Source organism: Pelophylax lessonae (genome assembly GCF_965119305.1).
Source record: "Pelophylax lessonae genome assembly, chromosome: 2".
NCBI classification, from domain to species: domain Eukaryota; kingdom Metazoa; phylum Chordata; class Amphibia; order Anura; family Ranidae; genus Pelophylax; species Pelophylax lessonae.
Window position 1 is genome coordinate 389,112,419 of NC_138769.1, and position 576,716 is coordinate 389,689,134.

The following is a 576,716-nucleotide window of genomic DNA, read 5'->3' on the forward strand; positions in this document are numbered from 1 at the left end:
TCTCGTGATTGGCTCACTGACTTTGATTGACAGCTGCAGGAGCAATGGTGCCGTGGCTGTATCTCAGCCAATCAGGAGTGAAAGTTCTGGATGACCGAGGGACTCGTGGACATGGCTGGACAGAGAGGGGGCTGCTACACACAGAAGGCTTTTTATCCTTATGCATAGAATGCATTAAGATAAAAACCTTCCTGCCTTTACAACTTAATTTTTAGACCTGTAGCTAAGCAGAGGTGAAGGTGGAAAAATGAAACTACAATCTATGGTAAATCAATGGCTACAAATAATCTTTTGCATTGGTCCAGCCATCAGGGGTGTACCGTGGGGTTGGATAGAACGGCGCCCGCCAGGGGCGCAGGCCGAGGGGGGGGGGCACAAAAACACTGGCAGCGTAGTGTAGCCAGGGCCGGCGCTACCACTAGGCAGCTTATGCAGCCGCCTAGGGCGCCTGGCCGCTTCTGGTCACTTCTCACCTCTCCTGCCGCCGCCTCCTTTCCTGTACAGCCGGCGCCGCTCAGGACCGTCACTGAGTGTGTAGGCGCCGCAGCTGCAAAATACACTGCCCGACCATCTGTCCTGACTGACAGTAGTGAGTCTCTCTCTCTCTTCTCTTCTCTTCTCTTCCTCTTCTCTTCTCTTCTCTTCTCTTCTCTTCTCTCTCTCCTCTCCTCTCCTCTCCTCTCCTCTTCCTCTCCTCTCCTCTCTCTCCTCTCCTCTCCTCTCTCTCCTCTCCCTCCTCTCCTCTCCCTCTCTCTCTCTCTTCTCTCTTCTCTCTTCCTCTTCTCTCTTCTCTCTTCTCTCTTCTCTCTCTCTCTTCTCTCTTCTCTCTCTCTCTCTCTCTTCTCTCTTCTCTCCTTCTCTCTTCTCTCTCTTCTCTCTTCTCTCTTCTCTCTCTCTCTCTCTCTCTTCTCTCTCTTCTCTCTCTTCTCTCTCTCTCTCTCTCTTCTCTCTCTTCTCTCTCTCTCTCTCTCTCTCTCTCTCTCTCTTCTTCTCTCTTCTTCTCTCTTCTTCTCTCTTCTTCTCTTCTCTTCTTCTCTCTTCTCTCTCTTCTTCTCTCTTCTCTCTTCTCTCTTCTCTCTTCTCTCTCTCTCTCTTCTCTCTCTTCTCTCTCTTCTCTCTCTTCTCTCTCTCTTCTCTCTCTCTCTCTCTCTTCTTCTCTCTCTTCTCTCTTCTTCTCTCTTCTTCTCTCTTCTTTCTCTCTTCTTCTCTCTTCTTCTCTCTTCTTCTCTCTTCTTCTCTCTTCTTCTCTCTTCTTCTCTCTTTCTTCTCTCTTCTTCTCTCTCTCTTCTCTCTCTTCTTCTCTCTTCTTCTCTCTTCTTCTCTCTTCTTCTCTCTTCCTTCTCTCTTCTTCTCTCTTCTTCTCTCTTCTTCTCTCTTCTCTCTTCTCTCTTCTCTCTTCTCTCTTCTCTCTCTCTCTCTCTCTCTCTTCTTCTCTCTTCTCTCTTCTCTCTTCTCTCTTCTCTCTTCTCTCTTCTCTTCTCTTCTCTCTTCTCTCTCTCTTCTCTCTTCTCTCTCTCGTGCAGCCTGCACCTCTATGATCAGAAACACTGACAGACGGGTCACAGTTTTGTGACCTGTCTGTCTCTCCCAGACTCTGTGGTGCCTGCCTGGTCCCTCCCACGATCATCCATGCTGCAAGAGTTACACAGACAGCCTGAGCCAGCATACATGCTGTCCTGAAGTGGTGTGTCATGTCAGACAGTGACACTGACAGCCTGGATAGGAGACACCGCTGAAGCAGAGCTTGTTGTGCCTCCTGGAGACAGAGCCGTTGGGAGCAGAGCCCTGGTGGTAAGTGAACACACAAGAACATATTGAGTTTGACTGTGTATGTACTGTGTGTGTGTGTATATAAACTTGTCCTTAAACTCCTCAAATGTATGATGGCATCTCCTCCTCAGTCCCCTCTCGCCTCCTTACCCCCTCTTCCACCCCCTCTTCACCGCCCCACCTTCTTCCCCCCTCCTCCTCCTTACCCCCTATTCCACCAACCTCCTCCTCACCCCCCTCCTCCCTTCCCCTCTTCCACCAATCTCCTCACCCCCCCCTCCACTTTCTCCCCCCTCCCCTCCTCCTTACCCCTCTTCCACCCCCCTTCCACTTTCTTCCCCACCCCCCTCCTCCTTACCCCCTCCTACTTACCCCCTGTTCCACCCTCCTCCTCCCTACCCCCTCCTCACCCCCTCCTCCTTTCCCCTCCCTCCCATCCTCCTCCTCCTTTCCCCTCCTCACCCCCCCTCCACCTCCTTACCCCCTCTCTCTCGCCCTGTCATCCCCCCTCTCTCTCTCTCTCTCTCCATGTCACCCCCTCTCTCTCTCTCTCTGTCACCCCTCTCTTTCTGTACCTGTCACCCCCCCTCTCTCTCTTGCCCTGTCACCCCCCTCTCTCTCTCGCCCTGTCACCCCCTCTCTGTCACCCCTTTCTCTCTCCCTGTCATCCTCTCTCTCTCTCCCTGTCATCCCCTCTCTTCTCTCCCTTTCATCCCCTCTCTCTCTGTCACCCCCCCTCTCACCCATCTCTCTGTCAAGTCCTCCCCCTCTGTCTCTCTCTGTGAAACGCTCTCTCTTTCTTGGGGGGCGCCAATACAGCTCCTTACTAGGAGACCCTAGTTACGCCTCTGCCAGCCACCCCACATCGCTGAAATGTGCAATTTCTACTTGGCAAATTTTGAGAGTAAGATGTAATTGCTCATTGCAGGGAGCCTTTTTGACTGACTGAAAGCAGGACTCTTTAACCACTTCTGGACAGGAAGGATTTTCTCCCTTAATGACCAGGCCATTTTTTGCGATTCGTCACTGCGTTACTGTAATGGAAAATTGCACACTGTACCTAAATACAATTTATGTCCTTTTTCTTCCCCACATATAGAGCTTTCTTTTGGCGGTATTTGATCACCTGTGCAATTTTTTTTTTTTTTTCACATTCTGCTATATAACATTCTCCCATCCCCACCCCACAAAAAAAATACAAATTATTCATCTTTTTAGGCTAATTTGTATTCTGCTACATATTTTTGGTATAAAAAATTGCAATAAGCGTATTTTGATTGGTTTGCACAAAAAAAATGCCGCCTGTCATTCTTCCCTGTGTAAGAATGGTGATCAAACTGTTCTACTATGTAGGACCATTGATCACTGTTCTTACACATGTAGCCACAGACAATCACAGTTAGAAACACGCCCCTAGGGACACCCCTAACCCCTTCCTCTCCAATAAAGTTAACCCCTTCACTGCCAGTGTTATTTTTACAGTAACAGTGCATATGTATAGCACTGATTACTGTAGTAATGTCACTGGTAACCCCAAAAGTGTCAAAAATGTCAGTCAAGGGTCCGATCCATCCGCTGCAATGTCGCAGTCCCGCAAAAAAAAATCGCAGATCGCCGCCATTACGCGTTAAAAAAAAAACAACAAAAATCTTTCCCTTTTTTAGTAAACGCAATAAATTTTGCGCAAACCAATCAAAATACGCTTTTTGCGTTTTTTTTTTTTACCAAACATATGATAAAAAATAATTGACCTAAAATGTTAAAAAATTTTGATTTTTCCTTTTTTTTGGGGGAATTTCATATAAAAAAAATGTGAAAAATATTTTTGCAAAATTGTCGCTCTTTTTTTGTTTATAGCGCATGATCAAAAAATCGCACAGGTGATCAAATACCACCAAAAGAAAGCTGTTTGTGAGAAAAAAAGGACGTCAAATTCGTTTAGGTACAGCGTCGCACGACCGCGCAATTGTACCTTAAAGTCACGCAGTGCCGAATCGCAAAATACCCCCTGCTCAGGAAGGGGGTAAAATCTTCTGGGGCTTAAGTGGTTAAGAGACAATCAGTAAAAGTCCGTCATAACATCAGAATGTCCATCTATAAATATATGCATCCAAACATGTGAACTTGATGGGATGTAGATATGATAAGTGGATATACTGTGGGTCACCTCCTAACACCAGCACCGTGCAAGCAAGGGGGAGTAGGTCACACTCACCGACACTAATGGCTCAGCCACTCTCGTGGATCAGCAAACACACCAAATGTCAGCAATTTCCACCATGGATAATCCCGAATGCTCGTAAAGATGAGGGGGGACCAGTGTACTCCGTACCATGTGGGGTAGAAAAAGCACAAAACCCCACTAGTGCAATACTGTATAACAGGGTTCGTACGGTCATGAAAATCCTGGAAATGTCATGGGATTTTGACATGACACTTTCCAGGCCTGGAAAAGTTATGGAAAATGAGTAAACCCCACTAAGTTTTGGAAAAGTCATGGAATATTGTGCAGCTATTTATTTAAAATATGTCTCCAGGCCCCCTGTATACTATGGGAGCAGGGGACAGTAAGTAGACTATTTTCTCTGTTTCGGGTTTAGGCGGATTAATCAGCCGCAGCGCGCTGTACAGCTGAAGCCTGGTCACCAGCCTCTTCAATATGAATAGACTGGGAACTCTGCGGCGGATCCGCTGAAACCTGAAACCGAGGAATAGTGCACTTACTTTCCCCGCTCGCGGGGGGGGGGGGGCACACTGGGGGGTGTCAGGCCGGTGTTCGCAGGGCGCACTGGCGGGTGTCAGGCCGGTGTCCGCCGGGCCGCCCGCATCTCTGTGTGAAGGCTCCTTCAGTCGGCGGCAGGAAGAAGGTCAGTGAGAATGCCTGAGCAGCCTTGTTTGTGTGCCAGATAGGAGGGGGATGGGATGGGGCAGCTCCATACAGATGAATTGAACTTTACATATTCCTCCTGCTGTCGCTAAATATCTGATTCTCTTCCTCTCAGCGGCTGCAGGAGGAATATGGAAAGATCAATTTATCTGTATGCAGCTGCCCCATCCCATCCCCCTCCTATCCAACTTCCTTTGCTGGCCCCCCTCAGTGCTCTTTAGCCCCCACCCTCAGTGCTATTAACCCCCCAGTTCTAATAACCCCACTCAGTGCTCTTTAGCCCCCCAGTGTTCTTTAGCCCCCCCCCAGTGTTCTTTAGCCCCCAGTGTCCTTAAGCTCCCCGTGCTCTTAGCCCCCCCCCCCTGGTGCTCTTCAGCTCCCCACAGTGCTCTCCAGCTCCTTGGCTCCCCCCTCAGTGATTTCCAGTCCTCCCCCCCCTCCCCCTGTGCTCTTCATCCCCCTGGTTTTCCATGCTCCCCCCTGCGCCTTCTAACCCCTCTGCAATACTTTCCAAACCCCCCCTTAATTCTCTCCAGTCCCCCCCATGCCCTTCAGCTCCTCCAGTGCTCTCTGCTTCCCCTGTGCTCAATCTTCTATCATGTCTGCAGTCTCTGACCTTCTCTTGTATCATGTCCGCAGCCTCTGACCACCTCCTGTATCATGTCCGCAGCCTCTGACCACCTCCTGTATCATGTCCGCAGCCTCTGACCACCTCCTGTATCATGTCCGCAGCCTCTGACCACCTCCTGTATCATGTCCGCAGCCTCTGACCACCTCCTGTATCATGTCCGCAGCCTCTGACCACCTTCTGTATCATGTCCGCAGACTCTGACCACCTCCTGTATCATGTCCGCAGACTCTGACCACCTCCTGTATCATGTCCGCAGCCTCTGACCACCTCCTGTATCATGTCCGCAGCCTCTGACCACCTCCTGTATCTTGTCCGCAGCCTCTGACCACCTCCTGTATCATGTCCGCAGCCTCTGACCACCTCCTGTATCATGTCCGCAGCCTCTGACCACCTCCTGTATCATGTCCGCAGCCTCTGACCACCTCCTGTATCATGTCCGCAGCCTCTGACCACCTCCTGTATCATGTCCGCAGCCTCTGATCACCTCCTGTATCATGTCTGCAGCCTCTGACCACCTCCTGTACCATGTCTGCAGCCTTTGACTACTTCCTGTATCATGTCCGCAGCCTCTGACCACCTCCTGTATCATGTCTGCAGCCTTTGACCACCTCCTGTACCATGTCTGCAGCCTTTGACTACTTCCTGTATCATGTCCGCAGCCTCTGACCACCTCCTGTATCATGTCTGCAGCCTTTGACCACCTCCTGTATCATGTCCGCAGCCTCTGACCACCTCCTGTATCATGTCCGCAGCCTTTGACCTTCTCCTGTATCATGTCCGCTAAATGTACACAGTGTGTGTCGTAAAACGCTTGACATTTTGAACATGGGAGAGGCAGCGCTGTCTAGCCACGCTAAAGGTACAAAGCACCAGTCTGCAGCTGCATGCTTGACAGCTTCCAATCCGATCACTGTCTTTTTCACCCGTGCGCCTGAAGTGACACCGGCTCCCAGCTGCAGCAGCGGTGCTTCCATCTCATCCACTGTAAAACAAGGGACCATTTTGAGTCACGCTGTATCCAGAAACGAAACCCTAACTGCAGAGGTACTGTACACTACAAAGATTGTCATTTATTTTAGTAAAAATATGCTGGGTGTGACATGGATTTTCTTCTTATTTAACATGTATACATAGACATTTCATGAAACATTAGGTTATGAATATTTACGTGAAGTCATGGAATTTTATTGGTGAAAATGTGTATGAACCATGGTATAAACACTTTATTTATTGCATCCACTTAAAAAAGCCACTCACATTTTAACATATTCACAAAAGCATGTACACCATCATCACGGAGGATAGATATACTGCACCGTTCAGGGACATTTCCCAGGCTCCACGCTGTGGTCTGTGCTCCTTCCAGGCCTGCTATCGCTCCTAACAGTGATACTGTGTAGTAGGTTGATTGATTGACGCCGTCAGGTCACGCTCCGACTAGTTTCGTCCTTCTGACTTCATCACAGGGGGCGTGACCCTGACGGTGCGGCATCCAGCTAAATGCACCGACCGCCCCACCCTCTAGGGAGGAGTCGGCGCATCATCAAGCCTAATGCCCACACTGCTCATCACTTCCTGCTAGAGCTGCTGTACGCAAGGAAAAGGATATAGCCAAAAGTACAAAGCCCCCATTACATAGCACCTCGCAGCAGTACAAACTTACAGGTGTAACCCTTATCCATCCGAAATGTTTAATTGCACTAGCACCCCATAGGTCCAGCACCCACCTTAAAGACGGGGATTAACACCTTTGCTGCCGTGCATGACAACATAACATGATTTACCGGTGTCACTAGCAGGGAGTGATCCCAATAGTCTATAGTGCATTTATATATTACATCTCTTTGAATTAAAACAATATTAAATATTGTGCAAATGGTGCTGACAAAATATAAAATGTGCATAATAAAACCATAGATATATCCATATACCACAGCTGCAATGTATATAACACAACTAAAATATATAAAGAGGTTAAAATCCATATTATAAAACCTCTAAAATATCTACCAGCATATGATCATAAAATCAGTAAAAGGTCATAAACCAGTATAAAATGGAGAATAAATTTCTAAGAGACCAACTAAGAATTACTGATAAAGCAGTTAAGATCAATTTCAATATTCATTCCAATTGGGCAGAGAGATTGTGTCAAATATATCCATTTTGTCTCACATTTCGACAACTCCCTCACCCAATTGGCACCCCTCCAGGATGGGGATACCCGTTCAACACCCCAAAATTGTAAACCACTTGGGTCACAATTGTGGTGTTCCCTAAAGTGCGTAGATACACTGTGTTCACGCTTTCCTTTGATAATATTCGTGATGTGCTCACCAACCCTCACACATAAATTGCGTTTTGTGCGCCCAATGTAAAGCAATCCACATGGGCACATTAACGCATACACCACATGTGTAATTTCGCAGGTGATCAAATGTTTGATATTGAATTCCTTCCTGATGGCATGAACGGTGAAAGAAGTGCGTTTTCTCAAGTTGGATTTTGTAAACGCACATGCCTTGCACCTACCACAGGTATGGAATCCCCTGCGTCCCGGAAAAAATAATAACATAGTGGGTGGGTCCAAAATCTTTTTGACGACCCTATCCCCAAAGTTAGGAGCCTTTCTATAAATAAAAGATGGAGTATCCGGGAGCACTGGTCCCAGCGCTCTATCCAATTTCAGAACGTGCCAATGTTGTTTAGAAATGGCCTCCGCTCTTTTAAAATCTTCTGAAAAATCTGATAAAAACTCCACTCCTTGGTATCTGTAACCTGTCGTTGATTAGTACTTTCCAGACAAGACGCTCTCAGGACCTCCAAGATCTTATTGATTTCTGAGATAACAGCTGAACGTCCTTCTCTCTCAGCGGGGAGCGATCGCTGGTGCCCAGCGGCAATCGCGGCCGTCGGCCCCATGCATCGGCATTCCCACTGCCTAGTGGGGGCAGGAGTGCGCTGCCGGCAGCGCGCACTCGCCCCCTTAGCACCACGCGTGTGCCAGACGTAGAGCTACATAGATTCGTCTTAAGTTCACGGATAGGGGTTACCTTAAAACAGATTGTTTAAGATCATTTTTTAAAGCCAAAGATCCATCAATCAGTACATTTACTTCCAAAAAAGAAAAAAAAGACAAAAATATTATGGTACGATTGCTAGGCACCTACTCAATCTGGTGAAGTTTCTAACATCTTACATATATATTGGTTGTTTCTCCTGGACAATAAAGATTTGAGAGACTACTCCATCTGTCACCTATTGGCAAGCAAAGAATTTAGGAGATTTGCTGGTGCAGTCATTTTGAACAGGATCGAGGGGCAAGCAATGCCAACATGGCTGCCACAGCAACCGAATGGCTCCTTTCATTGTGATCATTGTAAAGTGTGCCCTTTTTGTTTCCACAGTTAAGAAATTCATAAACCCCAAAAATCAATAAATAAATACAGATAGTCTTTTTACAACTGTAGTTCCAGTGGGCTTATATACTTTAAGAAAGAAGTTCCCCTTGGGGTGGGACTTTATAGGCACAAGTAATAATTTGTAACTTCAAAAAAAGCATTAAGCAAAATATTAAATTTATTGAAAAAATACATATACAAAAAATTGTTAAAAGCATATGGCAAGCTATATACAATTCATGAGGTCATGTGGCAAAAAAGATACCGCTGTAATGAAGGTAAGTGCCCGACGCGTTTCAGAGACACAAGTCAGAATTCCTTCTTCAGGGACAACCTTTAGATAGCGGTCTGCAAGTGATCAATCACATAGTAATTAATCATTGATATATGTCAAAAGTGAATGCACATATACAAAATACTACTTGTCACATTTATATTACAAAAACAGTTCAAACAAAGTGTATATCTATAATGATGTAATAATAAAACACTTACAGAATCTGCCGAATGACACTTTAAAGTGTATGCCTGCCAGTAATATTAAAAGCAAGTAGCTGGATTGCTCTCATCACTGCATTGGGGTGCCTTATTGGGGAAGGCGAATGATTTAGAAATAAAGACACATCATGTAAGCACGTTCCAATTGTGTATGCCCGTCAGCTGAAAGCTGAATGGGGACAGCTGAAACCCAAGAAAATGGGAGATCTGCCAGGTGAGGAGAGAGAAATGATTACCAGAAAAGTTGTGTCTATAATTGCTCTGATAGCACAAGAAAAGGGGGTAATAATCATTGCGCTGCTTAAATGTAACCCGTGTCTGCCAAAAGTGCTGCATAGGCTCATAAGAATTCATGTAAAAAGTTTAACTATTTGATAAAACAAAAATGTAAAGAAAAATAAATAAAATGGATGGTTTCAGTCCTATTTGCCTCACTTAGGCAGTTTATGATACAGGGAACTGGCAAGTGTACTGACAATAAGACACTGATCCTATAATGCAGATCCATTAGACAATCACAACGCTAGTTAGGGACTCAGGTAGCGTGTGAAAAATAAAATTGGTTAGGCAAATGCAGCACTGATAACAGACAGATCACATCATATACAGCCCTAATGTAGTGGTAAATTATAAATTTGGTTACCTTAGTAGTAGCGTAGGCTATTTTGGAACCGTGCATCTGTAAGGTTCTGGCACTCTCAGTGCCTCCTATCACATCATTTCCGGGTGCTTTCCATCTACCTAGATAGATGAAGCACATATAGGTGCGCATACACCTTTAAGACTGATGCTGTCATCACTGAGCGCCGGACTGGATGGCTATTTAGATCGCCGGCTCTCACTCACATGTGTTCGTTCAAACTGCTTTGTGCCTTGATGCTAACCTGTCTTGAAGCTCTCATGCTTGCAAGCATATCTCGCTGTCGGAACCACGCTGCGCTGATCCCTGTATCCCGCTACCGGATCATCCGCTCTTGCCGGACCTCTCCTCTGCTACATTGCTATTAGTGATAAGTACCCCACAGGGGAAACCTCTATAACCTTTTATACTAAAGCTTACACTATCTAGCTCTGCATACTAAGGACTATTACTACATCTGCATTATCTAAGATTGCTAGCTCTTGAGCCTACTACCACCTGTTCTTGCACTGGGTTGATCTCTCTTGTATGTCCACCTGCTACTCTGTCATCTGCTACCATACATGATTGCTAAACCTATCTGCATCCCATCTGCTACTATCTTACTTTCAAGAACATTTCCTTTCAAGTGTCTGTCACCTACCATCTCTACCCAACCTGTCTCTTCAGCCTATCATCACTGTGTTACTATATACATAAGTCACTCTAGGAAACATCTTATTGAGTGTGTGTATTTACTTGCTGAATTGAGATCCTCCACACATGATGAGTCATTGAGAGTTGGGAATGGTGTCTCAGCGTTTCTCTTACATGACTACTGAAGTGGAATATTTCTGCAGCTGAAAATCCACATCATACATAAAACGCAGGAGCGTTACAGATTGAACGAACCAGATAAAATGGATTCAGCAGAAATGACCACTCAGGTGACACAGTTAAAACAACAAGTAACTGCGTTCATACACGCACTTACTGTATTAAAAGAAGACAATCAGGCTCTGACGCAGCAGGTGACCAGACTGACACAGCCTACTGCTGCTCAACCCCCAGAACCTCTTGTCCTTCTACCAGACAGGTTTGATGGTTCCCGTTCCTCTTTTCTTTTTTTTCGTATGGATTGTGAGCTCCTGTTTATCCTTAAGCCTAGGACCTATCATAATGACTTTATTAAAGTGCATGCTGCCATTAATTTGCTTTCTGGCAAAATGAAAACGTGGGCATACGAGAAACTGCAAGAAAAAAGTCCGATCCTAGACAATTGGGAATCATTTGCAATTGCGATGCACTCCCAGTGTCTCCCCTCCCAAAAATCTACTCCTAAACCTGCTCCAGGTAACCGCAGACCCCGGCTACCTAGGGAAAAAAGGAAACCAAATGAATATGGTGATCCTGCCTGGTCATGGTCCAAGCCTGCCTTAAACAGTCAGCCTTGTCACTCTGACACATCTCATTTGAACCCTGATCCTACAGAGATGGATGAGGAGCCTATGGAGATTGGTGCCGTACATGCTAAGTTGTCCTTACAAAAAAAAAAAGATCACAGGAGAATCTGTGGCCTTTGTTTTTATTGTGGAGAAGGGGGACATTTCATTACATCCTGCCCAACCAGACCCCATAGGCCTAAGGCTCTCCCAATGGAGGCCAGGCGAGTCCGAACGGTCTTCCCTGAAAAACAGCCTGGAAATTACCAAGGCTGTTGCCAGCCCTGTCCCCGTCCTATATCAAAAAAGGACACCCAGAAATTGACAAATATTGGAATAGGTATTCCTTCAACTCCAGTGAACTCGATACCACGTTCTAAAAAACCTCCTGTACCACCTCCTGAGGATACTCCTATTTTGGCAAACACACTTATAGCTCCCAATGAAAACATTGAGATTCTTGCACCTGACTGCGTACGCGCTTCTAATGGCACGGTGGTATGTAGGAAGGATCTGAGGATGTTTGAAGAAGCATTGGTTGCTAGGACTACTAGGATTACTTCGGATGGTTATGCGTCCGATTCTAGTGAGGGGTTCATGTAGCAGACACCCTAACAACAAGTCCTATCCGATTCTCAGATCGGTTACCAACCTGATCCGATTCTCATATCGGCAACAAGTGATCCGATTCTCACATCGGTTACCAACCTGATCCAATTCTCGTATCGGCAACAAGTGATCCGATTCTCGCATCGGTTACCAACCTGATCCAATTCTCACATCGGTTACCAACCTGATCCGATTTTCATATCGGCAACAAGTGATCCGATTCTCAGATCGGTTACCAACCTGATCCGATTCTCATATCGGCAACAAGTGATCCGATTCTCAGATCGGTTACCAACCTGATCCGATTCTCATATCGGCAACAAGTGATCCGATTCTCACATCGGTTACCAACCTGATCCGATTCTCGTATCGGCAACAAGTCCTATCCGATTCTCATATCGGTTACCAACCTGATCCGATTCTCATATCGGCAACAAGTGATCCGATTCTCAGATCGGTTACCAACCTGATCCGATTCTCATATCGGCAACAAGTGATCCGATTCTCACATCGGTTACCAACCTGATCCGATTCTCATATCGGCAACAAGTGATCCGATTCTCACATCGGTTACCAACCTGATCCGATTCTCAGATCGGTTACCAACCTGATCCGATTCTCATATCGGCAAACATTTCTTTATTTTTTTTTTCCGATTTTCACATCGGCAACCAGTCTTATCCGATTCTCGTATCGGCAACCAGTCTTATCCGATTCTCGTATCGGCAACCAGTATTTTCCGATTCTTATATCGACAACCAGCCTTAGAGGCCTTCCGGAGCCGGCCTTACGGGGGGGTGTACTGTAAGGTTCTGGCACTCTCAGTGCATCCTATCACATCATTTCCGGGTGCTTTCCATCTACCTAGATAGATGAAGCACATATAGGTGCGCATACACCTTTAAGACTGATGCTGTCATCACTGAGCGCCGGACTGGATGGCTATTTAGATCGCCGGCTCTCACTCACATGTCTTCGTTCAAACTGCTTTGTGCCTTGATGCTAACCTGTCTTGAAGCTCTCATGCTTGCAAGCATATCTCGCTGTCGGAACCACGCTGCGCTGATCCCTGTATCCCGCTACCGGATCATCCGCTCTTGCCGGACCTCTCCTCTGCTACATTGCTATTAGTGATAAGTACCCCACAGGGGAAACCTCTATAACCTTTTATACTAAAGCTTACACTATCTAGCTCTGCATACTAAGGACTATTACTACATCTGCATTATGTAAGATTGCTAGCTCTTGAGCCTACTACCCCCTGTTCTTGCACTGGGTGGATCTCTCTTGTATGTCCACCTGCTACTCTGTCATCTGCTACCATACATGATTGCTAAACCTATCTGCATCCCATCTGCTACTATCTTACTTTCAAGAACATTTCCTTTCACGTGTCTGTCACCTACCATCTCTACCCAACCTGTCTCTTCAGCCTATCATCACTGTGTTACTATATACATAAGTCACTCTAGGAAACATCTTATTGAGTGTGTGTATTTACTTGCTGAATTGAGATCCTCCACACATGATGAGTCATTGAGAGTTGGGAATGGTGTCTCAGCGTTTCTCTTACATGACTACTAAAGTGGAATATTTCTGCAGCTGAAAATCCACATCATACATAAAACGCAGGAGCGTTACAGCATCAAACATCCACCTTCAGGCAAGTGAGCAATACATCTCACTGCTCGAAGGGGAGCTGTTTATGTTGGGTGGATGATTGGCTCAGTTGGAATCAGCTGGGTATACTTACTCTCATTGCACCTAGTCGGCAGTCTCCTGATGGGTTCCCTGGTGCGCAGCCGCCGGACACGCGCTCCACCGGCACAGTCACATCCGCCGGCGTGATACGCAAGCGGAAGTGAGTGAGCGAAGCCAGAGGATCTCAAGGAGAGCCAGTGGTGTTCGCTCAAAAGGCGGACATCCCGTAGGGTGTCCGCCTACCGTGCCGGGCATGTCACCAAAGGCGTAATACACAGTTGGGGGGCAAATAATTGCTTCGATATTATTATAGATGGCATCTCAACGATGTTGCTATAAAAAATGATGATGATGATTTGAAATTGATTTGATGAGGACTGTTAGACTGTAATAAAAAATCCCCTATAGAGGCCATGATCCCAAATTGAGGGAGGAGAGCAAAACAGTTAGATGTCATGTAGATCAAACAAAACATCCCCTCAGATATATACTAGGGTAATTGGTAACCCTGAAACAATAACAGAAAAAGATTGTAACAATTCATTGCCCTGTGTAGCAATAAGTGAAGGAGAAATAGAAAGAGCAGAAATGAGTAGAGGAATGACAGAGAGAGGTTATTCTTCCATACCTCCTGATGTAAACCCTTCTAAAAAGGGTTTAAAAGAAATCATTTCATTCAACCCTGGAGGATCTGTAGCCTTCAAGGTATAGATCCACCGTAGTTCCATCTGTTCCTCCAGGGTTGAATGAAATGATTTCTTTTAAACCCTTTTTAGAAGGGTTTACATCAGGAGGTATGGAAGAATAACCTCTCTCTGTCATATGATATGTCTAGTGAGTCCCTAACTAGCGTTGTGATTGTCTAATGGATCTGCATTATAGGATCAATGTCTTATTGTCAGTACACTTGCCAGTTCCCTGTATCATAAACTGCCTAAGTGAGGCAACTAGGACTGAAACCATCCATTTTATTTATTTTTCTTTACATTTTTCTATACATTTTTGTTTTATCAAATAGTTAAACTTTTTACATGAATTCTTATGAGCCTATGCAGCACTTTTGGCAGACACGGGTTACATTTAAGCAGCGCAATGATTATTACCCCCTTTTCTTGTGCTATCAGAGCAATTATAGACACAACTTTTCTGGTAATCATTTCTCTCTCCTCACCTGGCAGATCTCCCATTTTCTTGGGTTTCAGCTGTCCCCATTCAGCTTTCGGCTGACGGGCATACACAATTGGAACGTGCTTACATGATGTGTCTTTATTTCTAAATCATTCGCCTTCCCCAATAAGGCACCCCAATGCAGTGATGAGAGCAATCCAGCTACTTGCTTTTAATATTACTGGCAGGCATACACTTTAAAGTGTCATTCGGCAGATTCTGTAAGTGTTTTATTATTACATCATTATAGATATACACTTTGTTTGAACTGTTTTTGTAATATAAATGTGACAAGTAGTATTTTGTATATGTGCATTCACTTTTGACATATATCAATGATTAATTACTATGTGATTGATCACTTGCAGACCGCTATCTAAAGGTTTCCCCTGAAGAAGGAATTCTGACTTGTGTCTCTGAAACGCGTCGGGCACTTACCTTCATTACAGCGGTATCTTTTTTGCCACATGACCTCATGAATTGTATATAGCTTGCCATATGCTTTTAACAATTTTTTGTATATGTATTTTTTCAATAAATTTAATATTTTGTTTAATGCTTTTTTGAAGTTACAAATTATTACTTGTGCCTATAAAGTCCCACCCCAAGGGGAACTTCTTTCTTAAAGTCTTCAATTACGGGATGTGGCACACTTTGGAGTGATCTCACATGAGCACACTATATGCACAGTGGGCTTATATATGTTGCCAGTTGTCCTTGCCTACTATACTATTTTGGGAAAACTATTATTAGATAACTAAAGCGACGTGCCCTGGAACATGTAAATTATATACCTTTGAAGAAGGATAAACCAGTAGCAAGGCAGTTCTGGGGTAAACATAGGGGTAAATCCAACGGTCTAAATATTTAGGTTGTGCAGGACATTAAATTGGGACAGGGAAAGGACGATTTGGACAGAAAGCTGCTGAGAGCTGAAGCTAGATGGATTCTTAGATTGTGATCTAGGGCCCCTCCAGGCCTTAATGAAGGTTTTACAATAAACTAAAAAAGACCAAGAATTTGGAGTATAAAAAACTTTCATAGTTTGTTATAAAATTTTAAAAACAGTAACAGTAATTTTTTTTCCTTCACTGATGGGCACAGAATTGGTACCACTGTTGGGACTGCACTGATAATCAGGACACAGATAATCAGTGCCCTGATTATCAATGTAGATATCCCTTTTACACAAGCTGGTTATCGGCTCTATTCTGCTGCTGATAACCGGCTTCGGTTTACATTCGTGATCAGCTGTGATTGGAGACAGCTGATCATGTAAAGAACCGCTGATTGGCTCTTTACCTCAATCTGTAATCAGCAGTGTCCAGAGGACTGCCCACAAACACAGGATGCTGTCATAGTTACATATAGTTACATAGTAAGGTTGAAAAAAGACACAAGTCCATCTGGCTCAACCAATAAAAAAAAAAAAAAAAACAGTAATGAAAACCCAACCATACAATCCCATATACACAATCCTATACCTGCAGTTGATCCAGAGGAAGGTGAAAAAAACCCAGCAAAGCATGATCCAAATTGCTGCATCAGGGGAAAGAAATTCCTTCCTGATCCCCCAAGAGGCAATCGGATATTCCCTGGATCAACTTTACCTATAAATATTAGTACCCACTTATATTAAGTCCACCCTGGAAAGAATCCAGGCAAAAGGGAAAGCAATCTAGTGAGCTAGCCAGAACCACCTCTGGAGGGAGTCTATTCCACATTTTCACAGCTCTTACGGTGAAGAAACCTTTCCGTATTTGGAGACAAAATCGGTTTTCCTCTCGACGTAAAGAGTGCCCCCTTGTCCTCTGTGATGATCTTAAAGTGAACAACTCAACACCAAGTTTACTAAATGGACCCCTTATGTATTTATACATGTTGATCCTATCCCCCCTTAATCTCCTCTTCTCAAGAGAGAATAAATTCAGTTCCTCTAATCTTTTCTCATAGCTGAGCTCCTCATGGGCATGGGCCTCTTATCAGTTTGGTTGCCCTTCTCTGCACTTTCTCCAGTTCCCTGATATCCTTGGTGCCTAAAACGGAACTGCATATTCCAGATGAGGTCTTACTAATGATTTTTACAGGGGCAAAATGATATCTCTCTCTGGAGTCCATGCCTCTGTTAATACAAGAAAGGACTTGGCTTGCTTTGGAGACTGCAGCTTGGCATTGTATGCTATTATTAAGCATATGATCTACCAAACACCCAGATCCTTCTCCGCTATGCTATGGACTCCTCCAGTTCTACTCCGCCTAGTATGTATGATGCATGCATATTCTTAGCCCCCAAGTGCATAACTTTACATTTATCAACATTAAACCTCATTTGCCACATAGTTGCCCTATGAAACAGTGCATTGAGGTCAGCTTGTAAGTTGGAGAGATCCTGTAAATAAGTTATTCCACTGCACAGCTTGGTGTCAACTGCAAAGACTGAAATTGTACTTTTAATCCCAGGCCCTGTATCATTTATAAGGATATTAAAAAGTAAGGGTCCCAACACTGAATCTTGGGGTACACCACTAATAACCTTAGACCATTCAAAGTAAGAATCATTAACCACTACTCTCTGAATTCTTTCTTTTAGCCAATTTTCTATCCATTTGCAAACTGATCTTTCCAAGCCTGTAGACTTTAACTTACACATTAGCCGTGTGTGGGGAACTGTGTCAAACGCTTTTGCTAAATCCAAGTATACTACGTCCACAGCCACCCCTCTGTCCAAGGTTTTACTTACCTCCTCATAAAAAGATATCCAGTTTGTTTGACAACTTCTGTCTTTCATGAATCCATGCTGTCTGTTGCTTAAAATGTTTTTTTCCAGCAAGAACTCATCTATGTGGTCTTTTATTAAACTCTCCAGTATGTTCCGGGCTATAGAAGTTAAACTAACAGGGCTATAGTTATTTGGCAAAGAATTTGATCCCTTTTTAAATATAGGCACCACATTGGCCCTACGCCAATGCAGTGGTACTATTCCAGTCCTTAACGAGTCCCTAAAAATTAGAAACCAAGGCTTTGAAATGACAGCGCTCAATTATTTTCGGATGCGTGGGTGGATGCCATCTGATCCGGGCACTTTATCTAGCCTTAATCTGTCTAAATATTTCTGGACCATATCACTTTTGAGCCATTGTAGATCATTTGGGGCTGTGTCAATACCATCCTCATTATGGTCATGAGCTCCCCCCATGCTCCTTTGTATACACAGAGCTGAAGAAAGTATTTAATACATTTGCCTTCTCTTTGTCCCCAGTCACCCACTCTTGATTATTTTGTAAAGGGCCTACATGCTCAGACCTAACCTTTTTACTATTAATATATTTAAAGAATTTTTTTGGGGTTTGTCCTACTATCTTTGCAATCTGTCCTTCATTTTGAATTTTTGCGTCCTTGATTTCCTTTTTAAATATTCTGTTATATTTTTTGTAACAATTAAACAATGATAGTATTTTTATATTTTTTAAAAGCTCTTTTCTTTTTATGTATAGCTTTTTTAACTTTGGTCGTGAGCCACATAGGTTTTATTCTTAGCCTTTTAAACTTATTGCCCATGGGACGATACTTTGCAGTGAGTTTGCATAAAGTAGTTTTGAAAATTTCCCATTTTTTTTTCTGTGCTCATCGATGCCAATATTACCCCCCAATCTAAATCCCGAAGAGCAGCCCTCATCATTGGAAAATTTGCTCTCTTAAAGTTAAGTGTGCTTGTATTAACTGTATGCGTTTTTTGCTTACTGCTAACATTAAATTAAATCGTGTTATGGTTACTGCTTTTCAGATGTTCTTTTATATGAACATTATTAATAAGCTCTGCATGGCTTGAGATTACCAGGTCCAACAGATCATCATTTCTAGTGGGGGCCTCAATAAACTGCACCATAAAATTGTCTTGTAATAGGTTTATACATTTTTGCCCCTTAACTGTTCCAGTAGTGCCATTACCCCTGTCTATGTCTGGGTAGTTAAAATCCCCCTTATTAACACTGTCCCAGCCCTTGCAGCCCTTTCTATCCGTGCCAGGAGCTAAGTCTCCACCTCCTCATTAATACTGGGAGGTCTATAACAAACTCCAATGATAATCTTTGTATTACGCACACGCATGTACATTTCAACCCATACTGCTTCAGACTCAGCACACTCTCCATCAACTAGGTCCTCTTTCACACTCACTTGGAGATCACTTATCAGATAGAGACAGACATCACCACCCCTCAGTTTTACCCTGTCTTTCCGAAAGAGAGCATAGCCAGGAATATTAATAGCCCAGTCATGTGAAGAATGAAGCCATTATTCAGCAATACCAATTAAATCATAGTTCTCCTCGTACACCAGAGCTTCCAACTCACCTATTTTGCTTGGCAGACTTCTGGCATTGGTGAACAAACACTTTAATTCATTGTCACATTTTGCACACTTATTTTGCATATTTTTAATTTTGGTGCAAATAGTACCATTTCCAATGGTTGTTTGTAACATGGGAACCTTTTATCCTCTGCCATATCTCTCCCCCATCTTTCCCCATTCCACCCACCAATAGGGGCTGACTCCTGTCTGACCCATAATCATATGTTGGTGTCCCAGAACTAGCCGGCTGCGCTGTACCCATCATTCGGCTATAGCACAGTCAGCAAGTGGTTAAAGAAGAACTCTACTTTTGTTGAGGAAAAAAAAAACAATCCCCTATGGGTGATTGATGTACATCATTTTAAACTTTGTTGCAGATTCCTGCCTGTTCCACTGTTTTTTGGATATGGATTCTGAACAGGAGTGACTAATTAATTTTAATCAGTTGCAGTGCCTGCATCTCTTAACTAGTTGCTGACCACACGCCGCCTATTTACTGCGGCAGTGTGGCTCTCCCAGGCAAACCGACTCGTCAGCGGGGGAAGCCGATGCATGGGTCAGGCAGCTCCGATTACCGCCTTACACCCGCGATCGCTCCCTGCTGAGAGAGAATGATGGGCAGCTGTTGTAAACACCGCTGACCATTGTTCTCCTTGGAATGATCACAGAGCCCCTGTGATCCTTCTATATAGGATCACAGGTTCTATGGTCATTCCACAAGCCACGCCCCCTCACAGTTATAAACTAGGTACACATTTAACCCCTTGATCACCCACACTGTTAACCCCTTCCCTGCCAGTGTCATTATTACAGTAACCGTGCATATTTTTTAGCACTGATTACTGTAGTAATGTAACTGGTCCCCCCAAAAGTGTAAAAAATGTCAGGGGTCCGATCTGTCCGCCGCAATGTCGCAGTCTCACAGAAAATTGCAGATCGCCGCCATTACTAGTAAAAAAAAAAAACAAAATTGACATAAATCTTTCCCATAGTTAGTAGACGCGATAACTTTTGCGCAAACCAATAAAATACACTTATTGTGATTTTTGTTGACCAAAAATATGTAGCAGAAAACAAATTGGCCTAAAATGTTAATTTGATTTTTACATTTTTTTTTTTGGGAATGTTATATAGCAGAATGTGAAAAATATTATTTTTTTTCAGAATTGTCGCTGTTTTTTTGGTTATAGCGCAAAAAATAAAAATTGCACAGGTGATCAAATACCACCAAAAGAAAGCTCTATTTGTTGGAAAAAAAAAGGACACTAATTTTATTTCGGTATAGCTTGGCATGACCGCGCAATTGTCCGTTAAATAACGCAGTACCGAATCGCAAAATATGGCCTGGTCATTGAAGGGGCAAATCCTTCCAATCCAGAAGTGGTTAACCTTGGTTCACATTGATACTACTTTAATCAAGTGAAGTTGCAGGACTTTAAAATCAACAGGTTAGCGCAATTTCAGGTACTACTTGGCTGACATCTGTGCCACTTCATGCACAGATGCCTACGCAAGTTGCACCTGAAATCGTAAAAAATAGTTCATGAACCTTTTTTTTTTCCAAATCGGTGCAGTACCGCAAAGTCAGACTCACACCAATTTGAATGGTTCCATTGCCGATAATAGGGTGCGATTTGTCATGTGATTTGGAACTGTCGAATGGCATGACAGATCACACCGTTGTGAATGGTGGCTTAGGGAGTATCACAAATTACATTTCCTTAAGGCCCCTTTCATTTCCTTAAGGACCGTTCAGATCCGCCTGTTCGTTTTTTTGGCGGATCTGAACGGTCCCCCCATGCATTCCTATGGGGCATCGGATGGCAGCGGAGACATGTCCGCTGACATCCGACCCGATCCGATCCGTCAAATCTGGACGGATGGAAACCCTATTTTCCATCCGTCCAGTGGATCGGATGAGAACAGATAGACGGTCCGTTCCCATCCGATTTCCCTCATAGAGATGCATGGGGAACTAACAGCTGTGTCTCCGCACACAGCGCGGAGACACAGCTGTCCTGCTGCTCAGCGGGGGATCGGCGGCTCAATCCCCCGCTGAGAAAAACGGAATCCGTCCGACGGACGGACAGTGTGAAAGGAGCCTTATGGCTCCATGTCAGCACACCTGAATAGGACCCTGCCCTCCCCCTACACCATCAGAGAGGCATATTCCTGCCTCCCAACTGTAGCTTGGCGTTCTCTTCTTTTCCTCCGGCATCTGGATTTTGGTGTCTCCCCACTTCGCCAGTCTAAATGGCTGTCTGTCTAGTTTCAGTATCCAGACTGGATGCAGTCCCTTGTTCAGGAAGCCCTGCTGCTGGTCCTCGGAACTGCTTTTTGTACCGGCTATTGGCCTAATTTGTTCGCTCCCTCTGCAGCCTGTCTGTGTGTGTGTTTAACCCCTGCAGGTAACAAGGTTCAGAAAGGTTATGTACGAGTATTCTATGCTGCTGGGTGAGAGGTATCTGATGTTCTCTTTATGCCAACTCCCTCAAAAGTCCAGTATTTAGAAGGTGGGGAGACACCTATGGATTCCTACTTTATTGTGCCACAAGTATGCTATGTTTTGGAGTTCCTGTAAGTGCGTGTTAGTTGGGCTTTGCATAAGTATGCTGAAGGGCCAAATTTTTAGCTCTCCCTGCTTTCACCATCTCCCAAAGAGCTTCTAATACCTTGGTTATACAGTTTTTTAAAGCTGCAATTTGACTGAAGCCATCCCTGATGATCCAGAAATGGGATCTTCCATTGGTACTGGACTTTTACGTCAGACACCTTCAATCAACCTAACTCTCTGTGGCATCTTTCACCGAAAACAATGTTTTTGGTGGCAATTACATCAGCCAGGAAGGTGCCAAAGTTGGCATCTCTAGGGTTTAAAAATCCTTTCCCATGATTTTCCCCAAATAGGGTTGTACTCAGACCAACACCCGGGTTTGTGTCAAAAGTGACCTCCAGGTTTCACATTACACAGGAGATTGTGCTCCCTATGTTTCTTTCGGGAAACACCCAGGAAGTGAGCCAGCTGGATGTGGACCATACCCTGAGGGCCTATATCAAAGCAAAAGCTGGTACCAGGAAAGGGGAACATCTGTTCATCCTTCTGAATGAAACGTGCAAAGATCTGAAAGCTTCCAGGATCATCGCCTCTTGGTTGGTAAAGCTCATCCCCTTGGCCTACAAGACAAAAGGGTTGCCTGTGTCAAAGGGGGTCTTGTCTGCCCCCTCGTCACTGAGTTTAATTGATCGCAGCAGGAGCCAATGGCTACGGGAGTTGCACATAAATGCATTGCGAGAGAGTACATTAAGGTAAAAAACTTGAAGCCTTTACAAGCACTTTAAAACTAATATTTATCTGATCACAAAACTCTTCAATAAGGAGAGTACACACAAAAAATGGTTTATAGTTTTATTATTACTATACTGGTCAAATCCCAACAACAGTTTATTTTTATCTGATAGAACAAGTTGCATTTTAGTTAATACACAGATGGGTCTTCTCTTTTAAAACAAAACTAGTCTTATCCAATTAGTGTAGATGCCCTTGTTTTATAAACAAAAACAAATTAAGTCTCAGTACAAAGTGCATTTAAACTTTTCAAAAGAAAGTGGAAATGAAAGAAAATAATTTTTAACATATATTAGACTTTTTGTATACCATACATGAAGATTTTTAAACACAAACACTGTAGTAGAGAAATAGCTATGTTCATGACTTAGGATATATGTAGTCTGGTTTTATATACAGTATTATCTGTATTCTTCTTAGAGTATGCAGGAGACCAAAGGTACAAAGAGGGAAAAAAAAAAAACTTATTGGTATGCTTTAGTGTACAATAATTTTCTACCAGGCCCTGTTAATTTTGTGTTTGTGCTAATAAAATGATTTGTTAGCAGCTGATCATTCTAGAGTTGGTCCATAGCTCGGTATGAAAACTCATAAAACGTTTAGTGACCAAATGTTGTTCTAGAAGAGAAAGGGAAAAATTAGGCTAGAAGTAATGTTAATATTGAATGCAGATTTCCAAGTTTCGGTCATTATTTTGTTAGTCTGTGATGCTGTTTTCTGCAAGTTCAACTGATGGCACTTCTAGGCAAACATAATATTTACATATGTATAAGAACGTGTCTTCGAGCCAAGTACTGCTCCCAGCAATGGGAGAGGGATGCAGGACCCCTTCAAAACTAAAACACGTTAATGTGTACCAGCATACCAACAGGCGTTGGTGTCTATCAACTCACAGTGAATAATTTTCAAGCGAGTTCTGAACAGTGTTAGGTTGATGGCTTGGATATATAATCTCTTGAAACCAACACTACACTTTAATTCCTACCAGATGTTATTAAGGGATACTCCAGTTGTTTATTGGATTTCTATACATTTTATTTCTTTATTTTTTAAAAAAAATTTTTATTTTTAATCACACCGGCACTACTAGGAACACACTACATAACAAAGAAATCGAGGAATACGCCTCTTAATTGACAGGTAATAAATACAATGTTTTATAGTTTCATAATGGTCTAATAATTTTTTTTTTTTTTTTACATTATCACCAAGTCATACCATCATAAATTACAATATACAGAGATGTTATATATTATCATTAGTTATAGGGATACTTATTGCTTACATCAGCAAGCAGCAAATAAGGGCACATATTTCTAATCACCAGTGGGGTTGAGAGAACACTATTTCACAAAAAACTTCTGTCATCTAAAGCATAGAATAGAGCAGTATATATTGGTCTGGTAAATCACTACTGTTAGTATACATAGGTATCATAGATTTATACTGTAATTTCCAAGTCACAGAAATGGTATGTGGCATAGCTAGCATTTAACACCAGTCTTCCTATGGAATACACTATAATAAAATCTTGTTTCAGATCCCCTAACATTCTGCCCCCACCTTTTCTTTTCTGGTCATTGTGGTTAAAACTGTCCTTCTCTATTCCAGGTTACTTCCATTGAGCAATTTTGGTCTTGCAGATTATTTTTAATCATATGTGTTGTACACTGAAAACATATCTAGTTCAGGGTCATTCCTTGACATATATAAAGATGTGGCAGAAACGGTAGCACTGTACATGTGAAAACTGCTTCACTACTGATGTTTACCAAGCAAAACACCTTTATAACCAATCCTCAATCACATAGATTGACTCCTATTACATGCCTGTGTGTAGATATTGCAAAATAAGATGCAATTGTGTTGCCTCTAGTCAAAGAGTTTGAGGGAAAAATCATTTAAGACCATTCATTGTTATTCCACCTTCTCAGTATGGCTGAGTAAAAGGGAAAAAAATGTGTTGGATGCTGTGGAACAACGCCAACTGCCAGAGACAAATTTTCACTCAACTCACTTTGCTAAACAAAGCCTGGTAATCTGAAGCTGGTCTGTACACATCTGCATAGAGTTAATTGGTTTATAGACTGGTCAGTTCATAGGTACATTTTATCTGAGTAAATTTATGTCCAGCAATACTGTGCTTCTGTGAAATTATAGAGCAAAGAACAGTATCCACCAATGGAGAATATGTCAACACTGTTCATAATTCCCATCAAAGGGCACCATTCATTTAAAACCGATCAATCAATTGTACACAACTGCACACTAATCCTGTATTTGATTGGAAACCATAATACTGGGCACAGCTTGCGTTGCTAGGTTTGTGCCTACATATTCTAGTTTAAGAAAAGAATGCAGGTCTTAAAATACATACATACTACATTCACGTCACCCAATATTTGATGTGCTATGTAGTGTAAAGGCTCTCACATGTGCATCATGTGTTAACACTAGTAATTGAGCTGCCCTGCATAATCCAAATCTCAGAACCGACAAAGAACCATGCATTACAGCTGTATTGTTTCTTCTCTACAGTCACCTAATGGCAACTTGGTGCATACAAATCAGGTGGTGACTACAGAATACTCAAATATGTATGAATGCCAACATTCTTGCACTGCCATAGAACATGCATTATGCATATAGTACCCATTCTCAGTGGCCCATAATACAGATCACAAATCCTAAAGTGGTCAAAAACGTTACAAGACTTTGCAACACTGTCAAATTATAAAATACTACCTGTAAATAATTTTAATTTATTGTAAATGCATACATTCCAGGGTTTTGAATGCCATTATTTTCCAACACAATAGGGAAGGAGGGGGTGTACTAAAGCCAGAGTGAAAAATCTGGTGCAGCTCTGCATAGAAACCAATCAACTTCCAGGTTTTATTGTCAAAGCTTAATTGAACAAGCTGAAGTTAGAACCTGATTGGTTACCATGCACAGCTGCACCAGATTGTAAGTGCTCTGGTTTTAGTAAATCTGCACCATAGTCTGCACATTGCCAGTACTTTAAATCAACAACTAAACCCAAAAACAAAAATGTATTATATCATAGCTTACCAATCATTAGATAAGGTGGCTACCTTTGTTTTCTTTTTTCATCTGGTAATTGGCCAGTAACACACCTGTATTAAGCTAGATACACACTAAACAACTTTCTTTGGATTTTTTCCTTTAGATTTACCAAAACCATATAATATGAGGTCAAACCTAAACACCTTCAAATTGTATGTAATCAGGCAGGCCCTTGCACTACATAGTTAAAGGTAAAGCCTCGTACACACGAACAGATTATCGGACAAATTTTCTTTCGTTTATTTGTTGCATGCTAGTCTCATACAAAAATTCTCGTACAACAGAATTCAACTGCAGAAGTGGTGTCATGTGTTGAATTGTTTTGTATGTATTCTTTAGTTCCGAGCATGCGTAATCTTGCTCTTATGACTTTCTTTGGACGAAAACTGTACTAATTAAATGAAAATCGGATGTTGTGTTCATGTACGATAAAAATTTTATAGCCTGCACATCCAGATTTTGTCTGAAAACTGGTAATTGGCTGTTGAAAGCACCATACTAACGATCCGAAAATCTGCAGATCGTTCGTCGGGCGAAATTTTACTTCCGATCTTCTTATCGTGTGTACGACCTTAAATCTAAAGGAAATCGAATGGAATTCATAAAGGTGACTAAAAATGTAAAGCTGAACTCCAGCTAACACTTATTAAGCAGTTATTGCTGTAGTATTTCCTTTTGGGGTAAAGATTTTTGCATATATCAATAAATGCTGACCCCCTCTCAGTGTTAAATGATTTGTCTCAACACTAACTGCCACCTTTGCTGGATGCTAAAGAAAGTTGAAAAAACAGACTTACTGGCTGTACACCAGGAAATAAAACTGTTACAGTTACAGGAGGGACTAGTTGCTAGTTACAGACTACATCCTATGTGTCATTTTTTATTTTAGCCATAGCTACACTTTAAGTGTAACTGCTCTTTTCTGTCACTGCTTTTATAAAGCGGTTTATAGAAATGGTATTGGAATCCAAAAACAAAAGAGTAAAAGAATTTTTAGATGTGGTGGCTGCAATATTTTTAATGTATTATGCCTTTTCCTTTTATTTATTTTCACTGAATAATCCTGCAAATTGAACACACTTCCTGTCCTATGGTGACTATGTTTACAACTCCACTGTATCTAGAAGCTGAGGCTGGACTTCAAACGTATCTGCCTTTGTCTCATCTTTATTAGCTAGGGCAGTGATGGCAAACCTTGGCACCCGAGATGTTTGCGAACTACATTTCCCATATGATGCTCATGCACTCTGCAGTGTAGTTGAGCATAATGGGAAATGTAGTTCCAAAACCTCTGGCGTGCAAAGGTTTGCCATCGCTAACCTAGGGGCTAATAGGAATAGTAGTTTAAAAAAGAAAGATCAAGTTGTTTGTGTTTTCTGCTCACAGGAAGTTAAATGGACACAAGCATTTATGGCAAGATCATCAGGAATTATCTGTATTTGCAGAAAATAATAATAGCCTGAGAGAAGAAGAAGAAAAAGAAGGAAAAAAAAAAAAAAAAAAAAGAAGCCCTAATTCAGCTGTCATCTCTAAGGACTTGTACGTTGCAATATATTATATTTTTGTTCTTGGGTATAGTTATACTTAAACGCCTAATTCACCTTTACAACAAAAAACTGCCTATGAAGGTAAGGGGCACCTGTGGATAAACCAATCTGTGCAGCTTTGACCATAGTTGAATAACTCCGAGAGATTGCATCATCCCATCCTGCCTGTTAGGACTTTGCTAAAGGCCCGTACACATGATAAGAAAATCTGAAGGGAAAATTCGTCCGACGACCGATCTGCCGATTTTCAGATTGTTAGTATGGTGCTTTCGACAGCTGACTCCGACTTTTCGGCCGAAAAAATCCTGATGTGCAGGCTATAAAATTTTTGTCGTCCGTAATACAACGTCCGATTTTCGTCTCATTAGTACAGATTTTGACGGAAAAAATCTTAAGAGCAAGACTAGGCATGCTCAGAGACGAAAGAACACATACAAAGCAATCACTTCTGAAGTAGAATTCTGTCGTACGGGAAAATTCGTATGAAAATAACCTCTTCACTTTCCACATCAGACTAGCATGCCACAAAAAACGGACGACAGATCATTCGATAATCTTATCGTGTGTACGTGTGCGAGTCTCCTAGCTTTTACTTTTAACCTCCACCATCACAAGCTCCTTCTCAAACCCTGTCACATGTGCTTTGTCTCCCCTGATGCAATAGCTTTGAACTAAGTGTTTGAGAGCTTGCTCCTGTGAACCTTAACAGCTTGAGTCTCTTAGCAATAAGGCAGAATGAGATGATGTGATCTCTGGGTGTTTTTCGATCAGGCTTCAGGGGTACACTAATGGACTACACCTACAGCAAAGGCAGTATTCAACTTTCATCAAAGCTGCACAGTTTGTGTTCATCTACAAATGCCCCTTATCTGCATATGCATTTTTTTCTGGTAAAGGTGAACTATGCCTTTAAAATATTGATGTAGTTATAACTAACTGACATTCTTGACAAATTTATGTATAACAGATACTCATACACAATTTGGGTATATTCATAGTCCCCCCCCCCCCCAATATGTTAAAGGCATAATTGTACCCTTTTATTTCACCACAGGTTCACTCTAATCTAACAGACCTGATTCAGAATGTGATAACCAGATGTCGGCAGTTATATTCTAATTATTTCTGTTTTTCTACCAGTAAACCAACATCTATACTTTCTAATCTACAACAAATTTGAGAGTCCTTCCACCAGGACAGTGATATGTGTCGAGGCTTTTACACACGCAGCTTTTGTCTTTATAGATTTATGTATCAAACCATCATAAAAATATGATTTAGTTGCTCTGTAAAATATTAAAATACATATGTTTTGTAACTAAAAATAATCACTCATATTCCTCATTGAGTATCTTTTGTCAGCAGCTTTGTCAATAGATATAAGCACATAAACTTATATTTACATAGATCAAAAATGGTTCCCTAGGTAATCCGAGTAGAAAAAGCCTATAGAGAAAGATAGATGATGCTAGTCTCACCTGATCCTTATTAGCTCTCCTTATTGCATCCCAATCTTGGTAAATTGAAATGAAAAGTTGAAACCTGAGCCAAGTTTAGCAATGGTTATAGTGACATAGTGGTAGGAAGAAGGGGCATGAAAAGTAGGATATGGCAACTGGAAAAAAGGTAAGCTATGCTTTCCACCAGTGACTAAGAGCTACTTTAAAGTTATCTTAGGAGTTATGAGCGGTACAATGACAATCATGTTACTTCGGTCTATGGAGGAATGTGTGCAGATCTTTTCTAAGCAGACTGCAAAAGCAACACTTCCACCAGTAAAACGTGAATGCTTTTTTTTTCGCAGATATAGTACCTATCAGTACCCCTACTTTTTTGTACTTTTTATGATAAAAATATAAATAATAAAACCATCAAGGTTTTAAATATGAGTGGTACTTCCTCCTATCCTGCTACCCTAGGTTCTGGCCTACAGATACCTTATGATGCATGTCCTGACCGGTGCAACCATTTTGTGTCTGCTTCCAGTCTTTAAAATATATTATTTCTACTTTATAATACTATAAAACCACAAGTGTGCCTGTACTTACAATGCTTTCCTTGCTCTGCCTTGAGACCTTATTTCTTCATAATGGATTAGCCTATTATATTTCTAATAAGATAATGGTTTGGAAGTGAACATTGAGATACAGTATGCTGTAAATGGCAGAATATCGGTTTCTAGAACAGATACTGATTACATGTTTCTGCCTCGAGTAGCCTGAGGGGTGGCTCACATACTAGAATCCCAAGTAGTCTAAATAAGTGTGTAATGTGAGTTTGATCTAAATGCTTGGAATTTCTCCTGGTTGTCTTTTCCATTTTTAAACTATTATTTGTGCTTTTACAAATCACTGTCAGCACAGCTCATTTTTCTCTATCGTCCATTGAAGGACACAGCTTGATGGTAATTAGGCAATGTAGGGTTACACTGCTGCCTACAGGAGAGATTGATACTAGGTACATAAAAACGAGAGGCTTTGTGCATTATCTTTCATCACCAGAGCCCTTCTTGCTTTTTTCCCCACACATTACACATGTTAAAATGCACTTTATTGGCCTGAAGACTAGTGGAAAACCTGAAGAATAAAGCAGAGTAACCTGGAGAATATAATGGAAGTAGCTGTAATTTGTGTCACACGATATAAGCACAAAATGTTTATCAAACTGATATTTTCATTAAAAAAACGACACTAAAGTTAATTTTAGTGCACACAAGCACAATATAGTACCCAATTTTGTGGTAAACAGATACCAAAACAATGTCAAGCCGTAAAACTGCAAAAAAAAAAAACAATACATTCCCCATAGGCTATGCTTTAAAAAAGCCCTTACAAGTAATCAATTTAGAGTAAACTGTGAATAATAGCTCTAAAAGGATTGATCCCACTCCAGCATGCACAGCAATACCGAATATGTGTAGCACAATCATTTTCATTCATAGGTGCATCTGACGTGTTTTTCTTTGTCATTTTTTTTTTAATTAATTTTTAATCAACTGTGCATTTTAAAACATTTTCTTTTTACTTAAATTTATTGCTATTATCTATCATAATATAAGCTATAGACCCCTGTATTCTAATTAAAGAGGATATATTAGTAATGCAGTGGTTCCACTTGATAAAAATGCTCATACGTCCAGAGGTTGTCCTCATAAATTCGACAAAGTGTGTGGCATTTGTGGATGAGCTCATCTCTAACGACTGTTGTCCAAGATTAACAAATTGATTTTATGTATAGGCTTGTGACCCAATTGGGGGCGGGCTGCATATCTGGTTATGCTGGATGGGCTTGATGTGCTTGCTTGATGGACCTTGGCTGTGGGTGCAGGGATCTTATTTTGCTGTATTTGATGATGATATTTCTTCTGGAACTATGGTTTGAAGGGTGTACTTTAGGTTGGTTTCAGCCGTATTTTACGGGTTGGGGCTGTCACTGACCTACATGTTTCAAAGTAGTGAGTAGATGATTTTGATTTTTTAAGCCAGGGTATGCCCCTTTTGGCTATGTTATGTTTTTGCAAAAATTTTCAATAAAAAGAATTTTAAAAAAACAAGAGGATCTATTAGACCCCCTGTCACCTGTGCCCCCTATTGAGGCTAGCCAAGCACAGCTTATCCTTGATTGGTTTCTTTCCCCGTCAACAGCAGTCAAGGAATAGTGGCTCTAAAAACCGAAGTGACGGTGCTGATCCTTTCATGCAGTGCAGAAATGATTAGCATGGTTATGGGTTCATGTTCATGTCCTCTGCTTCCCCTGCTGACAGCAGCCCTACCTTCCAGCGTTTGTGGAAGTGACTGGAAAGTTTTAAAGCCACTCAAACCAATTACACTATAAAGATATGTAAACAGACTCCGATTCAGTTTACAGACATAGTACTTAGGTCTTTGGCAGCAAGAAGTTAATAACTTTAACCCCTCCCATCTCCCCAGTTATGCCTAGTGTCCTTGGGATAATGGATGTCTCCTTCCTGCCTGCTGGATTTTACACTTGAATTGGAAGAATTTCTACTATATGGTTACTAGTATACAAGGTGTGTCCTGAAAGGAATGAGAATATTTTAAAAACTATTTTAATGAAAAACACATTTTAAACAACGTGTTTACACAATGTTCCCAGCGATTTTTCTATTAATTATAGCATCCCTGGAAGTCTTCAAGTGGGATGGCATTTAAAGCCTGCATAGTGGCTCTTTAGATATTAGTCCACACTACCAAAATGGTGTGCTTTCAAACCCTTCATCATCTTTGGGAATAAAAAAAGAGTTCCAAGGAGCCAAGTCATGGCTGTAAGATAGATTTGGAAGCACCATGATGTGTTTTTCAGACAAAAACTCTGACAGCCAAATCACTGTAACTCAGTGTGTTGTGATGAAGGATCCAAGTTGAGCCGATCTCTGGGTACACACGAAAAACTGACTCAAGCAACCTAGAAATTCCAGGTAAAATCTTCACAGTTTGAATAGGTACAAACTCCTTATTGAGAATTCCACGCGAATCAAAAAAAATTGACCATTGATTTGACTTTTGATTTGCTTGTTCACGCTTTCTTCAAGCAAGATGACATGGGCATGAGCCATTCTGAACTTTGAGTATGATCCCGAGACAAAGAAACAAACACTCATGATTCATCTCCCATGATCACTCGACTCAAATCAGGCTCTCTTTCCAAACAGTCCAACAGGTCTTGGCAAATGAGTTGACGGTGTTCCTTCTGATCAGATGACAAGTTCTTTTGAACAAGTTTTGCACAAATTTTTCTCATGTTCAAATCCTGATTCCATGAACAGATGACTTGGTATTTCCTGCTTCCTCTGCAATCATTCTGATAGTGAGATGTCAGTCATGGTTGAGAACAGACCTCACAGCATCCACATTCTGTCCAATTTTTGATGAAGAGGGGCATCCTGATCCTTGTTAGTTTTCAACACCTTTTGGTCCTGCCTTGAAGGCCTTGTGCCATCGGTACACTTGTGCAGATGATAGCGCCACTTCTCTATAAGCTTTCCTCACCATTTGCAATGTTTCCGATGCACTTTTACCCAATTTTACACAACATTTTATAGCATACTGCTGTTCCAAACTTGCTTGCATTTTTCTTAATACAAGGCACTTGAACAGGGTGTCACAAGAAAAGAATGTCTTGACTCAGGGCTGAAATGCAACTGATCAGTGTTCTAATGTATACCTGGCACCACATCCCAAGTGACCTAGGCAAGCTTCTTCCTTCACGTAGCTCTTTGAGTGTAGGAACTTCATCCTCATATTCATATGCATTGTCAAGATGTGGTAAGGGACTGAAGAAGTCAAACGAAACGGCCACAGCGCATGACGATACGCGTATAGGGGGCGGGGATTAAAGATGGACGTGACCCAGCAGTAACACAGGAAGCATCCTGTGTGTCTTTCCCGCCGCTGAACTATAGTACTTACTGAAGCCCGCACAGCCTTTGTGCCTACTATGTAAGTATCTTTATAAAAATTTTAAATAAACAATTTATACAGAGAGCATTAGATCTCCCTCTCCTTTTCCTTCTAAACACACACTGCTAACCGGGACAATGGATCGGGGAGCCCTAGTCCTCTATTAACCCTTGCAGCATCTCAGGACTCCAATCCTGGATATATCCTCAGGATAATAAGCGCTTATGACCCAGTGGTGACACACGGGTCTCAACCTAAGGTGAGGGGACATCCAATTTTGGTGGTGAGATCACGAGTACTTACACCATTGTTTGGAGCACTTGAGCACTGTGTGGTCAAAGAAGAGACTATGTGATCTTGTCTTTCTATAGGGATTTACCATCCACTTTGATCATTGGAATAGCACTTGAGCACTTTTATGATTTTTTGGGACTATTCACTTTGCACAGTACTATGACAGATCTATGTCAATGCTTTTATTATATATATATATATATATATATATATATATATATATATATATATATATATATATATATATATATACATACTGAATATTTATATTTCATTCGCTAATTTGCTAGCACATATACACTGTGATTAATTACTTAATTAGCACCTGTTTGCACACCCTTTGTTGCATATTTGCACATTACTGAGATCAGCAGCGCTGTATTTTTGTATGTATTTTATAGTTTTGTACATGCAGTGGTTTACACATTTTGATACGGCTGCAGCTATCGTTTTGTTGATTACTTTTTACTAGTGAGCGGTATTTTATTTAGTCACGCTGATATATACACCTTACTGAAGCGTCACGAGTTTGCCTCCCAATCACTGCTTCTTTTGGGGAAATTAAATTCCTGTTTGTTATCCTAAAAGTGGTTCTCCAGCTTCCAGGTTCACCATTTCTAAGTGGATTTGACAGGCTGTTGTGCAGATCTATGAGTTATGAGATAAATTGCATTCTTTTTTCCCCATTCAGCCAACTCCGCTAGAGCCCCCAGTACCTCTTGGACTTCTCATCAGGCTTCTGCGAGCTGCAAGGCTGGTTTTCTGTTCACACATTCTATAGGTTGTAGAAGGCTCATACTGTATATCTGCCTCCACAGATGTTTTGGGCAAAAATATCTGCACTACTTCCTCTCCCACACCTGTTCATCCCTTAAGGGCATCCTCAAAACTTCTAGAAATTGTTTACACCAACTTAAAGAAAATAAATAGGCTTGGCTACATTTAAATGGTATACGTTTACATTTCAAGATAATTTTCATACCAGTGCAATGAACAACATGTCATGTGCTAAAATTTTAGAAGCTACTGTGATCTTCCTGTACAGTTACACACCGCTAGTACACTTAAGTTTGTTTCATACAGCTGAACTCACAGTGGTGAACTGAAACTGAAGTTTGTTCTCTGTTGTATTAGCAAAATTATGATCCAACCACCCTGATGCTGTTTTTGCTGTTTTTTTTCCTAATTATGGGAGTTTCACTTGAAGATGGTCAGACACTTCCCAATCACATGACCATCTAGTATTTGTGTGGTTTGTTTCAGCAAAGATATTTTTGAAAAATACTATTAGTGTTACCAGCTGCTTGTTAAAAGCAATTTGCTAATGTCATAGTTTTAAGGGGCTCGCCAAAGGGCTTAATTTGGTAAACATTGGGCAAATCCTCAAATTAATACTGTAATTAAAAGAACAGGCTATTTTCACTACTCTTCACAGGATACAAGCAGCAATATCATACACCGTTTCCCACAAGAGTGAGTACACCCCTCACATTTTTGTAAATATTTTATTATATCTTTTCATGTGACAACACTGAAGAAATGACACTTTGCTACAATGTAAAGTAGTTAGTGTACAGCTTGTATAACAGTGTAAATTTGCTGTCCCCTCAAAATAACTTAACACACAGCCATTAATGTCTAAACTGCTGGCAACAAAAGTGAGTACACTCTAAAACAAACAGAGGATGGTCAGATATGCAGATATAACCAAACCACCTTTACAACTCTGCCAGTCAGTACATTCCTAAACATAAGCCATCAATCAGCTGACCATTCCAGTTTACCTTCATAAAACATGAAGCTCATGGTGTACTGCAGATACCTTTAGTGACAGCTTATCGGGTAGGCAAGGATTTCTAAACTAAGTTATATCATTTTTCAAATCAAAAAGTGTCCATTTATTATTAAAAAAAGATACAGGATTTTTTTTTCTCAGAAACATACTTTACTAGGTGGATGCAGCATTGGTCCAATGCGGCATCTGTCCTCTGCTGGCTCTAACGCGGAGAACAGAGCGATCAAACACCACTAATCGCTCGATTCTCAGGGCTCTGTGAGCAGCGAGCTGGTGACTGTCAGTTAGCAGCTCTCTGCCACCTCCTTGATCACTGAAGTGCTTAGCTGTAGAGGGGGGCCGGAATAGCCAGCTAAGGCTCTCAGCAGCTCTGTGATGTCGGCAAACTTCAGCCCGCTAATGAAAATGGGTCATAGGAGTGCAGAACGAACTGCACTCCTATGATCCATAGGAGGGGTACAGCCAAACAAGCTGTGGCTCTACTTTTCCTTTAAAATCTCTCATGTTATCTTCTGTGCTTCCACTAATGCATACTTTTTTTTCCTATCCACCTTCTGTGCAAACACCCTCCACTGGTTGTGCTCTCACCTTCCCCTTATACATCTAATGTAAAGTCCTAAAACGCTTGTGTCCTTTTAAATAGGATCTTTTTTAACCATTTTCTGTGCATACACCCTCCACTGGTTGTGGCCCCACCTTATATTTATGACCCACACATCTAATGTAAAGTCATAAAAGGCTTGTGTTCCTTTATATAGGATCCTTTTTATTCCAGCTCCCTTTTTTCTCTCCTTTCACTTTAGGGGTTGTTTGGTCCCTTTCGATGCAATACTCTTGCCCCAGCCGGTGATCTTTCAAATTCATTACTTCAGGATATTAAAGGAATACTACAAAAAAATGAAAACTATATAGTGCTTTACCCATAAAAAATGATTTATTAATGCCCACTTTATATACATTGCACTCATATTACAACATGCAAAAGTGCACTACTCATTAACAGACACCCAATCTAATTTCTGATATTTTGGTCAATTAACTAGATCCTGCACTTCTGGATGTTGTACAGAACCCGGAAGTGTGATATCTAGTGAATATGCATAATATTGGCAACAACAATTGCTGGCTGTTAGTAGTGCGCTTTTGCATGTTGTAATGTGAATGCAATGTATGTAAAGTGGGCATGAATAAATGGTTTTTAAAAGGATAAAGAACTGTATAGTTTTCTTTTTTGTGATTATCCTTTAATATCCTGGCAGAACGGAGGTGAAAGATCACCAGCTGGGGGCAAGCATATTGCATCTATAGGGTCATACACCAGCTACAGTGAAAAAAGAAAAAAAGGGAGATGGAATAAAAAGGATCCCATTTAATGGTATTTTATTGCTTTAGGTTAGATGTGTGGGTCATAAATTTAGGGCGAGAGCACAACTACTGGAGGGCGTTTTCACAGAAAATGGACAAGTGAAAAAGTATGCATTACTGGAAGCACAGATGATCACATGAAAACTTTAATATATATTGATACTTTGTTTTTAAAAATTATATAACTTTCTGTTGGTAAAAAAATGATTTGATGTTGTGTTAAAGGGACTTTAGTGCTACACTTTTTTTTTTTTTAAGTCTATACACAGAAGATCAAAACTGACCTTACAGTTTAGGTTCACATTATGAGAAAATACACTTAGAAAACAAAAACTGATACAATGTCTAAGTTCAAAAAAAGATGTGCTTTTCTGAAATTGTCCTAAATATGCATGATTATTTTTTTTTTAATGTGACATAGCCAGCTTTTTTGGACTTTGAACCTTCTCTAGATTCTATGGTAAATATCACGATTATCTTGCCTTATCTTATCTAGCAAATGTGAAGAAATATTGTCATGCAGTGCTGACCCTTGGGTGGCCCTAAAAGATTTATGCTTTAGGTGCCGCTTTGAATCCTATGTCCAGTGTATTCCAAAGGCTACATTCACAGGATAGTTATATGCTGCATTTTTACCCTGCCTCTGGACAGGTAGAGGACAGAATAGAACAGAATAGAGAACTTCAGTTCTTTATTTATTGATAAGCAGTTTCCATAGGGTTGACAAAAAAAAGGAAGGAAAGAGTGTATTATGATGTGCTTTTTTTCCTGAATCTTCTCTGAAGTCCATTTGTTTCCAGCCTGTGTGTGTGGCTTATTTGTCTGAGATGTGTCCTTTGTTCCCGGGCCGGGGAAAAGAGAGGACAGCTAATAGGTACAAGTCCTCATGACTACACGGGAGAATGTTTGTTGACCAGGTCTGGAGTATGGACTTTAGAATAATGCAAAGTTTATTACAGTTTTCCTTGTTGTTTTATATTCATATGTATATTATATTGCAGGGAATAAGGCCTGTCCTATTGCATAATTTTATAATGATATCTCATGCATGACAACTTGGGAATATACCACAAAGTACAAACACAACACGTTTCAAATGTTTCCCCGATTCCTATATTATTCTATTACGCAGGAGGCTTGTCAGTTTGTGGTACAAAGTTGGTTTGCATTTCTAGACAAACTGCATATGAATTCATTTATTTTTTATGTCAAGTAAATATAGTTTTCATTAACACAAACTATGCTTTGAAATTTCACTGCAAGTGTCAAAATTTATCTCAATACATTGCTTTTGGGTTTGAATTAAAATAGTCAATGAACAGAGAGGCTAAATGTATGCGTTCATTAATTAGTTATTGACTGAGAAACAACACTGTGCCTGTAGCTATTACAATTAAAGAAGAGATTTTTAAAGATCATTATGGTATAATAGTTTTTGTGAAGTCACAAGTCAGTTTTGCAATGGAAACATGATGCATGAAATTAAGGCAGCTTGAAGGTCAACAAACCCATATGAAAAGGAACATGCTGTTCTAAATTATTAAATATACATGAGGTGCTAACACAGGAATAAACATTTTCTTTGCAGATTGATTAGAATTAAGGGTACGGATGCTACTTATTGTGAGGGTTATTGTTCTCTTGTTGGGGTTGAAAACAAAAGACACAAACAGCTGACCTCAGATCAGATTCCTCTTGATTTTCTTCACTTTCAATGGAGGTAATGAATAGTGGATTATGAAGTTCCCCTAGACCAAATAGGATCATTTCTATAATGTAGCTAGTGACTGCATGCCTTATAATACCTGAGTTTCCTCACAATGTAGAGGTTGGCTTATCCGCAGGAATCGTTCAATACTGGCTATAGCTCACTGTACTCCAGCAGTGCCTTATTGCCATTATAAAGTGTGATCTCTATCCAAAAACTATAAAAATAACGGACAGTAATATTTATCACTTAGAATATAAAGTACACTTTGTAGGTAAATATACAGATGCAGTGGTAATTTGGGGACAAAGATGGAGGGCATGTGTATGTTTGGAAATCATGTCTCAAGTGACATTCACAATGCTCACTGTATGATTATCTGGTGTACTCTCTTGGTTGACCTGATTTAATCATTGCTGGAACTAATCTAGTCAGTGTTGTAGACTCAACCTTTTATAAGGACCAGCAAGCTTTAGCAATGAGCACAGGACCTTTTTTTTTTTTTTTGCTAATGGCCAGGATCGTAACACCACAGGGGTACTCATTTAAACCTAGAGAGACGCACACAAAATACATTTTTGGTTGGTGTCAACACAATTTGTACTACATTTAATATAAGTTACACTGTGGTTCTGGCACCACAAAGTCACCATCTAATCAACTGCTCACAGCAAAGGGCACAAACTGTTTTCTCTTTTTTAGTATAATCTACATTGTGTGTGTTTTTCTCCTAATTGCTGAATGTGGTTAGGTAAATGTTGTGATACAAACATGGCAGCAGTTATGCCTTCTAGCATCAATAGAATCAAGCTGACACCTCAGACAACTGTGGAAATGTCCATTTGTATGAAAATGGAGTACCACACTGTGCACTGTTTGGGGTGAGATCAACACACTTAAATAGGAGAAGGATGCCATTAAATTCTGGGTCTATCTAACCTAATTCACTGGAGCACTACAGTTATATAACACACAGAAGGATTCAGGTTTTTTTTTTTTTTTTTTTACACTTGATAGGTCCTATGCAGGTCTGCCAGTGCTATACAATTGCTTTCCTTAAGCAATGCTCTATTCATCAAATGGACCCGAACACTATTTTTCCTAGAAGCTACAGGGCAATGTACTGATATCCTACGTTTGCCAATGTGCTGCACTGGCACTGATAAAGTGGACCGTGCTTTGTGAGAAGGCTTATGGGAATATAGAAGCTTTGAAAAGCTTGGCTTGGCCTTAGTCCCACCTTTCCTATTTCTGAAGCGTAGAGGAGATATAAAAGTTGGACCATTCACCACCACTTCCAAACATTCACCCTTTAGCTCCTGAGAGGAGTTATAGCTTTCTTTTTGGGGCATCAAGATATTCACATATCCCAAGCCAGCATTTGAAACACTTCTTTCATCACATTCTTTCTCTCCATGTGAAGGAGGACTTTCTAAAGGCTCCTTTTTCACAGAATCCTTGCTTCCATTGGCTCTCTTTGGTGAGCTAGCTCTGGATACTTGGGAGCATGGCAAGCGTTTGGCACTATATGGCTTGCCAATTCCTCCATGTAACGGGTCTAAATAGTCTTGTTTCTCTAAAACCTTTATACCAGGACCAAAGTTTAAACTAGTTCTGTCTGTGAAAGAATCTCGACTTTCATAACCGCCTAGGTCAGCCGGTGCGGAACACTGATGGAGTGGCCATGATCCTTTGCAGTCCCCTTGATTTTCCTTGTCATCTCCATTGTCTTCCTGCCCACCATCGAACGAGCTCTCTGTTTGGTTGTTCTCTTCAGCTGTGTCAGATGGTGCATTAAAGTCCCGGAGAAACACCACAATAACTGTGATGTTGTCACTGGAGCCAGCATCACGAGCAGATGCAACCAACTTATGGGCAACCATGCTGCTATCACCATTGTTCTCCTTCAAGTGGTCAGATACAACTTTAACTGCCTCGTCAGGGTTAACTGTATCATAAAAACCATCACAAGCGAGAATGAGATAATCTTCAGAACCATCAAGGACGGTGGAAAAGGAGTCTGCATCACCACAAATATATGGCTTATGCTCAGCATCCCCTGTAAGACAACAACAACAACATGTCAACTACACATGGACTACATTAAATTAACCCCATCCTTATTATCTAACACCATATAACCTATTAAAAAAAAAAAGGGGGCAATGCATAATAACCCATACAATATCATAATAATTTTGTTTCAATTGGACTGCTCTCAACTGATAAAAGATAAAATATGATAATTTTATGTGAATTACTGCACATTCATGCTATTTAAGGACACTTTTCCTAAAGACAGTCTTCACCCTAGAAACAAAAAAAATATGAAAGTCAGCAGCTACAAATACTGTAGCCAGGGCCGGGACAAGGGGTGGGCAGGAGGGGCGGCTGTGGTTTTATGTGAGGTAGGGGGGCACCACGAGCAGATTGGGGGGAGAAAATTTGTGTTGGGAGGGGGAATCTGGTGGGTGGTAGGGGGTAAGAATTGTTCTAGGAGGGGAAATTAGGGTAGGTGTGCTAGGAGCGGTGATTTGGGGGGGGATTTGTGTTGGAAGGGGGGATAGGTGAAGAGGATTTGTGCTAGGAGGGGGGGGGGGTTGTGCTATGGCAGGGAGTTAGGATTTGTGCTACAAACGGATATGTTTTTTTTTTTGGAGGGGGGGGGGGTTGATCTAGTAGGGATAATTGGGGTGTATTTGTGCTAGGAGGGGATTTGGAATGCGGGAGAGGATTTGTGCTCGGAGGGGAAATTTGAGGGGTAGAGGATTTGTTCTAGAAGGGGGAAGATTTTTTTTTGGGGGGTTGTACTGTGGGCATATGGGGAGAGCGAGAACTTAAGCTGGGGTGTGGGGGCACGGATTTGTGCCAGGTGATGGGATTTCAGCAGGGGCATGGATTTATTCTGGGAGGAAGGGGAGATTTATGCTAAGGGAGAGCATGCAAATTAGCGCTCGATTTTTTTTTTTGGGGGGGGGGATTTTTGCTGTTACATAATCATATAGCTTGGGAGCAATTTTGCATGTTTGCCCTGGGCTCTAGATGAGCTTGTCCCGGCACTGACTGTAGCTGCTACCTTTTAAAAAAAGGAACTTGCCTGTCCAAGGATCCAGCGCTGTCCTCACCCAGCCTGGTTCTTCCCAGGTCTTTGGGTCCCCACTGCGGGCATGTTTATTGTGGGAAGCTGGCTGTAACTCCTTGTGGCTTCACAGTCGGCTCCGCTTTGTGCCATGCTACACTGTGAATGATCTTGCAGCCTTCTGGGACCTGTGGCGTCTTCCAGAAAGCTGTGGGCAAAGAGATGGGGGCTGGACTTCTGTTCAGATTGTCTAGCCAATCTGGATGAAAGTGGGAGCGGGCACATGTCAAAACTAGGTTCCCACTCCCCCCCCCCCCCTCCAAAAAAAAACAAAAAAAAAACAAAGTGCCAAAATGTGATAAGTTGGATAAACATGCAAGCTGAACCTGATGGAGCAGCTTGTGCATACTCCCCAAAGCAAACACGAGCTTTACTCCAAATCCTGGAGAACATGCTGATCCATTCTGAGGAAGGTAAGGACCTTCTTGAAGCTGGTCCCAGCGGACAGTGAGTAACTTTCACAGCCTCTGCCTGTTCATGCTATGGTCATTATAATCTCCCTTCTACCCCTTCTTTTTTCCTGTCTTCCCCTCTTCTTCACAGTAAGTAAATTGCAACATCCTATTCTGGTTCAGGCCTTGTTTTATCCTGGTGAATTGCATTCTTCTAGACTGCTGGTAAATGGCAACAGAGGTTGGGTGGTAACTTTGTTTTCTGTGATTCTATTTCTGTAATTCAATTCTAGCTTATATTTTCATCTCTTTGCAGAGTCTTATCCAGCCTCTTCCTGGGGTTATACCCCTTTGTATTGTTCTGACTTCTATTATATGGTTTCTACCAATACCTGAAAAATGGCCTGTATGCACCCATCATCGTACTATGTGTTGAGTATTTGCAAGGCTTGTTGGATCCAGCTTTATTTAAATAAAGAATCTGTTTAACCACTTCTAGACCGAAAGATTTTACCCCTTAATGACCAGGCCACTTTTTGCAATACGGCACTGCGTTAATTTAACTGACAATTGCGCGGTCATGCAACATTGTACCCAAATAAAATTGATGTCTTTTTTCAACCCCAGAAATAGAACTTTCTTTTGGTGGTATTTGATCACCTGTGCGATTTTTATTTTTTGCGCTATAGACAAAAAAAACAAAAGAGCAACAATTCTGAAAAAAAAATAAATATTTTTTTACTTTCTGCTATAAAACATTCCCAATTAAAAAAATATAAAAATCTTTTTTTCATAATTTTAGGCCAATATGTATTCTGCTACATATTGTTTGGTTAAAAAAAAGTGTATATTGATTGGTTTGCGCAAAAGTTATCATGTCTACAAACTAGGGGAAAGATTTATGGCATTTTTATTTTTTTATGCGATTTTTAGCGGGACTGCGATATTGCGGCGAATAGATCAGACGCCTGACATTTTTGACACTTTGGGGGGACCGGTGACATTATTACAGTATTCAGTGCTAAAAATATGCATGGTTACTGTACTGACACTGGCAGGGAAGGGGTTAACACCATGGGAGATCAAAGGGTTAAATGTGTCCCTAGGGGGTGCTTTCTAACTGTGTGGGGGATGGACTTGCTGGATGAACACAGAGACGTGTTCCTAAATAGGAGACACACAGGATCCCTGTGCTCATCACTGACAGAAAAGCATTCTGTCTCCACAGGGAGCGATCGCCCTCACCCCCACTAGTTGTCTAGGTACATCGTTTCGTGGGACAGAGCCGACCTGCCGCAGTACAAACTCCAAACATTGATTATATAAGAATGGGCTGCCATCAGTCAGCATGTGGCCCAGAAGATGATTGACAGCATGCCAGGGTGAATTTCAGAGGTCTTGAAAAAGAAGCGTCAACACTCCAAATATTGACTCATACTTTTGCATAAACTTAATATAATTGTAAATAAAAGCCTTTGACACATATGAAATGCTTGTAATACTTCAGTGTAACATCTGACAAAAAGATCTAAAAACACTGAAGACATTGTGACAATCAATATTTGTGTCATTCTCAGAACTTTTGGCCACAGCTGTACAGTACGAGAAAATGTGCTATGATGTCCTTAATAATGACAGTTGTTATCGACCAATTTCAGCATCTATGGTGGCTCAAATTCATGCAGAGTTTACAGCATTACTGGGAGAGGCTTTTAATGATGGCCTTATTGATCAGGATGCATATAATTTTTTGAATGTCCAGTTTCTACGTAACCCAACATTTTACACAATACCTAAAATCCATAAAAGTAAAAACCAATCCCACTGGCAGGCCTAGTGTCCAGAAATGGAGCCATCACTGTTAATGTCAGTCGCTTTGTTTTTTTTTCTTTTTTAATGCCACGTCATCAGGTTACCATCATATGTTTCTGATACATTGGACTTGTTGAAGCACATTGGTCCCCCCTAATGCTCTGCTCCTGACTGTAGATGTGTAGGCTTTGTAATCCAGCATCCCTTACGAGCAGGGCATTAGGGTTCTTAAACCATTCCTAATGGAACAGGATCAAACAGCATGGCAGTTTAATAAATTCTTTCTAGAACTGCTGTCTTTCACCTTGACACATAACTATTTAGTTTTTTTCCGAGTCCCACTATCTCAAGGTATAGGGCGTGGCCATGGGCACTTGCTGTGCCCTGACCTACACTAACCTGTACCTGGGGGGTGGGAGGATGAGGTATTTTCTGATGAGGCTCTTGCACAATATATTGAACATGCCCTATGCTGGCTGCATTACATAGATGATTTATTGATCATCTGGACAGTGTCAGCAGTCACTATACCAGTATTTATGCAAAGAATAAAGGTCAGCTCCTACAACCTTAAATTTACATTGACTTAAGATGTCAGAACTATATCCTTTTTGGATTTGTACATTTGTAAAGACTAAAATGACTGTCTTGCTACAACTCTATATTGTAAACCCACATCAGGAACACGATTCTACATTCCAGTAGTGTGCATCCACCAGCACTTATTTGGAGCATTCCATACAATGCAATACAATTACAGTGTAACTGTACACATATTGAGGATTTTAAACTACAAGTTGCAGAGTTATGTGAATGCCTCTTAAAGCATGGATTGAGCAAATCACTACTACGCATGGCTTAGAACAAAGATTTACAACAAAAAAGGGGGGGGGGTGGAAGCTCTCGCACTATTACTGTGTTGGCAAATAATTAATAGGAATAAAATAAATGTAAAACAGAAAGCTAACAAGCGTCAAACACCAGTAACCTTTTTTTCTGTCAAAATTTACAACAAACACTACACTTCTGTATCAGAATTCTAAATCCAATACCCAGAACGTGACAGTCAAATATACTACTAGATATTCAGAACATCATGAAATATTACGTTTACTGCTTAGAGAACATTGGTATTTTCTGAGGACAAAATCTTAGCCAAATATTTTAGAAACACTCCAAAAATTGTGTTCTGTAGGGCTAGGTCCCTACAGAACAAGATCATGGCATGTCACTATGTTCCCTGTTCCATCGATCGAAATGAACCCTGGGCATTTATTAGTGTGGGCAATGTCCTCAATGCCCATGGTTCCAAGCAGGTACTAAATTCCTATTATCTAATGGAGAGCACTTTACCCCCAAATTTCATGCTAACTCTGAAACTCGGGTTGTCATCTACTTAATGATATGAATATACAGGGCCTACTACGTAGGTAAGACAATACGCAAATTTAGTGAATAAATGATCGCACATACTACTCAGGAAACTTTAAAATGGTTACACTAGTAAGTGTACATCTCTATCTATATCATAGATTTGATGCATCTTTGGTCACGTTTATGGTCCTAGAAAGAGTGAAGGAAGATCCAAGAGGTGGCAATTGGGACAAATGGATACTACAAAAAGAAACATTGTGGATGGAAAAACATAATGCTATTGTCAGATACTATGTTAGGCTGTAATATCAGGCAAAAATTTGTTATGGAAACGAATAATGGGATTTTTGACTTACTGTAAAATCAGTTTCTCTGATGTTCGTTGAGGGACACAGCTCCTGATTCTTCTTAACCATTGAGTTATTCTGCCCCCTACAGGAGTAGGATACTAGGTGGGAAAAAGCTTGACCATGCCTATGGGCAGCCCCAGGGGGTATACACCCACACTAAGCTATAGGCACTCAGTTTTGTTACAAGCAGTGGCAATGAACATCAGAGAATTGTATTTTACGGTAAGTCAAAAATCCCATTCTTTATTTCGTTTATTGACGGACACAGCTCCTGATTCTTCTTAACCATTGGGACGTCCCACAGCTGTGTTAAACATGAGGGGTGGGAAAACAGAAAAAAATTCCCAGGACTAACCAAAGCCAACCAGTTAACATGGAGCTCAACCAAAACTGGAGCTTACCTGAAAAAACAATACACCCTCAAAGAGGACCATGTCCTCTATACAGTAGCCTGCAAAAACTTTTTGGCCAAAAGAAGCATCCGCAGATGCCAACACATCCACTTTAAAAAAACGTTGTAAAAATGTGCACAGACAACCAGATGGCCACCTTGCAAACATGAATCACTAATGCCTGATGGCCCAGGAGGCACTAAGTGCCCGAGTAGAGTGTGCCTTAACAGGAAAACGAGGAACAGGACACCTAATTAAATAGGCCTGAATTACTGTCTGTCTGATCCATCTGGAAATGGTCGCAGCAAAAACGGCCAACCCTTTTTGAGGTCTGTGTCTGACTTCCTAAAAGACGCCATAGCTGCCAGGTACTCCCTGATTGCCCGACACATCCAGGGAAAGCAGAGCAATTTCCTTAGGATGTTAAGGCCTGGGACATAGGGAAGGGAACACAATGTCTTCATTCAAATGGAAATCAGAGACAAACTCTGGAAGGAACAATGGACATGGACAAAGAACCACCTTAGCTCTGTAAACCAACAGGTAAGGTGAACGATAAGACAACGCCGCCAGCTCCGACACCCTGCACGCAGAAGTAATAGCCACCAAAAAGGCCACTGTCTGGGACAACGTAAGCAGGGGAACCTCCCGATTTTTTTAAGGGAGATTCCTGGATAACCAACAACAATTTGAGGACCCACGACGGTAATGGGGAACGCACTGGAGGAACCAAGTGTCGCGCTCCCTGGATAAAGGTACGCATCAAGGAAAGTGTGGCCAATGGACGTTTAAAGAAAACCGCCAAGGCCGAAACCTGGTCCTTGATGGTACTCAAGGCCAGGCACTGCTCAACCCCCCGTTGTAGGAAAGCCACGATCCAAGCCACCAAAAGGAGCGAGGGAAGCCCCAAAAGACACCACGCAACGTACATCTTCCAAATACGATGGTAGATCTTCCTAGAGGTAGATTTTCTAATCTTTACCAGCGTAGGAATCACCGATTCAGACAAAAAGGTATATCCTTCAGCACCTGGCTTTCAACAGCCTATAAAGCAGGATGGAAGATTGGTCATTGAGACAGCAGATCTTTCCTGAGCGGAAGTCTGCAAGGAGCATCGGCGACCAGCCGTACCAGATCGGCATACCAAGACCGGCGAGGCCAGTCTGGAGCCAGAAAGACCGGAATCCCTTGCTGCCTCCATCCTGCACAGGAGTCTTGGCAGAAGTTTGAGAGGGGGAAAGGCATAAATCAGATGATACTGACGCTAAGGAGCCACTTATGCATCTGTGGCGTCAGCCAGAGGGTCCCGAGACCATGCCACAAACCTCTGTACCTTCCATTGATTGTGTACAGCAGAGAGGGCTGGAACGATCATTCTGCCCACCTTAGAACGCCAACTACTTCCTGATCCGCCAGGATGCTTCTTGTGCCCCCATGGTGATTGACATAGGCCACAGCCATGGCATTGTCCGATTAAATTCGTACCGGACACCCCTGAAGATGAATTGTCCAATGATCCAGACAAATTCTAATCGCTCTGAGTTCCAGTACAATGATCAGCAGTCTGGACTCTTCCCGAGTCCAGACCCCCTGAGAACAAAACTATGCTGAGGCCGCTTTACCACCCAGACAGGCTGGCGTCCGTGGTGACAACTGCCCAGTACAGGCGGAGAGGGATTTCCCTGTCGAAGTGTCGGAGAAAAAAGCCACTTCTAGAGACTGTGGATTCTTGTCCCATTTCACTAGAATCTCTTTTTGCAGAGATCTCGTGTGGAACTGTGAAAACAAGACTACCTCGAAGGTAAACACCATCAGGCAAGCCTGGAGGGATGACCGTCTGCTGGACAACAGAGGCTGAATCGCCTCCTGCAATTTATGGAATTTTTCCAGAGGAAGCAACACTCTGGCTGAGGCCGAATGCACCCAGGTAATCCAGTTTTGTGGATGGATCCAGAGAGGACTTCTGAAGGTTCAGAATTCAACCGAACTCCCTCAGAGATCGCAGAGTAATCTCCAAGGTGTCCATCAGAGCAGTCAGAGACTCTGCTCGCAGAAGATCATCCAGGTACCGCAATCCCCCACTGACGCAACAATGCTAGCACCAGGGCCAACACTTTGTGAAGACCCGGGAAGCGGAGGCGAGACCAAAGGTGAACGCCATAAACTGATAATGCTCCTCGCCCACGGCAAAGCGGAGGAAGCGCTGGTGACCGGCACCTATTGAAATGTGAAGGTAGGCGTCCTTGATGTCGATAGAAGCGAGAAAATCCCCCAGATATAGGGACACCACTACCGTGCAAATGGACTCCAATCTGAACTTCTGTACCCGCACAAAGCAGTTTAGCGCTTTGAGATTCAGAATTCGAAGTACCTTGCCTTCCTTCCAGGGAACTGTAAACAGGTTTCAGTAAAACCCCTGAAAATATTCTGAAGCCAGAACCGGGACAATCACCCCCATGAAATAACAAGTCTTGCACTGCCCCAAAATGACCCCGTAAGTGATCTAGGGACAAGTGCAGGACGGGAAGAAACTAAAACTTGTAGCCGGACTGAATGACTTTGTGAACCCACTTGACCTGTACCAGAGAGGTCCACATATCCAGAAATCAGCGAAGTTGTCCCCCCCACCCCAGATATGGGCGAGGGCGCCCCTTCATGCAGTCAAAGCCTTGTCCGCAGGTCTGGAAGAGCCCCTCATGGTTTGCCAGACTAGGTCCTCTTGGAACCTCCAGGGGAGGCCCTGAAGGACTTTCTTCCCTTAAGGGACGAAAAAAGCCTCTTATGAGCCGAGAAGAATGGCCCACGTCTACGACGGGGCTCCTTGCCCTCGATAGCCTGTGAAAGAAGAGTTGCAAAGAGAACACAGGCGCCACTCTAAGTGTAGTAGGAAAGGTTTATTTGGGGTAAAAATCATACACAAGGGTACTCGCAAACGGGCAAATGAAATGAGCATGAAGTGTTCATAATATAATGATCCGTCCATCCGGTATAGTGGTTCAGGATGGCTCGAGCGGTCACAGCTGGTCAGCAAAAGCCGCTGGTAGTCACAGAGACACTCTCCGGACGTCAATTCCCGGATGTGACGTATAGGCGCAGGCGACGCGTTTGCGGAGCTTGCGCTCCTTCCTCAGGCCTCAATGGCGCCATTTTGGGTAAGGGAATATATAGAGCAAATGCACAGTAACTGGGTCCTAAAAGCCGCGGGTTACCCCGCAATAGGACTATGTTTACACGAAAGACTGCTTAAGATACAATTGTGAGAATACTCTCTATACATAATTCATATAAGTCTGATCATCAAGTTGAATGAAAGTCGGACCACCAAAGTAGTGAATGAACTACTGAAGTCACTGCAACTTTAAGTTGCACATAGATGAATGGTTATCAATGGAAAACATGGGGAACTTTGTCATGCGACATGATGTCCAAAGTTGCATGACAAGTCCCACAAGTGTGAATGGAGCCTAAAGGTGAGCCATATTTTAATGACTCTTAAATCAAAGGGATAGTCTTTTTGTGTGTAGTTTTTAAGTGAGTCTTCTTAGCTACAAGTAAAGTGAATATGGTATATCCTCCCTTTTTTTTTTAGGACCTTAGATGGCCCTGTATGGTTAATAACAGCATGGAGTGATTATTATCCACATTTCATTATGAGTTGGACATGTATTGTACTTCTCAGTTAGACTATTTAATACAGTTTCTAGGTAAGGCTCCTTCTAGCAGTGTTAATTTCGTCAACGAAAACGTTTTCGTCACCGGCATTTTTCAACTGACGAACACGAGACGCAAAGTATAGCACATTTTGTCAAATGACGACAACTATGACAAAAATCAAACCCGTTTTCGTTAACGAACGAAAACTAAACGAGAATGTGAGGCAGGGATGTTTACCCAACTTCCGTTTTTCACGGAGCTCAGCCTGTGTGGCGTCTGGCGTGGCATGCCCCGTGACGTCCGACGCGAGGACTACTACAAGCGAGTCGACTCGAGACTAGTCACCTGACCTCACCAGAGCACTGCAGCTGCAGCACTATAGCAAGAGCCAGGTCCGACTCATCACACAGCAGACGACCAGGCAGTGGCACCTACCACCACATCCAGAGCAAAGCACCCACTGTGAGTTGCAACAGCCAGGCCAGCTATTGCTGCCTCCCCTGAGTCCCCTCAGACCACTGGCATCTGCCATCCAGGACTGTGTGTGCGTGCATAGGCCGCTGAGGCCCGCCCGGCCCATCCTGTTCAACTTCAGTTCAGAGTCAGACCAGAGACCACCCTTAAACCTGAGACCCCATCCAGCACTCTGAGCAGCACTGTGCTGTGTGCACTGACTGCAGGCAGCAGCATTACAGGCCTCCTCTCTGACCTGACCATGACCGCAGGCATCAGGCCATCCTCTAGACCTGAGACCACCATTAAGCACTGCAGCAGCATTTCAGGCCTCCTCTGACCTGACCACCATAGGCATCCAGGGCATTACAGGCCATCCTTAGACTGAGACCACCATCCAGCACTGTGTGCATTACAGGCCATCCCTTAAACCTGAGACCACCATCCAGGCTCCAGCACTGTCCAGCAGCATTACAGGCCTCCTCTGTCTGACCTGACCACCACAGGCATCCAGGGCATTACAGGCCATCCCTTAGACCTGAGACCACCATCCAAGCTCCAGCACTGTCCAGCAGCATTACAGGCCTCCTCTGTCTGACCTGACCTCCACAGGCATCCAGGGCGTTACAGGCCATCCCATAAACCCGAGACCACCATCTAGGCTCCAGCACTGTCCAGCAGCATTGCAGGCCTCCTCTGTCTGACCTGACCACCACAGGCATCCAGGGCATTACAGGCCATCCCTTAGACCTGTGACCACCATCCAGGCTTGAGCACTGTCCAGCAGCATTACAGGCCTCCTCTGTCTGACCTGACTACCACAGGCATCCAGGGCATAACAGGCCATCCCTTAGACCTGAGACCACCATCCAGGCTTGAGCACTGTCCAGCAGCATTACAGGCCTCCTCTGTCTGACCTGACTACCACAGGCATCCAGGGCATACAGGCCATCCCTTAGACCTGAGACCACCATCCAGGCTCCAGCACTGTCCAGCAGCATTACAGGCCTCCTCTGTCTGACCTGACCTCCACAGGCATCCAGGGCATTACAGGCCATTCCATAAACCCGAGACAACCATCCAGGCTCCAGCACTGTCCAGCAGCATTGCAGGCCTCCTCTGTCTGACCTGACCACCACAGGCATCCAGGGCATTACAGGCCATCCCTTAGATCTGTGACCACCATCCAGGCTCCAGCACTGTCCAGCAGCATTACAGGCCTCCTCTGTCTGACCTGAGTGACCGGTGACCACCACAGGCATCCAGGGCATAACAGGCCATCCCTTAGACCTGAGACCACCATCCAGGCTTGAGCACTGTCCAGCAGCATTACAGGCCTCCTCTGTGTGACCTGACCACCACAGGCATCCAGGGCATACAGGCCATCCCTTAGACCTGAGACCACCATCCAGGCTCCAGCACTGTCCAGCAGCATTACAGGCCTCCTCTGTCTGACCTGACCACCACAGGCATAAAGGGCATTACAGGCCATCCCTTAGACCTGTGACCACCATCCAGGCTCCAGCACTGTCCAGCAGCATTACAGGCCTCCTCTGTCTGACCTGTCACCTGAGTGACCACCAGACCACAGGCATCCAGGGCATAACAGGCCATCCCTTAGACCTGAGACCACCATCCAACACTGTGCATTCGATTACAGGCCATCCCTTAGACACGAGACCACTATCCAGCACTGTCCAGCAGCATTACAGGCCTCCTCTGACCACTGTCATCCAGAGAAATGTCCGCGACCACGTCTGTCTCTGTGACTGGTAGAAAGAGAAGAGAAGATCTATGGGTGTATTTTACATTTGATGCAAAGGACAACAAGACCCTTTGCAAACCATGTGGAGTGACACTAACTGGCAAAAATACAACAAACTTGAAGCGTCATTTGCGGACAACTCATCCCGAAATTCATACAAAAGGTAAGCAGTGCATGATAGCACTTAACTCCACTTTTGTATAGACAACTTGGAGCTGAGTGAGAGAGAAGGTAAAATCAGAATAACTAGAATTTTTCCCCCTAATTTAACCCCACAGATACAGAAAACCTCAAATGATGGACCAAGTCAAGCCAGTGCACCACAGCAAACTATTTAAACTGCTCTTTTAGGTGTTTAAAAATACAAAATTGACTCCAAGGAAAACAGGCCAGGGAGGAGGCCATAGCAAGATGGATTGGGCGCTCCGGATTACCAGTCAGAACAATTGAAGATGAGGACTTTGTTAGCATGATGGAGACAGTAGATAGAAAGCTGACTGTTCCAAAGAAAACTAAAATAAGCAATCTGATTGACAAACAATATGAAGATGGAAAACAAAAATTCAAAAACAATATGAAGATGAAAAACAAAAATTCAAAAAGAGACTGACTGATGCTCAGAGAGTATCTATTTGCACTGATTTGTGGACCAAGAAAGGACTCTCGGCTTCATTCCTTGCTATAAGTGCATGCTACTTTTGTGTTGAACAACATAAACCTGAACACATATTGTTGGCCCTTGAACAAGTAGCCCACCCACACACTGCACAGTCAATTAAAACATGTGTGGACAAATGCTTGCAGGAGTGGAACATACCAAAGAGGAAGATCCTTACAGTGATAACAGACAACGGGAGCAATATGGTGGCAGCATTTAAACAAACCGCAGCAGCAGCAGAAGAACCACCCAGCTCTAGTGAGGAAGACTCCCCCATGACGGAAAGTGACTCTGAGGCAGAGTCTGAAATTGATGAACTGCGGTGGGTGAGTCAATTTTAATATTATTTTACATGACACGGTTCGGTTGACAGTTAATTATCACATGCATATGAGATGATTGATATGGGGGCACTAGAATCTGCTCTAGTCTACTCTATGGGTGCATCTTTGTTATTTTTCCATTAGTCTTGTGTAAAAGTATTCCCATAAGATGTTAAATGTTAAAATAATAGAATGGAACAGAAAGCTTTTCTATACTTTATGCTTATTTGGCTCCACTGTTCCACTGTTAGGTACCAACAGATAGACATAGACCGGACACCATGTGTAGTGCATACCTTACAACTAGTGGTCCACATGTTGCAGAAGGAGGCAAGTGTGAAGAGAATACTGGATAAAGCAAGATCAATAGTGCACCTCTTCCGCAAGTCTTTCATCGCAACACAGAAGATACTGGAGCATTGTAGCCTGACCCTTTTCAATGACTGCCCCACATGCTGGTCAAGCACATTCAACATGATCGCAAGACTACTCAAACTGAAAGAGTCAGTCTGCCAAATCGCGAACAACATGGGATGGGACAGCTTGCTCCCTAGTGAATGGCAAAAGCTCACATCATTGCATGACCTATTGCTGACTTTTGCAGAACATACTAAAACCCTCCAGAGTGACACCATGTCATTGTCCCTAGCTGTCCCTGCTCTTTTTGATCTACTCAGCCACCTTGAGGACTTTAAACAGAACACTAGCTACGAAGACCTTGCCACAATTGCACAGAAAATGAAAGGGAATGTTAACCAGCGTTTTGCTTTATTGTTAGATCCAACAGATGAAATGTTCTCGCTACTTACCGCAGCTGCTTGTTTTGTCAACCCTACTGTCTGTGAAACCCTTGTTGATGTGGCAGATCATGAGCATATTCAGGAATTGCTTAAAAAGGCAGAGGAGCATGCGATAAGAAAATCCACTTCGCCCCACACGCAACATCATGAATTGTCTGAAGATGATGTGGAAGAACTAGTGAAACTGGAGAATATTGAAAAATCGGAGGAAGTTGAAGCACTGGCATCCACATCTAAGCAGCCAATCTTTCGGTTTCTTTCTAAATGCAGCAGAAGACCCAGGCAGAGGATCTCCCCAAACAGCATAAAACAGCAGATCAGAAAATATAAGGAAGAGCTTTTGCATCAAGTTGAGGACAACACTGCAACAGATTTTTGGCTGTCAAAAAGTGACACTATCACCAGCTAAAACCTTTTGCTTTAGACCTGTGCTATGCCAGCTTCTCAAGCCTTTGCAGAGAGGGTATTCAGTGTCACAGATGACCTCTCTAGAGGCCGGCGGAATACAGCAAGGGTCATTTTGGCACGAAGTGCTTTCCTTAAAATGAATCAAACAAATAGAAGTGTTTTATTATTGTTATTTCTATAAGAAGCATAACGAATACTTCTGCTTCAAAAACAGTTGTAATTGTCAATTCAATTCATTGGAAAAATGCGCACAAGCTACAAATGCCATTTGTATGTGGAACAATAACACAACCACCACTTATTAACTCCGCTCTCTCTTAGCATTGACATTGACAAATGTTACAATAGAGAGACAAATATCATACTAATGAAAAAGAAAAATAGATCAGCAACGGTCAAAAGGGCAGCCTTACATCGGGGTCCTGCTGAAGTTCTTTTTAGTGTAATATTTACCTCTATTGTCATTGCGAATGCTGAGACTGAGAAAGAGGAGTTGATAAAAAGTGGTAAGTCTGTTATAATTCTTACCCCAATGGCATTATTGTAGACTGTGCACATTTTTATTGAATACATCTGAGAATTAGAACTGATAAAATAATAAGCAGACACTGTAAATGGGTTATTTTTATTTAGAAATAAGCATTACCCTCCTCAAGTTTTACAGTATTGGTTTATTATGGCAGTGACAGTGCCTGTGCAAGTGTGCACTGCAGCCGTTCTTGGATGGTTGAGGCAGGAAGTTGTTCTCTCTGAGGATGTTTTTGTACCATTCTTTATTCATGGTTCCTCCTCTGAGAAAAGTTGTTTGTGTGTGTTCTTAGGTAAAATTGTGAGTGAGTCCACTCCCTTGTTGGCTGAGAACTTAGCACCCCCCCCCCCCCCACAGTGGTCTCAGGATGCTGTACTGTTACCGTGAGCATGACACAGGACTGATAAAGTGAGCTGATGCCTGCAAAGTTTTTATTTTTTTGTATTTTTATTACATTTTTATGTTACACCCTTTTGTCAAAAAAGCAATATTATTAGCAAAACAGTTTTGCCTTAATAAAGACTTAACCACTTAAGCCCCACCCCTATTTCGGACACTTTTTGTTTACAAGTTTAAATCAGTATTTTTTCCTAGAAAACTACTTAGAACCCCCAAACATTATATATATTTTTTTAGCAAAGACTCTGGAGAATAAAATGTCGGTCATTGTAATATTTTTTATCACGCGGTATTTGCGCAGCGGTCTTTAAAGCGCCATTTTTTTGGAAAATTTTTGAAAAATCACATTTCACTAATTTTAAAAAATACTAAACAGTAAAGTTAGCCCATTTTTTTTATATATTGTGAAAGAACATGTCACGCCGAGTAAATAGATACCCAACATGTTACGGTTTAAAATTGCGCCCCCCCGTGGGATCGCGACAAACTACGGTCAATAGAGATCTCAATCTGCGACGCTTTAAATTTATTTAACGGTTACCAGTTTTGAGTTAGAGTGTAGCTCTTTTTTTTAAATTATTGCTCACGCTCTGGCGATCGCGGCGATACCTCACATGTGTGGTTTGAACAGCGATTTCATTTGCGGCTCGACTTCCGTATACGTTTTTTTTTGTGCGCGAGCTAACGGTGACGGGGGCGGCTAAATTTTTTTTTTTTTTCCCATTTATTTTATTTATTTTTTTAACTTTATTAAAGTTTAAAAAAAAAAAAAAAAATCTGATCACTTTTATTGCTGTCACAAGCAATGTAAACATCCCTTGTGACACCAATATGTAGTGACAGGTACACTTTATGGAGGGATCGAGGGTCTAAAAGACCCTCGACCCCTCCACTACACTTTCCTGTATGCAAAACGCCGAAAATTTGCCGCCTTTTGCAGCACAGTAACCCGGAAGTGACGTCATGGACGCCGCCTCCGGGTTACGTCATCGGAGACCCGATCGATGCCGTTTCCGGCATTCATCGGGACTCCATCCAGCCGGCGGACGTGCCGGCTGGGTGCTCGGGGCTCCCGGTGGAACGGGAGCCCCGGGCAAAGCCACGGAAGGCGGCGGGAGGGGGGGGGGACGTCCCCTCCCGCCCCCCCGGGTATCGATCGAGCGGCTCCCGAGCCGCATCGGTCGGTACCGACGGAAAGCCAACCGTCGGCTCTAAACCACGGTACCGGGATGGTGCCTCTAGCTAGAGGCATCATCCCGGTACACTACCGCAAAGTTTACCGACGTAGACCTACGTTAGTATGCGGTAAGTGGTTAATGACTAACTCTGTGTCTGTGTAGTGCTGTGCTGTGCTAGTGCATGCTCAAAGCTTAATACCATAAATAATAACATATTCGATTTTTCGCTCCAGGACCAGCAGTAGTATATAATGAGTTTGGAAATTGTAGAGAAATGCTTAAATAATGCATTACAAATTACAATTGAACTACACCCATTCGATTATAGATGACTAAAATTAGTTTTAGTCGACTAAAATGTAGGACGTTTTAGTCGACTAAAATGTAAGATGTTTTAGTCGACTAAAATGCACTGGAGTTTTAGTCGACTAAATACGACTAAAACTAAAACACTTGCAGAAGACTAAAATGGGACTAAAACTAAAATGCCCTTTTAGTCCTAAGACTAAAACTAAATTGAAATTTGCTACCAAAATTAACACTGCCTTTTAGTCACAATAGTGCCTATTGTTAATGTACTCTTGTGCTTATTAGTCTTGCTTTGTTTCCCTTTTTTGATACGTGTAGATCCTATTAGCACTACTATGATAAAATAATTACGTTGACATACCTTTATTGGTGAATGATAGCCCGTGTATACCGTGTCAATGTTATTCTAGCCACATATGCATCTGCTTTTTCAGTATAACGAGATATGACGTGATACATCTACAGATTCAATATATCTTGTATACTAATATAAAATATTTTTTGTATCTATATGTAGTGCTTTTATGTGACTCAGCACCCAAGGAAGCGTTTCTCTGCGAAACATATTGAGCTGAGCTATTCGCTACAGGATATGCTATTTAAAGCTGGAAGCCATAGAAACTGTAGCCAATAGATATCTTGCTGTACCAATGGTGCTTTTTAGACCTTTTCCCTTCAGTTTAGTGTTTATAGATGTATCAAAGTTTGTTTGTAATTTTATTTTTATAAACTTGTGTTTTTGTGCCTTTAGGTTTAATGGCATGGCTAGGACCAGGAATCATGAACTTTATAGACTGAGAAGCAGGATGGAATAGAGGCAGCCATGGCAAGGCTGCATGACTATTAGTACCCCTTTGGTGATTGATGTAGGCTATGGCCATGGCATTGTCTGGTTGCACCCTGATTGGGTGTCTTTGGAGAAGGGGTGTCAAATTGTGAAGAGTCCGCTTTATCACTCTGAGCTCCAGGATGTTATTGGTGACCATGTTCCTTGGACCATGAGAACACGCCTTTCCAACCCAAAAGACTGGCATATGTCATTATCACCTTCTAGTCCAATGATAGAAACTGCTTTCCCATTGTTAGGGCCATGCCAACAGAATGTTTTGTTAGTGGGTTGTGCTTTGATCTTGAATGAAATTGGGCAAGGAGGACACTCTGAGGCCCAGAACTCTCATGGAGAATTTCACAGAAGGGCATTTCTTTATCTCAAGTCGTGGGAGTGAGATCTGAGGGAGAGCAGTTTGTCCTCTGGAAGGACTTTTTTTTGGGCTGTATTTCAGAATCAGGCCCAGATTTTCCACAGGAATAGAGGTTTGAAGAGCAGATGTTTGGAATTTAATCACCCAACCAAAAGCCTGGAGTATCTCTATTGTCTTGTGTTCATTTGCAGTCAGCTGGAAGGGGAACAAATCTTTTAGAAGTGGGCCATCTAGATACTCTGTTATCTAGTTGCCCCGAGCTATGAGAAGGTAGTAAAGAGGTGCAAGAACCCTTGAACATATTCTTGAAGCAGAGGATAGGCCAAAGGGCAGTGGGACAAACTGGAAAATGATTGTCTCCTAAAGCGCTGAATAGGAGGATACATGGGATAATGAAGACGACAGGCATCTTGAATGTTTATGGATGCCAAATATTCCCCTTGTATCAAAGTGGCAATTACTGACCTTTGCGGATTCCATGTGAAATTTGAAGCTATTTGTTTAGGGATTTTAAGTTCAAGATAGGACAAATACCCCTGTTGAGGTTTTAGTCCCCTGATCTTGTCTTCTAGAGGTACTGGATAAACTACTCTCTGGGACAAGAGATAGTTCAGGGCGTTCAGGGCATTCTGCAAATATAGAGTTTTAAACCCTTCTGAAACCTATTGAACCCAAAGGTCTCGGGTGTCTGGGACCCAGAGACAGGCATACTGTTAAAGATGTCCCCGCCACTCTTGAGAAGGGGTCTTTGTGGGCCAAGTGTTTACTGAAAGGAAGGGCTGAACTTGGCGGAAGCCTGGGTAAAACATTGAGGTGCTCTTCATTTTGAGGAGATGGAGGCTTCTCAAGGAGGGAGGTTTTGGAACTTTTCTCAGAGGAGGAACTACTTTGCCTCCTGTGACATCTTTTATAAATTTGCCAAGTGCCTCACCAAACAGATATTCTCGTTCAAATGGCATACGTGTGAGGAGTCAGATTCAGTCACCATATTTGAGCCATAAGAATCTGTGAATGAAAATCAGAGTAATTCTAGAGATTCGTGTCATAACCTGTTCTAGGGCACCAACATAAAAAGCAAGGCAGAAAGTAATTGCTGTAGTTGCTCAGATAAAGCACAGTCCTAGAAGACAGTATTGTGTTGGTTGCCCATTTTCCTAGTCCAGTTAGCTATGGTTTGGTAGAACAAAATCGTAGAGATGTCTGGTTGCAGAGCTGGGCTTGTGGGATTAAAGAGAGCCTATAAGAGCATTTCAAACTATCAGCAAAATCTTTGAAAGAAGGAAAATCCTCAATTTGTACAGTGAGTTGTTTAAGACTGAGAGCAGAGTGTACAACTGGAACAGACTATTTCTTAGTGAACTCTTTTTCCACTGTTCAGCAGTTATCAGTTCAGCAGTGATCTTTAGAGAGGTAGATTGACCCAATCATAATACACTGCTCAAAAAAATTAAAGGAACACTTTGAAAGCACATCCGATCTCAATGGGGAAAAATATCATGCTGGATATCTATACTGATATGGACTGGGTAATGTGTTAGGAATGAAAGGATGCCACATCTTTTGATGGAAATGAAAATGATCAACCTACAGAGGACTGAATTCAAAGACACCCCAAAAATCAAAGTGAAAAAATGATGCAGCAGACTAGTTCATTTTGCTAAAATTTCATTGCAGCAACTCAAAATGGTACTAAGAAATTTTTTTTTTTTTTTTTTTTAAATCTTTTTATTATTTCAAACAGAGAAATACAACAACAAACAAACAATAGGTGCAAAAAGGTTCACATATCAGTCCTGCAGCACATGGTCATCGTTAAGGCAAGCATATAGAAACAAAAAGGGGGAAAAGTGAGCCCGCGCAGGGGCATAATCATTTTGGCATCAAGAAATATAGCATCAAGCGGTGTGCATCATAAGACAAGTAGTACATTCCGGGCCGCCTCTCGGCCGGCCCCCAGACAGCGGTTAAGGAACCCCTGAGCCGCTCCCACCCAGACAGGTGGCAAGCAGCGGTATGGAGGAGTCCGCCAACCACTTGGCCCAAACCCTGTCATGCTTCTTGGGGCATCTCCTGTGAAAGTACGTGTCCTTGTACAGCGGTATCACCGAGTCCACTAGTGCCCTCCACCGCTGAAGCGGGGGAGGGGACCGCTGTCTCCAATGAAGCACTATGTTTTTCCTGGCGAAAAAAAGAAGTAGACCCATGAGGGTGCGGTCCGCCACCCTAGGGAATAGATCATCTAGGAGGCCCAATAGGGCTGTTTTGGGCGAGGGGTCTATTGAAACCTGCAACACTCCGTTTGCAGCCGCATAGACCCGCGACCAGTAATCAGACAGAGCCGGGCAGGTCCAGAAAATGTGGATGAAGTCCCCAGGCGTGTGGCCGCACCGCCAACACTCCGGGGAGTGGGACTCATGTATTTTATGTAGGCGATGAGGAGTGAGGTACGCCCGGTGGGCGATCTTATACTGCACCATACAGTCCCTTAGAGAGACCAGGATCTTAAAGGGGGAGTCCCACACCTGCTGCCAGTCCTCCGCATCCATGTCCGGGACATCCCGAGTCCACCGATCTCAGAGACCCGAGAGCTCCGGAGAGAACACACGAAGGAGAAGGGCGTGCAGGACCGAGGCGGCACGGGTGGAGCAATCAAACCGAAGAACCCGCTCCAGATCCGACTGCACCACCCCCACCCCCACCCCCCCTGCGGGAACTGAGCCCTGATAGCATGGGACAACTGGAGATACCGGAATAGGTGGGACGGGGGCACCCCGTGAGAATCGCAAAGTTGATCAAACGTAGGGAGGGAGAGGTCCGAGGACAGATCAGAAATCACCTTTACGCCAAATTTGGTCCAGGCCGCTGGGTCGGGGAGGGAGTACAAATGGGGCAAATTAGGGTTGATCCACAGCGGTGCTTTGGGGGAGACCGCGGTGTTCGGGTAAGCCTCCAGCGCCAGGCCCTGACGCCAGGCCCTGAGCGTCGTTCACATGGACGAGGTCAAAGGATACGGAGCCTTGGGGCCCCGGAACAGCAGATGCGACAGCGCTTCCATTGACCCCAACACCGCCGCCTCCATCACCACTGCAGAGTTGGAGGCATCAGGAGACAGCCACCATACCGCGGAAACCAACTGGGAGGCCAAAAAATATTTATGGTAGTCCGGGAAGGCTAGGCCCCCCTGGGACTGAGGTCTCATCAGCGTTGAGAACTTGTAACGGGGGGGGCGAGAGCCCCACAAAAAGGAGGAGAATAGTTTATTCAAATTGGTGAAGAAGGTCTTGGGGATCCACTGGGGCGAGTGGCAAAAGAGGTAGTTTAATTTAGGGAGGATCTTCATTTTTACCAGATTCACTCTGCCCAATAAGGAGAGGGGAAGGTTCTCCCATGCCTTCAGCCTGGCCCGAACATCTTTCATCACCGGGTCTAGATTAAGGGATATAAATTCTGTGGGATCCTTAGACACCCGCACCCCCAAATACATGAAGCTGTCGACCCACTGTAGCGAGAGATCCGACTGGGCAGCGCTCCTGGCCGCCCCGTCGATCGCAAGCAATTGGGACTTTGACCAATTCACCCTCAGGCCCGTCACCCTGGAGAAACCATCCAGGATGTCCAGAGCCCCCCGGAGGGAGGGACCCGCATCCTGCAAATCAACAGGAGGTCGTCCACGTACAGTGCCACCCTCTCCTCCGACCACGCCACCCGAAGCCCCCGAACCTCCGGCGAGGTCCGGAGCGCCTCGGCCAAGGGCTCCATGGCGATGGTGAAAAGGGCCGGAGAAAGAGGACAGCCCTGCCACGTGCCTCTGGACAGCAGGAACGAGGGGGATAGTCTGCCCCCCAACCGAATGGCTGCCCTTGGAGACTTATATATTGTTTGCAACCACCGTATAAACAACAGGGGGAACCCCATTCTTCTAAGGACCTCCCACTGGAAGAGCCATTCCACCGAATCAAAAGCCTTCTCTATATCTAAGGAGGCGACCACCCTCGTACCGGAGTTCAAATGTTGAGTTTGCAAATTAGTAAAAAGCCTACGCAAATTGACGTCCCTGGATCTGTTGGCCATAAACCCCGTTTGATCCTGGTCGATCACGGAGGGGAGGATGGGGCAGAGTCTGGAGGCAAGGATTTTGGTGAGAACCTTGAGGTCATTATTAAGTAGGGCTATCGGGCGGTAGGAAGCACACCGTTTCGGGTCTTTCGGGGGTTTAGGGATCAGGATAATGTTGGCCTCTGCCATAAAGGGCGGCAGGGAGCCCATCTCCAGGCAGTCATTATATAGCGCTGCTAAAAGGGGGGCCAGCACACCGGCGTGTGTTTTGTAAAATTCAATGGGTAGCCCATCCGGGCCAGGGGCCTTGCCTCCAGGAATAGAGCGTATCACAATCTCCACCTCCTCCGCCGTGACCGGCCGAACCAAGTCGGAGCGCTCAGCATCCAACAACCAACCCAGGGCAACCGGATCCAGGAGCTGTTGCAGATCCTCCGGCCAGAGGTCAGCGGGCAAGGTAGTAGCATATAAACGGGAGTAGAAGTCCCCAAAGAGCCCCAAGATCCCCTCCGGTGAGGTGATCGCCTCCCCAGCAGGAGAAGTGAGCTCCGGAACCAGGGTAAGGGGGGCATCATGATGAGACATAACAGCCAACAGTTTCCCGTTCCGATCTCAGTGTTCAAAAAACCTTTGTTTTGATTGGTACATAGACAGCCTAGTGACCTCAGTCAGGTGTAGATGTAAGTCCCTCTTGCTAGCCTGCATCTCCTCAAAGTTAGCCTCGGCCGCCGCCTCCAAGTCAGACACCGCAGCCATCTGTTGAACTTGGACGGCTTTAATAGCCGAAATATAGTGGCCCCTAGTAACCGCCTTAAAAGCGTCCCACACCAGTCCGGGAGAGGACGTACCTGCATTAGTATCCCAATAGTCCCTGATCATAGACTGGGTCTGAGCCACAATCTCAGGCTGGTCCACCCACTGGGCACCAAGGCGCCACATGGCACTACTGCGATCACATCCCGAGCGGATGACGACCTGCAGGGGACTATGGTCCGACAAGCCACTGGGGAGATAGGAGACCTCCTCCACATCAGACAACATGTGCGGGTTGGCGAAGCCATAGTCTATCCTGGAGGACGTTTTGTGGGTAGCAGAGAAGCAGGAGTAAACCTTCTCCCGGGGGTGTTTCCAGCGCCAAACCTCCTGTAGCCCGGCGGCCGAGGACCAATGAAGAAGGTCCCCGGAGAAAGCCTTGGGAGGCATGGGCCTATCAAGGTCCGGGGAGAGGATGGCTTTGAAGTCCCCCAGGAGAAGCAGCTTGGCAGGACAGTAAGTGGAGACCCTCTCCAGGACGGTATACAGGACCTCGGCCTTGAACGGTGGGGGCACATAAATGCCCGCCACCACATACCTCTGCTGCCAGATAGCACCAGTACAACATATCTACCGGAGGGGTCGGTGTGTACCGCCTCCACCACACAGGGCAAAGACTTGTGAATCGGTATGGAAACACCCCTTGCATATGTAGAGTAGGAGGCATGGAAGGACCTCTGCACCCACGGTTTTTTAAGAGACAGGAGCTTGCTGCCCACCAGGTGGGTTTCTTGCAAAATCAGTATGGAGGGGCTGTAACGCTGAACATACTGAAAGAGCAATGCCCGCTTAAATTTGGAATTGAGACCCCGCACGTTCCAGGATAGCACAGAAAAGGTAGATGGTTTACGTGATACCATCCTGGAAGATTACAAGAGTGAACACCCCAGAAGAATCACTCATAGGAACTTCCTCCTGGGGAGCAGCAAGACCGAGTAAACCCATGCACCTAACAAAAACACAAACAGACAAAGTAAACTCTCCTGGAGGGAGAGCACAACACCCCAAACACATAGTGTTTACCCTACTGTACCCCGGGACCCCCAAAAACAAAGGGGGAGAGCCTAGGGACAGTTTGAACCCAAAACTGAGAAAAAAAAGAACGGTTAGGCACCGGCCGACAGACCGTCTGGGCCTACCGCTACAGTCTGTCCAAAAAGTAGTCCGCCCACCGCCAACAGGGCCAGCGGGTAGCTCAGTTCAGGGAGCCTTCCAAAAAACAAAAAGAAGCAAAAATAAAATGGAGGGGGAAAAAAGAGAAAAAAAAAAACAGTACAGTCCACCCGAACTCCGTGGTGAGCAAAGGGGACATAAGGGCCACAGGAGGATGTAGGGTAAGCAACCGCCGTGAGGAAGGAGGATCAAGGGTTCAGGAGTCCTGAGAAACACATCCAGGGGAGGCAGAGTAGGGGCAAAGGGAGAGCAGGAGTGGGAATAAGAGGGGCAAACAAGGCAGGAGTCAGTGCAGAAATCCACTTACGAAATCCAGGACACCATATAGCCGAAGGGGACACAGGGAGTCAGTAACAATCAGGCAGCAGCACCCAAGGTGTCGATCCAATCACTGGCATCTGGAGGGGTCTCGAAGAATCGCACCGTGCCCTGATGGGCCACTCTCAGCCTACTGGGATACAATATACTGTACTTGATATTCCTCTCCCTCAGGCGACGTCTCACATCATTAAAGGATCTTCGGCGTCTCTGTACCTCAGCCGAGAAGTCTGGAAATAACATCACCCTGGTGTTCTCGTAGGGCAGCTCCTCTTGCTTTCTAGCCGCAGTAAGGATCATATCCCGGTCCCGGTAGTTCAACATCCGGACCAGGAACGGTCTGGGGGGGGCCCCCCGAGGGGCGCTTGCCAGTGGGCACCCGGTGTGCCCGCTCGACCACATAGGTAGCTGGAAGGTTATGCAGGTGTAGCAGGGATTTGAAGAAGCCCTCGGCAAAGGTTTCAGGGTGATCACCTTCCGCGCCCTCTGGCAAGCCCACCACACGGACGTTATTGCGGCGCTGCCTGTTCTCAGCATCGTCCACCTTGTTGGTGAGCGCGGCGACCAACGCCTGCAGGTCCGCTAGCTGGGCCGAATGAGATCCCTGACGGTCCTCCACCTCACCTATCCGGTCTTCTGCCTCCGTCATCCTGCCCCTGATCTTGTCCAGATCGTGGCATATCAGAGTGCATTCGGAGGCCACGCTGTTGATGCGGAGCATGAGGGATGCTTTGCAGCCTTCAATGGCCGCGAGGATGGGCGCAGTGATCGCCGCCGCCTCCACCGCCACTTCCGCAGGTGCAGGAGAGCTCCGCTCCGGCGTCTGTGAGCCCGACGGCTGCGAGCCAGGGGAGGAGGACATCCCCGCCGAGGCCCCGGAGCAGAGGCCTGCCTGGATGCTGCTGGAGACTGGCAAGATGGCGTCGGGAGGACACATGACCCGTCCTTTTCCCGGGCGCTGAGGCTTCGGGTCTTTGGGCAGCTTACCCTTCGGCTTGGTCGACATGGTAGCGGGACCAGGACAATCCAGGGGAGCAGGGCAAGCCGGCCAGCCAACTAGCGAGGACAGAATAGCCCTAAAACGAAAGGATTACCACGGATGACCACAGAGCTCTGCAGCCGCACGTCCGCTCAGACTCACATCCCAGTCACCGGTACTCAGAAATTTGAATGGCCCCTATGTGCTTGTATGCATGCCTGACAACGTCAGGGCATGCTCCTAATGAGAGGATGGATGGTGTCCAGGGGTATTTTCTCCCATATCTTGACCAGGGCATCACTGAGTTCCTCAACAGACTGAGGTGCAACCTGGCGGCGTCGGATGGACCGAAACATTTTGTCCCAGAGGAGTTCTATTGGATTTAGGTCAGATGAGCATGGGGGCTATTCAATAGTATCAATTCCTTTATCTTCCAGGAACTGTCTGCATACTCTTACCATTAGGATGGGCATTGTCGTGTACCAGGAGGAACCCAGGACCCACTGCACCAACATAGGGTCCGACAATGGGTCCAAGGATTTCATCCTGATACCTAATGACAGTCAGGTTGCCATTGTCTAGCTTGTGCATCCCTTCATGGATATACCTCCCCAGACCATCACTGACCCACCATCAAAACTGGTTATGCTGAACAATGTTACAGGCAGCATAATGTTCTCCAAGGCTTCTCCAGATCCTTCACGTCTGTCATGTGCTCGGGGTGAACCTGCTCCCATATGTGGAAAGCACAGGGCACCAGTGGTGGACCTGCCAATTCTGATGTTCAATGGCAAATGCCAATTGAGCTCCACGGTGCGAGGCAGTGAGCACATGGCCCACTAGAGGACGCCAGGCCCTCAGGCCACCCTCAAAGTCTGTTTCTGATTGTTTGGTCAGAGACATTCACACCAGTGGCCTGCTGGAGGTCATTTTGTAGGGCTCTGGCAGTGCTCATCCTGTTGCTCCTAGCACAAAGGAGCAGATATTGGTCCTGCTGATGGGTTAAGGACCGTCTACGGCCCTGTCCAGCTCTCCTAGAGTAACTGCTAGTCTTCTGTAATCTCTTCCATGCTCTTGAGACGGTGTTGGGAGACACAGCAAACCGTCTGGCAATGGCACATATTAAAGTGCCATCCTGGCGGAGTTGGACTGTCTGTGCAACCTCTGTAAGGTCCAGGTATCGCCTCATGCTACTAGTGACACTGACCCTAGCCAAATGCAAAACTAGTGAAAATCAGTCAGAAAAGATGAGTAGGGTAAAAAACAGGTCCGTGGCCTCCACCTGTAAAACCAATCCTGTGTTGGAAGTTGTCCCATTGTTGCCCGTCTAGTGCACCTGATGTTCATTTCATTAACACCGAAGCAGCTGAAACTGATTAACAACTGTCTCTGCTACCTAACTGACCAGATCAATATCACAGGAGTTTACTTGACTTGATACTATACTCTGGGTTAAAAGTGTTCCTTTAATTTTTTGAGCAGTGTAAATTGTGCACTCGATCTGTTCATGAATGGGGAATGACTTTGATTTAGCAGGTCTCTTTGTATCCAGGGCATGGTAAGACAGAGCAGATTCACGTGCTGAGGCTTTTGCACACAGAAGTGAGCATATCCATATACCTGCTCATCCACCTGAGACTAGGCTCTGAGTGGGTACATTTTTAGTGCCAACTTTGAAAAGCTTACATTGTCAACTGAATACATTCCAAACATAGTGCAAGTCTCTTGGAAGTCAGTTTAGTAAACAGGGTGACCCTGGTCCATTCCTGCGCACTGGCATGCCCATTTAAAATTAATGGGCAACCCTAATGCAATGCACATTAATGCGTGGTAAAACATGTATTATCACAAGGTACAGAAGCAAAGAAATATGAATGAAGTCTTAATTGTCCATTTGTTGATATAAAGTTTATTTATCTAAAAGGGAATCCGTACTTGATATAAATATTTAGGCTACCTTTGCTAATCATCTCCTGAAAAGGCTAGTTACATGACCCTCATGTTAATTTCATGGCTTCAGTACTTTTTTAAATCACCCACCAGAAACTGCTATGCAAATACGATGACTGTCTGTATATAAAGTATCTCACAAAAGTGAGTACACCCCTCACATTTTTGTAAATATTTTATTACACCTTTTTATGTGACAGCACTGAAGAATTTACACTTTGCTACAATGTAAAGTAGTGAGTGTACAGCTTGTATCACAGTGTACATTTGCTGTCCCCTCAAAATAACTCAACACACAGCCATTAATGTCTAAACCGCTGGCAACAAAAGTGAGTACACCCTAAGTGAAAATGTCCAAATTGGGTTCAATTAGCCATTTTCCCTCCCTGGTGTCATGTCACTTGTAAGTGTTACAAGGTCTCAGGTGTGAATGGGGAGCAGGTATGTTAATTTTTGTGTTGTCGCTCTCACTCTCTCATACAGGTCACTGGAAGTTTAACATGGCACCTCATGGCAAAGAACTCTCAGAGGATCTGGAAAAAAAGAATTGTTGCTCTACATAAAGATAGCCTAGGCTATAAGATGATTGCCAAGACCCTGAAACTGAGCTGCAGCATGGTGGCCAAGATCATACAGCAGTTTAACAGGCTGTTCCCACTCAGAACAGGCCTTGCCATGGTCGACCAAAGAAGTTGAGTGCACATGCTCAGCGTCATATCCAGAGGTTGTCTTTGGGAAATAGATGTATGAGTGCTGCCAGCATTGCTGCAGAGTTTGAAGAGGTGGGGGGTCAGCCTGTCAATGCTCAGACCATACGCCGCACACTGCATCAAATTAGTCTGCATGGTTGTCATCCCAGAAGGAAGCCTCTTCTAAAGATGATGCACAAGAAATCCCACAAACAGTTTGCTGGGGACAAGCAGACTAAGGACATGGATTATTGGAACCATGTCCCGTGGTATGATGAGACCAAGTTAAATGTATTTGTTTCATATGGTGTCAAGCGTGTGTGGTGGCAACCAGGGGAGGAGTACAAAGACATGTGTCTCTTGCCTACAGTCAAGCATTTTGGTGGGAGTGTAATGGTCTAGGGCTGCATGAGTGCAAAAGTGCATTGAGTGCATTGAGGGAACCATGAATGCCAACATGTACTGTGACATACTAAAGCGGAGCATGATCCACTCCCTTCGGAGACTGGGCAGCCCTATTGAGCATCTTTGGGGCATCCTCAAACAGAAGTTGGAGGAGCGCAAGGTCTCGAACATCCACCAGCTCTGTGATATCTTCATGGAGGAGGACTCCAGTGCCAACCTGTGAAGCTCTGGTGAACTTCATGCCTAAGAGGGTAAGGCAGTGCTGGAAAAAAATGGTGGCCACACAAAATATTGACACTTTGGGCCCAATTTGGACATTTTAACTTAGGGGAGTTCTCACTTTTATTGCCAGTGGTTTAGACATTAATGGCTGTGTGTTGAGTTATTTTGAGGGGACAGCAAATTTACACTGTTATACATGCTGTACACTGACTACTTTACGTTGTAGCAAAGTGTAATTTCTTCAGTGTTGTCGCATGTAAAGACATAACATATTTACAAAAATGTGAGGGGTCTACTCACTTTTGTGAGATACTGTATGTTCCAAGTAAGCAAAATATTTTAAACCAGAGACAGGCAAGCAATTCATTTTCAGTAGAAAGTCAGGAATGGTAGACTTGTTTCACTTAGCACAAGATTTCTTTTTTTCCTGCTATCACTAAAAATTATGCATTTGTAGTTGTTCCAGAAGCCACAGAAAAAAATGCCAATGTGATGTGTTTACTGCATATATCTTTTTTGTTATGCTGCCTACACCCTATTGTGCTTTGAAATATCTGCTGCAGGTAAACGGATTGCTCATTCAGCTCAATGAACAGCAATCTTTTGTCTTTAAACAGCTTCCTCTAGTGGTGGCCTGGAACAGCCTGTTTACAGCAAAAATGGCTGGAAACCCAGGACTAAGCTGTGGTGATAGAAGCATGATTTATCTTAAAACATAATACCCACTCACTGACCGTCCTTTAACATATTTACTGCTACAGGGCAGCTGTACGCAGGATCACATATTTTTACATGTGATTCCGCACCTCTATTTGCAGTGGTTGGTGCGTGCTGCTTCTGCTGTGATTATTCACAGAAGAAGCCGATCTGTAGGCGCCGGGCACTCTATGCCTGCTGGCATCCGCCGATTGTCTGGCAGAGACTCAGAACGGGGCTCTGCCTATGTAAACAAGGGTTAGAGTTTTGTTCTGACGGGGGATTGGGGTGCGGTATCGCAGTCCCGCTATAAGTCGCTGCCATTACTAGTATAAAATAAAAATAAAAATTCCAGTATATATATATATATCCCATAGTTTGTAGCCGCTATAATGTTTATGTAAACCAATCAATATACACTTATTGGAATTTTTTTTACCAAAAACATGTAGCAGAATACATATTGGCCTAAATTTATGAAGAAATTTGAATATTTTTTTTCATTTATTGGATATGTTTTATAGCAGAAAGTAAAAAATATTTTTTTTATTTTTTGTTTTTTTTTTTTTCAAAATTGTCAGTCTTTTTTTGTTTATAGCGCAAAAAATAAAAAATGCAGTGGCGATCAAATACCACCGAAAAATTTTTTTTTTTTGGTATAGTTTTGCATTACCACACAATTTTTAGTTAAATTAACGCAGTGCCGTATCGCAAAAAGTGAGGGGTGTACTTTTGTGAGATACTGTATGTATCAGGTCATGAAGAGGGGTAAATCTTCCGGAGGTCAAATGGTTATTTAGTCTTTCTTTCATTGGGTGTTCGGACACGTACAAACGCTTACCCTATAGTAAACTGAAGTTCTAATTTGGTGGTCTTCTGCAGGGTTGTTTTTAGAGTATACAGACTAATATAATATCCCTCTTAGCACTTCTGCACTCCCCACTACTGTACCTGTGCACATTTTCACTTGCCTCCACTGCACCAATGCGCACTCCTGTAGTCATCCAGTTCAGTGTTTGTTGGCATGTGTTCCAGTGTAAACATCTTGGAACCCATTACAAAGATTTTAGGTATACAGAACAGAGCAAAACAGGTTAAGCCACACTCCACACACCTTTTACAAGCCAGCAGTTTAAAAAATAAATTGTAATGGTATCATAGCCAAAGGTGTTTTAGTACCCATTCACACTTTGCTTTTCTTGTGCATTACATTAAACTGCACTGCATTAAACCAGCCTATTCATTTTAATGGACCCTAAACACACAAGAGACAAAATAAATTGTACAAGCAGTATATTTTCTGGACACTGCGCACGTCAATACCATGTGTTGTGCTGCAATGCACATGCGTCAGGAAACTGCAGTGCAGTACTGTGCCATTCACAACATGCTAAGGCATGGAATGTACTTTAACATGCGTTGTATTAATGTGTATTACTGCAATGCACCACATTGGAAAAAGTGTGCTTCGGTCCTTGGGGGTTTAATGCGTACGCTGGCTCCACTTATCAAAATAACATAGACAGCAGTGTGGTACAGCAGTGTTCTGGTGGTAATTGGTTAGTTTAAGGCCCAGTTACCACTGATGCGACATGCGCTTTGACTTTGGAGCACATGTCGCATCAGAAGTCGCACCCCATTTAGTGCAAGGGAACCATTCTAATAGGAGCGACCTGAGAAAAGGTTCCTGCACTACTTTCTGTTAAAGAAGTCGCATGCAAGTCGTGCCGAAGTCGTGCTGGGATTTGGCTTTGAAGCTGCGGCATTGTGAACCAAGGCTCAAAGGGGGATGGGGCCACGAATAAAAGAACAGGTATTATGGATTAAATTCTAGCTTGAAGCTGAGCAATATGAAAGAAAATGCTTTTCATCTATTCTTTTCACTTTGGTAAAATTCAAAAAAGAATTAAAGTTTAGCAGCGCTCTGTTAAAAGAATAGATTTCCTTCAACAATACAATATCTACAAAAACTCCTGACATATTTTAAATGCAAAGTGTTTATAAACAAATGTACGTGCTTACATACTATGCTTTCATCAGCCTACCATAGATGCATTGTTCACTTGTATTTCACCTCTCTCTCAACCATCAAATTTCACAGAAACAAAACATTTTTGCGACGAGGAGCACCTGTCCTTGTTCCTGCTTTTGCTTTTCTTTTTAACTCTTCTGTGTTACAGTATATAACTTACCAAGATGCAAGATAAACTAGTCTGTTTCCAAGAGAAACATCTGCCACCATGGCCTAAGCTATTTGAAGTACTGTACAACCAAAAGTTTGAGGACAGCTGTCTTTAATAATAAGTAATGACGGCGATGCATTACTGTTTACTCTATATTAGGGTACTGACGTTCTGTTTATCGTAATAGAAGTATAAATAGTATATGCAATTGCTGGCAGTGGCGTCACTGAGGGGCAGAAGGGGCAGAAGGGGCCATGCCCCCCCCCCCCCCAACAGGATCCCAGCGCCACAAGGATCAGTATGGAGAAGGGAGCCAGCACTAGAGGAAGTAGAGCCGATGTTTCCTGTATTGCAGCGGCTCCTGTCATGGGTGGAGAGGTACCAAATACACTCTGCCTGTGACAGGTGCGATATAGGAAGCATCGGCTTTGCTCTCTACTGCAGCCGCATGCTTCCTCTAGCACTGGCTCCTGTCACACTAATCCTCGAGAATGGTGGGTCAGGAACCAGTCAGCAGTACCCACCAGTAGTACCATCCAGCTGCAACCGCCAGCAGTACAAGCCCTTGAGGACAGCTAGCAGCAGCCACCAGCCATACCCACCTGGGGGCCAGCTATACCTGCAGGAATCCTGAGGAAGAAGTGAAGATTAAGGTCAGATGAGGTGCAGGAAAACCGCAGTGCATCTGTGTGAAAGCAGCTGTCTGTTTTTCAGGTGGACCCAATCGGACCCTCCATTCACTTCTATAGAACAGCAGATGTAAATAGACTTGTGTCCATTTACACCCACCTATCTCCAATCCAATCAAAAAAGGGGATCCATCCTCTTCTGTCTGGGCAGATCGGATCAAAGGGCCCATGGAGTAGAGCGGGCTGTGTCCGTGTCTGCTCTGCATATGCTAAGTGGACATGGACCTGTCATATGCCCGCTCATTGTGGCCTGCGACTGGTTTCCAAGTGGCCCTCGCTCCCCAAAAGGTTGGGCACCCCGGCTGTAGGGGCATGAGTCCTGGATGGAGAGGTGCACTGTAGCAGCCTTCCCCCTTACTTTCGCCACGATGTGTGACGAAGGGAAGGAGTCCCGGATAGAAAAGTGCGCTGTACTGTAGAGCATCAGGAGACCCATGGGGAAATCATAAAGATCTCCCACAGGCCCGGACTGGGACAAAAAATAGGCCCGGGCATTTTGGACTGAGCAGCCCATTTTACAGCCAAAATTACAAAAAATTACAACCATTTTTTTTATGTCTTTTAGTTACAGTATATTTGGCCAGCTTCAGTCATTGTAAGCCCTGTACGCTTTAACCACTTGCCGACCATGCAATAGCCGAATGACGACTACAGCCTGGCCGGCCAGGGTGTTATATGAAGTCCTCCCATGATTGCGCCCACCGCTTGCCCCACTGTGGCGTGCGGGTACCACGCTTTGTGATCACTGTGTCCTGTGGACACAGCTGATCACCGGTCGAGATAAAGAGCCAATCAGCTGCTCTTTACCATGTGATCAACATTACCCACCGTTGCTGCCAATCAGAGCCCACCAGTGCCTCCTAATCAGTTTTCATCAGTGCTGCCAATCAGTGCCACCTATCAGTGCTGCCAATCAGTGCCCACCAGTGCCTCATCAGTGTCACCTATCAGTGCTGCCAATCAGTGCTCATCAGTGCCTCCTCATCAGTGCTGCCTATCAGTGCCCATTGGTGCCTCATCATCAGTGTAATCCACCAGCGTCCCCTACCAGTGCACATATCAGTGCTCCTATCAGTGCAGCCTCATCAATGCCATCTCATCAGTGCCAATCATTGAAGGAGAAAATCTACCTGTTTGCAAAATTTTATAACTATGAAAAGGTTTTTTTTGTTTTTTCAAAAGGTTTGGTCTTTTTTAGTTTATTTTGCAAAAAATAAAAAACCCAGTGGCGATTAAATACCACCAATGGAAAGCTCTTTTTGTGTGAAAAAAATTATAACAAATGTCATATTGGTACAGTGTTGCATGACTGCGCAATTGTCATTCAAAGTGTGACAGCGCTGAAAGCTGAGAATTGGCCTGGGTGGGCAGGAAGGGGGTAAAAGTGCCCAGTAGACAAGTAATTAATGACAGATCAGTGGCAGGTCAGTGGCAGCTGCAGCTATCTGTAACTATCCGCTCTGCCAGCCATTACCTGCGAGGATTGCTGCTGGCAGAGTGGATAGTTACAGATAGCTGCAGCTGCCACTGACCGGTCATTAAAGCGTACAGGGCTTGATGGTCAGCAAAATTCTCCTGTTGTCATTCGCGCCGGTGCTATTTACCAGTACAAATACAGCCTAAGTCAGGCCAGTGCAAGATGGACTGTGATCGGTCAGTCCGGGTTACTTTGCATAAAGTGAGCAGACATAGGAGCGGTGCAGTAACCCATAGTAACCAATCAGAACTTGTCACACATGTGACCAACCAGTAGTGACTTGTTATATGATTTGATGTTCTGGGAGACTGCATGTCCTGGTTGCAATTAGAGCTGGCTGACAAAATGGAAGCCCCATTATACATGCACAGTCTATATACACCATTTACTGTGTCATAGGAAGTTACAGTGCTGAGCCAGATGTTATCAGAAACAGTGCTTGCTGGGACTTGTAGTCCCAACAAGCTTCAGGGGAGCTCAGCATCCATACAATCCCAGGTCACAGCACTGCAGGAATGTCAGATATGTTATAGGAAAAGTTTGTGCAGCAGCAATGCAGCACCTACTTTCAAGGTGACAGGCAGGCCAGTCTCCAAAACTTTCCCCCTTCCTCTTCACTGCAACCACCTGAACTCTGATCCCACCATCAGCAATACTAGATGCAGCTCTTTTCCCTGACTGACCCGCGCTCTGACACAGGTCTCGTGTTTGCTGAAGCCCTGCCCACCTCTACAGCCAAACAAGGGAAGCAGTAAGAGGAGATAGCCTGTGACCTGAGCGCTCCTCTCCAACAATACTGAAAAGGAAACACAGTGGAGTGGGTGGAGCGGTGTGCGCAGGGCGGGCTGATTCATGGATTTTTGCCTTGTCCACACAGACTTATGCTGGCACCTGCCCCTATTAGTCTGGCGGCCCCAGCCCACAGGGAAAGTGCCCGGTCTGCCCTATGGCCAGTCCGGGCCTGATCTCCCATGAAGTTAATAAAAGTGTTAAGACCACCTCCCCTGTCGTGGCTGGACCTAAAACTTTCATCACTGTGGTTGGCAGGTCTCACTATTCTTCCCTACGAACTCCACACAGAGCATGGCATCAATACTAGGTTTTATTACTGCATAAACTAGCACCAATATTAGTCTGCCAGGCGAAAAGCCCATGTGAAAGGTCTCTAAGTGTTAGGTTAATACAATAAAAATGTATCATTTCATTCTGCATTACTCATTGTATTTTTGTAACCCTAATTATATATACTTATTTCGTTTTTTCAGTGGTATGATTTTGTGGTGAAATTAATAAGTGCCCCCCCAGTTTTGACTGTGGTATCGTATGTGCCCCCCCCTATATATTGTTCCTAGAGTCGCCAGTGATTGCTGGTTAACAGATTTTGACTTTATGAATATCTATCGGGAAGCAGGGAAAGATGATCTGCTGAAAGAACCAACTTCAAGTTCAGTGCTTCTGCTGTGAACTTTTTTTTTTTGCAACAGCTTTTATTTCTTTTTATTGACGTTTACAAAAGGAGTGTACAAAACATGGACTATTGGGTATACCCAAGCCCGCAAATACAAAGTATAACAAAAGTAACAAAAAATGCAATAACATGGTACTTTTAACAAGTACCTAGACTTAATACAACTAAATAGAAATCCGTGCTCACTCGCAGGTAAAACACAGCATACTCATAACAGGATCAAGGGAAGCAATCTAATAACTCAAAAAGCCCTGCAGGGCGAGGACAACCCAGGTAAGATATAGATCGCCTTCTGGAAAATTGCTCACCCAACACACAGCAATAAATGGACAAGATATCCAGACTTTATATCTATATATATATATACATACACACACACACACACAAACAGTATCTCACAAAAGTGAGTACACCCCTCACATTTTTGTAAATATTTTATTATACCTTTTCATGTGACGACACTGAAGAAATTACACTTTGCTCCAATGTAAAGTATTGAGTGCACAGCTTGTATAACAGTGTCAATTTGCTGTCCCTTCAAAATACCTCAACACACAGCCAATAATGTCTAAACAGCTGGCAACAAAAGTGAGTACACCCCTAAATGAAATATGTCCAGATTGGGCCCAAAGTGTCAATATTTTGTGTGGCCACCATTATTTTTCAGCATTGCCTTAACCCTCTTGGGCATGGAGTTCACCAGAGCTTCACAGGTTGTCACTGGAGTCCGTTTCCACTCCACCATGATGGCATCATGGAGCTGGTGGATGTTAGAGACCTTATGCTCCTCCACCTTCTGTTTGAGGATGCCCCTCAGATACGCAATAGGGTTTAGGTCTGGAGACATGCTTGGCCAGTCAATCACCTTTACCCTCAGCTTCTTTCTTCATTATGTTGGAATACTGGCCTGCGGCCCAGTCTCCGAAGGGAGGGGGATCATGCTCTGCTTTAGTATGTTATAGTACATGTTGGCATTCATAGTTCCCTCAATGAACTGTAGCTCCCCAGTGCGGACAGCACTCTTGCAGCCCCAGACCATGACTCTCCCATCACCATGCTTGAAAGTAGGCAAGACACACTTGTCTTTGTACTCCTCACCTGGTTGCCGCCACACATGCTTGACACCATCTGAACCGAATAAGTTTATTTTTGTCTCATCAGACCAAAGGACATGGTTCCAATAAACCATGACCTTAGTCTGCTTGTCTTCAGCAAACTGTTTGCGTGCTTTCTTGTGCATCGTCTTTAAAAGATGCTTCCTTCTGGGATGACAGCCATGCAGATCAATTTGATGCAGTGTGCCGCGTATGCGCTGAGCACTGACAGGCTGACCCCCCCCCCCCCTTCGACCTCTGCAGCAATGCTGGCAGCACTCATACGTCTATTTCCCAAAGTCCACCTCTGGAGAGGAGGCTAAGCACTTGCACTCAACTTCTTTGGTCTACCATGGTGAGGCCTGTTCTAAGTGGAATCTGTCCTGTTAAACTGCTGTGTGGTCTTGGCCACTGTGCTGCATCTCAGTTTCAGGGTATTGGCAAACTTCTTATAGCCTAGGCCATCTTTATGTAGAGCAACAATTCTTTTTTTTCAGATCCTCAGAGAGTTCTTTGCCATGAGGTGTCATGCTAAACTTCCAGTGACCAGTAAGAGCGATAACGGCAAATTTAACACACCTGCTCCCCAATCACTCAGCAAAGTGTCATTTCTTCAGTGTCGTCACATGAAAAGGTATAATAAAATAATTTACAAAAATGTGAGGGGTGTACTCACTTTTGTGAGATACTGTATGTGCAGAGTAAAGAAGTACAATTACCACACCATGCCATCTATAGTAAACATGTTCAGAGTGCAGTGCAATGCAGTACAACCACAACACAATGCCATTCATAGTAAACATGTGCAGAGCAACTCAGTACAATCACCACACCATGCCATGTTGCCAAATACCATTCATAGTAAATGTGACGGACCCCCCTTACTCAATAAGAGTATGTCCGCCGTATAAGCTTCCCTTGCCTGATACAAGCACGATCCAAGATTCCTTAGCCCACCCAGTCACTTGTCGAGACATCAGTGGAATACTGATTATTCCAACACCACCAGAGGGAGCCACACTGGTCCGCACCACCAGAGGGAGAGAGACACGCTGACCCGCATCACCAGAGAGAGAGAGATACATGCTGGCCAGCACCACCAAAGAAAGCCACGCTGGCCCGCACCACCAGAGAAAGAGAGCCACGCTGGCCCGCACCACCAGAGAAAGAGAGCCACGCTGGCCTGCACCACCAGAGAAAGAGACACGCTGGCTGCCACCACCAGAGAGAGAGAGAGCCACGCTGGCCCGCACCACCAGAGAAAGAGCCACGCTGGCCCGCACCACCAGAGCAGAGAAAGAGAGCCACGCTGGCAGCCACCACCAGAGAAAGAGAGCCACGCTGGCAGCCACCACCAGAGAAAGAGAGCCACGCTGGCTGCCACCACCAGAGAAAGAGCCACGCTGGCCCACACCACCAGAGAAAGAGAGCCACGCTGGCTCGCACCACCAGAGTAAGAGAGCCACGATGGCCCGCACCACCAGAGAAAGAGAGCCACACTGGCCCGAACCACCAGAGAAAGAGACACACTGGCCCGAACCACCAGAGAAAGAGAGACACGCTGGCTGCCACCACCAGAGAGAGAGAGAGCCACGATGGCCAGCAGCACCAGAGAGAGCCACGATGGCCAGCAGCACCAGAGAGAGCCACACTGGCCAGTACTACCAGAGAGTCACACTGGCCATCACCACCAGAGAGAGTCACGCAGCTTCCCAACACCAACAGAGAGAGACACGCTGTCTAGTACCACTGGAGAGAGCCACGCTGCCCAGCACCACCAGAGAAATAGCAATGCTGGCAAGCACCACCAGAGAGAGAGAGTCACACTGGCCAGCACTACCAGAGAGAGAGTGTCACACTGGCCAGCACCACCAGAGAGAGCCACGCTGCCCAGTACCACTGTAGATAGCCACACTACCCAGTAACACTGGAGAGAGCCACGCTGCCCAGCACCACCAGAGAAAGAGCCACGCTGGCAAGCCCCACCAGAGAAAGAGCCACGCTGGCCAGCACCACCAGAAAGAGCAAGACAGGGTACAGAGCTGCTACACTACTGACCAGAGTCGCCCTGGGCAACCCAGAGAGAGTGAACGTACAGCTGGAGGAATCACTGCTGCAGTTTCGCTGGGTCCATTACTGATCCTAGGGACTGAGCAATTCAGAACTGCCTAACCTGCTATCCTCTAGCCATAATACTGCCTGTAGGACTGCCACAACGCATACCAACGAGATCCAATGCTGGGTTGCTGGCCCTAAAAACATGGGGAGTGGTGGTGACACCATGTTTTACTGCTCCAGGTGACACCAAATCTAGTGGCGCCACTGTGTCCATGTCTTAATAGGTGGAGAGGCACCGCAAAATCTACACCCCCCCCACATCCAGACTCCTACATACGTTCCATGTGTATCAGGGTATACATGGGCAGGGCAAAGGGGTAGAGTCAGGGATGGAGCAAAGGGGGTGGCAAAATTAGGTTTCGCCTAGGGTGTCAAAATACTTGCACCAGCCCTGCTCACTGTACTCACTGGGAAGTGAAGTAGAGGAAGGTCACATGACAGGACAGCAGGGCTCTGCACTGTGACATTGCGGCTGACAGATCGGACCCCTGACTGACATTTGACACTTTTGGGAGTACCAGTGACATTACTACAGTAATCAGTGCTAATCATACAGTATACTATAAATATGCACTGTTACTGTAAAAATGACACTGGCAGGGAAGGGGTTAACTTTATTGGTGATCAGAGGGTTAAATGTATCCCTAGGGGCGTGATTCTAACTGTGGGGGGGCGTGGCTTGTGATGTAACCACAGAGACATAGGATCCTACATAGCAGGATCGCATAACCTCTGTGCTTACATCAGGGAGAATGACAGATGGCTGTGTTTACATCAGCCGTCCGTCCTTCTCCCTCTCCTGTGGAAGATCGCGAGTGGCCGGCGGACATCCGAGCCACCAGTCACATGCGCGGGGAAGGCAGGTAATGAGCGGGGGCCGGAGCGTGCCTCCGGCAGCACGCGCTCGCCCCCAACAGGCTCCTTTGCCCAGGAGCGGCTGACTGCCGCAGTAAATAGTCATGCGGCCGTCGGCAAGTGGTTAACAAAAGCATATAAAGTAGCATATATATCCAGGAACCAATATGATATATCGCCCAACTGGAGTCGTAAGGACCCGCTCAACCTTGCATGGTAGGGATTTACTGAACAGGATAGCGGGGGGGGGGGGGTTGGGGGCAAAAGGAAGCGCCACCGAACTGTAGTAATAACAAGCAATTTATTGTAGTAGGAGCTGTAGCTTTGAGCTACAGCTCCTACTACAAGCCTAGCATGAAACAGTTCTAACACTGGTATATATAGCGATGTAGGTGAATCACAGCAATAGCATGAGGGATTTCAGACACTAACAACTAACCACATAGTAAAACATAATATAAAATATATATGAGAGAAATGGATAATGAGAATATGGACAGTATATAAACATTCCTTAGAATAAATGCAACTTCCACAAACTTCTATAAATTATAAGATTAAAAAATAATAAATAATAAAAAAATATATATAAAATATATATATAAATATAAACAATATTGTGTATAAAATATAGTGTAACACATACGTAGATAAGGAATTATTATAATATATTATTTTTTAACTATCATATATATGTGAAAAAAGGGGGAATGAAATGAGTGGGTCTGCGTTATAGTAAAGTAGGGGTTTCGATCTCATTTAAACCTCCTGGCACAAGGGTACCCAACAAATAAATCCAAAATGTTTCTTGCTGGCACAGACACTTGAACCGTTCAGCCGCAGAAAAAGTTTGGGGGATGGATTTGATAATCAAAACTTTGAGGCCGATGGTGGATCCTTTTTCAATAAAACGCCTGTGCTCCCTAAACCGGGTTCTAAGAGGTCTGATCGTTCTACCTATATAGAGCAACCCACATGGGCAAGACAAACAGTATACCTCATAGTTGGTTGGACAATTATGGAAATCCTTAAAATAGCCCAGAGTAGAATAAAATCCAAAATTACACATCGCCCCTTGACTTTGATACCTCTGATTGGCATGTATAAATGCAAAAGGCCCCTTTGCTTGACCTGTAAACATGGTAAAAAAAGGTTTGTACATAATGGGAAAACTTATCAAATTAAGGATTTCCATAATTGTTTAACCAACTATGTGGTATACTGTTTGTCTTGCCCATGTGGATTGCTCTATATAGGTAGAACGATCAGACCTCTTAGAACCCGGTTTGGGGAGCACAGGTGTTTTATTGATAAAGGACGCAATGAGCATAGTGTTCCCTGCCATTTTTTGGAGCACCACAACAAATCCCCCTATCGGCCTCAAAGTTTGGATTATCGAATCCATTCCTCAAACTTTTTCTGCGGCTAAACGGTTCAAGCGACTGTACCAACAAGAATTTTTTTGGATTTATTAGTTGGGCACTCTTGTGCCAGGAGGTTTAAATGAGGAGATCGAAAACCATACTTTACTAGAACACAGACCCACTAATTTCATTCCCCTATGTGAACCTTTTGGAATCATATGGATTTCTGCACAAATTGGATTGTAGAACTGGTGTGTGTTTTTTATAGGGCAGGGCAGCTGTAACCAACACCTCCAATCTCATCTCATTGATTGGACTCCAGTTGGCTGACATCTCACTCCAATTAGCTCTTGCAGATGTCATTAGTCTAGGGGTTCACATACTTTTTCCACCTGCACTGTGAATGTTTACATGGTGTGTTCAATAAAAACATGGCAACATTTCATCCTGTCTGTTATTAGTATAAGAAGACTGTGATTGTCTATTGTTGTGACTTAGATGATAATCAGATCACATTTTATGACCAATTTGTGCAGAAATCCATATCATTCCAAAGGGTTCACATACTTTTTCTTGCAGCTGTATATGATAGATAAGGAATTGTTATAATATATATTTTTTAACTATGTGTTACACTATATTTTATACACAATATTGTATATATATATATATATATATATATATCTTTTATATATATTTTTTATCATTTATTATTTAATCTTATGCTTTATAGGAGTTTGTGGATGATACATTTATTCTAAGGAATGTTTATATACTGTCCATATTCTCACTATCCATTTCTCTCATATATATTTTATATGATGTTTTACCATGTGGTTAGTTGCTAGTTTCTGCAATCCCTCATGCTATTGCTGTGATTCACCTGCATTGCTATATATACCAGTGTTAAAACTGTTTCATGCTAGGCTTGTAGAAGGAGATGTAGCTCCGAGCGCGTAGCCTGCTTTTGTTTGCCTGGCCTTCTATTTCCGCTCTTCGTCTTCTGGTGACGTCACATCCGCCTGCGGTCCATGTTGGTTTGCTTCCTGGTGGCCACGGGAAAAAGAAGGAGCTGGATTCGGCATCATGCAGCTCTGTAGACGGCGTGATTAGAGAGAGAGATGGATCGGAGCGGCTTCTCCCGCTCATCTCATCCTATGAGCCCATTTTACACTTACACTTTGTGAGTTTTTAACATTGTGCGACAATAAATTGCTTGTTATTACTACACTTAGGTGGTGCTTCCCTTTTGCCCCCCCCCCCTTCTTCATTCTCAGATACAGAGATGGCTAGACTCTGAGGATAGCTACCGCCTCTCATTTTGAACTCATATTGCCAACCGATGAACTATCATTGTATGGACCTATTTATATTAATGTTTTTGCTGACACAGCGAATATCTTTTGTGCCAGATACATTGTGTTTTTTCACTGAACAGGATAGCAACACCTCTTGCATTTGCAAAATATGTGGTGTGAAAAGCCTGTTGCACCTGCAGCCTGCGAAGAGCCAACCAAGGTTCTATTTTTCCAATAAATGGGTCTCTTGATGAATCTGAACATGGGGTCTCTTATTAGGAAACTTGAACATTAAAGATCTTTTAAATTTGTCAATGAGATCCCAAACATTTCACGAGATTATGTTAAACGATTCCTGCCTGGCCTATAGCACAATGACAGCTCCCGTCTGGTGATCATTCTACTATAGGCCAGACGGGACCGCTCTAGTTCTGGGTGGACGTCGCATGACATCTTCCCCAGGCCGTGCTGCAGTGTGATCTGTCACCTGCTGTGTCCACAGCAGATGACAGATCAGTGTACCAGCCCATTGATTTTTACCATGTGATTGCTGTAACTAATCACAGCAGATCACGTGACAATTGTACAAAATGGATGGCTTCCATTCATTGTGTTGATCTCTGTGATTGGTCACAGTGATCACACAGTACAGACAGGGCCAATCACAGTTCATCCGTGCAATATGATTAGCTGTAGCCAATCACAGCTAATTACAATAGTAAACACCAAATTAATAGGTTTAGTTCAGTAAAAGTGGTATTCACTGTTGTAAGCAATCATAGCATGTAAAAAAAAAAAAAAAAAAGAATACAACCCTGATCACCTACCCAGAGTGGCACAGTGTTACTATGGTAACACTGTGTTGCTTTGTTCACCAAAAACAAATTGTGAAAAAAAATGAGCGTATTTTAGAGGTCAGGTACTAATGTGGACGAGAAGACCTGGCTCGCATTCTCTGCTCTAATTTATCCCAAAGGTGTTCAATCGAGTTGGGGACTCTGTGCAGGCCAGTCAAGTTTCTTAAACTTAAAAAATTGCATTGCTCGGCCAGCTTATCAATGCATACCAATAAGGATGTCTTCCTGTGCTCAATAGATGCTAGAATAACAGCGGTGTTATCAGTGGGAGCCAGGTCTGGGGGCTGAAGTGCCTGCCACCTCCATCTCAGCCAGCAGAACATGCAGCCATTCAGCAAAGATGGCGCCGGCACGTGGGACAGGAGCAGCGGCAGGCTTCTTACCCTGTGGCTGTACGGAAGAGCGGTGTTTAGAAGGCATCAACTCAGGATACCAGAGTGCAGCAACAGCCTTCCCTTAGGGACTGGAGAAGGTTCAGGCACACTTAACAGAAATGAGCAGAGGATAAGGAAGGATCCTGGGAGCTCCATTGTCTAGCGTTTGCTCTGGTCTACATCCCGGACATGTTCCCTGCTATGAACATTAAGAATGAATTACTCCAGAGTGCCGACAGTGACAGCAGCCACTAAGGACCCGTTTTAAAGCTCATTAACTTAAGTATAGGTAAATACTTGAATGTCCATAGCGTGGCCATAGTTACATTTCAAGGCATTTGTAGAAAAAGCTCAATTAGGAGGTAAAGTTAATGCCAGTGGAAAGCAGTAGACCATGTTGCATTTTCTATTTATCCAGCCACTATGGTTCCCTTGGATTAGGAAAGCACCAGTCATTTCTGTCTTCTCTACAACCTGTCTTCTCCATAGCAATAAACATGCAGTGCTGCACAGCAAAGTTAAATACGGCAAATTCCTGAGTTACCTAATAAGCTCAGTACTTACATGCAGATTGATAACTTAGGTTTGTTTTCTTTTTACTCATTAAATTGTATCTAAACTCAAAAAATAAATGTAACATACTGCAGTTTACCAACTCCTGTATCTGGTACACACGTTCAGTTCTTTTTGTGCAACCCAGAGGGCTGAACTAAACAAAAACCTATAGATGGCTGTACTAACACAACAATATTAATGCAGTGATCTTTCCCACTGTGGCTTTGTGTTCTGCCCCCCCCCAGAACACACTAACCCACTAGTCAGAGCTCGCAGCCACTGTGAGGGCAGATTAGATCCTGGTTTTCCAGCATGTCCTTTTGACAGAGAAATGGGGACTTCCTGTCCAGCTCTCTAAACAAAACGGAGTTGGGCTTCTTCTGATAGGCTGGTGGATAACCTCATGATCTCTGCCTCAGTCAGTCAGAAGCTTTGTATACATTCAGAAAAAACAAAGCTGCCTGTGAATGGCTGACTTGATTTTGTTACGGGAGCAGGATGGGCAATTCCCAGGGCTGTATACAGTGTAGCCACTGCAACTGTTCGTGTGGAAAATAGTTCATTTGGACCAGCTTGATACAAACCAACTATTTGAAGTTCACTAAAACATGGAGGCAGGCTTTATACAAAGATACAGCAGGAACACAACAATGAGTAATCAGATCAGTCAAGGGCAATACATTTCACTGAGTGTGGGCCTCTACAGACCTACATGGTAAATTAAGCCTTTGGCTTCGAAATAAATGCTGAGGACATTTTTCATATTAATTAATAGAGGCCTAGGGCCTTTGCAATCTAATTGCATTGTAGGTGAAATGACTAAGGATTTCCCTATGTAATTTATCTTCTCTTTGATGTTTCTTTAGCTGTCTGTATGTCTGAGACCATTAAACACTTAATTAAAACAAGAGTCATAAAGAGACAAAGAGAAAAGGAAAGAATTAATTAAGTCAATCTCTTACCAATCGCTCTAGAGACAGACAGGCTTCCATTAACTCTCCATGCCCCAAACCAGACCACGCAACCTCCCAAGGCCTCTATGCGATGTTTTTCATCCTTTGGACACACAAAGACAGAGATATGAACTATCAAAATCCTTGCATAACATGTAAGAAGAATAATCATAGACCTTATAGGCCTAAAATTATAGGCTAGTTTATTTTAGTATTTCAAACGTCTTATAAGACTTAACTAGGTTCCCAACCAGTATCTTTACTTTTTAGCAATTAAAAAAAATTACAAAACTTGTCCTAGAGACTGTTTTTCCTAATGTCCAATTGAGAGAGAGTTTTGAGAGAACATTTTGCTTCTGCAAATGTGGCATGCAATCTTAGCGCAGTCTAGGTCTAGAGCAGGGTCCGAGACGGTTCCCTCTCTGATTGCTTGACTGCTTCTCTCTCAATAAAGGGTCAGATATCATCATCATTAGATCATCATTATATAAATCTTTGTTATAGCACTCTACCAATCAACTTACTCAAGTGTAGGGAACATTTGCAATTTGATATAGATCCTATCTCGGATGACAAATATTCTGATATTCTAAATATTGCACTAAAGGTATTACTATAAACTACACAGAAACTGAGACAATTATTTATTATCCATAAAACCTATCATGCTCCACAAAAACTGTTGAGATGGCATAGAAGAGACTTGCCCTTGTGTGCTAGATGCACATTAGACACAGGTACGATGATCCACATGCCCCAAGCTTTTTCAATATTGGACATTAATCTTATCACTATTACCACCTTCTATCTACCACTATCTTATCTACTATCACCACCATTTTTTCAATTAATCTACAACCTGATCCTAAGTTATGTGTGTTGGGATGGTTGGATGAGGAGCAATACACGCCATGTGTGCATATTGCTGTTACCCACTTATTATTTATAAAACGTAAGCTTATCGTGCAAAAAATTATTTTCACCTGGCGATCCAGCTTCCTGTCCTGGCTCACTGTACTCTATGGAGAAGCAGCATAGTATACCTCCCACTATCGATAACATAGGAGAAATATGTTCTGTACTTCACCAAGGGTAATTGAGCAGGGCTGGTAACACTGCAGAGAGCTCAGAGTCAGGAGTTCACTGGATTTCTGGCAGGATCAACAGGTACCTTTTTTATGTTTTGCGGTTATCTAACAGGTATGTAATACACTTTCAATATTTAAAAGACCAAAAGGGAGGAGTTAGGAGGGGTTTGCTGTTAGGGGTTACAAACATTTTAAAGTTATATTATTCAACAATCTTAATATTCATTCTTGAGGTAAATATTACTCTTAACCACTTAAAGACCAGCCGCCGAAGATATACTGCGGCAGGCTGGCTCTCCTGTGCAAAGCGGCGGCTCGCGGGAGCGGGCGTGCACCGCCGGTGGCATGATCGCGCGCCTGCTCTCTAGCCCTGCAGCTAAGCAACGGGTCCAGGAACCCGGTGATCGCTGCAGGGACTGACAGAAGGCGGTGTGCCGTTGTAAACACGGCACACCGCTCATCTGGCACTGATTGAAACGGGGCTCCTGTGGAGCCCCGTTTCCATCCACCAAGTCTGGCCCCCACACAGTTAGAATCACCCCCTAGGGTACACATTCAACCCTTTGATCAACCCTGTTGTTAACCCCTTCCCTGCCAGTGTCATTACAGTAACAGTGCATATTTTTAACACTGATTACTGTCGTAATGTCACTGGTCCCCCCAAAAGTGTAAAAAATGTCAGTTAGGGGTCCGATCTGTCCGCCGCAATGTCGCAGTAAAGAAAATAAATAAAAATGACAAAAAACTTTCCCCTAGTTTGTAGACGCCATAACTTTAGCGCAAACCAATCAAAATACATCTATTGGGATTTTTTTTTACCAAAAATATGTGGCAAATAAATTGGCCAAAAACGATAAAAAAAATGTTTTTTTTTATTTTTTTTATTTTATTTGGAATGGTATATAGCAGAAAGTAAAAAATACTGCTTTTTTTCAAAATTTTTGCCCTTTTTTTGTTTATAGCACATAATCCTGAAGTGGTTAAGCAAGCATATCAGGGTGAAATTAAAGAAATCCATTATTTTTTTTTTTTTTTTACCTGTGTTAGACCCACTAAGAAGCTAGGAGACATTGTATGAGATCATGCTTTCGGAAAGGGCAGCAACTAAGCATCAGATTACCTCCAACCACTCAAAAAGGAAGGTGTTCTGTAGCCCCGATATAGGATGACAACACTACTCTTCCACAGATACAGTACAGTGAGTGAGCACTGTCACTATAAGACAGAAAGTGCTAAAGGTAAAGTTTTAGACTGGTGTCTGGACCCTTAAACGTATGACAAATTTCAGCATTCCAATAAGTTATAAATGCTATATTTAATCTGAAGGGAGGGTCATGTTTGTTGGTAAATGCTCGCTAGCAAATTATAGAAGGGTTTACAACAGGGGTTTATCAGATACTTCCCCTAGCACAGGACTAGCATGCATGTGTAAACCTATGACCCTAGTGATGAAAGGCATTTTATTTTTCCCACACATTTGATATGTTTATGTAGTAAATGTGATATAAGAAACTGAACTGTGAGAACATTACCTCTCTGTCTGGTTTATGTGGCTTCATAAGTTCCACTGCTTGTCCCCTCCGCACCAACATTACTTGGGAGTCTCCCAGCCAAGCCACATGCAACATGTTGCCACGGATAAAGGTCACCACACCTGTTGTACCACAACGGAGATTCTAGATAAGAAAAATATATACAAATGGCAATTATTAGGCAGTTACATTACAGACTCTAGGAAGAGGCGAGTAATAACTTTTCAATAGATCGTTAGAGTGTAAGGGCACTAAATATAAGGAAAGAAAAAAAGTTATATGGAAATGTCCACTTCTTTGAAAAAAAAAATGTTTTCAACAAATTATTTTTAATGTGAGGTACCTGTAGATTAAAAATGCAGCAAAGGATGTTTCTTACAGAGGATTTACAGTCTTAAAAAGAACAGTTCCGTGACAACATATTATAAAAAATCCTGTGCGCCGCTATGTAATAACAAAAGAAACCCAATGTGTCCAAATATGTGAATAGCACACACCTACCACACACATATATGCATGTAGAGTGACCTACTTCCTCCAATAATCTAGTAGTGACCAAGTGAATGATTTAAAATGATGATACTGATGATAACAATTCATGCATGAAAATACGTAAATACAAAATGTAAACAATTATACAACAAACAATATGTAGTGACAGCAATTGTCAAAAGCGACATAAAATATACAATATAATGTCCTTAGCGTTGTGACACTAACAGTCCACAGTAGTATGTATATACAGCTAAGTGTTCTTCTTATCACACTCCACTAGTTAATGCCAAACAACGTGCTCCACACAGTGTTGAAACCCTTCTACCTCGTGTACTCTCACCACAGATATTTGACCACACTCAATGATATGGTCCAACTGTGCATTTGCCCCACCAGAGGGGACTAAGGGTGATCCATCCAGATATCAGGGTAGCACAGACACTTCCTCCTCCTAGGTTACTTGCTCCTCCACACAGCCACCTGATAAACCAAAGTGATTTTTTTATTTGCAGACACTGTAAAGCCTGCCCGTATGTTTCTGTGGTGAAGGAGTTTACAAATCTTAGGGAATAACAGGAGAGGTCAGGGTGGTGTGTTTTTGGCTTTGTAGCAGGTCTCACGGAAGTTAGAAGTCAGTTGAAATATCGAGAGCTCTGGAGTTTTTAAAATTACGCTGCTTGTCTAGTGACCAGCCTGACAACAAAAAAATAAAGGAGGCGGGAAGAGCGCCACTTGAGTGCAAGATTAGGATTTATTATGACATAAATACGTAGTAACTTACATTAAAGTAAGGATAAAAGCATCTGTGAGGTCCAAAACGGTTCCACAATGGTGAGAGGGGTCCACACAATCCGGGGTGCCTCAGGTACAGAGTGCCAGACCAGCTGGCTGTGTGCGTCCGGGCGATCGGGGAGAAGCTCCCTCAGCCATCTTGCCAGTTTCCTGCCACTGACGTCAGATGCCTTCCAGTTCCCTCCACAGCCGCATCTTTCTGATCTCCCCGATTGCCCGGATGCACACAGCCAGCTGGTCTGGCGCTCTGTACCTGAGGCACCCCGGATTGTGTGGACCCCTCTCACCATCGTGGAACCGTTTTGGACCTGACAGACGCTTTTATCCTTACTTTAATGTAAGTTACTACGTATTTATGTCATAATAAATCATAATCTTGCCCTCAAGTGGCGCTCTTCCCTCCTCCTTTATCCGTTTAGAGTTGACTTCACTCTGTTTGAATGAGCTGACCCTGAGCTGCGGACCACCCTTGTATTGCCTCTAAGAACTGTCAGAAATTTGCACATGGACTCTTAATCCCCCCCTGTGCAAACTGTTTTTGCCCCACCTGTGTAAATCAACACTTATCTGCCATTGTTTCAGCTTATATATATATGAACTCTTTGACCTTTGACCTCTGAGCGCCTAAACCAGTCTCAGCCTGACAAGAATGACGCTTAAAAGAGTTCCACCACATGTGCATGCAAGCCAAATGCATCACATTGATTAGAAAATGCTCACAAAGTAAAAAAGAAAACAAATATCCAGCATTTCCTGGCAGCCCAGTGACTTCCTGATGAATGTAACAGAATTGCAGCCATGCTAGCTCTAATCTCTCCAACCTACTGTATCTATGACTATTAAAGTGTATGTACAGCCAAAACATTTTTTATAGTTTTAGATGGAGTAGTGAAGGTTTAGAACCTCTGTCAGGTTTTCACTGTTTTGTGTCCCTGGTGGGGAGATGTCACCACTCTATAACAAGGAGTGAAGAATTGTCCAATGGAGGTTTTTGCTCTCTCTGGTGACAACAAAGAGGGACATTTCCTAACTTTGTAGAGATTTCTTATCACTTTCTGTTGCTTTTCTTGAACCGTATGTAAAGAGAATTCTCTCCAACAGGACATAAACAGCAAAAAAAAAAAAAAACTGACAGGAGTTTAAACCCTTTGAACTCTATTCAATATTAAAAAGACGTTTGGGCTATACATACACTTTAAACATAACAGCACCCTAGACCAGGTCTGTCTCTTTTAGTTTAGCCTGCAATTATTATGAAATACCAAGTACAAATTACCAATTGAAAGCCCATAGTTACTGCAATTACAAAAATGTCAGCATACTCCTAAAAATTGGTCAAATCAGCTCAGTTTGGGATGAGAAAGGAAACAATTACTGCTTTTTCCCAATCAGCAAATGCATGCAGGTGTCAGATAAAAAAAAACGGGACACCTTTCTCACTGGAACAACTTCTTTGGATACAGTTGGTGTGGCACAAAGCTTATCATCTTTGAGTATAGTGACAGCTTGATGCTGTTTTGTTTCAGCCCAATGTCACCTTGAGCTTGCTGTCACTGTGATAGATATTGCTGTGTCACGCGCACATCTGCTCCAATCTCAGAGAATATTGCTCGTGCATGGAATAATTTACCATCCATTCCCCGCCTCATTCTATCTGCTTCATTCTCTCTCCTGCCAGTTATATTGCTTCATGCACAGCACTTGAAAGCAAGAAATCATAAAGCCATTTAGTTCTAGTCAAGGATATGCATTTCTTCTGAACCCACATATTGTATACCTGTGCCTAGATGAAAAATGAGTTGGCATTTACCAGGAGTACCTTTTCTAAATCAATTTCCCCCCACTTAGCCATGAAATATGGGTCAGCTGGGAAAGAATAAAGTAGATTGCGGAATGCTGCAAAGTGCCCATTATGGCAATAATAGCTATACTCTACACTAAGCTACCCATGGGATGTTTTACAATGATGAAATAAACTGTTTGGATGATTTCATAAACAAGTTAAAAGATGTGCAGGGTAGATAATAATTTACATTTACTGTCCCAATTTGAACTTATGAAAAAAATAATAATCTTAAGGCAAGCAAATATGAGGACCTGTGGAGGTTAGGTAGGTAAATCTATATTACCGTTTATAACACCGGGCAAACAGCTACAGAATAAATGCATTTAAAGGTGATGCTTTAACTGTTATAGAGTTTGGATTCCCATTTCTAAGATTACTTAAATTATTTCAACTAATTGATTTAATTAATTTAAGATTAAGAATTTAAGAAAAGATCCTTGCCAGCGCTTTTTTTTCTCTGCTGTAGCTAAGCAAGACCTTCAAGTCTTTCCCAATACCCAGCTTGTGACTGGACAATAAAATAAGAAGAAGCAGACCGAAGAGCACATCTCTCCTGTTATTCTGCTTTCTCCTTTTATCACCAAGCTCCTTGGCCTCCAATACAACTGAATCATTGTGCCAATCTGCCCTCCCCCAGTCTGAGCTCTGCAGTACATGGACTGCTAAAAGTGGTTACCAAGAAAAATCCAGGTAATTACACTGCTGGCATTAAAAAAAAAAAAAAAATGTATAAAAGTTTACATTGCTGAGCAGAGCTGCATTATTTTTGTGTACTACAGCTGTCCGGCCAGCTCACTACTTGCACAAGGGCTGAGGGCTCTAGAGAGGAGTAATGATTCCTGGGATGTTTTCAGAAGGTTTTGTAGAGCACGCTACCCACACCTCCCACCAGCAATAATCTGCCTTTATTAAAAAGATTTTTAAACAGAATATGGACAGCGCACAGTGATGGTATGTGTAAGAGATAACCCATGAGCAGCAGGCAAAAGGGAAAGGAGAACTAGTTTATTAACAGTTAAAAGTTAAAATAAAGAAGTGCAAGTGGTTACCACACAGTCCTAGATAACAATTAGGATGCTGAGAAAGGTCCTATAATGACACTCAAGACCGACCAATTGCCACTCTTTTGAATCAGGATGTTGGGACCCTTGGATGGATTGGAGATCCTCTATGGAGCAAGGAGTGAATCCAGGCAGGACGACGCCAGCACGTGTACCGGCCGCTGCGCTTCTGTTTAAAACTCTTTGCATTCACATCCCATGCTGGGGACTGGCGGCACTGAGTGTTTTATGCAATTAAAGTAACCACTGGTTTAGTCAAATTGCCATAGGGGGTTTTTTGGGTTGCAAGCGCCTGGACTATATATAAATTTTAACTTCATTAAACCGAGCAGCCCAGTAATGACATTATTGGGTCTCAAATAAAGTATAGGAAACAAAAAAGTTTAATTTGACATTTTAATTATGGTATGAGGGAGGGAGTAAGTAAAACTTAAGCAGACTAAACTTTAGGTTACAATTGTTTATTTTGTTTTAACCTGGACACAAACAACTGCCTACCAAATAACAAATGGGCAACAAACTACACCCACGCAATTCCAAAAGCCCCCTGTTTTTTCCCCTTTTACACCAGAATAACATTCCTCTCAAAAAATTTAAAAAATGTGATTATTCATTTGGTTAATGCAGCCAGATCCTGCACCCCAGTTCTTTGGAAATCCTCTTCACCTCCTACTACAAGACAATGGTTCTGTTGAGTTCATGATATAGAACTTTTGGAAAATAATACTAATTTCAAAAAAAGGTATATCCAATAATTTTCATAAAAAGGTATATCCATTAAATTTCATGATATATGGTCAACTGGAGGGACTTTTCCCATTCTGAAGATTACATCCAAACCCTGACGAATTCTTCCCCCTCCATTTCCGGGAGCCCTTAATGAAAAAATAGGTTTACATTCTTAGACACTTATATGATATCTTTATAAATTGGGATCAATTATTTTTCCTGGTTGGTTCAGGAATTTCTATTTCTAACATTCATCCCCCCCCCTTTTATTTCCCCTACCTTTAACTAAATGTTATTTTTTTATGTATGTTATATTACTTTTTGCATGGAACCGAACGGTTTGGCTCGCTTTTGTGCTTTTGCACTGCTGGTACCGCATGGTATGGTGTAGGAACGGTTCGGTACGGTACGGTACGGCGGCGCTTTTGCAATGCATGGAACTGAACAGTACGGCTCTCAAAAACAGTACCACCTCGATTGTGGTTCCAAGAGGTACCATACCCGGTACCATATCCCACAATCCTTTGCATGCAGTCACTACTAGCCACTGATTGGTCAGAGAATCCCATCCACTTAACTTTAGTACTACTTTAGTGGAAAAGCAAACCATACCGTACCGTACCAAACTGTTGCAACACCGTACCATGCGGTACCAGCAGTGGAAAAGCAAACGGGGCCAAGCAGGGCCGAGTAGAGCCGAGCCGGTACTTGCAGTGAAAAAGTGCCATATGTAACACATTGTTCCTTGTGTACTCACAAGTCATGTTGTGTTAGTTACGATAATACATATATTACTATTGTTTGTCACAAATACCTCTACCGATTTTTTTCCTTACAGCTCGAACAGGCAGCCCCTTGGTAACGCTCTGTTCTGGGCCAAATACAGCTGATTTCCGGCGTGACTGTGTTGTCTTCCTCCAGTTCCAAAGCAGCTGATTACTGACGTGGCTGTGACGTCTCTACGTACGTTTCGGTACATCAAGCGTAGCTAGGAGCCACCAGAGAAATCGGCCCTTGATGGGGCGGAGGTCAGTAAATGCTACTGGATGGTCTGTTGGCTCCAGAAGTGGTCTGCTGTGCATTTAGTGTGCTGTAAGAAGTCATTCTGTTTGGGCCATCTGTTTCTGGATTTGGAGAAGAGTGAAATCAAAGCAGTGGATGGACTACATGTCCGAGGAGTATGTTGTTAGAGATTGCCCCTTCCATATAACGGACCCTCACAGCAGGAGCTGTTAATGATCTAGAACTCTGCATTCCAATATGAGTCACTGCCTTCGGATGAATGTTGGAGCAAGGGTGGACCCCGAATCTTACCTTAACAACAGAGGATATTGACATTTGGTCACTTCAGATTACAGGATTTTCAAAAGCGGGTAAGAAAGGCTTGCATCCATTCGTCAATTTTGTTGTGACTTTAAGAATTGGTTTCAGAAAATAGTCTTCATTTCTTATCTAGGGAACCAATCCCCCTTTTTTTTTTTAGATCCTAGAGTGTATTTCATCTTATATTCTGGGCATCACCTTTTGGGACTATCTCAGTGTAATCCATTCAGTTCATTTACCAATTCTAGACTTTTCACTCCATTTCAAGACTTGCAGGGGCTTGATTATTCCAGTTGATTCAGACCAATGATTGATGGCATGTGTTTTAATGGTGGGATGGGGGGTTGCTCAAATCTGCTCTTATGGCATTTACATTGTGGAATTTATTTCAAATTTTTTTCAATAAATACAATATAAATTTACTACCAGCAAGTTCTTTTGTCTCTCCTAATTAACTGCTTTGTTGCCTGGGTTTAGTCTCTATCCCTTGGTTAAATGTTCTTTTTTGACTATAGGTCGTTTGGTTTACAGCAGGACACCACAAAAGCAGTTTAGACACTGGATAGTCGATTTATACAAAGCCCCCATTTTTTTTCTTTTTTTGCTTTAATGGAATAGGCCTGAGTCACCGTCTGTCTGAGATGGTGGCCGAAGAAGCAGCCAGCCCTTTCCTTGGTCCGTCCGTAACCACAAAAAGCGAGTCTGACCTCTGAAAAGACTCAGTAGCTGCCAGATACACCCGAATCACACAAACCACATCCAAAGGTATTGTAAGCTGGGAACAGGTAGTGGGTGCAAAGCTCCCTGGGATAAGCAGTCTTTCAAGCACAGATACCAAATCCAGAGAGGTAGTGACAAACAGTGCAGTGTTTATTGGTGCTATATACAAGTCTATATACAGGTGCTGTACAGTGCTTTAAGGAAAAACAAGCAGGAGAAATAATAACAAAACAAAAACCTAGCCGTGTCCCGGCGCTTACTACACACAAAGCAGGCCCTTACTAATAGGCTAAGCAAGCCTACAGCTTGTCAGCTTCCAAATACACACTCTGATAGTTTTACCAACCTTCTGCTCTCATAGACAAGCGTTGTCTGAATTTCCCAGGCTGAGAGAGCACTGGCTGTCTGTCTCAGGTGAGTTTAAATTGCCTTGGGGAGAGGACCAAGATCCAAACTGGATTATGGATCAGCGATCCCTAAAGGTATATGAGAGGTGCCTGGGGGATAGGCCTTTTCCCGGCTCTCTCTGGGACGCTCTGCTACATATACCCCCCTTGTTTCAACACCAGGGTTGGAACACCTGTGGCCCAACAGGAGTGGACAAGGGACAGGGCATCTACATTCCCCATCTCAACACCTGGTCTGTGTTTTACAGTGAAGGAATAATCTTGTAGAGCCAAAAACGACCGGTTCACCCGTCTATTAGTCTCCTTCTTTTGGGCCATCCATTTCAGAGGAGCATGGTCAGTTATCAAATCAAACTGGCGCCCTAACAGATAGTATCTTAGCGCGTCCAAGGCCCACTTTATGGCCAAACATTCCTTTTCAATGACTGCATACTTTCTCTCGTGTTCATTAAGCTTTCTGCTCAGGTACACCACAGGGTGTTCTTTCCCATTGTGTACCTGTGACAATACTGCCCCAATACCTACATCAGACACATCCGTCTGAACCAAGAAATCCTTTGAGAAAAAAGGGGAGTACAACACTGGCTGTGCACAAAGAGCCTTCTTTAAGACTTGGAAAGACTCCTCTGCTATTGGGGACCATTTCACCATTACTGATTCTTTCCCTTTCGTAAGGTCAGTCAGTGGGGCAGCTAGAGTTGCAAAATTCGGGATAAACCTCCTATAGTACCCTGCAATCCCAAGAAAGGCTCTGACCTGCTTCTTTTTTGCAGGGCGTGGCCATTCTTGTATTGCTTCTACTTTGTTTAACTGCGGTTTAATGACGCCACGACTCATAGTGCAGCCCAAATACCAACTGACTGGTAGCGCCAAAAGAAAAGATGGCGTTTGTGACCCCAGAGGGTTAATTTCGGGACAAAAAAATGCCTTTTGGGTTGCAAAATGCCCCTGCGACATTTCAGAGGGCCATGGACAGGACTTTTCCCGGCTCTCTCTGGGACGCTCTGCTACAGTATGCAAAGCAAATTCCTTGGGATGAGCCGGCTTGGGACACAAGGAAGGCAACACAATGTTATCATTCAAATGAAACGTGCTGGATAATCTAGATCAAGTGGTCCCCCCTGCCCAGACTGCATCTACGCGCTAGGTTGGCCATGACATAGCCTCATAGACAGAGGCTGGCCCTCAAGTTAAACTTCTCCCAGGGTCGCAGACCACCAAGCTAGGGTCTGAGGCACTGCGGACCCTTGTCCGACAGTTCCCCTACTTCAGTGGTGAGGAGTTCTGTCTAGAGTGTTACCTGCAGAATGGAAGGGTAAATACAGCCCCCCTCTCCCATTTTGGTGGCTTTCTTTGGGGTGGACGCGGGTAACCTCCAGGGAAGGTCAGACCTGCCTGCAAGCTGAGAACAGTCCATGGGCATAGCCAGGTGTTTTTTTGTTCTGCCTAGTCCCACTCCTGGAGCAGGCAATATAACCCACTAGCTATGATTTATTGAGCGCTGTGTCCGTCAAACGAAATAAATCTCATATTTCTTAAAAAAAAAAGGTGCATATAAAAGTAAAAAAAAAAAAAAAAAAAAACACAACACCTACGCATTTATGTAGCATCATATACAGTCAGCTCCATAAATATTGGGACATCAACACAATTCTAATCTTTTTGGCTCTATACACCACCACAATGGATTTGAAATGAAACAAACAAGATGTGCTTTAACTGCATACTTTCAGCTTTAATTTGAGGGTATTTACATCCAAATCAGGTGAAAGGTGTAGCAATTACAACAGTTTGTATATCTGCCTCCTACTTTTTAAAGGGACCAAAAGTAATGGGACAATTGGCTGCTCAGCTGTTCCATGGCCAGGTGTGTGTTATTCCATCATTATCCTATTTACAAGGAGCAGATAATAGGTCCAGAGTTAATTTCAAGTGTGCTATTTGCATTTGGAATTTTGTTGCTGTCAACTCTCAATATGAGATCCAAAGAGCTGCCACCATCAGTGAAGTAAGCCATCATTAGGCTGAAAAAACAAAACAAACCCATCAGAGAGATAGCAAAAACATTAGGGGTAGCCAAATCAACTGTTGGGAACATCCTTAAAAAGACAGAACGCACTGGTGAGCTCAGCAACACCAAAAGACCCGGAAGACCATGGAAAACAAACTGTGGTGGATGACCAAAGAATTATTTTCCTAGTGAAGAAAACGGAATTTTTGTAAAATCTTACCTGTAAAATTCCTTTCTCTGAGTCCTCCGACAGTCGCCGCCTCTTCATATTCGTCACATATGGGGTATTAGACTTTGCTCCGAAGGAGTAGCTAGGCAACAGAATATGTTAACAATAAAGCTTTAACATATCCCACCCTCAAGGGGTGGTCCCCTCAGTCAATACCCTCCTACTTCCTGCAACCATATCTCAGTTTTAGTGGAATAGCAGTAGAGTATACATTCAAACCCCAAAAGAGGGGCGGGGGCGGCGACTGTCGGAGGACTCAGAGAAAGGAATTTTACAGGTAAGATTTTACAAAAATTCCGTTTTCTCTTACGTCCTCCGACAGTCGCCGCCTCTTCATATTCGTCACATATGGGGACGTCCCAAACAGTGCAAACATGAGGGGTGGGAAACGCATCCGCGCCGAAAGGCAACGCAGTCTCCACATCAAAGAAAGGAACCTTACCAAAGGAAGGAAACCAGCTGGGCAACAGCAAAAATAAGTGCTCAACAGGAGCAACAACCCAGGAAAAGACAAAAAAACCAGGGAATACAAAGATATCCCAACAGCCAGGAGTCCCCAACAAGGGACCCTATGGAACAGCCGCACTAAGAACCTTGCGGCCAAAGGAAGCATCCGCCGATGCCTGAACATCTACTTTGTAGAATTTTGTGAAAGTGTGCACGGTCGACCAGGTCGCCGCCTTACACACCTGGGCTACAGAAGCCCCATGACGGCAGGCCCAAGACGTACTCAGTGATCTAGTAGAGTGCGCCTTCACAGGCACAGGGGGAACCTTCCCCTGCAAGGCATAGGCCTGTTCAATGGTCTGCCTGATCCATTTGGCGATGGTAGAGGCCGAAGCCGCCATGCCCTTCCGAGGACCCTCTGGAAGAACAAACAAGGAGTCCGTCTTACGAAAAGACTCAGTCGATTTAAGGTAAACCCTAATCGCCCGAACAACATCCAGAGAGTGCAATCTCACCTCCTTTGGATGTTTAGGCTTCGTGCACAACGAAGGCAAAACAATATCCTCGTTAAGATGGAATTCCGAAACTCGTTTCGGCAGAAAAGAAGGATTAGGTCGCAAGACCACCTTATCCAAATGAACAACCAGGTACGGAGACTTGCAGGACAAAGCCGCCAGTTCCGACACTCTGCGAGCCGAAGTGATCGCCACCAAAAAGGCGACCTTTTTGGACAACAGAGACAACGAGATCTCCCTGATCTGTTCAAAAGGAGCACGTTGTAACACAGAAAGAACTAGATTCAAGTCCCAGGGGGGCAAAGGATCCCTCCTAGGAGGAACCAGATGCCGCACACCCTGAATAAAAGTGCCAACCAAGGAGTTGGAAGCCACGGGACGTTGAAACAGAACGGCCAGCGCAGACACCTGACCCTTTATCGTGGCCAGCGCCAAACGCTGATCGACACCCGTCTGAAGGAAAGACAGCACACGGGAAACCGAGTACGTGCGGGGTGAAAACCCCCTGGACTCACACCAGGCCAAATAGGCCTTCCAAGTACGGTAATAAACCTTTCCCGAGGAAGACTTCCTCGCGTTGATCAAGGTATGAACGACCTCTGGAGAGAGACCCTTCTCCTTCAGGACCTCGGTCTCAACAGCCAGGCCGTCAAAGCCAGCGACTGTAAAGCAGGATGGTAAATCGGTCCTTGAGACAGTAGATCGTCTCGAAGAGGCAGACGCCAGGGGGCGTCGACCGCCAGATTCACGAGGTCTGCGTACCAGGACCGGCGAGGCCAGTCCGGTGCCACAAGAATCACCGTGCTGCGTTCCGAGTGTAACCTGCGAAGGAACCTGGACAGCAACTGAATCGGTGGAAAAGCGTACATCAGCCTGTACTGACGCCACGGGGCCACTAACGCGTCCGACGCGTCTGCCCGAGGGTCGCGCGTCCTTGCCACGAACCTCTTCACCTTGTAGTTGAGGCGAGACGCGAACAGGTCCACATCTGGAAGACCCCACTTCGCGCACAACATCTGGAAGACAGCCGGATGGAGAGACCATTCCCCCTGATCCAGGGTCTGGCGACTCAGATAGTCCGCCTGCCAGTTCTCCACTCCCGGAATGTGAACCGCCGTTATCGCCGGGACATGAGTCTCGGCCCAAGACAGAATGTCGGCCACTTCTCGAGCCGCTCGGGCACTCCTGGTGCCCCCTTGGTGGTTGATGTATGCCACCGCCGTGGCATTGTCCGTCTGCACCCGAACCGGGCAGCCCTGCAGCCGGTCCGTCCAGCGATGAAGACAGAGCCTTATCGCACGCAATTCCAGAATGTTGATCGGGAGGGAAGACTCCCCCTCCGACCAGGTCCCCTGGGCGGACAGAACGCCCAGAACACCACCCCAGCCCGACAGGCTGGCATCCGTAGTGATTATCGTCCACGAGATCGGACGAAACGACTTGCCCCCGGACACCAACGGGGACTGGAGCCACCACAGAAGGTTTACCCTGGTGCGATGACTCAACGAGATCTGAAGATCCAGAGATTGAGGTCGCCCGTCCCACTTGGACAGGATCTCCGCCTGGAGACCCCGCGTGTGAAACTGAGCGAAAGGAATCGCCTCGAAGGCCGAGACCATCAATCCCAGACATCTCATACACGTCGGCAGAGACGAGTGTGGAACGTCCCTGAGGGACCTGACTTCCTCCTGAAGAGTCCTGAGCTTGTCTTCCGGCAGGAAGACCTTCGCCTGCACCGAGTCCAGTATCATTCCCAGATAGGGAAGACGAACCGACGGACTCAGTGTCGACTTTGGAACATTTATCGTCCAACCAAACTCCTGCAGAGTTTGCATTGTGACAGACAGGTCCTTCTCCAGACCCTGACTGGTCGCAGACCGAATCAGAATGTCGTCCAGATACCCCAGGACAGAAATGCCCTGGGCCCTCAAGAATGCCAGAACCGGTGCAAGCACCTTGGTGAAGACCCGCGGAGCCGAGGCGAGCCCAAAGGGCAACGCCACGAACTGGTAGTGATCCTCCGCAATGGTAAATCGAAGGTATCTCTGATGCCCCTCGAATATGGGGATGTGAAGGTACGCATCCTTCAAATCGATGGAGGCCATGAATTCCCCCGGAACCAGGGCAGCCACCACCGAGCGCAGGGACTCCATGCGGAACTTGCGAACCCGCACAGAGCGGTTCAGAGCTTTCAAGTCCAGAATCGGACGAACCTTGCCCTCCTTCCTGGGCACGGTGAACAGATTGGAATAAAACCCCCGAAATCTGTCCCGATGAGGCACCGGAACCACCACACCCTGAGCCCTCAGGTCCCGCACCGCCAGGTGCAGATCCCGCAGGCGCTCTGGAGACAGTTGTAGATTTGAGGGAAAAAATCTGCTCTCCGGCCGAGAGAGAAACTCGATCTTGTAACCAGATCGAACGATTTCCAGAACCCATCTGTCCCGCACACGGGCCAACCAGGGCTGAAGAAAACCGAGCAAGCGTCCCCCCACCCCAAAACTGGGTGAGGGCGCCCCTTCAGGCCGAACTGTTATGGGCCGCAGGTCCGGATTGGCCGGACTTCTGTTTCCCAGACCAGGGCTTCTTCTGAGAACCTTGGCCTTTGAACGGTTTGCCCTTGTAGTGCGGCCGAAAGGCACGAAAGGACCCCTGAGGGGGCCGAAAATGCGCATGCTTCTTCCCAGAAGCCCCCTTAGCCTTGGGGAAATGGGGCAAGAGAGTGCTCTTACCCCCCCTGATCCCCTTAATCAACACATCCAGGGACTCCCCAAAAAGGCGAGACCCATCATAAGGCAGATTGGCTAAGGTTTTACGTGAAGATTGGTCCACCGACCAACATTTCAACCAAACCAGGCGGCGAGACAACACCGCCACGCTGTGCACACGTGCAGCCAACGGAATCAGGTCCAGGTCCGCATCACACAGATACATGACACCCTGGTGGATCTGATCCACCATATCCAGGGTCGCCGGCGAGGCCGAATCGGCCACTAGGACGCGCCTAAGCATCTGCGTCCAACTTGCGATCGCCTGGGCCGCCATGAGAGAAGCAAACAGAGCCTTAAGCATAGAACCCGTAACAGAATAAGTATGACGGGCAAGAGACTCCAGTCTCCTATCCGTGGCATCACGGAAAACAGGGGAACCCTCTGCAGGAATCGCAGTGGCTTTGTTCAAAACCGCAATAGCATGATCCACTGGTGGAGGCACACACCACCGTTCATCAGTGGCAGGCGAGAAAGGATAACGCAGCTTGAATTTACTCGGTACCGCAAAAGGTTTGCGCAGATCGCGCCATTGATCCTTAACAGCGCGCTGAAAATCAGCATTGCAGGGAAAAACCTGCGGCGTCCTGCGTTTTCTCTGCGTCCCATAAGCCGCCAAGGCAGCGGGAGGACACACTTCGTCCTGCAAACGCAGCGTTTGCTTAATGGAAGCAATCAACTCATCCATGATTGCAAGCTCTTCAGGCGAGCCAGGGGGAGAATTATCGACCCCCTCAACTTCAGCCTCCACCTCAGACCCCACTAGATCAAGAGAGGAGCGGGACCTCGATAAGGGGGTCCCTGCCAGAACAGCCCCATCACCTTCACCCTCAGAATCAGAGGACAGAGCAACTCTGGGCCGTTTAGTAGATTGAGCAGCCACCAGCATTTGCACCTGGGCAGCAAGGCCAGCCACAATAGTGGCTAAATCCCCCCCTGGGGGGGAAACAGCGGTCCCCTGGCTTTCCACCAATACTGTGGGAAACTTGCCCTCCTGAGAATCCATTGCCCCTGTATGCCAGACAACCAAGGGTTAACTGCCCCCTTTTAGCAAGCGCGGCAAGCGCAGCCCACCGCACCACACTCAGGCACAATGAGACCCCCACAGGGAATATACAGACTGAATACAGGCAATGGCAAACAGGAATAGAAGGATAAAACCTGAGGAGACCCCGCTGCTGCCTCGATCGGTGTTCCAGGAAAGAGGAAGTGATGCTGCCAGGGCGCTCTATGTAAGCCTATGGAGGCTACAAGAAAATGGCCGCCGTGCATGTAAACCATGCGGCCGGAGCGGGCGCCGGTAAAATGGCGTCGTTTGGCGCCGAAATCGCCGCTCCATAGTGCATAAAAACACACACAAGCTTATCCCATTATATGGATACATGTTAGATCGCCGCAGCGATCGCTGTATATGCCCCAACATGCCATAAAAACATGCCCCACAGCACACAGCTTCCCACACTGCCCAGCCTGACACACACAGTGTCACACAGCTCCCCCCCCCCTTGCAGCCCACAGCATGCAGCCGAGAGATAGGGAGACAAGCAGTGTGAATAAAGGCAGGTTACACAGTCCCAGACTGAGACCCCCCCCAGACAGACAGGTCCCCACATAGATACACTTACCTCACATGGCGTGGGGAACCCGCACAGGCGAACAAGCCGCTGCACATGAGGCAGGGAGAGTCGCAATTCAAGACGCACACAATGGCGGTTAAGAAACCGCACAGCGTCCGGTGAGGTAGCCACCTCACCAATCATCCCTGCACCGAACAGGGATGGGTCGTTCACCGTGCCAGGAGCGTTACCTGGCTGAACGCTCGATGGCAGACTGGGAAGCCACTGACCCACGACCTGCGATCAGGGGGATCAGCCCGAGACCCAGTCCGCATGATCCTCTTCGTCCGAAGAACTAACTAATGCTGACCAAAACAACAGCTAAGTAAAGGTAGAGAAAAAAACTCAAACAAAATATTAAAAAGAAGAAAGAGTCTGGGACAAAAAGTCCCAGCACAGAGAGAGCCAGCCACTCCTGACAAGCTAGACATTAAAACTGAGATATGGTTGCAGGAAGTAGGAGGGTATTGACTGAGGGGACCACCCCTTGAGGGTGGGATATGTTAAAGCTTTATTGTTAACATATTCTGTTGCCTAGCTACTCCTTCGGAGCAAAGTCTAATACCCCATATGTGACGAATATGAAGAGGCGGCGACTGTCGGAGGACGTAAGAGAAAACACTCTTCACAACAGTTGGCCAGATCAAGAACACTCTCCAGGAGGTAGGTGTATGTGTGTCAAAGTCAACAATCAAGAGGACACTTCACCAGAGTGAATACAGAGGGTTCACCACATGATGTAAACCACTGGTGAGCCTCAAAAACAGGAAGGCCAGATTAGAGTTTGCCAAACAACATCTAAAAAAGCCTTCACAGTTCTGGAACAACATCCTATGGACAGATGAGACCAAGATCAACTTGTACCAGAGTGATGGGAAGAGAAGAGTATGGAGAAGGGAAGGAACTGCTCATGATCCAAAGCATACCACCTCATCAGTGAAGCATGGTGGTTGTAGTGTCATGGTGTGGGCATGTATGGCTGCCAATGGCACTGGTTCTCTTGTATTTATTGATGATGTGACTGCTGACGAAAGCAGCAGGATGAATTCTGAAGTGTTTCGGGGAATATTATCTGCTCATATTCAGCCAAATGCTTCAGAACTCATTGGACGGCGCTTCATAGTGCAGATGGACAATGACCCGAAGCATACTGCAAAAGCAACCAAAGAGTTTTTTTAAAGGGAAAGAAGTGGAAAGTTATGCTGTGGCCAAGTCAATCACCTGACCTGAATCCGATTGAGCTTGCTGAAGATAAAACTGAAGGGAAAATGCCCCAAGAACAAGCAGGAACTGAAGACAGTTGCAGTAAAGGCCTGGCAGAGCATCACCAGGGATGAAACCCAGTGTCTGGTGATGTATATGCGTTCCAGACTTCAGGCAGTAATTGACTGCAAAGTATCTGCAAACAAGTACACTAAAAGTGAAAGTTTGATTTATGATTGTTAATCTATCCCATTACTTTTGGTCCCTTAAAAAGTGGGAGGCACATATACAAACTGTTGTAATTCCTACACATTTCACCTGATTTGGATGTAAATACCCTCAAATTAAAGCTGAAAGTCTGCAGTTAAAGCACATCTTGTTTGTTTCATTTCAAATCCATTGTGGTGGTGTGCCAAAAAGATTGTAATTGTCGATGTCCCAATATTTATGAACCTGACTGTACATTCACCCCCTGCCCCACAGATTCAGTACATATAAAACTGTACTTTGAGCCCAGCTAGGACTGACATAATTTACAAACTTTTGAACGACAAGTCCTGCTAGCAAACATCAAATTATATTGTAAGTACAGTATTATTCACCCTTAAAAAGGCTAGATGCAATTGGCCTTGTGGGTCTTTCCAGGGAAACTAGTACACATCGTTCTTGAATAAGAACATAGAATAATACTGTATATCCACCTAACATGCTTAGTAGGCAGACACCTCCAATGATGAATGCAGCAACATTGAGGTTTGTTTAAACACAGTTCCAGGGAATAACCAAAACATATAGAGGAGATTTGGAGGCACGCAACAGAAACAGCCAGGATGGTGCAATATTGTCACGCACAATAGTCAGTCTGGGGTGCAGTGAAGAAAATCAGGGGGGGGGGGGGGTTCTATCTCAACATGTGCTGTTGCCCATAACAGTTTATTAGATTCTATATTTAATTTTTTCCTTTTTTTTTCAGGTAGTTTAGAAAATAAAAATGTAAAAGATAATTGGCTGTGCTCCAGTTGAGACAAGGTTGATACAAAGTTGGTCTCAGATACTTTTATTTATTAATTTCCCCCAGTTTCTGTAAACCATGTTTCTTTGAGTTTCTCCTGGGATCCTGCAAGTACTGGTTCACATTTATGCGGGTGGTTCCTGCAACCACCCACACAGAAAAACGCAGAAGATGCGTACGGGTACCATTAATCCTAATCGCACACACTGGAAATCACAGCAGCTGCTTCCCGCACTAGGAACCGAACTGTACTTGCAGTTTACGTGTGTGTGGGCTGCTAACTCAAAAATGGAGCAGGGACCTTTTCCCTTCATTTTCAGGAGGAACGACAGCCCATTTAAATTAATAGGCTGCCATGCCTGTGCAAAATGCAGCTTGCAGAGCCGCACAAGTGTGAACCAGGCCTAAAGGGTTATTTAGACAGGATGATATTGGGACAATTTTTTGAAGGAAATTTAGAATGGATACTACAATGGCTTGTAGCTGCCTTTTTAAATCAGGGTTTCTTCCAGAAAAGTACATATCTAAAGTGCACCAAAAGGTGCGGGATACTTAATATTCATCACTCGCCGATCCCCCAAACCAGCAGGGTCCATACATGCATTCTTACTCAATCCTATGAAGAGTTAGTCTGAAGTATGAGCTTATGCTCTCGAGCTGCAGCCCCAAAGTTTCACAAGATGAGTGCCAAGCCAAATGTATATTGTGTGTAAGGTAATAAACAGATTTGAAAAAAAATCTACTTCAAACAGGCATTTCTTCCTATAATTTATCATATTTTAAAAATAGAATTTTTGTTAGAACTTACCGTAAAACATTTTTCTCTTCGTCCTCCGACAGTCGCAGCCTCTCATTAAGCCTTTACGAGTGGGTAATAGCGCCCTCTGCAGGAGCAAGCTAGGCAGTTTGAAAGGTTAATAAACAACTTTCTACACTTAGACACATCTCCAGGGGGCCGTCCCTCAGCCATTATCCTGACACAGTTACTACTGTCCTTCAGTTTTGCAGCAAGCAGTACCGGAAGGCAACAACCCCAAAATCCAAAGAAGAGGGGTGGGGGCTGCGACTGTCGGAGGACTCAGAGAAAAGAGTTTTACGGTAAGTTCTTACAAAAACTCTATTTTCTCTTACATCCTCTGATAGTTGCAGCCTCTCATTAAGCCTTCACGAGTGGGACGTCCCAAAGCAGTGCAGGTGTGAGGGGTGGGAAGACGCAACCTACCAAAAAGGCAACGTATCAAACAGACCAGAAAAAATAACGGAACCAACAGGGCAACAAAAGCTCAACAGGAGCTAACCCAGAAGAAGAAAAGAACCCCACCAGAAAGAGACCGAAAAAAAAACGTCACATCAAGTATGTAAAATCTTGTAAAAGTGTGCACAGATGACCAGGTAGCCACTTTGCACACCTGAGCCACAGAAGCCTGATGGCGAAACGCCCAAGAGGCACTGACAGCTTTAGTTGAATGTGCCCTGACAGAGAAAGGAGGAACCTGACCCTTGATTGAATAGGCCTGAACAATTGTCTGTCTGATCCATTTAGAAATGCACACCTTCCAGGTGTGATGGTAAATTTTTCTAGAGGTAGCTTTCTAAGCCTTCAATAAGGTAGGAATGACAGCACTTGGGAGACCCTTTGTCTCTCAAGACTTGGCTTTCAATAGCCACGCCATCAAAGCCAGAGACTGTAAAGCAGGATGGAAGATCGGTCCTTGAGACAGTAGATCGTCTCTCAGCGGAAGCCGCCAGGGAGGCTCGACGACCATCTGCACGATGTCTGTGTACCAAGACCGACGACGTGGCCAGTCTGGGGCCACCAGAATGACCTGCAGGCCACGAACCTTCCCACTTTTTTGTTGAGACGGGGCGCGAACAGATCCACGTCCAAAGTCCCCCACCGGGCACACAGGAGGCGAAACACCTATGGATGCAGGGACCAATCTCCCTGGTCCAGGGTCTGGCGCCTCAGGAATGTGAACAGCCGAAAACACCGGAACGTACGTCTCGGCCCAAGACAGAATCTTGGCCACCCGAGCACTCTTGGTGCCCCCTTGGCGATTGATGTAAGCTACCGCCGTGGCGTTGTCTGTCTGAACCCAAACCGGGCAACCCTGAAGCCGAGTTTTCCAATGGAACAAGGAGAGCTTTATCGCTCAGAGCTCCAAGACGTTGATTGGTTGATTGAAGGAGGCCTCCTCCGCCGACCACAACCCTTGGGCCCAAAGTGAGTCCAGAACTCCACCCCAGCCCAACAGACTGGCATCTGTGGTGAGCACTGGCCACAGCAGAGGCCGAAAGGACTTGCCCTGTGATAGAGTTAGCGACAGGAGCTACCACAAAAGATCCGATCTTGCGTGGAGGCTCAGAAAAATCCTCCTGTCAACGACTGAGGCGTTCTGTCCCACGTGGCAAGAATCTCTGCTTGCAGAGTTCTCGTGTGAAATTGAGCAAATGGGATGGCCTGAAAGGCCAAAACCATCAGACCCAGAGACCACATACAGGCCCTTAGAGAGGAGAGATTGTTGTCCCTGAGGGATCTGATCTCGCCCTGCAAGATCCAGAGTTTGTCCTCTGGGAGAAAGACTTTTGCCTGAGCGGGGTCCAGGACCATCCACAGGTAATTGAGATGAACTGAAGGGGTCAGAGCCGACTTCTAAAAGTTGATGGTCCACCCGAACTCCTAGAGCGTCTGAACCATGACCGACAGATCGCTTGTCAAGGTTGCACACAAGCTCGCCCTTAACAGGAGGTCATCCAGATAACCGAAGACCACAATCCCCTTTAAACGCAGCAAAGCCAGCAGCGGAGCCAAAACTTCGGTGAATACCCTGGGAGCCGAAGTGAGACCGAAAGGTAACGCCACAAACTGATAATGCTCCTCCGTCACTGTGAAGCGGAGATACCGCTGATGACCTTCGTATATAGTAATGTGCAGATATGCATCCTTTAGGTCGATGGAGGCCAAGAAATACCCTGGACTCAACGATGCCACCACCGATCAGATGGATTCCATCCAGAACTTCTGTACCCTCGCAAAGCGGTTCAGAGACTTTAGGTCCAGAATTGGACGCACTTTGCTCTCTTTTCTGGGCATCGTGAACAGATTGGAATAAAAACCGCGAAACCTGTCCCGCGGAGGGACTGGCACAATGACTCCTTGGGTGAGAAGATCTTGCAACGCCCCCTTGAGATTTCTCAAACGATCAGGAGTCAGATAGGGATTTGATGTAAAGAACCAGTCTGAGGGGCAAGATCGAAACTCAATCTTGTACCCTGAACGAATCAGTTAGTGAACCCACTTGTCCTGAATTCGGGACGACCAGGGTTCCTGAAAGCAATGCAGACGTCCCCCACCCCTGAAAAGGGTGAGGGCGTCACTTCAGAAGGAGGCGGACTGGGTAGCCGAACCAGCCTGACTGGCCTTGGGCTTACCGGACCATGGTTTCTTGTGACCACCTGAGGTCTTGAAGGATTTTCCTTTATCCTGTGCCCCGAAGGGACCCACGATGAGCCTTGAAAGAAGGACCCCGCCTAGCATGGGGAGCTTTCCCCTTAGAGGCTTTTGACAAAAGGGTACTCTTACGCCTTGTATGCTCCTTGATCAACTCATCCAGAGTGTCCCCAAAAAGACGACTACCCACATAAGAGACATCAGACACAGTCTTTTTGGAAAGCGTGGTCAGCCGACCAACTCTTCAGCCAAATAATGCGGCGGATCGCAACCCCAACCGCAGACAACCATGCGACTAAAGGAGCCTCGTCCAAGGCCGCATCACACAGGTACATCACGGCCTGGGTCACTTGATCCACCATATCAAGGGCAGCCGGAGAGGCCGACTCCGCCACCAAGGTGCACCAAGCTTGAGAGACCATCACCGAAGTAAACACAGGTTTGAGCAGGGAGCCTGCCACCAAATACATGTGGTGGGAGTCCTCCACGGGCATCAAGGTGGATTTATTCAACCTAGAAACAGTGTGGTCCACCTTAGGTGACACCGTCCAACGATTGTCTACAGGATCCACAAATGGATAACGGTATTTAAACCGCTTAGGCACCACCATACATATTGGCCTAAATTAATGAAGAAATTTGATTTTTTTAAATTTTTTTATCGGGTATGTTTTAAAGGAGGAGAAAGTAAAAAAAAAAAATATTGATTTTTTTTTTTTAAATGTTGGTCTTTTTTTTTTTTTTATAGTGATCAAATCTCACCAAAAGAAAGCTCTATTTGTGGGACAAAAATTACAAATTTTATTTGATTACAGCGTATCATGGTCGCGCAATTTTCAGTTAAAGTAACGCAGTACCATTTCACAAAAAGTTGCCTGGTCATGTCATGAAAGGGGAGGGGGGTGTAAATCTACCGGAGGTCAAGCAGTTAACATTCAAAGTTCACCCTATAAACCAGTCGTTTTCGAACTGTGACCCACAGGCTGGATTCAGATTTTTGGTTGCTTTTATCACAGACACCAATAATGTGGCACCATTTTTTCAACGGACACTAACTGTTGGGCATATATCCTCCCACTGACAACAACATTGGGGGCACTACTTCTTTCACTGGCACCGATGTGGCATAATACTTCCACTGATTTAAATGATGAAATGCTATTCCTCCCAATGACACCAACAAAGAGGCACTGTTCTCTGTGTGATACCAATGATGAGGCACTAGCCTTCCCACTGGCACGCATCATACCAATGACAGGGCACTATTCCTCCCAGGGACACTGTTCCCTTCCACTTACACCAACTATGGGGCAATATTCCTTTCACTGACACCAATGATGGGGCACTATTCCTCCTTCCACTGGCCACAGGTACTATGTAATCATTTTACTTCTGCTGACCACCAAGCCTGAGGCATTGTTTACTCCTACTGATGCTGGGGCGTGTTTTACTCCCACTGGCCACAGTTTGCCCCTACCAAAAGTCTGAAGGATAGTAAATTGGCCATTTGTTTAGAATGTTTGGAGACTCCCACTCTAATGCTGGCCATAGATGGGTAGACTTTTGGACAAAAATTCTTAGGAAAAGAATGTTCTAAGAAAGTTTGTTTTTCTAATCATTAGTGGGTACAATAGACATTTGTTTTCAACCTCAGGGGCAATTAAAATAGAAGGAGCAGGATGGAATTTTTTTCTCGAATGAATGATTTTCTAACAGTGTATGTGGTTTTCATTCGGTAAAGTCCCTTCATTCTAAAATCAAATGTTAAAAGCAATCAAAATTATTCGAATGGCAATCTAATGTTCTGAGAATTTTCATTCAAATTTGTCTAAGACTTTTCCTAAAACATTTCATTTGAAATTCTATCCATCTATTGCCAACTTACACTTTTAACCTTTGTTAGGACAGTGTTCTATGTTAGGACAGTGTTCTAATCTAGTTACAATTGATAATAGATCTGCCTGCACAATAAAGACAGGGTTAATTATGACAAACACAGCTGCCCAGCTTTCCTTGCTGGAGGGTCCAGCATCCTGAGTACAGCATCATAAAAGGTAAGCTGCAATTTGAATTTTTATTTTTAAGCAATGCTATGTGAATGGGGACATGTAAAATATATGTTAATCTTAGGACTGCAAAATTGGAAATACACTATGATTTTCCATGAATCACATTCAGACAGCTACTTAAAAATAATTTAGGCATTTTAACCCACAGCAGAACCAATGAACAAAATAGCCATAGAGGCGTGCAAGTAGTTGGTGGTGCTTATTTGTGGTCTTCAGTGGTTGAAATCAAACCCAAATCTCTGGGTTGGAAAATCAATATTTGGTTTTTTTTTTCTAAAACTGATTCACAATCTGCTTTCCAAACTATATTGCTAAAAGTGTTATGTGTTGTGTGCAAGGATTCCTGAAGTAACTCATCTTGCTCACCCAGCAAAAAATTAAAGCCCCTGAACTTTGCCCCTGCGGAGTTGAAAGTAGTAATCCTAAACATTTATATCTCGGCCAATGGGCATCCGAATACGATGAAGACTCTTTACAGTCATTACAATTATTTTATTTTCAATGCAATATATAGTCAATGATTTTTGTTATTTGATCAGTATTCCTTTAACTTTTTTTATTTAGAGGTACACATCAGGTCCCAACGTAACAATGAATTACATTTACAGAGCAATCAGAAGGACATGTAGCAGCCAGATGAATTTAATGAGGATGGTACTTGTTACAATTCGCTGTGATAGACATCAAACACCACAACTTTCTCACCCTGGAGGTGTAGGATCACAAAGGCAAAGAATGAGTCAGATGCGCACCAAGTTTTTAGGGAAATTATGGGTCAAGAGGAGAGGGGGATCCTACTATGTTGAGGGAAAGGAAATTATAGAAAAAGGTTTCAAGGACTGAGGGAAAAAAAAAGAAATTAGGGAAGAGGAGAGGCCGGGGAAAAGCAGACAGAGAGAGTACCCACAGAAAGTGCCTCTAAGAGCAGAAAAACATTGTAAAAAGAATGGGTATTTAAAATTGTAAGAATTCATTAGACCAGAGATTCCCAAACAATGGCCCTGCAGCTGTTGCAGAACTACACATCTCATGAGGCATTGTAAAAATCTGAAATTCACATACATGACTAGGCATGATGGGAATTGTAGTTCCTGAACAACTGGAGGGCCATAGTTTGGGAATCCCTGCATTAGACCATTGGAATAGTTCCCAGTAGAACCATCTGCTTTATCTCTCAAGGCCAAAGTTAAATGTTCCATCCGTTTTATGTTGTTCATCCTGGCAAACCATTGTTCCACCGTAGGAGGGGTCTGTTTCCACATACTTGCTATAAAAGCCCTAGCAGGTCAATAAGTAATGACTTATGATCTCGTTTTCTAGAGACAGGTGTCAAGTTTAATTCCAATCCATAAATGCGGTGACTGCACTAGGTTTCTTTTTTATTTGTTTTCATCTGGTGATCTGGCCAGTAACACACCTCCATTAATAAAGTGCCCCCACTCTGGATAAAGAAGCACAGGGGCACCTTTGGACAACAGCATTGTCAATCTGGGGGGCAGGGGAGTGTTAGAAGTACTAGCAGATTCAAACAATCAATTAAAGCCAATCTCCAGCTCCCACTACAGTTACAAAGGCAGCTACAGCAAACTTTTTTTTTTGGGGGGGGGGGGGGGATAAAGATTTAACACAAATAAAAGTTGACTATTGTAAGCACCTCTGTCAGTGGTAAATGGTTTGTCTCAACACTAACTGCTACATTTGCAGGAAATCTTGTTCTGTTGAAGAACAACCAGCTTACTGGCTGGATCACCAGTTGAAAATAAAGGAAAAAAAGCTTAAAAACAGAAGATATTGTAACCATCACATCTAAGGATTGGTAAGCTTCAATATAAGATTTGTTTTTGGGCTTAAAACTTCTTTAAGGCAGCTATACTTGCAGCTTTTTAAATACCAATTGCTTTATTTCAAGAATACCTGACCAGACTAAAATATTTTATATATTTGCCTTTGTATTATGATTGACAAACATGCAAACTTTGTGCTTAAAATATTCAAATATAGAGATCACACACACTTAAAGCTTTTTTCCCCCCCATTTACTGTAGGATGTAGGCAACACAAGCTGCAACAGCCGAATTTCATATAAGTTCCTGGATTTTGCAGCCTATGAACCAGCAGGACTGTTTTATAATCTTCTTTGAGAATTGAATTCTGCACCGTATTAATCACTCTTGACATCTGAGATATAATTAACTGCTAGGCGGAGGATAGAAAGAGCAACGAAGAGCTCTTTAAAGAAAATGATAAATGAAAGAATTAGGACCCGTCTGAATTTATTTCCCTCCTTTAATCGTTTGTGGACTCTCAAAACGGAGGCGCACTATTAATATCCACACTCCTGTAAGTTCTCCAAGAATATCATGGCAGATTGTAAAACTGAAGTCAATGGATTTAAAAACTGCTCAACAAAGCAACAGTGTCTGTATTAGCAATAAAGATAAGATAAAGGGGTGTATTTATAGAAACTTTGCATAACTATTTGCCCTGTGAAACTACATGTACATTAGTTTTGTGAGAATGAGGGCTAAATCAAACATTACTAGAATATTTTGTCTCCAGGTTAAGCGTTCATACAGTGAATCCCTCAGCACTGGATTTGACTGACAGCAGCAGGTCTCTTTCTCCTCATTGGCTGAGACAGCAGTTGGAGCCATTGGTTTCTGCTACTGTCAATCACAGCCAGTGAGCCAATGAGGAGAGAGCAGAGATGGGCCAAGCCACGCACCATGTGTTATTGGACACAGAGCAGCGGCTCAGAGCGAGCATGCTTCAGTGCCCCCAAAGAAAGCTGCTCGGCAGGAGGGGGCACAAGTAGCGCTGGCAGGGGAACCGAAGAGGATCAGGCTGCTCTGTGCAAAACCATTGCACAGAGCAGGTAAGTATAACATGTTTGTAACTTAAAGAAAAATCTCTTTAAATCCAAAAGATTTTAAATAATGTAACACTTTCTGTCCAACAATGACAATGCTCACTTAATATACTGTACCTATTGAGGAGCAGAATTGTCACCCTAGGCTGTTCCCTTGACTTGGGTCACTGTAGGCTGTTCCCTTGATTTGGATCACCGTAGGCGGTTCCCTTGATTTGGGCCCAAAACACCTCTCTTTACCTTTTATACCATGGGATGAGGTGTTCTATAACTCACAGAAGATGACTGGCAAGGCCTTTAACATTGTTTGAGGTACAAGGACAATAAATTCCTGGCAGGATCAACAGGGGACTTACTGTAATTGGAGAACATTTTCCTAGTCTGAAAAAAGAAAAGTCATATAGTCTGCACACCTAAGGATTGGTGAGCTAAAATGCATTAATTTTTGTTCCTCGAAATTGATACACTTTAAGGCCAAATTAAACTTTTGAGCAGTCAGGCTGCATATACAATATATTCCTTTTTTTTTTTTTTACTTGGTAGGTGCTGCCGTTACAGTTATAACACCTTGCAGAGTCCGAGCACTGCCCCAACACACAATGTGGCAGACAAGGTCTGTAGGTCTGACGCATACCTAACACAAAATGCCCTATTTTATTTTATTTTTTTCCCTGCAATGTAATGCTTCGTTGCAGCAATTATGTAGATAGGGCTGTCCAGTGGCCATTGCTGGGTTGTAATAGGTGACTAAGGTGCAGGGCCGGACTGGCCTATCGGGATACCGGGAAATTTCCCTGTGGGCCGCCGGCCCTGAGGCCGCTTTAAGATAGGGCTGCAGCGCCGCTTTAAGCATTGGGGCCGCCGAGCCGGCCGCTGCATTGGAGCCGCTGTGATGATGATGGCCGCTGCAGCCCCGCCCCCGGGGCTGCGCTCCAGACAGAGACGTGACGGTCCGTCCGATATTTACTCTTCTACGTCAGCCGCTGTGAGCGGCATGACATCACGGGGCGGCTGCGCGGCCGGCGGTGGATCAACTGACTGGCTGAGCGGCTGTGGCTGCAAGACTGTCACGGGGTTATAGGCAGGTGGGTCGGCTGCTAATGGTAAACGTTAGTACCTTTATTCCTGAAGTAACTGGGTTATTACATAAACATATATTTAAAAAAATTCCCAATTGTTCTCTATGGTGATTTACTGTGAAGGATATCAAGAGAGTGGGGTTTTAGTAAAATTCCCCTATAGTAAGTGGCGATATTGATTTACCCTCTGGGGATACTGGCATCAATAATAATGGATTCTGAGGACAAAGACATCCTGAAACATAAATGGTAATGTACAATATCTGCATGTGCCAGTCTTCTCTATTTCCTGTGCAGAAAGTTTAAATTCCAGCCTCCAGTTTATTTCTTACAGACAGTTATTTTAAGGAGTGTTGTAACGTTAAATTTCATAAAAGAAACATAATTTTCCTTTTTTTTTTTAATAATATATGCAGTTGGAAAATGTGAGTTCTTCTGCACCCTGCTAGGCAGTGTTGGAGGGGGTGAGAGGGACTAACAGGAGCCCTTATTATTTCCTTAAGCTCCTATTGAAAGCGCGTTGTACTGTGGGTGGAGCTGGATTGGGTGCTTACTGGTAGGGCTATAAATAATGACAGCTTTTAAATAGATGCACAGCAAGGGTGACAACACTGCAGAGATTTCACTGCAGAAGGGAGAGTGTTATCACCATATTAGTGGAAGTGCCTATCCAATGGTTCTGCTAGCAGAATCAATAGGTATTGAAAAAATATATAGTTTGACCAGATGCATGTTAGTATGTGTAGATGCTTTGAGCCATTAAGAGTTAATGAGTACAGAGGAGTGTGTCCTTGATGGTACATACAGTAAATGGAGACTAGCGCAGCATGCTTGTCGGGTCGTAAGCACGCTGTCTCCGTGGATACCCAGACGCGACTGCCGCATATCCGGAACTCACCGCAGGAAGTGCCGAGAGGAACCGAGCAGACGCGGTGAGAGTGGCGTGGTGTCCGGGGTCCGCATAATATATGCATTCAATCATTTAATTATTGTAAGCAGATTTTATTTGGGGGAATCCGTGGTGTGATATTTTTTTAGGGCAATAAAGTTTTAAATGGCATCACACTATTGGCTTCTCTATTTTACTCCCCTCCTATCGGTGTTATTCTGAGTATATGGTTCGGTGTCCTATTAACTGCCCTGAAGCATAGTGACCATTTCTGGGTACTTTATACTGACCTAAGGAATCACATCTGCTGTTAGCAGCTGAGGAGAAGGCGGTCTGAAGAGAAAAAGCCCATGCTGACATCATAGAGGTGCCTGTTGCTATCCATATCTGGTAAGTGTTCATTACTACGTGGTGCACTGGAGGTGTGGTGGAAGATTTACAGCCCTAAAGCCCCGTACACACGTACCGATGGTCGGCTTACAAATGTTCCTCTTTTCTCCCCGGGATGTCGGTGTCTGCTGAAAAGTGCAAAGACAGCACAAGGACAGCACAAGAATTTTGTCTGCAGACTTCAGCTGACTGCAGAAGTGATGTCATGTAATGGTTAACTTTCCCTGTGTTTTCTATTTTCTGAGCATGCCCAGTCTTGCAAATCTGCGGTCTGTCGGCCGAATTGTGTACTGACAGGCGAACAATCGTCCGTTCTGGTGTCGGCATACAAATATTTTCATGTTTGCACGAAAGACTTTTGTCCGCGGATTGTGCGCAGACATCTGTCGGAGGCACCATACTAACACGCGTACAATCGGCAGATCCTTCGTCCACCGACGTTTGTATGCCGACGATCGGTACGTGTGTACGGGCCTTTAGTAATTCATCCATCTGAACACTGGGAGTACCACTGTTTGTCAAGCATTGTTTGCACACTTGCAAGTTGCAATGGACATGTATATGAATACTATACACTCAGAAATTTAGCAAATGATGGACGTTATTTTGGAATATATGCAGCAATAAGGCTTTTTTCTATGCTGACATTGATTATTTAATTAATGATTTGATGTGTTCATGCGTATCAGAACTGCTGAATGTGATAAGTACTGGAGTTCATTGAGAGTTTAAGTATTATTGCATGGTTTTAGATTTTGACCATAGATATATTTTCACTCCAAAGACATGTTGGTAGGTTAATTGGCTCCTGTCTAAATTGGCCCTGGTACAGGGCCGGACTGGCCTACCGGGAAATTTCCCGCAGCCCCTGCATCTCCTGCACCATGCCCGCAACCCCTGCATCTCCTGCACCATGCCCACAGCCCATGCATCTCCTGCACCATGCCGCAGCCCTTGCATCTCCTGCACCATGCCTCAGCCCCTGCATCTCCTGCACCATGTCCGCAGCCCCTGCATCTCCTGCACCATGTCCGCAGCCCCTGCATCTTCTGCACCATGTCCGCAGCCCCTGCATCTCCTGCACCATGTCCACAGCCCCCTATCTCCTGCACCATGCCCGCAGCCCCTGCATCTCCTGCACCATGCCCACAGCCTCCGACATGTCCTCCTGTACCATGCCCGCACAGCCTATGACCACCTCCTGTACCATGTCCGCACTTTTACTACTTTTAACCCGAATTTGCTCATATATATATATATATATATATATATATATATATAAGCCCTATGTGCTTTCATATCGGTCTTATCTATATATAATACACTCTTCAAATGTGCTTTAAAAATGCATGGTTTTCCCTTTTATGAACAAGAAAATAATGGCGTTATGCTGTTGGGCCGGTATAATAATGCTATGGGGCTGGTATGAAATTATTTCCAGGGCTGAATTTTTTTCCCAGTCCGGCCCTGCTAAGGTGTGGTTTAAATGCAGATCAACTGCCTGGCATTGCTGCATCGACATGCCCATACGAAAGGGGCCAAAGTATATAGTATTATTTTCCATCAGGCTCCTCAACATGTAAAATCTTATATGGCAAAATTGTCACAAAGAGTCACCACTAGAGATGAGCTCAGGCACATTTGGACAGAAGTCTGAACTCACCCAAGCTATCCTGCAATGAAGCTGTCAAAGTGGACAGCCAATCATAGGCAGTGAAGGTATTTTCCGCTCTCCAGCCCTATGTGTATGCCTGATCTCATCCCTGGTTTACCACATATTGTTTGTACCCCTCAAACCACAGCTGCCAAATAAATTCAATCCCACCATAATCAACAATCATTTTTATAATCACAGTGACAGCGATTTTTAACTTACTATAAAGCAAATAAGTCACACTGAGTAATCAGTGGGACAAGGGTCTTAGGGGTGATCAGTGAAAGCCTTGTTAAAAAACACCCTCATTGCATTTGTTGATGTTGTGGTGGTGACAGGAAAGGGAACTGCAGAAACTCCTGTTGATTCTAAAGTAAAGCAATATCAATATGACCTTTGCTATGGATACAATCAGATTTCTGTTTTAGACTGTATAATCTCCATTAAGGGAGATAGACTAATTACCAAGACCTTTAGAAAATAAGAAGAGGCTAACAAGTTGCTACATGCATCAGGATATTACCCAAGCGCTCTCCTTGATGGTATCTCGATGGGGCAGTTTCCAAGAATTCAGAGAAATTCTACTCATGTGGAGGATTTTGGAGGCTTTTTGCATAGGTGCATCAAGAAGATTCAGGCTAAAACAATTAAACAAGAAAGGAAAGACCTACAAAAACCGAGATGAAGAAATAAACCAGGTGATGGAGCCAGTAAGGATGCTCAGTCAGTTTAGCTCTGATTGGCAGGAGCTAAAGCGGATACTAACAACCATTGGCAGATTCTACCCTAGGGCCAGTGGCGTATCATCCATGTGTTCAGGGTGTACACTGCATATGTGCTCCAAGGGGGGGGCCCATTGTGACCCACACTGCACCCATGGATGATCCCCTGGTTGAAAGTCCAGGATGATCTGTGCGGCTGGGGGGGGGGGGGGAGACAGTTGCAAGCACCGATCTCGCTGTATAGCTTTTTAGCTGACAGCCACTCCTCCTCCTCTCCCTACTGCAGCTGTCAGCTAAAAAGCTATACAGAGGGATCAGCGCTTGCAACTGTCCCCCCGCTGCATCGATCATTCCTGACTGTCTCCCAGTGTCCTCCTCCTCCCTGCAGTGTGTGTTCCTCCTCCACCCCCTCGCAGCCCGCTTACCTCCTCTCCCGCTGGCTGCTGTGGGGGATGTGTCAGGATGGAGAGTGGAGGAAGGGGCCAGTAAAGAGGTCATACGTTCATTTTCTCAATTGTACAACAGTGAAGAATCTTTCTCTGTTTCAAAGGGTAGATGTTAGGGGTCTGTTTAGACCCCTGATATCTCACAAATGTCCACCAACAGGGCTAATAAATAAAATACAATTGTAAAAATGGTAAAAAATTATAAAAAAATAATACAAAATAAAAAATCTACTGAAACTCCCCTGCCATACCGACAATGTCCACCGCCCCTAACCCCTTCCCCACCAAAAGCATTGTGAAAAAAAAAAACGAAAAACAAATTACATTGTAAAACAAATACATAAAAAAAAAAAAAAAAAACACTGACATCGTCCATTGCTCAACTGACACTGTCCACCTACCCCCGTACACTCTGCACCGTATATTCCCTATTGACCATTACTGTATTCTGCACTTTGTAAGTCATCTCAGAACTCTATAAAACCACCCCCTCTTTAAGCCACATCCAAAATATTTAACGCATTTTACAATTTACTGCGGCACGCTACGCATTTTTTTTGACAATGCCTAAGGCCAACTGATTTCATGATACGTCCCTGGCTAGGGCCCAAAACTAGCAGAACCTGTGGGTCCTGGGCCAAAACGGCAAAATGAGCAAAGAACTTGAGAGATTACCACATTTCAGGCTTCAAACATAAAGATATGCAGGGAGAAAACAGGCGCCACACTGAGTGCAGTATGTCAGGATCATATGTTTAATATATCAAATGAACAGGTACTCACAAACGGTATGATAAAAACAGCATAGCAGTATGTGACAGGGAAATCCCAGTGTCCAGATTCAGGATGGCACTAGCGGTCTCGAAGCCCTGGGTAGTAGCGAGTGGAGAATCGACACTTCCCATATGCTGGGGACACAGCGCTGGCCGTCCTGACGTCACTTCCGGGATACGTACTGGCGCCGGCGACGCGTTGTCGGAGCATGCGCTCCTTCTTCAGGCCGATAATGCGCCATTTTGGACGAGGGCTTAAATAGACAGAAGGGCAGAGCCAGCTGGGTCCTAAAGAGTGCCATAATTCTGACTCAAAAGGAAGAAGCCTGCTATAACACTGAACTGAAACGAAGTGTATTATAGACAAACAACCAAAGCAGTGGTCAACTGGAATGCAGTTATCAAGAAACACTTACATCACATTACATATGTATATATATCCCCATATTGTTACACACAGGAATATATTATCATAATATAGTGATATAATTTAAATAATTTATTATAAAACCAAATATATAAAAAATCAAATATATAAAAATATATAAAAAAATATATATAAAAAAGGGATATATATATAGAAATACCATTTTTCATTTTATAAAAGCCACCATATTTTTATAAAAAATACACCATATTTTTAAAAAATGCACCATATTTTTCAAAAAATGCACCATATTTTTTAACAACAATTGAATCTGCTAATCTGCTAAATTTGAGAACTTAGATCATTTGTACAATCTTTTTCCATCTAATTTTTTTTCAGCCACCTTTCAAATTTCCCCTCCAGTGTCTCAAGAATGTAGTGTCCTGTTGAGGAAAATTGAACGCCTTATAATTTCAGCCAACCACCATTGGTGGGATAAATTCTTTTTGACCCAATATGTTTCTAGTACGATCACCCCCAGAGGGCTGAGAGTTCTAAAGACCTGCTCATTCCTATCCCCTACTCTGGGGAAGGAATGGTGTCAGGTGTCTGAATTTTGCACACGCAAGTGGATGCAAATAATCATCCAACAAAGGGATTTGAAATATAATGAGGACCTTGCCAAATTAAAGGAGCTCATTTCCTCCTTAGTAATACTTACCCCCCATCTGCCCTTGACATGGTTACGTACATTAAAAATTCATACTAAGAAAAATGAGGATGAAGTGTTGCGGACAAAATTAGGAAAAATCCGTAGAGATCTGGACGATTATAATTTAGATCGAGTGTTTAGTTGGAAAAGAAGAAATGTCCCCCACCCTCATGGCAATAGAGAGGAGGAGCCACAACATAGTATTATTCCATTGATGGAGCGCACATTGCAGCCCTCAAATGGAATATCACACTCTAGTACTAATCCTTACCACCAATCTCGGACCATCCACAAATATACTAATTGTGCCCCCAACACCAGGTCTAATGGCAATTGCCATAAGGATAGGGATAATAGCAAGAAAAAGAGAAAAGGAAAGAGGGTGGCATCATCAGTACCTATAGGGTCTGGAGATGACTCCTGGGAGTTAGCTCCTGGTCTTTCCCCTCCCCCTTCCACACCCAAACCCCAGCGTAAGCCCAAGTCAAAACGTAAATGTAATACTAAAAAGGCAAAAAGCTCTGATATGACTAACCCTGTTTCTACGAGGGTTTTAAGCCCCAGCCATATGCAGGTGCAGGAAGTTCCTTCAGTTGAGATTAGTTCGTTAGTACCTATTATTAGCCCTATATGTAGTAGACCATCTGATGCGGACAGTGGGTGCCTCTTGCCCCCTCAGGTGGCAGTGTCCCCTATGTCCTCTAGGGCCCCCAACCTTTCTCCAATGAGATCGGTAGGTGATGGTGTAGCGACTTCCCCTAGGGATGAGGCCACTTCCAGTACTGGTATACCCAATGTCCAGAATTTTTTAGGTCCTCCCCCTCCGCCTGCCCACACAAAGAGAAAGCTCGATGTAGGGGTAAGCGGGGGGGAGGAGGACGACATAGGAACAAAGAAAAGGGTAAGACTGCTGATACCATAAAAATATTTAACTTGTCGACACATACTTTATCCCTATCAGAAACTTCCCTTCTCCATAGAGGACTCAATTTTGCTCCCTCAGCCCTCCCCAACCCTTTCACTTTATTTAAGGATCTTAATAGTTTTATCCGTTTGCTTACATTGAGACGGCATTTTAAGATCCAAGAAAATAAAGATAAAAACCAAAATGTTTCCATTGATTTATCTACACCAATTCTAGAGATGGAATCTGAGCCATCCATTGATCCCATTGGGCTGAAACTCCTAGAGGAGTTGTATATTAGCGATGATGATGAGGATCTGGCGTTTTTCACCCAACATCCTTCTACATCCCCACCAGTTCAACACACTAGTTTTCGTGCCAAATCTAATTTTAATCCTGTACACTCTAAAGGCCAATATATACAGACGTTCTACCAGGTGGTCTTCTCAGAGTTAAAGAAGATGTGTACCCACCCTAATCCCTGTAGCAAGTTCCCCTCTTTTAACCACAATTTAAGCCATGCGGAGAGACAGGCCTTAACTGATTTATCCAAAAATCACAATCTGATAATCAAAACTGCAGATAAGGGAGGGGGGATAGTCATCCAGGATAGAGTTGACTACTTGAGAGAAGCCCAGCGTCTGCTGGCGGATACCACCACATATCGTAAACTACCGGCTGACCCCCAACCTGGTTATATTCTTGAAGCTACAGGACTTATTACACAAGCAAAGGAAGAAGGTACCATCAATAAGTCAGAATATTCCTTTTTTCACAGGGACTTCTACTCAACACCGTACTTTTATCATATTCCAAAAGTACATAAGAATCTACAGAATCCGCCTGGTAGGCCGATAGTTGCGGCAATGGATAGTGTCACCAACCCCTTTTCCCAATATATAGATCAGTTTCTGCAGCCTTTGGCTCAGAACCTACCATCATATATTCGGGATGGGGTCCATTTGCTTGAACTATTGGCACCTTATAGTTGGGAGTCCACGTACATGTGGGTTTCCCTTGATGTGGATTCTCTCTATACGTCCATCCCTCACTCTGTAGGCTTACAAGCAGTTACCCAGTCTCTTATGGATGACCCTACCATCAACTCGTCCCAAGCCCGGTTCATCGTGGAGGCAACCAGATTTTGTCTCACCCACAATTATTTTTTATTCGATGGAGACTTTTATGTACAGGTAAATGGCACTGCTATGGGGGCCAATTTTGCCCCCAGCTACGCCAATTTAACGATGGGGATGTGGGAGGACAAACGCATCTGGAACAATAATCCGTATGCCTCTCACATTGTCTTTTACGGTAGATATATAGACGACATTATTGTTGTCTGGGACGGCTCAGAGTCCCTACTCCTTGAATTTGTCAGTCACTGTAATAATAATGAATATAATTTGTCCTTCACTTCAGTATATCATTCTGCAGAGCTGGCTTTTCTGGATTTACTCCTATACCATCGTGAGGGAAGAATAGAAGCAAAAAACTATACGAAGCCCACAGCAGGGAATTCCTTCTTACACTTTAAGAGTTGCCACCATCCTAGGTGGATAAATAATATCCCAAAGAGCCAGTTCTGCAGATTGAGAAGAAATTGCACCAATGACGATGACTATCTAGAACAGAGTGCCCAATTGAAGAAAAAATTTACTGATAAAGCCTTTCCGGACACCCTTCTGAATCATGCCCATAACATCTATTTGGCCGGCCATGAAAGTATTAAAAAAGAAAAATCTGATACAGAAGTTGCCATCCCCAGATTCGTGACTCAATTTCACACTAAGTTTAAAAAAATGGAGCGAATTCTGGTCAAGCATTGGCCAATCTTACTGGAAGACCCCAATCTGAGGGAGAATTTACCCCCCAAACCAAAGGTTACTTATAGAAGAGCAAGGAACATCAAAAGTATGGTGGCACCCAGCAAGTTGAAACATCTACCTATGTCACGTTTAGAGAGACCTTGCTTGATCCCACTTATTGGGATGTTCCAATGCCGCAAAAAATTGTGTTTGACTTGCAAACACGTCACACATGGACAGAAAATGTTTCAAGTGAAGGGAAAAACATATTCATTTACACATTTTTACAACTGCTCCACTGAGTTTGTTGTTTATTGCCTCACATGCCCATGTGGGCTCTTTTATGTAGGAAGGACAATCCGCACCCTGAGGAAGAGATTTGGCGAACATCGCAGGTTTGTGGAGGCTGGTGATGACAAGCACAGTGTTCCACGCCACTTCCTGCTGCATCATGGACACCTTTCCGTCGGCCTCAGGGTGTGGATTATTGAGTCCATACCCGCTACCTTTGCGCCAGCAGATCGTTATAAGAGATTATGTCAAAGAGAGGCCTTTCGGATTTATACCCTAGATACTTTGGTGCCGGGTGGTTTGAATGAGGAAATTGAGACCAATTCTCTCATTTGATCCTATTCAATAATTTTTTGTTTGGACATCTGAGAGATATGCCCTATTGTCTTATTTAAAATACCCTTTTTTAAAATATCCTTTATAATGGCCATGTACTTAGTTAGGATAATCCAATGGGATACACTATTGGATGGACATGTTGGCTGATGATAATTTTCAGATAACCTATATGATTTATAATTTTTAGACAAGATATGTTTTCTAAAAATATGGTGGCTTTTTTAAAAAATATGGTGCATTTTTTGAAAAATATGGTGCATTTTTTAAAAATATGGTGTATTTTTTATAAAAATATGGTGGCTTTTATAAAATGAAAAATGGTATTTCTATATATACATCCCTTTTTTATATATATTTTTTTATATATTTTTATATATTTGATTTTTTATATATTTGGTTTTATAATAAATTTAAATTATATCACTATATTATGATAATATATTCCTGTGTGTAACAATATGGGGATATATATACATATGTAATGTGATGTAAGTGTTTCTTGATAACTGCATTCCAGTTGACCACTGCTTTGGTTGTTTGTCTATAATACACTTCGTTTCAGTTCAGTGTTATAGCAGGCTTCTTCCTTTTGAGTCAGAATTATGGCACTCTTTAGGACCCAGCTGGCTCTGCCCTTCTGTCTATTTAAGCCCTCGTCCAAAATGGCGCATTATCGGCCTGAAGAAGGAGCGCATGCTCCGACAACGCGTCGCCGGCGCCAGTACGTATCCCGGAAGTGACGTCAGGACGGCCAGCGCTGTGTCCCCAGCATATGGGAAGTGTCGATTCTCCACTCGCTACTACCCAGGGCTTCGAGACCGCTAGTGCCATCCTGAATCTGGACACTGGGATTTCCCTGTCACATACTGCTATGCTGTTTTTATCATACCGTTTGTGAGTACCTGTTCATTTGATATATTAAACATATGATCCTGACATACTGCACTCAGTGTGGCGCCTGTTTTCTCCCTGCAGCTCATCACAAGCCCCTTCTACTTGTTTGCAGAGCAGCCTGCGGAGTGTGGTGCATGGATACGTATGTAGATGGACTCTTTATATAAGGACTCTTCTTATTTAATTTATACCATCTAGTCAGTGTGCTCGTTTATTAGTACAAGTTGGCTATTGGAGTGTGCGGAAGCGTTTGTTGTTATATATTTTTTTGTTTTTTGGACACTTATCTTTTCCCAGTTGTGCGCCAGGTTTAACCCCCTTCCTTTAAACATAAAGATATAAAACTGTATTTTTTGTGAAGAATCAACAACAATCGGGACACAATCATGAAGTGGAACGAAATATATTGGATATTTCAAACTTTGTTAAATAAAAAACTGAAAAATTGGGCGTGGAAAATTATTCAGCCCATTTACTTTCAGTGCAGCAAACTCTCTCCAGAAGTTCAGTGAGGATCTCTGAATGATTTAATGTTGACCTAAATGACTAATGATGATAAATAGAATCCACCTGTATGTAATCAAGTCTCCGTATAAATAAACCTGCACTATGATAGTCTCAGAGGTCCGTTTAAAGCGCAGAGAGCATCACGTGTTAGAATGGCCAAGTCAAAGTCCAGAACTGAATCCAATCAAACATCTGTGGAAAGAACTGAAAACTGCTGTTCACAAACGCTCTCCATCCAACCTCACTGAGATCGAGCTGTTTTGCAAGAAGGATTGGGCAAAAATTTTAGTCTCTCGATGTGCAAAACTGATAGAGACATACCCCAAGCGACTTACAGCTGTAATCGCAGCAAAAGGTGGCGCTACAAAGTATTAACTTAAGGGGGCTGAATAATTTTGCACGCCCAATTTTTCAGTTTTTTATTTGTTAAAAAAGTTTGAAATATCCAATACATTTCATTCCACTTCATGATTGTGTCCCACTTGTTGTTGATTCTTCACAAAAAAATTACAGTTTTATATCTTTATGTTTGAAGCCTGAAATGTGGCAAAAGGTCGCAAAGTTCAAGGGGGCCGAATACTTTCGCAAGTCACTGTATATAATAAACCTACCTTCGAGAAGGCAGTTTTTGATACTGTCCCCCTTCAAAAAGAGTAGATATGGATATAAAAGTTGGATATTCCAGCCTCAGTGGGTTTAAAGAGAGTTACATTTTCAGGCTAGATTCACACTACTGCGATTCGATTTTCAGTGAAATTACAGTGCCTTGAAAAACGTATTCATAACCCTTGAAATTTTCCACATTTTGTCATGTTACAACCAAAAACAGAAATGTATTTTATTGGGATTTTTTCTGATAAACCAACACAAAGTAGCACATAATTGTGAAGTAAAAAGAAAATAAGTGGTTTTCAAAATTTTTTACAAATAAATATCTGAAAAGTGTGACGTGCATTTGTATTAAGCCCCCCTGTCAATACTTTGTAGAACCACCTTTCGCTGCAATTACAGCTGCAAGTCTTTTTGGGTATGTCTATACCAGCTTTGCATATCTAGATAATCGCCCATTCTTCTTTGCAAAATAGCTCAAGCTCTGCCAGATTGAATGGAGAGCGTCTGAACAGCAACTTTCAAGTCTTTGACTTGGCCATTCTAACACATGAATATGCTTTGATCTAAACCATTTCACTGTGGCTCTAGCTGTATGTTTAGGGTAGTTGTCCTGCCCCAGTCTCAAGTTTTTTGCAGAATCAGGTTTTCTTCTAATGTTGCCACGTATTTGGCTCCATCTATCTTCCTGTCACCTCTTATGAGCTTCCCTGTCCCTGCTGAAGAAAAGCATTCGCACAACATGATGGTTCCACCACCATCTTTCACAGCGGGGATGGTGTGTTCAGGGTTATGTGCGGGGTTCATTTTTCGCCACACATAGCGTTTTTCTTTGAGGCCAAAAAGTTAAATTTTGGTCTCATCTGACCAGAGCACCTTCTTCCACATGTTTGTCATGTCCCTCTCATGGCTTCCTGCAAAAAGGACTTCTTATGGCTTTCCTTCAACAATGGCTTTCTTCTTGCCACTCTTCCATAAAGGCCAGATTTGTGGAGTGAACAACTAATAGTTGTCCTTTAGACAGATTCTCCCACCTGAGCTGTGGATCTCTGCAGCTTCTCCAGAGTTACCATGGGCCAATTGGCTGGCTGCTTCTCTGATTAATGCTCTCCTTGTTTTGCCTGTCAGTTTAGGCGGATGGCCATGTCTTTGTAGGTTTGCAGTTGTGCCATACTCCTTCCATTTTCGGATGATGGATTGAACAGTGCTCCAGGAGATGTTCAAAGCTTGGGATTTTTTTTTTAACCAAACCCCGATTTAAAATTATGCAAAACGTTATCCCTGACCTGTCTAGTGTGTTCCTTGGCCTTCATGAAGCTGTTTGTTCACTAAGGTTTCCTAACAAACCTCTGAGGGCTTCAAAGAACAGCTGAGATTAAATGACACACAGGTAGACTATTTACTAATTAGGTGACTTCTGAAGGCAATTGGTGCCACTAAATTTTAGATAGGGGTATCAGAGTAAAGAGGGCTGAATACAAATGCACACCACACTTTTCAGATGAGATTTGTAAAAAATTTTGAAAACCATTTATCATTTTCCTTCCATTTCACAATTATATGCCACTTCGTGTTGGTCTATCAGATAAAAATCCCAATACACTTACGTTTTTGGTTGTAACATGACAAAATGTGGAAAATTTCAAGGGGTAGGAAAACTTTAAGGCACTGTATGTAGTGCAATTTGAATTTGGTGTGCATATTCTATGGGACAAAAATTGTGCTGAAATTGCAGCATAGTGCCAGAACATTTTCCAAAATCTCACTGTTCTGAGCTGCATTGATGTGAACAGGTACCATTGAAAACAAACAATGTGATTTCCATTATCATGTGATTCTGCATGACTCTACAATTGCACTAGTGTGTCGCTTCCCCTTCCTTTATTTTCCGGTTACCTTGTTCCCTCCCCTCATCCTCCCCCCTTCCCTTTAACCACACTTCTCCCCCCACTGTTTCCCCCCCCCCCCCCCATCTCTGTCAGTCACCGAAATACAAATGAATTCCTGGCCTGGCCTTAGAGAAGTCTAATGGCTTTAATAACTCTGCCTGAATGTATTTCTTAGGTCATATTTTTTGGTGGGGAGGAACTTTACTCTCTCAATTAACATTAAAGCAATTGTTCAGTCTAGGGGAAAAAAAATTATAGTCAAATACTGTAGCTGCTGACTTTTATAAAAGGACACTTACCTGTCTAGGATCCTGCACCGCCCACACCCAGGCTAGTTCTTCACTAGCCTTTGGGTTCCCTGTGCCAGCATCCTAACTATGGGTGGCTGGCTAAGCTGCTTTTGGCTTCACAGCTGGCTGCCCACTGAGCATGGGCGAGGTGCTTTGTGAATGGTCCTGCAGTCTTCTGGGAGCTGTGAGGTGTCCTTAGGCAATCTGTGAGGAAGTGTGGTACCTGTCAAAACCAGGTACCTGCTCCCCCCACCCCAAACAAAAAATGTGGCAAGGAGGAGGTCTTAAAGCGGAAATATCCATTTTAGGTGGCGTTCTGCTTTAACAATTTTTAATCCTTATGCTGCTAGCTCTAGTAAATATATATTTAGAGGTTTTATAGTCACTTGTTTTAAACCTTTTTTTTTTTTTTTTACATTTCTTCAGTTGCTTCCTGGCTTCTGGCCTAGACCGAAATTATGTCGTACAGCTCATCTCCAGGGGCATGTTTTTCTTCTTTCATCTGGGGAAGCTTTCTCAGTTCAGTACACCCTTGTGCCTGCATGCCTGGCCTAAGGGCAGGTGGATTACAGAAAGTAAATGCTACATGAATCATCTGCCCATGCTCATGATGACCAGGGCTAAAAAAGCAAAGTGGTGTTTTTGCTCAACAAAATAAAGCATGGAGACATGGATGGGTGAGGAGTTTACTTTGAATATTAAATAATTTAGAAGACACAGAAATAGGTGACCAGATCCGCTGCAAACACATAACTCGGTATCAAATTCAAATCCACAATCAAAGGGGGCGTGGCCAGGATGTGAAGCTGAGCGGTCGCACTGTGCTCAAGCTCCGATCCTGCCTTGATCCTGTCACCCCTTCCAGCCTCTATTTTCATCTCAGCACCCCTTCTACCTTCACCCTGGGTTCCAGGAAAACGGGCAATACCAAGCGGGCTCCTCCGCTGTCTCCGGGGAAGCTGCGTTCCTCTAAAAAATTCGGGACCTTGGGCTCTTCTCTGGGTCCCGCGGCAGCCATCTTGGACACGGGGCCTGCACTTTCCAAGATGTCTGCGGGCACTCAGACCGTGGCCGGCTCGGCGGGCTCCTCGGATCAGTCCCTATCCAATATCCTGGAAGCCATTAAGGCGTGCAAGAACGCCCTCACGGTCAAAATGGACTACTTGGCGACGGACGTCAGCCTCATCCGCCATGATCTTGATAAACTCCGGTCCAGGATGTCGGAGGCGGAGGACCGCATCTTTCAGTTGGAAGATTCCACATGGGTGGACTCCAGGGACTTGCACGCTCTTCAACTACAGGTCAGAGATCTTCAAGACTGAGCGATTGATACCGAAAACCGCCTCCGGCGCAACAACATCCGCATCCTGGGGTTACCGGAACGCAAGGAGGGCTCTTGGCCTGCGGAGACCCTTCTCACCGGCTTGTTGGATCTGCCTGCCATGCCCCCCACTTTCGTGGTGGAGAGGGCGCATTGGGTCCCCCTGGCTCCCCCGAATCTGGGAGCCCCGCCCCGGCCGTTTCTGCTTCAGCTCCTTAATTATCGGGACCGCATTCTCTCGGCTGTGAGGGCCAAGCAGGATCTTAACTACATAAATTCCAGGATTAGGTTGTTCCCTGATTGTTCACCGGAGGTCCAGCAGAAGAGGCGCCTCTTCACAGACATCCGCAAACGGCTCCGTGAGAAGGGCATCAAGTTCAGCCTCCTCTATCCCAGTAGGCTCAGTGTGATTTATGGGGACCACACTCACTTCTTTGATGATCCAGGGTCGGCGGCCGCCTGGCTGGATGTCTTACCTATAGGTAAAAGTTACAGAGGGAGCTATACTTCCTCTTTAAGCTCTAATCACAAACGTGCGCTTTACATGCGCTTTTAGGTGCAGTGCGTTAAGAAAATCCAAGCTTGCTTTTTGAAGCATTTTCACCAAAGCACACATTTTATTACCTTTAATGCTAACGCACCTGCAGTGCACTGCACACTGCACACTGCACAGATATGAACCCAGCCTTAAAGCTGAACTAAAGTCCTGCTGTAATTTAGTGTGAGCAGGCAGGCATTTTATTGCAGAAGAGATATGCAATGTCTTTTCTGCAATAAACTACACCTTCCTGCCTGCTCTCAGGGATCCCTGGAATGTAAGCTAAGCTGTGCATGTGCAGCTCAGTTTACAGTGGCCAGGCTGATTCTGTGTGCCAGATGACTAGCTCCTGTGCATGAGTGACGTCACCCGGCAGCGGGTCAATGAATAGGTTCCAAACCAGCACACAGGAGAAGATGCCAGGGCCGGAAATTTAGGAGGCTGACCAAAGGGTGAACAAAAGAGTTCATGTGGTTCCAGGAGTGCAGTGGTCTGCAGGGGATGACTGGTGTTTTGCAGGAACATAGTCAGTGGGATATGCAGATATGTCCATTCAGGAGGTAGACAGACCAGCATCAGTACAGGCAGAGGCTACACTGCACTGTGCACTGATGTGGTGGTGATCAGGAACACAGTTGAAGGCTGTGCTGGCTCTGATGATTCTGGGAGTGGTGTGGCTAGCGATCAGGAACATTTTTACGGGCTGCATTGGTCTGGTGACACTGTCACTGGTGGTGGGGATAAGGAACACTGTTACTGGCTGAATTACAGGTTTGTAAAAATTACTGATTCACCAACACCTTGGTATTTTTTACTATGATTTTACCTATGATAGTTTATAGGCAATAACTTTTCTGTATGCATATATTTGTAGCACTGCCCCCTAGAGGACTGCTGAGTTTTACACTTTCTACCCTGGGTTACCCATAGCAACTGGTTGCAGAAACTTATCACTTTAAGTTCTTGGCTCAGTCAATGATCAGTCTAGGGGGTGTTGTTTTTGTGGTTTTATTTAAATTGGGATGGGAGAAGGGAGGAGTGGGATACTCCAACTGTTAACTATTCACAATGCTGGGGACTTCTGACTAGATAATGTGGCAAGGCCGCTGCTCCATCCTGCCACTTGAATGAAGATGAGGTAAGTGTTTTAATTAAATTTCTCTTCAGGACACTCCCCTATTACCCCCTTTCACACTGGGCTAGCTGACACCCATCCAGTGACTCTACACTCCGGAGTGGTCCCCTTCCTGGGCAGACCCCTCGGCAAGTTCCTCTGTACTCACTGACACTTTTTCCAGATTCTGCTGTGCCCCAACTTCTGTATTGAGCTTCTCCTGAACCTCTGGGTTCAGTCTCACGCTCCTGGTACACCAGGCCGACTGCCTGTGACCACCACCAACTGTTGCAGAAGAGGAGGCAGCCGCCACCCTCCTTCTGGGACCTGGCTTCCCGCCCAAAGACCCCTACCTTATGTGCCCATGGCTTTTTATACCCTGTCCCATAATGCACCACTGTCTGTGCCAACCCACTGGGACAGTACCAAAAGCCTGTGTACCATTGGTCAGGTTTCCTCCAGCATCCAACGTGCATCACCATTGGATAAGCTAGGGACACTGCCTAAGACCAAATGAATACACACTGGGCACACCAAGCAGACCCGACTACAAATCCTGCTACCTGATAAGCAGAGTGCATGTGTTTTGCCTGCTGCTCTTCTAAGCAGACAGAGCCAAAACTACACTCCATGATTAGCACCTAACTAGGAGGCTGCTACATATCTATATGGTTACTTCTGTATCCTGTGACCTCTGACCTTCCCATATGCTCACACTCTTACCGTGGAACTGGTTTTATGACTAGACTAGTTAAAACCAGTTATTTTGAAGAACTGGTTAAAACTAGTTTTAATCCGGGGGGCCCTCAATATTTTTTACATGTAAAATATATAGAACAAAGACGCCCATCACAGAGCCTCATATAGGACATATTGGTGAATGCGCCTAGAACCTGGTTTGAAGATTGTTGCTTTTAGAACTTTTTGATGTTTCCAGTAGTTGAGGGGCTCTCTAAATCGGCTTGAAGCTGCATTTATCCAGTTTATCAACTGTATTCAGGGGCGGACTGAGCGGTCGGGCACTTTGGACGTGGTCCGAGGGCCCGGCTGGGAAGGGGGGGCCCGGCCAGCAAGGGGGCCCGCCGCCCAGTACATAATTAACTCACCTGGGCGATACGTAGTGGGAGGAGGGGAGGGGTCCAGCGGCTGGCGCTGCTTCAGTGTGAGGAGGGGAGCTGGGGAGGGGCCCGGCAGCCATCGCTGCTTCAGTGAGAGGAGGGGCCCAGGCTAGCGCTGGATTTCCATGGTGTCTTGTGTGCGGGGGCGTGTCGGCGTCGCATACTGATGTGACGTTGACGTGCCCCGCCTCCACAGGTCGTGATACGGGTAACGGTCACTAACCTCACCGGAGACGAGTTCCTGGATGCCTGTGATTGTGAAGGAGTGCCCTCTTCGTCTTCTTCAAACCCTGCTTCATCCCTCGATCCCTGTCGGTTTCTGTTTGATGTGAGTAGTTCTTGTAACATATGGCCTCTATGTGAAATCCAGCTCCACTCAATGGTCTCTCCTGTGAGGAATGAGGTGTACATACATTTGCATTATCCCACACAATTTTAATAAAAATATATGAAAAATATTTGATTCATATATTTTTATTAAAATTGTGTGGGATAATGCAAATGTACACCTTATTCCTCAGAGGAGAGACTATTGAGTGGAGCTGGATTAGTTGCTGATGCCTTGCAATTTGCAAAGGAGTTCCCTCTTCCTCAGATCCCCTGTTTCTGTTTGATTGTGAGTAGTTCTTGTATCATATGGCCTCTATGTGAAATTCAGCTCCACAGCAAGCAAGCCACAGGCCCACAGCCAGCCAGCCACAGTCTGCCAGCCAGCCAGCAAGCCACAGCCTGCCAGCCACAGCCAGCCAGCCAGCCAGCAAGCCACAGCCAGCCAGCAAGCCTGCCAGTGCCAGCCACAGGCCCACAGCCAGCAAGCTACAGCCTGCCAGCCAGCCACAGCCTGCCAGTGCCAGTCATAGGCCCACAGCCAGAAAGACACAGGCCCACAGCGAGCAAGCCACAGGCCCGCAGCCAGCCAGCAAGCCACAGCCTGCCAGTCGGCCGGCGGGGCACGTCGACGTCACATCAGTATGCGACACCGACACGCCCGTGCACACAGGACACCGTGGAAATCCAGCGCTAGCCTGGGCCCCTCCTCTCTCTGAATCAGCGCCGGCCGACGGGCCCCTCCCCTCCTACCACTACGTATCGCTGGGTGAGTTAATCCTGTACTGGGCGGCGGGCCCCCTTGCCAGCCGGGCCCCCCCTTCCCGGCCGGGCCCTTAGGACCACGTCCGAAGTGTCCGACTGCTCAGTCCGCCCCTGGCCTCAGGCCCACAGCCTGCCAGCCAGCCAGTAAGCCTAACAGTGCCAGCCACAGGCCCACAGACAGCAAGCCATAGGCCCACAGCCGGGAAGCCACAGCCTGCCAGCCAGCAAGCCTGCCAGTGCCAGCCACAGGCCCACAGCCAGCGAGCCACAGCCTGCCAGCCAGCCAGAAAACCACAGCCTGCCAGCCAGCCAGAAGCACTCCAGTGCCAGCCACAGGCCCACAGCCAGCAAGCCACAGGCCCACAGCCAGCAAGCCACAGGCCCACAGCCAGCAAGCCACAGGCCCACAGCCAGCAAGCCACAGGCCCACAGCCAGCAAGTTACAGCCAGCCAGAAAGCCTGGCAGTGCCAGCCACAGGCCCACAGCCAGCAAGCCACAGCCTGCCAGCAAGCCTGCGACACCGACACGCCCGTGCACACAGGACACCGTGGAAATCCAGCGCTAGCCTGGGCCCCGCCTCTCTCTGAATCAGCGCCGGCCGCCGGGCCCCTCCCCTCCTACCACTACGTATCGCCGGGTGAGTTAATCCTGTACTGGGTGGCGGGCCCCCCTTGCCGGCCGGGCCCCCCCTTCCCGGCCGGGCCCTTAGGACCACGTCCGAAGTGTCCGACTGCTCAGTCCGCCCCTGGCCTCAGGCCCACAGCCTGCCAGCCAGCAAGCCTGGCAGTGCCAGCCACAGGCCCACAGACAGCAAGCCATAGACCCACAGCCAGGAAGCCACAGCCTTCCAGCCAGCAAGCCTGCCAGTGCCAGCCACAGGCCCACAGCCAGAGAGCCACAGCCTGCCAGCCAGCAAGCCTGCCAGTGCCAGTCATAGGCCCACAGCCAGAAAGACACAGGCCCACAGCGAGCAAGCCACAGGCCCGCAGCCAGCCAGCAAGCCACAGCCTGACAGTCGGCCGGCGGGGCACGTCGACGTCACATCAGTATGCGACACCGACACGCCCGTGCACACAGGACACCGTGGAAATCCAGCGCTAGCCTGGGCCCCTCCTCTCTCTGAATCAGCGCCGGCCGACGGGCCCCTCCCCTCCTACCACTACGTATCGCTGGGTGAGTTAATCCTGTACTGGGCGGCGGGCCCCCTTGCCAGCCGGGCCCCCCCTTCCCGGCCGGGCCCTTAGGACCACGTCCGAAGTGTCCGACTGCTCAGTCCGCCCCTGGCCTCAGGCCCACAGCCTGCCAGCCAGCCAGTAAGCCTAACAGTGCCAGCCACAGGCCCACAGACAGCAAGCCATAGGCCCACAGCCGGGAAGCCACAGCCTGCCAGCCAGCAAGCCTGCCAGTGCCAGCCACAGGCCCACAGCCAGCGAGCCACAGCCTGCCAGCCAGCCAGAAAACCACAGCCTGCCAGCCAGCCAGAAGCACTCCAGTGCCAGCCACAGGCCCACAGCCAGCAAGCCACAGGCCCACAGCCAGCAAGCCACAGGCCCACAGCCAGCAAGCCACAGGCCCACAGCCAGCAAGCCATAGGCCCACAGCCAGCAAGTTACAGCCAGCCAGAAAGCCTGGCAGTGCCAGCCACAGGCCCACAGCCAGCAAGCCACAGCCTGCCAGCAAGCCTGCGACACCGACACGCCCGTGCACACAGGACACCGTGGAAATCCAGCGCTAGCCTGGGCCCCGCCTCTCTCTGAATCAGCGCCGGCCGCCGGGCCCCTCCCCTCCTACCACTACGTATCGCCGGGTGAGTTAATCCTGTACTGGGTGGCGGGCCCCCCTTGCCGGCCGGGCCCCCCCTTCCCGGCCGGGCCCTTAGGACCACGTCCGAAGTGTCCGACTGCTCAGTCCGCCCCTGGCCTCAGGCCCACAGCCTGCCAGCCAGCAAGCCTGGCAGTGCCAGCCACAGGCCCACAGACAGCAAGCCATAGACCCACAGCCAGGAAGCCACAGCCTTCCAGCCAGCAAGCCTGCCAGTGCCAGCCACAGGCCCACAGCCAGAGAGCCACAGCCTGCCAGCCAGCAAGCCTGCCAGTGCCAGCTACAGGCCCACAGCCAGCAAGCCTGCCAGTGCCAGCCACAGGCCCACAGCCAGCGAGCCACAGCCTGCCAGCCAGCCAGAAAACCACAGCCTGCCAGCCACCCCCTTAAATTTTTCACTCTTTGTTATATTGCAGCCATTTGCTAAAATCATTTAAGTTCATTCTTCTTCCTCATGAATGTACACATAGCACCCCATACTGACAGAAAAACACAGAATTGTTGACATTGTTGCAGATTTATTAAAAAAGAAAAACTGAAATATCACATGGTCCTAAGTATTCAGACCCTTTGCTCAGTATTTAGTAGAAGCCCCCTTTTGATCTAATACAGCCAGGAGTCTTTTTGGGAAAGATGCAACAAGTCTTTCACACCTGGATTTGGGGATCCTCTGCCATTCCTCCTTGCAGATCCTCTCCAGTTCTGTCAGGTTGGATGGTAAACGTTGGTGGACAGCCATTTTTAGGTCTCTCCAGAGATGCTCAATTGGGTTTAAGTCAGGGCTCTGGCTGGGCCATTCAAGAACAGTCACAGAGTTGTTGTGAAGCCACTCCTTCGTTATTTTAGCTGTGTGCTTAGGGTCATTGTCTTGGTGGAAGGTAAACCTTCGGCCCAGTCTGAGGTCCAGAGCACTCTGGAGAAGGTTTTTGTCCAGGATATCCCTGTACTTGGCCGCATTCATCTTTCCCTCGATTGCAACCAGTCGTCCTGTCTCTGCAGCTGAAAAACACCCCCACAGCATGATGCTGCCACCACCATGCTTCACTGTTGGGACTGTATTGGACAGGTGATGAGCAGTGCCTGGTTTTCTCCACACATACCGCTTAGAATTAAGGCCAAAAAGTTCTATTTTGGTCTCATCAGACCAGAGAATCTTATTTCTCACCAACTTGGAGTCCTTCAGGTGTTTTTTTAGCAAACTCCATGCGGGCTTTCATGTGTCTTACACTGACGAGAGGCTTCCTTCGGGCCACTCTGCCATAAAGCCCCGACTGGTGGAGGGCTGCAGTGATGGCTGACTTTCTACAACTTTCTCCCGTCTCCTGACTGCATCTCTGGAGCTCAGCCACAGTGATCTTTGGGTTCTTCTTTACCTCTCTCACCAAGGCTCTTCTCCCCCGATAGCTCAGTTTGGCCAGACGGCCAGCTCTAGGAAGGGTTCTGGTCGTCCCAAACGTCTTCCATTTGAGGATTATGGAGGCCACTGTGCTCTTAGGAACCTTAAGTGCAGCAGAAATCTTTTTGTAACCTTGGCCAGATCTGTGCCTTGCCACAATTCTGTCTCTGAGCTCTTCAGGCAGTTCCTTTGACCTCATGATTCTCATTTGCTCTGACATGCATTGTGATCTGGAAGGTTTTATATAGACAGGTGTGTGGCTTTCCTAATCAAATCCAATCAGTATAATCAAACACAGCTGGACTCAAATGAAGGTGTAGAACCATCTCAAGGATGATCAGAAAAAAAGGAAAGCACCTGAGTTAAATATATGAGTGTCACAGCAAAGGGTCTGAATACTTAGGACCATGTGATATTTCAGTTTTTCTTTTTTAATAAATCTGCAACAATGTCAACAATTCTGTGTTTTTCTGTCAGTATTGGGTGCTATGTGTACATTCATGAGGAAGAAGAATGAACTTAAATGATTTTAGCAAATGGCTGCAATATAACAAAGAGTGAAAAATTTAAGGGGGTCTGAATACTTTCCGTACCCACTGTATGTATATATACACATATATATATATATATATATATATATAATATATATATATATATATATATATATTCTTCAATTAGGCTTGTTCGGTTTTATAGAATTAGGAGATCCACTACTGCAGGGGTACTGAATTAAAATTCATGGAGGTCCACTTAGTAAAATCTTTTTTCAGCGGAGGTCCGAATCACATTTGTTATTTGATTCAGATCCTTTACATTACAGCACCCTCTCCTAGGCGTTCCCATCTCTGCAGCTGGGGAACGCAGGTGAAATTGCACATGTTCCCGGCCCACAGAGGAATAGGCCACACCTCAGCACAGCTTGGTGCTGCGCAATTTAAAAAAGGGCCAGGGACTTGTTTCCCTGCATTTCTCATGGGTAGTGCAGCCCATTAAAATGAACGGGTTGACCTACCTGTGACACTGAGCCCCATATCACAATCCCATCCTTACATCAGTTCCACAGTGTCCACTGCACATCACAGTTCCCTTCCCTTCACCAAGATCCCCCCTTTGTGTTCTCATACCCCCTTAACATCAACACCCTTCTTAGCTCCCTCATTACAGTCCTCAGCCCCCACATTCCTGTCCTCAGCCTCCTCCATTACAGGACCCCACTCCCCTACATTACTATCCTCAGCCCTCATCCTAGTACTCAGCTCCCCCACATTGTCCTCAGCCCCCCAATACGGTATTCAGTTCCCCCACATTACGGTCCTTTAGGCCCCCCCCATTACAGTATTTAGTTCCCCTCTTTACAGTACTCAGCCCCCCCGACATTACAGTACTCAGCATTGACCCCCATTCCCCCCACATCAGAGTCCTCAGCCCCCACACACATCAAGAGTCCTCAGCCCCCACACACATCAAGAGTCCTCAGCCCCCACACACATCAAGAGTCCTCAGCCCCCACACACATCAAGAGTCCTCAGCCCCCACACACATCAAGAGTCCTCAGCCCCCACACACATCAAGAGTCCTCAGCCCCCACACACATCAGAGCCCTCAGCCCCCCCACACATCAGAGCCCTCAGCCCCCCCACACATCAGAGCCCTCAGCCCCCCCACACATCAGAGCCCTCAGTCCCCCCACACATCAGAGCCCTCAGCCCCCCCCCCACACATCAGAGCCCTCAGCCCCCCCCACACATCAGAGCCCTCAGCCCCCCCCCCACACATCAGAGCCCTCAGCCCCCCCACACCCCCCACACATCAGAGCCCTCAGCCCCCCACACATCAGAGCCCTCAGCCCCCCACACATCAGAGCCCTCAGCCCCCCACACATCAGAGCCCTCAGCCCCCCACACATCAGAGCCCTCAGCCCCCCCACATATCAGAGTCCTCAGCACCCACACCCATCAGAGCCCTCAGCACCCACACCCATCAGAGACGTCAGCACCCACACCCATCAGAGCCCTCAGCCCCCACACCCATCAGAGCCCTCAGCCCCCACACCCATCAGAGCCCTCAGCCCCCACACACATCAGAGTCCTCAGCCCCCACACACATCAGAGTCCTCAGCCCCCACACACATCAGAGTCCTCAGCCCCCACACACATCAGAGTCCTCAGCCCCCACACACATCAGAGTCCTCAGTCTCCGCACACATCAGAGTCCTCAGCCCCCACACATATCAGAGCCCTCAGCCCCCACACACATCAGAGCCCTCAACCCCCCCACACACATTAGAGTACTCTTCTTTGCTGTACTCAGTGTCTCCCCCCTTCTTCCTACAGTATGTCTCCCCTACCTTATACAGACAGGAGGACTCGAGGCATAGCAGGTCTGGAGGAAGGAAGCTGCAAGATGGTGATTGGTTGTTTACATAGCCATTCATCTTGGCAACCAATCACTGGCTTGCTTACCTCTGGCAGTTCCCGCCCTCCCTCCAGAACTGTCCTGCCTCACGCTGTCGGCTCTGCAAAGAAAGATTAGATTACAATAGTGTGAAATACCTTCTACATCGCCGCTCCGGGCTCAGCTGATCTGCCGACCCTCTTCTCCCCGCTGACAGCTGGGGGTCACGGAAGAGCCCATGTATCGAAGGTATTTCCCACAATTCTAATCGAATACCGGCGCTTCTGTGTTACACTGCAGAGGGGAGGGGCTGAGATCCCCCTCTGACAGCTACGGTATGAGAGGAGAAAGACAGAATCAACTGAGAGCGGAGCGGCGATGCAGGAAAGGTATTTCGCAGTATTATATTACAAAAACACACATTGGACATTATTTAAAACACTAATAAAGTGCATCCTAGGATTTTTCATACACGAAACTAGGGCTTATTTTCAGGGTAGGGCTTATATTGCAGCCCTCCCCAAAAATAACACTAGGTCTTACTTTCGGGGGAAACACGGTAGCTATTGGGGGTGTTAACAAACGGTTTAAAAAAAAAAAAAGACTTCCACCCTCAGGATTAAGCTGTCTGGCTGTTGTATATAAGCAGTTAAAGCAGCTAAAAACAGTAATAAACCAATTTTTCTATAGGCCGAAAAATTGTCAATATTAATAATTAACACAAAGAGAAAGCAAAGAATCTTATTGACCACATTGGGCTATACATATATCATTCTTTGGAGTGTTGATGCTTTTAGTAAAGGACATAGATATAAGTCACTGAGTACATTGACATATTTAATTGGAAGCAATGGCTCATGTAATTAATTGGGGTATTGCCACGTCTAATTAGACATGTCATTAAGTAATGACATGTAATTCTGGTATTGACCTATTTAAATACGGTGATAATGACTCGTTAAAGCTGAATTTTATCATACGCATATAATACCTTCTCTTGTTTCCCTGACCAACATGCAATTCAATTCATTTTATATCACAAAATATCCGCCTTAGGGACCCAGTGACATTCCAGGACACGGTCACAAAATCAGACTTTGTAGATGCCTGGGATGAACCAAACCCCTTTCTCAGGGACTACACTTATTATTCTGCTGTACATGACCTGTACATGAATATAGACCATGTCTGGCTCCAGAAATCTTTCCTCACAGAGCTTTCAAGAGCTAAAATCTTATCTTTACCATGGTCTGACTACAACCCTATCATATTACATTGCTGCCCCACATAGGCCCCAAACAAATGGTCCCTCAATGACTTTCTACTAACCCTAAGAAATCCTAGACAACCTTAAATTAACTACCATAGAATACTACCTAAAATGATTCTAAAAATTACATTTTTTGTTCTATAACATATACTTACCTGCCCTGTTCAATAATTTTGCACAGAACATCCCTGATCCTCCTCTTCTCGGGTCCCCTGCCAGCTCTCCTGGCTCCTCCCCCACCCTGAGTGGCAAGCTACTGTCTACGCCTATTGACACAGACAGCAGGACTTGGCTCCTCCCCTTGCTCCTTTGTCACTGGCTGTAATTGACAGTTGCCAATGGCTCCTGCTGCTCTCTGAGACAATGAGGAGAAAGACAGGGGGTTCGGCACTTTTTTTTTTTAGTAGAGCAGGGGACAGCCTCAGTAGGGCAGTGGATGGTGTGTAGGCAGTGGATGGTGCGTAAGCAGTGTAAGTAGAGCAGTGGAGTAGTACAGAGGTTGGTGTTAGTGGATGTGTGAGTAGTGCAGAGGTTAGTGTCAGTCAGAGCAGTGGACGGTGTCAGTCAGAGCAGTGGTCGGTGTCAGTAGTTGTTCGTTTTTATTATTTTTTAAATTTTTTTTATAATTTTTTACATTTTTCTAGCAGCCCTTTAGGGGAGCTTTAGTGAAATGTCAGGGGTCCAAACAGACCCCTGATATCTCACTTTTGAGACAGAGAAAGGATATTAAGGACACAGTCCCTAATCTGTATCTCTGCAGCCTCAGCATCACTGAATGAAACAGGAAGCGCTCTGCAGTCACCCAGTTTATTCACAAACTGAAGCATAGTAAACACAGTTTTCTATGCTTCAGTTGTGAACACAATGAGTGATTGGTACCAGTCACTCACTGTGTTTATTCAGAAAAGGACAGGAGAGGAGGAAAAGCAGGCAGCGCTGTGGAGAGGGGGGCCAGGGGAGCACACAGAAGGGCAACATAGACAGGAAAGGCAGCAGGGGGAGCATTTACTAGAACTGATCCCCAGTATTTTTCTTCTTCAGCAGCTGAATGCCAGCAAAAGGGAGAGGATGAGCAGATGGCTTTCAGCTTCTATGGCAGAAAAATACAGGGGATCTATTCCTGTACATGCCACCTCTGCTCCTGTCCAGGTTTTGGAGGTCTGCAAGGAAGAAATGCCATCTACCCATCATCTGCCTGCGATGGACAGGTTACCGACCCCCATCTTAAACATTAAAGGATAAGTCCACCCTAAAACTGAAATCCCTGCATCTATAGACCTTCACAATCTAACACTAACCTATCTAGCCTGTAAAGAAGAAATCAGTATACATACCTTTTTTGAAGCTGATCCGACCCAGTCTCAAGTGGTGGAAGCTCTGCAAAGGACATGACCGACAACGGCTGTGAAATTAATGGGAAGTGATGTCACCCATAAACTTTTTATGGGGCTTCCGTTGTCGGCTATGTCCTCTGCACCCGCCTAAACAGCGAAGCCGCGGCTGTCAGCTCAGCGTGGGATTGGGTCGGATCAGCTTCAAAAAAGGTATGGATTTTTTTCTTTACAGGGCTAGATAGGTTAGTGTTAGATCGTAGAGGTCTATAGAGGCAGGGATTTTAGTGTTAGGGTGGATTTAGCCTTTAACTCGGTCTCCTTGCCCGTCTGATGTGTAAAGCATATAAGGCAGTACTTAGGGGCCTCTTAATCCCAATCGCCTTTCAAGACGGCAAACTAGAATTCAAATCAGAATTCTAGTGAGTCTCTCAACTACACAAAATTAATCCAACCCAAAATTAATCCAACCCTTCATACTTGCAACCACTCAAATTCTAACCTAACTTTTATTGCAGAAAAATGACTAAGTAAAACAAAAACTTTACATAGCAGCAAACCCAACACTATGCTAGCAAAATGCCTGCATTGCTTTAACCCTTTCACTGCCAGGTCTGTAAAGCATACGGACCTATAGCACTGCTTGTGGCTTGGCCAGGTTCGTGCACCGTACGGACCTCATTTCTCCTCCTGCTATAAGCTCATGGTCACTTCAATGACATACCAGAATTGCTCAGCATCCCTCCTCTGCCACCTCCCCTGGCTTCAGATGCTGCAGGGGCTTAGAGGGGATCCCAGTATGTCCCCCCTACCATTCTGACCACCCCCTGTACCAGCCCCTGCAACTCCGATCCATCCTTGCTCCGACGGCATCCCTCCATTCCCTTCTGCCGCCTGCAGCTGCTGACCATCATTCAGCTCCAACAAGCTGTCAGGCTGGAGAGTGTGAGAGGAAGAGCGGTGCAAGAGCTGGGGAAGCTGGGGCTTGGGAAACATGCGTTTACCAGCCCACTCCCTGTAGTACAGTGAACCTAGGCAACAATCACTACAGATCGTTCCTGTGTCCACTCACAGCTGATCATAGTAAACCGAGTGTTTACTATGTGTCAGACTGTCAGTTTACAAATGGATAAGGAGTCTCTATATGGATTTCTTATTCATTAATGTAAAGTGCTGCAGAGAAAGGGACCATCTTCAGTCCCTTTCTCCATCTCAAAAAAGAGATATGGGGGTCTGTTTAGACCTCTAATATATTACAAAAGCCCTGTCCCCCATAAAAAAAAAAAAATATATATATATATTTGTAAAAAAATGTGAAAAAAAAGTTGTAAGACACCTTTTACTCTGTCAATCAGATCCACCCGCTCAGCGGGGGATCTGCCTGCTGATCCCCGTTGAGCAGACAGATGACAGGTTCATGTCCGCTCCACAGATGCAGAGCGGACACAGACACAGCCTGCTGTTCTCTATTGGGCAGTAGGATGGAAACTGACCACCTGTCTATTTCCTTCTATTTCCTTCTGATCTGCTAGATGGATGGGGAATGGGATCCCCATCCATCTGTTTTTAGAGGACCAAACCATATCAGATGCGGGCGGGTGTAAACGGACATATGTCCATTTACATCAGCCTCTCCATAGGAAATAATGGGTGGTCCGGTTGGACCTGCCTAAAAAAGGACAAGCAGACCTGATCAGTCTGTTTGTGTGAAAGGCCGTATTCACCTTTACAGGGATGCACAGGTGTTCCGTGTATCCCTGTGCAGGCAGTCCCACTGATGTAATTTGGGATGTAGAAACTGCACAAACAGAGCAGTTTCTCCTAATTTGACATTTATGTAGATCCCCGTGCATGTCCCTGAGCTCACACTGTCTGTATTAGGGGGTCGTGTACCCACACCCACATGGATGTCACATTGAGAACAACAGCTATGCCTGTGAAGGCTTTGCATCCCAAATGACATAAATGGGACTGCCTGTAGGTGTTCCGTGCATCCCTGTGTGGGTAAACACGGCCCTCCATGGGTGTTCTCTTTGGTATGCCACATATGATGCTTAAAGCGGAGTGCCCAGAAGCTGTGGAGGAATGCGGCGCCGCACCGGAAGTGACGAGAGGGGCCGGTGCAGGCGCATTCTGGGAGAAGAAGACGCGGAAGAAGACGCGGAAGAAGACGCAGAAGAGGATCGCGCCGGCTTCAGCTGCCCACAAGAGAGATGGCAACGCTGTGGAAGAAATTTTATAAGTGAGTATTTCTTCTTGCAGGTAAGTGCGAACCGGGACAGATCAGAGGCTAGCCATTGTGGAATGTACTAGCCCTGACTGTCCCAGGGGTATGTTTATTAAAAAAATGTTTCTGTGCCCGGAATTCCGCTTTAACCACTTAAGCCCCGGAAGATTTTACCCCCATTCCGACCAGGGGGTATTTTGCGATTCGGCACTGCGTGAATTTAACGCACAATTGCGCGGTCGTGCGACGCTGTACCTAAACGAATTTGACGTCCTTTTTTTCCCACAAACAGAGCTTTCTTTTGGTGGTATTTGATCACCTGTGCGATTTTTTGATCACGCGCTATAAACAAAAAAAGAGCGACAATTTTGCAAAAATAACAATATTTTTCACATTTTTTTATATGAAATTCCCCCAAAAAAAAATGTAAAAATCAAAATTTTTAAAAATTTTCGGCCAATTTATTTTATGCTACCTATGTTTGGTAAAAAAAATCGCAAAAAGCGTATTTTGATTGGTTTGCGCAAAAGTTATCGCGTTTACTAACGAAGGGAAAGATTTTTGTCATTTTTGTTGTTTTTTTTTTTAACGCGTAATGGCGGCGATCTGCGATTTTTTTTGCGGTACTGCGACATTGCGGCGGACAGATCGGACCCTTGACTGACATTTTTGACACTTTTGGGGTTACCAGTGACATTTCTACAGTAATCAGTGCTATATATATGCACTGTTACTGTAAAAATACACTGGTAGTGAAGGGGTTAACTTTATTTGGAAGGGAGGGGCTGTGTGTGTCCCTAGGGGCGTGGTTTCTACTGTGATTGGCTGTGGCTCTAGCTGTAAAGACACTGATCAACGGATCTACATACCAGATCCGTTTTATCAGTGTCTTTGCAGCGAAGAGAATGACAGGCAGTTTGTTTACACAAGCTGCCTGACATTCTCCCTCTCCCCCGCCGATCGCCGAGTGACCGGCGGACATCGGGTCCGCTGGTCACACGCGCGGGGGGGTCCGTGACCACGCGGGAGCGGGAGCGCGCCCCGGGGGGCGCGCGCTCGCTCCCTAGACCCTCACAAGCAAGCAACGTAGCCCTACGTTAGTTTGCCTGTGAGGGGCTGACCGCCGACGTAGATAGTCGTGCGGCGGTCGGCAAGTGGTTAATTAGGAATTTAGCAGGAATTTTGTAATCTTTTGATGTGTTTGTATCTGCCAATAATGATTTTAGTGTATTTTTAGCGAAAAAAATTGATTTGATAAACATTTGCGCAGATATCGTGGTGCCCTAAAAATCAGTAGCACCTTCCTTTTATTCTACTGGTCCTAAGCTTTCAGAAAATGTATGGTTTAGGGGGTCTTAAACTCTGAAAGTTGTAAGGGAACAATGAAAACCTTCAGATTTTTAGAGAAATGTGGTTATTTACATTTTTGCATAGGTTCAATTTTCACCATTTTGCAAAAATACGCAATTTAAAAATTACAAATATTTGTTATTTATTACATCAATAAAAAAAGGTTAAACTTTTACATTAAGTAGGAGTTTAGCAGAAATTTTGTAAAATTTGCTGTGTTTATATCTGCTAAAAATTATTTTAGAGAATTTTAGTGAATATATTGTTTTGATAAACATTTGCAAAAATATCGCAGGGAATTAAAATTAGTAGCACCTTCTTTTTAGTCTACCGGTCATATGCTTTCAGAAAATATATGGTTTGGGGGGTCTTTAACAAACTGTGAAAGCAATAAGGGTGCTTTCACGCAGTCCGCCTCCGTAGGCGGATCCGTGCTGCTCAGCAGGGGATCGTAAACACAGATCCCCGCTGAGCAGGAAGGTGACAGCTCCCTCTCTGCTCTGTGTGCGGAGAGGGAGATGTCAGAGCCCCATGCATCTCTATGGAGAATCAGATGAGAGCGGACCGCCTGTCCACTCTCATCCGATCCACTGGACGGATGGAAAATAGGGTTTCCATCCGTCCAGATTTCACGGACAGGATCGGATGCGGATGGCAGCGGGTGTCAGCGGACATGTTTCCGCTGACATCCGCTGCCCCATAGGGATGCATGGAGCATCCGATCAGATCCGCCTAAAAAACTGACAGGGCGGATCTGATCTGAGCGGTCGTGTGAAAGGACCCATTTATTAACTCAATACAGGTTAGCTTTTATATTTAGTAGGAGTTTTGTAAAATGCGTTGTGTTTTTATCTGCTAATATGTGTATTTTTTGTGAAAAATGGGTTTTTATCTTACCGTAAAATCCATTTCTCTCATTGATGGACACCGCTCTCCATCTTCTTGACTGTAGGGTTACACTGCCCCCTACAGGAGTAGTACACTAGGCAGAGAAAAAGCTTGAACACGCCTATGGGGCAGTCCCTGGGGGTATACGAACACTTCCTGCTATAGGTATTCAGTTTTGTAACAAGCAGTGTCAGAAGGAAAAAACCCAGCTCCATAGAGGGGCGGGTGCGGTGTCCGTCGATGAACACCAGAAAAATAGAGTTTACAGTACGACAAAAATCCAATTTTCTCTTTTGTTCATTGACGGACACACCTCTTCATTTTCTTGACCGTAGGGACGGCCCTAAGCAGTGTCAAACATGAGGGGTGGGAACAGCAGAAAAAACAAACTTCCCCAAGGCTAAACAGCCAACTATGTAACTTGGAGCTGAACTGTCAACAACTGGAGCTCACCTAAAAAAATGATACTCAAGGCCAGGCGCTGCGTAACCCCTTGTTGGAGGAAAGCCAAGATCCGAGCCACCAAAAAGGAACGAGGGTGAACCCGAAGGGATTCACACCATGCAATATACGTCTTCCACGTACGATTGTATATCTTCCTAGAAGTGTATTTTCTAGCTTTTAATAGCGTAGGAATCACTGAGTCAGACAACAACCTGCCCTTCAGCACCTGGCGTTCAACAGCCAAGCTGTCAAAGCCAGCAACTGTAAAGCAAGATGGAAGATTGGCCCTTGGAAGAGCAGATCTTCCCTCAGAGGGAGTCTCCAAGTAACATTGGCGACCAGCCATACCAGATTGGCGAGGCCAGTCTGGAGCCACTAGGATGACCAGAATCCCTTCTGCCTAGGTCCTGCGTAGTAGTCTCGGCAGAAGCAGGAGAGGAGGAAAGGGGTATATCAGACGATACTGACTTCAAGGAGCCACTAAAGCATCTGTAGCGACAGCTAGAGGATCCCGAGACAATCCCACAAACCTCTGAACCTTCCTGTTGAGGCGACAGGCCAACAGATCCACCTCTGGAGTACCCCACCGGAGACACAACTGATGAAATACCTCCGGATGAAGAGACCATTATCCCTGGTCTAACGACTGTCGACTGAGATAGTCCGCTTGCCAATTTTCTACCGCTGGAATGTGTACAGCAGAGAGGGCTGGAACAAATCTTTCTGAATCTTTAGAACGCCAGATACTTTCTGAACCGCCAGGACATTTCTTGAGCCCCCTTGGTGATTGTCATAGGCCACGGCCATGGCATTGTCCGATTGAATCCACACCGACACCCCTGGAGACGACTTGTCTGATTGCTCAGAGCTCCAGTACATTGATCGGTAGTCTGGACTCTTCCTGAGACCAGGCCCCTTGAGCACAATCTGTGCCGAGGACACCTCCCCACCTGGACAGGTGCATGCAAATCCGAAGAGACGACTGTCTGCTGGTCAGCAAAAGCCGAATTGCCTCAGACAACTTTTGAAGTTTCTCCCGAGGAAGAAACTCTGGCTGAGGATGAGTCCAGAGTGAGACCCTGATAGACTAGGCTTGTGGTCAGAACCAGGGCAGACTTCTGAAGATTCAGAATCTAACCAAACTCCCTCAGCCTTTGCAGAGTAATCTCCAAGTTGTCCAACAAGGCAGACAAAGACTCTGCTTGTAAAAGCAGATTGTCCAGGTACCCCAGTACCGTGATCCCCCGGTGACGCTGTAATGCTAGACCTGGGGCCAAAGACACACAAGCCAAATTTAAAAGTGGAGCACAGGCAGCGAAAGGGTTAAACATGAAACACTCCCTATTACCCTTTGAACTGGCCAGAGTAGACTCCCTAGCAACCTAATCTAAATACTTTTCGAATTTCAGCACCAGTTGTCTCAACTCCTTGCCTCCCCTTCCCTTGTTGGTAGAGCAGAAAAAATATTTCAATACTTTAAATTTCCCACCTTCTCAGAATAAAGAATTGTATTAAAGTCATTATAGCTATCAAATCACACAAAACAAAACAGAGAGCAGAACCAGATGACTATTCCTCACTTTTCTAAAAAAAACTGATAATACCTCATGCTATCAACTAACTTCATAAAGACAATGTCCTGTCTCTCACGCTATTCAAAGATGACCGCTTACTGAATATTTCCACTCTCCACCTTAACATTCCAAACCTCTTTAATACCATATCAGATTTTCATTTCAGGACTCAAAGTTAATGAAGTTAAGTCCAAATAAATTCTCAATTATGCCAGAAAATGAGAGAACTAAAACTTCACCTCAACCTCATCTCTACCTTATTTGGATGTCAATATCACCTCAATATTTGTATATAAGCACTAGGTTATACATATCCACATACATTTTTGTAAGCAAAAGGACAATAAAATAATATTAAAAACAGCATCAAAAGATTACACTCAAGAACTAACATGTTGTATTATAAAACCAGATGTTTTGTATACAATATACCCTAAAAAATCAAAACTTTCCAAATTCCTGGCCTGCCTGAAAATAGGTGTCCATACCAGAGTAAGGCTAGGTTCACAGTTTTGCATGTCGGAAACATGCATACAATTTCTTGCTTTTCTGACATGCACAGAAACGCACTACCATTTACTAGAAGCGTTGCAGTGTCATTAATTGTTAAGGCATCCCCATGCATCTGCAAAAAACGTATGCATCAAACCACACGGTGAAACACATTTTTGGCAGAGAGTCAGACTTTTCATGCTTCTTGGCTGAAAATGTGCCTGCGCTTGGTTTGCACTTGTACCAAGCATAAGACTGCTTTGTGTATTTATGCCTAATGCCTCTATGTGCTAGGCAGACATCTACCTGATATTCTTTAGTACCAGGTACTGCTGCTGTTCGTCAAAGGGCAAAATGTGTATATCGCTTAAGGTGAGTTGCTCAACATGGCCTCTACTGCAAAATCCCTGGCTGCCGCTTTGGTTTGTTGCACTCCACTAAATCAGTCAGAAAAGAAAATAAATCACAGTATTTTTTGATGATTTAACTTGCAGGAGGAGAGGGCCACCTCTCACATGTTTTATGTTGAAAAGCACTTTTTCAAAGACTCTTTATTGTTCTACAGCATGAAACATGTCAGAGGTGACTTGGGCTGCTGCTTAAACAGAAAAAAAAGCAGTATCAGCCTGGAGCGCATTGATACATTTTTCTTTTTGACTGACGTGTCACTTGACTTATGTGGCACATGCATAAGCTAACCCCTTTTTTTCCATTTGTTTAATAGGAAGGAGGGTAGAATTAGCCCAGTAACAAAATCTTGATGATCTTTGACAGCAGGTCAGAAGCACTTTTCAACCCCCTGGGTAGCCTTAAATGGCTCAAACCTCACTAAAGCATCATGTGGGACATTGCATCATGACATGATCAAGCTCTTTATGACCACTCTAGGTGTTAACACCCCACTAAATTAATTTTAATTGTTCTATTTTTGTAAAATTACTAATTTATAGAAACGTTTAAGGCAAATTAAAACAACCTGCATAACAACAACCCTTTGTTACAGCTCTGAAATTCAAATGTGATGCAAACAAACAGGACTTCCAAGCCTTGATATAACATACAGTATAAGCACATCTGTTACAGGATCTGGAGCTCATGACATAGTATTAGGATCCTTGATTAGATGACAAAGTATTACCTTGTTATGATAACTACAGTAAATAACATCTTGGATGCAATATAGCGCTAATATCTTGCGTAACAGAACAGTTTACTATTATTCAAGAATAATCGAACAACTGTATGAAATCAGTTAAACTCACAGCAAAAACTGACCTCTCGGGCTGCTTTCTTTACAAAGCTTTCATCTGTGATGCGGAATGCTCGACACAAGGCTTCTGCTGGGTCCTGGGGGAATACCTCTTGACGTACTAAATTAACGTGTAGGTGAATTGAGGCATAGATGGCAGCATCTACTCCTCCATGCCCATCAAATACAGCAAAATAAGCTTGCTCCTCTTGCTCCTGGAAATTAAGAAATGGACATTATAAGTAAAACATCTATGTTTCTGCATGCCTTTGCTCCTACATAGGGTTTCTAACATTTTAGCCTTACCAGATAATATATGCTTTTAGTGTTTTCTGGTTATACTAATAAATTATATTAGAGGGCTCATCCAAACAAAGCTAAAACATCAGTGTTGCTAAATGCAAGCTCACTAAATAACCAGCTGTTCATGTCTTATAGGGACATAATGCATGTTGAAAGAACATTCCCCCATAAGCCCCGTACACACGTACCGATTGTCGGCCGTAAATATTTGGCCGACGACCGATTGGCCGATTGTAGGCTTGTTAGTATGATGCTTCCGACAGCCGACAGCGCATTTTCGGCCGAACAGAATCTGTCGTGCAGGCATTAAAATTTTTGTTGGCCAACACCAGAACGGCCGATTGTTCGCCAGTCAGTACAGATTTCAGCCGACAGACAGCAGATTAGCAAGACTGGGTATGCTCAGAAAAGAAAAAAAGACAAGGAAAGTTAACCATCACATGACATCACTTCTGCAGTCGGCTGTTGTTGGCCGACAAAATTCGTGTGCAGTCTTTAGCAGTTTTCAACAGACACGACAGCCCTGGACAAAAGACGGCCGATCTTTCGGCCGACATTCGGTACGTGTGTACGGGGCTTTAGCTTTAAGGTTTGCTCACTTACCATGGCAACAGAGAGGTACCACTTTTGACTTTTAATGTACTCTATGTTATGGAGGGTGCAGTAGGAGTGGAAACTTGTTTTGAAGAAGCAGAAAAACCATACAGGTTGAAAGATTTTACTACCTAAACCCCAATGGTATAAAAATCAATTGGAGCGACTGGTTGCCAGAGCTCAACTATGCCTAAAATATCACTATACCATAATGCCTTCCAATCTGTAATGGTTTCAAGAGACAACGGTATATAAGGGGACAATATGGATAAGTCCTTCATAGTGCGATTATGTGTGTTACATTACCACTTTATTCCCTGTAAAATTATTAAGAGCCATTTGTAATTCTGTTCAAACATTTCAAAATTGTCCAAGTTTACCTTTGTACTTTTTATCCTGGTATCGTATTTTAATACAGAATTCTATTAGTAAAATGTATTTTAAGTTATAGAAAATGCGGGCATCCCTTGTACAGCTTTATATTTTGCATCCACATAAAGAGATTCACTCAGAAATAGTATAAAATAGAGTTTTTATAGAAGCATATTAAAAATGCACAGCTTAGGTACAACTAAAAGTTGTGTAATCAATTTGAGTGAGAATGTAATACAGAAAGATAAAACCAGAAATGTCACAGTGGGCAACAGCTTCTCATTTTCTTTTCTATATTAATAAACACATTTTAGGACAGCATTTCAGAATCCAGCAATATGTAAGCCCACATTATATAACAGAAATCAGTATTCAACCTTTTACATTTAGAAGATATGGATTCATTCTGAAAGCTTTTAAGCACCATAAATATACCGCCTGGCCAAAAAAAAGGTGCTACCAAAAAAAGGTCACACACTCTAATCTGTTGGCTTTAAGTACAGGACACAATCGCTGTGGCATTGTTTTGATAAGCTTCTGCAATGTCACAAGATTTATTTCCATCCAATGTTGCATTCATTTTTCACCAATATCTTGCACTGATAAAGGGAGAGTCGGACCGCTGTGCAAAGCCTTCTCCAGCACATCCAAAAGATTTTCAATGGGGTTAAGTCCTGGACTCTGTGGTGGCCAATCCATGTGTGAAAATGATGTCTCATGCTCCCTGAAACACTTTTCACAATCTGAGCCCGATGAATCTTGGCATTGTCATCTTGGAATATGCCCGTGCCATCAGGGAAGAAAAAATCCATTGATGGAATAACCTGGTCATTCAGTATTTTCAGGTAGTCAGCTGACCTCATTCTTTGGGCACATGCAGTAACAATCCAGTAGGCTAGTTACTGCATGCTTAGTTTAGTTAGTTGCTTAGTTAATTCCAGGCGGCGACTTTTTTATTGGCCAGGCAGTGTATTTGGTGTATTAGTTAGACTGCTATTAAAAAGGAGGTTATACCATAAAAGCTATAACAAAAGCATCTACCCAGGCAACACAGTCTGACAGTTTACAGCAATGTCTTAAATTCCCAAATTTTATAGCCTAATACAGGGTCTTAAGAGTTACTCGCCACCAGTTGCCCCACCCTAAACACGCCCTTGTACATTATTTAATGAAATTACATGGTTAAATGTTTTAAGCAAAATTAAGTTACAAAAATAAATATTAACAATAACAACTTTAACAATATTAATATAAGACATTTAATTGATCTAACTGTGATAAATAAAATAAGGATACAATATGATTGACTACTTTAGGCACTGTACACATCATTATTGCCTAGATAAGTAAATATTTGAATGCTATACTAAATATAGCATAAAAAAAAAAATGAAAACCAACGAATGACACTTTCACTGATTTAGGATGCGGAGAGACAGCAGAGCACAGCACTGGACAGGGGAGCGGGAGCTGCAAAAGTTAAACTTTTCCTATTAACAAGTTGGTGATTGGTGGCTAGGTGGCCCAAGCAACCAATCACCAGCTTGTTAATAGGAAAAGTTAACTCTGGCAGCTCCCGCCCAACCCCCCTCCCCCACCTCATCTAGTTATTTGCCAACTCCCGCTGTATGCCAGTCCCTGCTAAGAGAACGACACGGGGCAGAGGCTGGGAGGAGAATCCACTGCCATTAAACCAAGCATGCCAGTGGCGCCGGCCCCCCTGATGCGGCTCCACACTCCCCCCTCAACTTATTTCCACTCATCTAATGCGAGCAGACGAGTGGAAACTTTGAGGGCTGGCCTATAACACAGCATCATCATAAAAGTCAGTAATGTAGTTGAAGGGTAAAGTACTGCACAGCTTAAAAAACTAACTATCCCCTCAGTTTACAGGTTTCCAAATGGTAGATTTGAAACTTTAATGTTTTCACTACAATATATTACAATCAATTTCAATGGTTTACACTTACTGCATGTTGTCCAAAATTTTCCAGCAACAGTTTCACAATTCCCTATATTAAGTATTAGTATACTTTTAAAGAGGAAGTTATCCCTCCTCTGACACTTTTACCTATAGGTAAGCCTATAATAAGGCTTACCTATAGGTACTGTAAATATCTCCTAAACATGTACCGTTTAGGAGATATTTACCTTACATGCAGCCAGTGACGTCACTGGCGCATGCGCTCTGAAGGAACGGCCGCTGGTGCTGTTTCTTCAGAGACCCGCGCCGTGACTGTCGGCTCCAATCAGATGGCCGGATGCCGCGATCCCGGAAGACGGGCGACTGGACATGTCGCCTGTCAGAGGTGAGCGGACGGCACGATGGGGGCTCGTTCCAAGGTAAGTATTTCATAATGAGCTAGTATGCGATGCATACTAGCTCATATGTGTATCTTTCAGCTTGTAAAAAAAATAAATTTAACGGAGTTAACAACCTCTTTAAGGACCATTTGAATCTTCAAACTCCTTATCTCCATATGCCATAACACAGATCTATTATCTCCTGCTTGTGATGTTGCAGCCACCACCACTTTACTGTGCTTTCCAATCATGGCACTTTACCGCAGATTTCAATGGAAAGTTATTGTACGCTTAGTGGGGGAGAGGGGTGCAGTCTACAGCAAGGAAGTTCAAGTTTAGTCCTTATTACTTTTGAATAATTTGAAGGCTGCATGTCTAGTTAGCTATCCACATCTAGAACAGCAACAAGCTCTCAGACAAAGCTAAGAAGGTATGATAGAGTGCAGTGAAATAAGAAAAGGGGGGGTTGACCTCAAGCTACTAAACTGTACACCTTTCATAGGATTCATCTTTATTTTCTTTCAACATACATATCCCAGGTCTTTGTGAAATCAGCTAAAACAAAATACCTACTTTTGGAACACAAAATAGATACAAAAACAAAATCAATATTTTTAAAGAGAGTGGAGGTTAGGTAAGTGTTGTAAGGTGTATAATATTTCTGTTCCCTTAATCTACAGATCTTTTGTTTTAAAGTTCAGGAGTCCGCACGCTTCTTCTCCCAGCACCTCACTTTGCCGGGAGCCAGTTTCTGGAGAAACCCTCAGACTTGTATGAGGCGGATAACCAATTCTGGTTCTCAGCAGATCAATATGCTGGGAAAAAGAAGCATGCCAGTTTCTGAACTTTATACTCAAATATCTTTAGATTGGGAGAGAAGATTCAGTTTTATGCACATGATTACACCCACCTCACACACCTCCAAGAGATACGGGAGCTCTATCTTTAAATAATGATCATAAAAAGGAACAGTTCAATATAAAATCAATGTCCGCAACTCTTATAAGGGACCAAAAAGATGTTTGAACTTCCTGATATACATTAAATGTGGGTGTACATGTAAAATATAATATACAGTATCTCACAAAAGTGAGTACATCCCTCACATTTTTGTAAATATTTTATTATATCTTTTCATGTGACAACACTGAAGAAATTACACTTTGCTACAATGTAAAGTAGTGAAAGTAATGTATTTCTCTCAAATACTGGTCACTGGAAGTTCAACATGGCACCTCATGGCAAATAACTCTCTGGAGATCTGAAAAAAAGAATTGTTGTTCTCCATAAAGATAGCCAAGGCTATAAGAAGATTGCCAAGACCCTGAAACTGAGCTGCACCACGGTGGCCAAGACCATACAGCGGTTTAAAAGGACAGGTTCCACTCAGAACAGGCCTTGTCATGGTCAACAAAAGAAGTGCACGTGCTCAGCATCATATCCAGATGTTGTCTTTGGGAAAGAGACGTATGAGTGCTGCCAGCATTGCTGCGGAGGTTGAAGGGGTGCGGGGTCATCCTGTCTGTACTCAGACCATACGCTACACACTGCAGCAAATTGGTCTGCATGGCTGTCGTCCCAGATAGAAGCCTCTCTTCTAGAGATGATGCACAAGAAAGCCCGCAAGCAGTTTGCTGAAGACAAGTAGACTAAAGGCCCGTACACACGTACCGATCGTCGGCATACAAACGTCGGCGGACGAAAGATCTGCCGATTGTACGCGTGTTAGTATGGTGCCTCCGACAGATGTCTGCGCACAATCCGCGGACAAAAGTCTTTCTTGCAAACATGAAAATTTTTGTCTGCGGACACCAGAACGGACGATTGTTCGCCTGTCAGTACAGAATTCGGCCGACAGACCGCAGATTTGCAAGACTGGGCATGCTCAGAAAATTAAAAACACAGGGAAAGTTAACCATTACATGACATCACTTCTGCAGTCAGCTGAAGTCTGCAGACAAAATTATTGTGCTGTCCTTGTGCTGTCTTTGCACTTTTCAACAGACACCGACATCCCGGGGAGAAAAGACGAACATTTGTATGCCGACCATCGGTACGTGTGTACGGGGCTTAAGGACATGGATTGCTGGAACCATGTCCTGTGGTCTCATGAGACAAAGATAAACCTATTTGGTTCAGATGGTGTCAAGTATATGTGGCAACAACCAGGTGAGGAGTAGAAAGACAAGTGTGTCTTGCCTACAGTCAAGCATGGTGGTGGAAGTGTCATGGTCTGGGGCTGCATGAGTGCTGCAGGCACTGGGGAGCTACAGTTCATTGAGGGAACCATAATTGCCAACATGTACTGTGACATACTGAAGCAGAGCATGATCCCCTCCCTTCGGAGACTGGGCCGCGGGGTAGTATTCCAAAATGATAAGGACCCCAAACACACCTCCAAGTCGACCACTGCCCTGCTAAAGAAGCTGAGGGTAAAGGTGATGGACTGGCCAAGCATGTCCCCAAACCTAATCCCGATTGAGCATCTGTGGAGCATCCTCAAACGGAAGGTGGAGGAGCGCAAGGTCTCTAACATCCACCAACTCCGTGATGTCACCATGGAGGATTGAAGAGGACTCCAGTGGCAACCTGTGAAGCTCAGGTGAACTCCATGCCCAAGAGGGTTAAGGCAGTGCTGGAAAATAATGGTGGCCACACAAAATATTGACACTTTGGGCCCAATTTGGACATTTTGACTGTTCTCCCTTTTGTTGCCAGCGGTTTAGACATTAATGACTTTGTGTTGAGTTATTTTGTGGGGACAGCAAGTTTACACTGTTATACAAGCTGTACACTTGCAACTTTACATTGAAGTAAAGTGTTATTTCTTAAGTGTTGTCACATGAAAAGGTATAATAAAATATTTACAAAAATTTGAGGGGTGTACTCACTTTTGTGAGATACTGTATATATATATATATATATATATATATATATATATATACACATATACACATACACACACAGTATATATCAATATCTCATCAAAAGGTAAGTATACGGGATTCCTTTCATACCCATTACAAATAAAACATTTCTATCTGTAAATGCTTGATGATTGAAGTAATTGGCTTTTCATCCTCATGTTAATTTAGACTGTAACAGTCTATTTTGGAACTAAAATTAAGTAAAATATTACTTCCTGAGCCTATCGCTTGTCACATCTCCACCCTTAGCTGTCTAAGTTTAATATGCTGATTATATCTCTTGAAATGTGCATGTCTGCTGCCAGGTAACGTCAGGGTTGAAATGTATGCAGGATGTAATTAAATACAAAATATAGCACATTTGAACTAAATAAAATCTAATATAGAACACATGCTATTTACCCAAAAAATTTTTTGAGTTTTTTCTACACAGAGCAGGTGCTTTACAACATATTTTAGCCTGGAGTAATATAAAATTAAAAAAAAAAAAAGAGATTTCGAAATACGAAATTCAATATATACAATAATTACAAAAGACTGTGTGTGTCCCAGTTTCTACATCAATACTACCAATTTACTGATGTCTGCCAATCCATCCATATATTCATCCATATCTTGCTACTAAAACATCTCTTACTGGAATATATTGATAGTTTTTCAATGTCTATTACAGTCTAAATTTAGTAACTTCTAACACTTCTACGTGGGCATTTACACCATTTGATCTCAGTATGAAGTTTCACCATCTATCCCTTTCTTGTACTAATATGGCTGCCTGTATCTATCAGTTTGCTTGTAAATAACCTAACTAATGTAAATGTGAAGATGTAGCCATGAGACTGTCAGAAGAAATCTGCTGTCAAATTTTTAAACTATCTGTCTGGAGGAAAGTATAGCACATTTTGAGAAAACTCGCCACACTACAGAACTCTGCCTAAAGGTACAATTTGGCCTTCTGCAAAGCTTCACAAATAGTCATTGATCTTGCAGTCCACATTATGCAGATTCCTTGGGTGACAATGATGCATTGTTCCTGAATTCCTAATATATAATTTGTACCCACGTGTACTACTGTGGCACAAGAAGATGTAGCAGGGGGTGCGGTTGTTACAATTGTCACTGCTGATTCACAAGGCTGTAGATTGTTAGTTAGCACCAGACCACAACTAATCCAACTCACTGCTTTCTCGATTGACAACACCTTTTCTACTATTAATACCCTCCTATTGTAAGCTTCATTGTTGGGGATGGGGGGGAATGTGAGACGCAAATGAAGGAGGATTTGGCTAGTTACGTTTTTTTTTTTTTTCTGAAGGGGGTCCGAAGGGGATGTGCAAAGGGTATAGAATCTCCTGTGGGGGGCAGGGATTCTTAATGTCTTAATGTCAAGGGAGGGGGGGAGGGACATTGCATCAAGAGGCAGCATTATACAGTGCAGATGTCAGTGTCCTCCAGACCCATAAATACAATACGGGACTGTGGAGTGAACATTCACCTGTTAAAACTTTGAAAAAGTATGAACAGAAGGCCAGGTGGCAGCCTTACAGAGTTGGGCAACAGTGGCTTAGTGCCTAAAGGACCAGGATGCTCCAACAGATCTGTGCAGGGGGAGGGGTTTGTTTTAGCACATAAGCACTACCAATCAATATATATATATATATATATATATATATATATATATATATATATATATATATATATATATAAAATTTTTCTTCCTCTAAATACGAGTCCCCCTCCTCAAGAAGGCACATGTACAGTCATGCCAATAAACATCTAAATCATGGGTGTCCTACCTTTTGGCTTCTCTGGGCCACATTGAGTGTAGAGAAATTTTCTCGGGCCGCATATAAAATATATATTATTGTTAAGGTATATAAGTAATAAAACGCCGCCGCGCCCTTTCCACACAGCCCCCCCCCCCCCCCACTAATTTAACACAACTAGAGGATAATGAAATGGAATCAGTATACAGAGGTTTACTTCTTCTGAGAGATATTAAAGGAACACTCTAACCACCACTTTGAAGTGGTGATGGTGGTAGGAGTCAGAAACACTGCACATGCTGGGATATTTACAGTTATGTGCTGGGGGATAGTTTCACCCCTAGCACATACGACTTAGGCAGCCAGAAAATGTCATGTTCTATATACATATATGAACAAGGACATGACATATTGTGACAAAACACAACTAGTTATTAAAAAACATATTGCAACAATTTACACATGCTAATGAACAGACCTTTTCTTCTTATTTTGCAGACTGCTGGCGGTTACTGCTGGTGTGGTTACGGCTAGTCGTGCGGGTACTGCTGGTCATGACATTGGGTGCTGCTGGAGGAAGCAGCGGCTGCAGTAGAGAGCAGAGCCACTGCTTCCTGTATGGCTCCTGTCACATGGGGAGTGCATTTCATATCACTCCATCTGTGAAAGAGCTGGAACTATAAGGGAAGCAGCGGCTCTGTCACTGACTGCAGACATCCTAAGTCTCCCGCGGGAGCCAGGAAATCGCAAGGCACTTGCAGCCTAGTGCATGTCCATCCAATGCAGCCTACACAGTGCCCATCCAATGCCGCTTCACCAGTGTGTGCCCATCCAATGCAGCCTGATCAGTGCCCATCCAATGCAGCCTCACCAGTGCATGCCCATCCAATGCAGCCTGATCAGTGCCCATCCAATGCAGCCTCACCAGTGCATGCTCATCAAATGCAGCCTGATCGGTACCCATCCAATGCAGCCCCACCAGTGCATGCCCATTCAATGCAGCCTGATCAGTGCCCATCCAATGCAGCCTCACCAATGCCCATCCAATGCAGCCTCACCAGTGCATGCCTATCCAATGCTGCCTCACCAGTGCATGCCCATCCAATACAGCTTCACCAGTGCGTGCCCATCCAATGCAGCCTGATCAGTGCCCATCCAATGCAGCCTCACAAGTGCATGCCCATCCAATGCAGCCTGATCAGTGCCCATTCAATGCAGCCTCACAAGTGCATGCCCATCCAATGCAGCCTGATCACACAGAGCGCTGCTGGATTACACAGAGCGGGGATCTCCCACTTACCCGGCGACCGCTGTCATACGAAGTCCTGCCTCCTGGACTGGCTCCTATGATAGACGTCACCAATGTGCTGTCTATCATTGACAGAGGCTCTGAGGCAGCCTCTGCCTACAGTTAGTTGGAAGCCGCTGTGGCCGTGCCCCAACTCGACTTCCTTTCTCCCCAGCAATAAATGTCAGGGGGCAGTGGGCCACATTGCCTGTGGTTCTGGGCCGCAGGTTGGACATGCCTGATCTAAATCATTCAGAGAAGGATTGGGAGAAAGAGCTGTGGTCAGATGAGACCAAAATTGAGTCTTTGGCATTAACTCGACTAGCTGTGTGCGGACGAAGAAAAATGCTGAATATGACCCCAAGAACACCATCCCTACAGTCAAGCACGTAGTTTGAAAAATTATGCTTTGGGGCTGTTTCTCTGCTAAAGGTACAGGCTGACTTTGCCGCATTGAGGGGCTACTGGATGGGGCCATGTATTGTAAAATCTTGGATGAGAACCAGAACACTGAAGATGGGTCGTGGATGGGTCTTCCAGCATGACAATGATCCAAAACATACCACCAAGGCAACAAAGGAGTGGCTCAAGAAGAAGCACATTACAGTCATGGAGTGGCCTAGTCAGTCTAGAGACCTTAATCCTATAGAAAAGTTATGGAGGGAGCTGAAAATTTGAGTTGCCAAGAGACAGCAAAGAAACAAAGCATTTGGAGAAGATCTGTAAAGAAGAGTGGACCAAAATCCCCCCTGAGATGTATGCAAACCTGGTCACCAACTACAAGAAATGTCTTACCTCTGTGCATTTGTCCTATGTGTTTTTTCTGTATTTTTGGTTGATATTCTGTCTCTATCATTTAAAATACACCTATGAAAAAATTACTGACCCTTTATTTCTTTGTAAGTGGGCAAACTTACAAAATCTGCAGGGGATTAAATACGTTTTTCCCCACTGTGTGCATATAAATTGCAATAAGAAATTAAAATATAAATAGATGTAAGGGATACAAAATAAAAGTAAAAATAGAAAAATGAAAAGTAAATGAAAATAAAAAGAAAGTAAATATAAATGTAAGATAATTAAAATAAAATTAAAATGATTTTATGATGAAAAATTGCCCACATTGTAACCCCATAATGGGCATTCATAGAATACATAAATTACAATAAACCCATAAACGTTTGATATGAAGCAGTTTATATAAACATTGATATTTAGACCTTCTGGCCTCAAAGTACATAATTTATATATTTAGCGGGTTTCGTTCTTTGACATTGCCTTTTGCATGCCCTTCCAATGTCCTCCAAGTTAGCCACCAGATTAAGGGAACATCTAAACAATACAAAAAGGGATTTAGGGAACAGTCTCTCCAACCGTTTTAGGTTATGTTCCCTAAATCCCTTTTTGTGTATTGTTTAGATGTTCCCCTAATCTGGTGCTCAACTTGGAGGACATTGGAGGGACATGCACAAGGCAGTGTTAAAGCGGAACTTTCGATGTGCCATCTCTGGTTTACGTGAAACGCACACTAACTGCCCGGCTGCATTCTAAACTGACCAGACATATACGTTCCTGTATGTTTTTTATTGTTGGCTTTGGATGCAAACTTTTTTTGACAATAAAGAAGCAATTTTAATATGAGAGGATCCATCTTCTCCCTTTTTTCTGTTTTTGGATTCTCTATTTTCTGAGCTATTGAGATTGCTAATCGTTTTTAACCAAGAGGAGAGAAGTTTCACCCCAGATACCAACCTTTTGGTATGACCTTGTCCAGCAAAGACCTAAAAGCGTGGCTGACTTTTCTTGTTGTAGAAGAAAGTCAATGCTGTCTGGTGAGTGCAGATTTTTAAAAGAGCACATGGTGAAACAACACTATTAAGCTTTTAGCATATCACACCCCTAGGGGGTGGTCCCCTCAGTCAATACCTCCCTGCTTCCAGCATTCTCAACTCAGTTTCAGTAGCATAGCAGTAGAGTACATAAACAAAACCCCAAAAGAGGGGCGGGGGCGGCGACTGTCGGAGGACTCAGAGAAAGGAATTTTACGGTAAGATTTTACAAAAATTCAGTTTTCTCTTACGTCCTCCGACAGTCGCCACCACTTCATAATCTTCACTATTGGGGACGTCCCAGAGCAGTGTAGACATGAGGGGTGGGAAAAAAACTCAGCCGCGCATAAAGCAACGCAGTACCCACATCAGAGAAAGGAACCTTACCAAAGTAAGAGAACCAACCTGGCAACAGCAAAACGTGCTCAACAGGAGCAACAACCCAGGAAGAACAAGTAACTCAGGGGTAAAAACACCCCAACAGCCAAGGCCCCAAACAAGGGACCCTAAGGCACTGCCGCACTAAGAACTTTACGGTCAAAGGAAGCATCTGCTGATGCCTGAACATCCACTTTGTAAAATTTAGAGAAGGTGTGAAAGGACGACCAAGTCGCCGCCTTACACACCTGGGCCACAGAAGCCTGACGACGATAGGCCCAAGACGTACTCAGAGATCTGGTAGAGTGCGCCTTCACAGGGAAAGGAGGAACCTTCCCCCTCAAAGCATAGGCTTGCACAATTGTCTGTCTGATCCATTTGGCGATGGTAGCAGCCGACGCCGCCATGCCCTTCCGAGGTCCCTCTGGAAGGACGAATAGGGAATCCAACTTGCGAAAGGACCTAGTTGATGACAGGTAAACCCTGATCGCCCGGACAACATCCAAGGTATGCAAAACCACCTCCTTCGGATGCTTAGGCTTCGCGCAAGGCGAAGGCAAGACAATGTCCTCATTCAGGTGAAACTTCGAGATCCTTTTCGGAAGAAAAGATGGGTTAGGTTGCAAGACCACCTTATCCAAGTGAATCACCAAGTAGGGAGAGCTGCAGGACAAAGCCGCCAGCTCCGACACCCTGCGAGCCGAAGTGATCGCCACCAAAAAAGCAACCTTCTTGGACAACAGAGACAACGAGATCTCCCTGATCTTTTCAAAGGGAGCCTGTTGTAACACGGACAGAACCAAGTTCAAGTCCCATGGAGGCAAAGGATCCCTCCTAGGAGGGGCCAAATGTCGCACCCCCTGAACAAAGGTGCTAATCAATGAATTAGACGCCACTGGGCGCTGAAAAAGAACGGCCAGCGCAGAAATCTGACCCTTAATTGTGGCCAGCGCCAAACGCTGGTCCACTCCAGTTTGGAGGAAAGCCAACACTCTCGACACTGAGTAGGAGCGAGGAGAATACCCCCTGGACTCACACCAGGCAAAGTACGCTTTCCAAGTACGGTAGTAAATTTTTCCCGAAGAGGCATTTCTAGCCTTGATCAAAGTGGGAATGACCTCAGGGGAGAGACCCCTATCCTTCAGGACCTGGCTTTCAACAGCCAGGCCGTTAAAGCCAGCGACTGTAAAGCAGGATGGAATATCGGCCCTTGAGACAGAAGGTCGTCCCGAAGCGGCAGACGCCACGGAGCGTCGACTGCCAGATTTACGAGGTCTGCGTACCAAGACCGGCGAGGCCAGTCCGGTGCCACCAGAATCACCGCGTGTGGTTCCGAGGCCAGCCTGCGAAGCAGCCTGGACAGCAGCTGAATCGGTGGAAAGGCATACATCAGACGATACTGATGCCAGGGCACCACCAACGCGTCTGAGGCGTCTGCCCGAGGATCGCGCGTCCTTGCCACGAACCTTTCCATCTTGTTGTTCAGACGAGACGCGAACAGGTCCACATCTGGAAGACCCCACTTCGCGCACAACATCTGGAAGACATCTGGATGAAGGGACCATTCCCCCTGGTCCAGGGTCTGGCGACTCAGATAGTCCGCCTGCCAGTTCTCCACCCCCGGAATGTGTACAGCCGTTATAGCCGGGACGTGCGTCTCGGCCCATGACAGAATGCTGTTTACTTCCCGAGCAGCACGGGCACTCCTGGTGCCCCCTTGATGGTTGATGTAGGCCACTGCTGTGGCATTGTCCGTCTGAACCCGAACCGGACGGCCCTGAAACCGTTCCGACCAATGCAGAAGGCAAAGTTTTATCGCTCGCAATTCCAGAATGTTGATCGGAAGGGAGGACTCCTCCTCCGACCAAGTTCCCTGGGCGGACAGAACGCCCAGAACACCACCCCAGCCCGACAGGCTGGTATCCGTGGTGATTACCGTCCACGACAAGGGACGAAAGGACTTGCCCCCCGACACCGCCGGGGACTGGAGCCACCACAAAAGACCCCTTCGGGTGTGGCGGCTCAACGAAAGCTGCCGATCCAGAGATTGTGTACGCCCGTCCCACTTGGCCAAGATCTCCGCTTGAAGACCTCGCGTGTGAAACTGGGCGAAGGGAATCGCCTCGATAGCCGAGACCATTAGGCCCAGACATCTCATACATGTCCGGAGGGACGAGCACTGAGTGTCCCTGAGGGACCTGACCTCGTCCTGAAGTGTCCGGAGCTTGTCTTCCGGCAGGAAGACCTTCACTTGAGCAGAGTCCAGGATCATCCCCAGGTAGGGAAGACGAACCGACGGACACAACGTTGATTTTGGAAAATTTATCGTCCAACCAAACTCCTGCAGAGTCTGCAACGTGTTGGACAGGTCGTTCACCAGGACTTGACTGGTCGCAGACGAAGCAAGATATCGTCCAGATTTCCCAAGACAGAGACGCCCTGGGCTCTCAATAAAGCCAGGACCGGCGCAAGCACCTTGATGAAAACCCGCGGAGCCGAAGCGAGACCGAAGGGTAACGCCACGAATTGGTAATGATCCTCCGCAATGGCGAATCGAAGGTACCTCTGGTGACCCTCGAAAATGGGGATGTGAAGGTACGCATCCTTTAGATCGATGGAGGCCATGAATTCCCCCGGAACCAGGGCAGCCACCACTGAGCGCAGGGATTCCATGCGGAACTTGTGAACCCGCACAAAGCGGTTCAGAGCTTTCAAGTCCAGAATCGGACGCACTTTGCCCTCCTTTCTGGGCACAGTGAACAGATTGGAGTAGAACCCCCGAAATCTGTCCCGATGAGGCACCGGAACCACTACTCCCTGGGCCCGCAGATCCCGCACCGGCAGGTGCAAATCCTGCAAACGCTCCGGAGACAGCTGAAGATTTGAGGGAAAAAATCTGCTGGCCGGCCGAGAGAGAAACTCGATCTTGTATCCAGATCTAACGATTTCCTGAACCCACCTGTCCCGAACGCGGGCCAGCCAGGGTTGAAGAAAACCGAGCAAACGTCCCCCCACCCCAGATCCGGGTGAGGGCGCCGCTTCAGGCCGAATTGGTATGGGCAGCGGGCCCGGACTGGCCGGACTTCTGCTTACCTGCCCACGGCTTCTTCTGAGAGCCTTGGCCCTTGAAGGGCTTGCCCTTGTATTGTGACCGAAAAGCACGAAAGGACCCCTGAGAGGGCCTGAACAAGGTATTCTTCTTACCGCGAACAAACTTAAGAGAGTGCTCTAACACCCGGAAATTCCCTTTATCAGAGTATCCAAAGACTCGCCAAAAAGGCGAGAACCCGCGTAGGGTAAATTAGCTAAAGTCTTGCGAGAATATTGGTCAACCGACCAACATTTCAGCCATATCAGGCGACGGTTCAACACCGCGACACTGGAGAGGCGTGCAGCCAAAGGGACTAAATCCAAGTCCGCATCGCACAAATACATGACACCCTGATGAACTTGATCCACCATAGCCAACGTTGTCGGCGGAGCAGAGTCAGCCACCAGGGTGCGCCTGAGCACCTGCGTCCAATCCGCAATAGCTTGGGCTGCCATAATGGAAGCAAAAATAGGCTTCAGCATAGAACCAGCAACCGTATAAGAATGACGGGCCAGAGACTCCAATCTCCTGTCCGTAGGGTCCCGGAACACCGGGGTATCCTCAGCAGGAATCGCAGTAGATTTATTCAAAACTGCCACCGCGTGATCCACCTGAGGCGGCACACACCAACGCTCATCAGTGGTGGGTGTAAATGGATAACGTAGCTTGAACTTACTTGGCACAGTAAAAGGCTTCCTTAAATTGCGCCATTGCTCATCAACAGCGCGCTGAAATTCCGCAGGGCAGGGAAAAGCCTGCGCTGCTTTGCGTTTCCTTTGCGTCCCATAAGAGGACATCAAAGCAGGAGGACACGGTTCATCTTGCAGATGCAGTGTTTCCTTGATAGAAGTAATCAACTCATCCATGAGTGCAAGCTCTTCAGGCGAGCCAGGGGGAGAAGTATCAACCCCTTCTACCTCAGCCTCCCCCTCAGACCCCATATGGTCCAGAGATGAACGAGACCCTGAGAAGAGCACTCCAGCCATAGCAGCCCCATCGCCCTCTGATCAGAGGAAATGGATAACCTGGGCCGTTTTGCGGATCGATCAGCCATCAGCATCTGCACCTGAGAAGCCAAGTTCGCCACCACAGCAGCCAGATCAGCCCCCTCGGGGGATGCAGCAGCCCCTTGGCCCCCCACCAAGGTGGGAGGAAACTTGTAATCCTGAGAATCCATGCCCCAGTAACAACTGAAATAAAGTACTGCCCCTTTAAGACCGCGGCGAACGCAGCCCACCGCACACTACTGTATGCACCGACCCCCGCAGGGATAAGGAGCACTGAGCAAGGAAATACAGGATAAGGAAGGTAAAAACCTGGAGAGACCACACAGGCTGCTGCCACCGATCGCTGTTCCAGAGCAAAAGGAAGTGATGCAATGACTAACCGCCCTATATAGCCTATGAAGGCTTCACAAACATGGCCGCTCGGCTGAGGGAATCAAGGCAACAAGAAAATGGCGCCGACATGTGCTCGCAGGAGCGATCGCCACCAAAATGGCGGCGTTTGGCGCCAAAACACCGCGCTGTAACACACAGGGCCGTTCAGCACAGTTTGCCAAGAAAAAAACGGCGGGCCGCATCAGCGGTCGCCGCATAGCATGTCTGATCCCAGTCTGCCCCATACATCTCACACAGCAGAGCGGGAGAGCCCCCCCCGCAGCCCACAGAAAGGCAGCTATTCCACACAGGAATCTGACAGGGAGCTCAGCACTTACACAGACATGCAGGGTCACACAGTCACAGACTGACACCCAAACAGACAGGTCCCCACATAGAAATTTACTTACCAGTCCGGATGGCGTGGGGAGCGACCAAACCGCTGTACTGACAGGGAGTGTCGCAGCCAGGACGCAGTGGACTGCGGTGCGAAACCGCAAATGGCGTCCGGTGAGGTAGCCACCTCACAGGCAGCATCCCTGCAGCGAACAGGGATGGGTCGTTCAATATGCCAGGAAAACCTGAGCTGAACGCTCGATGGCAGGCTGGGGAAACCCCTGGCTCTCAGCCCTGGGATCCAGGGTGGCCAGACCGAGACCCAGCTCCGCACGATCATCTTCATCCGAAGAAAACTAAACTAATGCTGAGAAAAAAACAGCTAAGTAAAAGAAAGAGAAAAATACTTGAAATAAAATCAAAAAGAGAATAGAAGGCTGAGACTGAAAGCCCCAGCACAGTAACAGCCAGCCACTCCTAAGCTAGGCAATTGAAAACTGAGTTGAGAATGCTGGAAGCAGGGAGGTATTGACTGAGGGGACCACCCCCTAGGGGTGTGATATGCTAAAAGCTTTGATATTAACAAATATTGTTGCCTAGCTACTCCTGCGGAGCAAAGGTCAATTACCCAATAGTGAAGATTATGAAGTGGCGGCTACTGTCGGAGGACGTAAGAGAAAAAAGCTTTACCACGCATATGGGGCAGTCCATAAGCAGGCATACACCCACACACTCTGCTATAGCCTTCAGTTTTGTTGCAAGCAGTGTTTAAAAGAAAAAAAACGCCATCCCACTCATAATTAGAAGTGCTGCATCTGTCAATGAACTTCAGAGAAAAGGATATTACGGTAAGTCAAAAATCCAGTTTTCTCTATCGTTCATTGACAAACGTAGCTCCATATTCTTCTTGACCATTGGGACATCCCAAAGCAGTATTTGCATGAGGGGTGGGAAAAACAAACGCAGAAAATAACTTTATTCCCAAAGGCTAAACTTAGCCAACCAGTGAACATGTAGCTCAACCAGGAACAACTGGAGCTCACCTAGAAAACATAAACCCTCATAGAGAATATTTTCTCTTTTAAACAGCAGCCTGCATAGGCTTGCGGTGGCCAAAAGAAGCATCCGAAGATGCCAACATATCTACTTTGTAAAATTTTGTGAACGTGTGCACAGATGACCAAGTTGCTGCCTTGCAAACTTGCATTACTGACGCCTGATGGCAAAAAGCCCAAGCAGCACTCAGCGCCTCAGTAGAATGCAGGGAAAGGAGGAACCCGACCCTTCAGCGAATAAGCCTGTACCACTGTCTGCCTCATCCACCTGGATATGGTTGCAGCAGACGCAGCCAATCCCTTTCCAGGTCCTTCAGTGGGGACAAAGAGAGAGTCTGATTTCCTGAAAGATTCAGTAGCCCTCAGGTAAACTAATTGCCCGAACCACAGAGTAAAGGCAGCACAGTGTCTTCATTCAGATGGAAATCAGAAACCACCTCGGAAGAAACCACTTGCTAAGTCGAAGTACCACTTTATCTCTGTGGACCACCAGATAAGGTGAATGGCAGGACATCACCGCCAATTCAGATACTCTGCGGGCAGAAGTAATAGTCACAAAAAAAGCAACCTTCTGAGACAGTGTAAGCAGAGGAATCTCCCTAATGATCTCAAAAAGAGGTTTTTGAAGAACAGACAAATACCAAATTAAGATCCCACAGAGGTAACGGGGATTGCTTTGGAGGAGCCATATGATGAAGGCCTTGTATAAAAAGTACTAATCAAGTAATGCTAAACCAAAGGATGTTGGAAAAACACAGCCAAAGCCGACACTTGGCCTTTGATGAATGTATAGATCAGCCGATATTGACCCCAAGGGCAGAGGAACCCGCGACCTAGCTACAAACCTCTGAACCTTCTTATTGAGTCGAGAAGCTAACAGGTCGATGTCGGGAGCCCCCCACCGGACACACAGGAGGTGAAACACCTCCGGGTGCAGAGACCATTCCCCCTGATCCAACACCTGACGACTCAGGTAATCCGCCTGCTAGCTTTCCACACCTGGGATGTGCACTGCAGAAAGAGCTGGAACAAACTTTTCTGCCCATCTCAGGATCTCGGCCACCTCCCGGGCCGCCAAGACACTCTTGGTGCCCCCTTGATGATTGATGTAAGCCACAGCCGTGGCATTGTCCAATTGAATCCAGACTGGACAACCCTCTAAATGATTTGTCCAGTGACTCAGGCAAAGCTCTATCGCTCTGAGTTTCAGAATATTGATCAGTAGTCTGGACTCTTCTACTGTCCAGGACCCTTGGACACACAGCTTCCCCCGCGCTCCTCCCCAGCCGAACAGGCTGGCGTCTGTGGTTACCACAGTCCAGCACAGTGGGAGGAAGGACTTGCCCTGGCGTAGTGCTAACGAGTGAGCCCACCATACTAGAGCAGTCTTTGTGTTGTGACTCAACCGAATCATAGTGTCCAAGGACTTTGGATCTTTGTTCCATTTGACAAGAATCTCCCTTTGTAAGGGTCTTGTGTGCAACTGAGCAAACAGAACCGCCTCGAAGGTTGACACCATCAGACCCAAGGCCCGCATATAAGTCCACAGAGAAGACAGATTGCTGGATAACAGCAGACAAATCACACCCTGCAACTTTTGCACACCCGAATCACACCCTGCAATCCTCTCTGAAGCGGAGTCCAGAGTCAGGCACAGATAATCCAGTTTTAAGGATGATACCAGGGCAAATTTCTTGAAATTTATGTTCCAACCGAACTCTTGCAGAGTCCATACAGTGATTGTCAAGTCGCCCAACAGGGCTGAATGTGAGTCTGCTCTTAAGGGGAGATCGTGCAGGTACCTCAGTATCTTAATCCCCTGTTGTCGCAGTAATGCCAATACTGGAGCCAACACCTTTGTGAAGACCCTGGGGACGGAGGCGAAACCAAAGAGTAACACCACAAATTGATAGCAGAAGGTGACCGATTGTGTGCTAAGCTGTCAGAGAAGGCAAACCGACTGCAGGTTGAGTTGGACACAAATGTCACAAATCAGCTTTCTCAAGCAGAAAGCAAATCTAGAAAAATTGCCAAAGATTTCTCTATCTTGGAATTGCAGCTGCAAGACACTCAGGAACTCTTACAGGAAGAGAGATGTCAAAGGCTGAGTTTTAGCACAAAACTCCAACAAATGGAAGATGAGAATAAACGGCGTCCTGGAACAATTAAAAGAGGAGGAGGAAGCAAAGAAAAACCTATCAGAGCAAGTCGCAACACTGCAAGCTCAGATAGGAGATATGAAAAAACGAATGGAAGAAAGCGTTGGTTCATTAGAAAATGTTGAAAATGTGAAAAAAACTGCAGAAAGACCTTGAAGCTGCTAATCAACGCTATGAAAAAAAAAACAGCTGCTTATGAAAAGCTTGAGAGGACAAAGACAAGACTTCAACAGGAATTGGATGAACTGAGTGTGGATCTTGATCACCAGATTCAGATTGTGTCCAACCTGGAGAAGAAGCAAAAGAAGTTTGATCAGATGCTTGGTGAGGAGAAGACTGTGTCTGCAAAATATGCAGAAGAACGTGACCATGCAGAAGCTCGTGAGAAAGAGAGCAAAGCCCTGTTCTTGGCTCGCTCCTTGGAGGAAGCTCTAGAGCTTAAGGATGAACTAGAAAGAGTTAACAAACAGCTGCGTACAGAGATGGAAGATTTAGTCAGCTCCAAGGATGATGTTGGGAAAAGCGTTCAGGAGCTAGAAAAGTCTAAGCGAGCCTTAGAACAGCAAGTAGAAGAGATGAAGACTCAGTTGGAAGAACTTGAAGAGGAATTACAGGCAACAGAGGATCTGTCCCAAAGATGGGATAGTGGGCCTGATGCAGTTTATAAAAGGATCAGTGTTTTGGGGTCTGTCCTGAGTGAGCATCAGACATTTGATTACATGTTGCTTGAATCATCCCTCTGGATTAAACAGTTCCTTCAAAAACTTCAAGCACTGGAAAATGTATCATTAGAACTTCAGCAAGCAAAGGAGCTGTGTAAGAAAAGTGATTTCTCAGTTCAGGCTGAAAGTCTGGTGAAGAAGGCAAGTAATATAAAGCTTGGAGAAAAAAGCAAACACCACCTAGTGGAGAAAACTAACGCTGTTGGTGAAAACGTGAAGCAAATGAATAAGTGCCTTTCCGGGAATATTTCCAAAATGGAACTGGTGAAAGACAGGTGGCAGAAGTTTGATCGTGATCTTGAGATACATTCGATGTGGAGTTCAGATAAAGAAAAGGAACTAGGTGACCTTGAACAGTCAAGTAGTTCAGCAGATATACAATTCAACCAAATCAAGGAAATACTAAAGGAGCTACAAGGGAAAAGTAGTGCAATAGCAGAAAGTGCATTGAAGAAACCTGTAATAGACTGTGTTGTTGCCTTTGACCCATATGTTGGTGGAGTGAAAGTTGATGGTGTTCTGCTTGGCTACTTCTGTGAAGAATTTGGCAAGAAATATAGACTGGATATCAAATCAAATATTAGGCCTTTACTGCGACTCGCTCAGGAGGGCGAAAAGCTTAAGAAGTTGATGAGTGCAAATGCTTCAGATCTGCCTCTAAATATTGAATGTTCTATGAATGATATTGATGTCTCTTGAAAAAGGAACAGGGGTCACTTTGAAGAAATGTGTGACAGCCTGTTGTCGAAAATGGAAGGCCCTCTGCACAGCATCTTAGAGCAAGCCAAGCTCAAGAAAGAAGATCATTCCCTTTTACAACAAAGAGTCAATGATTGTGTACAGCTGTATGGAGAGGCAACTCAAGTCACAGAGGGACATCAAGAGTCCCTGTCCAAATTAGGAGACTTCTTAAGAATACATGCAGACTCTCTAGGGGTCCTTCAAACCTTAAAAGAAACAGTAGTGGGAGCAATCAGCAAGGATAAAGACAAAACAGATCCTCTGGAAAAAGTACAGACATTTCTTGGAACAAAGCCAAGTGAAGCAGAGGTTCTCGAAGCTTGGTGGAAATCATTTATTGATTGCAGAGAGAGGCAGCTCAAGACTGTTGAAGACATTAAGACTAGCACAATTGAGTTGCCTATGTCCTCCATGGCGGATAAGACAGACGGTTATGCAGGACAAACTTGAGAAGGAGCGAAATGATGCCAAAAATGCAGTTGAAGAATGTGTATATGAGATGAGGGACAAGCTGTATAACATTTATGAGAAATCCGTCAATGAAGATGACGAAAACAGTTTCATCCTGAAGCTTGAAGATACAGAGAATTGGCTATATGAAGATGGAGAGGATCAGCCAAAACAAGTGTATATAGACAAGCTAACGGATTTAAAGAAAGAGCCAACCCGACAAGCATTTCAACAAAGGCTAGCAGTTGTTAATGAACTGGGGAGGGAAATCAATTCATATCAGCATGAAATACAGTGGCTGATGGAAAAAGCAAAGCAGATTGCTCAGAAGGATGTATCTCTGGCAGCTGAAGCAGACAAAGAATCGAATGGACTGAACATTACTTGGGAAGATACTAGGAGGCTTATCAGTGAGAGCCAAGAGCAGTGCCTGACACATGCATGCCTGGCAACCTGTGTCCCAACCCTAGGGTTGAAACAAGAGGGGGGGGGTATGTGACAGGAAGTCAGGTAAATCTGTGGATGTTGTCACAGACGGGAGATACATTTCTGCTTGGTTTAGACAATTCACCAATTACTATAGGGTGTCGGCTGCAGAGGTAGCCAGGAAGGTGTAAGGAAGTTGAAAAACCTTCAGCTATTCAGAATGAGGCAATTAAGGCCTCTATAAGTTATCAAGAGGATGACTACTGATTGCTGCCTCCTGAAGCTGTGTGAGTATAGGAGAGCAGTCAGAGGAATGCCTCCTGAAGCGATGTGCGCTGAGGAGGGCAGTAAGACTGAAGACTTCTCAAGGTGAGGTCATGGACATTTTCTGTGTGAAGAAAAACAAATGGAAATTTTCTGTGTGAAGAAAAACAAATGGACATTTTCTGTGTGAAGAGAAAATAAAAAGACTATTGATTGTCTGCTGTATGATCAGCAATGTCTGCCCAGCAGTAGGTTGGGGACAGACTCCCTAGGTAGGTTCCTGTGTGTGAAGGTAGCTGCCCACAGTGGCAAGGGTTTATTTTATTTTATGTTTATTTTGAATTATGCTGTTTTGATGCTTGCACTTGTGTGAAGAAAATTGCAAGAATAAACCATAGACTGTTGTTTTCAACTACTCCTCGGCTATCTCCCTGTGTAACCACCCCCCTCAAGGGGTCATCCACACCCGCCACCGAGCTAATCCCTCACAATATATATATATATATATATATATATATATATATATATATATATATATAGAAAGGCTTGGACCATTTGGTTCGTTAGTTCTATCAGGCCCGGTGGAAGCTGCTTTGCTTTCAAGTCACCTTTCAGAAACTTCGCCCATTCTGTGATGGTCTGTGACACCAGAGTGATCAAAAAACTGAATTTTTGTAAAATCTTACCTGTAAAATTCCTTTCTCTGAGTCCTCCGACAGTCGCCGCCTCTTCATATTCGTCACATATGGGGTATTAGACTTTGCTCCGAAGGAGTAGCTAGGCAACAGAATATGTTAACATTAAAGCTTTTAACATATCCCACCCTCAAGGGGTGGTCCCCTCATTCAATACCCTCCTACTTCCTGCAACCATATCTCAGTTTTAGTGGAATAGCAGTAGAGTATACAACCAAACCCCAAAAGAGGGGCGGGGGCGGCGACTGTCGGAGGACTCAGAGAAAGGAATTTTACAGGTAAGATTTTACAAAAATTCCGTTTTCTCTTACGTCCTCCGACAGTCGTCGCCTCTTCATATTCGTCACATATGGGGACGTCCCAAAGCAGTGCAAACATGAGGGGTGGGAAACGCATCCGCGCCGAAAGGCAACGCAGTCTCCGCATCAAAGAAAGGAACCTTACCAAAGGAAGGAAACCAGCTGGGCAACAGAAAAAAACAAGTGCTCAACAGGAGCAACAACCCAGGAAAAGACAAAAAACCAGGGGATACAAAACTTATCCCAACAGCCAGAGGTCCCCAACAAGGGACCCTAGGGAACTGCCGCACTAAGAACCTTGCGGCCAAAGGAAGCATCCGCCGATGCCTGAACATCTACTTTGTAGAATCTTGTGAACGTGTGTACGGTCGACCAAGTCGCCGCCTTACACACCTGGGCTACAGAAGCCCCATGACGACAGGCCCAAGACGTACTCAAAGATCTAGTAGAGTGCGCCTTCACAGGCACAGGGGGAACCTTCCCCTGCAAAGCATAGGCCTGTTCAATGGTCTGCCTGATCCATTTTGCGATGGTAGAGGCCGAAGCCGCCATGCCCTTCCGAGGACCCTCTGGAAGAACAAACAAGGAGTCCGTCTTTCGAAAAGACTCAGTCGATTTAAGGTAAACCCTTATCGCCCGAACAACATCCAGAGAATGCAATCTCACCTCCTTTGGATGTTTAGGCTTCGCGCACAGCGAAGGTAAGACAATATCCTCATTAAGATGGAATTCCGAAACTCGTTTCGGAAGAAAAGAAGGATTAGGTCGCAAGACCACCTTATCCAAATGAACAACCAGGTACGGAGACTTGCAGGACAAAGCTGCCATCTCCGAAACTCTGTGAGCCGAAGTGATCGCCACCAAAAAGGCGACCTCTTTGGACAACATAGACAACGAGATCTCCCTGATCTGTTCAAAAGGAGCACGTTGCAACACAGACAGAACGAGATTCAAGTCCCAAGGGGGCAAAGGATCCCTCCTAGGAGGAACCAGATGCCGCACACCCTGAACAAAAGTGCCAACCGAGGAGTTGGAAGCCACGGGACGTTGGAACAGAACGGCCAGTGCAGACACCTGACCCTTTATCGTAGCCAGCGCCAAACGCTGATCAACACCCGTTTGAAGAAAAGACAGCACACGGGAAACAGAGTACGTGCGGGGTGAAAACCCCCTGGACTCACACCAGGCAAAATAGGCCTTCCAAGTACGGTAATAAACCTTCCCCGAGGAAGACTTCCTCGCGTTGATCAAAGTATGAACGACCTCTGGAGAGAGACCCCTCTCCTTCAGGACCTCGGTCTCAACAGCCAGGCCGTCAAAGCCAGCGACTGTAAAGCAGGATGGTATATCGGTCCTTGAGACAGTAGATCGTCTCGAAGAGGCAGACGCCACGGAGCATCGACCGCCAGATTCACGAGGTCTGCGTACCAGGACCGGCGAGGCCAGTCCGGTGCCACAAGAATCACCGTGCTGCGTTCCGAGTGTAACCTGCGAAGGAACCTGGACAGCAACTGAATCGGTGGAAACGCGTACATCAGCCTGTACTGATGCCACGGGGCCACTAACGCGTCCGACGGGTCTGCCCGAGGGTCGCGCGTCCTTGCCACGAACCTTTTCACCTTGTTGTTGAGACGAGACGCGAACAGGTCCACATCTGGAAGACCCCACTTTGCGCACAACATCTGGAAGACAGCCGGGTGGAGAGACCATTCCCCCTGATCCAGGGTCTGGCGACTCAGATAGTCCGCCTGCCAATTCTCCACTCCCGGAATGTGAACCGCCGTTATCGCCGGGACATGAGTCTCGGCCCAAGACAGAATGTCGGCCACTTCTCGAGCCGCTCGGGCACTCCTGGTGCCCCCTTGGTGGTTGATGTAGGCCACCGCCGTGGCATTGTTCGTCTGCACCCGAACCGGGCAGCCCTGCAGCCGGTCCGTCCAGCGATGAAGACAGAGATTTATCGCACGCAATTCCAGAATGTTGATCGGAAGGGAAGACTCCCCCTCCGACCAAGTTCCCTGGGCGGATAGAAGGCCCAGAACACCACCCCAGCCCGACAGGCTGGCATCCGTGGTGATCACCGTCCACGAGACAGGACGAAACGACTTGCCCCCGGACACCATCGGGGACTGGAGCCACCACAGGAGGTTTCTTCTGGTGCGATGACTCAAGGAGATTTGAAGATCCAGAGATTGAGGTCGCCCGTCCCACCTGGACAGGATCTCCGCTTGGAGACCCCGCGTGTGAAACTGGGTGAAGGGAATCGCCTCGAAGGCCGAGACCATCAATCCCAGACATCTCATGCACGTCCGCAGAGACGAGTGCGGAACGTCCCTGAGGGACCTGACTTCCTCCTGAAGAGTTCCGAGTTTGTCTTCCGGCAGGAAGACCTTCGCCTGCACCGAGTCCAGAATCATTCCCAGGTAGGGAAGACGAACCGACGGACTCAGTGTCGACTTTGGAAAATTTATCGTCCAACCAAACTCCTGCAGAGTTTGCATCGTGACAGACAGGTCCTTCTCCAGACCCTGGCCGGTCGCAGACCGAACCAGAATGTCGTCCAGAAACCCCAGGACAGAAATGCCCTGGGCCCTCAATAATGCCAGAACCGGTGCAAGCACCTTGGTGAAGACCCGCGGAGCCGAGGCGAGACCAAAAGGCAACGCCACGAACTGGTAGTGATCCTCCGCAATGGCAAATCGAAGGAACTTCTGGTGACCCTCGAAAATGGGGATGTGAAGATACGCATCCTTCAAATCGATGGAGGCCATGAATTCCCCCGGAACCAGGGCAGCCACCACCGACCGCAGGGATTCCATGCGGAACTTGCGAACCCGCACAGAGCGGTTCAGAGCCTTCAAGTCCAGAATTGGACGAACCTTGCCCTCCTTTCTGGGCACGGTGAACAGATTGGAATAAAACCCCCGAAACCTGTCCCGATGAGGCACCGGAACCACCACTCCCTGAGCCCTCAGGTCCCGCACCGCCAGGTGCAGGTCCCGCAAACGCTCTGGAGACAGTTGAAGATTTGAGGGAAAAAATCTGCTCTCCGGCCGAGAGAGAAACTCGATCTTGTAACCAGATCGAACGATCTCCTGAACCCATCTGTCCCGCACACGGGCCAACCAGGGTTGAAGAAAACCGAGCAAGCGTCCCCCCACCCCAAAACTGGGTGAGGGCGCCCCTTCAGGCCGAACCGTTATGAGCTGCAGATCCGGATTGGCCGGACTTCTGTTTCCCAGACCAGGGCTTCTTCTGAGAGCCTTGACCTTTGAACGGCTTGCCCTTGTAGTGCGGCCGAAAGGCACGAAAGGACCCCTGAGGGGGCCGAAAATTAGCATGCTTCTTCCCAGAAGCCCCCTTAGCCTTGGGGAAATGGGGCAAGAGAGTGCTCTTACCCCCGGTGATCCCCTTAATCAACACATCCAAGGACTCCCCAAAAAGGCGAGACCCATCATAAGGTAGATTGGCTAAGGTCTTACGCGAAGATTGGTCCACCGACCAACATTTTAACCAAACCAGGCGGCGAGACAACACCGCCACGCTGTGCACACGTGCAGCCAATGGAACCAGGTCCAGGTCCGCATCACACAGATACATGACACCCTGGTGGATTTGATCCACCATATCCAGGGTCGCCGGCGAGGCCGAGTCGGCCACTAGGACGCGCCTAAGCATCTGCGTCCAACTTGCGATCGCCTGGGCCGCCATGAGAGAAGCAAACAGAGCTTTAAGCATAGAACCCGTAACAGAATATGTATGACGGGCAAGAGACTCCAATCTCCTATCCGTGGCATCACGGAACACAGGGGAATCCTCTGCAGGAATCGCAGTGGCCTTGTTTAAAACCGCAATTGCGTGATCCACTGGGGGAGGCACACACCACCTTTCATCAGTGGAAGGCGAGAAAGGATAACGCAGCTTGAACCTACTTGGTACAGCAAAAGGTTTGCGCAGATTGCGCCATTGTTCCTTAACAGCGCGCTGAAAATCATCATTGCAGGGAAAAACCTGCGGTGTCCTGTGTTTTCTCTGCGTCCCATAGGCCGCCAAGGCAGCGGGGGGACACACTTCATCCTGCAAACGCAATGTTTGCTTTATGGAAGCAATCAATTCATCCATGATTGCAAGCTCTTCAGGCGAGCCAGGGGGAGAATTATCAACCCCCTCAACTTCAGCCTCCACTTCGGACCCCACTAGATCTAGGGAGGAGCGGGACCCCGATAAGGAGGCCCCCGCCATAACAACCCCATCACCTTCACCCTCAGAATCCGAGGAAAGAGCAATTCTGGGTCTTTTAGTAGATTGAGCAGCCACCAGCATCTGCACCTGAGCAGCAAGGCCAGCCACAATAGTGGCTAAATCCCCCCCTGGGGGGGAAACAGCGGTCCCCTGGCTTTCCACCAAGGCGGTAGGAAATTTGCCCTCCTGAAAATCCATTGCCCCTGTAATACCAGACAATAAAGGGTTAACTGCCCCTTTAAGCAAGCGCGGCAAGCGCAGCCCACCGCACCACACTCAAGCACAATGAGACCCCCACAGGGAATATGCAAACTGAACACAGGCAATGGATAGCAAGAACAGAAGGATAAAACCTGAGGAGACCCTCGCCGCTGCTGCTGCCTCGATCGGTGTTCCTGGAAAGAGGAAGTGATGCTGCCAGGGCGCTCTATGAAAACCTATGGAGGCTACAAGAAAATGGCCGCCATGCATGTAAAACATGCGGCCGGAGCGAGTGTAGGCAAAATGGCGCCGTTTGGCGCCGAAACCGCCGCTCCACAGTGCAGTAATGCACACATGTCATCCATGTATAAGAACACATGTCAGATCGCCGCAGCGATCGCTGTATATGCCCAAACATGCCAAAAAAACATGCCCCACAGCACACAGCTTTTCACACTGACCAGGCTGACACACACAGTGTCACACAGCTCCCCCTTGCAGCCCACAGCATGCAGCCGAGAGATAGGGAGACAAGCAGTGTGAATAGAGGCAGGTTACACAGTCCCAGACTGACACCCCCCCAGACAGACAGGTCCCCACATAGATACACTTACCTCTCAATGGCGTGGGGGACCCGCACAGGCGAACAAGCCGCTGCACATGAGGCAGGGAGAGTCGCAATTCAAGACGCACAAAATGGGGGTTAAGAAACCGCACGGCGTCCAGTGAGGTAGCCACCTCACCAATCATCCCTGCACCGAACAGGGATGGGTCGTTCACTGTGCCAGGAGCGTTACCTGGCTGAACGCTCGATGGCAGGCTGGGAAGCCACTGACCCACGACCTGCGACCAGGGGGATCAGCCCGAGACCCAGCCCGCATGATCCTCTTCATCAGAAGAACTAACTAACGCTGACAAAAATAACAGCTAAGTAAAGGTAGAGAGAAAACTCAAACAAAATTTCAAAAAAGAAGAAAGAGTCTGGGGCAGAAAGCCCCAGCACAGGAAAAGCCAGCCACTCCTGACAAGCTAGACATTAAAACTGAGATATGGTTGCAGGAAGTAGGAGGGTATTGACTGAGGGGACCACCCCTTGAGGGTGGGATATGTTAAAAGCTTTAATGTTAACATATTCTGTTGCCTAGCTACTCCTTCGGAGCAAAGTCTAATACCCCATATGTGACGAATATGAAGAGGCGGCGACTGTCGGAGGACGTAAGAGAAAGACCAGTTTTATTATTGAGCCCGCCAACACATGCAAATGGCGGGACAGAGACTCATCCCATCTATCCATGGGGTCTGTAAATACTGGGGACTCCTCCACTTGAACCACAGTAGACTTGTTTAGTCTGGAAACTGGATGGTCCACCATTGGTGGTACGGTCCATCTAGCGGAAACCGTGTCCATGAAGGGTTAGCGCCTTTTAAAGCGCTTAGGCTCCACCAACATTTGTTTGATGCGCCCCCACTGTCCATTGACAATGTTGTCAAAAAGTTATGGACAGGGAAAAACCTTGCCCGACTTCTGGGATTTGCGGATGCCAAAAGACACCTGCATCCCTGATGCTGTAGAATCATCCGCCATTTTTAAGGTTTCCCGCACTGACTCAATAAGTGCCTCCAACAGCGCGCTTTCCCATGCGGCTGCTGACGAGGATATGTCCTCCTCGCCATCAGAATGCGAAGACACAGATACACCAGGATGGTATGCGTCCACGGCGGCCATATCTACCTCAGAATCTGATACTAGAGAGGCAGGGGAAGGCATAGGGTGCTTTCTGCTAGTGGCATTTTTAAAACTAAACCCACTTTTGATAAAAGCAAAAATATTGTTTTGATAAACATTCGTGCAAATATCGCGGGGCCCTAAAAATCAGTAGCACCTTCTTTTTTTTCTATTGGTCATGTGCTTTCAGAAAATTTATGATCTGGGGGGTCTTTTAAACACTGAAAGCTGTAAAGGGAAGATGAAAACCTTTAGATTTTTCGAGAAATTTGGATATTTACAATTTTGAGTTTCACCATTTCGCAAAAAGGTGCAATTTTAAAATTTACAAATATTTATTAACTCAATACAGGTTATGTTTTTATATTCAGTAGGAATTTAGCAGGAATTATGTAACATTTGCTGTGCTTTTATCTGCCAATAATGATTTTAGTGCATTTTTAGCAAAAATATTGTTTTGATAACCATTTGTCCACATATCGCGGGGCCTTAAAAATCAGTAGCACCTTTTTTTGTAATCTACTGGTCATGTGCTTTCAGAAAATATATGGTTTGGAGGATCTTCTACATACTCTGAAAGCTGTAAGTAAATAAAAAAGAAATGGAAAATTGCAAAAACAAAAATGGCCTGGCCAGCTAAGTTGAAAAGTGGAGCACAGGGCCTGGCAGCGAAAGGGTGAAACAATGTTTGCCAAGTAATGTGTTAGCGTACTGAACTTTACTACAGCCACACACCTGGCAATTTGGTAGGAAGTTATGTCTGATCACTGAGAGAAAGCAAAGTGAGAACATGCTTCCTCTTGCCTACAGCAGACTTTACTTCCCAACCGAAGCAAGCCATTTTCCTGCAGGTTAGAGATTTCTTTTGAATGACAAAAACTGTACATTAGGAGATCAGCAAATTATTCAGGCAGATGTTTAAGGTGGCTTATAGGTTCACTTTATAATCTTTTACTTCCACCAGTAGAAGTACTGGTATTTCCTCATGTGGAATCTAAGCAAATTGTAAACTCTTGTTTAATTGATGTTTAGTCACAGCTAAAAGCTATTTAACCTATTTCTGAAGCTACTCACCTACCTGTGCAGTAAAATAGAAACCAATTTCAGCATAGACTGGGGGATCCTTATTTTAAAAAAAGTGAGGCTGGGAATTTGATCAAACTGATGGTGCAGCAGATTTTTCATTATTTGTTCATCTCTCCTGAGGATATTATAACATATCAGCTAATATAAAAGACAAATCTATTTTTAGATGACCAATACAATTGAAAATATCAGTAGGTTATTCATAAGTTAGCTAGAAGAAACACTTTAATATCAACCCACAAACTGCATTGTGACCTGCTGACTACCCTTAAATTTGTGGCTTTGTTTACCTCTAATCCAACATTTATGTGTGGGTTTCTTGATCAGAACACTGCTTTTACTTCCCTTTACCAGCTAACAAACAAAAAGAAAAACTGGGAACCAAAAAAATCGTCTTCTATCCTTTGAACATTTCGTGCTGAAAAGCTCAGCAAACTAACACTAGCAAAATAAAGAACATCCAATGCAGTACTTTCTCCTCAGAAAGCAATTAATTTAGTCAGACATGACAGATCTCTTATAAACCAGAGCTGAGACCTGCTGATAATATTGTTGTCACAAACTATATATGCAGCTGTTTGAACTATAAATGCCACTTAACAGCATGCTCTTTAATGACTAATGGCCCTTGGTAGTGGAAACACTAAAGACAGTCAGATAGGAAGTTGTACATTAAGGTAACTAGGTTGTATAATGGAAAAAGTATTCCACTCACCTACTTCTAAGGAAAGGAGGAGGACGGAAGAACTTTCTCTGGAAGCCCGCAAATGCACAAGTACCATACAAAAAACACGCTTATAACAATATCATGCTTATTCATCAAGGTAAAAAGCAGTTTGCAAAAAAAATAACCCAACGCAACAATAACTAATCACTACTTTTGTTTGCTTGCTTTGTGTTATTGTCATTTGCACATTTAGGCCCCGTTCACATACGAGCGACACTACTTCCAGGGGCGACCTCCGAGGTCGCGGTGCGAGCAGCGCGCCGCGACCTCGGAGCGGCCGGCACGGACTTCATAACATTGAAGTCTATGGCGGTCGCCTCCTGGTCGCCCCAAAGAAGCTCCGGACCCTTTTTCTAAGTCGGAGCGACTTGTGTCGCTCCTATTAGAACGGGTCCGCAGCTTCCCTATGGAAGGCGACCTACGGCAACCTGTGAGGCGACCAGGTCGCCTTAGTGTGAACGGGGACTTAGGTTGCTCTCTGCATTAAAGCAGAGGTCCACACAGACAGCTACTAAATAAACTTTATTTATACTATGTATAAATATGCATTTATACATAGTATTTTCAACTTATAAAATTGTTTTCTCAAAGTACATTAAGGGACAACTCAGCAAATGCTAACAGGTCCACATGAATAACAGATTAAAATAGGGGCTTAATAAGAGCCACGTGAAGATGACTAACGACTAAGAGCAGACATCAGATAGGGTGACCACATTTCCCAGATTGCCCGGGACAATCAGACAATTAAGGTCAGTCCCGGGTGCCTTTTTTCCGGGACAATACAGTGTCCTGGAATGAAACAAAGTGAGCAAACCCCACCATAGTGCTGCACTCACTACACCTTCACTCCCACCCCCACCTGGGGACTCTACTGGCCACTTGTTGCTAAAGCTGCCTGGCGTCTAGCAACCAGTGACATCACAGTCGCGACTCCCTGCTCAGCATTAAAAGTGGAGGAGTTAACTTCCTCCTTCTTCACATTTAGTTATCCCCACCACAGTCATCCACCCACCTCCTCTAACTTCTGGAAAGTGACACTGCATCTAGGCCAAGGGTGAACTGACCATTTCACTGGAGTCTGCTACTTCACCTTCACATGGGTCTACTGGGCACCTTCACAGCACGGAGCAGCCGGCACCAGCGATGTTCCTGATCACGCAATGAGTGTTATTCTGGTGGGGGGGGAGAGATGCCAGCCTCTGCCCTCTCCATAAGGAGAACCGCCAGGGACACATTGGATTGTCAGAGGTAGTTGTATATTGGCGCTTTTTCACTGCATAGAACGGATCGGTTTGGCGCTTTTCCACTGCATGGTATGGCATTGTACGTGTTAGAATGGTTCGGTACATTTTGGTACAGCGGCACTTTTCCACTACATGGTATGGCTCGCTTAAACAGTACCACCTCGGTTGGGGGTTCCAAGCGGGCCGTACCTATACCATATCCCACAATCCTTTGCATGCAGCCTTGATTGTTTGTCACTACTAGCCACTGATTGGTCAGAGAATCGTTGTAATCCCACCCACTTACTACTTTAGTGGAAAAGCAAACCAAGCCGAGTAGAGCCTATACAGTGCTGAAACGTGCCGACTCGTACCACGCAGTGGAAAAGCAAACTGAGACGAGCAGGGCCAAGTAGTGCCGAGTGGAGCCGAGCCGGTACTTGCAGTGGAAAAGTGCCATATATACTATAGAGCTGTCTGATGGATGGCTGAGCCTGTGTCTCCTTGTCAGTCACTTTCTCCACCTCCCCCCTCCCTAACCTGCCCACTTGGAATGCTTCGTGGTCAAGCTGGAAGAATCATAAATGGCTGTGAGGGGGAATGTTCATTAACGAGTCTACAGGAGGGGAAGGGAAGGGAGGGAGGGGGAATGTTCAGCTGTCAGTGTGTGTGTGTACATGTCTACTGCCCATGTGTGTGCTACACTGAGACATGGGAGAACACTGGCTCCCTGGTAGAGAGCCAGTCCCTGACCTGGAAACTAGTCCCTCTCTGTCCCTGACCTGTAGACTAGTCCCTCTCCTTCACCCACTACTGTGTATGGCATCGTCCCTGATTAATCGGGACAGTTCCTGTTTTATAAACAAATCCCTCTGTCGTCCTTTTAGGCTCAGTTCCCACACAGCGCGGCTTACAAATTAGTTTTTTAATAGAAATCAATGCAAGCTGCTCTGAAGTCACTCCCAAGTAGTGCAGGAACCTTTTTTTTTCTTGAGTCACTCCTATTTGAACAGTTCCATTGCACTGAATGGAGCCTGACTTGTCAGACGACTTCATCGCCTGACAAGTCGCCCCAGTGTGAACCGAGCCATATTGTCTTCCGACCCTTTAACAAGTGTAAATATCATTCCTAAACCCAATTGAGCATCTGTGGGGCATCCTCAAATGGAAGGTGGAGGAGAGCAAGGTCTTTAATATCCACCAGCTCTGTGATGTTCTCATGGAGTGGAAGAGGATTCCAGTGGCAACCTGTGAGGTTCTGGTGAACTTCATGCCCAGGAGGGTTAAGGCAGTGCTGGGAAATAGTGGTGGCCACACAAAATATTGACACTTTGGGCCCAATTTGAACATTTATACTTAGGGGTGTACTCACTTTTGTTGCCAGCGGTTTAGACATTATCAGCTGTGTGTCGAGTTATTTTGAGGGGGGCAGCAAATTTACACTGTTATACAAGCTGTGCACTCACTACTTTACATTGTAGCAAAGTATCATTTCTTCGGGGGTTGTCACATGAAAAGATATAATAAAATATTTACAAAAATGTGAAGGGTGTATGTCTATACATTCTCTGTAATTGTTTAAATTTTGTCACTTACCTCTAGGTTGAAGAGGATGTTGAAGTCAGGAATGCAGACATGCTTATCCTCCATCTTCCTTCGCATATTCTTGATTGCATGTATGGAGGTATCATAGTACAAGTGCGGCTTTCGGCACAAAGGAAAGTCTTTTACCCAGCTACAGCAGATTTCATGAAGCTTGCTCAGTACAGCCCGGGCCAGCTTTACCGACTCCAACTCTAGAAAAAGGAAAAATATGTTTAATGTTATTATGTTTACAGACCAACTCTTTGTCTCAAGTATACAGCAAAATACCCAAGTCAGGTGGAATGCATGACAGGTAGTTAGCATGCAATATTAATAAGTAAACCTATCATGGAAGAAACATGTAGGGTAGCACTGTTTATGTGCTCTTCGTCTGAAAATTGTGGTTGCCTGACTGTTATAATAATTCTCTGCTTTCTAAATCTGCTATACCAGTTGCTGACCAGCCACCGTGTATATACTGCAGCAAAGTGGCACTATTGCACGAAACAACGTACCTGTACTTTGCTTCATTCAATAGCCACTAGATGGCGCCATCACGCCGCCGTAGGCGGACCCGATGTCCACTGGCCACCTGTGATCCTCCCCGGGAGAGGCAGAAAACAAGGCAAATCGCCGTTCTGCAAAGGGACAAGATGGAGATCTTGTGTTCATGCTAAGCAGGAACCAGGATCTCTGTCTTTCCCTAATCAGTGCAACCCCCCTATAGTTAGTAAGTACCCCCTAGGGACACACTTAACCCTTTGATTGCCCCTGATGTTACCCCTTCCCGGCCAGTGTCATTAGTACAGAAACTGCTATTTTTTTTAGCACTGATCACTGCTTTAGTCTCACTGGTCCCCAAAAAGTGTCAAAAGTGTCAGTTAGATGTCCGATTTGTCTGCCTCAATGTCACAGTCTGATTGCGGATTGCCACCATTGCTAGTAAAAAAAAATAAAATTCCATAAAAATATCCCATAGTTTGTAGACGCTATACCTTTTGCACAAATCAATCAATATACATTTAATGGGATTCTTTTTACCAAAAATATGTAGCAGAATACCTCAACTGATGAAAAAATTTAATTTTTTAAATTTTCTTACTTCTTACTGGCTGTGTTTTATAGCAGAAAGTAAAAAATATTGTTTTATTATAATTATCGCTCTTTTTTTGTTTATAGTTCAAAAAATAAAACCACAGAGGTCACCAAATACCACAAGAAAGCTCTATTTGTGGAAAAAAAGGACATACATTTTATTTGGGTACAGCGTCGCACAACTGCCCAATTGTCAGTTAAACTAATGCTATGCCGTATCGCAAAAAATGGCTTGGTCGTTAAGAGGGTAAAACCTTCCAGACCAAAAGTGGTTAAATTTATTGACCTGAAATAAACATGTAGATCATGAGTTCATATTGGGACATTCCATTTTTTAGTCCACTGTTCCACAATGGCTGTGTTCTCAGATCAGGGCCACAGGGACAGAGGGAGTGTCACTGTCCTTGCTGCTAGGTATGTACATCCCTCCCTACTCCATATCCCCCAGAAGTCTTCAGTGCTCTCTCCAGACTAGCAAAAGCAGGAGGACAAAAGAAAGGCTGTACCTGCTATGCCTGCTGAATGAGTTGAGGCCTGTGCATCTAAAGGCTGGTTTACACCAGATGCAGTCCAGTGTGTTTTTATTCTGCATCAAAAATGCATGGACATTGTTTACCATGGATTTCAATGGCGCTAGTTCACACCAGGGCAGTGCATTCCAGGAAAATACATATAACAATTATGCATCAAAACAAAACAAAGCCCAAAATAGACCATAAATGTGTAAAAAATCCAGTCCAATGATGTGAATATCCTCAAAGTGCTTTTAGGCAGAAACCAGGTCAGTTTTTGTTGAAATTGTTTAATTCATTAATTAAAGAATACAAAATATAAACGTAAAAGCACATGTCAAGATCCAGTAAATGCACAATTATGCATAAAAGGTAAAAGTTATATAATGCAAGGCGGTGATTGTAATAGCAATAGTGATCACTATGACATGTTAAGATGAACAGAGCATTAGTATAAAAAGTTATCACTTTATCCATCGGATGATGATAATGTTAGAGATCGCTCTGAAAATGGTGTAAACATACATCGTTGCTACCGCTCATAAAATAACTAGAGTAGTATAGATCAGTTTCCAAGAAACTGGTATAAAAGAACAAATAATTCCATAGAGAAATAGGAAACAAAGAACAAGAGAAAAAAAGAGGGGGGAGAAGAAAGGCATAAAATGAAGAATAGGGCCAAGGAATGAGGATGGGGCAGAGAATGATACCTATACTTAGGAGGTTCCAGTAGGTGCAGTTACAAAGGCCTCAAAATTGGAAGAAAATCCAATATGTGACCAGACTGCCCACATAATTTTGTCAGAATCATTCTTATTATTCTCCCAGGCTAGCATGCGTTCAAGGTGCTTGAACCTGTCCATCTCACAAGCCTAATCTGCTAATGAAGGAACATACGGTTGGTGCCAATGTTTAGCAATAACAGAATGTAAGAAAGTGTCAAATTAGGTTTTTCTTGATTTCTTTAAAGAGCCTGGCAACATAGAATGTACAGTTATGCAAGGGTCATTCGGGAACATATCTTCAACAAGTTTTTTATACCCAGTAATTGTAATATCATATTCCAAAAAGGAATAATGCAAGGACAGGTGCCCCAGATATGCGTCATGGTGCCAGTGGCCTGTAAACATCTCCAACACGTATCCAGGATGGTAGGGTCATCTGGACACAATGTGGTAATTTCGTTCCTAGGCATGAGAGAATATAGATAATAGAAAAGGAGAGCGCCAGGGTTTTGTCCCAATCCATATTGTCATGAGACACATTCAACTCCCGCTCCCACTTCGTTAGGAATGGAGAAGGAGCAGGATAGGATGCGTTAGGCAAAATCTGATAAATCTAGGACAATGAATGTTCCGAGCTGGTGGGTTGGGAAAGCAACGTTTCAAAGTCTGTAAGTGGCCTGGTCAGAGCATCCATGTCTGGCATCCTGCCCAGAAAATGTGATAGCTGAGTATATTAAAGCCAGGCACCAGAAGGGCAATGACAAGAGGAGAGTAGTTGGGGGAAGAGGAATTAGGTGTGTGTTACAGAGCGTATGGCTTTAAAAGTGGAGTGGTAGGCTTTTGCCAGGAAAGGAAGGACGCATTCCCGAAAAGCAGAGTCAAGGGGCTCGGTCGTGATGATAGTAGACCTTTGCTAAGATTTTTGTCCAAAATCTGTAACGTGGTGGAGGTAATCAGTGGCACTAAGTCGGTCAGGGGTCTATGGGCTGGATCTGTCTAAGGTAAAGATGTGGGGTCCAGGGGGAGCAGGTCATTTTTGAAAAAAGGGTCCAAAGTTTAGTGGATTTGCCATGGTACCAATTAACTATCCGAACCAGCGAAGCCGCATGAAAGTATGACAAAAAGGTAAGGTAAAGCAAAACCTCCTCTGTTCTTAGGCAGTGATAGGATAGCATGGCTGATTCAAGGCCTCTAAGGTCGGCAGATAAATTCACAAATAGTCTTATTTACTGCTGGGAAGAGACCTCGTGGAGGAGAAATAAGTAAGTGCCTGGAAGGTATAGAGGAATTTAAGCAGTACATCCATTTTGACCACGTTCATACGACCAAACCAGGAAATATTTGGCTTATCATAAGCTTTATGACACATCTGGATCATAAGAGAGAGGTATAGTTCATATCATAGGTAATGAAACATGGGGGTTAAAGACATAATAAAAGGTCATCTGCATAGAGAGAAAGCTTATAGTGACATTGGCCAACTGAAATACTCTGAATATTGGGGTCCTGTCTAATGGCAATTGTGAAATGCTCCCTAGTGATTATATATATATATATATATATATATATATATATATATATATATATATAAAAACAGCCCTGCCGAGTTCCATTGCGTATCCAGAATGGATCAGAGAGAAGGCCATTTGAGTGAATCTTGCTCTTGCCATGCATTGGATTTAGGCATTACTCTTTTCTACCAGAATATATGCCCTACATTTGCTTAATGATCAGTGATAATGCACAGTTCTTCTTCTATAACTTTACTTGATGGTTAATATAATTAAATACAGTGATGGATCTAAAGTATATCATATATATATCCTTTTCTAGATATATCACTTGATGCTGTGTGTTTATTGTTCTGAATATTGTGTCTTCTTTATATCGAGTCCTCCTGTGTCCACTAGGGGTCCTCTATCTCTTAATGGGTAAAAAATGGAAAAGAATCTGCGCTCGGACAGCAAAAAATACTATTGATGAAGATCACTGAAGAAATATGTGAAGGCAGCCAACTAAATGATAGATTACAAATCACATAAGCATAGATAAAAAAGTGTAGTAGCGCCAAACACTAAACTGATAACACTAGATTTGTCAATGTGGAGTGTCCACAGAAAGTCCCAACAGTCCAAAAAAGATGAAAGTAGTGGAGACCAATTCCCAGTTTCAGAACCGTGCGGATGAAAAGAAGCCAACACCCAAGCGTGGAGATATGCCAACTGCTTACCAGATGTTAGGTAGATATAGGCGATGAACTAAACTCAAATTGGGCCATCAATCACAGACAGTGCCAACGGATCAATCTCATCAATTCCCAATGCCTCAACAGATCATGGTTGCAGGGCAATGAAGGCTCAAAACGTACCACCAGACTGAATATATGATCCCAGCAATATTCAATTCAATATTGGTGAATTGAATATTGCTGGGATCATATATTCAGTCTGGTGGTACGTTTTGAGCCTTCATTGCCCTGCAACCATGATCTGTTGAGGCATTGGGAATTGATGAGATTGATCAGTTGGCACTGTCTGTGATTGATGGCCCAATTTGAGTTTAGTTCATCGCCTATATCTACCTAACATCTGGTAAGCAGTTGGCATATCTCCACGCTTGGGTGTTGGCTTCTTTTCATCCGCACGGTTCTGAAACTGGGAATTGGTCTCCACTACTCTATCTCTTAATGACACGTCTGATGGAAGCCATATGGCCTCTGACCAATCGGCTTCTGAGCTTCCGATACTTAAGGACTAACGTGCCTGACGCAAATTACGTCCTGAAGAAGCGTGCTGCGTCACACGAAATGCGTCGACGTCACACGCTGCCACACCACCGGCTCCGCCCACCATCCGGACCTCCACACTGCAACCGCGGACTACTCCAGCTGATGCCGGCTCCTTGGCGCCAAAACCCACGCTGACTACGGCAAGCTCCCACATCTCTGGCGGACATTCCGGCTCCCCTCCACCTCCAGTAAGCTGACTTTGGCATCACTGCTAGATCGATACTTGATGATCATTGACTGCCCGAAATACCGGTATGTGGAACACAAACCCACAAGTACGTTACTACCAATAGCCAGCTATTCTGCTTGCAAAATCTTTGTTTGCTACAGCATTATCTGCTATACTGCTCCCAGCTGCTTGCTACATCTATTTCAAGTCCCAGTACCCAAGTCTTGAGCAATTTTTGACTAAACTGCTATAGCAAGAATACTCATCACTCACTTTGGACTTTTATATATACCCATTGTTAGAGCTGATGTTCTAATTTTCTGATGCACTGACCGGACAGGGACCTGGATTTGAAGAAGCTTATTTATACGCTAGCCAATCTGCATTCATGCTGTTGTCTTTTACCTGCTGCCTCCTTTGCTGGACTTTTGATGCTATTGCTGTGCTCCTGCTATCATTGCTTTCACAGGATTACACACAAGTGGAGGAGCCTTAAGTGGAACTAAATGCCCACATGCCAGAGCCATTAGTGGTTGAGCCTTAATCTGCATTATATGTTCACCGTGGGAGTGACTTTAGCTCTCAGAGCACCTTTGTGTGGGCTCCCCATGCCCTGAAGCCTGCCTTACCTCATCTTTTCATTCGGCCACCAGACACTTATAACCTACTGTGGAGTCTTCATCACCCCCCGGGAGCCTTTTTGGGGCCTATACCATATTTGGTCTCTCCACAGATCCAGTGGCAGTTTTCTTATCATCTATCTGTTAGTGTGTTGGTGGGGTGGTGGGTGGAGCCCTAGTGGCGATTACAGTGTTCTCTACGAGATAGCACCCCTTTTCACATGGTTTTACCTGAATGTCTTAGAGCATATCACCAATTACGTTTTTTGATGTTTTTGTTATTTTTGATGTTTTATATGTTCTTTTTGCCTCAATAAAGTACCGAATTTTACACACTTTACACCCTTGTTTGAGCCATATTTGCAACTTCTCTTTTTTTTTTTTTTCTTTTTGCCCAATTCATGTCCCAGTTGCTTGGCTCACAGGTTACATACTGTTGGGTATCAGAGAGTATCAAAATATTTATGTGTCACATCCTCATACCCCGGTGTAACATGAGAATTACCTACCCCGTGAGAAAAACCTACCCTTGTCACTTCCGGCCAGGAACAGCTGAGCAGCGCAGCAGTGCGCATGCTCACAGCCCCGGATACGTAATGGAAGCGCTGAGCTGACTAGTGCGCATGCGCACTAGTATGAAATTATCACTGTATTCCGTGAAAAAAACCTACGAACGCGGCGGTTACATTAAAACATCTCGGCTGCAATATTAGGTCAACTCCGCTCCTGTCCCTGTGACTTCCCTCATCTCGGCTAGTAAATATAAAAGCGGCTGGCGGCTCCGTGATTTATCTTTTCATACACCCGCCGCCGCTTTTATATTTACTAGCCGAGATAAGGGAAGTGACAGGGATAGGAGTGGAGATCACTCGTATTGCAGCACAGCTGTTTTAATGTAAACGCCGCATTACACACAGTGCCGTGCAACCGGAAGCGACGAGGGTAGGTTTTTCTCACGGGTAGGTAATTCTCACGGAACACCGGGACTTGGGGTGTTGAGTTGATCTCCCGGTGTTCCCCTTTTTGTTTTCCCCCTTCCCTTGGTAATGTGAATCCTTGCTGTTGGTTCCTTATAAAGAGCCAGAATCTTACATAACATATTGGGTTCAATGCATTCCCTATTAGGGGTGAACCCCACTTGGTCTAAATGGATCAATTTTGGGATTAAGGACGTAAGACGATTAGCCAGTAATTTAGAGTACAGATGAATGTCAATGTTAGGTAACGAGATGGGACGATAACTACCACATACAGGAGGATCATTGCCAGGTTTAGGGAGGTTGACGATATGGGCGTTGAGGGCTTGTCGTGGAAATGGGGAGTCAAAGGAGATAGCATTAACTGATTTTGTAAGAAATGCGAGAAGAGAATCCTGAAAGAATTTGTAAAAGTGAGTAGTATAGCCATCAAGGCCTGGAATTTTGTTAGGCTTGGGAGAGGTGATTGCAACCACGAGTTCATCTTCCGAAAATAGTTTTTCAAGATCCTGCACCGCAGATGAAGAAATAGTCGGAAGTGCAGTAGAGACAATGTACTCATCAAGTTTGGATTAAAAGGCTTCCGCTGAAGTAGCAGAGGATTTCCCCAGTAAATTCTAAAGCTCTTCAAAAAATGAGCAAAGTAGCCCATTAATGTCCTTACGGTGATAGACAAGATGACCATCTGGATATTTTAGCTTAGTAATATAGGATAGGCTATTTTTGGTGTGGAGGGCCCTAGCCAACATACGTCCTGGTTTATTAGCCTCAACATAGAATAATTTACGGAGTTTGTCTCTGATGGACAATGTCCGCTGTTCAAAGAGTTGTAACAGTTGAAGTCCAACAGGGCCAGCTGTGTAGACGGGGCTTAGCTTTGTTTGTGGGATCGCACTAATTCAGAAATACAAATTAAAAGTTCCTTAACTTGGGCGAGACGTTCTCTTTTTAGTCAAGACCCATGCTTAATAAAGACCCCGCATAGTACACATTTCAGGGCCTCCCATTGGATCTGGGCAGAGGTATCATCAGTCCGATGGTCATAGAGGAAATCAGTGATAGTGGTCTTAATCTCTGTAGAGCACACTTCGTCTTGTAACAGTGAGTCATTTAATCTCCACATCCACTCATGGTCAGACAAGTCAGGTAAGGACAGGGACAAATACACTGGCGCATGATCAGACCACAGTATGTTGCCGATCCTACTTTGTGGGTGGAATGTTAAGGCAAATTGGCTGATCAGAAAAAAATCAAGACGGTAAAAAGTGTCATGGGCAGCAGAGTAATAAGAGTAATCTCTATCCGTAGGGTGAAGTATCCTCCATACATCAAGCAGGATATGTTTGAGTAGTTTTTTCAGCCTATTAATCTGTGTGTATGAGATAGAAAGAAATCCCGCCTAAAAAAGTATTCAATGCAGGGTTAGGGACACAATTAAAGTCTCCGGCAAGGGGAATGACACCTTTAGCAAATTCCATCAACTTGTGGAGATATTGAGTGATATGGGCTATTTGGTTCTGATTTGGAATGTACATGTTAGCCAAGGTATATGTCTTACCACTAAGGGTAATTTTCAAGAACAAATATCGGCCCCAAAGATCTGAGCAAGTGTCTAAGATCGTGTAATTTACCAGTTTGTGGAAAACTATCACCTGGTAAGTACTATGGAACCAATTTGGGTAATACTTGTTCTGCAATGATGGAATAGGATCGGATCTAAAAGGAGTCTCCTGAAAAAAGGTCATACCCACCTTGGACTTGTGAAACTCATACAGGATCTGTGACCTCTTGGGACAGCTCATTCAAGCCACGTGCGTTGAATGAATATAAGCGAATGGTAGGAGAGGACCGGGGACCTCCCATGGTATAAAAGGATAAAGAGGGATAAAAGGGGTAAGCTGGATGGGGGGGGGGGTAGGGATAAGGAAGAGCAGAAGGAAGGAAACCTAACGAGGGCACAAGTAATGGAAGAGAAAGAGAAAGGAAGTAAAAAAAAAAAAAAAGATGAGAAGCAAGAGAGTGTGTATAGTGAAATAAAGTGGAAAGAAGAAAGAAAAAGAAACCAGATGCTAGTACAGAAGCTAGCACCATGTCTGCAATCTAACAAGAGGATAGCTGTCAAAGCCAGCAAGGTTTTTACAGAAATCCAAAGTACCCCGTAGGACAAGCGACATATGAGAAAACAGACACTATAAACACCGAAGGAAATTGGATTTACATGTGGAACAATCTGGAGGGGAGAGGTAGAATGCCATAAGAATACTTCAGCCCACAAAAGTAATAGATTATATATGTAAACATTGCATCGCAAGTGTGAAGGAGGCCCATAGGCAATCTCCATGAGGTATACTTACGAGTAGGGAAGTGGTAGTCCACCCTCCCAGGGTCCACATGGAATCCAAACTATAACTAAAAATATACTAATAAAGGTCCATAGCAATGAACACCACCGGGGTGAAAAATAAGAATGGAACATTGTTGAGCTCTTGATATCCCAGCAGTGAAAACTTTGGTAAAATCTAAATCATAGTTATGAACAAAATGACAAAGGTAACTGGAACACTGACCCCCGCCTCACAGTAGGTGTCCTTGAGAAATATCAGAAGTGGAAAAAGAAACAGCGGAGTCCACAAGGCAGAAATAGCAACAGAAAAGGAAATGGGGAGAGCCCCAGCAAAAGGAGTTCTATTTAGGAAGAAGGGGACATGGCAAATTGCGGTATATTCAAAAATGCTTTATTGTAGCAAAAATGTAAAAATTACCACACACCAAAAAACATAACAAAAGCAGACTACACATAAAGGGTAAAATGACAACGTTGCCATTAAAATGCACCTATTCCCAAGACATACGAGCATCAAATAGTTAGAGAAAATATGTAGGAACAGACAAATTCAACTAAGCTGATCTGGCTCCGGCAGGCTGCAGGTAACCCCAGTGGTGTCAGCTGTGCATCAGCTGTACAGACACACAAAAGACATCCGCACCTGTCATATTGCCAGTATTTGAATCAAGTATGAATTGCCATAAATGTGACAATAAATGATTGATGGCAGTCATATGCAATTGCATGTATAAAAAAACGATATCCTCAGCAAGGATGGATGGATGGATAACTGGAGCCGCCACCTCTACAGGGCAATTGCCATAAGTTGTGAGACCAAAAGCTAGTTTGACAATTGGGTACTCACATGTCCAGGGTGATATAGATCACTGAATGTCAGGCTGATCCCTGGAGTGGAGGTAGAGCAAATGGGCTCAGAAAGCACAAGATCCATCAGAAGTAAATGCAGGTGAAAAGCAGAAAGCTGAGGAGTGGAATAATGACAAAGGTAACTCGAACACTGACCCCTGCCTCACAGTAGGTGTGCTTGAGAAATATCAGAATTGGAAAAAGAAAGAGCGGAGTCCACAAGGCAGAAATAGCAGCAGGCCAGTTACAGTTCTCTAAAAAATGGATTTTTGTAAAATCTTACCGTAAAATCCTTTTCTCTTAGCTCATTGACAGACGTAGTCCTCGGTGATACACCACCTTCGGGTTATGTTGCCTCCACAGGAGCAGGACTAGACAGGAAATTAAAAAGCTCTGGCCACACCCCAGGGGCAGTCCCAGAGGGTATATCCTCTCTCTCTCTGCCTCAGCAAATCAGTTATGTGAAAAAGCAGTCTTTAGAGATTTTAACCCAACTCAAAAAAACAGAGGGGCGGGGACTACGTCTGTCAATGAGCTAAGAGAAAAGGATTTTACGGTAAGATTTTACAAAAATCCATTTTTCTCTAGCGCTCATTGACAGACGTAGTCCTCGGTGATACACCACCTTCGGGATGTCCCAGAGCAGTATCACAACTGAGGGGTGGGAAAATGGAAATCAAATCCCAATCTAGAAGGCCCAACCGGTGCCAACTAGAAGTTTACAATGCTCATCCTTAATGATGAGACTCAACAAAAAAAAGAGAAAACAAATTTTTTTTTTTTTTCAAACAGAAAAAAACCCTCGAGGTAGACCACCGGTCTCCTCAAATTGCGGCCTGCAAAACCTTGCGGCCAAATGAGGCATCCGCCGATGCCGTCACATCAATTTTATAGAATTTTGTAAAGGTATGTACTGACGACCAGGTGGCCGCCTTACATACCTGGACCACTGACGCCTGATGGCGAAAGGCCCAGGAAGTACTGAGCGCTCGAGTGGAGTGCGCCCTAACAGGGAACGGAGGACTCTGACCCTTAATAGAATAAGCCTGTACCACCGTTTGTCTAATCCATTTGGCAATGGTCGCGGCAGATGCAGGCAAACCCTTTCTGGGGCCATCCGTGATCACAAAAAGTGAATCCGTCTTACGGAATGATTCCGTAGCTTTCAGGTATACCCTGATTGCCCGAACCACATCTAAGGAATGCAACGCATGTTCCCGATGATGCTTGGGCTGAGGACACAAGGAAGGTAGTACAATATCTTCATTCAGATGAAAATCTGAAACCACCTTGGGAAGAAAAGATGGCTTAGGATGAAGTACTGCCTTATCCCTATGAATCACTAGGTATGGGGACTGGCATGATAATGCAGCCAGTTCTGACACCCTGCGAGCAGAAGTAATAGCCACCAAGAAGGCCACTTTCTGGGATAAAGTAAGCAAGGGAATCTCCCTGATGTTTTCAAAAGGAGGTTTCTGTAGAACCGACAAAACCAAATTAAGATCCCAAGGCGGTAAGGGCGCGCGGACTGGAGGAGCCAGGTGCCGCACCCCCTGGATGAAATTCCGCACCAAGGATTTGGTAGCTAAAGGCTTCTGAAAGAAGATTGCTAATGCTGAAACTTGACCCTTGATGGTGCTCAAGGCTAGCTTCTGCTCAACCCCTTGTTGCAAAAAGGCCAATATTCGAGACACCGAATAGGTATGTGGAGGAAATCCTAAAGATTCGCACCACGCAATATAAGTTTTCCATGTGTGATAATAGACTTTGCTGGAAGTCGCTTTCCTTGCTTTAATAAGGGTAGGAATGACTGAAGCTGACAAACCTCTGTCCTTCAGTACTTGGGTCTCAATGGCCAGGCCATTAAACCCAGCGACTGTAAAGCATGATGGTAAATTGGTCCTTGAGACCACAGACACTCCCTGAGACGAAGTTCCCACGGAACGTCTACGACTAACATGTCCAAGTCGGCCAGGCCGGCTTGAGGAGGCCAGCCTACTTGTCCGACCAGCCCTTCTTGAACCCTCCTGGAGGAGTCTTGCCTTTCCCGCTAGTACCAGCCGGGCGCCCTTTATGGGCGGTAAAGAAAGGTCCTCGCTTGTTGCGAGGTCCCTTAGCTTTAGCAGCCTGTGGCAAAAAAGTGCTCTTGCCCCCAGTGGCATCCTTAATGATTTCATCTAGGTTGGCCCCAAATAGACGATTCCCCTGAAAGGGGAGATTTGTCAAGGTCTTCTTGGAACCTAGGTCAGCTGACCAGCATTTTAACCACAGCACACGTCTGAGGATCACCGTTGTCTTAGATGCATGCCCTAATAAGGGAGTAGTGTCCAAGGCTGCGTCACAGATAAACTGTAGCCCTTGTATAATCTGTTCCATCAAATCAGATGTCTCCTGGGGAATATCTTTTCCCCTAAGATCTTGGCGTACCATTTTCGCCCATTCCGTAAGTGTCTGGGAAACTAGACCAATAACAATTACTGGTCTAAAAGCTGACCCTATCAGAGAGAAGATGGTGCGGGACTCTGCTTCCATCTTTCGATCCACCGGATCCTTAAAGGACGAAGTGTCCTCCACTGGAATAACCGTGGCTTTATTCAGCCTGGAAATAGGCGGATCCACGACTGGTGGTACCGTCCATTTCTTAATGATGGATTCCTCAAACGGATAGCGTCTAGCAATACGCTTGGAAATAGTAAAGGTACGTTTAGAATGCTCCCATTCTCCTTTAATCTGATTACCGAAACATTTAGGTACAGGAAAAGCCTTCATCGTCTTGATGGGCTTATTAGTACCAAAAGGAATCTCTGTTTCAGTTGCCTCTGCCGGTAAAGCCTCAAGTTTTAAGGTTTCCTGCACTGCCACAACTAGTGCGTCCACCAATGCTTCTTCCTGAATAATAGCAGGAGAAGAAGCGTCCTCCTCACTGTCTGAGGGGGCTTTACCTGGGATAACAGCCCTTGCAGAGGAACCTGCAACTGCCGTGACCACCTCTGAATCTGAGTCAGAGGTGTCAGATCGTATAGGGGTAGGCGGGGGTCGCTTCCTTGACCCCCGTCCCTGACAGGCCGCCTCCACCCGAGCCACCATAGACTCCAAAATTGCTGTAAATGACTCTATACTCTGTGCACCGGCGGGTCCCGTGGCCCCCTCGAGGGAAACAGGTGGGGGAATATGTGTGGCAGGGTCCATGATAACTCCAGTTACTTCCTGGATAATATAATTCAAAAATAAAACTTTTTTTTTTTTTTTTTTTTTTTTTTCGACCCCCAGCGCCACAAAAGCCCCTTAGTGTTACCTGCTAGGGATCCCTATCGATCGAGAGAGAGAGATAGACCCCCAGGCTCAACACTTGATGCTCAGAGTTTAACTGCAACAGGTTACAGCGCTGTCTTAACAAACAGGAAGTCTTTTGGCTGGCTGCCCAGGAAGAAAGGAGGCGGCTCCGCCCCTCTGTACGCCTTCCGGCGCCTCCCCCAAGCTCCACGAGGTGTTTGGATCACCTCAAACATGGCCGCCCCCATGCTGGAGACACGAGGCTACGCCAAAATGGCGGCTCGTGCGATCCAGCAAAAAAAATGGCGGCGGCCCGTACTGAATAGCGGTGTGCTGCAGGGCACACAACACTCTCACTGCATGGGGATATGGCGTGGTTGGCGGTACCGGCCCTGGCGGACCGCATGGCCGTTCGGGAGGCCTGCTAATAGCTGGAGATCTGATTAGGAAGGCAGTCTACATGTCCGTGGCTTCTGACTGGTAGGTAGCTTATTCTTAACCCATAAGATTCCCAGAATGCCACAGATTACATCTTTAAAACATGTATACAATTAGATTGTTAGCTCCCAAACCAAGCCTCCTGGCTTTTTGCACACATAAAATCACACTCAAAGTAGGAGGATCTGTGTCATGTTGTAGGATAGAAAGGGACTCTATCTTACCATACAGAGAGGGGCCCGCGTTCACCACAAAACCCGTCAGGGGGAAAGGGGGAACATACTACTCACCATACCGGAACCAGGCGGGCACCAACTCCTGACAGTACCCCTCTCCACCGGGGCGGGAGGGCTGTCGACCGATACGGACGCCGTGACTCATGGTCTTTGGCGTTTCAACGAGACGTTTAACTCGCGTGGACAGACCTTTAATGGGACTTTGTCGCGGCCGACCCAGCGCGGAGCTATGGCCTGCACGCGCTCGTAGGCTGAACTGGGGTGACCACCGGATCTCAACATCCAGCCCGTCGCCCAGTTCAGCTTTCTTGCTTGAAGATCTCACAGGAACACTGGAGAAAAAAGCTGTCTAAAAAAAAATCCTTTAAGAAAAAATTCTTGCCAGGACCTAAGATCCCAGCAAGGTATCTAGGTCCTTACTCCTAACTAGACAGAAAATAACTGATTTGCTGAGGCAGAGAGAGAGAGGATATACCCTCTGGGGCTGCCCCTGGGGTGTGGCCAGAGCTTTTTAATTTCCTGTCTAGTCCTGCTCCTGTGGAGGCAACATAACCCGAAGGTGGTGTATCACCGAGGACTACGTCTGTCAATGAGCGCTAGAGAAAAGTGGATCAGTAGACTGCGGTCTGGCTCTACTTCGGGAGGAAGGTGTACAGCGTCTGCGTAGGGGAAGTGAAGATCTCTTAGGAACAAAGTCCATCGCCAACCAATCAGGCAAGGCAATAGGCTCGACATCTAGGAAGCAAAAAACATCCGGCAGATGACGGGGGTCATTCAGAAAGAGACTATCATTACACAGGCGAATAGTGAGACCAATAGGTTAGCTCCAAAACATACGTGCTACCACATTCTCAGATTTTATCCAGCAGAGGTTTCAATTGATGTCTAATGAACAGGGTCCTGCGGGAGAGATCTGGGAGAAGATGAACAGTGAAACAGCGGAGTCCACAAGGCAGAAACACATGCGAAAACTGGAGGGGTTGAGGTAAGACCTCTTGATAATGTTCCTCGCCCACGGCAAGCCGAGGAAGCAAGGATGACCGACATATATCATAGGTCAGAAGATCGCCCTGATGTAGGGATGCCACTACCGAACAAATGGACTGTACCCGCACAAAGCGGTTCAGAGCTTGAGGTCCAGGATTGGACGTACCTAGCTTTCCTTCCTGGGACCTGCAAACATGTTGGAATAAAACCCATAAAACAAAACGTTCCGATTCTGAGACCGGAACAATCACCTCTTGTAGTAGCAAGTCTTGCACCTCCCCGAAGAGACCTCGCAGGCGGTCTAGGGATAAATGCAGGTTGTAAGGAAAGAACCACTCTGTTGTACCAAAAACTCAATCTTGTAGCCGGACTGAATCAGCTTGTGGACCCTCTTGTCTTGAATCAAGGAAGTCCATGGATCCGGGAGGAAACCAAGACATCCTCCCCCACCCCAGATGTGGGTGGGGCCACCCCTTTAGATAGAAGAGATGTTTGTCTGCAGATCTGGAAGGACCCGCACTCGGCATACCAGACCAGGTCTTCATGGAACCTCCGGAGGGGGTCTTTTCAAGGAGGCTCCGAACAGGCGATTCCCCACAAAGGGAAGATCACATAAGGTCTTCTGGAAAGTCTGGTCCGCAGAACAGCATTTTAGGCATATCATGCGCCGAAAGATCATTACTGTCACGGACAGCCAAGAGACTAAGGGAGCCGCATCCAGACAGGCATAACAGACAAACTGCAATCCCTGGACCAACTAGTCCGCCAGCTCTGCAAAGGCAGGAGGAACTGTTCCCCCTGCAGATCCTGGCGCAAAAGCTTTGCCCACTCAGGAAAGTCAGGGACACCAATGCTAGGTGAACACCGGCCTAAGGACCGGACTGGCCACAGTAAACATGGCGGACCAAAGTCTTGGCTCTCCAGGCAAAAGAATCTTTTAAACCCGAGGACTCCTTCCCTGGAACTCCTCCTCCACAGGTGGGACTGCCCACATACTCAACAGAGACTTCTAAAGAAATACTACCCCCCATCTTGGAATGGGCGTGCGCTATGGGCCAAAGGCACACTGCGACACAAGTCGTGACCAGGGCTTTGCATCCTCGCGAGGCTTTTAACTCGCCGGCCAGCCCCCGTCCAGTGGGGCTAGGTTGCGGCCAACCTAGCTCAGAGCAAAGGTCGGGTCGCGCTTGCTCGCTCGACTTGGAAGACCGTAGGGATCTAGGATATCCAGTCTGTCGCCCAGCCTGGCAGTTGATTGTAGTTCTCACAGGAACAGAAAATAATAAAAGAAGAAAAAATTCAGTTTACAAAGGAAAAAATTCTAGGACTAGCGATCCCAAAAAGGAAAAAAAAAAATTAAGACCTATAACAGGTTGTGGGAGTATACCCCCTGGGACTGCCCTGTAGGCGTAGGAAAACATTTTCCACCTAGTGTCATACTCCTGTAGGGGGCAGCATAAACCCAAGGGTCAAAAAGATATGGAGCTGTGTCCGTCAATGAACGAAAGAGAAAGTATTATTTCCGGGCCTCTCAATTACAGCATCTGCTAAGATTGGATAAGATTCAGGAGTCTGACCCAATACAAGGGATATTGCTGAATATAAAAAATACACACTCCTAGCTCTTTTGGAGGCCAGACACCTGAATCAATCTTCTAATTTCTACACAGGAAAGTAATAGACTGGCTGGTGTATCCTATATTAGAGGGTACTTGGGTATTCATGATGATCAGCCAGTTATTATATGGTTTATAGCTGTATGAAATATATGTGGGATTTAGAAGGCAAGGCACTAAATGTGTTTTTTTTTTGTCTTATTTTAGTGTTTAGTATATTGGATTTTTTTTTTCTTCTATAAGAATGGTTTAAGATGTTATTTGAATAAACTGTAACTGAGATTGGATTGCACGACTGTTGGTATTGTAAAATACATGTCTAAAAACTAATAAAAATGAATGCAAAGAAAAAAAAAAAACAGCACGAAACAGCATGTAGCAGTGCCTCGTTGACATCCACTCGGCGAGCGTAATGACATCACCGGTTAATCCCCACCCAATGCATAGTCAGGTTGGAAAAGTTTATCTAGTTCAACCAATGAAACCGAAAAAAAAAAAAAAAATTATACAATCCCATATACCCAGTTCTACACCCACAACCGGGGAAGGCAAAAAAAACCCCAGCAAAGCATCATCCAATTTGCTACAACAGGGGAGAAAATTTCTTTGTGATCCCCCAAGAAGCAATCGTATATTCCCTGGATCAACTTTACCTATGAATGTTAGTACCAAGTTATATTATGTACATTTAGGAAATAATCCAGTCCTTTTTTACTACTGAGTTGGCCAGAACCAGCTTTTGAGAGAGTCTATTCCAAATTTTCACATCTGTTACTGTGAAGAAACCTTTTTGTATTTGGATATGAAATCTTTTTTTCCGCTAGACATAAAGAGTACCCCCTTGTCCTCTGTGATGACCTTAAAGTGAATAACTCAACACCAAGTTCACTATATAAACCAATTATGTATTTGTACATGTTGATCATAGAGACAGCAACCTTGGAAATAGCCTGGGAGGATTTGGGCTTGTGACCGAACATTCTCGAGCTCTTACATTTACTACAGTGCGCGCCTCTTCATCGGGCCTCCCCCTTCGATCCATCCAAGGCACTTGAAGGTGATATGTGATTAGAGGGCCATGGGGATCAGAACATTCAGCTCTGTCATGGCAGCTTCCCTGCACCACTCTGCATAACTAAAGACTTTTTGTGCCTTCCAGACCCCCCCAATACTATACCCTCCTTACCTCCCTGCATCATTCCCTCTCCTGAGCCCTCAGCACCGTTCCCTCCTAGAACCCCAATACCATACCCTGCTAACATCCTTGTACTGTCCTCCTTACCCCCCTGCACCATATGATCCTGACTCCTTAGTACTTTACTCTGACCTACCTGCACCGTGCCCTCCTGACCCTCCCCTGCACTATACCCTCCTGAGCCCCCCATACTGTGCCCTCCTAATCCCTCAATACTGTACCCTCCTGACCCCTTAGTACTGTACCCTCCTGACCTCCCTGCACCGTGCCCTCTTGACCCCCCAATACCATGCCCTTCTGTCTCCCCCCCCTTCACCATACCCGCCTGACCCCCCTGCACCATATCATACCCTCCTGACTTCCTATACACTTCTTTTTATACTGCTGACCTGTGTACACTTCTCTTCATCCTAACCTCTGTACGCTGCCCAACATCCTACTAACCTCTGTACACTGCCCAACATACTAATGACCTCTGTACACTGCCCTGCATCTTACTGACCTCTGTACACTGCCCTACATACTACGGACCTCAGTACACTGTCCTACATACTACTGACCTGACTACTGACTACTGCTTGTTTACTAATGGTTTTATCAAAAAAAATCTGGATGGTAGTGACCATAACATGATTTCATTTAATGTAAGTTATAAGCAACAAACTCATACTGGAAAGAAAACACTTAACTTTAGAAATTTTCCAAGGATGAGGGCAGCTCTGGGAGGGAAGACTTAGACTGGGAGGGAATAGTGGCATCGATGAACACAGAACAGAAAAGGGAATTCTTAAAAAAAAAAAGGCTTTAAAAAGGCCCTGCAAAGTATATTCCCATGGTCAGAAAGTTTAAAAGGCTTATAAAACGTATATGGCTCACAGCCAAAGTTAAAGCTATTAATAATAGGAAAAAAGCTTTTAAAAAATATAAAAATGAAGGAACACTATCATAATTTAAATGTTACAAATAATATAACCAAATATGTAAAAAGAAAATGAAGGCCACAAAAATTCAAAACCAACGACGGATTGCAAAAGTGAGTAAGACCAATCCAAAGAAATTCTTCAAATATATTAATAATAAAAAGGTCAATTCTCAGCAAGTAGGCCCTTTACAAAATAATCTAGAGGGATTGAGTCAGGGACAAAGGGAATGCAAATTTATTAAATACCTTCTTCAGCTCTGTATATACAAAGGAGAATGGGGAAGCTCAAGTCCATAATGGGGATGATATTGACATACCCCAAATGATCCACAATGGCTCAAAATTGATATGGTCCAGAAACATTTAGACAGTAAAAAGGTGAATAAAGCACCTGGACCCACATGTCCTAAAATAAATTAGCTCTGTCATTTTAAAGCCATAGGGACTCTTTATTGACTGGCCTAGTACCACTAGACTGGCATAAGGCCAATGTGGTGCCCTATATTACCGCTTGCCGACCGCCCCACGCAAATTTAGTGCGGCAGGGCGGCTCAGCTGCGCATAATCACGTAGATCTACGTGATTATGTGCACGCGGTCCCACCCTCGGAGCCGCTCTCCCACTGTGATTATACACAGCGGGAGTCAGACTGCGGGAGGAGCGTCGGCGATCGCCACCAGCCTCCCGCGATTTTCACAGAAACTGACAGAAGACCCACCTGCTTTGTTTACATAGCACACAGGCAGAGAGAGATTATGAGTTTCAGCTAAGCTGTGCTTGTTACAGAGCCCAACCCATCCACAGTCAGCAAGCACAAACAGGCATACATTTAACCCTTTGATCACCCCCAGTGTTAACCCCTTCCCTGCCAGTGTCATTTATACAGTAACAGTGCATAATATTTAACACTGATTACTGTATCAATGTCACTGGTCCTCAAAAAGTGTAAAAAATGTCAGTTAGGGGTCCGATCTGTCTGCCGCAATGCCGCAGTTCTGCTAAAAACGCTGATCGCCGCCATTACTAATAAAAACAAAAAAAAAAGTCCAAAAATCTATCCCGTAGTTTGTAAACACTAAAACTTTTGCACAAACCAATAAAAATACGCTTTTTGGGATTTTTTTTTACCAAAAATATGCAGCAGAATACAAATTGGCCTAAACTGATAAAAATGTAATTTTTTAAAAAAATTTTATTGGGAATGTTTTATAGCAAAGTAAAAAATAGTGTTTTTTTTTTTTTTTTTCAAAATTGTCGTTCCTTTTTTGTTTATGGTGCAAAATCTAAAAACCAGAGAAGTGATCAAATACCATCAAAATAAAGCTTGATTTGTGGGGAAAAAAGGACATCAATTGTATTTGGGTACAGCATTGCACGACCGCGCAATTTTTCTTTAACGCAGTGCCGAATCGCAAAAAAACGGCCTGGAGGGTAAAACCTTCCGGGGCTGAAGTGGTTAAAAAGGGTTCAAAGTCTTTACCAAGTATAGACCTGTTAATTTAGCTTCTATAGTCGGGAAGATACTGGAGAGTTTAATAAAAAGACCACATAGATGAGTTCTTGCTTTAAAAAAATATTTTAAACCACAAACAGCATGGATTCATGAAAGACAGAAGTTGTCAAACAAACCTGATTTCTTTTTTTGAGGTGGTAAGTAAAACTTTGGACAGAGGGTTGGCTGTGGATGTGATATACTTGGATTTTGTACAACTGGGGGAATCAATGGTGGAGAAGGCTCTGTGGGTTTTGGCAGATCATAAGCTTAATAATAGCATGCAGTGCCAAGATGCAGTTTCCAAAGCGAGCAAAGTTCTTTCTTGTATTAAGAGTGAGAGAGAGATATAATTTTGCCCCTTTACAAATCATTAGTAAGGACTCATCTGGAATATGCAGTACCGGTTCTCAAAAAGGATATTGGGGAACTGGAGAAAGTACAGAGAAAAGCAAACAAACTGATAAGAGGCATGGAGGAGTTCAGCTAGGAGGATAGATTAGAGCAGAGGTACGCAACCTTTGAGAGGTGGAGATCTAACTGGACAACGCAGAAGAGATCAAAGATCAACGCGTGCCGCGCCCTATTTTAAAAAAAATTAACTAGCAAGCCCCCAATGAAAAGTAAAGACGGCATAAAGAAAACTTAGAAAAATCTTATAAAACTGTCACTGTAAAAATCTAAACTTAGCCTACCTTAAAATTTAGCTTCATTAAGAAACGTCTGGGGAGTAATTGGTCACCCCCCACAAGGCTGATGCTGGATTTAATCATAAAAGCAGAACATCTGGGACAGCAGGCAGACTTCTTCAACCAATTTCAGGCCTCGGTAGTATGTTGGGCAGTGTACAGAGGTCAGTAGTGTGTAGCGCAATGTACAGAGGTCAGTAGTATGTAAAGCAGTGTATGGAGGTCAGTAGTATGTAGGGCAGTGTACGGAGTCAGTAGTATGTAGGGCAGTGTGCGGAGGTCAGTAGTATGTAGGGCAGTGTGCGGAGGTCAGTAGAATGTAGGGCAGTGTACGGAGGTCAGTAGAATGTAGGACAGTGTACAGAGGTCAGTAGAATGTAGGGCAGTGTACAGAGGTCAGTAGAATGTAGGGCAGTGTACAGAGGTCAGTAGAATGTAGGACAGTGTACAGAGGTCAGTAAGATGCAGGGCAGTGTACAGAGGTCAGTAAGATGCAGGGCAGTGTACAGAGGTCATTAGCATGGTGGGCAGTGCACAGAGGTCATTAGTATGTTGGGCAGTGTACAGAGGTTAGTAGGATGTTGGCAGTGTACAGAGGCCACTAGTAGGTAAGGCAGCGTACAGAGGTTAATAGGATGAAGAGAAGCGTACACATGTCAGCAGTATAAAGAGCAGTGTATAGGGAGTCAAGAGGGTATGATATGGTGCAGGGGGGGTCAGGCGGGTATGGTGCAGGGGGGGGGGGGAGACAGAAGAGCATGGTATTGGGGGGGTCAGGAGGACACGGTGCAGGGCGGTCATGAGGGTATAGTGCAGTACTAAGGGGTCAGGAGGGTACGGTATTGGGGGGTTAGGGGGGTATGGTATTGGGGTGCTAGAGAGGGCACAGTACTGGGGGTTCAGGAGGGTATAGTGCAGGGGGGGTCCCATTTCTCAGATAGCAGATAACCTTCCCAGTCTGCATCAGCCACCTCATTTGACAGACACTCTTCTCCTGCACATACTTTGCACTTCATGCCATCCTTCCTACACCTACTGCCTGCGGTCACACCCTCTGCACTCCTCTCCAGGACATACTGTCTGCTGTCATACCTCCCCTGTATATGCTAGCTGCTGTCATACCAAACATTCTGCACTCCTCCCCTGTACATATTGCCTGCAGTCCTAACCTTGCGGTTATACCCTCTGCACTCCTCTCCTGCACATATTGCCTGCAGTCCTAACCTTGGCACCCTCCGCCTGCACATACTGCATGCCTTCATACCCTCTGTACTCCCCCCCCCCCCCCCCCTGTAGGAACTGCCTGCCATCATTCTTTCTGTATATACAACCTGTAGCCATATCTTCTACACCCCCCCCACCCCCCACATACACACACACTCTTCTTGAGTGATAAGGTGCAAAGTTGTTGGTGTCGGCGCTACCACAATATTAAAAATGTGAAGGTAAAAATGTGTACTGTGCGTTTTTATAAGACTATAAAAAATGTAAAAATTCCAACCATAAAATCATAAAAGTGCATATAGTGCCTTTAGTAAAACCATATAGTGCATTTGATAAAACCATATACTGTCACCACTTAGATTATACAAAGTGCTTTAGTGCTGTTTGTATGTGCCAGTGCATCAAGTGCTCAGTTGTATGCGAGAATGTGCACCCGTGGATCCCCACTGGGTGTAAATGCTTACCGCACACTTGTAACAGGTAGCTCGATTCCCATCAGATACGCACACTTGTAACAGGTAGCTTGATTCCCATCAGATACTGCCAGTGATCTGGATAGGAGCCAGGCTCTTCAGTACAGACTAGCTTTCCACACTCATCTTACCCACTAAATCTGTACTTCAACATTATTTCAAAATATCCCCAATGTTGTTCACTCTGAAATGAGCACATTTTTGCTAGTGCAGATAGTCTTCACTGTCTCCAATTTTGTTCTGCCCACAAGTAGTAATTATTTCATGACTATTTCTGAAATAAGTGCAACGTCTATATGATCTTTGTGTCAACTATTCTAGGTACACCACAGCTGCCATATACAGTATCTCACAAAGGCGAGTACACCCCTCACATTTTTGTAAATATTTTATTATATCTTTTCATGTGACAACACTAAAGAAATGACACTTTGCTACAATGTAAAGTAGTGTGTGTACAGCTTGTATAAGAGTGTAAATGGGCTGTCCCCTCAAAATAACTCAACGCACAGCAATTATTGTCTAAACTGCTGGCAACAAAAGTGACTACACCCCATAGTGACAATGTCCAAAGTGGGCCCAATTAGCCATTTTCCCTCCCCGGTGTCACGTGACTCGTTAGTGTTACAAGGTCTCAGGTGTGAATGGGGAGCAAGTGGGTTAAATTTGGTGTTATCGCTCTCACCCTCTCATACTGGTCACTAGAAGTTAAACATGGCACCTCATGGCAAAGAACTATGAGGATCTGAAAAAAATAATTGTTGCTCTACATAAAGATGGCCTAGGATATTAGATTGCCAAGACCCCGAAACTGAGCTGCAGCACGGTGGGCAAGACCATACAGCGAATTAACAGGACAGGTTCCATTCAGAACAGGCCTCGCCATGGTCGACCAAAGAAATTGAGTGCACATGCTCAGCGTCAATCCAGAGGTTGTCTTTGGGAAATAGACGTACGAGTCCTACCAGCATTGCTGCAGAGGTTGAAGGGGTGAGGGGTCAGCCTGTCAGTGCTCAGACCATACGCCGCACACTGCATCAAATTGGTCTGCATGGCTGTCGTCCCAGAAGGAAGCCTCTTCAAAAGATGATGCACAAGTACTAACAAGTGCTAACTATGGATCTAACTTGTTGAATACCTGTTAAGGGTCAGGGGACTCTCAAATATTAAAGTAATAGGTTCAGCATAATGGCCAAGAATTTTCAGAAGGGGGCATGAAATGACAAACCATGCTATTTCCTTTATTATAAAGTAATGCTGTTATGGGGACCCAAAGAAGCATGTACACCTTGTAAATTATATGACTGGTCAGGACACAGCCTCTTGTGTTTGTTGACATTCCACATTGCATGTTCATTCTCTCCTGGCCAGTAGAAGTCTATGAGGCTCGACTACCTTAATCTCGTGGTCAGCAGACAGGGGTAGATTATCCCTATATAAATCTACGAAGCTGTGCTGCGCAGGCACAACCAGGGCAGATAGGCTTCGCAGCACTGGATGTCAACACAGGAGGCCACCATCAGATCAGTAAGTATGCATCTGTGGAGGGGGAAGGTGGATTTGGTTAGATCAGTTGTACGGGACAAAAAAATAATGACTGCACCTATCCTTTAAAGTTACTGTCAGATTATTATGTCTGTCTATGAACCCATTTTTACATCTGTCTGTTAAGTTCACATTTTGTTATACAATGTTTTTATTGCTGTTTGGGGAATCCTGTCCCAATGACAGGCACTGCCTTTATTTCCTGTCCTGCTGTCACAGTGAAAGTAAATAAGGGGAACTCTTCCCAATGGGGTTAGACAAAAATAAAAATCTGACAGGAAAGGTTTATTTTTCTGCACTGTAGCAAAAGCTAGAAAAAAAAAGCAAATGTGCCTGGAGACTTTAAAGCGTATCTATGGTCAAAATTTAATATTATATATACATTTCCACATTGTATTTCAATTTTTCTAGCCTACTCCTATTTATCTGAACATTCTTGGAGTTTGTAAACTTGCATTGTCAAGATCCATTACATTTACTTTCTGAATTCTGTTACATGTATTCACAATGTCCTGTCAGTAGGCACTGCTGTGACACACATTTCACAGAGCCTGCCTTATGAACTACAGAGGGGTTGAGAAGGGGTTTCAGGAGGTGGAGTCAGTACAGGAAATACTGTTTGCAGGAAAGGTACCATGGGATATGTAGTCCTTAGAAATTTAAAGTAAACAGCAGAGGAGAAGCTGTAAAGAATGCAGAGAATCCAGGAAGTTGTGGAAAGTGATGGAACGCAGACAGGCAGCACTCACAACATGAAAGGAGAATTATCAAGCGAGGATATATTGGATTGTCAAATGTAATTATTCTTTGTTTTGCTATTACAATGTTGATGCTATAAAAATGAAAGGGTATGCCGTGACCATAGAATTCCTTAAAAGGACAAACATGCATTTGCCCAGTCCTCTTCCAACTGTACAGATAGACACCGGTAACTGCATACCAATCTAACCACTTACTTAAGTGCTTTAGTGTGGACTTAAGAGTGAGTGCGTGCTATTCAACGGATTACCATGTGAAAAATTAGGAAAAAAGTCTCAGAGAACTAAAACAGCTGCCACAGGACTGATAAGCTACACTATATCCCACTTTCAATATGCTTTTTTCCACCTGAGCACATTTTAAGTTACCTGTTTAACCGATTGCCGACCACCTTACGGTTGCAGAGGGGCTCTACTGTATCGGATCACGTATCTAGTATGTGATCAGTCAATTCCAGGTAGTGGGCGCGCATGCTGGCTGTGCTCTGATTAGTCACAGCACAAGTCGATCGGCATATGCTGGCCAATGATTGACTGCCAGCACCCGCTGATCAGCAATTAGAAAGACAGGACAGGACAGTGCTGTCCATGTAAACAATACAGAGCGCTGTCCTGTCAGCTAGGATGTGCCAAATTTTGTTTCCCTCCAAGGCAGGGAATAAAAACCGGCACATCTCTTAGTGAAAGCAACTTACAGTACACACAAACACTGGTTAGGCACACATTTAACACTTTAATTGCCCTAAATGTGAACACCTTTCCAGCCAGTGTCATTAGTACCGTGACAGTGCATATTTTCAGCACACATCACTGTATTAGTGTCATTGGTTCCCACAAAGTGTCAGTGTCAGAACATGTGTCATACTATCACTGTCCCACTGTAAGTCACTAATCGCTGCCATTACTTATAAAAATTCCAGTATATATATCATAGTTTTTAGACGCCATAATGTTCACCTAAACCAATATATACGCCTATTGTAAAAAGTTGAAAATATTGTTCTTTTTTCAAAATTTTGGTCTTTTTTCGTTTATAGCGCAAAAAATAAAAAACCCTGGGGTTATTAAATACCACCAAAAGTAAGCTCTATTTGTGGGAAAAAAATGTATACATTTTTGTTGGTGTACAGTGTTGCATGACTGCACAATTTTCAGTTAAAACAACGTAGTACCAAAAAGCAAAAAATGGCCTGATCATGAAAGGGGTAAATCTTCCAGAGGTCATGTGGTTAACATGCATATTTGGCATGACTTCTGCACAGGTTTGGGAAGCAATGTGCTGCATCTTAATCTATACTGTATGTTATCATTTATTTTTTTCTCCTCCCTTACTGCCTCCCCCCCCCCCCCACTATCCTTGTTGCTCCAGCATGTGTATAGATGTGCTAAAGGCCCTCTGATCCCAGCAGAGCCTTGCGGCACATCTACGCACAAGTGCTGATGTTTTTAAAGAAATAATATCCAAATGCGAGAAAGGAAGGGGGCAGAAGGCACAGAAAGTATGTTTATATTTGGGGTGAAAGTCAGCTTAAACAAACTATTGAAAGTTGCAAAGATTTGCCCTTGGGACTTTGAGCGTCACGGGGTGCATCAGGGAATATTTTTTTATTGTATTAAACTCAACATTACTGCCCACCCTGCACTGCTAGTAAACTACACATAAAAAAAAAAAAAAAAAACATATCTTAAGCTTGGAAATTGCCTCAGATATTTTCACAAAGCTATAGACATGGAATAGTTATAATTGCACAGTCTTTGTAATAATAAGGAAGGAAGAACAGGACACATAATAGCCTCTATTCAGGAATTTATTTTCTCATTAGAATAGAAAGACAAAGCTGGCTGTAGAGCTCTGTGACCCTGACACGTCTGCCAAGGTCAAGCTTATTTACTCCTATTATTGTCACAGTTTCCCTGTAATGAGTCCGTATCCTGTAATTCATGGGCATGTTATTTTCCACAATGCCACCAAAGGGGTAACAGCTCAAGATTAGACGCAGGTAAAAAGGAAATATTAGTCTACCTGACCATATACAGTATTATACAATTTCTCTAAAATCATCTACAAACCTAAACAATACTTTCAATTTGTATCCAGTCAATCAGGAAAACCCTCATACTACATGCAGTTCTAATGGAGACTTTACAATCAGATTGTACAATGAAGAGTCTCCTTTAACCACTTAAGCCCCGGAGGATTTGGCTGCTAAACGACCAGGGGGTATTTTGCGATTCGGCACTGCGTGACTTTAACGGACAATTGCGCGGTCGTGCGACGCTGTACCTAAACGAATTTGACGTCCTTTTTTTCCCACAAACGGAGCTTTCTTTTGGTGGTATTTGATCACCTGTGCGATTTTTTGATCACGCGCTATAAACAAAAAAAGAGCGTCAATTTTGCAAAAATAACAATATTTTTCACATTTTTTTATATGAAATTCCCCCCAAAAAAAAAGTAAAAATCAAAATTTTTTAAAATTTTCGGCCAATTTGTTTTATGCTACATATGTTTGGTAAAAAAAAAAATCGCAAAAAGCGTATTTTGATTGGTTTGCGCAAAAGTTATCGCGTTTACTAACAAAGGGAAAGATTTTTGTCATTTTTGTTGTTTTTTTAATGCGTAATGGCGGCGATCTGCGATTTTTTTTGCGGTACTGCGACATTGGGGCAGACAGATCGGACCCTTGACTGACATTTGTGACACTTTTGGGGTTACCAGTGACATTTCTACAGTAATCAGTGCTATATATATGCACTGTTACTGTAAAAATACACTGGTAGTGAAGGGGTTAACTTTATTTGAGAGGGAGGGGCTGTGTGTGTCCCTAGGGGCGTGATTCTAACTGTGATTGGCTGTGGCTTCAGCTGTATGCAGAGTGATCAACGGATCTACATAGTAGATCCATATGATCATCTCTCATACAGAGGGGAGAATGACAGGCAGCTTGTTTACACAAGCTGCCTGACATTCTCCCTCTCCCCCGACGATCGCAGAGTGGCCGGCGGACATCGGGTCCGCTGGTCACACGCGCGGGGGGGTCCGTGACCACGCGGGAGCGGAAGCGCGCCTCCGGGGGCGCGCGCTCGCTCCCTAGACCCTCACAAGCAAGCAACGTAGCCCTACGTCACTTTGCCTGTGAGGGGCTGACCGCCGACGTAGATAGTCGTGCGGCGGTCGGCAAGTGGTTAGAGAGGGGTTGAATCAATTAAAGCGGAGTTTCGGCTTCAAATACCTTTAACTAAAAATAACCCTATAATACTAATCCATCACCCTTTACAGAACCGCTCTCATACTTACAAGCTGTACAGTATTGGATTTTAGTCAAAATCTTACTTTTAAAAACGCTGTCTGGGAGCGGCCATCTTAGACGTGAGCATCTGAAGCCACAGTGTAATCTGATGTGTCCTTCCTGATTCCAGGGAGTGTTCTGGGAATTCTTCCTGATTCCAGCCTCCTGGTAGTGATGACAAACAGCTCCCAGGATGCAATGCAAAGGTGGAAGTGATGTCGGTGTCGTGGCCACAGAGGGGGGAGAAGGAGGAAGTACAATCGAAAATGCCCTGAAAATAAGGTAAGGGACCCCCGAAAAAAATTGAAAATGCCCAATTGTTGATCAGCATAGCGAGCACTCCAGGAACCACTAAAGTTGCAAAATAGGCCGGAACTCCACTTTAAGCTTGTCACGTGTGTGCAGACTGTAGCATCATAAAATGAAAGCACAGGTAACAGTGGTGTTTTTGTTTGTGATTTACAGAAAATAAAAATGGATTTTTGTCTTACCGTAAAACCCTTTTCTCTGAGGTTCACTGACGAACACAGCTCCATGTCTTCTTAAACCCTTGGGCTTATGCTGCTCTCTCCTCAGAAGTAGGACTAGGCGGAAACAATTTTGGCTACGCCCCCGAGGCAGTCCCAGGGGGTATACCCTCACTTCCTGGACTTCAGTTTGTAACAAGCAGTGTCAGAAGAATACATAACTCAACCCAACAGAGGGGCGGGCGCTGTATCCGTCAGTGAACTTCAGAGAAAAGGATTTTTACGGTAAGACAAAAATCCAGTCCCAGGGGGTATACCCTCACTTCCTGCTATAGGACTTCAGTTTGTAACAAGCAGTGTCAGAAGAATACATAACTCAACCCAACAGAGGGGCGGGCGCTGTATCCGTCAGTGAACCTCAGAGAAAAGGATTTTTACAGTAAGACAAAAATCCAGTTTTCGCTTTCGTTCACTGAGGGACACAGCTCCATGTCTTCTTAGACCCCTGGGATGTCCCAAAGCAGTGGGAAAAACACAGCAATACATATAATTCCCAACAAGGGCTAAACGTAGCCAACCAGGTAAAACAGGAGCTCAACCAGGAACAACTGGAGCTCACCACCAAGAAAGAAAATACACCCTCAAGAGGCAGGAGCCTCTGCAACCGCAGCCTGCAAAACTTTGCGGCTGAACGCCGCATCCGAAGATGCAAGTACATCCACCTTATAAAACTTTGTGAATGTGTGTACAGACAACCACATCTCTCCCCAAAAAGCACCAAGACCCCCCATCTCCCCCCACTAAGTACCAAAACCCCCCATCTCCCCCCACTAAGCACCAAAACCCCCATCTCCCCCCACTAAGCACCAATACCCCCATCCCCCCCACTAAGCACCAATACCCCCATCTCCCCCCCCCACTAAGCACCAAGACCCCCATCTCCCCCCCACTAAGCACCAAAACCCCCATCTCTCCCCACTAAGCACCAGGACCCCCCATCTCTCCCCACTAAGCACCAAAACCCCTATCCCCCACCTCCCCACTAAGCACCAATACCCCCATCTCTCCCAACTAAGCACTAAGACGCCATCTATCCCCCACTAAGAGCCAAGATCCCCCATCTCTCCCCACTAAGCACCAAGACTCCCCATCTCTCCTCACTAAGCACCAAGACTCCCCATTTCTCCCCACCAAGCTCCAAGACCCCAATCGCCCCCCCCCACTAAGCTCCAGGACCCACCCATCTTACCCCAAAAAGTACCAGGACCCCCATCTCTCCCCGCTAAGCATCAGGACCCCCAATCTCCCCTGACTAAATACCAGTGCTCCTTTTTGTCCCCCTTGAAGACAAAGCTGCATTCAGACAGGTATGTGGGGTCAAGGGTGGGGATGGGAGCTGTCAGCCATCAGGTAGGCTGTAGGGGGCCTTCTAACAGCGTTCATTTCTAACAGCGTTCATGCTGTATCTGCCCCCCACCCACTGCACCGATCACCCTCGACTGTCCCCATGTCCTCCTCTGGCCCCCCGTATCCTCCTCCGGCCCCCTGTGTCCTTCTATGACACTGCATTGCTCTACTGACAGTCCACTGCCCTACTGCCCTAAAAATGTAATTGTAAAAAAATAAACAAAATAAGAACTACTGACACCATCCACTGCCCTACTGATACCATCCTGCACATACTACCCACCACCATACAGTCCACACCCCTCTCACTGCACATACTACCCACCATCATACACTCCGCACTCCTCTCCTGCACATACTACCTGCCGCTGCACACTCCGAACTGTACATTCCCTATTTAACATTACCACATTCTGCACTATGCAAGTCATCTCAGACTATTTAACCACACCCCTTTAAACAACACCCAATATTTAGCACAATTTAAACCATGACCACTTTTCGCACGCTAAATTTCTTTATTTATCGGCTCCTAGGGCCCACTCTTCATCTTGTACACGTGCTCGCTCATTTCAGGACAAGCCCCTGCTTCTGCGTTAAAAGTTGTGGCCTTTCAGGCCTCCCCATTACTATGGCATCACCTGGAAAGCCTTCTAACATGGCGAATAGCATAATTAGTAAAACAAAATGGTTGATCCTGACAAACCCCAGTAGAACTACAGATACAAAAACAAACTAACAGCTGCACAGCTCAGACCCCCCTTTCTCTTGCCTCTCTCTCCTCCTGTAAGACAAATGTACTAACGAGAATACATACAAGTGTGAAACCACAAATGTCAACTGCTCTAGATGCTACAGGAAAAGCTGTGTAGAGGAAAATACATTTTGCTTGCTAAACTAGCTTAAAGGGGTATAGGAAATATGTATCTGTGACACAATTGCTAATATATATGTATGATGCTCAGGCCTATTTAGTTACCTTGTACTTTGACATGAGTCCTACTTAGTCCTCTTTGCTAGTGAATAAAAATATTTGTTTTCCTGAAGTCTGCATCCGGAGTCCATTTCTGGTTTCCCAAAACTGTTTGCTGCTACATTGCCTATTAACAGAACTGCAGCTATCACTGATCAACAGGAAGGCAAGCTCAACTTCTGCTAGAAAACATAAGTATTGTGCATAATTTGGGAAGTGAATGTCTCTGCATCAAGGGATGCATTTTGCGTTATTGTATATGAACTGTTAATTTGAATTACCCAGCCATGTGAGCAGTTTAATGCTTACGTTTAAGCTGGTTAAAATTTGAAAAAAAAAAAAAAAAATTTTTGATTTTGAGTCACTAGACAGGGCAAAAAGGATGCCATTAGCTGTAGATCCTTGCAATACAATGTATCAGCAAAGATATTTGGCTCAAAACTGTAATTAAAAAATGTTTTTCAAGTATGTATTAACCTCCCACCCGGCCAATGCACATATATGGCTTCATCCTGAGTGGACGTTCAGAAACATCCTTCAGAAGGAGAGGGATCGCGCAGCTGTGCAATTTTGGTCTGCCTGTGTCCCCTGGACACAGTGCAATTCCTTTCGACAGGAGGGCCCTGTGATTGGCTCTCCTAATCACATGATGGCTGCGTCCAATCACAGCCGTCATGTGATGTCAATAGAGCCGTTGTCATAGCAAAGGGGAAGGAGAGTGAATCAGGGCTGGCAGGCGGCGATCAGTGAGTATAGAGCTGTTTTACTGCCCTTTACTTACTGATCACCCTGCTACTGTCCACACACAGTGCCCCCAAAACACCAATACAGTGTCCCTAGCACAGTAAAACACCTGTTACACATCTGTCCCAGTACAATAATCTGTTACAGTGAACATCTGTCCATGATCATGTGCCACATCTGTCCACGATCATCTGGTGCACATCATCTGGCGCATCTGTCCATGATCATTTACCACATCTGTCCATGATCATCTGGCACATATCTGGCGCACCTGTCCGTGATCATCTGGCGCACCTGTCCGTGATCATCTGGCGCACATCATCTGCCAGTGATCTGGTGCATCTGTCCATGATAATCTGCCACATCTGTCCCTCATAATCTGCCACATCCCAGTGATCAACATCTGTCACAGGGCCTTCAAAAATGTGATAGGTAATCAGGAAATTAAATGTGTAATTTATGCTCCTAGAATGCCTGAAGGTGCTACTTGGATGTTGGGCCTGTGTGTGGCCAGGCTGTGGAAAATTCTCACACATGGGGTATCACCACACTCAGGAGGAGTAGCAGAATGTATTTTGGGGTGTAATTTTTGCTATGTACATGCTATGTGTTAGAAATATCTTACAAATTGACAACTTTGTGTAAAAAAATAAAATAAAATACGTTTTTATTTTCTTTAAAAACATTTTCCAAAAACTTGTGGGGAAAAAAATGACGTATTCAAAAGACTCATTATGCCTCGTAGAATATACATTGGGGTGTTTGTTTTCCAAAATGGGGTCCTTTTTTGGGTAATTCCATTGTCCTGGTGCTCCAGGGTCATCAAAATGTGATCGGTACTCAGGAAATTTAATGTGTAATTTATGCCTTTAAAACGCCTGATGGTGCTACTTGGATGTTGGGCCTCTGTATGTGGCCAGGCTGTGGAAAAGTCTCACACATGTGGTATCTCCATACTCAGGAGTAGCAGAAAAAAAAAAATATTGGGGTGTAATTGTAAGTTTATCTATGCCATGTATAAGAAAAAACTTGCTAATATGACAATTTTGTGAAAAAAAAAATCTTCAATACCCAAACTATTGTGGGCAAAAAACTTCAAAAAACTTACTATGCTTCTTACTAAATACCTTGAATGTCTTCTTTACAAAAAGGGGTCATTTGGAGGGTATTTTTACTGTCCTGACATTTTAGGGCCTCAAGAAATGAGATAGGTAGTAAGTACATCAGGAGTGATCAATTTTCAATGATACGTAGCCTAGTTTGTAGACTCTTAACTTTCACACAAACCTATTATACACTTAATCAAGATTTTTTTATACCAAAAACATGTAGCAGAATACATTCTGGCCTACATTTATGATGACATTTGATTTTATTGGCTCTCTTTTGAAACAGAAAATAGAAACTATTTTTTTTTCAAAATGTTTATTCTTTTTTAGCTTATAGCGCAAAAAAAATAAAATCCAGTGGTGAATAAATACCACCAAAAGAAAGCTCTATTTGTGTGAACAAAATGATAAAAAGATTCATTTGGGTACAGTGTAGCATGACTTCATAATTGTCATTCAAAATGTGAGAGCACTAAAAGCTGAAAATTGGTCTGTAAAGGAAGGGGGTGAAAGTGCCCAGTATTGAGGTGGTTAAAGTATATATTTTTTGTTTTAGTTTTGGACAGAGTGGAAAATTATTAGAACACTTGTCAGTTATTATAGCTGTCTGTGCTCTTGTTAAGGAGATTCACTCTCCCTATTTGTCCTGTTTACCATTATCATTGAAAGCAAAAGTGAAAATTAAAGAAAATCTTACATTTTGTCCCCCAGAAAAGCAATAGAGGGGAAATCTTCCAATGGGTACACTAGTTCTGGTGACCTGGGGGACCCCAGGGAATTCCCCTAATTTGCAGAAATTTACCCTCACTTCCTGTTTGGCTATGGGAAGTGAAGAGAAATCTCCACCATGGAACACAGATGGTAATAAAAATTTGACAGGGGTTTTAACTCTTGCTTGCTCTAGCCTATAGCTCCACTTAAACTCAAATAAATACAATGCCGTCCTTATAGCTCTAAACCTCATCCAGATTTTTTTTTCCTGCTGTGATCGGACTTTCTGTATGGGGGTGGCTACATTCTTTCTCCATGGTCTAACTATGTAGGAGCATTCCATAAACCAAAAGTGCAGCGCAATTTTAATGGGAGGTGGAGCTGCCTGTCACCAGCTGCCATCCTCATAAGTCTATGAAGCCGGAAGCCGCAGCAAGTGTGTCTGCACCGCTCATGCCATCCGATTCATTGTTACATGCTGGATTTCATCATCTTAATGTGAGTGGCATATTGTGTGTTCTTAAATAAAAGTTTTAAACAGTGAGCACTTAGATCCTGTCCCTGTTCTTTGTATGCTATATGGTTATGGCCTGAGTGTGCATTCTGTGAGGAGATTTCATTTATCAGGAAGTGGCTGTTTGGAACCTATTGTGGGAGTCCTTCTGCCATCTGGATATCTTTCATTCAGGCGCTTATTGATTGATATAAGGTGAGCGCAGTGCATATCACACCGGTGGAGGGTTCCTTTTGATTTCCATTCCCACGTACACCTCTTGGATCTCTTGGGATTTTTTGGACTTTACCATATTATCCTTACTACTATTAAAATTGCACTGTTAATGGATTGTTCTGGATAACAGTGATTTATATGTAGTGTTCAGCCTGCGATTTTTTGGTCATACTGTAATTTTTTCTGTTTGCGCTGATTGTTTTTTTTCTATTGTTATGTAGGAGCATTGCCACACTCTCTTGCTTGCTCCTGAGATAGACTGAGTTTGTACTGTAAATAGAGCAGTGCACATGACCACAACTGACATGCATTGCTCATTCCAAACAAACAGAAGTAAGGGGATGGGAGATTTTCAGAAGCTCATGGAGGACATTACAAGGAGGCAGAAAAACACAAAGTTTAATGAGAAATTGATAACATTAGTTAATGTGTATGGATGTTTTTGGAGAATCAGGATATCGTTTAGAGTCACTAAGTATTCTGACTCCAATTGTTGGAATAGTGACTTATCAGACACTGTTTCTTTCCATCCACGTAGGTTTTATTGCAAGCAGTAGGTATAGCAGACAACAAAATGTGGCAGATGATTGAAGATGGTATCTGCAGGTCAAAACATGGTACTGTGTTCCTGGATGCGAGCAGATTGTAAAAAAAAGGCCTAGACCAGTGAAGGCAAACCTTGGCACCCCAAATGTTTTGGAACTACATTTCCCATGATGCTCAACAACAGTGCCAAGTGTATGCGCTTAATGGGAAACGTAGTTCCAAAACATCTGGGGTGCTTAGGTTCACCATCACTGGCCTAGACAGATGTGGCCATCTCTATTCCCACAAGCATAAAGAAGCAGGAACAGGAAATACGCCATCAATGGGAGGGGACAGGAGGGAACACAGAAGGGAAAGACAGAAATCAAGTGCAACAACCGAAACAACCACAAGATGGCAGTATAAACCAATTATAATGACATTAGTATAACTATGCATTATATTATATTTTACATATTGGAGTAACAGCACATTAAGGCTACACTGCACATGCAAAGCAATGCTAACAGCAATCGTCACATTGTATTTACAGCTAGTTCCAATAGTTATTGCACTGAGTTTTGCAAGTATAATGAAAGATAACAGGAGAGAAGTGTCAAGGAGTTGTCTCTGGGATTAGAAGTTCTAACTGTAAATGTGTTTTTTGTTTGGAAAAAGCACACATGTAATCGTAACTGGTTTACATGTCTAAGATTCCATTTAAAGAACAGATTTGGACGAAATTTTAAGAGCTTTTAAATTAAGTTACCTGACTCACTGATGGCAAGAAAGAATGGTGTGATGACTTAATTTTTTACAAGCCTTTTAGAATGAAAATGTAACTGTCTGGCCTTCTTTAGTTTTCCTTCAGTCTTTCTTGATAAATGATTGGGGCCACATCTGCTGCAGCATTAAAGTTTAGGTCAAGGCTAGGTAGAAAAAAAAAAAAAAAATTGTGCATCTTTACATCACATGCACCTTTCTTTAGGTTATATTCCTTTAAATATGCTGCAAGTACAGAAAAAGATGATGTGCTGGAAGTAGAATATGCTCCTATCTTCCTCTTTTACACGACAAAGTGTTTTTCTCAGTCCTGCTTACTTTATTTCTGATAAATTACAAAGAACACAGACCTTTGCTCCTCTTCTTACCACTTCCCCATCTCCATAACCCCTTCTTCCCACTTCCCCATCTCCATAACCCTTCCTTGTGCACAGATAGAGAGCACAGGAAGTTATTAGTGCACACGATTTCTGCTAAAATCAATATACTATATTGCTGCATATATAGATAGATACCACCAACCTATTCTTGTAATATTACCATTTCTTAAGAATGACTACATATCCCAATATATACAGTTGTGCTCATAAGCCATTTTCAGAGAATATGAACACAAAAACTTTTTTCCGCTCATGGTTAGTGTTTGGCTGAAGCCATTTATTATCAATCAACTGTGTTTACTCTTTTTACATCATAATGACAACAGAAACTACCCAAATTACCATAATCAAAAGTTTACATACCCCAGTTCTTAATACCATGTATTGCCCCCTTTAACATCAATGACAGCTTGATGTCTTTTGTGGTATTTGTGGATGAGGCTTTTTATCTTCTCAGATGGTAAAGCTGCCCATTCTTCCTGGAAAAAAGCCTCCAGTTCCTGTAAATTCCTGGGCTGTCTTGCATGAACTGCACGTTTGAGATCTCCCCAGAGTAGCTCAATGATATTGAGGTCAGGAGACTTAGATGGCCACTGCAGAACCTTCACTTTATTCTGCTGTAGCCAATGACAGGTCAACTTGGCCTTGTGTTTAGGATCATTGTCATGTTGGAACGTCCAAGTTCATCCCATGCGCAGCTTCCCGGCTGATGAATGCAAATTTTCCTTCAGTATTTTTTGATAACATACTGCATTCATCTTGCCTTCAATTCTGACCAAATTTCCTGTGCCTTTGTAGCTCACACATCCTAAAACATCAGGGATCCACCTCCGTATTTCACAGTAGGAATGGTGTACCTTTCATCATAGGCCTTGTTGACTCCTATCCAAATTATAGCATTTATGGTTGTGGTCAAAAAGCTCAATTTTGGTCTCATCACTCCAAATAACTTTGTGCCAGAAGGTTTGAGGCTTGTCTCTGTGCTGTTTGGCGTATTGTAAGCCGGATACTTTGTGGCATTTTTGTAGTAATGGCTTTCTTCCGGCGACTCAGTCATGCAGCCCATCTTTCTTCTTCCTCCTTATTGTGTATCTTGAAACAGCCACACCACATGTTTTTAGAGAGTCCTGTATTTCACCTGAAGTTATTTATGGGTTTTTCTTTGCATCCCGAACAATTTTCCTGGCAGCTTTGGCTGAAATTTTAGTTTGTTCTACCTGACTGTGGTTTGGTTTCAGCAGAACCCCTCATTTTCCACTTCTTGATTAGAGATTGAACACTGCCGATTGGCATTCTCAATTCCTTGGATATCTTTTTAAATCCCTTTCCTGTTTTATACAGTTCAACTACCTTTTTCCGCAGATCCTTTGACAATTCTTTTGCTTTCCCCAGGACTCAGAATCCAGAAACGCCAGTACGTCACTGGATGAAAGATGCAAGGGTCTGCCCTTTTATGCACACACACTAATTACAAGCAAACAGATCACAGGTGAGGATGATTACCTTTAATAGCCATTCAAACCCCTTGTGTGCATGTTATCAGGCCAAAATCACCAGGATATGTAAACTTTTGATCAGGGTCATTTGGGTAGTTTCTGTTGTCATTATGATTTAAAAAGAGTAAACACAGTTGATTGATAATAAATGGCTTCAGCCAAACACTAACGATGAGTGTAAGAAAAGTTTTTGTGTTATCATTCATATTCTCTGAAAAATGGCCAAGAAATCCTAAATTCTGCCAGGGTATGTAAACTTATGAGCACAACTGTATGTCAAATACAGTTAGAAGAGAGAAATGGTTAGCATTAGCAACATTCCCTCTCCATAATGCAGTTTTCCATGGAATACAGCTGTCTAGGTCATCAGAGTCTGTATTTGCTAATGTAGATTAATCTATATGCTAATCAGTTTCAAGTGTACCTCTGGGCACCAGGCCCCAGAGAAGTTAATACTGAGACAGTCATTTACAGCTGATCTCAGAGCTTTTGTGTGGAGGAGTTCGGGCACATAGTATGCGAGATCATGAGACCAGATGCCTTTTATAAAAGATAAAATGAGCAGCTGTTTACACCACTCATTAATGTGTGTTATGGCACAACAAATTACAGATTACATCCTGCCAGTGAAAATCTGAGGGCTTCCCTCAACCGATTGCATGTCTGGTGTTTAGGGAATCTTTACATTCCTTAGCTACCAGAACATGGATACTTAGTTTGTTATTATATATTTAGTCACCTTCCTGGCTGATATGAAGCCCAGTTTACAAATTATAAAATAGTGGTTTGAATTGCTGGCCAAAAAAAAAAAATAAGTCGCCACCTGGAATTAACTAAGCAACTAACTAAACTAAGCATGCAGTAACTATCCTATTGGATAGTTACTGCATGTGCCCATAGAATGAGGTCAGCTGACTATTTGAATATACTGAATGACCAGGTTATTCCATCAATGGATTTTTTCTTCCCTGGTGGCACGGGCATATTCCAAGATGACAATCCCAGGATTCATTGGGCTCAAATTGTGAAAAGTGTTTCAGGGAGCATGAGACATCATTTTCACACATGGATTGGCCACCACAGAGTCCAGAACTTAACCCCATTGAAAATCTATGGGAAGTGCTGGAGAAGGCTTTGTGCAGTGGTCCGACTCTTCCATCATCAATACAAGATCTTGCTGAAAAATTAATGCAACACTGGACAGAAATAAATCTTGTGACATTGCAGAGCTTATCGAAGCAATACCAGAGCTAATGCGTGCCGTAATCAAAGCCAACAAAATATTAGACACTCTAGATGCCTTTTTATTTTTGTAGCAATTTTCTATTTTTTTTGGCCAGGCAGTGTATAATCAAATATCAGGAGCTTCAAGACCCCCTAAAAAGTCTATGATCAGGTTATTTACCTGTAAAAGCCTCTATTTTAACCACTTGCTGACCAGCCGCCATGTATATACTGAGGCAAAGTGGTGCTATTGCACGAAACGATGTTCCTGTACATCATTTTGTTCAATAACCACTAGATGGCGCCATCATGTGGACGGAGGCACAATCAAGCCGTGATTGGCTAGCGGCGATGTCAATCAACAGGTCCGGGGGACCTGATGTCCACCATCCACCCATGATCATCCCTATGTAAATCAGGGAGATTGCTGTTCTGAAAGGGGACAAGATGGAGATCTTGTGTTCCTGCTAAGCAGGAACCCAGATCTCTTGTCTTTCCCAAAATCAGCGCCACCCCCCAGAGTTAGTAAGCACCCCCTGGGGACACACTTAAGCCTTTAAATCGTCCCTAATGTTAACCCCTTCCCTGCCAGTGTCATTAGTAAAGTGACAGTGCTTTTTTTTTTAGCACTGATCACTGCATTAGTGTCACTGGTCCCCAAAAAGTGTCAGATGTCCGATTTGTCTGCCGTAATCTCACACTCTCGCTAAAAATCGCTGATCGCTGGCATTACTAGTAAAAAAAAATTAAAAATTCCATAAAAATTAAGTTTTTACAGTTTTTTTTATTATCTGCATTTTATCGCAGAATGTAAAAAATATTGTTTTCTTTTTCTTTTTAAATTGTCACTCTTTTTTTGTTTATTACGCCAAAAAAAAAAAAGAGGTTATTAAATACCACAAAAGAAAGCTCTATTTGTGGGAAAAAAGGACATTATTTGAGTACAGCGTCAATTGTCAGTTTAAGTGGTAGTATACTCTACAGTATTTACTCTACTTTATATACTCTATACGCTATTTGACTTTTACGTACAGGTAAGCCTATAATAAGCACGCATAACCTGCACGGTTTAGGAGATATTCAACCTGCATGCAGCCGCTGACGTCAGCGGCGCGTGAGCTCTGAAGGTCCGGCGGACCTTCGGAGCTCCTTGCTGGCTTTTGCCGGAAAGTGAAACTCCCGCGCGTCATCTCGGCTCCGGCCATTCACAGTGCCAGAGCCGCCAAACCAGGAAGAGACGCCGAGGGAGCATGTCAGCTCCCTCAGCGTTGTCCAGACGACCGTGTCGGGGCTTTGTTCTAAGGTAAGTATTTCATAATGAGCTAGTATGCGATGCATACTAGCTCATTATAAATACAAAGCAAAGAAAAGGGCGCACCAGCCTAGCGCATTATCCTCAGCGAGTTTATTTGGATAAAATTTTTAAAATCAAATACTCACAAACAAACATGAAGTTCAGGCACATCAATTCCATACACCTGCCTCCTGCCAGAGGATCGTCGTCTTTACTGGAAGCAGAGGGCTGACGCGTTTCGAGGCCGTGCCTCTTCCTCAGAGCCTGGAGGCCATGGTCAAGTCCATAGTTTAAATATAATATGAAAGGCCAGGCCTCCACATGCCCTTTGGGGATGTGGGAGGAGATATCGCCCTGAATTAGCTGTGTAGTCACGCCCATTTGGGCGATATCTCCTCCCACATCCCCAAAAGGGCATGTGGAGGCCTGGCCTTTCATATTATATTTAAACTATGGACTTGACCATGGCCTCCAGGCTCTGAGGAAGAGGCACGGCCTCGAAACGCGTCAGCCCTCTGCTTCCAGTAAAGACGTTGATCCTCTGGCAGGAGGCAGGTGTATGGAATTGATGTGCCTGAACTTCATGTTTGTTTGTGAGTATTTGATTTTAAAAATTTTATCCAAATAAACTCGCTGAGGATAATGCGCTAGGCTGGTGCGCCCTTTTCTTTGCTTTGTATTTTCAGTGTCTGGTCGACCGCCCTGGTCGTAAGGGGCAGCAAAGCCTAGCCATCATGGATGCCTAATATCAGCACGAGTTCCGGGATTGAGGCAGCCTGAGGACCAGGTTCCGAGCGCAGGAAAGGGGGTGCTGCATAGCACTTATCTTTTTTGGAATATATACTAACTCATTATGCCTTTGTCCTGCAGGTTTTTTTTTTCATGAGTATACAACCGCTGTAAAGTAACGCAGTGTCGTATCGCAAAAAATGGCCTGGTCATTAGGGAGGAAAAACCTTCCGGTCCAGAAGTCGTTAGGGGCATTCAAAATACAAAAAGGGATGGTAACTGACTTTTTTCTTTTTTCTTTAGAAATTACCACTTCCCCTGAGTTGATGTCATATGACGTCGGAGACTTGAAGTGGTGATATCTGAATGATGCCTGCAGCTGCAAGCATCATTCAGATATCCTTTTTTTTTTTTTTTTTTTTCAGAAGGCGATTCTCTGCAATGTAAAAGCAATAACAGTGGCTGTTTAGCACCAGAGAGGAGGGGGGGTATGGTCCCCGGCCATCTCTTTGACCTTCGGAGGTCGTAAGGACGTTATGACTTCCAGCGCCGGCAAATGTAAATACTGCCGTGTTTTTTTTTTTGTTTTTTTGCTGAAAAGCCTGAGATCATTATTTTTTTTTTTTTTGATCATCCAGCAAAGAGAAGACATTTGGGCAATTATAGACCTTCTCTGTAAAGATGACCTGTCATGCCATATTCCTATTACAAAGGATGTTCACATTCCTTGCAAAAGGAATAAGAGTCATAAAAAAAAGAAGCAAACGCATATGTAAGTCGCAACCGCATATGTAAATGGCATTCAAATCACACGTGGGTATCACCACGATCATTAAGAGCAAGTGCAATAATTCTAGCACTAGACCTCCTCTGTAACTCCAAACTGGTAACCTGTAAACATTTTAAAAGCGTAGCCTATGGAAATTTTTAGGTACCAATGTTTGTGCCATTCCACGAGTGTTCGCAATTTTAGAGTGCGGCATGTTAGGTATCTAATTACTCGACGTGACATCCTTCCCATTATACAAAAAATTGGAGCAAATATTGCTGCGCAAATACCGTGTGACATAAAAATATGCAACAACCACCATTTTATTCCCGAGGGTCTCTGCTTAAAAAAAGATAATAATGTTTGGGGGTAATTTTCTAGCAAAAAAAAAATTAAGATTTTTACATGTAGGAGAGAAGTGTCAGAATTGGCTTGGGTGGAAAGCTGGGAAAGCTTAAACACATCCCAAAATATAATGTGGATGCCAATAGCCACTTCTAGACTAGGCCTTTTCTGGCATTTTGTTTACATGTAACAATCAGTATTTTTTGCTAGAAAATCTATTTTTAACCCCCAATTATATATTTTTTTAAAGCAGAGGGCCTAGAGAATACATTGGTGGGTTTTGCAATTTTTTATGTCACATGGTATTTGCACTGCAGTTTTTCAAACAATTTAGGGTATTTTAATTATAATGCAAAAAAAAAAATACATAATCCAATTTTTTTGTAAAATATAAAAGATTATGTGACTCTGAGTAAATATGTACCAAACATGTCACATGCCGTGCAATGGTGACAAATTACGTAAACTTTACTATCCATAGGCGACGCTTTAAAAGCCTTTACAGGTTATTACTTTAGGTTTACAGAGGAGGTCTAGTGCTATAAATACTACATAAATACTGCCCATGATTGGATGCTCGTGGTGATACCTCAGGTGTGGGACGATCGCTGTTTGCATGTGTGCAGAACCCAGGCGTGCATTTGTCTTTGCATGTGGGCACGGAGGAATGGTGGCACTTTAGATTATTTTTTTTTTAATTATTAATTTATTTAATTATTTTTTATTTTTACACTGTTGGTTACATTTTTTTTTTATTAACCTTTATTGCTGTCACAAGGAATGCAAACATTCTTGTGACAGCAAGAGGCATGTGATGGGTACTCTTTATGGAGAAATCTAGGGTCTATAAGGCCCAAAAATCCCTCCTCTAACCTTTTTTCAAAGGTGATGCCGTTGACATCCTTGTAAACCAGAAGTGATGTCTGGTCATCGCTTCCAGGTTACCATAGGCAAGAGCCTATCAAAGCCGATACAGGCTTTGTTCGGCTCTCTGATCAGCCAGCGGAATCGCCGGCTGGTTGCTCAGGTCTCCCAGTGGGATGGGAGAGCTCCCTTTGCTTGTAAAAGCAATAAAACGTATTGTTAGAGCTGACTGCCAGTTCTAACAAATGGTACTGGAATCCAGGTATAACCACTTGAATTCCAGCGATGTACAGGTACCTTGCTGGTCCGGAAGTGGTTAGAAATTATCCACATCAGGGTTATAGATATTGTTTTCATTGGAGAAGACCAACTCTGGGGACCCAGACAACAACAATTAGCTGGTAAATGCAGTGCAACAAATCATGGGTGTGGCAAAATTGTGCTGGGGGGGGGGGGGGTCGCTGCTTTAAAAAAAATAAAATAAAAATAGCCTCCTTATTGTGTACATGGTTATACAGTACATGCCTTAAATTACTGTGCACAGGCCATAGTCTAATAGACAAACACTAGCACAATAATTAAAAAAATAGGAATTTCCTCCATATGCTTTTTTGAACACAGCCCACCTTGAATAACAGCTTCATTAAAGCCAAACTCTAGTCTCCTTCATAAAAATAAAAACAAATACTGTACCTGCTGACTTTTAATATTGGTGAACAAATCCAGTGGTGTCTTCGTCCGAGCAGAATTTTCAATTGGCTCTCGGGTGCTGCGGCAGCCATCTTGACTAAGGGAAGCCAGCAGCGAAGCCTTGCAGCTTTACAGCTGGTTCCCTACTGCACATTCCCAGCTAGCAGTGGTGTGTATAGCCTCCCACTGGTGTGTACTTTCTACTTACTTCCTGAAGGCTATCCTGCCTAACTTCCTCTTTTTTGCATGCTGAAATTGCCAAAGCAAGGATAGGAAGGATTGTAATGAAAAACAGCTTTGTACAGGCAATAGGTTATAGCAGGCATGCAAGTGACAGATTACTGAGAAAATGTAAAAGCTCCCTTTTTTTTTTCCTAAAATAAAAAAAGATTTATACTTTACATGTATTGCATAAAGCAGCCCCTAGCCTCCTCTTCTAGAGTTCCCCCGCCGACACTGTCCGCTTCTCCTCTCCTGTGCTCTCATTACAAGCCGTGTGCTATGGGGGCATACGTGTGGGTGCCCTTCCAGGCAGGACTGTGTGCGTGTCTATAAACACTCACAGCTGCGCCTCTCCCCCCACTCCCTTCACACTGACTGACATCAAAAGAAGCCAATGGCTCCTGCTGCTGCCTGTGTGTCCTGTGAGAAAAGGAAGAGCAGGGCTGCAGATGGGTGCATCAATAGAAGATTTAGATAATGCATTAAGTAAAAAAAAAAAAAAAAAAACTTTGGCCTTTAGAACAACTTTATCTCCAGTAACAGCTAAACAAAGGGGTAAAATAAATTCAAAGAGCCCATTTTACCTAGCAAATGATTAAAATGTCTGTGCTTCCAAGAGTTATACAGCCTTACACAGCCTTGCCACACAGCACAGCAGATGTTTCTCTGCTGCAGTTAAACAACATATTCAGGTCTTGGTCTACTAGCCTAAGAATGGAAATTCGAAAGGAAAACAGCATGCTGATGAGCTCATCTCTCTGTCACTCAGCTCTCCTCTTTCACCCTGTCTGTATCCCACTGGCAACACATGACCACAGCAGCCAAACTTACCGACTCTTTCTCACGGGGCAGATGCGCTCCGCGAACTCCACTAGCTCAGCGGGGGTAGTTCCGTTGATACCAGCTGAGCAGGCGGATGCACAGTGAGCAGAGACGGGCCTGTCAGAGTCCCCCTTTCCTCTATGGGGAGATCGAATGAAAACAGACAGCCATCCGTCTGTATGAGGTGGATCTTGTCAGATTGGATGACAGACGGGTGTCAGCGGACACATCTCCGCTGACACCCGCCTCTCCATAAAGGAGAATGGGTGGCCCGATCAGGTCCGCCTGAAAAACGGAGAGCTGGACCTGATCAGTCCGATCGTGTGAAAGGGGCCCTAAAGTGGTTGTAAAGGCTCAAGGATTTTTACCTTCTTGCATGAATGGAAAAAAACCTTCTGTGTGCAGCAAACCCCCTCCTCCCCTCCCCAGCCCCTATAAGCAGCTCTCCCATGTCTCTTCCTCCTTACTGGTCATTGGCTCCCTCTACTGTCAATCATAGCCAGTAAGCCAATGGGCAGAGAGTTGGGGGGGGGGGCAATCCGTGCTCTGTGTGTAAATAGACACAGAGAGTAGCTGCTTGCTATAGGGGCATTCAGCAGTAGGGAAGGGGTCAGGAGTGCTGGCGAGGAACCCGGGAAAAGGAGGATTTGGGCTGCTCTCTGCAAAACCACTGCACAGAACAGGCGAGTATAACATGTTTATTTAAAAAAATAATAATAATCTGCCTTTAATATCACTTTAAGCGGATTCTTCCTCCCGTAGGTAAAAATTCAGCACCTTGCAATTAAAAAAAATACATTTAATGATGTATTGATTATTACACTGCATTAATGAGTGTCTAATATTTTTTTTTTTAGTTCAGCTTTAAGAACTAAGCAGGTTGGCAATGCTTAATATTTAGGGCCAAAGACGTAAACTTTAGTTTTAAATAGTGCATCTTTAATTACAACACACTCTTTTTTTTGTAACTCACATATTTTCTTTTGATTTGTGCTTTTTAAAAGTGCAGATTGAATAACCCAATTTGTGTAAATGATCGTCCTCTTCAGTTGGCACCAGAAAGTAGAGCGCACAGTGTTCTAATTGTTTCTCTTCCATTCCTCCTCCTTATGCCTCCTGTTGCTGCTCTCAAAGCTCTAAATTCCCCTCAAATTGCTTTTAGATGCTAAGCTGTACTAAAGAACTAAAGATACCCATAAACATCACATGGTCATCACTTGATACTGCCAATTGTAGCTACATCGGGTGACAATTGTGTCCAAGTTTCAGAAACTCCTCGCTGATCACTGTTGTGGCCCTTTCCCCCAATAGAAGGCTGGAACTATTGGTGCCTGCACATGATATAAACAAGCACCTCATCTGTGGGTAGGTAAAGCACAATACTTTCCCCAGCCATTTTGTCAGATACTGTACATCATAATAGTAGTATTGGAGATCACATACAAGATTGCAAGGCACCTCAATTCTGTCACTGATCTACTTCTAAATGCTTTTGCAATACATTTTAAATGACTATCCAGCAATAAAAGTACAGCAAGTTAGAGTGAAATCAATATTCCTATTGGCATACTTTTTTCTAGATCTGGGTTCATAATTTTCTAAAAGTAGCATTTTCAGAAGAAGGACATTAGTAATTACAGCCTACATATTCACTCAGGGAAAATTTACTTTAAAGTGGTTGTAAACCCTTACATATACCCAGTGAGGGGGCTTGGTTTGGTCGTTCATGTAAGCAGACGTGCTGTATATCAGCCGCCTCTGCTGACTCGGTGAAGCCCAGGGAGATAGACCAGACAGAGAGAACACAGTGCACCCGGCGAGCAGCCATCACAACATGGCTAATCCCCACTACCACAACACTCGCTGAAAGACATATACCCAGTGAAGTGACTGGCCTCAGGTTTTACAAAGAGGTGACACAAATCCTCCTACATACTAAGTTGTACCTGCTTATCTACGGTCTTCTCTTCTCTACTCCTGTTTAATGTCCAGAATTTTTTTACAGCTTGTCTGAGCTGCCAGAAACCTGGGTGGGGAGCTGAATTTACACTCTGCAGAACTCAGTGACCCCCACAGCACACAGGAACAGAGCTGAGACCGTCAATCACAGGCTGTGTTCCAAAGCTCCCTTCCTTGTCACCTTTTATTTATTGGTGCCAAGAAAACTTCGTCAGAAGTGATTCATGCTGATAGAGGAACGAAGCAGCAGGCATAAAATGACACTTACTGCTCTGGACTGAAGCAAGTACACACTTTATGTTCAAATTTCATACCTGAGGTTTGCAACCACTTTAAGGGATTACAATTCATCTTACATTTATTCAGCACAAGTACATTTGAAACCTAACCTAATTAGCAAACAGCTAAATATTTATTCCGGAGATCTAGGTTTCTTGCACATGACAACAAGGGGACATTACAGCACGTGTGGAGCATAAATAGCCAGCATAGGGAGTCACAGGTTGAGCCCCCTATTGCAATGAATGGCTGTACACTTCTATACAAGGGTTTACGCTGTAAAAATGCACATGCATATGGGCCTTTGGAATGGTACACTAGAAGAAAGAGTATCTCTATATGCAGATGATATGCTCATATATATTTCTGACCCACTGTATAGTATCCCGACAAAAACTAGAGATTATCCAAGAGTTTGGGAGATACTATGGTTTTAAAGTTAATTGGACAAAATCATGAATTTTCCCTATTGACACAGAATCACTTCCTCCTTTACCACTTGCATGTCCCCTATAGGTTACTAGTAAATTTAGATACCTGGGAAATGAGATTCAGCTTCCATAAGAAAAATATTTTGATAATGTTCTACCTTGTATCTTCTTTTTTCACACTAAACAAACAACAATGGCTAAAATTACCTCTTACTTTGGTGGGACGTGTAAATCTTTTTAAAATTGTGTTTTTACCTAAATGTCTTAATTTCCTAACTAATTCCCTAGTCTACATTCAAAAACACCACTTCCAAGCTAAAGACAGTCTCACCTCTCTGTTTTTGTGGCATCCTGGGACTCCCAGGCTGTCCTTAGAGACTTTACAGTTACCAACTCCCAGGGGGGCCTGGCACTAATTTACGCCTTTATTACCTTGCTGCCCAACTAGTGTACCACCACTGGTGGCTTTTTCTGCAGATGGAAAATGCAGCTACTGCTGCTGATTGATGGAAATGTACATAGGTGTGCATAATACAAACATTACCATTGGACTTTGTTATAGACCTCCCAGTATTAATGAGGAGGGAGAAACTCCACTCATTGCACAGATAGAAAGGGCTGCAAGGGCCGTGACAATGATAATAATGGGGGAATTTAACTACCCAGATATTGATTGGAGTAATGGCTCTGCTGAAACAGTTAAAAGGGCAGAAATGTATAAACCTATTACAAGACAATTTTATGGTACCGTTTATTGAGGCCCCGACTAGAAATGATGCTCTGTTGGACCTGGTATTCTCAAACCATGCAGAGCTTATTAATAATGTTAATATAAAAGAACATATGGGTAGCAGTGACCATAATATGACTTCACTTAATGTTAGCTGTAAGCAACAAACGCATACAGGAAAGATAAAAACACTTAACTTTAAGAGAGAAAATTTTCCAAGGATGAGGGCTGCTCTCGAAGACTTAGACTGGGAGGGAATATTGGCATTGATGAACACAGAGCGGAAATGGGAAATCTTCAAAAAGACTGTATGCAAACTCTCTGCAAAGTATGTTCCCCCAATACGTTTAGAAAGCTAAAAAAAAAACCTCAAGGCCAAAGTTAGAAAAGCTATAAATGATAAGAAAAGAGCTTTAAAAAATATAAAAATGAAGGAACACAACCAATTTTTAATTGTTACAAAGAATATAACAGAATATGTAAAAAGGAAATCAAGGACGCAAAAATTCAAAATGAACAACACACGTTACAAAAGATAGTAGGACAAACCCCCCAAAATTCTTCAAATATATTAATAGTAAAAAAGTCAAGTCTGAGCATGTAGGCCCTTTACAAAATAATCTGGAGTGGGTGACTGGGGACAAAGGGAAGGCAAATTTATTAAATGACCATAATATAGCTCATGACCATAATGAGGATGGTATTGACACAGCCCCAAATGATCCTATATGGCTCAAAGGTGATATGGTCCAGAAATATTTAGACAGAATAAAGGTGGATAAAGCGCCTGGACCAGATGGCATTCACCCATGCATCTTAAAAGAATTGAGCGCTGTCATTTCAAAGCCTTTGTTTCTAAGTTTTAGGGACTCGTTAAGGACTGGAATAGTACCACTAAATTGGTGTAGGGCCAACGTGGTGCCTATATTTAAAAAGGGATCAAAGTCTATACCAAGTAACCATAGACCTGTTAGTTTAACTTCTATAGTTGAGAAGATACTGGAGAGTTTAATAAAAGACCACATAGATGAGTTCTTGTTGAAAAAAAAATATTTTAGGCAACAGACAGCATGGATTCATGAAAGACAGAAGTTTTCAAACAAACCCGATTTCTTCTTATGAGGAGGAATGAAAAGCCTTGGATAGAGGGGTGGCTGTGGATGTGGTATACTTGGATTTTGCAAAAGCGCTTGACACAGTTCCCCACACACGGCTAATGTGTAAGGTTAAGTCTACAGGCTTGGAAAGATCAGTTTGTAAATGGATAGAAAATTGGCTAAAAGATAGAATTCAGAGAGTAGTGGTTAATGATGCTTACTCTGAATGGTCTAAGGTCATCAGTAGTGAACCCCAAGGTTCAGTGTTGAGACCCTTACTTTTTAATATCTTTATAAATGATTTAGGGTCTGGGATTAAAAGTACCATTTTAGTCTTTGCAGATGACACCAAGCTTTGCAGTGGAATAACTTCCTTACAGGATGTCTCCAACTTCCAAGCCAACCTCAATGCACGGTTTAATTGGGCAACTATGTGGCAAATGAGGTTTAATGTTGATAAATGTAAAGTTTTGCCCTTGGGAGCTAAGAATATTCATGCATCATACATAAGAGGGGGAGTAGAACTGTGAGAATCCATAGCGGGGAAGGATCTGGGTGTTCTACTAAATCATAAGCTTAATAATTAGATGCAATGCCAAGCTGCGGTTTCCAAAGCAAGCAAAGTCCTTTCTTGTATTAACAGAGGCATGGACTCCAGAGAGAGAGAGATCTCATTTTGCCCCTGTACAAACCATTAGTAAGACCTCATCTGGAATATGCAGTTCAGTTTTGGGCACCAGTTCTCAAAAAGGATATCGGGGAACTGAAGTGCATAGAAGGGCAACCAAACTGATGAGAGGCATGGAGGAGCTCAGCTATGAGGAAATATTAGAGGAACTTAATATATTCTCTCTTGAGAAGAGAAGATTAAGGGGGGATATGATCAACATGTATAAATACAGAAGGGGTACATATAGTGAACTTGGTGTGAAGGTATTTAATTTAAGGTCATCACAGAAGACAAGGGGGCACCCTTTACGTCTAGAGGAAAAGAGATTTTGTCTCCAAAAACTGAAAGGTTTCTTCACAGTAAGAGCTGTGAAACTGTGGCTCAGACTCCCTCCAGAGGTGGTTCTGGCCAGCTCACTAGATTGCTTTTAAAAAAGCCTGGATTCTTTCCTAGGTGTAAATATTATAACTGGGTATGAATAATTACGGTAGGAGTTAGTCCAGGGAGTATCCGATTCCCTCACGGGGATCAGGAGGGAGTTTTTTCCCCTGCTGTAACAAAGTGGATCGTGCTTTGCTGGGGTTTTTTCCTTTCCTTTCCTTTTTTCTGGATCGGCTGCAGATGTGGGATTGTGTATATGGGATTGTATGGCTGTGTTTTCTTTACTGTTTTTTGTTTTTGTTGGTTGGGCCAGATGGATTTGTGTATTTTTTAAACCTGACAAACTATGTAACTTGATGCCTGGAAGGAGGTCTGTAGCTCTTACCCAGATTCTGTTATTTCTGCTAGGGATAAGTTAATACAGTTAAGATATTTTCACTGAATGTATTATACCCCAAAAAGACTGATGGGTCTCCCACTTGTCATAATTGTGAGATGGAACAAGGGGACTTTATTCATATGGTATGGTCCTGTAATAGGCTCAGACCATTTTGGTCAGCAGTCACCGAGTTTATCTCTGATAACTTGGAGCTCCTCAACATCTGCAGTCCCATGTGATGTCTCTTGGGGGTGTTTGGGGATGTTGAGCTTCCTAAGCTATTTTTGAGATTACTACTGTATTATGCCAGAAAAACTGTGGTATTGTATTGGATTCGGTCTGAACCCTTACATATTGGTCTGTGGAAACAAGTCATAAACCAACACCTCCCTTTATACAACCTAACTTATAAGGCTAGGGGCTGCCCTACAAAATTCACTAAAAGCTGGGGTCCTTGGCTAGACTCACAAGACACGAGTGACTCTTTGCCAAGTTTAATATCTAGCCCTCCTCTATAGTGATGGAGCATTTATAATGCTGACAACTAGTGTTGAGCGAACACGGACTGTATTATTCGTGTTCGTACCGAATAATTGGATTTTTTTTACCCGAACACGGACACGGACACTTTACTGTATGTTCGGGTAAAAATCCGTGTTCGGTCGTTTTATTTCCGGGTTTTGCATGCTTTGGCGCTCTTTTCATGGCGGGCTTTCAACAGCCAATCAACAATCGTTTAACTGGTGTGCCTTAAGCCATCCCAGCCATGCCTGCAAATGTCTTAGTAGCTGTGATTGGCCGTCTGAAGCATGTGACCAAGTCTTTATAAGTTCGAGGCAGCCGCCGCAGCAGCGTCATTCTGCTGCTTAGCTAAGGGACAGAGCACACATCAATGTGCTGGCTGCTGATTAGGGAAAGATAGGCAGGAAAAAACCATTTGTGTCCGGATAGAATTGAGGGACAGGTCGGAGTGTTTAGGCAGGGCGAGTTGTAGGCATTTTAGGGATAGAGTCTGCTGAATTATAGGGTCAGTGTCTTCTACAAACTACAATCGATATTGCTGTGTGGGGGGTGGGGTGAATCTGCACTCAATCCTGATCTACGATCTCTTCTCAATCCTGTTAGGGACAGAGTCTGCTGAATTTTAGGGAAACTGTGTTCTACAAACTACAATCGATATTGCTGTGTGGTGTGGGATTGGAGATAGGCAGGTGTCAGTGATCCACATCCATTTTTCTGTGTGTGAGCTGCAGTGAACACAATCTTTTTGGGCTGCAGTGAACACAATCTTTTTGGGCTGCAGTGAACACAATCTTTTTGGGCTGCAGTGAACACAATCTTTTTGGGCTGCAGTGAACACAATCTTTTTGGGGTGCAGTGAACAAAATCTTTTTGGGGTGCAGTGAACACAATCCTTTTTGGTGTGCAGTGAACACAATCTTTGTGGGGTGCAGTGAACAAAATCCTTTGTGGGGTGCAGTGAACACAATCTTTTTGGGGTGCAGTGAACAAAATCCTTTTTGGGGTGCAGTGAACAACATCCTTTTTGGGGTGCAGTGAACACAATCTTTTTGGGGTGCAGTGAACAAAATCCTTTGTGGGGTGCAGTGAACACAATCTTTTTGGGGTGCAGTGAACACAATCTTTTTGGGGTGGAGTGAACAACATCCTTTTTGGGGTGCAGTGAACAAAATCCTTTTTGGGGTGCAGTGAACAAAATCATTTTTGGGGTGCAGTGAACACAATCTTTTTGGGGTGCAGTGAACACAATCTTTGTGGGGTGCAGTGAACACAATCTTTTTGGGGTGGAGTGAACAACATCCTTTTTGGGGTGCAGTGAACAACATCCTTTTTGGGGTGCAGTGAACACAATCTTTTTGGGGTGCAGTGAACACAATCTTTGTGGGGTACAGTGAACAGAATCTTTGTGGGGTGCAGTGAACACAATCTTTGGGGGGTACAGTGAACACAATCTTTTTGGGGTGCAGTGAACACAATCTTTGTGGGGTGCAGTGAACACAATCTTTTTGGGGTGGAGTGAACAAAATCATTTTTGGGGTGCAGTGAACAACATCCTTTTTGGGGTGCAGTGAACACAATCTTTTTGGGGTGCAGTGAACACAATCTTTGTGGGGTACAGTGAACAGAATCTTTGTGGGGTGCAGTGAACACAATCTTTGGGGGGTACAGTGAACACAATCTTTTTGGGGTGCAGTGAACACAATCTTTGTGGGGTGCAGTGAACACAATCTTTTTGGGGTGCAGTGAACACAATCTTTGTGGGGTGCAGTGAACACAATCTTTTTGGGGTGGAGTGAACAACATCCTTTTTGGGGTGCAGTGAACAACATCCTTTTTGGGGTGCAGTGAACAAAATCATTTTTGGGGTGCAGTGAACAACATCCTTTTTGGGGTGCAGTGATCAAAATCCTTTTTGGGGTGCAGTGAACACAATCTTTTTGGGGTGCAGTGAACAAAATCCTTTGTGGGGTGCAGTGAACAGAATCTTTGTGGGGTACAGTGAACACAATCTTTTTGGGGTGCAGTGAACACAATCTTTGTGGGGTACAGTGAACAGAATCTTTGTGGGGTGCAGTGAACACAATCTTTGGGGGGTACAGTGAACACAATCTTTTTGGGGTGCAGTGAACACAATCTTTGGGGGGTACAGTGAACACAATCTTTTTGGGGTGCAGTGAACACAATCTTTGTGGGGTGCAGTGAACACAATCTTTGGGGGGGTACAGTGAACACAATCTTTTTGGGGTGCAGTGAACAACATCCTTTTAGGGTGCAGTGAACACAATCTTTGTGGGGTACAGTGAACAGAATCTTTGTGGGGTGCAGTGAACACAATCTTTGGGGGGTACAGTGAACACAATCTTTGTGAGGTGCAGTGAACACAATCTTTGTGGGGTGCAGTGAACACAATCATTGTGGGGTGCAGTGAACTCAATCTTTGTGGGGTACAGTGAACACAATCTCATACTTCTGAAGATTTGAGGGTGCTGCCTGTTCCATACTCCCCCTACTCCTCATCTAGCCTTTTAGGGGTACAAACAATAGTAATTGGGGCCTAGTGTGGTTGTGTACGTGTGATATACATACACTTTTTTTGGATCATATTTTCTATTCCGCTATTTAATCAAAAACCTTTGGGGATCAGTTAAATTGGGGGATAGTCTGTGTTGGTACGTGTGAGAGAGATCCACCTTTCCAAGTTGTTGGGGTTCATCTCATACTTCTGAAGGTTTGAGGGTGCTGCCTGTTCCATACTCCCCCTACTCCTAGCCTTTTAGGGGTACAAACAATAGTAATTGGGGCCTAGTGTGGTTGTGTACGTGTGATATACATACACTTTTTTTGGATCATATTTTCTATTCCGCTATTTAATCAAAAACCTTTGGGGATCAGTTAAATTGGGGGATAGTCTGTGTTGGTACGTGTGAGAGAGATCCACCTTTCCAAGTTGTTGGGGTTCATCTCATACTTCTGAAGGTTTGAGGGTGCTGCCTGTTCCATACCCCCCCTACTCCTCATCTAGCCTTTTAGGGGTACAAACAATAGTAATTGGGGCCTAGTGTGGTTGTGTACGTGTGATATACATACACTTTTTTTGGATCATATTTTCTATTCCGCTATTTAATCAAAAACCTTTGGGGATCAGTTAAATTGGGGGATAGTCTGTGTTGGTACGTGTGAGAGAGATCCACCTTTCCAAGTTGTTGGGGTTCATCTCATACTTCTGAAGGTTTGAGGGTGCTGCCTGTTCCATACCCCCCCTACTCCTCATCTAGCCTTTTAGGGGTACAAACAATAGTAATTGGGGCCTAGTGTGGTTGTGTACGTGTGATATACATACACTTTTTTTGGATCATATTTTCTATTCCGCTATTTAATCAAAAACCTTTGGGGATCAGTTAAATTGGGGGATAGTCTGTGTTGGTACGTGTGAGAGAGATCCACCTTTCCAAGTTTTTGGGGTTCATCTCATACTTCTGAAGATTTGAGGGTGCTGCCTGTTCCATACCCCCCCTACTCCTCATCTAGCCTTTTAGGGGTACAAACAATAGTAATTGGGGCCTAGTGTGGTTGTGTACGTGTGATATACATACACTTTTTTTGGATCATATTTTCTATTCCGCTATTTAATCAAAAACCTTTGGGGATCAGTTAAATTGGGGGATAGTCTGTGTTGGTACGTGTGAGAGAGATCCACCTTTCCAAGTTGTTGGGGTTCATCTCATACTTCTGAAGGTTTGAGGGTGCTGCCTGTTCCATACCCCCCCTACTCCTCATCTAGCCTTTTAGGGGTACAAACAATAGTAATTGGGGCCTAGTGTGGTTGTGTACGTGTGATATACATACACTTTTTTTGGATCATATTTTCTATTCCGCTATTTAATCAAAAACCTTTGGGGATCAGTTAAATTGGGGGATAGTCTGTGTTGGTACGTGTGAGAGAGATCCACCTTTCCAAGTTGTTGGGGTTCATCTCATACTTCTGAAGGTTTGAGGGTGCTGCCTGTTCCATACCCCCCCTACTCCTCATCTAGCCTTTTAGGGGTACAAACAATAGTAATTGGGGCCTAGTGTGGTTGTGTACGTGTGATATACATACACTTTTTTTGGATCATATTTTCTATTCCGCTATTTAATCAAAAACCTTTGGGGATCAGTTAAATTGGGGGATAGTCTGTGTTGGTACGTGTGAGAGAGATCCACCTTTCCAAGTTTTTGGGGTTCATCTCATACTTCTGAAGATTTGAGGGTGCTGCCTGTTCCATACCCCCCCTACTCCTCATCTAGCCTTTTAGGGGTACAAACAATAGTAATTGGGGCCTAGTGTGGTTGTGTACGTGTGATATACATACACTTTTTTTGGATCATATTTTCTATTCCGCTATTTAATCAAAAACCTTTGGGGATCAGTTAAATTGGGGGATAGTCTGTGTTGGTACGTGTGAGAGAGATCCACCTTTCCAAGTTGTTGGGGTTCATCTCATACTTCTGAAGGTTTGAGGGTGCTGCCTGTTCCATACTCCCCCTACTCCTAGCCTTTTAGGGGTACAAACAATAGTAATTGGGGCCTAGTGTGGTTGTGTACGTGTGATATACATACACTTTTTTTGGATCATATTTTCTATTCCGCTATTTAATCAAAAACCTTTGGGGATCAGTTAAATTGGGGGATAGTCTGTGTTGGTACGTGTGAGAGAGATCCACCTTTCCAAGTTGTTGGGGTTCATCTCATACTTCTGAAGGTTTGAGGGTGCTGCCTGTTCCATACCCCCCCTACTCCTCATCTAGCCTTTTAGGGGTACAAACAATAGTAATTGGGGCCTAGTGTGGTTGTGTACATGTGATATACATACACTTTTTTTGGATCATATTTTCTATTCCGCTATTTAATCAAAAACCTTTGGGGATCAGTTAAATTGGGGGATAGTCTGTGTTGGTACGTGTGAGAGAGATCCACCTTTCCAAGTTGTTGGGGTTCATCTCATACTTCTGAAGGTTTGAGGGTGCTGCCTGTTCCATACTCCCCCTACTCCTCATCTAGCCTTTTAGGGGTACAAACAATAGTAATTGGGGCCCAGTGTGGTTGTGTACGTGTGATATACATACACTTTTTTTGGATCATATTTTCTATTCCGCTATTTAATTTAACTGGGCCTCCATGCGAGACCTGTGTGCCTTGTTGCGCTGTTTTGAGTACTCCACCAACATGGCCAGTGGCAATGACGCCGTTCTCAGCTTAACTATCCCACTTCTATGCCTCCTTGAAAAAACAATTCGGGCGATGATGGAAGAGGATGTGGCACAGGATGAGGAGGAGGAGGAGGATGAAGAGGTAACATTTCCAAGGCTTTCAGGGCAGTCATTCGCAAGGGGCTCCGAGGGTGGGTTCCTGCACACGCAAACGCCAGGGACTTAATTGTCCAGCAGGGGCACAGTTCTGGAGGATGAGGAGGATGAGGAGGAGCTGGAGGAGGAGATGGAACCATGTTCACAGCAGGGTGGCACCCAGGCCAGCTCATGGCCATCACTGGTGCGTGGCTGGGGGGATACAGAGGACACGGACGATACACCTCCCACAGAGGACAGCCTTTCGTTGCCTCTGGGCAGCCTGGCACACATGAGCGATTACATGCTGCAGTGTCTCCACAACGACCGCCGAGTTGCCCACATTCTAACTTGTGCTGATTACTGGGTGGCCACGCTGCTGGATCCCCGTTACAAGGACAACGTACCGTCCTTAATTCACTCACTGGAGCGCGATCGCAAGATGCGCGAGTACAAGCGCACGCTGGTAGACGCCATGCTGCTGGCATTCCCATCTGACAGCGGGGCCACAGTGGAAGCACAAGGCAGGGGAGGAGGAGGAGGAGGTCGCCAACGCAACCAGGGCACCGCCAGCACCTCAGAAGGCAGGGTTAGCATGGCCGAAATGTGGAAAAGCTTTGTCAGCACGCCACAACAAACAGCAGCACCAGCAGCTCAGATGGAACGTCTTAGCAGGAGGCAGCATTTTACCAACATGGTGGAGCAGTATGTGTGCACACGCCTACATGTAGTGAATGACGGGTCTGCCCCCTTCAACTTCTGGGTCTCCAAATTGGGCACATGGCCTGAGCTTGCCCTTTACGCCTTGGAGGTGCTGGCGTGCCCTGCAGCCAGTGTATTATCTGAACGGGTATTTAGCACGGCTGGGGGCGTTATAACAGACAAGCGCAGCCGCCTGTCCAGAGACAATGTGGACAAGCTCACGTTCATTAAAATGAACCAGGCATGGATCCCACGGGACTTTTCCGTACCTTATGCAGAATAGCAATGGATACCGACCTTACCCACCCATTGTTCCATTTTTGCTCTTTCTCACTCTTTTGGGGTGTACCCTCATTTAAAATTTTTGAAAAGAAGCAGTGTTGGCTACCTCGTCCTCCTCCTCAGGGCCAGATTAATGTAGGGGCTATTGGAGCTGCAGCTCCAGGCCCCTACCTTTTATATAGGCCCCGGGTTGGCCATATTCACTGTTACCGCTCTTCTGTCACTTGTAAACACAGAAGTCTGGCTTCTATGCTCGCTTCCCCAGGCAGCACCCTCAGAACCTCCCCACACAGCGTGAAGGCCGGACAAGGAGGGACAGTTGGCGATGCATGGATGTGTTTATGGGCTTCAGAGACAGCATCCCATGTTGAATTAGGCATGCATGGCTGCACCCTTCCTCCTCTGGGTGCATGGCAAGGCACGGCCCTTAAGGCCCTTCAAAATCCTCAGCACCAAGCCCATGATGCTGTTAATCCGGCCCTGGTCCTCCTCCACCGCCGCTTCCACCTACACCGCCCATAGGTGTGCGCAGCCTATTGCATTAAGGTGTGCACCCCAAAGTTGAAATACACATGCATGTGTTTGCCAGCAGGGAGAGTAATGTATCGGGGCCATGTACCTGTAGGCAAGGAGAAATAGAGCAGAGCAGGTCCCAGGGAGATCTTTCCCATCTCCTCACTGGCAATGCTATGTGCCCTAGGTGATTAGGGTGTGCCCAGGCACACCCAGCACACCCTGTGCGCACGCCTATGTCACCGCCACATCCACCACCACCTCAACCTCCCTCCTACTCCATATGGGCCTCGTCCTTCAGAGATGAAGAAGAACATTGTTTTATTTTTCTGTTTTTTTTTGTTGTTTTAAGTTATTTCCCTATCCACATTTGTTTGCAGAGCACTTGCCATGCTCTTAATTACGTTTTGCTGCCATTTGCAGCACTCTAGCCCTTTCCTTTGGTGTTTTAGAGCCATTTTAGTGCCTTAAAGTTCGGGTCCCCATTGACTTCAATGGGGTTCGGTGTCCGGGAAAAGTTCGGTAAAAGTCCGGGACACGGACCCGGACTTTTTTTTAAAGTTCGGCCGAACCCGTCGAACACGGACATCTAGGTGTCCGCTCAACCCTACTGACAACGTACTAGATGCATTTCATGGTATTTGAATTAATTAGGTAACCGTGTTGCTTGCAATCATTTTCCCTACATGGGAAGTAAGGTTATAGATTTATTCTGTTCTACTCTGGTTTGTTTATGGTTCTTTAACCACTTTCCGACCGATCACTCGAGCTCTACTGCGGCAAAGTGGTTAGTTCCCATACAGCGAGGTAGACCTACGTCGCTGGACTCGTCCCCTTGTGGGCGGCGCACGCGCGCTGCCGGAGGCTCGCTCCCGCTGTATTCAGTAGCAGCGGGAGTCGGGCCAGGGGAGGAGCGGCGATGATCACCTCTGCTCTTCCCCGATCGTCGGGGAATCGAGTTTGAAGATCCGCCAGATTGTGTAAACAAAGCGGGCAGATCTCCTAAGTGACAGACAGTGACAGATTGCAGGGTTCAGCATAGCTGAACATGCGATCTGTCCCTGTGTCACTCAGTCACCTCCCCCCCACACACGTTAGTAAGCACCAGGCATACATTAACCCCTCCTCTCCAATAAAATTAAGCCCTTCCCTGCCAGTGTCATTTTTACAGTAACAGTGCATATGTATAGCACTGATTACTTTAGTAATGTCACTGGTACCCCCAAAAGTATCAAAAATGTCAGTCAAGGGTCCGATCTGTCCGCCGCAATGTCGCAGTCCCGCAATAAAAAAAAAAAAAAAAAATCGCAGATCGCCGCCATTACTCGTAAAAAAAAAACAAAACACCAAAAATGACAGAAATCTTTCCCTTAGTTAGTAAACGCAATAACTTTTGCGCAAACCAATCAAAATACGCTTATTGTGATTTTTTTTTACCAAACATAGGTAGCAGAAAACAAATTGGCCAAAAATTTAAAAAAATTTTGATTTTTACATTTTTGGGGGGGGGGGGGGGGATTTTCATAAAAAAAATGCGAAAAATTTTATTTTTTCAAATTTTACGCTCTTTTTTGTTTATAGCGCAAAAAGTAAAATCGCACAGGTGATCAAATACCACCAAAAGAAGGCTCTGTTTGTGGGAAAAAAAGGACGTAAATTTTGTTTGGGTACAGCTTCGCACGACCGCGCAATTGTCAGTTATTCGCACAGTGCTGAATCGCAAAAAGTGGCCTGGACGTAAGACAGCAAAATCCTCCGGTGGTAAAGTGGTTAATAATGCGACAAACAGATTTGAGTGATTAAGAGGTATGTTTCAGTATGTTCTCTCCTTATAATACAAATATGCACGCATTCTGGTGTATAAGATTAGGTTGACGTTGAATTGCTGAGCTGTATTCTTATGCTTTTCATTCTTTATAACCTGTATGCCTCTTCCATTTCTTTCAAAAACACTTACACATGCCTGCGTTCTTACAACCCTGGAAGCACACGGTCTGCATCCAAGGTTGTATGCCTGTGGACATGCGAATGTTTAAGCATGTCCCAGTGTAAACCCTCACATTGTAGTGAGGATTAGTTACACCCACAAGTGCTTTTTTTTTACCACTAATATTCCTTTATTACTGACTTTTGACATATACAATTGCAGCAATTTAGAAATCAGATATAAGGTTTAGCACTGTGAAACAGTTTTTGAAAGATAAGATTTTTACAACTATATATATCAGACAAAAATGAGGTACAAATGAGAAGGAATGAGGGACGTTCTAAATCAGGAGCAGCCCCTCGAATTTAGGGACAGTTGGGAGCTATGTAAGCCTTGTGTGGAGACCTGATCTTTCTCTGCTGTAATTCACCTTGAGTCATTTTTCCACCCTGAGCCTGTGTTTGGATAATAAAATAACAGAATGAGGAGTCATATGCTAGCTCTCTCCTCCTGTGAGCATCTTCTTTTGGCGTTTTTCCACTGCATGGAACCGTAACGGTTCGGCACGCTTTTGTGCTTTTCCACTGCTGGTACCGCATGGTATAGGGTCGGAACGGTTCGGTACGGTACGGTATAGGTTTGCTTTTCCACTGCATGGAACCGAACGGTACAGTACGGCTCTGAAAAAACAGTACCTACTCGATTGTGGTTCCAACAGGTACCAAACTGGTACCATATCCCACAATCCTTTGCATGCAGTCACTACTAGCCACTGATTGGTCAGAGAATCCCACTCACCCCGTTGTTATCCCACCCACTTAACTTTAGTACTACTTTAGTGGAAAAGCAAACCTATACCGTACCGTACCGAACCTTTCCGACACTATACCATGCGGTACCAGCAGTGGAAAAGCAAACCGGGCCAAGCAGGGCCGAGTAGAGCCGAGCCGGTACTTGCAGTGGAAAAGTGCCATTAGTCTGCACATGTGCATGCAGCATACCGGATTTGATCTCAATGCTGCTACTCCCCTTACCAATCTTACAGTTCTGCTGTACAGAATAAGAAGCTGATACAGTCCATAAAGGACTTTACCATTATACCTACTGGCTTAGACAATCCACTGTCAGGTGGACACTTTAGAATATTTACAATAACTTCTAATGAGCAAAAAAAATAAAGAATTCACTTTACATAATGTTCTGTAGTTCTTCTTTCCTGTTTTAGCACAGCTGACATAGACATCCCTAATTGTGGCTTCAGTTATTGAGCTCTCATTGCAGGCAGTCATCAGTGTTTGCCTGTGGTGGGCTCACGATTGTTCTAAAGCATTTACTGAGCCGTTTGTGGGAAATGTATGGCTTCCAGTTAAAATGAAAAGAGAAAGAGGGGTGGTGGTGACTGGATAAGACAAGAATAGTGAGGAGAAAATGAGATGTGAAAGAGATTGGGGAGAGGGGATATAAATAGATTAGCCCCCCAAAGCAAATGATCACCACCCACTCACAGATGTAGGTTACGTATTAAAACCTCAGTGCTGATGAGCTGATTCAGCTCTCAATTTGTCTGTCATGTGTACTTGCATCACCCTCCCCCTTCAGAATCTAGAGCTGCTGCCTTAGGCAATACTGCTCTCAGTCTCTTCATTACTTAAATGAAAAAATATGGCAGACACTGAACAGAGCTAGAGTGCAAGGGTTTCCGGTTTTCTGCCATGCTGAGATATAAGGTGCATTAAAGCGGAACTTTACCCATAACAGTTTGGTAACAATTAATGCTCTTTAACAAAAGAACATACATTTCACATTAATATTTATGCTACCAAAATTAGTACATGCTCCAGTATTGCTACTGTTTTTGTTCTTGCTGGAGGCTATCATTTTATTGAAGCCCAGAGCAGTCTTTTTCTTATTGGAAACTTTTACCCTCTCCTTGGTCTCAAAAACTAGGAGTCAATTTCTGTCATTAAAATATGCATTTCCAGCCTTGATTCTTTACTCAGCTGGAGAGGAAGGGCTTAAGTTCATAGCACTGCCACTGCTAAGGGAGAAAGATGAGAATATTAGGTAGATAAGATACAATACTATTCTTGTGCGTTAAACTTGTTTGTGTAATTCGTAAGAGTAATGCCTCGTACACACGCACCGATTGTTGGCCGATGCAATAGTGGACGTGGAAGCAGGGTGCCCCTTTGGAGGCCCTGAGGAACAGGACAAATAGGGAATCCATCTGTATGATTGAAGCTTGTAGCTTTGAGGTATACTCTAATAGCTCTGACTACATCCAGGTCGTGAATAGAGATGGCCTTTGGATGCTTTAAAGCAGAGGATAAGGATGGTAGGAATATGTCCTCACTGAGCTGGAAGACTGATACCACCTTGGGGAGAAAGGATGGTCTTTGAAGTAAGACACCTTGACTTTGTGAAGTGGACTTACAAGAGATCCACCAACTCAGAGACATGTCTGACAGATGTCCTAGCAACCAAAAAGGCTACTTTGCAGGCCAAGTTACAGTGCCCAAAAGTATTCACCCCCATGGCATTTTTCGTGTTTTGTTGCCTTACAACCTGGAATTACCTAGGAATTAACATGGATTGTTTGAGTATTTGCATAATTTAATTTACAGAACATGCCCACAACTTTGAAGATGTTTTTTTTAATTGTGAAGCAAACAACAAATAGGACAAAATAACAGAAAAAGTCAATGTGCAAAACTATTCACCCCCCTAAAGTCAATACTTTGTAGAGCCATCTTTTGCGGCAATCACAGCTCTATGTCACTTTGGATAAGTCACTATGAGCTTTCCACATCTTACCACTGGTATTTTTGCCGATTCCTCCTTGCAAAACTGCTCCAGCTCCTTCAAGATGGATGGTTTGCACTTGTGAACAGCAATCTTTAAGTCTGACCACAGATTTTCTATTGGATTGAGGTTTGGGCTTTGACTAGGCCATTACAACACATTTACACGTTTCCCTTTAAACCACTCAAGTGTTGCTTTAGCAGTGTGTTTGGGGTCATTGTCCTGCTGGAAGGTGAACCTCCATCCTAGTCACTCCACGTCACTTCTGCCTATTCGTGGAACGCATGCCGGCTAGCGATCCCGGAAGTGGATTTAAGTTATGCTGATGTGGTATTTTAATGCTGTCTGCCATTTCTACATTTGTGAGTACCTTTCTTTAGGATATTTACCTAATAAATTTTGCGGGCTTCACGATGTCTGGCTCCTTCCCTCTCTTTGAGCATCTGATCAAGAGGGGCTATTGCCCTCTTTCTTTGAGCATCTGATTAAGAGGGGCTATTGTCCTAAGTTGGAGGCTTGCTTGTTGGTGTGCTGATCCATCCATGCCCTGGTCCACATTGGAGCGATCATCTCTTTTTGAGGCTTGAATATTCTTAATATCTGGTGAGTGGATCCCCAAAAGGGTCAGTTTTGGAGCACATATCACTGTGTGGAGCACTTCCAGCACTTTTTGTCCAGCACTTTATTTTTGACAACTCAGTGGACTCATACATCTTTGGACTGCACTTTATTTTTGCACTATTTCACTTTAGCACCTAATTTTGATATATGGTGAATTTTTACACGCATTTATTGGCATATATATATATATATATACATAATTTATTTTCATTATTGAATGCACTTTATATTTATGAATTCGATTTTCACATACCCAAGTATTGAAGTATTGTATTTATTATTTATATCACATTCCTGGTAGCGCTGTGTTTTTATAATGTTTTAGCAAAAAGATGGTAACTCACATTTTATTTTGCCACTATCGGCACATCCAAAATAGTAGAGAGCATTAAAAATCTTAGACACACACTCGCTGCGTCCAGGGTTGGTCAGAGGCTCTCTTTGCATTTAACCACTCTGATGAGTGGTTACATAGGAACAGCAATGGGCCCCGGCCATAGATTTGTACCAAGTACAAATCTAACATCTGCCACTGACAACTCCAGTGTTTCACGCACAGTATGCACAGGCAGCGCTTACAACAGATCTACTAATTTTGCCAATTGCCCTTCTAAATGTAACTGTCCAAAAATGTCCAAACATTAAAATAAACCAACATAATTAACAGTGTGGGAAACTAGTACAATAAAAATGTCTGAGAAACAATGTGACAAATATTGATCATGAATCGGTTACAAATGCTAAAATAAAATGTAAGAATGTATTTGAGGCTAGGCAAACCATTTTAATAAATGCAAGCTTGATAGATTTATTAAGCCTTGCACTGCTAGAATTTTGTACAACACCAAGTTTTATAATATCACATAATGCAACTATTTATAGGGGGGGTAGAGCACTCTGACATTTATATACCAATGGTTGCACTCATGAAGATTTAGAAAACTGCACAGGGTGAAAAAAAAAAATAAAAATTCTGGCCAAAATTGTTATACAGTGGGGTACTGTCACCTAACATTATTACATGGTGCCCAACACCGAAATTTGAATGAAACACATTCAATTTGGATATGAAAGTTACTCCCGCTGAGCTATTTTGGCTACAGCTAACAACACTGATTGATGCATCTGAGGAGGCCCGCACTGGCAATACTCTGTAGATCAGATCCTCACTATACATTTCATGTAAAAATTTTCAAATCTGACTGGAGGGACCTGGGGATGGCCTAAGCTGCCTTGAACATCCCTGGCATGGATATATCTCCAAAACAGTGATCTCAGACTAGATTTATCTCCTCGTTTTCTGCACATGTGAGGACATCCTTGGCCCTTTCTCTTGGAACCTCTGTGTGTTGCATATTTGGGTTCTGCTTGCCTCGCCCCTCCATGAAACGGTGGTCACGATAGTGCAGTTCATCAATAGGGTGTTATGCCTCGCCCCTCTACCTCTTTGTATTCTTGGTTTTATACCTTACACGGCTATTCTCTACAATAGGGACTTCTAAGCAAGGTGTACGAAAGTGTATATCATATAGCACCACAAAAAATACCCCTGATGAAAGGTGTATCGCACCTGAAATGCATTGGGTTTCAAGTGGTTCTATTGCAACGAAGTTCTATAATCTGTCTAAGTACTGTGTATCAGCCGTGATGAAATCTTTGATACATGTGTTGTTGTACATTCGCTTTTTGTGACTATAATGTCTCTTTTAATTATCATGATTGAATAAAATATACTTTTTATACTATTTGTGGATGTTTGGTTGCCCACATAGTCCCACTCTAGGGGGGGGGGGGGGTTGTTTCTCTGAAATGATCGGGACGATGGCCACCAACATCCAGATTTTTAAATAGTACGGGTGTGGTTTCACATCAGTTAAGAGTTAATCACGAGCTATGTTGCTATAATTTTTGCAGCGATTTCTCATGTGTGGTGCAATCGCACTTTATTTTTAAAAACATGTTTTTTAACTTTATTGCCATGACAAGGGGTTAACAAACCACCATGTGCTAACATTTAAAAGGTGACAGGTACTCTTTATGGAGACATTGGGAGGCTATTAGACCCCTATGTCTCCCTAGTCCTCCCAAAGCTCTCACTGAGCACAGATTTGCAGAGTTTGCTGCTTCCCTGGCTGTAACAGGCAGGAAATGACAGCTCTGAAACTGGAAGTGACAAAATAATTGTTGGTTGCGGTTTCTTTCAGTACAGAGGAGATTGGGGAATGGATGTCTTATTGAAAGATTTCCTCTGGTGACAGCTCAAAATGTGTGATTTTCCTTTGTACCACATGAACTACATCCAAGCAATGAAGAAAAAACACCTTCTGATGTACTAGAGTCAGACAAAGGGATGGAAGGACACTATCCTGGTTGAGGTAAAAGGCTTTGTGAATCTACCATAGGGTTGAGTCCTGGGCTTCTTCTGATGGGGTAGAGGGGTATTCTTGCCCCTAATGACATCCTTGATAAGGTTGTTCAGTGCAACTCCAAAGAGACATTGACCCTGGAAGAACATGTGCAGAAGATGCTTTTTACATGCCTGCTCCCCAGATCAACAATTTCCAACAAAGAGTTTGCCACATGTTCACTTATAGGAAAACCATCCAGGAAATAGGTCGGGAGACATCCACTACCTGTCTACGCAGTAGAGTAGGGCAGCCAGCATGAACTCTAAACATTCTACAAATAAGGTATCGGTATCAGTGAGAACGGGAACACTTTTTATGCATTTAATCTATTCCCCAAATGTTTGATAGACTAATATTAAATCCATGGCTGCTATAGAGGGCTTGACAGCAAAATACAATGTTTGTTAAAAAATCTACAAATGCTTATCTATGGGATCCCTAAACACTGCTGGGTTCTTAGCAGGACTGGTCAGCATGTTCTAGAGATTTGACACTGCTGGTTTATTAGTGGGAACAACTGGCTTCTTAATAAAATGACCTTTCAATTGGATATAGGGCCTCAAAGATCCTAGACAATAGGAGTTTTAGAAACAGGCTGTTCTTCCATTTTTAGAAAAGCATAAACATTGACAAGAGCTAAAATGATCGCTCTAAGTTATAGTGGCAGCTACCCACAACTTCACCAATAAAACTGCAGACAGGTCACATAATAATTCTGTAGAGGAAGGCATTGAAGTACACTTATAGCCTCTGCAGTCAGATTTGACAATCAAAGTTAAATTCCTGTTAATGAAATCCTGCTTAATTGCAATGAAATCCTCCCGGGATAAGGCAGAAGAGTGGGCCATATGTGAACGAGCTAAGGAAGACACGGTATAACATACAAGGCTGGCAATGTCAGGTTCTTGAGAGGTTGCACTCTAAGCCACCCTAAACGGATATTGAAATTGTAGTTGTAGATGCCAGATAAAGCAGGACTGCTCTCCTGGCAGTTGGTATCTCACATGTTGCAGTGCTTGGCAGAGACTACTTGATTCAGAATACCAGGTAAAACCTTGGGTATTTATGATCCAGCTGCTGAAGAGGTTTAAACCACCACAGGCCACTAAAAAGACCAACCAAGGTAGAACCTTTTGGAAAAAAAAGTGAAAAAAAGGCATAATAATGGCAACCAATGGTACCAATAAAAAAAAGTAGCTCCTGATGCTCAAGCCCACTTGTCCTACTCATAAATGAGTCTTCAGAGACAGGATCACACCAGAAGCAGTGCCACGACTCTAGACCCCGAAAGTGTTTCACAGCACTCCAACACAGTATACAAAAGGCCTGAAAAGCACCACAATGCAAATTAGAGTGCCTGAAGGTCACATTGCAGACAGGCCCCACTATTGTCTGTTCCAGCGGGGTCAAGCATTCCAGCTCCAAAGCAATTGCTCAGGGTACACCAATCCAGATAACTGCATAAAGCAACTAGCTCAAGCAGCTTGTAGAAAAAGTCTTCATTGAATAAAAAAATAACTTTGAGAAAAAGAAAATATGCCCAATAAAACAACGTCTATCCTCCTAGGACACTAGCAAAAAAATGTAGGAATGCTCAGAGTGGGAAAGGTTTTGACCAGGCTGCTTACTCGTTTACCAGTGTCCAAATCTTCCTGTAGGCAGCGGTATAATCCAAAATGCCTCTGAATCCAGTGTCCATCAATAAACGAGAAAGAAATGTATTAAAAAAGTATTTTTAAACTTAGATCCAGCTATAATTTTTGAATGGTGAAGAGTTCAATATTTATGTCAAGTCTATTTTTGTATGTGACCCCTCTGGAAGATTTCCCCTCATTTCCTGTCTTTGTCAGGCATGTAAAAGAAAAGGGGGATGCAATTGTCACTAGGACATAAAGGCATTAACAAAAATAGTCAAAAGTTCTAATCTTCCTTGGATCTTCCATGCTTTACTCAAAATAAAAAGGTATCAGAAAATACGGAACTCCTAGGTGAAAATATATTTACATCTTCTTCTTCTAGACACAGTAAGAATTTTTTTTAAAGTTTTTGGAAGGATCCCACCCTCCAGTCACACACTTATTAGCCAATTTATTCATGACTCCAAGAAAACATTTCAAAGCTGGGTATACTTTTAATTTTTTTCTGCGGTGGTGCAAATCTTGAAATGAAAAACCCATAAGTGAACAAAAAGAGCGTATGAACACATCCTAAAAAGCGCACTTATGGGTGTGCTTTGTCCACCCCCCAAAGGGGTAGGACCTCTACCCTCATCCCTGGGGCGCAAGGCTCCTGATAGGGACAAAGGGTTCCCAATGGTCTGCCTAGCCAGATGGTCTGGCAGACCCCATTCTTCTGGGCCAGCTGAAGCCAACCCCGAATACTTGTTTGAGGGGCTCTCCCGAAGAGAGACCTCCCCAGGAATAGAGGTAGAAGGAGCCCGAGGGCCACACATCCACCGCCTAGACTTAAGGGCAAGCCCGAGGACTCCCTCCATCTTAGTGAGAATAAAAACACACACAAAAGTGTAAGTGACAAAACGTGGGAGAAAAATAAATAAATAAGTAGCCGTGCATGTCGGTGCACCGGCTGGGCCCTGAGGCCTGGTAACAAAAAAGGCCCAGCCCTAAAAAACGCAGTGCAGAAAAAGTGTTTGGAGCTGTGACCATGTACCTGTTCACACATTGGGGTCCCGTACCCAAGTGTTACTAAAAGCACCTCTGGGGCAACCACTCCCAGAGGGCACAGACACCACGGACTCTCTGCCTTCCCAGCCCATGGCCAGACAAGGTAGACTGTTTGAATCAGGAGGTAATGGACCCTTCCAGCTTTCTCTAGGAGAATTTACTCCCAGCCCCAAAATTACCTTATGGGTGCTCCCGTTTCAATTTCTGCCCGTACTAACCTTCTAGGTCCCCATCACTCCAGCAGGTTTGCATAGCCGCCACCTAACCTAGGTCAGGTCGGGTGATAGCACAGCACCCGTACTGGATTACTCATAAGAACAGATACTACATTTGATCTTAGCCAAAAGGCCGAGAAGCGATGGAAAACATTTCAAAGCTGGGTATACTCGGACAACCAGCAGTCAATGGCTGCAGCGCTGATCAGTGTATTCTGGTGGGAATACAGCCGTCAGTATACAGCAGCTCAGTGGGAGAGATCCCTGCATGACAAATTGTTGTGTTGATGGAGGGATCTGTCAGTTTTTTTGTTCAACCCACTGGTTGAACACAAAAAAAAAACAAAAAACTGAACCTGTACACTTTGCTCAACAGGCCTTCATTTATCTTCACCTGTTGCACTTCACTTATATAACTGTGAACATGCAAGTTGTCCAGTGACCTGTTAACGTGTTTACTAGACCGCTGGAAGGTATATAATATGTACATGAACCCCCTAATTTCTGCTTCTCATAAGCACTGAAGTTTTAGGAGAGCCTAATGGCCATGAAGAATGAGCTGGTGTTCAAAGGGATATGTATATACATGGAAAAAAAAAAGCCCCGACAATAAGAAAGCATATTTCTGATCAAATGTTTTTTTTTTCTGGAGTTTTATCACACTGTCGGTTTTAACACACTTTTAGCATACAAAAGATATTAAAATGTAACTTTCCACTCTTTTGGTTCTTAACAAATGATCTCATTGAACAATATGATTCATATGCTGAATCACTCTGTACAAATTGGATCACAGATTAAAGACTTCAGGTGGTGTACTGGCTAGAGAGATGATGCATACTGCCACTTTGTGGCTACAACCTAATGAAAATTATACAACCAAAAAAAAAAGACAATAAATTTACTTACGTATGATTCCTTCTGTGCCATCTACATGCTTTGGTAGATAGTATACCGATAGGTCAGTTTGCAAGATCTCATCCGCCGTTGCCCTTGCCAGAGCAGTAGCCAGGAAAGATGGGCAGTTACTGGAGAGAGAAGACAGAAAAAGACGTTAGTCATACAAAGCTAACAAGGATTTTTTTTCTTAGTTCCTGGAACTAGAGGGCAAAGGAAAACTGTCAAGAATACAATTCTACAGTTATACACCATAACAAATTATATTACAGGTTAGCAGCCTGCTTGACTCCTCGCAGAAGATTGAGTTATGGTTTCTATTCCTGACTGTCCTCTTCCCTTTCCTTGTACATGCTCAAATCAAATCTCACCACAAGAGGATCGAGAGCCATCAGTATAACTCTTCTTTCTGGTTCTTGTTTGTATGCAAACCTATTTGTCAAAACAAACTGTATCAACTCTTTCTGTACTACTGACCTGTCTATTCGTTGACTGCTATAAGTTGTCCAGTTTTATCATTTGAATGACCCATGAAATGTAACATTTTAAAGTCGTACACTGGATCATAGCTCAGATCTGTTATTGAAAATATTTTACACAAGTAGTATTGAAATGGTCCTGCTAAATTGTCACCAACAGATTGTTTTGCAAATGCTGTTGGGAGACTACAGCTATTACCATTTTAGTCTACAAATGTCAAAGCAATTACCAGAAGAGTTACTCAGAAACAGATACCTACCTAATGCTTCATGATATTCTTTCCTTTTGATCCCATGTGACTGTTTCATTAAATAACTTTTTGGACTTAACAGTAGATAACAATCATTTTTTAGTTTTTGGTGCAGACTATCCACTATCTTGACAGTGTAATAAGGAATGTCAAACACTGATCAATCTTCTACTATGCTACAGGTATATATGGAGAGCTAGCTAGCACTACTGTAGTAACACAGAGCTAAACATGTAGTTATCTGAAGCAAAATGGTGACGTTCCAAGCTCTAATTATCTGAAAAAACAAGCAGTGAAAACCACTTGTAAACAAACTCTTTCCTCCATTGCAACTAATTTTTTTTTTCCATTATATAGGCTAGTCTAGAGCAAAAAAGAAGCAGATCATACAGACCAATGGGACTTTACGTCCAGCCTGGTATACCAAAAGAAAATGCAAGGATGCACCAATGAGGGGGTGTGTTTTGAGATCTTTACTGGCTAATGCATCTCGTCAGTTGACATGCTTTATATCTGGAAGACCAATACCCCCTCTACAATTGGTTTGGGGTAAGTGTGCCATGTAAAAAGTTTAAAGGTGTGACTGTTCACTTTAAACCCTGGCCTTTGGGTTGGAATATAAAGTTAGCACTCTAGCACACATTGTGCCCCCACCTATAGAAGGTAATATGCTGGCCATATGATCCCAGGCCACCCTGTCTAATGTCTTCTCAGCATCAATGGAAAGTTGAAATCCCTGTTTATTATGTTTAGTTACCAGTAATGGAACGTTAAAGCTTTTAATGTGTCATCTCTGGCTTCTCTGCTGGGGACAAACCCCACCTGGTCTAGAAAATTAAGCGATGGGAGAAGGGGGAGGAGACGTTTAACTAAGATTTTTGCATAAATGTTTACATCAATGTTAAGGAGTAAACTTGACCTGTAATTTGTTACTTGTGTTGGGTTTTATTTTTTTATGCATCACTGCTAGATGGGCCTCTAAAAATTGTGGTGAGAGGTTTGGGTTGTTGGCAAGGAAATTATGGATAGCATGCACTGTTATCGCTGCTTTTTTTCCTGCAAGGACCTCACTAACAATCTACCACTCTTATTAGCCTACTCATAGAACAGTTTTTGGCTCAGGACAAACCTTATTCTAGTCTGTTTCCCCAGTTATGCAAGGTTAGTATGGGCCTGAGTGAGGGCTGATAATGTACTGGTCTCCTGACTACTCTTATATAACACATTTATGTGCTTCCCATCATGAGAGAATCGAGGAGTCAGGTTTTGCATTCTGTCTGAAATACTCCAAGTCTGGTATGAATATTCTTGAGGTTGATTAGGCCACCTAGTAGGGAGCAATTAAGTGGCCGTATCTTAGATTCCCATTCTCACTCTGGGAGGAGTAAAGTCGTGGTGATTGGGTAATGATCTGTGATGTACATAGGTTTGATGGTCAAAGTCTGAAGGTAACTTGGAACGGATTGTAAAAGAATAGATAGATTATTACAGAAATAGAGTATTTTTGGTGAGGATGAGAGAAATAGGTGAAGTCCTTCGGTGTTTAATGTACACCAAGTGTCATGTAAGTTCAGGGTAGAAAGTTGAAGTTTACCGGACGTAGAGCTTGCAAGGGTAGAAGAATTTCCCACCAATTGAGAAAGGGGTTAAGAGGTAAATTTGGGTCTGCACTCAATATTAAAATGCCTGACAAACTGAGTCTTTTGCAAATTTGTCGACCAAAAAGGTACCTCCTTTACATTAGGGAAATATTCACAAAAGTTACCTTTTTATTGTCCATTATTCCTTTTAGAAAAAGATGACAAACCTCAGGGTCTGCTAGCTTGTCAGTCACTTTAAAATAAATATCTTTAAAAAAATGATGACCACCCATTTGATTTGGTGGCGCATGAAATAGAGTGTGATGCCAGTGGTTTGCAAGTTTGGGAACTAAGGCACCTGTGACTTGCAATCTTTGTTTTTGTGCATCAAGAACCTGCAATCCATTTTCTAGGACATTAAGATTAAGTCCTTTAAGACGTTAGAGCAGAGCTCTGGCTGTACTTCTCCTTTAAAATAGATTACTAAGCAGGTATAGTGGTAGGTTCCTTCAATGTAGCAAGTCACTAGAAGGGCAGACATTTCTCCATCAGGTGTTCTTGAAGAATATCTTCCTGGCTATTGGCAACTCAAGTTCATAATTTACTTGGAGTTTTACGGCATAATATATTTTATTACACTGGATGGTGGTTGAAAATGGGGGTTACTGTGTTAAAGATTTGTGTTTGAGGGTGATTATCACTGAGAGAAGGGAATCCTGTTTGTTGTACTACAGTATGTACAATAACCTGTGTATTATATCCGTCTGACTCCTGCTGACCCTTGCACTGTTTATTTTGTATTCCTGGCCCCTGCTCTTTCTTCATTTTTTTGTCCTGACCTCTGCATTCTGTGCGATAGTAACCCCTGACGATTGCACTCAAAGCAATATCCACTTCTTACTCTGGTCTTTGTGCATTAAACATGCTTGAGCCCTGCACTCTGTACAAAGCACATTCCTGAGTCTGCACTCAGTCATGCCTACTCATGACACATGCACTCTGTACATTGTGCACTTCAGACCCCTGCAATATTCTGTGTAATCTCCACTCCTGTCCCCTGTATTCTGTGCTGTGTCAATGAAGAGTTCAAGATCAGGTGTTGCAGATTATTGCAGGGTTATTGTGTTATTAAACACCTGCTCCTAAACAGTGTACCCTTTGTTAGACCCACTCCTGAGCCCAGCATTCTGTGTGTCACACACTCTTGAGCCCTGCGCTCTGTTATGTAATCCTGAGCCCTGCACTATATACACTATTCTGTAAATGAGGTAGTCAGCTTAGAAAAAAAAATAATTATAAATCAGACTCTAATGAGGGTGGTTTAATAACAGTTATAACGCATGGCAATCTTCAGATATTTTATCTTTACTTTCACTGATTTTATTAAAACATGAAAAGTATTTCTTTATTATCACTTTGTAATCAGTTGCTTAAATCCTCAAACAGTTTAGGCCTCTTGCACATGGGCACCTGAGCAACGTAAAGTTGCCACATACAGCTGCCCATAGACAAGAATGGGTGTGCACATCTGTACTTGGGTATACACTGGCACTCACAAACACAAGTATAGAGTATGGGTTTATGCAAAAAAAAATGTTCTTCTATTTTTTGGATAGCATTGTATGCTCTGCTTGTGTTTACATAGCACTGGCCGTGCAGCACCTATGCTGAAATTATTGCTGCATAGGCTCAGGTGAACTTGTTCCTAAAATAAAAGATGAACACAAAAAGGTTACCATACCCGAGTGCACTAATATAAATGATCATAGTTGGTGATATGCCGTTACTAGTTCTCTGTCACCTTTCCTGTGCCCATTCTTAGCAGCAAACATACTTCAAATAAAAGACCCCTTGAGATTTATTTCTTCCTTATTTCTTTTTATTTTATTTCCCTTGGGATCCATAAATAGTATGCAGTTCAAGAACTGCTTGAACATTTGCTTTTAGCAAAAAGATAAAGTATCTAGCTGGCCTTTGTAATTTCATCCACAGAATACAGCAGGGCTGTGACATTAGCACAAGTAATTTTCCATATCAGCGGCCGAGCTGTGTGACTTGTGTGCCCCAGGCATGCATACATTTAAAAGACAGAGACACAAACAGAGTGAAAGGACCTTCTTTAAAATAACACAAGCAGTAATATATTTTAAAACATAGAAATGTGTCTATCCAAAAAGAACAAAGCAAATATGGGTCAGAGACACATATATAAATATATATATATATATATATATATATAGCGAGAGAGAGAGATGAATATCTAGATATATATAATTCTGTATATATATATATATATATATATATATATATATATATATATATATACACACACACACACACACACACACACACACATATACACACGCACACTTTGTATGACTGAATTTGCACAGCATCCGCACTAAAATCGCACATGAGGCTTTTTTTTTATCCGCAGCAGAATCGGATTGCATAGTGGTTCAAGGTAGTGCGATCAGATTTTGTGCGAATTTGCAGATCGCACTGCGATATGCGATCGCAACTGGGGGTGTCGTTAACTTTTAATTGACACCCCCTGCGTATCGCATATGGCAGATGCGATGCGGGATCACGCTGCATATTCGCAGCGTTCCCGCATCGCACAAATGTGAACCGGCACTTACGGTCTTGCAGAGGAGAAGGATCGAAAACAACAGTGTTTTTATTGTCAACGTTTCAAAGAAGCCCCATCCATCTTTCTCAAGAGGGACTGAGCTTCATCGAAACGTGGACTATAAAAACACTGTTGTTTTTTATCTTCCTTCTCTGCAAGACCCGTTAGTGCCTGCTGCTTTTGGACATATACAGATTTCCTTGTCGGTGAGAACCTGTACATTTACTTCAAGCATAGAGTGTCGTGGGTTCCCTTAAAACAAAATAATTAAAATTAAAGAAAAAAAAAGCAGCCTTTATTATTTACTGTATAGTTTCGAATATAAACTCGGGTGTGATAAATCTAAATTTCCATGATGGCTTGTCATCATAAAAGCCCACTGGGGGAGCTACGCTGCAAGAATTGTTCTGCATGTCTTGCAAGGGATGTATAGGATAGGAAACATGGGTGGCGTGCTGCTCAATGATCATCAATTTGATTCCAGTCATCTATTTCTGGAGCGTAGGTTGTATAATAAAGCCAGCTCTTGATTGCATGTTCACAAAAGATGCAAAAAATGCAATAACAGATTTAAAATATTCTGTACAATATGTAAGCAAACCGTAGTAGCCTGTAATATGGCTATGAAATACAGTACTTTGTACATAGTCAATGAGCTCTATGCCTCATTTACAACAATTATTTAAGGATCTGAACACCGCTGCATTGTTTTTAATGGAGACTTTCACAAATCTGCATCGGAGGAGGACTACTAAATATATACCGCATACCATTGAAAAAAAGAACCGGACCCAATGCCTCATATTTTAAATTTTATTGGCTACATAGATGTCTATTGCAAAATCCTGAAAAACTTCTGTGGTGAACATGGCCTTTCTTGGATAATGCTTCATGAACAGTTAGCAAGCAATAATGTGACAAACACTGCAAATTTGAGAAAATCTTGAACCCTTGGATTAGAAACCTACGATCACCTATTTGATCTGAGAAGCCTAAGCAGGGAATTGGATGCCATGCGAACAGAGCAACCTTCCTCCTCTGACTATTTTCTTGGTCTCCTCCTCTACCTCGCTCATGTTCTTCTTCTCCTTTCCTTATCTCCTTTTTCATCTCCCATATCTGGTTCCGTTTCATTATTGAATATATGAGGACTGTTGATCCTCTATGTCTCAGGACTGACATTTAGAATTCTGTCCACAATTCACTACTGCTGACAGCTTAATGGATGTGATACATTGCCTTAATATGATGGATATCTTTTTCACTCATTGGTTGGTCCAAATGCCTGTTTATGCCCAATCTTCAAAAAAAATTATTATAATGAAAAAAAGGACAGGACAATTTTTACACATTAAAAAAAAAAAATGGATCTTTTTACTGATCATTTACACTGGAATGTTTATTCCTTGCCCAACGAACAGAACAATTTTTTACAACCGTTACAGCTACGTGAATGAATGCTTTTCGGAAAGATAAACGTGTCTAAGTGTTTCTTTTTTGGTTGCTTAACCAAAATAACTATGTTGCACTGGCAGCTATTTGTTATGAATGAAAAAGAAGAATATGTTCAGTATATGTGATTAATTTATAGACAAGGCATCTTGCAGCAGTGCTCATGTGGCAACAAGGGAAATGACGATAGAATGGGAGAGAGCAGAGTGAGAGGGATGATCTCATTAATGTGCTGCTTCTCCTTCTACTGCTCCATCAAATGCATATCTGTAAGTGTTAATAAACTGCAGCAGAGAAAAAAAAACATCAGGATTCCCTTCCTAACAGACAGGGATGCGCTGTGTGGCAGAGCTGTGTAAAGCTTAAAACTGGATGAACAGGAATACACATTCTTTGGCAGGTAAAACAGTGTTCATGTATGCATTTTATCTGTATACTTAGCTGCTTGCCTTAAATTCAGGTTTAACTTACTGCAGACAGAAAAAAACTATTTTAAAAACAGATGCAAAACTAAAAAAATATAAAAAATTGCTTCACATGGCAGTATGTAAGAAAAAAGATACTGTCAGTGATAACCATGCCCTGGTGCTCCAGCGGGGTGGGTCTTGGATGTGCAAACACTCAAATAGTGGCTCACTGCACAGTTGGTTAGCTCTGAGAAAGAGAGCTTGTCCGCCGAAATGCAGCCCTCCAGCTGTTGGAGAACTACACATCCCATGAGGCATTGTAAAACTCTGACATTAACAGACATGACTAGGCATGATGGAAATTGTAGTTCCTGAACAACTGGAGGGCCATAGTTTGAAGACTATGGCATTAGCTTCTCCACCGTGTGGCATTGGATGAGAATACCTGTCCCACCTGTTGGAGCTGTGTTTTGCCAAACCTGATTTTATCTGCATACGGGAGTATGATTGTGTTCAGTTATTAATAAATGGTTATGGTGGTAATGCACTATGCACACATTACATACCATAGTCACTTTGAGAAGCTCCTTGGACTGAGCGCTGGATGGTTTTAAATTCCAATTTGAAGGGTCTCATGATCAAATTAATCAGATCAAAACCACTTAACGTACAGTAAAATCTGAACTCAAAACAAAACTGAAAGGTGATTCCACTTTTTTTTTTTTTCTTTCTGAATTATAAGGGCAGCAATTGGTGGTGAAGCTTCTTCTGCAATCTGTGCAGATTACCACAGAGAAGTACACTAGATTACCAAAAGTATTGAGACGCCTGCCTTCACATGAACTTTAATGGCATCCCAGTCTTAGTCCGTAGGGTTCAATATGGAGTTGGCCCACCCTTTGAAGCTTAACAGCTTTAACTCTTCTGGGAAGGCTGTTCACAAGATTTTGGATCGTGTCTATGGGAATGTTTGACCATTTTCTAAAAGCGCATTTGTGAGGTCAGGCACTGATGTGGATGAGAAGGCCTGGCTCTAATTCATCCCAAAGGTGTTCTATCGGGTTGATTTCAGGACAGTCAAGGAATCCCCCTGAGAAAGCCACGTGACCCTGGGGCGTAACGCGTTGGGGAGGGGCAATAGGATGGCATGGTGCCCGGATTTAATGAGGAGACAAAGACATATGCTTGTGCGGTGTCACGGCATATCAACTAAAACTTTTAGGCATGTATAGAGTGGTGCGCTGGAAGCATCTAAAAAATGTGAGTACATTTCTTATACATTTAATAAAGACAGAGTGATTTTATGGTATAAGCACTATTGGCGTTTTTCCCTAGTATATGCCATTTGATGAGGCTGACATACCATGAGGCAGCGTTAAAGAAAAGAGGTACAAGGAGATCCAGTTCACACATACTTTAGCCCTGGAGAAGCTAAAAAGAGCATTTTGACCAAACTTAAGTGTGAGGTCACACACAGCATAGTGAGAATATACCCAAAGGGCGGGGGCTTCACGAGTGCGGTGATACACTGTTGTGGCTATTAGAGCACAGAATAAACAAGAATAAAAACACAGGCCTGTTTGGTGAATGGCAACACATTAGTTACCGTATTTCCACTGGATTCAACATATGGACTGCACTGTTACGTATTATATTGTTTATGCACAGATATTGCATGCATTTATGTAGGGATATCACTTTATAATTATGTGTAAGATGGTACACAGATTTTAGATTTCACAATTTTAGAAAAATAGAATATATTGTCTCAATTTACTTTTGTATACACAAAGAGGATGTGCGATTAGGGGTTTTTAGTATGGCACATTGATTTATTCTGTTATAGTAGGCACATTTGTATGGGAAAGTGAAAGTGCTTGCAGCTGTTTTTCAGAATTGACCAATTCACACAGTCGATCCAAACTCGTGTTCTTCAAATCATTCTTTAACCATTTTTGCAGTGTGGCAGGGCACACTATCCTGCTGAAAGAGGCTACTGCCTTCAGGGAATACCGTTTTCATGAAGGGGTGTACTTGGACTTGGTCAGCAACAATGTTTAGGTAAGTGGTTTGTGTCAAAGTAATATCAACATGAGAAGCAGGACCAAAGTTTTCCCAGCAGAACATTGCCTAATGCATCACCCTGCCCAAATCTTGCCTTCTTCCCATACTCCTCCTGGTACCATTTCTTCCCCCAGCAAGCGACACACATGCATCGGCTATGCATATGGACCCATTGTATGCGCTTTTGGTTGTGGACATGGATCAGCACGGGAACCCAGACTAGTTTGTGGCTACACCGCCCCATACAAAAACTGCAATGCCCATTTTTTAGCTTTCGAATCAACTTCACGGACAGGTTTCCTTGCTGCCTAATACATCCCACTGACTTTCAGATGCCGTTGTAATGAGATAATCAATGTTATTCACTTACTCTGTCAGTGGTCATTAAGTTATGGCTGATCGGTGTATATCCTATAAATGTAGAAGACAGTCAAACCACCCTGCTGATGTCATGCAATTCAAATGCCACAAACATTTTTGGAATGGGAAAGCCGTAGTGAATTTAGAGCAGATAATTCCCATTAATCCCTCCAAATCATTTACCTATCCTGTTTTCAGAGTAGCAAGTTAAATACTGTACTTTTTACAATACAGGATTCTAGCTTCATTATTTGTAACAGATAATCTGTGCAGTAACAGTTGAGTATATGATCTTGGTTTTGCCACTCTGTGAAAATAGGTCAATGGAGCCATCAAAGTGTATATCATTTATTTCAAGCCTTTACACTAGACACTCTGTGCTGACTGTACAAGAGCTACTGCTGCAGCACACTGCGAATGCCACAGAAAAGCCATTTGTAGATAGACTACAGCGGGAGAAAAAAAAATAACAAAAAAAACATAATACACATAAAAACAAAACAGTCCGTACTCACATACACAGAAAAGTGCATAGCACTGTTAAATAGCAAACCAGACACTGGAAAGGCCTCAGGCAAATGTAAGCCTGGATATCCATGATTTTCACCAAATATAAAACCATAACACCCCTGTACTGTATAATTTTAAGGTGATACTAAACTCAAAAACGAAATATTTATATATTGCAGCTTACCAGTACCTAAATGTAATGGCTGCGTTCCTTTATTTTTTTTTTTTTTAAATTAGGCTCCAAGAGTTGCACTCATGTTCTCAGCTATTCACAGGAAGCATTGTACTGATAAAATTCAAGGCTGTGTGTAAATTGATTTTGCACTGGGAACGGGGACAGGTAGTCCCAGGTCTGCTGGGGAAACACAGCACTGCAGATTATTCTACTTACCGTTTATACGGTGCTGACAGAGGTTGCATGTATTTGTAAAGGAAATAGTTTAAACCAACACTTTTTAAAAACATTTTTTTTTCCTTTTGGGATAAATTAATAAAAGCTGACCACTGTAGGCACCCTTGTCAGAGGTAAATGGTTTGTCTCACCCCTGTAATTGCTATTTTTGATGGACAGCTTGGTCTGTTAAGGGAAGTTAAAACTAACAGACTTACTGGCTGGATCAACAAGTGAAAATAAAGGGAAAAAAGCCTAAAAAAGGAAAACCAATGGAGCTACTATATATTCCAAATGATATCCTTATTCTCCAAAAATAATCAATACATATCCACTAGCTAAGTTATATATGAAACCGTTTTAACTGTGCCCTTGTAACATCCTCAGTAGCCTCCCAAACCTCTATCTTCTGCCTTCTCTTCCATTTTTGTGTAACAAGCAGTGCATGTTAGTTGGAGTCATGTACGCTACAAATCCCATAGTCCCTGGTCCATCTAAGGAGCAAGCAAGAGACGGCGGCTACATTCAAACATACAGTGGGACCATGTAGTAAAAACAGTGACCCTCTAAGGAAGTCTGAACACAGCATCAAAAAAAAAAAAAAGAACTTGGAGATTTGGGGAAGGCCAGTGTTATTTGCCTCTTTTTCCTGTTTTCGTCCCACTTTGCCCTTTCCCCCTTTTCTTTTTTTTTTTACTCTTTCCAGTTTTAGAACTGGGGCTTCTAAAAAAATTCCTGCTCAACACTAGAGGCCAAACCGCACACAAAGATGCTCTCTCCCAGGTGAGATGTCACGTTAAATCTCAGCACAGAAAAATATAATTGTAACAGCAGAAAAAGCTTTATGGACATCAATAAAAACAAATATTTGGTGAGATAAGTGCTTTGAATTTCAGTAGAAAGACAAACAGGATATATACCGTACTTAAAGCAGAAGTATCCTCGCTTTACCTTTTACCTACAGGTAAGCCTATAATAGGGGTGGGTGCTGTGTTCGTCGATGAACTCAGAGCAATGGATCTTACGATAAGTACAAAAATTCAATTTTCGCTTTCATTCATCGACAGACACAACGCTTCATAAATCATAACTACTGGGGTGTTCAAAAGCAGTGCCAAAAGGAAAATGAGGGGAGGGGAAAATAACCTAAGGCTAAACATAAGAACCCCTTAACCAGGACACAGGAGCCTTGACTGAAATATAAATATTTAAAGAAAAAACACCCCTTAAGAATAAACAGCCTCTCCTAAACAGCAGACTGCAAAACTTTGTGGCCAAAAGACACATCCGGAGATGTCAAAGTATTTACTTTATAGAATTTTGTGAAGGTATGCACCGACTACCAAGTGGCCGCCTTGCTAACTTGCAATACGGATTCTTGATGACAAAAGGCCCAAGAAGTACTCAGCAACCAAGTAGAATGCGTCGTGACAGGAAAGGTGGAACCTGACCTTTAATGGAATAGGCCTGAGTCACCGTCTGTCTGATCCATCTGGAGATGGAAGCAGTTAGCCCTTTCCTTGTTCCCGTCTCTAACCACAAAAAGTGAGTCTCACCTCCGAAAGGACTCCGTAGCTGCAAGATACACCCGAATCGTGTGTACCACATCCAAGGTATACAAAGCAAATTCCTTGGGATGAGCTTGCTTGGGACACAAAGAAGGCAACACAATGTCCTCATTCAAATGGAAGTCAGAGACAACTTTGGGCTTGAATGATGGACAGAGACAAAGAACCACTTTATCTCTAAGGACCACTAAAGAGGGACTAAGACAGAATAGTGCTGCCAACTCCGATACCCTACAGGCCCATGTAATAGCCACCAAGAATGCCACCTGGGACAACGTAGGCAAGGGAATCTCCCGAATATTCTCAAATGGAGGTTTCTGGAGAACAAAAAGCACTGAGTTTAATTCCCATGGCGGCAAAAGAGACCATACAGGTGAAACCACATGTCGAACCCCCTGAATGAAGGTACGAACTAAAGAGTCGTGGCTAGGGGGTCGCTGAAATAAGATTGCCAAGACAGACACCTGGCCCTTAAATGGTACTCAAGGCCAACATCTGATCAACACCCCGTTGAAGATCCAAACCACAGAAAAGGATCAAGGATGAGCGCCAATCAATTCACACCAAGAATCGTACACTTTCTAATGTAAAATGGTAAATCTTGCTGGAAGACGACTGCCTCGCCTTCCCCATCGGAATTAATGATCCAGACTAGGGATGCACCGATCCAATATTTGGATCGGATATCGGTGCCGATATGGCCATTTTTGGTGGATCGGGGGATCGGTAACATTGCCCGATCCACTGGCCGATCCGGTTTTTGCTGAGTAACGGCTAAGCCATCCCTTACTAGGTGCAGTAGTAGTATGGGATGGGAGCCGCTACTCCCTGTATAGGTCCGGCTCACAGGCGGAGTGATATCAGATGCACTCCACCTGTGAATGGAGGAGCCACACACATGAAGCAACGGCTTTGCTCTGTACTGCAGCCGTTTGCTTTGTGTGTAGCTCCGGATCGGTTCCGTTATCGGCGATTTCACAACGCCAGATATCGGTATCGGATCCAAACAAGTTGTATCGGTGCATCCCTAATTTAGACAAACCTCTATCCCTCAGTACCTGGCTTTCCATAGGGAAGCGATTAAAACCAGAGACTCTAAAGCAGGATAGTAGATCAGCCCTTGGGACAACTTCTCTGAGAGGAAGCTCCAAAAGAACATTTACGGCCACCAGGATGAGTGGAAGATCCTCTCCATTGATTCTTCGCAGGAACCACGGAAGAAGTCTGAGCCAAAGATGATACTGGTCTTACTGTGTACCCTAGGATGTCTGCAGCGTCTACCAGAGGAACCCGTGACCTCGCCACAAACTTGTGGAGCTGAACCTGCTAAAGAAGATGCATACAGGTCTGTGCAAACAGAACTGTCTTGAAAGTGGATATCACCAGACCCAGAAGCTGTATGCAAGTTGGGAGAGAACTGTGTGTAACAGCAGCCAGAGGAATCATGGCCTGTGCTTCTTGAAGATTGCCCAGAGGAAGGACCACCCTGGTCAGAATTAAAATCAGACCTAGGTAATCCAATTCCCTGGACAGGGATAAGGGGGACCTTCGGTAGTTTGGACATGACCTGAACCTTTGCAGGAATTCAATCCGTACAAGGAGACTCAGGGCCTACAAAACCTGAAAAGAACAACTTTGCCCCCCTTTCTGGGTACCCCCAAAAGAAACATTTTGTAGATCCCCTTGACGCTCACAAAGGTAGTCCACGGGGCTGGAAACCAGCGAAGATGTCCCCCCACCACAATAAAGGGTGAGATCTGGAGAAGCTTACTAGACAAAGGTTGCTTGGAACTTCCCGGGGAAGTTTTTAAAGATCTATTTCCCTTATTCTCAGTCCCAGAAGCATGAAAGGGCAGAGAAGGAGCCCCCCCCCCCCGTCTGCAATGAGGCTCCTTCCCTTTCCTTGACTGTGGCAGGAAAGTACTCTTCTTCCCTGCGATACCCTTAATGATGTCATCCAGGGTAGCCCCAAACAGGCGATCGCCTTGAAAGGTAAGATCAATGAGAGTGTTCTTAGTGGCTTGGTCTGCAGACCAATTCTTGAGCCACAGCACGCGCCTAATCACCACGCTGAAACAAAGTTTTGACAACACAGGAGCTGTATCCAAAGCTGCATCACAAAAACTGCAGCCTATGGACCAACTGGTCTGCTAAACCAACATAAGAACCTGCTCATTCCCCCATTTAGTTAGGGGCTAAGACAAAAACTGGCTGTAATGCCGATCCAGCCATAGTAAACATGCTGCGTGCCAAAGCCTCCGCTTTCCTGTCAGTCGGGTCTTTAAAGGACGGGGGATTCCTCTACTGGGATCATGGTTGCTTTATTGAACCTGGAAACAGGAGGGTCCACCAGTGGTGGACTAGTCCACTTTTTTTAAAAGTGACTCCTCAAAAGGGTAACGTACAGCAAAACGTTTGGGGACCACAAAGGGTAGTTTTGGTTGCTCGCATTCCTTACAGGAAAACCTGTCAAAATAAGGCATATACGAAAACACCTTTGGATTGCAAGGTGACTTATGTGTACCAAAAGACACAGCCACGTCCGTGGCTACATCAGCCGCATCCTCCATTTTTAGAATCTCACGCACTTCAGTGATAAGTGCTTCTACCAGTGTTTTTTTATTTGCTGCTGCGACCATAGAGGAATCATCCTATCAGATGGATCTGAGGGTGGGATATTAAGCCCCCTGGACAGGCCGCATCCACGGCGGCATCAGGCTCAGAATCAGATGAGACAGACTGAGCAGGGGAAGGCAGGGGATGTCACTTCCACCCTTGATACTAAGGACTGTAGGACCACCGTCAGTGTAACCATGGGAAGCTGGGGTTCTGAGAGACCTGCTACCTCCAGGGGGTTAGTGGGGGAGATCAGGCTCCATAAGGAAAGGAAGACCTTGCAGTACAAAAATGATCTTTTGACACCACTAAAAGATATCCACAAGGCTCAGTTTTTTGGGGGGAATTAGGTGTCTTCTGACCCACCCCCCGCGGTTCAGGTTTTTTTTTTTTTTTTAAACCGAACAATGTATGGCCAGCTTAAGTCATAGCTGAAACATATGCAGGGCTTGTTCTAACTAATAATATCCTAAATCACTGCACACATCAACCAGTCACTAAAGAGTACATCTAAATCTATGAATGCATACACAATTATCACTATAGTTACTACCCGACACAGGCTCAGATCAGTTTTAAAATTAATTTTAGTCTGTCAAAAGGTCCCTTTCCATCTACATACCAAATATATTGCAGTCAAAAGAGAAGCAATACTTTCTGGAGGCTTTGCTTGAGCATCTTACGTAGATGCCAACGCAGATTCTGCTCTAAATATAGCAGCTATGTGGCCTTGAAAAATGTACAGCATCAGGGATTTATATTTATTTTAATCTCAGGTTTGTTTTGCTCATTTCATTTTGTGAATTCCAAAATGAATAACATCATCAAAATGTGCAGATAAAAGCTATGGCATGCACATAAATGTTCATGATTAAAGATTACTGCACATTTGAATTGCTGTCTGTATGTATTCTGATAAACTATTAACGTTAGCAGTACCAGATTGCTGAGGGTCCCCAGTTCTACTTGTAGGTTTCAAAATTAGCAAATAATGCTTAAAGAGCAGGGCCGGCCCGACCATGGGTCTCACTGGGTCCATTGGACTCAGGCAACACTTTGAGAGGGGCAGCAAATTGATGCCCAAGTTTTTTTTCCAGCAGTTTTGTGTCAATTCCCCATCTCATACTGCCGCCGTAGTGAAAACTGATGAGTATGAGGCTGCCAAGGGTGTGTGCAATGATGTCAGACATTCAGACAAACTAAATAATACTGGAGTTTGTGGTTTGGAATTGAATACAATGGTATGTCATATAATTGGGCATGTAGACAAGGTGTTGTTGCATATAAATCTGACTTCCTGATAAATTAAATTTTAGTTGTAATTATCATGATTTAAAATAAAATTGTGTGTGCCTTTTGGGTCTGCCTAAGACCCTGTGTTGTCAGAAAGTGCGGTAACGTAAAAATGATTTTAACGGTATGCTCCAATAGAGTCCAGATCCAGAACTCCCCCCCCCCCCCCCCACACACTTTTTTTAAAAAACATTAATATTTATTTTTTTTCATGGATCCATCACATGGGGCAGCTCCAGCAAGGGTGATTGACAGATGCTGCTTTTTCTCCACTAGCCACCCCATGTGACTGACTGAAGTGGACAATCTATAGAAACTCCACCTTTACTAGTCAAATCATAAATATTTCATTTGTTTTATCAAGTGTTAGGTTTCAAAAAAGAATGCCCTCAATGTGCTTTATTTACAAGTATTCCTGGAATTAAAAAGGGATCTTTTTCTAGCTGTGGAGAAGGAACCACTGCCCATCATCCTTGCTGGAGCAAATTCACAGGCTGATGACGTGTCATGTGGGATGGCTTTCAAAGGAGAAGCAAAGTGAATGACTTCTTTACACGGTATAACTAGAACATGCACCCAGAGGGGCAATTCAGAGAGAGTATTGCAATAGCGCTGCTATCGCAGAATAAAAAATAAAAAACTGAAAAATTGGGCGTGCAAAATTATTCAGCCCCTTTACTTTCAGTGCAGCAAACTCTCTCCAGAAGTTCAGTGAGGATCTCTTAATGATCCAATGTTGACCTAAATGACTAATGATGATAAATAGAATCCACCTGTGTGTAATCAAGTCTCCTTATAAATGCACCTGCACTGTGATAGTCTCAGAGGTCCGTTTAAAGCGCAGAGAGCATCATGAAGAACAAGGAAAACACCAGGCAGGTCTGAGATACTGTTGGAGAAGTTTAAAGCCGGATTTGGATACAAAAAGATTTCCCAAGCTTTAAACATCCCAAGGAGCACTGTGCAAGCGATAATATTGAAATGGAAGGAGTATCAGAACACTGCAAATCTACAAAGACCTGGCCATCCCTCTAAACTATCAGCTCATACAAGGAGAAGACTGATCAGAGATGCAGCCAAGAGGCCCATGATCACTCTGGATGAACTGCAGAGATCTACAGTTGAGGTGGGAGACTGTCCATAGGACAACAATCAGTCGTATACTGCACAAATCTGGCCTTTATGGAAGAGTGGCAAGAAGAAAGCCATTTCTTAAAGATATCCATAAAAAGTGTAGTTTAAAGTTTGCCACAAGCCACCTGGGAGATACAAACATGTGGAAGAAGGTGCTCTGGTCAGATGAAACCAAAATCGAACTTTTTGGCAACAATGCAAAACGTTATGTTTGGCGTAAAAGCAACACAGCTCATCATCCTGTACACACCATCCCCACTGTCAAACATGGTGGTGGCAGCATCATGGTTTGGGCCTGCTTTTCTTCAGCAGGGACAGGGAAGATGGTTAAAATTGATGAGGAGATGGATGGAGCCAAATACAGGAGCATTCTGGAAGAAAACCTGATGGAGTCTGCAAAAGACCTGAGACTGGGACGGAGATTTGTCTTCCAACAAGACAATGATCCAAAACAAAGCAAAATCTACAATGGAATGGTTCACAAACATATCCAGGTGTTAGAATGGCCAAGTCAAACTCCAGACCTGAATCCAATCGAGAATCTGTGGAAAGAACTGAAAACTGCTGTTCACAAACGCTGTCTATCCAACCTCACTGAGCTCGAGCTGTTTTGCAAGGAGGAATGGGCAAAAATTTCAGTCTCTTGATGTGCAAAACTGATAGAGACATACCCCAAGCGACTTACAGCTGTAATCGCAGCAAAACATGGCGTTACAAAGTATTAACTTAAGGGGGTTGAATAATTTTGCACGCCCAATTTTTTAGTTTTTTATTTGTTAAAAAAAGTTTGAACTATCCAATAAATTTAGTTCCACTTCATGATTGTGTCCCACTTGTTGTTGATTCTTCACAAAAAATTACAGTTTTATATCTTTATGTTTGAAGCCTGAAATGTAGCAAAAGGTCAAAAAGTTCAAGGGGGCCGAACTTTTGCAAGGCACTGTGTGTGTGTATATATATATATACACACACACATATACATATACATACATACACACACACACACGAGAACAATGATAGGGCAGACTGGTGAAATTACCTAGAAATTGGAGATTGTTGTCTCCAGGACTTTCTGATGTTTTTAGAAGTTAGGGGCTCCCTGGATTGAACTGAAGCTGAATTTATCTTGTTTTATCATCTGTACTCCATAAAAGATTATAAAAGATAGGTCTGCTTAAAAATGTACCACATTCACACATATCCGTATATATGTAAAATCCAAATTTGTTATCGGACTTTACTGGTACAAACAACTCAGATGGTCTCATGTTTAGAATATCCACCTGCTTTTGGGAATGCAATGTTATCAAGGGATTTAGGATACCCTTCTATTGGGTCAAGCTGATTATAGTTCCAAGTGAGTGATGAAGATTTTTTGACTTATCTCTGCTTTTTCACAGTATTGACTGATGGCTAAATTGTATGGAGTGTTATAGTTTCTTATTTTGATATCTTTAGACACTACATTCAGTGGGTCTTGCTGTAACTAGGCTGTTTCTCCCTCCTCCCCTTTGGGATTCGCCACCATCCTCCCCATGTACTATATTGATCCGAGCATCTCAGGGGGCATCATGTAAGTTACGCATTGGCATCTCCCTATATTTACAACTATGTAGAAATGATATGTTGATTTGACCGATTCCCAAATAGATTATTTTTTTGTATTGATTATGTGCATATTTTTTCAAACAGACTACCCACAATTTCACTCACTACTCACAAAGACAGACTACAACAATTTGAGTAGTACATATGTGTAAAATCGACACCCCCCCCCCCCCCCCCCCAATATACAGGGGATTTAAAATATTAGTTTTTTCTTTTAAAGATGTGTTCAATGTTAAACGTTGTATAACTTTTTACATTTCACTGTTGTCTGTCCCATTTGTACCAGTGAAGTCTGAACACAAATTTGGGTTTTAGACATCTGTATGCCATCTTTAACCGAAGCGAAGTAAAACTCTATTACTATACTCTTGTCTGGTTGTGTTAATCATTGTACTACATACACAAATCTAAAAAAGGTAAGCATACGTGCTGTCAAAGGTAAAAAGGAATTGAACCCCTTGTTACACAGGATCATTTACCATGTCCATAGTTGTAATAGATGCAAATGTGGAATAGTGTCTTGGGTGACAGGTTGGAAAGGCAAAGCTGAGGGAGATAGAGTGCAGCAGAGCCTGTAATATGATAAAGCAAATAAACACTTGACTTTGACATCTGACCTTTGGTACACTCCTTATTTTCCTACCATCCACTGGGGGGCAGCCCCATGATTCATCAAGAGTGTGAATGAGACTTCAAGAAAGAAACCCAGAAGTCACAAAATATATTGGTTAGCATATTATCTTTCAATCTCTGACTGGGCCCTTCGCCTTTTCCACTTGCACCACATCGGATATAGCAGTTTCCAAGCAATTTACAACCATTAGCGGTTTGTGTGAAAAATGCTATATTAGGAAATATGTGCATTAACAATGAGGTACACAGAGAATGGACCAGAAAAGCCTTTTATCAGAAATACTAAGTGTTTCAAATCCCAGGACATAGATGTAGAAAAATAGAAAAAAAAAAGTTAAAAATAGAGGAAATTAAGGGTTTATGTGAATCTTTTTCTTAAAAGACTCTAAACCCATTTCATGCACAATTGGGAGTAGAGACTGAATTACTAAAGGAGTTAATAATGTTCAGACAAATAAAATTGAGTAAAATCAGCCTCTTGATGTATATGTAGGGCATGAATCTGTCACAAAATGTATAGACCCATACATTTTTAAAAGAAGCAGCACTCCAGTTTTCCTAGTTACCAAGTTTTCCTTTGTCTACCTTTGTGGCAAGCTGTTGTGGGTAAAGAATATTCATCCTTGCATTGAGAATAAGGACCTTAGCACGTGGAACTAGTAGGCACACGTAGACAGGTGCCTACATAAAAGGATTAATGTTTTTTTCTATGCTGACTCATGTTTTGCAGTTATCTGGGTCAAGTCTGCTGTCTTTCCTGTGAAACTGTTACAATGTTGATGTGTGGTGGATCAGAGGAATAAATGTCTAGTTTTTCCCGACAATTGTCTGGAGATCCACATAAAAAGGGGCTCTTCAGTTCCCCAAGAGGGAGCTGCTAGAAATACTGAAAAGATGTTATCTGACTCCTAAATACCTATCTTGGACTTGATGCCTTTAAGGATCTTTGCCAAACATGGACTATATGGACTCTGTGCTACCTCAGGTGGGGTCAGGATCTGGAATCGAACCTCTGCTGTGTCTGGCAATGTCTGTTTGCTGAGCCACCTGGAATCCTGGACAGTTCCCAGGACAATTCCTTGAAAGATCCTGCTGTGAATCTTATTCACTTTGAACTTCCTGGTTTAAGCCATGTCTCTGCACTTTCTAGTTGCCAGAATAGTGTGCCTTCTCCAGCCAATATCTCACTTTTCTCTCTCCTGCTGCCATCCATATCTTCGATACCATTTGACATTTGGCTTGCTCCCCAACTACACTTCTGCTTATTTCCAACCTGCAACTATTCGTTACTGACCTTTGGCTTGTTCATAGACTACGCTTCTGCTTGATTTCTACCTGCTATATCTGCTACTGGGGCAATCCTGAGGACTGCGACCTGGTGCTAACATGCAGCAAAATCCATCTCCACCATCAGGAGCTCTGGTGAACACTGGTTAGTACTTTGATTCCACACCTCAGGTGAGGCTGTGCCATCTGCCAGGGTGACCTGCCTGTGTTCCTATCCTGCTGGTTCCTGTGTGAGCTTCCACTGCTATAGCAACTGGTCTTGGAGCCTGACCCCTGATCGTGACAGGTGGCTTATTTGCCAATCGTGCACTATATGGACTCTGTGCTACCTCAGGTGGATTTTTTTTTTTTTTTTTTGCCAATCATAGACTATATGGATTCTGTGCTATCTCAGGTGGATTATTTGCCAATCATAGACTCTGCCTCTAATGGACACACAGGACTCTCTGCTATTATTCAGGTATGGTTACCCTAGGGGGACTAAAGCACCTTGTACAGGAATTCACATGAGAAGCTGTCTGATAAGAACTGGGACATGGGAGCCTATGAGTGAGGTCATCAGCTCTTAAAATTCCCAGCTGTTCTCAAGCGTTCTCTCCTCTCCTTAGCAGCCATCGTTCACTGACACAGGGAATCATATGACTAGGCGGGACCAAAAATAGGTAAGTATACAAATCTTTTTTACACAGGTTAGGCAAGATAGGCAGCGGGTTGGGGAGGGAACATCTTTAAACATAGTTAATGTTAGGTTGGAATTCCACTTTACGTTGTGTACCAAAACACAACTAAGGTAAGAGTCTCTTCACATCGGCAGTCAAGCAATGCCCCCGATGTGATAATGGTTTCCTAAGTGTATCTACTGATCTGTGATGTGGTGTATTTTATTTGCCACTTTCAAATATGGCTGCTGTACCTTTTTTACTTTGTGATGAGGTCATCCAGTGTGGCCTACCTATTCCAAGGGATTATTGGCCAAACCCTCTAGGGGAGCTTAGAGATAGAGGGAAGTGGATCTCTGTTCACTGGCACAGACTGTAATTTAGTAGAGCATCCATTCACTAATATGCTAGGAGGACAGTACAATGTATTAATGTCCCGGTTTCAGGAATACGCAAAGTTTTATGGTTCATTGGATGGTACTTTTTCCTACTATTCAATATATGGACTTTAAATGCATTACAGAACATTTTCTCAATTGGGGTTGCACTTTTTATCTACAAGACCCTACTAAAAGGGAGCTTATTAGTGATTCTGTGCTGTTCTCACAGATTAACCGCTTGCTGATCATATTACTTATATATACGGCGGCAAGCAGCTCTCCTGCATGGGATCATGTACGTGATCCTACACTTCTGGGTCTGAGGTGCGCATACGTGCCACAGGCAACCCACTCCCGCTGTGATTATTCACAGCAGGAGCTAATCTGCAGGTACCGTAGACTCAAGGTCTGTCAGCACCCACTGATCATTAGCCAGAGAGCCAGAACGGCAGAACTGCCTATGTAAAAAAGGCAGATCGCCGTTCTGTCAGTAGAGAAGGCATGGATTCTGTATCTCTACAAAGCAGGAACATGGATCAGTGCCTTCCTCTAGTAAAAGCACCTCCCACATAGTACAAAAGCACTCGCTAGGGAAACAGTTAACCTTTTGATCACCCCTGATGTTAACCCCTTCCCAGCCACTGTCATTAGTACAGTGACAGTGGATATTATTTAGCGCTGATCCCTGTATTAGTGTCACTCGTCCCCAAAAAAGTGTCAGTGTCCAATTTGTCCACCGCAATATCACAGTCACTGATTGATGACCAATACTAGAAAAAAATAAGTAAATAAAAATCCCATAGTTTGTAGATGCTATAATTTTTGTGAAACAAATCAATATACACTTATTAGGATTTTTTTTTTTACCAAAAATATGTAGCAGAATACTTATTGGCCGAAACTCAAAGAAATTAGATTTTTTACATTTTTTTATTGGAAAGGTTTTATAGCAGAAGATAAAAAATGTTGGTCTTTTTTGTTTAGAACGCAAAAAAAACAAAAACAATAAAAATGCAGTGGTTATCAAATACCATCAAAAGAAACCTTTATTTGTGGGGAAAAAAGGGATGTACATCGCCGCACAATCGCGCAGTAGTCAGTTAAAACAACACAGTGCCGTATGCGCAAAAAATGCCCTAGTCATGAAGGGGGGTAAATCTTTCAGAGGTCAAATGGTTAAGTGAAAGCTCTGTTCTTTAACATTACATTGGTGGCACCATAACACACCATTTGCCTGCAGAGGGCGTACAAATAGGGCTACATGGGTAACCTAGTATGTCATTAAATATCTCTTATAGTGCATCTCCGAGGGCCCATAACTGTTTTTTTTTTTTTTCAAATGTCTATTGTATGTGGAAACATATCATTTAACACCAGCAGGGGTTGCTTACAATGATCACCTTTTATTTAGGTAAAAAAAAAATGCTGTAACTGCTTATCAAGTATTAGCTCGAGTTTGGCTTCAGTTTTTTAGGGTATTTAAATCTGTCAGTACATCTAAGACTCCCCTCCTGCCAGACTGACAGTGCTGCTGCCCAAAGGTGCCCCTGTGCTCCCTCATCCAGAGAGGGGGCACTCTAATACAGGCGAGTTACTGGCCACCAGGTGAAAACAGAGGGAAAAAAATCCTAAAAAGAGAAAAACTGATGAAGCCACCATATCATTAATGATGGGAAAGCTGCAATATATTACATTTTTGGTATTGAGTTTAGTACCGCTTTAACTACTAACCTACCTATTAACTTTTACACTATAAGTACCACTAACACCTACCTTTTCTCTGAATATATAGTACTGTATTTTCATTGAGTGCATAGCCTTAGTTATTACAGTTTTCAGTGAATCAACTGACACACAAAACGTCCACTGAAAAATGGAGCAGTAAAGCAAAACAATCGTGTAGCACTGCAAAGCAGGAGCACATCCTGCATCTGTAAAAAGCCAGGGCTTGACAAACCCCATGTGCCAGGTCGCCACAGTGACCAGAAACTGCATTTTGGCACCTGGGCGGTCGCAAGCCCACTCACTAAAGCTCCCAATGCCCCGGACATGCAGCTCAGAGTGCCAGGCAGCTGGTCCCCCCCCCCCCCAACCTGGTCTCTGTGGTATCCCCTGAGGCATGCAGTAGTCTGATGTCCAGCTGTGAAATGGTAGAAGAGGGGGCCGGCCTCCTCTTCTCAGGCGGCTGCTGTCCCCTCCTTCTCCCCAATGCTCAGGCAAGGTCCGAGGATGAACAGCTGCTCTCTTCTGCTGCCCGTGCCACATCGCCAATTGTCCTTCCTCCCCCCAGAGCCCACCTCCACAGCATAGACCTCAGTGAAGAGTGAGGTGGAGGGAACCGGGCGGACTGTGAGTACGGGAAGTTTTCTGGAGGGGGGGGGGGAGTTGCCTGGGCTGTGTGTTCCTGTGTCCATACTGGGACACACTGAGCGGGCACTCCTTGGCAGGGCCGCTGATAAGGGGTAACCACCGGGCCTCCTGTAGGGGTCCTGGGCGCCATCATGTAACAGTGGGGCCTTGCCAGCCGGCAGCTGCAAGCATCATGGTATTACATTGCAAGTTTATACATACTGTGAGCATAATGTGGTTCCCAAATGGGAAATCCTATTCCCTGGGCTGGAGGGGGAGGGGGGGCCATCAGTTCATCCAGAGAGCCCGGGAGACCATAGACAGAGGGGACTATTTTTCTATTTCGGCTCATATGCGGATTTACCCTGGCCGCATTTGCCGATAGTAAGATTAAAGTCCTGGCTTTCTTAGTCCTTGTGCTGCTGGTGGAGGAGTGACTCAGCTTACAAAGTGCCTGCAGGCTCAGGGCAGATTAGGAGTGATAGGTCCATGCAGCAGGCAGAAGCAAAGGTATTTTTATGTCCATGGTTATCCTTCTCCCTCTGACACAGACTCAGCAGCCAGCAGTGTACACAGAAAAGTCAAGGTACAGTGCATGTAGGGCCAGAACTGGGGGTAGAAGGGGCATCTGCTATGCTATTTTCACTGTTTCCTGACTCCTGCTACAGCAGCACCTTTCAAGTCCAGTTTTACTTCCCCTCTCTCCATGTACTGCAAGTCTCCACATCTTCCTGGTAAAAGAAGACAACCACACCAATTCTCCCCTCCTTCACTTTCTCCTATTTCATTTGCTCTCCCCTCACAAGTATCTTCACTGCTCACATCCTGCAGCCTCCAGTGTCAGATCTGACCATTCCCATCATTGGCTGTCTGCCTGACACCCTTTCCATCCAAGCTGACTTTTTATCTCTTCCAACTGTTCAGCAGCTCAGTACATTATCTGCAGTAATTTAAGGTGGCCATAGTAGTAGTAGGAATGAAATAAAAAGGAATCTATTCTATGGCCACCTTAAATGACTGCAGATAATGTACTGACCTGCTGAACAGTTGGAATAGATAAAAAGTAATCTTGAATGAAAAGGGTATAGGCAGACAGTGTGTGGACCGCTAGAGAGGAATGTCCAGATCTGAGACCATACTTGTAAAGAAGATCTTAGGGGCTCATTAACACAGGTATGTGGGGCAGTACACGCAGGCAGTTGAGCTGAAGTTTTACCACCCCGAACACCCCACCTGAAAAAGGAGATGTAGCACTAGTGCTCTTCAATGACAAAAATAAATGGCATGTCACCATTAATGGGGTGCACCACAACTACCCTGCAAATCCGTGCAATGAACATGGCTGGGGCATTGTGGGTCTAGGTTAAAACAGGCGGTGAGTAAATGACATATTGCCCCCTCACTGCTTGTCAAACACCACGATAGTTAGCCTCCCATCCAAATTAGCCCTTAAAGTCCTTTTAGCCCCCCTTTCTCTCTTCGAGTTCCCCTAGCTCCCCTTAGTTTCATGCATTCCAACAGAGCCAGGTTCCCCTCCTTCATCCCACTGACATACAGTAGATGCCAAATCAGTTGTTCCACAGAGTGATGCATTATGATTATCGTGATGATGATCATTGCAGGACAGTGAAATGCTGCCTTAGGCTCCTATCACACAAGGAGGACTCCACTTAACTCAGTGGGGGGTGATCTGTCCATTGATTCCCCACTGATCAGAGCAGAGCAGAGTGAATGGATGGCAGGTCCTTGTCCACTCAGTTTATGCAGAGCGGCCATGGATCGAGCCAACTCTGCTCTATGGGCAGTTGGGCGTAAATGGACTCCGCTGTCTGTTTACACTCAACTACCCTCCGATCTGAATAGATGTAAAAAGGACATATCTCCTTCCAATTTTTTTTCTTTTTTTTGTGAATCACATTGGAGGTAGGCAATGAGCAGGATCAGGGGGGTTGGGTTCGGGGCCCCATCAGGTAGGCCGTACGGCGCGCCATGATTTCGAACAGCAGCCCTGCTCCTTGGAAGGTTTACGGTGTGCTTTGAGGTGGAGTAGGGGAGAGAAGGCAGGTGGATATGCTTTAGAAGAATCCTATGTCCCCTGATAAAGACCCTGTGTACCATCAACAATTGTCACTATTCATGTACAGCTGGGCTCCAGTACTTCATGGTGACAAGAAACCCACCAGAGTAATGAATAGTCACCCCGGGACACACACATGTAGACAGACAAGTGGCTGCAAAAAGACAGCAGAAGATCAGCAACGCTGGGATACTTCTTTCATCCTTTTATATATTTTATTTAAACTCTCACTAAGGCTTCATTTAGATGTGCAGTTGGGTGGTAAAAATGTGCAGTAGACAGGTTTTTGCCACAACAGTCCATCCAGTTCAACCTGTGCAGGAGCGGGAGGCCGTAATCATCTCTCATACCCCTTAATGTTCTGATCCATGAGATGTATGTCCAAGAGTCTTTTGAAAGTAGCCATACTTCACCCACCGCCCCCCCCCCCCAGAAACTACCTCTTGTGGTAGAGAATTCCACAATCTTGTAGCCCTAACAGTAAAGAACCCCCTGCGTTGCCTGAGGTCAAAACGCTTCTCCTCTAATCGCATGTTATGTCCTCGAGTCCTCATGCAATCCTTGCGACTGAATAGCTTTTTTTCTATGCTGAGATCACCATTGAGGCATTTATAAATGGCTATCATGTCCCCTCTCAGGCGTCTCTTCTCCAGGGAGAACAAATTAAGCGATTGTAGATGCTCTTGATAATTAAAAGGTCCTCCAATCCCCTAATTAGTTTAGTTGCCCCTCTCTGGACTCTCTCCAGCTCCAACACATCTCTCCTGAGGACTGGCGACCAGAACTGGACAGAATACTCCAGATGCGGTCGGACCAGAGTTTTATAAAGTGGAAGGATTATAGTTTTATCTCTGGAATACATCCCTTTCTTTATGCATGCTAATATTCTGCCGGCTTTGGCAGCTGACGCTTGACATTGCATGCTATTGCTTAGTCTATCCTCTACCAAGACTCCCAGATCTTTCTCCATTTTTGATTCCCCCAAAGGTTCCCCCCCTAAAGTGTATTGTGCTTTTATGTATATTAAACATGACAAAGGAGAAGCCGCATAGTGTAATAAAGTTAAAATAAATCTCCTTTAATAAAGTATGTGCTTACATGTGTTCAAAAGTAATATTGCAATCATATAAAGCACGACAGCGGGAACATCTGACCGGCTAGTGTGGAAGGACCTCACAAGCTAGCTCTGCCCCATGTATTTCCCCAAAACCGGCATCCTCTGGGACCCACAAACATCCACTGAAAAATGGAGCAGTAAAGCACAACCATCATGTAGCCCTGCAAAGCAGGAGCATATCCTGCATCTGTAACAAGCAAATCGGTTTGCCCAATGTTCAGATACAATTACAAATTATAAAACAATGCTTTTAAAACATTAGCACATTCTGTCAAGATTATCTACATCATAAAAGTCTCTTATGTTTACCCCCCCTAAAATTAAAAAAAAATAAATAAACAGTATTTGACCTGATTCCACCACTTTAAACTATCTTTTTATCTAACATTTTTTAAATCTAACCTTTAGGCTTCGTTCACATATAGGTCGGGTCTGATTTTGGTGCAGTTTGGAGAGTCTGGTGCGATTTCCATTCAGCAATTTAGGTGTGACTGACACTGAAAGCGCACCTGATCCGGACTGAAAAAAGCACAGGACCCTTTAAAAGTTTGCACTGCAACCGGCCAGCATACACAGTATGTGAACCGGCTCCACTGAAAGCCGATGCGGTTCAAAACGCATCCGATTCATATATATGTGAACTAAGCCTTAAAGTTGACAACATAACACCTGACCCTAAACCTAACCATCCCTTAAAGGAGAAGTACAGCCAAATCTCTCTTGGCCATACTTCTCCTGTAAGTAACAGGGGTGCACTTCGTTCTGCACTCCTGTGACCCAGAATCAGCAGACAGTGGGTTAAAGCCAGACCAGGCTCTGCAGAGATCTCAACAATATAGTTGGGATCTGTCCGGCAGCTGGCCCGGCCTCTCAGCATGCTGCCCCCTTCACAGCCTGGCACTTCAGTGACTCAGAGCAGCCCCAAGAACAGAGAGGTGCCGTCTTTGATAACTCAGCTCTTGGTGTAGAGGTGGTGGGGGACAGATGCAGAATCCAATTGATTCTGCATCTACATAGGCAAGTATAAAAGTTTTTTTTTTTTTTTAAATCCCACAAGTCTTAACATTTTTCCCTAATGGACCTGAAACAACCTTATGGGACCAATACTTAGGTGCCAGTTGTACCCCGTCTTGGCTATTTACAGTGTCAAGTCACTGCAGCTTTGAAATAGCAGAAAGCATAATTATATACTAAATGCCTTTATATTTGCCTAGAGCTGTTTTCCAATGGATTCTCTATCCATGTGTATATCATGCAGCATTTCATTAAAAGCAACATTACACCTATGACTATTTTCCTAGTGACTGGAACTTTTCTGTATTATCTAGGAATCTTGAAAATGAAAGAAAAATGCACACCAAAACAGCATTATACTTGTAATATCTACACAATATAACCTGAACACTGTGTGGCATTCATCTTGTCTAAGCATCCCAAGGGAAGCAAGCAATATCAGAAGGTGAAGTCAGAGCAAGAGATAAGCCCTTGCTCCAATTCTTTGCAAAGATTCATGTGTTATATCAGTCTGACAGGAGAAGGTCTTAGCAGTGATAAAGCAGCAGCGTTAAAGCATTGTTTTACTGTCTTGAGAAAACATGCTCTTACAAGCAGGGGTATATAAAACGAACAATGTTAATCCATTCACAGGTTCTGAAAACAAGAATAATCTGATTTTATGGGATATTACCAGTAATGTTAAATGGTGAGAGCTTAAAAAAATGTTTACAGTTTCTTCCGAAACTGCTGTTTTCTGTAGTCCGCAAGATGCATGTAAAAACTACTACTTAAGGGCCGTACACACTTGACGAAAAATCGGACGAAATATCCTCCGATTTTTCTCTGTCTTCTCAGCGTTCATTACTGTTTTTTTTCGAAAGTGCATAAAATGTTCACTAAATTTCTCGTCCGATTTTTCTTTTTTTGGCACATTTGTTCCTAGACTTCCGGGTTGTCAGCAACTTCAGATCATGCGCGGTCTTTCGTTTCCGATTTTTCACTGACGTACTGCATACTCATTAAACGAAAATCGGTCGTCTGGGGGCGGACGAAAAAAATTGGCGTTTGTCCCTCCGTTTTTTTTTTGTTGAAAATGTCGGCATCGGCTGCTGAAAGTTGTGTACACACTAGGCGAAAATCGGACGATTTCACATTGGGCGGAATTTTCGGCAGATTTTCTACTAGTGTGTACCCTGCTTTAGAGCGTAAAATTTCGGGTACAAGTTTATATTCCTAACTTCCACTAGTAAGATTGTTAGCTCAAGTGCTTAATGTAGGCAAATGTCATGGCCGGATAGCACAATGCCGGATAGTGGCAGTAAGATTACTAGACTTTCATAATGAAATCCAGAGGCACCCTATCGACTATGCCCACTAAACGAACACCTTTATTTTTAGCCAAACCCACAAAATCACACCGCACCAATTTTACCATGCACTGACGCTACTGGTCACAAAGTTTTGGGAAAAGGGGCAGACACTGAAACTATAAAGACAAAAAAAATAAATATTTTTAACTTACTTGTAAAATCCATTTCCTGGAGAATAGTACAGGGCGCAGGCATATTCGTAGACAAATAGGTTATATGTTGGTACCTTCAGGTGACTGGACACTGGCAAAAAGAACTGTAAGGACTCAAATATAACTCCTTCCAATGACAGTTATCCTCAGTTTTTTTTTAGCAAGCATTAAATATAAATGGGATCCTTTGTCCTGTACTGTACTCCAAGAAAACAGACCTTACAGGTAAGTCAAAAATCCTTTTTTTTTTATTTGTACAGTATAGGACATTTAAAAGCAGTACAAAAAAGAAGGGAGGGTAACACAGCAAACAGACTGCCAACAAGTCTACAAACAAGACCCAAATTAGCCAGCTGCATGTATCCCCTTACAGCCAAAGTCAACATCAGCAGAGACTTGAACATCCACTAGGTAAAACTTAGGAAATGTGTGAAAAGAGGACTATGTTGGCAGCCTTATAAAATCTGTGAAACAGATGCTTGATGCTGAAAGGCTAAAGAAACTTCCACAGACAGTGGAGTGGGCCTTAAAGGGGGCAGTCCTCCAAATCTACAGGCATCCACAATCTAAGACTAACCTACCTAAACCTGTAAATAAGAAATCGCTATGCATACCTTTTTTGAAGCCACTTCGGTCTGGTCTCCAGAGGCGGAAGTTCTGCAGAGGAGACAGTCGACAACGGCTGGGAAATGAATGGGAAGTGATGTCATCTATGGACTTACCATGGGGCTTCCTTTGTCAGCTGCCTCTTCTGCACCCGCCTCCACAGCAAAACCGTAGCCGACAGCTCAGCATGGGACCAGACCAGAGAGGCTTCAAAAAGGTATGTATAGTGATTTCTTCTTAATAGGGTTGGAGAAGTTAGTCTTAGATTGTGGATGTATGTAGATTTAAAGATTTTAGTGTTAGGGTGGACTTCCCCTTTAACAGAAGAGAGACACCTTATCCTGTAGCAATAAGGCTTGAACAATGACTTGACAGAACACATACTTGCCAAATGTCCCAGATTTTCAGTCCTAGTTTGCATTCACTTGTCCCTTCAAATCTGTGTCCCACCCTGTGTCCTGAGATTAGTGCTGTGTCGGTCAGTAATGGTGCCCAGCCCATGAGTCATATGCAGACCAAACAGTATTTATATGTGAGCCCCAGTTCACCATCACCTCTGCTAAATCCTACTGACATAGGGGGATGCCAGCGGTAGGTTTGGAAGCCCTGCCTGTCATGAAGAGGTTAACAAAGAAGGGAATACAGATTGGGGCGCAAATGTAAGCAAAGAAGCAGGGGGGGGGGGCAAAGATGAGCAGAGGAGGTATGTACTGAGAGGAGGTGGATAAAGATGCAGAGATTAACACAGAGAGGTGGGTCCCACCTGCACAGATCAACATTGCCCTGGACCAGTATAGCACCTAAAGCAGGATTCAGTGACCCCCCCCCCCTTAAAATGGAGTGAAAGGAGAGGAAGTGTGTACAGGAATGGAGAGGGGTGTGTGGGGTGTTAGTGTACAAAGGGAGTGGGATCAGATGTAAAACAATAGCACAATATTTAGCATAATTTCAATTCTCAAGTCTAAAAGTTGGGAGGTATGGTTTTACTTTTAGATTTAGTGATACACAATCATGGAGGCATTGAATGAAATATACAAAAATGACATACAGTACAGTGGACCATGCCAGGAGTCATGCCATGCCATGCCATGAGCCGTTTGATCCAGCAGTAACTGTGTATAGTTTGTAGAAAAGCAATGTTCCCTTTCCCATGTTGCAGCTCTCCAGCAACTCATGTATAACAGGTGTGAAAACTCAGACCTTAAAGTGTTACTAAACCCAGGATCCTGCATTCTCTATCTGGTCTCCCACAATACACAGAACATGGAAATGCAATTATATTAGTAAATATAAACTGCTAAATACCTTTTCTCATCAGTAGTTAGAGTAGTCTTGTGACTTCTATCAGTGTCCAGCCAAGCATTCATAAAGCTTGTAGGAAGAGTTTTCTGATTGTTCTATGACAGTGCAAGACCCCTGACCCTCTGTTTGGACAGTGCTGATTGATCCTGTGCTGATAACATGCGCTCTCCCAAGAAAAAAAAAAAACCCTTTAACAATACACACCAAACTGAGTATGTGCAGCTGGACTCCATAGCCTGTGCTGTCAGGAAATTATTAGGAGTCAGTGGAAGGAGGGGGGGATCAGAGAAGACAGGATCAAAGAGCCTTTAGGTTCTACAGTGCATATAACAAGCCTGCTTTACTGCATATACACACTGATTTTATGGTTGAGGGTTTGGGGAACACTTTAAGGGCTCATGCACACTGCACCTCAAAGAATCTTCTTTTTATTTCTACCTAGAAACCCCCCTCCATGTTAGCCAATGTGTCCATGCACATTGACTTTTTCGGGAGTTTACAGGCATATGCTCTTACAGGCAGAACCCCCCCCCCCCCCCCCCACCAAATTTGCGTTTAAAATTCATCTGTGGTCGTTAGCCGCGCCCTCTTTTACCGACTCCTGCTGACATCATCCCCAGCCGCCCAGCGTCGCTGCAGGAGGAGACACGAGGTGCAAGAGTCCCTGACTCTTGGATAGAGATGGACTCTGGTATGCTCCAGTTTCCACGTGCCTGTTCCCTCCAGTAAGCCGACACTGCACTCCGCTAATCACATGCAGGGAGACATTTCCCGATCAGCAGCTGCACAGATTGGGAAATGTCTCACTGCCTGTGATTACCGGAGTGCAGTGTCGGCTTCCTGGCGGGATCGGGCACGTGAGGACTGTCATCTCTACTCTGACAGTCTGCTGCGGGAGACTTGAGTGTCGGAGCGAACATCCCCGGCTCCCACATGCGCGCTGGTCCTCCTCCCCCAGTGAGTGTCTGTCCTGACCGTCCTTCAGCAAGTGTCCTCCATCCTCCAGCGAGTGTCCACGTCCTCCAGTGAGTGTCCATGTCCACTGTCCTCCGTCCTCCTCACACAGGCCTCTGTGGGCAGAGGGAGACCCCCGAGTGAGCTTTCCGGGAACCCAACTCCCAGTCCTCCTTGGCTCAGGCGTCTGCAATCTGCAGTGACTCTGTCACCATCACTCATCACTGATCAGGTACTAGTCTAAGTCTTCAAATACTATTACAAATGTTGTTGACATAACACTGCCAGAAGAAATAATGAAGATGTTCGAGAAGCAGAATCTTTTACTGCTCACTTTGCTCAGATGTGAAGAGACGATTTGCACAATTGCACAGTAGTCCTCATTTGTGTAAATACAGACACACTGACAGTATCTTCTGCATCAGTTAATTTATGTGCAAATTCTAATCGACTTAAACAATAAAGTGACTGTGTACAATGTGCATGTGTGAGTCCGTGATGAGCAAAACCATAAATCATGAAAAAAGGTAATAAAGTATTTGTGAATCGACGATCACTAAGACAAACCAAACCATAATTAATGAAATGGCATACGTTTAGGGACATTTGTTTTGTTGTAGCAGTTTGTGTCCTTTGTATCTATACTATATTATAATATATTTTATTATTCAATGTGGCAAAAGGTTGTAAAGTTCAAGGGGGCCGAATACTTTCGCAAGGCACCGTAATATACACATTATATGATTATTCCAAACAATATCATATCCTGTACCAGTTCCTTCACCATTCTTGAGGCAGGATATAAAACTTGCAGGGCCTGCAAGCTCGCTCTGATCTGAAAAGGTCACTGAACACACAATATCTCTTTTGTTTCAGTTTGTTTTGCAAGAGTGAGAAGCAAAAATTAATCTTCCTTAGCTGAGCAACCTGCATGAAAAGGATTATTCTGTAGAAGCCTTTAAGGATTTGCATGCAAGAACAAATCTTTACTTTTTATCTTTTAATCTGTGCTGTTTTCGGGAGACAGATAGTGGTTGGTACTGGTGAAAAGAGGTATGCTGTTATAGGACGTATGATCCACGTGTGCCAACATGTATGATTAATATGATCAAAAACGCTTATGACCATTATTGTATTTGAATTAAAAAAAAGGTAGCCAGTTACAGGCACAGTTCAATAAAATGTGGAGCTGAATAAAATGCATAGCATTCATTTCTACAAAATATAAAACCTAAAAAGTGTTTGTTATGGTGAGGGAACTTTTTCTAAGTTTCTAATTTGAAGTCAAACGTTCCATTGGCTTTACTTTAAGCTAAGTTTTACCCAAATATATTTTTAATTTATATAAGGGGTGGACAATGTAGCACATACCCAACAATGCAGTAGTGTAAAAGCCTAATGAAAAACAGCCTTGAAATCAGGTTTAATCCAAGAATGTGGTCAAAATTTCTGTGCCATTCTACAAGTAAAAGCCTCCGGCTCATTAGGAGATGAAGAATGGTAGACACCTACTTCTGAATGGAAATTCTCACTAAGGTTTACTGATATTTACTTGGTGTCATTGGATCTTATCCTGGTTTTCATGATTTTGCTTTCTGCAAAAAAAAAAACAGAAAAATCTGCACAAGGGACACAATTTACAGTTAGTATGTTGTGTCCTTTGGGTTGACTCCTCTTCTTTCAGTAGTAATCCTCATCCATCCTGCACCCTCCCATCCCCATAATATTTTAGTGCAGTGGGGGTTAATACAACTAAAAGGGCTGTCAGGACCTCTCTATCTAGAGCACTCAACTATGCACCCCCTTTGCTGCCAGAGCCGCCATTCATAGAAGCCGTACCTCAGCTTCTAGAATGAAACAGGATTTATGAATAGAGGGGGCACAGTTGTCAATCGCCCATCCCCTATTCATAGATATGGTGTCATTCATAGAAGCTGTAGTATGGCTTCTTTGAATGGGAATCTGGCAGGAAAGGGTGGACAGAGTCAAGCTCTCTAATGAGAGCTACAAATAGTCATAGGATTGGATAAGCCGCTGTGTTTCTATATGGAGCCTTTGTTTTGATACTAGGTCTGCCCCGCACCTGGGTCATTTTTGTCTGCATATCGAGAGCTACAGATAGCCCTTTAGTTGTTTTAAACCCACCACACCAGAAGGTTATGCCAAAAGAGCTGCAGCCACGATCCTGGTATCACAATATTCTGTTGGCGATGCTCTTTTTTTGTAAAAGGTTTAAAAGCAGCCATACAGCTGCCCAACCACTTTCACAAGAATTGAAAGGGGTTCCTGGACTCTCCCACCCCAGCAGGGAGCTTGGGGCGACTTTGCGTGGCCGGTTTGGTCTGTTCACTGGTCTTCACTATGATGTATGAAACTGGAAGTGACGAGGATTTCCTCACGCTGTCACTTTCGGTTTTGGCTGTTCGTTTACTAGCCATTATTGGCTGGCAAAGCAGCCGATAAAACCAATCTCGGTTTAATCAGCTGCGTTGGAGGACAGCGGAGAGATCAAGGGATGTTGTTCATCCCTTGTGACAGCAGTAAAATTTAATTAAAAGGTGTAGAAAAAAAAAGCAAATAAAATGAATAATATTTAATAAGATTTAATGTGCAAACACATAAGTAGATCCCACGTGCATATATAAACGGTGACTACACCACACATGAGGTATTGTCACAAATGTCAGAATGAGAGCAATAATTCAAGTGCCAGACCGCCTTTTAGCTCAAAACTGGAAAGCTGTAAAGGTTTTTTTGAATAGTCACTTATGGAGATTATTAGGTACTGTAGTTTGTCACCATTTCATAGGTATGCAACATTTTGAATCTGTATAAGTTATTTACTTGGCGCAACATTATCTTTTATACTTTTCAAAACAAATGGGTATTCTATTGTGTTTGTGTGCACTAAAATTCAATTATGTGTATTTTTTCTTGGAAATATGGGTTTATTAAATGCCTGTGCAAATATCGTGTGACATAAAATTGCAAAAAGAAATTGTATTCTCCAGGGTACCGGCTTTTCCAAAAATATATAGTATAATGTTTGGGGGTTGTATGTATGTGAGAAATGTCAGACTTGCCATGGGCTAGAAGTGGTTATTTTCCCTAGAATTTGCATGCCAGTAACAAAAGTGGTAAGATTGAATCTCATATCTGTGCTATCAATGAAAATAGATCACATATTTGACACAGCGTAGTCCTAAGCTATTGTTCTTAAAGCAGAACTTCACTCAAAAGAGGAAGTCCCACTTGTTTGCATCCTCCCCCTCCTCTTCACAAATGTACAGTTTTTTTAGTGTGTGTGGTGGTGGGGGGGGTGGAAGCAGGTACCTGGTTTTGACAGGTGATCTGAAAGGACATTTGCTCCCCCCCCCCCTTCCTTCCCCACAGCCTTCAGGGACGCATCACAGACTCCAGAATGCTGCAGGACCATTCACAAAGTGTCGCGTGGTTTACGCATCCACAGTGGGAAGCCGGCTATGAAGTCACAAGACTTCTGTCGGTTTCCGTTAGTTAAGATGCCAGCGCCTGGGACTGAAGCGGATTGAAGAATTGGCTCCGGTGAGGAGAGCGCTGGATTATGTAACAGGTAAGTCTACTATATAAAAAGCAAGCAGCTAGAGTGTTTTGCTGAATTATTTTTTGGGGGAGACTGGAGCACATCTTCAAGAGGAATGGGAGGTACTATAAATCCTAATTAGCAGGGTTCTCAAAGATCTTCTAAGGAGGCCCTGTCACAAATAGTCAAGACAAACTGTCTAGAGAACGATTTAAGCAATACACATCAGCAAGTGTGATTTTTGACCCAGGACTGAGCTTTCAAACATCCCAAACTGTCAATGCTAATTCATTTTCGAAAACACCTTCATAAAATGTGGATACATTGATATACAAGAAGATACCAATCAGTTATTCCAAGCTTCAAGGTTCAGTAGGATAAGACAAATTAGACATCCATAGAGAAAAATACAGTAGATAAGATCTACATTGTTTTTGACATCTAACAAATCATAATTTTATTCGGTTAAAAAAAAATGCTCTTCAGATTGTAAAATCTTCTCACATGAGAATATAGATGTACCCATGATAGATGGCAATAAGGGTATGCCTGCTAGAGCATTATAGAACACTCCTACTTCCCTCTAAAACACCTCTCAGACCTTCTGCTTGGGATAGGGTTAAAGCGTATTTCCACTTTTGCAGTCAAATTTGAGAGAAGCCCATTGTATGTTTGTGTGCTCCTATTCACACAAAATACTTAAAAAACATTACAAAAAAAATACTTTTGGAGGTGAAGGTATTATGACTAACTGGAAGATTTTCTCAGCTAATTCAAAATATGTGCCAATAGCTGTGCTTTGTTATGCTATGTGAATAGGGAAATGTAACAAAAATTTGAAGTGGGTATTATCCCAATTTCCCTGGAAATAACCTTTAATGCCCGGTCCACACTGGGGCGACGTACGCTCCGACTTTCGAGGCAGATGTTGCATGACATGTACAAATCAATGGTTCCTTATGAGAGCTGTCTTCACTGGTCCGACACACATCGGTCAGACTTTGAAAGGTTCCTACACTACTTTGGTCTGACTGATCTGACTTCAATGATATTGAATGGGCTGAAAACTGACCAAAGTCAGGTCCTCGTCCTATCCATCTGACTTGTGACATTCAACATGGTGTTTAAAGCAGCATAAAAAGGAATTTATGTCACACTGGGATGGTTTTGATTGGTTAAAAGGACACGTCGAATCATCTCAAAGTCAGAGCAAAATCATATCCTGGTTATTCAAGTCAGATGGAAGTAGGACCAATGTTTCAGGGCAAAGTCAGACTGACAGTCAAACCGTCGTATCGAACCAGTGTGAAGATGGCCTAACTTAGTGACCCTCTCTGGAGGTTCAAGAAAAGGCTGTTGCAGATCTGGGTTCTCGTTTGACTTCAAAACTACTAAGGATGCTGGGGAATTGTTGAGCGGATTCTCTGAATGCTCTAAACTAGAAATTTAAGATCTTTGCTTCAGCGATGAAGCCACTATAGTGTAAACTCAGTGTTACATTCCTAAATACGCATGGCAGTGAGTGATATAGGACATTTCAGAAATGAGAATTTCTGTGCATTGAATGCTGTGTACAGCCCATGCTAGCGTTTAAACACAAGTTGTGTGCTACTGTGTGTGTAGAGGTTTAAAGTAACACTAAATTCTGGTTTGAGAAAAAAATTCCATTCAAGTATGCATTCATTCAAAAAAGGACCTTCTATTGTGTTCAAAACAGAGCAATGGAAAGTGCTGCGATGGGACTTGTTAAACGGTGTTAACGATCATTCTCCATGGTCCCACTGTATGTAGGGACATTGTAACCTTCTCTTGCTCGCTCCTAAGATAGACTAAGGACTATGGGATTTGTAGTATGCATAGACCAGTGCACATGACCACAACTAATGTACCTTACTCATTCCAAACAGAAGTGTGAGTGAAAAGGAGAGTTTCGGTAATTCAAAAGGAAGTTACAAGGTGGCGGAAAAACATTGCAAAAAGCTATTTCTTTAAAAATGGATTACATGGTCATTAAGTAATGGATGATTTTTGGAGAATAAGGATATCCTTTAGTGTCAATAACTGCTCAGATAACCTGACAATCACTCAATCTGCTAGTTCTTATAGTGTTGCCTTGTGAAAATGTCTGAACAGGTGGAGGCTGAGGGGGGGTCATTGTCACAATGTCATTGTTTTTTATACGGTTGCTCGTCATATGAAATCATTTTTTTTTACCAAAGCCCCTAGATTACAGGCACGGGCTACCTTGCAACCTTTAAAGTTTTGTTTCCCCTATGTTTTTTACCACCTGTAGTAGCCAAGCACTACATGTACCTCCAAACATTGCAGAATTTAAGGTACAAGTGTCCAAATGAAATGGTGAGCTCAACCAGGAGATTAGTAAAAATTTATAAAATGTACTGGCCCATTCTTGTTTAATTCTACACAAAATGTTCACTTTACTCTAACTCCTCATTACTCTATCCACAATGCTCCTGAAAGTCTAAACAAGTCCCAAATCCAATTACTATGTTATGCAAAAACCTAAAACTAAAAATATACTTTCTTTACCTCCCATAAATAACCCAAATCATTCACATTGCACCTGACATGTTCACTCCTACCAGACACTGCAGCTCACATGGGGAGGGTTTCAGCAGTAGAGACAGCCTTGGGAATCCACACAAAGCAGCGGGCAGGTCTCGGTGTGGCCAGATGCTGACTGTCAAGCTATTATCAGTGACAATGTTGCTATAGATACGCCCCCTACAATGTCTGCTCATCCCATTCTAGTGCAAGCAGGCACAGCCTATATGAATGTAACAAAGCTACTCTGAAATCAGGAGGGTGGTAGTCACCTCGCCAAAGGCAGTACAACAGATGGAATCACAGGTATTTGTGAGACTTTGCAAGGTGACAAAGAAAATACTTTAACCTCCCTGGCGGTATGATTCTTTTGGATTTTAGGTGCTGAAAGCGGTACCATTATTTTGCATGTAATTCTTGTGAATGAGCAGCCCAAACCAACTGTATTATATATACACACATACATATATATATATATATATATATACACACATACACACACACACACACATATATATATATATATATACACACACTATATATATATATATATATATATATATACACATACATATTATATATATATATATATATACACATACATATATATATACATACATACATACATACACACATATATACATATATATATATATATATATATATATATATATATATATATATATATATATATATATATATATATATATTGTGACAGGAAGTCAGGTAAATCTGGGAATGTAGTCACTGAGAGGAGACACATTCCCACCTGCTTTGAAAAGTTCACTGATACTATAGGGTGTTGGCTGCAGAGAGAGCCAGCAGGAAGTTGAAAACCATTCAGCTGTTCAGAATGAGGAGATCAAGGACTCTATAATTTGTCCAGAGAAAATCTATTGAGTGCTGCCTCCTGTCGCTGTGTGAGCTGGGAAGAGGAGGACAGACATACGTGTACCTCCCGACGCCGTGTGGGCATGGGAGAAGGACTGCTGCCGCCTGTCGCCGTGTGGGCTGGGAGAGGGGGACAGTCGGATGTGTGCCTCCCGACAAGCTGGTGAGCATGGGAGAAGACCCCCTAAAGCGATGTGAAGCTAAGGAGGGTAACCACGAGTGAAGACGTCTCAAAGGTGAGAAGACAAAGTGTTCCATGTGAAGAGTGTGAAGAGTAAAGGGACCTGTTAAATGAACTGTGTTCAATGTGAAGAATCTGAAGAGTAAAGGATCCTGTTACAAATGAACATGTGCTGTGTGAAAGAAAACAAAGGGACATGTTCAATGGACAATGTTTGTGCTGTGTGAAAAGCAAACAAATGGACATTTGAGTGTCTGCTGTAGGATCAGCAGTGTCGGCCCAACAGTAGGTTGGAAAGACTTCTTAGGTAGGTTCCAGCGTGAGAAGGTAGCCGCCCACAGAGGCAAGGATTTATTTTGTCTTTTATTTTATTTTGGCTGTTTTGATGCTTGCAATTGTGTTAAGTAAATTGCATGAATAAATCAGTCTTGTTTTCAACCTCTAATCGGCTATCTCTCTGTGAAAACGCACCCCCAAAGGGGTCATCCACGCCTACCACCGAGCTAATCCCTCACATATGGTGGAGTTATGCAGTGGGCAGAAGCAGCAAGATCCCTGCAAGGAAGTGCAAATGTTTGATGAACTTTATCTGGTGCATGAGATTGCACAAACTATGTGTGCAGGAGAGAAGATCCTGACAGAAAAAAAAAAAAAAAAAAAGTGTTTTAAAGAGACAGGGGTCTCAAAATTTTTTGATGAACTTTGTTGTGTCTGGTGCAAGTGACTGCACAAACTGTGTGCGCAGGAAAAGAGATCCTGCAAGAGAGAGAAAAACTACATGTGTTGAAGAGACAGTGGTCTGAAAATTGTTTGCTGGACTGTGAAAAATTTGTTTGTGGAGTTATTGAAGATGGGGCGGTCCAAACGCCTGAAAAATGCAAAGATAGATGAAATGAGAGAGACCGGATTCTTTGGATGGAGGGGATGTTGCCGTCTGAACCAGCCCCATCCATGCCTAAAGAGAGTCTACTAAAGAGGAAGGTTGTTGTCCCTAGCAACACTGATGAAACTGCTATGGAGACGCAGTGTGCTCAGATGAAAAGTAAACTCAAAATGGAGGAGATGTTGAAACATCTGATTATATCAAATGCAGCTCAACAGCAAGCAAATGCAGCTCAACAGCAGGCAAATGCGGAGTTTCAGCGGAGCTTTGCAGCTCAGCAAAAGGCTCACCAAGAGAGCATGGCAGGCTGGAAACAGAGACGCCAGCAGCCAATGGAGGCCATCGGTTTGGAAGAAACCGAGTATGTGTGCAGGGCTGAATTGGATGCCTTGCAACGGAAAATGGAAGAAAAGGAACAAGCCTTGGAATTGCTTAAAATGGAGCATAGAAACTTGCAGGAAATGAATGAACTACTCAAGTCTCATGTGTTACAGTGGGAAGAATCCACTGCTCTTCTTTTGGTCGAGTTGCAAAAACGCAGAGAGACTATAATGGAGAAAGATACCATCCTCATGGAAAAGGAAAGTGAAATTCAGACTTTGCAGAAGCAAAGTATGGCTGATATGTTGGAGTTGCGTAATCAGCTGGAAAAAAGTCTTCAGTGTTTGGAAGTTACAAAAATAGACCTGCAGGAGTCGCAGGAACAGAATGTTGCTCTGAAAGCGACATTGTCTCTCAGCGACAAAGAGAAAAGTGAAAGAGAGGCTAAATTACTGAGTACTGTGTATGAGCTCACTACTTTAAGCAATGTGGTAAATGAATGGCGTGCGGACTGTGAAAGTTGGAAAGGGGAAGCCCAACGTGTCCAGCAGCAGTTAAAGGAGAAAGAAGCCTGTGTGGCAGAATTACATTCTTATTCCCAGATGCTAGCCAATGAGGTGAAGGCTCTTATGCAGGGAAAAGAAGATTGTGAACATAAGAGGGAAAAAGTAGAGGCACAGCTTCTGGAATCGCAAGTCAAGGTGTCAGAAGGTGACCGATTGTGTGCTAAGCTGTCAGAGAAGGCAAACCGACTGCAGGTTGAGTTGGACAATGTTACAAATCAGCTTTCTCAAGCAGACAGCAAATCTAGAGAAATTGCGGAAGATTTTTCTATCTTGGAATCGCAGCTGCAAGACACGCAGGAACTCTTACAGGAAGAGAGGTGTCAAAGGCTGAGTTTTAGCACAAAGCTCAAACAAATGGAAGATGAGAAAAATGGCTTCCTGGAACAATTAAAAGAGGAGGCGGAAGCAAAGAAAAACCTATCAGAGCAAGTCGCAACATTGCAAGCTCAGATAGCGGATATGAAAAAACGCATGGAAGAAAGCGTTGGTTCATTACAGTGTGTTGAAGATGTGAAAAAGAAGTTTGATCAGATGCTTGGTGAAGAGAAGACTGTGTCTGCAAAATATGCAGAAGAACGCGCCCGTGCAGAAACGGAGGTGCGTGATAACGAGAGCAAAGCCCTGTTCTTGGCTCGCTCTTTGGAGGAAGCTCTAGAGTGTAAGGCTGAACTAGAAAGTGTTAACAAACAGCTGCGTACAGAAATGGAAGAATTGGTCAGCTCCAAGGATGATGTTGTGAAAAGAGTTCAGGAGCTAGAAAAGTCTAAGCGAGCCTTAGAACAGCAAGTAGAAGAGATGAAGATTCCGTTGCAGGAACTGGAAGAGGAATTCCAGGCAACAGAGGATCTGTCCCAAAGAGGGGATAGTGTGCCTGATGCAGTTTTTAAAAGGATCAGTGTTTTGGGGTCTGTCCTGAGTGAGCCTCAGAAATGTGATGACATGTGGCTTGAATCACCCCTTTGGAATAAACCGTTCCTTCAAAAACTTCAAGCATTGGAAAATGTATCATTAGAGCTTCAGCAAACAAAGGAGCTGAGTAAGAAATGTGATGATTTCTCAGTTCAGGCTGAAAACCTAGTGGGGAAAACTAAGGCTGTTGGTGAAAACGTGAAGCAAATGAATAAGTGCCTTTCAGGGAGTGTTTCCAAAATGGAACTGGTGAAAGACGGGTGGCAGAAGTTTGATCGTGATCTTGAGATGCATTCCATGTGGAATTCAGATAGAGAAAAAGAACTAGGTGACCTTGAGCGGTCAAATAGTTCAGCAGAAAGTGCATTGAAGAAACCTGTAAAAGAATGTGTTGCAGTTCCATGCTTCTTCACTGATGCAGAGAGGAGGTCTATAATGGATACCACCCAGATCGCTGGGTTCAACTGTGTTGTTGCCTTTAACCCCTATGTTGGTGTAAGGAAAGTTGATGATGTTCTGGTTGACTACTTCTGTGAAGAGTTTGGCAAGAAATATAAACTGAATATCAAATCAAATAGTAGGCCTTTACTGCGACTCGCTCAGGAGGGCGAAAAGTTTAAGAAGTTGATGAGTGCAAATGCTTCCGATCTGCCTATGAATATGAAATGTTTGGTGAATGATATTGATATCTCTGGGAAAAGGAACAGGGGTCACTTTGAAGAAATGTGTGACAGCCTGTTGTCTCAATTGGAAAATCCTCTGCACAGCATCTTAGAGCAAGCAAAGCTCAAGAAGGAAGATCATTCCCTTTTACAACAAAAAGTCAATGATTGTGTACAGCTGTATGGAGAGGCAACTCAAGTCACAGAGGGATGTCAAGAGTCCCTACTTGGAACAAAGCTTAGTGAAGCAAAGGTTCTCAAAGTTTTGTGGAAAACATTTATGGATTGCAGAGAGAGGCGTCTTAAGAATGTTGAAGACATTAAGACTAGCCCAATTGAGTTGCCTATGGATCACGGTCCTCCATGGTGGATTGGACAGACGGTTATGAGGGACAAGCTGTCTGACATTTATGAGAAAGCTGTCAATGAAGATGACAGAAACGAGAAGGAGCAAAATGATGCCAAAAATGCAGTTGAAGAATGTGTATATGAGATGAGAGACAAACTGTGTGGCATTTATGAGAAATCCGTCAATGAAGATGACAAAACAGTTTCATCTGGAAGCTTGAGGATAATAGGAGGCTTATCAGTGAGTCAGCAGTGCCTGACACATGCGTGCCTGGAAATATGTGTCCCAACCCTAGGGTTGAAACAAGAGGGGGGGGTATGTGACAGGAAGTCAGGTAAATCTGGGAATGTAGTCACTGAGAGGAGACACATTCCCACCTGCTTTGAAAAGTTCACTGATACTATAGGGTGTTGGCTGCAGAGAGAGCCAGCAGGAAGTTGAAAACCATTCAGCTGTTCAGAATGAGGAGATCAAGGACTCTATAATTTGTCCAGAGAAAATCTATTGAGTGCTGCCTCCTGTCGCTGTGTGAGCTGGGAAGAGGAGGACAGACATACGTGTACCTCCCGACGCCGTGTGGGCATGGGAGAAGGACTGCTGCCGCCTGTCGCCGTGTGGGCTGGGAGAGGGGGACAGTCGGATGTGTGCCTCCCGACAAGCTGGTGAGCATGGGAGAAGACCCCCTAAAGCGATGTGAAGCTAAGGAGGGTAACCACGAGTGAAGACGTCTCAAAGGTGAGAAGACAAAGTGTTCCATGTGAAGAGTGTGAAGAGTAAAGGGACCTGTTAAATGAACTGTGTTCAATGTGAAGAATCTGAAGAGTAAAGGATCCTGTTATAAATGAACATGTGCTGTGTGAAAGAAAACAAAGGGACATGTTCAATGGACAATGTTTGTGCTGTGTGAAAAGCAAACAAATGGACATTTGAGTGTCTGCTGTAGGATCAGCAGTGTCGGCCCAACAGTAGGTTGGAAAGACTTCTTAGGTAGGTTCCAGCGTGAGAAGGTAGCCGCCCACAGAGGCAAGGATTTATTTTGTCTTTTATTTTATTTTGGCTGTTTTGATGCTTGCAATTGTGTTAAGTAAATTGCATGAATAAATCAGTCTTGTTTTCAACCTCTAATCGGCTATCTCTCTGTGAAAACGCACCCCCAAAGGGGTCATCCACGCCTACCACCGAGCTAATCCCTCACAATATATATACACACATACACATACATATACACACATATATATATATATATATATATATATATATATATATACATACACACATACATACATATATATATATATACACACACATACATATATATATATATATATATATATATATATATATATATATATATATATATATATATATATATATATATACACATACATACATATATATATATATATATATATACACATATACACATACATATATATATATACACATATACATACATATATATACACATACATACATACACAGTTGGTTTGGGCTGCTCATTCACAAGAATTACGTGTATATATATATATATATATATATATATATATATATATTCGCATAAAAAGTACAGTAAAACTGCAGGAAAGGGCACTGGGGGGCAAACTAATGTGATTTTTTTTATTTTGAATGGTATCAGTGTGTTTGGTGTGTTTTTACATTTGAATTTGCTGCCGGTTCCACCCCCCTGCGAACGTCACGTCCCAGGAGACGGAAGCCGGGGCACGGAGACGATCGGGAGGAAGAACCGCCACTAGACACATCGCTGGATCCCGGTGACAAGGTAAGAAACCTCTTTTACAGGATCCAGCGATCTTCTTAGCGGTACCCCGAGTGTGGCTCAGGGTTACCGCTTTTGGCTCTGAAATTTAACCCCGAGCCACGCTCGGGAATACCGCTAGGAAGGTTAATAATGTAGGCTATGTGGGACTTTAGGTGAAACACCAGCAGGGGGCTGGCTGGCTTCCATGCACCTCTTTCAATCCTTTTCAACCTTCGTTTAAGAAAATACTTTAAGTGTAAATGCATTTACAACATAGTTACTAAAACTAGCGCTTTACTAAAACTAGAGCATGCAAGATCTGGTGCAGCTCTGCATAGAGTCCAATCAGCTTCCAGTTTTTTTTTTTAGCAAAGCTTAATTGAACAAGCTGATGTTAGAATCTGGTGTAGCTGTGCCATTTAGATTCTGAGTGCTCCAGTTTTAGTAAATCAACCCCTATATGTACATGCCTGGCTATTAAAACATAGTCCTATTTTTAGCATATCTGTGCCTGAATTTGTATACATTTATATTTAAATGTGCACCGGGGTGATCATCATAAGTATTTTACTGTGCAAGAAACATATTAAAAGAATTACATATTGTTCTAAATCCACAATATGTCAGTATGCAAAGCAATGCATTCACTACTTTCTATTTAAAACTGTTATAAGTGAAGACCCAGAAAGGGTTAATGTCATCCCACGGACTAGTATTCTGAAAATGAATTTCTAAACAGTTTGAGCCTCCCAGACCCACAGCAGCGTTTATCTTGCCTGCAGTGTGTTGCTATATTTAGGTAGCGTGCGCACATAAACGTTATATGGATTGATTGTGAATGTACTACACATTTCCAGTGGGGCTACAATGACTGCATGACATGCAGCCATGTCTCTAACATCATTTCATATTTAAAACTTAAGCAGTTTATTGCTGGTGGAGAGGGCAAAGATGAATGCCTATGAGGGCCTGTACATGACATGAAAAAAGCAGACGTGTGTGAAATATTTTATTTTTAGCTATAAAAACATTTTTATAAAGTGCATTATTTTCCTTAAATCACAGCCAGGTAATGCAGAAATAAATAATGGAGTGAAACTGCACAATAGGGATGCAGCTAGGCAAGGTTTATTGAAGACAAAATGAGCCATGTAGCCTGCCTAGGACTTGCAAGCGACTTGCTCAGTCTCAAGGAATCAGATGGAAGATGTGAACCAACAACTCCAATGGACAATGACCCATATCCTCCACTCACAGAGTCTCCTACTATTCTACAAAAAATACCTGCAGATACACATTCCTCCAAGGAGTCTTCAACAACCTACTTTCAGCATTTGCAAAGCAAAATGAAGCTAAAGTTACAATAACCATGTCTAAGAGACTGTTCTGTAATAAAATACTTTTTGATGGTCACAGAGTTCCTGACTGCCATTGACCATCTATGCAGAGAAGCATTACTGCTGCAAGCATAAAAAATGAAAGATCTAACTGCAATGATCACAGCTGGTTGAGGTACAGTTGCTGACAATATTACTTGCATCTAACATCAAATCAATTTATCCACTTTCATTTTTTTCTAATGGACATTCAGGGATCCAGTCCTATACCCCGATAATTTGGATCCCTTACCTTGAAGGGATCATGAATACATTTTGCGAAAGAACCCCTGCTCTGGTCAGCACCATGATAAATGTTTTTAGGAAGCTGCATAGTGATATAAGCAATGTGTGATCATTCCTGCAGTCAACAGATAAGGACTGTGGGGACTAAGCTTTAGCTGAGCCATAACAAGGGAGAGAATTGAAATATTCCTGGCACTATTCCACTAATGATGCCAATTACTGCAGTTTCAATATACTGAGCTCAGAAAAATGATTTGGCAAACCTTCTGCAGGCTCCCAAGGGTCCTTGCTTTATATGTTGTACCATTTCTGGTTTAGGTGCTGCTCCTTTCCTCTTTGCTTCTGGAACTGGAGGCGGTAAAATGAAATGTACAAAAATGAGAATTCGGTTTTATTTATTTTTTTTAGTTATGCACGTAGTCCCAAATTTTCACACATTCCCAGTGCTATCACCGTCGAATGTGCACAGTCATGCAAACAAACTCTTAAGCCTAGTACACACGCAACTAATTTTCGCCGACCGGTCATCCGTCTTTTGTCCAGAGTGGTGTTTTGTTGGTTGGAATGTGCCTAGACTGCACACAAATTTTCCCGCACGACAAAATTCTACTTCAGAAGTGATGTCATGTGTTGGTTTGCTTTCTTTGTGTTCTTTCTTCTCTGAGCATGCCCAGTCTTGCTCATAAGATTTTTCCCTGTCGAAATCTGTACTGACTGCATGAAAATTAGACGTGTTTTGACGGAGGACAAAAATTTTATAGCCTGCACACCAGAATTTTTTCAGCCGAAAAGTCGGAGTCGGTTGTCGGAAGCATCATACTAACAAGCCGAAAATCGGCAGATCGGTCGGTCGAAAATTCCCGACCAAATTTCGACACGTGTGTACGAGGCTTTAGGAGTAAAAAAGGCAATACTAGCACATTCTCTGGGTTTAAACAAAAAGACTTAGGGGGGTATTTACTTCAAAGAGCAGATACAGCTAACCGATGGACACACTGTGGCCAGCTTTTAACAGCCCATTCATAAAATGAAGGATGCGATGTGGAGTCTACGGTAAACCATGGAGTTCTTAAAGCTTAATGCACTCCTGCTGGTTGGACACCTCTATTCTAAGAGTTACAATTGAATAATACCAACCAACAGACATGCAAGCAATAATGTTAAAGACTTACTGGAAAAATGGAAACTGAATAATTCAGCAACACATACATTATGTTTCAGGTGGAGAAAGTAGTCAAGTTGGAAGTAGGTTAATTATTTTGAGAAGAGTTGCCTGCTTGTATTAAATGAGTTCTGTCACAGACAAAGCCACAGATACCACTGATCACAAAGCAAATTCACTTTTTAAGTGGAACAGGCAAACCACTGAACAAACAAAAACTGAAACTAGAAGAACCCTATCTCCCTTCCAATCAATTGTATTCATACTATGATTCTTATGCTAACCTTAACCTTATTTGGGGAAAACCCCATCTGCAAGGTAGGAACAAATTATGCAAAATAAAAAAGTGAACAACCACCATGTACTATACAGTGAAGACACCTACAGGTGCAGTCATCCAGCAGTCACATCTTCAGCAGAGCACCCGCCATTAACAAGCAGATACTGACCTCTTCCTGTGGATGAGAACTGTACCCAACTTGTAAACCTTGCTATTAGTCCATCTCAGTGACGCACAGTCTCCGTAACCAATACGGAGGATCATATGGCAAAAGAGAGTGGGTAGTGCTGTTCACAAGGAAGTTTGTTGCAGTTTACATGGTTCCAGGATTTGGAGCCCATGAGGCAGCCTGATGAAAATCCCACTAAATGCTCAGACATCGGAGGTACCTTTAAAACTCTGAAAGTACCAATCTGAACGTTTACAATAGAACTTCCCACAAAAGCTTAAAGGAGTACATGCAAGAGAAAATATACTGGTTAAGGTGGGCTGCCTTGATGGGATATTTGTGAAATGTTTCTGGCTTTGTTCAGGAATCTGTTTATACGGGTTTCTTTTATACATGTACAAAAAAATGAGTTTTTAGGACTTTAATTTTTTAGTTATGGTATATTTATTTTGGCACCTAAAAAAAGTATCATATATATGCATTTGTTTATAAGCAACTAGTTGAAGTGGGATGTAGTGTTGGGAGACACAGAGACCATTACCACCATTATTTGCTAGTTAAGAAAACACTTCCTATGTAAATATCATATAAAAATCAGGTAGTGCACTGTCAAACAAAAACAGTCCAACGATCAATAATAATAATAAATATTCTACTACTAAACCCACCGCACAGTAAAAACTTCTACAGTGAAAAGTGAAAACCACTGCACCTCACCAATCCACAGAACTCCATTTGAAAGCTGGGGAGGTGTGGCTGAGGTATGGACTGGTATTGACATTCTGAAAGCTTTCAATGGAGCCTTCTGGAACTGAGCAGAGACACAAAGTTATGAAGAGATACTGGGGTGGGTGGAGAGACGCTTGATATAACGACGATACATTCGTTGCAGCGGCACAGAGGTTGAATCAAATTAAGCTTGTCATATCAGTTCAGGACTTAGGTTTGCATACAAACAGAAACCCTTCAAATTGAGATATTTGCATAAATATACATTCACCGGCCACTTTGTTAGGCACGCCTGTTGAATTGCTTAGTAACACAAATTGCCAACAAGCCAATCACATGGCAGCAACTCAATGCATTTAGGCATCTACACGTGGTGAAGACTACTTGCTAAAGTACAAACCGAGCATCAGAATGGGCAAGAAAGGTGATTTGGGCGACTCTGAACGTGGCATGGTTGTTGGTGACAGATGAGCTGGTCTGAATATTTAAAAAACTGCTGATCTACTGGGGATTTTCACACATAGCTATCTCTAGGGTTTACAGAGAATGGTCTGAAAAAGAGAAAATATCAAGTGAGTGCCAGTTGTGTGGAGGAAAATGCCTTGTTGATGTCAGAGGAGAATGGGCAGACGAGATGGTTCAAGATGATAGAAAGGCAACAGTAACTCAAATAGCCAATCATTACAATCAAGGTATGCAGAATACCATCTCTTAACGAACAACACATCGAACCTTGAAGGAGATGAGCTACAGCAGCAGAAGACCATACGGGGTGCCACTTCTGTCAGCAAAGAACAGGACGCTGAGGCTACAATTCGCACAGGCTCACCAAAATTGGACAATAGAAGATTTCAGCTGCGACATTCAGATGTTAGGGTCAGAATTTAGCGCAAACAATATGAAAAGCATGGATCCATCCTGCCTTGTATTGAGCATGATGGAGTAATATATATTCTTTGAATAATTACTGTCTATTGCTTCATACAAATCTAACCTATTACATATTAAGTACTGAATATACAGTACTTCAGCTTTTTCAAGATGATATTTTTTTCCCCTTCAGTAATCTTTCCTTTGCAGCTCTGCTCAAGCTTCCCTTGGTGCCCACAGCAGTCTCCGTAATGTCATTTCCCAGTTTGCCTTCAAATATCTGTAAATGTCAACACTTGTCATGTGCTAGCAGCATCTCTGTCTCATGTGGGCTGCACATTTCAACTCCTGCACACTACAGGAGACCAGCTCCCTCCCCTTTTATTTCAGACTACATATTTTCTGGCTGTACTGAATACCGTTTACTGTCAGTGAACAGGCAAAATGTTTGCTATAGCCAAGGTGGCTATTTCCAGCAACTGGTTTATTAAGAAGATAGGTTTGTTTTTTCTTTTTTTGTGCAAAGGCCAGTTGGTGCTATTTTGAGGGTTTTCTTGACCAAACATCACTGATAGCCTGCTTAAGTTATTGTACACCTACTGTATGTATCACCCATGTGTGTAACCACCTATACATACATGTACACTGGGGTGACCAACCTAAAACAATTGATGTGTCATTTTCTGTATAGTGGATTTGCTACCCAGGTCATTCAGGAACTTAGAAATTTCCCTAAGAACAATTTAGTTTAAAGTGAACCTGTGCACAGAATATGCATGCTAAATTGAAATATTTGGAAGCAGCAGTAAAAGCACTTTAAAGCAAGCCTTCATCTAGCTCTGTATCTCTAAGCCAGTTATGGTCAAACTCTTTAGAGTGGAGGAACCCCTAAAATAACCTTCAGGTCTCAGGGAACCCCTGGTAATAATTTCATTAGACTGATCGGTAAGTTGTAGATATTATAATAAAGAAGGTCACATACTTGAAATACTTGATAGCCAAGTTAGAAAAAATGATAAACAGAAAATGATTGTGCCCCTTTCATTATAGGGCAGTAGAGAAGCATCCTGACACTGGGAGGAGGCATGCCCTTCTTGCATTGGCAATCACCAGGAGGAATTCCCTTCGTTTGGTGATTGGAAGGAAAAATGGTCCACTTACAGACCACTAAAAAAGATCAATGGTGTCAGTGGCTACTACTTGAAAGATGGGAAGAGAAACTCAACTGGACCCACTCCTACAGCTCTGCGGAGTGTGGCCCCTAGAAATAGGCAGGTACCATTAGGCTGGAGATCAGTCTGCCACGGCTTAGGGAATCCCCAGCAATCTCTGAAGAAACCCTGGTTGAGATAGGCTTGCTGTAACAACAGAGAAGCAATCATTTCCAAAGTTCACAGGCATGGTTCAATTAGGAGAATAGAATCTTGACAGCCTGCCATCCGAAGCTCAAAGAGATGCATGAGCTACTTTTCCACTTTTCGCATGCATAGGGCAGCCTAGTGAAATGAATGGGCTGCCATTTGCAATATCTGTAATGTGGCAGTGCAAAAACACACATATGCATGTAAATGCAGTCTTGGGAAGTGAACTTTGGAGCCTTTATTGTGATATTTGAAGGAATAACTTCACAATCAGCTAGAGGGATCAAGAGTGGCTCGTTTAAGAACCCTTGACACTAGAAACGACATGTCTTTCATGCATTTCCACATTTGAGGTTACATGCATTTGAGATGCGCTTTGTTTATATAAGTAGGTTTTTATTTTCAGTAATTTTGGCATGGTGAAGGACAAGTTATCAAAGGAGACACACTTTATCCCCAATCACATTTACACTTTTATGTGCGTTTGCCTTGTAAAACAATTTGTGGCTTTCTGTACGCATTTCACTGTACTGTAACACAATACAATGGTGTGGACTATACTCATTAGCTAGCATTTTATTTGGATTGTCTATGCCAGCACCTCTCAACCTTTTTCACCCCAAAGGAACTCTTGAAATCATATTTAAGTCTTAGGGAACCCCTGCCAAAACCAACACACTGGCAGCAGTGCCAGGACAAGGTCATCCAGTGTTTAGGGCAAAGATGCCAAATTGCTTCTGAACACAGGAGCACTGAACTTTCAGGAAGGAGGTCGGGGGAGAGAGACCAGAGCCTGCATCGCTTCCCAGATCTCTTCTCGCCTCACCTAGCCCTGGGCTGACAGGAGTAGTGATGCCACTGTCACTACACCTGTCAGGCCTTGTAACAGAAGAAGGGAATCCCCATCCCCACAGCAAATCATTGTGCCTAAGGCACCTTCCCCTCCCACCCCTTGTCCCGGCCCTGATTGGCAGTCAATGAGAAAAATGCCTTTTGCATCGGTGACCAGTGGGAGCAATGTCTGTCTATGTATAGTGGTTATGAAAGTGCCCCTCTTACAGACTGCAAACAAATTTATCAGTGCCAGGCAACTGGCTTTGCCAAGTGGTGTGGGAACCAGAACTACGAAGGCACCATCAAATAGGTCAGTCAGCCACAGCCGAAGGAACCCCTAGCAACCTCTGGAGGAACCCTTGATGAGAATGTATTGTCTATGCAGTGACAGCATCTGGTGTGACTGGGCTAATAAAGGCCTTTTAATTTCACACTGCAATACACCATGAAAAGTGCTTTTCAGAATGCAGCTAAGCAGAGGCTTTAGGGCATTCAAGTGGCAATCCAGCCACCACCTGATTTTTTTTTTAGTTATGAATGGTTATTTTTAATGGAACCAACTTGTCGCAACTGCATGTCAACCAGTTTGCACAGGGCTCTCCCCCTACACATAGGTGACAGCCATCAGGCATGGCAAGTGGCCATTCAGGCACCTACAGTTGCATTAAGGGTAAGAAGAGAAGGGAGTCACAAACCGCTCTATAGCTAGAAATATAGTGCTTTCCACTCGGCGAACATGGCAAAGGGGGAATCACACAGAGGAGAAATATATGAAAAAGGTGGAGGATGGACTTTTATGATAACTGATACAATTGTTCTACCATATGACTTATAAGCAAAGGAATGCCAACTATGCATGCCAATTGGTGATTTGCCTAGTAACACACCTCCTGTATTAGTGAGACACAACTCTGGAGGAATGAGAACAAGAAGCACGGCAGACAACCAAAATTGTTAGTCGGGGGGGGGGGGGGTAGTGTTCTATGTATTAGCAGATTCATAACCATTAATAAATTGAAGCTAAATTCTTAAATTCTTGCTCACACTGTATAATCAGTTACAGCAGGGATGTCAAAACTCCATTTCATCATGGGCCGCATTAACAGTATGGTTGCTCTAAAAGGGCCGGTTGTATCTGGGGTTCAATACGTAAAAAGTGCTGGGTTCAAGAGTGTTACGTACAGAGGATTATGCTATTCACAGAGTGCATGGTTCAAGAGTGCGCTATGCATAGTGCTGGGTTCAGGAATGCATTGTGTACAAAGTTCAGGGGTGTGCTGTGTACAGAGTGCAGGGTTTAGGGATGCGCTATGCCCCAAAACTTTCTTGCATCTCTCTCCTACCTCGCCTGGCTCTAGTACCTCCCTTTGTAGGCACTTGTAGGAGGGTTTGAGGTGGCAGTTCTGCCAAATTCCGGCTGCAAAACTGGGTGCGAGGGCCACATGTCAAGGCCTGGAGTGTCTGACCCAGCCGGGGGGCCAGGTGTTTGACATATGGGAGTTACAGCAATGTTTTTCCTTTCAGAATGAAGGTTTTCACGAATAAAAACTGATCATTCTATTCACCCCTGCCAGTCACGTGGTTTATACACGCACACACAAACAAACACTGATACATTCTGCTGGAGAGCTTAAGCTTGTGAAAAACAACAGACTTGGGCTGGGTTAACATTGGTGCGATCAAAGACCTCGCATGTAATTCCCACCGCATTGCTGTGTACAACACATGTAATGTCTGTGCGATGCCAATTCAGCCATACAGTTTGTATAAATTTATTCACATCGCATTCGGACCAAAATGGTCCATGATCCTTTTTTTGGTCCGCACTGGAATTGGATCATATGGGTGTTCAAACCCATGCAATTCGATTCCAGTCTGATTTCACAGTTCACACTGCTATCTGTGAACCGATTTGGGGGGTTTCATTACCTTTACACTGACATCCGCAGCGGTTCGCAGAGGGCAGTCTGAAATGCCTGCGTGGGAGATGCGATGTGGGAACTCGCACTGGAATCGTGCAGGTTCCCACATCACACCTGAAAACAGAAGAAAGAAAGCCTAAAAAAGGAAATTATTATAGTTATCACATCTACGAATTAGTAAGCTGCAACATAATAAATGTTTGCTTTTGAGTTTAATAATAAATTAAGGTTTAAATAAAATTAGGCAATGTACAAGTTTCCATGGTGCTTGCAGCCCCCCCAACTAGTTCCAACTGTAAATAAAGAAAAAAAAAGCTGTCTTAACACATTAGACATAATACTCCCTGAGTTAGGTTATGACTTTATTAGCACCCTATTGCTTTATCACTGTGGCAACGCTCTCTGGTCATTATTCTGCCAGTTGAAGCATTTAATCACAACAAAGAAACTATCATTTATCTAAACGAGAATGTTTGCTCAGCCAGTACAGCATTATTTTTCATCTTAGCCTTTCTGTTCTTTAACTCCTGTGGATACATGCTGCAGTGACAACATACGCCTGGATATATTATGTTATGGACATTGCTAGATATTCAACACATTATGGTATGTCTGGTCTGCGCATATACTTTCAGCCTCTGGTGAATTCTGTACTAGGGTATGGCTAAAGCAGTATTAAACCCCAAAACAAAATAGTTTTTTATTGCAGATGACCAATTCCAAGGTTGCTGCATTCGTTTTCTTTGTTTAGGCTTTTGTCCTTTATTTTCACCTGGTGATCTAGCCAGCAAGTCTTACAATTCAACTTCCTTTAACAGACCAAGCTGTGCAGCAAAAGCAGTAGCTGGAGGGTTTAGACAAACCAATTTTCTCTGACAAGGGTGCTTACTATAGTCATTTTTTTATGTAAAACCTTTACCCAAAAATAAAAAAAATAAACACTTCTTATAAAATTGATTAAAAAACATTAGCTGGAGGTTGGTATTAATTTATTTGTTAGTCAAGTCCATCAAAATCTGCTAGTGCATCCAACACTACCCTCCTCCGATGCCCCCTGAGCAGGTGGATGACAGCTCCATCTCCGCTCTGTGTGCAGAGACGGAGCTGTCAGATCCCCGCTGCTCTATATGGGGAGATCGGATGACAACAGACCGCCTGTCCATTCTCATCCGACCCGATCCTCCAGACGGATGGAAAATAGGGTTTCCATCCATCCGGATTTCATGGACAGGATCGGATCGGAGAGCAGCGGGTGTCAGCGAACATGTCACGGGTGACATCCGCTGCCCCATAGGGATGCATGGAGCATCTGATCAGGTCCGCCTGAAAAACTGACACGCGGATCGGATCGCCCATGTGAAAGGGGCTTAAAAATCGCATAAAATAAGTCCACCTCGATGTGGAAAAGGCATATCCTTATGTTAGGACCGCTGACGTGTTTTGGGAGACACGTGCTCTTCCTCAGAGACTGACAATGCCGCTGTCCAATGGTTTTTTTTTGTTGTTTCTCCATCCAAAATGGAGGCGTCTCAACCACTTAACGACCACCCGCTGCAGTTTTACTGTGGCAGGTCGGCTCTGTAACTGTACGTCGTTTCCCGAGACCACTAGCGGGGGGTGCGCGCCCATTCGCCACAGGGGAAGCTGATCCACGGGTCTGGCGGCCGCGATTGCCGCCGGACACCCGTGATCGCTCCCCAGTGGAGACAGAACAGCGGTCTGCCATTGTAAACATGGCAGAACACTGTTCCTAAATAAGAGCAACACAGAATCTGTGTTCATAACTGACAGGTCTCTGTGTTCATGCAGAAAGCCCACCCCCACCACAGTTAGAAAGCACCCTCTAGGGACACATTTAACCCTTTGATTTCCCCTGGTGTTAACCCCTTCCCTGCCAGTGTCATTAGCACAGAAACAGTGCATATATTTAGCACTGATTACTGTAGTAATGTCACTGGTCCCCCCCAAAAATGTCAGTTAGGTGTTCGATCTGTCCGCCGCAATGTCACAGCCCCGTTAAAAATCGCTGATTGCTACCATTACTAGTAAAAAATAAATAAAAATGACAAATCTTTCCCCTAGTTTGTAGACGCGATAACTTTTGCACAAACCAATCAATATACACTTATTGGGATTTTTTTTTTTTTTTTACCAAAAATATATGGCAGATAACAAATTGGCCAAAAATTATGAAAACATTTGATTTTTTTTTTAAAAAAAAATATTATTGGGAATGTGTTATATAGCAGAAATTAAAAAATATTGGGGTATTTTATAGACTTGTTGCTCTTTTTGTGTTTATAGTGCAAAAAATAAAAAAACGTACAGGTGATGATCAAATACCACCAAAAGAAAGCTCTATTTGTGGGAAAAAAAGGACATCAATTATATTTGGGTACAGCGTCGCACGATCGTGCATTTTTTTCAGTTCATGGCCTGGTCATTAATGGGGGTAAAGCCTTCCGGTGCAGAAGTGGTTAAGACAGGAAGTGTGTTAATAGCCAGATCACCAGATGAAAATAAAGGGAAAAAATAAATCTTAAAAAAGACGACTAATTCAGCCACCACATCCAGGGACTGGTAAACTGCAAGATTTTACATTTTTGTTTCTGGGTTTAATGTCGCTTTAACACAGTGTATTTACCAACATGTTCAACTTTTGTCTAATTTTTCCAAAGAATATTGTTCTAGTAGGTCTGTGGAAACACATTTAAAAAGTAGTAGCAATGGTTTCCTCAGTAATAATCGCTGAAATCTCCTTTGACCAAGTTAGACCTATCAGCGGAGTTCTGTTGTGATGAGTAGGCAAATTATGCAAGTCTAAAGCAGTGTTAATTTCGTCGACTAAAACGTTTTAGTCGACTAAATTAACACAATTTTAGTCGACTAAAATACGACTAAAACTAAAACAATTCAGATGACTAAAATACGACTAAAACTAAAATGGCATTTTAGTCAAAAGACTAGAACTTAAACTAAATCGAAATTTGCTGCCAAAATTAACACTGGTGCATGCTCAAAGCTTAATACCATAAATAATAACATATTAGATTTCTCACTCCAGGACCAGCACTAGTATATAATGAGTTTGGAAATTGTAGAGAAATGCTTAACCACTTAAGCCCCGGAGGATTTGGCTGCTAAAGGACCAGACCCCTTTTTTCAACTTGGCACTTCGTGACTTTAACTGATAATTGCTCGGTCATGCAATGCTGTACCTAAACGAAATTTACGTCCTTTTTTTCCCACAAACAGAGCTTTCTTTTGGTGGCATTTGATCACCTCTGCGCTTTTTATTTTTTGCGATATTAATAAAAAAAGAGCGAAAATTTTGCAAAAAAATGACATTTTCAACTTTGTCTTTTAAAAAATATCCAATATACTCAATTTATGTCATTTTTTTTGGCCAAAATATATTTAGCTACATGTCTTTGACAAAAAAAAAATCAATGAGCGTATTTTTATTGGTTTGCGCAAAAGTTATAGCGTCTACAAACTATGGTGTAAATACTGAAATTTACGAAGCTTTAATTTCTGACTGCCTATCTCATTTCATGAAGTGCTAAAATGGCGGGGCAGTACAAAACCCCCCCAAACTACCACTTTTTGGAAAGTAGACATCCTAAGGAATGTTCTGAGAGGCATGTTGAGCTCATTGAATATTTTATTTTTTTGTCACAGGTGTTTGAAAAATGACTAAAAAAATTTTTTTTTTTTTTTTTACACAAAGTTGTCATTGAAATGATATATTGCTCACACATGCCATGGGTATATGTGTAATTACACCCCAAAATATATTCTGCTGCTTCTCCTGAGTACAGGGATACCACATATGTGAGACTTTTTGGGAGCGTAGCTGTGTACGGGAGCCGGAAAACAAATCACCACCATCAGAATTTCAAAGGGCGTACATTTTTCATTGCATTTTCTCACTACCTATAACGGTTTAGGAGGCCCTGAAATGTCAAGATGCCACAAAACCCCCCCAAATGACCCCATTTTGGAAAGTAGACACCCCAAGCTGTTTGCTGAGAGGCATGGTGAGTCCATGGAATATTTTATATTTTGCCACAAGTTTCGGGAAAATTACAATTTTTTTTTTTAATTTTTTTTTTTTACACAACGTTGTCACTAAAAGATAAATTTCTCACACATGACATGGGTATATGTGGAATGACACCCCAAAATACATTCTGCCGCTTCTCCTGAGTATGGGGATGCCCCATGTGTGAGACTTTTTGGGAGCCTAGCTGTGTACAGGACCGCGAAAACCAATCAACACTCTCAGGTTTTCTAATGGCGTAAATTGTTCATGTCACCTCTGCACTACCTGTCGCAGTTTCGGAGGCCCTAAAATTCCAAGATAGCACAAAACCCCCCCAAATGACCCCATTTTGGAAAGTAGACACCCCAAGCTATTTGCTGAGAGGCATGGTGAGTCCATGGAATATTTTATATTTTGCCACAAGTTCCGGGAAATATATATATATATATATTTTTTTTTTTTTTTTACACAAAGCTGTCAGTAAATGATATATTGCTCACACATGCCATGGGTATATGTGAAATGACACCCCAAAATACATTCTGCTGCTTCTCCTGAGTACAGGGATACCCCATGTGTGAGACTTTTTTGCAGTCTAGCCGAGTACAGGACCCCGAAAACCAACCTCCACTTTCAGGCTTTCCAAAGGCGTAAATTGTTGATTTCACTCCTGACTACCTATCACAGTTTCGGAGGCCCTAAAATTCCAAGATAGCACAAAACCCCCCCAAATGACCCCATTTTGGAAAGTAGACACCCCAAGCTGTTTGCTGAGAGGCATGGTGAGTCCATGGAATATTTTATATTTTGCCACAAGTTCCGGGAAATATATATATATATATATTTTTTTTTTTTTTTTACACAAAGCTGTCAGTAAATGATATATTGCTCACACATGCCATGGGTATATGTGAAATGACACCCCAAAATACATTCTGCTGCTTCTCCTGAGTACAGGGATACCCCATGTGTGAGACTTTTTTGCAGTCTAGCCGAGTACAGGACCCCGAAAACCAACCTCCACTTTCAGGCTTTCCAAAGGCGTAAATTGTTGATTTCACTCCTGACTACCTATCACAGTTTCGGAGGCCCTAAAATTCCAAGATAGCACAAAACCCCCCCAAATGACCCCATTTTGGAAAGTAGACACCCCAAGCTGTTTGCTGAGAGGCATGGTGAGTCCATGGAATATTTTATATTTTGCCACAAGTTCCGGGAAATATATATATATATATATTTTTTTTTTTTTTTACACAAAGCTGTCAGTAAATGATATATTGCTCACACATGCCATGGGTATATGTGAAATGACACCCCAAAATACATTCTGCTGCTTCTCCTGAGTACAGGGATACCCCATGTGTGAGACTTTTTTGCAGTCTAGCCGAGTACAGGACCCCGAAAACCAACCTCCACTTTCAGGCTTTCCAAGGGCGTAAATTGTTGATTTCACTCCTGACTACCTATCACAGTTTCGGAGGCCCTAAAATTCCAAGATAGCACAAAACCCCCCCAAATGACCCCATTTTGGAAAGTAGACACCCTGAGCTATTTGCAGAGAGGCATGTTGAGTGTTTTGCAGATCTCACTTTTTGTCACAAAGTTTTGGAAATTGAAAAAAGAGGAAAAAAAATGCATTTTCCTGTTTTTTCTTCATTTTCCAAAAAAAATGAGAGCTGCAAAATACTCACCATGCCTCTCAGCAAATAGATTGGAGTGTCTACTTTGCAAAATTGGGTCATTTGGGGGGGTTTTGTGCTATCTTGGAATTTTAGGGCCTCCGAAACTGTGATAGGTAGTCAGGAGTGAAATCAACAATTTACGCCCTTGGAAAGCCTGAAAGTGGAGGTTGGTTTTCGGGGTCCTGTACTCGGCTAGACTGCAAAAAAGTCTCACACATGGGGTATCCCTGTACTCAGGAGAAGCAGCAGAATGTATTTTGGGGTGTCATTTCACATATACCCATGGCATGCGTGAGCATTATATCATTTACTGACAACTTTGTGTTAAAAAAAAAAAAAAAATTATTTTCCCGAAACTTGTGGCAAAATATAAACTATTCCATGGACTCACCATGCTTCTCAGCCAATAGCTTGGAGTGTCTACTTTGCAAAATGGGGTCATTTGGGGGGGTTTTGTGCTATCTTGAAATTTCAGGGCCTCTGAAACTGTGACAGGTAGTCAGGGGTAAAATCAGCAATTTACGCCATTAGAAAACCTGAAGATGTGGATTGGTTTTCGGGGGCGCGTACACAGCTACGCTGCCAAAAAGTCTCACACATGGGGTATCCCTGTACTCAGGAGAAGCAGCAGAATGTATTTTGGGGTGTCATTTCACATATACACATGGCATGTGTGAGCAATATATCATTTAGTGACAACTTTCTGTAAAAAAACAACAAAAAAAAAAGAAATAATAATTTTCCCGACACTTGTAGCAAAATATAAAATATTCCATGGACTCACCATGCCTCTCAGCAAATAGCTTTGGGTGTCTACTTTTCAAAAAGGGGTCATTTGGGGGGTGTTTGAACTGTCCCGGCATTTTATGCTCAATCTTATCCACACATCACCCACTCTTCTAACCACTTGAAAACCAAGCCTTTTCTGTGCCTTTTTGTTTACATGAAAAAATATTTTTTTTTTACTAGAAAATTACTTTGAACCCCCAAACATTATATATTTCTTTAAAGCAGAGGCCCTATAGAATAAAATGGGGGATGTTGCAAATTTTTTTGTCACACGGTATTTGCGCACAGATTTTCCAAACGCAATTTTTGCGAAAAAAATACATTTTTTTTTAATTTATTTCACAAATACACTATATAATTCCAATTTTTTTGGTAAAATTTAAAAGATGATCTTATGCCGAGTTCATAGACACCTGACATGACATGCTTTAAAAATTGCGCACGCCTGCGCAGTGGCAACAACGTACGTACATTTTTAAAAACTTTAAAAGTCTCTACAGGTTACCACTTTAGACTTACAGAGGAGGTCTACTGCAAAAATTACTGCACTCGATCTGGCGATCGCGGCGATACCTCACATGCATGCTGAAATTGCGGTTTACATATGACACTAGACCAACGCTTGCGTGTGCCATTGCGTGCAAGCACGGGGGGAAAGGGGGGGGGCTCAATTTTTTTTTTTTTTTTTTTTTTTTTGCTTTTTTATGTTATTTTGACACCTTTCCTTTAATTTTTTTTTTTTAAATCATTTTTATTGTTATCACAGTGAATTTAGATATCCCCTATGATAGCAATCGGTAGTGACAGGTACTCTTTTTTAAAAAAATTGGGGTCTTTTATACTCTAGATCTCTCCTCTGACCTTAATGTATCTGACCACGCCAAAATTGGTGTGATAAAATACTTTCCCAATTTCCCAATGGCCCTGTTTATTTCTGGCGAAAAAGAAGTCATGAAATGCTCGTAGCCTCCGGCATCTTAGGCCATAGAGATGATTGGAGCCATTCTAATCTTCAATTAGCTCTATGGTTAGATAACTGAACCACCGGCTGCACTCTCGGGTTAACCGGTGGGACAGGAGAGCCCGAGAAAAACCACGGAAGGCTTCGGAAGGCGGCGGTGGGGGGGGGGGAGACCCCTCCCACTGCATGTAAAAGCAGTCTAGCGGCCAATTACCTGCTAGGATTGCTTTTACATGTTAGCCGACCGCTGGCTGTAAAAAACGATACCAAGATGATGCCTAAATCTGCAGGCATCATCCTGGTACAACCACTCAAAGTCCAGCAACGTACCAGTACATTGCTGGTCCTTGTTTGGCATATAGGTTTTTTTTTTTTCATGCAGCCTGTGGGCTGAACGGAAAAAAAGAGAACCTATCAGAAATCAGCACAGGAATAATGCGTAGTATTACTCATCATTAACCGCCCAAACAACCACCCACTGAATTTAATGATGGGTATACACGACACTATCCACGTATACCAAAATAGGATTTTAACTGCAGTGCTGAAATCAGAAAATCACCACAGCTGCTATCAGCAAAGGTATCCATATATGCTGAGCGCAAACACTGTTTGTGTCAGAATATATAAAATCAATGCGTGGTAGCCGACGAGGGACCTGCAAGAGAAACAGGTCACAAAAGAATGAAAAAACAAACAAAGTACATTAAAAAAAGTACATTAGGAAGAGTAGGACATATAAAATGACTGACACAACAAAAGTTTTTGGATTCTCATCATTAACCGCCCAAACAACCACCCACTGAATTTAATGATGGGTATACACGGCGCTATCCACGTATACCAAAATAAGATTTTAACTGCAGTGCTGAAATCAGAAAATCACCACAGCTGCTATCAGCAAAGGTATCCATATATGCTGAGCGCAAACGCTGTTTGTGTCAGAATATATAAAATCAATGCGTGGTAGCCGACAATTACCTGCAAGAGAAACAGGTCACAAAAGAATGAAAAAACAAACAAAGTACATTAAAAAAAAGTACATTAGGAAGAGTAGGACATATAAAATGACTGACACAACAAAAGTTTTTGGATTCTCATCATTAACCGCCCAAACAACCACCCACTGAATTTAATGATGGGTATACACGGCGCTATCCACGTATACCAAAATAAGATTTTAACTGCAGTGCTGAAATCAGAAAATCACCACAGCTGCTATCAGCAAAGGTATCCATATATGCTGAGCGCAAACGCTGTTTGTGTCAGAATATATAAAATCAATGCGTGGTAGCCGACAATTACCTGCAAGAGAAACAGGTCACAAAAGAATGAAAAAACAAACAAAGGACATTGAAAAAAGTATAGTAGGAAGGAGTAGAAGGACATATAAAATTACTGACACCACAACAGTTTTTGGATCCTTTTATTTTACTTTCTAACTGTTCCTTTATTTCTTGATTTGGGAGGGAGTGCGATCTTCTGCGATCTTCTCTTCCAGCTTGGGTCTCTCAAAATGTCGATGGACATCCAACATCCTTCGAGACCCTGTGTTTATGTGCCCTACACTGTGTCGTGCTGTACCCTACACTAATACTCCACTAGTGTATGGTAGCGCTCAAAACATTCCCCGATGCAGAGACCAGGATGGTCAGGACATTTGGGACAATAATAACGGGTGTCACGCCTAAATCCGCGCTTGCTACAGACACGACATCGTCTTTGGGGTCGTATTTGGGTAGGGGTACTCGGGAGGGCATAAGGAAAATGCCTCTCATGCAGCCGGCTCACTGCATCTGGAAGGGGAAGTTGGGCAGGCATGCCTCCTGGGTACAGGTAGGCAAGGATGACCGCTTCCTGGAATTCCCGGAAGGGTCCAGTTCGTCCTGACGCCTTGTATAGGACAAAGGCGTTCAGCATAGCCAATTGGAAAAGGTAAACAGACACTTTTTTGTACCAGCGTCTGGCTTTACGGGCAACTAAATACGGCGCCAAAAGCTGGTCGTTAAGGTCCACCCCTCCCATGTTAAGGTTATATTCGTGGACACAGAGGGGTTTCTCCATAACGCCAGTTGCCGTAGGGATTTGGACTGTCGTGTCTGCGTGAAGGGAGGACAGAACATAAACATCCCGTGTATCCTTCCACTTCACCGCAAGTAATTTGTCCGTTTTCAAGCAGGCTCTCGCCCCCCGACTAAGACGGGAATTAACAAGCCGTTGGGGGAAGCCCCGGCGATTAGGTCGCACGGTGCCACATGCGCCAATTTGTAAATCAAGCAGGTGACTAAATAGTGGCACGCTTGTGTAAAAATTGTCCACGTACAAATGGTACCCCTTTCCGGATAAGGGTGACACCAAGTCCCAAACAATCTTACCGCTGCTCCCTATGTAGTCTGGGCAGTTCGGGGGCTCCACAGTGCTATCTTTTCCCTCATAGACACGGAAATTAACTGTATAGCCTGTGGCCCTGTCACAGAGCTTATACAACTTGACCCCGTATCTGGCACGCTTGCTGGGGAGGTACTGTTTGATAGCAAGACGGCCAGTAAATTTAATCAGGGACTCGTCAATGCAGACAACTTGTTCGGGGGTAAACAAGGCTGCAAACCGCTGATTGAAGTGGTCTATGAGGGGCCGAATTTTGTGGAGCCGATCGTATGCAGGGTCTCCCCGAGGACGACAGATTTCATTGTCGCTGAAATGCATAAATCGCAGAATTTGCTCGTATCTCCCCCTGGACATGGAGGCAGAGTACATGCGCATATGGTGAGCTGGGCTAGTGGACCAATATAGCCGCAATTCACTTTGTTTAGTTATGCCCATGTGGAGGGAAAGGCCCAGAAAGATCTTAAATTCGGAAACCGTTATAGGATTCCAGCCGAATCGTCTGGCAAGGTGCGAATTTGGGTTGGCGGCGATAAATTGTTGAGCATATAAATTTGATTGATCCACAATAGATCTGAAAAGATCTTCCGTGAAGAACAGCTCAAAAAAGTTCAGGGGCGTAAAACCAGCTGTCTCCACGTGGATTCCAGGTTGGGCGGTGAATGGGGGAAGTACTGGCGCTGTAGAATCAGTGGGTTGCCAATTGGGATATGCCAGCGCATCAGGGAGGGCACTATGGGCTCTACGGGCCTGTCTTCGAATACGCGGTGGCTGCGGGCCACTACTTGTGCTAGCCACCGCACCAGCTTCAACTGCACTTAGGGGACTCGCCACGTCACCAGGTCTTACTGCAGTGCTGGTTGTACTAGGTCCAGGTTGTACTAGGCCGCTGGCGCTTGCCAGGTCGCCAGAAGGATGAGCGGCACTAGTACCCACACTCTGCTCCATACGAGCACCCTGCGATTCCTGCATTTCAACAACACCAGAATGGGGTCGGGTACGCCTGGGTCTAACAGGGACCCATCTGTCGTCGGAGCTGTCTGTCAGGGAGCCGCTGCCGTCATCTGGTTCGTATAATGACCCTGATTCTGCCGGTGAGGCTTCCCCATCGCTCTCACCTGACATGGTCATCATACTGTAAATAGCTTCATCACTGTACGAACGTTTAGACATTTTGGTAACTAAATTTACCCGTACAGTGATGCGACTCACAGGTAATAAAAGCACCTGGTTGTCGAAGACTATTTCAAGCGCTACCAAAAAAACTGCTAATGCTAGCAGGGATCAGGCCTGACTCTGCTAACACAGCGGTTTTGTGTCTTGTGTTTTTTGTAAGTGACAGTAATCTATTGATTACTACACTTACCTGGGTGAAAGGGTTAAACGCAGGTGCTGGCCGGAATCAGTGCTGATCGTGCAAACACCGCGTTTTGGGAACCCTAAACTATGGGGGCGCTAGTATAGCTCTGATCAGATCAGATATTGATCTGTTCAAACACTATACTAGAAATGGAAGTGTAGGTGCGTGCGTGCGTGTGTGGTGATCAAGGGGTTACTTCTAAACTATGCGCCGGGGATCTGGGGGGGGGTGGCGGGGACCCTAAACCTCCTTTGGGAAAGAAACTAGCTAGCTAGAGCAACCTCAAGTCACAATGACACCAATACAAAAATACAGTAAAAACAGTATATTATGTGTGTATTAGTGCTAATGTGACAGAGGGTGTAGGGGTTAACGGGATGTGATCAGGGGGGGATCAGGGGTTTAAATCTTTATTGGAAGGGGCTGGCGGGTATCCTAAGGATAAAAGGAACGGTGGCAAGCGCTAAACCTGGTCACAAGTCACACTTATACGGGTATATAGAAAATGCTATATACTGTATACAGTGTGCGTTGTGGCAGGGGGTGTAGGGGTGATCAGGAGGGGATCAGGGGATTAAATCTTTATTGGGCGGGTGGGGGGGACCCTAAACCTGCTTGGGACACAAACTTAGTCGCCTGCGCTAATTCTGATCACAATGACACTAATACAAAAATACAAAAACACAGTATATTACGTTTGTATTAGTGCTGATGTGACAGAGGGTGTAGGGGTTAACTAGCGGTGATCAGGGGGGGATCAGGTGGGATCAGGGGCTTAAATCTTTATTAGGGGGGGGTGGCGGGTAATTCAAGTGGAAAAAGGGGGGTCGCAAGCGCTAGACCTGACCACAAATCACACTTATACGGGTATATAGCAAAATGCTATATACTGTATACGGTGTGTGTTATGGCAGGGGGTGTAGGGGTGATCAGGGGGGGGTCAGGGGCTTAAATCTTTATTGGGCGGGTGGCGGGGACCCTAAACCTTCTTGGGACAGAAACTTAGTCGCCTGCGCTAATTCTGATCACAATGACACTAATACAAAAATACAATAACACCGTATATTGCGTTTGTATTAGTGCTGATGTGACAGAGGGTGTAGGGGTTAACGGCGGTGATCAGGGGGGGTTCAGGGGGGATCAGTGGGTTAAATCTTTATTAGGGGGGGGTGGGGGGTAATTTGAGTGGAAAAGGGGGGGTCGCAAGGGCTACACCTGTTCACAAATCACACTTATACAGGTATATAGGTATATGCTATATGCTGTATATAGTGTGTGTTGTGTCAGGTGCTGTAGGGGTTAATTGGGGGGGCGATCGGGGGTGAAATGTGCCTATCTAACTGTGTATGTACGTGCTTGGTGCTGTACTTACAATTAGATGTGCTCTCCTCTCACGCTGGATCCAAAAAGACCGTTGGGAGGGGAGGGCACATCTCCTCTAAGCCTGTGTTTACATTTCACAGGCTTAGAGGGAGATCTGATTGGGCAGGACCGATCAACAGGTCCAGACCAAAAATGATTGGCCTGGACCTGATGACTGATCGGTTCTGAACCCAATCGAGTCATCGGCGGGACCGCGGGTGCGCGCGCGCGCGCGCCAGAGCGGCGAAGGCTAGTGACGTACCGCTACGTCACTCTGCCTGGCCGGGGCTGACCGCCGCAGTATATAGTCGTGCGGCGGTCGGCAACCGGTTAAATAATGCATTACAAATTACAATTGAACTACACCCATTCAATTATAGATGACTAAAATGTAGGACGTTTTAGTCGACTAAAATGTAGGACGTTTTAGTCGACTAAATACGACTAAAACTAAAACACTTGCAGAAGACTAAAATGGGACTAAAACTAAAATGCCATTTTAGTCCTAAGACTAAGACTAAAACTAAATTGAAATTTGCTGCCAAAATTAACACTGGTCTAAAGCCCCGTACACACGTACCGATTGTCGGCCGTAAATATTCGGCCGCCGACCGATCCGCCGATTGTAGGCTTGTTAGTATGATGCTTCCGACAGCCGACAGCGCATTTTCGGCCGAAAAGAATCTGTCGTGTAGACATTAAAATTTTTGTTGGCCAACACCAGAAAGGCCGATTGTTCGCCAGTCAGTACAGAATTCGGCCGACAATCAGCAGATTTGCAAGACTGGGCATGCTCAGAAAAGAAAAAAGACAAGGAAAGTTAACCATCACATGACATCACTTCTGCAGTCGGCTGTTGTTGGCCGACAAAATTCGTGTGCAGTCTTTTGCAGTTTTCAACAGAAACGACAGCCCTGGACAAAAGACGGCCGATCGTTCGGCCGACGATCGGTACGTGTGTACGGGGCTTTAGGCTCCTTTCACACGGTGGTGCACCCGAAGGAGTCCGTTCTGCTCAGTGGGGGATTGATCCGCCAATCCCCGCTGAGCAGGTGGATGACGGCTCTGTGTGCGGAGACAGAGCTGTCAGTTTCCCGCTCTCCTCTATGGGTATTGGATGAGAACGGACCCGCCTGTCCGTTCGCATCCAATCCTATCTGATCCTCCAGACGGATGGAAAATAGGGTTTCCATCTGTCCGGATTTCACAGACAGCAGTGGGTGTCCACCGCTCCATAGGGCTGCATGGAGCATCCAGTCCGCCTGATAAAAACTGACAGGCGGATCGGAAAGCCTGTGTGAAAGGGGCCTTAGGCTTCATGCACAATGGGCGTTTTTGCCCAGGTCTTCTGGATGCCTTTCTCCTGGCAGGAGAAATGCAGTGTCAAAAACACACACAGTACATTAGGTACCAGTTTAAATATAAGTGGTGGAATTTTTCAATAAATTTTTTTAGGCTTTCTAGGTAAAACATAACTAAGAAGTTTGTCCTTTATTAGGATGGCCCAGGTTTTTTTAAATCCTTTCAAACTGTTTATAGTGGATGCTCTCTATTCCCTACATTCCTTATTACAATATCCTGCAGCACATTTTCCCTTACAAGCAGCCACTTTTTGCATAACAGATTTTGAAAAAAATATATGGTTTGGAACCCTTTTGTATGAATCCATGCAAGAAAATATTTGATTAAAAAAAATCTGCAAGACTTTAGCAGTTCCTCCTGGTCCTTACCATCTTTCCCTTTGGGGATGTTGATAATCCACCTTCGAAGGTGACAGCTATTTATAGGAATGTAACTGATTTTATCAGTGTCCTCTAAAAAAAGGTCCTTGTACAAATTCTACTACTATCTTTATATACCAGTATAACCAAATTCAAAAAATGAACATTTGTATTGGTCCACGAAACAGAAAAAATGTATGCCATAAACCAGGGATCTCCAAACTACGGCCATCCAGCTATTGGGGAACTACACATCCCATGAGGCATTGTAAAACTCTGACATTCACAGACATGACTAGGCATGATGGGAGTTGTAGTTCCTGAACAACTGGAGGGCCATAGTTTGAAGACCCCTGCCATAAACAGTATTAATAAGAAACTTCATGAAGCCTCTAACCAATTGGGGGGGGGGGGTCCTTTCCAGACAATAAATATGTTGTCAATAAACCATTTGCAAAAAATCTCCATTGGCCACATCAAAGCAGTAATACATTCCCTTTCCCATTCGGCCATGGAAGTATTGACTAGGAAATTGGAGGTTGCTAGCACAAGGTCTTTCCGACTGCATATCTATTTGTGTGGCTTCAACTGGGCTTTAAATCTGATTGGTTTCAGTGAGTTACAGCAATGCACGTCACTATTTTGCAGTATCTAGTAAATAAGACCTTATATTTGTAGTCAAGACAATACATAACAAAAGTTAAGTTTGCTCAATACGTATCGCTTCGGTGAAAAGGCTTGACCATCCTGGGAAACCTCAACTTAAACCAGATAATGCACTTTACCCACAAAGCCAGGTATATACTGTGTATTACATGCACATTATAATAATTAACAGTAATTCTGATGTTCATTTTAAACCCCCACTGGATTGCCTCTTGTTCATTCATTGTGTATATCTTTTCCCAAGAATACCCTTGATGCTATTTTCTCCATGCAAACTCAACATAATTTTGTAGCTTTTCCCAACTATGTCAGCACTTACTTTAATTTGATCTAAAGAGACTAAACTCATGGCTAGCTTTTTTAAATATGTACAGCTGTACTTAGCAAATTGTAGCTTTGGATGAATCTAATCAGGTAGAGTCTGCTGTGACCTCTACAGGATACAATGTCACTACAGTTTTCTGCAAATGTAAACACATTATCGGTTTACCATTCAATATTATTTTATTTATTCTAAAGAAATTAAATTAAAACATTCAGTGTCCATTCACACTGGTACGACTTGTCAGGCGACTTGGTCAGCCTGACAAGTCATGCACCGTCGCTCCCATAGTGTAGTACAGGACTGGTTCTAATAGGAGCGACACAAGTCGCTCCGACTTAGAAAAAGGGTCCTGTACTACTTCGGGGCGACCTGGAGGCGACTTGCATAGACATTCATTTTATGAAGTCCTTGCAAGTCGCGTTGAAGTCGTGCTGCACGCGACTTCACAGGACGCCCCCTAAGTCGGAGCGACCTAATGTGAACTGAGCCTTAATAGAGTGCTTATCTGCTAAATTATTTATAGGGCCTCATTCACACAGACATACCCATCCATCCGCCCATATAATGTCCTTGTCACTTCCTGTGGGCTGCATCAGAGAAGATCTTCCTTCCTAGCTATCTTCTGTTCTGCCCCTCAAGTAATGGAGATGAAGCTAAGGACATGTTTGTAGTTAACACCAGGAGAGCAGCCTAGGGTGACAACCATGGCTTTCCCCATAGAAAGTGGAAAAGAAATGTAGCCACCCAGGGACAGGAAGCATTATTTGGATTACTAGATGAAAACAAAGCAAAAGGAGTCTGAAGAAAATTTAAACCAATGAAGACACCACACCAAGGCCTAGTAAACTGCAGTATATTACATTTTTGGTTTTGTGTTTAGATACACTTTAAGATGTTTTTTGCCCCAACTGTTGCACCTAGCAACATAAACAGCAAGAATGAATCCAATTTGCATTTAAAGAAATCCTCAGCTTAGCACTTCATAGACAGCATACCGGAATTCTAAAATTAAAAAAAAAAAGCCTTACTTGGAATGAAAACTTTTTTTTTTTTATGGCTGCTTTTAAAAGTCAGGCTAGTCATATCTAGTTCTGGAAAAGAAGTACTGTGGGGAAAATTGCAGATTGAAGGTAAATATGCAGCAAGTTTTTTTTAATCGGTTTACTTTTAAAGGGCAATTAGTTTAATATTTTTGGCTGGAGTTCTGCTTAAAACTTTTGAGGTTTACTTTTTTAAAAGAAATAAACTAGCCTATTAATTTACTCTACAATAGTAGTCTGCTAATTCAATATAATATTGTCTGCTTTTCAATATAATATTCATATATGTTATAAAGAAAAACTTTACAATCCTATGGAAAATGGATAAGATAGATGAGGATGCATTACATTAGTAAGTAGTAACACTACATGCATTTTCCTACTTTCCTTGTAAATGGAAAGGACCGAATATGCAGTGCAGTGTCTGCACTGTGGTAAATGCGGTTTCTGAGCCCACTTCTACCTTTAAAACATGCAAACATCAAAAGCAGCTAAATGAATGCTCCTGTGTCATGGCAAAAGAGCTTAGATCAGGTCTAATAGCTGTAACACACTAAGAGGCGCAATAAACAAAATCTGTGTATTACCCAAATACTGTGAGTAATCCTTACTACCTGTAACAAATCTAAAGTTAATTATGTATTTTAAATAGGTTTTCTATACAACTTTATCCATCAGGAATTGGTTTAACATACAAATGTTTACACCAGGAACTGGTTCCTCTCCTTCACAAGCTGCCAAATAGAAAAACAGTAACTATCTTTTCAATCACCAGCCAAAATTTCAGGACATTGGACAGTTCCTTTAAAGTGGTGTTTTGTTCTGAGAAATTACAACCGCTGTATGGGTACCTTAATCATGTTAGCTCGTGGGTCACATTCAATCATACAAACTACTGTAAACCAAAAGCCACATGTAAAAAAAAAAAAATCACAAAAACAGACATTTTACACAACAAAACAGGTAAAACAAGAAAAAAAAACAACAAAAAAAGAAATAGTTGAATTTGAAGGCACTCAAAATATAGTTAAAACAAATATATCTTTTTATTAACACGTTAAAATACACAATATAAAGAGACTGAAAAGCCCATTCATGTACATGTGTCATGTTGAATTCATACAAGGGGTATGTCACATGTTTTAACATCTTCCTAAAGTTTTTGTTATCCCAAGATAAAAGCTTTTATAAATGGATCGGTGTTACTGTAAAGAGGTTTGTAAACAAATGTGCCATTTTTACTGTACAGTAGGAGGCTGCTATATCATAAAGCAGCTGTATCCAGTAATTAGAAATAGCAACATAACAATACGTCCTCCACTGAGCTAGAGGGTATGAAGTATCATAGTAACAAGTCACCTTGTATGGTTTTGTGGTACTCGTCCAACCTTACGATGCTTATAACTCAAGTGGGGGTATTGGTGGTTGATATTGAAAATCTGAGAAAATCTGAGAAATAGATAGATACAAAGCAGGGGCATGGTATGAGAGAAGGCTCAAAGGGAATAATGATACATTCCTAAATGAATCCAGTTTCTATGGTAACCTGCCATTAACAAATACATGTATCACTAGAGACTGCAGCCTGAGCAGGGTAAGTGTCCAGTGTCGGTTCCCCGGGTACCAACATCCATGGACCATGCAGATTCCCCTAAGAATTTATTAAAATGGTATCAGGTATAGTCATATTAAATGGTGAAAGCCCAGAGTTCCATGTCCCCATTAATCAGAAATCGCCATGTATCATACCTTTAACCAGATGTCCTCTCAGAAAGGCCTGCTTACCTCCACCCCGGACAATTGTCTGGTTAAATAGTGGCCCACCCCCGCCAAAATTGGCACCTATTCCCGCAATCATGGCGTCCGGAACTGGAAACCCATGGGCGGAGAAAGCGACATAACGTCATATCCGCCAGAAGGGCAGAAGTGACGCAGCGGAATCACAACAGGAAGCCCACAGGAAACAGAGGTCTTCCCGTTTGCCTTCCAAAGCCGCCCAATCAGGGAGAAACTCCCATAAAAGGGAAGACTACTGTGATCATACTGAACACCTGCATAGGGATACAACCCACACCAATAGAGAGCCAGCAGGATTAATACCAGCAACAGGATACTAAGATACTATTCCTACAAACACAACAAGACATAAGCATAATATTTCAAATGATGAGAGTGAACAGGCAATATAGCATTGTGGTATCCAATTAATCATGCTATAATAATAGGGAAGGAAGACAATTGTCACATATAATCTATAGCACCTTCTATGTGGGGGCTATAGAAAAGATTTAAAACTTAACATGTCATTCAATTCTGGGGGCTGAGTCGCTCTAAGATCGTAAATCCATCTGGCCTCCACTTTATCAATGTCTCCCCCATGATTATCTTGTGGGATCACATCCAAGAACTGTAAATTTAATAATGGACTCCTCAAACTTATGTTTAAGGCCAACATGACTACCAATGGGTGTATTGATCTGACCGTTTCTAATTTAGGAAATGTGGTCTGAGATCCTTTTCCACAGTGGTCTAATAGTTTTGCCCAAGTAGAAGGCTCCACATGGGCAGAACATAATATAGACCACACCTGTGGTTTGACATGTTACATGTTGATTAATGAACCTTCTATGGCCTGATGGCAGGACAAATGATGGACCATCCTGTATCCAAGGACAAAAATCACACCCCCCACATTTGTATAATTTGTATAAACCATTTAACTCTTGATTTATATCTGTGGGTCTCATATAGTGACTGGACACTACATGGTCACAAAATTGATCTAGCCCTCTTAAAAGGTAATACTGGGGGATGCTCCTAGTGAAGGAGTTGAGTTATAAGCATCATAAGGCTGGACGAGTACCACAACACCATACAAGGTGACTTGTTACTATGATACTTCATCCTCTCTAGCTCACTGGAGGACGTATTGTTATGTTGCTATTTCTAATTACTGGATACAACTGCTTTATGATATAGCATCCTCTACTGTACAGTGACCCCGACGCCTGCCAAGGGATATTGCTTCACCCTGCCTTTGACCTATATGGGTGAGCAATAATAGAAATTTATCTTCTGTATATTTTTGTATATGATATGCTTAGAGATACATTGTGTGGTTGTTATAACACAAGATTGTTGTATATAGATATATCTTTATAGAATGCTGGTCTTTTTGGTTTCTTTGGCCCTGAGGAAGCCCCAGCGCGAAACGCGTCGGCTTACCGGGGACCGCTAGACTGCACTTCTATTGTGACCACAGTCCCAAACGTGGTACTTCTGTATACGCGCTCCTTCATGGAACATTTCTCTATTGATGTTTTATTATGTATATGTGTCGTTTTTACAATATGATTTAATAAATATGTCTTTTATACGATTTACTGTGCCTTATTTATAGACATATTTCACTCTGGCCATTTAAATTCCCGCTTTCTCTTTATATTTAACTTTTGTACTAGATTTGGGATGATGGCCATTCAATCACAGTAACTTTTGTCAGAATTAGACAAAAGCCCCCCTCCCAATAACTGAAGATTTCCCAATATTGAACAAATCACATGTGAAAGTCAAAATGAAAAATACCCTCATGCTGAAAACATCCTTAGGGCTGATTGATGCCTCTTCTATTAGGTGAAATCCTTCTCCGTCAATACACCCCCCAACCATAATCTTCCAGTGCAGCAGAGGTTAATCTCAACAAGAGCACCTGGATATGCCCACCATTTCCACCCAGCTCCTCCATTTATAAAAGTCAATACTACAGTTTTTATGAATGAAAAGTGATTCGTCCGTCCTCTATTCATAAATAGTTTTTCATTTTCATTTGTAAAAGCTGTAGTACCAGCTTCTATGAATAGTGGAGCTGGATAGAAAGGGTGGTTACAGTCAGGCGCACTTGGTTATAGCCTGTAACTGCTCACACAGTTCTGTTAACCCTCACTTCACCGAAGATTACAATGGCAGGCACCAATGGAGGATATCACCTAAAGAAGCATCAGTACAGGAGACACATCCAGCTAATTTATGTCCCTTTTGCAGATTTTGTGGGGTTTTTTTTATTCGTTTTATTTTTTATTTTGACTGCACTTAGGCTCTAAACGTCTCCACTATACATATTTCATAACCTGGAAAACCAACAATCAGTAAATCAAGAGGTATAAAAAACCTCGTCTTGCATTTTTCTGTGAAATTTGATCTTGCCTCCTGAGCATCCCTATGAAACACTTATATTTATTCTGAATTAAAAAAAAGTGATGGATTTGCAAAGTTATATAGAAAATACTGAAATGTTAATTGTGCCCAAGTAGTACCCTGCAAAATGTACGTATTTAATTTCTCCTGAAAATAGCAGTGCATTTCCTTTGCCTAGGCACACCTGCTCTTTGATCTTTATAGCTGTATATCTGCAGTCTGAGATCTAAGTTACTGCCAGTCTTGCAAAATTTGGTGATGTCATTACTGTGCTGCTCACTGCTCTCCTTATTTGAGGACCAGCAGTGCAAGGCACCTCCGGCTTCTGTCTCATTCTGTGGATCTGTGCTTTCCCTATCAGTAATCAGATCACCAGTCATCTGGAGGGTAGCACTGACATGAGAAAAAGTCCCGATCCTCTACCAAAATGGCCGTCTCCACACATAGACAAGTGTATAACAAGGCATGGTAGATCAGTAATGGGGAAAGGAACAGCTGTAGTGAGCCTACAGGCAAATACAGTGCTTAGTACTTTGTCCTCGATTTATACCTTGTTTGAAATTTGCATATAGCTAACAGCTTTCATATCTGGTTCTACTGATCATTTTGCAGAACAGTTTTCACTGAAGAGAACCTCAGGTTTAAATTTTTTTTAGCATGCACCCCATTTGTATTGGTCAAGTTAGTGACAGGTTAACATTGAAATCATTTCTGTATTTGAAAAAGGTATCAAACCAATTACTTCTAAATGCTATAACACAGCAAATTAACAATAACTAAACAGCAGGCCCTTTCTATTTTTAGTTCTTACATTCATACGTATGTAACTATAGCAACAGTAACAAGGCTCATCAGCCTATGTCACTTTTGGTTCTTACAACCAAACACACAAAGAGCATGGATAGGTTTTCAATGCAGAATAAAGAATGCAGAATAAGGGAAGTTCATGGCCATAACAACTAAACACAGCGCAAGCAAAAATACATTTTAACATTATTAACGTTGCAACTAAAAGAGGATTGAATTATACATGGGAACCTCATGCTAGTTTCCAAGCACAATTTAGCGTTTAGTAAAATGCTTTAAGTAGAACTCATGTTTTAGTTTGGAGGGGTGGGGGTTAAAAGGCCCCCCCAAAACGTAATTATTTAAACTCCAAGTTTAAGTGCACTTGTGCCAAACTATAAATTATTTTCATATACATAACAAGCAACAGGTTTAAAACAAGCCCTCAATCAGCGGCTTGCAATTTGATGTTACTCATTTTCAAATATCCTCAAAAAATCACAACAAAGACTCTGAAGTCAGTTGCTGACAGCTTTGAAATACCTGCTGATTGTTTACATTAGAATGTTGATAGGTTCCTTAGATTCTGCTTTCACAGCAAAAGCTGAGATTTCGAAACCTCTGTTATGAACTTTGAGAAGTAATTTCTCCACAAAGCCTAGAAACAAAAAGGTGAATGAGGGATGGTTTTAGTTTTTTGCCCTTTTAGAATATCCAAATATAAAAAAAAGTTGACATTATCTCCAGTCTTGCACAGTTGTACAGGTTCTTTCCTGTACTGATAGTGCTTACTATGATTTCAGTGCAATCTGTGAACTTCTTACAATGGTCATCAGAAGATACAGGAAGTCACAGAGAATGCCTCCTGGCCAAAGTATGTTCAGAATCAGCTACCCATTTACACCCGAGCCTGGCTGTCCCTTTAATTCACTGGATTTCACTTCAACTATGGAGGCTCAGCATATCAAGTGGACATTACCTAGAACAGCCTCCATGCAAATGAAGTATGCATTGAAATGTCCACTACTCTAAACAGACACCCACCCATCAATGCATTTTGAGGTTCGCATACCTTCTCCCAAGAGCAAAACCACTGCTTCCAACAGGGCAGGATCTTGAGAGGAGTACTGAGGGGGAAGCACCTTTCTGGCCTCTGACACCAGTCGTGATCTGCCTACACTGCACAGGGTAGCCCAGAGACCCAGTGATTGTATAAAATAAAACCTGAAAGATTTCCCCAACCGGGGAAGGCAAAACATACGTCGATTAATCGTCAGATTTTACTTAACACTTTTCTTCATACATTTTGTTTTATTTGTAAACCATCCAGTTTAAAATCAAATAGAGAGCTCCAGAAATAATTTAACATTACATATATTCCTACTAACTGGACAATAACTGTATGACTAACAGATCAAGAGACTATGGTAACCTACTGTTCTTACAATGTATAATGAGAATATGATGATGTATTTACAATGTATGATAAGAATACATTTTGCATAAACTGAAACATGCTTAGATCCAACCAAAAACACTTCATCTACCCACTCATCTTTTTGGTTTCCTCATCTGTGTAAACACCCCAAGCACTGTGCAATAACCCACATCAAACAGATAGAAGTTAATTTAGTCAAATAACAGTAAATAAATTATTTCTGATTGGATCCCAACAGTTCCTGTACTTCAATAATCATTGCCATTTACACTCCCTTACAGAATATACCTAATTGTATTTTACTTATGTTTTCAGTAGGGATGCACCAATACTATTTTTTGTCATCGAGTATCGATCCTTTTTTTTGGTACCCGCTGATACCAATTACTGATACCTACCGCAACTGTTTTGTTTATGCGTCAGCTGTCAGCAATGGTATAAAGCATTGAAAAGTTATTTACACATGACATTTTTTTTTTTTAATTTTGCGCTTTTTTCAACGTGAAAACGTGTAAATATATGTTAAAGGTGTAAAAATATCAACGAACAAATCAAAAAAAAAAAGTTTTGATGATTAATAGTTTAGAAAATAGAAGTTAACAAATATAAAAAAAAAAAACAAAATATAAAAAAAAGATATAGAAAACCAGCAGGAAAAAAACATTACTCTGCGTTCATTGACAGACACTAGGCAGAAAAAATAACTTGACTATGCCTAGGGGCAGTCCCAGAAGGTATACTCCCCCTCTCTCCTATAGGTCCTCAGTTTTGTTACAAGCAGTGTCAGAAGTATAACAACTCCATAGAGGGGTAGGTGCTATGTTCATCGATGAACGCAGAGAAATAGATTTTATGTTAAGTCAAAAATCCCATTTTCTCTTTCGTTCATTGACGGACACAGCTCTTCAGGATCAGCAATCGGCAAGGTGTCCATGAGCGGTCCTTGCAGGGTCCGCCGTGGCAGCGCAGTCACAGGCAGCATCCACCGATTCACCTCCCCCGGCCGCTGGTTGTTAGGACTGCTGGCCAGGCGTCCTATCAACCAAACAAGTGCTTGCTGCTTGTGTTGCCCTGCCCTCGGGCCATGACCATCAGAGGAGAACAGAGCTTCCTCCTGTAACCTGTCTGTGCCTGCTGCTGTCAGTGTGCTGTGTGCCCCGGGCCCCAGCTTCCTTGTTATCATGAGTGGTGTCTGTCAGTGTCCTATTTCTAAGCTCCATGCTACTAAGAATCAGATCATAACAGATTTATGGGGGTCCCTGTTGGCCTGCTCTTTCAGAGAAGGGTCCCCATAGATCCCCCTTTAGAGAAGGGCCTGAACCCTAGTAGAGAGTAGTGTTTTTTGATGTTTTTTATTTTGAAATGTACCTTGGTGTCCTTCACTAAGGTCTGTACTTTGGAAAATGTCCGCCACAGCCTTGGTCCGTGCATATCCCTGTTTAGGATTCTGGAACCATTGGGACGTCCCAAAGCAGTGCCAAACATGAGGGGTGGCGCCCTAGACTAGACAATAGCCAACCAGGTAACAGGAGCGCAACAAAAAAACAACTGGGGCCCACCTGAGCAATAAACCCCCCAAAGAGGGAACAGAACATCTAAAACAGCAGCCTGCAAAACCTTGTGGCCAAAGAAAGCATCCACAGATGCCAACACATCCACTTTATAGATTTTAGTAAAAGTGTGCACCAACAACCAAGTGGCCCCCTTGCAAACATGCGCCTCTGATGCCTGATGATGGAAGACCCAGGAGGCACTAAGCGCCCAAGTAGAGTGCGCCGTGACAGGGAAAGGAGGAACCTTACCCTTGTTCAAATAAGCTTGAGTCACCATCTGTCTGATCCCTCTTGAAATGGTCGCAGAGGAAGCAGACAGCCCTTTTCTTAGCCCATCTGTGAGCTCAGTGAGCCTGACCTCCGGAAAAGACTCCGTAACTGCCAGATACACCCGGAATCGCCTGATCCACATCCACGGCATGCAACGAAACTTCCTTAGGATGTTTGGGCCTGGGGCAAAAGGAAAGGCAACACAAAGTCTTCATTCAAAGGCAAATCCGAAACAACTTTAGGAAGGAATGACGGACATGAATGAAGAAGAACCACCTTATCCTTTGGGGACCACCAAGTAAGGAGTATGACAAGATAACGCCGCCAGTTCCTGACACCCAGCGAGCAGAGGCGATAGCCACCAAAAAGGTAACCTTCTGGGAAAGCGTAAGCAGTGGAATCTCCCAAATATTTTCAAAAGGAGGCTTTTGGAGAACTAAAGCACCAAGTTCAGATCCCAGGGCGGTAGTGGAGACCGCACTGGTGGAGTCAGACGTCCAACCCCTTGATTAAAAAGGTAGACACCAGGGAGTGCATGGCCAGGGGTTGTTGAAAGAAGACTGCCAGGGTCGATACTTGGCCCTTGATGGTACTCAAGGCAATTTTCTGCTCAACCCCTCGAAGGGAGGTCAAGACGGGAGCCACCAAAAAAAGATTAATGGTAAACATCTTCCTAAAGCTAGATTTCCTAGCTTTCAGCAGTGTCAGAATCACCGACCCAGGCAGACCTCTATTCTTTAGCACCTGGTTTTCAACAGCCAAGCCGTCAAAGCCAGTGACTAAAGCAGGATGGAAGATTGGCCCTTGGGACAGCAGATCCTCCCTGAGAGGCAGTCTCCAAGAGATGTCGGCAACCAGCCGCACCAGATCCCCGTACCAAGATCAGCAAGGCCAGTCCGGGGCTACTAGAATGGCCAGAATCCCTTCTGCCTCGATTCTTCACATGAGCCTCCATAGAAGCTTGAGAGGGGGGAAAGCATAGATAAGATACTGGTGCCACCAGAGTATCTGTGGCGTCCGCCACAGGTCCAAGAGCTGCTGACTGAGATAACCCACCTGCCAGTTTTCCACTCCTGGAATGTGTACGGCGGAGAGAGCCAGAAAGAAGTGTTCTGCCCACTGGAGAATGCCAGCTACTTCCAGAGCTGCCAACACATTTTGTTCCGCCCTGGTGATTGACATAAGCCACCGCCGTGTCACTGGCCAACTGAATCCACACTGGAAGCCCCCAGAGTCGATCCGTCTAGTGATCCAGGCACAGCCTGATCACCCGGAATTCCAGGGCATTTAATCGGTAGTCTGGATTCTTCCAGTAACTAAACACCCTGAGCAGAGCTCCGACCCAGACCCCTCCCCACCTGGACAGACTGGCATCTGTGGTGACCACTGTCCAATACAAGGGGAGAAATGATTGGCCCTGTCGAAGAGTCGGAGAGTGAAGCCACCAAACCAGAGACCCTTTGGTTTCCCGGCTTAGCTGGATCGGATTGTCCAGAGACTTTGGACACTTGTCTCATTTGACCACGATCTCCTTTTGCAGGGACCTCGTATGGAACTGTACAAATGGAACCACTTCGAAGGTAGATACAATCAGGCCCAGCACCCGCATGCAAGTCCGAAGGGATGACCATCTGCTGGACAGCAGGATTTAAATCGCAGCATGCAACTTCTGGTGTTTATCCAGAGGAAGGAACACTCTGGCTAGAGAGGAGTACAGAGGCAGAGCCAGATAATCCAATTTTCTGGATAGAATCAGAGCAGACTTATGGTCATTCAGAAGACAACTGAACTTCCTCAAGGTCTGTGTAGTGATCTCCACATCGTTCACCAGAGCAGCGGAGGACTCCGCTTGCAAGACAAGGTCATCCAGGTAGCCCAGTACTGCAATTCGCAGATGATGTAGCAAAGCCAGAACCAGGGTCAACACTTTCATGAAAACCCAGAGGGGCGGAGGCGAGACCAAAGGGTAACGCCACAAACTGATAATGCTCCTCTCCTATAGCAAAGCAGTGGAAGCGCTGGTGTACGACACATATTGGAATGTGCAAGTAGGCATCCTTAATTTCGATTGAGGCAAGAAAATGCCCCTGATGTAGGGATGCCACCACCGTGCGAATGGACTCTATTCTGAACCTGTACCCGCACAAAACAGTTCAGGGCCTTGAGGTCAAAATTAGAAGCACCTTGCCCTCGCTTGCTTTGGGACCATAAACAGGTTGGAATAAAAATCCCAAAACTGTTCTGAGGCCGGAACCAGGACAATCACATCCTGGAGCAGCAGGTCTTGTACCACCCCAAAAAGAGCTTGCAATCGGTCGGTCCGTGGACAGGTGCACATTGGAAGGAAAGAACCTTTCCGGAGGGTAAGAACAAAACTCAATCTTGTAGCCAAACCGTATCACTTTGTATACCTTTTTGTCTTTTACCAAGGGGTCCACAGGCCCACAAACCAGCGAAGATGTCCCTCCTTTATTCTGTAGGAGACTTGTCTGTGGATCTAGAGAATCCCACTCTTGGCTTGCCAGACCAGGGCCCCTTGGGACCTCCCGAGGAGGACTTTAAAGGTTTTAAACCCTTGTCGGAGGACCCAGAGGGACGAAAAATCTTCTTGTGAGCCCAGAAGGATGGGCCACGTCTGCCACGAGGTTCCTTACCCTTACCAGCCTGCGAGACTCTTAATGAGGTCACCCAGAGTAGCCCCAAACATGCAATCGTCCTGCAAAGGTAAATCAGTGAAAGCTTGAATAGAGCTTTAATAGAGGTTTGCAGCCCCTGGACCAACTGGTCCGCCAGTTTAGCAAAGGCAGGGGGGAGCTGCTCCCCTCCAGGTCATGGTGTAAAAAGTTTAGCCCACTCGGTCAGAGTTTGCAAGACCAGGGCAATGGTGAAGACCGGGCCTAAGCACCAAACCAGCAACAGTGAACATATTGCTGGCCACAGCCTCAGCTTTTCTGTCAGCCTGGTCTTTAAAAGACGGAGATCCCTCAACCGGAATCATGGTCGCCCTATTCAACCTGGAAACCAGGGGGGGTCCACCATCAGTGGAACAGTCTACTTTTTAAAGGAGGGACTCCTCAAAAGGGGTACCTCGTTGCAAAGCATTTAGGAACCACAAAGGGATGTTTAGGATGGTCCCACTCTTTTGCGACAAATCTGTCAAAATAGGAGGGAAAAAAAACACTTTTGTCGCTCTAGACGGCTTGTGAGTGCCAAAGGGGACAGACATCCCCGTTGCAAGTTCAGCTGCATCCTCCATTTTTAATGTTTTACGCACAGACACAATCAGTGTGTCCACCAGTGCCTTTTCATGCAAATCATCCACACTACCAGATTAGTCAAGGCACATGGCAGCAGACCCTGCAGGGTGGGCCACGTCCGTGGCGGTCGAATCAGATTCAGGATTTGAGATTCAGCACCACCAGGTCGCCAGCAACAGAGAACCCCACAATCCTGGAGCAGAGAGAAGGAGGGACCCCACCAGACTTGCCACCCCACCAGAAAAGCACCTTCTGCACCAGGATAGCACTTGCTTCACGTGCAGCATCCAAGGAAAGGAAAAGGAAAGACCCAGGAGTCAGGACTAGAGGAAAAAGGAGGGGCCCCCACAGCCGAGATCGGCACTCAGAGGCTCCTCTGTAATGGCCGCCGCTCTGTAGTATGGCGGACCATCGACTAACATGCTACAACAAAATGTCCACTCCCGAGGCTCCCAGGGTCCCTGGAGGGAACCCTGGAGCCCAGGCATCAAGCCTGAGGGAAGGGGGGAACCACTCAGGTAAAGTCCCCCCCCCAGCTGATAGCCCAGTTGCCGGCGGCGTACCCCCCCCCCCCACACCACCAATACAGCACCACACCCCAGCCTCAGACATCCCAGACCCACATCCAGAATTCAGGTCATATACATTACCTCTCTCCTGGTGGCTACAGTGAAGAAACTTGCCATTCCATTTCCCCCATTTCCTGGATCAAAATCACATCGAACGCCAGCACTATGGGATGGGAAGCTTACTGCCTGTCGGGGATATCTGGGGCTTTAACACTCACGAGATTGTGTTGAACATTCTGGAGCTACGGCCAGCTTACTTTACCTTTCAGGCCTTTTCCCATATGACGAAGGGAGTGTCAGTGCTCTTAGGCTAGAGAACACTATGGCAGTCTCCTACATAAAGAGACAAGGGGGCAGGGGGACTTGCAGCCTTTTCTCTAATACAGGAAGTGAAGCCAGTCATGTCTTGGGCTCAGAAGTATCTAGCCAACATCTCAGCGGCTTATGTCCCCGGAGTTCTGAGTATGCTGGCAGACTTTCTTTCCAGAGTCTAATTGGACAGTAATGAATGGTCTCTCCATGTGGAAGTCTTCAGGTTTGTTCTGTCCCTGGGAGTCAGTCCAGAAGTCGATCTGTTCCCCTACTTGTGCAACAACAAGCTTGAGAAGTATTATACGTGGGACCGGTATCTCCAGGCCTTCAGAACAGATGCCCTGATGAATTATTGGAAATTCAGTAGGACCTGTGCGTTTCCTCCAGTTCCAGTCTCTCAGGTTTCTACGAAGACTCAGAACAGAAGTTGTGGAGGTAGCGGCAGTGATGCCTTATTGGCCAAACAAGCTTTGGTTTCCCTTACTAGTACAGTTTAGCTACGGGAACCCAATGCCCCTTCCCCTCAGGCCAGACTTTCTGGTCTGGTTCTTGAGAGGGGGACATTGGAGGTGTTTCGCTGCTCCTCCCGAGTCATCAGCTCTCATGAATACTAGGAGAGTGATCACAAAGTTTATGGGAGAATCTGTTCAAAGTTTGTACAATAAATGTCTGCTGCTGATGGGTCATGTAATGTTCCAGAAGTTCAAAATGTTCTGAGCTTTCTTCAGTCAGATTTAGATCTAGCCAATCGGTCAGCAACCTCAGAGTTTGTCAGCTATAAATCGGCCTTCACGGGTGTATCCAGGGCTAGGCATCTTCCTGTTTGACAATTCTTCAAGGGAGCAATTGGGCTCAGATCCCAGAGAAAGCTGGGGTTTCTCAAATGAGACCTCCCTCTTGTCCTTGATTCCCTCTTGGGAATTGGAGTGGAGTGTGCTAGGTCTGTCTCCATTAAAGACCTTTGTATCAAGTTTGCCTTTCTCAAGGCTATCACATCAGCATAAAGAGCCTCAGAAATCAGAGCCCTTTGTCATAAAGAACTTTTCTTAACATTCTTTCTAGATCATGTGATGCTGTTGCCTATGGTTGACTTAAATCCAAAAGGAAACATCAGTTTGCCATGGGAACCAACAAACTGTTCTGCCGACCTTTAGAGTGCATGCATTCATTAGACGTTGGAGAGCTCGAGCTGTGGCTTAGTTGGTTAAAATGCCTGTCTAGTAAACAAGGGATACTGCATTTGACTCTCAGCAGTACCTTTCTTGGATAGCTGTGCCATAGATTGAGCCTGTTGCATGGCCTGGACAAAGAGCTAAGGGCTTGGCTCCTTTGGAGGCAGTGACAGCTCACTTGACCAGGAGTGGGTCTACATCTTTGCAGCATGTGGCTCCCAATTTAATCTCTAGAACGGCCTTGTGGTCCTTGTTCAACATATTTATGGCTCATTATTGTGTAGAGCCTGCTTCTTTTATCCTCTATTCATTTTGGTTTGAAGGTCCGGTCTGTTGATGGTTGGTTCAGCATTGTCCACCCATGGTGTGTATGGCTAGTAATTTCCAACACGTATGCTGCCATAGAGTGTCAGGAAAACGGAAAACTTCCCATCTACTGCTTACTGTAATTTTCCATTCCTGATGGACTCCACGGCAGCAGGAGTTCCCTCCCAGTGTCATGAGTAGACTAGTTACAGAACGCAGCCTCTGACTCTGAGTTAAAATTTATGAGAGTGGGGTCCAAAAGGATTGGAGAGAAGGCAGGGTTAACCCATACGTATGCTGCCATAGAGTCCATCAGGAAAGGAAAAGTACTGTAAGAATTTGGTAGGAAATTTTATGTTTTATTTTGGACAAACAAATAACTTGGTGCTTCAACCTAGAAAAGGTTGATACAAAATCTTCTTATACAGGGTAAGTTATGGTAATCATTAGAGATGGTACATGAAAGAAAACAAGCCAAACATAGTGAACTTGATTTACTAAAGGAATAGAGCATGTTCACTTTACAAATTTGTACATTTTTATTTAGCTTAGTGAATAAGGCAAAGGTTTGTTCACTTTACTCATCCAATTGTATGCATTTGGAAAGGTGCTCTAAATGTAGGTTTGACACTGCAAGTGTGAATGAGACCTTAGAAAAGGATAATAACTAAAGTGACTCCTGGAGGTGTGGCAATTACGATTGGGTTGTGCTGGGTTTTGATGTGCACATTCCCAACCATGTCTGTTCCCATTTTCTATCATGACCAGTATCAGCACTATATCCTGTTGTGTGTCTGCGGTCTCTGACAGTAAATATTCACTGATTTTTATGTGCGGCCCTTTGAGCGATATCGGGGAGGGGGGGGGGGCACTCGAGACTCTCCATATTAAGAAACGTTGATCACCACTACTTGTATAGTATCCTATAAGTTAAATTTTTAACCACACTTGAAAATGCATCATCTAAGTTACAGGAAATATGTAATTTTATACATTAGTCCAATTCTATAAAACACATTTTAAAAAACCGCAACAGAAGTCTCCTACATAGTTGCGTTAATGCAGAAAAATAAAATTGTGAAGGTAAAAGATTAAATACATGTCATTTAGAAATGTCCATAATCGTCCTTGGTTAGTTTTACTGTGTAAGCCTTAGACTCAGGTTTCTTCATATGAAACTGCTGCCCCTAGCACAGAAGACAGCTCTGGGCTATACTCATGATAGACTTATCTGCTGTCCTAGTTTCCAGTGCAAAGCCAGAGTTAATTTCCTTTAGACATTACAGTGCATACTCATATAAAAATTATATGAGCCCAATATACAAATGCCTTTATTTTAATACAGGAAATTGAAAGTTCAAAGACACCTTACCGTAAGCTTTTACAGAACATAATATCTGAAGCTGAAACCTATTTTTCAGAGGTTATTAATCTGCTTCTGTACAGAGAAGGCTTGCTTTGTACTATTCACCAGAGCATCCTTACTTTTTATATAGATTGCATACAGTATCTCACAAAAGTCAGTACACCCCTCACATTTTTGTAAAAAATGTATTATATATATCTTTTCATGTTTCAACACTAAAGAAATTACACTTTGCTACAATGTAAAGTAGTGAGTGTTCAGCTTGTATAACAGTGTAAAGTTGCTGTCCTCTCAAAAAAAAAAAAAAAAAAACAGCCATTAATGTCTTAACCACTTAAGCCCCGGAAGATTTTACCCCCTTCCTGACCAGGGCCTATTTTGCGATTCGGCACTGCGTGACTTTAACGGACAATTGCGCGGTCGTGCGATGCTGTACCCAAATGACATTGATGTCCTTTTTTTCCCACAAACAGAGCTTTCTTTTGGTGGTATTTGATCACCTGTGCGATTTTTTGATCATGCGCTATAAACAAAAAAAGAGCGTCAATTTTGCAAAAATAACAATATTTTTCAAATTCCCCAAAAAAAAAAAAATGTAAAAATCGAAATTTAACATTTTCGGCCAATTTATTTTGTGCTACATATGTTTGGTAAAAAAAAATAAAATCGCAAAAAGCGTATTTTTATTGGTTTGCGCAAAAGTTATCGCGTTTACTAACAAAGAGAAAGATTTTTGTCATTTTTGTTGGGTTTTTTTAACGCGTAATGGCGGCGATCTGCGATTTTTTTTGCGGTACTGTGACATTGCGGCGGACAGATCGGACCCTTGACTGACATTTTTGACACTTTTGGGGTTACCAGTGACATTTCTACAGTAATCAGTGCTATACATATGCACTGTTACTGTAAAATTACACTGGCAGTGAAGGGGTTAACTTTTGAGAGGGAGGGATTATGTGTGTCCCTAGGGGCGTGATTCTAACTGTGATTAGCTGTGGCTTGAGGTGTAGGAACAGTGATCAAGGGTCCTACATAGTAGAACCATATGATCACTATTCCTACACAGGGGAGAATGACAGGCGGCTTGTTTACATCAGCCGTCTGCCTTTCTCCCTCTGCACCGACGATCGCCGAGTGACCGGCGGACATCGGGTCCGCCGGTCAAACGCGTGGGTGGGGTCCGTGACCGCGCAGGAGCGCGCCTCCGGGGGCGTGCGCTCGCTCCCTAGACCCTCACAGGCTAGCGACGTAGTACTACGTCGCTCTGCCTGTGAGGGGCTGACTGCCGACGTAAATAGTCGTACGGTAGTCGGCAAGTGGTTAATTGCTGGAAACAAAAGTGAGTACATCCCTAAGTGAAAATGTCCAATTCGGGCCAAAAGTGTCAATATTTTGTGTGGACACCATTATTTTCCAGCACTGCCTGAATCCTCTTAGACATGGAGTTCACCAGAGCTTTACAGGTTGCCATTGGATTCCTCCTCCACTCCTCCATGGGGACATCACAGAGCTGGTGGATGTTCGAGATCTTGCGCTCCACCTTTCGTTTGAGGATGCCCCACAGATGCTCGATAGGGTTTAGGTCTGGAGATATGCTTGGCCAGTCCATCACCTTTACTCTCAGGTTCTTTAGAAAGGCAGTGGTCGTCCTGGAGGTGTGTTTGGGGTCGTTATGTTGGAATACTGCCCTGCAGCCCAGTCTCTAAAGGGAGGGGATCATGCTCTGCTTCAGTATGTCACAGTACATGTTGGCATTCATCGTTCCCTCAATGGAACTGTAGCTTCCCAGTGTCGGCAGCACTCATGCAACCCCAGACCATGATACTCCCACCACCATGCTTAACTGTAGGCAAGACACACTTGTCTTTGTACTCCTCACCTGGTTACCTCCACACACGTTTGACACCATCCGAACTAAAAAAGTTATCTTGGTCTCATCAGACCACAGGACATGTTTCCAGTAATCCCATGTCCTTTGTCTGCTTGTCTTCAGCAAACTGTTTGCAGGCTTTCTTGTGCATCATCTTTACAAGATGCTTCCTTCTGGGACGACAGCCATGCCATCCAAATTTATGCAGTGTGCGGCATATGGTCTGAGCACTGACAGGCTGACCCCCCAGCCCCTTCAACCTCTGCAGTAATGCAAACAGCACTCATAGGTCTTTTTCCAAAAGACAACCTCTGAATATGACAGAGCACGTGCACTCAACTTCTTTGGTCGACCATGGCGAGGCCTGTTCTGAGTGGAACCTGTCCTGTTAAACTGCTGTATGGTATTGGCCACCGTGCTGCAGCTCAGTTTCAGGGTCTTGGCAATCTTCTTATAGCCTAGGCCATATTTATGTAGAGCAACAATTCTTTTTTTCAGATCCTCAGAGTTCTTTGCAAGGAGGTGCCATTTTGAATTTCCAGTGACCAGTATGAGAGAGTGATAACATCAAATTTAACACACCTGCTCCCCATTCGCACCTGAGACCTTGTAACACTGATGGGTCACATGACACCGGGGAGGGAAATGGGTAATTGGGCCCAATTTGGACATTTCTACTTAGGGGTGTACTCCCTTTTGTTGCCAGCAGTTTAGACAATAATGGCTGTGTGGAGTTATTTTGAGGGGACAGCGAATGTTCACTGTTATACAAGCTGTACACTCACTACTTTACATTGTAGCAAAATGTCATTTCTTTAGTGTTGTCACATGAAAAGATTTAAAATATAATATATACAAAAATGTGAGGGGTGTACTCCCTTTTGTAAGATACTGTATATCTATTCTTGCTGCCTAGCCAAAAAAACAATCTTGTAAAATGAGATACCCAAAGAGTAACCAAAGCACAACAGCCTTTAGGACTGTAAAGAGATCCCTCAGACCAGTACAGAACACAAGAGTACAATTCCCCAAAGTTAGCCTGACTGAAAGAGGTAAGTTGCTCTAGGGGCAACCCTACAAGGGTAGCGGGGGAAAAAGGTATACCCCGACCCCAGACTAGTGAGAAAGTGGCACCAAAAAAAAAAATGAGGAAGCACATAAAGCATACATAATTTCACTTAAACATCCAGGGTGAGCACACCTACAACCACTCTAGTGGTCACTGGTGTGTCTAAAGTGGGAACAGACCATGGATTTACAAATTCCATTTAACATGGGAACATTTCGGACATCTTTAGATGGGATCCAGGACCCATCAGGGTGTTTTGAGTTCACATAGAAGAATGTCTAAAAATAGCAGGTGCAGTGGAAAGGTCTTTGCATTTGTGGGGGCTCTAAAAGACCCAAGGCCTAAAGAGCAAGCTGGTCCTCCAGATGCAGGGCAGCACACACTGCATCAATAAGATTTGTAACCCCACCCAGTAAATCTGAGGTGACAGCAGGAGACTGTGGTACCTCAAAAAGAGTCTCTTCAGAATTAGACTGCGGGGACTCTGAATCTAAGCCAGAGATCGTAACAGGCACCAGAGACCGGCCTGATAAAAGGACTCAGGAGGGTCAGGGATCGACTGTATTGGTAAAGTTGCAAGTGCATGCATGTTAGTCTCTGCTAACAGGGTACCCCAATAACTGGTCACATATAGCCAAATATGAGTGGACATGGGGAGGAATTGGTTTCACCCGACGGAGCTGAGGACGACTCTGATGATGACTATCCGATAACAAAAGGAGTCCTAAGTACAGGCACTGGTTCCTTTTGACAAAAAAACAACCCTCAGAACCACTAGGGAAGTATGGGCTGAGGTCACAACTGGCAGTAGGACCTACTCCTCTGTGTCTTAAAGACATGTTGCCTGTGCCTCAACTTGGTCAGCTGGTGCTAATGAGGTTTTAAAGTTGGCCAGAGGTAACAAGGACATTGTAGGTGGGCAGTGGATACAGGCTGGAGAATAATGTGCTTCACAAGCAGAAGCAGCAGTGGGATGTGCTTCATCTAGGCTGAATGGTGAGAAAGAACAGAGTGTGTGGTGCTGAGCTCCATCCAGCAGATGACATTAGTGATTGCTCCCTCAGACTTAACCTTTACCGTGGTAAAACCAGCTGTAGTGTACAGGCATACCCCGTTTTAAGTACACTCACTTTACATACACTCGCGAGTACGGACACAGCCTGGTCAGCTTGGCATGGCACTACTCCCGGTTTTTCACATTGGTGTCTATGGGAAATCTTGGTCAGCTTGACATGGCACTGCTCCCAAACCATAAGTGACAGGGATACCAAACTTAGGGAGCACTGAGAGGGGACCCAGGACTACAAAATATCCTATTTGTGGCCGGCCAGCTTGCCTAGGTAATCTACCATGTCCTAGTCCTGGATCCCCTCAACATGCTCCCCAAGCTTGGTGTCCTTGTCACTTATGGTTTAGGAGCAGCGCCATGTCAAGCTGACCAAGATTTCCTATGGAGCTAGTGTATTTACATGCATTGAGAAATTAAAAAAGGTATTGCTTCATTTTAGTGCATTTTCGTTTTACATACATGCTCTGGTCCCATTGTGTACTTAAAAGTGGGGTATGCCTGTACACAGTGATGGAGCTCTGAAAGCTGAAGCTAGAATGCCATTACTCACAAAGTGAATCTTAAGAGACAGGGGCATACCCGGGGCTTTGGAATGGCTTTGGACCTGGAAAGTCCTAACTAACAAAGGACGCCAAAGTCTGAAAAGTGCAACAATGAACCACAATTCAGAGCCCAATGCCCAAAGATCACATTTCAGGTTATTCCCTGCATGTCCAGTTCAGTGAGGTCTGGGTACAGTCTCCAAAGCTAGGCTGGGGAAATGTTGATCGGGATAGCTACTATAAAGAGACCAGCTCAAGCAGCAGTGTAGTGAAGAATCTTGACTGAAGTCAGAGAGTATTCCAAGAAGGAAAGAAGGCTACTAAAAAAAAAAAAAAAAGATTATGTAGCAGAGCTAAAGAAAAGGCGTATAACCTAACACTAGCAAAAACCTGAGGCATGCTACTTATAGGATGGGTAATGGGGCTGGCTTGCAATTTTTCTGTTTGGCACTGTTCAAACCTCCTGTAGGCAACAGTATACCCAGACTGTATCTTATTTCCGGTGTCCTACAATGGACGAGAACATAGTTTATTGAAATAAATTAAGTCCAAACCTTAAATTGAGCTTGACTATATCATCTGAATCAGATTTTAATGGTCATATGTGTGTGTAGATTTATATATATATATATATATATATATATATATATATATATATATACACACACACATATACACACACACACACATATACATACACATACATATATATATATATATATATATATATAATGTGTGCATGTTTCCCTTTTTACTAGAAATATCTGAAAAAAAATTCACAAAATATGAAAAGGGAAGGGTTAATGCCACATAGCCGACATTACATTTGTTGAAATATAAATGCAGTGGGAAAACGCCCAACATCACATTATATGGAGATTCTCTGGAATTGTAGTTGCCATGACAACACAAGGAAACCCTTTATCACCACGGACATGTGCAGCTATTTTTAAATGCAACAGCTGGATTTGTCTGAACCTCTCTACTCCTCCTCCCCAGATATTTTTTCCTAATACTCTTTCCTGTGAAGCTGCCTCAACATGTTAACTAAAGAAATGTGAAGAATTACTAAAGACAGGCCTGCGTCAGCTTCTGTTTAAGAAAAGCACAGATATAGGTCTGTCGCTGGCATCTTTGAATACATTTAGACAGAATCTGGAGAAAGCCCTTTCAGCTTCTAAATAAAGTTCCATGACGCCAGCATTGTCTAGTAGGAGGCTGTGAATCTTTTAATTATATAGTGACTATATAATATTGTGTCACTCCAATACCTGCTTACCAAAACAGAACATTTAAGAAGCAGGCTTTATCTAGCAAAGAAATTACAACAATTAGTGCTATATTGAATTACTCTGTGCCAAAAACAGTAACATAGATCAACACAACTGCCAATCCTAATGAAGTCTTCATTAATCTGGTTACATTAACCTGCTGAAAGTCAAGAGTGGGTTCATTTCTATAGACTATCCTAAATCACTGTTCTCTGCATCAGATCATTAAACATACTGTAGCTGCAATTATTTGGATAGCCAAGTCAAAAACAGAATGTATCCCTGACACAATAAAATGCAAATACAAACCTTGCAATCAGTTTTGCATACCCTTCACCTGGAAACACTTGGCATTTCAAAAACCAGCTTCACCACCATACTGTACAAATTGAATCATTACTGATATTATGTTAGAAACAATATATACTGAAGTCAGAAATCAAGAAACAATATATACTAAAGTCAGAAATCACTGTCCTATCTACAGGATAATGATGTCCAAAAACATGTTCTCCCCATAACAAACTCCAACATTTATGATATACAGTCTTGCAAGATACTGTCCTATGTTTTCAAAAATTTCAGGTCGAGGAAAGGATGAGAAGTAAATTTCAATGCAGGCTTAAACAACAGGGCCATTTCAATATTATATTATGGAGCCTCACATTAAGCCATTATTAGACAGCCTTTGGCAGCCACGGCCAATTAAAAAAAATATATAAAAAAAGGAAAAAGAGAATTACATAGTGGGTAATTAAAAATTGCCTTTTAAAAAAATCATTGCAAAGCCTTTATTAAGCCTAATGAAATCATAGAAAAATTCTCTGATCTGTACGAATAAGTTGCAATAATTTACCTTAATTGTAACTTACCTTGAACAATCCTTATAACAAGCTGTTCTGCAGTCGTTAAATGAGTGGCTTCTGCTTAGAGATTGGGGTTTCGGCTAGCACAATGATAGCCAATTTTGGCACAAATGCACAGGCAGGGAGTCAATGTAGGATGTACTAAATGCAGTTCCTATTAAATGTACTGAGAACATTATAGAACATTCAAAAACAATGGATTTAATATTTTTATATAATGGTCAACAGAAATATACTCAGGTCAGTGAAAACTGATCTCTCTGCAAAGTAATTTAAGAGAATTACAATGCAAAAGCACAAAATAACGGACTGCATAGGTGTGCACCTCTTTAATATGGCGCACCTAAATCATCAGTGGTGCAGCCAAATCTTTATGGTATAAAGATGTGTATCTGGAAGGTTCTAATTCTGGTTAAGTGGTTATTGTGGCATATCCCATACCATGAAGATAAAAGAACGCTTCCCAGCAAACTTGTGAAAAGGTAAACAAAAAGTACAAGTTATACGGTATGAATACAAGCAAATGTCCAAATTTAAAACCGCCATACAGGATTATTTTTATGTCTGTTCTACCAGCGGGGGTAAAAACTGAAAAAAATGTGTCAATTCCCCCATGCACACATTCAGTGTGGATGGGGGAATCCTTTCTGCTAAACTATTGCATTTTGACAGCAAGGAAACTTCCCTGCTATCAGAATACAATAATCAATGTTACCAGCTATATTTGGCATCACTGATTGCCCAGCAAAACCCACCAGGGCTGGTCAACTTGTGTACAACCAGCCTGCCCATACATCCATCAAAATTCAGGTGGACCAGACAAATTTCGATCCATGTATAGCCGGTTTTACTGAATCATTTACAATTAGAAATAAGAGTATTACACAGCTGTAAATCTGCCTAGAGCAGGCTGTCCAACAAAACTGAGTGACCATGCAAGCAGGAGACTAGTGAGGAAGGCCACCAAGTAGCCAATTACCACTCTGAAAAAAAAAAGTTATAGCCACCACATCTAAGGACTAGTAAGCTGCCATATATGTTGTATTACAATTTTTGTACTTTTGTCCTTTGGCAAATACTTTCCAAAAAACTGAAATGTTTGATCTTTGGGAAAATCTCAAAACTAGCACTTTAGTAGGGCTCCTCCACCCTACACAAGTTGAAAGCATGGCAGTTTTAGTTCCCAGAAGGAGTGCCTATTCCGAAGGCAACAACGATTGGGTAGTGTTGTCAAACCAAGGCAGGAAATGGCAGCAGCAACCTCTTGAAAGAAGGGATACATAGAAATTTGAAAATGAATATCTAACAGGAAACAATTGCAAAGTATGGAAACATTAAAAAGTGTATATATATATCCAATACTTTTTTTTTCTTTTGGCCAGTTTGGATAAAAGTAAGAAATTGTTAGAACTCCTCCAGGTTTTTATCGTCGTCTGGGTTGTCTATTGGTCCTTGTGACCAACATCATCAAAACAGAAAGTGATGGGAGATAAAACATTTTACAGCTGTTACTATAAGAAACAGTGAGGGGAACCTTTCAATAGGGAAACCTGACTAAGGCAGGCCATAAACGGTGCAAATTTCTTTCCAGCAACCATGAAAAAAATTTGCATGATTCCCGAATCAACCCAGACAGTGCTGACATGGGAATCCCTCCTGTCAAGCAATAGTCTGCTTCCGGCAGGGCGGATGGGGATAGCCTTCCCCCACTGGGGGAAGACAGTGATTATTGCTAGCAGCTCTAGCAGCCGCTAGCAATAATAACAGGTGAGTCCAACAGGCTGGTTGTACTTAAGTTGATTGATTATTAATTGGTACATTCAGCCTGCCCACACACGGTTCAAATCTCAGCCAGGTCTTGCTGAACCAGCCGAGATTTAAGCTGTCTATGGCTGGCCTAAGAGAGAAGTCCAATACACTTTGAAGAGATTACCTCGCCTCCTGTTGTGTTTCCAGAACAGGACATTACCAGAAATTTCCTGAACGAGATATAGACAGATATAAATCCAAAACAAAGTTTTTGCTATATACACAATTTTTTAAATAAAGGTACAGTTTAAGCTCTTTTTTTAACCTGAAGGTTTACCCTTTATGCAACATTAGAGCTAAATTGTAAAAAAGCAATTCAAAGTTTTGCTCGGTTAGATTTTTGAAAAAACAACCATTTAATGTTTTCTAGAATACGGTAACTTGCTTTTTGTCATTTTTTTTTTTTTATCTATAGCACTATGGTCACTGCTGGAAAAAATGTGTTCTTGCTCTAAAGCTACTGAAATGCTAGGGGACTCCAGGCTAGAGTAGAAGTAGAGATATCATCGTACAAACTAAAGAATAAAGCAAGTGTAGTATTTTATAGAGGTGAGCAGAGTCTACACAAGATTATTATATATTTTGGGCATATAGTTATACTTAGCATTTCGCATTAGAGTTATTAAAACAGAAGTATGGGAATTAAAAACAAAAAAACAAAATGTATATACTCACCTAGGTGGATGTAACATCAGTCCTAAGCTGCATCTGTTCCCCACTGCCTCGAAGACCAAGAACCGAGTGATCAAAGACTACTGATTTGTCCAGGTTCCCATTCTTCAGCGCTCACTGGAGCACTGGACTGTGGAGGCAGTGGCTGGTTCAGGCTTTCAGTGGCCCGCTGAGAGGCTGAGCCAGCTGCCAATCAGGCATCTGGGTGGATCCCAACAATAAAATCAGGTTCACTCCAGAGTCTAGACAGCTAAGTCAAGTTAGCCAACAGCGGAAGTTAGCCCGCTGTCGGCTGAATATGGGTCACAGGAGTGCAGAACAAAGTGCATTTCTGTGACCCACAGGAGAAATGGGGTCAAAAGAGCTTTGACCCTACTTCTCCTTGAAAGGTGACATAACTGCAAAGGCTAAGGCTGGGTTCTAGTAATCTACAAGAATGCTTTGGAGTAACAGTTGCTTAAAAAACATTGGGAGATTATTTTATACCATAATCTATTTAAAGTCTGAGTTCTCATTTTACACATTGTCAGATACGTGAGACCCTGAGAAACACCCTGCAGAAAGAAAAGCTACAATGCATATGGTCACATCATGTGACGAAACAGTGATTGTAGCTTAAAGTGGTGTGGCTAAATAGAAATTTCGCTTACATGCTCTATACAGTGCACATATGATTATGCCGACCGATAATAATCCCCCTGTCTTGTGACCTTCTATTGGCTGGATCAAATGATAGAGCCCTGTTCCCCACTGCTGTATGATGCAACTCATGCCCCTGCACTCACCATAACTCCCAACCCTCTATGATGTCATCTCCCTCCCCTGCACTCACCATAACTCCCAACCCTCTATGATGTCATCTCCCTCCCCTGCACTCACCACCACTCCCACAATTACACCTCAGCTTGCATACTGGTTGCTTACACCTAGTGCATCACACCAATCATGGCTTTAACTGCATTCCTGAAGCCAACTCCGGCTTTGCGAATCTCACTGACTCTGCTGCTAGCCCACCACACCAAACTCTGCACTATCCACTGCCTGGTTGTTTCACTTGGCCACTGTTGTCATGCAATACAAAACTGTGTTCAAATGTCTGCCTGCTTGCTGCACTCTTTCACCACCACCAAACACATTATATATAGTCACAAAAAAATCCAACACCACAACTCTTGTAACTTTCCATCCACAAGATGCACCATAAATCTACAATCTAATGTATCATGCATCAATATGCAATAGTATAACTTTAATATTGTTTAGTAGACAATTTCAACCCCTAAAGGCCAATCTGGGGGTAAAGCTCAAGATGCAAGCTACATGCTTAATTATTTCAACCACCTTCAATCATATTCGTTTTTGAAATTGCCTGAAAATGTATATCTGTATGTCCAGTAGGAAGCGGATGGTTAGTCAAAGACAAATCTGAGAAAAGGGTCTTTGAAAATGTATGGTAAATTTGAAACTGACAGCTGAAACAAAAAACTACCACTGCAAAACTATAACCATACTATGGGGGAGATTGACTAAAATTGGTGCACACAGAATCTGGTGCAGCTGTGCACAGTAACCAATCCGCTTCTAACTTCAGCTTGTTCAATTAAAGTATAACTAAAGGAAAAACTTTTTTCAGTTTTTAATAGAGTGGAAAGGGATTAGAACACCTGTCAGTTTTTATTTCTTTCTGTCTGTGCCCCTGTTAGGGAGATTCGTCCTCTCTATTTTTCCCTATTTACCATTATCACTGAAAGTGAACGTAAAAGAAATGACCCACATTTTGGGTTGTCTCCAGGAAAGTAATAGCGAGGAAATCTTCCAATACGGACACTTGTTCTGGTGATCTGGGGGTCCCCAAGTAATTCCCTTGATTCGCAGGGATTTCCTCCCACTTTGTTTGCTATGGGTCAGGAGTGTAGGGAAATCTCCACAATGGGACACAGATGGCAAAAAATAAAAAAAAAATAAAATAAAATCTGACAGGGGTTATTCCCCCTCCCTTACTCTATCCAAAATTAAAGAAAAAGTTTTGCCTATAGTTCCTTGCCGACCCCCCCCCCAGTAGATATACTGCTGCAGGCTGGCTCGTCAGCGACAAATCGCCATACCTGGGCGTGCCACCATTAGCCAACGGGATAGCTGATTCAGGGGGCTGGGTGGCCGCGATTGCCACCGGGCACCCGCAATCAATCCCCGTGGAGATAGAACAACGGTCTGCTGTTGTAAACTTTTGATGCGACTTTTGATGCAACTTTAGTCTAGAGAGTGTAAAGTCTGATCAAAGTCGCACTGGAAATCATGACTTTGGAGTCATGCTAATGTGAATGAAGCCTTAATGGCTAGCCATCAAACAAAACAAATACAAATGGAAGAGCTTTATATCGAACAAAACAAAACCATTTTTGTCCCAGCCAACAGATTACAATGTACACAATACTCTAGGTGTCCAAACTTTCTAAGGAAAGGGCCTGTTTACTGTCCTCAGACTTTAGGGGGGCAAGACTGCCCAGTGGGAGTAAATAATGCCTGATCTTTGGTATTAGGAGAGAAATAGTTGATGTCAGTGGAAAGAATAGTGCCCAATTGTTGTTGTCAGTGGAAGGCATCATGCCCTATTGTGGGTGTCAGTGGCAGGAATAATGCCTCAAGGGTCGGATAAAGGCAAGGAAAGGGCCACATTTTGCCCCAGGGCTGCATTATGGATACCACTGCTCTAAAAGGTAGTTATAAATTGGGGCAGTTGCCACTTTGCTTGAATTGACATTGGATGTTTTCAGATGCCCATGTGGCCAGAGGACCTTGTCTAGGCAGTGGGGCTTCCACAAATATGTTGTGCAAACAAAACCTGTGTTTACTTAAATTGTCAATGAAATTTGTTTTTTGTGCAGGCTAGCTGGTATGTTTGTTTCATGTAAAGCCCTTCCATGTGCACCCTATTGGAAAAACTAGTTAAAAATTGGGGCACCACTTTTGTTTAAATAATGCATGTTTAGTCTAGGGGCCTCCAATGGGTACCCCGAAACCAAACCTCTCACCACTGTCTTTACTTACAAAGGAGGTCTTGCATTATCAAGGCCTGCTCACATTCTGGGGTAGAAGCGAAGATGACGGGATTGCCGGCTGATGTGGGACCATGGAGTAAGAGCATGGTAACTGCAATTCTTTATGTTGAAAATAAAAATATGGGAATTACTGCGCTAAAACATGATTAAATAAGCTTACACACTCAACAATGAATAAAAGCTCAACCTCTCTAAGTGAAAGCTGCCAACACCTGATCATGAATTAGAAAACACAGATCATGAAAAAATTGTAGAAATAGATGGTGTAGCGCTTAAAAAATGTTAAATTAAAATGAACACCACAGTCCATGTAAAAATATCAATAATTGGAAGGAAAGTCCATGTCAGAAAGACGTGCTCCCAAAGGTGTAGCCAATCACTTCACACTCCAACAATTCTGTGCAGAGAGACCACCACCAAGAGAAAAGATGGCCCCTTACCGCAATGAATGGATCCCCACTACAGAGATCAGATCCAGCTCTATTCGTACGTCTATATGACCATATCAGACCGTGCCCGGCTCTTAGTGACATCCACATCAACTCCAATGGTTACAGACACAGGTATGGATGCATATGTGAAGAAAAGGGGACAACTCCCATAGTGAAGTACAGTAACAAGTGTGTTTATTAAATGCACTGGCATAAAATTGGCAACTCACATTTAGCAGCAGATATTATGGCATGTCTCTCTCATGTATCGCCTTTCGGGTCCGGTTCCCAACCAAGAAAATGGCCGCCGCGTCCCTCGTGTGTCCCAGCGTGGCGTGCCACAAGCTCCTCCTACGCGTTTCGTCGATAGATGACGTCGTCAGGGGGTGTGGCCTGCGGTAAACCAATCACTTTTATACGCCGGACGGGACGGAAGGCATCTGGTATGGATTATTGAGGGTTGAACTTCCTGGTTCCGACTGCTGAAGCGCATGTTTCCAGGGAGCTGGAGTGCAAGCGCTGGGCGCCAGGATGGAGAATTTTAGTACTCTGACCCGAAAGTTCCGGTTGTTGGAGCGCATATACCCGACTTCCGGTTTTGGGTGGTTATGCAAAGTTCCGCCTCTTCCGTCCCGTCCGGCGTATAAAAGTGATTGGTTTACCGCAGGCCACACCCCCTGACGACGTCATCTATCGACGAAACGCATAGGAGGAGCTTGTGGCACGCCACGCTGGGACACACGAGGGACGCGGCGGCCATTTTCTTGGTTGGGAACCGGACCCGAAAGGCGATACATGAGAGAGACATGCCATAATATCTGCTGCTAAATGTGAGTTGCCAATTTTATGCCAGTGCATTTAATAAACACACTTGTTACTGTACTTCACTATGGGAGTTGTCCCCTTTTCTTCACATATGCATCCATACCTGTGTCTGTAACCATTGGAGTTGATGTGGATGTCACTAAGAGCCGGGCACGGTCTGATATGGTCATATAGACGTACGAATAGAGCTGGATCTGATCTCTGTAGTGGGGATCCATTCATTGCGGTAAGGGGCCATCTTTTCTCTTGGTGGTGGTCTCTCTGCACAGAATTGTTGGAGTGTGAAGTGATTGGCTACACCTTTGGGAGCACGTCTTTCTGACATGGACTTTCCTTCCAATTATTGATATTTTTACATGGACTGTGGTGTTCATTTTAATTTAACATTTTTTAAGCGCTACACCATCTATTTCTACAATTCTTTATGTTGCACAATATTTGTACAATTACTTGTCATTATCAAACATTTTCAGAAAAATAAACTCACATTAATTTTGGTGTCAATAAGCACAAAATAATCCCCAATTTTGTTTGAAAATGTAAAAGATGATTTTGTGTTGAGTAAATAGATACCAAATTTGTCAATGCTGAAAACTTCATGTACCTGTGAAATAGCAAAAAAAAAAAAAAATACCCTCAAACTGTCTATAGTTGGCACTTGAGAAGCCTTGGCAGCTCATTAATTTAAATTCACAGTAAGGGTCAATGCCAACTAGGCGTTTAGGGTCCTCAAGTGTTTTTTTCTGCTCAAGTGTTTTTTTCTGCTCGAAAGCTCCTTTTAAAAAAAACACACCTGTGTTTTTTTTTTTTTTTCAGCCTGTAAACGCTCCTCTACAGACATGCCTGCAAACACCCAAATCTGCATGGACACAAGCTACCGGAGTTGCTTCTAGGGGCTGAAATTAACAATGCCAAAACGGCTGTATATACAGGATTTAAAAATGCAACGTGTGCATGATGCCTAAATGATGGCTGTAAAATGATTATGGATTTTCCATTTTGCAGTTTAAAAGGATGCCACTCAGATCACTTCTACACAGAAGAGCTGATGTTTTAACCCCTTCGCTGTCATAATATGTAGGACTCGTCCTTGACAAAGGGTTAAAATTCTTCTAGATTTACTTTCATGTTTAGTATATGCATGCTGATTATTACCCAAGTGCAGCAATTCCAGGTATCCCATTGATCCTCCTGACAGTGTTTTCAACTTCCTTTCCCGCTAGGAGGACATAGACATCTTTGTTCAGATATCATTCAGGGTGACCTTTAACTTCCTGGACCAAGATGCTGGCCCATACATGACACAGTCCTGTAAACCCAGATGTCCATGCAGTTGTCTTTATGCCATTGCCTCGTCTCTAGATATTCCCTTGTGCCAGAAGTATATTCTATTACAAAAGCCCCATTGAGAGTGATCCTGCCTGCAGCAAACTGATAACAATTTTCCTGGTTGCACCTCCCATGCATAGACCTAATCACTCAACTAGAACTGGAATAGCAATTTCACAAGGAGGATTGTGTATCACTATTTTTCTCTTGTGAATAGAGTTTATGCCTGAGTTGTTGACTTTACCATTTCAAATCTGTGATATCAAGATCATATTGGATTGATTTTAGTCCTTATTAATACAAAATGAAGCTAGCTGGCTTTTTATTTGCTGATTGGTGACCACCATTGTGATTGATGTGGGCCTATGTACATCAATGGACGATGGGATTGACAATGGATATGCACTGGGTTTTTTTTTTTATGGTCTTTTCTTAAATAAAGGACTTTGTCTTTATTAACTACTGTTTTTTGGTGAATAAGGGTACTTGTGCACATCTTACTCATTCACATGGGGGGAGGGGGGCTTATTGTTAAAAGATGGGCTTCCAGATTGTGATAAGTCCCCCAACAACAGACCCTCACAATCACCAGGCCAGTGTTATGGAGAAGAGGTTCTTGTATTAATCAACATGGGGACAAGCTGCTTTGCCAGGGGGGTCCCCTCTGGCAAAATCCCTCCCTCATGATGTTGAGGGCATGTGGCCTGGTAAGGTATGCTCATTCTCCCATCCCCATCCTCCTTCCTAGCCTGCCAGACTGCATGCTCGGATAAGGGTCTGGTACACATATTTTTTGGGGTGGGGGGGGGGGGGGGCCATACCATTTTTTAGAGTTGTGTTTCCCTAAAATCTTTACAAGAGCGGAAGGGAAATGTCATGTCTTTTTCTTGTCTACATTCTGAGTGCTAGGACGCCAGTGTCTGCCAGGTTCTTGAAACAGCCAATGACTCATGCCTGTTGCTGACAGCATGGATTAAGTCACTGATTGTTAGGACACTGGCCGGTACCAGCTCCTTAACAACCAATGACTGAACCCTGCTAGCTAACAGCAGGGATGAGTCACAGAAGTATCAAAAACACATCAAAACGTAACTGAAGATCAGTGTAAATTGCAACCACACTAGTGTGAACCTAGCCTAAAAAATTGGAATCAACTCTACCGTTACTATGTTAACAACATGCCATTTGGTCATATTGTTTTAGGAAGTGATGGTACCTTTTTTAAAACCAGCAGGTGAATTCTCACAAACTCAAGAGGAATTCTAAAAAAATGTGCTTATCTCTATTCCAATGAGTACAAAGTACAAAGTATTCTACAATAATCTAGCTCATGGAAACACATACTTTCTATATAAACAAAGCTGTACGGAGCATTTCAAAATATACAAACACCGATGCTACCAATGTAGTGGTGTAGGGTTCTAGGCAGTTAATATCACTTGTCTAGAATTCAAAAGAGAGGACTTCAAAAATCAATATTCCAAACAACCGCAATGATTTTTGTCTCAGAGAGTTTGATTAATTATTACTGTGAGAGAGGATTAATAGCACCCGCTGTGTCAGAATTACTAAAGCAATAAGGATCTGTGCTGTTACATATAGATGTGTCACCAAATTAAATATATGACTGATGTGCCTATAAAAACAAGGGGAATCGGTTTAAATAAACAGCAACACAAAAAATGTGAGGATTCAGAATGGATTAAACAAACAAAGCGGTGATAATTAGTATGGTTTCCAGTTAGATTTCAGCTGTCATTCCGCCTGCATCAAGGCAGTTAAAACACCTTTGAACAGTATTACTATAACACAGTCTCTCTCAACCTTTTTATCCCAGAGCAACCCGCTAAAATCATTTTCAGGTCTTGGGAAACCCCTAATTCATTGGGGACTAATAGGAAAAATACTATTTACACTGGTGACCAGTAGGGCTGCATGATATTGGGAAAAAAAGAACATTGCGATATTTCCTTTTCAACTATATTATATATATATATATATATATATATATATATATATATATATATATATATAGCGATATTTCTCTGGGTGGAATGCAGAAGACTGATTAGGCAGAGTCGGGACTCACAGTTGTGGTAGGAGGTAGAAGAACACAGCCCGACATGACATCTGTCCCACACGTTCCCTCTGCCGCCCTAAAGCTAGTTCTCTTGACCGAGCGGTGAGCGCGGCACAGCGAACCAATAACGTGAGTAGCGGCACAGGGAAACAATCAGGTGTGCAGGCACGCGATTGGTTAGCTGTGCAGCTGCTCACCGCTGAACGTGTGGGACGGCTGCCAGCACTGTGAGTCCCCCCCCCCAGCCCCCCCCCCCCCCCCCAGTCCCGACTTCTCCCTGCCTAATGGTAAATAATAAATATTGTGCCTGCATGGATATCACATCGACTATCGTTCAGTCCTAGTGACCAGTGATTAATCAAATGACATTTAGGTTCTATTCACACTTGTGCGACCCCCAAAGTAGTGCAATTTCTATTGCAACTTTATATTGCAACTTTTGATGGGAGCAACTTGGATGCGACATTGGCTGTTGACTTTGGCTTTGACTATTGCACAACTGTCGCATTGATAACACTAAGATGTGACTTTCATGCAACTTTTGAGAATTTACATTGCAGTCTGTGGCACTTAAGTCGCATTAAAGTAGTACAAGACCCTTTTTGTCGTTGCTGCGACTTTAAGTCACAGATTAAAACAGCTTCCATTAAAATACATGGGCTGGGACTTGTCACGCAACTTTGTGTCCAAAGTCCATATTTCCATTGCACAGATTCCTGGAATGAGCGCTTGTGGTACCAGGTGCTGTAGTAGCCACCAGCTGGATACTGAAACACACACAATCAAATGTAAATATTCACCAGCACACCAAGGATCTTCAATTACATCTAAACTATTTTTTTTTTTTGACGAACACATCAGAAACAGTATAGTGCAACATTTCGGAGCCACACAGGACCCTTTAGTCAGGCATGCCTCACATGCCTAATGAAGGGGTCCAGCGGGGCTCTGAAACGTTGCACTATACTGTTTGTGATGTGATCTCCCTTTCATAGAAAAATGTTTGGATGTAACTAAGGATCCTTGGTGTGCTGGCAAATATTTACATTTGATTGTTTATGTGTGTCCAAAGTTGCACAAGTGTGAATGTAACTTTGGTCTTGGTCACATCACGTGCAGAGACCTGCGTTTTTCTGCTCCCGGCTCTGCAAAAAAGTAAGAAAACAATTGTTTTCTATGTGCCTTGTTCATATCGCAACACTGGTGTCATGTGTGTTTTTTTTCTGTGCGGAAGTATGCAACATGTATGCATTTTTCTGCCCATAAAAAAAAAATTCACATGACAACATTGTAGTGTGAATGGGGCACATAGAAAACATCTGTTTTTCTTTGAGCTTTTGCAGAGACCTACGTTACAAAAACACGTATCTACACATGGCGTGAACTAGCCCAAAATATTCTATGCAATTTTTTCTATCATATTTTATGCATATATGGCAGGGGTGGGGAACGTGCGGCCCGTGAAATAATTTGGTCCAGCCCCCCATGGCACTGCAGGCAGCCGGGCAGCAGCACTATTTGATTATGTAGAGGAGGACCGTGGAGGCGTGCAGTGTCACATGTTCGGCCTTCACTAGACAACCCAAGTCTCCCGCGAGGTGCGAGAGTCTCCCGCGAGGTGCGAGAGTCTCCCGCGAGGTGCGAGAGTCTCCCGCGAGGTGCGAGAGTCTCCCGCGAGGTGCGAGAGTCTCCCGCATGACACCCGCAAGAGCAGCGCGATGTCCTGGGTGCTTTGGAGTCTGTGTTTGTCGTAGCTGAGCTGTCAGAAAGGAGCTGATTCTTCCTGTATAGTTCCGGCTCCGTCCTGACAGTCTGAGTCACAGGCGGAGTGATATCAAATGTCAGTCTCCTCACAGGTGGAGTGCATTTGATTTCACTCCGCCTGTGACTCAGACTGTCAGGACTGAACAAGAGAGGAAGGAAGGATCGGCTCTGCAGCATGCTTCCTCCAGCGCTGCGCCACTCCGCACAGTCTCGCTCCGTTGAGGTCATCATGGGTCTTGAGCCAGCATTTCCCGCCAGCAGTGAGTACTACCCACAGCAGTACCAGCCAGCATTTCCCACTAGAAGTACCAGCCAGCAGTACCCTCCAGCATTTCCCACCAGCAGTACATGCCAGCAGTACCAAACAGCATTTCCCACCAGCAGTACCAGCCAGCAGTACATTCCAGCTGTACCCACCAGTAGTATTAGCCAGCAATACCGCCAGCAGTACCAGTGCTGAAAGCTAGGTACAACCATCTTTCACTGCTTGAGTTCTACAAACGTTACATAAGTAATGATGAATTTCCCACTTTGAGAAGACATGCATTAAAATATGCATCTGTGTTTGAAGCAACTTACTGCTGCGAGCAGTTCGTTTCAAAACTTTCCACTGCGCTCCAGACTGACCGACACAAACCTGGAAAACCAGTTGAGAGTAGCAACATCAATACCAGCTAACATCACACACGTCACCAAAAAGAAGCAGTTCCAGCCATCACATTAGGGGTGAGTTAATTAAACGTTTGACCAAATATAACAAGCTAATTTTTAAGTTGATAATTTTGTACAGCCTCCAAATGATGTTATAAATATCCAAATAGCCCTTGGCATTTCCAGGCAGTCTGGTTTTGATAGCCCCTCCATTTGAATGGGCTGTAAAATAAAGGGGGGCACAGAAGAAGTAGCGCAAGCAATACTTTCCAGATTCCACTGCACTAAACCACATAGTACTGCGGTACCATGAGATTTGGTGGCCGCAAATGCAGAGATGCGTTTCGGGTGCCATTAACAAATTGGCATCTGTGTGCATCTTGCAAGGGCAGCGCTTTTCATGTGCCGTAAAGAACACATCTTTCCCATACAATGATTTGGTGTAGTGTCACCCTGAATGAGGCCTTATACCTCTATCTTTCTCAACTTTTACAAATTAGCCATGTATAAAAGTAAATCTCTGTTGCTAACCGCAAAAACTAATGTAGAATGTTACATAATATTTATGTGTTACTGACATGTCGAATACACTGTGCATATTGTGTTCATCCTTCTAAAGCCACTTTTCAAATTGTACTTGGATTAAATACTGCACACAAAAAGGGAACACAACATGGTAATGCCGGTAGGATTGTGATAATGCTAGAGGGAGATTAAAGTGAAATGTATGTCAGAATGCTTGCCTAATTAATCCTTTTAAAAGGGGAAGTCCCGTGCTTACATTAACGAAGGCTATTTTTGCAACTAACCCAAGCTTAGCAGAGCAAGCCATTTTATGCAGTAAGCGAATACTGTAAGGTGTTCCACTAAAGGCTGTAGCTAATCATTTCACCATTTTTACAATCATTCATTGTTGAATTATACCGTAGATTAAAATTATTTAAGTGCTGGATTTAAGTAAATGCTAAAACAAAAGTCATTTTTTGCAGCAGTATAGAGAAATATTCCAGGTAAACATGTAAAAGTAACTGTTAAGGGAAAAGAAATGCACAACATCTGTAGTGTCTTCTGTAAACACAAAATGGAATCCTTTACTAAATGTGTTGGTCTAACAACACTACATTTATACATACTGATTTGAGGGTGGTTGTTTTAGGCTTTGTGAAAGTATTGTACTTTCCAGCATTTCTTGTTTATTAAACCCTCATGGAAACCTACTGGGATTGAAATAACGGAATTTTTGTAAAATCTTACCTGTAAAATTCCTTTCTCTGAGTCCTCCGACAGTCGCCGCCTCTTCATATTCGTCACTATGGGGTAATTGACCTTTGCTCCGTAGAAGTAGCTAGGCAACAGAATATGTTAATAACAAAGCTTTTAGCATATCCCACCCCCAGGGGGTGGTCCCCTCAGTCAATACCCTCCTGCTTCCTGCATTCCTACCTCAGTTTCAGTAGCATAGCAGTAGAGTACATAAACAAACCCCAAAAGAGGGTCGGGGGCGGCGACTGTCGGAGGACTCAGAGAAAGGAATTTTACAGGTAAGATTTTACAAAAATTCTGTTTTCTCTTACGTCCTCCGACAGTCGCCGCCTCTTCATATTCGTCACTATGGGGACGTCCCAAAGCAGTGTAGACATGAGGGGTGGGAAACGCAGCCGCGCCTAAGGCAACGCAGTACCCACAGCAGAAAAAAAGGAACCTTACCAAAGGAAGGAAACCAGCTGGGCAACATGAAAAAACTTGCTCAACAGGAGCAACAACCCAGGAAAAACAAATAACCTAGGGATAAAAAACATCCCAAACAGCCAAAGGCTCAAAAATAAGGGACCCTAAGGCACTGCCGCACTAAGAACCTTGCGGCCAAAGGAAGCATCTGCCGATGCCTGAACATCCACTTTGTAGAATTTCGAGAAGGTGTGAACGGACGACCAAGTCGCCGCCTTACACACCTGGGCCACAGAAGCCCGATGATGACAGGCCCAGGACGTACTCAGAGATCTGGTAGAGTGCGCCTTCACAGGCATGGGGGGAACTTTTCCCTTCAAAGCATATGCCTGTTCAACGGTCTGTCTGATCCATTTGGCGATGGTAGAAGCCGACGCCGCCATGCCCTTCCGAGGTCCCTCTGGAAGGACAAATAGAGAATCCGTCTTGCGAAAGGATTTAGTCGACGACAGGTAAACCCTGATCGCCAGAGCAACATCCAAGGAATGTAAAGCCACCTCCTTCGGATGTTTAGGCTTCCCGCAAAGCGAAGGCAAGACAATGTCCTCATTGAGATGAAAGTCCAAAATCCTTTTCGGAAGAAAAGACGGGTTAGGTCGCAAGACCACCTTATCCAAGTGAATCACCAAATACGGAGAACTGCAGGACAAGGCTGCCAGCTCCGACACTCTGCGAGCCGAAGTGATCGCCACCAAAAAGGCGACCTTCTTGGACAACGTAGACAACGAGATCTCCCTGATCTTTTCCAAAGGAGCATGTTGCAACACAGACAGAACAAGGTTCAAGTCCCATGGAGGCAAAGGCTCCCTCCTCGGAGGGACCAGGTGCCGCACCCCTTGAACAAAGGTGCTAACCAAGGAATTAGACGCCACAGGGCGTTGAAAAAGAACGGCCAGCGCAGGAACCTGACCCTTAATCGTGGCCAACGCCAAACGCTGGTCCACGCCCGTTTGAAGGAAAGCCAACACTCTAGACACCGAGTATGAGCGAGGGGAAAACCCCCTGAACTCACACCAGGCAAAATAGGCTTTCCAAGTACGGTAGTAAACCTTCCCCGAAGAGGTCTTTCTAGCCTTAATCAAAGTGTGAATGACCTCAGGGGAGAGACCCCCTATCCTTAAGGATCTCGGTTTCAACAGCCAAGCCGTCAAAGCCAGCGACTGTAAAGTAGGATGGAAGATCGGCCCTTGAGACAGGAGATCTTCTCGAAGAGGCAGACGCCACGGAGTGTCGACCGCCAGATGCACGAGATCTGCGTACCAAGACCGGCGAGGCCAGTCTGGCGCCACCAGAATCACCGTGCACGGTTCCGAGACCAACCTGCGAAGGAACCTGGATAGCAGCTGAATCGGTGGAAATGCATACATCAGTCGATACTGATGCCACGGAGCCACTAACGCGTCTGACGCGTCTGCCCGAGGATCGCGCGTTCTTGCCACGAACCTTTCCACCTTGTTGTTTAGACGAGACGCGAACAGGTCCACATCCGGTGAACCCCACTTCGCGCACAACATCTGGAAGACATCCGGGTGAAGGGACCATTCCCCCTGGTCCAGGGTCTGGCGACTCAGATAATCCGCCTGCCAGTTTTCCACCCCCGGAATGTGAACCGCCATTATCGCCGGGACGTGCGTCTCAGCCCAAGACAGAATGTCGGCCACCTCCCGAGCCGCACGGGCACTCCTGATGCCCCCTTGGTGGTTGATGTAGGCCACCGCCGTGGCATTGTCTGTCTGCACCCGAACCGGACGGCCCTGCAGCCTGTCCGTCCAATTTCGAAGGCAGAGATTTATCGCTCGCAATTCCAGAATGTTGATCGGAAGGGAGGATTCCCCCTCCGACCAAGTACCCTGGGCGGACAGAACGCCCAGAACACCACCCCAGCCCGACAGGCTGGCATCTGTGGTGATCACCGTCCATGATAAAAGGGCGAAAAGACTTGCCCCCCGACACCGCCAGGGACTGTAGCCACCACAGAAGATCCCTTCTGGTGCGATGGCTCAATGAAATCTGGAGATCCAGAGATTGCGGTCGCCCGTCCCACCTGGTCAGAATCTCCGCTTGGAGACCCCGCGTGTGAAACTGGGCAAAGGGAATCGCCTCCAAAGCCGAGACCATCAATCCCAGACACCTCATGCACGTCCGGAGGGACGAGCACTGAACGTCCCTGAGGGACCTGACTTCTTCCTGAAGTGTCCTGAGCTTGTCGTCCGGCAGGAAGACCCTCGCCTGAACAGAGTCCAGGATCATTCCCAGGTAGGTAAGACGAACCGACGGGCACAGCATCGATTTTGGAAAGTTTATCGTCCAACCAAACTCCTGTAGAGTCTGCATCGTGACGGACAGGTCGTTCACCAGACCCTGACTGGTCGCAGACCGAACCAGAATGTCGTCCAGATACCCCAGGACCGAGATGCCCTGGGCTCTCAATAAAGCCAGAACCGGCGCAAGCACCTTGGTGAACACCCGCGGAGCCGAAGCGAGACCAAAGGGTAACGCCACGAATTGGTAATGATCCTCCGCAATGGCGAATCGAAGGTACCTCTGGTGACCCTCGAAAATGGGGATGTGAAGGTACGGATCCTTCAAATCGATGGAGGCCATGAATTCTCCCAGAACCAGGGCAGCCACCACCGATCGCAGGGATTCCATGCGAAACTTGCGAACCCGCACAAAGTGGTTCAGAGCTTTTAAGTCCAGAATTGGACGTACCTTGCCCTCCTTTCTGGGCACAGTGAACAGATTGGAATAGAAACCCCGAAATCTGTCCCGATGAGGCACCGGGACCACCACTCCCTGGGCCCGCAAGTCCCGCACCGCCAGGTGCAGATCCTGCAAGCGCTCCGGAGACAGCTGAAGATTTGAGGGAAAAAATCTGCTCGCCGGCCGAGAGAGAAACTCGATCTTGTATCCGGATCGAACGATTTCCTGAACCCACCTGTCCCGAACGCGGGCCAGCCAGGGTTGAAGAAAACCAAGCAAACGTTCCCCCACCCCAGAACTGGGTGAGGGCGCCCCTTCAGGCCGCATTGTTATGGGCAGCGGACCCGGACTGGCCGGACTTCTGCTTACCCGTCCACGGCTTCTTCTGGGAGCCTTGGCCTTTGAAGGGCTTGCCCTTATAGTATGACCGAAAGGCACGAAAGGACCCCTGAGAGGGTCTAAAGGAGGCAGTTTTCCTACCACGAACAACCTTAGACTTGTGAGTCTTGGGCAAGAGAGTGCTCTTACCCCCGGTAATACCCTTTATCAGAGTATCCAAGGAGTCGCCAAAAAGGCGAGATCCCGCATAGTGTTGTCGGCGGGGCAGAGTCAGCCACCAGGATGCGCCTGAGCACCTGCGTCCAATCCGCGACAGCCTGGGCTGCCATAAGGGAAGCAAAAATAGGTTTCAGCATTGAACCAGTAACCGTATAAGTACTGCGGGCAAGAGACTCTAATCTCCTGTCCGTGGGGTCCTGGAACACCGGGGTATCCTCCGCCGGAATCGCAGTGGACTTATTCAAAACTGCCACCGCGTGATCCACCGGAGGCGGTACACACCAACGCTCATCAGTAGCAGGCGTAAAGGGATAACGCAGCTTGAACCTACTCGGCACAGCAAAAGGCTTCTTTAAATTGCGCCATTGTTCATCAATAGCGCGATGAAATTCCACAGAGCAAGGAAAACCTGCGATGTTTTGCGTTTTCTTTACGTCCCATAAGAGGACAGCAAGGCAGGAGGACATGGTTAATCCTGCAAATGTAGTGTTTGCTTGATAGAAGCAACCAACCCATCCATGAGTGCAAGCTCTTCAGACGAGCCAGGTGGCGAATTATCAACCACTTCTACCTCAGCCTCCCCCTCAGACCCCACAAGGTCTAGAGACGAACGGGACCCTGAGAAGGGCACCCCAGCCATAGCAGCCCCATCGCCCTCTGAATCAAAGGAAATTGACACTCTGGACCGTTTTGTGGATCGATCAGCCACCAGCATCTGCACCTGAGCAGCTAGGTTTGCCACAATAGTAGCCAAATCAGCCCCCTCGGGGGAAGCAGCAGCCCCTTGGCCCCCCAATAAAGTGGGAGGAAACTTGCTTTCCTGAGAATCCATGCCCCAGTGTTGTAAGAAAAAAGAGGAGTACTGCCCCTTTAAGATTGCGGCGAGCGTAGCCCACCGCACCCACTGAACACACTGACCCCCACAGGGACAAGGAATACTAGGCAAGGAATACAGGAATAAGGGAAGATAAAACCTGGAGAGGGCACACAGGCTGCTGCACCGATCGCTGTCCTCAGAGCAAAAGGAAGTGATGCAAGACTGACCGCCCCTATAAAGCCTATGTAAGGCTACACAAACATGGCCGCCGGCTGAGGCTGCAGAGGCAGATACACTAACATGTGGCCCGCGCGAATGGCGGCGTTTGGCGCCAAAAACGTCCCGCTCATCACACAGGATCGTCCACCACAAGCTTGTTGTAAAAAAATGGCGGACCACAGTAGCGGTCGCCGCACAGTATGCACACAACATGTCTCTGTCATCCACAGCATACAGCATGTCACACAGCCTGTTACACAGAGCAGAGTAGGAGAGCCCCCCCCCCCCTTGCAGCCCACAGAAAGCAGCTATCCTGACAGGGAGCTCAACATTATACACAGACATGCAGGGTCCCACAGTCCCAGACTGACACCCAAAACAGACAGGTCCCCACACAGAAATACACTTACCATCCGGATGGCGTGGGGAGCTCGCACAAGCGATCAAACCGCTGCACTAAGGACAGGGAGAGTCGCAGCCAGGACGCAGTGGAACTGCGGTGCGAAACCGCAAATGGCGTCCAGTGAGGTAGCCACCTCACCGCAGCATCCCTGCAGCGAACAGGGATGGGTCGTTCATATGTGCCAGGGAAACCTGAGCTGAACGCTCGATGGCAGGCTGGGAAGCCACTGGCTCTGAACCCCGGATAACCAGGGAGGCCAGCCCGAGACCCAGCTCTGCACGATCATCTTCATCAGAAGAATCTAACTAGAGCTGAAAATGAACAGCTAAGTAAAAGAAAGAGAGAAAAACTCCCAAATAAAATCAAAAAGAGAAAAGAAGCTGAGACTGAAAAGTCCCAGCACAGGAACAGCCTAACTTACTCCTGAGCTAGACAAATGAAACTGAGGTAGGAATGCAGGAAGCAGGAGGGTATTGACTGAGGGGACCACCCCCTGGGGGTAGGATATGCTAAAAGCTTTGTTATTAACATATTCTGTTGCCTAGCTACTCCTACGGAGCAAAGGTCAATTACCCCATAGTGACGAATATGAAGAGGCGGCGACTGTCGGAGGACGTAAGAGAAATAAGGGTTGTCCAAGCTGCTTCTTTGTGTTTTTACTGTAAATTCTAAGGAGCCATCATTCTTATCCTTACTTCACAATTTAGTAAGGCTCCTTTCACATAGGGCAGATTCCATTGCAATTAGTAGAGGATCTGTAACCTGATTGGAGCAGGCGGATGACACATTCATTTCCGCTCAGTATCTGCAGAGTGGAAACGGGCAGACCCTGCTCTGCTCTATGGGTGGCAGCGATTAAACAGACGCCATTGTTTGTTTACACCCTGTTACCTCCATTCCACCTAAACGGTGGTCTTTTCTGCCCAAGCCATCCTAATATGCTCATCTCTCACTTGCCTAGTCCACAGCATGTTTGAATCTGCACCTCTCTATTCAAAATTTAAACAAATGCATTCTGAGACCATTACTTCCTGTATCATCATGCGACCACCCAGGAAACTTTTATATCCCATCATGCACTGCCTTACTGCATCATGGAATAGAATGTGTTTTACTTCCCTGGACCACTTCTCGCTTATCACTACACCGCCTTTTTTTTTTCCCACCCACATTCCTATTTCTTCCTTTAAAGGTGGCCATATACTGTGCAATCCGATTGTACAATCTCCTTTAGATCTACCATCAGCTATGTAGTGCAAGGGCCTGTCTAATTTGATACAAAATGATTGTTCAGGGGAGTCATCCTATTCCATAGTTTTTGTAAATTCACAGAGATTATACATTTAGAGAAGTAGTAGTAGGCATAGTGTAGAATTAGCTTTATACAAGTATATGGGGAGGAGTGGTTAGAGACACTCTGCTTTCATTGTTCTTGTGTAAACACACTAATTTCACTTGCAGGCCCCATTCACCCCTAATGTAGTGAGGGCACATGTTTTTGGTGCATTTTTCCCATGACACATGTAGGGCAGCCCATTAAATTTTATTGTGTTGCCCTACATATAGAAAAGTAGTTCCTGGGACATTTTGGCATGTTGCAGTTTGCACTTTTACTGTGCATTTTCTGGCGTTTGTTGCATGTTTTTTCACATGGCAAGATGCCTGTTTGCTTCTGCATTTTTGGTGGGGTGTATAAATATGGCCATACACTATACAACCCATTTGTACAGTTTCTGTATAATCTCCTTTAGATTTGCTAAAACTATATAATAAGACACACCTATCTATCCAATCACTGTATCCAATCAGGAAGGCCCATGCACTACATAGTTGTTGGCAGACCTAAAGGAGATTGTACAATCTGATTGTAGTATGAATGGGGAGCTTTACAGACTTCCAGGGACACACCTCTCCTGTTTACAATACTACAGCTCTGCTCCACATGTTATGTGATCGCTCATCTCCTGCACACTCTGCCCAATGAACAATCTATGCAAGATGAAGGTAATGAAAAAAAAAAACAATAGATCAGAAGAGAAGACCCCGCTGCGTAATCAGTGTGTACTATGCTCAATGGCAATGGCCGCATGTATCTGCGGAGGTGGCCAGGAGCAATCTCCTGGATAGGAAGGGCAGGTGAAGGATGTGTGAATGAGTTCAGCTGCTGAACTACTTTCTTATTAAAGGTTTTCACTTCCCAAAAAAAGAATACTAGGAAGTAATGGAGGCTGAGGTAAGTCCTGCTCTAGAAGATAAAGAAAGCATTTTATTTTATGCAACAAATGTACTCTAACAGTATATGGATACATAGGGAAGCTGCATATATTAAGAGCTAAGTTCACCTTTTTTTCAATGTCACCTAGATGTTTAGTGAGGTAAAAAAGGAGTGCAATGTATCTTTGTTGGCTGCTTGGAAATTATAATGACACAACTGGAGTCTTTACAGATAATATGCCTTTATTATGGCAACTACTTTTTTTAACCATGCAATAATGCAAAGTAACATCTGTAGGCATATGTCTTAGGATTCAAACATATTAAGGACATTTTTAAAAACAAACATTTCATACTGATCTGCTTTGTGCAGTGGTTTTGCACATAGCAGCCCTGATCCTGCTCTTCTCAGATCCCCTACCGGGGCTCCTGACCCTTCCCTCCTGCAGAGTGCCCCCATAGCAAGCAGCTTGCTTTGGGGACTCCTAAGCCGCTGCTCTGTGCATCCATTCACACACAGAACATGGCTTCGCCCCATCCCCACTCTCTCCGCATTGGCTCACTGGCTGTAATAGACAGTAGCGGAAGCCGATGTTTCAGCCAATGGGGAGGAAGAGACCCGGGAGAGCCACTGTTCTTGTGCATGTCACTGGTTTAAGATGGGGCTCATTTGAAGTGCTGTTTGTATTGTCCATACTTTATTATTTGCTCGCTATACTCGACAGTTGATTGTTTGCTGTTGATATGTGGTATGCCTGTATGTTTTCTTTCTAATAAAGAATTTTGAAAAAAAAAAAAAGATGGGGCTCACAGATTTTTCAGCCTTTAGAACCACTTTAAGTTCTACAAGCACTGGTTAGTAATTATTTTTTGTACAAATAACCAAACTGTTAGGGAGTTTGTCAGATGGTAGGAGAATAAAAATGTCGGTCTCTCTTTTTTTAAAAACTTCAGTAAAAAACTATATGATCAAAAAAAAAAAAACCCTTGTGGGAAAGTTTCCTTACCCTAAAAGACTGATAAAATATTTTGTGGATCAATGCCTAATGCAACAGACAAATTATTAGGCACTGATTCAATAACTACATATAGGAAGATATATTATGGAAACAACTGTTTACTAATTGCAAAAAAGACAGTCATAAAAACCTAATAAAACCCTGCTCTGGGTACTTTGCTTAAACAAGCTGAATGTCATTTAGTTTACAAACTACCTACCTGGAGCTTGGGTACCTGCCTGGTAGGTAATTGGCTCCTGCATGAATTGTTCCTACATAGTTAGTAAGGTGTGCACGTCCAACAGTCTTTTAAAACTATCCATACTTCCCTGCCGACCAATTGTGGAAGAGAGTTCCACATCTTTACCGCCCTGACAGGGAAAAAAAACCCTACACAGCTTCAGGTTAAACCGGTTCTCTGAAAAAGAAAGGGAGAGGGAATACCCCAGATCACCACTAATGTAACACCCTGACCTCATATTTTACAGATTTGGTAAATTTAAAGGAAAAAGTCTAAAGATAATTTTATTGTGCGTATCCAACTTAATGCTCCATTCACACCCGAGCGTATCGTGCTCAGGCAATTTTTTGGGGGGGTTTTTAAGGCATTTTTAGACAGGCTTTTACGTTTAACCAAAAATGCTTGTAATCTGCCAAAAAAGCAGCTCATGTACTTTTTGAGCTTCAGGCGTTTTGCTTCAGGCGACATAACGCTCATATGTGAACAGGGGCTAATAAAATGAATAGAATTTTACTTGTTGGACATTTTGAAACTTCAGAGATGAGCGTTTTAAGAGCTAAAAAACGCTCAGCTATGAACAGGGCCTAAGGGATCAGTATCAAGAGCGGTGGTGCTGCTGCGGAGGGAGCCAAGTTGCTTAGCATTTCACATTATGTGTTACTGATGAAAACTTCCCTGCAAGGGCAATTATTTGTGGGGTTTTATTTTTTCCAATAAAAGTGTGCTGCGTAGCCCATAACCACAGTTCAGACTGACAAGAACTCAATAAAAAGCATCTACCACTGAGCTAAACATCTCCCATATCACACCATATTACACCACATTTGATCAAACAAACGGAGATCTGGCAGGATACATATTATGCACGGCCTTATTGAATCTACCTATTGAAGCAAGGTGATTGTCTCTGGGGTATCTGCTTACAGACAGAAATCCATAAAATTAAAAAATCAAACTTATTTTCCACAGCTGTACAATATTTCCATCTCCAAATATGCTACTGTTTATATTTATTGAATGCAAAAAAACTAAAAACTCTGAATCCACAAGCAAAAACAGTGGCAGACAAAAATAATTGTCAATTTAAAAATCATTCAGCATTTACAATGTGATCAATCAGCTTTCGTACATAACTAGCTAGATCATATATGGAGGTATCTTTTATAAGCATTGGTCACTGTATATAAAGCAGTTATTGTGTGCTCTTTCCTCTGGAATTATAATACTGTGTACAGCATAAGGGCTAAATTCTCAATTCTGCTTGACCTCCTACGTGTCATCTGTTCTTTCCCATTGTATTCATACTGAACACAAAAAGGATTTCTTTAGTCTATAAAATGTGTTTGAAAAGGACGTGCACCACTAAAAATACTGCCTAGCATTTTACATACATACATACACACATACCGTGGGTATTGAAAAGAATCACCCCCATTTAAAATAAATTATATTTTGTTGCTTTGCAGCCTGAAATGAAGACAAATACTTTTTTTTTTTCTTCCAGCTGTATTCACTCAGTACTCCAAGTGAAAGATGTCCCATGACCATGACCACGAGTGAACCATGTCTGAAAAAAAATTCAAAAACAGAATCATGGAATTGGAAAAAAAAAAGGGTCATCCCCTAGTGTCAGTATTATGATGAACCACCTTTTACTTTAATTACACCCTTTAGTCTGTTTGGGATAAGTCTCTACTAACTTTACACATCTAGATTTTGCAATATTTGCCCACTACTCTTTACAGAATGGCTCAAGTTCAGATACATTTGATGGTGACCATTTGTGGACTGCAGTCTTCAAGTTATTCCACAAATTTTCAATGGGGTTGAAGTCTGGGCTCTAAATAGGCAATGCAAGGACATTCACCCCTTTCTCCTTTAACCACTGTGTGGTCATTTTTGCTGTGTGCATCGGGTCATTGTCATACGAGTTGGAAGGTAAACCACCTTCCCATGAACAACTTTCTGAGATGTTTACATTCCTTGTGACAGCAATAAAAATGATCAAAAATGTTTTTTTAAATGAATCGTGTAAACATGAAAAAAATTAAAAATCTGCACCCGCATATGTAAACAGTGTGCAAATCACATATGTGAGGTATTGCTGTGATCGTTCGAAGAAGAGCAATAAATCCAGCACAAGACCTCCTTTGTAACTCTAAACAGGTAACCACTTTAAAAAGTTTTAAAGCAATGCCTATGGAGATTTTTAAGTACCGTAGTTTGTCGCCATTCCACGAGTGTGTACAATTTTTAAAGCATGGCATGTTCGGTATCTTTTTACTCTGTGTAACATAATTTTTCACATTATACAAAAAAATTGGGCTAACTTTACGGTTTTGTTTTTTTTTTCTTCTTTTTTTATTCATGAAAGTGTATTTCTTCCCAAAAAATTGCATTTGAAAGGCCGCTGCGCAAATATCGTGTGACATAACATTGCAACGATCGCCATTTTATTCTCTAGGGTCTCTGCAAAAAAAATATATGTCTAATGTTTCGGGGTTCCAAGTAATTTTCTAGAAAAAAATTCTGTAAGCAACATATGTCAGAATGTAGGCAACATATGTCAGAAAAAGGCTTAGGCTCCAAGGGGTTAAGAAGCTACAGACTACAGGTCTAACTTCTGTTGCATGTAAATTATTAGAAGGTATGCTAAGAATTTATAAAAATAAACTAGAGAATGTTCTAACAGGTAAAACACAAGCCATGTTCAACTAACGTGATCAGGTTTTATGGTGAGGTAGCTTCAAATCGGAATATAAAAAAAGCTAGATTTTCTAAAAGCACTTGATGCCGTTCCTCCTACTAACCAGGAACAGAAGGCACACAGCAAAATGCAGAGACGAAATACCTTTATATACAGATGGATTAAAAAACGATTTAGTACTTTGTAAAAGTGGTAATGACACATTACTGTACTGGAAATCGCCTGTGCAGACAGCAGAGCTGTGGGAATGACCCGGCAGGTTCACCCACTTAAAGCTTCTTGCTGATATCTATAGAAAGGGGGTGGATACAAGACCAGTCATCCAGAATAAAGAGAAAACAACAGTGACCAGTCTTCTATTACAGAAATTTCCTGCGCAGAGGTAAAGTTTCACACTGGATTACTGCACAGATCTAAAAGAAACGCACAAAGCACACCAAGATTTAAGAATACACGTAATTTTCTAGACAATATTTTACTTTTCTGGAGTTCAGCTTTAAAGCCGTATTAAACCCAAAAAGCAAACATATATTATATTGCAGCTCATCATTTCTTAGATGTGATGGTTGTTATAGTTTCTTTTAACACTTACTTCCTTCTATTTTCATCTGGTGTTTTAGCTAGTCTGTTTTTCACAATCCCACTCCAGCAGAATGTATCAGTTTACACGTATGAGACAGATCATGCAAAACTGGCAGGAGTGATTAAAATGATCAGCTTTTATTTATTCATGCAAAATTGTTATCCCTAAAGGATAAAAAATTAAAAAAAAAAAAAAATCAGAGTTACACTTACCAGTAACCTCTTTTCCAGGAGTCTTTCAGGACAGACACCTCAGAGACCTTGGCTCCTCCTGTCACAAGAAACACCACCTTAGTTTCAAGATTTAATCCCCTCCTGCCCCACTGGATCCTCAGTCTTTTAAAAAGTGCCTCCGGCCAGCTGGGGAGACAAGAACACGCCACACAAAAATGTAATCCTCCTGACTGTTCTCCCTACCAGGGATTTTACTTGCAAACACATTTTTCCGGTGGGTACTGGTGCTGTTCTGAAAGACTCCTGAAAAAGACGTTACCAGTAAGTGCAACTCTGTTCTCTAATCGTCTTTCAGAACAGCCACCTCTGAGGAGGATAAACGAGCGCTTAACCTTAGGTTGGGACTACTGCTTGCAGGACCTTTCTCCCGAAGGCCTGATCCTTGGCAGATAACAACAGGTCCATCCTGTGTGTCTGACAAAGGTGCCAAGACTGGACCAATTTGCTGCCCAACAGATCTGCTCTGGCATAACCCCAGCCCTCTTCGTTTGAAAAGTCACCATAGCCCTGGTGGAGTGGGCCCTGATCTCCTACAGGACCTCCCTCCCACTTATGTAGGCATGACTAAAACCGATTTAGTACTTTGTAAAATATCGTGTGACAAGGCATCTTGCTATTGAACATTTTGAGGCTTTAAACCCCTTTTCTAGCCCTTGAAAAACAAAACAAAAAAAGGAATCAGACTTCCTAAATTCCTTTGTACTAATACTGTAGGACACAATTTTTATCATCCAACTTATGAAAGTTACACTCCTGTTCACCAACAAAATTAGAACAGAAAGTTGGTCAAATAATTTCTTGGCATCTGTAAAACTTCCAGGCCACCTTTGGCAAAAAGGCTGGACCCGTCTAAAAAAATTACCCGGTCCGGAATATTTGTAGAAGGGGAGCCCTCATGTCCTCCTGCTGAGGAAATCGATTACTTGGTTCAAATCTCCCTTTAAATACACTGAGAGGGAGAGAACACTGGTTTCGGCTAACCGGAAGATTCCTTCCGTTTGGACCTATAGAGCTGCAAGGAAAGAAGTGGAGACCCGTCCACTGTACCGCAGGAATCACAGCAGACAACAGGCCCAGCGCTCACATGGCCTGCCTTATCGAGATCAGATGAGTGCCCTGCAGTAACTGCATTGCTTTGTCCACCTTTTGGATCTTTTCTTGAGGCAAATAGGAGAAGGTTGTCCAGATAGGCGATTATTGAAATGCCCTGAGTTGCAATGCATTGACCTTGGTAAAAATGCAGGGAGGAAGAGGATAGGTCAAAGGGGAGGGCCTAAAACTGAAGGAGGAACGTGCCTTGCCCGGTTCTCCTACCAGGCCTGAGAACTTCTGGACAGCTCTCCGCAATGGGTTATTCCATAGAGAACCTTCTGTAAGTTACCGAGGCATTTAGAGGCTTCAAGTTCAAGATGTGCCTGAAGGTTTCCGCACCCCAAAATTGTGGGAATTGAAACCTCTGCCTATCTCCTCTGCTGGCACACCGTACTAAGGCCCTCTGTTCCTCCAGATCTCTCAGGGAGGATAGTAAGGCTGCCGTTTTTTTGCCATGCACCTTGGCAAATTGGTGAAGAGCGGGGGGGGGGGGCTTGCAAATTCCAGCTGGGAACCCCAAAAATAAATAGAATGGAGGAGACCGCTATCCACCCAGGAAGGCCCCCCAACGTTCCACCCATTGTGGCCAAGCTGTCACTGTATCTTTCAGGGCTGTTCAGGAGGGTTAAAAATCCCCCCCCCCCATATCCCTGCCTTTTTGACCCCAAGACCTCTTTTGCCTGTAGGCCTTCGGGGCCCCACATTTTCTTGTGGGCGAGACTTATTTTTTGCTTGCTCCTCTGTTTTACACCTGACATAAAAGGACATTTTCCCCTATCGGCCGTCCGATCTAAAACGGTTTCCAGACCAGGACCAAACAAAGGGTGCCCCATGAGTGGAATCTTGCAGAGCTTAGCCTTGGATGCACTGTCCCCCTGCCAAGCTTTAAGCCACAAAGCCCTTCTTGCTGAGCTGGTTAGTGCTGAGGATCTGGCAGACCTATGCACTGATTCCGTGAAAGCGTCCGCAATATATGCCATCCCCCCGAGCTTTGGAAAGAGCATGGGAAAGGACGACAAAATTACCTCCATCACAGTCCCTGCCTCTATGTGCACCCCAGGGTAGAGTCCCAGGTTTTCTACAAGAGAGAATCCATCCTTTTGCCAATGGATCTGAGAGCTCCCCCATATTCTCTCTGTATGCCTGGCAATCAGACTGACACATCATCCTCTGCGAAAGGAAACATACACTTCAGGGCACTTGGAGAAGGGTTTCCTCTCCAGGTCTTGCCATTCTTTCTTGATGTTTTTCACCAGAACTTCATGGACCGGGAACACCCTTTCCTCCTGTTCCCCCAAGCATGGATACATCTGGCCATGGAGTGATAGCTTCTACTCCTCCTGAATTCCTAGGGTAGTATTAATGGCTTCCCAGAGATCCTCCACAGAAAGCTTGTTGCGAGAGGGTCTAGAGGACTTACCGTCCAACCCCTCTCCTTCCGACTCCACTTGGAGGCCAGGGGAAGCGCTAAATGGCTCCTACTCAGCTTCCTGTCCAGTGTCCCCTGGTGCCCCCTGGTCCACACCCATGAAGCTATCGGGTATTACGGAAAGGGAACACCCACCCCAGAGTACCTCTTACCTTTGATTGGCTGGTGCTGGCATTGCCAGAAGCAGTCTGAGCCACCTTTGTTCGGACAGCTCCCGCTGAGGATCGCAGTGGTCCTGCCTTTCTGAGCCGCTTGCTAACGCCTCCAGCGCTGCAGGCTCACACCAGTCAGTGCTGGGCCCTCTCCCTTAGACTGCGATCAGAACCAGAAGCTGGGGCCCTAGCGGAAGTGCACGTCCCCACCGGACGTGATGTCACCACACCCCCTAGCCCAGCCTCAAGCTCAATCACTGGCCCCACAACGCTAAGAACAGTGCACCTCCGGCGACACCCCCCTTGACCGAATGAGAGTGGGCCCACTGAAGCTTCTTCCCCACCCTCAGGACAAGCTGGGGTGACTAAGCAGCAGACCTGCAGATACCTTCCCCAAGGCCCAGGGTTCCACCAAGAAATAGAGACAGAGGGAGAGAAGCTTCTTCCCACAGTGAAAACTGGCTTCAACCTCCGCAGCTGATCAGCCCTGATTCCCAGCGATGTCTCCCCCACTGGAGGAAACACCAAACTGAGGGTCCAGTGGGGCTTAAATCTTGAAGCTAAGGTGGCGTTTCCTGTGAAGGGAGGAGCCAAGGTCTCTCAGAGATGGCTGTCCTGAAAGACGATTAGAGAAAAACTGTTTGCTGTAACCGATTATAAAGTGTGAGCTGGAATTTGGCTTCAATTTATTGGTGGTCCTTAATCAAATACTTTAACACGCCCCTCCCCCAACTGACAATGCTGCTGTCTTATGTTCTAATTGTTCCAGAGTTGTGTCTCACCAATCCAGGTGGCCTGTTATCGGCCAGATCACCAGGTTGAAACAGAGGGAAGAAAGCCAAATAAAAAGGATATTGATGCAGCCACCATATCTAATGATTGGTAAGCTGCAATATATTACATTGTTAGTTTTGGGTTTAATTCCATTTTAAGCAACATTTGCAGCTTTAGCTTGTGACTGGAAAGTGAAAGAAGCGGCACACTGATTAGCTCATCTCGCCATTACTCTGTAGTCCCCTCCTCATATCTGTTTGCTCCCTGCTTGAACATGGGCATTGTTGCACAACGGATTGTTTTTTTTGTGCAGCTTCTAGCCCTCCCACTCTGAGGCACTGCTTTAAATATGACTACAAGAGGCGGATACCAGGTAAAATTCCTGCTGCTTGCATCAAAATAGACAAAATTTAATGAATACAAAGCTGCATCAATAGGTGCATTTTATAATCTGCTTGGAGTTCATTTTTAAATGCAAAAAACTCCATTAAATAAGCAAGTAGCATCTACAATAGCCAAAAGACAAAAACATTTGTTTGCAAATATATTACTGCCTCTGCACAAGTCATTTGCAAAGGCTCATTCTAAATCTAGGATGTGCATTTGCAGATGCTGTAAAATCAAATCTTAAATGGTTAAATTATAGGCAAAAAAAAGTGAATAGGTCTTACTTACAATAAAGGGGTACTAAAAAAAGAAAAAAAAAAAAAAAAAAGCACCTAAAGCTGGATTCACATATTGAGTTGGGTAATTTGCGAAGCATAATTATGCACAAACCAGCGTGCACAGTGCAATGTGATGTGATTAAGTGGCATTTCACCCCAACATTTTTTAAGCAGTTTTAAAATGTTTTTTTTTTTTTTAGGTTACTAGTATTAAAAATGCGTTAAGGATCCTCAAAGGATATAGAGGGCTGCTCCCTGAGAGGGGAGAGAGATAAAAATAGAAAAATGGCTTTCTGCTGATTATAAAATATTAAGAATATAAAGAGTCTGGGGGGTTCAGGGAGGGGGGGGGAGAGAGCCGGGACCTCACTTTGAGGCCCTACCCAACCACGAACCTACATAGGACTACGCACAAGCCTTTAGGTTTAAGGGTGTGCGTACAAACAACAAGTAGTTAATTTAGCAGTTTTGGGTGGGTGGGATTGGTTCTGTGTTTTTTTTTTTTTTTTCTCTTTTCTTCCCTTCCCCTTCCTTTCCCTTTCCATTTCCATTTTCTGGCGTGACAATATGGCAAATATAAAAGTAATGACATTAAATTCAAGAGGCCTTAATACTCCCGAAAAAAGACGTAGGTTATTAAATGATTTAAAACGCTATCAGATAGACGTAGCATTAATTCAAGAGACACACTTTAAGGAAACTAAACTACCTATACTGAGGAATAAAAACTATCCATGGGGATACCATTTGACTAATATAGAGTCCAAGTCGAAGGGTGTCTCCATACTTATTTCCAATAGAATCCCATGGACTCTACAGGAAACGCAACTGGATCCTGAGGGACGATATGCCTTTGTAAAGGGTTCATTAAGAGGGGTGAGAGTGACTTTAGCAACTGTATATGCACCAAACTACAAACAAGATACCTTTCTGACACGCGCTCTAGATAACCTGTTGAATTTTTCAGAAGGTCAACTGATAACGGGAGGAGACTTAAACGTCCCTTTAATGCCTACAATAGACACTTCATTAGGATCTTCTTCTATTCCTTTACGAATAAGCAAACGCGTAATGCAAGAATTACATAAACATCAACTTGTAGATGCATGGCACTTAATACACCCTGGAGAAAAAGACTACACATATTATTCCTCGGTTCATGGGAGCTTTACAAGCATAGACTATTTTTTAATTCCTCATAGACAGTTACATGCAATACAAAAAATTGAAATTGGAAGTATAATCTGGTCCGACCATGCCCCAATTACTTTACTTTATTCACTTTCTGATACTTTATCATTTACAAATAGATTTTGGAGATTAAATGAGAGCTTATTACAGACCCCGGAGATCCTCAAAGATAACAGAAAAAATACAACAATATTTTCAAATAAACAAGTCCCCAGAAGGAGATCCAGGCATACTATGGGAAGCACACAAAACAGTTACCAGGGGTGTATTGATTAAACATGGTTCCATGGTTAAAAGAGAACGAGAGAAAAAATTGGCATCGTTGCTCTCTCTACTACATGAGATGGAGATTGAAAACATAAAAGATCCCCATCAGTTAACACAGAGATAGAGATGATTTCTGTGCGGAAACAAATTACTGATCTTCTAAGTTATAAGGCCAAAGCTTCCTTACAAAGGAGCCGTAAAATTGGATATGAATCTGGTAATAAATGTGGGAGACTCCTTGCTAGAGCGGTAAAAGATACCAAAGCAGCTACATATATCCCTTAAATCTTATCTCCTAAAAGGAAAAAAACTATCACTACCCAAACAAATTGCTCAGACATTTCGAGACTTCTATTCTGATTTACATAACCTTCCAGATCAATTTTCTTCCGCAGCCCAGATGGAAGACTATATTAAATTATCTCAACTTTCTAAATTATCAGCGGTAATCTGTAAAGAATTAGATTCACCAATAAAATTGGTGATTAAAATAAATAAAAAAATAAATAAAATAAAAAAAAAAAAAAACAGAAATTCAACAAGCTCTGAATGCGATGAAAGCTGGGAAAGCTCCAGGGCCAGATGGCTTTACTCTCCATTACTATAGGGTTTTCTTCCCGATTCTAGGACCATATTTACTGAATCTGTTTAATGGTGTAGGATCGAATACTATATTTTGTAGAGATACTTTGAGAGCACACATTGTAGTGATACCCAAGAAGGATAAAGACATAATCTAATGCGGGGAAACACTCCCTAACCTCCACCCATGTTAATTTAACCACATGGAACTTCCTGGTATCAAACCCCCCGGCCAATAAAGGCATAACTACCTTCTATAATATCCTAACAGGTGATACACCCTCCCAGAAAACGGTAAATATGCTTAAATGGGAGAAGGATCTGAAACTGAATCTTACCTTCAAACAGTGGCACACAGCACTGTGCTCTATATATAAATTTTCTAAATGCACTAACCACTGGGAAACTACAATTAAAATTATCAATAGATGGTATTACACACCATACAGGCTGGCCAAGATGGCACCATCAATACCCTCACTCTGTTGGAGGGAATGCGGCAAAACGGGTACTTTGCACCATATCCTGTGGGGCTGCGCATCACTCACGAGTTTTTGGCATAAAATATTCCAATGTATTTCTTCATGCACAGGGGTACTTTCTCCCCCAAATCCAGAACTGGCAATATTAAATATTAACATTGATATATACCCTCACAACCATAGACAAATGGTAACTCACATACTGTTAGCAGCCAGAACCCTTATTCTCCGCAATTGGAGATCTACTACCACTTCCAATCTATCTGAGGTTATATCTCTTGTTAATGACAATTATCTCCTAGAGAAATCTCTAGCAATCAATTCCCTATCACATACAAAATTCCAAAAGTCTTGGGAAAGCTGGCCCTATCTAAATCAGGCATTAAGACTCTCTTGAAATAATAGTACCTGCCTATTGACCATAATGATAGTAGGGGTGCTCCTTCCAACCGGACCTAGTGACAATGCTCCTTAGGGTTCTAGGTCCGGAATGGTGGAGATTCTCACTCCCATTACATTCCCAAATAAGAACATAACTAATGCCAAATTGAAGTTATATAGTGATGTTCTTTTTTTTCATTTGTCATACCTCTTTACAACCTGTAATGCTTTGGTTATACCTGATCTCTCTTTGTTATAGTTCATGTATTTGTGTACATGCATTGGAACCTGTTGAAAAATTGGAATTTCTGTTGTATCTGTTCTGATATTTTCTTATGTAAAAATTCAATAAAAACTTTGAATGAAAAAAAAAGACATAATCTAATGCGGGAGTTGCAGGCCAATATCATTGCTCAATATAGATTTAAAACTTTTCACTAAGATATTAGCAACCCGACTGATGCAACACTTACATTCCCTAATTCATTTAGACCAAGTAGGATTCATAACAAACAGAGAAGCTAGAGAAAACACTACAAAGGCATTGAACTTATATGCCGCAGACAAAACCCAATTTCCATGTGTCTTTTTAGGAACTGATGCAGAAAAAGTGTTTGATAGAGTTAACTGGAAATTTATGCTATCTACACTTAAACATATTGGCTTAGGAAAGACTAGGTTATAATGAATATCTTCCATATACTCTGCTCCATCAGCCCAAGTTAAGGTTAATGGGATTCTCTCTGAACCTTTTCTGATTAAGAATGGGACTAGACAGGGGTGTCCCCTATCACCCATACTCTTTGCTCTTTCCCTGGAACCATTTTTATGTAAAATAAGACAAAATGAAGATGTTGAGGGCATCCCAGTGGGGAAGAAACCATATAAAATTTCTGCCTATGCAGATCTTTTTTCAATCGCTAACCCATTGATTTCACTACCAAACCTTATCAGAGAATTTGAACAGTATGGTACCATCTCCAACTTGAAGATAAACTTTAACAAATCAGAAGCCATGGGAATAAACTTACCTAGTAGAACTTTACAGAATTTAAAACAGAACTTTAAATTCAAATGAATGGACAAATAGGGCATTAAGATATTTAGGTACTATTATACCAGTTAATCCTTCTCAGGTTTTTGAACTTAATTTTATCCCTCTTTTAACCGAAACCCGCCTACAGTTGGAGAAATGGAACACAGGTTTACATACATGGTTTGGTAGGGGTAATTTGCTAACGGTGACTATACTACCTAGATTTTTATACCTTTTTCAAACACTACCCATTAAGGTCCCAGCTTATTATTTCAAACAAATAAATTCAATATTTATCAAATTTGTTTGGGCAAATAAGAAACCGTGTCTCTCAAGACAGTTACTAGCGCTGTCTAAAAGATCGAGAGGCGCGTCTTTACCAGATATGCGTAAATATTTTCAAGCTTCACACCTTCGAAGACAAATTGATTGGTGTCGTCATGGAGACTCTAAGCTCTGGGTACAAATTGAGCAGGCACATACACTTATTCCACTTAATAGAGCACTATGGTGCTACGATGAATTACCAACAGAGTTGAAATCACATCAGTTAATTGGTACAACGTTACAAATTTGCTCACAACTATGTTTCAAGAATTCTTTATCTACATATGATTCGCCATTACTCCCAATTTTGGGGAACCCAAAATTTCCCATAGGCATGGAGGCACAATCTTTTAGATCTCTCAGTATGACAGGTCATTTGCAAGCCGTACATTTCTTAAGGGAAGATAAATGGCCTTCTCTGGAGACATTAATGAATGAGATGGATGTTTTTAGACTTCCCTTCTGGAACGCACTTCAAGTATCACATTTTCATCGCTCAATCCCTAACCCTCAGAATTATAACCGTCAATTGACAACCTTTGAAAGATACTGCTCAGATACAGGAAATGTATATCACGTGATATCCAAAATATATGATCTGATAAATACACCTGAAAGGCAATATCAATTATCTTATTTTGACAAATGGGAGAGGGAGTTGTCTCGTGCCTTCTCACTGGAGCAGCGTCAAGATCAACCTTGTCCATAAATCCTCTATATGTACTAAATATCAAGAAACAAATTTTAAAATAATGACAATGTGGTATAACACGCCATATAAATTACACAAAATCTCGATTAATAACTCGGATCGATGCTGGCGCTGCTCGGTAGAAGAGGGCATGTTAATCCATATTTTTTGGTCTTGCCCCAAATTGACGGACTTTTAGAAAAAAGGTTAGAGTGATCATGCAAAAGTTTACAGAAGTTGAGATTCCGGAAGATCCGGCTTTTTTTCTTCTACAACTAAATAACTCATTAATGAGGAAATATAGAGAATCGGTAATATGTCATCTTGCAAATGCGGCCAGACTTTGTATACCCCTTAACTGGAAAAAAACAAACATCTCCAACAATAGCAGGTTGGGTTCGGAAAATAGAAGAAACAAAATGGAGGATTTAGTAATGACAGCTCAACATAAGAGGGAAAAATATATAGAGACGTGGGGAGCATGGAATCTATTTATCTTATCGAGAGAAGGTATAGCACTACTAGATTGAAAAATTGAATGGAAGTATGATGTAAGCGTTGAGTATTTTTCTTTGGGTAGAGGTAACATTTGCCCGCCAGGAAATGGAAGGGATCAATATCCTTCCCCCCCTCCCCTTTTCTTTTTTTTTCCCCTTTCCCCTCTTTCCTTCCCCTCTTTGTTTTTTTTTGGGGGGGGGGGGGTTTAAGGGTTGTTTATGTAGGTATAAAAGAAGGAAAATTGGGGTGGGAAGAGACTGTACTATGTGTAGCTCTATCATGAAGACAAGTTGGCTGTATAGGAATAGAAGTAGGGTACTGTAGATAAATTGGGATAAGAGATTGTGATTGCTATATATTTGTATTAAAAATTAAATAAGAACCCTACTTTTTCCTACATTGGTAAATGGCATGATTATAATGTATACTTTTGTTGCACAGACTTATCTTAAACCCTTAATAAAAAATGTATAAGTGGAAAAAATAAAATGGTAAGAAAGGCTTTTTTTAAAATGTATTTATACATACAGGTAAGCCTACAGGTACAGTAAATATTTCCTAACTGCACTGTTTAGGTCAGGAGATATTTAATTTAGCAGTGCCAGCGATGTCACGGGCGCATGTGCCCAGCGATCTCAATGGACGATGTGCCGTCAATAAAGAGAGCTCTGCCGCGGCCGTGACTCTGGCGCGCATGAGCAGGAGTGACGTAATCGTGGCTCGGCCAATCAAAGGCTGGCTGCCCTCATACCTGAACTGGGTGAAGATGGAAGCCTTGTCAGCACTGAAAGCACGCCGCTGGGGGGGCTTCGTTTTCAGGTAAGTCTTTCATAATGTGCTAGTATGCTATGAATACCAGCACATTATGACAATTTGCAAGGAGAATATATATATATATATATATATATATATATATTTTTTTTTTTTTTTTTTTTTGGCGGTTTAATACCACTTTAAAAGTCTGTTGTGGTAAGCTGGGCTGGGTTACCATATCATATACGTATTAAAAGAATGTTACCCCTTTTTTCATATTCTTGATATTTGCCTGCTGAACCACTTGTGTTAAAAAGTATTCTGTTCTCTTTGTATTGCTTCCTTTGTGTGAAATACCTGGTGACTCTACCAGTCTTCCTGCTTTCCTATTTCAAACTGACCACGCTAGGCATGTGAGCACATCCATTGTCTGTTGTCTGGCTGTACTGGGAGAACAGCTTGTCTGTCTTTCAGTCTTAGGCTGGCAAGTCCCCCTGCACAATCATTCACTAGGAAAATCTGTATACGGCCGTTTCTCCACCCTTAGCTCTCTAAGGCCCTTATGTAGCGGAGAACAGAGATTATGTGATCAAAAAAAAAATTTTTTAGAATATATACTGTAAAAAACGCACTGTATATATGTGTGTACACATACATATACATACATGCAGACACACACAGAAATGTTTTGCCTTTCATTTCTATTTTAAACTAAATGGGTTGTTTTACAAAGTAAAGTTTCATATATACTTTAACATGCATAACCCAAGTTTACAGATATTGTATGTAAAGCGGTCATTAAGATTATAAACTTTATTGGTCCTTAAAAATTATATAATCCATGTTAAATCCATGATCAATATAAAGATTTGAAAAAGTTCTTCATTCCAAGACAGTACAAGGAACAATATAACATGCTTACATGTAACCAATTTTGATAAGTTTCATTTTCAAGAAAGTGGAGCTAGTCTAAAGTAGTTGCAAACTCAGTCTTTTTTTTTTTGGGAAAAATAACAGGTTTGCATTACACAGTGTGGCCCCAAACCACCTGCTCTTCTTGGGTCCCCTGCTGGTGCTCCTGGCTCCTCCTCTTCTGCATGTGCTACCATAGGAAGCCACTTCCTTTCGTGGCACACCTGCAGGCTTGATCCTGAGCTGCGCTGCCTGTGTCCATAAACACAAACAGCATAGCTCAGCCTCAACCCCTCCCCCTGCTCCCTTGCCATAAGATTTGGCTGACAGCAGAGGAAGGCCAAGGCTCCTGCTGCTTCAGCAAAGCCTGTGAGACCAGAAAGAGTCACTGCAGACGGGCACAGTGCTGGATTGAGTGAGGGTTTAGGTAAATATAAAGGGGTGGTGAGTGAGAGTTACTTTTACCTAAACATTTTTTACCCTTATCCAAGGAATGCATTAAGGTAAAAAAAAGTTTAGGTTTTAGAACCACTTTTAAAGTCAGCAGGAAAACAGTTTCTTTCATACCATTAGTTACATATGCTGAAAGTGTTAAAAAAAACTAGGGAAAAAAAATAATAAAAGGCAGCCAAGGTTAAACTGTTTGAAAAGTATTCTGTTCTTCATCATGCAGAATATGATACTTCTGGTTGCCTTGAAAACGGCTTTACATCAGCTCCAACATCGTGCAATGTAGAACCTTATGTCCTAATGCACAAAATATGCGATCACATTAGCCGACACTCACGATTCAGTGCAGAACATATACAGCCTGTGCTAGAAAAATAGAACTCCTTTAACATCAAGCTGGACCATCTTTTACCCAGATAGCAGCTACCCCATGTAATAGCAGAAACTTGGACTTCTTTGCTACTGCAATTGCCCAAGGTTATAGGGCATCTACCTTGTGTTCTTGGTATGTTATTTCAGAGGCATGGCGCCATTATTGATTAGGCTAACAACCTTTTTCAGGTATTTAATAGACAATGCTGATGTACTTTAACCCACTGCCAATGATTTTACCAGTTTACTATTAAAAGCAGTAGTAAACCACAGAAAAAAAAAAAAAAAACAACAGAATTGGGTCCCCTGCAGGTTTATGCCATAACATGCTAATATGCACCGCATGCTAACACCCTATGACATACAGTATAGTATCTCACAAAAGTGAGTACACCCCTCACATTTTTGTAAATGTTTTATATCTTTTCATGTGACAACACTGAAAAAATTACACTTTGCTACAATGTAAAGTAGTGCGTGTACAGCTTGTATAACAGTGGAAATTTGCTGTCCCCTCAAAATAACTCAACACACAGCCAATTGTGTCTAAACCACTGGCAACAAAAGTGAGTACACCCAAGTGAAATGTCCAAATTGGGCCCAAAGTGTCAATATTTTGTGTGGCCACCATTATTTTCCAACACTGCCATAACCCTCTTGGGCATGGAGTGTACCAGAGCTTCACAGGTTGCCAATGGAGTGCTCTTCCACTCCTCCACGACGACATCACGGAGCTGGTGGATGTTAGAAACCTTGCGCTACTCCACTTTCTGTTTGAGGATAGATTTTAGGTCTGGAGACATGCTTGGCCAGAACATCACCTTTACCCTCAGCTTCTTTAGCAAGGCAGTGATCGTCTTGGAGGTTTGCTTGGGGTCATTATGTTGGAATACTGCTCTGCAGCCCAGTCTCCGAAGGGAGGAGATCATGCTCTGCTTCAGTATGTCACAGTACATGTTGGCATTCATGGGTCCCTCAATGAACTGTAGCTCCCCAGTGCCAGCAACATTCATGCACTAATGCTGCCGCAGAATACGACACTCCCATCACCATGCTTGACTGTAGGCAAGACACACTTGTCTTTGTGCTCCTCACCTTGTTACCGCCACACACGCCTGACACCATCTGAACCAAATAGGTTTATCTTGGTCTCATCAGACCACAGGACATGGTTCCAGTAATCCATGTCCTTAGTCTGCTTGTCTTCAGCAAACGGTTTTCGTGCTTTGTGCATCATCTTTAGAAGATGCTTCCTTCTGGGACGACAGCCATGCAGACCAATTTGATGAAGAGTGAGGCGTATGGTCTGAGTACTGACAGGCTGACCCCCCCCCATCCCTTCAACCTTGGCAGCAATGTTGGCAGCACTCATAGGTCTATTTCCAAAAGACAACCTCTGGATAGGACGTTGAGCATGTGCACTCAACTTCTTTGGTTGACCATGGCGAGGCCTGTTCTGAGTGCAACCTGTCCTGTTAAACCACTGTATGGTCTTGGCCACTGTGCTGCAGCTCAGTTTCAGGGTCTTGGCAATCTTATGGCCTAGGCCATCTTTTTGTAACCTTCAGAGAGTTCTTTGCCATGAGGAGCCATGTTGAACTTCCAGTGACCATTATCGGAGAGTGAGAGCGATAACACAAAATTTAACACACCCGCTACCCATTCACACCTGAGACCCTGTAACACTAACGACTCACATGACACCGGGAATGGAAAATGGCTAATGGGGCCCGATTTGGACATTTTCACGTAGGGGTGTACTTACTTTAGTTGCCAACAGTTTAGACATTAATGGCTGTGTGTCAAGTTATTTTGATGGGACAGAAAATGTTCACTGTTATACAAGCTATACACTCACTACTTTACATTGTAGCAAAGTGTAATTTCTTAAGTGTTGTCACATAAAAAGGTATAATAAAATATTTATTCAAACAAAGCCCTCCAGCAGTGTGCTGTCACTGCTGCTGGGGCCTCCATCTTCACTCAGTGTGCCTTCCAAGTTTGCAGGCTCCGGTCCTCCTGCAAACGTCACTCCTGCACATGCCCTCGGGAGCCACAGCACGGCGATCTGCATTTCACAGTACACTGCATGCCCTGAATATACAGCATCACTGCACATGTTAAGGTGGCATCATCAGCTGTTGCCGATGTTAAAGCGGAGTTCCACCCTAAAATTAAACTTACCTCCATCTTCATGCCCGGGGTCACCTGAAAAACACATGGATAAATCGAAATCTTTTTTTTTTTACTTACCTGGTTTAGAAGAAAATATACTTACCTTACTTCCTCTTCCTCCTCTCGGCGGCCACGGCGATTCGTCACTTCCTGGCTTGCAAGGATTCCTGGGAGCTGAACGTCATCGCTCCCAGGAATCAATGCGCCTGCACCGGCCCCGACGTCAGTTCCGGTGCAGGCGCCGTCATACCTTGCTAAACAGCTTCTGGGCATGCCCAGAAGCTGTGCAAGGATGACGCTGCGGCACCGGAAGTGACGGCGGGGCCAGTGCAGTGCATCGTGGGACCGAAGAAGACGGAAGAGGACACAGAAGAGATCGCGCTGGCTTCAAGCTGCCCACACCTGAGATGGCAGTGCTGGACAATACTTTTTCAAGGTAAGTATTTCTTATAAAAGATAAGTGCAACCCGGGACAGATCAGAGGTTAGCCATTGTGGAATCTACTAGCCCTGACTGTGCCGGGGGTATTTTTATTAAAAAAAAAGCTTTCCCAGGGTGGAACTCCGCTTTAATGTCTCCTGAATGGTGCACTGTTAGGAGATATTCACTGTACCTACAGGTAAGCCTGATTGATAGTTAAGATAGAGAGAGTTTACTACTACTTTAACAGAAGACAGTCAGTGTAAGTACTTTTTTACTCTTTACATCTAAAAAGGTGCAGCTTTCTCTTCAATACTGCCTGTTATGCCCCACAACTGCATTGTTATATTAAAGTGTTTCTAAAGGCTCCAGATGTTTTACCTTAATGCATTAAGGTAAAAAACCTGGGTGCAGCTCCCACCAGCCCCTTCTTATACTTACCTGAGCCCCATCTTAAACCAGCGATGTGCATGAATTCAGTGGCTTCCTGTTGTCTCTCTCTTCTCACTGGCTCACACAGCAGTGGGAGCCATTGGCTCCCACTGTGGTCAATCACAGTCAGTGTGCCAATGAAGAAACAGTGGGGGTGGGGGAGCCACGTTCTGTGTGTGAATAGACACACAAAGCACGGCTCCGAAGAGAGCCTGTTTGAGTTCCCCCCATAGCAGGAGGCTTGCTGTTGGGAGCACTCGACAGAGGGAGGAGCCAGGACAACAGTCAGGGGACCCATAAAAGGAGGATTGGGGGTGCTTTGTGAAAAACAATTGCACAGCACAGGTAAGTATAACAGGTTAGTTATTTAAAAAGCAATAAAACAATCTTTTCTTTAGAAACACTTTAACATGTTGCGCTGTGGAATAATGACTTAAAACCATAAGGCTCAAGACGTGTATGGTTAGATAAAAATCTATCACCAGAAGTAAAAAGTTTGTTAAATCCTGTGCACATAGCATTTGTCCCCATTGAAATCAGGGCAGTGGTTGTTTAAAATCTAAATATTTCAATCATTGGAATGGTGGCCTAACCTTGTCCTACCTTCTATGAACCCTTCCATAGAGGATCCTTACTTCCAAATAAGGACTCTGCATCATCACATCATTCAAAAACTGATGAAAGTTGAAATGAGATAGCCAGCATATTGTAATAAACTGAATTGAGATTCTGACTAGGAATCACTGACCAGATGCCAGTGCGATTTTGGTCAGATATTCAGCTACAAAGTGACAAGCTGCAATACAGTGGCTACCCTTCCTTCATTTCATTTCTGAAAAGTTAAAAAAAAAAGTATATTATATATATATATATATATATATATATATATATATATATATATATATATATATATATATATATATGGAGTAAAATATCATTGGCATCAAGTAAATCAAGTTAATTGGCTGTATTAGGTTAATCAAGTAATCAATCAAGTGTACTCTCTAAAATTAAGAAAAGCAACTGAAAGTATTACTAAGGATCATAGCAGGTTTTGATGTCCCTTGAATTTCACTACAGTTGAAGTTAAACTTCAGGTAAACCGCTAAATACACATATTAATACATATATTGGAGCTCTTGTACCTGCCAAATTATGCATTTCTGTCCATTAAAGGGTAACTCCAATTTTGTGGGGGGAAAAAAATAGCATATAAAAAGAAAAAAATATATAGCGTATACAATTACGACACAAATCATATTGTAATTGAATGTTATTAAAAAATACCTTTCCTTTTCAATCTGCAGCTTTTGTAATTTTCTGAAAATGCAATGCAATATGGCTACCTGAAGGTGTTCTGTACACAGAATGTATACTGACCACACCCCAGAAACATAAATTTCCTGCTTGTGTGTGATTGGCTCACCCATTTTCCCAGAAGTCTGCCTCAGATACAAGTCAGCTTTCGGGTATCCCTTGAAATAAAAATGTCATTTTTGGTGAGATACTCCCAATAGGAACACGTCTAAAGGGATGCAGGCCCAGCAGCTTTCCTCATTAGAGCCCTGCAGGTGCCACAACTGATTGATAATTATAAAACCACTCCCATTAGAACCACTCAGCACAGAGGAACAAACAATGATTTCTTCAGAACAAAGGTAGGAATCTGCAACAAAGTTTGTTAAAAATCCTTGCAATGTACATAGATCACCCAAAGGGGAATGTTTTTTTCTCAAAGCGGAGTTACGCTTTAAGTTCTGAGATTCAGTGTCTTACCACATCCACAGCCCTGTCTGGCAGGACAGGGGGCCTGATTTGTATTTATTTTTTTGCTGCAGTTCAGCAATACTGATAAAGGGTTTTCCCTCCTCTGTCTATGGCTGGACAGGTAAAGGAGAAGCAGTAAAATGAGTTTGTTACTCTGCTCTCTACTCCTCTCAACATGCTGTTTAATAGTACACGGGCACAACTGCCTGGCTCCTTTGGCTGCTTTTCTCTCTACTGGTCTGAGTCTGCTGTACAGGGGATAGCAAAAAACCAACACCAAGGCAAAGTAGGTTACCCACACAGTTTGGAACTTAAACTAAATACTATCATGCCGGTGGAGGGGGGGACCTCTCCGGGGGCCTAGCTCCCTGTAGCAGTTTTCTCTGACGTCTTGTACCACTGCCCTCTAGTTTAGAGGCTGTATATGCTGCGATTATAAGTATTCGCTTTTGAGTTGTTCTATGTCTATAATGGTGTATATAGACCTGTACTGTTGATCTTGCCTGTATTGTATGCCTTTTCCTCTCCTAATAAACTTTGAATTTACAAAAAAAAAAAAAAAAAAACTAAATACTATCTACAATACTAAATAGGAATTCCAAAATAAATGCGCTTTAAACAAGGACAACTTCGCTGAATAAGCTAGTCAAAAAGCATAAAATGTATAAGCCTCCAATTCTTCTTCCTCTACACATCCTGTGACCCTTTATACAGCTTTCAAATAAAACTCCATACCAACGCCATACCAGGCATCATGAAAGAAGGGGAAAAGATATGTACATAAATCGCTGTGCAACAATTGTTATTAAAAATTCCAAAAACCTAAAAATGCACTCACCATATCCATGTGCCAATCCTAGAACCAGTACAAAGACTTGTATTACAAAAGGTCCCCATTGTAACCAGTGTGTCTCATTGGCCCTATACAAGAAGCCAAAAGACTACAGAAGTGAAAAAAAGGGAAAATTACCCACAGGTGGGAGTGGCGTAAAGATCTGAACATATTCCCAACATGGCAGGTAAACCTCACAATTATCCTTGTCTATCGCCCAGGCCCAAATTTAGGTTGACTGTCAGTCAGCAGCTCTCTGCTCAGCCCCCCGCCCCCCCATCCCTGAACTCATTGGAGTGCTGGGCTGTGCAGAGGGGCAGAAGGGTCCAGGCTCAGGCTCTCAGTGGCTTGTGATCTTGCCTGAGCCTGGACCAGCTTTGTGACGTCAGCCAACAGATCAAACTGCATTACTGTGATCCACAGGAGAAGTACAGCCAATGGAGCTTTCACTGTACTTCTCCTTTAATATTAAAAAAATATTACTAACTTGGGACCCACATTAAAAATTAGTGATGTCCCAGTCTCTGAATAGGGGTTTGACCAACAGATCAATTTTAAAATCCACAACAAATTTCAAATCAGTTTCTGGCTGTCTAAGACAATGGTTGACAATGATAAGAACTTGGAGTATAAAGGGGTAAGGGAGAATGGGGATATTATTAAAGGGATTAGGACACTAGAAGCTAAGAAGGATTATGGTTAAAGGGGTAGTATACCGCTGGGTGTTAAAAAAAAACCTGAAAGGTAATGTCATAGCGTGCTAGTATGCATCGCATAATAGTAGATTATGTGAAACTTACCTGAAAACAAAGCCTTCCAGCGGTGCGCCGTCAATGCTGAAGGCACTTCCATCTTCACCTGGTCTTCCTTCCAGGTTCGTGGATTCTGGCTGTATGATTGGCCGGAGCCACGATGAAGTCACTCTGGGGGAGTTCAACCCAACAAAAAATGCATGTGTATACCCAACTTAACAGAGTTAAGATGGGAGTGAAATGTGCTCCCAGCATGGCATATGTTTTATTGGCACTTTATTGAGGATATTTTCATTATTTGGTGAGGGCCTGAGGGCTGTTAGAGAGGGAATTCTTTTAAACATCTGAATAACGTTGTTTATAATATTACGTTTTCTGTTGTATGGAATAAGTCTACTTATTTTCTAGATTTAACAGTATTTATTAGCAGAATGTGTACCAAAACATATTTTATGGATACAGACAGAAATCGCTTTATACCAACTTTAAGTTGTCACCATTCTAATTGGATCCATTTTCCTAAAGGCCAGATGGCTAGGATTAGGAGGAACTGCAAGGATTCCATTGACTTTTACTGCAGAACTAAAGTTCTACTGTAACTCACCCTGAGCAGGCAGGCTTTTAGTTCAGAAGAGACATGCAAAGTCTCTTCTGCAATAAACTACACCTGTTTGCCTGATCACATTGATCTCTAGAATGTAAACTGAGGTGTGCATTTGCAGCTGAGCTTACAGTGGCCAGTCTGATCTGCCAGGATGACATACTGCACTGGCAATGCAGAGGACCGAAGATGCTAGAGCCAGAGGAACTGTTTAGAAGCCACGTATCTCTGCTTTATTAAAATGGTTTCTAAAAAATAAAAAAAAATAAAAAGTTGTTATCAGAGGGTGTTCCTCAAGTCTGTTAGGAAGAAGTATAACTAAACAGAATGAAGGTAGAGTAGCTAGGGAGAACTTTGGAATTTGAATTTATTACAGTCTTTAATAGTAATTATAGAAAAGTGTAGGGTATTAAGAAGAAATATTGGGCCATCCTTTCTAGATAGGAAAGGTTTTGATTAGCATTGCACTGATACAGATATCGGTGCTGATAACTAAGCATTTGCACAAGAACGGCAAACATGGCCATAAAGTGTGCAACCTGCGGTGTGATGCAACACCGGGTCCTCCACCTGAGACTAAGCTCCAGGAGGTTAAATTACAAGTTTCAAGATTGAAAATTTTACACTGTAAAAAGAAATTCCAAACAAACAGTCCTGGCTTTTACAGCAATGGTCAGAGATGCAGGATTACCCTGTCTTACTTGTCCATGTCGCTGGTCCCTGTATAGGGACATGCTGAACAAATGACAACAAAGAGAGAGCCGCTCAGGTGTCAGTTCAATAGGTGGTGCTGGTCAGATCCGCCGTCCAAGCTATGAAGAATCCAAAAAAGTGTATGGTTATGAGTAAGCGATTTAATTCGTGAAACGCGTTAACCCGGCACGTCTGTTATGTGCATTGTACTGTCTGTCTGCTACACCGAAGAAGAATAAAGGAGTTTTGATTGTTTTCATCTTACTTTCCTGAGTGCGGTCTACTTTTTTGGATTCTTACATGCTGAACAAAGACATAGTTTTCAAAGTTTTTAGAGGTTGCACGGCTTCTATTGTTGTATTGGAAGACCATAAAGGGTTGACTGAAGAACCCGAAAAAAACAAACTAGTGAACCCAAGAGTGATTTTTCCAGTGGAGGTCCATCACCTAAAAACACCAGAGAAAAACCAGACGACTCACAGAGTTGGGTAGTCCTTATAAGCTTGCCAGTGTACAATCATGTGAAGGTACCAACCTAAAACCCAGGGTCTATGAATGCTTAGCCTGGGTCCTGTACTGTACTACTAAGCAAACAGATTAAACCATTCTGAAAAATGCAAGGTAAAAAAGCCCAGCCTTCAGTTTTTAAATTATTAATTTATTGACGTAGGTAGGTTATGCGAGTCAATACTTTGAGTGATTGTCAGAGATGTGGAAATCCCATATAATAGGCATTTCAATAACAAATGAAGGGTATATTATCAGAATATGACCAACCACCATGACATAGGCTTGTTTGAAATCCTTGTCTTAAGTTGTAGCAGGAGGCTGCACTGATTGTTGATTCTATGTATGTCAACTAAATATTGTGAAAAAGATTATATTCTTCACAGTTAATGAGCCAATACCAAAATTTCCATCACAGTTCAACACTTCAGTATCTTATTGACAGGTTGGGAGTGACATATAGAAGTTCATGGTATTATATGTCAATAAGAGCATTCTCGGGAAAACCCCTTTACTATACAAAAAACATACACACACTAAAAATTAAAAATGTATAACTATTCTCGAGAGTCCAGATGCTATTAACTATCCCAGATCATTCTCTGTATTTAGACTGGAGTGATATTGACCTGTTTATTTTTAGCAAACAAAAAGCAATGCATTGCTGAATTATACAGAAGCTTGGAAGGCTAACAAACAAGTCATGTAATTTTAGAAGCTATTTGAAAAAAAATAAAAAATACACCTAAATACTCTAAAATGTACAATAATTTTCTTTAAAAAAGGGTAACTCCCCTTACCCAGGGGGAAAAAAAAAAATAGCAAATAAAGAAAAAAATATAGCGTATACAATTGCAACACAAGTCATATTGTAACTGAATGTTATTAAAAAATACCTTTCCTTTTCAACCTGCAGCTGTTGTAATTGTCTGAAAATGCAATATGGCTACCAGGAGGTGTTCTGTACACAGAATGTGTACTGACCACACCGCACAATCATCATTTCCTGCTTGTGCGATTGGCTTACTGATTTTCCCAGATGTCTGCCTTAGATACAAGTCAGATTTTGCGAATCCCCTGCAACAAAAATTTATTTTTGGTGAGATCCTCCCAATAGGAACACGTCTAAAGGGATGCAGGCCCAGCAGATTTCCTCAGAGCTTTGCAGGTGCACAGCTGATTGATATGAAATGAAACCACTCCCATTTGACCCACTCAGCACAGAGGAACAGGGATTTCTTCAGAATAACAAAGGTAGGCATCTGCAACAAAGATTGTTATAATTCTTGCAATCTACATAGATCACCCAGGGGGGAAATGTTTTTTCTCAACAAAAAGTAGAATTACGCTTTAAAGAATACTGTAATTCACCACAGAAAACAGTATAAACGCAACTAAAGCCAACCATATATATGAGAGAACTGTTGGACATGTATGCATGATCCCACAGTCTCAAAATCTATTTTTGCCCAGTTTTTTCCCCCTCAAATGCAAGTCAAGCTTTAACTGCATGAGTGCTCCAGTTTATAAAATTGTTGGTGATCTGATCCAGAGAGAATACTGCAGCAAGGAAAAACAAACAAAGGCAATCCGTTTCCCAGAAAAGCTACTTCAAGGCTGTCAAATTCTGCCCTATACAGTAGACATGCTTGATGGAATTCTATGGCCACCTCCACACTGGCATTTTTTATCTTTCCTAGAACTGCTACTGACAATCTGACAGTATTTTGTTTTGATTTAAACTCTTAGGCAGTGTAGCCTCCATCAAGTGGCTGATATACAGTACTTAAAGCCTAACTTTAGCCAAAACTTTGGACTTTGTGTCCCCCTTTGAGAGATTATGTAACTGCCCGACTGCTTCCAAACACCCCTGGTAAAAGCCTTGTGCCTACCATGTATCTGGGGCTGCGTGCACCTATCCGCGCATCTGGGACTGGCATAGTGTGTGCCACCAAGAACAGAGGAGGCAACTGAGTAGACATGCGTCTGCTCTCCCCCCTTCTTGCTAACTTGGAAGCAACATCTAAAATTGTAATTTCCAGGTCCCAGTGTCACTTTCCACGGTTTAGTGACAAGATCCAATTCTAACAAAAGATTGCCTGCCAGAATGGCCTGACATTTGCACATATCTGTATGTTTTTTTAAGACAAGGTAGGTGGTTTGTGCAGGTATGTATATTCTGCTTTCACCAAATGAACTGTAGTACCTTAATCTCTAAATAAATATTATAGTAACAATTGACTACGTGTGTACATGTGCACAAACATTAGCCATTGTGCTTAGGAGTTCTAAGATCACAGCATACGCTTTATTTTTAACATCAGCATTATAATAGTATAAATAGTTATTGACTATTCAATAGAAGCTTACTTGAAAAATCTCCTTGCATCTTGTGAGTGCTGCCTGTCTGCTGGTCATCTCTTTCCACAACTTCCTGGATTCCCTGCATACTTTACAGCTTCTCCTCTGCTGTTTACTTTCAATTTCTAAAGACTACATATCCCATGGTACCTTGCTGCCTGCAAGCAGTGATTCCTGTACTGACTCCACCTTCGGATACTCCTCCTTTCAGCACCTCTGTAGTTCTGAAGGCAGGCTCTGTGAAATGTGTGACACATCAGTGCCTACTCACAGGGCTTGATTGCACATCACAGAATTCAAAAAAGTAAATTTGTGTGATTATTCACAAAGTAAGTTTACAAAATGTAAACTTAACTTTAAAAAAAAAAAAAAAAAAAAAGTTTACAAAAATTTAGGATCGTTCAGATTATTAGTAGTCTAGAAATATGTTGAATTTCAATGTGAAAATTAACATATTGATTTCAAATTTTGACCATAGATACTCTTTAATTTGCTAGACACTTTAATCTCAGCTCCACACTTTCTATGAATGATAGTAAACAGTCATCTTGGAACAAACTCATTTTCTTTAACAGTAAACATATTAGGCTAAGACCACCATTCGTTACTTTGCTAAACAAGATCAATAACTGGCATTAGCATTTTGTGAGCTAGGAAGCAATGACCAAGCAAGGGTAAACTTCTGAGGAGGTCACCTAATATACCAGCTTCCTGTATTTTGCTGGAAGACATATCACTTGAAATTTGGCACTTCACCAAAACTCCAATTTTTCTACTAGGCAAGGTGAAAATGAAAGTCATCTTTAAACTGAAACAAAGAATTATAAAGGGCATGTTGACATATCCATAACATACAGCTGTATTCTCAGAAGCCTTCTGAAAAAAGGTAAATTCTATCCCTTCCTTGGACCCAGAAATCTTTAAAAAATAATACATTTGCCAGAAAATGGAGACCTCCAAACCTTTTACCTTGAATGTCCATATGCCGACAAATGATTCTTCTCTATTAGAGGAATAAGATGTAACAGAAATGTAAGCCCCGTACAGCCACACTGGATCCACTTTACACATCAGTAGAGGGCAACCAGACAGAAAATTAAAAGCACTTCAGATTATATAAAAAAGCAAAATCGTTTACTGTATTAAAACTCTGATATCATATATAAAAATCACAAGCATTAAAGCTGAACTCCTGATTTTATTTGAAATGGTGATAAATCCAAAGCCAAAACTTGTAATATATTTCTGCTTACAAAACATTAGATGTGGTGGCTACATTAGCCTTTGTTTTCCTAGGCTACCCCCCCCCCCCTTCTCATCGGAGGATCTGGCCAGTAACACACCTCCTGTATTGGGGTGCCTCCACTCTGGATGAAGGAGCACAAGGGGCACCTTTTGACACCAATACTGTCAGTCTTAGGGGAGCATAGTGTTAGATGTATTATCAGATTTAGGTATACTAACAAATTGAAGCCAAACTCGAGCTAAGACTTTTTAAAGTGTTATTTCACCTTTACAGGTGAACATCACTGCCCAATTGGAATCCTAATGGTCTGTACTGAAAGGGCTGGATGGAGAGGAGAGAGCAGTGGGGATTTCAAATCCCTGGACTGGTGGAGCGGTTTAAGGGAGCCTTGACAGTTCAGGATCATAGGTGGCAAGTAGAGCGGGGACTGGGATGGTGGGAGGTCTAGTGTTAGGTTACCTTTACAGATTTTCTGTAAAGGTGAACACTTTAAAGAGTTGCAGCAACAGTTTTGTTCCTTTTGGGATAAAGGTTTTATATAAAACAAATAAACGCTGACCATTGTAAGCACCCCTGTCAGTGGCAAATGCCTTGTCTCAACCCTCTAGTAATTTTATATTTCTTTCCTTCCCACTGTGAAACCACTCTTCTAGTCATACACCTTCTTATAAGCATCCTAACCATTTAGTAACAATCTACTATACAATAGGGCTCTCCTGCCACCCTCTTTTTTTCAGTGTACACTCCAAGCAACACCAGAGGTCTCAGATAAGCTCTTTACAGCCGTACCCTTTGGACCCCATTTGATCACCACATCTTAGATGCTGTCCAAAAGTGTCTCTTTTGTTCTTTAATCCAGAGTGTAGGGACTCTAATATAGAGGGTTTGTTACTGGAATGATCACAAGGTGAAAACAAAGGGGGGAACACAAACCTAAAATAAGTACACTGGCAGTTAAAAACTCTTACATACTGCAAAATCATGTAATGAGATAAGGTTTTAATACAGATTTTAACATGCCAAAGTATTAACTGGTTGATCTGATATGCTCAGGATTTAGAAAGTTTGCACCTAAAGCCAGTACTGGGAGAAAATACCTCTGGTGACATTTGTAAAACCTAAAGCCGGTCGTAGATAGATCGAATCCCAGCCAGTTCAGCAGGGACCAGCTGAAATCCCATCCATCTATGGGTAGGCTAGTTGTACTGAAGTTGATCCATCAATCGACTTGAGTAGAACCAGACTGTTGGATTTGTTGCATGTGTTTTATGCTAGTGGCTATAGCCACTAGCAGTGATCATTCTGTTCTGCTAGCAAGGAAGGCTCCCCGCCGGCAGAGCACAATAGCACTGCGGGAGGGATTCGGCCCCTCAACACCAACTGTAGGTGGGGGAATCTAACAGTTTTAGGTTTTTTTAAAGTAAAACTTCACTCTCTCAATCAGCACTGACTATTTTTAATCCTTCTGTTACTAGCATTAGTAAATAGATAGGAATTTGTATCATATTTAGTGGTTTTACACTTTTTTTTTTCTTACATTTCTTCAGTTACTTGGTTTCTATGCCTAGGCAAATTAGGTCATACATTTTAGGAGTAGTGATGGGCTCAGGTGAGTTCAGGATTCCTAGCCCCAACCCACCTGAGTAATCCTGCCATGAAGCCTACACTGCACACCCACAATCATAGGCAGTGAGGCATTTCCGGTTCACAGCTGCACATACCAGGAAATGCCTCACTGCCTACGATTGGCAGTGTGCAGTGTAGGCTTCCTGGTGGGATTGTTCAGGTGGGTTGGGATTATGAACAAACCTGAGCCCATCACTACCCAGGAGTCTTCAGGAGGGAAGGAGACATTTTCCCAGCTAAGCAACCCTTCCTGTCTGCATGCCTAAGCTGAGGGCAAATAGATTCCAGAAAGTAGATGCTACAAGAATCATCTGCCCTTAGTCAAGATAGCCAAGGCCAGAAAAGCTAGGGGGTGTTTTTCAAAGTGATTTTCCAGTGGAATAAAACGTTGAGATATGGATAGATGGGCAAGTTTGCTTTAAATATGATAAATAAATTAAATAGCATTTTTGGTTTGTGGTGTGCAGATACAGTGTAGCTCTGCTTTAGGTAACTTTTAGTTATCCTGAGGGAGTTGGGACATTTAAAGTGTCTGACACTGTTAGGGAATCATCCACGTAAATGCTATTCCCAATCCTGTGTGCAATATTCGATCCAGTATCAGGGCTTGCTCAGATTAATGTCACCGGCAGGGGCGTGGCTAGGTCATGGCGGTGTGAGGACGTTTGACTCTGGTCCCCCTGATCGGCTAAATTGATCGTTACCTGGCTGTTTTCTAGCTGACATGAGCTCATATAAGCGGCGGAAGAACAAATCCACCTCCAAGGCTACTCCGGCGGCCCCGATCCGTTCATCCTTCCCGGATTCTGCTACCCCGGTGCTGCGGAAGCTGGTGGCGGGCCCACGTGGCAGTATCAATCCGACGGCGGTGTCCCGGACGGCACAGCGGCATCTCCTCCGGCTCCCCTGCCTGCTATGGCTTCCCTGAGCCCCTTGCAGCTGTCCCAGTCGTCCTCGGCTGGAGACCCCAGTGAAGAAAGGGACATCTGGGCTCTGCTGCGCTCCCTTCCCACTAAGATGGACATGGAGGCTCTGGTAGCGCAAGTCACGGAGCAGCATAAGAGGGACTTCCAAGTGCTGACCGCAGAAGTGTCTCATGTTCGTGAGCGAGTGGCGACCGGGGAATCGGCGATCGGAGACCTCCAGGCTAGGGTAGAGTGTCTGGAACGAACACAAGCTGTCCACGCGGATGTCCTTGCTGAGCACCAGCTCGCCTTGGAGGACGTGGAGAACCGGAGCCGCCGTAACAACTTGCGGCTCCGGGGCCTGCCCGAGGCCACCGGACCGGAAGACTTGATGGAGACGGTTCGGGCCATCCTGGCGCGGATCTTGCCTTCGGACCCCCCTGTCGCAGTGGAGTTCGACCGGATACATAGGGCCTTGGGCCCCAAACCGACGGACACTACAAGACCTCGGGACGTCATCTGCCGCGTGCATCGGTATCCGGTGAAGGAACAGGTGCTGCGGGCTGCGTGGACGAAGGGCCCGATTGACTTTGATGGGGCACAGATCCAGGTTTTCCCCGATGTGTCCAGAGGCACTCTGATCCGCAGAGCGATGCTGAAACCCCTGCTGGAGCGTCTCAAGAGACAGGATGCCACTTACAGATGGGGTTTTCCCCTCCAGCTCATCGTCCGCAGGAATGGCGCCACTTTCGTCCTCCGCAGACATGCTGACCTCCCAGCCCTGTTCCGGTTTGCAGACATCGCTCCTCTGGAGGTCCCGGACTGGTTAGCCAGGCTTCCTGACAGGGACACTCGCTCTCCCGGAGGAGGGCCATCGAGACCCCGATCCGAGGGACGCCGTCGGCAACGCAGTGCCCCTGTGGCGCGCTCTACTAGCCCCTCGTTGGCTTCCCCGGAATTTTGATTCAGCATTGCCGAGGTCCGTGAGTAATGACTTAGCCCCTTGCCCTCCGCCCCTGCCTGTCCCGGGTCACATCCCTGAGCTTCACCTGCCCTTCCCTGATGGCTGACTGTCCTGCCTTGTGGTGACTGTCCCCCCAGCTAGATTTGAACTGCACTAGTCCCGAGGGCCGTGCCGGGCTTCCAGCTGACCCCGAATGTCCCCAGGTGCCTCTGACTGCTGCCCATGCCGAACTTCCAGGGCTCAGGTCATCTGCCTCCCCCCGTATCCCCCTCTCTTGGATCTTGACTCCCCTAGATCGGCCCCGTGACTCCTGCTCCCCCTAATGCTGACATGCGGGGGCTCTGGTGCGGCTCAAGGCGGTGCGGTGCCTTGCTCCCGCTTCCGGGGCCTGGGTGTCTGGCAGGCCTGCTGACTCTCTGCAAGTTTAGATCTCAGAGTAGTATAATTGAACTGTTGCCTCTCATATTGCTTGCTGACTGTATGCACAATTTAATGCTTTCCAGATGTGTGCACGCCTGCTCTTCTGTGGTTACTGGGGGGGCGCCTGGGTCTGGTCGTACTTGCTTGGGTTGCGTGCCGGATCTGGGTGTTACCCCGCGCTGCAGGAGAGGGGATGCAGGGCGCTGCCGGTGGCCCTCGGAATTCACTTTTGCTTCACCCCCCCCTCCCTTATCCCCCCTCCTTTATCCCCCTCCCCCCCCTTATCCTCCCTCCCTTACCCCCCCTCCCCCCCCCTTATCCTCCCTCACCCCCCCTCCCCCTCTATCTCCCCCTCCCCTCCCTCCCCCTTCCCCCCCTCCCCTTCCTCCCCCCTCCCTACCCCCCCTTCCTCCCCCCTCCCTTCCCCCCTCCCGTTCTTCCCTTCCCCCCTCCCCTCCATTCCCCCTTCCCTCCCCTCCCCTCTTCTTCCTCCCCCCCTTTTCTACTAACCCCTCCCCTCCCTTCCCCTCCCCCCCCCTTCTCCCCCCGGGGGTTGGTGTGTTATATGTGTGGGGTGGCGTGGTATGTCCCCCTCTGGTCCGATGCCACTGATCTTGAGGGGGACGTCGGGATGGGGAGCGGGTGCAGTCTCTGGCATCTCTGTCTTGAGTGCCATTGAATTGTTAATTTGGTTCTTCTCGGGCGGGGGGTGGGGGGAGGTTTTCCTCTCCGGTTCAGGGGCTCAAACTGTTGCACTATGTTATTGGTATCTATGTTTGAGTTGTTGGTGTTTTTCAGCTGGTTACAATACTGTGTTGCTATGATCTTTATTGGCCGGTTGGGGAGCCGGGGAGCGGTCACCTACCTCTCCCAGTTGGTGGCTCTCCTCGTTCCCCACGTAGGGTGATCCTTTGGTGCCTGTCCATTTTGCCCTGCCTGCGGGGTTGGTGGATCGGGCCCTGGGGTCCTTTGAGATTGAACTCTCTCTGGTGCTTCGGCACCTTAGTACTTTGTAAGTAGGCGCGTACTTTGCGCCTTTTCCTTCTCTCCCTCTTTTTCCCTCCACCTTTTCACTTACCTCTGCATCTCCGCTGTTCCCCTTCCTTTTCTTTCCCCCCTCTCCTTCCCTCTCCCTCCTCCGCTCCTTTTGGTTTTTTGTTTTCACCCGGTGGGCTGGACCCGCCGGTTGGGGGGGTTATGGCCGCCCCTCGTCCGGACCCGGTCCGTTTGGTCTCCTTAAATGTGAAGGGGCTCAATACCCCTGAGAAGCGCTCCATTGTGCTGTCGGAACTCCATCGTCTCCGTGCTCATGTTGGATTTTTGCAAGAAACGCATTTCCAATTGAGCAAGATCCCCAAATTGGGAAACAGGCGTTTTCCAACGGTTTACCATGGCTGTTCCCCTGATTCCAAGACTAAGGGGGTTAGCATCTTGATTCAATGTAATGCTCCGTGGACGCTCTCGGACGTGTGGAGCGACGAATCGGGCAGGGCCCTTTTTGTAAAGGGCCAGCTGGGTTCCACCCCTGTCACTCTGGTGAATCTCTACCTGCCCAACACGAACCAACTCTCCTTTATGGACTCAGTGCTTTCTAAGCTGGCAGATTTCGCTGCGGGACAGATCCTTATGGGTGGGGATTTTAATTTGGCTCTTGATCCACTGGTGGACACCTCTAGGGGTTCCTCCCAGCTATCCTATGCTGCTCTACGTCGCTTATCCCCCCTCCCCCCTCCTTTATCCCCCTCCCCCCCCTTATCCTCCCTCCCTTACCCCCCCTCCCCCCCCCTTATCCTCCCTCACCCCCCCTCCCCCTCTATCTCCCCCTCCCCCCCCTCCCTACCCCCCCTTCCCCTTCCCCCCCTCCCTACCCCCCTTCCTCCCCCCTCCCTCCCCCCTCCCTTCCCCCCTCACGTTCTTCCCTTCCCCCCTCCCCTCCATTCCCCCTTCCCTCCCCTCCCCTCTTCTTCTTCCTCCCCTCCCCTCTTCTTCCTCCCCCCCTTTTCTACTAACCCCTCCCCTCCCTTCCCCTTCCCCCCCCCTTCTCCCCCCGGGGGTTGGTGTGTTATATGTGTGGGGTGGCGTGGTATGTCCCCCTCTGGTCCGATGCCACTGATCTTGAGGGGGACGTCGGGATGGGGAGCGGGTGCAGTCTCTGGCATCTCTGTCTTGAGTGCCATTGAATTGTTAATTTGGTTCTTCTCGGGCGGGGGGAGGTTTTCCTCTCCGGTTCAGGGGCTCAAACTGTTGCACTATGTTATTGGTATCTTTATGTTTGAGTTGTTGGTGTTTTTCAGCTGGTTACAATACTGTGTTGCTATGATCTTTATTGGCCGGTTGGGGAGCCGGGGAGCGGTCACCTACCTCTCCCAGTTGGTGGCTCTCCTCGTTCCCCACGTAGGGTGATCCTTTGGTGCCTGTCCATTTTGCCCTGCCTGCGGGGTTGGTGGATCGGGCCCTGGGGTCCTTTGAGATTGAACTCTCTCTGGTGCTTCGGCACCTTAGTACTTTGTAAGTAGGCGCGTACTTTGCGCCTTTTCCTTCTCTCCCTCTTTTTCCCTCCACCTTTTCACTTACCTCTGCATCTCCGCTGTTCCCCTTCCTTTTCTTTCCCCCCTCTCCTTCCCTCTCCCTCCTCCGCTCCTTTTGGTTTTTTGTTTTCACCCGGTGGGCTGGACCCGCCGGTTGGGGGGGTTATGGCCGCCCCTCGTCCGGACCCGGTCCGTTTGGTCTCCTTAAATGTGAAGGGGCTCAATACCCCTGAGAAGCGCTCCATTGTGCTGTCGGAACTCCATCGTCTCCGTGCTCATGTTGGATTTTTGCAAGAAACGCATTTCCAATTGAGCAAGATCCCCAAATTGGGAAACAGGCGTTTTCCAACGGTTTACCATGGCTGTTCCCCTGATTCCAAGACTAAGGGGGTTAGCATCTTGATTCAATGTAATGCTCCGTGGACGCTCTCGGACGTGTGGAGCGACGAATCGGGCAGGGCCCTTTTTGTAAAGGGCCAGCTGGGTTCCACCCCTGTCACTCTGGTGAATCTCTACCTGCCCAACACGAACCAACTCTCCTTTATGGACTCAGTGCTTTCTAAGCTGGCAGATTTCGCTGCGGGACAGATCCTTATGGGTGGGGATTTTAATTTGGCTCTTGATCCACTGGTGGACACCTCTAGGGGTTCCTCCCAGCTATCCTATGCTGCTCTACGTCGCTTCAAGCAGTTGATTCATGCCTTTCACTTGGTTGATCCGTGGCGCGTTCTCCATCCCGGGGATAGGGATTATACTTTCTTCTCCCCCCCACACGACTCATATTCGCGTATCGACTTTTTTTTGGTACCGCAGTCCTTGCTTCCCAGGGTCTCCGCTGCCTCAATTGGCTCTATTGCTATTTCGGACCACGCTCCCGTTCTCCTCGACCTAGACCTTCGCTCCCCTGAGTTGTCACAATGGCAGTGGAGGCTTAACGACACCCTTCTCCAGGACCCTGCTATTCTGGGGGAACTTGGTGCTGAATTGAGGAACTTCTTCGCCTCCAATGCCACCACAGACAGTTCGCCCATGATGGTCTGGGAGGCTCACAAGAGTTATATGCGAGGGGTCCTGATTAAGCTCGGGTCGCGGAGGAAGAGGGAGAGGAGTGCCCAAATGTCTGACCTCCTGGCGAAAATTGGCAAATTGGAGATGGCTCACAAGCGGTCTCAGGCCGTTGCTGTTCTTCAGGAGCTCACTGTTCTTCGGGATCAGCTCCGTGATCTGGTCCTCTTCCAGGCCAAGGCCGCCCTGGCTAAATGTCGCCGTGCTTTCTACGAGCACGGGGACAAGTGTGGGAAATTGCTGGCAAGGGCATTGCGTCAACAGAGGTCTAGGGCATTTATCCCGGAGGTCTCCGACTCAGCGGGCCGGAGGGTCCACTCGACGACGGACATAGCTGAGGCTTTCCGCCTGTACTATTCCTCCCTGTACAATCTGCCTTCTGACCCCTCGCCGTCATCGCGCGCTGCCAGGATCCAGGAGATTAGGTCGTATCTCTCGGCCTCCGGCCTCCCCACCCTTTCTCCGGAAGATGTGGAGGAGTTGGACGCGCCTCTGCGCCCTGGGGAACTTACTGCAGCCCTGGGGGGAATGCAACCGGGGAAGGCACCTGGTCCGGATGGATACACCCTTGCGTACTACAAGTGCTTTGAGGAGGTCCTTTCGCCTCACTTCCTATCCGCATACAATGCGGCGGGTGAGTCGGCGGCCCTTCCGGTTGACTCATTGCGCGCCCATATAACTGTCCTAGCCAAGGAGGGTAAGGATCCACTGCTGTGTGCGAGCTACAGGCCGATTTCTCTCTTAAATATCGACCTGAAACTCTTCACCAAAATCCTGGCTTCTAGACTGGCTCCCCTGCTCCCAAGTTTGATCCACGATGATCAAGTGGGTTTTGTTACTGCCCGGGAGGCTCGGGACAATACCGCCAAGGCGATTGACCTCATCCATTATGCGAATAGCCGCCGAATCCCAATGCTGGTCCTGTCGACGGATGCCGAAAAGGCGTTTGACCGGGTGAATTGGGACTTTCTCCTGGCTACCATGGAGCATGTGGGCCTGGGGACGCGCCAGTTGTCCTGGATCAGGGCCATCTACTCCAGGCCTTCGGCTAGGGTGAAGGTCAACGGGTCTCTCTCGAACTCCCTCGACATTGCGAATGGCACTCGACAGGGGTGTCCACTCTCCCCGTTGATTTTTGTTCTCGCTCTAGAGCCTTTTTTGAGGACGGTGAGGGCTAATGCGGATGTGGCCGGATTGTCGTTGAGTGCCAGTGAGTCGCCTAAAGTGGCGGCGTACGCGGACGATCTACTTTTCTTCCTGACACGTCCTCTCACTTCCCTTCCGAACCTCCTGCGGGAATTTCGGGTTTATGAGTCGCTGTCGTTTTATAAAATCAACTACTCTAAGTCTGAGGCGCTAGCGGTGGGTCTGCCGGCTTCTTTGTCGACTCTCCTTAGAGCTGACTTTTCCTTTAAATGGGGCCTGTCTCACATCAAGTACCTGGGGATATCTCTCCCGAGTTGCCCGGAGAGAGTCTTCGACTGTAATTTCCCGCCTCTTCTGACTCGCATCAAGCAGGATCTGGAGGTGTGGAGCCATGGGACTTTTTCCTGGTTTGGGCGCTGCAATATTATAAAGATGAACATCATGCCCCGCCTCTTATATGTGCTTCAGGCGCTGCCCATCAGGGTCCCGTCCTCCTTCCTCAAGAGGGTGAATAGGGTGTTTCGGGAGTTCCTGTGGCGTAGGGGTTCCCCCCGCTTGGCGCTGCGGGTGCTCCGGATGCCTAAACTGAGTGGGGGAATGGCGATGCCCGACGCGATCCTCTATTATGAGGCGTGTCATCTCGCTCGCATTGTCGACTGGTACCGCCATGGTCCCTTGAAGCAATGGGTCCGCCTTGAACGTTTGTCCGTCGAGTCTCCCCTGGAGTCCGCCCTTTGGAGCCCTCGCCCGGTGCCTAGGGAATTAGATGCCCATCCGACTGTAGGTGCCACGCTGGCGGTGGGAAGGCGTCTTTGCCACGATGGCCAGTTGGCGTCCTTTCCCTCGCCTCTCCTCCCGGTGATTGATAACCCGGACTTCGGGCCTGGGGTGGATCAGCCCGGTTTTAGGACTTTGAAGACCGCTGGGGTCCATCAGGCTCGGCACTTTGTGAGGGCTGGGACTTGGGTTTCACGGTCTTACATGAACTGCACTGCGCCCTTTACCTCCCTGTCTTTTTGGCAACGAGTCCAGCTGGCTCACTTTCTACAAGCTCTTCCTTCAGCGTCTCTGTTTTCAAGACGGCTCACGTACTTTGAGGATTTGTGTTCTGACACCTCCCCCCTTCGCCACACGGTCTCTCTGGTTTACCGGGCCCTGGCCTCGCCGGACGAAGCTTTTCGTCCCCCATTTATTGCCAAATGGGAAAGGGACCTGAATGTATCTTTTACGGACCATCAGGTTGAGAGGATATTATTTTTCACGTACAAAACCTCCCGTTGCTCGCGGTATCAGGAGGTAGGCTATAAGTGTTTAACCCGCTGGCACTATACCCCAGCCAGGCTTCATCGCATGTTTCCGACCTGCCCCGAGGTTTGTTGGCGATGTGGGGAGGAGGTGGGCACCTACCTACACGTTTTCTGGTCGTGCCCGTGTTTACAACCCTTCTGGAAGGAGGTCCTACGCATTGCCCAGAAATTTACGGACCATTCCCTCACCCTGGACCCGGCCCTCTTCCTCCTTCATCATCATGAATATCCGAGAGCGTCCTATCGGAAGTCGATTCTGCCACTTCTGTTCACGGCGGCTAAAAGCTGCATCCCCCCGCTCTGGAAGCAGACGCAGCCTCCTACGGTAGCTATGTGGCTCCGCAAGGTTTCTTGTCTCAACGATATGGAAGATCTAGTAGCCACTGCGCACGGTACACGAGAAAAGTTCCTGAAACGCTGGTTTTACTGGCACGAATTTAACTACACTTCGGAATACACGGAGTTGATTACCCGCTAGTGGTCGCTGGGCGAGGGTCAGCCGGCCTTCCCCCCACCCCCCTCTTTGGCTCTTTCCTGACCCCTTCCTTTCTCGCTCTGGTCTCCTTCCCCCTTCTCTTTTCTCTTTGTTTATTCTCCATAGCTTTTTCTTCTCTTTCTTGGCTCTAGGCATACCGTCTATAGGTTTTTCTCCCTCTTTGCCGCTCCTGGGTATTGGCTGATGTATTGTTGACTTTCTGTACGGTGGATCGGTTGGTTTCCGGGAGTGGCGCGGTGCGGCACCCCTTTGGGGGGAAGTACCACCAGTGAGCCCTCTGGAGCCTGTCGCGATATTCCGGGGCGCCTGGGGGGGGCCTCCCTTCCCCGGTAGCCGGCCATGAGATGGATGCCGGTGGGTCGGGGGGGTCTGCCTGAAGGTGCCCTGCGAATTTATTTGTTCAATATTCAGCTCTAGAGAGCTAAGGCCGTGGGTTTCATGGAGGGTTTACATTTTGTCTCAGATGTGCTCTTTAGACGAACTAGTGCTATGTTGGTACACTTTGAAATGTGCTGTTTGTATTGTTCTTACTTTATTATTTGCTCGCTATACTCGACAGTTGATTGTACTTGCTGTTGATATGTGGTATGCCTGTATGTTTTCTTTCTAATAAAGAATTTTGAAAAAGATTAATGTCACCATACAATTGTGTGTAATTTCCATATATGTTAGCAGTTGCTCTTTTAATAATATGAAAAGCTTTTGTTCATCCACCCCACTTCCCCCTGCTGTCCTAAAGCTTAAATGAAAAAGTGTGTATTACTTAATTAGCAGCTCTGGTCTCCCATCAGCTGCTGGCACCCATACACAACCATAGCAGTGTCTCATGTATTCTCTTACTTAGGGATGGCATACAGGAATGGCCAGATAATCACTGGTCCCTCCTAAACAAAAATTCTACCCATGACAAGGGCTATTGACGCAGCCACAGCTATGGTTAACTTGTGGCAGCCAAAGAGAATATGAAGTTGCTAATAGGTAACTGTTATAATAACCTATTTTTTTTTTTATTCAGTGTATCTCATAAAACAGAATTGAAGAAAAAACCGAAGAAATGGGAAAAACGTTGCCCAATCTAGCCAAATAGTAGGACCAGGGAATGTTTGCATTACTGTAAGCCTTTCCCCACTTCTTTTGGCTGAATATACTCTTGGCTGAATATACTCCGTGTAAGAATAAATTGGCTGGGATTGATATTTCTGGCTGATCACTATTTGTTTTTCCTCCTTGAAACAAGCTTTTGCTCTGCTGTACCTTCTGCAGAAGGCACAAAACGCAACATACATTTACACAATAATTGTTTTGGAGAACAATCTTTCAGAAGAAAAATCATGCACCCATAACTTGCTATCCTGTAAGGTATATTATAAAATATTAGCCAAACTTAGAATATTTTCAATAGTTTACTGTTTGTGGACATAATAGTAATGCTAGAAGTCTCTGCGGAGTAAATAAAATGTGCACTATTGCAATTTAGGCTTATGTCTTAACCACGGTCTAGGAATTCTTCAATGTAACAAACTAACATTGTGGTATGTTATGAGAAAAACCAGCAATATCTTGAGGATTATGGAGGCCACTGTGCTCTTAGGAACCTTAAGTGCAGCAGAAATCTTTTTGTAACCTTGGCCAGATCTGTGCCTTGCCACAATTCTGTCTCTGAGCTCTTCAGGCAGTTCCTTTGACCTCATGATTCTCATTTGCTCTGACATGCATTGTGATCTGGAAGGTCTTATATAGACAGGTGTGTGGCTTTCCTAATCAAGTCCAATCAGTATAATCAAACACAGCTGGACTCAAATGAAGGTGTAGAACCATCTCAAGGATGATCAGAAGAAATGGAAAGCACCTGAGTTAAATATATGAGTGTCACAGAAAAGGGTCTGAATACTTAGGACCATGTGATATTTCAGTTTTTCTTTTTAATAAATCTGCAACAATGTCAACAATTCTGTGTTTTTCTGTCAGTATGGGGTGCTATGTGTACATTCATGAGGAAGAAGAATGAACTTAAATGATTTTAGCAAATGGCTGCAATATAACAAAGAGTGAAAAATTTAAGGGGGTCTGAATACTTTCCGTACCCACTGTACATACATACACACACACACACACATTATATATTTTTTTTTTCTAGCAAAGACCCTAGGGAATAAAATGGCAGTTGTTGCAATTTTATGTCAAACCATATTTGCGCAGCAATTTTTAGATTAAAAAAAACTATTTTTTTGTATAATGTGAAAGATGTTACGTCGAGTAAATTGATACCTAACATGTTACACTTTAAAATTGCGCACACTCGTGGAATGGTGCCAAATATTGATACTTTAAAAATCTCCATAGGTAATGCTTTAAACATTTTTATAGGTTACCAGTTTAGTTACAGAGGAGATCTTCCACTAGAATTATTGCTCTTGTGATACCTCACGAGTGGTTTGAATGCCATTTACATATGTGGGCACGACCTACCTATGCGTTTCCTTACTTCTACGTGCAACCTCGAGGGGAATTGGTTTTTTTTTTACACTTTAAAAAAAAAATTCTGATCACTTCCTTGTAATGTAAACATCTTTTGAAATCGTAATAGGTGGAGGATGGTGTTCTCTCCCACCGCCCGTAAAAGCAATCGGCTAAAACAGCCGCTATGATTGCTTTTACATTGCAAGGAAATCGCCGGCTGAAAAAACGGATATCTGAAAGATGCCAGCAGCTGCCATCAATCAGATGTCTCCGCATAAAGTCCAGAAAGTTTTATGAAGTGGTTAAGGAGGGGACCAACACAATCTGTTTAAAAAAAAAAAAAAGTAATGTTTGCAACAGACTTTAGCTGACTATAGATGAATTTTTTTTTGAATGTTTGACCTTTCTTCCAGAAGCACATTTGTGAGGTCAGGCACTGAGGTTAGACGAGAAGGTCTGACTCGCAGTCTCCCCTCTATTTTATCCCAAAAGTGTTCTATCGGGTTGAGGTCAGTCAAGTTCCTCCACCCCAAACTCTCTCATCTATGTCTTTATGTTTAGTTTGGCTTCTATGTTCAACATCACCATTGGTCTGCAAATTACAATAACTGAATTTAAGGTATTTGCAGATGCCCTGTGTATGTGTGACAGTCATTCGATTCTATACTTTACATAAAAGAATATACTAGATCTCCCCATGCTGTCTTTCTTATAGAGCATACCAAACTCTTAAAATGTGATAATCCTCCTGTCTCTCAAACCAGTGATTGCAGGACTAAATATAGAAGCACTCTTGATCCTTGATAAACTTGTGTGTGAATCAGAAGCTGCACTTGTAGTAAGTAATGATTCTTGCCGAGTTCTCTACAGATGGTTCCTTTATTCTCCAGACTAACAGTGCTCCTCACAAAAAAAAAAAAAAAAACTGACATATAAAGCATCAGAATGCAAAGATTCCATAATATGTAACAAATGTATTACATAAAAAAACCACTTTAAACTTTATTTTAGAAAGGGACAAGATATTTTGTATTTAATGTACAGTTGTCATTGCCATTATGTGCATCAAACATAAAAGATATAGAAAGCCCTCACAGCTGTTTCTATGGATATTTTCAGTGTCGTAAAACACAAGACATACAATAAATGTCCTGTAGAATAGATCATCCTGTTTGGAGACCAAGGCAATATAATTATATAATACATGGCGGAGCCTGAAATGGTCCTTTGGTAGAAGACGAGCCAAGATACACAGTTAACATAAAACACTGCCCTAAGCAAAGAGTTTCTAAATACGCCAAAATATTTCAGGTCACAGATGTGGCACTTGGATCAAACACCATTTTTTTAAAATCACAAAATGCCCTCAGCAGTGGGAATTCTGAAAAAACGTAATACTATAAACAGCAATATATAGGCATAATATTACTTTTCTGTGTCCACTGAAGTAACAGTACCTTCATTTCCAATATCTCCTTCAAATGGTCCATTTTTTTCCCACCTATAATGTAGCAATCCTGACAGTCAGTTTGTAGCAAAGAAAGAATTCTATTATGTCTACGCCTTCACCTTAACAAAACCGGGAGGTTTCACAGAACTGACAACACTTTCTATGGTAAAAAGGAAATACAGTAAACCCCCGCTCCATCGCGGTTCAGTTTTTTGCGGTCCCGGTATATTGCGTTTTTTTCTGTAATGTTATTTTACTAATTAAATCATTGAAAATTAATTATTTTTGTGTTTTCCATAGCTCTTGCTATGTCTCTCAGTATTTTTTTTATGTGTTTAAATGAGTTTCTATTGATTTAAAAGTGTGTTTAAAGACCTTAAAATGCTTTTACACGTACAGTGACAGTAAAAAAAAAAACATGCCTACAATGCATTTTAATAGGGTTTTTCTATTTCGCGGATTTTCACTTTTCGCGGCTGGGTCCGGAACGTAACCCCCGCAATGGAGGGGGGTTTACTGTAGAGAAAAAGTGGGATGCTGTCTATAGTGACGGGAATTCTTGTTTAGTTTTGCCAGAGGATAAATAGATGAATCCTGACTAGTGACCAAGAGAAACATTTCAGTTTCCTTTACATGCTCCTTCTTAATCATTTCTCTTTTCTTGGAACCCACATAGCGCCAAGGGTCCCTGAGGCGCAGAGGAACTTATTTATGCATTATTCCATTTTTTGCATGTCTAAATCAAAACAAAGCAAATTAACTCCTCCATCCCTACTGATGTGAATGTTCTATTCAGCCTTTAGATGGTGCTGTATACACCAAGCACATAATCTGCAGCACCAATAAGAACACATTACCTCCTAGAGATGCTGGTACTTCTCTTCCACTATTTCCCAGAGAGCATAACTGATTATCTAGATATCTGTTTTGCCTAGGAAACCCATAAGCATATTAAGATATTGACCAGACTGCAGAAGGTACAAATATTTTTTTTTTTAATTTGAAGTGCATGCATAAGTAATAGCCCTTCCACATTTTGCGGTCTTAAAACCTAGAAATAATTAGGATTTTGTGTCACTCATTTACATAAATAGTTCAAAATATTATAGATGAAAACAAAAAATAGAGTTCATCAAATTGTGTACAAAAAAGAGAAAACTGTTTTTACTAGAATAAAAAGCATCATCTTCAAAATTAAAACTTCAATTTTCTTTTTAACTGCCAAGGAAAGCAGGAAGCCTTTTTGCAGACAGGTGTGCTTCTAGCTCCAAATCAAGCAACATCATATGACATACTCTAAAATAGCCAGAAATACTATATTCTCCCTTTCCTTTATTGGAGGCATGAGACAAATCTGTAAATCTTATTTCAGAGCAGTTGTGTGCAATAAAATTTGATATAGCACCTATAAATGGATCTTAAATTCAAACTCGGACTTTACCCAAAACCAAAATTGTCCTTGCTCAGTCTATGCTTAACAACCAAAAAAGGGTACAGCAATAGACATGTATCAGTCAAGCAACTCTTAAAATATGAACCTGCACCTATTTACAGAATTTGAGTTGAAGGGTGAAAGATGCAGAAAAATGCTTGCATATAAAACTCTTACACCCACGTGGTATATTAATATGCTTAAAATAGTCCATGATCAACCACAAGTACTTTGACTAAAATGTAACCATAGTTGAAAATCACTCCTAATATTTTAACATGTTTTACTTTTTAGCTAAAATGAATAGAAAGGTCTGTAACTTTAAAATATTCTTACTGTCAACACAGAAATATGGGAGCTACCATTTCCCAGCGTTAGAACATACAGAGAATAAAACGCAGCGCTCTATTTCATCATTATATGAATTGGTTTATCCGTAGGTTGGTATCTTTGATCTATTTTCGTAACCTTTTCAGCAGTAATGACTTACATCAATAGAGAAATTGGATTAACCCAGCATGAGCTTTGTGGTCTCACCATCCAAATAGCATGTTTACTAAAGTATGCATCGTCACTGTCTTCTGTAGAAAATAAAAGGAATTACCCAAAAAATGTAATTAAAAAGGAAAGGTGCTCAAAAATTATTTACTTTAAAAAAGGACTGGTTCACATTAGTGCGATCAGTTTTGAATGCAATTGGAGGTGGAATTATGTAGTGCAGATGCTGTACGACTCATGTGATTTTTATTGTGTTTTTGGACACAATTTTCATGGCTTGATACTATACTCCTTGGAAAAAGTCAACAAAAATTGCATCAAGAGACACTTGTTCATGTGTTTGATACTTCCATTGAAGTCTATACACAAAAATGCCGTGTGGTATAGGCCCTTACCCCTGTAAGAGACTGGCAAAAAAATTGGGATAGAAAAAAAAGATGGGGCTTTGCGGGCCAGTGGGAGTAGAAGGATCAGAAACAAAACCAATTATAAAACCAAAAATACATTTTATTGATATACAGAGTAAAATCGAGCATGGACTACCATGCATATATAATGACAACAGACTGACATACAATAATAAAATCAAACGTTTAACGTCACTGATGATATAGAAACATATCCCAAAAAGGGATTATTGCCAAAACAAAGCCTGTATAGGGTAGAAGATGGGTCTCAAGCTGGATTCGGTCACGGTAGGTCCCCAGCAAGCCGACGCGCTTCGCTCAAGGCTTCCTCAGGGCCTGAGAGACCATAACAGACCGATGCTTCCTTCTTGGCAGTGACTTGTGCTAGGCGACAGGGTTGTAGCAATACAGAGGCTGTCCGGAAGATATTGCTTCCGTATTCACAATACAAAATCTATATAGACATCAAAGACATATTTCTTGCACTGGATCCGATATATTAAGTCCCAACTGTGTCATCAGAGGCAGGGCTTCTGGGGATAGCTCCACTGTAGCCTCTTGGGGTAAGTCGCACCCCAAAAGGTAGATGTCCTCTCCCTGGTTTATTCGTCCTTATATGTACAATCACCCCTAGATATAGTAAATCTAGTATTATATGGCAATAGTTTGAGCCGGGCAACAAACACCTTTCTCTGTGCGGTTTACAAGAGGTATATCTCCAGCCTAAGGGTCCTTGATGGCGACAGGGTTGACCTCTCCTCAGTCTAAAGAATGCTCCAGGCAGGAAAGGGGGACATATATAAGCATATATTCCGATTATATGGACCAACGGTCCTGGGCTGCCCAAGCCCTCCGTGTCTCGTTCGCTCACCACCTGCCATTGAAGTCTGTGGATCAAAAAAAATTGCACTGCATTGCATCAAAGTAGCACAAGACCCTTCCCCAAAGTTACATCACAGCTGCAGTGCATTATTGTGGATGATCACTATTGAAAACCATGTTATTTCTATTCTTCTGCAATTAATACAACATTCTCTGTTGTAAAACACATCAGTGACCAGACTCAAACCTAGTAGCTCTTCTCCACCTTGTGTCTTCATGCCCAATGTTGGCATGGTGTCCACCGTAGCATTTGCATTGGCAAAGGAGCGTAGGACTGGCCATAAGGGGGATTACTTTGACGCAGTTGGCCAGTTTAAGTATGTATTTCAATATGAGTGAACTAAAAATCCTTGTTTTTCATGCATAGTTTGCTAGAAAGGGTGTATATCAGTGTGCAGAGGGTCCATCCAGAATTTGTAGTATTAATAGGTGGTGACACCCCTTTAGCACCTCATAGTTTAAATACATGTACAAGCTATTGGGACTTGGGACCAGGTATATCTTTTCTCTGTACAACTTGAGTTGCATCAGAAATCGCACTTGTGTGAACTAGGCCTAACAAGGTTTTCATTGGTGGCCATTAACATCAATGCAATGTAGCTGCAATGTGACTTTATTGAAGGGGTCCTATGCTACTTTGGTGTGATGCAGTGCAAATATGTGTCCATAGACTTCAATAAAAATGCATGTACATGTGTTTTTTGAGTAGTAGCAGTAGTAGTAGTAGTAGTAGTAGTAGTAATAGTCCATGAAATGGAGTCCAAAAACTTACAGCAAAATAAAACGCTTCATGATCCCAAAGCGCTGGCACCAAAAATTGTGTTCAAACTCATTGCACTAATGTGAACCAGGCCTTATTTGCATTCTCATGCAATACTGTGCGACTCAAGTGTGAGCAAGGCCTAAAAGGCAACTAACTTCTCTGCCAAACACTGTAAAATATGATTCTATGTAACATTTTATTTAGCCAATTTTCCTAAAATATATCAAATGGTCTTTAACAAGTTGATGACTTCTTGAAAGTTGCAATCAACATCAGATTTATCCAATTATTACCTTGTCAGAAAGCTTGGTGTGAAGTGTGGGCTGAGAAACACATGGAAATTATTTACAAGGGCACAGTTAATTGTGTCATATTGATCACAGAACCAGCAGTATTGTATACTGCTGTTATCAATGAAAGCACCTTTAAAATTAAAAGATGTATTGCTTTGTTTTTTTTCCAGAATTATACTTACCTAGCTGGATGCAGCATCGGTCCGATGGCGCCTTTGCACTAAGAAATGAGCGATACACCGCCGATCGCTCGGTTCTCACAGCTCCCAGAGCAGAGAGTGTGAGTCAGCAGCTCTCCGCTCTGCCCCCTTCTCGCTCACTGGAGTTCTGGGCTGTGGAGGGGTGGAGAGCGGCTGGCTCAGGCTCTTAGTGGCTCGCTGAGAGGCTGATCTGGGTGTCGGTCCAGGGATCTGGTGGATCCCGACTTCCAATGTCGTGATGATGCGGTACCTGGACCAATTTCTGTGACAACAGCAGAAAGCGGACTTCAGACCACTCTCTGCTGAAAACGGGTCACAGGAGTACAAAGCGAACTGCACTCCTGTGATCCATAGGAGATGTACAGCCAAATGAGCTTGGGCTGTACATCTCTAACTATCAGCAAGTATGTTATGGGAATAATGCAATTTTAAAAAGGAAGGCAATAAATAAGCAGCATTTTTAGGTGAATTTAAAGTCTATCCATCCTTGATTCAACAGTTGTGCTGCAGTACTATTGGATGGAGTTCATTATTCTAAACATTTCAAAGAAACTATAGACTAGACTAAATACAGAGAGACCGGTTTATGGTAAAACTATAGTAAGACAGCAATAATCCACCAAGTCTGTTAATGTAATACTGTACATAAATGAGCTCATCGCAAAAGCTCCAGGCCAGTCTCATTGGTCTTACCGTGGTTGAGAGGTAGTCACCTCTGATGCAGTCAGGCACAGCCATAAGAACCACCACAAATGGTATACTATTAAAGCCTCGTACGCATGATTAGATTATCGGATACATTTTTGTCCGTTTTTTGTTGCATGCTAGTCTCATATCGAAAGTGACTCAACATACGAAAATTGTCGTATGACAGAATTCAACTTCAGAAGTGAGGTTATATGTTGAATTGTTTTGGTAGGTGTTCTTTTTCCAAGCATGCGTAATCTTGCTTTTTCGATTTTTTTCAGACGAGAACTGCATTGAATGAAAATCTGACATTGTGTTCATGTACGGTAAAAAATTTATAGCCTGCACATTCAATTTTTGTCATCTGAAAACTCGGAATCGGCTGTCAAAAGCACCACACTAACGATCCGAAAATCAGCAGATCGTTTGGACGAAATTTTACTTGATTTTCTTATCGTGTGCATGGGCCTTAACAAGCCCAGTTCATACTGAATATCATATGCTATATTACATCAACAAGCTCAGTGGCTTATTGCTCTCAATCTCTACATACTTGTAGGTTTAACACAATTATACTGTGGCATAGAACAAATAGCCCCACCTTAATACTGTAATGTCTACCTAGAGGACCAGGTGACTCCTTAGTGCCCTTCCCTATCATACAGGGGATGTTACTAGACTGTTGGCTGAAGAAATAATAGGCATAGCAGCCAAAAGCCTTACACAATTAAATTAGGACACTGCCCTTCTTGTGACTGCTTTCAGTGGGGATTTCTCAGTGGAGGAAAACCCGTATTTGGAAAACATAGGAATTTCTGAAAGGCAAGAAATTACGTTTATAGTAATGAAAAAAAATGTCCCCCAGAGTGTAGCCTTAACCCGCCTGGCTCTTTTAGTCAGAAGATTGATGCAGCCATCCTCAAATATCATTATTTGATTTCATATAAACCTCAACGCATTCATGAATATATCACAGAATGACAATACTAAATGGTATATACAATACATGAATATATGGGAAATTGGAAATAATTCTGACTGAATAGGAACAACAATTATAACATGATTTAAAGATAAAGATAGGGGGTTATTTTGATTCCTTAATACTATAACAATTGTTTTGTTTTAGGTGACATTTATAAGTACTATTTGCTGGTCTTAGCAAACGGTTATGCTAAAAAAAAAAAAAAAAAAAGCGGTTTTAAATGTTTTACTTTTTGTGAGTAGTGTTCAAATCTGGTTTACAGCTGATAATGAGAATCTGCAAACACAGCACAGACAGGGTTAATTATGTTAAAGTGGAGTTCCACCCGTTTTTCCAACATTATAAAAATTGCTTTTATTCTCCAAATGATCACAGCATTGGCTGAATGTAATTGTTTTCCTATCTACTTAAAGGAAATAATGTTTTATAAATGACATTCTTCATAAACTAACCTTGATTTTTCCTCAGCAGGGGGCTCCCATCTTAATTGTGGGCGTGTGAAGCCCACATGTTACTACTTCCTACAATAGGTGCTGCTGGTTACCCAGCATGCACCTCCAAAGGAAGGTCCCACCCTGTTGTTATGGCAACACAGCTACTGCTGTGCTGGTCTCTGGTGAGAATTGAAATCACATGAATGTCTAATACATTGTTACTGTGGCTAACTTTGTTTATGTTAAACATACCTGTATCATATATATTATTACTATTATACAGGATTTATATCGTGCCAACAGTTTGCGCAGCACTTTACAATGTGAGGGAAGACAATACAGTTACAGTACAATTCGATACAGGAGGAATCAGAGGGCCCTGCTCGTTAAAGCTTACAATCTAGAAGATATATATATATTTATATATATATATATATATATATATATATAAGAGATCTATCTATCTATATATATATATATATATATATATATATATATATTTTAATATTTTTATATATCCATTTATTTTTTACAGTATTGCTAATTTTCACTTGCAGCTGACGAAACAGATTTTCACTTAGCCCCGGTTCACACTTCTGCGAGTGCGGGGTTCGCATGTAATGTCGGAGCGCACTGCTCCGACATTACATGCGATCAGCTGTGCGGTGCGAGTTTAGCCATACAGTTTGTATGGCTAAATTCGCATCGCACCCGGAGCAAAGACGCACAGGAGGCATTTTTGCAGCCACATCAGGATCGGATCGCACAGCGGTTCACACTTGTGCGATCCGCTCCTGTGCGAACTGCACGATCGCACTGCGATCAAACTGGGGGTGTCGTTAAGATTACATTGACACCCCCAGCGTATCGCATATGGCAGTGTGAACTGCCGGGGCTGCGAATTCGTAGCCTTCCCGCATCGCATAAATGTGAACCGAGCCTTCACCTTTAATTCCACCGTGAATTTTAAATGTACCTTGGCGCCGCGTGAGGGGGGGCGCACATAATCCTCTATCTCCCGCAAGCATTGCCGGGACAAGGCCATCCAGCGCCCAGGGCGAAGACACCAAACTGCACCCCCCCATAAAATTTCCCCTCCAAGCGCAAATTCTCCCCTCTTTAAATCCCCCCCCCCCTCCCAGCACAAATCTTCCCCTCCCCCAAATGTCCCCTCCTAGCATAAGTCCTCCTCCCCTCCTAGCAGAAATACCCATCCATTATCCCTACTAGCACAAATCCTCTCCCCCAAACCCCCCCTCCCCCCAAAAAATTCCCCTTCTTGCACAAATCCCCCCCTCCTAGGACAAATCCTCTTCCCCCCCCATCCCAAACCCCCCGAATATCCCGTCTAGCACATCCCACCATATTCCCCCGCCTAGCACAAATTCCCCCCCCCAATTTTCCCCACTAGCACAAATACCCCCAATCATCCCTACAAGCATAAATTTCCCCCATCCCCATTTCTAACAGCGCCATAATTCCCCATCCTAGCACAAATCCCCCCATCACCTCTTCTAGCACAACCCCCCCCCCCCCCAAATCCCCTTCCTAGCACAAATCCTCCCCCCCCCCGTCCGTCCCCCCAGCACAAATCCTCTTCCCCTTATTCCTACAGCACAAATCCCCCTTCCTAGACAGAACCTCCCCCCCCCCCCCCACAATCTCCACAGCACAAATCCCCCCTCCTGTTACAAATCCTCTTCCCTCCATCCCCACAGCAAAAATCTCCCCTCCTGGCACAAATTCTCCCCCCACAGCACAAATCCCTCCTCCTGGCACGAATCCTCCCCCCCCCCAGCACAAATCACCCCTCCTAGCACCCCCCTCCCCAATTTCCCTGCTAGAAAAAATGTTATCCTGTCACCTCTCAAATTTCCCATCCCAGCACAAATACCCCCCCCCCCCCTATATTGATCCAACCTAGAAGTAATCATCTTCTCCCCACCCCTCCTAGTACAAATACTCTCATTCCCCTCTCTCCCCCCCCTCCCTGGTGTCCCCAGTGCAGTTCTCCCTTCCCTCGGCTTGGCTGCAGCTTTCCTCCAGCAGGCAGACCTCAGATACAGCGCGGCACATGATTTGTGATTCTCCTCTTCTGAGGCTCCTTCCTTCTCATCTTCATATGTCAGAGCAGAGGAGGAGCCTAGGGGAAGCCGATTTCTAAAGCTTTGCACGGACAGCTGGCGGGAGAGATGCTGCTGCAGAAAGGGGAGGAAGGTTGCGGCTCAGGGATGCCACTGGATGTCAGATCGGGACTTTACAGTATTTGTTACCCCCCTCTCCTTAAAGCAAACAATGTGTGTAGGGGGTGTAAGGGACACGTAATCAAACTCTGTATTGTCCCGATCTGACAACCAGTGGCATCCCTGAGCCGCGATCTTCTTCCCCTTCAGCACAGCAGCCGCATCTCTTCCGCCAGCTGTCCGTGCCAAAGGTTTAGCAATCAGCATCTCCTAGGCTCCTCTCCACTCTGACATATCAAGATAAGGAGGAGCCGAAAGAGGAGAAATCCCGATCTGACAGTCCCGATCTGATGAGTGCTACAGTAACAGGAGTGTGAAGCTGGGGAGGAAAGAGAGAGAGCACACCCCGCGCTCTTCTGTCAGCTAATAGTTGCAGAAACACTCCTGGTAGCGCCCCCTTCACTTCCCAAGCTACAGACGCCCAGGGCAGCCGACCTCCCGCCCACGAGAGAGAGAGATAAAGAGACAGAGTCAATTATTAAGTTTAAAATTTTATTAAATTTTTTTTATTTACAAAAAATAAAAATATTTTATTTACAATATACTGTATATGATCAAAAATTACAATAAAATAAGCATACAAGAATACATCTAAAGAGAGCGCGCGCGAGACAGAGAGAGCGCGCGCGAGAGCGAGACAGAGGGAGAGAGAGAGAGAGAGCGAGACAGAGGGAGAGAGAGAGAGAGAGAGAGAGAGCGCGAGACAGAGGGAGAGAGAGAGAGAGAGAGAGAGAGCGCGAGACAGAGGGAGAGAGAGAGAGAGAGAGCGCGCGAGACAGAGGGAGAGAGAGAGAGCGAGACAGAGGGAGAGAGAGAGAGAGAGCGAGACAGAGGGAGAGAGAGAGAGAGAGAGAGAGAGAGAGAGCGAGACAGAGGGAGAGAGAGAGAGCGAGACAGAGGGAGAGAGAGAGAGAGACAGAGGGAGACAGAGGGAGAGAGCGAGACAGAGGGAGACAGAGGGAGAGAGCGAGACAGAGGGAGAGAGAGAGAGAGAGCGAGACAGAGGGAGAGAGAGAGCGAGAGCGAGACAGAGGGAGAGACAGAGCGAGCGAGACAGAGGGGGAGAGACAGAGGGGGAGAGACAGAGGGGGAGGAGAGAGACAGAGGGGGAGAGAGAGCGAGACAGAGGGGGAGAGAGAGCGAGACAGAGGGGGAGAGAGAGCGAGACAGAGGGGGAGAGAGAGAGAGAGAGCGAGACAGAGGGGGAGAGAGAGAGAGAGCGAGACAGAGGGGGAGAGAGAGAGAGAAGCGAGACAGAGGGGGAGAGAGAGAGAGAGCGAGACAGAGGGGGAGAGAGAGAGAGAGAGCGAGACAGAGGGGGAGAGAGAGAGAGAGAGCGAGACAGAGGGGGAGAGAGAGAGAGAGCGAGACAGAGGGGGAGAGAGAGCGAGACAGAGGGGGAGAGAGAGCGAGACAGAGGGGGAGAGAGAGAGAGAGCGAGACAGAGGGGGAGAGAGAGAGCGAGACAGAGGGGGAGAGAGAGAGAGAGCGAGACAGAGGGGGAGAGAGAGAGAGAGCGAGACAGAGGGGGAGAGAGAGCGCGAGACAGAGGGGGAGAGAGAGAGAGCGCGAGACAGAAGGGGGAGAGAGAGAGAGAGAGAGAGAGAGAGAGCGAGACAGAGGGAGAGAGAGAGAGAGACACAGAGAGAGAGAGAGCGAGACAGAGGGAGAGAGAGAGAGAGCGAGACAGAGGGAGAGAGAGAGAGCGAGACAGAGGGAGAGAGAGAGAGAGAGAGAGACAGAGGGAGAGAGAGAGAGCGAGACAGAGGGAGAGAGAGAGAGAGCGAGACAGAGGGAGAGAGAGAGAGCGCGAGACAGAGAGAGAGAGAGCGCGAGAGAGAGGAGAGAGCGAGACACACACACACAGAGGGGGAGAGAGAGACAGAGAGAGAGAGACACACACACACACACAGAGGGGGAGAGAGAGAGACAGAGAGAGAGAGAGAGATAGAGACACACACACAGAGGGGGAGAGAGAGAGACAGAGAGAGAGAGAGAGATAGAGACACACACACACACAGAGGGGGAGAGAGAGAGACAGAGATAGAGAGACACACACAGAGGGGGAGAGAGAGAGAGACAAACAGACAGACAGAAAGAAAGACACAGGACCTCACCTTGCACACACTAATCGTGCCTGCCTGCCCCCTCCTCCTCCTCCTCCTCCTCCTCTCACAAAGCACACAGACAAGCACAACACCCATAACAGCACTAAGATGAATCTTAGCTTGTCCTCATGGATAGAAGTGCATCATTCCTTTTCTAAAAATGCAGTACACTGTAGACTCTTCTACAGCCGCTGCTTCCTCTGTGTTATGGTAACACAATATTCGTCTTCCCTTCTCCAACATGGTGCTTAGCTCCGCCTACCAAACGCCATTTCCGGTTTTGAAAAAATGCAATGATTCCTTCCCACGGCTCCTGGGAATGATGACACACATCTCCCAGGAGCCCCTGCGGCGCCGGAAGTGACATAGTTCGCCGCGGCGACGAAGGAGGCAGAAAATTGCTTACCCCTAGCAACAGGGCAAGTGGAGCAAGAAAAAAAAAAAAGTCACCAATACTGTGATCATTTGGGAAATAAAAGCAATTTTTGTATTGTTGAAAAAACGGGTGGAACTCCACTTTAAGCATTACTCCACAGTCTCTCCTAAACATTACAAAGTAGGGTGAGCATGTAAGGATTTTTAGGCAAGTACATTTTTTTTTTTTATTTGGTTATGCTATGTAAGTGACCACTATCTTTCTGTTAATTTAACTGCATCTTGACAGAATGAGTCCCGGTTCACATATATGTGATGTGGGAACAAGCTTGATTTCAGTGCGGGTCACCTGCCCGTGGTTCACACTGACATCTGCAAACTGCTGCGGGTGTCAATGCAAAGTTAATGACACCACCAGATTGGTTAACAGATCGCAGTGCAAACTGCCAAATGGTGCAGGAATTGAATGGCATGGGTGTACAAATTGATACACTTGTCCGCTAGTTATCTATCCAGTTTATGATGGTGTAAAGTGTATACTCTTTAGTTCTATAGGTATTTGTCTTCTATGGTGCAGGGGTTTTATTATTAGATAGTATTGAGCATTTTAGTTAATCTTTGTATGTGATATACAGTATATGCCACTCGATTGTTTGTAATTTTTGCGTATTATTTTCTGACTAGTAACTAAGCTGTCCATGAATAATTCTTTGTACAATATATAACTTTTCACCCACAGTTTGTGATCTGGGTTTCATTGCTGATCTTCCCCTATCAAATGGTGAGAAGTGGGTATTTATTAAGATGTCATATGACTTCCTGGACTTTTGAGACTTCTACCCTGCATAGTAAAACCATAGCTGAGCTGTTCAGCCTTCCAGTGGTTCTACCGGCTCGCCCGTGTAATCGCGAGCCGGAGAATGAATCCACCTGGTGGGGAAGTTTACCATAGAGCTGACCAAGGACCAGATGGTCCCCTGCCATCTCTAGGACTCTCAGGGGCCATTATGTGGTCACTTGCGGCACCGGCAGATGAACACTGCCGTGTTTTCAGCTGGAAGGCTGAGATCATTTCAGGCTTTTCAGCCTAAAGGAGAGATATGGGGTCTTATAGACCCCACATCTCTCTATAATAAGGACCTGTCATGCCCTATTCCTATTAAAAGGGAGGTTTCCATTTCTTGTAATAGGGAAAATAAAATTAAAGGGAAAGTGTAAAATAAAAGAAAGAGGTTTAAAAATGAAATATGCCCCCCTCCCCACACGCAGAAGTGAACGCATACGTACGTCGCACCCGCATATGTAAACAACGTTCAAACCCCACACATGAGGTATTGCCGTGAATGTTAGAGTGTGAGTGCAATAATTCTAGCACAAGACCTCCTCGGTAACGCTAAACAGGTAACCTGTAAAAATTTGTAAAGCATAGCCTATGGAGATTTTTTAAGTACTGAATTTGGCGCCATTCTACAAGTTTGCGCAATTTCAAAGCGTGACAAGTTAGGTAGCTATTTACTTGGCGTAACATCTTTTACATTATACAAAAAATATTATTTTATTTGCCTGAAAAGAGAGTGAGAAAATAGAAGCAAAATAAAAAAAGTGACAAATCATACATGTTTGCTCTTCCTTTATATTTGGTTACAAGCCACAAAAAATGGTTCAGTTATTGGTTATTGACAAAAAAAGGGGGAGGCGTTAGGAATGAAGTACATTTATGGTCATGATTTGCATGAGCAGGATTTTAGGAGTTTTACTGTATTTTTGTTGTTAAGCAGAATTCAATATATAAAAATTCTCATTCAGGCCATGTGTCTTATGTCATGTACAAAGACGCATAACACTTACCCTGAGTAAGGGTTCAATTCTACAGGGCTGCTTTTGTAAGAAACATTTGCAGATGACAGACAATCTCTTTGTTATGTACATCTGCAAACTCTTTTGTGTTTCCAGCAGGTGTTCCTGCCTTTATCTCTGAAAAAGGCACAACACTATGTAGACAGGGAAAAATTGTCATCTGATGGGGTTATGCAGTATAAAGCAAGCAAACCAATGTCTAGTGTTTTATTTCAAAGGCAGACAGCCAGAATTCATTATGTCTTGCTGAAGCAACAAATGACCTGTATAATCAATCTTTCCCTGAAAAACATATTTAATTATTTTGTAAAAAAAAAAAAGAAAAAAAAAAAGAAAAAAAAAAAATGTTAAGTGTATGTATGTAAAGCCTATTTTTTTTTTGCTGCTGAAGTGTTGAAGCCTACATTTCGGACCATCCTGTGCTTCTGTGCCCCTACAGTCAATGTCTGCTTTTGTTCAAATTTTGACTGAATAGCAAGGCCCATCCATATTCCTTTTCCCTGGGTGACCTCATCACTTCAACAGGAGCCAACCAGGAGTGCTCCACCTTGCTCCAAACCACAAGTCCGTGTGCTGACGCACGTCTGATCAGCGCAACACCCTCTTCGTTCTTGTACCAACGTGCTATGGTTGATGGGCAATGTAATATGATCAAAGACATGTGTAATTTTGAGAGAGCAACCTTACTCAACCCAGAACAGGAAGTACTTGCAATAAAGGGGGAATTCTATGCAGTTCTATCATTTTTTTGAAGGGATGTTTAGTTTGGCTTTAAAGGGACCTACATCTTAAACACAATTCCCTTTCTTAACCACTTGCCGACTGCCTAACGCCGATCTACGTCGGCAGTCAGCCCCTCACAGGCAAAGTGACGTAGGGCTACGTCACTAGCTTGTGAGGGTCTAGGGAGCGAGCGCGCGCCCCCGGAGGCGCGCTCCCGCGTGGTCACGGACCCCCCCCGCGCATGTGACCGGCGGACCCGATGTCCGCCGGTCACTCGGCGATCGGCGGGGGAGAGGGAGAAAGTCAGGCGGCTTGTGTAAACAAGCCACCTGTCATTCTCCTTGGTGTAAAAACACTGATCACACGGATCTACTATGTAGATCCGTTGATCAGTGTCCTTACAGCTCAAGCCACAGCCAATCACAGTAGAAAGCACGCCCCTAGGGACACACACAGCCCCTCCCTCCCAAATAAAGTTAACCCCTTCACTACCAGTGTATTTTTACAGTAACAGTGCATATGTATAGCACTGATTACTGTAGAAATGTCACTGGTAACCCCAAAAGTGTCAAAAATGTCAGTCAAGGGTCCGATCTGTCTGCCCCAATGTCGCAGTACCGCAAAAAAAAAAAAAAAAAAAAAAAAAACGCAGATCGCCGCCATTATGCGTTAAAAAAAAAACAACAAAAATGACAAAAATCTTTCCCTTTGTTAGGAAACGCGATAACTTTTGCGCAAACCAATCAAAATACACTTTTTGCGATTTTTTTTACCAAACATAGGTAGCATAAAACAAATTGGCCGAAAATGATTTTTACATTTTTTTAGGGGGGAATTTCATATAAAAAAATGTGAAAAATATTGCTATTTTTGCAAAATTGACGCTCTTTTTTTGTTTATAGCGCGTGATCAAAAAAATCGCACAGGTGATCAAATACCACCAAAAGAAAGCTCTGTTTGTGGGAAAAAAAGGACGCCAAATTTGTTTAGGTACAGCGTCGCACGACCGCGCAATTGTCCGTTAAAAGTCACGCAGTGCCGAATCGCAAAATACCCCCTGGTCGGAATGGGGGTAAAATCTTCCGGGGCTTAAGTGGTTAAAGCAGTCTCCAGTCACAGGTACCTATATTATAGAGCTGCACAATTCTGGATAACCTCGGAATCACAATTTTTTGCTTAGAATAAAGATCAAGATTCTCTCACGATTCTTGGAGTAACATCTTTCCCATTATACAAAAATTGGGCAAACTTTACTGTTTATTTTTTTTAATTTATTGAAGTGTATTTTTTCCCCAAATTGCTTTTGAAAGACTGCTGCGCAAACATAGTGTGACATAAAATATGGCAACGACCGCCATTTTATTCTCTAGTGCCTCTGCCAAAAAATATACACACACATATATACACTATATATTGTATATATATATATATATATATATATATATATATATATATATATATATATATATATATATATATATATATATATATATATATATATATATATATATATATATATATATAATGTTTAATGGTTCTAAGTAATTTTCTATAATTTTCTACTGATTTTAACTTGTAAGCAACAAAATGTCAAAAAAAGGCTTAGTCTTTAAGTGGTTAAAACTGACCTCATTTACAGGTCAGACAAAACCCAAATAATTTGCAGGTCAGGAACCAAATGATACACGGTTTAATTTTATCTCTCAGCGCTGAGCAATGTTGTGTCAAAGTTGAATCGAGATTACAAATTTTTTAAAGATTAATCGAGCAGCTCAAGCCTACCCACAATATGTCACATTTAATGCCCATTACCTGACATCAATTTTGCATGTACAGCAGGCGAAGTTAGAAAATGCAATGATTTAAGGCAACCACTCTCCATAGTGCTAAAACTAGCTAACCAAGTATGTGGGCTATTATCCCCAGGCTAAGTCTATCTTGCCATATGGACACCTACTTGCAAATTGGGTGGTTACATTGAGAAGGGTCAAAAAAAAAAAAAAATGGTATTTTTGTACTTGCCTTAAAATCCATGTCTCTGAGTTCATCGATGGACATAGCGCTCAATAAATCATAACTACTGGGTCATATTGCCTCCTTCAGGTGTAGGACTAGGCAGAACAAAAAAACACCTGGCTACACCCATGGGCTGTCCTCCACTTGGTATAGAACCCTCCTCTCTGCTCTAGGCAATAAGTTTAGTTGCGCGCAGTATTAGAAGTATCAAAACTCCATAGAGGGCTGGGTGCTGTATCCGTCGATGAACTCAGAGAAATGTTTTTTACGGCAAGTACAAAAATCCCATTTTCTCTTTCGTTCAACGGACACAGCGCCCTATAAATCTAGTGGGACGTCCAAAAGCAGTGCCAAAAGGAAAATGAGGAGTGGGGAAAATAACCCAAGGCTAAACATAAGTGCCCTTAACCAGGACACAGGAGCCTTAACCGGGTCGCAGGAGCCCCGTCTAAAAAATTAAAAGTTAAGAAAAATACCCCTTATGAGGTAACAGCCCCTATTAAACAGCAGCCTGCAAAACTTTGTGGCCAAAAGAAGCATCCGCAGATGCCAAAGTATCTACCTTATACATTTTGTGAAGGTATGCACCGACGACCAAGTGGCCGCCTTGCAAAACTTGCGATATATATCCCTGATGATGGAAGGCTCAAGAAGCGCTCATCGCTTGAGTAGAATGCGCCGTGACAAGGAAAGGTGGAACCTGACCTTTATTGGAATAGGCCTGAGTCACCGTCTGCCTGATCCATCTGGAGATGGTAGCCGAAGAAGCGGCCAGCCCTTTTCTTGGTCCGTCCCTACCCACAAAGATGAGTAGCCGCCAGATAGACCCAAATCGCACGAACCACATCCAATGTATGCAAAGAAAATTCCTTGGGATGAGCCAGCTTGGGACACAAGGAAGGCAACACAATGTCCTCATTCAAATGGAAGTAAGAGAGAACTTTGGGCAGGAATGATGGACAGGGATGAAGAACCACCTTATCCCTATGGACCACTAAATAGGGACTGCAACAGGATAATGCTGCCAATTCCGATACCCTGCGGGCCGAGGTAATCGCTACCAAAAATGTCACCTTCTGGGATATCGTAGACAAAAAGAATCTCCCTATGCCAATCCTGGGCCCTCAGAAGTGCTCCTTACCACCAAGACCAGTTATAGGTGGAGGCGGTGACCACTTTTTGCATTATTGATATCTATATTGAGCCAGGCAACGCACTGACACCTTTCCCGCCATTGTGCGATGTGCTGGGTGTTCAGTGTGACCCTGTGCCTTTAACCACTTTACCACCGGAGGATTTTCCTGCTGTACGTCCAGGCCACTTTTTGCGATTCGGCACTGTGCGATTTTAACTGACAATTGCGCGGTCATGCAACGCCGTACCCAAACAAAATTTACGTCCTTTTTTTCCCACAAACAGAGCTTTCTTTTGGTGGTATTTGATCACCTCTGCGCTTTTCTTTTTTTGCAATATTTATAAAAAAATGCGACAATTTTGAAAAATAACAATATTTTTCTACTTTGACAGTTAAAAAATATCCAACATTCAATTTTTGTCATATAATTTAGGCCAAAATGTATTTAGCTACATGTCTTTGGCAAAAAAATTCTCAATGAGCGTATTTTTAACCGTTTTAAAGACCGGAAGATTTTACCCCATTCCTGACCAGGCCATATTTTGCGATTCGGCACTGCGTTACTTTAATGGACAATTGCGCGGTCGTGCGATGATGTACCCAAATTAGAATTTATGTCCTTTTTTCCCCCCACAAATAGAGCTTTCTTTTGGTGGCATTTGATCACCTGTGCAATTTTTACTTTTTGCGCTATATACAAAAAAAGAACGACAATTTTGAAAAAAATAACATTTTTCAATTTTTTTTTATATGAAATCCCCCCCCCCCCCCAAAAAAATGCAAAATTTAACATTTTAGGCCAATTTGTTTTCTGCTACATATTTTTGGTAAAAAAAAAAATTGCAATAAGCGTATTTTGATTGGTTTGCGCAAAAGTTAAATCGCAGCTACTAACTACGGGAAATTTATGTCATTTTTATTGTTTTTTTTTTTTTAACTAGTAATGGCGGCAATCTGCGATTTTTTTTGCGGGTCTGCGACATTGCGGCAGACAGATAGGACCCTTGACTGACATTGACAATTTGATCGCACAGATCGCAGGTTCAGCTATGCTGAATCCTGCAATCTGTCACTGTTTGTCACTTAGGAGATCCGCCCGCTTTGTTTACACAAGTGGGCGGATCTCCACACTCGATTCCCGACGATTGGGGAAGAGCGGCGGTGACTGAATACAGCGGGAGCGAGCCTCCGGCGGTGCGAGCGCGCCGCCCACAAGGGGAGGAGTCCAGCGACGTAGGTCTAGGTCGCTGGACGATATCGAGCCACTCTGCCGCAGTACCAGCTCAGTGAGCGGTCGGTAAGTGGTTAAGGAGGGGTGGGCTCCCTCTAGTCACCTGTCCTCCATCTATCCCATTAAATGCATGTGCTCTCATTGTAGAGACTCTTTAAATTGTAGAGTAAAGGCCCGTACACACGTACCGATCGTCGGCATACAAACGTCGGTGGACGAAGGATCTGCCGATTGTACGCGTGTTAGTATGGTGCCTCCGACAGATGTCTGCGCACAATCCGCGGACAAAAGTCTTTCGTGCAAACATGAAAATATTTGTATGCCGACACCAGAACGGACGATTGTTCGCCTGTCAGTACACAATTCGGCCGACAGACCGCAGATTTGCAAGACTGGGCATGCTCAGAAAATAGAAAACACAGGGAAAGTTAACCATTACATGACATCACTTCTGCAGTCGGCGGACAAAATTCTTGTGCTGTCCTTGTGCTGTCTTTGCACTTTTCAGCAGACACCGACATCCCGGGGAGAAAAGAGGAACATTTGTAAGCCGACCATCGGTACGTGTGTACGGGGCTTTAGGGACTGTAGATCACAGGGTGCCTTGTCGGGGCCTGCAGCTTACGCATGTATTTGCAAATGTGTGCAACCAAACCCCTGTTTTTAACGCATACTGTTAGACAGGTCAATTCGGTTGGTAAGTTGTGACTGGAAATCTCTTCGTTTTTTTGATTTTTTTTTTTTTTAGATGTCAAAACGGAGCCTGGGATACATAGCGAGGGGGGCGCGTGGAGAAATCGGGCGGTACTCTAGGCGCCAGGTCCAAACTTCTGGGGTTTGTTGATCCCGGTTGTAAATGTCCACTTAACTGTATAAATCAAGCCTGGCGCCAATAGATTTTAAGGGTTAAAAACATACTCCCTTCATCAAGGCTTTAAAATAAAAGAAATATATAAAATATAGTAAATATGTATGATGGTAACAGTAACAATAAATAACCTAAAAGGTTGCTAGGAATGATACAACGAGCATTCTGTACATCTGGGATAATGAGCCAAGGTAGAGTATTTAAAGGAGAAAGATTACCAAAGCTTTTTTAGTGTCTCCACTCCTGTGGCTGGTTTTCAGCCGAAGCAGGCTAAAATCTAATGTTGGTTGATGCCACAAAACCGACCCAAGCTCTGAAGAGATCCTGACCACCCCAAAGGCTGGACACACAGCTGGCTCAGTCTCTTAGCAAGGGTCAGAGCCGGTGATTGGCATGGACCAAGAGCTGAGCAATCAGCAGCGTTTGATCGCTCAGTTCACGGTCTAAAGCCCCGTACACACATACCAATCGTCGGCCGAACGATCGGCCATCTTTTGTCCAGGGCTGTCGTGTCTGTTGAAAACCGCAAAAGACTGCACACTAATTTTATCGGCCAACAACAGCCGACTGCAGAAGTGATGTCATGTGATGGTTAACTTTCCTGGTCTTTTTTCTTTTCTGAGCATGCCCAGTCTTGCAAATCTGCTGTCTGTCGGCCGAATTCTGTACTGACTGGCGAACAATCGGCCGTTCTGGTGTTGGCCAACAAAAATTTTAATGCTTGCACGACAGATTCTTTTCGGCCGAAAGTGCGCTGTCGGAAGCATCATACTAACAAGCCTACAATCGGCCGATCGGTCGTCGGCCGAATCTTTACGGCCGACAATCGGTACGTGTGTACGGGCCTTTAGAGGCAGCGGGTGACGAGCTGCAGCTGGGATCAGTGCTGCATTCATCTAGGCGAGTATGATTTTTTCTTCTTTTTTGCCATTCCAACAGTCTTAAGGATATACCTCTTATTTTATAAAATAGAAGTAAGCAAAAGGGGTTCTCAGATTACAAAATGACAGCCAAAAAGCTGCTGTGGTGTTGACAATGTCCGAATACTATGTTTGCCTGGGTCAAGCTGATGCAAAATCAGAATCAGTGTTTCCTCATCATGAGTATTGCGAAGCAGACACAAAAGAAGCTGTGATGCAAGAAAAAGTATACATCAGAGAGAATTGGTCCCATGGCAGTGTTTCTCAACCTTTTTTCAGTCAAGTCACCCTTTAAAATTATGGACAATCTCGAGGCACCCCATTCTAAAAATGTAAAAAACTATAGTTTTACACAATACATAAAATATCCACACATGTAGGCAGGGTGTGGACGCAGCGGCTGGTGTCCAATGGAGCAGGTGGTGGGCAGTTACATGTTTCGGAGCTCAGCTCCTTCGTCAGACCTCCATTGGACACCAGCTGCTGCGTCCACACCCTGCCTTCAGGAAATCTCATGCCGACCAGGCTGAGACACAAACGAAGGAACGCATCTACAGGAAGCGGATCACCGGATGTCCTCATTGCAACCACTCAGCACAGCGGATAGGAAAACTCCAGACAGATCTTTGCTATGCCCATGTCACATTTACCAAATGTGAGTGCTTTTATACTTTTAACCTAATAAATACTCAGAGCCTACTGCACTTAGAGGCGCCTTGTCTTTTTATCTTTATCACTTTCAGAGCAGCTTCTCCTCTCCAGTGTTCCTGCTCTAATCCACGGAAGCGCCCATACAACAAACCCTTTTTCTCTGCTACTACTTCATATCTCTGTCATTTAAGTACCTTAAATAACTTCACATTCTGTGTACAGAACAACTCCAGGTAGCTATATTGCATTTTCAGAAAATTACTGTGGCTGCAGTTTGAAAAGGAAAGGGAATTTTTAATAACATTCAATTACAATATGACTTGTGTCACAATTGCATACGCTATATTTTTTTCTATTTTTGCAATTTTTCTTCCCCACTAAAGTGAAGTTACCCTTTAAACTGTCAGGTCTGTCATTTGTTGAAGGATGGATAGGCTTTACCCTCTAGATTTTAAACAGACATTTGCACTCAAAAGTTACAGTATATTTTTAGTTATAGGGGAGTCCTTGTTTTTGGATTACTTGTCTTAGATACTCCCACAGATAGTTTTTCCTGCCATAACGTTTAGCTTTGGTATCCTCACTCATTTTGTGCACCCGCTATTGCATTCTCTCGAATATAAATAAAAGTCCAACAGGGAGATTGAGACCCCTTCTGTCCCAATGGTCACAGCAGGTGTGCAGATTAATAAAATTTCAGTTTTTTTAAATTTAAAGAATAAGTTCACCTTTAGAAAAAAAAATAAATAAAAATCGCACATTTTTTTTTTTTTACAGGTAAAACATATCCAGTTATTTTTTTGTTAGAAGCCTACAAAAGATTGTGGGTGTAATGACACGGCTCTGCACACTGTCTAAGTAGCTGTTTACCCGTAATTCTGATATGGGCAGGCAGTTACACAATGAGGGGAATCTCAATGAACCACCTAGAGTGCTCCACCACGCCCTTGTAGTTCATTGAGAACTACAAGCCTTCAGCCGCAAAGGCTGTCAGTACTTGTAGTTTTCACATTTACAGAACACTGTCAACGAATGACAGAGCCCCGCACAGCCATGTATTTCTTTAAATTGATACAGCAAGCAGGTGGGGGGGGGGGGTCAAAAACTGTCAAGAGGGCTGATATGGAGGAAGCGGAGGCTGGTGCATCTGTTACATCCTGTAACATGTAATCAAAGGTGAACTTATCCAAATTCAGTTCTAAATAATTTTCCTTATCTTTATGTTTAAGCACTTTCTTCACAGCCCCAGCAGCACTTCAAGGAATTTTTGATTAGGGAAATGCACTCTGAGCAAGTCACTATTGCAAGCATTCATGCAAGGGTGGCTCCATGGGATACTTCAAGGTGATAGAGTCACCTTAAAACAGGAAGCATAAGAGGAAAAAGTGGAATACAGTACTAAGCAGTGACAGGCAACCATTAAACAAGGTAAGTGCTGAGGTCATCAGCACTATATTTATTTTACATAGGAAGTTTTAATAACACTTTCAAACGCAGATCTCAACAATACTCACAAGATATAGGAAAGTGGCAGATGATTTCTCTCTAGCATCTACTAAAACAAATTCCGTTTGAAGGCTGAAATTTTAATAAACCTAATGTTTTGTGTATCTAGAATAGATCTGTAGAGAATGCCTTGAATCTAACTCTGATTACATAAGAGGTTAGCCGTAACAAAAAAAAAAAAAAAAAAAACAAACTCTACAGCTATAAGATTTTCTCAAAGCTCCTCCCATGAGGTGCACTGGGATACTGATATTTTCCTGCTGTGCTTGTGTATCTCTGTCAAGCTGTTTACTGCATCTAAATATATTTGGTCAATTAAAAAAAAAGGTTAACTAGATTTACATAAATATTTGTCTAAATACCAAACAGCCAATCCAAAAGATAAAATATTTCCAACCCCCAAGCTTTTGGCAGTAAAATGATTTTATGTAGCAGAACATACCTGTCTACCAGCTGGTTCATTATTTAGACCTTACAAGAAGCTTTAGCTGCAAACGGCTTCTAAACTGTTTGAAAAGTAGGCAAACTGACTTGCTCCACAGTTGCATTCATTACCACCTGTGAAAATTACTAACTCAGTATCAGATGACAGCTCTGCCATTTTTTGGCTCAACTTTTAAAAAATAGATTTAAAAAAAAAAAAAAAAGTTATATATGCAAAATTAGGTGTATAAATGAATGCACCTTACCTACACTGGGTTTTATTTTCAGTACTATGTATTAATATTACCCTGACAAGATCCATTATTACAAGCAGACATATGGACAAAAATGTAAACTTTTTGTGTTATGTACTTGTAAGTTAAACCGGATTTTCACCGCCAAAAGGCCGGTACAGACTTGTGCTCATGCTTGTACACATTGCACTGTGCTAATATTTATAAGCGAAGGACCAATGTCACTTCTGCATCACCAGTTCATCACGCACAGATTTGTTCGCGTGCGCGCACACACCAATTAGCACTTGGAGCCCAGTGGCCTATTTAAACTGCTCTATTACTGTGAGCAGTTGCTGAATGGTCTTCATGGTCTTCAGCTTGTTCCTGTGTTCCTGAGACCTGATCAGTTGTTCCTGCTTACCCCTGTATGACCCAGCTTGTCTCTGCCCACGCTCCAGCTCTGTTATCTACTACTCTGACCTTGGCTTGCGTAATGGACCTGATCTGCCTGCTGACCTTGTACCGCACTGCCCGGCTGTTAATGACCTCAGCCTATCTTCTTGACTTGCTTGCTTGCTGATTCGGTACCTTACTGCCCGGTTGCCACTGACTGCTGCTTGTCTCCCGGTTCTACTCCCATCCCACGCTCTGGTGCCAAGCTGCTACTGCATCCAGTTCCTTGGATTGCGACTACCAGTTGTACCCACCTAGAGTGATCACCACCAGCTAGCTGCTATGGCACTCGTGCCACTCCTTAGGCGGAAGGCGGAAAAAGCAAGAGAGGCCTCCACAACATTCCAGTCTTCACAAGGTACAAGATAGTACTGTTTTTTTTTCCAGAAATGTATTTCATCCTCTGTGCACACCAGAAGAAATACACCAACAGTGGCAAACTCATGTCAAAGCTAACACTGATCACAAGATGGGGGGAACAATGCCCTTTGGTTCCCAATAGTTAAGACTGCTTGAAAGTGACAGAGTGGTCTCAGCATTAGAAGTCCACAATGCTGCACAAAAGTCGTTTTCAAATTGACTAACATTTGCTCTATTTTTGGTTACTGTAATAAAGACATCCGCAGATTAACCCCTTCTCATGACCAGGCCATTTTTTGCAATACGGAACTGCGTTACTTTAACTAATGGATTGCGTGGTTTTGCAATGCTGTAAACAAGATTTATTTCCTTTTTTTCCCCAAAAATAGAGCTGGTATTTGATCACCTCTGCTGTTTTTATTTTTTTGCACTAACAAAAAAAGATCAACAATTTTGAAAGAAAAAAAATATATGTTTTTCGTTCTACTGTAAAACATATCAAATAGAAAAAAAGGATATCAATTTTGGCCAATTTGTAGTCGGCTACGTATTTTTGGTAAAAAAATAAAATCCCAATAAGCGTATATTGATTAGTTTGTCTACAAACTACTGGATATTTTTATTTATGGTCATTTTTTTTTTTTTTTTTACTAGCAATGCCATCTGATCAGACAGTTGGGACACTGACCCTTTGTGGGGACAGTGACACTTCTACAGTGATCAGTGCTAAAAAATGTGCACTGTCACTGTACTAATGACACTGGCTGGGAAGGGGTTAACAAGGATGATCAAAGGGATACATTTGTGCCTGACCAGGGCTTTACTATTGTGAGGGAGGTAGTTTTACTAGGAGCAGGCATGGATCGGTGCCCCTGCTTAGCAGAGACACAGGACCCATGCCTTCTGTACTGACTGACTGTACTGTAATGTTTACAAAGGCAGACCGCCGTTCTGCCTGTGTACCGAAGCATCGGCAGATACCGGCAGACATCAAGTCCACCGCACACACCGATCAGCTCTCGCTGTGTCTAATCAAAGCGGGGAGAGGGCCACCAGTGGCACGCACCCCAAACCCATAAGTGCAGGATCACATACTAGGTTCCTGCCGAGATATATACAGTATACAGTCGGCAAGCGGTTAACCACTAGAGAAAGTTATCAGAAACTATCAAATTCTGTGAAATGACTGCGTATCATTTATAACAGCTGTAGGGATGAGAATATGAGCCACTGAGGGAATGCACCGCTTTTAATGTGTCAGCTGATTCACCAGCTTAAATTATGAGGAGAAGGTGCAGAACCATTGTGTAGCAATGAAGGCAGAAAGCAGAGTTTGTATATTTAATATTAATACGTATAGATAGGATTATTGAAAAAATATATAAATTGATAATTTTTAAATAAATTCTTCAATATAAGAAACTTGAAAATTTTCTGTACAGTACTTTTTGTCAGGAAAGGTTTGCCTATCAGGTCACTTTGTGTTCCCACATTTCAGAACATTTTGGATGTCTTCTAGTTTGAGATTTTATACCTTTGTGTAACTTGATAAAAAAGGAAATGACTGACGCATTACAGTGTCCTTCAAGTAAAGTGATGCTACTCATTTTGCACGAAGAACCCCCTATGTACATTTGAGAAATGTTTCCAGCTTCCTAAGAGCTGCGCATGAACATTATGTGGGTGAACCTGCCTCAAATATGACTCAGCTATAACGCTTTATGGCTACGCATTTTGTCGGGGATTGGGTTATTTGTGCTCCAGGACCTGTTGCATTCTTTCCCCTTTAGAGCCTGTTTGCAAAGTTTAGTGAGGAGTATGGTAACTCATTTTACCAAATGAAAAAAAACGTAATTTGGTCAGAATACTGTATACATAGAGCATCTCCAAAATTAAAGAATAGTTCTGACTTCCAATGAGCTCGTTTTTACAATGGCTAGTTGCATATATTTTCATACCCATTCTATGCATCACAGTTATACTATTAAAAGAACCCAAGACGTGAGGAATTTGCATAAAAACTAAGGAGGATTTCATTTAATAAGATTGTTTAGGAATTTTTTTTTTTTTTTTTTTAACAGAAAACGGACCTGTTCTTTAAATGGTTTAACCTGCTTATATATGGCCAGTAGGGATTGCAGGGGGCGTAAGATGGTGACAAGCTTCAATACCACTCAGAATTTCAGATTGTCAGAACAGGTTGGAATTCAGCCATATCAGCAAGGTTTTAAAGACTGCTGCAGGCATGTGTAGGCAATATTAGGTACTTGCACTTTATATCGGAAGCAGTTTTGATTTTAATTTTCCATGATACTCCTGGTGTTATTCCCCCCCTTTTTTTTTTTTTTTTGGGGCCAGATGGACCCCAACAAACTTTTTTCAATGCCAATACATGTGCCTGCTGTCAGCACTATATACACTGTATGTAGCATCAGCTGCATACACTAAACCATGCTGCAATCCAGCTATGGTACAGGGACCTCCTGTCCTGTTCCTGGAACAAAATCAAGTCAGGTTGAGCAGTGCTCAGCCAATCAAAGGAAGCCTTGTTTTCATTCATAATAATACAAGGCTTCCTGTGAATGGCAAATCCAGTCTGCCTAGAAAAGCCCACCCCTTGCAGAATGACACTTAGTCATGTAGGCGCTTTGATATTTGCACAAGTCCTTCCATCCCAAGAGCTAACCCACTGGTTGTTGAGGGTTCTTAACAGCCAATACTGATGCAGGGTGCTGCAATGTTTTCAGGAAGCCATGTACAGCACTCTGCCAGCCCCCATCTCCAGCTATGATCTGCCTGCATTGTGTAGAGAAGCAAATAAACCCAAGTAATAGAAATGTTTTATTAAAATATTTAAAATAGTATTCTAATGAGAGGGGAAGGAGGAACCAGGGAAGGCAAAATATAAGCTATCACAAAATCAACTGCTCTAGGACTCTTCAAAATTTGAGTCAGAATGACAGGGTCCACGATTCGGCACTGGCCAGATCATGCAGGCTTGCTGTATTACAACAGTTTACCTACTATTTTTAAAAGTCTGGACAATTTTGTACAACATTTCTGAAATATTTAAAACTCTGAAAAAGCAAAAAAAAAAAACAAAAACACAACACCACAGCATGCCCCATCATGCACTGCCTTTGTGGCAAGCCAGAGGTCCACGTTGAGTATAAACACACTTATGCACAGCGGATCTTGTAAATGAATATTTATATTTACTACAAAATAGTGGAATTGTCTATGGTAAATCTTCTAGAAAGATGCATTAAAAAGAGTTCCCAACTGGCTGTACTGCATTATTCACAATGGAGCTTTGAAATTATTTAAATCACCTAAACTATTCGATTTTAGTGTTTTTTTTGGCTAGGAAATTAGGGGGCTTTTTCCAACATGTATGTCAGGGGTTGGTTATGTTAAATGTGCTAGTTTAGTAAAGGGGGTTTCTTTTATTGTATAAAAAAACTATAGGGAAGCTAGAGAGATTTCAAGTTCTCAGCTCATGGAACCCCACACTAAATAAGACTCAAGCTGGACTCCCATGAACATCAAGAACAAATTTAATGGTTTTTATATGGCTCGGGTTTTTTTCCCCACTTATAAGTCAAGTATTTTACACTTACCTAAAGCATATTTTACATTTCAGTTTTTAATTCTCCTCAAATGTATCTTATGATCTTATGTTCCTTTCTCAAGTCTTGAATTACCTTTTTTGGAAATTAAATTCATCTAGGCTTGCTTTAACTGACATGGTTACCATGTCAACACCAGACCATAAAACTTATTTTATGCAAAATGATTTTTGTTTTTAGAAACATTGCATTCATTTCCTTATTTGTTGTTTTCCAATATTCAAAGGGTGGTAGTTTTAGTGCTGGTTCACACTGCCGCTACCACTAAAGTAGCGTCGCTTCCAGCGCGACTTTGACGCGATTTTGACGCGACTTTGGCGCGACTTTGACGCGACTTAGCGCGACTTTGACGCGACCTAATCGCGAGGCAACTTTTTATTTGGCCAATCACAATCTGATGTCTTGTGACCTAATTTCCTTTTCCTGTGTTTTTTTTTTTACATATTTCCTTTTTCCCATGTGTGCAGTGTTGTGTGTCTCACATAGCTTTGTTTGTCTGTCCAGAAACGTAAAAAAAAAAAAAGAGCTTTTTTCCTATAATTTTTAAGAAGCACATGCCTCCAAAGACACCCAAAAAATGCCCGTAAAATGTCTGCAAGAAAAAAAGCCAGCCGCAGAGAAGCCGTATTCCTGAAAATATAGTAAAAATGCTGTTTTTTAGGGGTTCTGGACATGCTACAGAGCTGAAAATTGACAGGTACACTTTTTAGACCCCCCAGACACTAAATAAAAAAAATGACATGCCTGCCTAAAAAAATGCCCGCTAAATGCCTGCAAGAAAAAAAGACAGCTGGTAAGACACTACAAAAAATTAAAAGAAAAATGATTTTTTTTAAGGGTTCTGGACATGCTACAGAGCTGAAACTTGACAGGGACACTTTGTAGACCCCCCAGAAACGAAATCCAAAAAATGACATGCCTGCCTAAAAAAATGCCCGCTAAATGCCTGCAAGAAAAAAAGCCAGCCGCAGAGAAGCCGTATTCCTGAAAATATAGTAAAAATGCTGTTTTTTAGGGGTTCTGGACATGCTACAGAGCTGAAACTTGACAGGGACACTTTTTAGACCCCCCAGAAACGAAATCCCAAAAATGACATGCCTGCTTAAAAAAATGCCCGCTAAATGCCTGCAAGAAAAAAAGACAGCTGGTAAGACACTACAAAAAATTAAAAGAAAAATGATTTTTTTTAGGGGTTCTGGACATGCTACAGAGCTGAAACTTGACAGGGACACTTTGTAGACCCCCCAGAAACGAAATCCAAAAAATGACATGCCTGCCTAAAAAAATGACCGCTGATGAATGCCTGCAAGTATAAAAGACAGCTGGTAAAGACACTACAAAAAATTAAAAGAAAAATGTTTTTTTTTTAGGGGTTCTGGACATGCTACAGAGCTGAAACTTGACAGGGACACTTTTTAGACCCCCCAGAAACGAAATCCAAAAAATGACATGCCTGCCTAAAAAAATGACCGCTAATGCCTGCAAGAAAATTATGCTCTTTTCTTGTTCACTGCCATTTTTTAGCAAAGTCGGATGACAAGTCGGATTACAGGTCGCTTCAATTAAGATAAGGAGGCGACTCCCATTGAAGTATATGGGACAGGTCGGATCACTGGTCGCCTGAAAGTAGTACAGGACCCTTTTCTGAAGTCGGAGCGACCTTAATAGCGGCAATTAAGACGGCACTGATTCATTTACATTGGTTTGGTCATGTCAAGCGACCTGGGGCGACCTGGGGCGACACAAGTCGCCTCGTGAGTCGCCCTAGTGTGAATGGGGGCTCATGCTATTCAATTTTACTTAGTCTATCATGTCCAACTTTCTTAGGGTAGAAAAGAAAAAAGGAGGAACTGGAGATGGATCGCTCTCCTTTTCCCCTATCCTTACCAAAAATCAAAATGAGCTCGGAGCACAAATCTTGTTGAGTGAATGCTACATCCACAACAAGAAAAAAAGTGACAAAATAATAACTGTCAGGTCTGAATTCGAAACCATATTTTCTCTTTTTTTTGTAGGGGGGTCTACACTTTTTAGGAGGCTAGGCTACAGGAAAATAAGTAATGCTAGGCACAGTCTGCACTCCTCTGCGCTTTAAAGGTTGTGCTCAGGAAGCAGGGGAAACACCTCGAAGTATAGGCTGTCAGAAGCAAACAAGTACTTACTTACTTACAACTAGTTGCTGTGGGGTACTACACATTCTTACAGTTACTTGTGCTACCTTACTGCATAAGTCAAATAGTTTCTTTACAATATCATGCCCACATGTAGGCAGATGTGTGGTGTACAATATATAATCACATTTTCCTAAATGTATAACAAAACAAGATTTGCAGCTGTATCACAAGCACACCAAGGTTAAACTACATAGAATGCATAGGTTTCTGAAGTATATTTTTCTTTTTAAAATGCTGATGTCATTTATCTAAAGTACAGAATACTAATTGTCCAGAAATTAAAATAGCACCTGACTGTGTAACAGCAGTATTCAAGAACAAAAGCAATACCTGCCATGATCTATAAATATATACACTGTGTGGATTGTTGACTTTTCCCTAAATAGCTTCCTAGATCCTCATTCTTGCTAGCAGGCATTCATGTGAAGAAAAACAAACCTTCATTACGATGTACAGCCTTGCCTAGCAACGAACAGAGCAAAAAGGGTACAAATAATGCACAGGCAGAATCATTTGTACAAGCTCTGCCTTTGAATGTATATTAAAGTGGTTGTAAACCCTAGAATAAAAAAAAAAAAAACCTGCAAGACAAAGGCATAATGAGCTAGTATGCATCACATACTAGCCCATTATGTGTAACTTGCCTTACAACGAAGCCCCCACACGGACCCCCGGACATCGCTGCGGGCACTACCATGATCCCTCGCCGTCTCTTCCGGGTTCGGCGGCTCCGGCGCGGTGATTGGCCGGAAGAGATGGCTCCATGATTGGCCGGAGCCGCGATGACGTCACTCCCGCGCATGCGCGCGGGAGTGATTTTCTGGCAGGCTCCCGGCAAATAAATTGAAGGTCTCCCCAGACCTTCAGAGTGCATGCGCCGCTCGCGCAAGCGGCTGCATGTACTGTAAATATCTCCTAAACCATGCCGGTTTAGGAGATATTATTTGTACCTACAGGTAAGCCTTATTATAGGCTTACCTGTAGGTAAAAGTGTCAAAAAGCACTATACTACCGCTTTAAGTACCATCCATGGATACCAATGCAGCCTTTTGAAGATTTTGACGACACTACCCATTGGCATGACACCTGGGTGGACAGGGCAAGAGCTCAACAATAGGAAGAGTTATATAGGTGTATAGAAAAGAGGCCTGGCACCAGGTAGGTGAGTCAATATATGAAACATTTTAGAATCTGGTGTTTAACCAGTTAAGATAAGTTCTTAAGATAATATTAAACCCTCAGCATTTTTAGTTGAACACAAAATAAATATTCCCCAAAGGCTTGCTATTAGGGGCAATGAGAGGGAGCCAGGATCATCAGTGGGGGACCCAAAAAGAAGAGAAGAGATCAGGGCTGCTCTGTGCAAAACCATTGTTTTTTGTTAAGCAGTAGGGAAAAGCAGGAAGCACCTTGCCATCCTAGGCTATGTTGCTGTGTGTTTCTAGTGATGTACACAGTGTAGGGAGACAAATCTAGCCCCTGCATGCAAGGGTGGCTCCAGAGGACTCCACAAGAAAAAAAGCAAATAAAAGAAAAAACAATATAGAGTATAGACACAAATGCTATTGTAATTGAATGTTATTAAACATTACCTTTCCTTTTCAATCTGCAGCTGTTGTAATTTTCTGCCAATGCAATGCAAAAAGGCTACCTGGAGGCATTCTGTACACAGAATGTGTACTGACCACACCCCAGAAACATAATTTCCTGCTTGTGTGATTGGCTCCCCAATTTTCCCAGAAGTCTGCCTAAGATACAAGTCAGATTTCTGGCATCCCCTGCAACAAAAAATAGAATTTTTGTAAGAACTTACCGTAAAATTAATTTTCTCTGAGTCCTCTGACAGTCGCCGCCCGATGGTATTAGCTTTCACTAATTGGTAATGGCGCCCTCTGCAGGAGCAAGGCTAGGCAGATAATTGATTATCAGGTTAATACAAAAAAAAACTTTTATACCTTGGCACGCCACTAGGAGGCCATCCCTCAGCCATCCTGAACTCAATCTGATATTATCTCAGTTTGTAGCAATTGCAGTACCGGAAGGCAACAACCCCCAGATCCAAAAAAAACAGGGGCAGGGGCATGGGCGGCGACTGTCAGAGGACTCAGAGAAAAGAATTATACGGAAAATTCTATTTTCTCTTACGTCCTCTGACAGTCGCCGCCCGATGGTATTAGCCTTCACTAATGGGACGTCCCAAAGCAGTGCAGGTATGAGGGGTGGGAAAGCAACGCAATCAAACTTAGAAGGTAACGCAAACAGCCGGGCCAGTAACAACCAGAGCCCACAGAAAAAAAAAAAAAAAAAAAAAACTGGAACAAACCCAGAAACAACACACACCCAAGATGAAGGGACAGTAAAAATAACGTCCCCTTAAACAACTGCCGCACTCAAAACTTTGCGGCCAAAGGAAGCATCCAAAGATGCCAAAACATCAAGTTTCTAAAACTTTGTGAAAGTGTGCACGGACGACCAAGTCGCCGCCTTGCACACCTGAGCCACAGAAGCCTGGTGGCGAAAAGCCCAAGAGGCACTAACGGCTCAAGATGAATGGGCCTTTACCAGAAAAGGAGGAATCAGACCCTTAATGGAATAGGCCTGAACAATCTTCTGACTGATCCACTTAGAAATGGTTGCCGCGGAGGCGGCCAAACCCTTCCGAGGTCCCTCAGGAAGAACAAACAGAGAATCAGACTGTTGAACAGACTCGGTGGCGGACAGGTAAACCTTGACCGTCCGGACCACATCCAGGGAATGCAAGGCAAATTCCTTAGGATGCTTGGGCTGCGCACACAGTGAAGGCAACACAATATCTTCATTGAGGTGGAGCGAGGAAACCACCTTGGGAAGAAAAGACCCAGTCCCAGTCAGAAAGACCTAACCAGCTCCTGAGCTAGGCAGCGTAAAACTGAGGTAATATCAGATTGGGTTCAGGTTAACGGATGAGGGATGGCCCCCTAGTGGCGTGCCGAGGTATAAGTTTTTTTGTATTAACCGGATAATCAATTATCTGCCTAGCCTTGCTCCTGCAGAGGGCGCCATTACCTATTAGTGAAGGCTAATACCATTGGGCGGCGACTGTCAAGAGGACGTAAGAGAAATGTATTTTTTAGTGAGATACTTCCAATAGGAACACGTCTAAAGGGATGCAGGCCCAGCAGCTTTTCTCATTAGTACCCTGTAACTGCCACAGCTGGTTGATAATGATGAAACCACTCCCATTAGACCCTCTCAGCACAGGGGAACAAACATGGATTTCTCCAGAACAACAAAAAAGGTAGGAATCTGCAACAAAGTTTGTTAAAATCCTTGCAATGTACATAGATCACCCAGAGGGGGGAATGTTTTTTTCTCAACAAAATTGGAGTTACGCTTTAACCACTTGCTTACTGGGCACTTATACCCCCTTCCTGCCCAGGCCAATTTTCAGCGCCGTCACACTTTGAATGAGAATTGCGCAGTCACACGAATAGAGCTTTCTTTTGGTGGTATTTAACTGCCACTGGGGTTTTTTTATTTTTTGCTAAACAAAATTAAAAAACAAAATATGGAAAAAAAAACAAACACTTTTTATAGTTAGTTATAACATTTTGCAAACAGGTTATAACATTTTGCAAACAGGTAATTTTACTTCCTTCATTGATGAGGCACTGGTGGGCACTGATCAGGAGGCAATGATGAGGCTGATTGGCAGCACTGATTGGTGGCACTGGTGGGAACGGATTAGCAGCACCGGTGGGCACTGAGGGGGACCGATGTCCCTGTAACAGAAGGCGGTTAACAGCTTTCTTCTTTTTGCCCGAACGCTGAAAAAAAAGTTGATAACCGACTTCTGCTTACTTCTGTGATCAGCTGTCATTGGCTGACAGCTGATCACGTGGTAAAGGGCTGCTGTGATTGGCCCCTTAGCCCAATCTGTGGTCAGCCAAGTTTCAAGGACTCATCGATCACAGAGCATGTTGCACAGGGTGCGCGGGCATCTTGAGAATGGTAGGACGTCCATGGATGCCTTACCAGCATTTTAAGCCCGCAATGTAGCTGTTTTCAGCTATAGGGCAGGCACCAAGTGGTTAATATCCCTTTACCACTTCCTGTCTAATCTACTTCTATACACATCCTGGATAGGAAGTGCTTATATTCGTTTTTTTTTTTGTTCTTTTGGTACAGCCACTCGATCACTTTTAAGTAGCTTGAAAGGGGGTCCCCTCTCCAGCTGCCACCTGCTGTCTTTTCAGGGCTCTGCTGTTCTGTCTGGGAGCCCAGGACTGCTGCAAGTGGTCAGATCGGTTTCCCGCAGAGAAGATCGAGAAACATCTGTTCCTCAATCTCTTCTGTGATGAATGAAGCCAGAAGTGTCAAGGAGTTTGTCACTTTTAGTTTTAATGCTTTGATCTCTGTTTGATCCGCTACCTTGGGAGGGCAGAAGAGGGATTAGAGGTCGAAGATGTAAAGAATACCTGTCACCGCCCAAAGCCATCACAAGGGATCAAGCTGTTCAGACAAAGTAGCAGAGAGAGGGTTGAGACAAACCACTGAACACTGTCCCTGCTGAACTGCCCAAATTTCAATACATCTATGACCAGTTTAACACTACCCTCTTCCCAGACTGAAAATTCTGCTGTCCAAGGTTACTTCATCCAGAATGAAAACATTCCAAGACAGAAAATGTGTTCTAGGCCAGATTATCAGGTGCAATATGAAAAAAAAAAAAAATGCTTTAACGGCTGATTTATACTAGGTGCACTTGGACTGCACTAGTCAGCCTTGCCCAGCATATTCCCAGCACAAAACAAGGCAAATGGTGTTCACACCATTGCATTGCAACAGTAAACACTGAAGAAAAAAAAAAAAAAATCTGCATTGGGTACAGCGAGTTGTGATGCAAACTACCACTTTGCAACACAGCTGTGTGTACAGAACTTTACAAAATGTCACATTGACATTTCAATTAAGTTTGAGGGAAAAAAAGACTGTTCTGGTCAGTGTGCACCAGCAGCCATGCATTTGGTGTGGCTGTTGGGTGTGATCGAGCCCTTAAGATGGAGAAGGGTTGTCGTTCACTACCTTTGGACTGTGCCCCTCTAAAGGCAGACAGTTTCTAAAAGTAAGCAATTTTCCCATTTTTGAGAATTTTAGTTTTTGGTCCTGTTTTAGAACATAGAAGAAAAGGCGGAAGTGTTAAATAATTTCTTCTCTTCAGTCTTCACAAAAGAATCGGGGGGCTACACAAACCTTGCTTGTAAGGCCGAACTAAATAATACACCTCAGGAAGTGCCGCCATGGCTAACAGAAGATAGACTTAGAGCTAAGCTAGAGAAACTTAACATAAATAAATCCCCAGGACCGGATGGCTTGCACCCGAGGGTTCTTAATGAGCTCAGCCAGGTGATTGCCAGACCATTATTCTTGATCTTTAAGGATAGTTTACAGACGGGTATGGTGCCAGCTGATTGGAAAAAAGCCAACGTGCTACCAATATTTAAAAAGGGGCCGACATGTATCCCGGGTAACTATAGGCCGGTCAGCCTAACATCAGTAGTCTGCAAAATTTTGGAGGGGATGTTAAGGGACCACATACAAGACTTTAGTAATGAAAATGGTATTATAAGTAGTAATCAGCATGGATTCATGAAAAATCGTTCTTGCCAAACCAATCTATTAACCTTCTACGATGAAGTGAGCTGCCACCTAGATAAGGGAAAGCCTGTGGATGTGGTGTATCTGGACTTTGCAAAGGCCTTTGACACCGTTCCCCACAAACACTTACTGTACAAACTAAGGAAGGTAGGTATGGACCATAAGGTGAGTACCTGGATAGAGAACTGGCTCCAGGGGAGAGTCCAGAGGGTGGTGATTAATGGGGAGTACTCGGATTGGGCGGGTGTGGAAAGTGGGGTCCCCCAGGGTTCTGTCCTGGGACCAATCCTGTTTAATTTATTCATAAATGATCTAGAGGAGGGGATATCTAGTACAATCTCAGTATTTGCAGATGATACTAAACTAGGCTTGCCAATATCTTCTATGCAGGATGTGGAAACCTTGCAAGCGGACCTGAACAAAATAACGGGGTGGGCAACTACATGGCAGATGAGGTTTAATGTTGAAAAATGTAAAGTAATGCACCTGGGGGCCAGAAACCAGAAAGCAAGCTACTCACTAGGGGGGGAACCTCTGGGTGAGTCTAGGATGGAAAAGGACTTGGGGGTACTGGTAAACAGGCTTGGCAGTGGCATGCAATGCCAAGCCGCTGCAAGCAAAGCCAACAGAATACTGGGATGTATAAAAAAGTGGATTCACTCCAGAAATAAAGAGATTATTCTCCCGCTCTACAAGACTCTGGTCCGGCCACATCTGGAGTATGCTGTCCAGTTCTGGGCACCGGTCCTCAGGAAGGATGTGCTGGAACTGTAGAAAGTCCAGAGAAGGGCAACAAAAATGGATTAGGGGAATGGAGGACATCAGCTATGAGGATAGGCTACAAGCACTGAACCTATTCTCTCTGGAGAAGAGACGATTGAGGGGTGATATGATGTCAATGTACAAATACTGTACTGGCGACCCTAGCATAAGGAACAAACTATTCAGAGAAAGGAGATACAATAAGACACGTGGCCACTCACTAAAACTAGAGGAAAGGCGGTTTAACCTTAAAGTGCGCAAGGGGTTCTTCACTGTAAGAGCGGTAAGGATGTGGAATTCTCTTCCACAAGCAGTTGTATCAGCAGGGAGCATTGATAGTTTCAAAAAACTAGTAGATGGGCACCTTAGAGACCACAAAATACAGGGGTATACAATGTACGGGTAAAAGCAAACACACACACACATCATAGGTTGAACTGGATGGACTGATGTCTTTTGTCAACCTCACTAACTATGTAACTATGTAAGAAGGTGACAGCAATAGTCTTATTCTGTTGGATTTACTCCCTTTGCCTTCAAAACAGCATCAATTCTTCTAGATATACTTTCACACAGTTTTTGAAGGAATTCTCTAGGTAGGTTGTTCCAAACATCTTGGAGAACTAGCCACAGATCTTCTGTAGATGTAGGCTGCCTCAAATCCCTCTGCCTCATGTAATTCAAGAAAGATTTCATGATGTTGAGATCAGTGGGGGGCAAACCATCATTTCCAGGACTCCTTTCTTCTTTATGGCATTGGCTGCATGTTGGGGTGGTTGTCCTGCTGCATAATAAATTTGGGACCAGTCAAACCTTGATTGTATGACATGATGAATACGTAAGTATCTGCCTGTGTTTGTCAGCACTGAGAGCACCATTGATCTTGACCAAATCCCCAACTCGGTTTGTAGAACTGCAGCCTCAAACTTGCAAGGAATCTACACCATGCTTCACTGTTGCCTGCAGACCATATTGTGCCGCTCTCCAGCCCTTCAGTGAACAAACTGCCTCTTGCTACAAATATTTTGAACTTTGCCTCAAAAGTCCAAAAGCACTGCTGCCATTTATCTCCACCCCAGTTCCTAGGTTTTCATGCATAGGACATGGAAACAAGGCTAAGCCTTCCTGGACAGACTTTAGGTCATGACAACGGAAGGAGTTGACCAACTGGAGGTTAGATGATGCAGAGTGTGTGCTAATGAGGTCAGCTGGTCAACTCCTTCCTGTGTCATGACCTAAAGTCTGTCAAGGAAGTAAGGCAGAAGTAACGGAGCAGTGTTTTCAAACAGACATGAGGACACAGAGGTAAGCATATTCAGATAAAATGGAAAGTTTTTTTTTTTTACATTTTTGCTACAGGGGAGCTGGAATTTAGAAAAAAAGTGAACAAAGGTGAACTCCGCCATTAAGGCTGGCCATACATGTTCAATTTACTTGTACAATTTTCTGTTAGATTTACCACAAACCACATGATATGAGGTCAAAGCTAAACAACACTTTCACTTGTATCCAATTAGGCAGGCCTTTGTACTACATAGTTGAAGGTAGATTTCTAGAAAATTGTACAGAAAATTGTAAGAAAATTGTATAGTGTATGGCCAGCCTAAGAGCTAAGGTTTACCTTAGCCTACCCTTATTAAAAAAAATAAAAAAGGTTACCTTGAGAAGAATGGGGAGGAAAGGAAAAATAAGGTATGCAAAGAATAAAAATCCTGCAATTATCTTTAAGTATTTGTTTACAGAATACTAAACATTTGTAAAGGTGACTTTGTTGTAGTTTTTAAAATAAAAAAGGTAAAGTTCCTCTTGAAGCAGCGATGCTAAGGCAACACCAGTAACCCGTGTGTTAAAACGAAAAAAAAAAAAAGACTCAATTCCTCCACCCACACACTCGATGTGGATCCTCCCCATTGAGCTATGGAATTCTGACAGTGGCGTAGATCAAGCAGGGAAAATCTGACAGGGCGCTTTTACAGAAGTAGATCATTTTCTCTGCCCATACAAGGATTGAAATTAGTCTGTTCCCTGCTGAACCAGAAGAATTTCAATCCATGCATTACTGGTTTTAGTCTTTAATGTGTCTGAACCACTTCTCTTTATTAGTTTTTGCAGCAGGTTCACAAGCAAGTAAAGCTGCAAGTTCAGTGATCACCTGAGCTGGCAGATATAGGAATACCAGGCCATTGCAATAGTTAACCAATCCTGTAAGGGACTCCCTGCAAGTTGCAGTACGTAGCTAATGCAAGTAAAATTGGTGACGGTAAAAAAATGATTGCTAATATTTGCCACTGTTAAAGAACTATACTTGTGCAAACACATTGTACCTGGACTTTGTCTTGCATGTCAATTTTCAGTACATCCTATTTTAGCTTTCTCATTGTTCTGCTGAACACTTTACACGGCCATATTACTGAAATGAGAGCCTAATTATTTTCCTGCAGATTATTCCAGACAGTCAGCAGCATGTTGATGTAATGATTTCACCCCGTGGCCAAGCCAAAGCAAGGTACACATCTGGTTCTGTAAATCAATTAAAACGCTTTTCACACTCAGCCAGTCAAAATGCAAGGCCTATTTAGAAGAGGTTTACAGTTTGCTTGTCAATGACTTTAAATTAGTAGGCAAAGCTGGCAAAATTCCACCCCCACCCCCCCCCCCTCCCAATACTCTTACCTGCATCTATCACCAAAGGTCATCCATTTATTCTTTGCAGCAATGAATGACTAGCTACAAAAGGCAGCAGCGTGAAAGTCATTGAACAATGAGACTACCATGCTTGTCTCTATAGACAGAGGTGGCCTTAAAGCTGTGCCACACATGTACATGAGGCATGTTCAGGGACATAGTGAGCTTTGCTCATATTCCTTTGGGGGTCAACAGGATGTTGCCAAGGCATGGTTTTCCTTATCTCCACATATCCAGACTAAGGACATGGATTACTGGAACGTTGTCTAGTGGTCTGATAAGACCAAGATAACTTATTTGGTTCAGATGGTGTCAAGTGTGTGTGGCGGCAATCAGGTGAGGAGTACAAACATTCAAGCATGGTGGTGGGAGTGTCATGGTCTGGGGCTGCATGAGTGCTGCTGGCACTGGGGAGCTACAGTTCATTGAGGGAATCATAAATGCCAACATGCACTGTGACATACTGAAGCAGAGGATGATCCCCTCCCTTCGGAGACTGGGCCGCAGGGCATTATTCCAACATAACCCCAAACACACTTCCAAGACTACCACTGCCTTGCTAAAGAAGCTGAGGGGAAAGGTGATGGCCTGGCCAAGCATATCTCAAGACCTAAACCCTAATGAGCATCTGTGGGGCATCCTCATATGGAAGGTGGAGGAGTGCAAGGTCGAACATCCACCAGCTCCGTTATGTCAACTCCATGCCCAAGTGGGTTGAGGCAGTGCTGGAAAATATGGTGGCCACACAAAATACTGAGACTTTGGGCCCAATGTGGACATTTTCACTTAGGGTTGTACTCATTTTTGTTGCCCAGTTTGGACATTTTCACTTAAGGGTGTACCCACTTTTGTTGCCAGAGGTTTAAACATTGATGGCTGTGTGTTGAGTTATTTTGAGGGGACAGTAAAATTACACTGTTATACAAGCTGTACACTCACTACTTTACATTGTAGCAAAGTGTAATTTCCTCAGGGTTGTCACATGAAAAGATATAATAAAATGTTTACAAAAATGTGAGGGGTGTACTCACTTTTGTGAGATACTGTATGTACTTTGGGCAAACGATAAAAGTATGGTGCGTGACGGTATTTAACTAGGAATGATGCTTCACTTTTGGTAATGACGTGGTCTGTAAGTGCTTGGTTAACCAAGACCGTCGCTTCCCTGGTGAAATCTGGTAATGGGTCATCAGTTAGTTTGAGATGTGTGGGTCTCCAAGCATTCCTTTTGCCTCCTTGATCTAGTCACCCATATCTTGGAGTACAATACCGTCACCTTTGTTAGCAGGTTTTATAGTAATCGAGTCATTGGTTTTAAGGGTGTTGCGAGCTTGTCCTTCGGGCTGTGTTAGGTTGTGTTGGCTACTTTTGCACATCTGCAGCAAGTCCGTGTAGACCATGAGATAGAAGGTTTGTAGGCATGGCTCTTTGGATTGTGTTGGGGGCTGAAAGGTAGTATGCTGTACTGGAGGGGGGGGGGAATGGTGTGATCAGGTGCTGGGTGAAGAGGAGGGCATCTAGTTCTGGGTCATCTGGATTAAGGAAGGGTCTTGTCCCTTCTTGGTAGAGCTTGTCTAGTATCTCCAGGGTGATTTTTTTCATCTATAATGAGGTCACATGTGAGGGTGGCAATATTGGTTTCTGCAGGAGAGGATGGAGCTCCTTTTTTGGCGGTTTGTATATTATAAAAATGTTTGATTTTTAGATTATGGATGAATTTAAATCTTTTAACAGCTAAAAAGCGCTGGGTTGTATGGTAGGTGCGAACATTAGGCCACGTGTAAGTATGGTGGTCTCCTGTGGGATGACAGGTTGAAGATTTTTACTGTAGTCTGGGTTTTCTGGTGTGTTGACTTGGGCATCTTCACTGGTATGTTTTCGTTTGGAGGAGCCTGGGTCCTAAAAAAGACACTGCTGAGGAAATATCCTTTGTAGGACTTTCGGTTGTTGTTGAGTTATTGGTTGTGGAGGAAGCGTGGATGTTGTTCATGGGCTTGTCAACAGGTAGAGAGGTATGGTTGTCAAGTGTGTTTTGGGTGAAGGTACCTGGTTTCTGATATGTGGCTGCATTGGGGGCATGGGGACCCATAGTGGGCGATTGTCGTCTAATCTGCTGGGAATAAAAAGTATCTTTATACACAAGATTATGGTTGGGGTTATGGTTTGGAGCAGAGGTATTGTTCTGTTTGTTATTGGGAGGTCTAGAAGTATGTGTTTTTTTTTGTTTGGATGATGGTGAGCCTTAGGTAAGATTGGGTGGTTCTCATTTTGTAGGAGGTTATCGTTAGTAAGTGATTTGTTTTTCATAGGGGCGAGTGGGGGCTGGGAAGTGGTTATGACAGAGGGGTTGATATCAAAGTGAGGGTATTGTAGTATGGTTATGAAGTTGCCAGAAGATTTTTATTGTTGTAATCGTCATCTAGGTCACGTCTGAATTTTCCCAACTTAGTTTTAATAAAAGTTTGTTTTCTAGATATTTGGTGTTTTTCTTTAAGTAGTATGCCCTCAGTCCTGCAGTCGGTTAGTGAAGCTTAGGATCTCCTCTGAAAGGATTTTTTACTTGTTTTATCATTGTGTCATTTCTGATCAGTCTCTAATCAATGATTTTGATCCATTTCTGGGTACAAAATTCTGCAAGGGAAAGCCATTCTTTCTCATTTGAGGTGTCCAGGAATGAGCAATCTTTAAGTATTCTTAGGCCTCGAGGTAAGATGTGTGCAGGATGGTATTTATCAAGGAAGAACTTATCCATCCATTGGTTGTTGGCGGAGCTACACGCTTTCAAAATTTTTTGAAAAGAGTAGATAACTCTTTGTACCAGGGGTGCATGAATTTATTGATAGGCATAAAAAGTGTAGTGGGGAATACAGAGTACAAGGTTTCTAGTACTGTATATTTCTGCGCTTCCACTTCTTTATGAAATTCCATGATGTTTGGGTGGCCATGGTGTATGTGTATGTCTGCTTACAACGGTTTCTAATTTGAGCTTCTGGTAATACACTTCCACAGCCACTTACGAGCTAACCCCTCCCCTCCCCCTTCTCCTCCATGCAATAAGCTAGCTCTTCCCTTCTTTCTCCTCCCTCTCTTCTCTCATAAGCCCGCTTAACTAACATGGCCGTAGGTCTGACGAATAAGCCACGCATGCTCCAAAACGTGTTATCACCCACACTTGATGCCACATAGACCGCGTGCGTTCCAGCTTGGTTTCTGGAACCCGGGCCGCCATCTGCCTCTTCACTTCCTCATTTCTCCAGGTCACCTTTTTTTCAGATCAGAGAGTTCTTTTCCATGGAGGTGCCATATTGATCTTCCAGTGACCAGTAAGAGAGAGAGAGAGCGATAACACCAAATTTACCACATCTGCTCCCCATTCACACCTGAGACCTTGTAACACTAACAAGTCACATGACACCGGGGGGGAGCGAAAATGGCTATTTGGGCCCAATTTGGACATTTTCACCTAGGGGTGTACTAACTTTTGTTGCCAGCAGTTTAGACATGGATGGCTGTGTTGAGTTATATAAGGGGGGACAGCAAAATTGCACTGTTATACAGGCTGTAAACTCACTACTTTACATTGTAGCAAAGGGTAATTTCTTCAGTGTTGTAACATGAAAAGATATAATAAAATATTTACAAAAATGTGTGTGAGGGGTGTTCTCCTTTTTGTGAGATACTGTGTGTTATATATATATATATATATATATATATATATTATATATTTTTTTTTTTTTTTTATAATCGTGATATCCATGTAGCTTTACATTCCCACCTACCATGCCACACTATTAAACTACCTGTGATATATACTAAAAGGACAAGGGGTGCCTCTGAGTGGGACTTTAAGGGCCTATAAAATTGTATTTAAGTAAACAGTCAGTTAAAAGATTATATAAAAAAAGTACAACATTTATTGAACATTGGTTTTAAAACAACAAGCTGATACAAAAGGACAAAAACTAGGAACCAGAAAAAGGTAAAGCCACTTCACATAATGGCATGGTGGTTGAAAGCAAAGGTACACGTAAAATCCTACAAAAACACACCCGATGCGTTTCAGAGTTTTTCCTCTTTCTTCTGGGGTGATGGATTAGGGTACAATCTTTCTTACAACCAGTGCATCCAAGGCCCATACTATCAGCTGAAGAGTCATTAAAACAAAAAAAATGTCCATTCCTTTGCTCAGTCGATCGCAACTGTGGATCTGATAAGGTCAAGAATGGTGGTCAAGAATGGTGACCAAAAAGGCCAGAAAAAAGGATAGCCCACTGGATTTTAGCCAGACCAAAGCGGAAGCGTAGGACCGCAAATAACCATGGGTCATATCGCAATGCAGTCTGTGGTCTAATCGTTCCACCAGAATGTGGATCTATTTGTGACTGCCGCTTCAAACAGGACAGCGCATATATATATATATATATATATATATATATATATATATATATATATATATATATATATAATCTATCCCCCTGAGATTCCATGTATCTTTACATTCCCACATACATACATACATACATGAGCAAGCCCTTTTCCTCCACTTCCGTACACCTTTTCCCTTTTTCCTCCATTTCCGGATACCTAGGAATTAGATTTTTCCATTTATATCAGTGCCATGGTATGATCATATTTGTATGCCTGTTTACAGCTGTTGCCAATTTGAGCTCCTGGCAATACACTTCCACAGCCATTTACGGGCAAGCCCACTCCACTCCCCCTTCTCCATCCAATCAACTAGCTCTTCCCCCTCCTCTTCTCCTCCCCCCCTCTTCTCTCATAAGCCCACTGAACTAACATGGTCGTAGGTCTGACGAAGGAACCGCGCATGCTCCGAAAGGAGTTACCGCCCACCACCCTCACCCGACGCCACATCGGCCACATGCGTTCCAGCTTGGTTTCTGTACTCAGGCCACCATCTGCCTCTCATCTTCCTTGTTCCTCCATGTCACCAGGGAATCCAGACAGCTGCAAGACGGCTCTCTCATCCTCCCTTACCCAGTAGACCGAGGACACAGCGAACAAGAGAACAGTAATTACATGGCCGGTTATCTCTGCCATTTTGTAAGTGTTTTTAATCCCTTGAGTCACACAATAAGTCTTTTTAATACTGCATTTGAGGCGCCTTTCTTTCTTTCTATGATCCTATAGAGCTGCTTCTTCTCACACAAGTGCTGCCCTCAGTGCCTGCTCTTCACTGCAGCAAAAGACCAGGCAGCGTTCCTCACCAGAGCGCCCCCCACATCTCTCCTTTTTCTTCATCTCTTAGGATTATGAATGCACACTACCTGCGATTAGATACGAGAACTTCAGCAGGAGTTCCCATGATTAGCTGCGAGTAGGCAGCCCTTTGAAAGAAAGAGGAGGCTGGCAGCTCTTGCAGCTAATCACCCCCACTCACATGTAATCACTGCATGAGTGATTAAATGCAAGTTAGCCCGATTAGCTGCAAGAATCAGCAGACTCCCATTTATTTCAATGGGGCTACCTACACACAGCTTATTGCGAGAATCCCTGCTAGGGTTCTGGCAATTGCAGGCAGGGTGCATTTGCAGGTGTGAATGCACCCTTAGACTGCCAAAAAGGACCCATGCAGATAATGGAGAAATGGCAGAGCAGGCAGAAATCAACCCAAGCTCTTTGGATCAAGGCAAGTACACACTAGTAAGATAGTTTTTGTTAATTTTCCATCTCCAAGGTTTACAACCACCTTAAGCTACTAAAATATAGATGTGCTCCTAGGTTTAATATTGTAGTCATTGTCACGTTATTGTGTCAATCATAAATTAGCCCTAAGGCTAGTCTTTGCAGTAGCAGTTGTTTGCCAGTAAAAATGACACCATCATCCCCTAGGGATATGTTTATACTTATATGTTTAAGGCACGCAAAATGTGAACAGGCCTTCATACAGTACAAAGCAGTCTAACAATTATAGTAAAATATAAATAGTATGGCATAAGCTAATCAAACAATAGCTTATGCAGTTGCAATCTTTACACAGTGTTCGGTTAGAATTTCCCTTAAATCCTGAATGGATATCTATGGTACCATATTTAGGACCCCCCCTCCCTCAGGGAATATATAGTATATATAATAATAAAGTACAGGAAACTGACACGTTAAAGACGGAAGGTTTTCTGAATTAAAGTTAGCAAATACAGACTTTACACCCATTCCTGTGACACATACTGTACACCTTCAGCTAGAAGTCTTAAGTTCTGCCCAAGCTGCTATTTGCCAGGATTTGTTAAATGACTCGTTAAGAACTTACTGCTCAACTTTATAAACAGGTGCAATTGCTAAATTGTGAAGTTTTCAGTGCATAGATAAAAGCAAAAAAATTTATCACTTAAAATTGTTGATGTCCCAAAAACTTTGCAATTACTAGCATGAAAACTAGAGAAACTAGAAATATCTTCATAAAAACAAATATCCTGCATATTTGTGCCAACAGAGGATGCCACTTTGGAGGAAGATGCAATATATCACTTACCTGTGATAAAGCATATCCCATGATGTGCAGGCTGCTGGATTCAGTAGAAATCTTTACTGCAGGGCTTTCCTGTCATCCTCTTGCAGCTGAACAACCAGCAATGTGGGGGATAACAGCTTCAGGTCTCCAAAGAGAATCCTGTTACTAATCAGACTCTACTCCATTCACAGATTATGTTAAAGGCAAGTCCATCAATGAAAGAACTTCTCAATAGAGGAGAGGGCAGAAGGCGGAGTGTCCCCATTGTATCTTTGGTGCAGCTGAGCCTGGAGATCTGAAGCGGTTAACCTCAACATCATCAAAAGTTCAGCAGCAAGAAGGGGAGAGGGCAGCCCTGCCATGAAGATTTCTTCAGAACCCAGCAGTCTGCATATTGCATACTTCATTACAGATAAGTAACTAAAGCTGTAGAGAAAAAAAAAAAAAAAATGTTTAACTAAAACTTCAGCTTTAATATTTTCAGAGTTAATGACCTGTAACAAGTAAGGAGATACTGGGACTTATTCACTTTTTTTTTTTTTTTTTTTTTTTAGGACTGTGCCGTAAAAGTATTGAAAAAAGGCACAGGAAGGCAACCAGAACCTTCAAAAGCTAGCCAGCAACAACAGCCTCATCTTTCTCACGACAGGTATATATATTTTTTTTTTTTTAAGACCTCAATGTGATTTCACAACAGGATGTATGCTAACCCTTGTGGATCGTTCAATATTTAGTATATGGATGCAGGAGTATTTTGTATTTTGGAGGCAGGAGCTGACTTCACCTTATGACCATTACCGATCAGACGGCTGCTAGCCAGGGGATATCACTATGTTTTGCATAGCTGGCATGGCTTTCAGGGCTGCTTAATGTGAGCGAGACAATTTTATTATGTTACAATAAATCTGTTTTTACGGAGAGCACTAGATGGTATGTCTTTTGTCTTAAATGACTGAGTAATATATAAGCATTGCATTAAGGAGAGAGTGGTATCCTGAATTGCCCAGGGAAATCCATCCATCCACACAGAGCTCCTTTAATCCCCAAGGGGGGGGGGCACAGTGCACTTTTACTCTTTGGTGAAACAGGAGTCAAAGCTGGAGGCGAGCTGCTAGTGAATACTGGTGGTGGACTACATGAGCAGCTGTTTTTCAGTTGATTGCTATACAGAGGAGGCAAGAGCACATTTTTTTTTGATTCCTTGACTTTCCCTGGATGATTTCACTGTTCTTGGACTTTTTCTTTACTCCTGATATATTGTGCATATGAATTTGGATTCTTTATTTAAGCTTTCACTTAAGCTGGTTTTACTTTGTCACAGATCATTAGGTTTATGCATATGTAACGATTTTGTATATAGAGTACAATATTGAGATAGACGATTGCACTGTACTATTTTGACACTAATATTTAGTATATGTCCTTCCTCATGGAAGCTGAATTTTAAACACCCACTGTAGATAGCATCAAACCACATTTCCGATGTCTCTTGCCCTGGTTTATATGAATCCACATTTACCAAAGACCCTGTAAAGAGCTGCAATAATCTAGAAATGAAATAAGGAATTGTAGTTTCCAAGTAAAGCTCCTCTTACAGCTATTCTACTTAATGAGAGAATCTTAGAGCAGGCATCAAGCAAAATCAATCAGTGCTAATGATTAAAGACAGTTCTACATAAAGAATTGCAACCAGAATTTCCCCAGCTGCTCACATGTCTAAGAGCAGGCCTACTTCCTCAATCTGTGCAGCCCAACTTCATCTCTCTCTACTTGCTTCATAACCAATATATTCACATTGGTTGAATCTGACGGACAACCATGAAGCTGCACAGATGTCTTTGAAGTGGCCCCTGAAATCGGAGTGAAATGTGGCTTTGAAATCGTGCGAGTTTCAAAGCTGCGTTCAGTGTGAACGAGGGCTAAAAGATCTATAGTCACAGCATACACTTTCCATTTATAATCTCAACAATGTAATAGCAATACAAACAACAATAGTTGTATTTGACAATCCAGTATAAGAGTAAATAAAAAATCAATGTTTCATGTTGTGAGTGCTGCCTGTCACCTGATATCTCTGGGTTCCACAACTGAATGCTTTGCAGCTTCTCCTCTGCTGTTTCATTTCAATTTTAAAGACCTCACATCCCATGGCACCTGCAAGCAGCAATTGCTGTACTGACTCCTCCTCCTGAAACTTCTCGTTTTAGCACCACTGTCGTTTAGAAGTCAGGGTTTGAAATGTGACACTGCAGTGTCTACCCACAGGGTAAGGTGGATACGTAAATGTGTGAGGATCTTTGCAATGCAAGTTTACAAACTTCAAGGATTGTTCAGCATAATAGGAATAGGTTACAAATAATTAAAATATAATGTTAAAATAAATAAATGATTTTACATTTTCACTATACTCTAAAAGTAAACCCTCATATTTTTCAGCCAAGGAAGCTGCCATCTTGGCCTCTGATCTTTAACTGCCAGGATGCTACACATGTGATCAGCTATGACACCAGCCATTGGATGGTTTGACAGTTTGGTTGAGAGTACAGCCTATGTGACAGATAGCATTTTTGGCCTTCCTGGGAATGTAACTGGTTTTCCTGCACCTTTTCTGTGCCAATCCAATGCAAGTGAAGTCATACAACTGAATTCGCATTGCACAGAGATCACATGTGATCTGCACAGCATTGCCATGCAAATCACATGCAGTGTCTGTTCACAATAATGTGAACCCAGGCTAAAATGTGGTGGCTGTTTTATTTAGTCATTTATTTTTTAAAGGCTTTTTCTTTATTTTTACCTGGTGAACTGGCCAGTAAAACATTCTCTATCTTAGGGTGTCTCCACGCTCTATGAAGGAACAACAGAGAGACCCGTGGACAGCAGCACTGTCAATCTGGTGAGAGGGTTATGTTAAAGTAGAATGTGTAAAATGTGTTTATAGGCAAAATACTTTTGTTATTTTGGATACAGCAAGGGAGGGTTATAACCCGTCAGATTTTTTTTTCCACCATCTGTGTACCATTGGAGATTTTCTTTCACTTCCTGTCCCATAGCCAAACAGGAAGAGAAAAACCTTGCAAATTAGAATTATTTTTAAGGACCCCTAGTGTCCCTATTGTCACCTGATGGGTGACAGTCACTGATGGGTGACAGGTGAACCGCTGACGGTGAAGTCTGTGATGGTGACCCGTGAACTTTTTTGGGCACTGATAGGTGGCAGGTGATTGTCACCGATGGGTGATTGTTGTGTGACTGATTTCAGTCATTGATGAATGACTGGTGACGGTCACTGATGGGTGATGGCACTGATCGGGACAGGTGCACCACTGACGGTACTGATGGCAGTCTCGGATGGTGACAGGTGCACTTTATGGGCACAGGGGCACTTTATGGGCATGGATGTGGTCACTGTTGGGTGACAGGTGCAATGGGGGGGTAACCGTAACACAGCTGAGGACTGTACACTGCTGATGGGACAGGTTCTCTGTGTTTTGTGCAGGTCACTGACAAACACAGATCAGTAACTCACTGCTCCTGGCACTTCTCTCCTCACAGTGGCAACAGCCAGTTACCGCTCTGTGTTTACATTTGTGATTGGCTGTGAATGGATCACGGCCAATCATGGGGTAAACAGCCTTTCCCTCAAACCACCATAAGCAGCTCTATTTCTTCAGGCTAGTCAAGTGACATCATGAGTCCTTCCTCTTCCTCTGTGGTGTTGAATCTTTTGATGCAGGGGTATTGTGAGCCAACAGGAAATGGTTAGAATGACACTGGTCACTGTTCAACCCAAAAGACTAGGGACATCTATTTCTAGTTGCAGAGAAGTACTGCAGGAGACTGAAGGTGAGCATTGCAGTAAAAACTGCTTTATGCATCTTGGCAGATGCAAAAGTAGCATTTTTTTTTTTTTTTTTTTAAGAAAATCCTGGAGTTCTACTTTGGGCTCTTTCACACTGGCGTTCTGTATGTCAGTTTTTCATCCCTTCCGATTGCGGATGAAAAACGGACATAATGCAAGTCAATGGTATTGCGGATGTCGGCAGATGTACATCCGCTAACATCCATTTAGCGTCCGGTCCGCTCATGTCCTTTTTTTTGGACGGAAGAGAACCCTATTTTTCCTCCGTAAAAAAAAAAAAACTTAACGGACGCAAAACGGATGTTAGCGGATAACATCCGCTGACATCCGCTTCGATCATATCCTTTTTTTTTTCTCAATAAAATACAGTATAATATCTAAACTTTGACCCAGGTAGTGGTCTAGGAAGTGACAACAACCACCAGTTACCACACCCCAAGTCAATTTGGACTACAACCAGCAGTCATGGCCCGTGATGTGTCCCACGAACGGCTGATCCAACTAGTACATGCCAGGCCTGGCATTTGGGACAAACACTGCACAGAGTATAGCGACAGCATCACCAAATCCAGGCTGTGGGAGGAAATTTTCAAGGACGTGACCCCCAACTGGCCTTCATTGAGTGATAGGCAACGTCGCATATGTGGTAAGTGTATCTTTTGGGGGGATGTGAGGGTGGGGTTGTCATGCTGAGACTTGTGGTCCACCTAATTGTGACATATGGGTGGACTTCAAGTCTCAGCATGCTAAAAGAGAGAGATAGGTGAAATGTAAAGTTATATTAGCGTATCTTTCACTGTTCGCTTGCTGAGACTTGTGGTCATGTAATTAAGTTCATATTATCCATTTTGTCATGCAATTAAGTTCATATTATCCATTTTTCATAGGCCAAAAAATCATCACGAGATGGAGGTCACAAAGGGACCGCTATAGGAGGGAACTCCACAATGAGGCTGAGGAGAGCAGAAGTGGGGCAGGAGTCAGTCAGAGGCGGAGAAGTCCTTTGAGATGCTCTCATTCCTGCGTAATGTAATGGACTTAAGACCGTGAGTACTAAGCTGTCATTCTACGTAAAATTTAATCAATTTGAAAAGTAGGACAAATCATTTATCAATGTATTGTATTACAGCACCAGCTCCAACATTACAGAAACTGAAGAGGAGGGGGAAGACATCACCGAAGCAGAGGCTGACACAAGTGACCACGAATCACAGCCTCAAACTTCTGCACAGGTGTCTCCTCAACATGTTCAAGTCCGCACGCAAAGACAACATGTGTCCGTAAGTGAATTTTACCAAACCAAAGCCCCTATTGTAAACATTTAGTAAAGACAAATGTTCTAACAAATTTCCCTACTGTACAGGTTCCCAGAGCTTCTAGAGGGTCCCAAAAAAGAGGTGCTGCACCAACACCGATGGACACTGCCACGATGGGGTTCATGGAGGATATGAGGGCCATGCGTAGGGCTGAATCCATGGACCCCTTCCAAGACCCAAATAACTGATGCTGCATTCCTTCGCAGCCTATATCATTTGGTCCAGACCCCCAATAACAAAAAAATGGAGGTACAAATGCAGATATCACATGTAACCATAACATGTATAAGAGCTGCAATAGCTGGGGAACCCATACCTGAATACCATTTACAGCAAAGGCCAGTCCAGCATCCAATGATGCCGAGTACATCATCTGGCCATTATGGCTATAATCAATCCTACCCCCCTAACCCAATTCTGCCATATAATAGGATGCCAACCCATACCCTCCCACCATGTGGACCCCCATCCCATGCACCACCATTCACCCAGTCAAACCCCACCAGCAGCCAGCAAACGTCAAGCTCACAGGACTCCTACATGTCCCAGGCCCAAACATCTGCATCTTCCTAATCCACGCAGTTTGGGAATGCTCCAAGTCCCTATTATCACAACTTATAAGGTTGACTTGAGTTTGAATTTTCTTTTTTTTTTCATGTTAAAATCACACAAAGTGAAATGGTTGTTATGTGTGATGCTGTTTCAATAAAAAAAAAAAAATATTTCTGACAAAAAATTAGTTTTTATTCTTTTATTGAACAAATGGAAAATATTCTTTTAATGAACAAAAGGAAAATAAGTGCAGTTACAATCTTTAAACAGATTACATATGGGCATACTGCCATGGAACCTCTCCTTCAGGGGACATGAAATAATCCGCAAATTTATCTCGTAGAGCAAGAGCTGAATGGTTCGGGTGCAGTCCACCATATTGCACAGGGGGCAAATGTGTTTCATCTTCATCATCCATGCTGAAGCCTTCTTTATCACGTACGATATTGTGCAACACACAGCATGCTTTGATCACTTCTTCGGCATTATCCACTTTTAGTTGAATGGCACTATGGAAAATGGGCCACTTGTTTGTTAAGATTCCAAATGTGCACTCAACAAGCCTTCTTGCTCTACTTAGTCTTTTAGTTAAAAATCCTTTTTTGGCTTGTTAGATTATGTTTGGCGTATGGCCTTAAAAAGGTGACGTGAGAGGGCAAATGCTTCATCAGCCACAAAAACGTGAGGTATAGCTGGTCCAGATGTTCCTGGCAGTGGCTTGTCAGCAGGTAGGTTCAGACGTCCGTCTAACAGCCTTCTACCCATATGCAGAGCTACCATATGCCCCAATATCCACCATAACAAATTTATAGTTGCTATCACAGATAGCCATCAGCACCAATGAAAAAAAATTTTTGTAATTAAAATAACTGGAGCCTGATCCAGGAGGCATTCTAATCCGCATATGTTTTCCGTCAAGGGCACCAAGGCAGTTGGGGAATTGGGTCTTCATCAGGAATCCCTCAGATATTTGCAACCACACATGTGTATCAGGGACAGGCATTGCAATTGGTGTTAGCTCCTCCCATATGGCCTTGCAGGTGTCATGAACGATCATCGATATTGTGGAGATCCCCAATAGGAAATAATGGTTCAGACACGTAAATGTCTGCCCGGATGCAAGAAACCTAGGCATAAGGAAATTAGACAAGAATTAACGGAAAAGTACATTTTAGTTGGTAATTACATGTTATCTGACATTTGCCCCTTGAGTATTGGACACCGCCCTCACCCAAAGTCAGTGAGTGGTAGCTATGTGGTTGGCTAATTTTACATTAGTCTAATAAGGTGACCAGTGAGTAAATTTAACAAGTATATTTTAATTTTTAGAAACGTATATGATGTCCTACGAAATATGAGGGCAGTGTGTCAGCTAAAGTTAGGGGGCTAGGTGGGTTGTAGTTAGCTTATTGAGAAACATTATTGCGACAGGAGAGTTGGGGGCCTCTTTATAGCATGACAACAGCAGCTGACTTACCCGAGAGTCACTAGCAGACGCTCCGCTGGCGGCACACTGCGTCTCATATTGGTGTCCATCCGCTGAAGATGTGGTAACAATTTCTCCAAGACAAAATCAAATGTCGTTATATTCATTCGAGTGAAATTGAAGAATTTAACCGGATACCGTCTCAAATCCGCATAGTGTAGGGAAAGAAATCCCTCAGAGGGCCTCTTCAGCATCATAGGATGAGCCCAATAGGTGCGACGTTTTCGCTGAACAGTCTTCCTCCTCCGGCTCTCCACTCCCCTCACATAATACAGGAGCATAAGGCATGTGACATCATCCCAAAATCGGGAAGGGGCCATTGCTCGCTTTGATATAAATCACAAGAAAAGACGCAAGAACACAAGGGGACACACTGTATGCACACCGAGTCATTCACTGGGACCACAAAGCAGCATGGGAAACCCAATGCATGCTGGGGAAGAGCAAAGTGACATGGGAAATTAGGAGTCAAAAAAAAAAAACACACGTCGGCGGATAGAAAACCGGACGTCGGCGGACAGAAAAACTGATGTAAAAATTGTCATCAGTGTCTGTTTCGTAACAAAAAAAAAAAGGGACGAAGATAAAAAACGGAACGCCAGTGTGAAAGAGCCCTTTTACAGTGAAAAATGTAACAGTCACTGGATCAACTAGGCTCCAAGAAATTCAATTTTACACACCAAAAATTTTTTTTTTTTTTTTCTATAAACAAAAGGAAGAAAGAAAGATGAGGATGATATTTTCTTACACAGACCACATACAAACACCTGCTGTCTATCCTTCCTAGCAGCCAAACATGGGTAATTGCAACCAAAACATAAATACAAAATGTTATTATCAGTGCCTCACTTTTGCATAAATCCTCTACATACTTTTAAACAGAGTAATGGAGTGGGAGACAGAATGACAGAAATGTAAAAATGCAGGGGAAATACAAGCTACATTCAAACAAAACATTTTGTTGTTAGAACCTTTATGTTTTTCCTGTTTCAAGGAAAATGTTACACCACTCAGAGTGGGAGGAAAATTCATGAAATGGCTCTTGCTGTGCAAGAAGCAGAAAGTAAGGACTTTGACTGGTCAAATCTGTGTACAGTCATAGCACATGATACACATCGACATGAGCTCCCCTATTCCAGGACAGGAGGTGAATCTTGAATACGTGGAGCCTGGACACTCTGGGGGATTCTCAGAACATGCATGAATGCTTTGGGACAGCCTCAGTGCACGCAAGAAACGTACAGGGCTAACTCAGGCCACGCATGAGCTCACTAACCTAGTCTAGAAACGAAACACAAGGAGGGGGTGAATTTAATAATACAATGTAGTTCAACACTTTAAAATTTGTGGTTTTAAAACTGGCATAGTTTAATTCATATGGTTTAAGCAATCATTTTAATCCTATACAGAATGAAAGTGGAACTCCAGGCAAAAACACTCAAAATGCATACAATATATGCTATTTGTTTACTGTTTAACCAGGCAAAGACTTTTGTCCAGCTATTCTTGTGAATATAGATATACATCCCCTCCATCTATCACCATGCTAATTAGTAAGATCTCTGGGCCAGCTCCACGTTTACTGAAAATAGTTGGCAATGCTAATCCAAGGTCCAATAAGGGGGCTGAAAGCAGGGAGGTGACCCAAGAAGCCACAGGCTAATATTTCTGTCTGGCTGTGCATTTGAGAAAAGATGTAGATCACAAGGCTGGCTTAAAAAAAAAAAAAAAAATCACAGCAAAGCCTTCTTTAAATACAAGGTGCCTTCATGTATTACTTCCATCACCAATCCACAAAATAAAGGGGGAGGGAGTGTTCCTCAGTATAGTGGAGAGGTATGCAAACCATTCCCTTTTGCTTTTAAGTGACTTGTACATCTAGAATGCTTTACAACAGATACAAGCTGGCCATACAGAAGTCATTTTGTTTTCCGTTCAACAAGCGGGCTGAACGAAAGGAAATGACTCGATTGCCCTATCCACGCACTCAGTGTGGATGGGGAGGAATCCCTCCTACTGAGCTATTGTATTCGGACAGCAGAGAGACTTCCCCCAATGTCAGAATACACTGATCAGTACCACCAGCTATAGCCAGCACCTCTGATAGGGAGAAAATATTCTAACAGGCTGGTTGTACACAAGTCAACTGATAGATCGACTTGTGTACAACCAACCTGCCCATACATTGATCAAAATGCAGCTGGTCCCTGTTCTGCCCATTGTCCTAAAATGAAGGTATAAAATCCTTTTTTTAAAATCCGTTTTAGAAGAAAGCCATGCAGACAGACACTTTTTTTTTTATTTGGAGCTGTATACTGTGTTTAATGTAGTGAGAAGGTGTCACGCTAATCTCAGATATAAGTAGACCAATCTAACAGTGTGAGAGTCCTCGTGAGGGATGATATCCACACCAGTCCAACAGAAGTGCAGGGAGAGAAAAAGGATCCACCACCAAGTAGAGTCACTAGATACTCTTACCAACAACTTAGACCCGAAAGGGTCATGCAGTGCCAACAATACAAATATATGGAAGGCAGGTGAAATCCACTCTTCTCAGCTTCCTGGTATGGTGGTCTAGATTAAACCTTGATGTCCTCGCCACTCGCAAGAAAAATAAATAAAAATAATCATAGTGTAGCAAGTCTTAACACGTTTAATAGAGAAATAAAGAGAGCAGCTTACAGCAAAGTGTCCAAGTTTCAGCATTCTGTTACAGCGAATTCACACATTCACAGGCAAATCGTTGGTTTCCCCACCAACAAGATGGCCGCTGCGTCCCTCGTCTGCGCATGCATGGATAAGTCCTGGTGGACGGATCCAGGGCAGACTTCTGAAAATTCAGAATCCAGCAGAACTCCTGCAGAGTTCCTATTGTGATCTCCACCAGAGCTTAGGGAGACTCTGCTCGCAGAAGAAGATAGTCCAAGAAGTCCAAGTAGCCCAGTACCGCAATCACCCGTTGGCGTAGCAAAGCTAGCAACGGGGGTAACACTTTTGTGAAGACCCGAGGAGCAAATGTGAGACCAAAGGGTAATGCCACAAACTGATAATGCTCCTCTCAAACAGCAAAGCAAATAAAAAACGCTGGTGATTGGCACATATTTTATAATGTGAAGGTAGGCATCTTTGATATAGATAGAGGCGAGGAAATCCCTGACGCAGGGATGCCACCACAGTTCGAATGGACTCCATTCTGAACTTCTGTACCCGCTCAAAGCAGTTTAGCTCCTTGAGGTCCAGGACGCATTTTGCTTTCCTTCCTGGGAATCGAGAACAGGTTTGAGTAAAAACCCTGAGGTTGGAACCGGGACAATCGCCCCTTGAAGGAACAGGTCTTGTACCTCCCCAAACAAGCCCCGTAAGCAGTCTGGGGACAGGCGCAAGTTGGAAGGAAAAACCCTTGCCGGGGGGGCAAGAGCGAAACTCGATCTTGTGGCCGGACCAAATTACTTTGTGGACCTACATTTGTCTGGCACCCGGGAAGTCCACAGGTCCAGAAAGCAGCAAAGACATTCCCCCACCCCCAATACAGGTGAGGGCACACCTTCATGCAGAAGGAGCCTTGTCCCCGGGTCTGGAGAAGCCCGATCTTGGCTTGCCAGACCAGGCTCGTTTGGATCCTCCAGAAGAGGCTCTGAAAGGCTTCGAGCCCTTGTCAGTGGACCTTGAGGGACGAAAAAAAATAAAAAAAAAAAACCAACACACTTTGAGACTGAGAAGGAAGGCTCTCGTCTATGACAAGGTTCCTTGCCCTCAGTAGCCTGCGGAAGAAAAGCACTCTTCCCACCTGTGAGACCTTCCAGGTTAGCTCCAAACAGGCGATCTCTTAAAAAGATCAGTCAAGGCCTTTTTTGAAGTCTGATCAGCCGGATCCTTAAAGGCAGGGGGACTCCAACTGGAATCATGGTTGCTCTGTTTAATCTGGAAACCGGAGGGTCCACCACCGGTGGCACAGCCCACTTCTTAAGAAGGGACTCCTCATGGGGGGGGGGGGGTATGTAACGTCTAGTAAAGCACTTAGGGACGCCTTGGTCGTCCTTACTCTTTAGCGACAATTTGTCAAAAATAGGCAGGGAAAGGAAAGAAAACACCTTTGCCACGGTGGATGGCTTGTGAGTGCCAAAGGGCACCTGTGCCTCCGTCGCAGCTTCAGCTGCATCCTCCTTCAGGGCTCATACACAGATGCAATCAGTGCATCCACCAGCGCACCCTTTTGTGTGCGGTCGCAGACGTAGAGGGATCATCCTCACTATCAGGATTCCAGGCGCGTAGTTGCAGACCCAGCAGGGTGATCCACGTGCGTGGCAGCCGAATCAGTTTCAGGATCTGATGAGATAGAGGAGGCAGGGCACCCTTTTTGTGCTCCAAAGACTCCATGAGTCACCATGGGGACACCACAAAAAGGGTAAAACACTGCTAAGGGACAGCCCTCACGGGGCTGGCAGTACCACCCGGTCGCCAGCCACAAAGCACCAAGTGATCCTCAGCAAAGAGGGAGAGGAACCCACAAAAACAGGCACCTGCAGCCACCAGGAGAATCTGCACTACACATTCAGGAATAAAATGATTCAGGAGTCAGCACCAGGGGATGAGAAGGGGCTCCCACCGCCAAAATGGCCGCCGCTATTTCCAATGGCAAACCACAAGAAAATGGCCGCTGGACTACACAAACGTGGCCGCCGTGTATAGAAACATAGATATACATTTCAGTCTGACAGGCTATGTATCAAAACCACTAACTAAAAACATCCTTCCTGATCCAGAAAGGCAGGTAGAACAAATCCCTGGAAAACATTTGCACTCTGTCATGTGGTAATAGTATACCATTTATAGCCAAGCACATTACTACTTGTAGGAAAATCATCCAGTTTTGCGTCCAGTCTACATAGTGCTGGAGGCATTCTGCAATGTAACCACCATACAATGTAACCACCATAAAAAATATTTTGCCTACACCTATGATATAACCCCACTTTTATTCATATGCCACTATTCTGAATTACAAAAACACAAGGTAATAATTTATTTTGCAAAATATTTATACTGATTTTGAATGTATCTTGTGAATTAGATCACCTCTAAAAAATGCAAAAATAAAAAAAAATAAAAAACTTGGGTAGAAGATGAGAGCAATAGAAGGTACTTTTTAAAGTGAACGTATAGAAAAAGTTCACCATAGAGTGGAAGACTATCTTCATTATAAAACTTACAACTCCTTCTTGACAAGTTTAACATTAAAAGCAAGGATTAGTCTAAATTACCTCTCTCATTGGTGGGGAGAACAATACTTATCAAAATTATTTGGGCTCCTCAGTTTAATATACATTATGCATAATTCCCAGATGTGGATCCTGTGTACATGGTTTAAAGTGCTGCTCGACCCACAACAGTAAAATCAGTCTGTATATGCAGTAAAGCATGCTTGTTATGCTCACTGTGGAACCTGAAGGGTAAATCCTTTGTATTGTGTAAAAAGGCTGTTTGATCCTGCACAAGGTGGCCAATCAGCTGGAAGAGTCCCTCCCGTAATGGACTGGTACAGTGTTTAGCCCTTCCAGCAATAGCCTACCATAGACTTTGACGGTCTGCATTCCACGTGGCTGGACACTGCACCTGCCTTTCTGGGCACATTAAAAAGTCAGGAGGGATGCATTTCAGCAGGATGGCCCCATGTGCAGGGGAGCCTAAAGAACTCTAAACTAAAACTTTTTAAACTAATTTTTCTCTCAAGTGAACCAGATGAACAAACTTGTTGCGTTTGCAACAGGGCTGTGGAGTCGGTAGATAAATGTTCCGACTCAGACTACTCAGTTTTTTGTACTTCCGACTCCGACTCCTCTGTATTAATCTTTCGACACCGACTTGGGTGGGTGGCATTGCAGTAACTATTCTGGCCACATCACTAACGATCTCTGGATAAACAAGGATGGCTTCTTCAACTAACAAGATTTCATTTTCCATCAAAAGACTCTTTTCATCATTGAAGATGCAATGCCCTCAGCTATTAACCCTCCATTTTTGTTCAGGCGATATAACAGGCTCTTCCGTTCCAAGAGGAATTTACCCGGGGTTAGATCGTCACATTGCAACCTCTTGGTGACAGTGAAGGGGTGAGAAAGAAGGTTCCCCAGCTCTTTTGTTTGTGTCCACTGGCTTTCAGTTAATGCAAGATTTTCATTGTCCATTTCTTCTATGAAGTCTAAGTTCAAGCAAACGCTTCACCATTAAATAAGTGCTTCCCCAGCGAGTTGTTTGATTCAAAATGGCTCCTTTTCCTGCACATCTTTTCAAAATTTCAAAATTGTATCCGTTTTCGGGGCCCTGGCTGCAAGTTACTTGCCGTAATTTGCCAATTCGTGTAGCTGCATGGCGATCTTTTAATCCATCTCTTATGGCAAGTTGCAGTGTATGAACAGCACATCGCATATGATGAATAGTAGCAAGCTTCAATGCTTCAACAAAGTGGTCTAAAAAAATATCAGCATTCTCTTCAGTTTCTAAACTTTCTCCAATATGGGTGGCACAGTGGTTAGCACTTTCACCTAGCAGCAAGAGGGTCGCTGGTTTGAATCCCAATCATGACACTACCTACCTGGAGTTTGCATGTTCTCCCTGTGCCTGCGTGGGTTTCCTCCGGGTACTCCGGTTTCCTCCCACACTCCAAAGACATGCTAGTAGGTTAATTGGATCCTGTATAAAATTGGCCCTACTATGTATGAATGTGAGTTAGGGACCTTCGATTGTAAGCTCCTTGAGGGCAGGGGCTGATGTGAATGTGCAATGTATATGTAAAGCGCTGTGAAAATTGACAGCGCTATATAAGAACCTGAAATAATAATAATACTTGCAGAGCTGTCTTCCTCTAACTCTAATATCTGTTTGTTACCTTCTTCATCTGCTTTCATCTTCTCAATTGTGCTCAACATGTTAGAAGCGTTATCTGTCACAACACATAAAATCTGTTCCTTTGTAATTTCAAAATCTTCTAGAACACCCTCCACTAACTTCTGAAGGTAATCACTGGTGTGATGTGCCTGAGTGTCCTTTAATCCGAGGGTCCGTGTTATGGTTTTGTTGTTTTCATCCACAAATCTAACATTAATAGCAAAATAATTGACTCCGTGACGTGTGCATGCATCCATTTTAAGGAAGACAAAACGTCCTTTCAGAACTTTCTGTAGTTCTTCCTTTTTACATTTGGCCTCCTCAATTATAAGTTTCCTTATACTAAGTCATTAATTATAAACTTTTTGTGAATTGGGACATTTAAACTTGCTTTTTTTTAAATTCCAATCTAAATTTAGTAGGAGGAGGAGTAGTAGGAGTAGGAGACGGAGTCGGAGCATTGTTTGCCGACTCCAGGTACCCAAAATTTCCTCAGACTCCGACTCCACAGCCCTGGTTTGCAAGATGCGTTTGGGGTGCCATGAACAAATTGACACCCGCGAGCGTCTCACAAAGCAGTGCGGGAAACATGCAAAGAGTGGCTTTCCGAAGCCTTGTTTCAGTGTAAACAGGCCGTAAAACAGTCAACCATAGTTCGATAGTGGTGCTCAAGCAAGCATAAAGTACTGCACAGTTGGCAATTTTATCAAGGACAGTCTATTTATTGAAAATCAGATTTCATAGAGGACACACGATACATCACATCAATAGAGAAAACCTGTTGAGACCCGAGACATATTACACGTAGGCCTTCCCAATTTGTGATATCCACTATTTCTTGGACACACTACTGTATTAGGGAGCATACGATGTAGACTCTGTAGCTATTTGGTATTGTCCTTGCTCCTATGTGGGTGTTTAGGAGATGTTCCCCACAGGCTCTCCAGGCTACTTGCCCACCACTCTCTGATGGAATACTACACAGTATTTGACAGGATCTGAGGACCTGACAAAGCGGATCTGTCCATGAAACACATTGGCTAAAAAGATACAAAACCGGATCTTGAATCCTAGATAACATCACCCTGGACAAACAGTTTGTTAACCTGTTTTTAATTAAACAAACCCCTTTCTTTTAAAATTGCATAATGTTCAAAGCTATGCATGCACAAATGATTTTATATAACTTGTTGGCTCAGTGGTTATTAACCCAATACATGAAAGTCCAAAATCTCACTTAAATTTTTTATATTTGTCTCTCAAGCGATGTTCCTTCATTAGGGTGCGTATGGATTCACACTCTACCCACACAATATGTATTTGTTGAAAAAAGGAGTATGACATTGCAAGAAAAGTTCCCTCTGCTCTACTGACAAAGTCAAAATAGGTTCAGCTGACAGCTATAGATTTTTATTTGCCATTAAAATATATAATACTTTTGCAATTATATAGAGCCAACAGTTTATACAGTGCTTTACATACTGTGCATTCACATCAGTCCCTTTCCTTAAGGTGCTTACAATCTAAGGTCCCTACCTCACATGCATGCATACTGGTCTCAGCAAGCATTATCACCCTCTTATACTTATATCAATTTAATACTGTGCCTGATTTGGTCAGGATTAATGGTGTCCTCAATGTTGAGAAAAACAGGCTGATATTTATGCACCATACCATCAATAAGGTGTGTGATTGGCCCAAAATGTATTCTGTAGCAGAACAATGACTACAAACATGCAGCCAATGTCATTAGGAATTCTATGTAAAGAAGAACAAGGAGTCCTGGAAGTGATGGTTTGGCCCCCCACAGAGCCATGATCTCAATAGTCTGCCTGGGATTACATAAAGAGAGAGAAGGATTTGCCTACAGATATGTAGTTCTCCAAGATGTTTGGAACAACCTACCTGCCATGTTCCTTAAAAAAAAAAAAAAAAAAAAAGTGCGCAAGTGTACCTAGAAGAGATAATGCAGCTTTTAAGCCAGAAGGTAGTCACATCAAATATTGATTTAATTTATAGTCTTATGCTCATTCTGCGATAGATAGATAGAAATATTTTTTTTTTTTTTTTTTTCTTTTAAGCATTCTTACTTTACAGCATTTAAACAGGAATAGAGAAGATAAAGATGCACATTTGAAGAGGAAAAAAAAATTCTTACTGAAAGGTTATGGTGAAGAAACAGTAACATTTTAACATTTTAAAGAGGTTGTAAACCCATATATATTTATTTTTGTAACCTGAAAGAGAAAAACATAATGAGCTAGTATGCATCGCATACTAGCTCATTATGAAATACTTACCTCAGAACGAGCCCCCGCCGCGCCGCCCGCTCACCTGTATGACGGGCGACATGTCCAGCCGCCCGTCTTCCGGGATCGCGGCATCCGGCCATCTGATTGGCCGGAGCCGCGGTGACGCCACTCCCGCGCACGCGAGCCGACAGTCACGGCACGGGACTCTGAAGGAACGGCACCAGCGGCCGTTCCTTCAGAGCGCATGCGCCAGTGACGTCACTGGCTGCATGTAAGGTAAATATCTCCTAAACGGTACATGTTTAGGAGATATTTACAGTAACTATAGGTAAGACTTATCATAGGCTTACCTATAGGTAAAAAAGTGTCAGAGGAGGGTTTACTTCCTCTTTAATAGAGAATTTCAACTTATGTCTTCAACAGGGTGACAAAGCAGATTCCCCTGCAGTGAAATCACTAAGGTGTTGTAACACAGTTGAGTAGAGATGGAGAGCCCTCTACATTGTCACCATTGAAAAACCTCCTCAATGTCAGTCAGGTGCTTCAAAACCCCTGCATTGTGTACTACTTTTTCTTGTTGCATCACTGATACATCATCTGACTTTCTTTTAGGTTTCATTTACACACATTATATTAAGATCTTGCAAAAGTAACCAGGTCAAATGTGTTCTGTTAAAAGGAAAACAAAACCAACATGCCTAAACATTATCCAAGGTACACAGTGCAATGCAAATTATTTGCATGCATTTATGCACTGGAGAAGGTCCAAAGTAAGCAACATTATACATATTTAATGCCTCCAGTAACAATAATTGAAAAAGCTTTTACTACAGGATAGAGTAGAACCTCTCACCCACAAGTCATGAGATAACAGCATTGAAAATTTGACAGAAATTTTCAGCTAAGCGAGCATACATGCACCATGCAAATGCAAGAAGAGATGAAGGACAGAACAGTATGTTTCTCTGTGGTGCCACTTTTGTATAAAAAAAAAAAAAAAAAGAAGAAGGGTTGCCCAGCTATTTAAAGCACCAAGAAATACAGCGATAACAAGCCAACGTGCTTCTTGCATTCTTTGTGAAGTGTGTAACACTGAATTTAAAGACATCAAGCAATGTTCATTTCTTTTTTACTTACAGGATTAAAATGAACAACGCCAATACTGCCACCTTGCAGCAGACAGGTACAGAGTTTGATTAGTATCAAGGCATTGATTGTACATGCCTTTGTTTGCAAGGGCATAACCTTAGCAATAGTGTCACATGCAAATGCTATGGACCAGCAAACACAGAGGACTCTGTACACAAGTGAAGATAATATTCAAAGCCAACCCAACTGCCAAGCAGTAGTTTACTTAACCACTTGCCGACTGCCTAACGCCGATCTACGTCGGCAGTCAGCCCCTCACAGGCAAAGTGACGTAGGGCTACGTCACTAGCTTGTGAGGGTCTAGGGAGCGAGTGCGCGCCCCCGGAGGCGCGCTCCCGCGTGGTCACGGACCCACCCGCGCGTGTGACCAGCGGACCCGATGTCCGCCGGTCACTAGGCGATCGGCGGGGGAGAGGGAGAATGTCAGGCAGCTTGTGTAAACAAGCCACCTGTCATTCTCCTCGGTGTAAAGACACTGATCACACGGATCTACTATGTAGATCCGTTGATCAGTGTCCTTACAGCTGAAGCCACAGCCAATCACAGTAGAAAGCACGCCCCTAGGGACACACACAGCCCCTCCCTCCCAAATAAAGTTAACCCCTTCACTCCCAGTGTATTTTTACAGTAACAGTGCATATGTATAGCACTGATTACTGTAGAAATGTCACTGGTAACCCCAAAAGTGTCAAAAATGTCAGTCAGTCAAGGGTCCGATCTGTCCGCCCCAATGTCGCAAAAAAAAAAAAAAAAAATTCGCACAGGTGATCAAATACCACCAAATTTGTTTAGGTACAGCGTTGCACGACCGCACAATTGTCCGTTAAAGTCACGCAGTGCCGAATCGCAAAATACCCCCTGGTCGGAATGGGGGTAAAATCTTCCAGGGCTTAAGTGGTTAAGGACTATATCAAAACGTATTTATGGAACTTGTATTAGAAATATTGTACTGTTAACATTCACATTACAATCTGACCATACAATATTTATACAAATAAGATGTGCAATAAATCCCCCCAATTCACAAAAACAGGCACATTTTAATCTCTTTTACAAGGGATTGACCAAGCTTTCGAAAGCCTGAGGAGTCGCACCAAAACATGCATAAAAATGCAAGCACTGTGCTGTTTGTACATACTTTTTTTTCTCTGCATCGGCTACATCAAGGGTTATCTAAGCTTGCATTCACCCGAGTAGGAGGTAAACCTACTGATGTTCAGTTTTACAAGCTTTGTGCCGGCGTTTTTGCTTGTGTATCAAGCTTCAGGTGTTTGTTTCCTGGGCCGGGCAAGGGGAGGAGAGTAGAGGAGTTTTTCAGGTGCAAGCACATGTAGCACTCTTTGAAGTCTATAGGGCAAAACACCTGAAAATACACTAAAAGAAAAAACATTCACTTTTTCACATAGGGTACACAGCATACAAGTGTGATCAGAAACAATTAGAAATAATATTCTGCATGTTAAGTGTAGTCAGGGATAGGGAAACAAGTGGAAAAAGGTTCAGTTGTAAAGGGGGGGGGGCGTTTAGATTTCTTTCTATTATGATAGATGCATGGTCTTAAAATGTGCTTTTGGAGTGTTGCAAAAGAGCGGTTTAAAACCAAAACCAATAAGTGTGCTGGGCAGCATTGCCAAACACAACCATAATCCAATAGCAAGGGAAATAACACCGCCCTCAATTGGTGTTGTCTACACATGTGCTGTGTTGGCTTTTGCAAGGCATCACTGTAACAGTGCATCCCACACAATGTGTCTGTGCAGGATTGTGCAGTACAAATAAAAATTTAAAAATGGTCCTTTGGTTAGCCATTGCATGAGCAAGTAATGATCCCAAAAACACTGTCTCCTCCGCAGGGCAACTTTACCACAACAATTATGAACTTTAGGTCCCTCACTGCAAAAAGCTCACAAACAAGGTCCTCAAACAACTATTATATACAGCATGTTTTTCTTTTATATACACTACACTAAATCAGCAACTGCAAGAGAACTGATGCCACAGGAAACAAGCACGCAACTAGGGAGTCCCCTCTACTGGGCTAACCCATCTGCAACAGATGACAGAGGCATTCCCCGCCTATTTATGTGTGGCTGTGGGGAGGGGAAAGCTGGTTACGATTGGCTGCGTGCAGTGACAGCTTAGATCAGATGGGTTTGGATGAGGATCTAAACACACTTGAGCTAATACCCAATCTGAATCCATGTGAGTGAGCCCACCAGGAAGCTGTCAATGTACTGGGCTGATGATCTCAAGCTGAGGCATTTCTCGCCCCTTGTATATATGCAGCTGTGGGGCAGGGAATGCCTTGGTTGGTTATGACTGGCTGTGTGCATTGACTGCTTCCCAACAGCATGGCTCGGCTAGGTTTGTGTCAGGAATTAGATCTAAACCTGTAAACTCTGTCATGGGCTCTTCTTGCTGGAGTGACGTGGAATGCTGAACAGCATCCTGGACAATACCTCAAATGATTCTACTTTAAACCTGGTTTGTCTTGAACTTTGAACCCTCTGCTCCTCTCATGAACTTTCTATTAAAGCCATGCCCTTGCACTTCATGTTTGCCAGATTATTGTTCTCCCACCAGCCAATATCTCGCGCTTGTCCCTCCTGCTGCCATCTGTATCTTTGCTACCGGCCCTTAGCTTGTTCCTTGACTATGCTTCCACTTGATCCCAACCTACAACCACTTGCTACTGACCAATAGCTTGTTTACTGACTATGCTTCTGCTCATCACTACCTGCTATAGATCTGCTACTGGACTCTGGCTTGCTCACCCTCTGGTGTGGTAATCCTGAGGATGACGACCTAGTAGTAAAATGCATCAAAACCCATATCCACCATCAGGAGCTCACGTAAACACCAGTTAGTCCTTAGATTCCACACCTCAGCTAAGCTTTTGTCATCTGCCAGGGTAACCCACTTCTGTACTTATCAACCTGGTCGGTGAGTGCCTCGCTACTGGCCTCCAAGCCTGACTCTGGATCGTGACTGTTTAGATGAGGATCTGAGTTCATGCCTTATCCAAACCCTACGAGTAAGCCAACCAGGAAGCTATCACAGTACTGGGCCAATCATCTGTGACAAAGACATTCCTTGTCCCTCATTTAAGTGCAGGTGTGGGGTGGGAAATGCTTCCACTGCAGATTAATTACAAACTTCCTGGTATGTTCACTTAGTTTGGACTAGGATCAGAACATTATCCTTAAAAAGTTTATTAAAATAATGGAACAACAATAGAGGATTGCACCACTCAGAGCGCAGGGGACGGGTGCACTGCACCAAAGTTTTACTTGTTCGGATCAGAACATGCCTGAGCTCATCCCTACACAATGCAAGATAATGTAGCACAATAAAAATGCATGGGAAACATGCATCAATGCATTACAACATTGCATTTTAACATGTCTCAGTGCAAGAGCCATAGCGTATGTGCTGTGGTGTGAACCAGCCCTACAAATATAGATGTGGTGCATTTTTAAGAAGCACACCTGTACAGTATGAGGATAGCATACAGAGAAGCATTGTTATCTAGGTGTACTATGCGATGAATGGACATCGTGTAAGCGAAGAGCAAGGACGGGAAGGTTCATTAATGGGGAAGAGAATTGGAGGACCTTGTAGGCGACACACATCCAGTGATGACAAGGCTCCATATTTGATGTCACTGCTGGAACGAGAGGAGCCCAGGGCTGCCCGAGGAAGATCGGAGGGTGCATCTGTCCAGCACCTACCAATAACTCCTAATGACATCCTCCTGAAAATAACAGGAGCCCAGGGCTGGCTGAGGAATGATATCAAAAGAAGGATGGAGGGTGCACCGGTTCAGCACCTGGTCATCACTCCCATCCTCCTAAAATGAGAGGAGCCCAGGGCGGGATGAGGAAGGATATCAGAGAAATGGTGGAGGGTGCACCGGTCCAGCACCTACTCATCACTTCAAGTGACATTCTCATGGAAGGAGATGAGCCCAGGGCTGGCTGAGGAACGATACAAGAGGAATAGTGGAGGGTGCACCTGTCCAATACTTACTCATCACTCCCAATGACATTCTCTAGGAAGGAGAGCAGCCCAGGGCTGGCAGAGGAAGGATGGAGGGTGCACCTGTCCAGTACCTACTCATTACTCCCATCCTACTGGAACGGGAGGAACCCAGGGCTGGCTGAAGAATGTCAGGAAGAAGGATGGATGGTGCACCTGTCCAGCACCTACCATTCACTCCCAATGACATTCCCCTGGAAGGAGAGGAGCCTGGCATAGAAATGGTGGAGGGTGCACCTGTCCAGCACCTACCCATCTCTCCCAATGACATCCCCCTGGAAGGAGAGGAGCCTGGCATAGAAATGGTGGAGGGTACACCTGTCCGGCACCTACCCATCACTCCCAATGACATCCCCCTGGAAGGAGAGGAGCCCTGGCATAGAAATGGTGGAGGGTGCACCTGTCCAGCACCTACCTATCACTCCCAATGACATCCCCCTGGAAGGAGAGGAGCCCTGGCATAGAAATGGTGGAGGGTACACCTGTCCAGCACCTACCCATCACTCCCAATGACATCCCCTGGAAGGAGAGGAGCCCTGGCATAGAAATGGTGGAGGGTACACCTGTCCAGCACCTACCCATCACTCCCAATGACATCCCCTGGAAGGAGAGGAGCCCTGGCATAGAAATGGTGGAGGCTACACCTGTCCAGCACCTACCTATCTCTCCCAATGACATCCCCCTGGAAGGAGAGGAGCCCTGGCATAGAAATGGTGGAGGGTACACCTGTCCAGCACCTACCTATCTCTCCCAATGACATCCCCCTGGAAGGAGAGGAGCCCTGGCATAGAAATGGTGGAGGGTACACCTGTCCAGCACCGACCTATCACTCCCAATGACATCCTCCTGGAAGGAGAGGAGCCCTGGCATAGAAATGGTGGAGGGTACACCTGTCCAGCACCTATCTCTCCCAATGACATCCCCCTGGAAGGAGAGGAGCCCTGGCATAGAAATGGTGGAGGGTACACTGTCCAGCACCTACCCATCACTCCCAATGACATCATCCTGGAAGGAGAGGAGCCTGGCATAGAAATGGTGGAGGGTGCACCTGTCCAGCACCTACCTATCACTCCCAATGACATCCCCCTGGAAGGAGAGGAGCCCTGGCATAGAAATGGTGGAGGCTACACCTGTCCAGCACCTACCCATCACTCCCAATGACATCCCCCTGGAAGGAGAGGAGCCCTGGCATAGAAATGGTGGAGGCTACACCTGTCCAGCACCTACCCATCACTCCCAATGACCTCCCCCTGGAAGGAGAGGAGCCCTGGCATAGAAATGGTGGAGGGTACACCTGTCCAGCACCTACCTATCACTCCCAATGACATCCCCCTGGAAGGAGAGGAGCCCTGGCATAGAAATGGTGGAGGCTACACCTGTCCAGCACCTACCCATCACTCCCAATGACATCCCCCTGGAAGGAGAGGAGCCCTGGCATAGAAATGGTGGAGGCTACACCTGTCCAGCACCTACCTATCACTCCCAATGACATCCCCCTGGAAGGAGAGGAGCCCTGGCATAGAAATGGTGGAGGGTACACCTGTCCAGCACCGACCTATCACTCCCAATGACCTCCCCCTGGAAGGAGAGGAGCCCTGGCATAGAAATGGTGGAGGGTACACCTGTCCGGCACCTACCCATCACTCCCAATGACATCCCCCTGGAAGGAGAGGAGCCTGGCATAGAAATGGTGGAGGGTACACCTGTCCAGCACCTACCCATCACTCCCAATGACATCCTCCTGGAAGGAGAGGAGCCTGGCATAGAAATGGTGGAGGGTGCACCTGTCCAGCACCTACCCATCACTCCCAATGACATCCCCCTGGAAGGAGAGGAGCCTGGCATAGAAATGGTGGAGGGTGCACCTGTCCAGCACCTACCCATCTCTCCCAATGACATCCCCCTGGAAGGAGAGGAGCCTGGCATAGAAATGGTGGAGGGTACACCTGTCCAGCACCTACCCATCACTCCCAATGACATCCCCCTGGAAGGAGAGGAGCCTGGCATAGAAATGGTGGAGGGTACACCTGTCCAGCACCTACCAATCTCTCCCAATGACCTCCCCCTGGAAGGAAAGGAGCCTGGCATAGAAATGGTGGAGGGTGCACCTGTCCAGCACCTACCCATCACTCCCAATGACATCCCCCTGGAAGGAGAGGAGCCCTGGCATAGAAATGGTGGAGGGTACACCTGTCCAGCACCTACCCATCACTCCCAATGACATCCCCCTGGAAGGAGAGGAGCCCTGGCATAGAAATGGTGGAGGGTACACCTGTCCAGCACCTACCCATCACTCCCAATGACATCCCCCTGGAAGGAGAGGAGCCTGGCATAGAAATGGTGGAGGGTGCACCTGTCCAGCACCTACCCATCTCTCCCAATGACATCCCCCTGGAAGGAGAGGAGCCTGGCATAGAAATGGTGGAGGGTACACCTGTCCAGCACCTACCCATCACTCCCAATGACATCCCCTTGGAAGGAGAGGAGCCTGGCATAGAAATGGTGGAGGGTACACCTGTCCAGCACCTACCCATCACTCCCAATGACATCCCCCTGGAAGGAGAGGAGCCCTGGCATAGAAATGGTGGAGGGTACACCTGTCCAGCACCTACCCATCACTCCCAATGACATCCCCCTGGAAGGAGAGGAGCCCTGGCATAGAAATGGTGGAGGGTACACCTGTCCAGCACCTACCCGTCACTCCCAATGACATCCCCCTGGAAGGAGAGGAGCCCTGGCATAGAAATGGTGGAGGCTACACCTGTCCAGCACCTACCCATCACTCCCAATGACCTCCCCCTGGAAGGAGAGGAGCCTGGCATAGAAATGGTGGAGGGTACACCTGTCCAGCACCTACCCATCACTCCCAATGACATCCCCCTGGAAGGAGAGGAGCCCTGGCATAGAAATGGTGGAGGGTACACCTGTCCAGCACCGACCTATCACTCCCAATGACATCCTCCTGGAAGGAGAGGAGCCCTGGCATAGAAATGGTGGAGGGTACACCTGTCCAGCACCTACCTATCTCTCCCAATGACATCCCCCTGGAAGGAGAGGAGCCCTGGCATAGAAATGGTGGAGGGTACACCTGTCCAGCACCGACCTATCACTCCCAATGACATCCTCCTGGAAGGAGAGGAGCCCTGGCATAGAAATGGTGGAGGGTACACCTGTCCAGCACCTACCTATCTCTCCCAATGACATCCCCCTGGAAGGAGAGGAGCCCTGGCATAGAAATGGTGGAGGGTACACTGTCCAGCACCTACCCATCACTCCCAATGACATCATCCTGGAAGGAGAGGAGCCTGGCATAGAAATGGTGGAGGGTGCACCTGTCCAGCACCTACCCATCACTCCCAATGACATCCCCCTGGAAGGAGAGGAGCCCTGGCATAGAAATGGTGGAGGCTACACCTGTCCAGCACCTACCCATCACTCCCAATGACATCCCCCTGGAAGGAGAGGAGCCCTGGCATAGAAATGGTGGAGGCTACACCTGTCCAGCACCTACCCATCACTCCCAATGACCTCCCCCTGGAAGGAGAGGAGCCCTGGCATAGAAATGGTGGAGGGTACACCTGTCCAGCACCTACCTATCACTCCCAATGACATCCCCCTGGAAGGAGAGGAGCCCTGGCATAGAAATGGTGGAGGCTACACCTGTCCAGCACCTACCCATCACTCCCAATGACATCCCCCTGGAAGGAGAGGAGCCCTGGCATAGAAATGGTGGAGGCTACACCTGTCCAGCACCTACCTATCACTCCCAATGACATCCCCCTGGAAGGAGAGGAGCCCTGGCATAGAAATGGTGGAGGGTACACCTGTCCAGCACCGACCTATCACTCCCAATGACCTCCCCCTGGAAGGAGAGGAGCCCTGGCATAGAAATGGTGGAGGGTGCACCTGTCCAGCACCTACCCATCTCTCCCAATGACATCCCCCTGGAAGGAGAGGAGCCTGGCATAGAAATGGTGGAGGGTACACCTGTCCAGCACCTACCCATCACTCCCAATGACATCCCCTTGGAAGGCGAGGAGCCTGGCATAGAAATGGTGGAGGGTACACCTGTCCAGCACCTACCCATCACTCCCAATGACATCCCCCTGGAAGGAGAGGAGCCCTGGCATAGAAATGGTGGAGGGTACACCTGTCCAGCACCTACCCATCACTCCCAATGACATCCCCCTGGAAGGAGAGGAGCCCTGGCATAGAAATGGTGGAGGCTACACCTGTCCAGCACCTACCCATCACTCCCAATGACATCCCCCTGGAAGGAGAGGAGCCCTGGCATAGAAATGGTGGAGGCTACACCTGTCCAGCACCTACCCATCACTCCCAATGACATCCCCCTGGAAGGAGAGGAGCCCTGGCATAGAAATGGTGGAGGCTACACCTGTCCAGCACCTACCTATCACTCCCAATGACATCCCCCTGGAAGGAGAGGAGCCCTGGCATAGAAATGGTGGAGGCTACACCTGTCCAGCACCTACCCATCACTCCCAATGACCTCCCCCTGGAAGGAGAGGAGCCCTGGCATAGAAATGGTGGAGGGTACACCTGTCCAGCACCTACCTATCACTCCCAATGACATCCCCCTGGAAGGAGAGGAGCCCTGGCATAGAAATGGTGGAGGCTACACCTGTCCAGCACCTACCCATCACTCCCAATGACATCCCCCTGGAAGGAGAGGAGCCCTGGCATAGAAATGGTGGAGGCTACACCTGTCCAGCACCTACCTATCACTCCCAATGACATCCCCCTGGAAGGAGAGGAGCCCTGGCATAGAAATGGTGGAGGGTACACCTGTCCAGCACCTACCCATCACTCCCAATGACATCCCCCTGGAAGGAGAGGAGCCTGGCATAGAAATGGTGGAGGGTGCACCTGTCCAGCACCTACCCATCTCTCCCAATGACATCCCCCTGGAAGGAGAGGAGCCTGGCATAGAAATGGTGGAGGGTACACCTGTCCAGCACCTACCCATCACTCCCAATGACATCCCCTTGGAAGGCGAGGAGCCTGGCATAGAAATGGTGGAGGGTACACCTGTCCAGCACCTACCCATCACTCCCAATGACATCCCCCTGGAAGGAGAGGAGCCCTGGCATAGAAATGGTGGAGGGTACACCTGTCCAGCACCTACCCATCACTCCCAATGACATCCCCCTGGAAGGAGAGGAGCCCTGGCATAGAAATGGTGGAGGGTACACCTGTCCAGCACCTACCCATCACTCCCAATGACATCCCCCTGGAAGGAGAGGAGCCCTGGCATAGAAATGGTGGAGGGTACACCTGTCCAGCACCTACCCATCACTCCCAATGACATCCCCCTGGAAGGAGAGGAGCCCTGGCATAGAAATGGTGGAGGGTACACCTGTCCAGCACCGACCTATCACTCCCAATGACATCCCCCTGGAAGGAGAGGAGCCCTGGCATAGAAATGGTGGAGGGTACACCTGTCCAGCACCGACCTATCACTCCCAATGACCTCCCCCTGGAAGGAGAGGAGCCCTGGCATAGAAATGGTGGAGGGTACACCTGTCCGGCACCTACCCATCACTCCCAATGACATCCCCCTGGAAGGAGAGGAGCCTGGCATAGAAATGGTGGAGGGTACACCTGTCCAGCACCTACCCATCACTCCCAATGACATCCTCCTGGAAGGAGAGGAGCCTGGCATAGAAATGGTGGAGGGTGCACCTGTCCAGCACCTACCCATCACTCCCAATGACATCCCCCTGGAAGGAGAGGAGCCTGGCATAGAAATGGTGGAGGGTGCACCTGTCCAGCACCTACCCATCTCTCCCAATGACATCCCCCTGGAAGGAGAGGAGCCTGGCATAGAAATGGTGGAGGGTGCACCTGTCCAGCACCTACCCATCTCTCCCAATGACATCCCCCTGGAAGGAGAGGAGCCTGGCATAGAAATGGTGGAGGGTACACCTGTCCAGCACCTACCTATCACTCCCAATGACATCCCCCTGGAAGGAGAGGAGCCCTGGCATAGAAATGGTGGAGGGTACACCTGTCCAGCACCGACCTATCACTCCCAATGACATCCCCCTGGAAGGAGAGGAGCCCTGGCATAGAAATGGTGGAGGGTACACCTGTCCAGCACCTACCCATCACTCCCAATGACATCCCCCTGGAAGGAGAGGAGCCTGGCATAGAAATGGTGGAGGGTACACCTGTCCAGCACCTACCCATCTCTCCCAATGACATCCCCCTGGAAGGAGAGGAGCCCTGGCATAGAAATGGTGGAGGGTACACCTGTCCAGCACCTACCCATCACTCCCAATGACATCCCCCTGGAAGGAGAGGAGCCTGGCATAGAAATGGTGGAGGGTACACCTGTCCAGCACCTACCCATCTCTCCCAATGACATCCCCCTGGAAGGAGAGGAGCCCTGGCATAGAAATGGTGGAGGGTACACCTGTCTAGCACCTACCCATCTCTCCCAATGACATCCTCCTGGAAGGAGAGGAGCCCTGGCATAGAAATGGTGGAGGGTACACCTGTCCAGCACCTACCCATCATTACCAATGACATCCCCCTGGAAGGAGAGGAGCCCTGGCATAGAAATGGTGGAGGGTGCACCTGTCCAGCACCTACCCATCACTCCCAATGACATCCCCCTGGAAGGAGAGGAGCCCTGGCATAGAAATGGTGGAGGGTACACCTGTCCAGCACCTACCCATCACTCCCAATGACCTCCCCCTGGAAGGAGAGGAGCCTGGCATAGAAATGGTGGAGGGTACACCTGCCCAGCACCTACCCATCACTGCCAATGACATCCCCCTGGAAGGAGAGGAGCCTGGCATAGAAATGGTGGAGGGTACACCTGTCCAGCACCTACCCGTCACTCCCAATGACATCCCCCTGGAAGGAGAGGAGCCCTGGCATAGAAATGGTGGAGGGTACACCTGTCCAGCACCTACCCATCACTCCCAATGACATCCCCCTGGAAGGAGAGGAGCCTGGCATAGAAATGGTGGAGGGTACACCTGTCCAGCACCTACCTATCACTCCCAATGACATCCCCCTGGAAGGAGAGGAGCCTGGCATAGAAATGGTGGAGGGTACACCTGTCCAGCACCTACCTATCACTCCCAATGACATCCCCTTGGAAGGAGAGGAGCCTGGCATAGAAATGGTGGAGGGTACACCTGTCCAGCACCTACCCATCACTCCCAATGACATCCCCCTGGAAGGAGAGGAGCCTGGCATAGAAATGGTGGAGGGTACACCTGTCCAGCACCTACCCATCACTCCCAATGACATCCCCCTGGAAGGAGAGGAGCCCTGGCATAGAAATGGTGGAGGGTACACCTGTCCAGCACCTACCCATCACTCCCAATGACCTCCCCCTGGAAGGAGAGGAGCCTGGCATAGAAATGGTGGAGGGTACACCTGCCCAGCACCTACCCATCACTGCCAATGACATCCCCCTGGAAGGAGAGGAGCCTGGCATAGAAATGGTGGAGGGTACACCTGTCCAGCACCTACCCGTCACTCCCAATGACATCCCCCTGGAAGGAGAGGAGCCCTGGCATAGAAATGGTGGAGGGTACACCTGTCCAGCACCTACCCATCACTCCCAATGACATCCCCCTGGAAGGAGAGGAGCCTGGCATAGAAATGGTGGAGGGTACACCTGTCCAGCACCTACCTATCACTCCCAATGACATCCCCCTGGAAGGAGAGGAGCCTGGCATAGAAATGGTGGAGGGTGCACCTGTCCAGCACCTACCCATCACTCCCAATGACATCCCCCTGGAAGGAGAGGAGCCTGGCATAGAAATGGTGGAGGGTGCACCTGTCCAGCACCTACCCATCACTCCCAATGACATCCCCCTGGAAGGAGAGGAGCCCTGGCATAGAAATGGTGGAGGGTGCACCTGTCCAGCACCTACCCATCACTCCCAATGACATCCCCCTGGAAGGAGAGGAGCCTGGCATAGAAATGGTGGAGGGTACACCTGTCCAGCACCTACCCATCACTCCCAATGACATCCCCCTGGAAGGAGAGGAGCCTGGCATAGAAATGGTGGAGGGTACACCTGTCCAGCACCTACCCATCACTCCCAATGACACTGTAATAATACATGTAAAGTCGGTCGTCGCTCAGAGCTCTTTATTGTCTATTTATAGGTCCTCATGAAATCCCTGTGCAGGCATGTGCTACTTTCCCCTAAGTCCCGGCCAGCCCAGCACCATGGAAGGGAAGCATGAGATGGAGGGAAGAGGGTACAAGTGAACGACTTAACTATTTGTAGAGTTGTTGCAGGCACAGGTCCAGGCATTCCCCTTCCACCTCCTCCGGGGTGACATGGTCGGACAGCGGACGGAGCGGGATGGGGTCCTCCTCCCCGAACGGTCCCCGGAATTCCCCTAGGAAAAGCTCCAGAAACCTGCGGCAGTTTTTCTCCTCGTTGGATGGCCCGGACATCGCTTCTCATTCCTGGCTGGAGAGATGCTGGAAGGACGGACAAGCTGGCAGGAGCAGCGACAGCACTAACACTGGCGGAGAGCGCTCTCCTCACACATCCTAGTACAGGGAACAGCTATGACGACAGCAGCCCGGCACGTGACTCCGGGGGCGTGACCGCACGGAGCGGGAGTTGAGCTTGTTCCGTGAAAAATCCATACCTCATCTGTGAGGAGGTGGATGTGCAGACTAGTGCGGGGATAAGGAGGACAGCGAGCATTGTAGGCATAGCAAGCTTCATTCACAAATTCCCGACCTCTTCCATGCTGAGGAGGGGGGAGAAGATGTACAGCTCTGCTCTGTGGCGGCCAATCACATTGCAGCCAAAATAGGATAACACCTGCTTGTGTTCCCATTCACATAGCATTACTTCCAATAATGAGATGTATGCCTGCCATTTTACATGCTTAGCCATCTCAATACCAGAGACCTTCACCCCAGGTGGATGTAAAGCGTTTAGAGCTGTCACCCTCAAAGGCTGCATTCACACCTGAGCGTAGCGTCTTTGCACATTTTTGTGAGCAATTTTGGCGCATTTTCATGCGTGTTTTTTTTTTTTAATTAGTAGATTTTAATATGGTAGATAAAAGATAATCTGTTTCATCATTTGTTGATACGGTATGTTATTCATCCACGTCCTGGGTCAGAAAAACGTGCAGAGTTGCGCGATAAAACACGCAAAAGCTCATTTAGGGCTCTTTCACACAGTCCGCCTCCATAGGCGGATCTGTGCTGCTCAGCAGGGCATCGTAAACACAGATCCCCGCTTAGCAGGAAGGTGACAGCTCCCTCTCCGCTCTGTGTGTGGAGAGGGAGGTGTCAGAGCCCCATGCATCTCTATGGGGGAATCGGATGACAGTGGACCGCCTGTCCGCTCTCATCCAATCCCATCCGATCTGATCCCCTGGACGGATGGAAAACAGGGTTTCCATCCGTCCGGATTTCACAGACAGGATCGGATGCGGGTGTCAGCAGACATGTCTCCGCTGACATCCGATGCCCCATAGGGATGCATGGAGGATCTGATCAGATCCACCTAAAAAACTGACAGGCGGATCTGATCGGAGCGCTCGTGTGAAAGGACCCTAAGGCCCCTTTCACTCAGGCGGAACGTTCAGATCCGCCTGTCAGTTTTTTTGGCGGATCTGGACAGTACCCCCATGCATCCCTATGGGGCATCGGATGTCAGCGGAGACATGTCCACTGACATCTGATCCGTCAAATCTGGACGATGGAAACCCTATTTTCCATCCGTCCAGCGGATTGGATCGGATGAGAACGGACCGATGATCCGTTCCCATCCGATTCCCCCATAGATATGTATGGGGCTCTGACAGCTCTGTCTCCGCACACAGCGCAGAGAACAGCTGTCATTCTCCTGCTCAGCGGGGCATCGGCGGATCGATCCCCCGCTGAGATAAACGGAGTCTGTCCAAAGGCCCCTTTCATACATACGGTCCGTTCAGTTCATCAGTGCAGTCACATCACAATGTATCAGTTTTTCATCCGTTTTTCCATCCATTTTTTCATCAGTTTTTTTTATTACCAATGCAAAAACGGATGAAAAACGGACCGTTTGTCAGTCTACATCCGTTTTTCGTCCGATCTGTTTTTTTTTTTGACGGATGAAAAATAGGGCATTCATCTGTTCCAAAAAACGGACATTGACGGAAGCGGATGAAAACGGATGTTAACTGATGATCATCCGTTGTCATACATTGAATGTCCATTTTTTCATCCGTCAACGGATGGATGAAAAACAGACAAATGGACCATATGTGTGAAAGGGGCCAAAAGCACGTGTTTCAATGTACTTCTATAGGAATAAAAAGGTACCAAAAACGCCCAAATCTGCCTGATTCAAGCTACAGAAAAAGCTCCAGAACCTTATTAAGCTTCAGGCGACTTGGAGTGGGGATGTGAACTACCCCCATAGAGAATCATTGATTTTTTTACTCCTCCAGAAATTTGTAGCTCGAAGCTTCAAGCTACAAAACGCTCAGGTGTGAATGTGGCCTAAATGACAATTACGCGGTCATGTAACACTGTACCCATATGACATTTTTATCATTTTTGATGGTATTTAGCCACAGTTGGGTTTTTCATTTGTTGCTATATAACTGAGTAAATACCAGGAATGTACAAAAAAAAAAAAAAAATGTTTTTCTTAGTTTTTGTTATAACTGTTGCCAATAAATACAATTTCTTCGTATATTTAGGCTAAGATGTATTCTGCATCATTTCTTTGGTAAAAATAACCCAAATGAGTGTTTATTATTTAGTCTATATGACAGTTCTAGAGTCCACAAATTATGGCATATACAGTGCCTTGCGAAAGTATTTGGCCCCCTTGAACTTTGCGACCTTTTGCCACATTTCAGGCTTCAAACATAAAGATATAAAACTGTAATTTTTTGTGAAGAATCAACAACAAGTTGGACACAATCATGAAGTGGAACGAAATTTATTGGATATTTCAAACTTTGTTAACAAATAAAAAACGGAAAAATTGGGCGTGCAAAATTATTCAGCCCCTTTACTTTCAGTGCAGGAAACTATCTCCAGAAGTTCAGTGAGGATCTCTGAATGATCCAATGTTGACCCAAATGACTAATGATGATAAATAGAATCCACCTGTGTGTAATCAAGTCTCCGTATAAATGCACCTGCACTGTGATAGTCTCAGAGGTCCGTTAAAAGCACAGAGAGCATCATGAAGAACAAGAAACACACCAGGCAGGTCCGAGATACTGTTGTGGAGAAGTTTAAAGCCAGATTTGGATACAAAAAGATTTCCCAAGCTTTAAACATCCCAAGGAGCACTGTGCAAGCGATAATATTGAAATGGAAGGAGTATCAGACCACTGCAAATCTACGGAGACCTGGCCGTCCCTCTAAACTTTCAGCTCATAAAAGGAGAAGACTGATCAGAGATGCTGCCAAGAGGCCCATGATCACTCTGGATGAACTGCAGAGATCTACAGCTGAGGTGGGAGACTCTGTCCATAGGACAACAATCAGTCATATACTGCACAAATCTGGCCTTTATGGAAGAGTGGCAAGAAGAAAGCCATTTCTTAAAGATATCCATAAAAAGTGTTGTTTAAAGTTTGCACAAGCCACCTGGGAGACAAACCAAACATGTGGAAGAAGGTGCTCTGGTCAGATGAAACCAAAATCAAACTGTTTGGCAACAATGCAAAACTTTATGTTTGGCGTAAAAGCAACACAGCTCATCACCCTGAACACACCATCCCCACTGTCAAACATGGTGGTGGTAGCATCATGGTTTGGCCCTGCTTTTCTTCAGCAGGGACAGGGAAGATGGTTAAAATTGATGGGAAGATGAATGGAACCAAATACAGGACCATTCTGGAAGAAAACCTGATGGAGTCTGCAAAAGACTTTAGACTGGGACGGAGATTTGTCTTCCAACAAAACAATGATCCAAAACATAAAGCAAAATCTACAATGGAATGGTTCACAAATAAATATATCCAGGTGTTAGAATGGCCAAGTCAAAGTCCAGACCTGAATCCAATCGAGAATCTGTGGAAAGAACTGAAAACTGCTGTTCACAAACGCTCTCCATCCAACCTCACTGAGCTTGAGCTGTTTTGCAAGGAAGAATGGGCAAAAATTTCAGTCTCTCGATGTGCAAAACTGATAGAGACATACCCCAAGCGACTTACAGCTGTAATCGTAGCAAAAGGTGGCGCTACAAAGTATTAACTTAAGGGGGCTGAATAATTTTGCACGCCCAATTTTTCAGTTTTTTATTTGTTAACAAAGTTTGAAATATCCAATAAATTTTGTTCCACTTCATGATTGTGTCCCACTTGTTGTTGATTCTTCACAAAAAATTACAGTTTTATATCTTTATGTTTGAAGCCTGAAATGTGGCAAAAGGTCGCAAAGTTCAAGGGGGCCAAATACTTTTGCAAGGCACTGTACACACTCACCGACCACTTTATTAGGTACACCTATTCAATTGCTTGGGAACACAACTTGCTAATCAGCCAATCACATGGCAGCAAAACAATGCATTTAGGCAACTAGACATGGTTAAGGCGACTTGCTGAAGTTCAAACCGAGCATCAGAATGGGAAAGAAAGGGGATTTAAGTGACTTTGAACGTGGCATGGTTGTTGGTGGCAGACGGAGTGGTCTGAGTCATAGGTGTGCTCAGCCTGTTGCATTATGGTGTGCACTTCAAAGCTCAAACACACATGCCTTTCTCTGCAGCTTCAGCTGCATAGGACAGTGAATGAATGGGAAGTGCTCTGTGCTGAGCGGCTTCCTGTTCATTCACAAACTGAAGCATGGTAAACATGGTTTTTTATGCTTCAGTTATGAATGAACACACTGAGTGAGTGTATTTACTGTGTTTATTTAGAAAAGAAAGGCGCTAGTAAATGACATATTTACTAGCCCCTTCCCCCACTCTCCATCCTAAAACATCCCCCCATAGCGGCCGGGAGGAGAGTTGGTAAGCCAGCAGCACTGCAGGGGTAGCAGGAAGCCAGGGCAGTAGGGAAAATTGGTACTGCACGTGGTGATTAGGATGTGCCCGGGCACACCCCCTGCACACACCTATTGTCTGAGTATTTAAAAAAATGCAGATCTACTGGGATTTTGATGCACAATCATCTCTAAGGTCTAAGGTTTTCAGAGAATGGTCTAAAAAAGAGAAAATATCTAGTGGACCAAAATGCCTTGATGTCAGAAAAGAATGGGCAGAGATGGTTCGAGATGATAGAAAGGCAATAATAACTCAAATAACCACTCTTTACAACCAAAGTATGCAAAATACCCACTCTGAACGCACAACACTTTAAACTGTAAAGCAGACGAGCTACAGCAGCAGAAGACCACAAAGGGTGCCACTCCTGTCAGCTAAGAACAGGAAACTGAGGTTACAATTTGCTCAGGCTCACCAAAATTGGACAATAGAAGATTGGAAAAACATTACCTGGTCTGATGAGTCTCGATTTCAGCTGTGAAATTCAGATGGTAGGGTGAGAACTAGGCTTAAACAACATGAAATCATGGATCCATCCTGCCTTGTATCAACGGTTCTGGTTGGTGGTGGTGTAATGGCGTGGTGGATATTTTCTTGGCACACTTTGGGCCCCTCAGTACCAATAGAGCATTGTTTAAATGGCACAGCCTACCTGAGTATTGTAGCTGACCATGTCCATTCTTAAATGACTCGTGTACCCTTCTTCTGAGGGCTATTTGCAGCAGGATAATACATAGTTACATAGTTACATAGTAGGTGAGGTTGAATAAAGACAATAGTCCATCCAGTTCAACCTGTGTAGGTGTGTGTGGCTGTAATCATCTCACATAGCCCTGAATGTCCTGATCCTTGAGATGTACGTCTAAGAGTCTTTTGAAAGCCACCATACTTCCCGCAGAAACCACCTCTTGTGGTAGAGAATTCCACAATCTTGAAGCCCTAACAGTAAAGAACCCCCCACGTTGCCTGAGGTTAAAACGCTTCTCCTCTAATCGCATTGTATGCCCTCTTGTCCTCATGCAATCCCTTCGACTGAACAGCTTTTTTTCTAAGCTGAGATCCCCATTGAGATATTTATAAATTGCTATCATGTCCCCCCTCAGGCGTCTCTTCTCCAGGGAGAATAAATCGAGCGATTGCAGACGCTCTTCATAATTAAGGTCCTCCAATCCCCTAATCAGTTTAGTTGCCCTTCTCTGGACTCTCTCCAGCTCCAACACATCCCTCCTGAGGACTGGCGACCAGAACTGGACAGAATACTCCAGATGAGGTCGGACCAGAGTTTTATAAAGTGGAAGGATTATAGTCTTATCTCTGGAATACATCCCTTTCTTTATGCATGCTAATATTCTGCTGGCTTTGGCAGCTGCCGCTTGACATTGCATGCTGTTGCCTAATCTATCATCAACAAAGACTCCCAGATCCTTCTCCATTTTTGATTCCCCCAAGGGTTCCCCTCCTAACGTGTATTGTGTTTTTATGTTTTTAGTCCCCAAGTGCAAAATCTTACACTTCTCCACATTAAACCTCATTTGCCATGTCGTTGCCCACTCCGTTATTTTGTCCAGGTCATTCTGTAGGATATCTGCTTCATGCTGTGCAGTTATTGCCCTGGACAATTTTGTGTCATCTGCAAAAACTGATAACGAACTACTGATCCCGACCTCAATGCTGTTTATGAATAAATTGAACAAGGTTGGTCCCAGGACTGAGCCCTGGGGCACCCCGCTTACTACCTCAGACCAGTCTGAGTATGCGCTGTTTACCACCCTTTGGACACGCCCTTTTAGCCAGTTCTGTATCCAAGAGCAAACCCTGCTGTCGATACCTGCAGACCATATTTTTACACCATGTCAATACACCATGTCACATAGCTCAAATCATCTCAAACTGGTTTCTTGAACATGACAATGAGTTCACTGTACTCCAATGACCTCCACAGTCACCAGATCTCAATCCAATAGAGCACCTTTGGGATGTGGTGGAAGAGAGATTTGCGTCATGGATGCGCAGAAGACAAATCTGAAGCAACTGCGTGATGCTATCATGTCAATATAGACAAAAATCTCTGAGGAATGTTTCCAACACCTTGTTGAAGCTATAGTATGCCACAAAGAATTAAGGCAGTTCTGAAGGCAAAAAGGGATCCAGTCTGGTACAATCAAGATGTACCTAAAAAAGTGGACACTAAGTGTATACCTGAAAATTGATCAATCCTGATGTACTGACTGCCTATCTTAATTTTTGAGGCCCTAAAGTGCCAGGACAGTAGAAATACCTCCCTTATAGGAAAGCAGAAAATTCCAAGGTATTTAGTAAGAAGTGAGGTAAGTTTTTTTGTCGTGATTGTTTAGAAAATGAAAAAGTTAAACTGACAACATTTTAACTTGTTAAAATTACAACTTTAATAAGATATTTCTCACACACAGCATAGGCATACTTATAAATACACCCTAAAACACATTTTGTTACTCCTCCCAAGTAAAGGGAAACCACATGTGTGAGACTTTTTCACAGCCTAGATGCATAGAGGGATCCAAAATCAAAGGAGCACTTCTTGGCTTTTAAGGAGCATAAATTACACATCTAATTTCCTGACTACCAATGACTTTTTTGGAGGCCCTGGAGCACCAGGACAGTGGAAACATCCTCAAAATGATCCCATTTTAGAAAGCAAACACTCCAATGTATTTTATGTAAGGCATTGTAAGTTTTTTGAAAATGTCATTTTTCGCCACAAGTTTTTGGAAAATGCAGGGAAGAAAATAAAAATAACATTTTTTACACTAAGTTGTCAAATAATAAGATATTTCTAACACACGTCATGGGTATACCTTGAATTACATCCCAAAACACAATTTTCTACTCCTCCCGAGTATGGTGATATCACATGTGTATAACCTTTTTCACAGCCTAGCCATATAGAGGGGCCCAAAATCCAAGGAGACACTTTCAGGTGTCCTAGGAACATACAGTATATTAGGCATATCATTTCCTGACTACCTAACACATTTTTGGAGGCCCTGGATCAGTACAGTAGAAACACCCACAAAATGACTACATTTTGGAAATTAAATACCCAAAGGTATTTTTTTCAGTGGCATGGTGAATCTTTTGAAGATTTCATTTTATTGCCACATGTTTTTGGAGAATGCAGAAAGAAAATTAAAATATATTTTTTACACAAAGCTGTCAATTTAATAATACATTTCTCACACACAGCAAGGGCAAACTTCTGCTACTCCTACCACATATATGCACTGTAAAGGTCACCTCTATACAAGTGGTCAGCTTATTGTAGTGTCACCTATAGCAGTTCCAGTTCCTATAAGCTAAGCAAGCCTAGCCTACTGGTACATGGCTGTCCTAGGTATGCAATGTCCAGTGGTCTGTGTCTTACATGAATGTAGTCTTGTGGGATATGCAGATGGGTTAGTTCAGTACTGGGACATGGTCAGCAAACAGGCCAGGGCTAGTGCAGGTGGCAGGTAGAGGCAACACTGCACTGGTGTGGTGGTGATCGGGGACACTCTAACTTGTATGACAGTGTTTAGGGACACTGCAACTAGGTTGGGAGTGATCAGGGACACTGTAAATGGTGTGGTGGTGATCAGGGACAAAGTAATTAGTAAAACAAAAGGTAAGCTACTGCACACCCAACTCACAACATCAGTGTATGAGGGGTTAAATGCATGAATACAGATGCTTGAACCATATATTGGGTTTCTGTATTGATTAGGGACATAGTAACTAGTGTAGCAGTGATCCGAGACACTGTAACCAGGGTGGCTGTGATTAGGGACACTGTCTCTGGTGTGGTATTGTTGCAGAGTGCGATTACTGGATGCAGCGGAGTCCATTCAGATCAGACATTGTGGAGTAAACAGGAACTGGCTTCTTTATTGGAACATAACACAGATATCAAACATGTCACCTCATTGTAATAAGAACACAGACAGGAAGAGATAACCAACAAGTACAGTGCAGTGTACAGGAAATACACATCATAGAAAATGCATAGCATATCACTTAGCATTAGCGACATCTACTGTCCTATTTGTGAACTGCAGTTTATCGGATAAGCTAAAAGCTGTTGTATCTCCAACACCCCTTCTCAACAGCTAAGGCTTAGTCTATTAACCCCATCTTCTTTGTAAGCCTTGAGTGTCTTTCAGCGGTCAGAGGCTTTGTAAGGATGTCTGCTGTCATATCCTCGGTTGGGCAATAAAGTAACTCAAGAAGACCTTGCTCTTGAAGATCCCTAAGAAAGTGTAACTTCACATCAATGTGCTTGGTTCTTGAATTAACTCCTTCCATGTGTGCAAGTGCAAGGCATCCTTGATTGTCCTCATAGATTTCTGTTGGTCCCAACTGTGGTTGACCCAAATCTGTTAATAGCTGTCTCAGCCATATAACTTCTTGGCTTGCCTGTGCTGCAGCAACGTATTCTGCTTCAGTAGATGACAGTGAAACAGAGAGTTGCTTTTTACTAGTCCAACTGATGGCACCTCCTGACAGAAAAAATAAGTATCCACTGGTGGTAGATTTCCTGTCGCTGGTGTCTCCTGCCCAGTCAGCATCCACATATCCTGTTAAGGTGCTTTCATCACTTGCTGGTAACTTTAGCTTGTAGTGCGAAGTCCCTTTAAGATAGCGAATGATTCGCTTTACAGCATTCCAGTCCTTTTGACTTGGCATTGAAACCTTTCTGCATAGGATTCCAACAGTTGCTGCAATGTCCGGTCTTGTAGCAGTGGTAAGATATAGCAATTTCCCTATTGCCTTCCTGTATTGAGTATTAGTAGGTAATGGGTTATCTTGGCAATTCATCTCCTATAGGTAGTTGGTTTCCATAGGAGACTTTACTGGTTTGGCATCTTCCATTCCAAATGTTTCAATTATTTATTGTATTTTGTGTCTTTGGTTCAGAAGAAAGCTGCCATCTTCCTCTCTCTCGATCTAGATGCCGAGGTAATTCTTTATGTTGCCAAGATCTTTGGTGTTGAAGTTCTGATTTAGTTTTTCTAGTATTTCTGCTTCATCCCCTTCTTGCTCAAAGCAAATCAGGATATCATCCACATAAATAAGCATATAGACCCATCTGTTTGCCAATTTCTTTGTGTATAAGCAGGGGTCTGCTTTACTCCTCAGAAAGTTTTGATGTGTAAGCACTTCATTTATTTTTATATTCCACGCTCTGGCTGCTTGCTTTAGACCATATATACTCCTGTGTTTGCATACTAGGTCTGGCCTTTGTTCATCGTGGAACCCTGGCTGGCTGTTCTATGTAAATTTCTTCTGTTAGCTCGCCATGTAGAAACGCGGTTTTCACATCAAAATGTTTCACTTGCATTTTCCTTGTGACGGCTATTGTCAGTAATGTCCGTATTGTAGTGTGCTTGACTACTGGTGCAAATGTCTCGTCATAGTCCTCTCCGTATTTTTGAGAATAGCCCTTGGCTACTAGTCTTGCTTTGTATCGCTTAATTGTGCCATCTGCATTGTATTTCACTTTAAAAGTCCATTTACAGCCTATGGCTTTCCTTCCGGGTGGTAGTTCTGTAAGTGTCCATGTTTTAGTGTCATGCATGGATTTTATCTCTTCATCAGCAGCCTTTATCCATTTACTTGCTTCTTGTTCTGAAAGCTGAGATATGTCTTCCCAGGTTGCAGGTTCATTGATGCTGGCAGTACTTGCTTTGTATGAGAGACGTACAGGTGGTTTACCTTTGTTTTCTCTTGTTGAACGTCTCGGTTTTGTGTCTGAGCCTTCTTGTGTCTGCTCTTCAATACTGGTAGAGTCTGCACTCATTTCAACTGTTTGTTCAGAAGTTATGGAGATGGGCTGGTCAATGTCAGTTTTCCCTTCTATTCTTGCTTCTACTGTTGTCATTACATTGTCTCTGAAATCTTCAACAAAAGTTATGCTGTTGCTAATGGTAACCTTGTCTGTTTTGGGATCAAGGATTCTGTAACCTTTGACATTGTCACTATAGCCAACAAAGATACCTTCAAATGTTCTGTTTTGGAGTTTGGTGCGTTTTTCTTCAGGTATGTAGATGAATGCTTTGCATCCAAATATTCTTAGGTGTTTTACATTTGGCTTCTCATTGTGCCATAGTTCATATGGAGTTTTCTCTATTGTTCTGGAAAGAAGTCTGTTCTGCAAATATGTAGCTGTCATAGCTGCTTCACCCCAGTATTTTTGTGGTAGTCCAGAGTCTGTCAGCATACATCTGATCATTTCAGTCAGAGTTCTGTTCTTTCTTTCAGCTACTTCATTTTGTTCTGGTGTATATGGGACTGTCTTTTGATGTTCTATTCCATTCTGTTTTAAGTACTCTTGTATCTTATATCCTGTGAATTCACCTCCATTGTCACTCCGAAGTATGAGAGGCTTCCTCTGAAACTTGTTACTGGTCTTTATTATATAGTCTTGTAATTTGTCAAAAACTTCACTCTTGTGTTACATTAGGTAGGTAGCTGTGTATCTTGAATAGTCGTCTATGAAAGTCACTATGTACCTTTTGCCTCCAGGTGTAGGTGGGTTTAGGGGACCACACATGTCACTGTGAACTAAGTCAAGTGGTCTTGAAGCTCTCTTCTGACTGACTTTCGGAAGTGTTGCTCTTGTAGCTTTGGATTTAATGCAACATTCACACTTAACAGTAACTGGACAAGGGGATATTGTTAGATCCCTTGTCAGATTCCTCCTCTGTAGTTCCTGTAAGCATTCCGGGTGTCTGTGACCTAGACGTCTGTGCCATATATGTATACAGTCATTGTGCTTGTGTGTACATAGTCTCACCTTTTCCTTCACTGTGTCGAGGTGATATAGATGATCATCCAGCTTGGCACTTGCTACTGTCTGGTTGCCGTTTAGGATTGAACACTTGTTACCTTGGAATTTTACAGTGAGTCCTCTAGCTGTCAGACGCTTCACAGATAAGAGTCCTCCTTCTAGATTAGGAACATAAAGTACATCTTTCACTGGTATGGCTAGGTTGTGTCCCGCATCATCAGAGCATATAAGGGTTCCATGCCCATATCCTTCTGCATGTATTTTGCTTCCATCTGCAAGATAAATAGTTTCTTTGTTGTTCAGATCAAGTTCTGTGAAAAAACTTCTATCACTTGTCATGTGACTGGTTGCCCCCGAATCGATGCACCAGCCTTGACATTTATTGTTGCCTGTCGCTTTAAATGTGGCATTCCAGTTTCCTTCCCATGGATCATTGATTGTGGCTTTGATCTTTTGTTTAGCATAAGATGGACGCTGTCTTCTTTGCTCTGCTTTCCATATAGTACAGTCTTTCTTTATGTGTCCCTGTTTGTGACATCTGAAACACACTCTGGTCTCTTTCCTGTGTAACCTTGCGTCTGTAGCTTTAAGAGCGGTTCTGGTGTCGGTTTCTGTGGAGTCATGCACTAATTCCTTTCTTCTCTGATACTCATCTATGAGCCTGCTTTTTACAAATGCTAGAGTCAGATCTGTCTCAGGTCGTGTCTCCAGTGCATTGATCAGTGCAGTGTATGTATCGGGCAAACTGCATAGCAACATGGTTGCAGCGTGGCTGTCTGTTATATTCTCCCCGATTGATCTGAGTTGTACAATCACTTCCAGCATTGCGTTTATGTGCTCCTGCATGTCCTGTTCTTTGCTAAGTCTCATTTTGTAAAGTTTCCGCAGTAGAAACAGCTTGCTGTTTAAACTGGATCTTTCATGCAGTCTATTCAGTCTGTCCCACATGCCTTTCGCTGTGTCCTCATGGTGTATATGTATGAGCTGATCATCCTCCACTAGTAAGCTTATGGTGGCCCGTGCCTGTCTGTTTTTCTTGTCCCAGTCCTGATTATTGTCCTGTGGCCTCTCTGTAGTGGTAACCTCCCACAAGTCATCTCTAGATAATAGCATTTCCACTTTAAACGTCCATAGCTGATAATTGTCATTGTTCAGCTTAGCCAATGAGAGTTTAAGTTCTGAGTTTCCGGCCATTTTTCCCTCCTTTATATATAAACAGTCTTACTTGTCTATAGGAGATGTCACTGGAAAGCTTCCTTATGTCAATCTTTATCCGGATCCTGGGCCCATAACCTTTTTCAGAGTGCGATTACTGGATGCAGCGGAGTCCATTCAGATCAGACATTGTGGAGTAAACAGGAACTGGCTTCTTTATTGGAACATAACACAGATATCAAACATGTCACCTCATTGTAATAAGAACACAGACAGGAAGAGATAACCAACAAGTACAGTGCAGTGTACAGGAAATACACATCATAGAAAATGCATAGCATATCACTTAGCATTAGCGACATCTACTGTCCTATTTGTGAACTGCAGTTTATCGGATAAGCTAAAAGCTGTTGTATCTCGAACAGGTATTGATCAAGGCAACTGTAACTGGTGTGGTGGGTATCAGGGACACAGTAACTGGTGTGGCAGTGATCAGGGACACAGTAACTGGTGTGGCAGTGGTCAGGGATAGAGTACTTGGTGCATTGGTGATCAGAGACACAGTAACTGGTGCATTGGTGATCGGGGACACTGTAACTAGTGTGGTGGTGATCAGGGACAATATGACTGGTGTGGTGGTGATTAGGGACAGTGAGTGGGTGACAGTGATTAGGGACAGTGAGTGGGTGACAATGATTAGGGACAGTGAGTGGGAGACAGTGTTTAGGGACACTGACTAGGAGGCAGTGATCAGGGACACAGTAACTGCTGTGACGGTGATCAAGAGTACAGTAACTAGTGTGGCGGTGATTAAAGACACAGTGACTGTTGTGGCAGTGATCAGGCACACTGTAACTGGTTTGGCAATGATCAGGAACTAAATGTCTGGTGTGGTGGTGATTAGGGACACTGTGAGTGGGTGGCGGTGATTAGGGACACTGGGTAGATTACAGTGATTAGGGAAACTGAGCGGGTGGCGATGGTTAAAAAGTGAAAAATATGGTAATTATGGATACATGATATACTTGGAGACTAGAAGGAGACCTGCCGTGTTGGGAAGCAATGCATCTCTAATCTTTGACATTCCCCCCCCTCTTTCTCAACTCCCTTCTCATTCAACTCTTTTCTTTCAACTATTCCTCTTCTAGTTATTTTTTAGAATTTGATAGTTCCTTCGTAATCTTGAGTGATAAGGAACACCTGTCTTCATATGTGACAGATGAAACCGCATCTATTGCTGCTGCCACTCTTATCTTGTTCCATTATATGGTTTAACATATTCAGATTTCCGAGTTATTTTACCTTGCAATATGCACCATGGTGCCCCTTGTCTTCTAAATGATATGGATATATTCATGTCTATCTGTACAATTGTCATGTTTTGTACTTTGTGTAAGAAATACCTAATAGAAATTGTAGGAAAAGGGACACTGTGAGTGGACTGCAGTATGTCAGCAGTGCCTTTACCACTTGCGGACCAGCCGCTGTCGATATACTGCGGCAGGTCGTCAGGTTCCCATGAATCGTCCGGCAGTTCGCGGTTAACGATCCTGGTGGCGCGCGCCCACTCGCCAGCGGGGAAGCTGGTCCACGGGGCTGGAGGCCGCAATTGCCGCCGGGCACACATGATCGCTCCCCGTGAAGAGAGAATAGCGGTTTGCTGTTGTAAACACAGCAGACCGTTGTTCTCCCTGCTATCAACACAGAGCTCCTGTGTTCCTCCTATTTATGAACACAGGTCTCTGTGTTGATGTCACAAGCCCATGCCCCTCACAGTTAGAAAACACCCCCTAGGCTCACATTTAACTCTTTGATAACCCCTTCCCTGTCAGTGTCATTAGTACAGTAACAGTGCATAGTTTTAGCACTGATTACTGTAGTAATGTCACTGGTCCCCCCAAACGTGTCAAAAATGTCAGTTAGGGGTCCGATCTGTCCGCCGCAATATCGCAGTCCCACTAAAAATCACGGATTGCCGCCATTACTATTAATAAATAAATAAATAAAGAGACGTGATAACTTTTGCACAAACCAATCAAAATATGCTTATTGGGATTTTTTTACCAAAAATATGTAGCAGAATACAAATTGGCCTAAAATTATCAAAAAAAATTAAATTTTTATATTTATTTTTTTGGGAACGTTATATAGCAGAAAGCGAAAAATATTGTTGGGGTTTTTTTTTTTCTGAATTCAGAATTTATGTTTATAGAGCAAAAAATAAAAATCACACAGGTGATCAAATACCACCAAAAGAAAGCTCTATTTGTGGGAAAAAAGGACATCAATTTTATTTGGGTACAGCGTCGCACGATTGCGCAATTGTTCGTTAAAGTAACGCAGTGCCGAATCGCAAAAAATAGCCTGGTGATTAAGGGGTAAAATCTTCCAGTGCACAAGTGGTTAAGAACCAGGAAGTGCAATTTCATTATATGTGTGCACCAGCCAAATGCCTTTTTAACCTTTGAAATTGACATGCAGAGCTGCATGTGACTTATTTTTCCTGTTGGAGGGGGCAAAGTTCACTTTTAGAATATTAGCCTCTGTTTTGCTATCATAAAATGTTTAATTAAAAGTGTATCCAATTCACCAAAATGGGAAAACTTCGCTGAACTCTGTATTTTTTTTTTTTTTTTTAGAATGTCAGGGAAATGCAAACTCTCAATTTGGTTCATCCCTAGCAAAGACATATTTAAGCTAATAACCCAAATTAATGTCCACCTGACTATCTATCGACTTGTGGCATATATACCGCAAACATGTTTATGCTGAACTAATGTTATGTTTGCCAATGGAGAAACCATTCTATGATCTCCAACTGAAAAATGGGTTGTCCATCTGACCATAACCATAACTGAGCTTTGGGTTCCCGTTCCATATTGTACAGCCATGTCTGGTGGATTCCATCCAGGGTGCAGGCTGGGTGAGAAGTCTGTCCAAACTACTTACAATATATGAAAACAAGGGTAACTAATTATGAGATGCACACCAAGCAATCTAGTACATCAAAGAGATAATAGCAGCCTCAGCCTATCTCTGTCCTGTCCACAACCTCGACAAGTTTTGCTCTGCCCGTGGGGCTTAGTCATGGAGGTAGGAACTCCATGTGGCAGGAGAAATATTAAAGTGGTTGTAAACCCATTATCAAAAGCTGAACTAAACAAAAATATAAGTAATGTTTACTTATCTCTCTCTCCAAAGCTCTAAGTTATGTTTGTCTTTGGTGCTCCTTTCCTCTGTTATCAGCATCAGTCACTTCTGACAAGTTGAAAATTTGTGTTGGGGAGGGAGCTTAAAGCGGAGTTCCAGGCACAAAAACGATATTTTTTTTTTGTGCCCGTCCGCTAGTTCAGCCTAACCTGAAAAGGATTTGGATAGTTAGATTTTTTTTTTTTAAAAACTCACCTTGTAATTGATGATCGTAAATACTCACCTCAGGGTACTTCCTCCCTCAGCGCCGCGGCTCCGCTGCCACTTCCTGCGCTGCGATGATTCCTGGGAGCTAAACGTCATCGCTCCCAGGAATCAATGCGACGGCACCGGCCCCGCTCGTCACTTCCGAGCGACGCCGCATTCCCCTGCTAAACAGCTTCTGGGCATGCCCAGAAGCTGTTTAGGAATGCGGCGCCGCACTGGAAGTGACGAGAGGGGCCGGTGCGGCGCATTCTGGGAGAAGAAGACGCGGAAGAAGACGCAGAAGAGGACCGCGCCGGCTTCAGCTGCCCACAAGAGAGATGGAAACGCTGTGGAAGAAATTTTATAAGTAAGTATTTCTTCTAAAAGGTAAGTGCGAACCGGGACAGATCAGAGGCTAGCCATTGTGGAATGTGCTAGCCCTGACTGTCCCGGGGGTATGTTCATTAAAAAATGACATCTGTGCCCGGAACTCCGCTTTAAAGGGAGATTAGCAGGGAGCTTGTCTATTCAGACTACAGCTCTGCATGTTTTTTCATTCCTCTGCCTATGTAGAGGGGGGAGGGTGTCCCTTTCCTCCAATCAGCTCTCACACAGTATAAGTCCAGTATCCCCACCAATCCCTATGTGCTGCTGAGAAAGGAAGAATGATTTTTAACACAATCTACACTTCCCAAAGAGTGTAGAGTGGGGAAGACAGCAGATATACATGTAAAACTTATGTAGGAGGATTTGTTTAATCTCTGTGTATCCTCTGAGGCTGTTCACTTCACTGGGTATATGTAAAGATTTACAACCACTTTAAGCATCATAAGCCACTACTGTGATTGAAGCAACAAGCGGCACCAGGGTGAGAGGCTGGGAAGGGGAAAAGAAAACAGGAAAAAGGAAGTGAGGAAGTTAACTGACAAAAGGAGAAAAAGGATGAAGAATACACAAGAAATCCTAAATAAAAAATCATAAAGAATAATAATAAGAATTCTTCTAATATTTTTTTAAACTATTTATTTGTAATACTGATACAGTATCTCAGTGAGTCCCATACCATGCTTGCGAGGAAATCCTTTCTGTACATGAATATATCCAAAGTGTCTTTTGATCCTATATACTGGAATGCGCTGTGTATTATCTATTCATTATTTTTTATTTATGCTTTCTTGTTTATTCTTTATCTTTTTATTCATTTTCTCCTTTTGTTTGTTAACCTTCACTTCCTTTTTCTTTTCCCCTTCCCAGCCTCTCAACCTGGTGCCACTTGTTGCTTCAATCACAGTAGCGGCTTATGATGCTTTATATTTAACCTGCCACAGGGAGTCTTTACCTCCATGACTAAGCGCTGTGGGCGGGGTGAAATGCATCAGCGGACATGGCCAGGACAGAGATAGACTGAGGCTGCTATTTTTCTTTGATGTAAGGGATTGCATGGTGTGCGGCTTGTAGTTCATTAAAATTGCATTGTGCCAAAGTCTCAATAACACTTGGGCGCTCAAGAAGAGGTACTCCTAATTGTGTTCAAAGTAATGCTCAATGCGATGCACCCCTCCTCAGATTGAGAAATATTCAAACAACTAATGCACTAGGCGTTTGCGCCCTCCTGTGTGTGTTTTGCAATTATTGCATTATGGCACATACAGCACTTGGTAAATACATATTCTTTTCATCTACGTTGAGTAAACTGAATACAGAAAAATCAATACTCTGGCTCACTGTATTGTTGTTAAATTCTACTGAACCTAACAAGGTTATATCTTCATACTTACGATGACTTAAACTGTATTTGAAAAACTAATAAAGATAAATATTAAAAGAAATAAGAAGAGGAGTCAACTATTGAATAATTCAATTATGCATCACAAGCCAAGAATTCATGTATTGATTTTTTTCAGAAAGGTAAAATAGGCATGCTTTTGAAAGAATGAAATATTTAGGTACAGGTCGCTGTAGTGAAAACAGATTTCATAACATAACAGTGAAAACACTATGAACATACCTTGAGTCTAAATATACACTAGAACAGCTTAGATATTCTCTATTGTATATATAGCTCTAACGTATTTTATAGCACGATGTACATACAAACATTTGCATCAGTCCTTGTCCCCAAAGGAACTCACAATTGAATTACCTTCCACACTCATATCAAGGCCAGGTGGAAGATACTTAATCTAACTGTATGTTTTTGTATTCTAGAAGGCAACCAAATCATATGAAGAATATCCACCTAAACATGTGGATAATGTACAAACTCCTTTCTCTCAAACACCTGCCACTCTACTGCTCTCAGCTGTGTCATTACATGAGTAAGTTTGGGTCATCTCACTTTTGACCACTGCAGTACCACGAGCTTTTGTCACTATTTCACTCATATTAATTTAGTCACAAACAGACAAATGCTTACTGGCAGTGCAAGCTGGCACTGATTTCTATTAGGGATGTCCCCGATATATCGGCCCCTGAGGTTACCGATATTGCCGATATTTAGGGAAAGTGCTTGTACCATGGTAATGCCTGCAGCTAGAGGCATCACCCCGGTACTGGTGTCCATAGCCGACGGTCGGCTGACTTGTAATGACAACCGATGCGGCTGAGAAGCCGCTCATCTGTCATTACAAGGAGCGGGAGGGTACGTCCTTCCCCCCTCCCACCGCCTTCCGCGGTTCGCCCGGGTCTCCCGTCCCACAGGGAGACCCAGGCATCCTACTTCCACCGCCCCTGAAGAGAAGACCCGGGTCTCCATGTAAAAAACCCGGAAGTGATGTCATGACATCACTTCCGGGTACTCGGTGCCGAATTTAAAAAACTGACAGCATTCAAAACAGCCAAACTTGGCCTTTTGAATGCTTTTCGGTGCCGAGGAAGGGTTTGGGGTCTTTTAGACCTCCAGATCCCTCCACAAGGAGTACCTTTAGAAAAATAAAAAATAAAAAAACATTTTTTTTTACATGCCCGAAAATATTGGCAGATATCGGCCGATACCGATATCCGATGACCAAAATATGAGTATCGGTATCGGCATTAAAAAAACGATATCGGTCAATCACTAATTTCTATCACTTTACCTTACTTCTAGAAGTGACTTAGGAATGGAGAGTTGGCCATTGCCACGCACATGCAACTAGGTTAGAATGGCCAGTTTTAAGGTCTGGTAGTTAGTGAGGGTCCGAGTAGGGTTGTTGGGTGTTGGCTATATTTTATTTTTATTTTTTTTCCTAATATGGTCCTTATAGAAAGTTATTGCCCCAAATAATTCAGTTTTACAATGAATACACATACTTTACCTAGTAAAAAAAAAAGAGAATATTATTGATGTGGGGGGAAGCAACCACTTGTGTTTTGGTTGCGCTTTATTTTTATCTCAAAGAACATCTACATGTTACATTTAAAGGTAAAGTGTTTGCCTCTATATATTTTAGGGACCAAATAAAATAGGTGCTATTTTTGAAGTTTCTCAGTCAGACTTACCAAAAAATCTGCAAGGCACACTTTATCTAATAAATACATAAAAAAAAAAAACTGATTACTGTGATTGGGCAGCAAATACTGCAGTCATTGTACCTTTTTTTGCCTTCAAAAGTTCTAACACTAAAGGGAGATGTTCTGTTGCTTTTCACGCACAAGTAAGATTAAAAAAAAACAAAAAAAACTTTAGGGCATATTTATAAATGATTCACTGGAAAAATTGCCCAGTAAACCGTTTACAAAAAGATAAATGTGTGAATGCAACACTCAGTGAACGCCTTTGAGTCTCATCTGCACAGTTTTTGTAGAGAGTAGCATTGACCCTGCAGGGAAATATGCATGCAATTGCTCTCCATGGTGCTGAAACTGTGTTCATGTGCATTTTAGCAATAAGAGGGTTAAAGTGATTGTAAAGGCTTTTTTTTCTTCAAATTAAAATAAAATGTTGTTATACCATTGCACAGAGTGATCCTTTACCTCCATTTTTTGGAGCCCCCACCAGCATTGTCTGCTCCTCCCTTCTTGCGGGTGCCCCCTCAGCATTCTTTTCGGCAGGCTACTGAAAAGGAATCAAACTCTTGAAGTTGTGCTCAAAAAGGCAGACAGATGGCAAAGAGCAATTCACCAGTATTGTCAGTGCTGGGACAAGGTTGTAAAGTGTCCAGGGGGAGATGCAAATTGCACCCTGCCTTATGTGATGTGCATGCCTGATCATCTTCTGCAGGTGGGATCCCACTCAGAGATGCCATTTTATTTGTCTCAGTGTCTCTGCAAAGCACTGGGTCTGCCAGTTAGGTTTTATGTGCACCAAAAAGTACCCAATATCATCGTAGAACCTTTTAGCTGTGTATTCTCTGTCTCTGCCATTCTGTGAATAGCACTGTGGAGCAGGGGTCAGGAGAATGCAAAGTACTGAGTGCAGAGGTCATGTGCAGAGTCATGTGTTATTTACATTTTACAGTCAAAGTTACAAAGGCCTGTTGCACTTATTTGTGTGCTCCCATCACAGAACTGGGCTGGTGACAGCGCCAGGCCTCCCACTAACAATTGGGACCTAGGGGAACTGGATCCCCATCTCAAGATTCATCATTCAATCTGTAGCCCACCCCAGTGTTGGTTTTCATCTGTGAAGAGGAAAAACAACACACTATCCTTCTAGAGAGGAGGAAAAGATACATTGTATCTTTTCCTCCTTGCTAGAGGACATCTCTGGAAAAAAGAAAGATGTGGGCCCCTTTCACACGTGCTTTCCGTTTAGGTCCGCCTGTCATGCTATCTGACCCTGCCTGTCACTTAGGAGATCCGCCCGCTCTGTTTACACAAGCGGGCGGATCTCCAAACTCGATTCCCCGACGATCGGGGAAGAGCAGCGGCGATCGCCGCCGCTACTCCCCTGGCCTGACTCCCGCTGTGACTGAAAACAGCGGGAGCGCGCCTCCGGCGGCGCGCGAGCGCCACCTACAGGGGGAGGAGTCCAGCGATGTAGGTAAAGTGGTTAAACAATTATATTCACTTAAAGGCTCCTTCTTATGGCAATCCCAACCAGCTAGATTTAGCAGGAAAGTTTTATGCAGACCTTTGACGCAAGGGGGCTTGACTTGCCCAGACTTTCATACCTACTTTTTGGCAGCCATGCTTACCCACGCTCATAACTGGCTTATCTCTGACACAAATGTCTCAGTAGAAATTAGAAGCTGCGCATACAGGATCCTACGAGACCCTCTGTAATCTCCTCTACAGGGGTCTGAGAGTCTCTCACCCGCCCCTTACAGCCGCTATGAGGGCAGTTATTAAGGCCTGGCATGCTGTCATTACTAAACCCAATATAGTGAGAGTTAAAAGGTTTCCATCAACTCCACTTTGGTTCCAGCCCATGCTAGTAGAATTTCATTCATTACCAGACCCCAGTCTTTGGGATGCTAAAGGAATCAGATACCTTTCAGATACAGTGGGTACGGAAAGTATTCAGACCCCCTTAAATTTTTCACTCTTTGTTATATTGCAGCCATTTGTTAAAATCATTTAAGTTCATTCTTCTTCCTCATGAATGTACACATAGCACCCCATACTGACAGAAAAACACAGAATTGTTGACATTGTTGCAGATTTATTAAAAAAGAAAAACTGAAATATCACATGGTCCTAAGTATTCAGACCCTTTGCTCAGTATTTAGTAGAAGCCCCCTTTTGATCTAATACAGCCAGGAGTCTTTTTGGGAAAGATGCAACAAGTCTTTCACACCTGGATTTGGGGATCCTCTGCCATTCCTCCTTGCAGATCCTCTCCAGTTCTGTCAGGTTGGATGGTAAACGTTGGTGGACAGCCATTTTTAGGTCTCTCCAGAGATGCTCAATTGGGTTTAAGTCAGGGCTCTGGCTGGGCCATTCAAGAACAGTCACGGAGTTGTTGTGAAGCCACTCCTTCGTTATTTTAGCTGTGTGCTTAGGGTCATTGTCTTGTTAGAAGGTAAACCTTCGGCCCAGTCTGAGGTCCAGAGCACTCTGGAGAAGGTTTTTGTCCAGGATATCCCTGTACTTGGCTGCATTCATCTTTCCCTCGATTGCAACCAGTCGTCCTGTCCCTGCAGCTGAAAAACACCCCCACAGCTTGATGCTGCCACCACCATGCTTCACTGTTGGGACTGTATTGGACAGGTGATGAGCAGTGCCTGGTTTTCTCCACACATACCGCTTAGAATTAAGGCCAAAAAGTTCTATTTTGGTCTCATCAGACCAGAGAATCTTATTTCTCACCATCTTGGAGTCCTTCAGGTGTTTTTTAGCAAACTCCATGCGGGCTTTCATGTGTCTTACACTGAGGAGAGGCTTCCGTCGGGCCACTCTGCCATAAAGCCCCGACTGGTGGAGGGCTGCAGTGATGGTTGACTTTCTACAACTTTCTCCCATCTCCTGACTGCATCTCTGGAGCTCAGCCACAGTGATCTTTGGGTTCTTCTTTACCTCTCTCACCAAGGCTCTTCTCCCCTGATAGCTCAGTTTGGCCGGACAGCCAGCTCTAGGAAGGGTTCTGGTCGTCCCAAACGTCTTCCATTTGAGGATTATGGAGGCCACTGTGCTCTTAGGAACCTTAAGTGCAGCAGAAATCTTTTTGTAACCTTGGCCAGATCTGTGCCTTGCCACAATTCTGTCTATGAGCTCTTCAGGCAGTTCCTTTGACCTCACAATTCTCATTCGCTCTGACATGCATTGTGATCTGGAAGGTCTTATATAGACAGGTGTGTGGCTTTCCTAATCAAGTCCAATCAGTATAATCAAACACAGCTGGACTCAAATGAAGGTGTAGAACCATCTCAAGGATGATCAGAAGAAATGGAAAGCACCTGAGTTAAATATATGAGTGTCACAGCAAAGGGTCTGAATACTTAGGACCATGTGATATTTCAGTTTTACTTTTTTAATAAATCTGCAACAATGTCAACAATTCTGTGTTTTTCTGTCAGTATGGGGTGCTGTGTGTACATTCATGAGGAAGAAGAATGAACTTAAATGATTTTAGCAAATGGCTGTAATATAACAAAGAGTAAAAAATTTAAGGGGGTCTGAATACTTTCCGTACCCACTGTATTTGTGAAGGGAGTGCACTATTTACGTTTTAAAGGTTGAAAGATAAATTTACACTGCCTAATGCATTCTTCTTCCGATTCCTGCAACTCTGACATGCCTATGCAGCGCAATATGGGTCCTCCTTGTTTAGATTGTAACAGGACGATTTGGAGGTTCCCCTCCAGGATGACGCTCTTAAAAAAACACTTTCTGTGATCTACAAGTCACAACTTCCCTCCGTTCATGTGGGATTAGATACCCTGCTAACTGCGTTGTATTCGGAGGAGCAGGACTTGGATAATGAAGACTGGAAAGATCTCTGAGACAGCCCATTTCAAGCACTAATATTGACTAAAGACCGGCAGATCCAATTTAAAATAGTGCACAGAATTTATTTTACACCACAACGACTACATTGTATATATCCTAATTCCTCTTCTTGCTGTTGGAGATGCTCTAGTGACCCTGCTGGATTTGCCCATATTGTTTGAGAGTGCCCTCAGATTAGTAGCTACTGGCGGGAAGTGACCCAGTTTATATCTACCCTAACTACTATACAGGTCACTGTAAAAGTTGGTGTTTGCCTCCTGGGGTTAGTTGACTCTCTGACTGTTAATAGGGCTATGCGTACTCTCTTAGGTCTCTTATTATTTTATGCCCCCAGGAAGGCGATAGTGCTCAAGTGGAAATCAGACACAGCCCCTAATCTGCCCTTCTGGAAGCGTTTAATTAATAAGGTTTTCCCCCTATACAAAACTACTTATTTGTTCCGGGGTTGCACTAGGTAATTTGAGAAGGTCTGGCACTTGTGGACAAATTCGGAGTGTACAACAGATGATCAGGAGTCCAAAGACTGAATTCATTCCCCCCCCCCCCCCCTAATATGATATGAACAAATTTATTCCTCTGCAGGGACTCACATTCCATTTGTTCAGGTAGGATTCTAAACACGAGTTAATATTCTTCCGATACATTATCCTGATGTTTGAGAGGGAACAGGAATCTCCTTACAATTCATCAACCCTTGAAGTGATTTTATAAGACAATGACAGACCAAGGTGTATGGAAGCAGTAGCGTCACTATGGGGGGTGCGGGGGGGCGGTCCGCACCGGGTGACACCCGCCAGAGGGGTGACACCAGCCCGGGATGTCTCCCCAGCTGCCTCCAGTCTATACTTCTCACTGTAGTGTATGTACGGAGTACACTGAACTAAAGCCGCCCCTCCTCCTTAAGCTGTGATGTTTACTTCCTGTGTACACAGAGGAGAAGGGGGGAGGAGGAGGGGGGAGGAGGCACACCACGCTGCTGATTATGGCATTCTCTGTCAGGATAGAAGAAGCTACCGTTAGTAGGACAAGGTAAATTGCAGGTAACCCTTGCACTGCTGGCACATTATAACTGGAAGGATTGTTCATGTTCTTTTTAACTTCAAGAAAATTGAACTTCAACAGTATTTTATGTTTTAGGAGAGTGCTGCTGTAATATACCATGTACTATGTGTCCAGTCTCTTGTAAACTACAGAAGCATGCTCCCAGTCTCCATTATCCCCTGTACTATAATGTATGTGGAAAAGTGCACTGATAAATGTATGTGAGCTGCAACCAAAGATCCAATAGGAATAAATAGTGATGAAAAAAGTCTGGTGCACTAAATGGTTACCATCATGAACAAGTGTTATGTGATACCAAAACTGGACCTTATTAAACAATTGTGATGATTACAAAAAATAAAATACAGAGTGAATAAATATTCCTTGAAAGAATATTACTTAACAGCCGGTTCACATTTGTGCAAGTGCGGCGCTCGCATGTAATATCGGAGTGCACTGCTCCTTCATTATATGCAATCGGCTGTGCGGTGCGAATTCAGCCATACACTTTGTATGGCTAAATTCGCACTGCACCCACAGTAAAATCGCACAGGACCCTTTTTTTGAGCCGCATCAGGATCGGATCGCACAGCGGTTCACACTTGTGCGATCCGATCCTGTGCAAACTGTAAGATCGCACTGCGATATGCGATCAAACTGGAGGTGTCATTAAGATTACATTGACACCCCCAGCGTATCGCATATGGCAGTGTGAACTGCCAAGGGTGCGTTTGCGATGCGGGAACAGGCTGCAAATTCGCAGCCTTCCCGCATCGCATAAGTGTGAACCAAGGATAAAACAAAATTATGCAATTGTCACACACAATAAAAAGTCCAAATGTGAAAAGTGCAATAAATCCCAAAATAAAGTCCAATTAAAATCCACAGGTGCTGAATGTTGGGAGGTGAAATAGTGGTGAACTGGTATTCAGAAGTGACGACAATCGCGATACAAAGTGAAGGTTTCCCACCACCTCACAGATTTGCTTCTTACCAGAATTGGGTTGGTAAAGGGCAGATAGCAGAAAAATTGGTTCAAAGGGGAACCTCTGTGATGAAACCAAGAGGGAGTGCTGTGCTGAGACTCACACCTATATATAAAAGGGCTGCTTACCAGATCCCAATTATTTCAGGCTATTGGTTATTATGCAGACTCTCTGGAGGTCATATGTAAAGAGGGACTCCTGGCGCTCTTGGCATATAGCTCAATCCGAGGTCCTTTTACTTCTTGATGTAGGATCAGTAGGAGGAGCCACTTCACCTGGTGGGGAAGTCGGTATTTGAATTACCTGCGGTAGACGGAGATCTGATACATAGGAGACAATGAGAAGTGTAGGTAGTTGGAAGTTGACCGTCATATCTTAATCCTGTCCATGTGCAGAGAGGTAAGTGGCATTCCCACCCCTTGCATTTGGACCGATTTTTCTGCTATCTGCCCTTTACCAACCCAATTCTGGTAAGAAGCAAATCTGTGAGGTGGTGAGAAACCTTCACATCCCATTTGTATCACGATTGTCATCATTTTTCACATTTGGACTTTTTTATTGTGTGTGACAATTGCATAATTTTGTTTTAAGTAATATTCTTTCAAGGAATATTTATTCACTCTGTATTTAATTTTTTGTAATCATCACAATTGTTTAATAAGGTCAAGTTTTGGTATCACATAACACTTGTTCATGATGGTAACAATTTAGCGCACCAGACTTTTTTCAACCCCTGTACTATGTCCGCAGTCTTCCAACAACCCCTGTACTATGTCTGCAGTCTCTGATCATCTCCTGTATTATTTCCACATTCTCTGACCATCTCCTGTACTATGTCTGCAGTGTCTGACATCTCCTGTACTATGTCTGCAGTGTCTGACCATCTCTTGTATAATGTCTGCAGTCTCTGACCATCTCCTGTATAATGTCTGCAGCCTGACCATCTCCTGTATCATGTCCACAGTCTCAGACAGTCTCTTGTATCATGTCCACAGTCTCAGACAGTCTCTTGTATCATGTCCACAGTCTCTGACAGTCTCTTGTATAATGTCCACAGTCATTGACAGTCTCTTGTATCATGTCCGCAGTCTCTTGTATCATGTCTGCAGTCTCTGACCATATCTTGTATCATGTCTGCAGTCTCTGACCATATCTTGTATCATGTCTGCAGTCTCTGACCATATCTTGTATCATGTCTGCAGTCTCTGACCATATCTTGTATCATGTCTGCAGTCTCTGACCATATCTTGTATCATGTCTGTAGTCTCTGACCATCTCTTGTATCATGTCTGTAGTCTCTGACCATCTCCTGTATTATTTCCACAGTCTCTGACCATCTCTTGTATGTGGGAGGAATTTTGCCCTTTCCTTACCCCTACACTGAGTTACACACCCCTGTCTCCTGCACTCTTTGTTTTGTACTCCTGATTATTTTTTTTTATACATTACACACTCCTGAGCCCTGCGTTCTGTGCATTATGTACTCCTGGACCATGCTCTCTGTGTGTATCATGTACTCCTAAACCTGGCACTGGCTACAGCCTTCTGTGCATTACATTCATCTAAATCTTGAACCCATTGCATTACACACCCTGGACCCCTTCAGCCTGCACTATGTATCCTAAACCCCTCAGTGGCTGCAGCACTCCCCAACCCCTGTGCTCTGCTTTACACACTCCCGCACTATATACACAATACTGTACATTATATACTTCTCACCAAAGTCTTCATTGTCTCAACAGTTGCTGGTTGCTATGCAGTCCCTGACTATTTTATTGAATTTATTCTTTAAGGTAGGCTCAGACAAAACAATCAAAGCATATTTTATAGGTACAAGGAAGCCTGGGTTTTGTTTAAACATATCCCTTTAGCTCCTCCCACAATTTACAGCGACCTAGCATGCTGCAGAACTTTTCACTCCTCCAGTGTCCCTCATTCTGAAGTTCAAAGTAGGGAGGTATGATTAAGCGGTTGACAACAGGCTCTTTTCCTCGCTCAGTCCACCAGAGAACAGGTAGCGAGCTGCGGGCTGTCAGTTTATCTTCCCCACTTCCCCCCCTCTTTTCTCCTGTCAGCAGTGCAGGAGAAGAGAGAGCGGCTCTCATCTGATTGCCGCCTAGCTTACTGCCCAGTCTTTTTCCCTTCCCATTGGCCACCGCTCAGGGCCAATCAGAAGAGACTAGGGGGGCATCATGGGACATGTAGTCCCGGAAGATTGGCGGCCCCATTTGTAGTCCACAGGGAGCAGACCATAGCCCCCAGCATGCACTCTGCTACGGGGAGAGATTGAGGACTGGGAACCTGGGAAAAAGCTGAGGGAGGGAGTGCTACACCATAAAGAGAGGACTGCGCTGGGGGAAGTCAGAAAGAGCCACACTGCCCAGCACCAACAGAGAGAGAAAGACTTTGTCATTGCCAGGGTACAGACGGGCTACATTACTGACCAAAGTCAGCCTGGTCAACCCAGAGGGAGCGAACGTCTAACCAGAGGGATCACTGCTGCATTTTTGCTGGGTCTGGCAGGATGGCCTGTCAGCCATTATTCGTTACTGCTCCTAGGAACTGAGCCATTAGGAAGTGCCTAACCTGCTATCCTCTAGGCCTTAATGACCGTCGCGACCTGCTACAAAAAACTCCCAACGCTGAGCTGCTGCCCGGCCCGAATATAGGGGGGGGGGGGGTGACACCATGTTTTACTGCACCAGGTGACACCAACCCTAGTGACGCCACTGTATGGAAGGTACCCGGTATGTTGTTTCTTTCCCCCCTTTATTTTGTTTTGGTTCTAGAAAGAATAGGTGTTATTAGTAGTTCTATGTTTCATGTATTAGCCCGGAAATGCCCAAAGGCTATGTTTTGTACCTATACATTTCAATTTTTCAATAAAATATATTTTTTTAAAAAATATATAGTGCCTGGGGGGTCCTCTTAACCCCTTTCAGACTGCTCACGTTGCTGCTACAGCAGCACAGTGGCAGCCCTGGGTCCAGCGACATAGACCTACGTCGCTGGATTCCTGCCTGTCTCGGCGGCACGTTTAGACACAGCGGGAGTCGGGCCGGAGGAGGAGAGACAGCGATCACCGTCTCTCTTCCCCGATCGTGGGGGAAAGAGTGAGAAAATCTGCCTGCTTGTGTAAACAAAGCAGGCAGATCTTCTCTGTGACAGACAGGGACAGATCACAGGATTCAGCATAGCTGAACCTGCAATCTCTGTCTCTGTCACAGAACCCCCTCCCCCCACACACGTCAGTAAGCATGAGGCACACATTTAACCCCTTAATCACCAACAGTGTTAACCCCTTCCCTGCCAGTGTCATTATTACAGTAACAGTGCATATTTTTAGCACTGATTACTGTAGTAATGTCACTGGTTCCCCCAAAAGTGTAAAAAATGTCAGTTAGAGGTCCGATCTGTGCGCCGCAATGTCACAGTCACGCAAAAAATTGCAGATCACCGCCATTACTAGTAAAAAAAAAAACCAAACAATAAAAATGACAAATCTTTCCCGTAGTTAGTAACTTTTGCACAAACCAATCAAAATACGCTTATTGCGATTTTTTTTACCAAAAATATATAGCAGAAAATAAATTGGCCTAAAAGGTTAAAAAAATTTGATTTGTAAATTTTTTTTCAGGAATGTTATATATCAGAATGTGAAAAATATTGTTTTTTTTTTTTCAAAATTGTCGCTCTTTTTTTAAAAAAATTGCACAGGTGATCAAATACCACCAAAAGAAAGCTCTATTTGTGGGGGGGAAAAAAAGGATGTAAATGTCATTTGGGTACAGCATTGTACGACCGCGCAATTGTCCGTTAAAGTAACGCAGTGCTAAATTGCAAAATATGGCCTGGTCAGGAAGGGGGTAAAATCTTCCAGTCTTAAAGTGGTTAAAAATACGCTCATTGAGAATTTTTTTGTCAAAGACATGTAGCTAAATACATGTTGGCCTAAATATATGACAAAATTTAATATATTGGATATTTTTTAACTGTCAAAGTAGAAAATGTCAATTTTTTGCAAAATGTTTGCATTTTTTTATTAATATCGCAAAAAATAAAAAGCACAGAGGTGATCAAATACCACCAAATGAAAGCTCTGTTTGTGGGAAAAAAAGGACGTAAATTTAGTTTTGTTACAGCATTGCATGACCACGCAATTGTCAGTTAAAGTCGCACAGTGCCAAGTTGAAAAAAGTGGCCTGGTCATTAAGCAGCCAAATCCTCCGGGGCTAAAGTGGTTAATCTGCCAGTAAAGTGGCACATCTGCACTGTGTAAAGAAACTTCTGCAGCAAAACTGACATTTAAATTAATTTTCCCTGCAAGATTTTTTTATTTTGTAAACAACAGCTTGGGGACCCAATCTGTATGATGAGGCCACAATTTAGTGCACTGGGAACAAGATTAGAGATTTTGTGGATAAATTCTGGTGTCTCTTTGGCAGACTTTGGATTGAAATAACAAAGTTTTGCACCACAATGAGCAAGCCTTATGTGAAGAAGTCAAAATATACTACACTTACGCCAAGATTAACATTTTTTTTTAGATAAAGTCTGGTGTCTCTTTCACAGACTTTGGATAGAAGTAACAGGTGTAAAAAAATGGGCTTTGGGTGTTGGTGATGCCTTCACAACATAACCCTATAGAGGTACTCTTGATGAAAGCAAGAATAAGCATTGCTGTAAAAAATTTAAATTATTTGCACCTGTCAATCAGGTGCAGAAAAATCGGTCCTGGGGTGTTAATTGTGCCCATGAAACCTATACCAATAAATTACTTCAAGATAAAGTTAATACCAACAAAGCTAGGCAGCCTAGACAGTCTTGCAGAGATTTGAGATCCCAAAAATACTTAATCAGTGACATTGGCAGGGGCTTGATAGCTGCTGCTAATCCAGGACTTATTCATTATGACAAATGTCAGCCAGTCAACAGTCTTTGGACAGATGTGCTCTTATATCTGTCATAAAACCTACAGCTGCACCTAATGCCCATTCGGAAAGCACTCTGGATGCAGGGCAGCCCAGCAGCTCAATTGCATACTGGGCAAGTTCTGGCCAGTGGTTCCATTCTCATTCTCTGCTAGAAAGCTCTCCATGTCTGTTTTTTGCCCCTAGATAATCTTCCACCATATGATGCAGAGGCTGCCAATGGGATCTTGAAATTGACAGTCCTGGGCATCGAGGACAAAAAAAAAATTTGAATTGCATCAACTTAGCCCCCTTCTCCACCGCACCCCCTTTGACCAACAGAAGCCTCAAAACTATCTTTTCCATGAGACTGTAATCTACCAGAGTCTGGAAAGGTGTTACATAAACTCCTCTGTAAGGTGTCCTCAAGATATATCATCCTGTGCTCTTTCTGCAAGGGCAGGATTAGTTATGAGACTTTCCTCTTGTAAGGGTGGTCAGGGAGGGCTGCCAACTGATAATGATCCTTAATGATGCCACAAATTCTTGGGTCCTTTTGCAAGCTTTGAAGAATAAGGTTGTGGAGGCATGAGAAGCAGAGTCCTCTGTGTTACTGAGGATTACAGTATCTGGAACTGCCTCCTCCCAGCCATGTACTATTCTTAAGGTTTCTGGGGACTGAAACCCATCTCTTAAGGTTTGACGTATGTCTTCCTCTGCTTCAATGCCTCCAAAGCTGCCAGAATACTCCTCCTCTTCCTCCCTCTCCTCTTGTGTGTTCTGTGGCATCGCAAGCGGCACAAAGCGGGCCTTGAGAGGAAAGGAACTCCTCCTCTTCCTCCTGCTGCTCTGCCTCAAGTGCCCTGTCCATAATGCCACGAGAGTATGCTCCATCAGGAACATAAGAGGGATTCTACACTGATGCATGCATTGTCATGGTTCAACTTGTCGCCTCCTTAAATTGGCACAATACAGTGCATGCATCCTTTATCAACAGCTATTGGTGTGGGGGAAAAAAAAAAAGCTGAGCTCCCCTTAGCCTGTCCTTGCACCATACTCACACATGTATTTTTTGATAGATCTTTGCTGCATGTGAAGCTGCTGCAGCACTGCCAAAGTTGAGTTCCACCTGGTGGGCATGTCACAAATCAGGCGGTTTACGGGCAGGTGGAATTCCTGCTGAATTTCAGCCAACCGAACATTGGCTGTGTATGACCACCTGAAATGGCTAAAGATCTTCTTACCTGCCCTAGAAGATCTTGCAACCTGTTTAAGAAATGCTGCACCAACAAATTGAGGACATGTGCCAGGCATGGTACATGTATCAACTTTCCCAGTTGAAGAGCAGACAGAAGGTTAGTGCCATTATCGCACACAACTATTCCTGGCTCAAGCTGCCGTAGCATGAACCACCCCTGGGCTTGCCCTAGCAAAGCTGAAAGAATCTTTTTTTCAAACTGGCTCCTGTCCTCCAGACTGGCCAGCTGAAGCACTGCATGACATCTTTTAGCCTGACTCATTGAATAGCTTCTTGAATACTTAGGGGGTACTGGTGGTTCATAGGACAATTCAGCAGAGGAGGACTTGGAGGAGTGGGTAGAGCTGACAGATCTCAGATCATCACCACCAGCTGTATGGAGACGTGGTGGCAAAATAAGCTCCAGCACTGAGCCCTGTCCTGCATCTTTCCTAGTTGCAAGCAGAGTTACCCAGTGCGCTGTGAATTAAATATATTGTTCCTGATTATGCTTGCTGGACCAAGTGTCAGCAGTAATGTGGACCTTGCTGCTGACTGCCTTGCCCAATGATGCCAAAACACTGCCTTCCACATGATGGTACAGAGCTGGAATGGCCCTAAGTGCAAAGAAATAGCAACTGGCAACCTGCCATTGTGGTACAGCACATTCTGAAAATTAAATTTAGGGGGCAGAATCCACTAGAAGAAATGGCAGGAGTTGTAAAGCCAGCAATTTGGACAAGCTGGAATTTAGATGCTGGGCATGTGGGTGGTAGGGAGTATATTTTTTTTGTTGGATGCAGCAGCTGGGGCAGAGAAATTTACTTGCTATACTCTGCAGCTGGTAGTGTACTGCTGGCAGATGTGTTGCAAAGACCTGTGACACCCTTTTCTATGCCATCATCCCTGTCAGTGGAGGCTGCTGAGATGTCATGAGATATAGCTGGGGTAGACATGAAAGGTGAGGGGTGAGGAGGAGAAGAATTGTGTCCCTTTTGTGTGGCCTTCAGGTGCTGCGGAGTGGTGGGAGGTTAAATGCCTTGTCAAGCATATGGTACCCAAATGGTTGATGTTTTTGCCATGCTTGATCTGCTTGCAGCAGAGATTGCAAATTGCAACAGTGCGATCGGCTGCACATGTGCTAAAAAAAGGCCCACATTGAGCTGAGCTGTAGGAAGTGGGATGGAATAGGGTGGCTGCTCTCTACTCTTCAATGATGGCTGCCTCTGGAGGACATCCTGCCTTGTTGGATTTGTGTCTGCCCCCACTTTCCTCTTCTGCTCTATCTGGCATCCAAGTCACGTCAGTGACCTCATCACCATCACCCCCTCCATCCTCATCATCACTAGAGCCAGCTTAGTAATATGCTGCGGCTGGGGGAACATGACTGCCAATTTGTTGTTTATCAGTGTTCTCCCCTCTCTGTAGGTTCATGTTCCTCTACCTCAGAACCAACATCAGAATCAAGTAATGTCTGTGCATCCTCAAGAAGCAAGTGGCTGACGCTGTGCTCACATATTTCAGCTGACTCCTCCATGCATGATGGTGGGGCTATGGCAGGAGTAGCTGTGGACAAAGAGGCTGAGCGCCCTGTAAATTCAGGTGTTTGTCCAACTCTACTGAGGTTTACATGTGTCTGTGACACTCTCCCTTGAGGCACAGCTATTTTATGTAAAGTATTTTGTAGTGTAGTGTATTTTATGGGCACAAAGACATGTGCATATTTGTGCTGTGCATACAATGAGTAGACTCGGGTTTTCTTTAAACTGGTTCCTTTAAGACTCTCCCACTGTTAATGCAATTTTGCCAAACTTAGTGTTCATTATTGCTCTCCTTGGTGTGGCCAAAGGTGCCCCAGGTCTTTTACCATCCTAGCAACACCCCTGATGACAATGCTGCTACAAAAAAACAGTACAGTGAGTGAGCATTGCCAATCATAGGATAGGAAGTGTGTTACTGGCTGGATCACCAGGTGAAAGAAGGGGGGGGGGGGGAAGCCTAAAAAAAATAAAATAATGCAGCCACTTCATCTAAAGACTGAAAAGCTGCCTTATGCTACAGTTATGATCCTCAGTTCAGCTGTACTTTTTTATTAGCATTTATAAAAGTAAAGATTTACATTTAAATCAAATTAAGATTTTTTTTGGCATATTTTAATCTTAAACCTAATGAATGTAATAATTTGTGTGTGAATATCAGTAATGCTTGCATTTTTCAAGTAATTTTTTTTATATAACAATAATTAATTTTTCATATAAAGATACTCTCAAGCATATGGTACATGCTGGGCAGTGGTGTTTAAGGCACAGTTGGGTGAACGCTAAAAGTAGCATATGCTTGTTAGTGATTGTTCTAGATTTAATGCAGCACCAGGAACACTAACAGAAGTTTTAGAAAAACTTTGTAATGTCTATTAGAGGTTTTCTTTTTTTTTTTTTTTTTTTCAACATTAGCTATAAACCCAAATCTTCATATTGTGACACTAAAACGGAAAATTGTTCTGGGGCATTTAAAGGCTATATGAAACCATATTTTGATATGCTACAATTGTATAATAACATTAAAGAAAAAACCTGTGCTGGTAGAAATATGTAGGCTGCTATTGATGACCTAAGAAAAAGGCTAGTAATGTAGCTTTCTCTGTGATGAATACTTTCTAAAGCTGGCTATGCACTGATTGAAATGTGACTGGCTCAGCGGAGACCGGTGTGGCACTTGACACCTTACTTTATAGATTTTGCCACACCTACATTATCAGCCATGTGTGCACCTGCATTGGCTATGTAGCATAATCTAACCATATTGTGATGGCATAAGTAGGTCAACAATATTTTTTACACTCTACTGTCTGAAATGATTCTGTCTTTTTCTTCTGTTCTTCACCAAATGAGTCAGCCAGAAAGATAATGACCGGGAGAGAAAACGTATGCACAACTACATCAGCTAATTGCTAAAATAGGTCTGCCACTCAGTGCACCCTTTGACCTTCAGGAACAAGGGAACCGAGTACTAGTAGGATGATGCTAATATACTATTATCCATGACACCCCACCCACAGAACTTACCAGAAGCAGCATGTAGCGAAGGAGAGACATCACAGGTGTTGGTAGGTTAGAAAATTCATTTTTTAAAAACTGCATGGGACCATAAAGTCATGTTAGTGGGTAATATTATCTGGTTGATAAGATGTAGTCTTGTTGAAGGGGCGACTTCTACGCCCTAAGCTTCTACTTCTAAGCTCTGAGTACAGTCCCTGTAACTGTAGAGACTGGGAAGTCTATTTATTATAGCAATTAAAAGCACCCACAAATTGGCTACAACCACCGGGTCCTCTTTCTCTTCAAGGTGGTACATTAGAAAACAAGGTTTACATCAAATAAATGCACGTTTTGGAAGACTGCAGCTGTCTAATTTGCCCCAATGCCCATGGTACTCCACCAACAACAATACAGACACAGAGAGGTTGATTTACTAGTCAAATAGACTGTGCACTTTGCAGAGTGCGTGAAGTTGCTCCAGAGCTTAGGAAATGAGCAGAAGCTCTACTGGTTTACATCATCCAATCATGTGTGTAGCGGGTGCCTCGCATTTTCCCGATTCCGTGCCAGGCGGACTGAGGCTCTCACTGAAGGGACAAAGTGCCTGCCAGCAGCTGCGGGGGGAATTTCCCCCCTCCTTCTCCTTCTTCTCACTGTGCAGTGAGTGAGAGGAAGTCACAGACACTTAGAACCCTCCCCTGTTTCTCACTTACAGAAGGAACTAGCCAATCCAGGGAGGATTATAGACCTGCAAACAACTCTGGCATGTGTAGTTCCCAAAATAGGTGGATCCATTCTAATCACTGGGGACAGGACTACAAACCCCAGGATTCTCTGGCAAGGAAGGAATAAAGAACACCATCTTATCTGCTGAGGAGAATTCAGTTACCACAAGGCAGGGGAAGAGACTGGAACTAGGGGAGAGGTGTTGCCTCTTCCGGCCTGATTAAAGGGGGATCCTGGGTGCCTGTCCAGATGCATCTGCATCGGCTGAGTGAATCGCTCCAGTGTGAGGTGACCAGTCGGGTTACCAGAAGAGCCTGCCTGTTCCAGGATATTCGTTTGGGCCCTGACCACAGGATTGGTGAGAGGGCACTTGCCCATTTGCAGGAAACAAGGACACTGCACGCAGACACAGTTATTTCACTTTGCCTTCACTTGCCAGAACCTGGGTCTTGTTTAAGCCCTGTTAAGCAGTCACATTGTCTGCCTTATCCGTATATTGTCAGTATACCACAGCTACACTTTGCCAAGCAAGAGTTCTAAGTGCACCAACTTAAGTGGCTAGCCGAAGATACCAGGCCTCATTCTTCTTTCAAGGGACTGAAGTTATTGGTGCCATACGGGCACGCACACACATACTCAGGGCTCTGTATATGTAGTGTATGTGCAGTATAGTCTGACTTGGGAGTTAAGTCACTAAGCACTGAATTAGGTACAGTATTTGTAGTCGGGCCTGTGGTGTCAGGGGAGAGAAGAGAGAAGTCTGACATAGGAGAAAGTCACTCTTCTGCTCTCCTCCTGCCTGGACTCATAGCGCTAATTTGAGTAGAGGTAACCCAGCATGTGTTAAACTGTTATATTGTGATTCATTGTTGTTTAAGTGCTTATCTCTGCTTCTGGGGTAGTTCATGGATGTGGAATCCCCTAGAATCAGTCTGATATAATACATTGAGTTATATTGCTCTTGATCTCAGTGATTGTCAATTCATTCAAGAATACACTATTACTGTCTGTTATTTTTACACAGAGACTTTATAGTAAAGACATTTCTGTGTTTTATCATAACATGTGTGTTTTCATTGGTCTAGCACTTACACTATTGCCTGGTGTGCCAGAGGGGCAGAGATTGTTATTGGGGTTGAGAGGCAGAGTACGAAACCAATCATACTTAAGCAGCTCCTGCAGGGATAGCACTACACGTGGGGGCTCGTCCAGGATTTTACTGTTACTCTGCAATCAACACCTCAAGACAGCACCTCTACAGACACCGAGATGGACCCTGTCACTGCAGCCCAGTGGTGTGGTGAAGAAGGTGCCTGCCCAGAGTCAAGCGTGGTGATCGAGCTCCCTTGGGAGACCTGGACTGAAGGGCAGATCAGCCAGGTGGTGAAGACCTTGGTCTCAGACAGGAAGGCATGGGTAATTTATGTTAGACAAGACCAAGAGACCTCTCACACTTATGTACTACTAGAGTGGAAGCTAGGGATCCCTGACAGTTTACAAGGAACCAGTGTGCAGTTGGCTGACAAGACTGAGTTTCGCCTAATTCAGCCAAGCACGCCAGGCATGTGTCCAGCAAGTTCTAGCAGATCTGGGGGCACAAAGGAAGAATTCCCTCCCACGACATCCCTGGCCACCCTTGGGCCAGAGTTCTTCGTTGCCCTGGGAGATTTTGTGTCAAAGTTGCAGAGAGATGTTCCAATGTACTCTGGAAGTGGGTACCAGAAACTCAGAACCTTTTCTGGAAGACAGCCAGTGCCTACCAGAGAGGACAATTTTGAAGAGTGGCTGGACCAAGCCATACAAACCTTGGATGAATGGGACATCCCTGAGGCCCACAAGAAGCAGAGAATTATAGAGAGTTTGAGAGCCTGCCTTAGATGCCATCCGCAATCTGAAGCTCAGCAAGAAAGATTGTATCGTTCAAGACTACCTGAATATTCTGCAGAATGTGTTTGGGTACACTGAGAAGGCTTCCAACCTCATGTACCATTTTGAGCACACTTTGAAGAAGAGAAGTTGTCTGACTATGTAAGATGTTTGGACAAGATACTGCATCAAATCTTACTGAAGAAAGGTTTGGATCCCCAGAAGGTGGGTGAAGTTTGTGATTTGGTGAAGGGCGACCCTAACTCTCCCCCTGGCACATCTAGCTGGGCCATCCCAATCTGGGTGGCCTGAAGACAGGACGATTTTCCTTCCTTCCTTCCTTCCTTCCTTCCTTCCTTCCTTCCTTCCTTCCTTCCTTCCTTCCTTCCTATGCAAATTGGTGGGAGGTTCCTCTGTCAGGTTCTTATGCAAATGTGAACTGTTTGCTGTCTTAAGTGTATTAACCTGTTTTCTCTCCACGTGTATTTGCAAGCATGTACCAGGTTAAGGACTGTTACTTAGCTGCGATTGACCAGCTAGAGGAGCAGACCGATTTGGCCGTTCTCCGTCACGCCCAACTTAATGCCCTCCTACAGAATCAAAGCTGGACTCTCATAAGGCAGAGATTATCACTAGAGCATTAGAGACAGAGAGGGGGTGACATTTACTGAAGCCAAGTCAGACATTTTTACTAGAGGATCGGAGGAAACAGTGGGCGGATCCAGCCTGGCTGCGCCACCCACCGATTTCAGCAGTGTAAGAAAGAAAACCCACCATACGTCAGATAGTGAAGAAAGAAACCAAATTATGAGCAAGTGGACCCCAGAGGAGATCCTTAAAGGTTATTACACCCTGAAACCGTGCTCTCTACTGAGGGACCCCAGCGGGACACTCTAGCGGGAGAACCAAGAAGTGGAACCTAGAGGAGATCCCCCTAAAGAGCATCTGTGCCCCTAAAATCGTGCTCTCTACTGACGGAATCGCAGCGGGAAACCCTAGCGGGATACCTTACTGTCGCCTGACCCCGAGGGGTCATCTGGTAAGTGGGCTGTGCATGCGGTGGAGGTGGAAGAAATAGCACAATCCCACTGAAGTTCGCACTAACTGATTATTGTTTTGCTGCCACCCATATATCACATAAATTATGCACAAGAGCACTTTTGCAGAAAATTGGACATTGTTTACACTTTTTATACTCATTTTTTATATTCATTTTTATATTCACCTTGGACTTTTACCACCATCTATTTATTTATATATTTATTTATTTATCTCTATATATACACATCATTTTTGTATTCATTTATGCCCATTGGAGACACGTAAATTAATTTTTTATTTATACTTTGATCATAAAAACATAGTCATTTATATTTTATACTCTCACATTTTTAATGTAACTATTATTTACACTAGTATCGGAGTGCTGTCCCTATTATATTTACTAAGGACTGTTACTGCCTTTGGAGGACCAAAGGTTCTTTGATGGGGAGAGTGTATAGAGGGTGCCTCGCATTTTCCCGCTTCCGTGCCAGGCGGACCGAGGCTCTCACTGAAGGGACAAAGTGCCTGCCAGCAGCTGTGGGGGAATTTCCCCCCTCTCTCTCTCCTTCTTCTCACTGTGCAAGTAGTGAGAGGAAGTAATACTTAGAACCCTCCCCTGTTTCTCATTTGCAGAAGGAACTAGCCAATCCAGGGAGGATTGAAGAGCTGCAAAGAACTCTGGGATGTGTAGTTCCCAGAATAGGTGGATCCATTCTAATCACTGGGGACATGATTACAACCCCAGGATTCTCTGGCAAGAGAGAAATGAAGGACACCATCTTATCTGTTGAGGAGAATTCAGTTACCCCGAAACAGAGGAAGAGACTGGACCTAGGGGAGAGGTGTTGCCTCCCAGGTCAGTCCATTGCTGTGCTCCAGACATGCAGCCTGATTAAAGGGGGATCCAGATACTCAGGGCTCTGTATATGTAGTGTACAGTTGTGCTCATAAGTTTACATACCCTGGCGGAATTTATGATTTCTGGGCCATTTTCCAGAGAATATGAATGATAATACAAAAACTTTTCTTTCGCTCATGGTTAGTGTTTGGCTGTTCTTCTGGATCCCACCAACAGCCTCCCTTGTATACCTACTACCATCATTTCATATTTTACCTTTATATAATTATATTACCTCCAATACCCCTACAGATCTACACCCTATTATCAGTGGAGGCTGTATGTTGATCCTCTTTGGAGATCCTCTACTTCATTTATCACCTTATGTTGTGCCTGCTCTGCGCATGCAGGCCTCGCTCCCTCAGTTCCCAGGCGGGACCTATTCCCCGGATGCTACGCCACCTCATTGTAAGTCATACCTCCTGTAGGTTTGTGGGGTTTACTTGTATCCATTGTATTTATTTATGTATATTCTCTCTAGACACTTGTACCATGGCCACTCCTGGTGAAGTGATATTTTCACGAAACGCGTTGAGTTCAACACAGGCAATGTCATCTTTTACAAGCTGTTATCATATTCTGTATCCATGACCCTACTCAAGTCTTAATTACTTGTTTGTATGTACCAGGATAATATTGCATTACTATGTTTTTCTGTCTTAGACCTTGCATACCTACCTTTGTTCCACTCAGGTATACCCCATTACCATGGGTTACATGTTTTTATTGAACATTTTGGTTTTACCAGTATCTGGTCTATAGGCCGTCAATAAATATACAATTTTACATTATCCTTGGGTCCCTCTCATTATATATTTATGTATACTTTGTTGCTGGTCACACCTCATATAAAGTCCCAACCTTGCTTTTTTTCTTTTTGCTTTCATGCAATAGGGATGGAGACTCTGTTGGTCAGGAGTCTCATATAAAGTCCCAATTTCCCTCTCCCCCATAATTGTACAGTGTTTGGCTGAAGCCATTTTTTATCAATCAACTGTGTTTACTCTTTTTAAATCATAATGACAACAGAAGAAACTACCCAAATGACCCTGATCAAAAGTTCACATACCACAGTTCTTAATACCATGTATTGCCCCCTTTAACATCAATGACAGCTTGAAGTAATTTGTGGTATTTGTGGATGAGGCTCTTTATCTTCTCAGATGGTAAAGCTGCCCATTCTTCCTGGCAAAAAGCCTCCAGTTCCTGTAAATTCTTGGGCTGTCTTGCATGAACTACACGTTTGAGATCTCCCCAGAGTGGCTCAATGATATTGAGGTCAGGAGACTGAGATGGCCACTGCAGAACCTTCACTTTATTCTGCTGTAGCCAATGACAGGTCAACTTGGCCTTGTGTTTAGGATCATTGTCATGTTGGAATGTCCAAGTACGTCCCATGCACAGCTTCCGGGCTGCTGATGAATGCTAATTTTCCGCCAGTATTTTTGACAACATAAATATGAGATGTATGTGGGCGCTTCCGTGGGGTGAAGACCTGGATCTAGGTGGACAGCATATGGATATCTGCACCCGGGCAGCACTTGAGAGAAGAAGCAGCTCTATAGAAAAGTGAAGGAAAACAAGGTGCCTCTAATTGCAGTATCTTACATTTTATTGAAGTAAAAGGGTTAAGAACACTTACAGAAAGAAAGCCAAAACAGGAAGAAGGGGAGCTGGAATAGATCTGTGATACCGCCTGGGATCAAGTGACCACCTGCTCCCCTCCTTTGGTTGCTGTTTTTAAAATAGCACATATAGTTAATTGGTTCCTCCCATTCCTGGCCCCATCTGCCCATATATATGTACCATAGATCTTTAGCGGGTGGAGGTCTGATTAAGGAGCTGAGCATGCTCCGAAACATGTAACCTGCCATGCACCTGCACAATCAGATTCCGGCTGCCTGCGTCTCTGGTTGTTGAAAGCTTTCACCCCGCGCAGTACACGCCCACATAGGAAGCAGCATCCCAGACATCGGCTCACCCGAGCATCGGCTCACTGTAACACTCCTGCATTTTATGTATGGTGTGGATTTTCAGCTGCAGAAATATTCCACTTCAGTAGTCATGTAAGAGAAACGCTGAGATACCATTCCAAACCCTCAATGACTCATCATGTGTGGAAGGTCTCAATTCAGCAAATAAATACACACACTCAATAAGATGTTTCCTAGAGTGACTTATGTATATGGTAACACAGTGATGATAGACTGAAGAGACAGGTTGGGTGGAGATGGTAGATGACAGACACTTGAAGGTAAGATAGTAGCAGATGGATGCAGATAGGTTTAGCAATCATGTATGGTAGCAGATGACAGAGTAGCAGGTGGACATACAAGAGAGATCAACCCAGTGCAGGAATAGGTGGCAGTAGGCTCAACAGCTAGCAATCTAGATATGCAGATGTGGTAACAGTCCTTACTATGCAGAGCTAGATAGTGTAAGCTTTAGTATAAAGTTTATAGAGGTCTCTCTTTATAGAGGTTCAGGAAGAGCGGATGATCCAGTAGCGGGATACAGGGATCAGCGCAGCGTGGTTCCGTCAGCGAGGTATGCTTGCAAGCATGAGAGCTTCAAGCCAAGTTAGCATCAAGGTGCAAAGCTGTTTGAACGCACACATGTGAGTGAGAGCCGGCGATCTAAATAGCCATCCAGTCCGGCGCTCAGTGATGACAGCATCAGTCTTTAAGGGAAACACACCTATATGTGCTTCATCTATCTAGGTAGATGGAAAGCACCCGGAAATAATGTGATAGGAGGCACTGAGAGTGCCAGAACCTTACAGTACCCCCCCCCCGTAAGGCCGGCTCCGGAAGGCCTCTAAGGCTGGTTGTCGATATAAGAATCGGAAAAGACTGGTTGCCGATACGAGAATCGGATAAGACTGGTTGCCGATACGAGAATCGGATAATACTGGTTGCCGATACGAGAATCCGATAATACTGGTTGCCGATACGAGAATCGGATAAGACTGGTTGCCGATACGAGAATCGGATAAGACTGGTTGCCGATACGAGAATCGGATAAGACTGGTTGCCGATATGAAAATCGGGAAGAAAAAAAAAAAAATGGTTGCCGATATGAGAATCGGATCAGGTTGGTAACCGATCTGAGAATCGGATCACTTGTTGCCGATATGAGAATCGGATCAGGTTGGTAACCGATCTGAGAATCGGATCACTTGTTGCCGATATGAAAATCGGATCAGGTTGGTAATCGATGTGAGAATCGGATCACTTGTTGCCGATATGAGAATCGGATCAGGTTGGTAACCGATGTGAGAATCGGATCACTTGTTGCCGATATGAGAATCGGATCACTTGTTGTTAGGGTGTCTGCTACATGAACCCCTCACTAGAATCAGACGCATAACCATCCGAAGTAATCCTAGTAGTCCTAGCAACCAATGCTTCTTCAAACATCCTCATATCCTTCCTACATACCACCGTGCCATTAGAAGCGCGTACGCAGTCAGGTGCAAGAATCTCAATGTTTTCATTGGAAGCTAAAAATGTGCTTGCAAAAATAGGAGTATCTATACCAACATCTGCCAATTTCTGGGTGTCCTTTTCTGATATAGAACGGGGACAGGGCTGGCAACAGCCTTGGTAATTTCCAGGCTGTTTTTCAGGGAAGACCCTTCGGATTCGCCTGGCCTCCATTGGGAGAGCCTTAGGCCTATGGGGTCTGGTTGGGCAGAATGTAATGAAATGTCCCCCTTCACCACAATAAAAACAAAGGCCACAGATTCTCCTGTGATCTCTTTTTTCTTGTAAGGACAACTTAGTATGTACGGCACCAATCTCCATAGGCTCCTCATCCATCTCTGTAGGATCAGGGTTCAAATGGGATGTGTCAGAGTGACAAGGCTGACTGTTTAAGGCAGGCTTGGACCATGACCAGGCAGGATCACCATATTTATTTGGTTTCCTTTTTTCCCTAGGTAGCCGGGGTCTGTGGTTACCTGGAGCGGGTTTAGGAGTGGGGTCAACGGCCGAAATCCGAGAAGAACTGGATAATGGCATTCCCATTTTTTCAGACTTCCTTTCTCGTAGTCTTCTATCTATGGTGATACTGAGTTGTATCAATGCATCCAGGGTTTTTGGCAGATCCGCTCGGGCCAGCTCGTCTTTAACGGCCTCTGATAGGCCAAGCCTAAATTGGGTTTTCAGAGATGCATCATTCCATTCTGAATCAAGGATCCATCTCTTGAATTCTGCGACAAAGTCTTCCACAGGTCTCCCACCTTGGTTCAAGGATCTTAATTGAAAATCGGCAGTACTCTGCCTATTGGGATCATCATATAGGCTAGTAAGTTCTGCTAGAAACAAGGCATAGGAGCTGAGAAGCTGGTCGTTTTTCTCAAAAAGAGAGTCTGCCCAGGCCCGAGGATCGCCTGTTAGGTAAGAAATAATAGTACAAACCTTAATATGATCAGTAAGGTAGGTACGGGGTCTTAACAAGAAAAGTAACTCACATGCGTTTTTAAATTCGCGAAATTTTTTGCGATCGCCTGTAAATACCAAAGGAGGATTTATTTTGGGTTCAGGGGACTGAGCAGAGGTAAGTTGTGTCAGTCTAATTACCTGCTGCGACAGAGCCTGATTGTCTTCTTTTAATTCAGCAAGTGCGTGTATTAACGCAGTTACTTGCTGTTTTAATTGTGTCACCTGAGTGGTTATTTCTGCTGAATCCATTTGTAGGTTCGTTCAATCTGTAACGCTCCTGCGTTTTATGTATGGTGTGGATTTTCAGCTGCAGAAATATTCCACTTCAGTAGTCATGTAAGAGAACGCTGAGATACCATTCCCAACCCTCAATGACTCATCATGTGTGGAAGGTCTCAATTCAGCAAATAAATACACACACTCAATAAGATGTTTCCTAGAGTGACTTATGTATATGGTAACACAGTGATGATAGACTGAAGAGACAGGTTGGGTGGAGATGGTAGATGACAGACACTTGAAGGTAAGATAGTAGCAGATGGATGCAGATAGGTTTAGCAATCATGTATGGTAGCAGATGACAGAGTAGCAGGTGGACATACAAGAGAGATCAACCCAGTGCAGGAATAGGTGGCAGTAGGCTCAACAGCTAGCAATCTAGATATGCAGATGTGGTAACAGTCCTTACTATGCAGAGCTAGATAGTGTAAGCTTTAGTATAAAGTTTATAGAGGTCTCCCCTATGGGGTACTTATCACTAATAGCAATGTAGCCGAGGGGAGGTTCAGGAAGAGCGGATGATCCAGTAGCGGGATACAGGGATCAGCGCAGCGTGGTTCCGTCAGCGAGGTATGCTTGCAAGCATGAGAGCTTCAAGCCAAGTTAGCATCAAGGTGCAAAGCTGTTTGAACGCACACATGTGAGTGAGAGCCGGCGATCTAAATAGCCATCCAGTCCGGCGCTCAGTGATGACAGCATCAGTCTTAAAGGGAAACACACCTATATGTGCTTCATCTATCTAGGTAGATGGAAAGCACCCGGAAATAATGTGATAGGAGGCACTGAGAGTGCCAGAACCTTACACTCACCTGATCCCAGACGGTATCACGGACCTATTCCTGCTCCCCTTCTACCTGTTTTGGCTTACTTTCTGTAAGGGTTCTTAACCCTTTTAGTGCCGGGTCACACTTGTGCGATGCGGGAAGGCTGCGAATTCGCAGCCTGTTCCCGCATCGCAAACGCACATCTGGCAGTTCACACTGCCATATGCGATACGCAGGGGGTGTCAATGAAATGTTAACGACACCCCCAGTTTGATCTCATATCGCAGTGCGATCTGACAGTTCGCACAGGATCGGATTGCACAAGTGTGAACCACTGTGCGATCCGATCCTGATGCGACTGAAAAAAAGGGTCCTGTGCGTCTTTTGTGCAGGTGCAGTGCGAATTTAGCCATACAAAGTGTATGGCTGAATTCACACTGCACATCCAATCGCATGAAATGATGGAGCAGTGCGCTCCGATATTACATGCTATAGTGTGAACCGGCACTTACTTCAATAAAATGTATGATACTGCACTTAAAGGCGCCTTGTTTTCCTTTACCTTTGTTTTTGATAACATACTGCATTCATCTTACCATCAATCCTGACCAAATTTCCTGTGCCTTTGTAGCTCACACATCCCCAAAACATCAGCGACCCACCTCCATGTTTCGCAGTAGGAATGGTGCACCTTTCATCATAGGCCTTGTTACTTTGTGCCAGAAGGTTTGAGGCTTGCCTCTGTGCTGTTTGGCGTATTGTATTCCCATGCACCACGACTTCGGAGCGACTTGCAGGGACTTCACATAATGGAAGTCTATGCAAGTCACTCCGAGGTCGCCCCAAAGTAGTACAGGACCCTTTTTCTAAGTCGGAGCGACTTGTGTCGCTCCTATTAGAACGGGTCCTGTAGCAGTCAAGGGAGCGCGACTTGTCAGGCTGACAAGTTGCCTGACAAGTCGCGCTAGTGTGAATCGAGGCTTACTGTCTGTTATTTCTACACAGAGACTTTATAGTAAAGACATTTCTGTGTTTTATCATAACGTGTGTGTTTTCATTGGTCTTGCACTTACACTATTGCCCAGCGTGCCAGAAGGGTGGAGCTTCTACTTGGGGTTGAGAGGCAGAGTACGAAAACAATCATACTTGAGCGGCTCCTGCGGGGGTAGCACTACACGTGCAAGCAAAAATTCAGTTTTTTTTTTTTTTTACATTTTCCCTGCATGTAAATTTGGTATTCTTTGCAAAGTGAAAATTTACCTCATTCACTAAGCTCTGGAGCAACTTCACTTTGCAAAGTGCACTTTCTATTTGCCTTTTGTAAATCAACACCAGAGTCTTGCAGTCCCAAGGAGTAGTTACACAGAAAAACAACTTGGAGTGAGACAGCCAAAGCAAATAGACAACCCAAAACACTTGACCTTGGATAGGTGTAGGCTATGAAATAAGTTTTGATGCTGAAATTAGGCTCTTTTTAAGGACTTTCATAATGCAGCTGAGAAAATAACTATTTTACTGTTTGTCTACAGAGTGGAATTGAAATGCTTATGTAAAGTGTATGAGTTCTTTCACTAACACAAATACAGAGTTTGTTAATTGTAATGTACAACATAAATGTACATTAATTGCTAAGCAAATTACTCCCTAACACAAATTAACAGCAAAATGTATATGCACTCCATATTTATATTAGTTTAAATTAAACATAGAATTTTATTTAGGGATTTTTACATTTCTTTGCATTTGAAATACACTTAGCAATTGAGTTTTAACGCATACAGACTGTACAAATAGATCATAAATATCCTGTTAACTCTGTATTATAAAATTTTATTGTGCATAAGATATTTCTATTCACATCACATCCTAGATCAATGTGTTTTATGCACACAATATTTAAAGAGGTTGTAAACCTCAGAATTAAAAAACAAAACAAAAAACAAACACCTGAAAGACAAACACATAATATGCATCGCATACTGGCTCATTATTAAATACTTACCTTAGAAGGAAGCCCGCAGTGCCAACCGCGCACCTCTCTCACGGGTGACATGTTTGGTCGCCCTTCTTGCGGGTTTGTGGCATCCAGCCATCTGATTGGCTGGAGCCGTGATGATGTCCCTCCCGCGCATGCGCGCAGGAGCCGACGTTCACGGCACAGGGCTCTGAAGGTACTACCCGAGCGGCCGTTCCTTCAGAGCGCATGCGCCAGTGATCTCACTGGCTGCATGCAAAGTAAATATCTCCTAAACGGTGCATGTTTAGGAGATATTTACATTACAAATAGGTAAGTCTTATCATAGGCTTACCTATAGGTAAAACTTGCAGAGGAGGGTTTACTTCATTTAAGTCAATGGAATTTTACTGAATACTCTGTGCAAAAAGTCAACATAACGTGACCTTGCATTCCTACAAATTAGATTTCATTCTGATCACAGAGACTGTAACAGAATGAAGAGGTTCCCATTGAATAGACTTTCACTGGATTGGTTCTGTTTTCAGAAAGACAATGTATGTTTATAATGCTGAGGAGCAACTTGAGTGACAATATCCTAAAACATGGAATCTTGTGTCCCACAGGCTCTGGGATAACAGGTAACAGCAGAACCTATGTTGTTGGAACTACATGTATAAGCATGGGTGCTGGTTAATGGGAATAGAAGTAACAGATCGGCAGCAATGTGGTGGATACGTGACAGCAGGATTGTAAGGCTTTCACAATTACAGCTAAAACACCTGATAACATACATGTACTATTTATTGGTTTTATTTAATGTTAGGGACCAGACTAAGGTAGCAGGTATAAATTGACCGGAGCAGTGATTCCTGCAGAGAATGTAGGTCTTATTATTAGTTATAAGTAGGAAGGGTAATGAGTGTCTTATTTTCACTCCTGTCTACTTTTTAAATTTGAAAAAAAAAAATTCTAGGTTTTATTCTAGGTTTTAGGAAGGTGTTTAATAGTCTATAAACATGTGAAACCCCATTTTCACTTGGATTATGGGCAGGGTACCATTAAATCCTCCAAGAGCTTCACTTTCTATCACTGTTGTGGAGGCCTGCTAGATGGCTAGGAAATAAAGAACATAAAGAGAGTGTTTCAAGCGTGGAATTTATGCACAGGTTCTACTATAAAACTATATCCATTGCCTGGAAGCCTAACCTATTTAGTCAGACAAATTTTGTACCTATGATATAAAGAAAGATCTACTGTATTTCAGATTTTCTATTGCAAGATTTTTATTTTTTATTTTTCCCAAAAATATACATAAAGCATAGTGAAAATGGTCAGTCGGTAATACAGATCACTGTCTTAATACACATATACGTTTAATATTACTGCACACAGATGTTGGTGTAGCCATAAAATATGACAAGGTGTAAGGGGAAAGAGGTGTCACCAGCCTCAAAACCAGGAGCAATGCAATAGAGGCATCAGGAAGAATGTCAGAGGGAGTGGTATATTTTTTGAGTTTTCCAAAAGTAGCATTACAAGCAATAGAAAATATATAGGGTAGCCAAAAGGCCTTTATCAAGGTTAGCTAGTTGAGTTGTTGCCATGGCATCAGTTTATGAAGGGAAAGAGGTCTTGAGAATTTTCCAGTCTTGCAAGGTGTAATAGAAGTAAAGGACTGGAGATAATGCAGTGCTAGACAAATTTCTACATTTTATAGACTCCAATGTTAAAGACTTCCAAATTTTAGAGGTATAGCAATGTTAAAAAGAATGCTTAATTAGAAAAATACTAGGCTATAGAGACTACCATATCAGATTGATGGTGGTGTAAATAAATCGCCCCGTCGCTGTATTGCAATTTAGTAGATCATCCTTAGAAAATCAATGCTCATCCACAAACTGACTAACACACAAATAAGTATTTTCAAGACCTCTCCCTCTGTCATGTGACTTGTGAGGTCTCTTCCAGTTAATCAGTCTGGTTAGGAGTCTGGTTTCAGTTCTGTTGGGAAATAAATAAAGATGCCTTGCTAGTTTTTTTTTTTTTTTTTTGCGGCTGACAAAACTCAGAAAATCAAATAATGACAACCCAAAATAATGCAGAAATTCATATTACACACAGAAAGAGTCAGTATTTTATTCATTTTCTAATTGTTTTCTAACAATTATTTCAAAGAAAAGCCAGGAATGATAATTTTCTCATAGATGGCCTAATGCCCCATACACACGTGCAGATTATCTGCAGACTTTTGTCTGCAGACTTACCTTTTCTATCCTGCCTGATTGCATACAAATTGAAAGTGTTTAGGTTTGACCTCATATTATATGGTTTTGGTAAGTCTGCAGACAAAAGTCTGCAGATAATCTGCACGTGTGTATGGGGCATTAGTTTCTACTGAGCACATTATCTGCATGCAGTTTGTGCTGCATGCAGATGACCTGATGAAGGGGCATTCCCCCGAAACATGTAGTCAAGACAGCCAGCTGTTCTTATCATTCCATCTACTTGTTACTGCCAAACTGTCCAGCAATTTTCCCTTCCAGTGGCTTTCCTTGGAGTGTTTCCGCCAGCTTGTGACATCACCACCGGCGTCACTTCTGGTTCACAGTTATCTGCAAGTCTGACCCCTGGCAGACACCCGATTCCTCTCTGCTGTCACAGAGGTGACATCCAGGACTAGTTTCTGATGTCATGAGACTGGGTTTGGATACACTCCTGACTCCACTGTATGAGGGTATGTGATTATTTTGTTTCAATTTGGCAAGCTAGCAATACTTCTTTTAAACTTTTTGTGTGCAATATATTCACTATACCATATGGATAAATAAACTGTGTTCTTTACTTCTAGTGACTTTGAAGATAACATGCAGTTTGTTCTACCTGTGTTTCCTTCTGCTGCCCTGGTTCCCTCCACAGCACAAAATCATATTTATGCCCCAAGGCTAGGCCTACATGGGCAGTTTTAGAGTATATGTAAACCCCCACCTTGCAAAACAACCCATTCAGTTTAAAATAGAAATGAAAGGCAAAACATTATAAAAAGCTTTTTTTAGCCATTTTTTGTAAGTAAGCACTTCTAAGGGGATGATAAACAACAGGACACTAATCTTCCCAGTAAATGGCTGTGCGGGGGGGGGGGTGTATCAGCACAAGTATGATCATTGGAGGAGAGCAGGCTGAGTTCCTAGAACAGCCAGAATACTGACAACGCTGTGCTTTCATGCCTAAATTAGTCAGTTATTAATAGGAAAGCAGAGGGACTGGTAGAAACACCAGGTATTTTACACAAATGAAGCAATACAAAGAGGACATGATGCTTTTTCATACGCGTATATATCTTATAGAGGGCACATATCAGGAATATGAAATGTTGAGTTTACATATTCTTTAATCTCTTGCTACAAAGTGATTTAAAAAATTGTTGCCAGTCATCTAATTTGCCATACACTGAAATCAATATGCTACTAATGAGATGATTGTCAACAAGTGGTTAAATCTCTCAGTAGCAAGAGATTAATGTAGCCCATGTAGCTTTAGCCTTAATTGGCTTCAACACAAACTGTCCCTAGTGAGTATGTGGGTTATTTTGTTGAGGATATTAGATTGTAAGCTCCTCTGGGGGCATGGACTGATCTGAATAGTTGGATTAAATAAAGCATTTTCATTCTACTTCAGTTAACATAATTCACAAATATTATATACCATTAAAACAGAACATGTGCCAGGCAATCATTGGCTATGTCACTTTCTATTTACAGAGATAGAATACGGGTTAAAGGTGGTTCAGCCAAACCAATAACATGGTACTTCATTTTCTTAAGTTATGCATAAATGTAATACACAGCTACTGGCTGCTGTTTAAAAAAGGACCTGTCAGCTGAGGAAAATTATGAATAGTGCTTTCTTGAATGTAAACAGTACATAAAGCTCTTCTATTAGTGCTAACTTATAAATATTTTTTTCTGTACTGTAGTATGCATACCAAAAAAGCACTACCACAACTGTTTTCTCAGTGTAAAAGTTCTGTCTGAGAATAACATATTGTACTCTTTGATGTACTGCTGTAAAGATAGCTCAAAAAGTTGTCTCATCAACCAAAAAAAAAAAAATCAGCATTAAACCCACTGCCCACATTGCTTACTTATCTCAATTGCACAACTGTACCCCTCTCCAATATTGACATTGCTTTGGCTAGAAATCCTTTGGAGGACTGGCTGGACCTATGCAGTGAGACCTCATAGTCTTTTACAGGTGTGAAAGGACACTCTATAGAGGGAAGTTCATAGGTAGAGTATGTGGGCTGGGTGGGTCAAGTGTGTCAGGAGCCACTACAATTAGGTGAGTCAGGTGTTGCTACGAGGGGAGGCCAATAGGTTCTTATACTCACCATGATCTAGATGCGCTAGGGATTCCACATTTTGGTTTATAGGTGGATATCTTAGTAAGATGCATAGCAATTTTTGTTTTTGTAGAATGTAGTGAATTATAGTTAGAGCCAAAAGAAATTGGTTCTAAGGTTACTGACACCTTTCCAAAAACAGCAACGAGTGGAATGTGGCACAAAGCATTTTGGACCTGTACCACAAAGATGAGGAGGACTTTTTAAACAGATTAGTGACCATGGGTGAAGGCTGGGTATATCTATATGTTACTGAGACTAAATAAATGAGTAAAACATGGAAACATGTTTCATCACTCACCCCCCAAAAAGGCTAAGGTGCAACATTCATCCAGCAAGTTCATGTTGTCAGCTGATTTTCCTCCAAAATCTGCATACTTTAACACAGATTGCATTAAAGGTCTGTTCCACAGATGTGAGAAGTGTGTAACTATAGGAGGTGGATATTTAGAGAAGGAAGAGTCAGTGGACTAAATTTCAGATCCCTAGCACCTCTGGATCTTGGTGAGGTTAAGAACTTATTGGCCTCCCCTTGTACAGTCAAGTGCATTCAATGTTTTTAGAGTCAAGTGCGTCAGTGTCAGAAGATCTGCAGGGATTAGTCATCTTGTTAGATTTTTTCTTACTATACATAGGCGGAAAAACAAAATGGTAGCTGGAGCCATTAAATGGAGACAACTTATTTAAGGCATTTGGCCAAATGGCAGCTGCAACCCTCCCATCACACCTTGTGCTATAATCCACTCTCCCATTGCTGTCCATGCATAGTAAGCAAAATGACTGCAGTTGGTTCTAACAACACTTAACCCACTTAATTACCATTAACATGCTTATGGTAGCTGAACTGTTGTACTGTATTTACTTATTAATTCAGTAAATCTGCAAAAGAGACTTTGTGTGTGTACTTTTTCTTTTCTCTAACCTATATGAGGACATCTAGAAAAAGGACTATGGTCAATGGGGACATTATGGGGTCCATTGCCAGCTAAGCCTGCAGTGATATGAGGAGGACTCTGGTGGAGTACTGATTAAGCCAGGCTGGGCTTCCCTGCATTCATTTCCTAAGGTTGGAGCACTAGGATCAATAGGGCCCCAGGCAAGTATTATTCTTGCACATCATAGAAGTTAAATGGGGGCCAGGCAGGAATAGGTAAAAAGTGGATGTGCTCCCCTGTTACATAGCATAAGAACACCTGACCCAATTGAGCTACTTGACTTTAGTGACACCTGAGCTACTCAACTGTAGTGACAGATGACCCATCTGGCACATTCAATTATAGTGACACTTGACCCAGTTGAATGTAGGGACACCTGACCCACATGATTTACTTTATTCACATAAAAAGAACAAGTGACACCTGACTAATGTGACTAAATGGACTCAGACACTGGACTCAAGACAGTAACAGAGAAACAGACAATTAGATGTTCCAGACAAATCTTCATTTAGTTTGGAATAGCATGGGAAAAGGTTAGAAACATGGTCAGGTTTTTGATTACTGTCTGTTCCCTTACTGTCTATGTGATTTGAGAGACAGAGATTGTAATCCATTCACCACCATTTTAAAAAGCTGCATATATTTCTAGGTCTTTGTTGGAGAGATTTATCTGAATTCTTTGTGCCAATGGCATGTCAGAAGATAAAGAGCATCTCTAAAGTGGTAACACTGATATAAAAAAGGATGTACAAAGGTTTTAACCCCTCTGTCCTCTATCATCATCTAGCAAAGGCATTGTCTGTTCTGGCATTAAAAGGGCCACTGCAATGATTACAATCTGTTATTTGGTGAATCTTTACTACTCTGTGTTTGTGTGTGGTACAGTGTGATTAAATCAATTGTGTGTGTTCCTTTGATCAGTGTGAGTGTGGACAAAACATGCTCATGCAATAAATTAGAACTAGAAGGAAGGAATAACTAGAACACTGGGATAAGCAAAGGCAGAAGAAATAACAAAAAAAAGGGGGTTCATAGAGATAATCTAATACAATCTAGAATATATTATTCATGGAGAGGAGGTTGTGCTGGTCATTTTATAAAGTGAAGACTGTATAGGACATGTATTCATGGTATTCCTCAGATGGAAAAGCTGCAATTGTGTTTGTTGTTGGCGATTCCGAATTTGTAATTCCCATGTATGCACAAATCAATAGTTTTGGTTAAGCCTATAGAGCTGTGTGATAGAGAGGGGATCTGGAAAACCTATCCTGCTTTCATTTCTTTAAACAGGAAAGCTGGCCATATATGGATCATTTTTCAGGCTGAGCAGAAAAAAAACAGATTCTCCCATCCACACAAGCGAGGTAATTGTAGGAATACTCTCAGCTTTGCTATTATAATCCGACAGTGGGCTCTCCTCTGTTGTTAGAATATGCTGATCAGCACTGCAACTGATTGGCCGCATGTGCTGATCAAAAGAAAAATTTCCAACATTCCTGTTCGAAAGAAGACAATTATTTGCTTGACTTCTCTCGAGCAGGAGTCTAAATTCATCCGGTTCTTGATGAACCGTCAATTTTTGGTCTATCTATGCCCAGCTTCAGTAAAGTTTTACAAAGCCTGGCTGATTTGCAAGGCCTTTGAGGTTTAATAAAATCTGGAATAATCAATTTATCCTGTCTGGCTCATGTAGATAACTGCCAGATGAGAGCAGGGCAGATGCAGGTGTATGTACCAATACGTCAGTGGCTCATGTGCAGCTCCTAGATTGCGCACTGATGAGCATGGTGATCACTGTGTCCCTCAGACACAGCAGATCACATGACCAGGTACAGGACCTAATAAAATGACCAATCACAGCAATCACACATGTACACAAACCTGCAACCTTTGAGGTGTTATCAGGATTGTAAGAAACATTCAGCGTGTGACAAAAACAATCCAGAACACAACCAGCCTGCCGGATTTTACATGCAATTATTGCCCCCTATCACCCCCCTAGCCTGTCCTTCCCCTCCCCATCTTTCCTCCTGGGCAGTACAGAGTCCTTATAGGGACACTGTACTGCTCTCTTTATTGAATAGAGACACTGCCTGCTACACTGAATGCCAGGGATCCTCAAACTACGGCCCTCCAGCTATTGCAGAACTATACATCCCATGAGGCATTGTAAAACTCTGACATTCACAGACATGACTAGGCATGATGGGAATTATAGTTCCTGAACAACTGGAGGTCCATAGTTTGAAGACCCATGCTGTATGCCATGGTTTCTGATCAATAGCAGCTACAGCAGTAGGATGTTCCCAAAGTTACACTGCACTTAGCAAGTGCACTGTCATTATGGTGACATTGTATTGCTATGGCATTGATCAGAGACATTGGCTGGCTACACTGACAAACAGTGTCATCAGAGCAGCCAGCTATCGTACACGATCACTGCCACAGCAGTATAATGTCCACAGACCAGTGTAGCCAGTCGCAGTTTTCCCAGTCACCACCATAGTGTACCAGTCCCAATGTCATTATGAGGCCTCATTTACATGATGTCATGATTGACGGGTGCATCACAGCCATGGCATGTGTACACCCACAACCACTGTTTTTGCAGCAAAAAGGGGATAGGTTGGGGGGTGGTAAAACCACAGCTCACCCACAAGGTTTTACTGCCCCTCCCCTCCACCCTCATTTGTGAATGAGTTCTAATAGTGCAGCTAGTCACACTGTGTCATAATGAATCTTGCTTGCATCATACTGATAACCTGTGAATGCATGTGTCCCTCCTCCTAGAGATAAGCACAAAGTGTTGGCAGTGTAATGATTTCTGAAACTTGATCAGTTCTCAGTTCCCTGCCACCTACGAAAGTCTGCATATAACAGCCACTAGCAATAATTGGAAATGGGGGTATTGCTGCGCTTAAAAATCAAATGAATAAAATTCAAAGATTGTTAAAATGGTGAAATAAAAAGTTTAAAAACTTTGTACAGCTGCCAACACCTGACCCTGAATCAGAAACACCAGATCATCAAAATAGCGAAACATTTATAATGGTGTAGCGCTTAAAATAATATGAAATAGGATGAACCGCACAGTCCATAAACTGAGAATGTTCATATATATCAAACACTTGGAATAAACAGATTCTTCCGAAGATGTGATCCCAAATTGAAGATATGAAACACTCCAAGCTCCGATAGCCCAGTGTAGAGAAACCACCACCAAGAAATGAGATTGGCCCCTTACCACAATGAGTTGATCCCCATTACAGGGATCGTATTTAGCATGTATATTGGATCAAAAAGCCTCATCCAGGTCCTACACCGGCTCCTGTATCTCTCAGACTCGCTCCACTCGAAACATATGTATATGTAAAGGAAGGGGAACAACTCCCATAGTGAAGTATAGTCAAATAACTTTAATAAATATAAAGCACAAAGTGGCAACTCACATTTACTCTGAGAAAAAACAGCATGTATTTCAGAGCATTACCGGGACTCGGTTTCCAACCGAGAAAATGGCCGCCGCGTCCCCTCGTTGGCCACAGCGTGACGTGCCGCAGGCTCCTCCTACGTGTTTCGTCAGTAGATGATGTCGTCAGGGGGTGTGGCCTGCGGCAATCCCTCTCAATTTATACGCTGTGTGAGGCGGACAGGCGGGGCACAATACTACTGACCCGGAACCCGGAAGTCGGACACATGCGTGTCAGACAGCGGAACAGACGGGTCATGAACATCATATTCCGAAACCGGATGTCCACCACTTGCGTGCCAGCACCCGGAACAGGACATTAACTTAATTCTGATTGCGGGTCATTTAAAACCAGAAAATCAAACTTTAGGGCTACCTTATTAGGGCTACCCTAATGACCAAAGGGAATAATTTCCCGATGATTCATTAAATATAAGGCATCATTCACTGTTAGAAAAGATATATACACATAATGATAATTTCCATAAGGAAAAATAGCCCTATACTACGCTTCACAGGTGACCATCTCAGGGCACAGCGCCACCTCCCAGCGGGAAACCAGATCCCACAGGGAACTCCGATCACATAAATCATCATTAAAAATAGTTTTATATAAAACATTACATAAAAAGAAAAATCATGCAAAAATAACATACATAAAACACATAAATATTAAAATAATTAAACATTAATATTCATAACAAACATTGATAATGCAGTATGGTGCAATATCCCCTATGCCAATTATAAATGAGCAATAAAAGTTCACATAATGGTAACCCATATGGCGACTAATCGGGGTCTTCCGACATCAAATAACGTACGTAGCCGTCACGATCACGCGTTATTGATGAAGGCATTGATGTCCCAATCAATATTTAACCCATGGGGGGCATACGTCTTGAGACGATAAATCCAGCTCGTCTCAAGTTGTGAGACTCCTCTGGTAAGGTTGCTGCCCCTCCAACTCCCCGAGAACTTGTCTATTCCTAAAAAGACGTACCCTTGGGGTCTCTCCCATGGCAAAGGTCATAGTGCCGCGAGACACTATGTTTGGGGAAACCTTTTATTATGTTTGCCACATGCTCTTGTAAACGCACATGTAACATGCGTATCGTGCATCCTACATATTCGCGGCCACAAGGGCAACGTAGCAGGTAGACAACGTGACGCGTAGTACATGTGATAAACGGCTTGATTTTAAAATTTTGTTGTGTAGCATTAGAAGGGAATGCCTCAACCCTTCTGGTCCTACAAGCATTAATTTTACAGATGGCACAACGTCTACAAGGATGAAAGCCCCCCCTCTGTTGAAAAAAGGAAATGGTTCTGGGTGGATCTATAATATTTGGGGCTATTTGAAGCCTCAAAGGAGGCACACCCCTAAAGATGACCTTTGGTGCCTCTGGCAGTACAGGCCCCAAAAGGCTATCATTCTTTAAAATGTGCCAATGTTTTCGGATAATCTTTTTAACCGAAAAATGTTGGATAGAATATGAGGAAAAAAACGCGTGTTGAAAATCCTCATTTCCTTCCCGTTTCCGTGGCTGTAACAGGTCATCTCTGTTACGACCATCCGCCTGTATGAGGGCCTTCTCAAGATCCTCCTCCTTGTATCCCTTTTCCAAAAATTTGGATTTCAGGGAACTCGCCTCCCGCAGAAAATCTGATCTGTTTGTACAGTTCCTTTTTAATCTAAGGAATTGACTGACAGGAACAGATTTAAGCCACGCCACATGGTGGCAACTAGATGTATCAATAAATCTGTTCCTGTCAGTCTCCTTAAGGAACGTAGAGGTCTCTAGAGTGCGACCCACCACTCTGATCTTGAGATCCAAAAAATGGATCTCAGACCTACTACTCTTATGTGCAAGTCTAATGCCTCTATCGTTGTTATTCAGCATAGATATAAATGCTTACAAGGATTCAGAGTCGCCGTCCCAGAGTCGGAGGATGTCATCGATGTACCTCCACCAGAGGACAATCTCTGGTCTCGGAACATCACCGATGACATCCTCCTCCCATTTGGCCATGAACAGATTGGCCATACTTGGCGCAAATTTGGCGCCCATGGCCACACCCTTGTTTTGCCTGTAATATGTGCCTCCAAACCAAAAAAAGTTATGGGCCATGGCATAGTCCAACAGGGTTAAGATGAACTGACTCTGAAAATTCAATAAGGCACTTTGCCCCAAAAAATGTTCGACAGCCTCCCTTCCGTGCTGATGTGAGATCACTGTGTACAACGATGAAACATCAGCCGTGGCCAGAATGTAGGTGTCTTTCCATTCTATATCTTTGAGGATATTGATGACTTGCATAGAGTCCCTCAAAAATGAGGGAGTCTTAATCACCAGGGGTTGTAGAAAGAAATCGATGTACTTACCCATGTGTATATATCTTTTCTAACAGTGAATGATGCCTTATATTTAATGAATCATCGGGAAATTATTCCATTTGGTCATTAGGGTAGCCCTAATAAGGTAGCCCTAAAGTTTGATTGTCTGGTTTTGAATGACCCGCAATCAGAATTAAGTTAATGTCCTGTTCCGGGTGCTGGCACGCAAGTGGTGGACATCCGGTTTCGGAATATGATGTTCATAACCCGTCTGTTCCGGTGTCTGACACGCATGTGTCCGACTTCCGGGTTCCGGGTCAGTAGTATTGTGCCCCGCCTGTCCGCCTCACACAGCGTATAAATTGACAGGGATTGCGGCACGTCACGCTGTGGCCAACGAGGGGACGCGGCGGCCATTTTCTCGGTTGGAAACCGAGTCCCGGGAATGCTCCGAAATACATGCTGTTTTTTCTCAGAGTAAATGTGAGTTGCCACTTTGTGCTTTATATTTATTAAAGTTATTTGACTATACTTCACTATGGGAGTTGTTCCCCTTCCTTTACATATACATATGTTTCGAGTGGAGCGGGTCTGAGAGATACAGGAGCCAGTGTAGGACCTGGATGAGGCTTTTTGATCCAATATACATGCTGGATACGATCCCTGTAATGGGGATCAACTCATTGTGGTAAGGGGCCAATCTAATTTCTTGGTGGTGGTTTCTCTACACTGGGCTATCAGAGCTTGGAGTGTTTCATATCTTCAATTTGGGATCACATCTTCGGAAGAATCTGTTTATTCCAAGTGTTTGATATATATGAACATTCTCAGTTTATGGACTGTGCGGTTCATCCTATTTCATATTATTTTAAGCGCTACACCATTATACATGTTTCGCTAGCAATAATTGCATGTAAAATCCAGCAGGCTGGATCAACCTGGGTACATTCAGCCTGTCCATACATGGTTCGAATCACGTCTGGTTCCTGCTGAAGCTTCCTGCTGCTGCTCTGATCAACTTGGTCACAAGAGCCAATCAGAAATAGATAACCCTTCCCAATTTCTATAAAATATGTGGGCTCACAGCAGACTTATTGTCAGTGTGTGTTGGAACTGTTAGGAAGAGCTGACAATTCTTTGCAGGGAGAGATGCTTTTTTATTATTTTTACTATTTTTTTTATTTTGGTACATGCCCCCCATGGTAGTACCCAGCTTACTTTTCCTTTTGTTTGACAATTGCTTGCTTATTTGTCCTACAAATGGTCAAAATTTAAATACAAGCTTCCCCCTCAACCCCCCATACACTGTACTTTAATGGGGTTTTCTGCAGAGGAAATTAACTTCAAACCTTGAGCAAGATTCATTAAACTATTTGCAAACCATATCCAGATACATTTGCTCACCCCTAGTGCTTATGGCTCATATACAATCAGAAATTTATATAAAAAATACAGCGTTGCAATCGATCGTGCGATAATTAGTACACAGCGTTTGAGAGCCGATCACGACAGTCCATTCGATAATATCTGATGGGACAAGCATGAAACATTTTTCTTATACAATACCAGATCATATGATTTTTGTTTAATCAGTACAGTTGATGTTTGAAAATACAATACAAATACAATACATTGCATCACTTCCGAATTTTTAGTCTGTTGTATGAGAATTTCCGTAACTTTAGTAAACTCTTAATTTTTAATATGAGATTAGCATGCAAAAAAAAAATGGACGATCATTCGTCCGATAATCTCATCATGTGTACCAAGCATAACCCATCCCTACCACCAAAATAAAAAAGAAAATGTTTTAGCAACAGATACAGTTCACTGACAGGCAGGGCAAAATGCACCCCCCCAATACTGTCAAAAAAAATCTAAAAAGGATCGGAGCATAAGATGAGTGATAACATAAAATCCAAATCCTGTACAAATTGGCACTGTTCATTTCTTAGCCTTTAACCACTTCTGGACCAGAAGGTTTTCCCCCCATAATGACCAGACCATTTTTTGCGATTCGGCACTGCGTTACTTTAACGGACAATGGTGTGGTCGTGCAACGCTGTACCCAAATAAAATTGGTGTCCTTTTTTTCCCATAAATAGAGCTTTCTTTTGGTGGTATTTGATCACCTGTGCGATTTTTATTTTTTGTGCTACAATTGTGCGACAATTCTGAAAAAAAAACAATATTTTTCAATTTCTGCTATATAACATTCTCAAAAAAAATGTAAAAATCTAAATTTTTTATCATTTTAGGCCAATTTGTATTCTGCTACATATTTTTGGTAAAAAAAATCCCAATAAGCGTATTTTGATTGGTTTGTGCAAAAGTTATCACGTCTACAAACAGACTATGTCATTTTCTTTTTTTTGGCGGCGATCAGCGATTTTTAGTGGGACTGCGACATTGCGGCGAACAGATCGGACCCCTAACTGACATTTTCTGGGGTGACCAGTGACATTACTACAGTATTTAGTGCTAAAAAATATGCACTGTTACTGTACTAATCTGTCCTATTATTGACACAGTTGTGTCTTGGGACTTTTTCACCATTTATCTTTTTGCACCTATACATTTTGTTTATATTTGAGGTTGTTTTTTGTATTGATTGTTATTGTTTGGAATATACACTCAATATATTGATATAGCGCACCACCCATTATTTTATCACTTATCATTTTCATCTGGTAGCAGCATATCACAGACCAGCGCACTTTTTTCTTCACATCAACTGTACTAATGACACTGGCAGGGAAAGGGTAACTCATGGGCGATCAAAGGGTTAGGTGTATGCCTAGGGGGTGTTTTCTAACTGTGAGGGGGATGGGCTTGTGGAATCAACACAGAGAACTGTGTTCCTAAATAGGAGGTTCATAGGAACTCTGCATTGATTGCTGAGAGAACAACAGTCTGCTGTGTTTACAACAGCAGACTACTGTTCTCTCTCCACAGGGAGTGATCGCGGGTGCCCGGCGGGAATAGTGGCCGCCAACCCCGTGAATCAGCTTCCCCGCTGGCTAATGGGGGGCGCACGCGCGCCCCCAGGATCGCCATACAGTTACGGCAATTCGCGCAGCTGAGCCAGCTTGCCAGAGTATATGTGCGGCGGGCGGTCAGCAAGCGATTAAAGAAGTTGTAAAAGCAGAAAGGTTTTTTTTTATTTTAATGCATTTTTTGCAGCTGCCCCAGCACTCCCTAATACTTACCTGAACCCCATCTCTATCCTGCAATGTCCATGAGTCCCTGGACTCTCCCTCCTGATTGGCTGAAACACAGCAGCGGTGCAATTGGCTCCCGCTGCTGTCAATCAAAGTCAGTTAGCCAATCAGGAGAGAGGGCTGGGGACGAATGGCAGCTCCATGTCGGAATATACACCTGGAGCTGCAGCTTGGCTCAGGTGCCCCAATAGCAAGCTGCTTACTGTGGGGGCACTCGATAGGAGGGAGGGGCCAGGAGCAGCGAAGAGGGACCCGAGAAGAGGAGGATCCAGGCTGCCCTGTGCAAAACCACCTGCACAGAGGAGGCAAGCATAACATGTTTATTAAAATAGTAAATAAAACCGGCGCTCAATCAAACTATTTACTATTTTATTTGTTTTTATGTATGTGGTGACACTACTAAGAATTGGCTGCTAATCTCTGGTCCCCCCTCCTTTTTACTCTATACCTTTTATCTATTTATTACATCTGGTATATGGTTAAGCGCATCGATTTTTCTTACCTTTATTATAACATGTTTATTATTTAAAAAAAAAATAAACACAAGACTTTACAGTCACTTTAATAAGTTCAGTTGGGTATCTGGATAAACCTATAATTAAAATAGAAATGTAATTTACTGATTTTATCAAAATGCTATTTTAATGTTTTCTTTCATTAAGCATTCAGTAAAAATGTTAAAAAATGATAAGCATTTACACATCTAAAAAATATATATCTACATCTGATCTGGTTACTTCAATGACAGTATCTTGGAGGTACGTGCTGTATTCAGCATTGTAACACATTGCTGATAAATGTTAGCAGATAAATCCTTCTGTTCTAAAGATTAATTTTTGTTTTACTGCCAAATTGTCTTGTTAGAGGTGGAAAAAAGAGATTGTGCGTCTAGAAACCATAGAGACGGGTGACATGGAAACTACAAGTGTGAAAGGGAGCAAAAGAATTCACATGTTACCCATTTGTCTTAGCAAGGGATAAGGTTATGATGGAACAATGTACTGTATACATATACCTGATTGAATATTTTACATATCCTGCAATGTCACATATTATAAATGCAAAATGTTGCAGCAATATAGAGGTCAAACTGGCTTGATGAGATAGAGCAATGTACAAAATGTCATAACCCCTAGCAACCAGAGTTGTGTTTTTCTAGAGATCACTGAAGTACATTCAAATTCAATTGGTTTATACTGTATGGGTTACTCTGCTTTTCCCACTGTCTCTGCTTTTTGCAGTTTCTCACTAAAGCTTAACATTACACAGCCTGTACTAGTTTGTATTTTCAAGCATGCAGGCATTTGCTAATCTTAATGTGGAAATTAGAAAGACAGTACTTTAAAATAGATATCTGTCAAAATTAAGCCTTCAGTATTACATCCAGCATTTTAGCGCTTTGATTTCTCATCCATAGCTGTAATGCACATGTTTCCTTACTCTTTGTTGTTGGTGATTTGATAGCCTCTTTAGCATAGCTACCTGTAAAACAGGAGAGGTATTCCCATATTTACCCATTGCAGAATTATTGCTGCCTCTACCTTCAGAAAAGCTTGATGTATCTGTCTTCTCAACAGAAGTTTCTCACAGCGACAAAACAAATTCAGACTTGCCATGGAAATCAAAATCTCAATAGAAACACAGCAAGCAGAGGAAGAGGAAACTTCACAGAAAATGCTTCAGGAAGTGAACCCATGCAATCCACATGGGAGAAGTTCACATAGTGCAGTGGAAAATGAAAAATTAATATAAAACGTCAGTGCTTGCTGCATAGTGTCCTTAGCTCACCCATTAGTGGAATATGCAAGGCCAGATTTCAGCATAACCAAATAGGCCCTGGCATAGGGCGTTAGGGTTGCCAGGGGCAGCATGCAGCTACCCACACATCATAAAATAGTCCCACATATAAGCAAAGGTTCCGAATTGCCTCCTTGCCAGCCAATGTCATCAAGCTGCCCCTCCATAGTTTGTTTCTTTTTGTTGGCAAAATAGTGTACTTTGTACTTATAGTTTACTCTCTCTGGGTCCATACACCTTGAAATAAACTGTCAGAATAGTAGAGTGACAGATTGTTTTTTTTTTAACTATTAAGATACACAAGACAGATTTACATTGACTCAAATAGACATGCTTTAAAAATTGGGCAGATAGTGAAGCTGTAGTTCAAACAAATGGTGTGTACTAGACACATGCTACATACAGTATCTCACAAAAGTGAGTACACCCCTCACATTTTTGTAAATATTTTATTATAACTTTTCATGTGACAACACTGAAGGAATGACACTGCTACAATGTGAAGTAGTGAGTGCACAGTTTGTATATCAGTGTCAATATGCTGTCCCCTCAAAATAACTTAACACACAGCCATTAATGTCTAAACCGCTGGCAACAAAAATGAGTACAACCCTAAGTGAAAATGTCCAAATTGGGCCCAATTAGCCATTTTCCCATCCCAGTGTCATGTGACTTGTTAGTGTTACAAGGTGTTAAATTTGGTCTCACTCTCTCATACTTGTCACTGGAAGTTTAACATAGCACCTCATGGCAAAGAACTCTCTGAAGATCTGAAAAAAAGATTTGTTGCTCTACATAAAGATAGCATAGGCTGCCAAGACTCTGAAACTGAGCCAAACTGAGCTGCAGCACAGTGGCCAAGACCATACAGTGGTTTAACAGGACCGGTTCCACTCAGAACAGGCCTCGCCATAATCGACCAAAGAGGGTGAGTGCACATGCTCAGCATCATAACCAGAGGTTGTCTTTGGGAAAAAGATGTATGAGTGCTGCCAGCATTGCTGCAGAGGTTAAAAGGGTGGGTGGGGGATCAGCCTGTCAGTGCTCAGACCATATGCTCTGGTGAACTCCATACCCAAGCAGGTTAAGGCAGTGCTGGAAAGTAATGGTGGCCATACAATATATTGACACTTTGGACTTAATTTGGACTTTCACTTAGGGGTGTACTCACTTTTATTGCCAGAGGTTTAGACATTAATGGCTGTGTGTTGAGTTATTTTGAGGGGACAGCAAATTGACACTGTTATACAAGCTGTACACTCACTACTTTACATCGTAGCAACGTGTCTTTTCTCCAGTGTAGTCACATGAAAAGATATAATAAAATATTTACAAAAATGTGAGGGGTGTACTCACTTTTGTGAGATGCTGTATCACAACTTTATTTTTATATGATACTAAGTTGTTGAAAATTCTAAAATGTTATCGTTTGCTATGTGTCCCATTACACAGCAAATACTCTGTAATAAATTCAATACATTAGCATTTAATGGGAAACATTCAAAAATAACTCAACGCCTTTTTCTGCAATTGTAAAACATAACACTTGGATAACGTGTTACAATGATTAAATACAGCATGTGTAGTACCTTAAAACTAGTATTTCCTTCTACTACTTCTACAACTATAAACTGAGAATAACACACTTCTATTTTTCTATTTTTTATTTTTTTTTTAACTAACACTTTTTTATTACTTGCAATTACAGGCAATCACTTATAGAAAAGCAGTTATCAGTCTTGAATTTGTATGGCTGCAGACGTTTTAAAGAAAAACTCTACTGAAAACGCCCTCTGCTTGCTCCTGATATGCAAGGGTCTGCTTGTTCAGAACTGCTGATGGTCAGCTATTGTTGGGACTTGTGTTGAGGGATTTTAGGCTAGTGTCACTTTCTTCAGTTTGAAACACTTATGAGATCATCCAGATCATGACAGGTGCTTTGGACCTACAACTGATCTTCCACTGAACTGCATTTGACCTTCTTCAAGAAGGTTTTGCATTCTGATAGACTCTTTGAAAGTATTTTTTTTTTTTTTTTTATTGAGTTTTTCAAATACAGTAAATAAGCAGCGTACATAAACATATGAAAACCATATTTGCAATGCGATTGACGTACATTGAAGTATAAAGATAAATGTCTATAAGCACTGTTAGTATCACAGTGATTGCAAGGACCCACAATATAGAATGAACTTTCGTATCTTGAACAATAACACATTGAAACCATATGAACCTGTTTGTCCAGGGAAGGAGGAGAGGGGGCACGTATCTGTCATTTGCAACCTCTATAGTGGTCAACGCCACCGGGAAAGGACGCCCCATAAGGGAACATACTGCGTCCTCCCTTCAAACGCCCACTCCCTCTCCCCCCCCCCCAGGACCCCAGCAACTTTAACAATACTGCAGACAATCATCAGAAATCATTGGGGGCCATGATACCCTACATAAGTGGTCCATATGGACCACCTGGAGTGAAATTGTTGTAGCTTGAAGGCCTGTAAGGCCAGGGTCTTCTCATACACACACGACTCCCCTACTATTTGGATGACCTCCCTCCGAGTTGGGGGGTCGGCACACTTCCACTTACGTGCTATGGACAACCTAGCAGCGAACAAGATATTCTGGACCACCGTCCTATATTGGGGTGGGTATTTGTCCATATTCACACCCAAAATCGCCTGTTCAACTGAAATTTCGTTAAGTATCCCGGTGACTTCTGCTATCAATGTGGAAATGGAGGCCCAGAAGCTTCTCAGGGAAATGCACGTCCACAAAACATGAAGTAGAGTGCCAACCTGCCCGCACTGTCTCCAGCATAAATTAGATGTTTCTGGATAGAATTTAGCAATGGTGTAAGGTGTCTTGTACCACCTAAGGTGAATTTTCAGCAATCCCTCCCTAAAGTTGGAGCATTTGGTATGGGTAAGCGTATGTTTATAGGCTCTCAACCATTGCTCCTCCGTAAAAACCTGACCAATTTCGCCCTCCCATTTTATGTGGTATGTGTTTTTTTGGAAGGTTTTCTTGTTGTGCAGGGAGATGTAGAATTTGCCTATACCTTTCTGCCGCGCATTAGTTCCAAAACAGAGGGCATAGATCTGTTCCGGGAAAGGAATGTGTGTCGATGACATAGATGAAATCAAGTGTGATACCCGGATAAGTGTGAGGTATTCCTTGGCAAATGATGGAAATTTGTCGCACCATAAGGAAAAGGAAAAACCCTGGGGACCCTGTGCGATGTCTCGGATTGTCCTAAGTCCAAAAGAGGACCAATGCGCCACGTTTAAGTCTGGGGAGAGGAAGGAGAGAGCAGTCAGAGGCACAGGAACTTCCACCCTCCCAGCTTGCGCGGTGCTGTGTGTGTAAAAGTATTGCCACGCCAGTACTGTAGCTGAGATGGTGGGATGGCCCGTACGGAAACTACATTTAGAAAAGGGGATACTGAGTATGAGATCAGCAAGAGAGCCCTGTATCACCTCCGACTGCTCAATCTGTCTCCAATTGGGTGCCTGAGTCGGATGCAGCCAATAGAGGGACTGGGAAAGGATAGCAGCCATATGGTAGTCCCGTACATCCGGAATCCCCATACCTCCCACCGTGGGGTGCTGGACCAAATATCTATGGGCGCAACGAGGCTTCTTCCCGTCCCATATGAATTTAGATACCAAAGATTGAACCGTACGGTAAAACGATAAGGGGATTTTAATGGGGAGAGCTCTTAGCAGGTATAAAAGTTTTGGAAACGTCAGCATTTTGAACGCTGCATTCCTTCCTGACCATGAAAGATAGTATTTGCCCAATCTAGTCAGTTCGTGCGTTAAAGTGTCAAGGAAAGGAGCAAAATTGGCCTTGAAGAGATCCCCAATCCTGTTTGTGAGCTTGATACCTAGATAGTCAATGTGACCACTACCCCACTGAAATGGAACTATACTCTGAATATGTTGTGTGAGATCAGCTGATATGTGAACGCCTAACATGTTCGATTTGGTTTCATTAACCTTGTAGTATGAGACAGAACTAAATTCCCTGAGAACCTCCTGGGCTGCTGGTAATGATGATAAGGGAGAGGTGGCGGGTACCGTTTGTTATTGCAAATTTTGTGGAGAACAGACCCTCTGTATAGACATATGCCGAAGGAGCCGTGTACAAGGCCAACACAGCATTCAGTATCTCACCCACCATGCCGAAACGTTGTAGAACTTTTCGCAGATATCCCCAGTGTATCCTGTCAAAGGCCTTCTCGGCGTCAAGGGACAGGAACACTGTAGGAGTATGAGTAGATTCGGCATGGTGGATGAGATTCAACATCCTTCTTGTGGCATCGGTCGCTTGGCGGCCCGTGACAAACCCCACCTGGTCTTGCCGAATGAGGTTTGGTAGAAACTTAGAAATGCAGGTAGCCAATATTTTCGCGTAGACCTTCAGGTCCACATTGAGTAAAGATATGGGCCTGAAATTCTTCGCACAATCCGGGGGTTTCCCCGGTTTGGGTAGTGTTACTACTGTAGCCTCCAGCATCTCTGGAGGAAAGGAAGCAGAGGAGGCAGCCCTGTGAAACACCCTTCGCAATCTAGGGGCCAGAAGATGCATGTATTTTTTGTAGTACTCCGAAGAGAACCTGTCAGGGCCCGGAGCCTTGTTAAGGGGCAAGGACTGGATCGCCCTAGTGACTTCTAAGTCAGTGATCGGGAGATTTAATTCCGCCACTTCTGCCGGTCGTAATGCAGGAAGGGAGACCGAATCGAAGAAACTGTCAATGATCTCAGGAGATGGTTGGGGTGTGGACTGGTCATCCTTTAAGTTATAAAGCGAGCCATAATAGTGGCTGAAGGCGTCGGCAATGTCTTTAGGATTCGTTAAAGACAGTCCGGTAGAATGATGCGTCAATTTAGAGATACGTTGACGAGCATGAATGTCCTTCACATGGGTAGCCAATAATTTACCGGCTTTGTTGCCATGCGCATAAAAATTTGCCTTAAGCCTACGAACATTAGCTTGATGTTGTCCAATCAAGAGAGAACGTAGGTCATTTTGAGCTTGAGTCAATTGGTTACTAACGTCTGGGAGTGGGTTAGTTTTATTGGTCTGTTCTAGGGTTCGGATCAGGTTCAACAGATCCTCCATACGCTGCCTCCGTATAGCGGCACTCTTAGACATCAAGATACCTCGCATAAATGCTTTATGGGCATTCCAGATATTGAAAGGACACACCTCTCCGCTGTCATTAAACTTGAAGAATTCCTCCAGGGCCGCATGGACCTCAGAGGAAGTCCCCGGGTCACAAAAAATATGAACATCATTTTTCCATCTGTTGGCCCTCGTTGTAAAAGCCCGAGGACCGACAGTTATGGAAACAGGAGCGTGGTCCGACCACGTTATTTGGCCTATAGAAGAGTCCACAATTTTTTGTAGTAAGAATTTGTCGGTGAAGAACATGTCTATGCGGGAGTAAGAGCAGTGGACCTTTGAAAAGAACGAATAGTCCTTCTCTGTAGAATGGTAACAGCGCCATACATCCTGTAAGCCTGTGGCTGACAGGAAGCCCGCAAGATCTGGTCTGCGGGGACACTTCCGGGGTCCCCCAGAAACGTCTTGACGCAGGTTTGCGACCATGTTCATGTCCCCCCCAAAGATCACGTGGCCCCTGATATCCACCTTGAGACGTTTCCAAAGTTTACGCAGATAGGTAAGTTGTTTCACATTTGGGGCGTACACATTAAGGATGGAGTACTCAATATTGTTGAGTTCACAGTGTAAAAGAATGAAACGGCCATCTGGATCCGATTTATGGGAGAGATACTTGTAGGCCACAGAGTCCTTTATAAGAATGGCCACTCCCCCCTTTTTCTTGGGGCCATTAGCAAAGTATGCATGAGGGAACTGTTTGTTTGTGAGTCTAGGAGGAGCTGCAGCACAAAAATGGGTCTCTTGGATGAGCATAACATCACATCCCTGGGACTTGATCTCCCTCCATAACATATGACGTTTACCAGGGCTATTCAATCCATGCACGTTCAGGGAGGTTAGTTTGAAGGCCATGGTGAAGTGGTATAGTAGAGTTCGTTGGTAGGAGTCCAGTTGTAGGGACTATGTCACCACCAAGGAAGGGCAAAAAGAAAGTGTATAAAACCTTACCCGAGATCGCAGAGTCCGGGACAGTGCAAGGTCGTGGCCGACTGGAGGGGTCCGCGTGTGCTGAGAAGTTAATGGTTGGAACTTGAGAGGGTATGGCTGATGAAGCACTCGTTGCTGTGTGTCACAGGTAATGTACAAAAAGAGAAACAATAATAAAAAAGGTAACAAAAACAATCTACCAATGACAGTCGTGACAATCAAGTAGGTATTACTGCAATGCCAAGTTCTCCAAGCAAAACAATATGGATATGGCACTGGGCGCAGGAACTCTAACTGCGCCAAACTGTGTTTAAAAAAGGACGATAACCAAGTGGAAATCTGAGCAGTTATCCAACTGCTAACACGGGGAAACTGGTAAAAAAGGGAAAAAAGAAAAAAAAAACAAAACACCATTCGTAGCCGAACAGAACACTCGGAGACTGTAGATCAGGCAGTTAGAACATCAGAGGGTCATCTGACATACAGCTGGAAGGGCCCTGTCAGCCCGGCGTCTCATCTTGGTGGGGAGGTTGTCGGAACCCTGTCAGGAGAATGATCTCCAGGGGGGGTATCATCCTCCAAAATCCCCCACTGGCGCAGGAGCTCAATTCCACGTTCAAGAGAAGAGATCTTGAATTCCTTGTCCCCTCTTGTAACAATGAGGGTGGCAGGATAATTCCAGCGATACTGGATGTGGTGATTCCTGAGAGGTTTAGTGATAGTCACAAGGTTTCTCCTGCTGTTCATGGTGTGGGCCGATAAATCTGCGTAAAAGGACAGGCCTTGCATGCTAGCTGGGAGGTCTACTGCCTTTCTTACTCTCGCCATCAGTTGTTCTTTCACAGTATAAAAGTGAATTCTTGCAATGGCGTCCCGTGGGTATGCGGCGGGGATATGCTTAGGCTTCGGAAGCCTGTGTATCCTATCAATGGCCAAGTCTCCCAAGGTTGCGTCAGGAAGGATTTCCTGCATAAGGGTGGTGAGGAACGCTGCCAGGTCGGGAGGTTTAATAGATTCAGGGATCCCCCTGATTTTCACATTGTTTCTCCTGGAGCGATCCTCGAGATCCGCCACTTTTGATTTTAGCCACTCCAAGTCATCGTCATGGTCATTGTGAGCATCCACCATGCTATTGAATGTGTCCGCAAATTCACCCATTTTGTTCTCAATGGTGGAGACTCGATCAGCGACAGCAGCGACAGCTGTGTTGCAGCGGGACACCAGTTGCAGCATATCAGAGTGAATTGCAGACCGTAGGGATAGCATCATCTCCTTAAACATGGATGCCATCACGGGATGGTCCCCTGCAGGGATGGCTGCAATGGAGTCTTGAAACTCCAGGGTGTCATCTACTGTGATGCCGGGGCTGGAGAGCGGCCTATCATGGAAAGTCTTTTGCTTGGATTTGGCAGGGCTGGAAGGCTGTGATTCTGCAGCCGCCTGTGGGGAGAGTCCCGTGGGGTCAGCTTGGGTGCCCGAGAGATGTCTCGGCTGATGCAAATCAGTCCGGTGTGACAGATGGGGTTGCTTATGAGAGGAGTGTGGCGGGCCAGCGCCATCTTGGCTGCGCGGCCTGGTGTTGGGGGAGAAGAAGTCGATCATCTTACCCGGCTTGTGTCGATCTTTCCGCTTGGGTGGCATGTTCCAGTGATGCCCGGGGTTGACAGGAGTGCAGATGAACTATTTTGGAGTGACCCTCTCCGTGGAAATTGCTCCGAACGATCTGCTTAGCAAGGAGCTGTTAGCTCACGCTGCCATCTGCCTTGCTAGCCGGCTCCGCCCCCCCCTGATAGACTCTTTGGAGCTGATTGGCTCTCTTTAACAATAAGACCACCATCTTAGATTCCCAGTCATCAACATAGAGTATGACAGGATTCAAAACATTAGAAGCCGTGTTGTCACTGCTTCTAAACATATCATATCTGTAAATTCTGGGGGTGGGAATAGATACCCTATAGCTCTAACTGTGTCAGGACCGGGACCTGAACCTGGGACCTCCACGGTGCTTGGCAATGACTCTGCTTACTGAGCCACCTAGAATGTTGGACAGCTCCCTGGACAAATCCTTGAATGATCCTGCCGTGAATCTTAATTGCCTTGAACCTTGAACCGTTTGCTCCTCCCATGAACTTCCTGATTTAAGCCATGTCTCTGCACTTCCTGTTTGCCAGAATATTGTGCCTTCACCAGCCAATATCTCGCTTGTCTCTCCTGCTGTTGACCGTATCTTTGCTACCGTTCGTTATCGACACTTGTCTTGTTCCTCGACTACGCTTCTGCCGAATCCCAACCTGCAACTACTCGTTACCGACCTTTGGCTTCTTCTAGACTACGCTTCTGCTTGATCCCAACCTGCTATATCTGCTACTGGACCCTGGCTTGCTCACCTCTTCGTGGGGCGATCCTGAGGACTCCTCTGGGGTTACTTCAACCACTGCCTGTTCCATCAAGACCATGGGGGTCAATTTCTATGGATTTTGTGGTTGATCTTCCCCTTTCAAAAGGGATGACCACTATCCTGGTAGTTGTAGACCGCCTCACTAAGATGGCTCAATTCATACCAGTTAAAGGTGTACCCTCGGCGGAGCATACTGCAGAGGTAATGGTTAGAGAAGTTTTTTAAATACATGGAATTCCTGATGATGTGGTGTCCAACAGGGGAGTACAGTTTACTTCAAAATTTTGGAGAAATTTTTGCTCAATTGGGTGTAACAATCAATTGGGTGTAACAATTAATCTCTCCTCTGCTTTTCATCCTCAGTCTAATGGTCAGACCGAAAGGACCAATCAAACTTTGGAGCAATACCTTTGATGTTTTGTGGGTTATCTGCAGGATGATTGGGTTGACTTTCCTACGGCAGAGTTTGCTTGTAATAACTCTAAACATAGCTCCACTTCCCAAAGCCCCTTTTTCTTGAGCACGGGATATCATCCATTTTGTATTCCTAATCACCCTATCTCGACTCCAATTCCCGCTGTTACCGAGATTCAAGAGAAACTGATCGATACATTGAAGAAAGCCCAGGAATATTACAAGAAAACCGCTGACAGACATCATAGATTGAGTCCCACCTTTCTCGTAGGTGACATAGTTTGGTTATCTACCAAAAATTTGAAGGTTCATGTTCCATCTGCCAAGTTGGGTCAAAAGTTTTTAGGACCTTTCGAGATTTCTGCTCAAATCAACCCAGTCACCTTTCTTTTAAAACTTCCTGACAATATGAAGATTCACCCATTTTTTTTTTTTTTTAATGTAATCTTTATTTTCAATTTCCATAGACAAACATGTAGAAACAAAAATCGAAAACCGATCACAAGACAAAGGTGAGTCAAATCTCAAAAGGCACTGAACAATGAAACATGGTATGAATGCGATTAAGGAAATCGAAAAAACCCTGAGCAGAGCATCTAGGGAAAATGAAATAGGGGCAATAGCCCAACTAGGAGATAACAATTCAATTCAATCAACATGGTAGGTGCTCAGCACCATCAGGGCACCTGCAGGAAATACTAGTAAACCACGGCTGTAGGTAGAGGGAGGCCAGATGAGAAAAAGAATCCAAAGGGGAGGGAAGGGAAGAGGGGGGTGACGTAAAGAGGAAGACAGCGGGGAAAGAGGGGAAGTCTAGAGGTCTCAAGTCACTAACAAGAGGGCATGACAGTGAGATAAATCCATCGCACCTCTGCCGAGTATGGCAGGGGTTGGTGGCAGACATCTAGTGAGGAGAAGGAGCAACCAGAGGAGGAGTGGCGTGACCGCCCGGGTCAGCAGCTGTGTAATGTATCCATACTGCCCATTTCACCTAAAAATTGTCATAGCGATCCTTGCCCCGGGCCATCCAGGAATGGAATGGACGTGCAGTAGAAAGTGCCGCGGATCATCTGGGATGTCCTCATCCAGGATTGCCAAGACCTGTGCCCGTATGTCAAGCCAGAACGGCCGCAGGAGCGGGCATTCCCACCAAATGTGTAGGAAGGAACCCCGGTCCCCACAGCCCCTCCAACAGCGGTCCTACAGGCCTGGGAAGATCTGTGCGAGCCGGAATGGCACTCTGTACCATCTGGTCATTATCTTATACCCATTCTCCTGCATCCTAGTGTCCACCGTGCTAGAATGGGTCAGGTGGTACATGTGGTTCAGTTGTTGCTCAGAAAAGGTGCACTGTAGGTCTCTCTCCCACTCCCGCACAAATAAGGGCTTAGACGCATTCTCCTCCGGACATAGAAGCCGGTACAGCAGCGCTATGGAGTGCTGAATCGGGTCCTTGGAGATGCAGAGCTTCTCATATGGAGACATCAACGTTGGGGAGCGAGTTACATCCAATAATGGACGAAGAAAGTGAGTAAGTTGACAGTATCGCCATGAGTCTATAGGGAATCTCCCATAGCGTTCTCGGAGTTCTGAGAGGGGTAGTATCCTCCCCTCCTAAACGAAGTGTCTGCAGGGTGTCTCACCACCTGACGCCAACGCTCCAAAGAAGGAAACATCCTCCCCAGGAAGGAACCATGGGAAACCCCTGAGTGGCGCCAATGGAGAGATCACTACCGACAACTGTAATTTTTTGTTGACATCATCCCAAACCTGCAAGGTGTGGACAGTGGCTAGGGAGACCCGTGGGGAGAAGCCCCTATGTGCTCCAAGGAGCCAGGGGGCATGAGATAGGTTCCTGCCCGCCCTGAACTTCTCCATGGGGACCTATAGCTTGTTCCGGACATGATGATGCCAGTCCAGGATCCTCTGTAAGGCTATCGCTTCGTAGTATCTCCAGACCACAGGAATCCCCAGCCCGCCAGCCCGCTTGGAGCGCTGCATAAGGCCAAAAGCCAGGCGGGGATGTTTGCAAATCCAAACAAATCGAATGAACATGCTGTTGAGGCTCAAAAAGAAAGACCAGGGCAGGTGCACAGGTAGCATTTGTAAATAGAATAGAATCCACAGCAGGATGTTCATTTTTTGGAAACATTCACCCTACCAATCCATGTCAGCGTCAGTTTGGACCATTCAGTCAGGTCCCGCCGGATCACGGTCAACAGGGGTACGTAATTAAGAGATTCACCCGTTTTTTAACATATCACTATTCAAACCGTTTCATGAAAATCCTTTTTCTGGAAGAAGTAATCCTCCTCCTATACTTGTGGAGGTTCAGCGTGAAGAAGAATTTGTGGTGGAGAGAATTCTTGACTCCAGTATCTTTAGGAACAGGCTACAATATCTGGTTCAATGGGAAGGATATGGGTCCCAGGGAAACTCTTGGGAGCCTGAAGAAAATATTAGAGCCCCTAGATTAACAAGGGAATTCCACCAGAGATTTCCTCTTAAGCCTGGTCCTAAGACATCCAGCGGACTTCCTGGGAGGAGGGAAGTACTGTCAGGACCCAGACTTGAACCTGGGACCTCCACTGTGCTTGGCAATGACTCTGTCTACTGATCCACCTGGAATGCTGGACAGCTATCTGGACAAATCCTTGAATGATCCTTTGCTCCTCCCATGAACTTCCTGATTTAAGCCATGTCTCTGCACTTCCAAAATATTGAGCCTTCACCAGCCAATATCTCGCTTGTCTCTCCTGTTGCCGTCCGTATCTTCGCTACCGTTCGTTATCGATACTTGGCTTGTTCCTCAACTACGTTTCTGCCTAATCCCAACCTACAACAACCCGTTAACGACCTTTGGCTACTCCTAGACTACGTTTCTGCTTGATCCCAACCTGCTATATCTGCTACTGGACCCTGGATTGCTCATGTCCTGGTGGAGCGATCCTGACGACCGCGACTATGTACTAATATGCAGCAAAATCCATCTCCATCATCAGGAGCACTGGTGAACAACACCGGTTAGTACTTAGATTCCGCACCTCAGGGGAGCCTGCGTTATCTGCCAGAGTGACCTACCTGTGTTTCTATCCAGCTGGTTCCTGTGTAAGCTGCTATAGCTATTGGTCTTTGAGCCTGACTCCAGATCGTGACAAACTGACTCCTGTTGTCTTATTACCCTCCATCTGTCACTGCAGTACATGCATCTAAAACACATTTTAGCTCACCACAATGCCCTAATGATATTCACCAGAATTTATTTTAATAGGTTTAATCCTCTACTACCCTCATTGGACAATGAAGACCAAGTAAGGTTCAAACCTTTCAGACAGGCTGGGGATAATACAAAGATTATCAACTGACACAAATAAAAAAATTAACATCACAGTCCTTTACCTCAGACTGGATGCCAAGAAGGCCTTCAAAAGGCTTAACTGGGGTTACATAATTTCTATCCTCTGCCGCACAGGCATCAGGTGTTCTTTTCCCAGGGCAATGTCGGCCCTTTGCTCCACACCTTCAGTTGCCTCGTTCAAATGCATAATAGTAGCCCACAGGGATGCCATCATGTTGCCTCTCAGTTTTACTCTATGCATAGAACCATTTGCAGCCCATATCAAACCCCAATAAAAACCGGGTATTAGAGTGAAGAATAATCCCTTTATCCATTCACAACTTGCCAATGGTATCCTTCCTACTAATGGCATACTTCTTTATTATAACCCATCCACTTACTACTTTCTTAAACCTTCATCAGGAACTTTTCCACTATGGTCAGCGATCAGGTTACGAGGTCAATACTATAAAAATTGAAGCCCTCCTGCTAAATATGCCCTTTTTGAAAATGGAAACCTAACGCTTTTAAGTATCTTGGGGTATATATTACCCCGACTTATGTCTCCTTTTATGGGGCAAGCTAGTCTCCCTTGTTTAAAGGAACCTCTCAATCCCTCCAAAAATGGAAATATCCTACAATCTTTCTCCTAGACCTTATGGCTTTAGCAAAATATTGTATTCTCACCAATTCCTGTACTTGTTGGTGACCCTACCATTTAAATGTCATATCAGCACCAAAAAGGGGCAGCAAACAGATTTTCTAGATTTTATTTGGAATTATAATAACAATAGCATGTCTAAATCAGTTCTTTTGGCCTCCTAAATGCAAGGATCCCTTGCAGTCCCAGCCTATACATATATCTTGCTGATCGCCTAAGATCCCTTGCGTCTTGACCATTTTGCAGACAATTAATATGGATGATACTGGAGAAGCTCTGGCTAGCTCCTGTACACCCAAATTCACTGCTATGAAGTTCATCCATCAACATACCAGTCTCAAATTTATTGAAATCCATGGCTTTTTTGAAACATAATTGAAAGCAGAGCAAGATCAACTAAATCTGGCATTAACTTTTCATGCCAGCAATACCAGATAACTTTACACAGCATATGAGTCTGTCCTGCAGCAAGCACAATTTAAAATATATCAGGTTGTTGATGGTAGAGAGGTGTTTGCTCTCATTTTCTGCACTTTTCTCTCTACTTCTCTAAAGACCTCCATGGTTTGCCCACAAAACAGTGACCAAGACTAACTCAGTGGCAAGCATATTTCATGTCTCTGCACTCTGGCACATGATTTATCTTTGTATAGTAACTCAGACAAGCCTATATAATATTTGATATTCATGGTTGCCTGTAAGGTTATCGACAAATATCAACATTCAATGGTTACATAGTTGTTAAAGTTGAATAAAGACACCACCCAATCCAGTTCAACCTGTGTGTATATATCCCTGTATATTGTGTTCAATAAGATGCCCATCTTAAAGTTTTTGGAAATGATCAACACTTCCCGCCTACACCGCCAATTGTGGAAGGGCATTCCGCCTCCTTACTGCTCTAAAAGTAAAAAAAACTTCAATATTTGCAGTGTTGACCCTTTTTCAAGACCTCTGCAATTCGCCTCAGCATGCTGTCAATCAACTTCTGGGCCACATCCTTACTGATGGCAGTCCATTCTTGCATAATCAATGCTTGGAGTTTGTCAGAATTTGTAGGTTTTTTTGTTCACCCACCTCTTGAGGATTCACCACAAGTTCTTAATGGGATTAAGGTCTGGGGAGTTTCCTGACCATGGACCCAAAATTTAGATGTGTTGTTTCCCAAGCCACTTAGGTATCACTTTTGCTTTATGGCAAGGTCACGCTGGAAAAGGCATTGCTTTTTACCAAACTGTTCTTGGATGGTTGGGAGAAGTTGTTCTCAGAGGATGTTTTTGTACCATTTCTTATTAATGGCTGTGTTCTTAGGCAAAATTGTGAGTGAGCCCACTCCCTTGGCTGAGAAGCAACGCCACACATGAATGATCTCAGGAAGCTTTACTGTTGGCTTGACACAGGACTGATGGTAGCGCTCACCTTTTCTTCTTCAGACGAGGTTTTTTCCAGATGCCCCAAACAATCAGAAAGGGATTTATAAGAGAAAATGACTTTACCCCAGTCCTCAGCAGTCCAATCCCTGTACCTTTTGCAGTATATCAATCAGTCCCTGACGTTTTTCCTGGAGAGAAATGGCTTCTTTGCTGCCCTTCTTGACATCAGGCCAACTTTCAAAAGTCTTTACCTCATTGTGCGTGCAGATGCACTCACACCTGCCTGCAGCCATTCCTGAGCAAGTTCTACACTGGTGGTGCCCAGATCCCGCAGCTGAATGAGGAGATGGTCCTAGCGCTTGCTGGACTTTCTTGGGTGCTCTGAAGCCTTCTTCACAAATGCAGTACAAATGTTTTTTTATGGGATTAGGTTGATTTTTATGGCAAAGAGGCAGCAGACTTTGTGAAAATTAATATTTGTAATTTTCAAAACTTTTGGCCACTGCTGTAGTTGCTTACTCCTCTATTTTAATGACGTCCTCTCATAAGGTTGCTATATCCTGTTGTCAGGTTGTTACTCTGCATAGCTTTGTATCATCAGCAAACACTGAGATTAAACTATTTATCTCAATTTATATATATCTTTTATGTAGAAGTTAAACAGGATTAGTCCCAGGACAAAGCCCTGGGGTACCCCACTTACAACTCCAGACCATTCAGAATATGCGCAATTTGCCACCACTCTTTGTACACAGTCCTGCAATCAGTCTTCTTTTCAGGTGCATACACTATCGCCAATGCCAACAAATCTTAATTTGTGAAACAAGCATTTATGGGGTACCGTGTCAAATGCTTTGGCAAAATCTAGATATACAGCACTACAGGCCTTTCCTTATCCAGATTACAGGTCACTTCCTCGTAGAATGATAACAGGTTGGTCTGACAAGAATGATCTTTCATAAACCCATGTTGGTTACTACTAATGATACTATTATTATAATGATATTGTTCCTTACCATTCCCTCCAGTAGCTTACAAACAATTGATGTTAGGCTAGTTGGCCTGTACTTTTCAGGTACGTATCTTGGCCCTTTCTGGAACATTTGTACTACGTTTGCTTTTTTTGCCAATCTGCTGGTACCATTCTAGTCACTAAACCATCCTTAAATATTAGGAATAACAGTCTAGCAATGACCTGGCTAAGTTCTTTGAGGATTCCTGAGTGTAAGCCATCTGGTCCTGGTGATTTGTTCACATTAAGTTTCTCAAGTCTTTTTATAACATTAACTTCTGTTAGCCACAAGGGAACACTCTTTGCTGTGTTGCTAACATTACTATATTGCCTATTATATTTCTCCTTTGACATAATAAAGACAGAGGAAAAGAATGCATTTAACCCAGTTGCCTTCTACCTGTCACTTGTAACCATTATCCCTTGATTATCTTTTATGGGGCCTACATGCTCTGACTTTGCCTTTGTACTATTTTGGTATTTTTTTTTATCTCCTCTGCTATGTGTCTCTTGTGGTCCAGTTTCCTTACCTATATCTCTCAGGTGCAATGTTGTTTATTACTAAACACAATGCTGTGTGTGTGTTTAGACTGCTGTCACTGAATTTTCTAATTTTGTAGGTTTAATGCAAAACACAATAAAAAAAAAATAAAAAAAAAAAGGTAGCCTACAGCCTCAGGACCCTTTAAATACTTCTGGACTGGAAGGATTTGCCCCCTAATGACCAGGCCATTGCGATTCAAACCAAAGAACAATTCCCCTAGAGAGTGGGACTTTAACTGGCAATGACCAGGACTTGAGTAATACGTTTTTTCAAAAATGTATTATACAAAAATTCATGTTATATAACACAGATACATATGAAGCTAAACAAAACACTTAAAAAACAAGCAAGTGGCCTAGGGTTACGTCTCAGAAGCTAGGAATGACTGAGATATCCAAGGAGGGACCAGACGAGTTTCAGTCAGTCGCCTTTCTCAGTGGTCCAGCGGAAGCAAATCTCAGACTAAGGATGTAAAGACATTACAATCAGTAATAAGCAATAATAAGCAATGGTGATACAAATATTAATACAACCATTGTATACTTATATATTCTCCAGGTACAAAGTGTCTGTTATACCAAAGCTGTGAGGTATACTATTCATAAAATGGACATTGTGTATATGAATAGGTACCACATAGAGACATCCTAGATGAGACAAAAAAGGGGGGGGGAGACCACAGGGATTGTTAAAAGGCAAACAGGTAAAGACCTGTATTTCCAAGGGACTGCTGCATTCCTACTTCCTTGATCGTATATTTTGACATGTAGATAGATATATACCGTATTTTTCGCCGTATAAGACGCACTTTTTCTTCCCCAAAACTGGGGGAGGGGAAGTTGGTGCGTCTTATACGACAAATACACATTTTGCCTGCATTAAAATTGCCCCTAACTTTGTGTGGGGCTTGCTCGCATGTACTGCGGGCTGTGGAGACTTCTCTGACCCTCCCTGCACGGCCAGGCTGTATGTGTTCGGGCTTCCCTCTCCCTCCTATAGCACGCCTTGTCCCCCCCTCCCGACAGTCTAACCACGTGATGCCCGGGCACCATGTCAACGCTCTGCTGAGCTTACTGGTACCTTTCCCTCCATCAGTGCGGGCTGTGCCTCCTCATGTCTCCCCGGGCAGTCTCACTCCTTGCTGGGCAGTGTGGGCACAATCACGCCGCTTCTGTGCATATCTCCAGGGCACTGTATCAATCTATGCTGCCCTGAAATGTCCGCACGTCTGCCCCTCCTGCTCCATACGTTCCGCCTCCTCCGGCCAATGTTTACTGTGTGCTGTCCGTGCTCTTCTCCGCCCCTACTTGATTTGATGCCCGTGTTACTTTCACTGTTTACTGACTTTACTGACTGTTAATGAGAGTAAAGATAGTTCTTAATATGTTACATGGTTGACATAAAATTGTTCTTAAACTGCTGTTAACTTTATACAGTTGATATAAAATATTTTACTACAGTATTTGGTTCAGAATCTTTTTTTTCTAGATTTTCCTTCTTTAAAATTGGGTGCGTCTTATATTCCAGATCGTCTTATACGGCGAAAAATACGGTATATACCAGGCATCACTAAATGGCGGCCCGCGGGCCAAGTCCGGACCCAATCAATGTTCCGTCCGGCCCCGCAGCGGTCGCGCCATTTAGGATCTGTTTTTTCCCTCTGCCACCGCCGCTGCAGCTGCAGCTCTGTCTTTACAGAGCTGACATCGGAGGAGCAGCGCAGTGATTCACGGAGGACGGGGGCTGGTACAGTTAACTGATTGGTTGCTAGATCTGCCCTGTATTGTAGCAACCAATCAGTTACCTGGGGCAGGTCCCGCCCTCCGTGCATCCCTTTGAGCACTTCCGATGTCAGCTGCTGTGCCTCCGATGTCAGCCACGCTGCCCTGTTTAAGGTAGGACAGGGAAGAGGCACTGCTAATGTAAAGGGGGAAAGAGGGGTGATATCAAAGAGGCAGAAAAGTAAAGGAGTGATACCGTATGAAGGGGGATGGGGTTCTACAAAGGGGGTGAGGATTAGAATGTGAAGGGGGGCTGGAGACTGCAGTGTGAAGGGGGGGGGTTTAAAAAAAAGGAGATGAGCACTGGAATGTCTGAGGGTGCTATAAAGGGGGTGAGGACAGGAATGTTAATGGGGGGCTGGGGACTGCAGTGTGAAGGAGGGGCACAATAAAATGGGGGAGGACAGTTATGTGAAGGAGGGGCACAATAAAATGGGGGAGGACAGTTATGTGAAGGGGGGGTGCTATGAAGGGGATGAGGACAGTTATATGAAGGGGGTGCTATGAAGGGGGGAGGACAGTTATGTGAAGGGGGTGCTATGAAGGGAGTGAGGACAGTTATGTGAAGAGGGGTGCTATGAAGGGGGTGAGGACAGTTATGTGAAGAGGGGTGCTATGAAGGGGGTGAGGACAGTTATGTGAAGGGGGTGCTATGAAGGAGGTGAGGACAGTTATGTAAAGGGGGGTGCTATGAAGGGAGTGAGGACAGTTATGTGAAGAGGGGTGCTATGAAGGGGATGAGGACAGTTATATGAAGGGGGTGCTATGAAGGGGGGAGGACAGTTATGTGAAGGGGGTGCTATGAAGGGAGTGAGGACAGTTATGTGAAGAGGGGTGCTATGAAGGGGGTGAGGACAGTTATGTGAAGAGGGGTGCTATGAAGGGGGTGAGGGCAGTTATGTGAAGGGGGTGCTATGAAGGAGGTGAGGACAGTTATGTAAAGGGGGGTGCTATGAAGGGAGTGAGGACAGTTATGTGAAGAGGGGTGCTATGAAGGGGGTGAGGACAGTTATGTGAAGAGGGGTGCTATGAAGGGGGTGAGGACAGTTATGTGAAGGGGGTGCTATGAAGGGGGTGAGGGCAGTTATGTGAAGGGGGGTGCTATAAAGGGGGGGGACAGTTATGTGAAGGGGGTGCTATGAAGGGGGTGAGGACAGTTATGTGAAGGGGGTGCTATGAAGGGGGTGAGGACAGTTATGTGAAGGGGGTGCTATGAAGGGGGTGAGGACAGTTATGTGAAGGGGGTGCTATGAAGGGGGTGAGGGCAGTTATGTGAAGGGGGGTGCTATAAAGGGGGGGACAGTTATGTGAAGGGGGTGCTATGAAGGGGGTGAGGACAGTTATGTGAAGGGGGTGCTATGAAGGGGGTGAGGACAGTTATGTGAAGGGGGGTGCTATAAAGGGTGGGAGGACAGTTATGTGAAGGGGGTGCTATGAAGGGGGTGAGGACAGTTATGCGAAGGGGGTGCTATAAAGGGGGGGAGGACGGTTATGTGAAGGGGGTGCTATGAAGGGGGTGAGGACAGTTATGCGAAGGGGGTGCTATAAAGGGGGGGAGGACGGTTATGTGAAGGGGGGTGCTATAAAGAGGATGAGGACAGGAATGTGAAGGGGGGCTGGGGACTGCAATGTGAAGGAGGGGTACTATAAAGGGGGCGAGAACAGGAATGTGAAGGGTGGGTGATATGAAAGGGACTTAGAATTGCAATTTAAAGTAGGGGGTGATATAAAGGGGGGCCACTGACAAAAATGTGAAGGGCTGAGGACTGTAATGTGAAGGGGGGATGATGTACAGGGGGACTGAGAACACTGATGTAATAAAAAGGATTGTGATGTGAAGAATTGTGGACTAGGTTCACATTGTTGCGTAACGCGTGTAGGCGGCCCATTTATTTCAGTGGGCTGCCTTGTAAGCAGAAACGCAGAAAAATAAGTCCCTGACCTTTTTTTTCTTTTTAATTGCACCGTCCCAAGCTGCATGGTACTGTGGCACCATGTGATGTGGCAATCGTAAAGACGCGCCATGTTTGCGCATTGTGCAGAGATTCTTGGGAGCCAAACATATGATTCGGACCTCGGTTGGAAGAAAATTTTACCTACTGGACCTTCATGAATTTTAATTCATTACCCCTGGTATATACTATTGTTCCATGTCAAATTGAGGAACCAATAATAATCAGTAATTGAGGAAGCAGGGTGAAGGTAATAGTGACAGCGTCACTATTACCTTCACCCTGCTTCCTCAATTACTGCTTATTGCGCTAATTTAACTGACAACAACTCTGTACCCAAATAAAATTGACATCCTTTTTTTCCCCCCACAAACAGGGCTTTTTTTTTGGTGGTATTTGATCACCTCTGCGTTTTTTTGATCATGCGCTATACGTAAAGAAAAAATAGAGCGACAATTTTGAAAAAAAAGCAGCATTTTTCACTTTCTGCTATATAACATTCCCAAAAAAATTTCTTTTAATAATCTAATCTTTTCATCATTTTTGGCCAATTTGTATTCTGCTACATATTTTTTGTAAAAAAAATCCCAATAAGTGTATTTTCATTGGTTATCGTGTCTACAAACTAGGGAACAGATTTATGTCATTTTTATTTATTTATTTTTTTTACTATAAATGCAGTGATCTGCGATTTTTAGTGGGACTGCGAGATTGGGGCGGACAGATCGGACACCTAACTGACATTTTTGACAATTTTTGGGGTCCAGTGACATTACTACAGTAATTAGTGCTAAAATATGCACTGTTGCTGTAATAAGGACACTGGCAGGGAAGGGGTTAACACCAGGGGCGATCAAAGGGTTAAATGTGTACCTAGGTGGTGATTCTAACTGTGTGGGGGCCAGATTTGGTGGATGGAAACAGGGCTCCTGTGTTCCGAAATAACAGGGACACAGGAGCCCTGTTTCAATCAGTGACAGATGAGCGGGGTGCCGTGTTTACAACGGCACCCCGCCTTCTGTCAGTCCCTGCAGCGATCGCCGGGTTCTCGGCGGCCATCGTGGCCGCCGGAACCGTTGCTTAGTTGCAGGGTTGGAAAGTGGGCGTGTGATCCGCTCCTGCGAGCCGCCGTATGGGTGCAGCAGTTTGCGCAGGAGAGCCAGCCTGCTGCAGTATATCTGTGGCAGCTGGTCGGGAAGCAGTTAATCCTGATTTTTTTTTTTAGTGATGTCATCATTTCAGTCTGCTGGGAGAAATATTTTGAAGCTGACCCATTAAAGCACTGGGGGGCAAAGCTAGATTGAGAGACCCTTTATATTTGAAGTATAATCTCAGAATAGTGGGAGTGGTACTGGGCCTGCAGAAGTGCTTCTTATTCTAATATAACTCAGGTAACACTGCCAAGTGGAGAACAGGGGTTACCCAGTACAAAGGGTCCCCACAGGAAGGGCCTGCAATCCCACGCTGCTCAAGCCGACTTTGAAAAGAGTTTGTGGAAGCCAGGAGGAACTTTTCTACAAAATAAAGGCAAAATCTAATTTAAGCACTTGAATGCATTTCACTACCACTGTACCTGGAGATAAGCTTTAAGTCATAGTGGGCATAGTAGCTTTTGATAACGCTCTGATTGGCGGAGCGAAACGCGTCAAGCCGTCCGAATACGTAATACGTCACTTCCGGCTGCAACCACTTCCGGCTTCCGGTTACGGGGGTGGAATGCACGGCCATTTGCTTGGCGTCCCGCGGGTTTGCACAAGGCGGATTGTTTCCCTATACAGTGTAAGTGTATTTTTATACTGCGTGTTAATAAACTGTTAAACATACTACACGATGATGGCCCTTTTCTTTTCATGAACTGGGAGAGTATTGTCTGGATATAGAGTGTGGGCAAGTGGATCAGCACTCTCCTCCTGCTGGCGATCTATTGAGGTGCCTACTCCATAAGATCATTGATAAGGCGATTTTATACTCCGCTTCTGGTGAGTGGGGAACCGAGAGGGGAGCACTATCTCACCTGGACTGAGCACTGGCACTTTATTTATTTATTTATCTACGAAGCACAAAGCACTTGAATGAGCACAGAGACTTTCACTTTAAGAATATTGGAGGAAGATTATAGAAATTTATGAACTTTTTATATATATATATATAATTTTTTTTTTTTTTTTCTTGTTCAAATAGTTTATTGAAAAAACCGAAGTAAATACAACGCAACATGTACAATCAGAGCAGGAGAGGTTACATTTGCACAACAGGTCGCAACAGTAAACCGGAGATAGTAACAAAGCAAACCAGGTTAACAGACATATTCCGGAGCCAAGTGGGCGACAACCCCAGAAGGGAGATCCTTCCAGCACAGCCAACACCCGGGCACCCCTAAAAGGGAACTTGCTGTGCCCGCGCGCGACTGCGCCTTCAGTGGGTCATATAGCATGCATGAAAGTATCGTTTTCGGGGGTCGCAATACATGGCTCAGAGGGAGAAAGGAAGCCTGGTTAGGTATATATATAATTTTTATGTATATGAGAGTAATATTTTTTTTTCATTTTTTCTTTTTGCACATGGAATGTTTTTATTATTTATAATCAATATTTATTGCTGATATTTACTTGATTTATATGCACATGATTTATAGTTGCACTTAGCATAGTTTTGCACTAACACTTTATCATTGACACATATTTATTGGTGTTTATGCACAAGCAGCGCAGGTACATAGTTGTTTTATTGTTTGAAAGGTATTACCTTTTATACCTGCGGCAGCTTATCATTTTGGGTAGTTACTTATTAATTTATTCGTCTAATCATTTACTAACACCAAGTGATCCTAAGCGCAAACCCCTCACATTTCTATAGTAGCAACAAATTCTAGGTGTCTGGTTAGGAGATCAGATAACATGCATATTATTAACCATAAAGCTTCAGAAAATACACCAAATGCGTTGTTCTGCTGTACCTAGAAAGCTGTCTAGGCCACAGTTCATAAGTGGATGCACAATTATAAACTGAAAAGCATTACTATCAAAAGAAATTACACATGTCAAGTGAGCAGTAGACAATAAATATTTATCTTCTTCTTTATAATAAGCAATAAGAAAATATTACATTCTCATATACCGTATTCTGGTGGTGTGTTCACAATGTATTTTTATTCATATAATTTATTTTGAAATACAGATCTTAAAAAAAAAAAAAAGATTATTTTATCTTCCGAGTGTACTAGTCAGGTTACTGTAGATATCATGCAGCACCCTGCTACCTCATAGAGCAGCCTTTCTCAACCTTTTCGACACAGAGGAAACCTTGAATTAAATTTCCAATCTCAGAGAACCCCTGCTAAAAATGACTATACATACTGTACAATGATATATTTTTGTGATGCTCATTTGGAAGAATGCTCTTTTCACTTGCGTTCATTGGGAAGAATTCCCCCCTTACAGATAGCTTAAAGGATCAATAGTGTTAGAGAGAACTTATCTGAGAGACAGAAATGTTTTATTGCTCACTAGTAATAAACTGAGAAGGGTACACAAGGAATCATTAATGAAGTACAACCTTATGGAATCTTTCCACTAGTGACTTAAAAATAGAGAGCGCAAAGGGCAGTGAACTTAATGCATTTCATATTTTTTTAAGGCAGAACAGTTTTATCTTAGGGATACTATTGGAAAACAGTAACTATAAAGTGTTTATTCACTTTTCAATAGGACAACCTACTATCTAAAGGACATCAAATAAAGTACCATGTGTATGTATTATCATAATACTTAAAATAAGAAATGGGTGTGTTATCATAATATAGATTCAGAAGTGAAATGGGAAATGAAGTTGTGATATTTATTCAGATCTCCTTTGTGGATTAATAATACTTAAAAAAAAAATAATCTCTGGATAAATCACATATCTTTAACAAATATCACATGATTGAAATAGTAGAACATTTAACATCACAAATAATATGACCCACACTGGTGACCCTCTACATCCTAGAATGATAACATATTTAAATTTAATCCAGGAATAAAAATATTAACATTCCAGATAGGGTAGAGTTGAATAACCCCAATTTTATTTCCAGAAGACCTAAAATATGAATTTCTAGCTAATCTTAGATCGCCATCTGGTGGACAGGTACAGTCAACGCCTAAACAAACATTGGAATTATTTATAGAAGTGCCTTCCAATCAGATGTGGGTAAATATTCTGAACTACACTTTCTAGGCTTGTTCTTAGACAAGGGAATTTTTGAAATAAAAATAGAAAGTTCAGAGAGGAAGGTGATCATCACCACTCTTCCAGGCTCACACTTCATCATCATCTTCATCACTCTTCACCTAACAGACCACCATCAAGATCACTGAGTCTTCCTACAAGATGCTCTCTCTCAATTGTCATGCTCTCTCTCAATTGTCACGCTCTCTCAATCTAAGGCTCCATTAATCAATCCCCTTGAAAGCCCTCCATACATACTCTACAGGTCATCAGATAAATGTCCTTGTGAATCCCTGGATGTGGTTTCATAACCCATCACAAATATCGTTATTCATAAACTATAATTAAATAATTACATAGCAAAATTTTCCTCTCATTTCTTAAGGTAACTATGTGTTTTTATAGTTTCTTGTGTTAGATTTTGGCATTAGATCCTATTCAAAAGTGTATTTACCACCTCAGGAATCAAGTAATTAAGTCAAGTCATTATCATTTTTTTAAAAATTTCTTTATTGAGAACAAAGCACCGTACAAAAAGGCAGTAGGAGGACGAGAACAAAGTCACTCCAGTGTCATTATCAGTTTAACTGTAAGCTGGGTACACGTGGGCTGAAAATCCTCAGAAAACCAGTCGACTTTCAGCCTGTGTGTACAGCTCTCATGACCAGCTTCTGTCAAATGAGCATGCTGGAAAACCTGCAAAAAAACAACATAACATGCTGGAAAACCTGCAAGCACTGATCACTGTGTTCTGACGGGGAGGCAGCCCCTCTGTCAGAAGACAATCGTTTATTGTGGGAGTTCGCTGCACTAACATTGGATGTGTATATGGAGATCTGTAATTTTTTTTGCTCAGCCAGCTGGGTTAAAGGAAAAAAAACTTACCATGTGTACCCAGCATTAGCATAGGCTAGAGCCTCCTTCTGCTGCAGAAGAGTCCGAGGGGAGGATCAGATTAGGCAGACCTGGTCGTCTGCCAGTATAGTCCAGTTGCGTGTATTCTGAGATAGTGGTGATGATACCATCTGAATGAAAAATAAATGAACTAAGTCATTTTAGTTCCTAAACCAAAATATTTAGTCGTACTAATTATTGTGGTAGTATGTAATATTAATGTCCCGGTGTCTATGACTTGTGATAAATCAGACTTATATACATGTGATTATTAGTGATTTGACAGTGAATAAATTGTTATTTATAGTTACGGAATCCGTACATTCAGTGATAATTTGTTTGTGCTACTTAAACTCTACACAGAATAAACAGACTCAGAAAAGTAAGCAAGCCAGTACAATTTATATATACAAATTTATTTTATGCTAATTAGCACATCATAAGGCTGGAGACACTGTTTTATATTGATTAATTAAATCATTTATACTGCTGTCTTGAATAGTCATTCAAACTTTCTAACAACAACGAATGGCAGCACAACACACATAAAAGAGGTACATTGGTGTACATTGTACCCCAGCCATCTAGGATCCACTAGAACTGTCCTTGGATTTTGTAAATCCAGGGGTTTTGCATATTCTGGCCCTGGCACAGTATCTTTACAGGCATTTTGGCTGAGTCTTACCTGACAGTATCTGAATTATTTTTCAGCTGATGTTTTTAGACATCATGAGATACAGCAACATAAGACACATATCCTCTATTCAGGTAAGTGTTGAATGGGGTTTGATGTGTTCAACCCTGAAACAAATGGTAGGATTGTTGGGTGGGGGAATTTCCTGTACTGAAATCAATGCTAGAAATGCATGATGGTTCTTCCTGAGAGAATGCTAAATTGAGTGCAATTGGGAATCCCTCCCCCCATGGACACTGATGTCAGGGCATTCTTCTGGCCACAAACATGAATACTGGAGCAATGTTTTAAGTCTATGGGGTCGAAGATCTGGCAATGTTGGTTGGCAACAGTGGAGACTCTTAATTAACGTGCAGATGAGTGATTACTAACTTCCGTTTTAGGAGATCTTGTCTCAGGTTCTGTCCCCTTAATGGACTGAGGTACTAGCTGGCTTTTGTGGGACTCCTGTTCACTGGCTGGTGGAAAGGGGGGTGGTGGGAGCTTTGTTTCTCTATCCGGGAAGTATCTGTCATGGTCTTACCTTCTTGCTGTTCTCCTTCGTTTGACATGTGCTGGCGGCCATCTTGGTTTCTGGGTTTCTTGTAGCCTCCCACCCTGTGGCTCCTCCTTCCCACTGGGAGGAGCTGGATGCCTAGCTCATATATATAGGAGGTCTGTGGCTTCAGTTCCTTGCTTGGTCCTCCTGTGTTCACATGCTTCTAAGACTGCTGCTGCTTCTGGTTCCTGATCCTGGCTTCGTCTGACTACCCTGCTGGTTCCTGATCCTGGCTTCGTCTGACTACCCTGCTGGTTCCTGATCCTGGCTTCGTCTGACTACCCTGCTGGTTCCTGATCCTGGCTTTGTCTGACTACCCTGCTGGTTCCTGATCCTGGCTTCGTCTGACTACCCTGCTGGTTCCTGATTCCGGCTTCGTCTGACTACCCTCCTGGTTCCTGATCTCTGGCTTCGCAAGGACTCTGCCTCGGTTTCGCCATCCGTTTGGACTTTTGCTTTACAGCTTGATTTTCAATAAAGCCTTCTTATTTTCACTTATCTGTTGTTGTACATCTGGTTCATGGTTCCGTGACATTAGGACCAAGCCATGAATTCTGACGGTACAGGGCCATCCTCGCTACCCACGCTGGTTGCCAGACTTGATCAGCAGGATCACCTGTTGGGTCGGTTCGCCGTGGCGTTGCAAACCCTGCTTGAACGCACGGCTCATTTCGCTCCCGTTGCCGATGGGTCAGTTGTCGCTCCTGGGCCCGCTCCTACTGCCGCTCCGGTTGTTGCGCCAGAGTCTACCCCGACACCTGTTGTTGCGCCTGCGGCGTTTCGGGGTATGACCGGTTCTGCCCCCCTTCCACAGCGCTTTGGGGGAGAGCCAACTCAGTGCCGAGGTTTCCTTAACCAGGTGGGCATTTATTTCGAGTTGCTGCCACATGCCTTTCCTACTGAGAGATCAAAGGTGGGCTTCTTAATTTCGCTGCTCTCGGACAAGGCCTTGGCCTGGGCCAGCCCTTTATGGGAGAACAACAATCCGGTGGTTGCCGAGTTTTCCGGTTTTGTTGCTTCTCTTCGGAGGGTATTCGATGTGCCGGCTCGTGCTGCCTCTGCTGCGAAGCTCCTTATGTCCATCAGACAGGGTTCACGATCCGTAGCTGAATACGCCATTGAGTTTCGTACCCTGGCAGCAGAGGTGGGCTGGAATAATGAGGCTCTGGTCGCTGCTTTCTCTCATGGTCTCTCGGATGCCTTGAAGGATGAGGTTGCAGCTAAGGACCTACCAGTGGAGCTCGAGTCTCTTATTTCTTTCCTGATTTTGATTGACACCAGACTCAGGGAGAGACCTTCCTTTAAGGAGAGTCTGCGGAGGCCTCCTAACAGATTGGCGCCTACCTTTGCTGTCCCACCCGTGCCTCCCTCTCCTCCCACGCCTCCTGGGGATGACTTGGCTGGGGGTGAACCCATGCAGCTGGGCTTTGCTCGCCTGTCCGAGGGGGAGAGGGTACTCCGGAGACGCGAGGGTCGATGCATGTACTGTGGTCTCGGTGGGCATTTTCGGTTGGCATGTCCGAACCGTCCGGGAAACGCTTGCACCTGAGATCCTGTCGGGGGCAGATCTTGGGTGGAGTCTCCTCGTCCCCGGTTTCCCGTGTTGACAAACCACTGATCACTGTTGTCCTCTCCTGGGTCGGGGGCTCAGTGACGACCCAGGCGTTGGTGGACTCTGGTGCTGGTGGTTTGTTCATTGATAGTGTGTTCGCTGCCGCCAATTCCATTCCTCTGCAGGCCCGAGGTTCTCCACTGGCTCTTGAGGCGATAGACGGCAGACCCCTTCTGCCGCCACACGTGACTCATGAGACCCTTCCAGTGGGGATAGCCATTGGTGCCGTTCACAGAGAGTCGGTCTGCTTCCAGGTTATTTCGTCTCCACACTACTCGGTGGTCTTGGGGTACCCCTGGCTCCAGAAGCATAATCCGACTTTCGATTGGAGATCGGCCGAGATCCTCTCGTGGTCACCGCAGTGTGGGGCTAGTTGCATCCATGGGCCTGTCAAGTTGCTGTGTACTTCCTCGGACTCTCTGTTGCCTCCTGAATACGAGGAGTACCGGGATGTATTCGATAAGGTGCGCGCGGTTGCCCTACCTCCGCACCGCCCATACGATTGTGCCATCGAGTTACAACCTGGTGCCGTTCCTCCTCGTGGCAAGGTCTATCCACTGTCGGTAGCGGAGAATGAGGCCATGGAGGAGTACGTGAAGGAGGCGCTTTCACGCGGACACATTCGCAAATCCTCGTCCCCGGCAGGGGCTGGATTTTTCTTTGTGAAAAAGAGGGGCGGTGAGTTGAGGCCTTGCATCGATTACAGGGGTCTCAATCGCATCACGATCAAGAACGCTTACCCGATACCCTTGATTTCCGAGCTGTTCGATCGCCTTAAAGGGGCCACGGTCTTTACCAAACTCGACCTGAGGGCGGCATATAACCTCGTAAGGATCAAGGCGGGCGATGAGTGGAAGACCGCGTTTAACACCAGGACCGGTCATTATGAATCCTTGGTTATGCCCTTTGGGTTGTGCAATGCGCCCGCAGTCTTTCAGGAATTCATCAACAATGTTTTCCGTGACCTGTTGCAGCAGTGTGTGGTGGTCTATTTGGATGACATCTTGGTATATTCTGAATCCATGGAGACCCACATTCTGGATGTCAGACGAGTGTTGCAACGGTTACGAGAGAACAAGCTGTTCGGTAAGCTTGAGAAATGCGAATTTCACCGATCCCAGGTAACCTTCTTAGGTTACATCATTTCCGCTGAGGGGTTCTCCATGGATCCTGAGAAGGTTTCGGCTGTCTTACAGTGGCCCCAGCCCAGTGGTCTTCGCTCCCTGCAGCGCTTTTTGGGCTTCGCCAATTATTATCGGAAGTTCATCAGGGACTTTTCCATGCTAGCCAAGCCTCTCACAGGTCTGACCAGGAAGGGCAGTAATTCCCAGGTCTGGCCGATCGAGGCCATCCGAGCTTTTGAGGCTCTAAAGTCCGCCTTTGTGTCGGCTCCGATTCTGTCGCATCCCAACCCTGGGTTGCCCTTTGTCCTCGAGGTGGACGCGTCTGAGACGGGAGTAGGCGCCCTTCTGTCTCAGCGTAGAACACCAGAGGGTCCTCTGCTTCCTTGTGGGTTTTACTCCCGGAAACTGTCTTCCGCGGAGTGCAACTATCAGATTGGTGACAGGGAGTTATTGGCCATCGTGCAGGCCCTTAAAGAATGGAGGCACTTGCTCGAGGGTTCGGTGGTTCCGGTCCTCATCCTGACGGACCACAAGAATCTGACCTACCTTTCTGAGGCCAAGAGATTGACACCACGTCAGGCCAGATGGGCTCTGTTCTTGTCACGTTTTAATTACGTGGTCTCCTACCTACCCGGTTCCAAGAACATCAGGGCGGATGCCTTATCACGGCAGTACTCCGACCTGTCCAGGGAGGAGCCGATTCCGACTTCGGTCATACCTCCGAATCAGATCCTGGCCGCCATTCGCACCAGCCTGACCTCTCCCCTGGGTGAGCAGATTTTGGCGGCTCAATCTGGTGCTCCCTCTGGGAGACCCAACGGCAGATGTTTTGTGCCTGAGGAGTTGCGCACTCGGTTGTTGCGAACCTACCATAACTCCAAGACCGCGGGGCATCCTGGAAAGAATCAGCTGTCCTGGGCTGTTTAACGTCTGTTCTGGTGGCCTTCCCTACGTTCCGACATCGCCGCATATGTAGCGGCATGCTCCGTTTGGGCCCAGAGTAAGTCCCCTCGGCACCTTCCGTTGGGCCTTCTGCAACCCATAGCCACCGGGGAGCGCCCATGGTCACACCTGGGTATGGATTTCATTGTGGACCTCCCTGCATCCCGAGGCCATACGGTCATTCTCATGATTGTGGATCGGTTTTCCAAAATGTGCCACTGTGTTCCTCTCAAGAAGTTACCCTCTGCACAGGAGTTGGCCACGATTTTTGCCAGGGAGGTCTTCCGGTTGCACGGTTTGCCCAAGGAGATTGTGTCGGATCGGGGGAGTCAGTTTGTGTCCAGGTTCTGGCGCGCCTTTTGCTCCCAGTTCGGGATTTATCTCTCCTTCTCCTCGGCCTACCACCCTCAGTCCAATGGGGCCGCAGAACGATCCAATCAGGCCTTGGAGCAATTCCTTCGTTGCTATGTCTCCGATCACCAAGACAATTGGGTTGACCTCCTGCCTTGGGCTGAGTTTGCCAGGAACACGGCGGTGAACTCTTCCTCTGGGACGTCTCCCTTCATGGCCAATTATGGGTTCCAACCTGCCGTGTTACCGGAGGTATTCTCTCCCCAGGATATTCCGGCTGTGGAGGATCACCTTTCCGTCCTACGTGCTTCTTGGGTACAGATCCAGAAGTCCCTTGAGGTCTCTGCGCAGCGCCAGAGACTCCAGGCTGATCGCAGACGAGCGCCTGCTCCTTCCTACCAGGCCGGAGACCGTGTATGGTTGTCCACCCGCAACCTCAACCTTCGAGTGCCCACTCCCAAGCTGGCGCCTCGCTTTGTTGGTCCCTTCCGAGTGCTTCGCAGGGTAAACCCGGTAGCCTATGCCCTTGCGCTTCCTCCTGGCATGCGGATCTCCAACGTGTTTCATGTCTCCCTGTTGAAGCCACTGGTGTGTAATCGTTTCACTTCCTCGGTTCCTCGGCCTCGTCCGGTCCAAGTGGGCAATCGTGAGGAGTATGAGGTGAGCAATATCCTGGACTCACGCCTGGTCCGCGGTCGGGTGCAGTTTTTGGTTCATTGGCGTGGTTATGGTCCAGAGGAGCGTTCCTGGGTTCCCTCCGCAGATGTCCATGCTCCTGCCTTGCTCCGAGCCTTCCACGCACGCTTCCCTCAGAAACCGTTCTTTACTCCGCGGAGGAGGGGCCCTTGAGGGGGAGGTACTGTCATGGTCTTACCTTCTTGCTGTTCTCCTTCGTTTGACATGTGCTGGCGGCCATCTTGGTTTCTGGGTTTCTTGTAGCCTCCCACCCTGCGGCTCCTCCTTCCCACTGGGAGGAGCTGGATGCCTAGCTCATATATATAGGAGGTCTGTGGCTTCAGTTCCTTGCTTGGTCCTCCTGTGTTCACATGCTTCTAAGACTGCTGCTGCTTCTGGTTCCTGATCCTGGCTTCGTCTGACTACCCTGCTGGTTCCTGATCCTGGCTTCGTCTGACTACCCTGCTGGTTCCTGATCCTGGCTTCGTCTGACTACCCTGCTGGTTCCTGATCCTGGCTTCGTCTGACTACCCTGCTGGTTCCTGATCCTGGCTTCGTCTGACTACCCTGCTGGTTCCTGATCCTGGCTTCGTCTGACTACCCTGCTGGTTCCTGATCCTGGCTTCGTCTGACTACCCTGCTGGTTCCTGATTCCGGCTTCGTCTGACTACTCTCCTGGTTCCTGACCTCTGGCTTCGCAAAGACTCTGCCTCGGTTTCGCCATCCGTTTGGACTTTTGCTTTACAGCTTGATTTTCAATAAAGCCTTCTTATTTTCACTTATCTGTTGTTGTACATCTGGTTCATGGTTCCGTGACAGTATCCTGTATGATGTGAACCACTGCACTACCTAGGGGAGGGCGGGTGGATTATTTGGTTGTTTTCTGTGTTT

The 576,716-nt window shown here is 43.9% G+C and overlaps 2 protein-coding genes across 2 annotated transcripts; both read right to left on the reverse strand.

Moving 5' to 3' along the window:
• Positions 1 to 7,371: 7,371 nt before the first annotated feature.
• LOC309548126 (uncharacterized protein) lies at positions 7,372 to 15,194 on the reverse strand (the record flags this gene model as incomplete). Its single annotated transcript, XM_082248091.1, has 2 exons — positions 7,372 to 8,066; positions 15,164 to 15,194. 2 exons carry the CDS (start codon positions 15,192 to 15,194, stop codon positions 7,372 to 7,374), a joined length of 726 nt encoding a protein of 241 aa, XP_082104217.1.
• Positions 15,195 to 37,117: 21,923 nt separating this feature from the next.
• On the reverse strand, positions 37,118 to 482,714 carry PPM1E (protein phosphatase, Mg2+/Mn2+ dependent 1E). Its single transcript, XM_082244830.1, has 7 exons — positions 482,378 to 482,714; positions 251,234 to 251,352; positions 181,909 to 182,108; positions 147,753 to 147,941; positions 85,981 to 86,124; positions 83,370 to 83,463; positions 37,118 to 39,696 (listed from the first exon to the last, which is right to left on the reverse strand). Exons 1-7 carry the CDS (start codon positions 482,557 to 482,559, stop codon positions 38,642 to 38,644), a joined length of 1,983 nt encoding a protein of 660 aa, XP_082100956.1. The 5' UTR covers positions 482,560 to 482,714; the 3' UTR covers positions 37,118 to 38,641.
• Between the last annotated feature and the right edge of the window lie 94,002 nt (positions 482,715 to 576,716).

What these genes read in the sequence shown, in the direction of transcription:
- PPM1E (XM_082244830.1), bottom strand. Translation starts at nt 482,559, where the DNA reads ATGTCCGGGCCATCCAACGAGGAGAAAAACTGCCGCAGGTTTCTGGAG. An exon ending in CTGCAACAACTCTACAAATA is followed by an intron (nt 251,353 to 482,377) that starts GTTAAGTCGTTC and finishes TTCTCTCTCCAG; the next exon opens with TAACTGCCCATCTTTCCTGG. An exon ending in ACATCCTCTTCAACCTAGAG is followed by an intron (nt 147,942 to 181,908) that starts GTAAGTGACAAA and finishes CTTAATTTCCAG; the next exon opens with GAGCAAGAGGAGCAAGCTTA.